The sequence below is a fragment of the Rhynchophorus ferrugineus genome, unplaced genomic scaffold (genome assembly GCF_030347505.1).
Source record: "Rhynchophorus ferrugineus isolate W39M unplaced genomic scaffold, kcgeb_rfMv2 rfM1, whole genome shotgun sequence".
In the NCBI taxonomy this organism is placed as follows: Eukaryota; Metazoa; Arthropoda; class Insecta; order Coleoptera; family Curculionidae; genus Rhynchophorus; species Rhynchophorus ferrugineus.
In genome coordinates, this window is record NW_027472580.1 from 81,496,623 (window position 1) to 82,073,338 (window position 576,716).

The 576,716-nt window shown below is 32.1% G+C and overlaps 4 protein-coding genes across 5 annotated transcripts; 2 read left to right on the top strand and 2 right to left on the bottom strand.

The window, feature by feature from the left end:
* Nucleotides 1-24,837: 24,837 nt before the first annotated feature.
* Nucleotides 24,838-364,302, top strand: LOC143200269 (neurotrimin). Its single transcript, XM_076410706.1, has 10 exons — nt 24,838-24,967; nt 228,534-228,631; nt 271,266-271,473; nt 287,989-288,147; nt 315,122-315,250; nt 318,602-318,739; nt 332,202-332,351; nt 339,124-339,195; nt 342,745-342,837; nt 362,955-364,302. The coding sequence occupies exons 1-10, from the start codon at nt 24,841-24,843 to the stop codon at nt 363,110-363,112; spliced, it is 1,332 nt and encodes a 443-aa protein (XP_076266821.1). The 5' UTR covers nt 24,838-24,840; the 3' UTR covers nt 363,113-364,302.
* Nucleotides 364,303-419,523: 55,221 nt separating this feature from the next.
* On the top strand, nt 419,524-423,412 carry LOC143200325 (chitin deacetylase 8). Of its 2 annotated transcripts, none has more exons than XR_013006686.1 (5): nt 419,524-419,726; nt 419,780-419,976; nt 420,037-420,420; nt 420,480-421,108; nt 421,317-423,412. XR_013006686.1 is itself a non-coding variant. In XM_076410800.1 (5 exons), exons 1-5 carry the CDS (start codon nt 419,571-419,573, stop codon nt 423,360-423,362), a joined length of 1,116 nt encoding a protein of 371 aa, XP_076266915.1. In that variant the 5' UTR covers nt 419,524-419,570; the 3' UTR covers nt 423,363-423,412. The 2 variants fall into 2 exon arrangements, 1 of the variants encoding a protein (XP_076266915.1); XM_076410800.1 differs by having other exon boundaries at nt 420,480-420,672; nt 423,177-423,412.
* Nucleotides 423,413-428,130: 4,718 nt separating this feature from the next.
* On the bottom strand, nt 428,131-511,631 carry hh (hedgehog signaling protein). The gene is made up of 3 exons (XM_076410817.1): nt 511,341-511,631; nt 443,160-443,421; nt 428,131-430,277 (listed from the first exon to the last, which is right to left on the bottom strand). The coding sequence occupies exons 1-3, from the start codon at nt 511,629-511,631 to the stop codon at nt 429,598-429,600; spliced, it is 1,233 nt and encodes a 410-aa protein (XP_076266932.1). The 3' UTR covers nt 428,131-429,597.
* A 34-nt stretch (nt 511,632-511,665) lies between these two features.
* On the bottom strand, nt 511,666-519,571 carry LOC143206556 (uncharacterized). Its single transcript, XM_076419162.1, has 5 exons — nt 519,549-519,571; nt 518,805-518,844; nt 518,686-518,758; nt 517,817-517,845; nt 511,666-512,028 (listed from the first exon to the last, which is right to left on the bottom strand). The coding sequence occupies exons 1-5, from the start codon at nt 519,569-519,571 to the stop codon at nt 511,666-511,668; spliced, it is 528 nt and encodes a 175-aa protein (XP_076275277.1).
* Nucleotides 519,572-576,716: the final 57,145 nt, after the last annotated feature.

Here is a 576,716-nt window from a genome sequence, read left to right on the forward strand (position 1 = left end):
TTTCGATTGAAAAAAATACATGCTGTTTTTATACATTTCGTATATTTGATCTCTGATACAGCTAACATCAAGCTGATCTTTATTCGTCGCCCGCTTGGTATAAAGACAGTTTCTTTTTGGTGAAGTTAATATTATATCGTTTTTTATTTTTTAAGATATATTAGTGATCGTGCCCATAGTAATATTCAGTGCAGCTGCAACACGCTGACAATATTTTTAATTAAAACCAGGGCGACTTAAAATATGGCGTTAAAACAACGTTTGTCGGTTTATAACACGTAATTATAATATTTTAAAGAATTTCTATGGCTGTAAAACGAGTTTACCGATTTCGACAGGCACATATTAATGATGTGAGTTCACTGTTATTTTGAACAGATTATATAATCATAGAGTCGCATTAAACCAGTTATCGATTAACTGCTATTGAAAAAATGTGTAATTCATTTTGAACTGTGGCTCAGTAGTTATGGATCGCAACTAGACTCGCCTATCATTTATGCGACTAAATAAATGGACGCAGTGGAAAATTTATGAGATTTATCTTTGTCTACTTGTTACCATGGCTTTATGTATACCGGATCCTTCCATCTTGTAACGTTGTTCTACTGTAATTCACTTACTTGATATTAAATATCATGGTTAAAGGAATTTAAATTTGTTATTGATATCAAATTTAAGAAATTTATCTCTGCATAATTTTGGTACCATATCAAATTGCACTTAATTCATTATTGTTACTGTCTTGGTGAATATTACGACTTTATTTTGAAAAGATCGTGAATGAGATTGCAATAAGATTAATGTTTATGGCTAGTCTCTATTCCACATTTCACTTCACTTGCGATTGAAAGAAATCGTCTTATCTTTAGTTTTTACTGTTCTAATCAAACCCATGTATTTTGTGGAAACTAATATTTCGTTATCGAGTCCTCGTATTGTGATAGGTTAATTAATGAGCCCACTCGCTGTTCATACCAAACCGTACCAAAGCTGAATTGACAATAGTTTGAATGATAAAGTATCTGTCCATGACTCCTTTCTTTTGTTTTAGGTTCAGTTATGTTGCAAGTTACAAACAAATGTAACAATTATTTACACGTAAACGGATATATTTCGCTGTCAAGTTTTATAGTCCAATACCAATATACTTTTTTTATAATTAGCCATAACTCCTTTGAACCTTTAGAAATCGTTCCGTATTCATCTATTAATTTTTCAGTTTCTTATCTTTTCCTGACCTTATTTTGTTTATCTATGATTGAGAAGTCTCAGTCCCAGCTACATTATAATGACAAGAGTTATTTGAGTTATTCATGGTTCTCTTCAACGTGGATAAAAAGTTTTAAATCCAATAACGCCTAATGCTGAATAGCGCCTAAAAAACAATAGTGCACTAAGCGTAATTCAAATACGTGCACATCGCAACTATAGAAGCACCAAGTCAGCAACAAACGTAATTTATTATCAGACTAATGCATAAATAATAAAACTATTAAAATATAATTTAAATTCAATATAAATCAGTCACAATGGAATGAAAAAAGCTTGTGTTTTCTTATTATTGCCAAAAATTAAATATCGGACTATTCCTCATGTTGCGCATTCATTCATATTAATTCAATAATCACGGGCCGGATATGAGTTTTATAATTAGAAAATTATAATTTTCCCAAGACCCTGGGCAGGGATTGGCAAAAAATAAACAAAAAATAATCGACGGTGATCTTTTTTTAAAAATTTAATATCCAAGCCGGATCCGAGCCCCCCTTGATCGGATAAATCCTCGGGTCGAAGGTTTGAAGATGAACCGAGGAAAAAAAGGTATATCGGGGGAGGGTTTTGTACGAAAATGGCGCTTTATTGTTACAAGGAAATCGGAACTGATATTTATTTTGTCGATAGCTGCGGATGAAAGGATTTAAACTTTCGATATAATACCAATACAAACAAAATATTTTTAGCGACCTCGAATATAAGTGCACCCTGTAGGTTTGAGTCGATTTTAGCATGCGAGGTCACGAAAAATTATGTCACGGATGACCGTGGACAGGTTTTGTAAAATTTGCATTTGATTTGAAATAACATTGACACAGCAATAACATTGGGCAAAATGTTGTTATCTCTTGTTGTTATTTCTTTCGGTTCATATAAATTCTAGATGATCAAATTGAAAACCTTCGTTACTTTTCTAACTTTACTACACAAAAACCATAAAATATTAGTTCGAGGAAGTACTGTACGCCAGTATTCTTCTCTTCTTCAGTTTCCTATGTCTGTATGACGCAACTATATGATGCAAAAACCCCTTTCTAAATCCCTTTTCTAAAAAAGTCCGGAAAAAGATTGTTGAGTAGTCAGTCGATGAGTTTTACTTCAGTTTGGCAAGAGTGTTCTTTCAATTTCTTCTGCAATTCCTCTCCAGGCTCAGTAGTATTCGCATAGAGGTGACGGGCATATATTAGTATTGTTAGGCATTGTTATAAAACAATCTCGCAACAAAATTATGTACTTAAACTATTATTTATTTTGTGGTGTTTTGTGTTTACTATATGCATTATCTCATTTCATATAAGATAAAAGTTAAAGATGAATAATTTTTCAATGTTTTTAGGGTAGTTTAATTATTTTCACATAGATACCATTCGCGAATGTTAGCTGCTTAAGCGCGTATTATGCTTATATACTTACATACTTATATTACAAATTGTGCTCAAAAGATGGAAGCGTATTGAATCAGCCACTTTATAGGAGAGGGACAAAGATGCAACAATAGTGACAGAGAGACTCTCCACAGCTGGAACATGATGAGGCTATAGAAGGTCTCCATATTTGTTCAAAAAATGGGTGGACTACTGAGCTAATATTCTTAAGGTGTTATAACATTCATTTCATTATATTAACTAAGACTACTGCTAGAAGCACATGAGATGAGATAAGCTAAAAATAATTATATAACCCTGTCAGCATCCCTCCACAGTTATCGCATCACTTACAACTTTTAGTTGTGGCATTTTTCGGTTCGCTTAAGCTCATATATGAAGAAATTCGACATATTTATAAAATTGGATAACATGTTTAAAATAACTCCATATGAAAGTGACCTGGGCCGTTTAATAAAGTGTCGGTCCCAAACTCAACGTTTTCAGATAACTGAACATTTGACTTTAGAACTAGAGATAATGAACATAGTAACAAGACAAATAAACCTAACGATGATAAATCTACATCTATAATTACTTTTAACTAATATCAGAACACCTTGAAGGCAGTTTTATAGTTTTGTTTAAATCTTTCAAATATCTAAAATATATTTATAATAATGTGACTTGAACTAATTACGGATTTAGTGCTTGTTGGTATTTACAGAAAGATAGGTATCTAAAAGATTGATTAATGTATAAATGAATAAATTATTGTAACCTTATATGTCTCCAATTTTCCCACCCTCTTCTATACTCGTTAACATATGTCTTTTTATTCTAAGCGTTTTCTTTGCGGCTAAAATACTAGCACTTGCACAAAACTAATCATATTTACTCGCTTACTCTATAACTCACTGCACACTCTATCAAATTCGGTAATTTAGCGATGAGGAATTGCAAGTGAAAAAATGCGTTGCCTTGACATATCAAGTCCCCGTTCACCATTTTAAGCTTCAATATTCCTTTGGCTCCATCCTTTCAATCCATTGAGTTCGACTATGATTCATGAGAACGATTCATGGGCATGTCTGGTGAATATGCAGGTTATATGGGATTGAATAAAACTTTTAATAACAAAGACCTACAATAACCAATATGAAGTAGCAGTTAACATGTTATTTGAAATAAATAATAAATATCAAAGAATATGTATCTATGAACTGTTAAAAATATGCTACAGTTTTGATGTTTTTTTATAAATTTGAAATTTACATGACAATTAACTTTACTAACTAGCTAACACAGCTTTAGGTGAACTTTTATGTCGATTTAAGCGAATTGGATACTTAATCCTTTGTAACAATCTATTGATCTAATGATTTATAATACAATTTCATTATTTGGTTAGACCTATACTGCATAAGTTATACTAAATGTATATCTCCACTATTTTCAATTGCTATAATAAAATTTAAAGTAATTATAAAATTAGTTGTATCAATAAAATTATTCCGTTCAACAAAACCAAAAAGAGTTAAGTAATATAAAATTCTCGAATTTCCGCCATAAGTGATCGTATATTTAAGAATATTAAATTCGGCGTCAAAGATATAAAACGTAAGAATCTGGAAAAATTAATTAGAACAAAAGATTGAAATCCAAACCGAACTAAACTGAAACTGATAAATTTGAACAATATATTAAATAAAATAGCTACAATATTCCCAAAAAATCATAAACTTATTTCTACACACTTTAAAAATACTATTATATAAGTCCAAACACTTTAGAAATTATATTTTTTACTTTTATTTATATCTAAATCAGTTGGTAGGAGCATTGAAAGGACAGAAAATATGTTCTCCGGAACTAAAAGATTAGTAGAGTGAAATTATTAGGTGATACAAGATCTATAGGTATGTTTCTTGTGATTTTTTTCTTTGATTTAGAAAGGAAAAATGTATTCTGTACAAATTATTAAAATATGTTTCATCATTTCCTACAAGCTTTCCTTAACTTTGCTAATCCAACCATGCTGCACCGATCTCAACAAGTGGTGATCAGAAGGTGGTATTTCTGGTGAATAGGGTGTTTGCGAGAGAATTTCCCATTCGAGCTACAATAGTGTATACTTTACAACGCGTGAAAGAGCAGTGACATGATTTTGCGTCTGTGACTTGTTATTGCTCAATCTTGTTAAGTTACTCAATTTGTTTAATGGACGTTAGTAGAAATCTGCAATAATAGTTTCAATGAATTTTAGGTTTTTGTAATACACTGGCCCTTTCTAATTCCATCATCTGCACAGACATACAAGGCTTCGTCGCCATAAATATTCCGCCTGGGTGTAGATGTAGGTGACTCGCCCATGACGTTTACGTCTGGTATTGTTATTGATCGCCTTTTTTATCGCAAACTAGTTATAATCTAGCAGTGAGACTGCGATCTTAAAGCAGCTATAAATATAATTAATAATCAGTTCAGTATGGATACAACTACAAAGACTTGTCCCTTGAGTGAAAACAAAGTTTCTTCAATTAAAATGCAATAATTCACAAACTAATGATTCGGCAGCTCCCAAATTTATACATGCATCTTTTGAGGGCTAGGGCTAACTAAAAAATATATATGGATTTAATTGTAGTAGCGCCATATATGTGTCAGACCGGGGAATTTTCAATTGATCTGTTATTATGTTCGTATTTTCACCAATTGCTGATCAATATACATGCAAGCACTTAATATACAAAAAATCTGGGAGATTTTAAAAGACTATTCCTAAAGAACTGTAAATTTATTAACAAATTCAAAAATAACGGCAATTCAAATTCACCAAAATTGTTTTATTGGCTTCTGATTCTCATTCAATCTCGTTATCGACCGGCGGATTTGTTAGGGTTTGTCCCCCTAAGATTTCGTCTTCCCCACCTACGGTTTGGGAGCAGATAGGAGCGCGAAATTATTCGCCAATTTGCTTGTTCTACATAAAGCGGCTCGTAAGAAGTAAATGATTGCCCCCGGGGGCAGTTTAGGGTTTTCGTAAGACGCCTATTAACCTGGTGCAGCGTCGGTCGCTCCGTCGGCGTCGGTCGCAGTGGCGTCGCTATCGGAAGTCGTCGTCGATTTGTTAGCGTCCCTAATGGAAACCGGCTTCACAATAAATTTTATTTCGATATAATAGAGGAGTTGTTGATGCATGTTGACCGTCGAACTATCCATTCTTCTTCGCGAGATATAACTTTGGCTTTATTAATGGCTCTGAGTAAAAGAAAACGCATTAAATATAGTATTCGGCTTTTTGCACATGCCAAAAATAATTATACTCTATGATAAATTAATAACAGGGACTTTTGTAAGTATACTATAATTATTATATAAAATTATATGGTAAATTGAAGAGGTAGCGTAACTGATATCTCTGTAACTGTCAAAAATCTGTCATGAGAATTGTCAATTTTTTTGTACTTATGACTGTGTCAAATTACTTTGATCTAAAATATGCTCTAACGATCATTGAGTGCTGGAACTAGTGACAATGAGTCTTCCGGTTCTGTTTTTGGGTTTCATCCTATCAGATTGGCTTAATATATTGCATTCATTTCCACTAAAATTATCTGAAATATACTACTATATTTGCCTAGCTATTCACGTTTCGTGACCCCCTACAGTTATCACTTTTTAGGGTAAATGATGTGGCTCAGTGAATGAAGGTAAAACGAAATGAAACAGTGGTGTTTACATTATGTTACCGTTATTTATTGGCTATATAAAAAAATGTGAAAAATACAATTAGACAAAACGGATGGTAGCGGTGTTACCTGAAGACGAGGCTTGGGCAGTCAATAACATCCCAGATAAACGTCTCGGGGTTGCCACCAGCTATTCGTTATCGGGTTCTAGTTGGCGCTGCTGGCACCCCACCCGTGTTCAGCATATGGGATTATATTTCTGGGTATTTTGTAGACCGTTATTCCACGATGTAAAATTCGACATGCCTCAAGGTCGCTACAATTTGCTTCATTCGATACTACTTGAATAGTCTAAGATACTCTCTCAAATTTTTAGAGAAAATTATTTATTACTAATCTGGAAATACGTATGAATTTCCTGGTATAAAACTCAAATGTCGCCGGAAAAATAAGAAGAAGTCATTATTTTGACCATTGTTAGCAAACACATTAATGCGTAGTTTCTTTTGATTAGTAGATAAAATCGGTATTGTTTTCTTTCCTTCAATTTTCTAAAATTTTTAATAAATAATTTAATTGCAGCTGAGAATACATAAGTATGTAAATTATAAATTCGAGTTTTTTGTTATACTCATATTTTGATGTTGTGATGACATATATCTACGTACTGATTAAGTATTGAATGACTAAATAAATTAAATGTCGTGTAGACTAGAAGGTCAGGCGCCAAATGGCAAGTAAATGGAGGATAAAACTGAGAGACGCCGAAACCGCGCAAATACGATTGCAGTTCTCGCCCCACAGTACAGCTGTACACAGTAGTACCTTTGGTACAATGGAAACTGATACTGCAGTAATAACGACTGAACTGAAATTTAGTTATGAATCTGATTCAGAAGACGAATTCGAATCTGAAATTGTAATGTTTATGCCACAGATGGCTAGTAAAAGGTATTTGGTAAGTTGTATCTTCTTAAAGAATTTAGTGAAGAATTTTAAATAAAGAATTTAATCCTCACGTAGTATGCAAAACTTGCATCGTACAAATTGTGTCGAATCCGCGCAGCTTCCATTAATTCTTTTCCATTTGTAAACACTCACCGTGACTTTCGACGAAAAAGTGCGACAAGAACACTACGTTCCGCACGACGCAGTTAGCCAAAACTGCGTCACGGTACTGGAATTGGAACAAAGGGCCTATGGCCGAAGTTTCAACCTTCTACTATAAATTAAAATTTCAATATCGGGGCTGGTTCAACTATGCAACTGGTTATTATTATGATACATGTAACTTGGATAAATAAGAAAAAGTGAAATACATAAAGACTAAGGTATTAGTTTGTTCTTACCGAGTTAATTAATACCAATTTTCTTGATTTTTGATTCATATTTTTTTTATAACATCTTTATTAGATACGCTTAGTACAATCTTAATTATTATTATTATTACAATTAATTTATTACTACTTTTCCTATGTGCTTGGATTAATTAATAAGCAAGACGAGTGCGAGAAAATACATCAGTATGTATTCCTCAATTATAAAATTATAATTATTTATTAATTATTTAACTTATAGCTATAGTTTACACTAATAATACACACTAAATGTTCACATAAGTTCCTATGGTTTTGTTCGTTTCAATCTCCTGACACCCTGCGCGCTGTCCAGCTGTTGTATTGCTTCCACATTAGAATGATTTAGTAACCTTCTTTCGTCTTTCAATGCGAAATCCTGCACAACTTCGCAAATACATTTGATTTCCAGGTCATCGTGCAGTTCTTCATTGGTTACATAGCGACAGGCATTGATAATCAATCGAAGAACCTTTTTTTGACAGCGCTGTATGACTAACTGATTTGAATTTTTAGTGCAACCCCATATTTGCACCCATAGGTCCAAATTGGCTTTATGATTGTATTGTAGATCAACCTCTTTGATTTTAGATCAAGTTGAGAGTATCTTCCGACTAACCCTTATAGTTGTTTTATTTTGGTTCTAATGTGTTTTGCTTTTCGTCTAACGTGATGCTGATTCATATTGAATTTATATTATATGAAAGGAAATTTACTGATAATTGTATACCTAGCTTAAACGTAAACCTATCTAAACATTTAAATTTACAGATGTGAGATGAGTTCGCCAAAGTATTCTGTTTGGACTATATTATTCAATTACTTCATCGATATTACTCTAATCTAAATCAATAATTGTTTATCGAATATGGGGTTACCATCATCATATATGAAAATCGCTATATACAGAGCTCATCATGTGGAAAAACGAGAGCATGTAGGTACAATATCACAATTATTAATTTTGGATGACAAACATGAGAAAGGGCAAGAATATAGTAAATGAAATTCAGAAACAAAGAAAATAAAAAATCAACAATGCAAAAGAGGTGCAGGAGGAAAAACATCACAACTTTTAAATATTAGAAAAATATGGAAGATGGGAACATGGAACATACGAGGACTAATGATAAAGAGTGAGTAACTGGACGAAGAACTTTAACAAGTCAAGTTAGGCATAGTAGCGATAACAGAAACAAAAAAGGATTTATAAAATGAGTAATGAGGCTATAAGCTTATTTGTAGTGGATTTGATGAAAGCCAGAGACCATTTGTTTTAAAACTGAAAGGTGCAACAAATTGTGAATCAACAAAAAGTGATCAGTCCCTAGTAAAGCACAAAATGGGTTTGGTTTGTTTTCTTATAGATAAAGAAGTCAGTATTGTTTTATATCGTCTATCAACTAGTCGTCTATTCTTTCCTTATAATAAAATAGTATTTATATTAAATTCACACCTTATATCTTTAGAGCCCCTTCACATATCATAACCATATGTTTATGATTGACAATGGTTCCGCAGTTACTCGAAGCAATTCTTGGTGTCTTTAGGTGAATCTCTGGAAAAGTATCGCAGTTGAAGCTGTAAGACCTTAAGAGGTGAATCGAAGACTCCCAATGCCCCTTACCATAAACCATTACAAATAAGAACCATTTATGCTTTGAAGAACATCCGTAATTCATGGATTTCTGACACGCACATCACAATTCACGGTGTAAAGTCACCAAACTTGGACTGAAGTTGCTGTGAACAAACCTAGTGAACTAAAATATAGACAGCTTGAAGAAGTGCACAGCCACCCCCAAGGCGGATTGTCTAGAGGGGTTTGGTCTGTCAGGTAAAACCTCTCAGGGTTTTTCATTAAAATAAAACAGTATTTTAAAGTAAATTTATCGCTTTAGTGATCAGATTCTATAATTTGTATTTATTTCAGATTTAATACCAATTGAAGATAATGATGACTTACAACTATACCATCTATTACTAAACATGACTTATTAGTTGCATTATCAAAGACTTGAAGCGAAATTTCCCAAGATTTAATGAACAAATTAATTGAAGCATTTTTAGATATCAAGAAATTAAAAAAAATAGCGTTTCCCAATCATATATTAGTACATGTAATTATTTTTAAACTTTCATTTTTAGTTTCCCCGTTATAGTTCCAACTTTACACGCACGGAAGGATTCTCTGCTTATTATAGGGATTATTATTAGTTATAAACAATCAGCTTGTTAATTAATATCTGTAATTGAATATGATGCTTCTACGAGGCAAACAAGAGACAAAGTCTCTATATTTCTAATCATATATTTACTTAATAAGATTACAAAATTTCTTGCAGTAATAATATTTTTATAGCTTGCTAAACTGATTTTGTTCTGGCAATAACTTCTATGTAAATATAAACTAAATATATTATTAACGATCAGCAGAACCAAGCACTTTCCTTAATACAATACAATAGTATAGTATAGTAAACAATCGTATACAATATCTCCGTTTATTTCATATTGATGGAAGTGAGCCTAGGCTCCGTACCCCGCCTCTGACCTACAATTAAGTAATGAAGCCGTTTACATGCGTGTCGACGTGTTTCCCAACAACCAACCCCATAATTAGACTTGGTGAAAATTGGCGAAATTCTAAATGCCGTCGGAAGGAAGGAAGCCCGTTCCTCTCCCTTCTCGCCGACCGAATGTTCAGCCTTGCGATGACATTTTTATGGGTAATTCGATGATTTCGCTTTGGTTTTTCGGCGTGAAACCGACACCGAATGAGTAGGGGAGACCGATTCAAATTCAATGGGGGTACAAAAAAGATACATCATTGTCGCTGAACAATGGCCCAATAAAGTATAATATGCGGTAATAAATTTTTACACCATCTTTATTACCTTTTGAACAGATTTTTTTACACATACCGTCTATGAAACAATTTGAAATGGTTGTGTTTGATGTATAAATTCAGTTCGACACTGATGATGTTGCCAGTAACGGCTCACCAAATATTGTTAAAAATGGGTAGATTATGAATAGGCGTAATGATTATAATAACAGGTCAATTAAATGTTCCCCGACCTGACACATAGATGGCGCTACTAGTATAAAATCCATATATTCTTTAGTTAGCCCTAATCCTCAAAAGATGCGAGTATAAATTTGACAGCTGTCGGATCATTAGTTTGTGAATTATACCATTTTGAGCGAAACAACTTTTGTTATTATGAAAAAAATGGATAGAAAGGAATTTCGCGTGTTGATAGAATATTTCTTTTTGAAGGGAAAAATACAATTGAAGCAAAAACTTGGCTTGATGCCGAGTTTCCGGACACTGTTCCAGGAAAATCAACCATCAAGGATTGGTATGCTAAGTTTAGATGTGCTGAAATAAGCCGTATGTAATAAGCCACATGTATATGTAACAGCGACAATTACATACCACCCACTTTACACAGAGCTTTCTAATAGTAAAATATTCGTGAATGTACGCGTTCAATTGATATCTCTAGAGTGTTTGCTGTTTCATTCAATTTCAATTTACGGTCATTCAAAACCACTTTGTGGACTTTTTAAATATTTTCGTCGGTAACAACCTCCTTTGGGCATCCACTGCGTTCACCGATTTCGGTGCTCATTTCATCACTTCTAAACTTAGCATACCAATCCTTGATGGTTGATTTTCCTGGGGCGGTGTCCGGAAACTCGGCATCAAGCCAAGTTTTTGCTTCAACTGTATTTTTTCCTTTCAAAAATGAATATTTTTTTAACACGCGAAATTCCTTTTTATACATTTTTTTCGCAATAACAAAAGTTGCTTCACTCAATGTAATGATTGCTGCTGCTGTTAAATATATACACGCATCTTTTGAGGATTAGGGCTAACTAAAAGCATATGGATTTAATTCTAGTAGCGCCATTTATGTGTCAGGCCGAGGAATTTTCAATTGACCTGTTATGATAATTTATTTAATATGTCAACTATTTTCAAGGGTTTAAGCGCGATAAATAGATACCACATCGCGGTCTGATTGTTTTTCAGTTCATTAAAGAATGAATCTCTGTGATGCACTATTATCGGCTATAAAAAATGCATCTACTACGGTATTCTCAATACTAAAAAGCCATGGGTTACCGCGGGATATCTACATCCACATCGCAGCGGAATATTCTTGACAATAAAGTCTTGCTGTGGATATAGCAAGATCAGAAAGGTGTAGGGTATTTCAGCAGCCAAAAACCTACTGAAAATAGTTCTTTTGTCAAGTGAATATTATAATCGATGTATTGTAGCAAGAAAAACAGTCTACACGCTCAGGCAGAAGTCTATCGCTGGGCAACACGAGAAAATGGTCAGAATACAAACAAGCAACCAATAAGTTTGTACCGAGTAGAATATAGTAAATTACCCGAGAGAAGGGCTAAAATCGTAGCTTTAAGTTTACGTTTTATAATACAAATAAATGAAAAAGTTAGAGTCACATTTCTAGTTAATAATTAAACTACTTATGAATGTTTATAAACTCGGATGGAAATAATCATCAAGACGAAAACATGCATAACATTTACGAACATAAGCGACATAACGTGAAACTTAAAAATTAAACAGAAAAACGCCCATCTGAACAATAACAGTATTTTGTATATAGCGAAGCTCGTTTCTAAACGGAACAAAATAACTTGCCGCTTTACGATCCACGGCGTCATTATAAAAATCTGCTCCTGCAAAAGTAAATCCGTCACAGGGCGTGGTGAAAATGTGCGAAACGTCAGTTTGCCTCACTACGTTCGCAGATATATAAATTCCGTCCGAATCCGTAAACCGTGAAGGCCCGAAGCAGTTTGAATTTTATGTTTCATTGTAAAATGCGCGATAATAAAGTAGAAAGAAATATCCCGGGTAATAAGAGCGAATGTTATGCCGCTTTTAAGTAACATACAGAGAGAATTATGCTTTCGGATTAATTAGCAGTCTGTTTATTTTCTACATTCTTAATGTTATTGCACTCATTTCCATTTTATATCGAAATATAACAGGAACCCTTATTTTAATTCGAAGTTATATGTTAGATTCTTTTTCTTGTTAATTGCTAGCCTACTTACTGGTGAACTAATATAATGGTCTCACATCGATTGTTAACTGACTTTAAAATAGGAGAAAGTTCCATGTTCGACTGCATATATTTTTTTAATGTATGTTCACCAATTTCTCTATCAATTGTGGGCCGATTTTCAAAATTCTTTTTATATTCGAAAGAGTGCACTTCCATGGTAGTTTTATTGGAACTAATTCAGGAACTAATGGCGGAATAAGAAGAAATCGATGGAAAACTTTTCCTCATACGGGCTGCATCTTTACTTGGCCTACTTATTGTAATACCTAATAAAATAGCTGCATAATTTATTGACTGAATATATATATATATATATAACAGTGAAAAAATAAAAATAAAATATTTTTAAGGAAAAAATTGAACCGCTTTCAAAACGAAATAAGGACACAACTGAAAAGTAAAAAATAGTCAAAAAATTCTAAATTAATATAATAAATATAACTGTTTGTATAATAAATATAACTAATTTCAAACAGACCAAAACCAAAAGCCACCTAATGTCAGACAAACCAATAAAGTATGAGTCACTGTTTTAATATCTTTAATCAAATTTAATAAACAAAATCAAGAAAAATCATGGTCCTAATAAAATTCAGACTGGATAGAAGAATTGACCCAATATTTTAAACAAATGATAACAAACACGAAACCGGATAGAAAGGAAACAAGATTCGAAAGCTTCATTGATATTCAATGAATAATAGAATAAAGTAAAAGAAAGGCGATTTTCCTAGCGTTTAAAATATCCTGATCTAAATATTTTATGTTCTGCGCTTTTAATGTAATATACTTTGATTTCCTCTTTCTATTAAGAATTGTTTCAAAGTTTTAGATAATAAGAAAATTAAAATAGCTTTTCTAACTTAAACTAGTTAATTTTAGGAAATATATTTTGTAAATGAAATATTTTATTATAGCAATATAAGTGTCATATAATGAAGAAATGGTGTATAGCAATTAGTTTCTACCATTTTTCTAATAATATTTAAATATTGACAAATTATTTTATGAATTTTAAAAATAGGCTTAAAGACAATGATTTGCATCAACCTTTGAATTATAAATAGCAATGAGTATGTCTAATGTGGTAGTGTTTGACTCCCGGAGTGAGGGTTATGATGTCAATATTTCTTATGCGTTATAACTGTTTTCCATTCAGTAATTCTTGTTAATTAGTTCTTTATATTCTTAGTTTCTTGTCTTTTCTGTTTATCGGAAAGAAGATGTAGCCGGTAAAAAGCACAATGATTAGTATTTATAAAGTTAAAATTGGTTTAAATTTCTATATCTATTGACTGTCAAAAACTGTTACAAATATTTTCTTGTCTAAGAGAATTCTCTGATCTATATGGAATATGCCATCAATCCAGAAAAAGCACCGGACTATGAATTAATAACCAAAAAAGTACTGATATATTTACCAAATAAGAATTTACAACTTTATGTATGCTTAATTTCCATTAAAATATCTCCTATTCCGAAATATAGAAAACAAAAGTCTTTAAGAAACCAGTCTAAAAAGTAAAAATCAATCATAATCTCAATTAAATCACTCAATAATTCGACGATAGAACAAGTATATACAACCACAAGAATTGTTGAGAAGGCTTACAATGAAAAAAAAGTTCTCTTGGCTGTATACTTGGACATAGCACGAGCTTCCGATAAAGTCTGGAATGAACAATACGATCTTAAATAGCTATATATTAGCCAAGATGTTTTAGAATTAAACAAGAAGAAGCTTACTCAACAATGAAAGAACCAGATCGAAACGTATGGCAAGGCAGTGTCCACTGTTCTAGGAACATAACTCAAATAATAATTTCTATAAAATATTTTTAAGAAAAAAATTGAAACTATTCAACAAATAAATAAGAAACTCACTTAAGAGTAAAAAAATAATCAAATTTAAATTTTTAGCACAAAAACAATGCTTAAAAATAAAATATGTACATAATAATCGTAGTAATAACTAATCTAGTGCATGTGTTTTATATTCTACTATAGCCACTATAGGCACACACTGCTACCAGCTGATCAATTTATTTTTTTCTTTAAGAAAATCTAAATTATTGAAAAATTTGCATAAACAGAAACTAAAACCTATAAGAACCTACCTAATTCAAATATGTGGATGTTCTTTGAGTAGTATAAGTACTATCAACATAACACAAGTATTTCAGAATTAAGTCCTGTGTGGTTATACCCATGCACTATAGGAGCAGTTAGTACAGAGACCTTCGGACTTTCTAACTGTCATAGAAGAAATTAAGAGAACATGAACAAGACATGAGGAAAGGCCCTACTTCTATGTTAACACCCAAATTCTGCTCTTTTGATTAACCTTTAAACAACCAAGTTATGTGATCTTGTGAAGTTTAGAGTTAAGTGTGATAAATTCAAAAAAGACAGAACTGAAAAGAAATGCTACTATCTTTTATATTATTTTATTAGAGATTACGTAAGGGTCAATTGGGCTTCCTAGGTAAGTATGTAGTTTAGAGTCACGGTAGAAACATACTCTAAGTTTATTGACAACGACTAGTATTAACATATAATATTAATAATTATAGGAGGTACTCAAAAAAGATGCTGTTAATAGTAAAATTTAATTAATAAATCTCCAGCTTAGTTGGCGCAGTGGTAAAGGAGATAGGACGGTCCTCCTGCTGTTACGATAGTAGCACGTTCGAATCTTGCTGGGGCATGGTCGTAAATTTATGTTTGTGATTGTTTTACATTTCTGATTGTCCTTAGGCAAGAGTACAAAATCAGTGCAGTTATGTCAGTAACCGTACTGGATCAAACCGGAAGTCTTCTGGGATGATTTCAAAGATGGTCACTCGACAGTCGGTAGGCTTTTATAGCTCGCAGGTGTAGGCAGGGGATCGTGGTTGGGAGCCCACGTTAAACTGTAGGTCCAGTCCAGTAAATCTTCGTTGGTAAAAATTAGACCCTCCCTAATATATATATATATATATATATATATATATATATATATATATATATATATATATATATATATATATGTATATATATATATATGTATATATATATATATATGTATATATATATATATATATATATATATATATATATATATATATATATGTATGTATATATATATATATATATATATATATATATATATATATATATATATATATTAAATAAATAATGAATATTTTAGCCCGTTGCGGTATTTTCGAACGGAATTACGGAACAACATTTTTTAGAGACTTCCTCTCTACTTTCTATGAAGATAATAATGACACAGACCCGAAAACCCTCGGCCAAAATCACATTTTCGCCGCAATATCAACGCCATTGATGATATTTTACGACAGTTCCCGAATCGGGATATAATTTCGTGCGAATTTTACGGACGTCCTCCTACCGGAAAGTCGCTGGAATACAAAAAGGCGTTGGCATAAAACAAATTAACTTAAAATAGACTGTCGCAGCCCCGTGGATTCCTCCAAATCGGTATTTGCTCGGCTACGAGGGAGTCATGCGTGGAAGGGGGATCGGAGCGCGCCGCTCCCCGTCTTCTTGGCCGCAACGAGCGAACGGCGATTCGAAATTACAATTCCGGAGCGTTTTTCGGACCCTTTCGCCGAAGAGGCTCCGGATGGTAAATAGGGCCTTTTCCATTCCTGCCGAAAAAGATTCCGAAATAATGATGAAATTATAAGGGGGTCGTTATCGGCCTTTAAAAGGGCAGGAAAATCGAGAATAATCGTCGAAAGGCGCGTTTCGCAAGTGGAACCTGAATCGTCGTCCGATTATCGGTTTCTTTGTTCCTTCGTCGTCGTGAAATCCGTCCGTCCGTTGAACGGTCTCCAATAATACAACATCAAAAGTTATCAAATTAATAAATAAGTTAAGGATTCATAGCTGCCGGAAACTCTTAGAATAACGAGAAAACAATCTTCTGGGAAGGAAATTGTATATATAGGAAAGGAATTTATTTTGGTTTTTACGGTTTTATATTTGTATGGTAAATGAATTTTATTACAGTATGTTGCGTCTACGATTTTATTGTTCGGTGAATATGTACAAAATTGAATCCCTATTTCCCTTACTCACGCCTTAACCTGGGGACGGCTTAACGGATTTCGTTAGTTTTTTTTAACTAGTTTGTTGTATCGGTCGGCAGTTTTACTAATACGACTGTTGCAAAAAAGGAGACTGCAAATGTAAAAAGACTTTACCCTAGAACATGAAATCTGTCTTAATTCAACTGCACGAACTAGAATATTCACGGAAACAAATTAAATTCTAACGGAGCAAGGTCTGGTGTATGGCGCTTTTCGGAATGTATTGTATTGACGATCATGTATCGTTGTCATGTAGCAATATAACTTGTCTAGTTCCATGCGCAAGAATTAGTATTTTCTTCGCTTAGTTCACTCGTTTGTTGACTTTAGCCATCAGCAGTCACCGCTGGCACATTTCTAAGAGTTCGTAGTAAAATATCGCGTTAGCAAGCAGAGTTTTCTTCAGGGGATCTCCAGCGTCTTGTTTATGTTTCATATACGTTTCAATATTTTATTGCGAATAACCAGTAATAGGCAGATGTGTTAGTAAAAATATTGATACTTACTGATAATTTGCTAAAAAGCCGCCAAAGCTATCGTTCAATGCAATAGAAAGTGCGTTGAGCACTTTATTTTGTCCATTAGCATACAAAGAATATAGAGGGCATATGTATGTTATATAATAGAACTGGTGCGGCCCTAATTATCACTGACTGTTGCAAGGGGTTACCTTTTTTAAAATTGCCGGAATAGTGAATGTAGAAGAGAGTTTAATTTGGTTACTTTCTTAGAACGCAGATAAAGACATGTACCACTCAAGGAAATCATAAGTTGTTCCGAATAACTATGGCGCTTGAGATTTCACTTAGTAATTCAATATTTTAAACCTATTCATTTTGGGTTGTTTATGTTTATTAAAAGTATTTGAACGATAATTTAATATGAACTAGGCGGAGGATCCTTCTTTCTAATTGTGGAATTTGTCGCTTTTGCAAATACCTAAAAATAAATAATTACCATGAATGGCAAAATTGTTGATGTTTTTTTCGCGGGCTATATTTGCCAGATGTGATGTCTCAACATGTCCAAAGAAGGTTAAAATTTAATAAAATTCATTGCGAAAACGCGATGCTCAGACTCACTGCCTATTTATTGATTAATTGATTGATTTTACTGGTGCTGGCCGACCCGATTTTCATCAAATGCCTAGTTTGTTCACTGAGTATTCCTATTACGCTTTTATAATCCCCATTTATTTATCATTATTATCTCTATATAAGTCTCCAATATTTTTTATTTATTATTCGTTAATTATTATTCTGTACTTATTATTGATTAATTATTTTTTATTCTTTATTCTCTACCTATTGTCTATTCATTTATCGATTTGTGTCTATTTTATTCACCTCTATTTCATTATTTCATACCTTAAATAATTTTTATGTTTCTCTTAATTCTTAAATTACTGTAATTAGATTGTCAGCCAACCACCACTACATTAAGATCTCTCCCGCTTAGAATTTGGTTTATCTATTTTGCCATCTATTGTATAGGTAGCTGTTATATAGTTTACTGTATAACAAAATAATTCATTTTACTAGCTGGATTTAGAACTAGCCATACAAAAGTGAGAAGGGTTGGTGTCTGCTTTCTAATAGATTTAAACCATCAGTGTCGCTTTACATTGCCGTTCAACAAGTCGCGTTTCCTTTCTTTGAAAAAAATAGTTTTTAAAGTTTATTAGTAGTTTCTGTGTTTTAAAACCTTTTTCATATCATATCTTATATATATATATATATATATATATATATATATATATATACAAATTAATATCAAATCTGACAGTTTTGTTATTCGATAAATACCAATTGATTTTATTAGCCTCGTAATATTACATAAAATAACATTTTATATAAATATCCATATGCATATATGAATTTGGTGTCAAAACTATTTTTCTACCTGCATCCAGAAAATTGAATATACCCTGACAATCCTTAAGGATGTCAAGCTTAGTGCTGGAAAGCCGACCACATTGTCACCGAAGAGGAATATGTACAGCTAAAAAGTATTACTGTTAAGCAAGGCTCAGCAAGGGGTAGTGTATTACCAGTTGGTAAAATCATATGAAGCTGTCACGGAAGATATGTACCAACATCAATTGAACAAACTGATCGACGTAGTGTGATTGATGTGAACTGATTTAAATATATTCTCTTACATAACACCACCTGTTGAGAAGGATATACAGTTGCAGCTGAAATAGGAGACTACCACACCCAACGTATTAAGTACATGCGAGCATCCATCCTCTACCAGAACAATTAGCGATAACCAAAATCAGAATTGGTCTATATAAATAGTATAGTATTCGCTAGCAGACAAAAGCTATTTACAGAACTTTGGAACTCCCAACACTAAAAGAGGAAACGCCCAAGTCCCGCCCTCAATCAAGGGCCGAACGATGGAGCTGAAGATATAAAAAAAAAACCCGACACAGATACTCGACGGTCTTCTGGCGTGCCACCAAAAGCGTAATCGGGAAAATTCACCTCAATAGACATTATCCATCATAAATGACACTATCCCCTCTCTAAACGGAAAAGATTTCTAGTCAGTTCATCTTCTGAAGAGCATAGTATCTCCCAGAGACATTCAGCTATCTATAAAACGTTTTTCCTCTCTAAAAAGCTCCAGGCCCAGATGGTATAACAATAAACCATCTAAAACACCTCACTAGCAAGTAGCTATCTGAACTTGCACACATTAACATCTCCGTCCTGAGGTTAAAGCATTTCCCAAAATCCTGAAAATATGCGCTTGTCGCTGTCATTCCTAAGAAAATGCCAACCTTCTGACTCTAACTGACCTCTAACCCTTCTGACTACAGGCCTATCAGCCCGAACGAACAATTCGGTTTCCGTGCTAAACATTCATGCCTCCATCAAGCTGCCCGCGTCGCAGCAACTATCCACCAGGCAATGATAAAAGGTCGAAAAACCATTTTCTTAGATGTTTCCAAAGCTTTCGACCAAATATGGCACCACGACCACACACACACACAAAGTGACCAAAAGAACTAGGTCTCCCGAATGACCTAATAACCCTGATAGATTCATACTTGGATGGTAGGTCCTTTCAGATGAGGATCGGTGACGAAGTCTCCTCTCGTAAACAAATCTCCGCAGGAGCCCCACAAGGCGCTCCATTAGCCCCAGCCCTATTCAATCTTTATATGGCTGATTTCCCGCTCTACAAACTTTCCCACACAGCATTTTATGCACATGATACCGCTTTCTTCACAACCGGTTACTGTCCCGACACTATTCGCAACAGACTCCAAGTATAGCTGAACCAAGCGATAGCGTGGTATAAATTTTGGCGGCTTCAGATTAACCCGAGCAAAACTCAGGCTATTCTATTCCACGGCAAGAAAGTGTTTCGCGCCTATCGCCTCCAAATCGATAAAGTCCCAATCCCATGGCTCCAGAAAGTTTTATACCTCGGCCTCTAGTTCGCAGATTTCAATGATCTGCTCATATTTATACGCCATTTCCTTTGCAAATGGCTTGTACAGCCTATTATTTCCTCTGCTCTGCAGAAAAAGCAAATTCCAAATTCCACAGAAAGCGACTCTGTATATAATGCTAGTCCGCTCAATCTGCCTCAATGAAGCACAGGTGTGATACAGGTATGTCTCGGAGAGACAACTTGAACTACTCCAAGTGTTCCAATCCAAAAAAGTCCGTGCTTTGCTCAGTTATGGTTTATGAGGAACGTCAATACACACCTCGAATCAGGCATCCCGTTTGTGAAAAATTTCAAAAACATGCTCAGTGTGAGGTTCTCCATAGGAACCTTAGAATACGCTAACATCTCATCAAACTCGACGGTCTGTTACAGTCCCGACGCCATCCGTAACAGACTTCAAGTCTAACTGAACCAGACGATTGCGTTGAACAAATTCTGGCGACTGCAGATTAATACTTGTAAGACACAGGCTGTTCTATTCCACCGCAAGAAGGAGTTCCGCGCGTATATCCTCCAAATCGATAATATCTCTATCCCTTGGCTCCAGAAGGTTTTATATCTCGGTCTCCAGTTCGACCACAGGTTCTAATGGTCAGCCCAAATTCAGCACGCTAGTTGCAAAGGCAATGGCGTATACAGTCTACTTTTCCCACTCCTCTGCAGAAAAGTAAATTCCCAATCCCCCAGAAAGCGACCCTCTATAAGATTTTAGTCCGTCCAGTCTTCCTCCGCGGAGCATAGATGTGGTACAGGTACCTCTCTAAGAGAGAACTTGAACTACTCCAAGTGTTCCAGTCCAAAAAATTCCGCCCGTCTCAATGTTCAATGCTCTATGGTTTATGAGGAACATCAATACTCACTTCGAATCAGACATCCCGTTCGTGAAGAGTTTCACTAACATTCTCAGTGTCAGGTTCTTCCTAGGCACCTTAGAACACGAATACAATCTGATAAAATCCCTACCCATCCATAAATCCCGGTAGCTAACCAACTACGATAATCCCAGTCGTAGCCCAGAGCTTCTATCGCCCGCAAAACACATCTCTATTCCGAACCCGAAGCAACCTGCGCAAAAGACCATTTGGTTTTAGCTGGTCAATCTGGAATAAGAAAAAATTACATGCGACGGTCTCTTCTTCTCCGGGCTCCCTCGACTACATATAGTGGATTCTGGTTAAAACTTGTTCAGCATGGCTTGAGATTTCAGGCAGAGGATTTCGAAAATGAATCGATCGATTGGATCGCTGCCAAACCAACATCGTGCTTTCAATACGGTATTGCCATATTGCCAGAAAGATTTGTAAAGCATGACGAGAAATATTTTGATTAATAACATATTTATTGTATCAATGTTTGTCAATGAATGCTTTTTTAAAGTGAAAAAACTGGCAGAATGCATAAAGACATATTTTCAACAGTTAATGGCCACGTCTTCATGGGATGGACATTCTAAGACGTAAATTTAAGGACTACATGAAAGAACTTTAGCCCGGCAATTCGTCTTCGAAAGACGGACGGTATCGGCGGAATAAAGAGGGGAGGCCTGGTTAAACAGGTAGACAAACAGTTTCGCAAAGGCAAATATCGCGCATATTAGCTAAAAATGGACGGGCAAATAAAGATTATTTGTTCGCGTATTAAAACGTCAAATCCAAGCTGGTGTAGACAGATTGCCGAGGGCCGCCTAATGGTCTCATTAATCTATTTATTTGTTCGTCGACGAGGTTATATCGTCGAGGCATTACTGGGACGTCGGGGCTTTTTCCGTTCGCATGTTGGTGCTGGGTACCTCGAGTCACAAGCCTGTATTCTTTATTTTGTCGATGCGCTGATGATGGAAATGTCATATTTAATATAAATTGGTTTCTTCTAAAATTTTATATAGCTTTTGTTAAATCCATCAAAATTAACGTTATTTCAATTGTATTTATTTCTCGTCACATAACCAGCAATTATTTGCCATAAAATTTTTGTCTGGAAAAAAATAATTTATTAATAATATGTGATTTATAAATGTATCTATTCAATATTACATTTATCAGTTCAATTAACATAATTATGTTCCATCTGTTTCTTTATATATACAAGCTTTAAGAACTTTAATGCATTTTACGAAATAATTCAAGAAACACAATTAAAACAGTATTTTTTAAATTTATTTAGTATTAAAACTAGAATAAGCATCAATTTAACGCTATCAATTCCTTTTACACATTATAGCCTATCCAATGAAAATCTTCACTCACTCACTCACCCACTATCACACAATTTTCCAGGGTTTAGTTATTTATTCTGCGAACAGACTGTCGTCCATGCTGTAGTTGAAGCACCTCTGGGTTTTCATGGAGGTATATAATGGGTTCGTATTTTCTGATGAACCTATTAATTTCTTCCCTGACTATAGGAATTTCCCGGTCACGATCACAGTACATACCAAGGAGATGCACCTTGTGTTACGCAACACCTTGTTCTGGAATATTTGAAATTTTTTTACATTACTATACCAAGTACAGCCCCAAAGCTCTATACCATAAAGCCGTACTCATATGAACACCTGGTTGCACATCAGTATCTTATTTTCTGGTTTTTTTCCGGTGAGCCAATATAGCTATTTATATTTTATTTTGAGTTCAGCTAATTTCTATTTGACATGTTCCTTCCTGCCGGTGTCATGCCTAAGTATTTAGCACCCTTTACATATTATAACACCATTCAATTTCAAGATTGGTGGAGTGTTTAGTTTCTTGTTGCTAAATTTAATTGGTACAGATTTTACCTCATTTAAGTATATTATCCTTTGTTGGGTCCAGTCAAATACTTTATCGCTAGCTGCCTGCAGTTTCTTTATGAATGCTTTTTGGTTTTTGTCGACTGCTAACAGTGTTGTAAAGCAGAGAGTGGACCCCTCCTTGAGGCACTCCTACATGTATTTCTTTTAGATTAGAATGTGTTTCTTCTCATTCATTTCCGAAGGTCATATTGGAAATACATGCTGTTATATATCTACATTTTGCTTTGGCAACATTTGGTTTAATTTTTGTAATATGCCCTGGTGCCAAATTTTATCAAAAATTATTTTTTAAGTCTCGTAAGTCTAGGAATACTGCAGAGCATATTATTTTTGCTTCCAAAGAAAAGAAATCCATTATCGGATAACGGAGATAGCTCGAGGGTAGATCGTAAACTCTACCAACGTTATTCAGAGCATCCTCTAACCTAATCTTTTGGAAATGAGAAGAAGTAAAGTCCTTCGAAGTACATATACAATAGGGCTAAAACATCATATAATCTTTTTTAACATTGTATCATGTTTCAAATATTAGATGTGTATATATTCTCAACATTCTCATTTTTCTACTTGGCAGGGCGTCTGGTGAGTACATTTGGTGCGGTAGAACTGTAAAAGTTTTGAAAGGGTATTTTTAGTCAATTTGTATTTTAGCCATTTTTATCTATTTTAATCTTGTTTGTCTCATGTTGTCCTCTGAAAAATTTTGGTACATCGGTGCTGAGCTCTCTGAATTTTTTTGAGAGTTTGCGCTGGAGTTTCGTACAATAATTTTTCAAACTTTTAGGGTTCTCCAGGCCGGCTATGTCATTTAAATCAATACTTCTGAATCCTTGAAATCAAAATTGTTAATTGAGATATGACGGAGCCGCCTAACTAAAAGTTAGTTTAGCCGTCTAACGTATTTAAGTGTCTGGTGTTTATTTATGCTAAATTTATTTATGATAACAAAAATATTTGATTAAGATATAGATGCCGAGAGAGTGTGAAGTGAATGTGTAAAAATAATTAGGTGTGAAACCAACCCTATCTGGGACCGAACAACACACTTGAGATAAGGGGAGCGCGGACGCCAAGAACCAGATGGTATACGTTAACATTTCAACCACCTGAAAGACCTCCGATGATGTAAATCATCTAATCAACAAATCAACTAAGTACATAATATGAAAATATGATATATTTGTCTTATAACTAAAACGAAAATATTTGTTTTCATCTCTCCGGCATATCGTAATTTATATACAGTTTCATTACAGATTTTACAAGATAAATATACTCGTTAGACTCGAAAAGTCTCCCTGGTAACGACCCTCTTTTCTATGATAATATTTTAATTGTCAAAAGAACAGTCTAATCCTTGTCGCCTGTATATAACTAACCCTTAATTAAACTACCCCTCCATCTCAGCCATTCGTCAATTATCGCCCCGGTCCCTACCCCGGCATCGGCATCATCATCAGGATCATCCCCTATCGTCTCCAGACCCAGACTCCCTCTAATCTAATCTCTAATCTTTCATCTTCAGCAGTCGGCAAGAAGCCGAGCAACAACCGACGTGGGGTAGGTCGGGGGCGGCGGGGCGCAAGCGTGCCTCCTGCCGTCGGGACGCCGTTCCTGGAGCGTCGTCGGCGTCGGACCAGTCGAGATGCGGCATCCCGTCTAGGTGGCCGACGCTATGCTATTCGAAACGTCGGGCGACGCGACGCGCTGTCTGATCGGTGCGATACGGTTTCGCGTACTATTCGTTTTGGTTCTGGTGTGGGGATTGTGCGAAGGTGGCTTGGAGAGCATTATCGGTGCAGGTAAATTTAGATCTTAGGGTTTTTGTTTTTGTTCGCGTCATGTCTGGGTACAGGTTTGCGCGCGGCAGGGGTGCTAAAATTGGAGTCAGTGTGTTTTTGGTTATTTCCTTTTTGCAACTAAAAGTTTCGCTGACAGATGGCCTATAACCAAAAGCACTTTTTATACATAATTTAGTTTCATTGTTTTTGACTTAAACTGGCCAAACTTTGTACCAATAACAGAGTAAAGTTTTCCATTGGTAACATAATGGAACATTGGAATTATGAGGCTAAATGGGGCATCTCCTTTAAGAGCGCAGTTAATAGAATCTATTAGAATTATGTGTTTATGATTTCTATATTAAACTCGATCTAGTTTAATTCAAAATTATATGGCGCATTTTGTCTCTAATAGTATTCTGGAAGACCTTTATGTACTATTAAAATGATTTAAATTTATTTTTGTTTATGATATATGGCCATATTAACGTGGCAATATCACGGGATAACATAAAAGAGTTAGCCCAATCATCTACTATACAGTATAAAACAGTATAAAAAATTAAATTTGTTGAAGCCATGAGATACATGTTGGGGCATGAGATATTGTTTTACCTTTATAAAATTGTTATCAATTTAATCTAATCTGGACCTACCTCGGCTTACTCATAATTGGATTAAAATTTTGTTTGTTCCTATAGGAATGAGACATATCCTTTTAAAGGTACAGTTGGTCATCAGGAAAATAATTACTCTATTAGTATTATTAGGGTAATATTTAAACGGATTTCTTTTTTCATATTAAGTTTGGAACAGAGCATGCAAAATGTTTAAAGGCTTATCTTTTATATATTGGGATTGGGAGGTAAACCAACTTTTCCCTTACATTAATTGAAATTTCTATAACAAAATTTATAATTATTGGACGTTCTGTATTGTATATTATTTTACTCAAGTATTGCGCTATCGGTAATTTAATGTACCCGATCATGCTTTCGGTTATATTAGAAAGCGATTAAATAGACAGTTTTTACTACAATGGATTTAATAAGATATCTTTAAAGGTTTAAACCAAAGTAAAATTATGTCTTCCTAAAATATATGAAAAATAGCATAGGATACAAGTAGAAATCCAATCCAAGAAGATATTCAGACAAAACCATCGTTACTTTGTTTTAAAATTGTTTAGCTTAACCAAATTAAAGTGTCCAAACGTTATACTCCTATCGGCAACATAACAATGGAAATAAGCTATTTTTTAATTTAACAATCAATTAATTAAACTGAAAATTATATCGATTTTTTTCGTTTTAATATAAAAGCGATTTACTTTCTTCTATAGTACTTTTACATATCTTTTCCGATCACATTTAAATTAAAAAACTAAGTTTAATGATAGAATCTGTAGATAAGCTACGAAACTATATAAACTTATTTTCAAAATAGTAGCTCAGTTGACCCTATTAGTAAAAATAACTTGTTAAAAGCCGTTAAATAACAATTATTTTTAAAAAAATTTTAAAACGCTGTTTGATGCTAACTGAAAATTGATTGACTCGTTTCACTGTTTTTTTTTATGCTTAAGAATGCCCACTTATTTTAAATATATCCTCCTTAATTTTGATTACTTTATACCAATTAATAACACATGTGTTTTGATGTCCTTAATCACATAATAACCTTTTAAGTCTCGACTTGATTTTAATATTCACAATTAAAATTTTAGTTATTAGCGTGATCGAAATTTCCATACATTTTTGGATTTCACAATTTTGTCCAACCAGAATAGCGTTTGGTAGCGAAACAATTAAGTGTACGGGTCTATTTACTCCTTCATCTAGCCTTATATAATTTTATTATGCGTATAATTGAAGAGGAACAAGATAAAATACTAAATTACAAATTACATTGCTATTCTCTCTTGTTTTAAAATTTTACTCTTATGTTCTTTACTCTCAAACCACAATAAATCCACATTCAACATTATTTGATCTAATTTATCTAAACTATATATGTTTATATATTATACAGGTATATTTTAAATAATATTTTAACTCGATTTTCTTTCACAAAATAATAACATGTATACAAAGGAACATATACAAATAAATATTTTTTTGATTTCATATGAAATTCTGATTTCGCTTCAAATGTGATATCTATAAGAAACAGATATGATGTTTAAGACATTTTACTATGTGAATTGATATTTTGTACATTAAGTAGTTTTTGAATATAACAGATCATATATGAGATGAGAATGTTTTGAAAACCTGAATTCCGTTCATTTGTCCCAGTGAGATGAACTGGTAATTTAATATCATCCGTATAGGCCTGTGGAAATTGTAGAATATGCATTTTGGTTGATTACATATAAAGTAAAGTAATGAGTTAAAATAACTTATTATAAAAATATAACTAAATGACTTAATATGAGGGACACATTGATTGTTACACTTTTCAATATGCTTAATACTATTATCCGTTTTGTCCATATTATCTTTATTTACATTGTTTGAATTAATAAAAATCATAAAATTGAGAAAAATATGGCTGCTATATGTACCATCAGTGCTCCGTTTTAACAAACCGGGTTAAAAAAGTACTGGTCTCTTAGGCCATAGTGTATTACTGCGTTAAATTAATTTTTTTTTGAATTGTTTCTCTGCAAATGTTATTGATGTTCAAATTGATCGCACAATTTTATTTATTTCTAATTTAAATAATATAAATTGTGGAGCATGAAGTTATATAAAGTCACCTACTGTAGTTAATGAAAACTATATCTGACTTTTTCAATTAGTTTAAATAAAATAGTAACAAAAATAAAACAAAAATATAAATAAAAATAATAAAAATTTAACATTATAATATTTGTGTGGGACTGTTTCTATTCAATACATAATTATTTTATATATACATTCTTCTATATATATATATATATATATATATATATATATATTAAAAAACAACTCAAGAAGTTAATCCAGCGTAAATTCTTTAAAATTAAATAATGTGTTTTCAAAACATTTCGGTGGTATTTTTGTTACATGTCTGTTAAACATTGGATATTTTATTAAATCTCGCCATAGTTAGACATTGGTCGCAACCGTTTTGGACAAGATAATATCAATTTTCAATCCTATTTGTCAGATCTTACTCTTCAGATATCTCTTTCTTGTTTCGTGTCTTGTTCGAAAAAGACATTCTGACACAGCAGTATATGAGTAATTTGTTCAATCACAACTTGGTCAAGTAGATTTCGTTGACCACAATTTTTCGTTGATTTACAATAGCAGGTAATCGATCAGATATCAATACTTTGGTCTTTTCTTCATTCTCTCTTAAACTATGTGGCTCTGAAAAGTGTATATATGCAAAACTAAAGATACTAGATGGGATTCAAACAAAATAAAATACAACGAAAAAGATGGCCAATAGAAAAAGTCGAAAGCAGAACTGAAATTGAGGAATTCTTTGAGTTGTGAATGTGAACTTAATTTTCATAATATATATTTTTAACATGTGAGTAATTACATGATATTGCAGTTTATCCAGAAGCTCTATTTTGTGTACCCACATATTCTGGTTAATAGTTTTTCTGGCGGCTGTCTGCCACCACACGATCTTCATAACGTTTAAGTATTCTACAAAGCGCATTAGCTACAGATTGTGGAGTAATACCCGGATGATTGAGATATTAGTATTTTTGATAAATTTACAGATAAAAGTTAAATGCTTTTTAAATACCTTTTTAATATCATTCAGTTAATTTTGTGATCTGCATAACTAACATATTTAACATGTGTGGTATTGAACTATAATACATGGATGTATTTTAATATGTTTTGTTTATGTTTGTATCTGCGAGTACTATTCAGAAGTGATTTTTGTCCCTCCAAATAAAATATAGTCGTATAGTTTATCAAACAGCATGATAACTAGTTGTAATTAGCCTTTCAGAGTCAAAAAAATTATAGGATACAAATTTAACGATGTAATATTTTACATGAATAATATGAAATAATAATTTAGTTAATACTTGAATGAGCGCGAGTTAGAAACACTAATTCAATACATAATTCTTTTATATTAGACCTACATTCTTCTACATATGTCTTAAAAAATAACTCAAGGAGTTAATCCAGCATAATTTTTTTTAAATTCAATTTTGTGTTTTCAAAACATTTTGGTGATATTTTTATTACATGTCTGTTAAACCAATAAGCTGAGGATCGAATATTATAGTAAATCTCGCCATAGTTAGTCATTGGTCACAACCGTTCTGGACTAGAGAATAATATGAATTTTCAATCCTATTTATCAGATCAGCAGATCTTATTTTTCAGATATCGCCTTCTATAATTTTGATTCGCGTCTTGTTCGAAGAAGATATTCTGACTGCATTTTTGATACAAAAGTTAGATTTTCTCACAGCAGCGTGTGAGTAATTTGTTCAAGTGGATTTTGTTGAAATTTACAATAGCAGGCGACCCATCAGATATCACAACATTGGCCTTTTCCTCTTACTCTCTTAAACTATGTGGCTCTGCAAAGTATATATATACAAAACTAAAGATACTAGATGGAATACAAACAAAATATAATACAGTGAAAAAGATGGCCGATAGAAAAAGTCGAAAGCAGAACTGAAATTGACAAATTCTTTGAGTTGTGAATGTGAAGTTAATTGTCATAATATATATTGCAGATTATCTAGAAGCTTTATTTTGTGTACCCACACATTCTGGTTAATAGTTTTTCTCGCGGCTGTCTGTCACCACTCTGGTGTCTATGTGGTTTACAGTGTTCTTCTCTGTTCTGTTTTACAAGATCTTCATAAGGTTTAAGTGCTCCACAAAGCGCATTAACTACAGAATATGTAGTAATATCCAGATGATTAAAATATTAGTATTTGTGATAAATCTACAGATAAAATTTAAATGCTTTTTGAACGCCCTTTTAATATCATTCAATTAATTTATTGATTTGTATAACTTATCTTACATATGTTGTATTGAACGATAATATATGGATGAATTTTAATATGTTGGGTTTATATTTGTGTTTGCGAGCGATATTCGGAAGAGATTTTTGTCCCATCAAGTAAAATATAGCCGTATAGACTAAGACTGACCGTAAGATGAAACATTCTTAGTTATAGCGATTCATAGAAGAATTAGTGGAGTGGATTAAATTAGCAATGTTTTGGGCGTATATCATTTAATGGACAGATATTTAATATATAATTGCTTCATTAATTTTTCTAATAATCATTGCTTAGTAATAAGAAGTTCGTCGTCATCATCATCGACCCTAGCCGGCGCTTGGGTAAACTATCTGCCTCGCTACCATTATGCTGTTGTTCATACCATGTTGACGAATTCTCACATCTGTTACAAATTGTGTGAATTTACAATAATGTAAAATTACAATAATGTGTGAATTATCACACATTATTTTAGATTTCAATACGCAAATAAATTAATAAATTGTAAAGAAAATGCTGTAGAAATCAATCAGCAATTATCAAAGAGATCTCCAAAAATAGATATGTTTGAATGAAGCACTTGATTCAAGCTGCCGTTTTGCAGCATGCGAAATTTTAACGAATTTTTTTTTATTTTACGAGTCCTTGCAAAAACCATATATTACACCCTATATTTATTAAATACCCTTCTACGCTTTCGGTCGATATTTATGCCGATTACTATGTTAATACTTAACTAAAGACTCTTGTTGTTTTCATTCAAAAGAAGTATTCTTTAATACGTAATCAGTGTATTTTATAAAAGGTAATGAAAAGTAAGTTAACAATGGACGACATCTTCAATAATATAATGTCTAACAATTTCTTCTAATTTCTCTGAACAAATCGCTATACTTGCAAAAAATCTAAAATTTACCTATGCCTTAAAATTCATTTGTAATTTTAATGTTTTTAAACATGTTTCCAAAAGCAATCTACAGCCTTGTTTAATATTAATAAGGTACCTTTTAACTATACCATCACCATTAAAACCGAGATCTGAATAGAAAATGTATTACTTTTTTCCCTCTATCCCGTTCGCAACGCTTAACTTCACTTAAAAAGGGCAACTCCATAAAAAATAACCAAACCTTTCTAATTAAATAGAGTATATGTGATGGGTTTTCGGTCGAATGCCTACTTACTCTTGAGCTTAAACCTAATACCTTCAATGATTTTCGATTATTTTTTTGGAGGAGTCTACGGACGTTGGCCCGGGATAATGGATAAGTGGGGGGGACAAAAGAAATAACGAAAGTTGGAGGAAGCATCGGACAAAAACATCGAGGAAATCTTACGCGCTAGATTATTTTACACCGATCGAGGGGATGTAATTTGGGGGTTTTTTTTCTCGTTCGCCTTTTAAGGACACAGTTGGTCATCAGTAAAATAATTACTCTATTAGTATTATTGGGGTGGTACTTAAACGGATGTCTTTTCTTCTATATAATATTTGGAATAGGCGTCACGATATGTTACAAGGCTTGTCTTTTTAATTTCGGAATTGTGCTAAACTGACATTCCCACACGTTAATGGAAGAGTTTATGATAAACTATGTAATTCTATGATTTAACATATTGTATGTTCTATTATGTCTTTGTTAATTTAATATGTTCGATAGTATTTTACTTGTATCAGGGTTTAATTGAGAGCGCAATTTGCATTAAAACGGATTTAATAAAATCATTTCTTTTTTTCAGTCAAACTAAAAACTAATTCTGGTGTTTTCATCATAATATATTTTTGCTATTACTCCTACCTTAAGATATGCTTTTATATGCTTTTTTATCTTAATTTACGAATCAATTTATTACAAATATTGTGTGGTACTTGAGTCAATAGATAAACAAGACGACTGCAGATTCAATGCATTAATAACATTTACTAAACAAATTCTTGTAGTTTAGTTCGTTTTAATTTTCGGATATCCAAAGTCTTGCCCAGTAGGTGTATTGCGTCCAAATTGTTACGATTTAGTAAGTTTATTTCATGTTTCAAGACAAAATCATGAATTATATTGTAGAAATATTTGATTTCGAGGTGATTTTGCGAGTATATTTTATTGGTAGTGCTTGGTTTATTGGTAACGATAAGAATTGGTGATTAACTGAGACAAGTTGTGTAAGATTACTAGTTAGATTTGTGTTTTGCGGTAAGCACATATTTACATCCTATAATTTAAAATAGGCTCTATAATTAAATTACAATTCAAGCTCTTTAAACTTAAATCTAATGGTGGGCATATTTTGAGTAAGCACTACAGTTATATGATTTAAAGTCTGATATATTCAGCTTTTTATCTAAACCAGCTAAAGCATCTAAACATTACCAAATGCAAACTGAAATTACCCGAAGTACCTCTAGCCATGGGTTAGTGAAGTTTGAATAGAGCTTCACAGCAAGTATTCAATGGAAAGTTGCATGAACTTTCACTAAATAATAACGAACTGGCGAACAAAGGTGAAACAGATACTCTCAGAAGTACTATAAATTTTTTTTAATACTTATTATATAAACGTTTTGTATACAAGTCACTTGCTGTATTTTGTAGATACGTGTAATAAATATCACTACCAACTTTTTCTAATGGTTATATAATCAGTTACAGTATCTTTGCTAAGTACAATTTCCTAAAAAATATATTTTTATACAAATATGTTTAAATGAAACACAATAAATGCTAAAATATTTTTAAAAAAATTAGGCACCTGATATTATAAATTGTTCGCGACCTATTACGTTAGTTAAATACAAAGTGTAGTGTCACTAATCTAGCTAATTAATACTTTATGCACTCAGTACTAAATTGTGCAGTAGTTAATTTGGTAAATAATTATTTATTATTTGGTCGATTGGTTGTAATGCTCTGCGATCTGATCTAGAAAAAAACAACTTTGGCAAATTAGGTTTGAAATTAATTAATCTGAAAAGCTTACACACAAGCTTATACACATTACAATACTCAAAACCAGTGGACAATAAGAATTCTAGCCTATAACTGATTTTAAATTAAAAAAATAAACACTTGGATTGATCTAATCGATGTGATTTAATCTGTCTAGTACCATTCAATTTGAATTTCCAATTAGTCTCAAAAGAATGCCATAGGATCAAGGTTATATCAGTGCAAACTTCTGCAGAATAATGTAAAGATCTCCTGCAATTTAAACACGGTGTACCTCATAACCCGTTAATTCTTTATTCAGGAGATTCAGCCACCTGACAAACCGTCGACTATTGTATATCCAGAAATTTAAGGCTATTTATTTTAATCATATTTCTTCTTTTCGAAAAATCAGCAAGGGTTGATTCATGAAATGAGGGATATATTATTTTAGCAATGTTGAATCGAAGGCTTTGATACTAGTTTATTTAGTATTAATTGAAATAAGTTTTATTTTAAACATTTCTTAAATGATTAATATTTTAGTAAAATTAATATTGGACAATATCTCTTATTGTTCCTTATCTAGTGTAGGGTGGATAACTGGTGCTTGACCAGGTTATGTAGGACTGCCTCCAGGCTTACAGCATTAAAACCACCCTCCACCTGATATCTTGATTATTGTCGATATAATATTGCGTTGAAAGATATTATCGGAAACTGAATTTAAAAACATCAGTGCTTGGCCAGAACTAGATGAAACACCTAGCTGTAACACCGCGACACCTAGGTTTAGGCGACGAGGAATAAGTCACCAGTAAAAGGACGACAGACCGATGGTAGAGAGAACCTAGCATGTCGGCCAGCTCCAGGATCATATTGATCTCTTGCGCCTGGATTATATAGTCTATTCAACATAGCAGTGAACCCATATCATCTGAATTGAATGAATTGATAGATTTAGTACATTTTGACTTTTTGACATATAACACAATTCTAGTCTAAATAAAATTATTAAATAAAAATGCTATGTATTATAATTTATTTTAACATTGTAGTTCATCGAATGCATATATTATCGAAGAACTTAAAACTACAATTAATTAGACAGCCACAATAATTTATAGGTTAGAGTTGTTTTGTTATATTTCCATTGAACTCCTTTCCACACCACCCATGAGGTAGAGTTCCAGGAGCACTTTTTTATGTAGTGGTATCCCCCGAAGGCCTAATCTATCTAGTTAACAATTATATATCTGAGTAATATATTTTATTTTCATTAGAGAGCATATTTACCTTTTACGCTCAGTTCCTTCGATACCGTGTTTCCTTGTAAAAACATTTTGATATTACTATATTTTTCCTTAGTGCGTTACGTTAATGCCTGTGTACATCTTTCTTAATAAAATTAGATTTAATCACTGCATTCTTCTTAATGCATTTGCCATATCTGCAAAACAGTTCGTACTTTTAGTCTCTATTTCTCATACATTTAAACCAAACCATTTTAACTAAACCTGAAAAATAACACATGCACATAAATCTTTCATACTCCTAATACAATTTTATACAGTTAAAGTATTTTAATTTTATGACCTTTAGATGTTTCCTCTTTCATCACCTTGTCTTGGTAATTGTCAGCATTGAATCATTAATAAAAATTTATACAATCACTGCCACTTTCAGAATCACTACTCAAGTGAATAATTTAGCTGTTTATTGAATATCTATCAAAAACTTGTTCACGATTCCTCCATTTGTTCTTCCATGTGCCTGATCGAGCTTATCCAAACCGAAGGACTTATTGCCGACAATGATTATTTTCAGAAATGCATTCAGTTTTGGATTGAATATGCTTCTTAACCTGAATGTCTAATGTAACAATTCCTTGCAATATACCATATCAACTTAACTAGATTAATTATGTAGTAATAGGGAGGAAGACGTCATACTCTGTGGCCATAACGTTCAGCTAATTGATCTACCATGTATCTTTCTCAGGCTTATTTCTAAAAAAGAAATTTACATAAAATGCAATTAAATATTTCTTTTATGTTTACCAATAAACCATTTGAAGTACTTCATTCTTGAACATGGTTTCATATAATATAAAAATTATATACTTTAAGCCATTCCTTAATAGCAGCATTTTTTTATGCACTTGTTGAGATTTTCTACACCAGTGTACTATGATATGCTGAATTGTTTATAACAATAACTGGTGGTTCCTCCAAGTACTTTAAAAACTGATTTTCAAACTGCAAAAACAAGTTATGGTTCATTTCTCCATGATAGTCAACCATGAACTTAGAGGAAAACACTAACTCTGTACCATGAATAAAACCATTCCTGTTTCCAGCGTGAAGTACTATATGTCTTCAATTAATTATTAATACATTTTATGATTAACAAAATCTAATCAGTAGTTATTGTACCATTCTGAAATATCCATGTTTCAACTAAATATACAGACTGATATAATAATTATTCCTTGATTATATGTTTTTAAAAATTGTATTTCATAAAAACAATGTCTAGAAAATCCATTAAAACCCTTCGTGGTTCATCTTTACGCCACTTAAATCCTTTATTACCCAACAGTGTATGAAGGGATCTTCTACATCCCTCAAATAACTGCATATCATTCAGCTTTTTTGGATACTTTCAAAACTAACAATTTTCTCTGAAATAATTATATTAAATTGTGTTTCGATTGAAAAAAACTACTTATTGTTTTTATACATTTCGTAAACTTGATCTCTGATACAGCGATCATCAAGCTGATATTGATTCGTCACCCGTTTCCCCTAACGACAGTTTCTTTTTGTTGAATTTAAAGTTATACTGATTTTTTATTATTTAATGTATGTTAGTGACCGTGTCCGTAATATTATTCATTGCAGCTGCATAACGCTAAAAATATTTTCAATAAAATCCGCGACGAACTGATATTTAGTAAAACAAATCGTTAAAACAACGTTTGCTGGTTTATAAGACGTAATTGTAATATTTTGAAAAATTTTGCAGACGTTTGACAAACTGGCGGCTTTTGCAGGCTCATTCGGATACATATTCGAAATTGTCAAACTGCATTCTATCTCTTTTTAAATAGATTAAAATCAGAAGGAAGTAACGTCTGACTATATTACTAATTTACATCTTTCGACAGGCGCATATTGATGATGTGAGTTCACTGCTGTTTTGAATAGACTATAGTTGGGAAATCTGTGAATATTGGGGCAATATCAGTGCTAAAATCTCTATCCAGGAAATATTCAGGTAATCTCGCATTGGAATACTTGAAGGCGCTTGACAGCTATAAACAGCTGGAAATTAAACCAATTAGCATCCTATATAATAAGTGATTAGTGTAGATAGCCCGCTAAATCTGCAAATAAGCGAAATTAGAAGGTTTGCTCCAACTACTGGTATTTATCAGATTTTACCAGTATCACTTTTTATTGAAGGAACTACTCCCTCAGGTTTCTGGTGGTGGTTTAATGGTGGTGGTTTAATGTTGTTTAATGTTTAGTGGTTGGAATAATCTCTAACCTATCTGCCTCTGTTTATGTGTTTTCAGGAAAATATAAACAATTGCGTCCTAATACGCCGGGAAAAGTGCACTTGCAGATACTCAGAAAGTTCGGATACTTACAGGCTCTCGAATTTTTATATTGATAATGATCCTAATTGGTAATTTTATCTTTTAACAACAATTAATACGAATCGATATATAAATGGGTTCAATCTTTTAATTAAAAGTATGATAAATTAGGTATATAACAGTTCAGTTGAAAAGTTACCGGCCTACCATAGTAAAACACATTTTCTTGTCAAAATTATATTTTTTTATTCAACATAATTCCCTTAAAGGATGACACACTAATTATAGCGACCCTCCAACTTTTCTATACCATTTTTGTAGTACGATTTATCCTTCAAAATAAGCTTCAGTTTCGGCGATCACCTATTCATTCGACGATAATTTCTTTTCAGCGAGCATTCTTTTGAGATTTTAGAACAGGAAATGGTCGCTGGGGGCCAGATCTGGAGAATACGGTGGATGAGGAAGCAATTCGAAGTCCAATTTATGAATTTTTGCCATCTCTTTCACTGACTTGTTACACGGTACATTGTCTTGGTGAAGCAGCACTTACTTTTTCTCCAAATGCGGCCATTTTTCACCGATTTCGTCCTTCAAACGATCCAACAATGCTATGTAATAGTCCCCGTTGATGTTCCTCCTTTTTCAAGGTAATCAATGAAAATTATTCCATGCGCATTCCAAAATACAGACGCCATAACCGACTGTTGTGTTTTCCCACGCTTTGGAGCGGGTGCAGTTCACTGGGAAGCTATCGAATGGACTTCGTAGTTTAATGATGACGCAAAAACTCGGGTTTATTACGCTTGATTATCTTCAAAAACTGCTCCAAATCATCAAGTTATCATTGTTTTTGGTCAAAAATGACGTCTAAACTTAGCATGCCAATCCCTGATGCTTGATTTTCCTGGGGTGTCCAGAAACTCGGCATCAAGCCAAGTTTTTGCTTCGACGGTATTTTTCTCTTCAAAAGGCAATATTTTATCATCAACACGCGAAATTCATTTTTATCAAATTTTTTCACAATAACAAAAGTTGCTTCACTCAAAATGCTAAATTTCACAAAACTAATGATCCGACAGCTGTCAAATTTATACACGCATCTTTTGATGCTTATAGCTAATTAAAAGAGCATATGGATTTAGTTCTAGTAGCGCTATCTATATGTCAGGCTGAGGACTTTTCAATTGAACTGGCTTTGAATTGAATAGCTATAAATCCAAAAACTAACATGTTATTTCGTTTAATTTAACTTTTCTTTCAATATTCAAAGTTTTTACAAACATATAGACTAATGTTGCACTTTCACGTTAAAAATATTTAATTTACATTATCCTTATTTGAAAATTTCTTTGTATTTATACTCCATATATGTGACCAGAAATCTGTTTCCTTAAAATATGGAGCTAAAAAACAATACGTCCTCAATCAGTTAACCTTTTATATGCATGACGATACCGACTGGACGTAAATCGTCTAAATAAAATCGACTGCGGGGCGATAAGGACAGAAGAACGTAACATCGACAAAAAAGGATCCGGGACAGTCATGTTCGTCCATCAAATTCAATTTGTTCGGTGACAAGAGAGCAAAAGTGTTTCGGCGGGTGAAAAGTTGGAAAATTCGTCCGCCATTGATGGAGTGCTGTTTACCGTTTATACGATTTCTCTGTCTAAAGGATATCCGACGGAATGGGACGCAGAATGTGGAGAAACAGTCCTGAAAAAATATACGCCGGACGTGATCGTGATTTTTGTTTTCTCGCTTTCTAGATTTTGTTATTTTGCTGTGTCCTGGGTCTATTATGCTTTCCATGCCGGTCATATGGGAAACATAATACTATAATATCGCACGGTATGGTTACATTTTGTTTCTGCCATCGAGGCGTTTTAAAATGTCACCTTTTTATTCGTGGAAAATGATTTTAACTATAGAATTTGTTATTTGAAGTATATTTGTAGATAAAAGTAGCATTACAATGTTTACATAACAAGCACCAATTTTTCTAAACACATTACTATATAAAGTATTAATAGTTTACCTTGTCTGACTGTAAATAAAATTGCTTTAAATAAAATATTTTTTCCAGATGGGCTAGAAATATTCATAAAATAGTGTTTTACACCAAATATAGATCCCATATAATCCTAGATATGTTGTCTTATCTTCTTAGTCTCCTATAAGTCTTATCCAATAATTTTAAAGGTTTCTAGCTTATTATATATGCTCAAATGTTTTTCAAAATGTTATAACAGGAAAAGCCATAGAGCCTTATAGAATAACCAAATATAGAGCTAAATCGATTATTCAATATATTCTTAAACATTTCTAAAGATAGCGTCCATATAATACAAGATATATTGTTGTACTTTCTTAAATAAATAATATATATAAAAATTAACGTTGTAATTATTGCTTAATATAGTAGTTCTATTTTATTCATTCCCAAAAGTGTTTCGTCACTAATTATCTTTAACTTTCAATTTCTTGATATGATAAGGTATTGCTGTATAACTGCTAACAAGTCTAATGTAGCCCTCATTCAGTGGTTCTTAATAAAGTGTTAAACTAAATTCTGCCATTACAGATGCTCAGTACTATATTTCTAATTAACTGATACAGCGATACTACGAAATGATACAGGGAAAGCTAAATACTTCGAAATAGTATTATTGCACCTTAATGTGCTCGCTAATCAGTAAAATTTGCCACATGATAGTGAACTGCGTAGACTGAAACATTTATAGTGGATTAAAAGACATACTATATTGACTGTAGCGTAAAACGTAGAATAAGATATTTTACACAAGAAATCACTTAAAATGATTTTTGACATGTCATGTATATAAGAGAAAATTGTATTGCACACTGGGTAGATTCTTGAACCACTAAGAGTAATAAATAAAAAAGTCTATTTTTTTACTTTTTAATGGAGATTGAAAAAGGTTGATGGAGAGATTGAACTATTGTCCAATTCGTAACTACCTGAATGAAATCTCTAAACTATTTTTTAATCTCTAAACTAATACTTTAAATCACAAAATCATTCTTTTGGGACAAGTATACGTCTTTTCTTAAATAAATTCAAATCAACTGTCTCGGTAAAGAGCTGGATAATTTGTCCCAAAAATTAACGATAAAAAATTATAAAGTTATCATGAATTTCTATGGGTATGCTCTAGTCTATAATAACATATTTTTATCATTTTATGGAAACTGTACTGTTTTAAAATTGAAATTGTATTTGAATAAATTAAGTACGACAAACCGCTGAATCGACGATATTACAATTTGTTTTAGTTAATTGAATTTTTAACTATTTTATTTAAAAAAGTAATCGGTTTCACAACTTTTTCAGAAACTTCCTAATTTTTCCAATACCGAATTTGTATAGTACGTTCAGACAATTAAATATAACGCAGTAAACTACAGAAAATCTTTCAGAAATAGGTTTGCACATTTTTTCAAACCACTTCATCAAAAAGAATTCTAAATTTTAGACACAGTAATGTACTAAATGCAAAATTAAGTATGTTTGTTATATTCAACAGTTGTAAAAGAGCGGCAATTATACCCTATATCCAGCACGCCTTTTCATTACTGTTAAAAAAATCAAAGCTTTGTTTAGTGAAGTTTATGGAACATCTACTCCTATGTTTGCAACTGCACACAATCGGCTGAATGATTTTAAACTCTATCAAAAGTAATTCCACAAAAGATCAACGTGTTTTCAGTTGATTGTCCCAACACCATTCCCAAAATCAACGACATATTTCCAATAGGTAGATAAATGGAAATACGCGAAATAATTGGGCCAATAGGCATATGACACGAAGCTTTGTTTTTACTTAATTATAAAGAATGACCTCGAAAACAAAAGTAAGTCATTTTTACCGATACCTTTATAATATTCTCTATCAGTGCAGTGGTCTTTGAAGAATATGAGTAATTTGCCTAGAAAGATTCGAGAAAATTGGAATATAATATAATGTTGACGAAAAAGTATCTTTAAAGTGGCATATCTTTTTTAATACTAATTCAATGCGATTTTACTATAGCACCACTAAAGCGTAACAATCCATAAAGTAATCCTGATCAACGCTACGTTATTCATCAAAACTTATAGCTTTTTGACAATGAAGAGTACTCAAAATTATTTTTGCGATATTTTGCTCCATAATTTCAATGACGCATTTAAGATACTACGTAAAGAGGAATCTCGCTCTGATAATTTTATTGTTGAAGATTTTGATAATATTCTTTAAAATATTGACGTGAGCGAAACATCGAAATCGCTGCGAATCGAAACATCAATCACAAAATGGCGTAGAATCCTTTAGCGTCTAAAAGGGAAAAGTGTAATGGCCCTAGTTTTTATTTTCGTATATATGCTGAAAAAGAGCTATTTTTGTGGAAGGTGAAAAGTAATTAAATACAACAATAATGCAGGAATAATAATGTTGAAAAACCTACTTGAAGCCTCAAGAAATGTCACAAACGGTTTCGCAACGGTTGTGCAAAGAAACATGTTACTAAGCACCTGGCGGGGTTGGTAATTAATTATTAAACATAAACTACTTGAACCTACAAGTAAACTTCATCAAACATTTAATTCCACTCTTTTCTATAGAGAGCTAAAGTGATTGAAGCAAGCGATTAAAAAACAATGAGAATTAATATATTCCGTACGAAAGGCACAAAAGGTTTTTATTACACCTCTAGCCCACAGACATCTTTTAGTAACTCAGAAAAAATAAAAAAATTGGCTGGGAAGTTTTCATGTACATCCACCCTATAATTCGGACCTTCTCCCATCTCACCAATCAATTATTCTGGCCATAGAACTCCGTTAATTGGGCCAGAATTCTCGAAATTATAGTTTTACCTAAAAAGTATTGAACGATAACCTTCCATTAAAATGCCACATATGTCATGGACTAATGCTTGAAACTTACAGGGAATAGACAAGATAATATAATAACATAATATATATACAATATTTATTTACTAATAAGGTGTTGCGACGCCATTTGCTCTTAAAATAGCTGAAATCCTTCGAGAAATAAATTCGTAGTGTCCATAGTGTTTACGCACGTAAATAACTTCCAATGGAATGCTTGTACCAAAACATTCCCCAATTGCATCAATGATTCTGGATATAGAAATTTACGCTTTAATATTTGCTTTTGAACTCTCCATAACATTTCAATTATATTGAGTTCTGAGGACAGTGTAGGCCAGGGAAAAAGTTTGATGATTGCCTGACGTCCTCTAACCAAGAAACAAGAACATTTTTGCCTAAAGGTATGGGTACATTATAGTTTTAGAATATGATAGTGTAGGCAGCAATATGTTAGTTATAGTAAGCTCTTTATTATTGAGGATGTTGAGATATTCATTCGCAGTTATTCAACCAGTGATGTGAATGAGGGTATTAACTTAATACGACGATATTACCGCCTCAATCATCATGAAATCTACCCTATGCTTAACTGTAAACCAAATAATTAGGTAGCAAATAATGTAAACAACCATTGGACTATACCACATTCTTTCAGTCATCGAGTATCCAGGATTTAAGATCGTTGCACCATTTCGCAGCTAGTGTTAGCTTCGGTTAAAAAGGGTTTCGCAATCACAGCACTTCCATGAATGTGTTAGCTCTTTAGAGCTCTCGCCCAACTGTATTTGTCAGAAGAAAATTAACCAAGTGAGCGCTGAGTTCAGCTATCAGTTTTGTTATGGTTTATGTTGTCTAGCTACTCTAATTATTTTTGATGTTCTTCGATATCTGTCAGTTAGATTTGGGTTGCGTCTACCCAATATTCCTCTTCGGCGATGACATTTTACTATGCTTTGCTGTATGTTGTCAGTTCTCAAACTTAAACCAAATCAACTCCCGATAACCGAGCGCCAACCAAGTCTGAGAGATAACGCATTTCACCGATATACTGAGTATAATCTTCAAAACTTGATATGTAAACTGAGCAATACATGCGCGTCGCTTTATTTATAGGAAAACAGTGTTGCCAACATGCAAAAAGATGTTCTATATTCCAAGGTGTTTACATTATTTTGTCTATGCCTTCTATATAAATAAATTCGTATTGATAAGCCCGATAAATAAAAACGAGTTTACTTTTTGCCACACTCATTATTTGTAAAAGCTTATAGTTTAAAATATGAACTCTGTCACAATCTTCAATCTAAGATCTACCTATAGTCCTTCCAATATAACAACCAATGTACATCAACAAAATTTTTGACGTCACAGTGTCGACCATGTTACCGCTTAAAATTTAAATTTTGGTTTATTTTTACTCTGGCATAAGAATATACTAACGTAAACAAAAATAACGTTATGATATATAATTATATAATTTTAACACTATAGTACATCTAATCTATATATTATTGAAAGACGTATACCACAGTTAAATAAATAACCACAATAGATTTAGGATTGTTTTAATATAATTGCATTGAACAATTTTCCACACCAACTGTGAGGTAGAGCTCTAGGTACATTTTTATTATTGGAATCCCCTGAAAGCCTAATCTACCTAATTAATAATTGTATATCCTAGTAATGCATACATATACATCTCTTTGAGGGATGTAAGTCATCCCTTCAAGAGCTACATATCCCTAAGTTTTCAATGGATTCGTTCCTGACTAACAGTTTCCTTTGAAATAATTGTGATCAATTATGTTTATATCGACTCACTGTTTTTAGAAATTTGATACATTTGATCTCAAATAGAGCTAGCATCAATCAATGAAGAGCTAACTTCATTTTCCGCCCGCTTTATATTGTGCTGCTCTTTGTATTCACTTGCAGTCAGTGCTAATGCTAATTTTAAGTGCAGCTGCAACACGCTTAAATATTTTCAATAAAGCTATGTATAAAAATATATACAATTTTCATCGCCGGCTTGGTGGCGCAGTGGTAAAGGCGATAGCACGGTCCTCCTAATGTTACGATAGCTGCGGGTTCGAATCCTACTGGGGCATGGTCGTAAATTTTTGTTTGTGAATGTTTAATATTTGTGATTGTCATAGGCAAGAGTGTAAAATCCGACAAGGAAAATGACCCCAGTCACGCTAGTAACAAGGCTGGGTAAGACCGAATGTCTTCTGGCATGATTTCTAAAGTTGGTCACTTGCCAGTCGGTAGGCTTAAAGCTGAGGACCGTTCATGGGTTCGGAGCCCACGTTAAACTATAGGTCCAGTCCAGATAAACCCATAGTTGGTAAAAGGAGACTTTAAAATATATTTTAAAAAAATACAATTTTCATCAAAATGAGACAACAATGTTGACCACAACCAAAATTTAAAATCCAATTTTATATAATAATTTGCTTATAGTATATCCAAAGTTGGCGTGAAAATACGTCATCTAAATATATAACGTCAAAAAGTTGGAATGTTGCCATATCACCTTTGAGTTTTAGTTTTAGTTTAAATAAAATAATGAATCAAAAATATTTTCTATTATATATAGTTTATATTAAAACTATGGTACATCTAATGTATATATTATCAAATCATTTAAGCTGTAGTTAATTTTACAGTTACAATAATTTATAGGTTAGAGTTGTTTTATTATATTTACATTGGATTTCCTGTTTACAGCATGAAACACAATATATTTGTAATGAATTATTAATAAATGTTATGACTAGTCAAACCTAATCAACTTATATTCCAACGTTTACCTTTTTCATTCAACTGTAGTTGTCTTCACATTATTTTAATTACCGTCTTGCCATAAGTGAACAGTTGGGTATATAGGTTCCATTCTGGAATATCCACATTTCATCTAAATGCACAAATTAAAATAATAAGTTTTTAATTTTATTATATGCTTTCAAAAATTGTATTATTTTAAAAGCAATGTCTGGAGGTTCCATTCGACTGAAATAAGTGTATTAAATTATATTTATATTGAAAAAAACTTTCACTGTTCTTTTACATTTCATATCTTTGATGTCTGATAGTGTTATCACCATTCTGATCTTGTTTCGTTAATCTCTTTGTATTAGAACGGTTTCTACTCGGTGAATCCAAGAATACGTTTTTTGTTTTTTGAGATATTTCAGTTACCGTATCCATACTAATGTTCAATGCAGCTACAACATGCTAAAAAATAATTTCAATATAAACCGTGGAAAATTAATATTTAATACTAACACAATATATTTACAATTAATTTTTAATAAATATTGTGACTAGTAAAACCTAATCAACTTATACTCCAACATTTACCTTTTTCCATCAACTCACACTATTTTAATTACCGTCTTGCCATGAGTGCACACTTGGGTATATGTGTCCCTTTCTGAAATATCCATATTTCATCATCTAAATGCACAAATTAAAATAATTTGTTTTTAATTTTATTATATGCTTTTAAAATTTTAATTCTTTTAAAAGCAATGTCTGGAGGTTCCATTAGACCTATTCGATACTTTCGAGACTAATAATTTCCTCTGAAATAAGTGTATTAAATTATATTTATATTGGAAAAAACTTCTCACTGTTTTTTTAAATTTCATATCTTTGATGTCTGATAGTGTTATCACCACGCTGATCTTGATTCGTTAATCTCTTCGTATGAGAACGGTTTCTACTCAGTGAATCCAAGAATATGTTTTTCGTTTGAGATATTTCATGTTCAATGCAGCTACAACATGCTAAAAAATATAAACAATATAAACAATATAAACCGCAGAAAATTAATATTTAACACTAAAAATGCTTACCTCTCTAGTGAATTTTTGACAAGAGGGAGCCTGCATTATCTCGTTACTGTTCGAAGTAACTGATTAGAGAGGCAATCTGTTATGCCTGCGTTTGCAGGCCTATATCCTCTTATCACCATTGTTTTGAAGAATTTTGCATACGTTTGATAAACGGGTGCCTTGACGTGTTCGAATATATCAGACAGCATTGTAACTATTTTTAACTAGATGTCTGATTCTAAAACGAATACAGGAGTTGAGGTAGGCAATACATTAAACATTTTGATGACATATGTTCAACCAACCTCATGTCACACAAAAGAACCAATGTCACACCAATTTTGGATTAATCCATTGATATGGAAAACTATACATGCCCCAACGAATCAGGCAGCATTCTGCTTCTTAATTATAATAATGCTGATTAGTAAAATAAGAAAGCAAAATCCCCTTCAAGCCGAAAACGAATTAAACGTTTTTACACACTAAATTTTTCAGTACATCTGACATCATATATTATGTGCAATGGCGGATTTATTGAAAGGGGTATATAATAATTTGTTTTTATATATTTATTTAAAAACTACCATCTCGAAATATATATAAACTAATATCATATCCACCCCCCTATATAATTGTCGACTTTGACTCATAATTAAATTTTTAAACATAAAATATGAGTGAGGTACCGTGAAGCTAGTATGTTTTTAGTTTTATGGCGATATTTTGGGAGCCGAGATCGTAAACCGTAGAATGTCTAGCCACTGACAGATGGCGGTTTCCATCGTCCGTCAGTCTAGACCGGATTAATAAGTCTAGCGTGCCGAAAGCAAACCGAAGTTAATCCAAAATCTAATACGGGACCAAAGAGCTGGCAGATTGACTTTTTAATAAACAAACCTGGAGAGCGGCCTTGGATTGAACGCCTGCATTATTAAATTAATACCGGCGGCGATCGAAACAGGAAGCACCCGGGACCCTTTCCAGATTACAGCATGCCACTGATATTATCCAGTTATGTCTGCGGCTACCTAATTCGTTCCTTTGTCGCGATATAATCGTACCACCCGTCGTCCTCCGTGATTATTCAATTCATTCTTGCGTAACACTATAATCAAACCCTTCAGGCTTCCTTGCTTTTGTCGCCCTTGTTCTACCGAAGTCGTTTTTTTTTCTTTGTCTTTGTCCCTTTATTTGCGGAGCTTGTACCATTTTTTTAGTGGGTACGATACTTGTGGGTTTAGGAACAATACAAAATATGCTTTTGTTGATCTTTAAAATTGTCTAAATAAGTCAGTGTTGTTTAGAGGCTTTTTGACAGAATGGCAGAAGCACTGCTACGAGAGCCTTATTAATATTCAAGTATCCGGTTTTATTATATCGAGAAAATGTACTTTCCACATATTTATTTTATAGAATTTATAATTTTCACATTTAACAGGCTTTTATTGAAATAACTGTTTTACTATATTTTAATCAAAATATATTTATAAATCTTTCTCCTTATATGCATATAACTAAATAATATATATATATATATATATATATATATATATATATATATATATATATATATATACATATAAGATATATAGATTTATTTATATTAAATTCTTATAAATCAGAAGTTTCCCATGTAATATTTTATATAGTTAGCTTGAATAGGTACAAAAAACAACAATTTCCAAACAACATTTGCTGCTGGAGCTAAACCAATTACCTATTTACAAATTACCTATTTACAATTTTTATAAAACTACCTTCGAATCAGATATGGACACCGTGATGACATAATGTGGAAATGTCGACTTCCAGATAGCCTAGCTTAACATAACGTATTATATCAAATTAATAAATAATAATATTTAGCTAAAGTACTGTAGGAATGTTCGTCGGGTCAGTCGGTCGGAATGAATGGCTGTTGACGCGATTGCTTGTCCGCACACTCACTGCTATTTTTTGGAAGGAATTTGCACGAGAACTAAAAACAGCGGTAGAATCAAACTTGTTTATTTTAACTTATAATTTATACATGTGGTCGACGGATGAATTGACAGGATATTAGGTTAGGTAGAGGAAGTACGGTAGCGCTGTGGAAGTGGTACTGTTACAAGGGGATGGAGAAAAGGAAAGAGAGCGAGACGTCGTCGTGATGGTCTTTTATAGCCCAGAACTGCATGATATGGTATCAATCCACAGGCGTTGCCAAACTTTTAACGTGTTGTAACTGAATGCGTGGCGACATAAAGGGTCGTAGCGGTCGCCACAGTAAAATGAGTAATAGATTTAAACATGTATCATTGAATTAGTACCTATTATATTACAATAGTTATATTTCTAAACTAGTTTATTATGAACCTTCTTTGTCAATTGTAGGTATTTAGTTCCCAATTTGAAAACTAATATATATGTAGGATCTGCCAAATATATAATGTATCTTTCATAGAAACAAAATTTTCATTTCTATCAAGTAGGTACACATCACAACTTTTTTAACCTAGTAATTTTAACTATAGGACTTTACCAGATTTTATAACATAACTAACTGATATTTAATTCGAAGTTCATTAAAATTGCAGTATAGTTAAAGGGCGTTAAATGCTTTATAAGAGCTATAAAAGCGTCGATAAAACCAATTTGTGGAGCATAATTGAAATGTCCTACTTTGATTTCCAGATAAAGTAGCCCCCAATGGAATGGACTTCCGTAATTATTATTCTATATTGATGAGATTAATATGGCTTTGGAGTTTGACTCCGGTTAAACTTGCAGTTTTACACATATTTTAACTTTGGTATATGTTGATAATGCTGAAGAAAACATTTCGTTGAATATCATTTACAATGAAGGGTGCGAAGAATATCAGGTTACCTTCGTTATTTCGTGCAGCATCCATCGAAGTAGGTGGTAGCAGAAGTAGATTAGGAATTTTTATTTAACAGCTAACGTGGAAGCATCGTATTGGAATGTTGCCGCTTAATAGTTTTTTTAATATTTCATTCCATTGTTTTGTCTGATAATCTCCTTACATGTAAAATTTGATTTATTTTCTCTTTCTCACTTCATCATATTTATCATCAAGAATCTATAGCCGGAGCTCGAGGGCAGTTTCTGCTTCCCCAAACAGCATGCTATTATTGGTGCCTCAGGCCTTCTTCTTCTTCAATCTTCACCAAAACTTGCGACAGTTGGCGATCGACCACAGTTGCTCTGGAGTCAGTCAACGTTTGTCTCATAATTTTATAATAATTTTCGATAATCTATTTATATGTTTTTTCGAAGATATTCATTGTGTCTTAAAGCATCTATTCCGTCTTTGAAGCGTGTGAGGAATTCGTTCACACATTCGACAGACATTGCCATAAGATTGTAATCTGCGTCCCCGAATTTGTTCCTCAACTGTCCAGTGCTCTATCTTATCAAATAGCTTGATTTCTGTTACGATACGAGAGAAACACATGAAATATTTTGCGTCATGGCCTGAACTTGCAGATGCCAGATTATAACATAGTCCAAGTCTAGGAGCCCTGTACAATTAGTGGCAAGATAAGCGTTCGAATGAAGCGTCTTGATTATGATACTGATCCCAAATAAGTAAGATCTTGAACATGCTCTTAGTGGATCCCGTTGAGAGTCACAATATCTGACGATCAATCATTTGTTAATAAATTAGCCCTTTCTTTATTAATTCTCAATCCATATGGCACTGTATTGCGACCTGTATGGTGAGGAATGCTCCCCCAGCATACCATGAAGCCTCAGTGAATATAACACTATCATCGACGAACTTAATTTCGGTTACAGCAAGCTCATTTCAAAACATTTTTGTTAATACCAAAAAAAATTGCATACAACTAAAATCTTGTTGGCTTGTGTTATAATGTTGGATGGTTTTGTTTAGAGAGAAAATAGCTTATAATCGCTAATCTAGTTCTACATTATACTATATACAACGTGAGACAAAAGTTCCGTTATTATTTTGATTGCCGTTAACTTTGTTAACTTGACATCCTGCAACATCTGAGACTGAATTTCTTCAATTTCGTGACGAATATTGTCTTTAATATGTTGGATCCTTTGGGGCTTATTTACATAAACTTTTGATTTTAAAAAACCCCATAACAAAAATTCTGGTGCTGTTAAATCCGTTGATCTGACTGGCCATGCTAAATCGCCACTTTGCGAAATTAGTTTTCGTGGAAAAACGTTATTCAACAATTGAATTGTTGAACGAGCTGTGGCTCCATCTTGCTGAAATCACATGTGCTCTAGTCCTTGCTATTCCATTTCAGGCACAAGAAAATTTCAGATCATGTCTCGGTACCGTTCAGCACTAACAGTAACTGCAACAACTTGGACATTTTCAAAAAATGGGAACCAATGATGTTTCCAGCACGAATACCATACGCTACAGTTGTTTTTAGTGAATGCATTGATGATTCTGTGTTCCCCGAAGCCGACTGTTCTGTTTATTGACGTGGCCACTGAAAAGAAAATAGGCTTCATCGCTCATTATCAATTTAGACGGAAAATCGTCAATTTTACCAGGCAGCGTTAGGATTACATTATTGTACTCAACTCGTTGATAAGAATATCTTGCTAGCAATTTTTAGACTAATTGAATTTTGTACACGAAGGTTTTCAAAATTTACCTTAAACTGCGTGCAGAAATCTTTAAATGGGGACCGCGTCTCCGAATTGATGTTTCTGGAGATTCTGCAACACTATCGCGCATCAAAGCCACATATTCAGCGTTATGAGACACCCGTTATATTCCAGTATGAGATCTGCCTGTTGTCCTACCGTACTGTAAAAAATTCGAATATGAACGATAAATTGAGGTTGTGTGAGGCACTGGACGATTAGGATATTTTTGACGCAAGTTCCGCTGAGTGGCAATAATGGAACGAGTATTTTCAATAATTATTGTCACTATTTCTGCTCGTTCTTGCGGCTTATATTTATCCATAATTAAAATTGGATGTCTACACAACACAATGGTTAAAACGAAATTCAGCTAAAGGTCACATAAGCAAGATGGCGCGCAATCAAAATGGTATCGGTACTATTGAAGCACCTTAGCGTCAAATAAAAAGGGCAGCAGGACTTTTGCCGCATTCTATTTTTATAACACCTCCATGTATGATTTTACATATTTTACAACATATAGCCAAACGTTACCGCTTCATTATTTTGTCGCATTCTAAAGTAAACATACTCATAATGTTTTATCATGAAACAAAACTATTCAGAAGATAAGTAATATAAGTAACGAATAAGCATGAATTTTTTAAAATAATTATTATTTACAATATTGCTAATTATTCGACATACAGTGTACAGTGTTCAGTAAGGTAATCTAGGTAAAAGTGATAGATTATTGAAATTTTTTATTGTTATGACATCCACATTTGACTGGTATTCTACGTAATTCACATATAGGTCTGATGTGTAACCATAAGGCAGTTTTTGTAAATGAAGTAATGTTACTTATTTTATTTCATGCATATATTAATTTGTTCAAGAAGTACTTGCAACAACGTGTACTAATAATAAATCAAAACCAAGTCGACGAACGATTTAATCTGATCCGCGATAATCGAAAAATTATTGTTAAGCATTACAAACGATGAAACTAACGTCGTCATTGTCCCATTGCCAACAACATAGTAAAATGCGGCAAAAGATAAGAATAATTTCTCAAGTTTGCTCGTTCTGCGGACAGTTTGGTTTAGGAAGATTGCCGTTAAAGTGAACTAAACCAAGTTTATGTGAAAAGGCGGCCAGTGTTCCTTTAACAATAGTGGCGCATTATTTTGCGAAGAAAATTTAGTTAGGAAAACACACACGCGCCGAGTGGGAGACGGAGAAATAAACTGGCAGTTGTCGACGACATTTAATTACTCTATCTGTTATTGCTTGGTTAAATGCTGTGCGACAATTTTAATGAAATTCCTTTTTGGCCATTGTGCCACGGTTTTTGTTCGAAATTCGAATGTAACGCCACCCGATGAAAGATCTAGGAGTTGGATGACCGACTGCATTTTCTTTTTTCAATTTTACTACACAAACTTTCATTTTTACATACTACTACTTATCTGGAATGCTTATACCAAATAATTCTTAACCTAGATATGCCTACTGTCCGTTTTAACAAACATCGTAAATATTTCTACATGCCATCTTATTCCATATTGACAAATATTGACTGCTAGATGGTGTCGCTTGATACTAGTACTAAAAGCAACTGTTTATTGACCTAAAGCTCGTAGGGTAATTTTTTATACTTTATCATTTAAATATATATTGTAGGATATTAGATAGACATAGTGAGGTTCGGTGTTCAAACGTACAGTAGGCTTAGTTACTAATAAAATACAAAACAATTGTAGGTACTTATATTTTGATATTATTTATCAATTATGCCATTTTACTTGATTGTAGTGGTTTAAACCTCACTAAGTTGTTGACGTAGCTAGAGCAATATATCTACGGCGGCAGTAGTAATGAACATGAAATTGTTATTCTACTTCCAACGAATATAAACGAAGACTTCACCGACGAAGATTCGGATGATGAGCGAGATGTTGGCGTTGCTAATTTCTCCGTCTCCTACTTATTAGCAAAAGCAGAAATCACATAACGAACAAAACCAACAGAATAATCAAAGAGTTGTTAAACAATGGGAAGAAGATGATTACTGGCCGCTACGGCAAGATATAACACTTAAGCAAAAAAAAAGCAAAATATGTATTAATTAATAATTATCTATTTACCAACATGGGAACCATTTTGTTCTGTAGCAAACAAAAGTTCACCAACTGAGCTGTTTGTGACATTTTTTGATGACGATATCAATATTTGTTCGATATACCAATCTATATGCTGCTAGAAGAAAGAGAAAAGCTGATTTGAATACCCAGGAAATAAAATATTTTTGGATGTTTTACTAGTAAGTGTATATTGCAGAATGAGTAGAAGAATAATATACTGGGACAATTCCTGGCTGCGCTATTATCTATTAGAGCTCTATCTATTGATGAAAATGTGTCAATGTAAACAGCTATAACATACGAAGTTTTTGACATTCTTCTACATAAAATAACAATTTCACTTTTAGTAATATTGAATTTTTCGACGTATACAGATATTAATCATTGGATGCTCAAAATTGCCCCTTTTACATTCTTTACTTTTGATATCGCAATTGTCGGTTTTCGTTTATTTTTATATCAGTTTCAAATTCTCAAAAAACTTTAAAGAAAGATCAGCAGTTGATGAACCAATTGTTCCCATTATCATTGTAATCCATGCAAAAAAGAATAAATAAATAAACATTGCTATTCACATGGTGGTATCAGAATTCTCTAGTATAATACAAGTTAAATCCGATTGCAAAAATGTAATAATTTAATATTGCAATATATATAACCAATAATTAGCAACAAATGCCAAGTCATCCTCTTGCACGGCGATCCTGAATCACACTTCATGCTGTTAAGAATACATTGTTATAACTCGAATAGAAATTCTACCGTATCTGATATACTCATCAGACCAGAAAGATGAAAAAGTAGCAGAAGAAGCTTCAAACTGTTTTGATAACTATATATTATACCTATTTTTCTCAACAATAACTCTTTAAAGTTAAAAATTATCAGATAATTTACAAACGTTAATAACACTCAAATTTTTACAGTATTTTTTTTGTTATTTTATTAATATATATAGTCGTTTCCGTCTAATCTACAATTTGTCTTTATGATAACTTAAATCTAGGTATATAACTAGGAGGATCCATGGGCCCTGTCTTAGTCTCTGGTGAAATAATGTTTATACGTATCACTGCTGAATTTTTCAATATATGCACCTCACTACACAACACTACACAAGATCAGATGGTTTGATTCTTTTGAGTCTGTGTCCTGTTCTGGTGGTATCCAATAGTTGTAATATTTCAATATTAGTATGAGAATGGAGTGTTTCCTCATGCCCCCTTGCAATTCCCTTGATTGATTGTGGGTATCTGAAGGTCTCAATGAAGATAATTAGTCCTATAGTATTTGGGTGCACCCACATTACCTATCAGGACTTTACATCATCAGGACTTGAACATCCCCATAATTGAACTCCGTATGTCCATATAAGTTTCAATATTTCCTTATATAATAGCAATTTATTATGTACTGATAATTGTGGTTTTCTTTCAATTAGCCAGTATATTTTCCTATATTTCAATTCGAGTTCTTTTCTTTTCTTCTTTATATGTCCCTTACTGCGAAGTTTTGCATCGAGATTCATTCCGAGATATTTAGCGTTGATGCTATATGGAATGATGGTATTATTATACCCGTAATGTTATGGGAACTTTTACGGTCTGTTTATAGATGAACTGCACATGTACAGATTTACTTTCATTAATTCTTATTTTCCAAGCATGTGTCCAATTATTTATATCGTCACTTGCCTGTTGTAATTTTCGTGAGGCTTCTTCACTATTGTCTCCGACAGCTATAATCGCAGTATCATCAGCAAATGTAGCCATCGTAATATTTTTCGTTTGTGGTATATAACAAGTGTAGAGTAGATAAAGCAGTGGTCCCAGTACACTTCCTTGTGGTACACCTGTTTTATATTCTTTTATTGTAGAGTAAGCTTATTCTTGTTTGACTCTAAACATTCAGGTTGTAATGTATTATTTTAATAGTTCGGTGTATTGTTTTGGTAGAATTTTTTGTAGTATATGAATAAGGCCTTCATGCTAAACCTTATCGAAAGCTTGTGCTACATCTAAAAATATAGCTGAGCATACTTCTTTACTTTCGTAGGCTTTTGCAATAACGGCAATAACATCTGTTATTCTGTCGACCTGATCAATTGTTGAGTGCTTTTTAATAAACCCAAACTAGTGTATTGGTATTAGGTTTTTTTCTCTCTATGATTGGTTTTTTTCTTTTCAACAGAGGTTTTTCAAAACCTTAGATATTACTGGTATCAGTGATATAGCTCCATAGGCAAGGACAAAACAACGGTAAACCACCGAGCTAACAAAACCTGTCCAATTGTTACATACGAAACAGACGAAGAAGGACTGCAGAAAGAAGTAGGTTGGAAACGGTTAAAAATAAAGAAAGAAAAGCAAATAATTCTCCAGTATCTTCACCACAGCAAATAAAAATATAAAAAACAATTAACAAATTAAAGAAATTAGAATGTCCAGGCCACCCCCAATTATCGTAAGTAATGCAACTTTAACTTGCTATATGAAACACTGAGGTCCAACTACATAGTATTCTTATAAATGTAAATAAATCTTACATCAAAGCCCAGGTGGTATTCGAAGCACTAAAATGTTTTAAACCTAATCAAAAGGTATCAGGTGTGAAGATTTACTAGAAGGCTCACGGAAGCTAGATTACTCATTAATTTTAGAGAATGTCCTAAATTTCTCAAAAGAAAACATTGAAACAGTTTAGGGCAATATTGCTTAAAATCCAGGACTATCAAAGATGAACTGTAGCCAAGTGCTGATCATTTCCAGAAATGTTCATATCTTCGAAGTTTAATTGTATTATTAGGATTTCAAAAATCTAAATTATATTGGTGTCTAATTAATGCATATCTGATGTCATACTACCCCTACAGTCACTGGTTATTTCATCTCATTCCTATTCAAGTAATTGCTTTTCGTGATAATTTAATAGTCTAAAAGTATTTTCATAGATATAAGTTAAGAAACTGTATTGCTCCAATGCTCTGTTAAGTGCTTGTATGTATTTGTATCTAAAATACGAAGTATCAATTTTAAAAATTATTATGTTCTTGTTTTTTTGTTGTTAAGTCGTTTTATCTCAATGACAAATAATGATCTGGTAGGCCAAAATGTTTTAAGACACGTTACATCTTCACATGATCAGGAAGATTCAAATGGGCGGAAATACGGCTACCATATGAATTACCTGAGTATATCATTTTGAATCATATTAACGTCGCTCTTCTGTTCCTTGTAAGTTGAAAAACGTTTTATTAGCTCTGAGTATATTTTCTTTGTAAAATAAGTGAATATAGCTCACTGCCACTGACAATGACAAGAGGATTTATTACGATTGTCTGGAGAACTATCAATACGGACAACGAATCGAAGTATTCATGGCCAAATCTTATTATGGATATGGCGAAATCAGCAACGTATAATTTTTTATGTTCCGCTAAAACAGAATTAAACTGTTACTGCGGATATTTACCTAACTTCAAGTGGATAAACTGGACCACGTATTGTTGCAAAAATACCGGCAATAGCGAGTACCAGGTAGTAATAGAAAGTTATACTATTCTTTGGCAGCAATCGGCAACTGGTTGCAACAATTGTCAAGGATATACTTTTGAAGCATCAATGCAAAATTCTGCCGTACGCAGGATGCTTGTGAAATATAGCTCCTTATATCTTCAAATGGATGCAGCGTGGCTTATCAAGCACACTGTTTTGGTTTACAACATTGTTCTTTCGAGAGTACCTTTTTCTTTGCAAGTTCCTTTTTGTTGGGACTAAAAATGAATCTGCTTAGGATTTGAATAACTAAAACCCACATTGCCCTGACATTTAGGACCTGGTAAATTTCTAAACTTATTTCCGCTATCGCTAAATTTTGTATAGGCTGAATCAAATTAGTGTGGAATGGAACATAGATTTTAACAAAAACAGAGATACCTTTAACTATGTACAACAATACAAAATTTGATTATGAATTAGCATTGACATTAAGCACCTTCAAACCGAACCATGGCAACAACAAATCTCGAACGATACGAATAAATAATGAAGAACGTTATCCTCGCTATAAAAGGAACAAACTAACGCGTTATTTAATTAAAACGAAATAATAGAGCAATGTGAATATTTATGAGATTTGCCCACAAATTAATTATCGTATAATTAAATTCTGAATTAGATAATAAAGTGCGCCCGGCTGGGATGGAAAAGAAATAAATGGATTCTATTGAGTTAGCGTTAGCATATAAATCGCAACCTATTTAATATGTAAGGAGACCGTTGAACGTACTTGAATACAGTATACGAGCAGGGTTAAAATGGTAGGAACCTATTTTGCAGTTATTCGTTTGCTTTGTCATTTCGCATTCCGGTTGCGTAGCGTCGGTTCGCTGAAATGACGTCTGGCGACGAGTAATTTTCAACTAGAAAGTCTCTCGACCATATTTCATTCAGATTTTTTATTTTTGTGCAGTAGGTCGACACTATAATATGCACAAAACAACGCACGGTAAAATAATGCACAAATAATTGACCATCGTGACGTTCTGTTGGGATGAACTGGATGTGCTTCTTGATAGAAATGAATGTTCTTTGTTCATTTGGAAAGAATTTCCTAATATAAAATCCTGCTAGGAAGTAGAAAAATATAAAAGATTAAATTTTTTATTAATAAGAATGAAGCTTCCTTTACCGTATATATTTATTTATAATAACACACAATATTCTCACATATTGCTTCACGATACAAGGAATACTATTTTAATTAAAATGTAGCTTTTGAAATAGAACATAATGCATTTGTCTACTAATTTCTGATATAACCGCCAAGTTACCTTAGATGCTATTTTGGGAATAGTTGACGAATTTCGAATGATCCGTTGAAATATACCTTTAAATAATTCTCGACACTTTTTTAACTTCAATTAAGTGAGGATGACACGCTCTTAGTAGTTCTTTTTAAGCTTAAATGATAGACAGTCCCACAAAAACGGCCAGAGCTAAATCAGGTGAATATGGCCACTGTAAAGTCACTTAATTTGAATATCTTTTGCCTCTTAAGACAAACAGCCTTTCGTACATAATACACAATATTTCTATATGACTATTTGGCTCGCCAGCAGAAGTTAGTAGTTAATTGATAAACCTCTTTATTATAGTAGCAGAGTAACTAGTAACTTGAGCAGGATTTCTGCAACGTGAGGCAACAACTTATCACAGATATTTATAACTAAGTTAAATAAACCAGGTATATTTCTCTTACATTTAGACAATTAATTTTAGTATAACTTAAACAACTCAGCTATGATGTATCTCTGTCTATTTTACACTTAGCAGGTTAAGCCAATCTTTAATTTTATCTATCCATGTGGTCTTCTTTCTGCCAAGTTGTCCCTCTCCTTGTATTTAATTTTTTTTTGTTAATCTCTTAAAACTTCAATAATCTTTCCGTGGGCGTTAAGTATTATTATATGATTTCCGTTATATAATATCCTGACCTAGAAGATCGCTTCAGTAAGTGATCTGCTGTATATCTTATAATCCAAATCTTATTCTAGATACTATTCTAACTTATTCTAAAGACTATTCTAACTTATTCTTAAGATTATTAAATCTCGCTCTGTGTCTATCAATCAGTTCGTTAGGTAGTTCATCAGTTTGTTAGAGACTTAATATGGAGCATCGACGATGACTCGCAACATATTATTCCGGAATCTCTGGAAGATAGCTATGTTAGATTTGCTAGTAGTACAGCTGTGGTTCAATACCATAGATTCAAATGGGCCTAAATATTAACTAATACAGCAAAGCCTTGTTATCTAATAGTAATTTAGATTTAAGCACTATTAGCCAATACTTTTGGTTTAGTTTAAGCTCGAGCTGTTTGCGCTTAGTCACTATATATTTTCCATGTCAAACATCGATCAAAATTCAGTCTTAGATATGTAGCGTTGTCTGCCTGCGGAAGTTCATCATTATTCAATTTTACTGAGGAACAAGTTATTTTATAACGGGTGAATGTCGCATGGGTAGATTTTGTCTCATTTGCTTTGATACAGCACGTTTTCAACCACAATTCGACTTTGTTAAGATGAAGTTGGAGGTTTCTTGTGGCTCATATTGGATCCTCGTGTGATGATAAAATCGCTGTGTCGTCAGGAAATGTGGCAATAGTAGTCTTTTTTCAGGTCGATAGTTATTTAACATGTAGTACATTGTGCCACACCATGTCGAAGGCTTGAGATATATCGAGAAATGCAGTGGAGCAATATTTTTTATTATTTTAGTTTTTATTACTTATGTTGACTAATCTATGGACTTGTTCTGTTGTTCTGTGTTTATTACATAGACCAAATTGATGGTCCGGAATAATATTTAGCTCTTCTGCGATTATTTTGAGTCTCTTAATGTATAGTTTTTTAAATTGTGTAGAGATCACATGTAACAAGCTTATAGGACGATAAGAGGAGAGGTTTTCTGAACATTTCTTTTGAAAAATTACAATGGTTTGAGCCACTTTCCACGTGCTTGGAAATTAATTAAGTCTAAACAGAGCATTAAATATGAATGTTATTAATTTGATGCACTTTTCTGACAGCTCTTCTCAGATTCTTCCACTAATTAAGTCAAAACCAGGGGCTCCTTTAGCATTGATTTCTATAACTATTGTTTTTTTTTACTTCCTGAACAGTAATTTTCTCATGTGGTAGATTCATTACGGAGTGTTGAGAAAATCTACTATGTTATTTTCTTTTGTTCCGGATATTTCAGACGGGTATAGATTAAATAGTGTTTTTAAGTGTTTAGAGAAAACTTCCGCTTTATCTTTATCATTCCTAGCCCAGATGTTGTTGTCAATTTTAATAGGTGGATTATATTGTTGAGGTTTTTGTAATCATTTTTGTTACTTTCCAGAGAGAATATTCCGTTGCATCAGTTGACATTAAGTTTTCTAAATATTTTTGAATTCCTTTATTTTGCTCGATATTTATTAACTCTTTCAGAACTTTTGTTGCCTTGTTGAATTTTCTCTTGTTTTTTTTCTACTCTAATTTGTTTCCAAGTGTTTCGCAGAGTTCTTTTTTCGGCAATTTTTGTGTAATTGTAGATGAAATATAATAATACAAACTTTGGATGGTATTGCGTACCATGCGGCTTCTTGCATAGCTTTTGTTATATTTTTTGCTGCTATTTCTGTATCTATTTCTGTTTTGAGAGGTAAATTTAAGGATATTAAACTCTCTAGTTTCTCTCTAAATAAAGGCCAGTGTTTTTCTAAAGTAATTCGTAATATGTGCTATTTAATGTTTCTTATATTCTTTCCAATAAAACGTCGCCACATTAAATTTAAGATTTAGTTTATTGTGATCATATAACATCATATATAAAATGACAATATAAGTAAAACAATTAAATAAAAATTACAGAATCAAACATAATGTAATTTAACACTGTAGTAAATTTAAAATGCATATATTTCCGAAAGACTTAAACTACGCTAAATTAAAAATACACTATAGATCTTTGGTTAGAGTTATTTTATCATATTTACATTCAGTTTTTGTTCCACGTCACCCTATGAGGTAGAGATTCTGCTTAATCCTTCATGGGTTTCTTTGTTAATTCATTTTGATATCGGTGAATTTCCCTTGAGATTCTTTTATTACAGCCTGCATATATTTTCCTTTATAAAATTAGATTTAGTCACTTTATTCTCCCTAATGCATTGATAGAATCTGCAAAACAGTTAGTATTAATTCCCTCCTTATAATTTCTAACCTAATGCTCATGTATATTCTTACACAAATATTTATTCTACAGTTATAGGTATAATACATGATTATCTACAGTTATTCTTTATCAATTTTATACCCATCATTAGTTCTTTCTTCTCTCATTATTGTGTGTTGATAATTATTAGCATTGAACACCAAATTTTATGTCATTTTGATGGAGTTTGGCAATGTTTCTTTCTACAGTGTATTTTTTCACGTGTGTTTCTAAAAAATGTAAATCACATAGAACACATCATTTGATTTATTGAATGACATGATATTTTATAATGACTAAACACTAACTCAGCTGCAGAAACAACTCCATGCCTGTTTCCACCATGGACAATATAATATCTGTAATGATTTATTAAAAAACATAAATACAAAACTCATGTTAATCTAACTCTCACTTTATTCCAACAACTTTAATTGTTTTTACACTCTTTATTAGAGCTTTGCCAAGAGCGACCCAATGTTCCATTTTAATTATCCCTGTCTTGTCTAGATATATTAATTGAAATAATAAATCTCATTTAATTTTATTATATGCTTTTTAAAATGGTAGTCATTACACCACTTATGTTTCCTAACAGTGTATAGAGTGTTGACTTATATACCTCAAAGGGCTGCGTAGATATAGATATAGTTCCCAGACTAACAGTTTCCTCTGAACTAATTGTTTTAAATAATTAAGGCATCTTACTGCCAAAAGGGAACCCCATTATCTCGCCCCAGTTCGAAGTAACTGTTTAAAGACGCAATCAGAATCCAACTCTGTCTATATATTGGCTTTGACATTTTCAATCAGAATTATCACAAATTTGATACAACAAAATTTTTCGTTTTCTATCCTCATATTTATTACTCTATATATGTAAATATCTAAATCTGTATACTTCCTATGAACTGTAAGTGCTTGTTTTGTTATTGATCACTTTTGTTTTCTTCTTGTTTATTTTTAACTTCCACTTTTGTATCTCAGTATCAAACTTACTGAAGACAAGGTGAACTACTACAAACAACTACAAAATTCTTAAACTTAAAAATAATACCCTGTGTTGTATACCATTATGTTGAAATTATTTTAGGTATAGCAAACATTTGTTATCATGTATATTTAATTTAAATATGACCGTTATTTAATACAACGAAACAAAATAGTTTCTTGTTGTGGTTTAAAATAAATTAAGGTCAGATAGAAAAGTCACTAGATCACTGGAGTAAAGAGGAAATGTGAAAATTTTCAAAGTTTGGCAAATAGAAAAACTTATTACAAGCACTCTGTAGTATGCTTTTCATCTATTACTATACTATCTTATCAGATTACTGCCCAATATTTTCGACACTGAATTTGAGAATACAAACGGGAGAAACATTTCGCTGGAATAAAATTATAAGTAGATATCTCGAACACAAATAAGGATTTTTGAAGTTCTAGAATTACTCTAGGGGCATTAGAGTTATTATGTTTATTACACTGATATATTTTTCAAATATATTGATGTTATAAAGTTATATTAAACGATATTGAAACTTCAAAAATGCTAATCAATAAAAATATATATTGTTAATCAATTTAATTTGAAAAAAAAACATAAGGCCAAAACAAAAATAGAAAAAAACTCCACGTAATCGGACAAAAGCCAGGCGATACAATAACAGCGCGAGAAAAAATTAATATAAAAAAGGACGCGCTATTAAAAAATCATTTGGCAGATGGAAAACGCGTTTTTGCCACGAAACAAAATCGCTTATTCATATTGGACGAGGCGGTCAGAACCGACCCCCTTTCCAAACAGGCACCCCTATTTTCAATCTAATTGGCCCCACGTTCTCGTCGAATTTCCTTCGAATTTAACTGGCAAATTGATATTTTTGTTTTGTTACGCGTCATACGGTGACTTGAAGTTTTTATGAGTTACGTATTTTTTTTTCTGCCATCAACTTAATATATTGTTGATTAAGCATTGCTGAGACATCAGATCTTATAATTTTAGGCACAACCATTGGTACTACATGAAATTGAAGCATCTATAGGAATCTCTCTAGTTACTCTTTCTACTCTCTCTGCTCTTTCAGATTATTTCATTTTGCATGAACCAATTTGATAGCTGAATGGATTAACGTATGACAGGATGGACCTTCTGCTGCTATGATAATTACGTATTCGAGCCTTGTTGAGCTTAGGTTGTAAACTTATATTTTCGATTATTTTTAGTTGTGCTTTTCAATATGCAGGAGTCTAAAAGCAAAGAAATAATCCCAGTGGCCCTGGATGTCAAGGACGATCTCTAAGTTGATCACTAGCCCAAATGACTCTAATTGGCAAAAAGAAGACTAATTTATAACAAAGTCTATTCTTATTTATATCAAAACATTTTAACGGCGTATCGTGAAAAATTTACAAATAACATTTTAATAAGTTAACAGTCTAGAACACATATAGCTCCTTTCTTTGTAATTTGTAAAGTGGTAATTGAGAAAAAAACGTTAGAAAATAATGTATTGGGAATATTGCTTTTAGATTATATCTATCTACATCTACAAAGTGCCAATCTACACTTTTCCGGCGTTTATTTCAAACTAACTTTGTGGGATATCTAAAACTGCGATTTTATCCAATTAAATGTTTTTGCCAATGTCACCCGGCCTTCAGCCAATACTGACTGGATTGTATGTGTGCTGATAATATTTCCAGACTCACAGTATATTTTCTATTTAGCTACCATTAGATTTCCTTCCTTCCTTTTGACTTTTTAACACATCACTACTATATACGAATAACTTAAATAACAGTGTCTCAATACTCAATGGCGTTGCTAATGAATTGTATTTTCTTTCAATTTTAACGGAAAAATAAATTCTTATAACTACTTTTTCCTGGAGTAATTTTAATAACAATATTAAGATTATATTGATACTAGCGACCCGCCCCGGCTTCGCACGGGTGCAACGCTGATACTAAATTAAATACACTACAGAAAAAATATGAACGTTGTATATAAAAACATAGCGGCCCGCTCCGACTTTGCCAGTATTTTTGGTTCATTCATTACTGCCCTTGGCCTGCACGCATTAAATTTGGAGTAAAACAATTCCTTTTCCCCTATACTTACTATGAAGATTTCCTGCTGTCTTTGGAATACCTAAATTCATACAATTTTTATTACATTACACATTTTTAAACGCAAATTTTAAATTTGTAATATCTCCGAAAATATTTGTTTAATTTACATGCTGTAAGGAACCATATTGATCTATATTAATTGCACACTGTATTTAAGGTACTTAATTCGATAAGGATTAATGCCGTATTGCTTAAAATAGCTTCGTAAATAAGCCATTTTCTCACGTAAAAAGTAAACAATAAAAATGGTTAATGTGGGTTATCCCTAAAAGATAAACATATACCATCGCGGACTTTTTTGTAGACCTTTTTATGGTGTACAATACTGTAGTACATTAATTTGATCTAACTCGTAGGGTTAGGCAGCGTTTTTGCTAATTGCTAAATAAGCCTAAAAAAATAGGTTAATTTACGACATCACGTTAGAAACCTCTAAAATTAGCAATGTTGCCTTAGTATATTATGCATGTATTATACATATAAACCTTCCTCTTGAATCACTCTACCTATTGAAAAAAACCGCATCAAAATCCGTTGCGTAGTTTTAACGATTTAAGCGCACATAGGGATATAGGGACAGAAAAGGCGACTTTGTTTTATACTATGTAGTGATTAGAATATTTATACAATACATTTATATGAAACAAGTAATTTTAAAACGAATCATGCCTGGTCATTGCAACTTTCTGTTTCCTCCGTCCATTTTTTCACTCTCTTTATAGTCCTGCATACTTTGTTCATTACACTTTCATTAAGGACACCCTATAGATAACATACAGAGCTGAATTTTATCCCTGCACTCTTTGTCAGCTATAGTTTCACCGGAAATCACCTATCTAGACATTTATAATTATTTATTTTAAATATGCTATATACATTTTGTTTATTTAGCCATGTATTTGTTTATTTAATGAATATTTAATGATCGTCTACAGTACGATGAACTTATTCGATTGTTGCATGATAATATCAAAAAAGTAATTCAAATTGGCAACTAAGGATTATGTTGTTTAGGTGCTGTTTCATTATGTTTAAAAATAATTCTTTCCTTTAGTGCTTGTTTGGCTGGTTAGGGCACCATTATCATATGGACAAATTTCCGTTGTTCTAGTAAATATTCGAGCTTAAAGCAGACATTTAATATTTTAATTAGGCTCATGAGTTCGTGTGCGGTAGGTATTTCAAGAAATTTGTGTCGGCACATTTTATATTGGTGCTCTTTCTCCCTTGAGAGTCCATATTTCTCTCAGAATCTCTTTAGGATACTTAGGTAAGGTATTATTTTAGTATTCTGTTGAATATAATACAACATATTTTGCTTAATATTTGTTATATTATTTAGGACTCAACATGAATCGAAATGTGTTTTTCCCTTCTCGAAAACAACTCTCCAGAAATATTAGACCTATAATTTATTACGGTCAACTTTTAGTTAACGGTCTCAAAGAGTTCCCTGGTACACGTTACGGAGATACTGTTAACAAAGATAAGATACGACAAGATAAAATGAAGTGAATATCTGCCGCGAAGTTTCGCCCTTATAATAATCGGACAATGAAGAAAACAAATTAAAATACATATACAAAAACAAATCCAATAAAAAATCCAATTGCACTTATGAATTATAACAATCTGTTAAAAGCAACTAATGGGCAGTTAAACAAAAAACTGTTGGAACTAACTAATGAGCTTGAAGCTTAATAATAGCTCCAAATCTGTCCTCAAGCTGAATCAGCTAAATTAATCGGAATGTGTTTCGATGATACGTTAAATTGAAAACATCATGTTAGACAAAAAGCGGAGTAGATTCAACTGAAGGTCAAGAACTGTATTGTTGGAGTTATTCATATAGCCAATTTAGACTTATGGTGGGAAATAAAGAATTGTACTAAAACATAAAACCAACTTGTAATCCAACGCACACTAAATAATGTTCTGCGATTAATTACCAATGTTTCTCGCTACATAACCAATAAAGTGTTGCACGAGAACTTCGAAATCAAATAGATACACGAAGTAATCCAAGATTTCAACTTAAAACATGAAATAAGGTTGCTAAATCGCAACAACTTATAAGCTATACAACTACTGAACAACATACAGGAAATCAGAAGGTTGAAGCTAATCTAAACATACGAAATTATTTAGTGTATAAGTGTATTCTTTACTTTAGCTTAAGTAGATTAGTTTTATATTAATTTGGGAAATACAACAGTACGTAATAAGTTAATTTGTAAATTAAGATTGTTATATCATTTCTAATGTAAAATATAATTCATAGAAGTAACATATTTGTTAAGATGCGGGATAGAAAACAAGGTTGTAAATTAAATAAAATTTATTCTCTTCCTTGAGTAAATTAATACACAAATACTAGTTATTTAATTGATAATAAAGAATATATATATATATATATATATATATATATATATATATACATATATATATATATATATATATATATATATATATATATATACATATATATATATATATATATATATATATATATATATACATATATATATATATATATATATATATATATATATATATATATATATATATACTTTTAAAGGAAATGACTTAATACGTCATGGGAAAAGGATTATGATTCAAATCGCACTATTCTATGCCTTGAATAATGCTTCAATAATACGTCAATTAGTAGAGTAATTTCTTCAATGTCAATTTTTTCTTCTCTCAACTCAACTCAATATCTTCTCCAATCTATTCAATTCAACACTTTCTTCAACCAATTCAACTCAATATTTGCTTAAATCATTTCAATATCTTCTTCACTCAATTCAATAGTTTTTTCTTCTCCTTTCTCAATAACACTCTCTCAGCAATACTTTGTTTTTCTCATTCTTCAACTCTTTCCCTCGGTGTTCATGCAAATTACTGTGAGTCTTCTCGTTGTGGAAGCACAGTGCTTTATCGATGAAGCTCCTCCCTCGAATTATTGGTGGTGGTGGACAAGGCTGGTCCAAGAAGCCCTTTTCTATACTTGTCTATTCGCTAAGAATATCAGGATGGGAAACATTCTTCCAGCTAGGAACATGTCACGCTGATAAAACATGTGCGTTTCGTACTCTTAAAGAATACCCAAAACTCCACGATTTCGGGTCTTTTTTGATATTTATGGTTATAGGCGCTATAAGAAGTCCTCTACCAGGTCTACCATCCATCGTTATCCTAGAAACTCGACAACGAGCCGATGGGAATTATCCTTGTTGAACACGTCTGTTCTGTTTACTTGGTATCTTTTTGCCTGTTTATATTTACCAGATATTCAATATACTTCGAACGTTATGTGTTTATCAGGTCATAATTCTTTTCCATGTCAAAAATATTAAAACTTAAAAAAAGGTCTAATAAATTAGAGCCTCGAACAGTAAAACCGAAAGAATTCTACAATTAGCGTAACTTACATCATACTTGGCTATCTCAACCATTCATAATAAATTTGCTTCCCAACAATATTTGTTATACTGATGTTTGTCAAAAAAATACCTATTTATTGTGAAAAAATGGAGAGAAAACTTTCAATCCCTAGAAAATACATGTGTAGTGTGGCGACTTAAAGCACGATATTTTTTATATTTAAAAATTTACAAATTTCCAACAAATTTTATATTAAAATTATCGGAGTGCTTCGCCTGGAAATAGCATAAGAATATAAATAATATAACACTAACAATGGTACATATTTTATGTATCCCACAACGTCCATGTCGCGTCGATATCCACTGGCGATGGCTTAAAAGCGGAAACGATCGCCGGCCCATAGATCCGGGATCTTCAAACTACCTAAACCCGTCCAAACCGTAAAAGTTTCCGGGAGTATCTCCGTTAAAAGTTCGGGCCCGTGTCCATGATGTCGAAGATTTGCGTTCTCGCTCCCCCCCGAAAGAATTATGATTTATGGTGAATATTCTTGATGCCCGGCAAAAGAGTTTTTTTTCTCCTCATCCTCCTCGAGACCGACCGCGATATTTCATCCCGACCGTAACATCAAGTGGATGATTTTCGAAGTTAATCCATTTTCGATGTCCCTAATTTAATTGGAAAGTTTCGTCGATTTCCGGGTCCCTTTTTCTTCCTTACTTTTTTTTGAATTCCCATCAGATGCAATGTGTCAGAATCTGTGATTGATATTATAATATTATCATGATGTATCTGAACAACATAAGAAACGGTGTTTGTATATATAGAGTCTGAAATAAAACTTCCATTTCATTTGTACCCTACAACTTTTTAATTTCCCACCATAAGTCTAAATTGGCTATATGAATAACTCCAACAATACAGTTCTTGACTTTCAGTCGAATCTGCTCTGCTTTTTGTCTAACATGATGTTTTCAATTTAACGTATCATCGAAACACATTCCGATTAATTTAGCTGATTCAGCTTGAGGACAGATTTGGAGCTATTATTAAGCTTCAAGCTCATTAGTTAGTTCCAACAGTTTTTTGTTTAACTGCCCATTAGTTGCTTTTAACAGATTGTTATCATTCATAAGTGCAATTGGATTTTTTTATTCAATTTGTTTTTGAATATGTTTTTTACTTTGTTTTCTTCATTGTCCATTTTTATAAAGGCGAAACTCCGCGGCAGATATTCACTTTATTTTATCTTGTCGTATCTTATCTTTGTTAACAGTATCTCCGTAACGTGTACCAGGGAACTCTTTGAGACCGTTAACTAAAAGTTGACCATAATAAAATATAGGTCTAATATTTCTGGAGAGTTGTTTTCGAGAAGGGAAAAACACATCTCGATTCTTTGGATGTTGAGTCCGAACTAATATAACAAATATTCAGCAAAATATGTTGTATTATATTCAACAGAATACTAAAAGAATACCTTACCTAGGTATCCTAAAGAGATTCTGAGAGAAAGAAGGATTCTCAAGGAGGAAAGAGCACCAATACAAAATGTGCCGACACAAATTTCTTGAAATACCTACCGCACACGAACTCATGAGCCTAATTAAAATATTAAATGTCTGCTTTAAGCTCGAATATTTACTAGAACAACGGAAATTTGTCCATATGATAATGGTGCCCTAACCAGCCAAACAAGCACTAATGGAAAGAATTATTTTTAAACATAATGAAGGAGCACCTAAACAACATAATCCTTAGTTGCCAATTTGAATTACTTTTTTACTTTTTTTTATATTCCCATCAGACGCAATGTGTCAGAATGTGTGATTGATATTATAATATTATCATAATGTTTCTGAACAACATAAGAAACGGTGTTTGTATATATAGAGTCTGAAATAAAACGACCATTTTATTGTACCCTACAACTTTTTAATTCAATTTTATTATATATTTGGGTGTATTCTGCCCATTTTTTTACATACATTTTTTTTCTTGCCCTGTATTGCAAAAAAATACTGCTTTGTATATATATTAAAATATTTTCCGGCAATTTTCAGTAGATTTTTCCCAATTTTCTGGCAAGAATCTAGTAATGTGTCGAAGGAATAACTGTAGTAATTTCTTCAGCATTTCAAAACTGTGTGCCAGCTAGACTATGCTACGCCGATCTAATTAAATAGTGATCAGAAGATGCTTAATCTGTTATATCTGGAATACGCTGGGTATGGTAGAATTTCCCATTAGACGTCAGCAGAGAGCTATCCTGCAAGAATAATATTGCGATTTTTACTCAGTTTTATTAGTATTTATTGCAACAATATGTCATTGAAATCGACATATTTATGCAGTAACAGCTTTTATGCAGTAACAGCTTCATCTGGTTTTAGTAGCTCGTAACGCACTACACGTTGCTTATTCCACCATATACACTGCAAGACCTCGGCCATGAATAACCGATTGTTGTTTTGATGTGGATAACTCTCTTCAACTAACCTATGACTTCTTCGTCATGAAATTGATGTAGGATATTCAATTTTCATCGTCGCTAATACTACGCCATAAAAAAAATCTTCCTTTTTGGCTGGCAAAAAACTAAACCCGGAATGTTGAAATTACCACCCACTGGCCACTTTATTTTTTATTTTACCTTTTCCAAGACATGTAAATATCTAAAAAAAATTGTCTGAATGTTCTTTGATATTTGGTAATTTTCCTTCAATAACCCTACAAGCTTGTTAATCTTTCAGACAGTTAATTGTCAATGAACTTAAAATCAAAACTTTTTCTGACAATTGGATTTTAAAGCAGAATCATTTCTGTATTTGGTGCATTTGATGGGCTAACTTATATATATATATATATATATATATATATATATATATATATATATATATATATATATATGATATTTGACAGTTATTTACAGGATGCTTCGCATTTTGACCAATAGATATCGCTGGTCAAACTACATACAACTACATAATGTTATGATCTTTAGATTGTCATAGTCCGTTCATTGAAAATAGACTAAACTAAAAATAGACATATAGCCCGTTCAACAGAAAAGTCATCTAAATATATGTCGTCAAAACGTTGCAGTGTTACCGCTAATTCACTTTGGCTTGATATATAACAATATTCTAATGTAAATAAAGCACTGAAACAAAAATTATGTTTTAAAATAAAATTTATCTTCAAATTTATAACATCTAATGCATAAATTATCTCGTTCCAAACAAGGGGAATACAAAAACAACGTTTGTTAGTTTATAATCTATAATTATTATCCCTAATGTTTTGCAGACTCTTGCAGACATTGGACAACCCGGCAAATCTTGTTGGCTGATTCGATTATAATCCCGTGAAATCTCTTCTATTAGCAATTGAGCACTTATTATTGTGATAAGACACAAGTGATATTTTCATATGATGTGTCTAAATTATCAATCATATTACGAAATTTCACTCTAAATATATTAAAGAAAAGAAACTTTGTCCAGCTACCATGGTAGCTAGTCTTTGGCGTCCCATTTACGAGTATCTATGTATTTTTCAGTCTTTACAAGATATGGGCCAAACTATTTGTCTACTTTATCACAATAAATTGCATTTAGTTAATCACTTATTTCGATATTTAACTTAAATATATGAGCTATGATTTGTAGTGATCTCCATAATAGGTTATCACCATAATAGGCTTTTTATGTACCTATATACACTATCTCCCTTGTATTTTTTGATAAATTCACCGCTCGTATTCTGCCAAAATTATTCATAAGAATTTCCCTGGTTTAAGTCAGCCTTACCATATAATTTTTCAAATGATCAACCCTAAGCAAGATCAATACTCATACGACATATAAAATATACTATCATCAAATGCAGGCCACACAACAGTTTATAAACCTCTAAATTTATCTATTATGATTCAAATCTAAAAGAATCGGTACAATAGCAATTTTTCCAGACATTTATATGTGTAAATAATGATATCTGAAAATAGACTCCTTTCACAACGTATTTTCGACATGAAATTGAAATATTATCTGTATTGACTTCAATAGCAAGTAAGTGTAATATTTCCTGAGAGGTAGAATACATAACAATTGCATGCAAAATTGTCAGTAAAAATGATTGATATATAAAAAAAACATTACCTTTACGTGTTTCCAATACCATATAATATACATTTGTGAAAGTATATTTTGGCGTATAGGATATTTAAAAATATTTACATAAAAGACGTAAGAAAAGAATAGAAAGGAAAAAGTGATGTAGAAATATATGCTTGATGGCACTCAAAATAAATGATTACCTTAGGATATTTTCTGCTGAAAATAATGGTTTAATCAATAATACATTTTGTTCAAATGAGATTGTTATTGTTTGTTATGCCGTTCTTCTCATAGTATTGTAATTGATATTACAAGGAAATTAATTAAAACATTGTTTTAAATAGTTTTTTTTTGTTTGATTGTTGTGACATTGTTTTAATTGTTCTTAAAACGTTAGTATGATTTTTAAAGTAAAATTTATTATTACGTACTTAGTGCAAAAAAATAATACGTAAGTAAAAAATGAAGTGCGTGAAATACATAATGTATTTATTTAATTTTTTTATCCTCTAGAAATAAATAAAATAAAATATAAAAAATTTAAAAATGGCAAACCACTGCGATTCAACGAAATCACCTGCACACTTTGATATAAGATTAGAACAATCAGAAATAACGCAAACTCCACAAACAGAATGGACCACAGTCATTAACAAAAAACGATTGAGATGCCCAGAAGAAGAAATTGCAAGGAATCAAACAAGAATCAGTGACTATTGGTTACAAAAACCAATGGAGACAAAAAAACATCTTTAACAACCTGTCGGGGAAAATATTGAAGGGTATATACAACCAAGCCCTGAAAAAGTTGTTCCCAAACCACCATCAATAACAGTCTATAAGGTAGGAGTAACAAAACACATCCATGACCTATTCAAAACCATTACTACGAACTACACAATTAAAAGAGTCAGCTATGAAACAATAAAAATCCAATTGTTCGAAGCGGAGCATTTTAAAGTTCTAGTAAAACAATTAGATGAAAGAAACAAAGGATTACATCACAGGACAGACTTTAACTCCATCAAGGTAGCGCTAGCTGAAGAAATCCACAACTTCGTAAATGATCACAATAAACGACATCGCACGGCAAAAAAACTCCGCCTATGTTCTATGTTGATTTAAAACCTAATGGAAATAATAAGGCGGTGTATGAAATCACCAAATTGGAAAATAATAATATTAAATGCGAACAGCCACATACAAAAAGAATTATACAACAATGCACGAGGTGTCAAGCGCACGGGCACACAAATACTTACTATCGCAAATCATATAGATGCGTACGCCTAACCTGGAAGAAGTACATACTCTCTAAACGAAAACAAGTTCGACTGAAATTTTATAAAATGTATTGGCTCATCGAGCGCATATCCAAGTTAACATTAGATAACAAGATATGTCTGTGTGAGTTTATCAAGCCTATTTAGTCATATGGAATCCAACTGTGGGGTACCGCTATCAAATCTAATATGTCCATCATTCAAGGGTTCCAAAATACGCAAAGTGTTGCGTGCCATTGTGGATGCTCCGTACTATATTTGAAATAATGTGATACAACGCAATATTCCTCTAGAACCAATAACGAGTGTAATTCAACATGTTTGTGTAAAGAAAGAGTGTCAGTGCATCCCAATGTACTCGCTAACCAGCTAAATATGCGACGTGATAGTGAAGTGCGTAGACTAAAACGTTTAACACCACTTGATCTGACTATTAGACATATGTAGACTTTAGAATAAGCCTTAGAATAAGACTAATTAATTAAAACAATATTTTATACAGAAGATCGCTTAATGAAATGATTTTCTGCATGCCATGTAAATATAATATAGATGTAAGAAATACTTATTGCCTATAGGGCAGATGTGGAATTTAACCATTACCTCTTTATTCCTACTTAACGTTACCGTTTGTTTCATTTAAATTGTTCGCTTTTCACTCTCAATAAAAGCCTTTATCGGAAACAATTTAACCCGATCCCAGACACTAACGAATACCAATAAGGAGAGTCCAATAAGTCGGTGCGGTCAGTGCAGATTACCGGCAAGAGGAATTCCCGCGGGACGCGGGACTGATTCCTGTCCGACGTATGCCGTCCGGCCACAGATCGACCGAAAATCTCTGATACGGATCGGGAAGCAAACTGCTTATGAACCTCGACGTTTTATTGTTTTCGCCCGGGGGGCGTCTGGCCGACCAGGGGGAAGCAGGTCATCTATCTGGTTACGACAGTATCTCGGAGCACTTTTGGTCAAGTGGAACGAAATTTACTCTCTGCTGTTTTCAAATTATGGATCGTTAGATATTGTTACGTGAGTGTAGATATATTCGAGATAGCAAGCGATCATTGTTAATAAAATTACTGTAGAGAATTGTAACAAGAAATGAGTTTTGATATTTGAAATGAATGAAATTACATTTTAGCTATGAATTATTTTACATGAAACAATAATCCTTAAGAATAGGTGTTCGAAAAGCAGTTTTCTATATCTTAAATTGCTAACGAAGATAAATATATAAACAGTGAATATATATATTAAATTACTTAATAGGGTTCTCCGAAGAAGTGTTTCAAAGCATAAAGAAACTATTAGTTACTACTTTTGGTTCTACTAGTTTGATTCGATTGATTTTTAACGTTCTGGCCCTGTCGTTCTATTCGCGACTTTGAAAAAAATCTACCCAATTTATGCTTACATAGTATATGTAATCTAATCTAATCTAAATCTAATATAAGTTTTATTATGATTTTTTGGTAGATAGCTTGTAAATAACATTATATTGTAAATTAATATAGCAGCATTTTGAAACGATATTTTTCAAGATTGTTAATGTTGTAGCGACCTTGAGGCATGTCGAATTTTACATCGTGGAATAACGGTCTACAAAATACCCAGAAATATAATCCCAGATGTTGAACACGGGCGGGGTGCCAGCCGCGCCAACTAGAACCCGACAACGAATAGCTGACGGCAACCCCGAGACGTTCATCTGGGATATTATTGAAGGGTATTTCGGTCATTCAGTGCTCAACCCTCGTTTGGTTTAGACGTGCCACCATCGACTGCCCAAGCCTCATCTCCAGGTAACACCGCTGCCATCCACCAGCTGTACATCTCCGTCTCGTTTGTACTAGAAAGAATAAATGTTAGAAAATATAAACACATATAAAATTAACTGCTCCAACCAATTATCTCCGTCCTTTGCTCTCTCACAATTTATACAAGAAAGAATTCGTACATCTTCGTCTGACATCACGCAATGAATAAAATAATCGAACCATGCATTTGGCTATCGACTATTTTGAATGTTTTGCGACTATTGACCGTTTCGACTGTTTTCAGTCGATAGTTCCTAACGCTACTAACAATTTAATAAGACAGTCTTGATGGAGTTGCTAATTGAGACATGGCGTCCTGTCTAAATAAAATCATACAAACTTATTTGTTATTGTATGAACATTACTGACTCCACGTGATTCAATAGATAAAGACCCAATCTGTGTTAACTAAACTTATAACCAATATAATCATTTAATAGATAGATTTTGTATAACAGAGATTCAACTATAGATTTGTTTTAATTAACTCTTTAAATGATGATATTTTGATGAATGTCTTTTAAAGAGCAATAAGTTTTGTCACTTCAAAAAATCACAATGCTCTTCAAGGCAATACTAAGACATAATTAAATTTTTATCAGTTAAAGATTATTTCAGCACAACTAAACTGACAACAGGATTTTTTCGTGTAATTCAGTGCTCTGTTTGAATAGATTTCCGATAGGTAGAATGACGAGTATTCAAATGCTATTCTATATTATGTTCATCCATTTATTGCCATTTTTGTATATTGCTGCCCTTATTGCTGGAAATAATGCACGTCAAAAGTAAATTCAAAGTTGTTAGTGATTAGTGCATTGTCCAGTATTAAAATGTAAAATCAAATACATGTTTGCAAATCTACTAAGTACATTTTATTAGACAACAATTCAATACACAACATAACGATCAAGTTACAACCCTTATAATTACAATTGCTGCTGTAGTAAAACAATTTTAACTAATCTTCAATAAAAAAAATTCTGAAACTAGAAGCAAGAAACAATAATTTTATTGCTTAGTTTCTACGACAATGTACTTTCGGCCTTTCTACTGACAATGTTTTGAAATAAAATTAAATTAATTTAATATTTACACACATGTTTGGCCTTTAGAAGGTCCTTCTGAGTTCATAACGTCAAGAAGTCCTGAATTATAAAAATCATAGCTCCTTGATATATTTAGAATTTAACGTCCATATTTTTAAAGGGTTAGTCAAACTTATGATTAGATATTTTATATATATTTTTTAAATGGTATTCAAATAATCTCTAAATAAGATAATTCTTTAATAATTCCATTTGAAGATATTAACGAACATTAACTTATTAAAGAACACCAGTTATTCTTATACAATACTAAACTCTAAATAATATTCTGTTGAAGAGTCATAGTGTGTTATTACGCGTAAATAAACGGTTTAGGTATTGCTTTCGAGGTTTTATCACTGATTGTTTTGCAATAACCAACAAAAACAAATTTGGAAGAGAAACTGCACTCTCGTTGTATTATTTTTTGATATCTTAGACTCTCAATATTAGTAAATAGAGTTTATCTGGATGATCTGCTTAATGTAAGGTTTGATCCACGGTCCTCGGCGAGTAATATACTTGGAGAATATCCTCGAAATACCAGGTCTTACCCAGCCAATTTACTGACGTGACTGGGATGAGTTGCCTTGTCGGGTTTTGTACTCTTGTCTTATGGACAATCAAAATTATGAACAATTACAAACATAAATGTACTGATCATGTCTTAGCAAGCTTATATCTGCTAATATCGCAACACTATGAGGACTGTGCGGTCCTTTTAACTACTACAATAACCTCGTTGTATAATTGCCTCTTGTATCATAGTAAGCAGCTTTTTTTTATAAATGGAAGAGCCATGTTGTCTTCTGATCTGCAAAAATCTGCTTGAAATTAGAGTTTATAAAGTTCTTGTCCATTTTAGAGGCATTACTTACAGAGACTTTTGACTACTATTTATTCTGACTACTATTTTATGCTATCTTGAATTCTAGTTTTTAAAATAACAGTCAAGTGCAATATACAACATTTACAAAAACATCAATTGAAATCAATTTATATTTCATAAACAAAATTGAAAATAAGAGATAAAATTGTCTGCGCATGGCTCTAATTAGAGAAAGGTTACCAAAGCCTAGGTATATAATAACATCTATTCGGTTTAAAATTTAACAATTTCTTTTAAATACATTTTCAACAATGCTATCGAGAAGTTCCAAAAATATTAATCATTATTAAGTGATCTAACGAAGAATGCCTCGGAGGGCTCCTATTTCCTGACAGCTGTATTCATCAGAATCCACCAAAATACTAATTTCTCGTGAAAAGAGACGCCAGCTTGCATTATACCGAGTAATAATTTATACGCTTTCGACGAAGTTATTTTTGGTTTCTTGAATTTAAAAACGGAAAGTCAAAGGCAAAAGTACTTCTCCATTAGCAAACTAAATTAGAATTTATACACAATAACAAAATCCCTTTTCTCAGGTAATTCGTTTCCTTCCCTCTCTCGAGGACTTTTAAGCATTTTAATCAACCGGGTCTCTCCTCAGACCCCGCGCTCCCGCCGAATACCACCTGGCGGCCCAGGCCCCCGCCGTCTTCCTCCTTGAAAAATTCGAAGGATTTAATCCGACTTTATTCCATATCGGAATCCGACAAGTGAATTAAATATTAAATTTCGCTGCCCCCTCGGGAAAAGTTCGCTAATGAAATGCCTAAACATTCTCAGCCACCTGAAGACGTTGTGTAAAATTATCCCGTGGAGTAAGAGGATGGCGGTGAAGAGACGGGTGTCGGAAGGCGGCTGAAGCCTCGGCTGAGGTGGGGTCTGGACCGTCTGGGGAAATGCGAAAATCGCCGTGAAGAAAAGAAAATCAGATATCCTTAAGCAAGGTGTTTGTTACATAATATTCCGCCGATAAAAAGGGTTCGAATTAAACGAACAGAGGGAATGGGAAAGAGACACGCGAATAAAAAAATATAATGGCTCCTTTTTTTTCTTCTGTGTGGATATTTGTAATTGTCAGGAATAAAGGACCGTCTTAATATGCGTGCTGGTTGTTCTTTTATTCGTTTAATATTCTTAATATCCTGCAAAAATACCAAGCAGACTCATTTCGGAATATATAGTCCATCGAACAGTGAAGTCGTAATTTATGACGTCAAAAGGCCGCAATTTTTTCGCATGAACTTTATTTTTAGTTTATTTTGGGTATTGACGTATAACAAAATTCTAATAACAGGTAGTTATGTCTGTTGTTCTGTGTGGCCGTCTTGGTTATGTGACGTTTAGCTCAGTTTAGCTTTGTGTTTTCTACATGTCCAAACATGTTTATTATGGATAAATATACACCAGAAGAACGAGCAGATATAGTGACAGATATTTTTTGAAAATAGACGTTCCATTATTGCCACTCAGTGGAAATTGCGTCAAAAATATCATAATCGTCCAGTGCCTCACAAAACCACAATCTATCGTTTAAATGCGAATTTTCGACATGACGGTACGACAGCAGACAGGCGTCGATCTGGAAGACAACGGACGTCTCGTGGCGTTAAATATGAGGCTCTGGTGCGCGATAGTGTCGCAGAGTCTCCAGAAACATCAATTCGGAGACGTGGGTCCCAGTTACACATTTCTACACGTAGTTTAAGGCGAATTTGGAAAACTGATTTGAAAATGTTCCCGTACAAAATTCAGTTAATTCAAAAACTGCAACCGATATATCCTGATCAGTGAGCTGAGTATAGTAATGCATTCCTAAGGCTGTCTGATGAAATTGAAGATTTTTCGTCTTAATTGACAATGAGCGATGAAGCCCATTTTCTTCTCAGTGGTCAAATTAATAAAGAGAGCAGTCGATTTTGAGGATCACAGAATCCTCAATTAATCCATGAAACATCATTGCATCCACTAAACACAACTGTGTGGTGTGGTATTCATGCTGAAATCATCATTGGTCTCTACTTTTTTTAAAACGACCAAGGTGTTGCAGTTATTGTTACTGCTGAACGGTACCGAGACATGATTCGAAATTTTGTTGTGCCTGAAATGGAAGAGCAAGGACTATAGGACATATGGTTTCAGCAAGATGGGGCCACAGAACAAACAGCTCGTTCAACAATTCAATTATTGAATGACGTTTTTCGACGAAGACTAATTTCGCGAAGTGGTAATTTAGTATGGCCAGCCAGATCTGCGAATTTAACAGCACTAGACATTTTCTTATTGAGTTTTTTAAAATTAAAAAAAAAGGAAATTCAAGAAATTCAGCCTCAGATGTTGCAGGATATCATGAAAAAATACCTTAAAAAGAGCAGAAAGTTGCATAGCGAATCGCGATCACCATTTAGCCCATATAATTTCTCTAATAAATAATGAAGCAAAATTAATTTTATAAAATATAACCTTTTTTACCATTATAGCACATCTAATGCATATACTATCGAAAGACGTTAGCTATACAATTAGAATGGTTTGTAGTGTAAAGTTCTTTTGTTCACCTATAAAGTAAAATTCTGTACACCTTATTGTATGTATTAAAATATTTTGGAGGCCTAATCCACCTACTTAACAATTTTATATTCAGGTAATAGATATTATTTTCATTGGAGAGCATGTTTGCCTTTTAGCTTTTGGTTCTTTTTTCTGAGTTTCTGTATAAAATTTTCCACCAGAATCGTAACAAATTTCTCTATATTTTAAGATTTAATCACTGCATTTGCCACACCATCTGTGATAAAGTTAATAATCCTCTCTCCTCATACACTCCGTCCAAATGCTCATATATATTCTACACAATACATACACACAAATATTCACACAAATCTTACACTCAAGTAAATTACTAAATTCTCAATTACTAGTTGCATACTTCTTCACGACTCCACCATTTTTCAATTTATTTTTCTGTATACCTGATGGAGATCATCTAAATCAAAGTTGTTATTTTATACAATGCAAACAGTTTAGTTTGCACACTTTATAATTCCAACTGAGGAAGTTGTCCTCCATATATGTTACCTGAGCCAGATAGCGTTCTTGATGGGGTACCGGCTAGTATCTTGTTTTCAAAATATTCCATTACATATTATGTTTTATCTAGCCTGGTTGCTAGGGAATAATAAAGGATTTCGTTAAATAGTTTATATGTTCGTTGATTTTACCCACACAACGGTATCTTTGATTTTTCATTTTCAGATAAAAACTCACATACAGATATATTTTTACAGTTATTGTATATATTGTAATATTGATTCCTGAATTTAAAATTGTAATTGCAATAACATAGATTATAGGGCACCAGTTCTGTGTTTTCAAATTTGTAATGGTGTATACAAGAAACAAAAGGCGAATGGAAGCTGATGTAAGCATTCGAACTTAGATAACTTATTTCTTTGACATGACTATCTCTATTTCTGTGATCCTTGAAATTTGACATATTCAAAATATTAAAAGCATGTGAAAATATATTACGTCATAATGTTATTAAAAAATGTATCCCAACGTAGAACATTATACTAAAGCTTAAAGAAGAAATTGTATTATTATCAATATTATACATCAACAAGAAAAGAAACACTACTTGAAACCTTGCTGACGACACAATTATTATGGCAAAAGGTATATCTCCGCCTAGGGCAATAGAAAAAGTGTAAGTGGCAGTCAACAACATCTACAAATGGATGAAAGATTGAAAAATTCAACTTAATAGCTTCAAATCTGCCAACGTTAATTTTGCATTGCGGCGAAATAATAAAAACTTAATTATATCACTCAATGGATGCCCGATTCCTCAAGCAGAATCAACTAAATACCTTGGAACCCATCTTGACGGTAGAATAAATTGGAAACATCACGTTAAGCAAAGAGCAAAACACAGTTGGAAGATACTCTCGACTTGATCTAAAATTAAAGAAGTGGATCTATAATACAATTATAAAGCCAATTTGGACCTAAGGGGTGCAAATATGGGGTTGCACTAAAAATTCAAATCAACTAGTTATCCAATGCTATCAAAACAAGATTCTTCGATGCCTATCTGCCTATCTCTATGTAACCAACGAAGAACTGCACGATGACCTGGAAATCAAAGGGATTTGCGAAGTTATCCAAGATTTCGTCTTGAAACACGAAAGATGATTAATAAATCATACTAACGTGGAAACAATACAACTGCTGGACAGCGCGCAGGATGTCAGGAGATTGAAGCGAACAAAACCATACGAACTTTTATAAAGTGTATATATTTATTGTAAACAATAGTTATAAGTTATTATATTTTTATAATTGAGAAATACATATTGATGTATTTTCTCGCACTCGTGTTGCTTGTTAATTAATCCAAATACATAGGAAAAGTAGTAATAAATTAATAAAGAGGTTATAAAAAAATATATTATACATATAAAGTAGAAAAATTCCTGTACATAGCCACATTAAGGAGAGTGAAATATGTCGACAATACTCATAATTTACTTTTAAACTTTTTATAAAATATCATGAATATCTACTCTTGTTAGGTATTATGTATAGTTTTTTATGGAATTTTGAAACTATTTCATCCGAAAACGAATTGCTTTTTTATTTTGTATAATATTAAAAAAATTTATCTGTATATTTTATATTAAGAAAAATATTTTTTACTTGCTTCTATTCTAGCTTCAAATCTAGAAGTTCTAATTAATTTTTAAGAAAAAATTTTATTTAAATACTAGGTATCATTTGTATAAAACCTATTCAAACTACATCAGAAAATATCTAATCTGATAACTAATAACTTATTTTCTAATTATACATTGCTATTGCCTTAAATATTACAAAGTAAAGAAATCTAAACTAAATAATTTTTTGTCTGAATTATACTAAAAATACAATGTTTAATTATTAATTATGAATCCTCCTTTTCTTCTTCAGATATTATTTATAGGTACTTAATTGGACTACTATTATATACTTACTATCCATATTTAACCTTTAAAATTATTTTTTTAACCCCACCATCAAGCAACACCTATTTATTATTTTCCTTATTGCATCCTATTTGCTCAGTATATTGTGCAGGATTACTCATATTTAAAATATCGCCATGTACTGACATGATCTGAATGAGAATTTTCGTTATATTTGGTTATTTTGTCAATGAACAAAAATGTCTAGAGATTCCCACACAAACGAATTAGAATGGATTCCTTGTACTAGTTAAATAACCTTTAGATAATATAACGTAAAAGTAGAATCATAAAAATATATATAATAATTCTTGCTTGTAATATTATATATGTGGTAGTACTTAAGTCTTTTCGGTCTAATGATGTCTGGTTATTGTCAGTACGAAATTGAAGGCATAGATTCGTTTGTTTCAAAATTAGCTGCGGATAAATATGTCAGTTTTAACCATTCAATTTACTTCTTTTGAGGAAAGGATTATACTTATACTTGCTTATAATTATTCTTAGATATTCTAATGTGAGCTGAGCAAATGCTGCTTCCTATATTTAACTTGTATTTATATTTTCCTTTTCGATAGGTTAATGGAAATATTCTTAATATGCATATATTATGTATTTCAATCAAGTTATTGATGTAGATATTGTGATACTCCACATCCTGATAAATAATCATTTGGTCTGTGTGGAATGCAAAGAATAAACCTTTCTGTCCGAGAACTTACTGTAAGAGATTATTAGAGGTTATATTATTATATCTTCTGAACAGTTTTGTTTAAAGATAATACTTTCTATTATTATGTTTAGTTTAGAGTGCAACAAAGGGATGAAGCGCATTTTCCCATATATTTTAAGATATGTAAAATCATACATGGAGATGTTCAAATAGAAAGTACCTTAATACCTTAATAGTCATTTGATGTATTTTCCATATTGAGTTATGATAAAATTAGTTTAGGTTAGTTAATAAATATTCTTCATTTAAAACTAAAACATATATTTCCTAAATATATACTTCTACCTAAATATACTTATTTTTACATTTACCCCGTATATAAATTATTATTATCACAACCCTGTGTCATTTAATAAAATTCAGAAAACATTGAGAACGACGACCAAAAGACCTATTCGCCTGAAAACTGATTTATAAAAGAAAAATCGAAAAAAAATGTACATACATCAAACAAGGGCGAGAATCTTGCAATAAATCCTGGCGAAAATGTAAAGTTTTCGAGCAAACCGTCGGCTGACACGAAAGAAAAATATCCCCGCCAGGAAATTGACTTAAATGAAGGAGACCTGGTGGCAGAACGCGCTGGAGGCAGGTGCGAAGCGACAGTCATCGGAAATTCGTTAATCAAACCGACTGGAGCCGCTCTGCGATTTTTTCACGCCGTATAAGGACCCGAAGAAAGGATTTTCCGTCACCTTTCCAGCTCGATGTGAAAGATTTATGCTGAAAGATCAGGCTGCGAATTATCAACATGGATATCGATGTTGTCATGTTTTTTTTTCTGACGCCATAACGTAAAAGCTACACTCCATTGATTCTCTTAAAATAATAAAGTGACAAAGAGATTTTATCTTTATATATAGATTTTGTGTTTTGTATATAGAATATTATGTGTATATATTTGTAATAAATGAACTGGGCAACAACCAGCTTAGATTCTATTCCAGAATCATCCGATCTTACGCAGCCTCGTTACTGATATATGTGAATTGTTAGCCAATTTTTGGAATTTTGCAAATGAAATTATTTTTTGTACATATTACAAAAGTACATAATAATTTTTGTATTACTTGGTATGATTTTTTTATAGGAGCGCATCAGGTCCCGGGGTCGTCTACCTAGAATAAGAAAAACTACTTTCACGTCGGGATCGAACCCTCCACCTCCCGTTGGGATCTAAACGCTTTAACTAATACACGAAGGAAGCCATTGTCAACGGTATATCTTCAAGGTTTTATATGATATACTTATTGCGTAAAAATCAAAGCGAATGACTTTTGTACTGAATGACTTCCGATTTCTCGTTACATCAGCTCAGCAATAATTTTATACCCAAATATCCGATTATTTTAATTCAAAAATATGTAAAAACTTTGTACGTGCCTCCGATTTGAGCATTTTCCCCGATCAAAATAGTTGATTATATTGATATACGTAATGCAATACAGGAATGAATTAGTTAAATTGTATCTCATAATGTAATTCGCTGCTTCTACAGCAGACGACGTCGCATTTTTATCGCAATATCTATTTAGTTTTGATCATTGTCAGAAACTTTATCAGAATGAAAGGACAAGACTCAAATATATAAATCGCAGATGAAACAGTAATGTCTAAAATAGGAAAGAAGAAATTCAATTTTAATTCACTTTGGTAGGTTTTTTTTACTTTTCATGGTTTCAATTTTTGAATATTTTAATTTCTACTCTATTTCGAAGCGAAATGCATGAAATTCTTGTAGCTCTCGGTTCTAGAAGATCAAGGATATCCATTGCCGAAAACGTAAAATATTAATGGACACTTCTGTTAAAATAGATAATCTTCCAGGACGGTATCAGTCGCACTATATAAGAAGGCGTCTAAACGAATATCAAAAGGATAAGTGTGGTTCTTATTCCATCTGGACGGGTTATAGTTGTGTCAAAATTATTTGTGAGTATCACCGGTAATTTATTTATCAGTTTGTCTTTAACAGTTCTATGTATTGCACCAACTTTTGGTGTCCGAAAATTCCATTGGCCCGTCACAGGACAACTCGTTTATAATCCAGCTATGGTGGAAGCTTTTGTTCAAGTTTCAGTAGACTAGATATTTTCACAGCAACTTTCGTCCACAATATTTATTTTACAACCAGCAATCTATTGAACTCCACGAAAATATGTCAACGAATGCTCCGAGAAACTGCCGAACAATTGCAACGTTACCCTATCGTCTTGTCTTGATAAGGAAGCTAGTTCTTGCAAATTGAGTGAATTCAAAAGAGAATAGCCTTAGAATATTCTCGAAATTTTCTTAATTTACTTTTTTATAAACTATTTCTTTTTTTATATTTTAAAGTCACGTTTTACCAACGAGCGTTTATCTGGACTGAATCTACTATTTAACGTCGGCTCCGAATCACGGTCTTTAGAATTAAGCCTATCGACTGGCAAGTGTCCAACTTAGAGAATCATTCCAGAAGACATCTGGTCTTACCCAACCTGGTTACTGTCGTGACTGGGAACATTTTCCTTGTCGGATTTTACAGTCGCAATACTAGGTGGACCGTCCTGTCGCTTTAACCACTGCAGCAACCAAGCCGGTCTTTTTATTAATTTAGCGAAAAGAAGTGTTAGCTGCAAATGACGGTATAAACAACATTGCTAACAAATTCATTCATGCCATTCATGCCATTCAAAACTAAACGAAACTCTTATAATGTAAACACATCACGGTAGCAGACAATATATAACGGAAATTATTTTCAAGCTAACCAATCATCAGAATGGTTGCCAAATATCACATATCCATTATTTGCTCTCATGAGATTGATTATGCTGTATCTATTATTAACTGCCATTATATTATATAAAATTCATATTTTGTAAAAGCTCTAGTGGGAATGCATTTTGCGAATTATTTTATGAGACCTAAATAAATAATATTGGATACAGTCAGCGTTCAGTGGAAAAAATGCAAAAAAAATATTTTAGTATTTTATAAATTCAAAATAAACTCTAGAAACTAAATTTTAGTTTTTTCTTTTCATGCTCTATAAAATAAACCTTTTATTATGTTGGGATTGTTGAATAACTTTAGTTCTATGTTACCAAATAGAGAATTGTACTTTTTTAATTGCAATTCGGGCAAAACCAGTAAACGTAAACCAGCACTGATATTTTGCCAAGATCTACAGTATGTTAATTCTCAACTTCAAAGATCTTGAATTACGAGTTTTTGCAACGTGTGTCCGAACGTTATCATGTCCTTGTGTTCTTAGATGTAATTTTGTGGATGGACTACATGGAAGTTACTACATTAACTTTGACTTTTAGTTCATTTTGGTTTTAACAAAACATTACAAATTATAACAACAACATTGTAATCTAAATAAAATAATGACACAAAAACGATATTATCAAATATAATTTATTTTAACATTATAGTACATCTAATATATATCTTATCGAAGGACTAAATCTACAGTTAATTATACAATCAAAATGGTGTGTAAATTAAGGCTTTCTTATAATATTTACATTGGACTACTTGGATTTACTTGGTTTTTGCACACAACCTATGATGAGTGTAATGTATTTTACTTTCATTTGTCAGCATACACCTTTTTATATTCAATTCCTGCTACCATCTAATTCCTATTGTCAAGTAATTTCAATTTGACTGTATTTCTCTCTAGTACGTTCTTTTACTGGCTGTATATATTTTTCTTGACAAAATTAGATTTAACCGTTGCATTCTGCTCCGGTACATGTGCCATATCTAAAAAATGGTCTCACTTCAAATCAATATATCGTCATATATTATAATCATAGGCCTATATGTACTTTGAACAATCACACATATATCTTTCACACTTTAAAAATGTTCAGTTCATCCAGCTGAAGGCGTTATTGTAGACAATGCTCCTTTCCACATATCCAAACAGTTCTTGCTTGTATATACTTCTTTACCAGAATGTCCATTGTGGCAATTCTTCAATTATTCAGCCATATGATCTAATGTATATATTTTAAGATTAGCTCTAAAAAGGTAATTATACAAAACACATTTAATCATTTATTTTATATTTGCCGCATAAAAATATGAAATAATTGAAATACTCTTTAAAATTGTAACTACCAAACTTAATTAATGTTTTCCAAGCTATTCCTTATTGTAACATTTATATTTTACAATCAACTTTTATAGTCTTTATGCTATTTTTATTATAATTGTACTGTGAGTGACTCAGTATTGCATCTTGAAATATTTCACATTCCATCATCATTGAAGTGTCTCACCTAAATACAGAGATTAAAAATTCAATTGTATTCTTTTAAAAGCAATTTCTGGAAGACCGTTGGCCTTCTTCGTAGATTAAATCGTATATTTCCCAACTGTGTATGAAGGGATGTTCTATATCACTCAAAGACCTGCATATCTTTAAGATTTCTGGGGATACTTTCCAGACTAAGAGATATAATTTTATTGTATTATGCTTGTATCGAAAAAACTACTTATTGTTTTTATATATTTTATAGATTTGATCGCCGACAGAGCCAATATCAAGATGATCTTGATTCGTCACCCGTTTCGTATGAGGACGGTTTCTTTCGGTGAATCCATGATTATATCGTTTTTCTTTTTTTTTAGATATTTTAGTCACATTGTCCATACATTATTCACTGTCCATTCAGTGTAGCTGCAATATGTTATTTTTCACACCAATATTTCCAATAATAGATGCAGCAGGTATTTAACTCTATCAATTCTTTCCTTCATTTCCTCACTAACGCATTTTACAGGCAAGAGTAGTTTACTCCATTATCTCGTTCCTGTTTAAAGTAACTGATTAGAGACGTAATCGGTTCCTGACTCTAACTCTATCTAATAGCTGACTCTATCTAAAACAAGCAAAGCGACAAAACAACGTTTACCAGCTTATAACCTCTAATTATTTTCATTAATGTTTTGATGAATTTAGCAGATATTTGAAAGCCAGTCAAATTTTACAGGCTGATTCGGTAACATGTTCGAACGCATTAGGCAGTATTCATCTCAATTTTACTACAATAAAATAAGATGGGAAAAATACCATCTGATTTGAAAACAATTTTACAAGCTAGTATAGGCAATACACACGACATAGTGATGTCATGAGTTAACTGTTATTCTGAATGGAATCTATGATATATTTTCTATTAAGGAATTCTAAAGCAACGAACTAAACTTCTCTTTTTTATACTCGGAACCAGAAGATCATTTAAAATCCCAGCATTTTCTATGTAAACATTTTTTTACCTAATAACATACAAAAAGAATCAAGAATAGTAGCACAAATCATTTTCTATCTTCGTTAACCCGTTATCTCCCTCCATAACAGTAACGGCGTAAACACCTCCACTACGCTATTCACTCCAATCGAATCATCGATTGGGGGGCGTTAAGAATAAGGTGGCGGTTAAGAACGACCCTTTATCATCGGGTGGGGGGAAAGGGTCGGTCGCGGTGTCGGCCGAAACCGATGCAAACAAGACGTAATCAGTTTCTGAGGGGCGGTGGGGGCACTGTCGGATCGGGTCCTCCGGGTTTGGCACATTGTATACTGATCCTTTCGAATGACGATGGGACCATCAGGAATGCCTCTCAATGGTCAAGATAGATTAACGGCCGTTCCTCGAGGGACAATGGTCGGTCTTTCTTTCTCCGGTCGGGGGTTTTTTGTCCGAAAATGGGGGACCTGGTGTCAAGTGGAACATTTTGTTAGACTAGTCGGATTCCTGATATTTTGCGAATAAGCCGTTAAGGCACGCCAACGGAATAATGAAATTGATTATATTAAATGAATTCTATAGATAGCTCAGTATTATTAATCGTTGGTATCAAACATCTCAATTTCAAAATACTAGTACAAAAAGTTTTTTAATGGCATTCTACAATAGTTTTGTACTAGTACTGCGACAAAAATATAGCAGGATATAAAACGTAAACGGTTTGTTTTTCCTAATATATTTAAACCACCTTACCGTCAAAGAATATTATTTTATTTTTGAATTAACCTTAAAAGGTTAATTCAAAAATAAAATTAAATAAATCAAGGTGGACGGTGGATGCGGAATTGTTTACTTAGATATTTTGGAGAATTACGGTATGAAATAGCATTTTATCATTACGTAATAGTCAATTAAATTGCGATTTTCTAATCGCAATCTATCTATCATATATCTGGATATTATAATTTTGCAGTAAAATTATTTCTTTAGAATATTTGTACTAAAATAAATTTCAGTTTCATACGCACCACCAATGAAAAGCACTTGATCGACGCCCAAAAGAACCCCTATTTGATCCAAAAACCTAAAATACAAGAACATTTTCCCAGTTTATTTCTGTCTGTTTTAGCCTTTTACTATTAATCTTAACTTCATTTTAACTCTAGACGCAGTGATTAAGGTGTTTATTACCTGAATTATTCGTTTAGTGCTTTATTAACAAATGCATTTACTAAAGAAATCAGGAGTTAACACCGCTAAAATTCCTTTTTGATTAACCTTTAAAATGTTGCCTCTACTACAATAACAAACTATGTCTCGAGAACCGTGTCAATTCCTAATAGTATTTAAGCAAGAATGGTTTATCTTAGCTGTTCTCCATTCACAGGACATCAAATAGAAACAAAGGCTAAAGAAATTCTAAATATATTGCAACTAAAGAAGAGAGACGATTTTTGTTTTCCTCGAATTTTGTTAAACTATGCTTGGATGATATCTTCCCATATGTCCGGTTTTTCTTTTACAACTGTATGTACCTTCCGATAATGTAACCACATTAATTTATTGTCTCTATAAAATATTTTAAATATAATTTTACCTGATCCTACTATCCTTAAACCTTTTTCTATCGAAACTTGCCATAAATCTACTAGCTTCAGCAATACAAGAATAACCGAAGATAATACAAAATTATAAATAATACTGCTTAAAATTATATAACTTGGTCTAATAATATTTTATATATATCCGTCCTATTATCGTTACAAAAGTAACATGTAGGTATTTGGCTTCTTTTTTTTATTTCAAAAATTAAGCAAGAGAAGCGATGAATGAAACTGTATATGACTACTGTATGAAACTTGATCAATCAGGTCCATTGAACTCTTTTCTAAACCATCTATGGTATCCCCTGGAGGATTAATCGACCTAATTAATAATTGTACATTCAACTAATATGCTTTATTTTTACTTTCTAATCATCCTAATATCACTATAATTCTCCTTAGATTCTTCTATTACTAGCTGTGTACATTTGTGTATATTTTTTTTAAATAGAATTAGATATAATCACTGCAAGTTTCACTCGCTATCACATTCTGAACCAACATTAAAGTTCATAACTAAGCGGTTAATTTGCATTCTAACATTAGTTCAGAATTTCAATATTTGTCAATTTCTTCTTCTGTGTATTTGACGACGTTCATCCAAACCGAAGGGTGTTATTGCAGACAATCCTTTCCACATATCCATATAGTTCTAGTTCGTATATATCTTTCTCAACCTGTGTTACTATTGTAGTAATTCTTTGAAACGCTCCATAACAACTCGATTTGATTGAATAGGCAGTGATAGAGAGGAAAACGTTACACTCTGTGGCCATATTATTCAGCCATATGACCTACTGTGTATATATTTTCAGGGCTTTTTCTAAAATAGTAAATGACATGAAACACAATTAAACGTTTCGTTTACTTTTACCAAGTGACATTTTGAAATTCATCACTCTTTAACATAGTATCTTCAAAACTAAATTTATATTTTGTAAGCCATTCTTTAATTACAACCGGTGCCGACGACTTGTTGGGATCTTTTTAATGTATTTCTATTTTTATCATGAAGAACAAAATATCTGCAATGAATTGTTATAAAATATTATAATTTACAATACCTAATCAAAAGTTATCCTAGCTTTTACCTTTTTCCTTCAACTTTTGTTTCCATTTTAATTGGTGCCTTGTCAAAAATGGCCTAATATTCCATTTTGAAAAAACTGTACACAAATTGAAATAACAAGTCTTCCATTTAATTTTATTAAGTAGTTTTAAAAATAGTATTATTTAAAAAGCAATGTGTGGAAATTTTATTGGGTATTTTTGTGGATTATCTTTCCTAACAGTGTTCGAAATGATTACTTATATACCTCAAAGAGCTACATATCCCAAAGTTTTCTATGGATAATTTCCATGTAAGAGTTTCCTCTGAAATAATATTACAAAATTATGTTTATATTGAAAAAACTAATCAACATATGCATTTAATAAATTTAATCATGAATAAAGCTAGGAGTGAGGATACCTTCTTTTCGATGAATCCCAAATTATATGTTTTTTTTTTTAATTTGAAAGAGTTCAGTTATGGTAACCATACTAATATTCAGTACAGTTGTAACACAATAAAGATAAATGTAATTAAAACCACAGCAGCTAAATATTTAAGAGTATCAATTCTTTATACTTTGACTCATTTTTCCGTCCCTGATCGTATTATTTATTAGAGATGTAACCATTTTGTAACTGACTCTGTTGAGATGCAGGAGAGAAAACAAGGTTGTAAATTCAATACAATTTATTTCCTCTCTTCTTTGAGTAACTTAATACACAAAGACGAGTTGTTTAATTACTATTATATTATATTATATATATTTAAAGATATTAATCAGTACTTTATGGGAAATGGATTATGATTTAGATCGAATGTACTTACGGAGATCTGGTCTGGCCTTGGCTATTATAGACAGGAATTCTACTGGGTGCGCTTGGTTTGATGCGGTTAACATTTTTCTCTTGAATTCTTCTAACAGTATGATTTCAATGCTGTCTTCAGTGCTTAATACATTTAACAATACTTATTTCTAAATTCAATACTTTCTTCAATTGATTTAATAATTTCATTAATCAGTTCAATACTTTCTTCTTCTCAATTCTCAACAATATTTTCTTTTTCTCATTTCAATACTGTCTTCATTGTCGATGCACAGTGTTTTATTGCTGAAGCTCCTTCCTCGGATTCTTGGTGTTGGTGGACAAGGATTGTCCCGGAAACCCTTTTCTGTACTCTGATTCGCTGAGAATATCGGGATGGTAAACAGCCTTCTTCTTTCAGCTAGGAACTTCTCACGCTGATAAAACATGTGTGCTTCAGACTCTTAAGCAAATTCCCGAAAATTCCTCAATTTCGGGCCTTCTTGATATTTATAATTATAGGCGCCATAAGGAGTACCGTACTCGACCAGGTTTAACTCCTGATAAGTTTCGTCTAGCCTCGGTACGTGAGCCTCCATTATCCGAAACACTCGACAAGGAGCCGGTGCTATTCCTCTTTGTTGAACACGTATGTTCTCTTTACTCGGTACCTTCTTTGGTTGGCTAATTTCACCAGACGTTTAATATAATGCGGTATTGTATTTTGTATCAAGCTATAATTTTTTCCCATGTCATAAATATTAGGAACATCACTTAAATGTCTAATATATTAGACCCATTAACTATACAACCGAAATAAATCTACAATTAACGTAAACTTAAATTTAGACGACTGCCCCAAATATAAATAATTAAATTTACGTCGCAACAAACTCTTTGTTTGACCTCGGCATTTTCAACCAGAGTAATCAAAAATATTAGCGTCCGCCGGTTTATTTGCAGAATTTTAGAAGAAGTTTGCAGACATTTGAAAACCGAACGACTTTTGATTGATAATTCTGTTACACGTTCGAAATTATCAGACAGCATCTTCTTTTAACTGAAAAAAAAATGAGAAGGAAAATCAAATTGCGGCAGGCGATACACTAAACATCAGCTTGTGTTCACTGCTACTTTGGATAGACTATACGTAACCCTTTAAATTAATGGAATATATCCGAGAATATATTCCAAAATAAAAAAAAGAACATACTCAGTTCAACTGGTTGAAAACACAAAAAAAGAATAAAGAGCACTAACCATACAAAACGCCGTTCTCCGACTCATTCCTCCTCCTAGCCCAGACAACAAAACGCCATCGTCACAATTACCGCCATTGTCTCTCCTACATCGCCTATCTTTCCCCCCCACCTGGCGAAAACAATCCGAAACGATCCGACAGACTAGAATGTGTCCGCCGAACAAACTAAAGCCTATACAATTTTGCCGGCATACAAATACACACACACATATAGAGGCACAACATCTGACATAATCTTTTGTGTAAATATTGTTGTAGAAGCTACGCCGGGCACATATGAAGTCAGTACGCTCGTTTTTTTTGTGGCGGAATATTTGAACTGAAATGGAGGAACTGTACCAAAATATAGCCCCCTTTTTCCGGGTTGGGGATTATCTCATTAGGCCCGGTTCTTTTTCTGGATTGCAGGAAGAAAACGGTCAGTTTTTGTGCTCAATTTAAATCGGGATAATTCTGTTATTAAAACTGTACCGGGTTAAAGCTTAAATAAAGGATCTATATAGTATTAAAGGTGAATATATAGAGATACTAGTCGTTTACTTGAGTTGTTATTACTTCTTCCGCCATTATTTCAACACAAAAGTTATGTTCTATATCTCTATTTTATAATAAGTCCGAAAGATTATAAATTTTCAAGCATACTAAAATAAAAATAAACCACCTTAAATTTATAATTTTAAAAAGTTATTGTAGTTACGATCATTATTATAATATATAATTATTACCCCTCATTCTTGGAGTATAATTTGTATAGTTCAAGAGCTCGCCCTAAGAATTGTCAGTCTTCGAGATATTTTACTCGATAAAAGTTTTCTCTACAACTAACATACTTATCATCCTATATGTTCCAGTTTTAACCTGCCAGAATAGTTTTTTGTTACAAGTTTTTAAATATCCACCATATTAATTCTCAGTTTCTTCATTCTTCTCAATATCAAAAATTTATTTAAAAGAGCGCAATTTCTGTTTGACTATTTTACATCCAAAATATTTAGTCATTACTTTTTCAATGAAATTTAATATTAGGTTGTATATTACCTTATATTATATTTATATCACATTGGCAATGCGTTTGTTCTTTCAAGTTTCTTTAAATATTAGCAATATAAGAATTGTTGGAGAAAACCAACAGCCATAAACATAAGTCGACATAATAAGTTCATTATAACTCGCATACTCATTTGTAAAAATTTCGATAGCTATAATTTATACCAATACATATATATACATGTAGGATATTAATATTATAACAAAACACTAATTATGAATTGCACAAAACTATCCCAGTATGCTATAATCAACTTTGAACTAAGTAAAGTTATAACGTCAATAGGTGCGTTGACAAGAGACCACCAACAATGTATCAGATATAGAGAAAGAGTCCAATCAGTTTAGATTGAATACTGAATGGATACTGGTCAGAATCAGAGCACATGCACAAATCGGTTATTATTCATCATATAGTTAACAAAATAATTAAATTCTCCTAAAATTATCAGCCTACAAAATATAAAGTAAAATCTCGACAATATGCACAGTCAATGTTCCAACAGTACTGTATGTACCCTTCAATACGTGAACTTTTAAAACAAAAATTTTATCAAATATGCTTAATCTCGCGAAAAAAAAGTCTAGCGCAATCATATTAAATTCTCTTCAGTCTGGAAGCCAAAATTAAATCAATGTCTCTTTTTTCTGGGGCATAAATGAATTGTACATAACTTAACTGTGTTGAAGACAGTGAAGTATCATATAAAAATGATTTCAAGATCAGCACAAGATTTTTTCAGTCTACACATGCTACACATGCCCATACGAATAATAAACAGACTGGCTAGTTTTGCAATGAAAACATTCTTTCATATCAGTTCCATTGCTCATTTTCTACATATTTATTAATCTTGAGAATTTGAACTGAATTGCGAATTTGACAATCATTCTTGTGGAAAAACTTATTAACGACTTAATATACTTGACATTTCTTAAATTAATAAAATATTCCTAATTTAGAATGAGGATCAGTGTCATTATTAAAAATGTTGAGCTAATGCCGCAAATGTCGGCATTTAACATACTGAAATCGAAATTTTCACGGCTGAAATGCTCTGGGTATTTCGGGATTCAATTTACTAATCATTACGCCTCAAGATAAATACAATAACTATCACTGATAAACAAATATGAAAACAAATATGAAACAGGTAATCTGCAGTTTTTTAGAACAGGATAATCGTTAGACTAAAAATTCAAATATAGTTTTTTTGTTCCTTCCTCTATCGGTTTAATGAGGATTCTGTGGTTAATTATAAAAAGATATACTGTTGCTAAGATTACACACTATTGACAAGAACTTTCTGTTTAGATTAGATGAATACATTACCCTTTGTTGCATCGAAAACTCCTTTCTGCAGATCCATTCACTTTTATTTTCAGTAAGATTAATTAATTAATTTATTTATTTATTATAGACCCATCAGATTTCTGGACTATTTAGGGTCCGTTTACACATATAAAAATTACATCAATTAAAGTGTACAATATTATTACAAGTATAGAATGCAAAGAACAATATAAATACATGGTCGGATATAAAATATAAGTGTAGAGTTAGATGAGTAGGATAAAGATAAAATCATACAGATACATAAATATATGTATGATACAGTACAATGTGTAAAATCCATGGCAGTGATAAGGGTACAAGATACGAACATGCATGATATTATATAGTTGCATACTATTTTATTTCTAGTCGTAGTCCTGTTACGATTAGAAAATTCATCAGCTTGCCTATGTTTTCCGGCATAAGATACTGGTTCATCGTCTCTCCGAGGTTGACCAAGCATCTTTGCAAGTTATATCTTCATGATTTAGTTAGTATGTGTTTGACAGTGAGAAAACACATTCAACGCACAGTGGTCTCATAACGAGAAACTCATGGGTGAGTTTGGTTGCGACTGCTGATGTTGGTGATGTTAAGGCCCTGATAATACTGTTTTTTCACCTCCCAAAGCTTGTTGGTTTCTGTTAGGTCTCATTTCCATCTGAATTGCTCTAGATGTCTGAAGATCCTAGTAGAGTGGTGTTTTATGCCTCTACTCTAGAAGGAGAAGTTCTCTGAAAGTGATCCTTCTCTTTTCTTGGCCAAGTAATCCGCTCTTTCATTTTTAATGATACCTGAGTGAGAAGGAAGCCGCACAAAAGAGACGGTTTTGCCGTTTCATTCCAATTAAGTTCATGGATAAACACTTCTAACGGGTGTAGAGGTAGAGATGGTTGGAGACACTTAAGGAGCTCATCGAATCGGGCACGATAACTAATCGTTTGTCTTGCACATCTTGTACTGAGTTCAGGCCTTTATATATGGCAAGTAGTTCAGCCGTCAATAAGCTCAATGATATAGGGAGTTTGAAGTGTCCTTCCGACATCACCAGTAAGATAATGATCTTTTTCTAATTTATCTATTATGCCCCTAGATATTCCAGAGCTTTCAGATGAATACATATAATTTCCTTAAATATTGAAAAAGTAAAAAAATATAATTTTGACAACGGCCATATTTATTCTTATCGGCTGATTATTGCTAAGGTATTTCTTAGGTTTATTTACATCACCAGGCCTTAATGCATAAACTATTGCAAGCTAGTAATTGTATCTAACACAGTAATAGTTATAACGCCACTTACTCCATTTATTCATAAATATAATTTCATTTAGGAAAAACCAAATTAGAAGAACCAAGCAATAATAAGGAATACAATAAATTGTCAAACTATATAGCATAGAAGTATAAAATGTAAGTTACTCAAATAAGCATTAAATCATACATATATTTCCTCTGCAGCTTAACAAAAATTTTAAATGAAACTTGAATAATGGTGCTTATGAAAAACAATATGTTACAATATGTGTGCTAACATACTTTTTGAAATTTGATGATACTACTCTATAAGTATGTTACATATAGAGCTATAATGCAAGGGAACGTTGTCAGATACTAATACACTTTCAAGAAAGAGGGAATGCGTCATGCGACTGCCGCACCACCAGGTTTGGCAAATAATGCGTAGAGACATATTATTTCTATTATAAGAATTAAGAACATAAAAGCCGAATCCTTCCACTTCTATAATCATCTATCAATTAATAGCAACCGGACATCTCAAGTCAAGTCTACTCTCCAACCAAAATATTATATATTATTGATGAGGTCAACATTTCGCGTTTTCTATCTATTGATATATTTATTCACGCCTTTTCTAAGAGTGTGATTTTCCCCTCTAAGAGGTTTATTCCGCCACCTCCGTCTGAGAGGGATTCGTTCACGCTACATTTAACACACATGTATTTAAAAATGCGTATTGTAATCTACGTTTCTGGATATATTCCTGTCCTTCAATTAAATATTTTTATTTCTACTTCTAGTTTTAATATTTTAGTTATTGTTATTAAAAATTAAGTATTTATTTTATTCTTTACATTTTCCACCCATACACAACGATCGATAGCAGAGCATTTTTAAATACAATTAAAGGTTTTAAAATAAAAACTGCATTTTCGTCTCTCAGAAGTGATCTTGCCTGCTTGCGATGCGATAATTCTACATAATTTCGGTTCAACGTTCTCCAGGAAAATACGGTAAACAAACAAGAGATTCAGACAGAAGAAGTACACGACCAATCTGTCATAAAATTTAAATAACAATCGGGCTTTATTCAAAAATACTTTTCGCCCTATTCGTACATCAAAGCCGGTGTAATAGCCATCGTCAATTATCGTGAAGGAACATCGCAAAAAAGCCTCAGATTTCCGACGCTGCCAAAACATAAAGAACCTTCTCCAGAAAGCTTTACGACAGAAACATCGTGTTTTTTGATAGCCATCAAAGCCGAGACTGTTTTGCTGTTGTTTTTTTTTGTTCGTCTTTCACTCGTAAATATTATTATATAACCTTTTTTTTCTGGCGTGGGGTTCAAAGTGAACATCTGTATCTTTTATGAACTCGAATGTATGACAATTTGATTGTCTTTTACTTTTGCTTTTTTTTCTCGGTAGTTTTTTTTATTTCCCTATCGGCCAAGTGTCGTGAGGCAGTCCGTTCTGGTCCAGGAAGGGTGGAAAATTCAATAATGCCTCTCTTTTGTTACAACTATTAAGGATGCAGCTCAGCACAAACAAATGTCATTATGATGATAATTTAATTTAGATAACAAGGATATTACATGTGTGTTGATTCTCCTAATAAAAAAAACTTCAATTTAGCTGTTATGTTGAAAGAGTTTAAAACCGCCGTAATTTACATAATCTAAATATCTAATCATGTAAACAGTAGGCAGTCTGATAAAGGTAGTCGAAATATCTATATCAATAAAACCAAATCAGTGAAATATATGTACTCGCATAACATTAGAACCATTGTATCAATTTAGATAATTCTCTTTTTCTTGTAATCGCTATTATCAGGACAATATTCCTAAAAAAAATTAAAAACTAACATGAAAGTTGTTTGCATTTAAATATCATGATATAAGGAGAGTGTCACAGACGACAGCCGACAAGATAATGTCAGATTTATGTTTTTTTTTAATTGGGTTCTGACTAAAAAGTGACACAATTTATCCAGCTTCAAGATTACTAAATTAGACAGTTTTATCAAATGTATAAATTAACATAAATTTGTTCATAAACAAACCGAAAAACAACTTAGATGCACCCGGCGCACAGTGGTATACGGTATAAAGAAAAAATACGATATATTAAAAATAAAAGCACCAATTTTAATTCTGTAAATGGTTTTTAATAATTGAATGCATGACCTGACAATATACTGAAAGATATTTAGGATTTTTACTTAATGTATCTAAATTAACGTTAATGATATGGTTAATGATAGGAAGCGACCATATCTCAAGTAGTATATCAGTCCATATCTAAATCGATCAAAAGAAAAACCTGGAAATTATTTGCCGTTTGTCTAATGGCCGCTAGAGGGCGCAGCAGCCGGAGGTCCGCGACCCATCACAAAAGATTTTCTTGGTGTTTGATTTTTTTGAAGTTCAAAAATATTTGTATTCACAAAGGGTTTGTAAGAAAAAGTAAATAAATATTTTTCAATTCACAGGTTTAAAAAACTTAATCTTAAGTGTGTAATAAGTAAGGCTTCTTGTCAAGTTGTTGATTGAATATTGATAATATAATTTTAAATAAGATATTGCAAATTGAACCTGATTACTTCCCGATACCAGGTGTGAAGCAAACTGAAGCTCGTCTAGATTTCTGTCCGCTAACACAGCTGCGCGTCTCCTTTTTGTTATAATTGAGGACTCTTCAAAAAAAACCTGTTGTCTCTTTCTCCAATTTAAACTGGTATTAGGTTGGTCTATATCCAGAGATGGTATTTCTTGTAAATTATTAAAAGTCGCCTGTGAGAACGACATACATTCTCATATTCAGTGGCCATTCTTGACCCAAAAACCTTACTACAATACATTATTTTATATTTAAAACGTTGTGATAGTAATTTAACATTAAGAAGTATCAACATTTTTTCATAAACCGATTGTTCGATGATTTTTTGGAATTTCTAACCGAATTTATATTAAATCTTGATTTTTTAATAGGTTTTAATTTACACAAATTTGCCTAGATATTTCTAAACTGTAAAAAACTTAACAGAACTTCGCGGTAAGTTTCATTTATAACAATATGAAATACCTACCAACTTAAATACCTACTTGATTTAATGTTGACATGTCAAAGTTTAGAAGCCTTGCTAAAGAAAAGCGCAGTCAACCAACATAAAGTGATGTTTTTATGTTATTTAGTGACAAATAGTCTGACCGACAATTCAATAAAAATACTAACATTTAAAAGTCAGAATTTTGATATTTAGTTAATTTTATCCAAGGTACATCACAATGTGCGGCAGAACGATCTTAGTATCATTAATTTTATGTACCATACGAGGACAAAGTTAAATAGCGCATCTTATAGTTTCGCTATTACGTTCTTAATCGTAAAAGGTGGGCAAGGAAAAGGAAAACTACCGTTGTATTTGCAAACGATAGATGAACCGACATATTATAGCACTAAAACATCAGCAATGTCTAAAATGTTACAGAATTGTAAGGCAACAATTTGGGATGCCTGTATCCTAGCGTACAAACGATAATTGGAAGCACACAATCGGATAATTAGATATTTTCTCAGCAAACATCATATTTTTGAAGGCGCGATAATTTTATTAGAAGGAGATTTTTGCCACCGGGAAATTTTACCAACCATTCCTAGATCAAGAGCTGCGGGTGAAATGGTGAACAAAATGAAAAAATTTGGTTGGGGCAAGTGCTCTAATTTATGGAGATATGTGAAAAATCTCAAGCTATGCGAGTGACGTTATAAAATGGCTAATAAATTACGAAAGCGATCGGATATCCTGTTGACACTTCCATTTCGATCCAACAACATGTTTACCAATTCACAACACAGGAAAAAGGGTTAATTTCGTTAGTCATCACGAAAATTCACTCATTAGGCACGGCTGGACGGATACGGTGACAAAATATGGATAATTGCGAGGAAAATAGCAAAAACAACAATTTTCCCATACGAAATGTTATTGTCAATATCCTTAATAGTTGCACTGTAACAAAAAATGTTTGTTGGATATTTATGAATGCTTTCGGAAATTTATTTTGTGACCAAAAATTTTAAATACTGATTAAAACTACCACCCACCATTATCAAAGAAAAGTGAAAAATAATAGCATATATGCTATGCAAAATATAATATAACTATGTGCTAACCGTAATGTCGAGTCGTAATTGTAAATTTATTTCCTATTTGTTAATAGTTTTCTTCATTCTTATATATATATATATATATATATATATATATATATATATATATATATGTATATATATAAATTTTAGTCTAAGTCTCCTTTTTACTAACAAGGGTTTAACCGGGCCGGACCGGACCTACAGTTTAACTTTGGCTCCGAAGCACGGTCCTCAGCATTAAGCCTACAGACTGATGGCGAGTAACCAATTTACAAATCATCCCAGAAGACATACGGCTTTACCAAGCCTGATTACTAGCGTGACTGTGATCATTTTCCTTGGCGGATTTTACACTATTTCCTAGAACACTCATAAATATTAAACAAATATAAACATGAATTTACGACCATACCCCAGCAGAATTCGAACCCGCGACTATTGCAACCAACAACAACGGTGGACCGTCCTGTCTCCCTTACCAGTCGGTAGGCTTAAAACCGAGGACCGTGGTTCGGAGCCCACGTGAAACAGTAGGTCTAGTCCAGATAAATCCTCTTTGGTAAAAAGGAGACTTTAAAATATATAAAAAGAGGAATAAGCTAACATAATTTTAAACAATTTCCTATACAATTACAAATGTATCAAGTACTAGGAGCGGCGTTACCTCTACGAGATAAAGATCATCAATTCTTACAAATGTATTTTAAGAGCAATCTGAATGCAAAATTGTTAGGCCTAGTGATGGGGTCAAACGCAATTTGACAGTCAGAATATCGTCATCAAACCTGCCAGTAATCATGCCATGAATTTGAATTTAGCGACAATCGATTAAATTATAGTTTGCAAAAGAGATAAAGGGATCACATTACGGTAAAAAAAGTTTTGAGAATACCAGTACGAAATACAGAAATTAGTAATTATTATATCGATATAATTAAGAGATTATGCAATCTGCAAGATTATTTCCTGATTATAGACATTGTTATCTGTATACTAGAAATAATCAAAATAATGTCGACGTAAATCACACAATACCTTAACCGCTCACACTTTTTGACGTTAAATAACACATTTAATTTTCCAACTTCGTTAATAATAGATCGCTTGAACAAGTTCTGAAAAGTTGTAGAATACGTCATTCAAAAACCGGTGCAACCTATTTTGTTTCATAAGCTTTTTGTTTTGTTCCTATTTATTTTATGGTTACAGTTAGTTTTTAGGATTGTTTAGTTATACTTACCAGAGTCGTGCAAATACAGTCCGGGCGAAGAAATATTGTTTGGTTTTTATACGTTATTAGCATTTATATATTATTTTTATAAAGGAGCTGAAATTATTAAACATCTCTTATTTTTTTCATAACAATAATTTATGGAGTTTGTGTCATACAGTACGATTTTTGTGTCATAAGTTTGAATCATATAAATCGCAACAATCTTATTCGCCTGATTTAGCTCCAATAAAGTTCTGTTTATTACTTAAACTCAAATATCTACTTTGAAAACTTTGAGCGATCATTCAAGTAATAGAGTTCAACTCATATTGCAAAGACTGACTAGGAAAACGGTAACAGAAATAAAATGTGTCCAAGAAGAGTTATCTTGAACACATGAAGAGAACCAACTGTGTTTCATATCAAAATATTTCCTATAAATAACACTAGAAAACTGCATATGTACAGATTGAGAGGATTTTTGCGAAAATATAAATGAAGTAGTTTGGTGATTTATTTATTATCTTTGATTTGGACACCACTTATTAACCGTATTAAAATTAAAACTAACAGAGAGATAGTTTAATTTATATAGTGTGCTCACTGGAAGTGTGAACACTTCCGTCAGTACTGCATTCGATGCAAGGATATAATTTCAGCAAACCATTGTTGTATTAAACAATTAAAGTAATAGTTCCTATTGATGTATGGTATTTGATATGTGAAGTGAGGACATAAATATCTGCTAACAAGATCAAATAAGTATTGATCTCAATAAATAAAAAAATAACAAATCATATTTGATCTAGTTAGATTATACATAATATATCTGTAACAAATATCTGATTTAAGCGAAATATGTTATGTAAGAGAAAAATTATACCAACATTTGAAACTATAATATATATATATTATTAGTTTCATAATAGTGTCAGTACAATTTCACTCTATATATTTTTAAATTACCTTTATAGTTTACAAGGAAGTGTATCAATGCTTTATCTACTTTACACTTGTGATATACCACAGATGGAAAATATCACGATGGCTACATTTGCTGATGATACTGCTATTATAGCAGTCGGAGACAATAGTGAAGAAGCCTCACGAAAATTACAACAGGCAAGTAACAATATAAATAATTGGATACAAGCTTGGAAAATAAGAAATAATGAGAGTAAATCTGTACATGTGCAGTTCACCTACCATTCCATATAGCAACAACGCTAAATATCTCGGAATGAATGTCAATACAAAAGTGGCTGGAAGGAACATATAAAGAAGAAAAGAAAAAACTGGAATTGAAATATAGGAAAATGTACTAGCTAATTGGAAAAAAATAACAATTATCAGTACATAATGAATTTCTATTATATAAGCAAATATTGAAACCTATATGGACATACGGAGTTCAATTATGGGGATGTCCTGCAGAGAATAACATTATTAAAATACAAATTTTTCAGAACAAAGTCCTGAGAGGTATTTTGGATGCACCCAAATACTATAGGACTGATTACCTATATAGAGACCTTTAGATACCCACAGTCAGTCAAGAAATCAAGAGAGTTGCAAGGGGGCATGAGGAAAGACTCCATTCTCATACTAATATTGAAATACTGCAACTTTTGGATACCACCAGAACTGGACACAGACTCAAAAGAATCAAACCATCTGATCTTGTGTAGTGTTGTGTAGTGAGGTGCATATATTAAAAAATTCAGCAGTAACATGTTTAAACATTATATCACCAGAGATTGAGTTAGGCCAATGGGTCCTACTAGTCATGTACCTAGATTTAAGTTAGTATAAAGATAAATTGTAGGTTAGACGGAAACGACTAGTAACAATGTAATATTTAAAAAATAATAATAAATAATAAAAAAAACCTTTATAGTGAGACATATAATTTTTACAACACAGTTGACTGATAGTCACCTATAGAACTTAATAATCAGCAACTAATTGACTACTCAGCTCTAAACTTTAAAAAGAATATGAAATGTGGAACGTGAAAGGAATATAAGGGATTAAACTCTGGACAATACACTTTGAGACAGAATTATGTGAATTCTAAGTCATTTTATACATTATGGTAAAGAATATACAAATCGGCGTATTAAATTAATGAAATAGCATTTCATTTTTCAATAAATGCGGTTTGTTGTATATTTTTAAAATGCAACTATTATTTCAAAATTTTTTAGAAATTTTAGAATGATATCGTTAGATTTTACCAAGTTATTAGTTATCCTATATCATTTGTTAGATTTCTTCTATTTACTTAAATTTTTCTCACATATTTTTTCAAATACTGTCGTTAAATAATCAATTTTAGGAATGTTGTTTTGATTTTAATCATGGTTTTCTAAGCAAATGTTGACTTTTTATGTTCATTTTAACTACGCCATATAAAATAATGTTTTAGAGTAAATATTAGCGTTGCGAACTATCGACTGAAAATACTTGAAACAGTCGATAGTCGCAAAACTGTCGATACTGAAATAAACTAGTTAAATCACGGCTCGACTGTTTTTATCCATTCGTGATGTCAGACGAAGATGTACGAATTATACGGACGATGATATGATGATGAACGGAGATAATTGCTTGTAGCAGTTAATTTTAATTGAGCTTATATTCTCCAACGTTAGTATAAGGGAGATGGACATGTATATATATATATATATATATATATATATATATATATATATATATAATATAAGATTGTTGCAAATTATATGATTAAAACTTATGACTCAAAAATCGTACTGTATGACACAAACTCCATAAATTACTGTTATAAATAAAACAAGAGATGTTGTTTAATATTTCAGTTCCTTTATATAAATAATATATAAATGCTAATAACGTATAAAAACCAAACAATATTTCTTCGCCCGGACTGTAACTCTGGTAAGTATAACTAAACAATCCTAAAAACTAACTGTAACAAAATGGGTTGCACCGGTTTTTGAATGACGTATTCTACAACTTTTCGGAAGTTGTTCAAGCGATCTATTATTAACGAAGTTGGGAAATTAAATGTGTTATTTAACGTCAAAAAGTATGAGCGGTTAAGGTATTGTGTGATTTACGTCGACATTATTTTGCAATCAGAAGTTCATACACAATAGGTACCTCGTTTTCGCACTAACATTCGGTGAGTTCATACGGCTCGAAACACAATTATTTCTAGGATACAGATAACAATGTCTATAATTAAGAAATAATCTTACAGATTGCATAATCTCTTAATTATATCCATATAATATTTTCTAATTTCTGTATTTCGTACTGGTATTCTCAAAACTTTTTTACCGTAATGTGACCCCCTTATCTCTTTTTCAAACTATCATTTAGTCGATTGTCGCTGAATTCAAACTCCTGGCATGGTTACGGGCAGGTTCGATGACGATATTCTGACTGTCAAATTGCATTTGACCCTATCACTAGGCCTAACAATTTTGCATTCAGATTTCTCTTAAAATACATTTGTAAGAATTGATGGTCTTTAACTGGTAGAGGTAACACCACTCCTAGTACTTGATACATTTGTAATTTTTATCCATTCGTGATGTCAGATGAAGATTAAAGCAGTTAATTTTAATAGTGCTTATATTCTCCAACGTTAGTATAAGCGAGATGGACATGTATATACGATGTTCATATATACATAATATATATATATATATATATATATATATATATATATATATATATATATATATATATATATAAACTAGTAGAATCGAAAATAGTAATAAAATCAGTCGGACCTAAAATAGGACAGTCTGTCTACTGAAACAGTCTATTGATTACTAAACAGTCGATAGTCAATTTCAGTCGAAAGTTCCCAACGCTAGTAGATATATTTAGAAATTGTACAGTAATACCTCAAATCTGCTAAATAGTAGAAACAGCATGTTGAAGTTTACAAAAGAAATATTTATTCTACATTTACCGCATTTTAATTTAAAATTGTTGACTGCATATTGAAAGAAAAACCTATTTAAATAAATAACGTATATGTAGTCGTGGGTATTTTTCCTAAGCGCAAATCCTAGATTCTCCGAGGAAAGTCCGCTTTTCGGGCGGCGGATTTCACCTCGTTCCGGAAAAACCTTTCTGCAATTCGGTTGTTTCTTATCAGTGCCGAAAGCGCTTGAGCTCCTGGTTAAATTTTAATCTATTTATCGGCGAATACATCCGTTCGACGGTTCATGTCTTATGCATTCGCTGTAAGGACGTGTCAAATGATGGTCAGGAATTTGAAATGATTTTTCTCCATATAAATAGTATGCTTATATTGCCTGCTTCTAAAAGCTGTCTCAAAAAACTAGTTATTATGTAATGATCAGCTAAATACCTTGGAATCCATGTTGGCGGTAGATTAAATTGGAAGCATCACATTAGACAAAAAGCAAAACACATTAGAACCAAAATAAAACAACTATACTGGTTAGTTGGAAGATACTCTCAACTTGATCTAAAATCAAAGAGGTTGATCTATAATACAATTATAAAGCCAATTTGGACCTATGGGGTGCAAATATGGGGTTGAACTAAAAATTCAAATCAACTAGTCATAAAACGCTGTCAAAACAAGGTTCTTCGATTGATTACCAATGCCTATCTGTAAGTAACTAATGAAAAACTAATGAACTGCACGATGACCTGGAAATCAAATGGATTTGCGAAGTTATCGAAGATTTCGTCTTGAAACACGAAAGAAGATTACTAAATCATACTAACGTGGAAGCAATACAACTGCTGGACAGCGCGCAGGATGTCAGGAGATTGAAACAAACAAAACCATACGAACTTATATAAAGTGTATAGATTTAGTGTAAACTATAGCTATAAGTTAGTAATTAATAAATAATTATAATTTTATTATTGAGGAGTACATACTGATGTATTTTATCGCACTCGTCTTGCTTGTTAATTAATCCAAGTACATAGGAAAAGTAGTAATAAATTAAATGTAAATTAAGATTGTACTAGGCGTATCTAACAAAGATGTTATAAAAAAAATTATTTAATGGAATATATATTGCAAGGGTAGCCTTTTATATTTCGGGATTTTAATTCATTATACTTCTATTCATTCTTCTTCTTAGTAATTTCAAATCTAACATATCAATTGTTATAAAATGATGTAATTTTGGGAGTTTCAATGTGGCTGTAATGTGTCCTATAAGTATTTCTCAGGGTTGCGATTTTTGCAGAAAAATTATCTTTATCAACTGGGAATATACAAGGGATAAACAAAATATGAATATTGGACATAAGGCACCATTTGCTTTTAAAACAGCTGTAGTTCTTCACGGAATAGATTCCAATGGAATCTTGTAACATTCTTGTATCAAAATATTTGCCAACTGCTACAATTTTATTAAAGATAGAAGCCTACTCTTCGATATGTGCTCTAAAACTTCACATAACAGTTCAATTATGTTGAAGTCTAGTGATAGTTTTGGACAGGTTCGGTTTTGGATGGTATTCTGAAGCTCTTATAAACGAATGGTTGGCTATGGGTATGAGCGAATATTGGCACTTGCTATCGTTATTAAAATATGCACATAGTAAGAGCTTCGTCATTGAGGTGAGCGAGATATTTTCGTTAACATTATTCCGTGAGAAAATCCGACCGACGATGATGAAACAAAGGGTTAATCAATGTCGAATTAGTTTGACATTTCGTTTCGTAGAAATAATATTCCATATTCCATAACAGGTAAATTGAAAAGTCCCCGGCCTACCATGTAAAACACTTTTTTTTGCAAAATTAGTTTTTTTTTATTCAACATAATTCCATGAGGATGATACACTGATTATAGCGCCCTCCAAATTTTAGATACCATTTTTGTAGTACGATTTGTACTTTACTTCAAAATAGGACTCAGTTTCGGCGATCACCTCTTTATTCGACGAAAATTTAATTCCAGAGAGCATTATTTTGAGATCTGAGAACAGGAAATAATCGCTGGGGCCAGATCTGAAGAATACGGTGGATGAGGAAGCAAATCGAAGCCCAATTCATGATTTCTTGCCATCGTTTTTACTGACGTGGCATAAGGTGCATTGTCTCGGTGAACATTTTCTGAACGCAGCAATTTTTTTCCTCAAATGCGACCGGTTTTCGGCGATATATCGGCTCTCTAACGCTATGTAATAGTTTCTGTCGATGGTTCTTCCTTTTTTTAAGGTAGTCAATGAATATTACTCGATGCGCATCCGAAAATACAGACGCTATAACCTTGCCAACCGACTCTTGCGTTCTCCCAAGCTTTGGATCGCGTTCATCGTATGCATTTCACTCAGATGACTGTCTATTGGACTTCAGAGTGAAATGATGGAGCCATGTTTCATCCATTGGCACATATCAACGGAAAAAATCCCATTTGCACAAAGCTTTCTCCTACCTGAATATTCGATACATCAACTGAATGTGTACATCGGGCGTACATTTGGGCGTCCACTGCGTTCACTGTCTTCGGTGTTCATTTCACCACGTCTAAACTTAGCATACCAATCCTTGATGGTTAAATTTCCTGGGGCAGTATACGGAAATTCGGCATCAAGCCAAGTTTTTGCTTCAACTGTATTTTTCCCCTCAAAAAGCAATATTTTATCAACACGCGAATTTCATTTTTGTCTATTTTTTTCACAATAACAATAGTTGCTTCACTCAAAATACGATAATTCGTTAATGATCCGATAGCCGTCAAATATACACACGCGTATTTTGAGTGTTAGGGCTAACTAAAAAACTTATGGATTTAATTCTAATAGCGTCATCTATTTGTTAAGCCGGGGACTTTTCAAATGACCTTAATCATTTAATTATCTCTTAATTATTTCTCTTAATAATAAGAAACGTCTTTCATTTAATGTATTCGAAGCTTTTTTACTTTGTAGAAGTATAAGAAAAGTTTACGTATTCAAGAAGAGGGCTCAATATAAGAGCTTTTGTGGATCCAAAAATGGTTTTCAGAAATACTGCCAATTAGATTATAAACAAATTAGGTCAGTTGTTTAATAAAGATGCATGTAGAAGTAAAGTACAGATAACGGTTGTTTTATAGTTAGTTGACAAGAAAGAAGAACTAAGTGGAATTAATAGCACGGGACCGTTATATTTAAATCTTTATTAGAAAATTTAATTAAAGTTTTTTATATATTTATAACAAATATTATCATAGAACCAAATAATAAATGCACTTAGTGAACGCGACTTGATTCTATAATCGATAACGAACAATTTACTGTTAATGGATTCTCTATGTTATGATAACCAACAGTCAAGGACCCTAGTTTTTTTCACCTCGCTCTATAATTTACGCCTACTTAACTCCACAATCTATTTTAGCGTTCTTTTTTGTCTTTCACCGTAATAGATACTGTATTATTCCTGATTTTTTTTCACTCAATGATGTTTTCAGAAATGATTTAAATATCATGGTGGTTTGTAATCTAATTTTTAAATTACTAAGAGACTATAAGGGCTTTTCAATTCTTGCCAATAGTATTGAAACTCCTTTTAAATATCAATAATGCGCTGATTTCTTTGCCTTATGGTTTTACAATTTCTGTCATATTTTATTGGAAAAATTACTAAAGCAGTTTATTATCGATTTAACAATTTTTATCACGTTATGTAGCCTTTTATAATTTTTATTTTCACCATATATCTAAAGAGTATATAGCTGCAAAAATTCTCGACAGCTGTAGCATCCAGAGCTAGAATCTAAAAAGAAAATAAGTTTAACTATTGTTTATCGATTTTTGTTCGCTCAAAATATATTTTAATATGTTTCTTGAATGACTTGAATACATTATTTAAGCCAATTAAAAAATTCCTGCGATAATCGCAATTCGAATCACACAGGGCGTGGATATAGTTTATTTCTGTAACTAAAAAACTTTTCTGTTTAAACTTTGCGCACTTAATAGTTTGATAAATGTTTGACAAAAGTATCAATTGGCATACATAGATCAGACCTTTTACTTTTTTTTGCTATAAAATCTATTCAATTCGGAAGTTCATCCAGTTTTTAGTGTGTTAAGTTAGTTTTTTCTTCATCACAGTTAGTTCACAGCAATCACGACTTTTATACAAAATTAAATTTGATTGATTTTAGTAAAATTGTATTGATAATTAGTGATAATTGATAGACTAATATGTGGAATAGATGATAATAAAGAAACATTAACCAAATTAGTTAACAGAACTAGCAATACTCCCAGTCAAAGTTATATACAATTAAGTCAAATTGACGGGCAACGCGAAGCATGAAAGGAAGTTGAACAGAATGGATGGGGCCATTGGAAATGAAAAACATTGAAATGTTGCGCTTAATTCCCACTGGGTTGCGTTCAATTATAACGCGCTAATCGTTTAGAGTTCACAGCAAATCGCTCCTATTGAACCAATGAACCATGTTTGTCTACATTGAAAGGCATGTAAGCTGAATTGTGTTGGGTCAGTGACCGAGTTAGACTTACGACATTGGTACAGTCTACAGAGCAATATAATGACTCATTTATTATAAATGCCTATAATTAAAATCGAACCACTAAAATATTTACATCTACGCTTGTCAATACCTTCAAATACTTCAACAGTTTAGCTACCGCCGAATTCCTCCAAACGCTAAAGGTTATTAAAGGATAAAGGGTGGTTGAATTTTCATTAGTTTGAATGCTCAACGACAGTTTCCACCAATGAGAGCAGAAACACCATGACAATCAAGTGTAAAACAATTCAATTTTTGACCAAATGATTCCCAAAAGGATTGATATTAAAATCGTTTTACCATCCATTATTTACTATCTCCATGAGCGGATCGTAAGCATATTTTTGGGACTGGATTTACAAGAGAGACATTTCTTTGAATTGTTTCTTTCTCTCAGCGCCTCGGAGTCGTATTGAGTTTCGTGTCTCAACTTTTAGTTAAATGCGTTGTGTATTAACTTATGTTGTGCTTTATTGGTAATCATCAAACATATGATCTTAATTAAAATGAATTTTTTTTGTGAATGTCTTCCTTTAAAAAATCATCAATATTATTATTTTTTCCGCTTCTGAAAACTAAACTATAGTATTTCCAATAAAACAGCCAATGTACGTCATCACTACCATCAAATGTATTGCCAAATTTAGTTTGTAAAAATGTAAAATTGATTTTAAACTCTAAGTGGATTTTTCCTGGTGATTTTATTAAGAAGCGAAGACTAATTAACAAGACGCAGACTGAAGTCCACTGCGTTCGAAAATGTAATAGAATCGGTCTGTAAAATTTGATTTGTTTTGGTACACCGTTGTCACATACCTGCAAAATTATTTAAAACATTAACGATTATTACAGAAGTTTTGTAGTGACCAGCGTTCTCTTGGCGCTTGTTTTTGGTAAATTTGTAACTGTTGTTTAACATTTGTGATAATTCTCATTGAAAATGCCAAAGCTATTGAATATACATAGTCAGGAACTGATCATCAGTACCTCTAATCAGTTACTTTGAACAGGAACGAGATCCCCTAACGGACTTTCTCTTTCCACTAAAATACCTTAGAGAGACAAGAATTCATACTAAAAAATATCAAGTTAATGCAGTTTTATTGGAAATAATTTCAGTGTATTGCACTTAATATTAACATAACCATTGAGAGTAGGCGAATCAAAGCGCGACAATACAAAATAAAGCAACAATTGTGTAAAATTTTCAAAAAAGAGTAAAAAGGTAAAAGTTGAAATAACATAGGTTTTTTACTTATGTTTATTTTTTAAACAATCCATTGAATGTATATTTTTCTTTATAATGGAAACAGTTATGGCTGTGTTTCTGGATCTGAGTTAGTGTTTTGCCAGTCGTTAAATATAAATTACATTGTTTATGTTGTATTTAACCTAAAACTAAAAAATATGCCCGGTAAAGAGGAGCATTATGTACAATAACATCTTCCTTTCTGAAGGTTGGTTGTCTGTCTGTTGGATAAACTCCAACACACAGAGAGAAAAATAGATTGACAGATGGCGAAATCGTTAACAAGTGCTCGATAGATCAGACTTTAGACAGACAGTCATATTGTAATTGACTTGAGTAGTGATTCTGATAGTGAAAGAGACTGAATGAATCTTTTCTGTTACTACCTTATGCTGACCCAATGCTGATAATTACCAATACAAACTGTTAAAAGTAGAAACAATTAATATAGGATAATTGTAGAAAATTATGTTGCAGAGTGTGAAATGTTTATATGAATACATATTTCTTTAGTTGTTTAGAATACATGAGCACTAGATTGACGATTCAACGAAAGCACAAGCATATAGATGACGCTACCTCTTCAGCTGGATAAACTTCACAATTCTAAACAGTCACAATTTTCTAGCGATAAAACAGTATGGAGTAAAATGAAGTTTATTTTAAAAGTGGTTTAATGCAAGTATTTTCAAAAGAATGTAAAGCCGGCAAAAATGTGATTTAACATATAATGCTTCGAATTTATATGTTTGTCTGTTTGCAGGCTTTCGATGACGATGAAATGCTTTAAAGTTTTAGACTTATTAGTTAGTCTTGGATTTGTGATGTATTATTTCTCGATACTTTCTGGTACTCTTGATTTTGCGATCATGAATTTGTTTGGTACAATTTTTACATTAACGAGAACGACTTAGTAAGTAATTGAAGGAATTCAGTTATACGGATGTATTTTATTCAAATTATTATAGAGTTGATTAGAACATTCTGAGTCTCCATATTAGATCATTCATCATTCAATAAAAAAGTATCTCACTCTTCATTCGAAATATATATCTATTATATTATGGCTTAGTGCTATTAATTACCAACCCTGAGTGATAATAGCAGATAAAATTAACATAGTATATTTGTAGATATTAATGTTGAAGAATGTCAAATATTTATGCGCATAAATATTTCTGTATAAAATATACATGAGCATTAGGTTAGGTTTTATGTGTACAGAATTAATACCGACTAGCGGATATCACAAATATTTTAAGGAGAATGTAGTGATTAACTTTAATTATACACAGGAAATTATATACAGGCAGTAACAGAAAATATTCAAAGATATATCAAATTAAATATAGGAAACAGGAACAAAGGAAACAAGAACTAAACTTAAAAAGCAAAATATGTTCTCCAATGAAGATAAAATATATTATATGTAGGATATAAAATTAGGCCGCCAGGAGACACCACTGTACTTTTTAATTCATTATACTTCTATTCATTCTTCTTCTTAGTAATTTTAAAACTAACATATCAATTGATATAAAATGATATAATTTTGGGAGTTTTAATGTGGCTGTAATGTGTCCTATAAATATTTCTCAGGGTTGCGATTTTTGCAGAAAAATTATGTTTATCAACTGGGAATATACAAGGGATAAACTAAATATGAATATTGGACATATATATATATATATATATATATATATATATATATATATATATATATATATATATATATATATATATATATTATTAAGTCATTAAGGCACCATTTGCTTTTAAAACAGCTGTAGTTCTTCACGGAACACATTCCAACGGAATCTTGTAACATTCTTGTATCAAAATATTTTCCAACTGCTACAATTTTATTAAAGATAGAAGCCTACCCTTCGATATGTGCTCTAAAATTTCACATAACAGTTCAATTATGTTGAAGTCTAGCGATAGTTTTGGACAGGTTTGGTTTTGGATGGTATTCTGAAGCTCTTATAAACGAATGGTTGGCTATGGGTATGAGCGAATATTGGCACTTGCTATCGTTATTAAAATATGCACATAGTAAGAGCTTCGTCACTGAGGTGAGCGAGATATCTTCGTTAACATTATTCCGTGAGAAAATCCGACCGACGATGATGAAACAAAGGGTTAATCAATGTCGAATTAGTTTGAAAAAAGCCAAATATGTTCTCCAATGAAGATAAAATATATTATATGTAGAATATAAAATTAGGCCGCCAGGAGACACCACTACATGAAAAACGTGCGTAAAACTCTACCTTATAGGAGGAGTGGAAAAATTATTCAATTTAAATATGATAAAACAACACTAACCTACAAAGGACTGTTTAATTACCTGTAGTTTAAGCCCATCGGTAATATAGGAATTAGATATACTACCTTAATTGATAACGCTATTCTTGTTTGATTGTTTTATTTACATTAATATTTTGTTAAGTCAGCGTCAAAATAAACTAAAACATAAATTTGATGCGGCAACGTTGTATTATATATTGTGATGACGAGCATTGAGTGTTTTACTGAAGGGCAATAACTATGATGGGCATCAAGAAAATATTTATAACACCATGTTTTTGATATATTTTTAAAATAATTTAGTTTAGTTATTTAATTATTCATAGCTTACAACAGACAACGTCTGTAGGGATCGGTGGGAATATATAAAAATTCAATTATTTAATGTTTAAAATAGAAAAGAAAAGAACTGGAATTGCAATATAGAAAAATGTATTGGCTATTTGAAAGAAAATCACATTTATCAGTACATAACAAATTGTTATTATGTAAGCAAATACTGAAACCTATATGGACATACGCAGTTCAATTATAGGGATGTTCTGCATACTAATCTTTCAGAACAAAGTCCTGAGAAGTATTTTGGGCACACCCAAATATTACAGGACTGACTACCTACATCGGTACCTTCAGATACCCACACTCAGTCAAGAAACCAAGAGAATTGCAAGGTAGCATGGGGAAAACTCCATTCTCATGAGAATATTGAAGTATTGCAACTTTGGGATACCACCAGAGCAGGACACAGACTCAAAAGTATCAAACAATCTTATCTTGTGTATTCTTGTGATGTGAGGTGCAGATAATAAAAAATACATCTGTAACTTGCTTAAATTTTATTTCGCCACAGACTGAGATAGGGTCGATGGGTCCTCCTAGTTATATACCTAGATTTAAGTTATCATAAAGACAAATTGTAGGTTAGTCGGAAATGGCTAGTAACATTGTAATAATTAAATTTAAAAAAATTGATGTCAGTGTTAACAAATAACACAGAATCAAAAGAACGAACTGTTGGATATGATTCGAAAATAATTCAAAAAGCTGATCTAAAAACGAAACGAACAAGATTTGAGAGGACCGAGGAAAAAAGGAATCTCATCGTCATGAATAAAAAACGAAAATATGAAAAATATATCGCCGCCGAGTTGTATCGTTTCAATTAGTCATCGTACTCTCCAAGGTAAAATTTCGCCCCTCTTGCCTGAAACGGCACCCGAAAACGCCGGAGCGCTAAGAGCTCCCTCTGGCGGATCGCCCGCTCCACAAATCACTGATTTTGATTTATAATTGTTCCGATTGCACTGTCGAGGATTCCGAACTGTGGTCGGCAGTTTTTTTTCTTCCTCCGCGACGCTGGTGATATTGTTTTATAAATTTGTCCGCATTCTTTCGGCAGCTATTAGTCATCATAAAATCGACGATATTTCTTGGCAGAAATAAGCAGATCGGGATTTATGGTCCGTGGAGACCGAAGAAAATAGCGTGCCGGGGAAAAACGTAGCTGCGAAGGGATTAAACCAAGACGGAGCGGTCCTAAATTAGAAAAATATAGAGCTCCCGAAAACATCTAAATATTACGTGAATATATATTTCATACTGACTTAAGATATAGTGCCTCCATATGAGTCGAATTTATCCGTTCTAAGATTCAGAATAACAAGAAATAGCGTCCACGTATCTAAACCAGTTGGCGGACTACTGCCTCGTTTTCCAAAAGCTACTTGAAGATGTTGTCTGTGATAGGGATCCGTAGCAGTGTCGGGTGTTTTTTCGTAAAATTTCCGAAACTGAAAATATGCGAATGAAAGATGTTTTATATCAGGGGCTTTGGCATTTCCTCAGTACTACATACTACTATGTTTTGTAGCCTCAGTACGTCAAAACTAGCAAGAATACCTTCTGAAAACTTGGGTTGATGCCGAGTTTCCAGACACTGCCCCAGGCAACTTAATCATCAAGAATTGGTATGCTAAATTTAGACGTGATGAAATGTGTACCGAAGACCGTGAACGCAGTGGATGCCCAAAAGAGGTTGCTACCGACGAAAACATTATAAAAATCCACAAAATTATTTTTAATGATCATAAATTGAATTTAAATTAAATAGCAAATACTCTAAAGATATCAACTGAATGTGTACATCATATCATTCATGAATATTTGCAATAAAGCTCTGAGCAAAGTGGGTGCCGCGCGAGCTCACTTTTGACGAGTTGATGATTCGGAGCAGTGTTTGAAGATTTTGCGTCGATATCTGATAATAGTCGAAACGCGGCTCCATCATTTTACTCCCAAGTCCAATGGAAAGGCATCCGAGTGGACTGCACACGATGAACCCGCTCCAAAGCGTGGGAAAGCGCAACAGTTGGCTGGCAAGGTTATGGCGTCTGTATTTTGGGATGCGTATGGAATAATTTTCATTGACTGTCTTGAAAAGGAAGGACTATCAACAGTGACTATCACAAAGCGTTGTTAGACCGCCTGAAGGACGAAATCGCCGAAAACGGCCGCATTTGAAGAAAAAGAAAGTGTAGCTTCAACAAGACAATGCGTAGTGTCACAAGTCAGTGAAAATGATAGAAAAAATCAATGAATTGGGCTTCGAATTGCTTCATCATCCACCGCATTCTCCATATCTGGCTCGCAGCGACTATATACTGTCAGATATCAAAATAACGCTCATTGGGAAAAAATTTTCGTCGAATGAAGAGATGATCGCCAAAACTGAGACCTATTTTGATTCAAAGGACAAGTCGTACTACAAAAATGGTATCGAAAAGTTGGTGGGTCGCTGTAATCAGTATATCATATTAGTTACATATATGTACCATATGAAGCTACTCATCTCACACAAAACCTAAATGTATCAACCATATACAGGATTAATTATTAGCAGCTTATTCCTCAAAATCCCTTCCTTATCGTAATTTTCTGAAACTTCCATTTTTCTCCTAAGTTAAGAAAAGAGGGCTTTGATTGAGAAATTTTGAGACTGTCGCTCATGGATATCTGAGAGCCATAAAATAGAGAAATAGAAAAAAAAACAAAAAAAACCAGCTTGCTTTTTAATATTTTTAACACTTTTTTAACACAACAGTTTTTTTCTATTGCAGCAGAAAATATGCTTTAAATAAAAATATACAATATTAAATTTTCATTCAGGGTATATTAAGACAAAATATAAAAAATATTATATAATTTGATAAAATATAGATGTAACATAAAAGTAGTAAATTTTATGGCATTTTTGTTTTTAATTAAATTACAATTTTGTGTATTAATTCCTATACCTACGATCGGCTTTGCAAAGGTACGCCAGTAAATTGATATAAAAACGCATCGCGCAAGGCGAGAGGGCCTATACGAATTTTTCCCTATTTCTACATCGGCTTTTATATTTTAATCCACTACCGTTTAATTTATTAACAAAGGCCAGGTCGATTTTTGCCGAACACATGAAAGGGTTTTAATATTAAATTTCGATTTTTACGATACGACGAGAGATTAAAAGGACCGACCCATCAAACTGCTATTAATAATTTAAACTCATTACCCTTTCGTCATTATAACCAAAAATTGAAAAACCTTTGTCCCAATAACCGAATACAGGCAATTTTATGCGTTGTAAAAATCATGGCCTTACCAAATTCGGATGTTTAAAAAATCAATGACATTATAATAGGATTTTTAATGATTTGTGGCTAATCAACGCAAAAAAAAATGTTTGAAACCTGCCTCTATTTACTACAGAGGTAATTTGAAATGGACATCAAAGAAGTGACATAGTTTTTTCAGGTTATACAAAAGTCAATAATAACTCATAACAGAAAATATTCAGACCAACACGAAATGCCATAAATATTTCATCAAAAATGTTTAGGAAAACGAATCAATAGTAATTTGAATTGAACAATTTATAAAAAAAATCTGTATATGGATACGGACTAAATGTTTCAAATCAGGAGTGTTTGACTTTATGAAGACTTTAATGTATAACCCGGCTTTGTTAATAATATTTTCGTTTAAACCTTCATAACCTATCTATTTTCTTTCTTAATCAGACGTAACGTTCTCTATAATTAAGGAAGTTCTTTCTACATATTTTCTATTACTTTGTTTGGTGCTTGCATGATTTCTCATAATTTTTTCACTCTAAAGAGTTATATAATAATCAAAATATTTCCATATTTTTCTAAAACCTTTCTACATGTTATTAGAAAAAAGGCTGAAATAACGATGTTGAATTGGCAGCCATCCTGTGCCAGGCAAGTTATACAATGGCGAGACGAATAAATGTTATTGAGAAGTCGCTATGTCTGAGTACGCTAGATGTCACATAACTTACCTTGGAAGCTGCAATATTTTATCCACCATCACTATTGCAACCTATAGCCGAGTGTTGGCATGCAATAGTATTATTTCATTAATCGCTATTGCTGGTGTTTCCTTAAACGTCATTCAATTTGTCCAGTTGATGTCGCAGATGGGTAGAAACAGTAACAGTTCTACTCGGTTTTAGTAACCCGTAACACACAACTACTTACTGATACCATCACATATACTGTAAAAATTTATGGCTATGAATATTCCATTTCGGTGTCGAGCGGTATGGATCTCCTGAACTAACGTATTACTTTTTACGCTTCAGATTACCACAGTATTTCTACTTCTTATCACCAGTCACGATACTTAAAAGAAAGCTCTTTGATATTGACTACCAAGCAAGGTAACTGTGATGTTGAAACAATCCGATATGCCATTTTTAGAGCAAACAGTAATCTTCACCGATTCCATATTCCTGTATGTTGTGCACCCTGAAATATTTGCAGATATCATGTATTACTGTCATATTATTTCATTGCCTAATACTCAAACGTTATTTTTAAAATCGTATTTTTTGAATTAATTTTATATTTACATTATTCCTGGATTAGTTTAATTTATTACTTGTAATTAACAGAGAAAATTATTAGCAGGCAATAAGCGTGTAGTAAAGTATGAATTACAGGTAAAATATTATAATTTTGTAACGCTAATTTTATAGGTTGCTAAGGAATAAAGGTTTATGTATGATAAATAATATGAAAATACGGAGCAATACGAGGTAGCTGCTGAGTAGGGTACTGGTACAAATATCTTTGCCAATGCTCTGAAAATAATATTAAGGATATAATGTGTAAACACATTCATATTGTCGATTTTTTTTATAAGAGAAGCAGTCACTCACTTTCTCTCCTTTTAGATCTTCTCAATCGCATGTAAATATTTGGAGAAAACTGATTCATCAGCTTCTAATTAATAAGCCGAGGTAATAGTTTATAATAGTGATTAATATAACCTGTATTTTTATAGAAAGAAATATCTGTCCACTAAAAATATTTCCGTGCATACGTATGTATGTATATTAAAACACGGAAATACAAATAATTAATACTGCAAGTAAAACAGGAATTAGCCCGCCTGGTGGCGCAGTGGTAAAAGCGATGGGACGGTCCTCCGCCTGCTGCGATATCCTCGAGTTCAAATTCTGCTGGGGCATGGTCCTAAATTTATGTTTGTGATTGTTTAAACATTGTGAATGCTCTAGGCAAGAGTGTAAAATCCGACAAGGAAAATAATCCCAATCACGCCAGCAACCAGGCAGGGTAAGACCGGATGTCTTCTGGGATGAGTTCTAAAGTTGGTCACTCGCCATTCCATTGGCTTAATGCTGAGGTCCGTGGTTCGCAGCCCACGTTAAACTTTAGGCCCAGCCCAGATAAATCCATAGTTGGCAAAAGGATACTTTAAAATACATTTTAAAAAAATAATAAAAAAGAAATATATTCCAATTTATATATAAAATTATGAACAGAAATATCCCGTTCCCGACTGAGTTTGTACAAAAATAAGCAGATCCTTAATTAGGATATATAAAAAATTGTATTAGGGAAAACGAACAAATTCCATAGAACCTCTATTATATACGCCTATTTTTTTTTGATTTTTTTCAGTTCCCAAGTTTCATAAAACCAAAAATTGTTATTACGGAGATATGTTGCATTTTCAAGATAAACTATATACAACAAAATTTTTAATCAACCCAATATGGTATTACAAAATCTATGTGGTTATACAACATTATAAAAAATGTTATATAAAAATAAGAGATGTATTAATATCTACTAAAAATAGGTTGATAATTAATAGCACAAATTAATAACACATCGTTTGAAACTAAATATTCTTCAAAGAAGCTACAAAAGAAGAACTTCTTAGAAACCTAAATGCTTTATTACTGATAATAACAGCACGTCTATTTAATTGCTAAAAGAGAAAGTAATTATATCGAAGCTATACCTAACTAATTATGGTTAATCAACCAACTGTAGAGAAACAGGTTATATGTATTTAATATACGAAAAAATTTATGGATGAAGCAATAAAGGTACAAAATTTAACAAAGGGAGCTAATAACATAATAACAGCAGTAGTAGTAAGTAAACAAAGTATCAAAGTAACAATGAGTAATGCGGAGACAGGCACATGAAGTCCCGAGAAAAGGTATAAATAGATAATGTAAGAAAACACTAAAATAAAGGTACTAAAGTAGATTTAATTCTGCCGAGCAAAATACAAATGCAGGATGAAATAGGAATATAAGGATGGCTGATGATGAATTTTCGTTTTAAATTAAGTATTCCATAACATAATAAAGTATTAGTATAATAAAATATTAATAATCAAATAAAGTATATAACAAAACAATTTGAATTGCCGGCTTGGTGGCGCAGTGGTAAAGGCGATGGGACGGTCCTCCTACTGTTGCGATAGTCGCGGGTTCGGATCCTGCTGGGGATGGTCGTAAATGTATGTTTGTGATTGTTTAAAATTTGTGAATGTTCTAGGCAACAGTGTAAAATCCGACAAGGAAAATGATCCCAGTAACGCCAGTAACCAGGCTGGGTAAGATCGGATGTCTTCTGGGATGATTTCTAAAGTTGGTCACTCGCCAGCCGGTAGGCTTAATGCTAAGGATCGTGATTCGGAGCCCTCGTTGAACTGTAGGACCAGTCCAGATAAACCCATAGTTGGAGACTTTAATATATATATATTAAACATTTTTTAAATTATTTAAATTTAAAAAAAAAATAAAAGATTAAAAATAGTAAATAATTTTTAATTGACTTATAAATATAACTATTTTAAATTAATCATCTTGTAACTATAGCTACAGTTTAATTTTTTATATATAAGAATGTTGCATGTATTTTAATCGGCAATATCTATTGATGAAAGTGCGAAATATTAGTGCAAGAAATTCGATGGCTTTGATATTTAGTAAACAGAGATGTAAATCATGAAACGTATATAGTTAAATTGTCGCCACTAATTACTTTTGTTGCTTGATGTGAAGAAATCTGCTGCAAATACTTCTATAAACTTTTAGTGACGCTGATCGGTCATTGTTGGTTTGACTGTCTACGGTCTAAAAGCAGTTATTTTTTGTCAGTGACAGAAAACGTCCTAGATAATCTGAAAAGTTCGAAGATAATTTTTTACAAGAGTTATTGGACGTAAATCTACTGCAACCTCTTAAATAAATTTGAGACAGCTTAACAATTAAAAGAGTTAATTGATCAGATAACAGTTGATTAATCATATCTTCACAAGCTTATGCGATGTGAAATACTTCAAATGAGGAAAGGTAGCAGGAACTGTTTCGACAGCGAGGTTTTACTGCTGACGATGAAAAGTGGATATACTACGACAAACTTTAGTGGCAAAAAGTCTAGCTGAATTAACCTTCAGAAGATGTATGAGCGATTGGATCACGAAGTGCAAGTACCACAGAAGATTTGTATTTTCCAGCGGATTCATTTAAAGTTAATTTAAATTAATTCAGAAGTAGCAAATACTTAAATTAAATTTTAGATGCATTCGTTGTGCTTAACACTGCAGGGATATATCCAAACAATCCTCAAATTAATGCGGGACTATTTGCCGTAACGATGTAAGACATTCCGCAAAGATCCTGCATAATATTTCCTGTCTTAATTTCTAATGCCGTTAATGCTACATAAACGAGGTTCTTGAAAGATCCCACTTAAGTAACATATCATATAAATTTAACGGTTACTGGAAAATCTTATGTTTCTTGTGTAAGACCGTAGCGGTAGACAAAATTAACAATTCACCAGACGAAAACGGTTACGTTAGTTCCGGCTGTACGTTGAAGCGTTTGTTGTACCCCATTTTTGTGCTCTCGTTTTAAAAATAAAATTGAGGCAGTTATGTGTATGTAAATTCTCGTGCTACCGCAATGTTATGGTAAATGTAATAGTGAGGATGGTATTTAAAATACAACTTAAAGCTCTTGTTACACTAGGATGTTTTTAAGGACTATTTTATGGTTTGAGATAGACAAAAAGAAAATTTAAAGATTTTGAACAAGTTATCTCAGCTTTTTCTTTCTAGAAAATTATTATTTTGCTTCAAAAACTGCGTTAACGTAGCGGAAAATATGTGTTTAACTATTTTTCATATAATAGAAGGATGCTCACACCAAATTTGAAATAAAATCGGATCAGAAGGACTTTAGATATTCTGTCAACCGTCAAAGTGTCGTTTCTAGATGTTGTGTCACTAAAACATCCATATCTCCGAAAACAATTTAATGTTAAAATATGTTTAAACATTAAGTGTTGATTGATTAAGTATGATCAAGATTTGATAGTTTGAAAACACTCGAATTTTGTATTTATAGACTAGAAAGTCAAACTAAATAAAATTTGGACCTATTAGTGATAAGTTCCTTCAGTACCAAATTATCAATATGAATTTCAGTACGATTATTATCATAAATATTGGAAAGCAATTAATCAGTCTCATCTGAAGTGGGACTTTAACCAATATAAAACGCTAACATTCAAAATTGAACAAAACTATTACTCTATGTTCTATCAGATATTTGATATTTTCTAACTAAAACCAAGAATACATAAAAAGTTGTTTCTTATAATGTTATTGTCTTGATATTATCGTTTTTTTTATCTTTTCGTTTCGTTCTTTATAAAACCTAAACGATATATTTAATTCAACAACTACGATCTGCTGGAGACTCGTGTAGGAAAATAGTTGCTGTAAGTTTATTTAGTATTACATTTATTATTATTAAAATATGTTCCTGTCAAGGACTTTAGTTTCATCTCTCTGGAACTACTTTAATTCCTATATTTTGTATGAGGTTATCTAAGTGTTTTTTTCTAATAGAAATTGTTCAATGTTCAAAGTAAATATCCTCTACGATAATACTCGTACTAAAAATATGTCAAAAATGATGATGCCATAATTTTCTTCTGACAAAAACCTTTGTGTTTTAAATATTATTGAAGATGCTTCGCAACTTTATAGGAAAAAGGTTTTGCTCTTCTAATTTGGTTGTTGATATCATACCTAATAACAACTACGCTAATATTTAATTCCATACCTCCCTTTCAGCTATCAAAAATTAGTTCTTCGGTATTCTAATACATCAGATTTGGGGTGCAGATCGACTTTTCAACATTTCGTATCTTTTTTGCATACAATAAGTATATGGCCCTCATATTGCAACTAGTTATTCACTGTCTAGTATTTTTTTATATTAGCTTTTTTAGTTTTTCATTTCGGATCTCAAAAGTATGCCCAAGTTTATTTTATAACGTAAATGACGTATTTAATTCAACAGCTACGATCTGCCGGACATTCATGTAGGAAAATAATTGCTGTAAATTTATTTAGTATTACATGTACTACTATTAAAATACGTTTCTGTCAAAGATTTTAGTTTCATCTCTTTGGAAATACTTTAATTACTATAATTCGTTTGAGGTTATCCAAGTGTTTTCCAAACAGAAATTGAAGTACTTCTCATTCAAGAGATTATATCAAGTATTCGGTACCAGGTAATATAATCGTGAACTTGGTTCATTATTAAAAGCAGGTAATTAGTTAAATCCATCAGTTCATAGCAGGCGCTCAAGATGAGTGTGTACTTCCCAACCAATATGTTACTGTTGGTTGAAGCAATTTAGATAGCCTCAATGACATTAGAAATTTAAATCTACTCCTTATTCTCTGCTATAAAGCTCAAAGAAGATATATGATAATATTAAGATGTTCCATCAACCAATAAAAAATCATTTTCTCTGAGTGTATGAGCGCATTACTACTTTGGAACATATGTTAGTCATAGTAGGATATTGGAAATTCTGGCAGTCAGGCATTAAATTCAAAGGCTTGTTGGGAAACACGAAGCTTGCTACATCTCCATGAATACCCAGAGGCGCTTCATCTACTTCATGGACGAAGGACGCAGGATACAGTAAAGAGAGTATAATGTCGGTTTAGTACATGCGCATTTTCATTTATATGAATTAGGTCTGAGGGGCTCTTCTGGCAAGCTCTGCACAAGCGCATGTATTTTGTTTTGTAACTAGTTGAAACCAGCTATAACTTCGTTGAAAAATTTGGTCTGATATGTTTTTCTTTGTATATTTCTCTGCGACGGAGAAATGTATCTCCATGGTATTAAAAGTGTTTTAATTTTGTTAACTGAGTAAATAAAAATTGAGAAATATTTGAAAATAAAATGTCATATTCTGTTAGAGAAGTTTCTTGCAAATCTAAAGAAACGGAGTTGACTTATCGGAAAACGTAGTACTTACATTTGTTCTTCCATATTTTAGAACTAATATATGTTAGAACACTACGAATAACGCAACAATTTTATTATTATTGTTTTAGACTTGCTAATATATCACAAAATCCAAATATTCACGAGATTTCGCTGTTTTCACCCAATCAACGATACATTTTAAAATAGCCGATTATACACAGTGTAGGTTGAAAAAAAGAGAGAGAAATATAGACTATTGGGCGCATGCGCTCATCCGAATATTCCTTTCAGAATATCATATTCTTTTGTTTGCAGACTAAAGAGGATTCTATCCTAGGAACTTGCGAGAGTGAAGGGACATGAACCAAACTTAGAAAGTCGCTGGATAGATTATAACAAGTCAACTGAAAAGTCTCCGGTCTACCAAAGTAAATCATATTTTTTTGGGAAAATTTGTTTTTATTATTCAACATAATTCCCTTCAAGGGTGATACACTGATTATAGCGACCCTCCAACTTTTCTATGCCATTTTTGTTGTACGATTTGTCCTTTGCTTCAAAATAGGCCTCAGTGTCGGCGATCACCTCTTCATTCGACGAAAATTTCTTCCCAGCGAGCCTAAAATATAAAATAGTCGCCGGGGGCCAGATCTGGAGAATAAGATGGATGAGGAAGCAATATGAAACCCAATTTATGGTCTTTTGCCATCGTTTTCACTGACTTGCGACACGGTGCATTGTTTTGGTGAAGCAGCGCTTCCTTTTTTTTCAAATGCGGCCGTTTTTCGGAGATTTCGTCCTTCAAGCGGTCGAATTGCCGCTGTTGATGGCCCTTCCTTTTTCGAGGTAGTCAATGAAAATTATTCCATGCGCATCCCAAAATACGGACACCATAACCTTGCCAGCCGACTGTTGCGTTTTCCCATGCTTTGGAACGGGTTCATCGTGTGCAGTCCACTCGGATGACTATCGATTGGACTTCGGAGTGAAATGATGGAGCCATATTTCATCCGTTGTCACATATCGATGCAAAAACTCGGGTTTGTTATGCTTAATCGTCTTCAAACACTACTCCGAATCATCAATTTGTCGTTGTTTTTGGTCAAATGTAAGTTCGCGCGGCGCCCACTTTGTACAGAGCTTTCTCATACCGAAATATTCGAAAATGATATGATGTACATATTCAGTTAATATTTTTGGAATGTCTGCTATTTCATTCAATTTCAATTTACGGTCATTCGAAATCATTTTGTGGATTTTTTAATGTTTTTTTCGGTAACAACCACTTTTGGGCGCCCACTACGTTCACCGTCTTCGGTGCTCATTTCATCAAATCTAAAGTTAGCATACCAATCCCTGATAGTTGATTTTCCTGGAACACTATCCGGAAACTCGGCATCAAGCCAACTTTTTGCTTCAACTGTATTTTTCCCTTTGAAAAGCAATATTTCATCAACATGTGAAATTTTTTTTATTAATTATTTTTCAGAATAACAAAGGTTGCTTCAGTCAAAGTGCTATAATTCGCAAAGCAGTGATCCGAGAGTCGTCAAATTATATGCGTCCACGCATCTTTAAAGGGTTAGGGCTAACTAAAAAACATATGGACTTAATTATTGTAGCGCCATCTATGTGTTAGGCCTGAGACTTTTCAATTGACCTGTTAGTGTGTAAATTGTAGAATAGGAGACAATTTTTAATAACAAATATATTTAAAAAATCTTTATAGAAACCAAAAGTTCGTATGATGATAATGACGATAATGGTATGAAACTTCCAGAAAATGATCATTGCTAAAAACATCCTTTATGCCTTACATATTTCTTCGTTAAAATCCCTCCGTCTTACGGTATCTCTAACCTCATATCATAATAAACAAAACTAGTAACTAATTGCATTTGTTAAACGTTACAAACGGTCTAATTCTCTTAACGTCATACCCATAAAAACTTTTCCAACCGAGAACACGGTAAAACAAAAATCTCGACCGGGATAAAAAGTAACCTAATTAATCATTTCAGTCGAAAAAAAAATGGAGAGAAAAAGTTATGAGGTCCTTGCGAAGCGCAAGAGGGTCGAAAAGTCCATCCGTCTTCATTATAAAACAGGAATTTTAATTTTCCGAGGATGTTTTGATGAATTAAAGTGCAAGTTCATACGGGACACGCCAAAATATGTCATTGTTCGCAGTTAATAAAAGCGACTTCAAGTCGGTCCAAAACGAAGACAAACGATAGGCTATATTCATAAAATTGCATAATATGACTACGAATACATCTCCTTTGTGGTCAGAAGTGTTTGAACATTTATTTGTCGGCAAATAATAATAGTAATGATTTTTGATACCTTAGAAGAACAGAATTATAATTTAAAAATTTTTAACAGATAAATTGAACCGACTTACATATCAGAAACTCACGGAAAATAATCAAACTTAGAATTTTAACACAATAAAAAGTATTTTAAAGTAAAAATGTGTTCATAATAATCGTTGTGATAACTAAATAAAAATGAACTAGTTTGTTTTCTTAACTTATTTAACCTATCTACTACACGTATTTTATATTCTACTGTATACATACAATTAAGCTTAATGCATTCTTAAACCTATTTGTCTATTTACAGTATTAACTGATCACTATGAAGTCTGTAAATTCAACAAATTAGATTTGTTTTGCTTGTTATTTAATTTGTGTATATATCTCAAAATTATATTATTATTTTTGTATTGTTTGGACTGGGCAGCTGTAAATTTGATTAATTTTTACTGTTCAGTGATTTCCTCATATTAATTTTGCAGTAGGTTCAATTTTAATATTTCAAAAATATTTTGTTTTTCTCTAATTAGTATTAGATATTTACTCAATAAATTACACAGGTATTTTATTAGATATTATAATGGTTAGGCCAAATAAAGGAGCAGACTGTATTTAGTAATAAAAACTCTAATATATAATTAAAAATATCTTCTACTACTAGTTGAAAATGGTTACAATTGCTGATGACGCTTCGGTTCATGTTGTGGCAGACAATAGCGAAAAAGCCACACGAAAACTACAACAGGTAACTGGTAGTATACATAATTGGACTTAAACAGGGAAAATAAGAATTAATGAAAATAAATAGGTGTATGTGCAGTTCACGTATAATCGAACCGCACATGTACCAACAACAATATTTAATACTATCATTCCATATAGCTGTAACGTTAAGCATCTCAGAATGAAGCTTGATGTAAAAATTACAATTAGCAGTACATAACCAATTACTGTTATGCGAACAAATATTGAAACCGATATGGACATGCAGAATTCAATTAAAAGGATGTTCCGCGCGAAAAGTAATATAGATAACAATAGATATCCCAGAACGATGTTTTGAGAAGTATTATAGTTGCACCCAGATATTATAGGACTGATTACTAAGACCGAGACCTTCAGATAACAATTGTCCTTAAGGCATCAAGCATCAAGAAACCAAGAAAATCGTAAGGAGATATGAGAAGAGACATCATTATCATCTTAATAATAAGTGTTTTATAACTGTTGTATACCACCAGAGCAGAACACAGACTCAATAGAATCAAGTCATTTGATCTTGTGTACTGTAGTCTGGTGAGGTACATTTAACAGAAAAACGGCAGTGTTAGCATATACATATTATTACAGTAGATGCCAAGATAGGGCCGATCTTCCTATATAATACATGGACTGAAAAGTCCCAGGTGTAAAAAATAAAACGCTTTTTTTGTTCAAAATTAGCTTTATTCATCAACGTAATCCCCATCAGGAGACACACAATCATTCCAGCGCTGCTCTAATAATTCAATATCACTTTTGTAGGACTATTTATCTTTTCCCTCAAAATAGGCCTGTCACCAGTTGCTGTCCACTCAGATGAAGATCGGAATGATGTGATGGATCCAGGTTTCATCCGCTCTCTTATATTGATCCAAAAATTCCGGTTTTTTACGTTTAAACCTTTAAACTTTCTATCTAAACTATCATTCTAAACGATTTTTCGGATTCTTTTCATATATTTTCTGGTTTTACCACCTAATTTGGACGCCCACTGCGTTCCGTATCATCTTTTGATCCACGTTTGAAGCCAATAAACGTTTTATTGTTGTCTCTGAGGAGTCCCTATAACACTTTTTAGGCCAGTGCTTCGCTTAAACGGTATTTTTTCCCATTAAGACGTAGTGTAAAATAAAAACACGAAGTTGTTTTTGATCCATTGTTTTGAAAATAACAAAAGTAGTTTCACTGTTAGCACTGTAACTCACAGACTTATGTATAGAACATCCTGAAATTTTAACAGCTTTCTTCTGAATATTAGTACAAAGTGAAAAACCGATAAACGCAATAAAATTAACGCATTGATATGTTAGGCCCAGGACTTTTTAGTCCTTCTGTAATATATCTAGATTTAAGTTATTGAAAAGACAAATTGTAGGTTACCCGACAACGGCTGGTAACTATATAATTAATTAAGAAAATAATTTAATTATTTTCCATGTTTATCTTTTTTTTATTCTCAATAAATATGAATTGATCCTTGTAGAATGAAACAGAAATATCATATAATTAAATAAAATAACTTTAGATGAAAAAACGTGCAAATACAAATAACATTATCAAGATTTCATGTGAAAAGAGGAGATTAAACCATACTATAAATAATACAAAATTGAACACAACGTTTTTTTTACATTGTGTATCGTCAATAACTAGTTTGTTTTGTGGAAATTATCTGATAGCATCACCAAATAAAAATAGACGCGTTAGAAAAAAATGTAGCCCATACGAAACATATTATGTACACGAAATTTTTATTTGCCAGTCCATTAAGTCTAACGTTATACTGTACTAACACCATTAACCTACTCGTAGCCCTTTATAACTAATAACAATATGGTGTATCAAATGTTTTTGCGCGACTATAAAACGCAACTCGGCAAGCGATGGTCGGGCGAAAGGAGGGATGTACACCATTAATCTCCGAATGTAAAAATGGCGGGCGCATTGCAGGAATGCAAGCTGCTACCGCCGCTATTCTTGCCGCCGTTGCTATCGCAGTTGTTGCAGCTGTCTCTAAATTAAATGATACCCTTGCTGTTGCTGTTCTTTATCGATTGATTTATAATATTCGCTGGGTCTGATGATGAATTTATAGCGTCTTGAATAGAGGTGATGCTTAAATTGGTGAAAATTGGATTATAAAAATATATTCGACTATTTGAAAATTAAAACTATATAGTTCATAACAGTTAACTAAACAGCCGCAATTGTTTGTAGGTTAGGTTGTTCTATTATATTTACATTTATGTCTTTATCCACATAACTTACATTGTAGAGATCTAAGCACAATTCTTTATCTAGTGCTATATCCTGGAACCATAATCTACGTAACTAACAATTATATATCCAAGTGATCAATTTTATTTTCATTAGAGAGCATATCAATCCTTTTTTGTTTAATTTTTGTTCCCTGCGTTCCTATGTTTCCTTGTTAAGTTATTTTCTAACATTCTTCAGTTATTTCCCGTTTACATTTCCCTTTATAAAATCACATTTAATCACTTCTTTCTTCCTAATGCATTTACTATATATACAAAACATTTACTATCAATTCTCTCTCATTATTACATAATGGTCTTGTAAATTCTAAACAATTACACATATATCTATGCACATGACTATATCATACTATGATTCTATACAGTTGTTCTATATTAACTAAATACTCATCTTAAGTGGTTTCTTCCTTTATTACTCTGTGTTGGAAATTATCAATTATTCATTTAAGGTACTCAATAAAAATTATACCATACGCATGCAAAAATACAGACGCAATAAACTTGCCAGCCGACTGTTACCTTTTCCCACGCTTTGGAGCGGTAACATCGTATGAAGAGTACGTAGTGAAATGATGGAACCATGTTTCGTCCATTGTCACATGTCGATGCAAATACTCGGGCATATTTCACTTGATCATCTTCAAACACTGCTCCGAATCATCAACCCGTCGTTGTTTTTGGTGAAAAGTGAGCTCGCGCGGCACCCACTTTACCCAGAGCATTCTCATAATCAAATATTCGTGAATGATATGATGTACAGGTTCAGTTGATATCTTTAGAGTGTTATAGATGCTGTAGATATCTGATATTTCATTCAATTTAAATGTACAGTCTTTCAAAATCATTTTGTGGATTTTTTTTATGTTTTCGTCGGTAACAATCTCTTTTGGGCGTCCACTGCGTTCACCGTAGTGGATGCTCATTTCACTACGTCTACACTTAGCATACCAATCCTTAATATTTGATTTTCCTGGGGCAATATCCGGAAACTCAGCATCAAGCCAAGTTTTTGCTTCAACTCTATTTTTTCTCTTCAAAAAGCAATATTTTATCAACACGCGAAATTACTTTTCATTCATTTTTTTTTCACTATAACAAGCGTTCCGACACTAAGTTATAAGACATAATGCAAAACTAAATATAATATACCAAATATATTACCTCACAATTAATATATATGATAGTCCGTTTCTCTTTTTACCAGATTTGTAATTCTAAGCTATATTCTGACTTGGTTAACTCCGACATAGCTCTACTGAGAGACAAAAACGATAACAGCAAATATATTTTATGCACGTCTAGTTGTGCAAGCTGACTTCATTAGAACGCGGAACGTTTACATTAAGTTTGTCATTTTTTAGGAAATTCTCCTGGAATTTACTGGCGGAACAGCCAAATTTCGATAATGCCGTACACGCACCATGCACGCTCTCTTCTCCTCACTACCGGCACCGCCACCATCACCACCGGCCCCCTCGAAGAGGCCTATTGTACGCGCCCTCCACGTTACACTCTTTGGCGTTTAACGTCTACATACATGAATTTCGCATATTAAAAAATAGTTTACATAACGGTTACAATTGGTTCTACAGTAATGTTCTATGCACACACAGCTAATTATTTCCATTGCGGAGGCAATAGGCGTCAAGCTCAAGAAGAGAAGATATATTAAAAATAATCTGCACAGCTTTGTATTAGGTTCAAACAAAGATAATTACTTGGACGATAATAACAATTTATATGCATATGATTCTCGTTTATCTTTCTACCTGATATTTGTAACATTATGAATTATTTAGTGATGAAACGAAAACTAAGCTATAATCTCGAAAATCAATAGCATATTCGGTTTAATTTTCCAAAATTGTCGTTTTACTTTTATTAGCTATGTATTTATCGAATCGCCCTCATACATTATATATAAACTAAAATCATATCTCTAGATCTAAATTATAAGACATCATGCAAAACTAAATATAATATACTAAACATATTACCTCACAATTTATATACATATGATAATCCGTTTCTCTTTTTACCAGATTCGTAATTTCGTAACTTAAAATAAAGCTATATTCTGACTTGGTTAACTCCAAGATAGCTCCACCGAGAGACAAAAACGATTACAGCAAATATATTTGATGCACGTCTAGTTGTGCAAGCTGACTTCATTAGAACGCGGAACGTTTACATTAAGTTTGTCATTTTTTAGGCTATTTTCCTGGAATTTACTGGGGGAACAGCCAAATTTCGAAGCGGGATTAATGCCGTACACGCACCACGCACGCTCTCCTCTCCTCACTACCGGCACCGCCACCGTCACCACCGGCCCCCTCGACGAGGCCTATTGTAAGCGCCCTCCACGTTACACTCTTTGGCGTTTAACGTCTACATACATGAATTTCGCATATTAAAAAATAGTTTACATAACGGTTACAATTGGTTCTACAGTAATGTCCTATGCACACACAGCTAATTATTTGCATTACGGAGGCAATAGGCGTCAAGCTCAAGAAGAGAAAATATATTAAAAATAATCTGCACAGCTTTGTATTAGGTTCAAACAAAAATAATTACTTAGACGATAATCACAATTTATATGCATATAATTCTCGTTTGTCTTTCTACCTGATATTTGTAACATTATGAATTATATAGTGATGAAACGAAAACTAAGCTATGATCTCAGAAATAATCGCTTTAATTTTCCAAAATTGTCGTTTTACTTTTATTACCTATATATTTATCGGATCGCCCTCATATATTATATATAAACTAAAATCATATATCTAGACCTAAATTATAAGATATAATGCAAAACTAAATATAATATACTAAATATATTACCTCACAATTTATAAACATATGATGCTCCGTTTCTCTTTTTACCAAATTCCTAATTTCGTGACTTAAAACAAAGCTATATTCTGACTTGGTTAACTCCAAGATAGCTCCTCGGAGAGACAAATACGATTACAGCAAATATATTTGATGCACGTCTAGTTGTGCAAGCTGACTTCATTAGAACGCGGAACGTTAACATTAAGTTTGTCATTTTTTAGGCAATTTTCCTGGAATTTACTGGCGGAACAGCCAAATTTCGAAGCGGGATTAATGCCGTACACGCACCACGCACGCTCTCCTCTCCTCACTACCGGCACCGCCACCATCACCACCGGCCCCCTCGACGAGCTCTATTGTACGCGCCCTCCACGTTACACTCTTCGGCGTTTAACGTCGACTCGCTTTTAAATTAAGACCCGAAACGACAGAGGTGCAAATTAACTAATTACGCCTCTTTTGTTTGCCGAATATAAATAGGCTGATTTGTTTTATGTTGTTGGGGCAGATGGGTGGCGGGGCGAAGACGGAAGTGTGGGTAGTACGAGACTCGCGCGCTCTGCCGATTTTTTCCGGTTGCCTCCGCTTTTCTGGCGGCTGGAAATTGGGACGCGTACACCTCGTAAAACGTGAACGGCGTGTTACGGTCTCAAAGCTGAATAGGATTAACGTCATGAATATTGTCTATGATGAGAACGTATCGTTTGGGGCGTTTTCGACTGATTTATATTCCGATCTGTTTTATCTATGTTGCGTATAGTATACGACGATGGAAATCACTGTCGCTTCGACAATAGTTAACTTAAAGTTAATTTCAATTGTGTGGTGTAGATAATGCTGTATAAGGTACAATATATTTTACCGAAAAAGTAAACAAAACACTTTCCCTCTGTAATATTTTTATACTGTTGCAGATATGTCGGAAATTATTTTCCGGTTTCTTCCTTAAAGAAAACAATTTTAAAATTGATTTACAATGGATAGTTAAAATATATTTATTAAAAGTATCGGTCGTTTGATTCCATATATTTTGTATACATCCACAGAAAAGTGTGGCAGTTGGATAGAGGCAGATCTGGGGCGTACGGTTAGTTTTGATGTAATGGGACGGCACTTTCTCATAATGCAAAATATTTTTTCATGTCTATGGGCATATTTTGGAAGTTTTTCGATCAATACATGGTTCAAATTAATCCTTTGTCGCCGGAAGCAATCAGTATTAACTGTTTATCTAATTTTCTTCATTTCGTAATTAAGACACGAACCTGATTAGATACAGTAACAGATACAGTCTTGCGACCAAAATAATTTGTACATTCGTCGTAGAAAAGGTTGAATTCATAAGTACCAAGCGGCATTTAACTAACGATTTTTCGATTTTCTGTTATTCAGTTTATCTGACACTTCATATGTCCCTCATAAATTGCGACTAGGTTCACATTTAAATTTTTGCCTTTTTTAATTTTTATTGAATTTTCATCAGTAACCCCTGCCGTTTAGCATTTTAAACCATTTTGTTACCATGACGTTCTTTAGTCTTGATCATTGAACCATTGAAAGCTATAAGACTGATGTTAAGTCTTCAAAATATAACCGAATTAGATTTGATGCTTGGAATGGCATTCAGCCTCAGCCGATCAAAAGCTCCTATAAGTTTAGAGTTACAGAGACAGTTACTAAATCAAACAGATTTACTAACTGTGGAACAATATAAATTAAATTTAATTACGTATGCTCTACATAGGACTATAATTAATTTTGGCAGTAATAGAGAGGCCCTTTTGTCGCCTTGAGAGCGACGCTTGTATATTTCTGATTATGTTTTCTTTTTTTATCGTTTCGTCGGTCATTTCGCGGCTACACAACAGTACGGTGTTAATACAAAAGGGTCGGAAACAAACATATAATATATATATATATATATATATATATATATATATATATATATATATAATAAAATATTAATTAATAAATACAATTAATACTAAAAGTACAAATAGTGTATATGCGATTTAAAAATGGACACCAATACAAGACTACAAACACAACCATAATGAAGCACAAAATAGCACCCATACCAAAGTGTTAATGGTTATTTGAACAGTGACACTTAACTTAGCGTAGGCTAGATTCTATGGAGATAATCGATTTCTCGTAATGGGATAACGTCAGTATGGATATAAATATTTGCGATGGGGAGGGGAGAGGAGGCTGCCGATTTAGCCGCACTATCGGTGCGCTCATTTCTCGGTATACCAACGCGAGAAGGTATCCACACTAAACTTGTCATGCAGCTATTCACATAGAGGGTACGGATGATTGGCAGTGACGATTATTACAGTTATTATTATAAGATTATATTTGTTAAGCATACCAAAAAGAAAGGAACAGAACTTTCGACGATATACAGAAAACATGGTGTGTACACCTACAGTGTCCTAATATGGGGTTGCCCAACGAAACTTCATGTTGTCCATGCCTATTTCATACCTCTCAAAGCAAAATCCCTCACTGTGCTATTAACGTCCTATCGTATATTAAAAATGAGAACATCCACACATATTAGATATTGTTAATTTTCTATAAAATTAATTATCTCTTTTTGAACTCAAGTGGCCCAATTTTTAAGGAAATCTGTAAAGAAATTGTTTATTTTTCAATAAAATAAGCTTAAGCTATAAGTATTGCTTCCAATATCATGTGCAAACTCGAAAACTTCTAAAACGGTTGAGTTTGAAGATCATAATCAATGACTCACCACGAATTGTATTTTTCACCACAAAATTTATGCAGTAAAGTTTTTCGTGGGAGTTGCTTGTTTTAATAATCAACAAAAATATCAAAAATTATATAGGAATATCGAAGTAATGAAACTATATCAATTTATAAAATAAAATAATTTCTGATTTCAAAATTCAAGTCATGTAATTCACTAATTGCTAAAAACTATAGAACTGTATCTGACGGAAGCCATATTAGCGGGGAAATTGATTAACATAACAAGGAATTTAAAAGATTGAATAGTTGTGGATAAAGCATGAGTTGATTGAAGAGATACTGGAAAAATTAAGAAAATAGTGGACAAAGTAAAAGTCACAAAATGGAGAAAAGTAGACACAGATGTAGAAAAAAGAGATAGCACATGACACATAACACATGACAGATAGCACATAATGAATTAAGAATAATCAAAGAGGGCAAAGAAAATCCACTGTGGTTACAGAGTAGACCAATGGAATACTAAACACAAGATACTGTTAATAGAAGAGAGAACTAATATATTCTCCCATTAAAATACATTAACAATATGGTATATTTTTTAAGAAAATAGTTTGAACAAATTGATGACATTAATCAATATATGAACTGCGGGCATATAGAGTAACAATAGTACGTTAGCAACGAAGGAATGTGTACCAAAGTATACTAAGAAGTGGACAGAGCCTAATTCAGATCAAATAATCTAGAAAGCTTTTCTTATAGCTATATATATAGTAACTTTTTCTATTGATGATGGTTAAAGGAAAACCGTACTAATTTTAGTACTTTTATTTGCAAATAAATAGCTAATGATAAATATTGGATAGTATATGGTGGTTTCAAATACACAAGCTGTACAGAATGTGTGCATTCCAATATGTGTTATATTTAGGTGATTCCTGTTGAGATAAAACGGTGCAGTTACTTTTAAATGCCGTTAATTTCTTAATTCCCGGAAAATATTATACCAGATGTTAAAAACGGGGGGGATGCCAGCAATCCCGAGGCGTTTAACTGGGATATTATTGAAAGGTACTTCGAATCATTCCGTCAATGATCAGCGTTCAGTTCAGACGTGCTGTTATTGACTGCTCAACCATCTGTTCAAGTAAAACCAGCGCTGCTCTTAATTATTATCTATTGTACTTTATATTTTTAATTAACGCTAATAAGTAACGGTCATATCATGTAAACCATAGCTATTTGGTTTTGTCTTAGCTTCATTCACCAAGCCATATAATTGTCTGAACCAGCATAATATTTTCATTGTATACTGTTTTATATTTTCCTGAATAAATACATTAACATATAAAATTAACATTTATAACAGGTCAATTGAAAAGTGTCCGGCCTACCATAGTAAAACAAATGTTTTGGCAAAATTAGTTTTTTTTATTCAGCATAATTCCCCTCAAGGGTGATACACTGATTATAGCGATCGTCCAACTTTTCTATACCATTTTTATAGTACGATTTATCCTTTGCTTCAAAATAGGCCTCAGTTTCGGCGATCACCTATTCATTCGACGAAAATTTAATCCCAGCGAGCATTATTTTGAGATCTTAGAAGAGGAAATATCCGCTGGGGGCCTGATCAGGATAATACAGTGAATAAAAAAGCAATTCGAAGCCCAATTCATGGATTTTTGCAATCGTTTTCACTGACTTCTAACACGGTACATTGTCCTGGTGAAGCAGCACTTTCTTTTTCTTCAAACGCGGCCGTTTTTCAGCCTTCTTCTTTCAAACGGTCCAACTAACGCTATCTAATAGTTGCTGTTGATGGTCCTTTCTTTTTCAAACTAGTCAATGAAAATTATTCCATGTTCAACCCAAAATACAGACGCTATAACCTTGCCAGCCGACTGTTGCGTTTTCCCACGCTTTGGAGCTGATTGATGCAGAATATGCAGTATAACGGAGCCATGTTTCATCCGTTGTCACATATCGACGCAAAAACTCGGGTTTATCAGGCTTGATCATGTTCAGACAATGCTCCGAATCATCAATCCGTTGCTGTTTTTGGTCAAAAGTGGGCTCGCGCGGCACCCACTTTGCACAGAGCTATCTCATACCCAAATATTCGTGAATGATACAATTTATATTTCATTTAATTTCAATTTACGGTCATTCAAAAGCATTTTGTGGATTTTAAAAATGTTTTCGTCGGTAACAACCACTTTTGGGCGTCCACAGAGTTCACCGTCTTCGGTGCTCATTTCATTCCTTGATGGTTGATTTTCCTGGGGCAGTATCCGGAGACTCGGCATCCTTCAAATATATATCCTTCAAAAAGCAATATTCTGTCAACACGCGAAATTCCTTTTTATCTACTTTTTCACAATAACAAAAGTTGCTTCAGTCAAAATGCTATAATTCACAAACTAATTATCCGACAGCTGTTAAAGTTATACATGCATCTTTTAAGGGTTAGGGCTGACTAAAAAATATATGGATTTAATTCTAGTAGCACCATCTATGTGTCAGGCCGGGGACATTTCAATTGACCTTTTAAGTTAGAATATAAACAGTTTCTTATAGCACCATAAGTAGCAATAAATTTAATAAATATAAATAAGCCAATAGTTCTTATTTTGGAAATAATTAGATTAAGATTTAGCTGAAACGCTCTCTCAAAAGCCTCTGAAGAAAGTCTCCATAATCGTGACGGTTTTTCGCATTTTTCGAATCGAATGTTGGCGTTTTTCCGATCAATTTAAAAGCCAGAGGGGTGAATTTTTTTCCTTTACTCCGGAGCGTAACAGAGACGAGAAGGGAACGCCCCGAACCTCGACAAATTATTCAGATGCTCAAACACATTTTCAACTTTCGAGTTAAAAGTTAAAACAAGAGAATAAGAGAGAGAGAGTAAGTAAGGGTGGTGGGGTGTACGGGGGTGGACGGGATACGGCTATGGATAGGGGACTTCCGAGAAATCCGAAGTTGAAAGTGCGGCCCCGCTTTTTTTATTATTTCCTTTCTCTCTCTGTCTCTCCTTCAGTCTGTTGTGCTACGAATTACGTTATGGATCGAGGGACATTTCTGTGTTTATCTGGAATAAAAGTAATGGAAGAGGATCTGTTTCGGGCGCTCGAACATAATGACTTTGTATTGTACGCGGAGCAATAAATGTTTGGAATGAAGAGGTGGATAAAACACTTCGGATTATCAAGAGAATGTCAGCAGCATACTTCAATATTCTATTTTTCTTCACGCAATAAAAACCAGCTCCAAATCATATTTTTCTGTAGTAATACAGAACTTTTCCTTAAAGATGGTAGATATTTAAAAAAGTATTGGTGAGAGAAGGGAACTCGAATTAGAATATATTAGTTATTTGGAAGAAAATGTTACACTGCTGTCACAGAATAATTTAGGAATTTCACAACAAAATATGAGGAACAACTCAAATCCCATTGAAGCATCGAAGTGTTGGCACTCTTATTTAATTAGAGACCATTTAACATAACATAACATAAATAACATAACATTTTCTTAAAAATATTAACGTGAGTTTCATAACAACGTGAAACAGTTGCATTAATCTTAAATAATTTGAACCTCTAAATTGTCACAGGATTAATACGTAATTGATAGATTAATGTAATGTATATTGTTCTATTGTTATATTATCAAGCATAACAATATTTTATGTTGGCAGAGCCATTTAACTAAAAATTCGCAACTGCTCAAAGCCCAATAGAAAAATATTCTACTTTTATAATATATTGATGGTGTTTGCACTAAGTGAGATATAAATACATACCAGAAGGTGGCAAGTTAATCTCTACAAAAAGCCTAATTCTTAGATATAGCCAGAAATTAACTACTATAATCTCGCATACTCTTATTAATACCTTCGATTAAATATAAATTGTAAATATTGCAATAATAACTAAATTGAACATTTCCTATAATGTAAGTATTAACACTAAAACTGCTTTATATCTTAGAAAATATATATACTTAAATGGATAAAATGAATATAAACGTGATGTCTATAGAAATATATTTCTTTGACATTGAATGAATTAGCAGAATTAATGGTGATCATGTTTCAAAGAAACTACACTATTAAACTGCTTTGCACCTCGAGATAAATTTTAACAGTCTAAAACGAACAGATATCAAACAAATTAATAAGCATATCAAAAATTTACCTATCAAACACGTTGAGGACAACAAATATCATTTTTACACAGAACACAATTACAAAATACAATTATAGTACAAAATATTATTTTTGAAATAGGATTATGATTGGTAATTTATTTTAAATTTGGTATGGTTTAGGTCTAGATAAAAGAAAAAAATATTTTTTCCAGAAATGGTTTTAACAAATTGTAAACTAATTTTGAAATAATTGTACTAAAAAATTTATTTAACCGATTTATAAATATTTGAATTTATTCCTTTTAACTTAAGTCAAAAGTGAAAAGAGAAAATTTGCTATATATTACAGGTTATCGGGAAAATATCAATAATACCTATGGTTTTGATACTGTAATATCCAGTCAACTTCAGTTTTGGTTTCGCCGATTCTCCTTTGGCTATCTCTTTATCAAAGGTGCACCACATGTGCACATTATGTGAATCATACATTTTCGAAATTGTGCATAAAATATTTAAAACGATCGAGCACTGTTGCTAGAAATCTATTTGATACCTCTTTTGAGCTGCTGAATACAAACAGAAGCTGGATGTATGGGCACCACACAGGTTAATAAAAAAAACTTAATCGACATTTTACAACCGTGAATATAGCAGTTAAAAGTGCATGTCTTACAACCCAAAATGGTCGTGGTCAGTAAGCGCCGCAAACGGTGGGAAAGCCAAGATTAACCGCCAGAAAGGTTTAGCTTTCCCTTTGCCGAGATTGCCAAAAAATCATATAGTATGAACCGTTTCCTTACGACCACACTTTTCACTTCACTCTATGCAATGAATAATTGGATGTATGAATAAAAAATCGCAATATATTTTCAAACAAATATATTTTCTGGAACAATTGGCGATGATCAGATTCATCAGTATTTCACTGAACAGATTCAATTTAAGCACACTGGTCCACGTTACGAAAACAAAAAATTTTAAGCATAACCCACAATTGTCCAATGATTCGAATATATCAAAATTTGCTTCTGCATTTCTAAGTGTAGTGGAAAAAATATCAACAAAAATAAACCATTAAATGACCCATTTGCAACATGAGTTTACCGAACTAACCAATTTTCTGTTATTACGGATTCATTAGCAAGCTATTTTAATAGGGTTTTTATTATAAATTGCTAATTATTCAAACACAATTTTATACTAAGGTTTTCATTGTCATCTGTACTCTCACCGTCATTTTATACCTCGCTAAGGCATAAAATATCTTTAATATGGTCTTTTGTTGCTCGAAATAACTGATTAAAAGCTGAGTGAAAACGGGCGAGATCCCGTAATGTTTCCTGGATCGTTAGAACCGTTCCAGCCCTATAGAAAAAGCACATAAAATTTTGATCAGTGGCGAACGGCGTAACGTAAAAGGAAATTCGGCGAACGGAACTGTTTAAGAAGGAAATTTTCCCTTCTCGAGCAGAGAGCAAGGAACCCGAACGCCCAGAACTGTGCATTGTACAAATGAACAGTATTTTCTAAAGGCTTATTGTAATACCTCTTATTTACTGGAGGAAAAGGGAGGTTTTCTAGAAAAGCTTAAAGTAGACAAATGAGATGTTTATTTAGTTTATTCCCGAGAATCTTATTACTCTAGGCAATGGACGTTGTTTCTCTTTTCTCTCTTTAACTAAACAATTTTACCCTGATTAACAATAATTAGCGTAACAAAATAAAATAGCCATTATAAAATTAACGACAATCTTTTTGTTATTATACTTAGTTTTTTAACAAATTTTCTAATATGCTATAGGTATTTTTTATGGTATTTATATAAAGTACGAACAAAATAATATGAACACCTGATAAATATGATTTATACAAAGTTTTTTTGTGCATAACATACGTCATCAAGATGTTTAATGTATTGCCTCCCGTGATTTGTAAATTCTTTTTAGAATAAGACAGTATTTTCCGTCAACCTCTCAAAGTCGTTCGGTTGTCAGACGTATGCAACATTCTTCAAACCAATAGTGACAAGACGTTAGAACACTAACCTATAAACCTATTTTGGCTTTATAATTTACTGTAGTTTTTAGGTATACTACAATGTTAAAGTAAATTATATTTGACAACATTTTTGTTAAATTATTTTATTTGGATTAGAATTTTGTTGTATGTCAAAGCCAACCTGAACTAAAACTCAGAGTTGATGCGGCAACGTTGCGAGGTTTTCGTCACAAATTTAGATAACGTATGTACAAAATAACTTTGAACAGGTTATATATAATATTTATTTGTTAATAATCTATTAGGCAAATCTTTTATGTAACATAGCTGCGATTCTTCGTGGAGTAGGTTTGTAGAGTGTCGAAATAATGCTGTCCCATTCTTGTGCCACAAAATTCGCCAATTGCTTGAGTAATTTTAGAAATAAAGATCTATTTGTAGCACTATATTCTAAAACCGCCCAAAACTTAAATTATGTTAAGGTCTGGCGATGATTATGGTAAATGTTCAAAGACCGAACATGTTTGGCTGTATGTATGGCCGCACTATCATCTTCGAATATCGTTCGCCCCATGATGTGAATGAGAACACCATCGGAGTCTCACGATATTGCCGCCCAAATCATCACGAAACCTCCCCGATTTTTGAATGTAGGAATCAGGAACTCACAGAATCGTAGACTTCTTTTGAAGTTCTTCATACAGAAAATCGACCACCCATAGGAAACAATATAAAGGATGAATCAACGGACAATACCACATTATCCCAATCCTGAATTACCGAGGTTTCATGATCGTTGCTCCAATTCTCCTGCAGCTTAGCGTTGGATACCATTTATATTGTTTCCCAGTCGCAATCCTTCCATAGATATTAATCAAGTGAATGTTAAATTCTGCTGTCTCTCTTGCTGCGGTAGTTTTGTGCCCACATCTTTTTAACGTTGTGCCAGTTTGGTTGTCACTTATTGCTCTTCTTGGCCTATATTGTTTTGCCCTGAGTAGTGTCGTAATCGCCTATCGCAAAGCGTCTACAAAAGCTTTAGAAGTCTAACATTTCACCAATCGCTTATTTTATCGTCATATAACAAAACTTAGAAAGCAATCAAATATAGCATATTAGTCTTTGCATGCAAACTGAGCAATACATAGGCGTCACATTATTTACACGAACGATGTGTTACAAACGAGCAATAACAAGATTTACTCTATTGAATGGTGTTTTTATTATTTTGTCCTGCTGTAGACATACGGCAGATCGCTTCAGTAACTGATCTCCTGAATAAAATATCTTGTTCCAAATCACACTCTAAAGTCTATATCTATAGTAAACCTTTTTGTCCGCGCACCTCCCTATATATAGTTTGTGATAATAAGTGTATAGGCCGGCTGACAATTATTCTGAAAGACAAGCTAATATAATCATTTATAAACTTTAAACTTCATAAACGTAAATAAACAGTCAACTGACTAAAGGCTAAAGGTTGTTTCTCGCTTTTGTGTAGGTATAAACGAGAATAAATTATATAAAAAAGTTCAGCTCAAACATTAATTAAAATGTCGAAATTCTGTAAAAAAAGGAGAACTTAATGAAAGTATAAAGAGAAATATGTTTTTCAAAGTTGATTTTTTTTTGTCCAATGTTTATTGTTACTCTCCGTAGGTTGAGTTAAGGGATGAAAACAGCTAATAATAAAATACCTTATAAGTTAAGACAGACGCCTACAAGGATAATTAAAATTTTGGGAGGTCCCTATCGATACAGTCAGTTAGTATATCAACTAAAAATATACCTCAAGAAGTCAGTAAAAAGTTTTGAAGAATTTATAAAAGATCACACCAAATTCATATTAAAATGGCATCATTTTCATTTATACTGACTAGGTATTGGTTATGTGTTACTTTTAACAATGTCAACATGTTTTATCTCGACAATATCCAATTATAAAAAAACAATTTAAAATGCAACATAACATATAGTCTATTAAAATGTTGCTGCAGCAACTCTGAGTTTTAGTACATTTTGGTTCTGACATATAACAAAATTTTTATTTAAAAAAATAATGAAAAAAAATGTTATGTATTATAATTTATTTTAACACTATGGTAAAACTAATGCATATATTATCAAAGAACTTTAAAATACAATTAAATATATATCCTTAATAATTTATAGGTTAGAGTTGTTTCATTATATATACATTGAACTTTTTTCTACACTAGTAAAGAGGGTTCTAGGTGCGTTTTTTTTGTATAGTGGTATCCTCCAAAAACTTAATCCATCTAACTAATAACTGTATATGTGAGTATTCTATTTTACTTTCATTAGAGAACATATTTAGGTGTTACGCTTAGTTCTTGTTTCTTTCGATGCAATGTATCCTTGCAAAATCATTACAATATTACTATATTTATCTTTAGTTTGTCCTGTTACTATCTGTATACATCTTTTTTGATGAAACTACATTTAATCACTGCATTCTCCTTAATGCATTTGCATATCTGTAAAAGAGTTAGTATTATTTCTGTCCTCATACATGTTAACCAAATGTTCATATATATTCTGAACAATAACACAGATGTTCATGAAGCTTTCACACTATATAATACAGTTTCCTGCAATTAAAGTATATTAATTTTATACTGACCTTTATTTGTTTCCTCCTTCATCACCCTGTCTTGGTAATTGTCAGCATTGAATCAAAAACCAATATTCATTCATTTGTTCAATCACTGTCACTTTCAGAAACACTAATCAAGTTATTAACTAAGCTGATTATTTCCAATCTATTAAAAACTTGCTCAAGGTTCTACCATTTCTTAATTTCTTATTCAATGTGTCTGATCGAGCTCACACAAACGGAAGGTGTTATATTCGACAATAACTTCTTCCATAAATCCAGACACTCCTACGTTGAATATCCTTCTCGACCTGAACGTTTATTGCAATACCCCATATCAACTCAATTGGACTAAATATGCAGTCATAGGGAGGAAGACATAATACTCTGTGGCCATAACGTTAAGTAATCTGATCTACTATGTATCTTTTCTCAGGCTTATTTCTTAAACGTAAATTACATAAAATTCAATTAAATTTTTCATACATATTTACTGAGCAACAATTTCAAATGGTTTATTCTTTAGCATGATTTCCTTGAAACATATTTTATATACTATAAACCATTCCTTAATTGCAGCCTTTGTTGATGCACTTGTTGGGATATTCTCCACCAGTGTATTATGATATAGGGCATTCTACATAGCAATAACTGATGTTTCCTCCAAGTTCTTTAAAAGCAGATTTTCAAACTACTGCAAAAACAAATTATGGCTCATTTCTCTATGGTAGTCTGCCCAGGACTTAGAGGAAAACACTAATTCTGCACCAGAAGTAAAAGCATTCCTGTTTCCATCATGAAGAACTATATGTCTGCAATGAAATATTAATAAATGTTACGGCTAAGAAAATCTAATCGTTAGTTATTCCAAAGTTTACCTTTTTCGATCAACTTTTGTTGTGTTTAGACATTATTTATTATCATCTTGCCATGAGCGACCCAATGTACCATTTTGAAATATTTGTGGCTCATGTAAATATATAAATTGATATAATAATTCTTCCTTGATTTTGTTATCTGTTTTTTACATTTCGTATATTTGATCTCTGATACAGCTAACAACAAGCTGATCCTGATTCGTTACCTGCTTTGCATAAACACGATTTCTTTTTGGTGAACTTAAGGTTATATTGTTTTTTAAATTTTCAAATATTTTAGTGACCGTTCCCGTAATAACATTCAGTGCAGCTGCAACGCGCAAGAAATATTTTCAATAAAATCTCCGACGATTTGCAATTTATTAAAACAAAGCGTTAAAACGTTTGCAGGTTTATAATTAGTAACAATAATTATTTGAATAATTTTGCAGACGTTGGACAAATGGACAACTTTTGCTTTTTCGGTTACATGATCAAACTTTTTAAGTAGAATAAAATGAGAAGGATAATATTGTCTGAAACCAAACCAGTTTACAAATTTAGACAGATACATATCAACACACGTGTCACTACTATTTTGAATTTACTATACATTGAAAACAATAAGTATGGCGATCCTCCCACTTAGTCCAACTTTATAAGAATAGCAACAGGCAAAGAACGCTGAGGTAGGATTTTAATGTTACAAAGAATTCAGTTGACGACTTAGTTTAAGTTAAATAATTATTATACAAGATAACTAATACATTTTTATGCGCCCTATAAATTAGCACTAATATATGTAAATAAATGCTCAACCAGTTGAAAAGTGATAATAACGAGTGGAACACTAAATAAAACAAATCACCGGCAATTGGGAACATTGCTGCAAATAGAGCTGAAGCTAAAAGTTCGCAATTTTTATCACTTCTAACAAGCTATTTATGAAAATGGAAATACAAGTACGTTAAATAGATTACCGCGATTGATAAAAGTTCTAAAAATGAAATAAAATGTCACACAAAAATACTCGCACAGAAAAAGCGAGTAAGGGATACAAGGTAAATAACTTAACAACTTAAATAATTTAATAGCTTTTGCATGACAACGATGAGGTTGCACGAGTTGTGAAGGTTATACTGCTGCAACTGGAATGGTAAGTTCTATATCCATGTATACTTACCGGAAAAGAAAGATAATACCAAACATAGCGCCTAGTGATTATTATTTGCTGAAATCCATGCAGAATGGCTTAGCTGGCAGACCGAATATGGATCGATGATTGGATAACTAATAAACGTCGTTCTTTTGATGCGTTATTACCTCGTATAATGTCGTATATGTTGAAAATCTATCGATATGTGATAATCATGTAAAAAAATTAAGAAAAATATTTTGACTGTATAAATTTTAAAAATTCTTCTCAATGTATTTTGCATTTTTTTTAAATATTCAGAGTATTTGTAAGTAACTGTGATAATGTAAGAAATTATGATTTTTGATTGTATTTTCTTTGGATATTTGTATATATATTTGTACTATATAACGAAAAGGGTAACAATATAAATTTAGAAATATTTTTCTCTATTGCAAAGTTTCCACTCAAGTCCCAAGGAAACATATTTCAAAATGAAGTATAAACACAATTTCTAGTTTTTCTGTCTCAACATTGACAATTCTAAAAACATATCAAACCAAAAAATCTCTTAGAAGCACTTAAATATAAATTAATTTATTAAATCCTGCGTCCTCTTGCTAATAATGTTAGTGCTACCGCTACTCGCAGTGCAGATGAACCAGCAACTTAAAAGGAGCTATCAGACGCCTGGGATAAAAAATGAGGATTGGCAGACTTCAGGTCTGACCTGAAGAAAATACAAATAGGTGTGCCACAGGGAAATATATCAGAACCAGTCCTTTTTCTGCTGTACTCTCGGGACTTTCATATATTCAATGAATGTGTTTTTGCTACATTAGCAGATGGTACTCATTAGAGATAGACACACTGAATCAACCGACATGCTACAAACAGCTATTCTCAAAGCACATTGTTGGGTCGAAAAATAACGCAGTGAAATAAATCTGTACATATACATTTTAGCAATATTCAAGCAATCGATCAAGCGCAAGTCAGTATATATAAACCAGCCAGTTGTCCCGTGTTGAAACACAGCTAAATATCTTGACCAATGGTCCTTTTTTTTAACTCAGGTGGAAACCAAGACAAAAAGCGAAGAACTAACCTGGCGTACCAAGAAATATACTCTTTTTTTCTGGTATATATTCAGATCTGTCAGAATATAACAAGCATTTACTTTACCAACAAGTCTTGAAGCCAGGGTGGTGTTCATCTCTGGGATTGTCCTAGTCAAATTAAAAGTAGTGTCATACACACATTCCAAACAAGGTACTCTAAGGTACTGTTGTTCTTCAATTTCAATAATCAAGTTCTTCAACTCTTAAATAGTGATGACTTAGTCAAACTATTAAAGCAAGTAAAAGCATATGATCTAGTGCAGTGAGGTTATAAGTAAAACTCAGCGTATATTAAAAGCAGTCGCGTAGATGTTAAGCTCGTAGTGTCTATTGTAAAGTAACAGCTTTGTAATTTTAAATAATAGCATTTTAGAACAAAAACAAATAGCTTATTAGTATCAATTTACTGAATTGCTATTATAAATATTTTAAAAAATAATTAATAATTAATAATTATACTGCAGTATCTTTTCTGTCATTCCAGGAACTGGATATTCAAAAAATTACAATTTAAAATCACAACTGTATTATTAGAATTGTTTTATCTGAAAATCAATATATTATTAATAAAACATACCAATACAGCCCTGCCATATCATCGTTTTCTTTTTCGGGGGACTTAAATCAACTTGAAATCCACAATTTTTCCAATCCAAAATTAATTCTCTTCAGTCAAAGTTTCCCTCTTCATTGAACTTCATCGGAATTAATGAGGGTATCAAAATTTTTTTCCTTACTTCACATACTTTCGATTTCGTTTAGAACCGACAACTGTCATTCGAGTTGATTATTTGTTTCAAGCAGAAATTATTTTTAGTCTGGTAACCCTGGTAATACATTTTTACGCATAAAAAAGTGGTCTCTTGGGACTATGAAATTCTGTCGTTATTACTGATAATAAATTATTTTTCTTGTAATTTGTCTCAATTGTCCCGTCAGCTACTAGGTTTGTTTTAATGCTCCGTAATTCAACAATTACAATTAATGGAGTCTGAGAATATGGAAAATGTGAAAGAAAGTTCAAAATAAGAGGAGAATTTATTTTTTTACAGTCTGGTCCACAAAAAGTAATCGTTGGGACGTAAATACTGGAGACGACTTATTTTAGCTTAAAAACATACATATATATTTCATGGAGCTCTTAAACTTATGTAAACCTTCTACGTGATGCGTCCCTTTTTTTCCTTGGCTGTAAATTTTTCAGTTTCAGGTTGTTGTAGTTATGTTCTACGTGATACGCAATCAATTTTTTATTACTTTTTTAAATATACGTAATCCTATATACAGTCTCAGTCGTAAAACAATTTTATGTTACCAGGTTTATTTAGATTTCCTTAAAAATCAATATAAATACAAATAATTAGTAAAATATGAATATTATTCAAATATAATATCTATTTTATTTAATATACTAACAAGTTTTTACATGTGACCATCTGCAATTAAAAAAATAAATGAATAAGAGCTAACCTACTGCCTAATGTTGGCTCTGAACCACGGTGATCCACGTTAAGCCTACCAACTGACTAGTGACGAACTTAACGACCATCTAGGATGATCTGCCCAGCCTGGTTGCTGGCGTGACTCAAATGGTTATTCTCTATGGGATTTTGCACTGTTCTTTAGAGGCCATTAAAAATACAATCACTAATATGAAATATAATCAATGTGCTCTGGGAATCAAACTTATGGGCTTAAATTTCTATCGCATCAGCAGGAGGACCATCCTATAGGCTTATGGGCTTAACTACTGCGGCTATCAACCAGCCAACCAAAATATAATTTAATAACCTGATATTGGACTGTAAAAACTTTATTATTATTACCTGTCAAAATATTGGCATTTTTGGTTTTCAAAACTGAGATTAAAATATAGCTCCGCTATAACTAAGTTAACTTTCGCGTTTTGTAAAAATATTTCTGTCATGTAACTGTCAATATTAAAATTGTTAATTTAGATTTCAATTTCAAGTAATTTTATGAACATTGCGGGGGTATCTTACGTACAGTATTTGTAATGTAGTAAATTTAAAACAAGCTGATATATTATTATCTGAACTGAATTATTTCGTGGGTGTTGGTCTAACATATAATTGCTGTTTCTATAAGAATTGTTTTACAGATTTATATTGGTTGAGATTAAGTGTTGTTTTAGTTGCAATAGATTGTTCAGTTTTTTTGTTCATACTAAAGTTCATAACATTTCAAATAATATATCAATGTTTAGAAGAGAAACATCATAATTTAAACTCAATTATTACAGTTTTTGACACATTCCTAATTGCTTGAGCTTATTTACAATAACTTCCATGAAATAATTAATTTCAGGTAATAAATAAAAATTATCATATAATATTATAAGACCAATATAATTTATTTTAATAAGAAAACCTTAGTACTAATCTACTAATATTTATAACAAAAAATTTATTTTTTGGCATATAACAGCAATTATTCTCACCTAATTTTAATAGCAAGAATTTAGGAAATAAAGAGAAATATCCGTATATTGGAATTTTTAATAAATATCCACATTTCTCATGTCAATGGTCGGTTTGTCCAAAAATTATCATTTTTGATACCTTTTTTACGTGCTTAAAGGAATTATAAAAGAAAGCCAAAAATTCCTGTAATAATATCCATGGTTTTTAGATCCATTATTTTATAGCTATTTGTTGATTCGTTGAATATATGTCGTTTTTTTTACTACCTTTTTCAATTACATAAGACCATCAACACTCCGAAAAAGATCAATCTTCCTTTTTGATATCAGAGGTTGAAAAAAATACTTGCTGCGAAAATATATAAACTTTCCAAATTCCAAAAAACGAACCGAAGTAGAAAGAAATCATACCTGGAAAACATTGATATTGATATTTTTCGACTCTGTCATTTTATTTACTTTTCAAGATCAAAAAAATATATCGATTAATTGAGAAGTGTTGATATTCTGAAAAGTAATAAAGTTTTTTAAATTAGTTATTTTGGAGGCTAAATAAAAAGTAATTGGCCACCTTTTTTTAAATGTTACTCTAAAAAGTACAGAAAGGTATTTGAAAAAATATCGGGCTTTAAAAACATGTAACGCAAAAGAGTATTAATAGTATATTCTCTTTAAGAAATATCGATAATTTTTAGCAAGCATATCCAATATCACAGCACTACAGCTGCCTTGAACAACGGTAATCTAGCTTCTGTCAACTGGCTAAGTCAAAGGATGTTTTGACTAACTCCGTGGTGCCAATTCAATTTCAGGCTGTTAATTATGGAGGTTTGGTATCAAATTTTCAAGAATCACTCCTCCCTAATTTTATTTGAAAAATATTATATGTTAGCTAATAATCTTTATAATTTAGATTATACATAACCGGACTAATATAGCTAGGTATATAGCCTATACAAAGTTTTTTCTATATAAACGTCATCAAGAGTTTAATATTTTGTCTGCCGCAATTTGTAAATCCGTTTCATAATAAGACAATATTTTCTCTCTCATTTTATTCTATTTAAAAAGAGACAAAATGGTCTCTGATAAGTTCCAACGTGAAACCGAACTAGCCTGTCAAAATAGCCCGGTTGTCAAACGTACGCAAAATTATTCAAAATATTATAATTACGGGTTACAAACCCGCAAACGTTGTGATGAATCTAGATCAGCTTGATGTTAGCTATACCAGAGTTCAAATATACGAAATGTATAAAAACAGTAAGTAGTTTTTTCAATCGAAACATAATCTAATACAATTATTTCAGAGAAAATTGTTAGTCTTGAAGTATCCATAAAAAGCCTAAATATATGCAGCTATTTGAGGCATGTTGGACATCCCTTCATAGACTGTTGGACATTATAAGATTTAAGTGGTGAAAAGATAACCCACGATAATAAACAAAGTTAACAAAGTCAAAGAAAAAGGTCATTCATGGTAATATGAAAATAAATATAGCGTAAAAGCAACAAAATTGGTCCAAAAAATTTAATAGTAGGAATAACTATGGATAATATATGGAACTTCTTCATACTGGAAAGAAGATTATAAATGAAACATTTTTATTCCTGCTTTTACTCTAAATCCAAGAGTGACTACCATAGAGAAATGACCCATAACTTTTTTGCAGTAGTTTGAAAATCAGCTAAAAACAGCTTAAAGAACTTAGAGGAATTAGCTGAAGAAAATCAATTCAATCAATTCAAAAAGAAATCAGTCCCTTCAAAAAGCAATATTTTATCAACACGCGAATGGAAAATTCACCATATCATAGTACACTGTTGGAAAAGATCCCAACAAGACTGCAATTAAGGAATGGCTTAAAGAACATAAAATAGGTTTTGAAATATGAATAAATAAAATGTTTCATTGCGTTACTTGCCCTTTACATCACTTAGAAATAAGCCCGAAAAAAGATATACAGTATATCAGATGGTTGAACAGTATGATCATATAGTATTAAGACTTCCTCCCTATCACTATATTAAATCCAATCAAGTTGATATAGGAGGTAGCAAAGACTTATTATATGCTTATTATTGACTTATTATATGCTGGTCGAGAAGGATATTCCATCAAGAACTGTTTGGATATGTGGAAGGAGGCATTGTCGACCATAGCACCCTCGGTTTAGATGAACTCGATAAGACATTCAGAGAAAGTAATTGATCAATCGTGGAATCGTGAATATGTTTTAGACACATTGGAAATTAACAGTTACAGTGAGTAACTTGGACAGTGGGATATGAAAGTGATTAAAGGAAACTTTCAAAATATGTGATAATGCTGTGCAATGCTGGAGTTTTCTAAGACAGAGTGATAAGAGTGGAAACAATTAATGATATGCACATAATTAATAGAATATAATTGTAGAAAAGGGTGTTGGGCATGACGGATATGTGTGCACAGATATAATTGTAATTATTCAGAATTAAACATGAGCATTAGGTTAGAATATATGAGGAGAGAGTAAATACTAACTGTTCTGTAGATATGGTAAATCCATTAGGCAGAATTCACTGATTAATTTGATCAAGAATGGTGTACACAAGTAGTAGCAGAAGAAATAAAAAATATGGTAATATTAAGATGATTTGGCAAGAAAACACACCATCGAAAGAAATAAGAACTAAACGTAAAAAGACAAATATGTTCTCGAATGAAAGTAAAATACATTACTTTGATATATAATTGTTAATTGGATTATGTTTCCAGGGGTATATCACTACATAAAAAAGCCTCATGGGTGATGTGGAAAAGAGTTCATTGTAAATATAATAAAAGAACTCTAACCTACAAACTATTATACCTGTGTTCTTAATTGAGGTTTTAAGTCCTTCGATAACACACTAAACTAAAAGTCAGAGTTGATGCGGCAACATTGCGACGTTTTGCCGTTACAAATTTAGAAGACGTATATACAAAATATCTTTGAATATACTATAGATAATATACACTTTGAGTAACTGCAGATAGTTTTATTATAATTTAAACAACAGCAGCTAAAACCGACTATATGTAAACCGAAAAGTTTCTCACTAAGAAATATCACGTAACAAACATAGTATTTTCTTCTGTACATTTGTAGAGCCTTTTTAGGTTTGTTATTATTATTATTTTTTGTTTGGTAGTAATAGTAAGAATTAGTAAAAATTATTTGATAACTTTCTGTTTTTATTGGCTATATTTGTTCTTGTTCTCCCTTATACGAATTTCGATTTTTCCAATGGCAATCCCTTAGAAAGCTTTCAATGATTGTCATAATTGTAGGAAACCACGTTCTCATCAAAAAAGAACCTGTGCAGTTTATGAAGATATTCATTCGCCAACCTTTCAGTACAGTTATATTTGTTAAATATGTCCCAATATAGGTTTTGTTATATATATATATATATATATATATATATGGATATATTCTACATTAATTTTATTTTAGTAAATTATAGTCCTAATTATTGTATTTTATCAAAATTGTAAAATATTTTTGAAATAAATTATGTAAACCCCAATCCGAAAATGGACTGAGAAGCTATTGGGTCGTTAACTAATAAAATTATTTAATTAATAATTTAATTTAATCATTACGACTTACTATAACATATTGTATAAATTCCGGGTTTTTTATAGCAATATTTTATTACCACTTGAATGAGAGTCCTAAAATCCAAACAAAATCAATAGTAAAACAAATAAACGGTGTAGTTAGACATTTCAACTAAACTCTTGCTGGAATAGGTTGTTGACAAGTTAAGAGCAAAGAAAAACAAATCGTACATTCATTTTAGGATTGTCGAACGAAGCCGGGTGGTTAATGGTAAGTGTAGTAAGAAAGCGTCCCATCACGTATTTTTTCATCTGTTTTTCCTTTAGCGGCGATAAAAATCCACCACTAATTCTTTTTTAACGATGTCGTAAGATGTGGAAATTGGAAGCGAAACGATTAGAAGTCCCCGAATGCTGACACAGAAGGGACAGACACGTTCGTGATAACGTGAGAAAAGCGACGATCAGTGTTGGACGCCTAGAAAAAAAAACAGAGACAAAAAGGATCGTCCGAAGTAAATTATTTCGACGGGTCTTGTGGATAGTCTATTATTTTTATTGTAGTTGAGTTGAATGATAATTTATCATGGCAAATTCGCATTTCCAGACAATGACAGGGTACATTTTAATAATGTATTATTGTTTTATTACTTTTTATACTATCCAATACAATAGAATCATACAGATAGAATATAATAAGGTGTCCATAGAATTATTTGGTTTTAATAATCATCTTTTGGAAGGAGTGCCAACTGATTATCCATTATGTATATTATGTGTATACATAATTACTTCAATATGGTCCATGAGTCAATATTTTTTCTCAGCTTCTCGCTAATATATCGAAAAAAGGGCACGTTTCTAGTAAATACCTAAAATTAATATGATTTCAGATATAAAGCGATAATTGCTAATATATATCGACGAGTGGCGCATATAGACAAACATATATGAACACCACGCAATCTTGTATGTGCTGTTGCATGTTGGCACATTTTTTCAGCCTAAGCAATAAGACACGTAGGTATTGCTCAGTTTACATGCCAAACCTTTAAGTAACAATCTACCGTATCATATATTATGTCATATATATTCTATAAAGCAAGCGGTCAATGAAAAGTATAAACTCTGAATCAGAAAGAGAGAGGACCAATCGTCGGTACGTTGTTTGCAGAAGAAGCTGTTAAAGGAGTAACAAAAATAACTGAGTTGTTTGACTTTTTATGGGCAACAGTATCTACAGTAATGGCAGTATAAACAAAACATCAGAAAATATCATCGGTGATGAGGAATAGTAAACGAAACTAGCAAAGTTAGCCGACATTTAAAAGCGTTGCGCACAAATAACTAATTAAGCTGCCAAATATGTCATTCCATTATCATAAAATATAAATATTTGGTATCTTATGGTCCGATGAATAACGGTTTATATGATTTCCTACAATCGACCAACTTTTGCCGGTTGTGCTGATATCACTTTTGCTGATGTCAGGATATACTATTTACAACCCCAATAAAAAGCACAATTTGAAGTCATTTTTACTTTTACTGATACCAAATCACCGTGAGAAGAATTAAGCAGTGTGTCTAATATATAACAGGTCAGTTAAAGAGTCCCCGGCCTACCATAGTAAAACAGTTTTTTTTTGGCAAAATTAGTTTTTTTTATTCAACACAATCCCCTTCAAGGGTGATACAATAGCGATCCTCTCATTCTCCTTCCATGCGCATCCCAAAATACAGACGCCATAATCTTGCCAGCCGACTGTTGCGTTTTCCCTCGCTTTGGAGCGGGTTCATCGTTCGTACTCCACTCGGATGACTGTCGATTGGACTTCGGAGTGAAATGATGGAGTCATGTTTCATCCATTGTCACATATCGATGCAAAAAATCGGGTTTATTAGGCTTGTTTATCTTCAAACACTGCTCCGAATCTTCAACTCGTCGTTGTTGTTGGTCAAAAGTGAGCTCGAGCGGCACTCACTTTGCCCAGAGCTCGTCGGTAACAACCTCTTTTGAGCGTCCACTGCATTCACCATCTTTGTTGCTCATTTCGACACGTCTATACTTAGCACACCAATTCTTGATGGTTCATTTTCCTGGGACAGTGTCCGGAAACTCGTCATCAAGCCTAGTTTTTGCTTCAACTGTATTTTTCCCTTCAAAAAGCAATATTTTATCATACACACGAAATTCCTTTTTATCAATTTCTTCACTATAACAAAAGTTGCTTCAGTCAAATTGCTATAATTCACAAACTAATGATCCGACAGCTGTCAAATTTTTACGCGCATCTTTTGAAGGTTAGAGCTAAAAGCGTAAAAAAACATGGATTTAATTTTAGTAGCGCCATCTATGTGTCAGACTGGGGACTTTTCAACTGATATTTTACCAAATCACCGTCGGAAAATACTCTTCTAAGTAGCATGTCTAATACGTAAAGCTAAATTCAATATTTTCAAAATATTTGTTGGAAACCCAATTATTTACAGATTCATCTCTGGAACAGTTACGATGGTCTGTAGTTCTTTTACCTAAGTTCAGCAGGATCTATGCGACAGTGCCCTTCATAATTAGACCATTATAGTCTATGTTATCAAAAGAAAGAGTACCATATGTTTGAGCGATATCATATTCCTTATCTAATTATTTAAGTATATAAGAGTTTTAAAATAAAAAAGTCGTTTATATCCAACAAATAATTTTTCTCCAAGGAGTGTCTGTAGTTATTCGTTTCTATATAGTTCAGTTGGTTCAGCAATAAACATATATAATATATACTTTCTTAAATTTGTCAAGTTTTGTGATAGGTTAAGAGTTACGTTGAAGCTGAGTAAATGCGTTGAGAATTGTTTGCGCTTTTTAAAATTCGTACTTAAATGAAAATAATTATTAAGTAAGAATTCATATAAGAAACTTAAAGAATTATCTAGCAGGATTGTAAATCGGAGTTAACTTATCAACATCAGGTGAAATCCTAGCCTCTAGAGAATTATAAACAAGGAGAACAATTGCTCCCTGAACGAACTGAAATGTTCATTGGTGTCTTTGATGTTGAAAATAAACGCTACTTATTAATAATATACAGAGAGATAGAATACATTTATATTTTGTAATAATTAAAAATAACAATTTGCTCTTGCATGACCTGAGATTATATAAACAATATTTTTAATTTCCGCAATAATAAATCACTAATCTATGATTTATATATGCTACTTTTTTTCAACAACTCACTGTTCTTATATTATAAAATATTAGATATCTTAAGAATCTCAGGAATATTCTCAAGAATGATAGAAAACTTATTAATAGTACATAAAAGCGTCGCTATTGAACAATCGTAGTTACGTCCATGATCAGTTTTCAGTTGCCAGAATTCTGGCAAATAAATGGTTGTGTACTAATCAAAATGTACTGCTCTACGATCCTCTAAAGGTACTACTGGCATCAGTTTTCCTAATGAAGTGCTTCTTGGGCGAACAATTTTTTTTTGTGTTTGCTTCATCTTAGAACGCGACTGCTGCTTACTTTCTCTGCGGCTCATACGAATATATCCATGATTCATCACCTCGCGATTTTATAAACGTCTTTCGAAGCACCGCGATTGAATTTATTAAGCATTTCTTTGCACCAATAGACACGAGCCTTTTTTTGAGCGATTATCAAATTGTGTGCGATCCAACGCGAATATAACTTTCGCGCAGCTAATTGTTTATGTAAAATCGCATATATGCTGGGGGAACTAATACTTAGGGATGCCTCAATCTCACCATAGGTGACATGACGACCTTGCTTAATCATTTCGCACACAGCATCGATGTTTTCTGGCACAACAGCCGATTTTGGACGTCCTTCACGAAACTCGTCGGACGGCCAACTACGACCACGATTGAATTCACTAAATCAGTGTTACACGGTGGTTTTTAACGGAGCTTCATCGCCAAAAGTCAAATTAAGTTGATTGATGCACTCTTGTTGTGATAATCCACGTCGAAAATCGTAAAAAGTCATCGCAGGAAAATGTTGACGATTCAGTTCCATTTTTTGCCGAGACGAAACTTTCAACTAAATATAAAATAAACAAATAGCGTCCGTGCGATAAAATGTTTTGAGTCGTATATCGTCAAAAATGTCAAACTTTACTATGGAACCGTCAGATGTACTCACATGACAACAGTGTTGCCAGTTCCCGAAATATAAATACTTACCCTCGTATAACACTTCTCTCCTAAAAAGGACTACAGGGATGAATAAATTTATTTTTAAATATCCTCTGCACATTCGTCTGTCAATTCGCCTTTGCAGAGCTTCAAAATGGCGCGGCAAACTTCTATCAAAATTCTAACTATTTCATTTAGACTATGTGTAGCCTTACACCCTGAACTGTAATGTTTCTGTCGGGAATCTACAGATTTTTCATATAAATGCCCATCATATATTCTTTATACACATTCTTGGGAGAGAGGTCGCATGACCTTAATACGGTTACTATTGATAAGAGATTATAATATGCTTTTTAATATAATATTTAAATTTACACGATTTTGGAGTTACTATAGCATATAGTCGGAATATGTCCTGTAAGTGGGTCTTTGATGAAACCTCATTATAAAGCTCAAATATGTAAATAAAGGAAGGCAGAGTTAACAACCTAAAAAAGACATTTATCTATTGTCACATGTAAAAGATTTCAAGCCTTCGAATGATTGGATCTCCTAGGTACCTTGACAATGTTAGCTGTTGCATAATTTCAAAGAACCTTTTATTTTTTAGGCGTAGAAAACAAATAACGTCAGAAGGACAGAAAAATCAGTGCGCGAAAAGTTAAAAAAGACATAATAGAAAACAATTCTTTAAGCGATTAAAAAATATATATTTCAACATTAATACACAGTTCTAATAAGCAGACGGTAATATAAGCATATACGCTGAATACCCATTAAATTTCAATCAAAACTTCGAACAATATATAAAAAAAAACTTTTAGAAACTAACATATATACAGCCCTCATTAAAATTGTCGATTAGGTAGGTAAGGCGCAATCGCGACGTATATCTGAGTGATATATATTTGCAATCTTGCTACTTGCAGGGGCTGAAAGTTCCCGAGAATAGTTTAACATTAATTGGGGAAGTTTGTGTGTGTATTAGAAACACCTTCTGCATATCATTTGCATCAAAGAGATCTTCCAGGACAATATTGTATGAATTCGTTCGAAGTTTGGTTTCTTTATACGCCCAGGAAAGTTTATGAGTTTCACGAGCGATGTTATATTTCGCTGTTAATTAGCATAACGTTCGTTTTGCTCCTATTTCGCAATTAGCAAATTAAAAATACGTATCCGGAATAACATTCGCTTATTAAATAAGACGAGAAAATACTGAACGTTTAAATATTATATAAGTTAACTTTCCTTTAGAAATAAAGGATGAAGCGTTTAAGTTCAGACTAACTCCACATACAATATTTGAAATAAAACATAACTTTGTATTAAATATAAATGGGAGTTTTCCATTTTTTTATATTCTTATCGCGTCCAATTTAGTAAACATACAAAAATAATGCTAATACATCATTTAAAGATTTAGATGTGTCAACACTTCTTAGTAATGTAAAAACTAATACAAATGTAAAATATAATAGAATCAAAAATACGAAAGGGAATAATTACAGCTGTTTACCTGAGAAATATAACTCAAAACAACCTACAGCTTTGTATTTTTAACCGATTTCAGAAAAGGAGGAGGTTTTATGTTCGGCTATGTATACATATTATTTTAATATTATATTCGCTGATTTCTCCGCCAATTATGGACTGATTTTAAAAAAATTATACAGGGCTGGGTAAGACAGAATGTTTTCTGGGATGATTTCTAAAGTTGGTCACTCAGTCGGTAGGTTTAATGCCGAGGACCGTAGTTCGAAGCCCACGTTAAACTGTAGGTCCAGTCCAGATAAACCACTGGTTGGTAAAAGGTGACAAAATATATATAACAAAATATAAAATTATCAGGATTGGGAATTAATTTTGAGGGATTTTGTGTAGGTTTAATGATTTATTTTGAATTCTAGGATATTTTCAATTTAACCCATTCACATTTTATATCTGATGCAGTCAGTAAGATACCGGGGAGATATTATAATGCTGCTACCTTTTGAATTCATTCAAATGGTGAAAGGAGTACTTTGATTCAAGATCATCAATCAATCATCAAGAATACAGGTTGACGTTTAACTGGCAATCATTCCTTGAAGTTATAGTTATTTGAAGTATTCTTTGGTATAGTTAAGTGGATTTCTGGTAAAATTATTGCAGCTGAAGCTGAGATTGTTCATCCTTACCCATGAACAATTCCAACTAGGAAACATTGTACTAGAATTTGGACAAAAGCTTATGAAACCATTCTATATTTTGGGAAAATCTGGGTAGAAACATTTCGAAGATCGCTAAAAACAAAATGGTGGATGAAAGTACAAGCGATACTCAAGATTGTTACTGCAACTAGAAGCTATCGTAACAAGACAATGACCACGTAGATCTCTTGGTCGTATTTTTATCCGGGAGGTTATATCACCTTATATATATTAAGACGAATTTTTGTATTAAGACTGAAGGGGGTAAGGAGTGAGATGTCTAAATATAAACGTCGAGGTTTACTTTATACTTCAATTTTTGCAATGAAATTTGTAAGTGTAATTCATGAAATCTTCGTTATTCCACTAGGTGTGGTGGTCAGATTAGCACGATTTTCTTATTGTTGTTTTCGCAAACCTATCCAGAAAGTATGTATAACTATTTATTCATATTGGTTGTTTCATGTTTTGTTAGCTCTTGAAAGAATATATTTTTATTGTGTTTAAAAAAGATATTACATATAGATAGATAGATAAAAAATGGAACACATTAAATTTTGTTAAAATGTGGTCTAAATTGCATCAAGGTAATTATTGAAACATCAGATATACATTTCCTGAAATCGGCTATCAGCAAAAAGTATAAGTTGAGGAAAACTGATCTTTCTAGCGAACAAACGGCTAGCAAAAATATATGCGGCAGGAAGATATAACATGCTGCGTACAAATTCGACACTGTATGTGTGAAGCGATACAAAAACTCCGAAATTTGGCAAAATCGATTAGTGACTTGTACCATGTTGATAACCATACCCTAACACACCAAATATTTTTTATTCTATTTTTTATTCTCGACATTGATAAAAATCCTAGAAAGAACGTCATTTTGCAACCATTTAAAGGATTAACTATAAAATACCGTAAGAGCTCGTAAGTATACAAAATAACGAATTCAAGAAACTTTTTGGAAATTGAAAGTCGCATAATCACAATAGAGAATACCTATGCGTGATATTTAATGAATAATATCTAGTGGGGACAAGGTAGAGGGGGATAATATAATATTGTCCTAGATGATAAAGTGAAATTATTTCTGAAGATAAATATATGAATTATTTTATGAACACACTCAAGAAACATTTTTGTTTTACTATTTATAGATCCCGATCCTGTAGAAAATAACTAAATATTAATAATATTTTTAAAAAAATTATTGGGTATCATATTTATATAACACTATAACAAACATGTCAGATTAAATAAGAAATTCAACACACTATAATTGACAATAAATGAATAGAAAGAAGTATTAAATATTTGTATAATCAGAATATATTGTACATTAAGTTGGGTCTAAAGTAGTTAGTGATAATAGGTATTTTTATACGCGATCATAACCGATTATTGTCTTAAAATTTAGTAGGTGAAAATTTGCATCATCAATGTAAACCAATAAACGCCTCTTTCTAATGCACATTTCACTAATCCTTCTCTATGGCAAGACTCGGACAATTGCCCTTAATTCTGACATTTATCTATAAACCTTAGTTGTGAGGTCTTTCAAAATCGATGCTTAATATAAACTTTTTAGGTTTTTCTTCGACGTTATATTAGAAATTAAGTCCTTCCTTTAAGATGCGGCAGACATAAATTAGAACGTCATCCATATAGATCTGTAAAATAGGAGACAATGTTTTTTGTAATAATTTTTTTATAATGAAATAATAATAATTAAATTTTTTGTAATAAATAAATAAATATACAACATTCTCCAATATCAAGTAAGAACATTGGGATCAACAAAAATTAATATATTTCTTTGCTTCGGCTTTTATATTTAAATGTTTAAAAAACTCCAACGGCGATCTACATTTAATTTGGAATACAAAAGAGTCTTCAACTTTTTATAGAGAGGATACAATCACGGCATAAATCCAATATTATGTTTTCAAATTTTATAGGTTTTTTTATTATGTTAATATTTAACAATACCAACTCAAAACTACAGACTTGAAATTAAAAAAGTATTTTTTTGCGGGTATAGCGGAAATTCCATAGTATGCCCGAGCCTAACTCTGCAAAAGTCGGGTTTCGATTTCCCAGAATTTCCGATTTCGAGACATAAAAAGAATTTCCCGTCGGAAAATTATACGGGTGAAATGTTTGGTCTGCGGAATTGGACGAATTCATTTTCAGTTAATATGCTCCGATACAGTATTCGTCACCAAATGTTGACAGGGACTTTTGTCGGCAATAGAGATGAAGTTTCAATAGGACCGAGAGATAAAAGATTTTATGCAGTAACTGTGTTCATTAAAATTACTATGTTATGATTATAACAATGTTTCCAAAGAAAATATAATTACACGAACAAGACAAATAGGAAACACGGACATTCATTTTTAGTTACTTTCTTTTGTTATAGTGGTCTTCAACACATGAGCGATATAATTTATATCATATTAATAATTTATTAAATCAACACCGAGGGAAAGAGCTGAAAATGAGAAGAATAAAGAATTGTTGAGAGAGTCTTATTGAGAATGGAGAAGAAGAAATTATTGAATTGATTGAAGAAGATATTGAATTTTTTGAGGAAGATATTGAATTGATTGAAGAAGAAAGAATTGAAATAAGTATTAATTGAAGAAAACATGGAAGAATGCATTATATTAATTGAAGTACTTTTGAAAGCAACTTTGGGTATTAATTTACTCAAAGAAGAGAGAAAATAAATTGTATATAATTTACAAGCTTGTTTTCTCTCCCACATGTCAACAAATAGAGTCTTTAAATATAAAGAAGAAACAATTGCATAAATAATAAATGAAATGATTGGTTTTGCAATCTATTGTTACAAATAGTACACTAAATTTAGCGTTAAATTTAAATACCAAACAGGTAATACGAATATATAATTTCTTATTTTTTAGCATGATGTATCTCAAATATAATATTAATTAATGCACCTTTAACAAGTAATGATAGAAACACGAGTAATTTAATGCATTAATACATTGTGGTCGAATACGGGTAGATATAGGAAACAACTTATTTCTTTGATGAAGATCAACGACAGCCGTTTGTAAACATGGATTCGAGAACGGAGATTTAACTTCATAAATATCTTTATTAAATATTCCCATCCCGTAAGGAGAAATCATTCATATTCGATAATGGGACATTAAAATTTGATTTCATTAAATTAATTGATAATACCCTTGTTAAACAATATTAGATCTAACTATAATGATTATGAATTTTAAAGAATATGTCATCAAGTAGTTATCAAGATCTCCAGCGATTGAGAGAGATTGATTTGAGATTTAGCTCAACTTTTTCATAATATATGCCAGATCCTGTAGGATGAATGGAAATAAATGGCAGGGAATTATAAACAAGTAAATAAATACAGAGTGGAAAACATACAGAATACTTCTACTTTCAGCTTTTTGGAAGGAACAGTCGTCTATGATGAATTTTAATAGCTCCATTGAGCTTATTTCAAGCAACCGTGTGTCTTCTTGAAACGGATGCTTGGCGATATTCAGCTTCAATCCGAACTAGCTTTTACTTCATTTCGAAACATAGATACATCGAAAAACACAGACAAATCAATGAACAATCAAAACAGTGGAGTTTACCTGGTAAATATGCGCCAAAACAGCATGTTTCTGTCACTGGTTTTGGAATGTAAATTTATATAACAAGTCAATTGAAAAGTCTCCGGCCTGATACATAGATGGCGCTACTAGAATTAAAACCATATGTTTTTTAGTTAGCCCGAAACCCTCAACAGATGCGTGTATAAATTTGACCTTTGTCGGACCATTAGCTTGGGAATTATAGCATTTTGAGTGAAACAAGACTCTAAAAATATCATGTGAAGATGTAAATCATATCATTGACTATTTGGTTATTTGGGTATGAGAAATCTCTGTGCCAACGACCAGTTGATGATTCGGAGCAGTATTTGAAGATGATCAAGCGTAACAAAATCGAGTTTTTGCGTCGATGGTGACAATGGCTGAATGAAACATGGCTCCATCATTTCACTCCGAAGTCCAATCAACAGTCATCCGAGTGGACTGCACACGATGAACCCACTCCAAAGCTTGGGAAAACGCAACATTCGGCTAGCAAGTTTATGGCGTCTGTATTTTGGGATTCGCATGGAATAATTTTTATCGGCTACCTTGAAAGAGCGACTATTACATAGCGTTATTGGATGAAGCACGATCGGCGAAATACGGTCGCATTTGAAGAAAACAAGAGTACTGCTCCACTAAGACAATGCACCGTGTCACAAGTCAATGAAAATGATGGCAAAAATTCATGAGTTGGGATTCGAATTGCTTCCCCATCCACCGTATTCTCCAGATCTGGTCCCCAGCGACTGTTTCCTGTTCTCAGATCTCAAAAGAATGCTAGCTGGGAAAAAATTTTCATCGACTGGGGCCTATTTTGAAGCAAAGGACAAAGCGAAGGAAACTAATTTTGCCAAAAAAATGTGTTTTACTATGGTAGGCCAGGGCTTTTCAATTGACTTATTATATTATTTTGAAAAAGCCGAAATTAAATCATAAAATTCTAAATTTTTGGACAAATATGATATTCATTTGGCGTGGAACGATTGAACTTGACGAATATATAAGTCTTTTTCCATCAAGAAAATACACGAGTTCAGATGTATGTGCCACCTTGACAAAAATCGATAAACTAGGCTGCTTCTTAGTTGCTATTTAGCTTTAGCAAATACAAAACTATGTGTTTAACTCTTTTGGATTATTTTTAATTATTACACGTTATGCTAAATGACTTATATTTTATATCTACATGCTACTGCTTTCTGTTAACACATTTATTAATATTATTATTATTAATAGTTTTTGTTAATCTAACTTTTTGTTAATCTAAGACGAAACAACAACTATATATATAAACCAATAAATATAGCGTTTAATTTAAATACCAAACATGTAATTCGAATTTATAAATTCTTATTTTTAGCTTGATATATGAGATAATAATATAATATGAGACAAAATATAATATAAATTAATAACCTTGATAAATAATGATAGAAACACGATTAATTAAATACAATAAAACATTGTCGCGGAATACCGGTACATATAGCAGACAACTCTACGTAATCCCAACAGACACCTAATTTACATCAATTAACCCCCTGCCCTCAGCCTCATATTTAATTCCCTTTTCCAGTATATTTCTCCCGCACTATCTATCCCGAGCAGGTTCAGAGATGCTATTAAACAAATGAGATAAATTCGAGCCGATACGTAGATATCGCTTATCGATTCGCAGGGAGCTGTCATAGTGCACATCACTTAATAAGTGGCGAATCGTTCGGAATTTATCGATAGCAAAATACGGCAACAATGCAGTCGCTTTGTCCTATTTAATTATGTTCGATCCAAAATCGAAACGCATTAGCGACTAATTTAACTATAATTCGTATCGTTTTAGTTAATTATATCGTTAACTATATATACATATACATATAAGTAATAATACGTGTAGGGTTTAGAAACAAAACTTTTAGTTTAGTAATAACTATTTTACTTACGGGTATAAAGTGGTGATTTATTGAAATGACACATCAGTCGATACTACCGACTCAATTATATGCTAATATAAACCAAACTCATATAAATAGACATCTATTTAAATCTAACATAAACACGCCGTCTTGTATTTTGATCAATCAGTGCCGTATCAGTCCCGTGATATAACAACTCTCTCCTACAGAAATTACCAACGGGATATATGCCTTCAACATCCTGTCTGGACAAACTATAGTTTTACTAAAATTAGTTGTGAATTTTCCCTGATCTCGTGATTATTTTCTAAATAGCATAGTTTCACCAGAATTTCCATAGTATTCCCTGTATGGAATGGTTTTCCAAGTTTTGGAAACTCCAAATTCCAATAGCATTCGGCTTAGCAACTACACTACTGCGATCTGCCCAAGGTAAACTATAATAGCTCATTATGTTTAAGGAAAAAAAAACAGTATTGGTTTCAATCCATTTTAGAATCTATATATATAAATTTATTTATATACCACTTGGGAGGAAAGCTTTTGAAAAAATATCCTCTTCCGTGTTATGTGTGTCCGGCCCTTAACTTACTAAAAATCAATCTGACAATACACTAAATGGTGAGTAGTTTATCAAAGGTGATCGAATCTAAAATATACCTTTTTACAATAATCAATATGTATAATATTGCATATTATTAGCGCATTCATAATGGGTCTGTGTATCTGGTAATGAAGAGGTTTTGTTTAAACCGTAAGTCGAGCCCTGCAATGAACATGTTAACCTGAAAATATTTAGGAATGCAATAATGGCCGAAAAGAGTGACAATGTTACCACGCGTCTGGATGTTCTCAAAGTCTGTTTAACATGGGGATTTTTAACTTTCTCTAATGTTCATATAGCCAATAAAATTCAACTAAATTTTATTCAAAAAAGTATGATCTATAAAACCATTTGACATAGTGGCAAAAAAACTCACAACTCTCAAAACAGTTACAAAATAAGTTAAAATCGGTTAGGTTATGCTAAAACATCAGTTTTTAATATTTTCGTTTCACCAGGCACATGAATTTACGACTAACGTATCATCAGAATCACAAATATTTGGTATGGTATAATATGGTATAGTAATTAAGTGATTCATCCGATGACCTGGTATACTCTATATATATATATATATATATATATATATATATATATATATATATATATATATATATATATATATATATATATATATATTAGTTTTATAGGTTTTGCATTTGCTTTGTTATATAATCTAATCATTTTTCTAGTTCTTACGATTGCCTGTTGGTAATTTATTTTTCTTCTGAGTTCATTATTCTCTAACACATTGGTATCTTAGCACTAAATGTAACACAATTGTTCTTTGCGTTGATTGATGGAACCTTGAGCTATTGTGTATACTTTCGAATCGTGTGTATTATATTTGCGAGATTTACGATTTTGGTTTTAACACACCAAGTCAAGTTGGTTCAAATTTACATAACAAAACCTTCTCGCCAGGAATATATTCGTAACTTCTTCGTGGAGGTCGAAGCAATTTTTTTCGTTTGAGGTTGTCATGCTGAATTCACTTTTCGTTTCTAATAACTATGCAATATAAAGAACTCTCCTGCCTATAGAGCACTTACCGACATGTTGAAAAAGACTATTCAACGTCCTTGGATTTTAATGTATATGTTAACTGACGTTCTTCTTTCAAAACCGTTTTCAGAATTTCGGATCGCTAAAAAATTACTTGCTAAGTTATATCTAATGAGTGGGTAAGTTGTTACCGAGTTTGTCAATCATTTTCGTACAGTAACTCTTCCAGTACCTCCTTTTCAAAGTTCTTTAGCATTTCGGGACCCTCTTTACCTTTCATGCGGATATCACCTTATTTGTACGTTCACGTTCTTTTACTAATACACCCATGATCATCACCAAGTGCCTTATCGCTCTACGCTCTGTAGCTGTAGTTCTCTCAAATTAAAATAAAAAAACAACACTGCTTCGTTCAATCTTTCAAAGAATAGCTAATCCTTACCGATTCCTGAAATTCTCCCGAATGTTTTTTGGAACAGAACTTCAGCAATCCCCTGGTCACACATTCAGTGTCAATCATCTGTATCCTTTATCTAAATTGATTCAGGACAAGTTTACTGTGGTTTCAAGTCTCACGTCGTTATACCGGGAAATGAGCGTACAGGTAATGAATCTAAATCAACAGCTTCCTCTCCCCTCCCAATCACAAATATTTTTATCCATACTGACTTTATCCCATTCGCTTCTTGTTTCAAAAAGAACGAGATACAACGTCGGGCCCACCGAGGAGGCTAACCACAACATGCCCTTGTTTGGTTAAAGCGGATTTTTTTCTCTATCTATTTTCTCCATTATTTTATTTTTTTATCTATCTTCGCGTTCCTTCCATTCGTCACCATGCCGCCGAGCTCACCAATATTTCATTATATGTTCACCAATATATTATGTCGCCATGCCCTTATTTCAGTCTACCACATACTAAAAAGTTTTCCACGGGTCACCCTGATTAGAATTATGTACGGGCTTCAAAATTTTAGAAATGCCTTAACAGGAGAAAATGCAGACAGACTCCTCGGATTTGAACGAGAAATCGATTTTCTCCATAGAATCTAGCCTAAGTTAAGTATCACTGGCCAAATAACCATTACCAATTCGGTATGGGTGCTAATGTGTGACGTCTGGATAGAGCCTCTACGTCGTTATGGCTGTGTTTGTTATGTTGTATTGGTGTCCATTTTTAACTTCTGTATACACTATTCATACTTTTAGCCCTTCTCCTGTTTGTGTTATTAATTTTATTTATTTACTATTTTATATATGCACCTTATGTCTGTCCCTGTCTCCTTTATGTCAACACCATACTGTTAATGAATTTTGGGTCTGCGTTTTTGCTGACGCCATCATTTGCAAAACGGCGTGATTCTATTTGTGGCCCTAATAATTTCATGAGTAAGTTTAAGAAACTCATTTAAATATTCCAAAACAATTTTAAATTTTTTAAGTATATGAAGCATACCCAATAAAAAGATCTTATTGAATAGTAATTGTGTAATTTCTGCCAATACATTGTAAGTCATCATCTTTTTTTCCCATTGAACAGTAATAACTCGGTTGCGTGTGTCAAATTTTCGACGATCCGCTACAAAAAGGCGGATGTCTCAAAGCGTTTCCGTACTTAATCACCAATTATTGGCAAAAAACATATTTCCTCCGTTATAACTCACCAGATACATATATATATTTCTTTTTCTTCGCGTCAACAGTAAGTTATGTGGATCTGAAAATAAAGGCTGTTTTTTTTTTCGCTTGTTCCGCTCTTTTTCTTCTCTCGGATAAAATATCGTTTTCTGTCAGTCGTTGATATTCGATCCATTAATAAAACTCGGCGAGAAATATTGGCGACAAAATTAAATATCGTTCGAATTATGTTTGAACGGTTTTTCGATTACAAATTATTATCAAATAGAATGGCGGCCAAAAAGTTTCTCGTTTATTTCTTCGATCAAGATCAACGACCGCCGTTCGTAAACATCGATTAAAGAATGGAAAATTAAGCGACTTGATAAAATCTTTATTAAACATTTCCATCCCATAAGGGAAAATTATTCATATTCGATAATGAAACAACAAAAGATCATTTCATTAAATTGTTTTTTTTTATTATTCAATTATTACATTGTAACTAGTCGTTTCCAACTAACCTACAATTTGTTTTATGATAACTTAAATCTAGGTATATAGCTAAAAGGACCCATCGGCCCTATCTCAGTATCTGCTGTATTTTATATTATATGCACTCACTATACAACACTAAACAAGATCAGATTGTTTGATTCTTTTGAGTCTGTGTCCTATTCTGGTGGTATCCAAAAGCTACAATATTTCAATATTCTCATGAGAGTGGAGTTTTTGCTCATGCCCCTTGCAATTCTCTTGATTTGTTGACTGATTCTAGGTATTTGAAGGTATCGACGTAGGTAAAAGTAGTCCTAAAGTATTTGGGTATGCCCACAATACCTTTTAGGACTTTGTTCTGAACAATTTGTATTTTGTTTATATTACTCTTTGCAGAACATTCCCATAATTGAACTCCGTATGTCCATATAGGTTTCAGTATTTGCTTATATAATAGAAATTTATCATTATAATTGTGTCTTTCTTCCAATTAGCCAGTACATTTTCCTATATTTCAATTCCAGTTCTTTTCTTTTCTTCTATATATATTCCTTCCAGCGAAGTTTTGTATCAAGATTCATTCCGAGATATTTAGCGTATTATTTAATGTTATAGATGCGTGTACGGTCTGATTGTAGGTGAACTTCACATGCACAGATTTACTATCGTTAATTTTTATTTTCAAAGCTTGTGTTCAATTATTTATATTGTCACTTGCCTGTTGTAATTTTCGTGTGGCTTCTTCACTATTTACTCCGATAGCTATAATCGCAGTATCGTCAGCAATTGTAACCATCGTAGTATTCTCTATTTATAGTATATCACAAGTGTAGAGTAGATAAAACATTGGCACCAGTACACTTCCTTGTGGCACACCTGTTTTAACTTTTTTTAATGTTGAGTAAGCTTCTTCTTGTTTGACTCTAAACATTCTGGTTGTAATGTAAGATTTTAATAGTTCGGTATGTTCTTTTGGTAACAATTTATATAGTTTATGAAAATAGCTTTCATGCCAAACCTTATAGAAGGTTTGTGATTAAATAAATTGATAATATTCCAGTTAAAAAAAAATTGATCTAACTATAAGGATTGTGAATACATAAAAATTTATCAAAAAATCAAGATTTCCAGTGACTATTCGAAGATCAGCTTGAATTTTTTATAATATTGAAAGTACCAGATCATGTAAGGATGGATGAAAATTAAAGCAAATGTGTCATGGTTCAAGGAATAATAATCAATAAAGGAAATATAAAGTGGTAAACATGAACAATAAGGAACTTTTTAATTTGTGCCATTAACTTCCTTGCGTTTATTTTAAGCGGGTGGCTTTTTGAAAGAGATGCTTGCGATCGTCAGTCTCAATCCCAAATATATTTACGCCGTTTCGGAACATAGGTATATCACAAAATATATTTTCCATTAAGATAATACACGAGTGCAGGCGTGTGTGTTTCACCTTACCAAAAATCTATATACTGGGCCTCGAACTGTTTCACCGAACTTCATCGAACATTTTTAATATATTTCATCCACTATGCCTATTTCCTGTTTTCAAGCCTGAAGAAATGGTTGGAAGGTAAGATATTTGAGTCGAATAAAGTGGTCATCAGAACATTTCTTATTTTAAATTCATCTTAATAATAATTAAACTATATTTTACGAGATATTAATTTCAATAGGTAATAAGAATTGGAAAAGGGAATTAACTTTTACATATACTTTCTCGATAGTTTTTTGTTTGTTTGTCTCTTTGTTTGTTTGTCTTATTTAACACTAGCTTATCTAACTTGTATTTTGTCAACTTTATGTTTCCAAGTGCTTCCAGATCACACGATCACTATTAGCAGCAGGTCTATTTAAATTAAAGAAAAATCATCGTTAGAGCTAAAAACTATCATACATTTTCATATACTGCAATATTATGTTCCAGTTTGCAACAATCCTTCTTAGGTCTTGAATTTAACAAGCGAATCACCTTTCAGCTGTTTTAGAATCGAATCCCGGTTACACATTTGTTTCAAGTTTCCTCTTATCTTATTTGAAGTTATTACTGATTGTTATAACGTAGTTAGTCTATTCAGAATTGGGAGTATAGACTTTAGCTAAATATTCATCAGAGTTTTGCTTTTTCTTTAATTTCTGTGGTCATGACCCGTTATTGCTTCTTATAGGTGATATAGATGTTATATGTCCCTTAGTCTTCCTGATTCTTCTCCAAAGCTATTCACTTTGGCCTCTTTATATGTTGATAACTCTTTAATATAGATGTCTATTGAATCATCTTTTAGATTTGGGAATTCTCACCTAAGCCTTGAGTTTGATTATTTATTAAGCATTGTCTTAGCTGTAGGATCCCTAGTTTGTTGTCATTTTCTTCAGGTATTGCTTCTTTCTTTGACTAGTTATCGAATTTTTGCTGGATATATTACACCTCTGGTTATGTGTATAATCACTTTAGTATTTTAGTATGGTGCTCTTTGAATAACTCTCGTAAAGTATCAGCTTTTTCCTCTAGTTGCTCTATTGTTTTAACACTGTTTTTCAAGAAAATGTTGCACTGGAGGTCCATCCTAATGGTACTTTGAGTCAATTTTATTAAACTTTCGCTAATGGTTAAATATTTCGCTATGAGTTTTTTAATATTATTCTTTTTCCATGTTATATTTAAGTGGACACTAATGTTCTACTTTTTTGTTTAGTCGATTTTATTCCAACTAGCATTAGCTGTAGAAATTCTTCCTTAAGGTGTATTTCTTCGTAGTGCTTTTCTATATTTCTTATTATAAATGAATTGCTGCCTTTGGCCCTTTTATCCAGATGTATGGTATCATGTCCTGTAGTATGATATTTTTAGGAATGTTTGTTCTATCATATACGTACTCAAGGCACATTTTTACGTTATAAGTGTTATTTTAAGTTAAATATACAGACATATTAATAGGTAAATTTAACTTTAATGTTTCTTACTGTCAAAAATAAATTAATCAATATTATTATAATCTAAACGGTCGATTAAACTTCATTAAAAGTTAAATTTAACAGAAACAAAATCTAAAATAAAGCATTATAATGGCTGTACGTTCTAATTCCAATTCGGAGATAGAAGGCGTGTAGAGAAATCTTCAGCGTGTTGTAATTGGATTGGGTAGTTTACCAACTCGCCGATCTTAAAGAAGTATTAGGAACAATTTTCAATAAATTACGTAGACTCTTTCCATTCGCTAAATTATTGGAGTATTTTATGTTAACGGTATGTAATAAATCAGCATTTTAAGACCTATTATTACTATCGGCGGAAGTCTCTTTACCTATTAAGCCGCCATAATTTATACACTCTACTCTTAACAAACTTCTCATATAAATTAGTTGCCGAAGTTAATTTGAAACTCGACAAAACATTTTTTTCATTTGTTGTGTTAAAGTTCCATATATATGTAAGATATTACTTGAGTGTTAGGCGTTGTTATAGTCGTTGGGACTTCTTCATTGAAATTTAAACTCTTATCGCAGTTAATGCAACAACTACAGAAATTACTATTACATATTTACGTACTGCTTCAAGGATTTATAGATAATATAAAAGTAATTGTAAAATAATATTGGATTTTCAAGATAATTTTAAAATCAGCAAATCTTATTTTTTGTTTAAAATATCACATAAATTTTGTCGTTCCATTCTTCCATATTCATCTAAAACAAAAATCAAAAAAAGACATTAGCCGAAAGGGACAATATAATTAGCTACACAACCATACATTTAAACACGTAACTGCACCAGCAAGCATTATTCGCGAATAGTTAGATATACTATATCATATACGAGATATTTCAATTCATATATTTGATTACTGATAGAGATTTCGTCACCCGTTTCGTATGAGGACGGTTTCTCTTCGGCAAATCCAAGATCACATTTTTCATCTTTTGAGATATTTCAGTGACCGTGCCACTGCAACTTAACAGAGGAAATATTCTCCTCTTTAACAAGTCTTACTGACAAGAGGGAGCACATTATATCGTTCCTTTTTGAAGTAACTAATTAGAGACGCAATCTGTTCTGTCTAGCTTCGGCATTTTTATTAAAACAACGTTTAATAGTTTATAACCTGCAATTATTATAACTACTATTTTGATATATTTTGCAGGCGTTTGACAACCGGGCGACTTAACTAGAATAAAATAAGAAGGAAAATATTGTCTGATTCCAAAAAGGAATTTACAAATTCTGACAGGCAATAGATTAAACATCTTGATGACGTGAGTTCAGTGTTATTTTGAATAGACTATATCGGGTTGTTTTAACAAGAGCAGCTGTTAATAATCGGATAGGCAGATGATGTTTTCCCGGTTAGTGAATAACGGAGGCACGAAAGAATCCACTGAATAAATACATATTGCTGAATAATATATCTCGGCCTGAAACAGGTCGTCGTAGATGAAGTCCTTATCCGGCGCCAAATCGGATTTTGTTCGTAAAATGAAGACGTTATAAATTCGAATCCCGGAAAACTAAGTATATTAGTCAGATAGCCCGCCATACGTCACCGGAAAAAGGGGGGCTAACCCCCAATAAATTTCCAATTCAAAGTAGTAGCCTCTCTCGGCCCACACCGCCACCGTCCCCCTCCCCGCCACGGCTCGGCCGACGGTAATAAGGAACATCGGCCTGGCACCACAACTGACGGGCCTGCTCCCTGGCCACTCCATTTATTACGGTAATCGTTTGAGGTGGCCACATACAATACGATCTGCGGTCATCTATCTTACGAGATGGTCGGGGGAAACTACGATTTCCAAGATAAAGTACGATAGTCACTTACTGGATGGCAGAGGTATCATCATTTTTCAGCTCAAAACTGTTTCCAGTCTCCGAATGTAATTTCCAATTTTGCGGTCGCAGAAAGCGAAAGTAGGAATCGATTTTCGATAAGAATTATTTATATCTAATATTATTTTATAGAATTCATAAAATATATGCTTGCTTGAAAAATGATGACACTTTCCATATAGCCTGACCAGGAGTTCGAAGAGCATTTCTTCTGAATGTCAGCAGATATTTTTTGATGATTGAGTATAACTTATAGACATTATTTCAGTCATCAGAATTGGAGTGGTAGTTTTTTTTGTAGTTTACCGATGCGAATCGTGACTGTAGTAGGAAACCCAAAGGGCGTTTTTAATTTCTCGGTACAATGACTCGAAAATGGTATGAAGACACTTATTTATTATCAATAGGTATACTGTTGCATAATAGTGTAACTTGACTATATAGTAGAAGATTCGAAATGGAGTGAATTAAAGTATTACTGATGATATGATGGTCGTTCCCTTTATGCATCATTCGGTGGTCGAGTTTGTGAGATCCGAGACTAATCACATCCCCGTCTCTCAATTAATTTAGTTATTTCTGGTGCATGATGGGGTATTCAAAATCATCTTCAAGATATTTAGAACCATAAAGTCGTTCTAGAACACCTGTAGTTTTTTTATCCTGTATAAGTTTAAGTGGTAAGCACTCGAACCATATAGAAAAGCAGAACGTAACATAGCATGCTATATAAGAATTTGAATTGAGACTGGCTGCCGAGATCGAGTGTCCAAAGTAACCCGACATGTGGAGAGCTCTGATCACAACAAAATGTTGTTACCATCAAGTTTCGGTATTCCAATGTCCAATTCCAAGTGTCCTTTGTTTCTTTTTATAAGCTTTTCATATAAACCAAAAAAGGCCGAACTGCAATCCAAAATGGAAATCGAAGACAAAGCAGAATATATCCTAACAGCACAATTCCCTCCAAACACCACCTTAACTCGGGGACAATTATTAAAATCACACATAAACCTATTTGAAAGAGAAAATTTGAAAATGGAATGGAAATAAACAACTCAATGATGATGTTATGCGGGAGGACGGAAGGATAAAAGCCCTCCAACACACGAACAAGGATTCCCCGAAGTTACGCGCATTGATACCACAAATACATGCTTGCAACGATGAGGTCACGAGAAACAAACACAGGATAAAATGGTCCAAGAAACACAAAACTTCCTACAGGCACCACAGAAGAAGAAAAGATAAGTAAATTGTTTCCTCATGTAGTGAGAAAAACATTGAAACAAACTAACTGCCGTAACTACAAACACACCAACCCAAACCAACCAAAACTACAAAAGAAGGATGGAAGAATTCCGCCGATATGCTATGGGACAAAACCAAATATATGAAACTCTAACATCTACTAAGATCCTGGAGGGGAGGAAGTATCCTCTCCCCTCCTTGGCATTCTTTACAGGAGAGGCAACTCAAGGGCATCATCAGAGGACTAGTGTAATTGATAACAGACAACCAAGTAAGAGAAGCACTCCAGGAAAAGGAATTTCATCCATCACTTGTAAGTAGATGAACGACAAAAGCCATTATACTCATCCAGGTCATAGAGCCAAGAGAATATCTGCTGGATCAGAGAGTAGCAGTTAATCTCAAAGAGGCACCGGGCAGCCGGTACAATGCTTCAACTGCCAGCTGAATGGACACTCCTTCTGGAACTGCCCAGCGCCACCAGGATGTATGAAATGTGCCAGTATCCATGAATCCAGATCCTGTAAAAAGGACAGAAAATAATTTTACGGGATGCGAAAAACGACCACCGTTAAATAGTTACGGACCAACATCTCAACAAATCCTTGCACCAGTTTCCCAAATATCCGCCTGGTCAAACCAGAAGGAATAAGACCAGCCAGCCAACTAGCCCCATCCACCAAGAAATCTGGGGAGATTTTGTTGCTCTCGCCAACAAAATCCTGCCTCATCGGTTAGTTTCATCTGGAGAAAAAAATATTTAAATAAAACTTTAAAATACGGCCACTCATGAAATAATTTCCAATAAACTGGTCGCCAGGGCATGCCAATAAAACATATTACCGCGGGCTTAACGCCAGGTAGGCTGTCCCATCGAAACCCCCCAGATATGCTAGCCCTGCATTATAGTAATTTTTCTATATGACCAGAAAAATTCTATGGTCTCCCTCAAATAAATTTTTATGTTTACCTAACAGTTCAAGATAATTTTGATATATAACGTTTTTCTAACGTGATTCACTTCATGGTCCCAATTAGCCAGATATTGTACGCAATATATCTGAATATTTACATATCATGAATAAAACTTACTATTTAACATTACTTAATTATTTAACATTATATTCCTTTCTATGTAACATTCTGCCTTTATTATATTTAATTTAGGTAACAAATTTGAAACTATTGGTACATATAAAGCATTGTTTAAGAAGTTATTTTAAATTAGGAACTTTTACAAATTTATTACAATTTTTGACACAAAATTACAGATGTACACTTAATTACAAAATGAGACTGCGTTAAAAATATCAAGTTATTGGGGTTGATAACAAACACGCGCGTCAAAGGCCTAGATATTAAGACGGTATAGCATTTTCGTTCAAGATAATATTAACCAAAATTGTTGATTCCAGTTCAGCTCACGCATACAACACCATTGCCTGAAATAATCTTATGAGCTGAATCGTTAAAGCTGAATTAATCTTATTCGAAATAGTAAAATTTCCCTAATGTTTTTCTCCATTATTGTTTTCACTTTTTCCTATATTTGACTAATTTTATGACTAAATGACAATGACTAAATTTATTAGATTTCCTTGTATCCAGTCCACGACGAAAGTAAACCACGTGTTAATGTTAAACGTTATATCTAATGTTGTCCAGGGTATCTGAACTACTTTCAAACCATAGACGAAAGAGACAATGCCCATCGACGTATACACCACAAATAATGATAGCGCCTTTAAATATAAAGACGCAGCATAAACAGGAATAATATTTTATATATAGCATTCGTATTTACTCTAAAATTAATAAAATAGTTCACTACGCCCTCTATTTTTACACCAAATATATTTTCTAATTATTTATTTCATCATTCTGATTTCATTCATCTGAATTCATTCTGAATGTAAACATCCCAAATAAATTTAGTAAACTAAAACAAATATTTATTTAAATTCTATTGATAAATAAAATTATATATAAATAAAATCTATAATTCACTTCTATCGAGGTTTGTTAACCCATTCAAGTACGACAAAAACACAGAACGAAGACCAATATTGACATCGTTGAAAGCCAAAGTGAATGGTCCGCCGTTGACGCGAAAAGAACAACCAATAGAGAGATGAAAAGAAAATCTCCGAGATTTGCCTAGTTGGTTAACCACCCTAAGCCCTTTAAATAAAGTATGAGCGGTGGCGAAAGAGAAAAACTGACAGCGACACCCTCTACATCTTCCGCGTCGCATCCCCTTCGCGCCTATACGTTCACACCCCTCCGCGTCCCACCGGCATCACGTCGGGCGCCAAAGTGATTGATCGCTTCATCAGTTTTATTTCGCGTTACAAGACACTTACATTATGTACACATCGGTTTTTGCCCGACATCCAGCGAATTTAATTACGTTTCCCGGTCCCGTCATCCATTTTCCGCATTTCCGTCGGCCCAATTTTGATCGATTAGCCGCCTGTACCAATTAGATGTCGTATTCGGAACGTTTACCCTGACCGGGATAGGCGTCGGGAGTCGCCGTGATTCGTCTTCTCGCTTAAGAGCTAAAAGAAACGCCGAGATATACGGACCGATCTGTCTAGCGTTGGTTTGGCTTTTTGGTCAGACGGTTGAATGATGGCCTGATATTTTATTAGGTAACTCGATTGGAATTAATTTGGTTTCATGTAAAAAATAAGTTGCTTATGTAATAAGGACATGTACTACTCCAATTTGTCCGACAATTTCGAAAAGTACAAGTTGACATATATTGGTTAAAACAAGAAGTGAAAATTCACGGTCATATTAACATTTCAGGTTTTGTAAAAACATAAACCATTATGATTCAATTCAATTCAGTTAACATGTTTTAATGAACTAATTAGCTAACCAAATTATGTCATTATCAAAGATTGTGCGTCATTTTAATATCAGACCAGTAGGCTTAATAATAATGTGAACTGTTCAGCTCCAAATTGGATGAATATCGCTGCAAAATTTTGAACCAGTTGGATACAAATATTATTATTATGTTCTTGTGGTTATATTTTACACCAGACTCGGTTTACTTAACAAAAAGAATATATTTCCATCAAGACAAGACATCTACTATATATCTCAGAAATTAATCGCTAAAATCAATGAATTAAAGGATTGGTCATTTCAATACTTACCTTAGTCACCAACCAAATATAATTTCCTATAATTTACGGCTCTTCTCACGCCTCATAATGGTTCATGTAAAGATCTGCTGCAATGGTATTTTGAAGGCCATTAAAAGGTAGTCAGTAAGTATTATTTCAGGAAATTAAGCATACGATATAATTACTCAAAGTCAAAACCGTTTCTTCATTTTCACCAACTTAGTGAACAGCCTATTATTGTGCTTCTGCCGATATGTAATAAGATCAAAAGCACATGCATGCACATTTTTATTATATAGCCTGCAAACGATGACATCTCAAGTTTTGGTATACCAATATTCGAATAGTTTACAACTAAACAACTAAGTTATTTCAATTTGTTTTGTTGGTTAGTTGTTGGCAAGCTTCGGTTCAAATTACAGTAAATTATGTTAATACACAGCAAGTTCAGCAAGTCAGCCTTTGGAGGATTTACATAATCAAGAGTATACATATTTCTACCGGAACTCCACCAAACTATATCAAAAAAAGTTTTTTTCCTGATAAGTGAATGAGTTTCGATAAATTTAATTAATTCCAATGAGAAAATTCTTATAATCTCCACAGAATCCTGCCGACATAAACATCCTGCACTAATGTGAAACATGTAGAATTTAAATCAAGAGGTTTTATTTTACTTAAAAACTATTTTAACCTAAAAATAAACGCGGCGACTTGTTAGATAGACTGTACTGGCAGTGCTGCTCGTCCAATACTATTATAATTAAATTAATAATGTTAATATAATATGAAAACAGCACTTAATATATCACTTCACTAATCACGATACCGATTTCTTGGAATAATGATGTATTACCCGCGCTATATAGCATCTCGGTTACTTGCTTACTTAATGAGTAATTAATTGAATTGCCTACTAATGAGCCTAATAAATACATCTAATTAGATAAGTATATACATTGTTTTATGAACTAATGAATTATTTTATAATAGCAAGTCCATCTTAATTATCAAAATAGAGAAAACTTAATTAATAAAACTGAAATATTATAAAAAAGTCAAATATCAAAAAAGCTCCTTTACAAGGAAACAGAAAGACATATAATATATTTACAAACGCTACTTATTTAATGCAATTTATCCTACTGTTAATTCATAATTAAAGAACTATTATATATAACAACTTTATTTTGTAACCCTTTAGTTAATAACTCTAACATCAGTTATAATGTACACTTTTATGACTGCCCGCTGACATAAAATTTATTATAAGGGAAAACATGATGTTGTCTCAATTTCTAATAGCCCCAATAGACTTACTAGTATATGTTAAGTGTTTTTGGTGTACAAATATAAAGTACATAAATATGATTATGCCTTTTATCTGAATAAACGTTTTTTAACCAGGAAATGAAATAGGTTTAATTTAAAGCCAATTATTTTTATGCCTAGAAGAATTTCACTCCTTAAAAATACAATATTTTCAAAATAATTAAATCAAATTAACAGCGACAAAGCATAATATAATGCTATATCTAGTAAAATCCAATGAATCCCAAATACCAAACTACTAGATACTGTTAGTGCCAAAGGAACTTCACCGACATTACCCCGAGTTAACATGTTTAAACTGAGAATTTTAGATACTTTGTTTGGTTCTAAGAGAAAATGGTTTAATGCCTCCTTGTATTTTAAGAATGAAGTAGTAAGGCCTAAATTAGGAGAAACTAATACTCTTGATGCATAAACTTGCTAATAATTTGTTGTTCCCATTATTGAATTTCGAGTCAACGGTTCGCTACACAACAAAATTTTAATAATTTTAGTATGCCTCAAAATTGCCACGCCGCATCAATTTTATCACATCACTATACCACAATATACTATTTCAGTTGTCCAGTATCTTTCACATTTAAAATAACTGTACGCCAAACTGCGAGTAAAAGGAAATGATATGTTTTTACATTTTTTGAAAATAGATTAAACTCAATAATATGCCGATTATGCAATATATGTTTAAACGTGTCTCTCTGCTTAGAAATTTTACAGAAACTAAGTTTAATTAACTTTTACCGCAACATCCAGAGTATATCCTGGACAGAGGTATAAGTGTTTATTCAACTCAGTTATATAGTACTTTCCTACTAAATAGTAAGCAATATAGTAAGCAAGTAAATTGGGAATTTTGACAACGATTAGCTCAAAGAAATGAAGGAAATCTATCCTATTTCAGTGAGTTTTAGGAAATTGTTAATAACTTTTATATTGCTATAAAACTATTTTATTTTACTAATTATTCAACTAAGTATTCAACAAGAGCACTAAAGATATTACGACTCACTTCTATTCTAATATAAACGAAACCTTTATCTTTAGACATACCATTTAGACATTTTGACATAAACGACATTATTTATTTTAAACATCCCAGGAGGCTGATGAACCAAAAACTGCTATAAATTAAACTAATTATACTTCGGATTAGTCTTGTTCTTTGGAGTCCAATTTGGCATCCTTATTTTAGTGCTGTCTGCAATTTTGAACAAACTTAACCACAGTTTATGTAAAAGTGTTATATAAGTTGTTATTATATATATTAAATGAGCATTTTATCGGGTTTGGCATTTGTGATTTATCTGTGTATTTCTTTTCCAAAGATAATTTAGGGTCTCGCATGAAATGTCGTTCTCGACATTTAAAACTATTTTGGCAGTAGTTCCACAAAGTAGAGTCCTATGACCTCCCCTATACCTGCTCTACACTGCTGACGTCCCAACGACAAAAGAAACACTATTTGGAACCCTTGATGACCACACAATTATTATGGCAAACGAGGTATCTCTGCCTAGGACGGTAGGAAAAGTACATGTGGTAGTCAACAAAATCTACAAATGGACGAAAGATTGAAAAATTCAACTTAATATTGCGGCGAAATAATAAAAACCTTATATCATTCAATAGATGCCCGATTCCTGAAGCAGAATCAGCTAAATACATCGGCATCCATCTTGACGGTAGATTAAATTGGAAACATTATGTTAAACAAAAAGCAAAACACATTAGAACCAAAACAAAATAACTATACGGAAGTCGGAAGATATTCCCAACTTGATCTAAAATTAAAGAGATTGATTTGTCAGAAAATCATAAAGACACTATTGGACCTGTGGGGTGCAAATTTGGAGTTGCACTTAAGATTCTAATCAACTACTCATCCAACGCAGTCAAAACAAAATTCTTTGATTAATTACAAATGCTTATCGCTACATAACCAACGAAGAACTGCAGGTTGACCTTGATATCAAATAGATTTGCGAAGTTATCCAAGATTTCGCTTTAAAAGACAAAAGAAGATTACTAAGTCATACTAACGTGAAAGCAATACAACTACTGAACAACGCTCAGGATATCAGAAGATTGAAGCGAACCAAACCATACGAACTTATATAGAGCGTATATCTTCAGTGTAAATTGTAGCTTAAGTTATTATAATTTTATAATTGAGCAATACATAGTGATGTATTTATCTCTCACTCGTCTTGCTTGTGAATTAATCCAATATAATAAGCACAAATGAAATGTAGTAATAAATTAATTTATAATTAAGATTGTATTAAGCATATCTAATAAAGATGTTATCAAAGAAATATATATACATTAAATAGGTGTTACCAAATGTCATCTGTACAAACATAATTAATAATATATAATCGAAAAAATATACGGTTGTTTGAATTGTTCTAGATATAACATATATTATATTTTATAACTAATTTTATTTCAAATAAACTTCTTCCATACCTGCATAAAGTACACACTAGATTTGTCTCTAGTGATTTTTAAAATAGCTGATTACTCCGTGAACTCGTCTGGTACGGTCTGCGACAAAACCATCCATCAAAATGTCGACGGTACTGTCGCCATCCACTAGTATGGCCTTTAGGTCGGCCGAGACATCTAAAATGATTCGACGACTTTTATTTCCTGCTGGTAAATGCCACAGCTCATTTCGTTTCGGTAGGCGCGACGCCAGAATAAGAAAGCTCGGCCTGACTGTTTCCTGATTACGCCAATTTCATCGAAACGGAATAGAGAAAAACGACTAGTCTAATTTCCCTTACCAATCGATATAAATTGTTTTAGGGATCATTAACACAGTTGATCATCTTTTACATATATTATCGAAGGAATTAAAACTACAATTAAAAACACAGGTATAATAGTTATTAGGTTAGAGTTATTTTATTATATTTACATTGAAATCTTTTCCTCGCCACCTATAAGGTAGAGTTCTACGCGCGTTTTTTTTTATGTATTGGTATCCTCCTGGAAGTCTAATCTACCTAATTAACAATTATATATCAAGGTAATGTATTTTACTTCCATTAGAGAGCATATTTAGCTTTTCACGTTTAGTTCTTATTTTATTTCGATGATGTGTTTACTTATCGCCATATTGTACACCATTCTTGATAATATTTAAAAAATAATCAGTGATTTCTGCCTAACGCATTTAGCATATCTACAAAATAGTTAGTATTCATCCACTCCTCATACATTCTAACTCTGACTTGAATGAACTCTGACTGAATTCTAACTTCTAACATAAAGCTCATGTTTAATACTAAACAATTACAATCATATCTATGCACACTAATCTTTCACACACTACAATACCATTTCTCTAAATTAATTATACGCCTACCTTTATTTATTTCCCCTCCCATCACTCTGACCCAAGAATTTCCAGCATTGCACAGCATTATCACATATTCTGAATGTTTCTCTTAGTCATTGTCACTTTCCAAGTTAATCACTAAACTGTTAATTTCAAATCTGTCTAAAACATGTTCACGATTCCATCTTTTATCAATTTATTCCGCTGTATGTCTTATAGGGTTCATCCAAACCGAAAGTGTTAAGGTCGACAATGCTTCCTTCCATATATTCAAACAGTTCTTTATGGAATATCCTTCTCGACTAGCATTTCTATTATAATATTTTTTCTAACCCCCATATAAATTCGATTTGATTGAATATATAGCATAATATATATAGTATAAAAATTGTTCAGCCATCTGCTCCACAGTATATCTTTTTTGGGCTTATTCCTAAAAAAAATAAATTGTAAAGAGCACAATTAAACATTTCATTTATATTTACCGAGCAGCTCTTTGAAATAGCTCATTCTTTAACACGGTCTCGTCAAAACTTATCTTATGTACTTTAAGTCATTCCTTAATTGCAGAATTGTTCATAACAATAACAAATGGCTCCTCCAAGTTCTTTAAAAATTGATTTACTATAGTAATCACCCTTAGACTTAGAGGAAAACAATAATTCTGCACCAGGAGTAAAACCAGCATGTTTCCAGCATGAAGAACTATATGTCTGCAATGAATTATTAATAAATGTTATGACTATCGAAACCTAATCGATTGTTATTCCAACCTTTACCTTTTACATCAACTTTTGTTGTCTCTACACTATATTTATTATCATCTTAGCATGAGTGACCCAATATACCATTCTGAAATATCCATGTCTCATCTAGATATATGATTGATTGATTTGTTATATGTTATATGTTAAAGCAATGTCAGGCAGTTCTATAAAACCTCATTCCTGAGTTATCTTTACTCCACTTAAGTCCTATATTACCCAACAGTGCATAATGTATACAAAGCGTTAAAACAACGTTTGTCGGTTTATAATCCATAATTATAATATTTCGAACAATTTTGTCATAGAAAAAATAGAAATTTCACGGTATAGGCGACCTTGGGGAAATGTTTTGTTTAGTTCAATCAACTGTAGCGCTGCGATCGCAAATTGTGATTGGCAGTTTAAATTCCAGGTGCCGCCACTAACATGAAATGTGATTGGTCGATCAAATTGTGTGAAATCAGCATTTTCTATGGGCGTCCATTTTTATGTTTGTTGTTTGTAGGTTATGGTTTTTGTTTAGATCACGAAATTTTCATTTTACGTTGTGCATATTTTCTGTTTTACATTAATTATTATGGGGTAATAATATAAAAATTGGTGACAATACGTCAGTGTAGTAAAAGATGTAGTGTACCGGGGTAAAATTCTACTACGGAAATTAGACATCGTTTCCCAAAGAATGATCTCGCTCCTTTCCAAAAATGGGTTGATCAAGTAAATAGTAGTAAGTTACCTGGATAAACCACAATGCAAATATATCAACGTCATGGTGTTTGTTATGGACATATTAGTGAAAAATTTAGAATTATCCTTCCTTCACGAACAGGTATTTGGGTAAATGCATATCCATCATTGGTTTTATCAGGTACATATAAAATTATCTATCTACTACATGTCTGTTTATATATTGTTTGTTTACAGAAATTCAAAAACTTATGAAGATGTTAGTAGTAATAAAATTCAATTAATCTACCAAGTTGTTCGTTGTCAGTCTGATGTCTCTACATAAAGAAGTCTTACAAGAAGGTAATAATTAATATAACTGGATAATTAGTAGTAATAAATACTACTTTTAATTATAAAATATCCCTAAAATATTTGCAATACTTTAACTTTTTAGAACAATCAGTGTTCAATCATTTTATAGTAGAGGAATTATATATTTAAATTTGATTGCCTTGTTAAGAAAATATTTGTTATGGTGCCATCAATTAAAAATTTAATTGCTACTTTTAGGGGATTTATTAACTTAAAGAAATCTATTTTGTCGAAATTTACAAATAACTACATTTGTTTAACAAATCTTAACCAAGATTGCTTAAAGATTTTTGTTGGATCTATTAGAGGTCATAGAGGTAGAAACAGCATCCTTCCCCTAGTATGTTCGAGAAATTTTTAAAAGGGCTCACCATTTCAATTTTTTCACATCATTCTCCCGGAGAAAATTGTGAAGAAGATGAACATGTTAGATAACTTATATTCTTTTTTAACGGGAGATCTAGTACCATTTCAGGTTGTTAAATGACCAGTTGAGTCTATATTTTCAGTTCCAGAGAATTTTGCTCTGAGGAAAACAAAAGTCTAATATTGTATTTTAGTCTTATTTCAGGCTATTTAACAAAACTTCTGAAAAAGAGACAACATGCAATATTTGTCTATATTCTATATTAAGTAGTTCCACAGATTAAATACTCTAAAATCAAAATATTTTTAAAAAACACATACATTTTTAGTGTTTCGACTGTCCAATTCATAATGATTTTCAAGACAAAATTTTAAGTTATTCTGAGGTTTGATTGTATTTTTGGTTTGATGAAGTTAATGTAATATCAACAGGAAAGGATTTAAAGTTTACCTTCAATATATCAAGATAAGTTAGAACTCTAATAGATCCCATAAAATTGATGGCACTAAACATCATATATGGGAAGGCCTTATAGAAGAATTATAGATATTTTAATATTGCCTAGAATAGAGTTCATAATTGTTTTTTTTTGCTTTTTGTTTATATATATTTATAGTATTTACACTTATGTATATTTGTATAGGATTTTATTTTAATAAATTAATTTTAAAATTTAAATTTGATTTTTATTTAAATACTATTGGCCAATAAATGTGACGTCATAAAATAATCAGGGGAAATGGCAGACCAATCAAAGCAAAGTATTTTCCTTACAGGTTTCTACATAACTATTTTAAACTAACCAATCAAATTCGCGTTGTCAGCGCCGCCAATGATTGGACTAAGCGAAACTTTGCCCCACTACTTACCATTGCAGTTGCACACCCCTGAATTTTGTGTACGTTTGACAATCGCACGACTTTGACAGGCTAGTTTGGTTTTATGTTCGAACTTATCAGACAACATTGCCTGTTTTTGACTACAATAAAAGAAAAGGAAAAGAATGTCTGATTCTGAAACTAATTTACAAATTGGGACAGGAAATACATTAAACATTTTGATGACGTAAGTACAAAAATACTTTGAATAGACTATAGATACTTACTTATAATCAAAAAAATGCTGTTAGTACCTCAAGTTTAATTCTTATTATTCCTCTCTTAAGATAACATATTTTTATTTGATACTTTGCGTAGGATCTTAATTATAAGTTAACTTGTTACCACGATTCATTTGCCCTTGAATTATTTACAAGCAAAAAAATTGCGAGACAAACACAAAAAGAATGCGTTTTCCATATTCTACTTAAATTATACGAAGTAGAGCTAAAGTTAACACTGATACACTTTGTACAAGTTCGTTCATTCTTATTGTCCAGTAATTATATTGCTTCAACGTTGGCTGATTTTGTAGCCTCTTTTCATGTTCTACCACGAAATTTTCATAAATCCATGAAATCTAGTTGTCATCATGCCGTTTATCGTTTATTAGATAGCGTTAAATATTGGTAATTAATCGAAAAACTAAGTCTAGGTAACGTTAGATTACTAGTTGGTTTGATGACTTAATACAGCTCCATATTTATCTAAGTCCGTATAGGCTTTATTATGGGCTGATAAATAAATATGTTAGATATTAGGTCGAGCTGAGACTATCTGAATGTCGAGCCATCTCGCTGCCTTTGCTTGAGGAATTGGGCATTCTTCAAGAGATGTATTATAGTTTCAGTAGTATATTATTATAGGAGATTTCAATTATACCGTAAAAATATTCATATATTGCGGATAAAAATGATTTCGACAACGACGATTTTCTCAAAAATTATTTGAATGAGTTGAATATGAATAGCTACTACCAATTGTTTTTCAATTAACTTTCGCGTTATAGTAATCGCATTAGAAATTATCATAAATAAAATCACACTAGAGTAAGTATATCAAACTGAAAGAGGCTAAGTATAGTAAGTATAGAAAGATGTATAATTTATATTGGTCTGTGTGATCACTGATTAATATGTGAATGGAAGAATTTACAAAGATCTATTAAAAACATGTCCCATTCATACAATTTACCTCCTTGTATTGAAAAATAGCTCTAAAAACATTTATGGTGTAAGCGCTGTATTTACCTACCTTTATGTCATGGATTTATTTCAGTCTTTTTCAAAATTTTCAGCCAATAGTGTCTAAAAGCGGTATAATAAACACTGCTGGACGGCCTTTAGACAGGGTTAGAGTTACACCGATGTTAGAATAAATAAAGTACCATCTATTCAATTATTGCCTCTAATTTGAGTATCTCCTTTTGATATAACTAGGTTCTCTATTTTCTATAAAACCATCTTGATCAGCTGAACTAAGAGCTGGACTGCAAAATTGTGTAAAAGAAAGAAATTTTTTCCAGCATTCTACTATTCTAGTTTTAACTGTGAAAAAAATCCTAACTTACTGTTTTGCTAATAGGTCAAATAGTACTGAACTAAGAATCACCCCTTCAAAGAATCATGAAATATAGTGTCTTTGCGCCACTTTCACTTGGGATGAATGGTACTGTTAACCAAACATTTCCTTGGACTAAGAGAAAGTTTCATTCCTCACTGAATGGTTATATTGCTGAAATATATTCTTCTTTATGAAAACTACTGGTCCGATTAACAAATCTTAATACTGCTACTATTATAAACTCATGTAATTGTTATTAATATATTAAATATTATTATTACTTATTATTTAGTATTTCAAATTTCTATATTTATAGTTCAACAATTGACACATGGTCGTAAAGACTCACAGATATAGAGAAACACCACCATTGTTAAAAATGGTTACAAAGAGAAAACCTTTTGCTCAACTGTTCTGGAAAAGTCTTGATCGTATCGCAAGTCTTCGATAAAGTCTGACATAACAATACATACTACAAATGAAAAATGTTGATGATGGATATGAAATGAATCTTAATTTAGTTAGAAGGAGTGCATCAAACAGAATACAATATTTCCTTTTCTCGAATAATAATACAAAAAAATATGTTGCTTATTTGAAAGTTGCTTAATAAGTTGCTGCTATATACAGACAAGTGCTAAGTAACTATGATGTTTTGCAAGAAGTGGTATGAACATAATGTAAATATTTGGGACAAGATATAAGAATGGACTATAGTCCCTACTACTGTTACTTTAACACCGAAGTACTGCAACTTTTGAAAAATACCGAATTAGGACGCAGACTCAAGAGAACGAAACTATACTATCTTCTGTAATTGTGGAGTGAAGCGTACTAAATTGTGAAAACTCCGAAAAGTGCTTCTAACGTTAAATTTATAATTTATTTTATTCTATTATAGGCTGACTAAGTGTCAATGAGTCTTCGTAGATAAGTACCCAGTTTAAGAAGAGTTAAGTTATAGACAAATTAGACGGTAACGAGTAGTAAAAATTTCTTAAGAAATAAATCAAGTTCTTACTATATTATATCGAACATTTCAAAATTGTGTATAAATACGAAATTTCAATTAGGTTTCAAATAAACATAGATAATGAGGCTTGCGTGGTCTTTATTAGAGCCGCGTTTATTGTTCAAATATAGCGGACGTTTCACAATCGTTACAGATTGCATCCTCAAGGTGAAATTCTGATACTGAAGCTCTTTGAATCGGGTAATCTTATTTAAACAAGGGACTATGATGGTAGAGTTATCAATTGATAAGAACCTTGCATAATAAGATTGATAGGAATTTCATGATTTGTTGAATAATGAAAAACCATGACGATGGTATGCCAGAGAGAGTTAGTCCTAAGTTTGTCCTATTGGGCTTGTTAAAATTCTTTTAGTGTTTGTAAGTCCCAAACCCCCTCAATTTGTTCTCCCAAAATAGCCTTTTGGAGAGGCTAAAACTCGTGAACACTGCTTTTTTCATTGTTCGTTGAATCATCACATGTAATGTTCTTCCAATAAAAAAGCCAAAAAGTTAGTTAAAGACTACTACTTAGTTTATATATATATATATATATATATATATATATATATATATATATATATATATATATATATATTGTCAAGGTTAGTTACTTAATAATTACCAGTTGTTGATATATTTTAACGACTTAAAATTTACAATGATCAGAGATACCGCAAAGAAATGCTTAAACAATAAATTGTTTAAAATATATAATATTAATATGCAAGTAATTAAGATGGAATTTATTGCAATAATTACTATCGAAAATAATATCTACAGTTTATCACTTTTTCCAATATGTAATAAAATAAAAATGAACACGTATCATAACAATAAACAGCAACGATAATAATAAAAGTTTTAATTCAATATCCGATCTCCCAGTATTATTAACAAATTTTATTTAACGTCTATTTCGCAATAATGGACGTTATAATTTACTCACTGCTATAATATGCATTTCATCCGTCGAATTTTCATAATACATTTTTTTTACGGGCCGTTATTGGCACTTTTGCCGAATGTTGTTTGTATCAGGGCCGGGGTTTTATTTCCAGGATAGTAGCGTGGGAGAGGGAGGAGAGGGATGGTGCTCTTCATATGAGTTCGAATGCTCATATGTGTTTTATTAAAATACGGTCGTTTGATTGTCAAAGAGGTAGTTGAATTTTTATATCGTGATGTTTTGTTATATCGATAACTAAATTTTAATATACATATAAATTGCGTTCGGTATTTCTAATTAGTTCTATATCATTTTTTAGAACAATAAGAAAGTATCTCATACGGTGGGGCTAAAACTGCAGAGAACTGGTAATTTAATTAAAAATGCTAATATATTGAGGCTACAAATAAGTTTAGAATGTGTTTCTACAAACTTAAAGTTTTATATAGAGAAATTGATGAATGTATCATCATTAATTACGAATTGTCCCAGTTTTGAAAAATGTATAAGCTAATAATTTTGAAGTGATCCAAAAATCGACTCAATGTCTACCTTTTCCACAGGGAATGTTTTTCATTAAAGTATGAATCATTCAATCATCAATCCTTTTCTATTCGTACACTTTCGGTTTTTTATCTTTGGCATAAAATTTATCGTCCTTATTATTTTGAATGCCATATGCTATAAACAATCAATATGTAATACCTGCAGTTTCCTTCAAATGAAACTGGTAAATAAAATAAAATAAAAGGCAAATTTATACTGGTGAAGTCGTGGTGTTTTCTTGGTATTTTAGCACATAATATAGTGTATTAATTGAAAATGTGTTGATTGAAATATTTAAGTACTCATCATTTTTATTTCTTGTATCAATATGCAGATCCTATCAACATTCATTACAATACTATATTTTATTCCTTTTTCCTTTCTTATTCTTTTGCAAAATATTTTGATACATGATAGTAATTCATCCCAAAAAGAGAGCCACTAAGTTATGTTGTAAAACAACTATGGACTTATTTTGACATGATTCATCGATTTAAACAAAAGTAATCAACAAATTACGTTATTACTACATATTAGTTATTATTAATAGTAATCTCTGGAAACTGTAAAGCATCACATTGAATACATCAAATTTGTAAATTCGAATAGCAATGTTTATCATATCATTGTCTGTACCTTTCTAAAATTATCCATCGATTTTTCACGGTATCTGGAATCACGACGTCTTTGTTCTTCCAAGTCTTACTTCCATTAACCACACACCTTCAACAGCTACTCACACTTAATGTCCCTAAAAGCTCAGGATATTGTAAACAAGTAGTCATTTAAGAAAGAGGTCATTTACTGTCATAATAACTGAATGAGAATTTAATTTTTCGAATTCGAATCATTATATGAGGTTTTATACATTATTTTGCAAATAAATAAAGAAATCTAGAGCTATCTTCGGGTACAAAAGAATTAAGATAGGTTCCTGGTACCGTTAGATAGTATTTATATAATAGTATTAATATAACATAATAGCAGATTCATAAAAATATATATAATAATTTTTGCTTGCAACATTACCATATTTTCACAGAGTGTTAGTCATTTTGGTGTTATACCATTTGATTCTTATCAACATGAAGTTGGAGGCACAGATTCTTCTGCTTAAAAGCATCTGCGTAGAATCATGTGTTCAAATAGTTACTTTTTTTTCGTTTTCAAACATCTTAATTTACTCTCTCTGAAAAGTAATATTGTATTTCTACTTACTTCTAATTCTATTAGATGATTCTAATGTGGGTTGAGCAATAGATGCTGATTTCAATATTTAACTCTGTTACAGTTTAATACAATAACCAAATAAACTTTAACACATAACCTGTAGTAGAAGATTTTCGATAAAATAACACGTTGTAATACCTATAGTTATTGAAATCGTAACATATAGGTATTACCATTCGATGAATAATATACACATAAAAAGAAAAAAAATACGTTTACGTAGTTGCAGGACCAATTGTATGTTACGCCATTGTGAATTCCTTCAAAATAAATCACGTTACTCGCATTCTATCGATATAGTTGGCAAACAATTTTTTATTCACAAATATAATGCGGAAGAAACTTCCTGAAATATAAATTAATGGCATTCCCCGATATATTTTATTACGTATTTTAGGATCTAGGCGAACGGCAAAACTGTGTGCAGTTCGAATCGTTATCGAAAAGTGGAAATTGCTATTTCGTTTTTATTGTTACAATTCCTGCAATAAAGTTATTATAGTGCTGTAAAAAAGTTCATCCGTTTAGTATCTCCATTCGACTGGTATCGATAAAATTATCGAACAAGATAATATTACCGGAAAATAGCAGGAAAATAATAACGATAAAAGCGGTTATGACAGCCACTTTTAACCAATTGATAACAGGAACGTGTTTGGTTGCATTCAGGATAAAAACAAGTTTAACATTTGTGGTACTTAAACGTTAATAAATCAAGATTATTTGCTATTAAAATTACATACCCTGTTATATTACAAGAATAGTGGTAAAATATTGTTATATATTATGAATATCCAGGTTTTACCATAACAGAAAGTAAAAAGAAACTATAGAATATATGATAAAATTAAAAAACAGAACAATAAGCTTTGGAGCTCTAAATACTATCTTTTACATCACACATATAAAACATCAGACAACTAAGCAACTAAAGCTGAAAACCTGCAAACCTGCCTAAATATTTAAAATAAAAGTTGTACAGATTATCAAAATTAAACTGGTTTATTAAAACAGTTTTAACAAAAAAAATTTAAACAACTACATAAAATAATAAGGGACTCACTAAAAATTTAAAAATAATCAAATTTCGATTTTTAACACAAAAAAAAGGCTTCAATATCAAATATGTACATAATAAATGTAATAAATATATGCAATATACACAAAAGTTAGCTTCCTTACATTTTTTTAAGGTAGTTCAATTTTTTTGTCAAAAATATTTTAGTTTTCTCTTCTTAATGTTAGATTTTAAGTATTACAATGGATAGCTTTAGTGAAAGTACAGCCCGTATGAGGAAAAATATTAATAATAATTATTGAAAATAAGAAAAGGTTCAGGCCCCGGGATCCGCTACCCACTCTGGATGATTTGACAAATGATTCAAGCGAACTAGAATAAAAAAAAAGTTGCCGCACCCTTTGGGAACCGCACCCCAGACGAGGATTTCTAAGCTTCTAACCATTACACCTAGAAACAATTGGCAACAATGTTTCTACGGCTCCTCGTGTAATATAGTCAGCGCTTAAAACAAACTTAATAAGCAGTAGTAACATTATTCACAAATATCTGTTTACTTTTGATGAAAAAATAAGTGAAAACTTTCTACATGCCTTTGAAATTTAAGGTTTCCCTCGATATGCCCCCACTTCGAAGGTTCACTCCTAAAGAATTTTTAAATTTCGGTTCATAATTGACCAGAGAGAGAACTCGTCGAACATGCATTTAAAAAATATATAGCCGAATATAAAACCTTCTCCTTTTTTGAAGTCGGTTAAAAATGATCAGAAGAAAAGCTGGTGCTATTCCTACTGCGTGTCAAGTGGTGTACAGAAAATATACAGGCATACTCTATTTTCAAGACCAAATGAAGCAAAGCCTCGAAATAACGAGGAGTGGGGTATCCCATCACATTTTAGTGTGACCAAGTATGCTTTCACCGGTTTTGCAACATTTGCTGAAGAATAACATTATTGTGTCTATGCTAGTATTTCGGCGATTTTAATCACAGAGCTCGGTTCAAATGCATCAATTGTAATCAATGGTGATTTCCATTTATGGTTTTATTAGGTTTTAGTAGCTCCTATAGATATTCAGCTTATTTTCATTTGGCTCTTCAAGAAATTGGAAATTGATTCTTGTTTTAGTTCAGCACGACTAATTATAAACACAGGGCATAAAATAAAATGTATATATAATTAAAACAATAGAAAACAATTTAGCTACTTAAATAGATGAAAATAAATTATGTAATAACTACCTACAAAATATATGGCAAAGCAAACAAACCTGTGAGATCTTAATGTCAAGATGGTAGGGTGATCAGAGTCCTGAAAACATAATGAAAACGTACCTGAGCAACCAATTCTTAATGACAATTGTGAAATCTTGCTAAATCAACTCACTTCTCAAGTACTATCTATGATGAACGTCTAATGCGCACAAGAAAAAAGCCAAAATTCACAGACTAGATACACTGCAACTAAGAAACCACTTTCAGTGGCGTTTATGTATGCTTCAATTTACCCACCGATCCATAGATCATAACTGCAGTATCTTTGGACACATTTACGCTAGTGACTGGCTTATAAAATGGTTATAATTTATGTATAATAGCTGCAACCATAAAACTATAATATTTTAAATTTTCTATAAGTTAAGAATTATGAGGAAGATACGAAGATATGAAGAAATAATAAAATTCACGACAATAAAATAGATAAAGGTATGTGATTAAAAAATAAATCAATAGAAGACAAGGAATAGAGAATAATAAATAAATAATAAAATGGAGATTACTAAATAAAGAATAATAAATGGATAATTAATAAATAATAAATAGAAAACTGGAGTACTCTATGAACGAGCTCCCCATTTGATGATCAGATTGAGCAGCACAAAATACAACAAAATCAACTGAATAAGAAAAAAATAGTGAGTCTGACCTCGCGTCTTCAGAAATTAACTCTTACAAAGTTATAACTTCCCGTTGAGATATTTAGATAACACATCTGGCAAATAGAGCCTACGAAGAAATATCAACAATGTTAACATTCATTGTAATTATTTCTGTTGCTAAAAACTAAGCGGCAATCCCGCCTAGTTCCTTTACATTCCCTTACCTTCATTCAATTCTTAAAAAACCATGAACGAACCAAAATTAAAAGGTCTAAAATATGAAATTACGAAATGGAAATATAGGTTTAACAGATATTCGAAACGACTTTTATTTCTTGAATAGTACATGCCTTTGTCGGAATTTTAAGAAAAAAAATCGAGAAATCATAAACAAATAAGACTAGCTTTTATGCTCCAAACCATTTTTCCTTTTCATGTTGGGTTTTACATGAACAATATCAAGCGATGTCTAAAACACTGTTTGTAATCGGTGTCGAAATCATCACTTTTAAAACGCCTAATCCAGCATTCATATATTGAGCTCAATAGAATATATAGTCTATTCAAAAGAGTAGTAACACATGTGACCTGTCAAAACGTCGTAATGTTACCGCACCAACTCTGAGCTTTAGTACATATTGGCTCTGACATATAACAAAACTCTACTCTAAATAAAATAATCAAACAAAAATGTTAAGTTTTATGATTTATTTAAATATTATAGTACATCTAATGTATTTGTTATCAAAAGCTTAAAACTACAATTACTTATATAACCACAATAATTTACAGGTTAGAGTTGTTTTATTATATGTACTAAACTTTTTTTTACAGTAGCATATGTAGAGTTTTAGGCGCTTTTTTCTGTAGCGGTATCCCCCTAAAGGCATAATCTACCTAATTAGCAACTGTATATCTGAGTAATGCATTTTACTTTCATTAGAGGGCATATCTTTGTTTTACACTTAGTTCTTGTTTCCTTCGATGCAATGTTTCTTTGTAAAGTCATTATGATATTACTATATTACTCCTTATTTTATACCGTTACTACCTGTATACATACATATGTCACCACATTATCCTTAATGCATTTGTCATAACAGCAAAAGAGTTAATATTATTTCCCTCGTCATATATTTTAACCAAATTTTCATGTATATTCTGAACAATAACGCACATGCTCATAAAGCTTTCACACTCTATAATACAACTTCCTTCACTAACTGTATCTCTCTCATCATCATGTCTTGGTAATTGTCAGCATTGAATCATAACATTAAGCAAAAACCACGGCAATTTCAAATTTATTAAAACAAAGCGTTAAAACAACGTTTACCGGTTTATAATCCGTAATGGTAAAATTTTGAAGAATTTTGGAGACGTTTGAGAAATGGACAACTTTTGCTCTTTATTTTACATGTTTGCCTTCATCATGAAGAATAAACCGTAACATTAACTGTTGTAAATTGGAAATTTATCGGCCTAATACAATTCACTAAAAATAAATTTTATATAATTGATAAAAATGCGTTAAATAAAAAAACAATAATAAATATTACAAGATATTCATATCTAGAGGCGTTTATATGTAACGGTCATTGATTCTTAAAGAATAGACTACCTGTTTGTTTACATTTTCTGATACAAGGGATCGTTTTCCCATTTACAATCCAAACTAATTTTAATCAACCAGTTGTTCCATTGATCGTCAGCGCTGGTAAATAACAATAGCGTCATCGTCGGAACGGGCGCTATGCCGAGCCAAAAATAAAAACAACATCAGCAAATTCGACCAAATCATCGTGGTAATTAAACGTTGCGCACAGAAAATGGCCTAATAATGATAAATCTATTTGCTTGTTTACATACACGCCAAGAACTGGGAACCGTCAGCGTCGGCCGATGAGGGAAATTAAAGGCGTCGAAAATATGGTCGGGGAGTGAGCTCCGGAGCTCTTCGAAAATTAATGCGTATTTAATTAATTCGATGTCGGACATATTTAATGGAATCACTCGCGGTGGCGGATGGCGTCACGTTTCAGTTCGTTGCCTACGTCAATTCCACCGCTGGGCGAGATTGAGATCAGTCGGTGGTCGTCGATTGAATTGGATTAGTGCCCCTTCTTGAATTAAGTCAATAATTTTCCTTCTTTTCACTGTTTTTTAATTTTAAATAATACTAATTGAACTAATTCTAAAAGTTCATTAATAGTTCATGTCAACTTTTGGCATATATTGCAATTTCAACTAATCACAGCATAAAGAGGTGTAAAATGACATTCGTGAATTATTAATTTAAATTATTAATATAATATCTACTCTACTGATAATGTGAAATGTTAATGCCAATATAGTTACATAGATCGATATTGTAATCCAAGAAGGATATCAATATGAGCAAATTGAGTCAAAACTTAGAGATGTTTACCTATTGCATGTTGATCATCATCACTCTTAATTGTAATATTTTCTTTCTTCTTCACACACTGTCATAGAACAAGATGCCCTACAGATTTGCCAATTAAGCTTATTACTTCAGTAGTAGATGTAGCAGGACCCAAGTACTTAAACTCCCGCAACTGCTCTAACTCAATTCCGTTGCTAATTTATAAATTAGCAGGTAATCCGTCAGTTCTTAATACTTTTCTCTTTCGTCACTTATTCTCAAGCGAAATAACACTGCAGTGCGAATTGTATCAGAAATAGTGCTAGAACCCCAACCCAACCCAACATCTGTGTCAGTGAATATACCGCTATCATCAGTAAGCATCCGGTAAGAGAGCTTGTAGCTAAGATATAAACGCCGTATATGATTTTAAATAATTTTCACAGAGCTACACACACAACTGTGTTGAAAATCTGTGGAAATAAGACATCTCGTTCTGCCGGTTTATCAGGTCATTCAAGCATAATTATTCGAGCAACCTCCTGGCATTCCTGAATATGAATCAGTCTCAAACTGGCACTGAATAAATACGTCAACATGATTATTGGTTTTCGTCGCAGCTATTATAATATCCCAGGTGAAATATCAAAAGTTTCAGGCGCCTTTTTAGGATCGAGGTTGTTGTCAATCACTATAGGAGAAGTCAGATTTGCAACTACATCGGGCTAATAAAAAGGATTTATATCTATTGTAGATTATATTTGCGTTTAAAGTAATTAGCTAAATATTCTGGAAATAATTCAGCTTCTTCATTGTTGCGTCGAACCTATTCATTTGGATCATTTTTAATAGGCACTACTCTAATCTCACAGATTTTGAAAGTTGCGTCTTACGTCATCAATATGTTTAATGTATTGCCTGCCTCAATTTGTAAATTCGTTTTAAAAGCTGAGAATATTTTCCTTCTCATTTTATTTTAGTTAAAAAAGGATACAGTGCTGTCTGATAAATTTAAAGGCGTAAACGAACTGGCCTGTCATAGTCATCCGGTTGTCAAACGTATACAAAATTCTTTAAAACAATAGTGATCGCATGTTATAAATCGGCAAATGTTGTCTTAATGCTTTGCTTGTTGCCAGACAGAACAGATTACTTCTCTAATCAGTTACTTCGAACCGGAACTAGACGATAGAAGCCCCCTCTTGCCATAAAGTTGGTTAGAGAGGTAAACAACTGCTGCCGCGTTTTACAGAAAACATTTTTGGCGTGTTACAGCTAAACTGAATATTAGAATGGACACGATCACTTAAATGTCTCAAAACATGTTAAACATAATCTTGGATTCTCTGAAAAGAAACTGTCCTCATACGAAGCGGGTGACGACACAAGATCAGCTTGATGTTAATGCACTAAAGAGATTAAATATATAAAATGTATAACAACAGTTAGTAGCTTTTTCAATATAGTCATAATTTAATACAATTATTTCGGAGAAAACTTTCAGAAGTATCGGTCTAATGGAACTTCCAGACATTGCGTTTAAAAGAATACAATTTTTAAAAACATATAATAAAATTAAAAAACTTGTGACATGGATATTTCAGAATGGGACCAATATACCCAACGGTCTCTCATGACAAGATGAAATAAAATGCCAAGCGTCTTGCAGATATGGCAAATGTATTAGGGAGTATTCAGTGACTAATTTTATCAAGAATAGTAGAAGGTAGCTACACAGTTAGTAGCAGATGATATAAAACATACAGTGATATCAAAATGACTCGACAAGGAGACACACCTACGAAGGAAACAAGAACTAACCGTAATGTATTTGATTATTTTATTTAAAATAGAATTTTGTTAAATTTCAAAGCCAAACTGAACTAAAGTTCAAAGTTGGTACGGCAACATTGCGACGTTCTGGCGTCATAAATTTCGATTAGGTATATTCGCACCAACTTTGGATGGACTATATACACTACTAGAGCTTAATACTTGTACATTGATATATTTTTTGAATATAATATATTTTTTGAATGAATATAGATAATCTTAATATATAAAAAAAATCTTGTTTTCTAGAGTCTTACAGAACAATTGTATAAAAATATGTGGTATTTGTATTTTAAAAAAAGCTATTATATTATCGCAAAATGACGTTATTGGTATATATATATATATATATATATATATATATATATATATATATATATATATATATATATATATATATATATATATATGCAGACCTTCGGGTGGGTTGAGGTTCTAGCACTATTTATGATAGAATTCGCACTGCAGTGTTATTTCGCTTGAGAATAAATGAAGAAAGAGAAAAGTATTAAAAACTGATGGATTACCTGCTAATTTATAAATTAGCAACGGGATTGAGTTAGAGCAGTTGCGGGAGTTTAAGTACTTGGGACCTGCTACATCTACTGCTGAAGTAATAAGCTTAATCGGTAATCTTAATACTTGTACGTTAAAATATTTTTTGAATATTCTACAAACATTTCTACGTTCCTTTTCCTAAGTTCGTAAAATATTGGTTTTTAAAAATTCAGAGAAATTTTTATTCAAAATCCCACACAATTTATTGAAATATAATCGTAATATATAAAAAAATCTTGTTTTCTAGAGTCTTACAAAACAATTGTATAAAAATATGTGGTATTTGTATTTTAAAAAAAGCTATTATATTATCGCAAAATGACGTTTTTGTTATATATATATATATATATATATATATATATATATATATATATATATATATATATATATTAAACTTTTTCACCAGATATTTTTATTTCTAGTTGTTAGCTTTCAAATATTTCAAATATTTACTAATACGTACGATCGCATACACGACCTGGTAGAGTATCATAGATGATCGAGGAAAAAGGGTATTCGCCAATATATTTTTTGCTACCAGTCTCTGCCTTTTTGCACTTTGCCTCTTCGACTGTTTCTCTTTTTCCTTTAACAATACGAGCCCATGGCGCTTCGGTCCTTTTTACTTGCTCCTTTTTCGAAAAATAGATACATAAACCCGAATCAACTTAGGAATCGTTCCTAAGAGCTTTTTAGTTGCTGTGATTTTATTTCGACGCGATAGAGACGGTTCCCCCTTTTTCGGTCTTGCAGCCTTTTGTTCCGAGATAGTGTAACTTTATTCTTTGCCGGGAATACGGAGAATTCAACCCGATATGCTCGATAGTTTCAGTCTGTTAGCCGAGTCACTACTTACAATTGTATAATTTGAATTGGATGGATTGTTCACAGATTGCTTGCGCAACTTTCCGCATTATCTGATAACGTCCCTAATAGAAAAGCAAGCGTTTCAATTCCCAAAGGTTTATATATAGTCTGTGTATTCTATAAATTAAGTCACATCAAAGCTAAAAAGGTGTTAAATTAGTTATTTATTTTCATACTTTTTGAATTATTGAGAAAACACGCTAGAACCATAGATGAATAGAGAAAAAACACAAGAGAGGTCTCTGGAGAAAAGTTTCTCTACCTCCACTACCCAGACGAGGTCATAATCGACCTTTTAATTAATTTAATTGGTCAATTGAAATTTCTGTTTTAGGCACCTGTAAAAAATATTTTGCTGTGTAAGGATGTAATTGATTCCTTTATTAAGTTTGCTACGCAAATAAAAAATAATGTAATTTTTGAGATAACTTTATTAAATAAAATTTAATGCAATATAGGAATAATATATCTATAAAATACAAAAATAAATATATCTATACAATGTAAATAGTACATATATTTAACAAAAATCTCTTCCCCTTTTCGTATTTGTTTAGTGTCATCAATTTAATTGGATCTATTAGAGTTGTGTCTCTTTGTTTTCTTATACTGAAAATAAACTTTGAATCTTTCCCGGTTAAAATTCTCTTCATCTATTATAAAATAGTAGATGGCACATCTTATTATTATAATTATTATTTTATGTGGAAGAATCATAACGGAGTGTACTATTGAAATGTTTTAAATTTAATTTTTTTTGTAAATATATTTGACCAAAAATATGTTATGTTCCCAACGTGGCAATATCGTCGGATAAAATCAAATATATAGCTCGAAAACCTACTGAAGGTATAATAAAACAATTTTGATGGAACCTGGGGCTTCAGATATTGTCTTGCTTCTATAAAATCAGTCTCAACTTGTGGATCTATTGCGTTATTTATATTTGAATCTAAACAAAAATAAAAATTAATTAATTTTTTCAAGAGGTTTAGTAAATAACCTGAGATATACACTACGGTAAAATGTAAAGCATTGTATACTCGTATAAGAACATCTAGAATTAAAGGTACAGAGACAAGTTGCAATTTCTCAGCCCTACTAATCGAAAGATGCAAATTACTGAAAAAAAAATTTCAAACTATCTTGGCTAAGTAGCCTGAAGCCAATATAATTATTTGGAAAATTACACAAAATATTGTGTTCTAAACAAATGAACTCCCTCAAGTTAGCTAATACATTTTAAATTAAATAACAAATTTGTTCTTACTTGGACAATATAATTTCACTCTATTTAGAAACTGAATCGCTTTGCACCAAACTTTCTCGTATATTGAACTTACGATTAATTCTCCTTTAAAAAAATAATTATCAACTAGATGATCCAAGATTAAAATAATATCTCCTGTTTGCATATATTCGTGCGGAATGGTAATAATTATAAATAAACGTACCCCAACTAAAGACAACCAAACCACTCAATCATAACGATCATAAATTTCGTTCATATTTCATCCAGTCAATTTAGGATTTTAACATAATCAACTCATTTTTAAAGATCCTCGTGTACTTTTTCATTGGAAAACGAAGACGTATTTCCTTACTAACTGTGCACTCGGGAGCAAAAAACTTCTTAGATCTAGAATACATTTTACATATCGTACTACCGATTTATATATACTAATGAACTAATAATTTAATCTCTAGACCTTATAAAATGCTAAACGTACTGTTCCATACGTAAAGCACACTAAAATGGCGCCTAAGACAAATAAACAATAAGCGCACCGTAGAAAAGAGATGAACCAAACCGATCCAGTCGCGGCTCTTAGCATAGCGATCGAAACAAGTAATGAACTAAAAGTTGCGACATCTAGATATCAAGCGTCGCTAAACAGTTCACCACAATTTCCTATAAAGTTAAATTTCTATTTCTCTGTAACTAAAACCTCTGTATATAGTATATGTTTCAAATATGCTACTTATTGGTTTTTTGAAAAATATGTAGCTTCTTCATATTTGATATATCTACTACTACTTTGTTAAATCGAACTAATTAACTATAAAAGAAAGAATAATGAAACAAAGAGGTTTGTTAAAATTTAAACTTAAAAGTCTAAATTAATAAATAAATAGAAATAAAACCACTATTATATAAGAATAAATTTAAAAAAAATTAAAGTATGAACTATCAATAGAATCAGTTATAAACAAAATACTGGGAATTATAAAACAAATGTGAGTACACGTATTAATAGTTTAATTAATAGTACTAATAGTAATATAATAATACTTCTTTCATAATTGTAACTAGCGTTGGGAACTATCGACCGAAAACAGTCGAAACAGTCGAAACAGTCGATAGTCAAAAAAATAGCGACTGAAAATAGTAATTACTACGAAGATGTACGAATTCTTGTCTGTATAAAATGTGAGATAGGAAAGGACGGAGATGAATGCTTGGAGCACTTAATTTTAAATGTCTTTATATTCTCCAATGGTAGTATAAGCGAGACAGAGATGTATATATATATATATATATATATATATATATATATATATATTCATTCGCGTGATAACTTTAAAAAAGAAAAGAAAAAAATACTAATTTCTATTATCATGTAATAAATAATATAATTTAATAATAATAATAAATAATGGATATATTGGATATTGTGTAAAATGGTAAATGTAACTAGAAAACAGATGTAATAAATTGTAAAACAAATGAATGTACTAAAATATATAAATAAACAAAATACTGTATAGGTAAGAGTCAATATAAAATAAGGCTTTATATAAGATTTTAACTTGTGGTGGTTCATGCGGTTCCAATATTCGATTGCACAAAAACATCGAATTAACTTGAATGTAATCAACAAAGAACTATAGGAGGTCCTCGGAATCATAATTTCGCCTTAAAGCTTGAAATAAGATTACTAAATCACCACAACCTAGAAGTTATAAAAATCCTGGATAAGACACAAAAAATGAGAATATGAACCAAATAACATGAACTTGTAGAATGTATAAGTTTTTAATCTCAACTTAAGCTTAAGTAGATTAATTTAATATTAATTTGCAAACTAGGTATTTATCCCCCAGCATGTATCTATTTATTATAAAATAAATTTAAGAATAAAAATTGTAGTAAGTATATCCACTGTAATATATACAGAATTTAAAAAACATTCAATAACTACGTTTTAAAATTAATGCCAATTTCGACATTATTTATTGAAAATATGTATATTTCAATTACATATTTTAAAATAAACGTAATTCAAATACTGACATATCCTGATAGCAACATTTGTCCAATAATACTACCAGAATTCTAAAAACTCCATGGCTATTAAATATTTTATTTTTGTTGAGTGTCTTACTACTCTGTTATGATATACATACAGATAGATTTCACTTTATGTATTTGATGAAGTGCGATCAAAACAGTGAACGTTGTTTAAAAAAATTATCACTTTGTATAAATAGTGCATTTTGTTTATTTTATGACCAATTTGAAAATAGTTAAAGAATTTTTTGGAAATATATTCTACTACTGAAAATATAACATTTTCTATAAATTTTCATAAAAATATTATTTGGTTGTTGAGGTTGATGCTGATTTTATTGATGACTGATTAATATGTCTACTGACAACGATATATTGGAGCAACAATGGAGAATATTTTCAACATAAAGTTTGTTGTTGATCATGTGTATATGACATAACTTTAAAATAAGTTCGGTACATATTAAATAATTACAAATATACTAATATGCACAAATTACGTGCACATTACACACAATCAAAAATTACATTTCATTAACAAACACAAGTGGGAATCAAAACCAAAACGACCCCCTGAAAGATATAAGTGGTATGGAAATGCAGCGGGAATTAAGATTCATAAATATTTCTTTCCGAAGTTAAGTCCGACTGCATGCTGAAACTTTATCTCCAACTACTAACCGGAATGCGACGAGTTCTATGTAGATTTTATTAAAATGTTCCCTATCCACCGCGTGCCACTGAGTAAATCGTAACGCGTTTACTGGACGTGCATATATTTTGGACTAGCTTCACACTGCATTTGTTTGTTTTAAGACAATAAAGCATTCGCCACTGGAAATTTAAATTTCGTAGTTAGAAGACCGCATATACGTAAACCAACTGATATGGAAATTGAAACTTACAAAAATGAGAACACGAACACTAAACACACAATGCTACACATCCAATATAAAAATTAGTATCTATTATTACATATGTTATGGCAGGGTATAACAAAATTAATTATGATCTGGTGTCTCTCGACAAGTTTAGCATTTTTGTTAGGTTCTTCCATAGATTTTAATCAGTGATATCTATTAAAATAAACTAACTGTGAAGTTCGATTGTTTTTGACAATTTTCTACTTAAAATTGAAAACAGTCTTTCATTTAGAGTTAATGAGTACATATATACCAATGAGGAAAAGTTCATATTTACATTGGGCATTCGTAACTTTTATTACTTGATTTAGAGATATTTGTTGCCGAAACCCATCAACATATTTAGAAACGTACGGTGATACTGTTCAGTCATATCCCAATTGTCAGGTTTATATTTTATCATTAATAGAGAACTGCTTGGAAGCTCAAAAAAGTGCGAAAGCAATGATTTTCAAATCTTGTTAGACCAAAACTTTACACTATCTATCTAATCACTTTTTGAGAACCCAGCAGGTGACAAAATAACTATTCCCAGACATTTATATATGCTATTAAAGGCTCAAAAGTAGGGGAAATGGCTACAAAAACTGACCGAATATTAAGTGAAAGAACTCACGGATTATTCCATCCATACCGATACCAAAGCGGAATATTCTCAGCCAGCTTTGTGATTGTAAATGTAAATAAACAACAATGGAAAATCTGACAAGGGAATAACCATCCCAGTCAAGCCAATAACCAGGCTGGGTAAGACCGGATGTCTTCTGGGATGGTCTCTAAATTCATCACTGGCTGGTCGGTAGGATTAATGCCAAGGACCGTGCTTCGGAGTCCACGTTAAACAGTAGGTCCAGTCCAGATAAATCCTCCTTGATTAAAAGGATACTTTAAAAACTATGAAAAAAATATTCACAGCCATGAAGCTTCGCATGCATATGGTGAGTCAGCAAGGCACACTGTACTATGAGCTGTACCAAACCAAATAATACTGTTACTATAGATGTATACCGACGCCAATTAAATACTCAGGAAGACCAGGAATAGACACAATATTGTTAAGCTGTTGAATAATTATCGTAATTAACACAACACTATTGCTGATAGAAATCTACAGATATATGATTTATATATTAACAAATAATATAACCAGTCGAAATATTAGAGAAATAGAACATAATCTACAAGGCAACTTTAGTGGAAAAAACGTTCTAATTAATTTAGTACATTTAAATATAAAAACACTATTGGCTATTTAAAGAAGTTCCAAACCCTTAGTAGAAATAAAATACTGGTACAGTAAACAAAAGTTTTCTTCTTATTATAAATTTAAATAATATTTTCATAATGTATTAGAATCCAAACAAACTTAATATAAGTTAATCAACTGTATAAAAACTATAAACATAATAATTATTTAAATGTATTTTTGTTCAAAGGAAATGTTTTTAGTTTCACTAAAATAACCAGTCAATTATACATATATTTCATTGCATATTTAAAACAATATTTTAATTTGAATAATTAAAAGGCATAAAGTGTTGATTTTGCGCGACAGTAATTAATATTTTATTTCAAAATAAATATATATATATATGTTAAATACTATTTTAAACAATGTTAATGATACGAGTATATGTAATATACACTCGTAAACGTATATATATATATATATATATATATATATATATATATATATATATATATATATATATATAGGTGGTGTGTTTAGGTTTTAATTAAATTAAAAGCATGGCCCTCTAGCTTTATAATTTTACTAGTTTTATTGAATGCACTTTTGAAATTTCAAGAGTGTGCATAAATAATTTTGTGCATAAATAAACCATTGGTTTTATAAATCAGAAAAACAATTTCATAAATTCTAAATTGAAATTAAATGGAGTTATACAATCACCAATTACACTGAACTATGTAAACTGTGAACTATAACCAAGCTCTGCAGTAGCTTCCAAACAACCAAAGAAAGGTCACAAAACTATTTTGGACACTATAAAATGAATAATTTATCTGTTATCTTAGGTATAACAATATGCACTCATGCAGGAATCACCGCTATTGACTCTTTGGAACTAATCTACTATAATAAAGAGGGTTGGACGGCGTCGGCTGTAACATAAGAATGCCGTCCAAAGTGACTTATTTATGGTCTATTCGTGTTCACCTTCCCCCCTTTTGGATCTTTGGATAATGATACTAGACGAAATTTTTTATTTTATGACGACAAATGTCCAAAACTATTGTCAGATGGTCAGGTGAGGTTTTATGAATTGATAATGCGAACACAATAGATACCGTTTACCAAAATAGATACTTAGAAATAACATTTTTTGTGTATATTTTTACAGAGAAACTTCTATTTCACCTCTAATTTTAGCATAAAGCAAACAACTGTTTCACTTTTTTAGTCCCTTACAACAAAATAACCAAAAAAAAGTTAAATTAATGTAAACATAATTCTACTTATAAAATCTGCCACAGTTTGTTTGTAATTCATTTATCAGATGCCTGCCAAGTATAAAAAAAACATCTCCTGGCTTCTTCGTCTTCTCCATTGTACATCGTAAGACTGATCCTGGCGCAATATATATCCGGTATTTCTTTTTATTCCGATTATTTCTTCCGGTTGCCTGTGCTCTATTGGGTGGCGATTTTTTTCGTCGCGCACGTGCCATTCCGAGTTTTTCATTTTGTCCGCCATGTCATCTGTACGTTCCGACTTCCCGTTTGTCTTCGTTCTAAACGCGATTGTGTGGTTTTTATTAAAGGTCTCGCCGACTTCTATACGAGAAAGCCGTCGCTGTCGAAGCGTATATTGGGGAAACAAACCCCGGAATGGGTTTTTAACTTAAAACTCTGATTTTAACACGCCATTAAACATCAAGAGGAGATAATGAAACCTCAGTGGAGTTTCGTTGAAAAATTTCCTTTAAGAAAATCCGAAAATAGGTAATTTATGGGGTGTGTTATTAGAACATTTTGCTTTATGTACTCCATAGAGCCAGTACATACTGTAATACAGTATTTCGTTTCTATGTATTCTTTCGGAACAGAACTGTTAGAATTCACACAGAGCCATCTCTAGCGATACATAAATGGCGCTACTATAATTAAATCCATCTGTTTTTTAGTTAGCCCAAACCCTCAAAAGATGCGTATTACTTTGACAGTTGTCGAATCATTAGTTTGTGAATTATAGCATTTTGACTGAAGCAGCATTTGCTATTGTGAAAAAAAAAAGAAAAAAAGGAATTTCGCGTGTTTATAAAATATTGCGTTTTTAAGGAAAAATATACAGTTGAAACAAAAACTTGGCTTGATGCCGAGTTTCCGGACACGGCTCCAGGAAAATTAACCATCAAGAATTGGTATGCTAAGTTTAGACGTGGTGAAATGAGTACCGAAGACGGTGAATGCAGTGAACGCCCAAAAGAGGTTTTTGCGAAGAAAACATTTAAAAAATACATATAATGATTTTGAATGACCGTAAATTGAAATTGAATGAACTATCAGATACTCTAAAGATATCAACTGAACGTGTACATATCATTCACTAATATTTGGGCATTAGAAAGCTCTGTGCAAAGTGAATACCGTGCGAGCTCACTTTTGACCAAAAACAATCAATTGATGATTCGGAGAAGCGTTTGAAGATGATCAAGCGTAATAAACCCGAGGTTTAACATCGACATGTGACAATGGATGAAACATGGCTCCATCAGTTCACACCGAAGTACAAGTCGTTACCCCGGCGGGAATTTAACCCACCACCTCCGCGGGAGAGCTGGTCGGTCTAACTACCATTAAACACTGCTCCGAATCATCAACTCGTTATTTTTGATCAAAAGTGATCTCACGCGGCATCCACTTTGCACAGAGCTCTCTCATACCCAAATATTCGTGAATGATATGCACACGTTCAGTTGATATCTTTAGAGTGTCTGATATATTGTGGTTTTTTTTTAATGTTTTCGTCAGTAACAACCTCTTTTGGGCGCCGCAGTGGGCCACCACCGTCTTCGGTGCTCATTTCATCACGTCTAAACTTAGCATACCAATACTTGATGGTTGATTTTCATGGGACGGTATCCGCAAACTTTACTTCAACTATATTTTTTCCTTCAAAAGGCAATATTTTATCAACACGCGGAATGCCTTTTTATCTATTTTTTTCACAATAACAAAAGTTGCTTCACTCAAAATGCTATAATTCAGAAACTAATGATCCGACAGTTGTCAAATTTATTCACGCATCTTTTGAGGGTTAGGGCTAACTAAATAACATAAACAGTGGGTTAATAAGATATCTTTGGGTTTTCAGGTAGAAAACTAAGGGTCGCAAATTTGTTAAAGTGTCCCAAACAGTAACATCCAAATTACAAAAGAATAATTTCGTTAATACTTCACACACAGCTTGTATTCCAACATCAGTAAGACTTTATTGAAGGAAAACCCGTACAAAATATGTTTATTGAAGTTTCTTCTCCTAAATATTATTCTTAAATTGATAATTTATCATTTAAGACAATAACAAAAAGCGAACCAGTTAATATTCAAAACGCAAGGTAAAATAAGCCCTTAAAAATAATTAGGAATGTAAAAACTAATTTAATATTTTCCACAACTACCATAACTTTATACAAACTGACGAACTGGATTCATGTTTCTAACCTCTTTGTGATTAATTCTCGCTAACAAACATAATATAGTACTAAGTAGACCGACAAGTTCAGTGAAGTAGAGCCGACAACCGTTTGTTTGTAGAAAATACGACGAAAAAGCAAATTCGTATTCCGGCAACTCTTACAGTCAAACGAAACACTCCGCAGAACAACTCGTAGAATGGTCCAGATCGGAAAAGAGGCGCTCATTATCTGCCGACAACTGGCAAAACAGACCGCCATCTTTAATATAAACTTTCGCTCAATTATCTGTCGGGAGTTTCGGGCCAGATCCACGGCTTCCCGAACTTCTGGCAAATTTATTCTCGCATTTGAATAATATAATCTGAAGGGGTTTTCCTATCTATTAAAGCCACTCCACTATTTATCGTGGATTTGGTGGGCGCGGCCTTTATTTCGGATCGTTTTATTCCGACTTGTTCGGACGATTATCGCTGTTAACAATGTCGATTTAATAGAGATCGCTTATTTTTTTCTCTCTTCTTCGCCCGTTCTCTGTTTATCGTTCTCCGGATAAATTGTAAATTAACTTTCAAATGGTCTAGTATCATTTTCTATTTATACGAAGAGCTCTTAGCGTAATAAAGTAAGGAAAAGTGGCGAAATTGAAAAGAGGAATTAACAGGTCTGAGTTAAGGGGTCGATTGAAAAGTCCCCGACCTACCATAGTAAAAAAATCTTTTTGGCAAAATTAGTTTTTTTTATTCAAAATAATTCCCTTTAAGGGTGATAAACTGATTATAACGACCCTTCAAGTTATCGATACCATTTTTGTAGTACAATTTGGCATTTGCTTTAATATAGTTCTCAGATTCGGCGATCACCTATTTATTCGACGAAAATTTCTTCCCAGCGAGTATTCTTTTGAGATTTAAGAACATGAAATAGTCGCTGGTGGCCAAATCTGGAGAATAAGGTAGATGAGGAAGCAATTCGAAGCCCAATTCATTGATTTTTGACATCGGTTTCACTGACTTGTAACACGATGCATTGTCTTGTTGAAGCAGCACTTTCTTTTTCTTCAAATGCGGGTTTTGGGCGATTTCGTCCTTCAAACGGTCCAATAACACTACGTAATAGTCGCTGTTGATAGTCCGTCCTTTTTCAAGTTAGTCAATAAAAATTATTCCATGCGCCTCCTAAAATACAGACTCCATAACCTTGCCAGCCGACTATTACGTTTTCCCACGCTCTGGAGCGGGTTCATCGTGTGCAGTCCACTCGGATGACTGTCGGTTGGACTTCGGAGTGAAATGATGGAGCTATGTTTCATCCATTATTGGGGAATACATATTGATGTATTTTTTCGCACTCGTCTTGCTTGTGAATTAATCCAAGTACCAATGAAATGTAGTAATAAATTAATTTGTAATGAAGAATTTTCTAAGCGTATCTAATAAGGAAACTCGGGTTTATAACGCTTGATCATCTTCAAACACTGCTCCGAATCATTAACTTGTTGTTTTTGATCAAAAGTGAGCTCGCGCGGCACCCACCTTGCACAGAACTTTCTCATACCCATATATTCGTGAATGATATGATGTATATGTTCAGTTGATATCTTTAGAGTGTCAGCTATTTAATTCAATTTACGGTCATTCAATATCAATTTGTGGAATTTTTTAACTTTTTTGGTCGGTTACAACCTCTTTTGGGCGCCCACTGCGTTCACCGTCTTCGGTGCTCATTTCACCACGTCTAAACTTAGAATACCTATCCTTGGTGGTTAGTTTTCCTGGGGCAGTATCCGGAAACTCAGCATCAAGTCAGGTTTTTGCTTCAAGTGTATCTTTTTCCTTCAAAAAGCAATCTTTTGTCAACACGCAAAGTTCCTTTTTATCCATTTTTCTCACAATAACAAAAGTTGCTTCACTCAAAACGCTATAAATCATAAACTAATGATTCGATAGCTATCCAATTTATACATCCATCTTTTGAGGGTAAGAAGTAACTAAATAATATGTATTTAATGGTAGTAGCGCCATATATGTGTCAAGCCAGGGATTTTTTTATTGGCCTTTTAATTCTTTTTAGCATATTTCTTATGATGGTTTGCTCCATTAGCTGCGTAATAATGCGAAACGATTTTTCAAATTAATCTGAGGTCCCAGGCGGTTTTCGTAAGTAGTTGTCAACTTTCCACTACTTCTTGATTTTATAGTGGATACAATTGCGCAAAAAGTCTGATGTGTGTTACACATGGGCTGAAAATCCAAGTCCCAACTGTAACAAAGAAAAGGCGTTTTTTTTGTTCAAAATTGATTTTATTCATCAACCTAATGTCCATATGTAATGTCCCCTCTAACATTTCTATACCACATTGGTGGAAGGATTTGTCTTTAGACTCAAAAGTAGCCTCAGTTTCAGCGATGACCTCTTCATTCGAGGGAAATTATGCGAGGTCTGAGAACAGCAAGTAATCGCTGAGTTTCATTCGCCCATATTTATAGCGAATACGGTAGATATGATTATAGTTTTGGAATTGTTTTGGTTGACTTGTGACACAGTGCATTGTCTTGATGAAACAAAATGTGGTTCTTTGCGATATGCGGTCGCCTATCAAACATCTAACACTTTTCAAACTATTGCTTCGCTTGAACGATATTTTTTCTCATCAAGAAGCCGAATAATAATAAAACGCGAGATGGTGTTTGATCCTTTATGTTAAAAGTAACAAAACTAGTGTCATTCTTAACACAACAACAATTACAATTACTACAATAATTGACAAAATCATGAGTGGAATATTATGAAATTTTAATAACTTTCTTTCGAAGGTTAGTACTATCTGCAAAAATTGCGAATGTAATAAAACGAGCGCCCTCTATGTATTAGGTCGGGGACTTTTCAGCAAATATGTCAGAGCTATGTTATTTGATAGAGAGTAGAGCTATGTAGAGTCATTGGGATTGAAAATTAACGAAGACAATTTATTGAGTATTGACAGCTGACGATTCTCTTATTATTGTAGATCTCAATGGAATCCAGTCATAGCAAGTGCAGGGGTTCAAATACTTGAAGTTATTAAAGAAAAAGAATGTGAGTCAAGCTGCATAATATTTCGCTTGCCTAAAATGGTACGCGTGGAATAGAGGAAATATTACAAGCAACCGGCTAAAATCGGGCTAATTCGAACGCTTATATTGGTAATCCTTCAGTATTGCTCTGATACTTGGACTGTTTTATAATCTGACATCTGTGAGATGATCCATAATGAATGAGAGAGAAGCTTTCTATATTCTTTGGTTTGGTTTATACTTCTATCAAAGTTTTCAGTATCTTTTTACAACTTTTGTTTGTTTTCCACTTACGTGCTGTTATATTATTTTGTTTCAAATTTTCTACATTTTGAACCTTGTTTTTAATTTCTCCTTTCCTATTTCTATTTTCCTTCCTTGCCTTTTATGTCGGTTTCTTCTACTTTTCTCGTTTTCTCTCCACCGAGGTTTCCAAATTTCAAATGATTTTTTTCTGTTTGATATATAATATATATCTCTAAGTTTTACTTATTTTCAATATTGCTCTTATTTTTACTTCTGTAGTTTACCTAAAAGCCATCAAGTATCAAGACTAGACTTTGTCGATGGGGAATTGCTGTATCCCCATTACTAGGCACGTATATTCTCATTTCTAAAAGCCTTCCTCTTGGTTTTCCTTGGTATTTGTAATATTTCCCCAAATTACTTATTATGTTGCACCACCTTATTTATCAAGCTTTTTTCCTTCTACTGTCTTTCATATATAGAACCAGTCTTTCCAGCTGGATAACCTTGCTTTTGCACATTAGAATTTTCATTTATTATTAACGGTTATGTCTACTACACAGTAGGTGTTTCTTTTCTTTTTCAGAATTTGCCTCTTTCTTCTCTACTTATTTCTCGTTTCCGTATCCTATTTTTTCTATATATTTGATCTGTATTTGACGTTGTAACGCGTTGTAACGCGTATATACACAACCACCTCAAATACTATAAATAATGAAAGTAGTGTTATAAAAAAATCAACGCCTTTTTAAGGGACAATCAATAACAACTCTTCGTGATTATATATTGATATTTGATTTATTATTAATTTATTATTAATAAAAATTTAAAATTTATTATTAATTGATATTTTTCATAATGGGTAATACTTTTAAATATTGTGATTTAAAAAAATTGCGTAATACGCATGGTTTATTATACATTTAGGTTAGTGTATGACGTACAAGTAACAAGTATTACATTCTACATACAATTTATTACGCATTCGCCCTAGTTGCCACATTCCAGCACATTATTTGTTTATGGACCTGAAAATCTCAAGACTTATTACAAAAATATTATGGAATCAATGAATAAACTTTTCAAGAATTATACTAAAGTGTGTATGACAATTATGTGTGATACTAAAAAAGGGTATATGTTTGTATACATTTCATAAAATATATTTGTTATTTAACCATAGAGGCAGATATAAACGATTGTGAAAGATTTACTCAAGATTTTATCAAAAGTTGACCAATTATGGCGAAAAAAGAGAATATTTTCTTTTATTTAAACTATTATACATATTTGTTCCCAATTTCATGGTATGTATACATGTATTGAAAGAATAATTTTACATTTAACTATATATGTTTCATATTGGTCACCGATCAGATTAGTACAAATGCTATATAAAACTATCTAAAAAATTGCATAGCTTTTTCTACATATTTTTATATGACGTTTTCATATATCAGTAAATAATTTCAACAAATCTCTTTGATTATTTCTTTTTCCTAGTAAAAAGTATAAACATAAAATATATTTTCTAAGTGTTCTGGATATATATAGATCGGGCAAACAATTTAGGAATGTACTGGGGGCAAACAAACATTTATTTTTATATATCCAATTTGCATACAATAATTAACAAGTTTTCGTTCTTTGACTCTGAAATGAATAGACAGATTTCTGGCGGACAAATTTAAAAATGCATATTATTTACAATATATTTTGAACACAGTTTATTAATAGGACTTATTAATACATTAATAGAGTTATCTGAATAAATTATCAACAAAAAATATTAAGCCACCAGAAAAAGAGCTTTCTCTCAAACCAATGCATCATATAAAAAATCATAGGCTTCATTAAAATGATGAAGGTTAATTTAGAATTACATCAAACAGTTAAAGAAAGAAATGTAATTTTATTTACTTAAGTAAGTTTAGTACTAGATGTTACATTAGTAGATATTTAATATTATCATGTGTTTCAATAATTATTTTCCGGTTTTATAATAGATTTCACTAGCCATAAGCGTGTGTATGATCATATACACATCATAGTGTATTATGATCATCGTTTGCTTGTAGAGACTTATCGACCGCATACTCTAACTAAAAAAAAATGAGACGTAGTTCCGACAATTCAAAGGTGATGGTCTCAATGTTCAAGACAATAAACGCCCAGGTAGACCAAAATCGTTTGAAGAGGCGGAAATTCAGAGGTTATTGGATGAAGACGAAACACAAACTCATAAATAATTGGAAGAGCATTTTAATGCCAGCCAAGTCACAATTTGTGAACGACTACAAGCTATCGGAAGGATACGAAACATTAGAAGATGGGTGCCACATGAATTGAATGACCTTCTATTAGAAAAACGAATAAACTGCAATGAAATACTGCTTCGAAATAATATATTACTACTTTCGTATGAAAGGACGTCATTCCTGCATCGAATAGTAATCCAGAATGAAAAATTGATTTATTTCGAAAAGGTACTGCCAGAGAACTATAACATCCGTGGCACAGATATCAGACCGCGAAATAATTAGAATTCTGTAGAGTTAATTACTGCCTCTGACCGAGCAAGTAAATGTATAGCAAATCTAAAATACAAGGTTAACTAAAATAGACCAAAATAAATCAGTAGAAACTATAATCCAGTAAAAAATTACAGTCCAAAATGCACTGATGAGGAAGATCTCATTTCTAGAGAAACAGATTGGCCTGTGCCAAAAAAGTAAATTAGCAATAAGAAATAATGTAAGGCTACAAGAGATACTTTAATACACAGAGTACAACAACAACTTTAATTGTAAGAATATAGACTAGGGTTCAAGACAACTACAAACAAAGGCAAAAAGCTACGACAAGCTATTCAAAAATGCAGCTTTAATTATCACGTAACGTTCTTCAATTGTTGGATTTTTTTATAACAAGAAAAGTGGTTCTCAATTTTACACAAATAGAAGAGATAGTTGACTTCGACTCTGATCATTTAGCTATTGTGTTAATCTTGTAAGAAAATAAAATCAAATATTACACCAAGTGCCACCGTTACTAACAAAAGCAGTGATTGGGAATGCCTAAGAAAACAAATCTTAAACCACAGACTAATGAGAGGAAGAAGTTGAAAACTTTACGAGGTTATTCCAAGAACAACATACCAAAATACCAAAATGATTACACATATAGCAAAATATTTAAACTACCCAGCAGGAATTCAAGAACTAGTTAAAGAAACAAGAAAAGCCTGAAAAATGTAGCAACCAACTAGAAATTGTACAGATAAGAAAATACTTAATAATAAAGCTTATAGGCTTAGGCTAGATAGCCAAAAACTGAAAAAAGGTTTCATAAAACCTATTTTCAAGTACTATCAGCATATAAAGAGGCACATAAGGAGACACAAATCACAGATTATCACACCAGTAACCTCAAGAGAACTAACCAATGAGGTAAGAACTAACATGATCCCAAAAAAGTTATCGGGATTCAATTTCCTACAAGAAATCCCAAAATAACTGCCTGTAAACAAACCCTAGTAAAGCTTACTAATAATTTTATCGCAGTTTTTAGACTGCAATATGTGCCTGCTTATTATGGAACCAAATCCTGGTAAACTACCTAATGATATCAAATCGTATAGACCTATTTCTCTACTAAATATTATGTCGAAACTTTTGAAGAAAATATTACTCATTACAGTAAGCCCAAGTATTATGGAATTTTCCTAGACGTAGCACAAGCCTTCGATAAAGTTCGGCACCAAGGCTTAATGCACAAATAAAACAACATGCTGCCAAAAAATATGTACAGATATTAACACCATAAATCTCCAATAGACTCTTCAAAATTAAAAAAGAAAAACTTTTTTCTGAACTAAAAGAAATACAAACAGGAGTTACCCAAGATGGCGCCCTAGGAACTATCCTCTATCTGCTTTATACTAGTGACGTTCCAAAACTCAAGGGAAGTAGAATATCTATACTTGCTGATGACACAACACTGTTAGCAGTGGGCAAAAACCAAGAAGCACACATAAGGAGAATACAGGCAGCTAACGATAAACTAATAAACTGGACCAAACAATGGAGAGTAAACTTAAATTAATTGAAAATCGTTTTACCAACAAGAAACTAAACAACCTACTAGTCTCGAAATTGAATGGTTCTATAGTACCATATATAAATAGTGTTAAATATGTAGGCGTGCCACTATATGTCAAATTAAAACAGAAAGAGCATGCCAAAAGGAAATTAGCCGAATTCAAAATAAAATATAAATAGCTATATTCGTTCTTGGAAAGAAAATCCAATATGCCAATTCACTTTAAGATCCTGATCTACAATCAGGTGATTTAATAAAAAAAATTATGGATAGCAATGTAAAGAAAATTCAAGTATTCTAAAACAAGGAACTATGTAACTCATTGGACGCAGCTTGGTATACACGCAATGATGTTGCAAATCGTGACTTAGAAATTCCTACAGTCAAAGAAGAAATTAATAGGTTCGCCGGGAAACATGAACCCATGCTACTCCTCCATGAAAACCCAGAGGCTCTTCAGCTACTGCAGGGACAACACTCGGTTTGCATACAAAAGAGAACCAAACCCTGTGAACTTGTATATAGTGCGTAAGTGAAGCGGTGTAAGATGTGAGAACAGAAGTATAGATTGTCACAAGATCGAGTATAGTGTGTAAATTGTAATAAAAACGATTAGCAGGAAATTAGTGGTTGGTCTAGAAGACTAGTTTTATTAATTTTTTTAATCGAAAATCTTCGGAAAAAATCAAATGGATCATGAAAAAATCACCTGAAGCAGCCGGCCCATTGACTGCAAGACTTAATCGCTTGTATCACAACACCATGGTGTATATCTGGTTAGATCAGGTTGGTGTGATGCATATTGTGAAGTGTTGAAACCTGTTAAAGCAGATAATTCCGTTAGCTACCGATACAAATATTCAGTTTTAATTACACATTGATCGAAAACGTCTAGAACACGCTTAAGGACCTGATAAGATGATTTTGCAAAACCTCATATAGCTAATATAACAAAACCTGTTGTTGTGCTGAATCCAATTAGTTGGGAAGTTCTGTCGCACCTGCATTTAGTTTAAAGTAGCTGTTCTTTAGAAATGGCACCCATACATTGCCTGAGAGATGGGCATAATGAATAGAATCAAATGACCAATACTATCCATTGCAAACAGCAGATAACCTTTAGTAAAAAAAACCCGGAAGAGAATTACCGACACACCTGATATATACGTTGTCGAAAAAAAAAGTTTTAACCTAATTCAAAGAAGGAGGAGGTTCTATGTTTGGCTGTATACCTATATATGTATGTATGTATGTCATATACCTTTTATCTAAAATAATAAGATATTTGGGTATAATATTATTACTGAACTAATGTAACAAGAAATCGGAAGTCATTCAGTGTAAAAGCCATTCAGTTTGTTTTGTTTTTATTGTGCGTTTGTTTTTTAAGCCATGTCATATAAGATATCGTAGAAACATCTCATGCTACTCAAAATGTCAAATCACCTAGACTAGGTAACATTTACCCAGGCCTGAAGCGTTCCTTATTTTCGATCGTTGTTTCTTTATTTCTATTTTTCCTCATACGGGCTGCACTTTTAATTGGGCTATACATTGTAGTATTTAATAAAATGACTGAGTAGTTTATTGAGTACATATTTAACACTAAAAAGGGAAAATTAAAATGTTTTTAATTAAACTTCAAACAGTAAGTAAAGAACTCAATAAAAATTTAAAAATTATCAAACTTAGATTTTTAACACAAAAAAAGTTTAAAACTAAAATATATACATAATAATCGTTGTAATAATAAAATTCAATCAAACAAAAATCATATTTAACCTATCCACTAACCTATTTATCTATTTACAATATTATTTAAACTACTACCAAAAAATACAAAAATTATAATGAACTATTGTGACATATACACAAAATTAAATTACGAAGAAACCAAATCTAATTTGTGGCTAGGCCCCGACTTCCAAGAAATCAGTTAGTAGTAGTTACAATAATATTGTAAAGAGATAAATAGGTTTAGGTATGTATTAAGCTATTACGTGTAGTAAATGGGTTGAATAAGGTTTTGTTTATTTTTATTTAATTATTACAACGATTATTATGTACATATTATATTTTAGAACGCCTTTTTGTGTTAAAAATTTAAGTTTGATTATTTTTTAAATTTTTAGTGAGTTTGTTATTTAATTTATCGGTTAAATTTTTTTGTTAAAAATATTTTATTATTATCATATTCGCTGAAAATATTGATTTTGTGTTAGTATCGTATATGTGCGTCCTTTAAATTTGTTAGCCATATAAAATGAATTTTCATATTCGGATTACGTTTTCGCCTTCATCATTGGATTTGGAACAAAAAGTCGTATCTTCTCCATTTAACTTGTATTTATCCTATTCCATTTAATTGGTAATAACTTCGGCGAAAGCCGCAACAACAACGAAATTTATGAACAATAATCTGCTGCCATTATCTCCAGTATACACCTCGATGATCTATTCCATTTTGTTGCTCACAGCCCCGAGCCAAATATAGTTTAAGGCGAATTTCGACGACTTTAACGTTGCTATCTGGCCCAAATACTCTGGGCCGCGGAACGTTGCTATATTAGCGATTAATAATAGGGAAAACGTTGCGGAGTTCGCAAAGTTTACGACAGCTCCATTTATTCATTTTGTTCAAACGTCGAGATCCCCGAAGCCGACATCCCCAAGTTTTCCGCCGGTGAGCGTTGGGGCGACAGCGGATGGGGGGATATAAGTGGCAATTTTGTATTATTTTCTTACACCTATAAAATTAACAAAGGGGTGCGAAGATATATTGGGGGTAATATCCACGGGGTAAATAGGAGTATAATCAAATTATAACGTACGCAAAAAATATGGACATTAAAATAAAATTTAGTAAAAAATCTCATTATTCAAGTAAATTTATTAGAATAATTTTAATATATATTTTATATATTTGACCTAATTTTTTTTATATTTTGAAGTTTTTTTTATATATATTTTAAAGTCTCCTTTTACCAACTATGGGTTTATCTGGACTGGGACTAAAGTCTAACGTGGGCTCCGAACCATGGTCTTTTGTACTAAGCCTACCGATTGGCGAGTGAGCAACTTTAGAAATCATCCCAGAAGACATCCGGTCTTACCCAGCCTGGTTACTGGCGTGACTGGGATCATTTTCCTTGTCGGATTTTACACTCTTGTCTAGAACATTCACAAATATTAAACAATTACAAATATAAATTTACGACCATGCTCCAGCAGGATTCGAATCCGCGGTTATCGCAACAGTACGAGGACATTTTGAAGTTTTACTGTGGTAAAAATCGGTACTATATATTTTACTCTAATTATTGTCCACGATAACCACCATCTTTTTCTCTCTTTCAAGCAATTTGCGGACACCATCTCGAAATATCGATGTATCATTTGAGACTAGCGTTTGGAACTATCGATAGTCGAATCGATAGTCGCATAATAAATACTAAATAAAAATTAAAATATACCTAATCATAAACTTATCCTAAAACTAACTAAAAATGATCGCACAATAACTAGTAGAGCTATTTTAAATAAAACAAATGCTTCATTAATTATTGAAACGAAATATTTTTAATCAATATTCAAAAATATAATATACATGTTTAACTTTTCTCCTATGATGAGACTTCTTCAATTGTTAACAACATAATTTCGTGGGATTTTGAAAAACCTTATTCCGAAGAGATGGCAGACGTTCCAGGTAGAGCAGAATATTTTAAATGTAACTGATATAAATCAAGTAATAATTTTATGAGCATGCCAAAAATCTAATGGGTTTTCTAAACGCCCAATGAGTGGCATTTTGTAATACTACCTAATTTGTAAAGTTGTTTTAGCACCTGGCTTAATTATTTCTTTCATTCTAGCTACTTTTTAAGCCAAATGTCTTCCGATGAAATATATTCTTCGTCAGTACTTGAGTCTTGAATTTCGAGTTGTAGTACTGTATTTGTATTTTTTAAGTTAGAATAGAACATATATCTTTCCTAATAATTTCTTGTATCGTATATTATTTGTAATACCAAATATTGACTCTTTAATTGAAGGATTGCTGATAGCAGAAGTTGAGAATTCTCTTTCAAAATATTCTCAAACCATAAAATGTTTAACTGAATGCATCATTCTACTGAAAGGTTATAAAATAATAAAAATAAATTGTAAAAAACACTCTGTCTTACCTGCTGATAAAATAAATCCTAACTAAAAAGTGTCGCGACCATCATAATTTTCTAGAAAATAAATTATTGAATGTCAAAGAAGAGTTTTTCGTATGAGAAATTTTATTTTTTATAAATATTTTGTATAAATATTGAATATACTTTATCGCCTCTTTACGGTTAATATTTTTTACGAAATTTAACTGCTACTGTAAAATCTTTTCGAATGGGTTCAATTTCTGAAACCTTTCAAATCTAAATTTTGTTTTCAAGATTTTAGGAAACAATTTTTGACAATCAAAAAACGTGAACAAAAATCGAGACAGTTAGATCGAAACCAAAATGTAAGTAAAAAAAAGATCTATTATTGCCATAAAAAGACTCAAAAGTATTTTACTATTTATCATTCACAATTTTAATCTTTTGACCTTATTACATTAACAATCTTGAAAACTAACCTTACAAAATACTGCTATATTAATACACAATATATTGTTATTTACAAGTATATATATTAAATCATATAAATCTATAATACCTAATCTACATCTATAAAGCTAAATTCGGCATATTTTTGTTAAGGTCAAGGCTAGGACGACAGCCAGAATGTTAAAAATAAGTCGAATGCAACTGGTAGAACCGAAAATAGTGACTAAAAATACACAACTGAAACAATTGATAGTAAATAGTAATAAAACCTATCAGTCCGAAAATAACGATTAAAAATAGCGACTGAAATAGTCGATAGTAAAAGGTAGTCAATTACTAAACTGTCGATAGTCAATTTCCGTTCCCAACGCTACTTGAGACTATACAAAAATCGACTCGTCTTTTGGTGTCTTCATTAAATGTGAATTGCTGCTCAGGCAGTTCTAAACTCATATATGGGAACAAGTAGAGGATACATTACTTAACAAAGACCTCTGGATTTGGCGCATGTGTATATATAGCTTCATTTACTTACTCCTTTTTTATAAATAAATTATTTTTTGCCAATAAATACACAAATTTAATAAATATTTGATTTAATGTTGAAACTATATATAAGGAGCTAAATATAAGGAAACTATATATGTAACGCGTCACTGTTGATGGTCCTTCCTTTTTCAAGGTAGTCATTGAAAATTATTTCATGCGCATCCCAAAATATAAATAGCATAACCTTGCCAGCCGACTGTTACGTTTTCCCACGCTTTGGAGCGGGCTCATCGTGTGTGTTCATTATTTAGTTCACTCAGATGACTATCGATTGGACTTTGGAGTGAAATGATGGAGCCATGTTTCATCCACTGTCACATATCGACGCAAAAACTCGGGTTTATTACGCTTGATCATATTCAAATACTGCTCCGAATCATCAACTCGTCGTTGTCTTTGGTGAAAAGTGAGCTCGCGCGGCACCCACTTTGCACAGAGCTTTCTCATACCCAAATATTCGTGAATAATATGGTATACACGTTCAGTTGATATCTTTAGAGTATCTGCTATTTCACTCAATTTCAATTTACGATCATTCAAATTCATTTTATCAATTTTCTAATGTTTGTGTCGGTAACAACCTTTTTTGAGAGTCCATTGCGTTCATCGTCTTCGGTGCTCATTTCACCACGCCTAAACTTAGCATACCACTCCTTGATGGTTGATTTTCCTCGATCAGTATCCAGAAGCTCGGCATCAAGTTTTTTGCTTCAACTGTATTTTTCGTTTCAAAAAGCAATATTTTGTCAGTATTCAAAATCCTTTTTTTGCATTGTTTTTCAAAATAACAAAAGTTGCTTCACACAAAATCCTATAATTCACAAACTAATGATTCGACAGCTGTCAAATTTATACATGCATCTTTTGAAGGTTAAGGCTAACTAAAAAATATATCAATTTAATTCTAGTTGCGCCATCTATGTGTCAGACTGGGGACTTTTCAAGTGACCTGCGAAGTATTCAAATTGCTAATATATATGGATATATAGGTAATTTATTATGTACTATATATAAAAATAAGGAAAATGAAATATAATGGCTTGTTATCGTTAATTTAAAAGATTTATTCTTTAAACGTTTTCCAATTTTCGCCCGCTTGCCATTTCGCTTCAGTCTGCAGAGGATCGATAATGCCCAAGATGACAACGTCGAAAATCAATTTATTATTTTCTTCGATTCGTTATTTTGCCTTCGCAGCCCTCTTTTTATTTTTCCATTTTTCCAAGGAACCCAAACATTGAAAAAAAACAGAATTAGCTTATCCCGACTGACGCAATTAACCGTGTTTACATTTCTCCGTCGAGAGGATCTTGAATGCATAATTTAAACAGATCTGATACGGCAATTAAAGGCATGATGAAGCGACCCACGGACGAAATATCCTAATGATGTTGTGTCTTTTGATCCCGTCCCAATATATTCCGGATCCTCTTATTCACCTCTAACCTTACTCCCACCTACCCCGCCGCGTTTTTCTCCTACTTTCTCTCGGTATATAAATAAAGACGATAAGGGCGGGGTTGGGGGTGGATGGAGGCGAGATCTTTTCGGTATTTTTAACGCACGTGGCAAAGGAAGTTTTTCATTTGTTTGCCGTGTCATTTGTAGGTTTCGCTTTCTGGTTTCCTCTGCGGCATTGTTCGGTATGTGACGGCGTGTTAGTTCTTTTTTATCTCGCGCTAAAAGCTTTAACTCCGTTTGGTAAACGATAGGATTCAAGTATTGTCTTTCGTAGATAAATATGTGCGGTTTTTATTCGTCAGTTTTTTTTAACATGAGTAATGCGGTATGTTTTTAACGTGTGCAAAAACGGCTAGCTGGGATTTTTAAAAACAGTAATTTTTCAATTGTTTAGGGATGAACATTATAGCTAAAATATAACACGACTCTACGAAAACATTTCCTTTCTTTTCCTAAAGTTTATTTTATGATTTTCCACTTAGCCATGAACAAAATCAAAAAGAAAATAGTTTTTTTTTGGTATAAAGTTTGGTTTTGTAATAGTTATAGTAATAATACTCATATTTGAATTTTTTATAAATTTTAATTATTTTTAATACATTTAAAAATGCGTCGCGATCAGGGTGGGCTTTAAACGTCCACACAGTACTGATAGATGGCACTAGAGTGATAAACAGCGATCAGGTTTTTTATATAAATCTAGAATACCATAAAATGTCGTCGCGAAGTTGTAAATATGATGCTGATGTATTTTGTTATATATGTGGACAATTTATTAAAGTTCCGCTTAAAGGACTGCTACTTTTACATTTTGTCAGATTAAATGACGTAGAGGTAAAAATGCAAAACCTATCGAATATCTTGATCTAGAATCCTCTTCTGATCCAGTCACATATGATCTGACACGACCAGTACCTGATCCACCGCAAAAAATATCGCGGAAAATAGCTCATCTCTTAGTTCTTATATAAGTAATTCCGATAAGGAGGTTTTACCTACACCAGAACGACCAAAAAACATCATTTTATTACTACAGAGAATATTACTGACTTAATGCGGGGTTTAAATTTGCCAAAATGTAAAGCAGAGCTTTTAGGCTCTCGCTTAAAACAGTGGAATTTGCTTGATGATATTAAAATCACGGATCAGCGGACTAGGAATAAAACAATTTAAAAATTTTTCACAAAAGAAGATGTGCTATTTGTGTTTATGGGATAACAGAGCGGATACTAAGCATTATACTCAACGGTCATGGCCTATAAGGAAAACGTAAAATTTGATTTGCCAATTGCTGAAGCAGAGAAAGTGTTAATGCCGCCTCTGCACATTAGGTTAGGGTTGATGAAACAATTTGTTAAAAGACTGGATCAAACATCAGAAGCATTTTAATACTTGAGGATTTTTTTTCCGAAATTATCAGAAGCAAAGTTGAAGGCTGGGATTTTTGTTGGTCAGATAAATCAGACAGATTATTGCCGATGAAAAATTTCAAACTCTGCTGAATCATACCCAAAAGGCGTGTTGGAACAGTTTCAAACCAGTCGTTTCCAGATTTCTCCAAGATGTTATTAAAAGTTCATATGTTGCATGTTCATTTAGATAAATTCAACATGGGGGCGTATTCAGAAGAGCAAGGAGAATGCTTTCGCCAGGACATTATAACACAACGTTATCGAGGCCAATACAATGAAAACATGATGGGAGACTATATCTGGGGATCATTAAGAGATACTACCTATGAACTAGTAACTAGAAAGGGTAAAAGCATGCACTTTTAAATTATTTTCTACTTTTTTGTCAGTTATTTTGATAGCAAAAACTTAACAAAAATAATTAAAATGTTCATTTAAGTGATTTCATTTTCAATTAAAAATTAACACTACAGATTTTGAAAAATATCGCTCAAAAGTCAGCTAACGATATAAAAGCCTATAGACCTATATCACTGCTGCCAATAATATCTAAGGTTTTTGTTGAAACTCCTGTTGAAAAGAATAAAATCGATCATAGAGAGAAAAAACCTAATACCAACACACCAGTTTGGGTTTATTAACAAGCACTCCACAATTGACCAGGTCCACAGAATAACAGATGTTATTGAAAAAGCCTACGAAAATAAAAAGTATACTCAGCTATATTTTTAGATGTAGCACAAGCTTTCGATAATGTTTGGCATGAAGGCCTTATTCATAAACTATAGAAAATGCTACCAAAACAATACACCAAATTATTAAAATCATACATTACAACCAGAATGTTTAGAGTCAAACAGGAAGAAGCTTACTTTACAATAAGACCAATGCTTTATCTACTCTACACTTATAATATACCACAAACGGAAAATATTACGATGGCTACATTTGCTGATGATACTGCAATTATAGCTGTCGGAGACAATAGTAAAGAAGCCTAACGAAAATTACAACAGGCAAGTGACAATATAAATAATTGGACACAAGTTTGAAAAATAAGAATTAATGAAAATAAATCTGTACATGTGCAGTTCACCTATTAACAGACCGTACAAGCACCCATTACATTCAATACATACAATAATACTATCTTCCATATAACAACAATGCTAAATATCTCGGAATGAATCTCGATGCAAAACTTCTCTGGAAGGAACATATAAAGAAAAATGGAAAAGAACTAGAATTGAAATATAGGAAAATGTACTGGCTAATTAGAAGAAAATCACAATTATCAGTACATAATAAATTGCTATTATAGAAGCAAATACTGAAACATATATGGACATACGGGGTTCAATTATTGGGATGTTCTGCAAAGAGTAACATAAATAAAACACAAATTTTTCAGAACAAAGTCCTGAGAGGTTTTGTGGGTGCACCCAAATACTATAGGATTGATTACCTACATCGAGACCTTCACATACACACAGTCAGTCAAGAAACCAAAATAATTGCAAGGGGGCATGAGGAAAGACTCCATTCTCATACGAATATTGAAATATTGCAACTATTGTATACCACCAGAACAGGAGACAGACTCAAAAGAATCAAACCATCTGATCTTGTGTAGTTTTGTGTACTGAGGTGCATATATTAAAAAATTCAGCAGTGACATGCATAAACATTATTTCACCAGAGACTGAGATAGGGCCAATGGGTCCTCCTAGTTATATACCTAGATTTAAGTTATCATAAAGACAAATTGTACGTTAGACGGAAACGACTAGTAACAATATATTAATTAAATAATTTTAAAAAATGCCCCAGACGTTTCGTAGAAGTATACATAGGAGAAACTCGGAGGATAATAAGTGTATAAAATGTATAAAAGAATATCAACGATAAAGTATGGACACACGGTTCAGTCAACTTTGGCGAAACATTAGATAAATACTGCCACATATTAACTTAAAATAAGTTTTAGCCACTCCACAAATCTATTTTGAGAGATAATATATTGGTTAAAGACACATTTAAATCGGATAACCTTATTACGAGGTTGTCTATTTGCGTGAGTTCATAATTATTCATTTTTTCTGTGGAACAAGTTCTTCTATAAAGGATGAATGTCACATGAATAGATCTTGTCTCATTTGCTTTGATACGCCATGCTTTCAAACATAATTCGACTTTGTTTAGACGAAGTTGGTTTCTTGTGGCTGATATTGGATCCACGTGTAATTATAAAACCACTGTATAATCAGCATATGTTGCATGTGTATCGACATGTCAGCTCTATAAAATATTTATAACAATGGACCAAGAACACTACCCTGGGGAACACCTTATTATATTGGATATAGGTCAGTGTATTCGTCATACTGTTTCACAATAAAATGTCTGTTAATGAGGTATGATTTCAGTAGCTGAAAGTGCGTATGACGCAAAAGCTTTTTCAATTTAACCTACAGTCTAATGTGGCAGACCTTGTTGAAGAGTTAATATACATCGAGAATTGCAGCGGATCAGTATTTTTTATCATTTAATTTTTTGGTAATTTTGTTAACTAATCTCTGTATTTTTTCTGTTGTTCCGTGTTTATTACGGAAGCCAAATTCATGATCTGGAATGATGTTTCTCTCTTCTGTGATTACTTTTAGTCTCTTAATGTACAACTTTTCAAGACTTTGGAGATAACAGGTAACAGGCTTATAGGATGATAGGAGGAGGTGTCCGAGATTTTTTCTCTGATTAAGAGTCTTAATGATTTCTACCACTTTCCAAGTGCGAGGAAATCAAGTTCCTCCAATATTATGCCCTGAATATTTATTATTATTAATATTAATGCAACTTCTGAACGTCTTTAATGTCAGCAATGATGATTGTCCTTTTCTAACTGAAGATGAAAATTCCTTATACTTCTCAAAAATATTTGTTACTTGAACAGCTGGAACGTATTACGCATTTATGAGAAGATAATAACAATATTTTTAAATTATAGTGATAAAAATGCCATCCCCTATCCAATAACAAACCTGATTGATCAACCTCTCATACATACAACACGAAACAAAAGAAAAACAGTCGCAAACAAAAAAACATATACTGAAATCTCGTTTCATCATGAAATCCTTTAAATAATAATTCTAAAGCGCCGCTACTAAAAGAAAAGCGACCAGATGAAAGCGATATATGTATTTTTAAAGTAGTCAAGCTGATCTGGAGAAAAAAGTTTTCTTTATTACAAGATGAGAGGGAGGGCCTTGATCTTGGCGGAGATTGAAAGTATGTCGGCTCAGTGGCTGAGCGGGAGACCTTGATAGAGACCGTTTTTTTTCGAGCTTTCTCTCGACATGTACGACACAAAGATGCTAAAAAATAAATAAAATTTCGTTATACTTTGGGGGTTTGTGTTTTTCGGTGGATCAGACAGGTTTAATGTAGATAGAAATTCATATAAAATCATAGTGTTATGTACATATATGTACATATAAAAGTTATGGAAGATAATTTGGATTAGTTCTAGAACATCGTCCTTTAAATATATCATATGGTTTAAGGAATACTGTTCAGAACACTTATGAAACATAGAATAAACGCCCGTACAGTATTTCAAAATGTAGCCCGTAGATAGCCGCTACATCTCTTATCTTTCACGCAATTTTTTGGATTCCATCTTAAAAGAAGGATGTATCTCTTGAAGCAAAAAATCGACCCATTTTTTTGTCTTAGTAACGTTTAGGGTAGACTTAGTTGTAATGGTATTTAGAATAAGAATTAGATTATAAATTTGTCATAAAATTGTTGTATTAAGTCACAACAACAAACAAATTGTTAAAAGAATGCTAAAAGTATATCGATATTTAGGTTGCCTAGAGAGTCTAAAACTACATTTTGTTTATTTCTATCTTGATTACTTTCAGAAAGATTTCTGAGGGGTAAGTGAAAAGCTAGGTTAGCCATTTCACTACGAGAGCAAAGCGATAAAGAAAAGACACTCAGAAAAATAAAGCGTTTCTATGTGTATTCTTTTTATTTTATTTTATTTTAATTTAATAACTCGTTTAACATAGCTATTTACTAGATAATCAGATGCAAATGACTAATACTCTTAATGTAAAAATAAATAAAACCAAATTTACGAGGCGGGAAATAGAGCTTGAAAAAATAATTGTTTAGAAAAATTAGAAATTTGTACGATGCTATATTCTATACATATTGACAGACATTTCAATGGACCTTTCATTTAAAAAAATAATTTTTAAAACCTCGTAGATGGTTTAATTAATTCCTATTCAATATCGAACCCTTAGTAAAAAAACTTATATAATTCATATGTGGATTAAAGTTATTTCAAAATGATAATTATATTTCAACTAGTTGACCAGTTCTATGATTTAATTTAAATTTTCCAGCTTTTCACTAATATTCAGAATATATCTGAAGTCACAGATTGAATCACATTCAACCAATATACCTTTCGTCGTGTATGTCAATATAAAATATACCAATTCTTGCTGAAACAGTCTACCTATCTAATAGATAGTCTAATAACTCTTTATTTGTATTTTTTTTCTACAAATTCCTGTTTGGACTGCTAATCTTCACTAGAGGTGAGGTACATATGTTCTACAGGTAAATATTTTCAGGTCATTTTTTTGGAATATAATATTGGTTCCCATATTTTATAAGAGGATATTTGAAAATTCTATTAATAATCCTTTGACAATAAACCTTCGAGCAAATAGAATAAAGAAGATGGGTAGTCGGAAGCTACAACTCATCAAAAATGACATGAAGAATCTAAATATGTATACTTTTAAAACAAATAATTTGACAGATGTATTATTTTCATTTTGTTTTATTTTTACGATATTACGATATTATTTCTAAAGTGGTTTGGCCATTTAGGAGGTTTTGATTGCATAATTTGGTATATATTTTATATAATGATGAATTTAAGATACTATGGAGATAAATATTTTATATGTTAATAATGCATAATTAGAGAATATATTTGTTCAATAATTCAATAATTTAAAAATAACTAAATTACTAATTCACAAAGCAACAAAAAGTTAAACGTAAAATGCTCTCTAAATACATCATATGATTTAAGGAATCCTGTTCCAAAACGCTTATTTAACATAGCATAAAGGCCTGCAAATTACAATTTTAAAGGACGTTTTTTACTTCTGTACAGTATTTTATTCAAAGTATAACCCATAGATAGCCGCAAGATCACCCATCTTTCAGGAATGTTGCGGATTCCATCTTAAATGAACGATGTATTTCTTGAGGCAAAAAATCGACTCATTTTTTGGTATTTTCATAAAATATTAAGCGCTGCTCCGACAGGTCACCTCATATATGTGGGAACAAGTAGTAATACGAAGGAGTAGGTCTGAGTCAGAGAATACGGGGGGCAGAGTAGGCATTTCCCATTTTAAGTATATTTTCGCTGGTTTTGCAAAACGAATCAATTGTAGTCGATAATTATCGATGATCAATACTCGCTTTTACACATTATTTGACTGTCTAGAACGCTATTTGTGTTGGGTGGTCAAATCACCGTCAAAAACGTCGAAGCCAGTATTCACATGTTGAAATCGATGGAGCATGTTTGCCATAAGCTTCACACAACATTCGATAAGCTTTAAATTGATGTAAAAAGTAGAATTTTCCACAAGTGGGATATAGTCAATAGGAATCCAGACATTTTAAACGCATTGGAAACATGTTTTGTTCACACTTAAACGAAATAAGACACTAAAAAATAATACCTGTCAGTGAGGCTTCAACATAAAGTTAGCTACAAATCTGGTACAAGATGCGATTTAATACACAGTAACACCATCTATTGTAAATCCTTTAAAATTAATTTATAGTCCATACTTTAATTCATCTATGAAGATATTTTAATATCCTCTATTTTATCTTTTGGTAACTTGTGAATAATAATATGTATATAAGAATTGATATAAAGCTGTTTCAGATAAAATATTATTGTACTAAAAATAATTGGAGAAAGAATATTGATATATCTAATTTTTTTTTCGTTTACAGAAATACCAAATTTCACAGCACCAATATCAAATGTGACCGTAGCTTTAGGAAGGGAAGCTATTCTTGAATGTGGTGTAGACAATTTATCTGCTTTTAAGGTAAGTGGAATTTTTAGTTTCAGATAGTTTACTGCTAGGGACCACGTGTGTCTTAAAACGCAAACCTAGTTATATATATTGCGAGAAGATGTAGATACACTTATATAATTGCAACAAGTAAAGTATTAATTATTTGCATTTGCATTATGTTTCATTTCATCAGCTTTATTTACTAATCATTAATTTATAATTCCTATTTGTCTTTTAACTTAATAGAACATATTTCTAATTAACGTTTCTATAGATTATCAAACGAATCATTTCTGCTACAATAAATATTGTTCGTGCTTTTCACTTAGCGGAATATAACAAATAGAAGAAGAAAATAAATGAGGATCATTATAACAGATAGTAATACAAAACCAGAATATCTAGTTCCTTATAATAAAATGGATTTCGTCGATTTGATTCCAGTTTATTCCGAAAACGAGTCACAAAAGCTACTGTTCAGATATATTTTTATTAAATGATATCTCAATGACATAACTAAAATTACAATCTGAACAAATAATTGTTTAGTTAGTAATATTGAATAGTCCTGAATTGCCATATGTAAAATAAATTAAAAATTTTTGTGCGACGATCTTTTAAGTTCCAATAACGTTTTTGGGCTACTGTTGACGTGCACAGGTGTTTATGGTTGTTATGACATTGCGTTTAAAGTATTCCTCAATAATTTATTCTCAAAGCTTGTAAATTATGTCCAAATTGCTATATATATCATAACTTTGTAACTGAATATCATATGATCATATGGGCTCAGAGATTTGTTTATAGAGAACTACTTTATTGTACAATGTCTACGGGGTAAATGTTTTTACAACTCAGCTTCGTCCCCAATATCTTTCCCAAATAACAGGGCTGTAATGATAAATTGTATTTATGAAATAGAGGTAGATGTAATTAATAGATTCAGATGTAATCATTCAATGTGATTCACCATTATTTGGTCCAACAGTTAGTATTATTTATTCACCCACTGAATTCCGCTGCAGTTTTTTTTAATATTCACCTACAGCCAATTCAGGAATGTCACGAGTATTGTACGGTAGCTAAAGAACCGGTCCCTCTGCAGCACTCTTGCATTTATGATCAGTTCACACTACATTAATGTTTTTGACAAAACAGTAAAATTTTATTTTATCTTAATCATCATTTGATGTTATCACTTTGGAACTGAAATTATTCAGGATGTCCTATACAAGACTGATCACACCCAACACTATTCTTCAAACAACCTTTTATAAATGTTAGAGATAAAGAAGGTTAAAAATGCTCTACATCACTAGAAACTAAATATTGTTATTCTGAAGATCTAAAGTTTTGAATAGAAACTAGAAAAACAACTATTTTATTGGGCGTCCTTGTTCACAACAATATAGCACTGCTGCATAAAAAATACCAAATATTACCACTGGAACGGCATATTTGTATAAAATTGTATTTAATTCATTCCAAATGCATAAAGAAAACTGCTACAGAAAGCCATAGAATTCTGTTTGAAGTTTATGGCTAAAAATTTGTCGAATTAGAACAACGCCAAATATAAAAATATATTGTTTGAGAGGTTAAAAGTTATTCAATACTTCATTCAAAGGTTATTCAAAATCTTGTGTTATTCAGAAGCAGAAAAACTGGCATATTAATAATAGTTGGTTAAATTAAAGCAAGTAGTAGTACTAATAATTCTGACATACTTTTCCTGTCATAATGAGCATTACATTAGTTTAAGGAGATAAAAACTGACTCGATATGTCCTTAAGCTGGAAATAAATACATGGTATAGCCTCTGATGGTCAGGGTTATATAATAAATTAATTATATGTTGCTACTGAAATAAGGTAAAGGTGTCCAATGAATGTCAAAATTAATCGATCTTGAGACCGCTAATTAAATAAAATGCTAAGAAAAACTAAAGCTAGAACGATAGGCCCACTAAAATTATGACCTGAATATCGAACGTTGTACAAAAAAATACCAACGACAAAATTCCAAATACGAATGGAAGTTTCGTAAATTTAATTCCTGAACATTTCAACCGATGGACAGAAAATTGCAAGCAACTCTACAATCACATCATCACAGGATTCAGCAACACCAACAGAAATTTAATTTCCCAATAACGAGACAGCAATGGGAGTATTGCGAACGGAATAAAATCATTAATGTGTCATAAGACAGTTGGAGTCAACCAAATGGCGGAAAAATAATCAATACCATGTGGGCAAACATTGTTTCAATAGCTCTGCTTTTATGCATTCTTTATTACATATTATATTGCATATTTCATTGTATACATTGGCCCTAATATTCAGCAGCTGAATAGTCTGAATATGTTCCTCCAAAATGTATTAAACATCTTCAGGCATCTTACGATGGTTCCTTGAGCTGTGTGTAAGCACAAAATGACTTGGAAAATTAATTTGAGATCTGAGCCGGTGTGTACCAAGGAAATGTCGTCTCTTCATTGATTTTCGACGTAGTAATCGATGCGATTATGCCACGAGTTTTAAAAAACAGTCATAGCGTTCAACATTATGCTACAAAATTTCTTATATCTCTAGGTTTGGAGCCATTTAGAATACTTCATGATATGGTTCGCATTGTAGAGTATGGCTTGTGGTTTAATGAATAAGCAGAAGTTGGACCATGTGGAAGACTTCAGAAATTTGATATCAGTATTATGAAGGCGAAGAAAGCGACATTTATTGCTGAGGTAATATAGTGCACTGTCTTAGCTGGGGGAGCTTCTCTCTAAGTTGGTAAGCGCGTAAAAGAGAAGAAATATTATAATCAATATTAAAATGTGATTCTTTCAAGCTTTTATCCTTCAATCGTCAGTTCGTCAATATTGCTCTAGGGCTCCTAGAGTTGGAGACTGTTAGAGTAACTCACTGTTTACCAAAAACAACGATAAGTTTATGATTAGGAGCAGTGTTTAAAGATGATCTGTGTTTGAAGTTTTTGCGTCGATATGTAACAATGGATTAAGCATGGCTCCATCATTTCACTCTGAAGTTCAATAGACAGTCATCCGAGTGGACAGCACACGATGAAACCCTTCCAAAGCGCGGGAAAACGCAACAGTCGTCTGGCAAGTTTATGGTGTTTGTGTTTTGGGATGCGCATGGAATAATTTTTATTGACTACCTAAAAAAAGGACCATCAACAGCGACTATTACATAGCGTTATTGGGCCGTTTGAAGGACGATATCGCCGAGAAACGGTCGCATTTGAAGAAAAAGAAAGTGTTGCTTCACCAAGATGATGCACCGTGTTACAAGTCAGTGAAAACGATGGCAAAAATCCATGAATTGGGCTCCGAATTGCTTCCTCATCCACCGTGTTCTCCAGATCTGGCGCCCAGCGACTGTTCTCCTGTTCTCAGATCTCAAAAGAATGCCCATTGGGAAGAATTTTTCGTCGAAAGAAGAGGTGATCGCCGAAACAGAGGCCTACATTGAAGCAAAGAACAAATCGTCCTACAAAAATGGTATCGAAGCGTTGGAGGCTCGCTATGATCAGTAAATCACCCTTGAAGGGAATTATGTTGAATAAAGGAAACTGATTTTATCAAAAAAAATATGTGTTTTACTATGGTAGGCCGAGGACTTTTCAATTGACCTGTTAGATCCTACAAATACACCTATTTTTTAATTTATCTGTTTTAACTCAAGGTATGTTTAAAAGCTGTACATAAAAAAACCATAATATTTGGGCGAAAACTTAACAACCTACAGAAAATAAAGGATAAAGATAGTTAAAGTATTCCCGCATCTGCCGTTGAAGTCGGGAACGATTTCCATTAAACAATTTGAAGTTCCATTCGTGTCGATCGGATATCGTCGGGTGGAATCAAAACGCCAAACGACCCAAAAACGAAACAACCGTTTATTTCGACTACAAAGTGCGCGGAGCAAAACTCGAATCCTTCCCGTAACCTATTTCCGGCAAGGGCTCGTCGAAAATAACCCATCGCCGCCGGTGGAGAGTCCACGAGGCCATTCGGAAATTTCCCGTCCAATAATTCGCATAAAGGCGGCCGATTCTATCTTTTTAGATGTCGGCCAGTCAGTCAGCCAGCTCGAGACCGACAAAGAATTTCGGAATGCATGGCTTGAGACGCTTTCTGTATTGTTACCGATTTAACTGGGGCATTTCCTGATAGTTTATGGCCAATAAACGGTCGTAAAAAACTTATATATTGTACAATCTATTTCTCGAAATATATTGTTACTATTCAATATATTTGTTATTGTTTTTGCTACCCATTATTTCTAGATCACAATCTTGTTTTTATAATTCTGCCTTTAAATATATAGAATATTCATTATATACACATTATTTCTGATGCTTCCGCCTGTGTTATGTAGTCTCCCTCTCTCTCGCCCTCTGTCTGTTTCTCTTTCTCTCTCTCTCTCTCTCTCTATTTCTCTCTTATCTAACTTCTATGTTACTTTATATATTTATTGGTATATTGCTTGTATTGCCGTATATTAGTTCCGGTAAAATTAAAGAAAGGTGTAGCGATTTGCTCTATTTCTAGGTAAAGAAAAGTAACAATTACAGATACAAGAACAAACTTATCACTTACTAGGAGCTCTGTTGCTGCCATATTGCTGAACCAACCTAAATATACTTTGAAATTTAACCATCGAGAGCTCACTAACTGGTGAAATACGGGAGAGAAAACAATGTTGTAAATTTTATACAATTTATTTTCTCTTTTCTTTGAGTAAATTAATACCCAAAGACGAGTTATTTCATTAAAAAAAATTTTTTATAACATCTTTATTAGATACGCTTGATTGTACTCTTAATTACAATTAATTTATTACTACTTTTCCTATGTACTTGGATTAATTAACAATCAAGACGAGTGCGAGAAAATACATCAGCATGTATTCCTCAATTATAAAATTATATTTATTTATTAATTATTTACTTATAGCTATAGTTTACACTAAATGTATATACTTTATATAAGTTCGTATGGTTTTGTTCGTTTCAATCTCCTGACATCCTGCGCGCTTTCCAGCAGTTGTATTGCTTCCACGTTAGTATGATTTAGTAATCTTCTTTGGTGCTTCAAGGCGAAATCTTGGATAACTTGGCAAATCCATTTGATTTCCAGGTCATCGTGCAGTTCTTGATTAGCTACATAGCGATAGGCATTGGTAATCAATCGAAGAACCTTGTGTTGACAGCGCTGTATGGCTAGTTGATTTGAATTTTTATTGCAACCCTATATTTGCACCCCGTAGGTCCAAATTGGCTTTATAATTGTATTATAGATCAACCTCTTTGATTTTAGATCAAGTTGAGAGTACCTTCCGACTAACCAGTATAGTTGTTTTATTTTGGTTCTAATGTGTTTTGCCTTTTGTCTAACGTGACGCTTCCAAATTAATCTACCGTCAAGATGGATTCCAAGGTATTTTGCTGATTCTGCTTGAGGAATCGGGCAACCATTGAGTGATATAATTAAATTTTTATTATTTCGCTTTAATGCAAAATTAACGTGGACAGATTTGGAGCTATTAAGTTGAATTTTCCAATCTTTCGTCCATTTGTAGATTTTGTTGACTGCCACTTACACTTTTTCTATTGCCCTAGGCAGAGATATATCTTTTGCCATAATAACTGTGTCGTCAGCTAAGGTTCCAAGAAGTGTTTCTTTTGTTGTTGGAATGTCAGCAGTGTAGAGCAGATACAGGAGAGGTCCTAAGACGCTACCTTGTGGAACTCCAGTCGAGATATTTTTAAATGTCGAGAACGCCATTTCGTGCGATACTCTAAATTTTCTTCCGAATAAATATGACTCCAGCAATTGACAATAGTTACGCGGTAACAATTTGCTCATCTTACAGATTAATCCCATTTCATTAAAAATAGAAAAAATATATATACATTTAAAGATATTAATTAATAAATCCCAGGAAAAGGATTATAATTCAGATCGAATGTACTTACTGATAACGAAACTCTAGTTTGGCTAATACAGACAGGAATTCTACTGGTTACTGTTGGATGCGGTTAACATTACTCCATTCAATTCTTCTAACCATACTGCTCTTAATTCTTCTAACAATATTATTTTAATGCTGTCTTCATGCTTAATACTTATTCTATCAATTCAGTACTTTCTTCTCAATTCTCAACATACTATCTTCTTCTCATTTCAACACTTGCCCTCAGTGTTGATGCAAATACTTTCTTCATTGTCGATGCAAATTCTGTCTTCTCGTTGTTGATGCACAGTGTTTTATCGCTGAAGCTCCTCCCTCGGGTTCTTGGTAGTGGTAGACAAGGCTGGTCCAAGAAACCCTTTTCTGTACACCGATTCGCTGATAATATCGGAGTGGAAAAGCACTCTTAAGCACCCTTTCTGCTCAAGGAATTCCCGAAAATTCCACGATATCGGGCCTTATTAATATTTATGTTTATGCCTAAGCCATAAGGTGTCCTCTACCAGTTCTAACATCTGACACGTTTCGTCTAGCCTCGATACTTGAATCCCCATTATCCGAAACACTCGAGAACCAGCCGATGGGAATCCGTTTTGTGGAACACTTATATTCTCTTTACTTAGCATCTTTTTGGTTGTCTAGTTTCATCAGACGTTCAATATAATGCGATATTATATATTGTATCAAGCCATAATTCTTTTCCCATGTCAAATATAAAGAACATCAGTTAAAGGTCTCATAAATTAGACCCGTTAAGTATACAACCGAAAAATTCTACAATTAACGTAACTTAATATAATATATAATCAGTATAAAATATCCAACTTCATTCAACTACAGAAATGCGGACGGATTTGTTTATTATAACGAGCTTTCTACCAAGTGATTTATATGATGTCAAAGAAAAATTAGGATTTTGAAAATGAATATGGATTTATATATCGAACAATTACGGCGAATATTAAAAATTAACAGCTTTGAAAAAAATGTTACGGCTTCGCTCAAGCTATATGAAGGGTACATCTGGAAACGATGGCAAAACAATGAAGGTACATCTCTACGAAAGGGGAATATTATAAGTAAATTCGCTTTCTATTTACCTCAGTCTAAAATTACAGAAGCACTCTTAAGCTTTCATTTAATTCCATTTTTATTATCAACCTTGTTTCCTTTGGGAAGGTCGAAAGCGTAAAGTATTCTTCGTACGCCGCCAGACGAGCCTTTTCCCTCTATTACAAGAAGAGAGAGCAGAAGAAAAAAACGCCGAAAACATTTTCTCGGTCGTGACCAAAACCGTCGGAAAATCGGGACAGAGAGAAAGAGAGAGAGAGAAGGAAAGAGAGAGGAAAAAAAAGTTCGATGGCACTAGCAAGCGGCCGGCGTTTTTTCCATCTCTTCCTCTTCCTCCCGAAAATTAGCGAATTTAAAAGTTTTCTAATTAGAGACGGGCGCTTGGTTGCACACGGCCAACTTTTCTTTATGTTGACAGTTCGAAGGCAAAATTTAAATCATCGAGAGATTTAAAGGGACAAAGGAAAATGGAGAAAAAAGGGGATGTGAACGGTTTCGATCGAAATCTCTCCACGACTCGCCTTTTTAAATAGGTGAAGTTAAATTGGAGCCACTTGAACGTATCAGAGTGTTGATCTACTGGAAGTGGTGATTTTTTCCTGCTCCTCGCTTTACGACGTCCTTATTTGTTTCCATCATTTCTAAGAATCATGCAGATTCATTGAATAACCAAGATATATTAGATAGATGCGAATATTCTTGAAGGATTTTCTGTTGCTCTGGCGTAGCTTTAATTCAAATCGGTTAGCAATCGGTTTTGTATAAGTTTAATGACTTTGAGCTTTCAATCAAATGGATACACGAAGTTATCCAAGATTTCACCTTAAAATATGAAATAAGGTTATTAAATCACAGCAACCAACGTCGAAGCAATATACTGGGACCAATAACTGGATATATATGTATATATATATATATATATATATATATATATATATATATATTTCTTTAACGGATTGTTAAATATTCATTCATATTATTTTCGGTTTCCTTTATTGAATATCAAGGCCAAAAAACTCGCACAAAATGTTTTGAAATAAAAGTAAAACGTGTTCCAGTAATGATTTTATTTGGGATTAAAAAATGTTGGTGATTAGAAGTCACTTGTTTGAGAATATACTGAAAAATAATTTATATTTATATTTATACAATACAAAGCGGAGCATTGCCATGTTGGATAATTAGCGTCTCATATGTATTCAAATTTGACCGCTATTCGGCCAACGTTTGCTTGATTTCAATAAATATATTCAGTGTGTACAATGACCATTGGTGAACTCTCTTTTCACATAGCTGGTTACCTTCACTCCAGATTTTTCGGTTCCCGATAGATACTGGCCAATTTCAATACTACTCTGAGATTGACTTTGCTAACATGTCAAATTTACATGATATTCACCATTTTTAATTTAGATTTACAGAAAACTTATGTAACTGTTCGTCTATCTGCTTTAATATCCAATAATGTAACACCCAATTTCCAAACATGCATCAACATGATTTTGAAATTCCTTCTCATGCTTCTCGCCTATGCAGTTTTTTAACAGATCTGAGTGCTGTCTTTATATTATGCTCAAACAACTATCATCCATGTATTCTGTTTGAAATAGAATTTTTTTCATGAATTTGTATAAAAATTCTATAACTTTCTGCAGAAATTTTTTTTCGAAAAATAATGAAAAACGAAAATGTCCTAGAAATACGTTGTTTCAGAAGCAAAATATAAAAATATTTATGCAGCAATAACAATGTTTCTTCACTAATAGAGCCACCTGTTAGACAACGAATAAATACATCCAATACTTTAGGAGTATATAATCAAAAAATGTTAAATTCATTATACAAATTTTAAAAATTGTGTTACGTTAAAAACTGGACTTTTCAAAACTGTTCTATTAGGAAATAATATGTATTTTGATCATTGATACCGCATTTTGTTTTCACAGCAAACTCACGAGGCATCATCAGACAATGCCCCCGATTACGACTTGTTTAGACCGATAAAGAATGGATTGACTGGCAGTTTCATATGCTGAAGAAGTACCAAAATAGATCGATGTTTGGATACGACCCGGTATCGCCATGTTACTAGAATATAGTGAAAAATAGTTTTTGGGACCTTTGTCTATTACATTGGAAAACTCTCCAGACACGACAGTGCCGCGTATAAACCCCTTAGTTATTTCTTCAGGAGGGAGATTTCAAAGAATAACATATTAACCTATATTAAGACCTGACATTATATGATAAACTGATGTACAGTGGTTTGAGTAGATTATAAAACACTTAAGGTAAGCCTCAATATTTTACAACAATTTTAAAATAATAAAAAAAACTCAGTTCATGGACCTTGTATAATAATATCTTACTCTTCCAGTTTGCAATCCTCCTTCTTTGTCAATTAACCAGATCATTAGGTGCCTAATGATACCAAAATTCATAAATTACTGCTTAAATATCGTCGAAATCAATACGCACATCATTATTAAGCTAAGTATCATTTAATGAACTTTCAAGAACAGAAAAAAGAAAAGAACGATAATCTAATGAAGCCAACTTGAATATACCATCATATCGAGCCGAAAAAATACAAAACAATAATATCTGAAGTGCCCCATTTCTCCTACTGTTTAGCTTTTATTTCATCCCACTTTTGTTATTGACCTTTTCTCGTTTCGAATGGTTGAAGGCTTAAAAGATTCCCTTCCCCCCTTTTTCTCTCTCGAAATAAAAGAATAGAGAAAATACGTGGGAGACAAAAGAAAAAAGTATTGAGCTATTATCCAATCGTTTTACCTGCCTTAAAGTTCTAATGAATTTTCAAGTTAATTTTTTCTATTTACAATGAAGCCAAAATCGGTTTTAAAAACAGACTGTTAATAACTCAATTAGCAACTATACACTCCAGACGAGAGCCCAAAGTATGAATTAGCAAAAAATTATTTACCACATTATGAAATATAAACTCAAATAGTCAGATACAGCCATAATAATTGGAGATGATATAAAGCATTTCGAAAAAGAAAAATTCCGCAAAGACTACCTGCAAGCCACCAGTATAACCATAGAGGAAGCCCATGGATCATTAACAATATCTGCGATTTATTGCCCACCCAAACATAACAACAAGGCAGAACAATTTCAAGAATTCTTCAGTACGCTAGGTAATAGATTTATAGCAGGAGGAGATTATAATGCAAAACATTTAATGTGGGGTTCAAGAATAATAACCTCAAAAGGTATAGAACTGCTCAAAGCCATAAGGATAGATAACTTACAACATATCTCTACTGGTGAACCAACATATTGGCCTTCAGACAGAAATAAAAAACCAGATACAATAGATTTCTGTATTACAAAAAATATTGATCCAAAAAAGTGTCAGGCAGAATCATGTTTCGACCTGTCTTCTGATCATTTACCAGTAATAGTAACAATTTCTTCAAAAATTACCATCAAAGATAAACCCTCTTTTCTGTGCAATAATAGAACTAACTGGCCCTCATTTAGAGAAAACTTAGACCAAAATATCTCTCTAAACTTACCGTTACAAACTGAAATGGATATAGAAATAGCAGCAATAAATCTTACAAAAAATATACAGGAGGCGGCATATTCTGCGACTCCCAACAGTGAAACATTTCCAAGAAAAAATACACACATATCATGTACAATACAGAAAAAGATAGCAGAAAAAAGAAAGTTACGACGAAATTGGCAACAGCAAAGGACTGAAGAGAATAAAAGAAAATTTAATAGGACCATAAAAGAGCTGAGAGATCTAATCCAAATTGAACAAAACCAAGGCATTCAAGAATACCTAGAAAACTTGACATCAACTGAGGCTACAGACTATTCGTTGTGGAAAGCAACAAAAAAGCTTAGGAGATCCCAGCAACATAACCCACCTATTAAAACAAGCGAAAATAATTGGGCGAGAAGCAATAAAGAGAAGGCCGACATTTTCTCAAAACACTTAAAAAATGTTTTTAAACCTTTCCAGTCTCAGCTACATAAAGATGACGAAAATAAAATTACTAGCTTTCTAGATTCGCTAGACTATCAGAAAAGGCTATAAAACTATTAACATATATATTTAATGCTATGCTACGAATTAATTACTTCCCTAGTATCTAGAAAGTAGCTAAAATATTAATGATACTTAAACAAGGAAAAATACCAGAAGATGTGACCTCCTACCGACCTATAAGTTTATTACCAATAATCTCGAAAGTTTTCGAGAAATTATACATAAAAAAACTGAACTATATAATAGAAAAAAGAAAAAATATTCCAGAACATCAGTTTGGCTTTCGCAATAAGCATGGGGGTATAGAACAAGTGCATAGACTTGTAAACCAAATAAACGCTGACCTAAATTAATTAAGATAATATTTTATACAGAAGATTGCTTAATGAAGTGATTTTCTACATGCCATGTATATATAATATAAACAGAAGATATATTTATTGCTAATAGGGCAGATTGTGGACTCACGAAGAGTAATAAAAAAAAAGTCAGATCGCAAAAATTCAAATGAAATAGAAATATTTCTCGACCGACTTCAAAATAAGAGGAGGTTCTATGTTCGACTGAGTATTCTTTTAGTGTATGTTCGCCGGTTTCTTTGCCAATTTTGCACCGACTTTCAAAATTCTTTTTTTTACTCGAAAGAGTGTACTTCCGAGGTGGTCCCATTGGAACAAAATCAGGGCGATCTGAGGGCGAAATCCCAGAAAATCGAGGGATAACCTAAATTTTCAAAGGTATGCACAATAATTTCACATATTATTTTATCTATAATAACCAGATATTTCTGTATAGTGTTATCGCTGAGCTGACGTGACGAAAAATCGGAACTTGTTCAGTGGAAAAGGCATTCGTTGCTTTTAAGCATTAATTATAGCGTATGAAAAGTTATAAAAAACGTTTCAAAATAAAATGTGTACCTCTAATAATCTATAACTATTAATCTATTTACAACCTTATTTTATCTGTTAAAAACCGATCAGTTTAAAGTTAATGCCGAGCCCAAACAATACAAAAATAATAATATAATTTTGTGTCACATACACAAATTTAAATTACGAAAAAACAAATCTAATTTGAGTGCTGTCACATAAGCACTCCGTCACGTCTTCTAATACACAGGTTTCGTAATCAAGCTTGTTAACAGTCGCATGATAAACACATATTCCTAAATAAATGCCCACTATTCACATAATTAATAATATTCGCCCACACATAAAATTATTTTTGAGTAACGCTTGTACCTTCGTCCGCCGGGTTGCCTTGGCTGTTCTTGTAAATGAGATTATTTCTACGCAAATTTTAAAATATTTGGAATAATTTCTCAAGATTTGGTGACTCCAGACACCAATAGTTTATGGCTGAGAAATTAAGCTACTACAATCCGCCTTTGGTAGCCATATACTAAGGGTGTTTTTGAAAGCTTGTTTATCCCTAATTGAAATAGTTTATGGCTAGGTGCCCTTGGGCATCTTTAACCTAAATTTTGTTATTTTACTGCTTCAATTGCAATTCTTTTCCCAGAAGTGTACTTAATTATACCTGGATATGATTAGATTTGCTAAACTATTGCCAATCCAATGCCAATCTGTCTTCCTGATAATTAATGTGATTCCGATTAAATGAATTAATTCAAAATAAAAGACCCATGGCGTAAGTTATAATATCTGAGATTGTTTAAAGCAATAAAACTTAATTCATGTTAAAATACCACTTTATTTATGAATAGGCAACTTATTGAATGACGTAACAAAACGACACTAACGACTGAAATCTATTCCTTGTTAAACTTGGGCCCTGCGAGTAAGTTCTTTTGACTCCCAACAGTTTATTTTTGCTGTTTTTATTCAGCTGCAAGAAGCGTTCTGTATATGTAATGCATATTATAATATTTCTCCATATTAATAGATTAGTGGGTGCTAAGAACGAGAAAATTCTATTTAATAAACTGCTTGGACTTGGAGACGTAGCGATAAAGGCAACAAGACGTTCCTCCCGCTGTTTCGATAGCCGCTAATTCGAATCCTGCTAGGACATAGATATAAATTTCTATTTGTGATTGTCCTTAGGAAATAGTACAAAATCCGACAAGAACAAATTATCCCTATCACACCAGTAAACAGGCTAAGTAAGGCCAGATCTGTTCTGAGTTGATCTTATCTGAGTTAGCAATACTTTGAAAAAGCAATATGGTACAACAAGTTTCAAAAAACTACTTCAGAACAAACTCATTCGAAATTACCAGGAAAATGGTCGCTAAGAGATATAATATTCGTATAATTAACGCCGTTCAATCTTAGGAAAGTTATGAGCTCGTATCAAAAATAAAACTTTCTCGATTCTTAAACTTTTATCCCGTTCCGTTTTTCTGATTGGGTCTCTTTTGTTTCTCAGTGGAGTGTCCATCCTACCCGGAGCGTTTTTCCATTTTCTGAAGAGCGGCTAAATGTAGGGAAAAAATGGCACCGGGCCTCTTCTCTTCCTCCGCAAAATTAGCGAGTTTAAAAGTTTAGCAATTAGAGACGGTCGCTACGATGCACACGACTCGCCACTTTTCTTTTAGTTGACAGTCCGCGCTCAAAAATGTTAATGGGGTGCAAATTTATAGCGTGGGGCGGAACGCCGCGAAGAAAATAAATGTCAAATTTTAGGAAATGTTTAATAAACCTGTTTGCTCACAGCGTGATTTTCGTTTAGCTAAAAAAAATATATAAAACAACTCTTATTAGATTAATATTGGGTCTGGGATATAATCCGTGGTATTTTTTATTCAAATTAAAGTAGATTCATTTATTTAAATCAAATATAATTCGAAAAGTTTCAATAGTAATTTGGTAATATTAGCTTAGGTCATAATAGTAAGCTTTTTATTAAAACATCTTATTTCCATTAAGTGTTGTTGAAGGGTAGGAGAGGAACACAAATTGAGTTAAAGAAATGCAGTTTTAAAGCGTTTGTTTATGAGTTTAATGATAATTACAACTTCTTGTAAATAAGAATATGCTATGAAGATACTGATGTTAAAGATACAAATTATAAGATATATTATAGATATATACAAAGTGGGTAAGAATGGGTATGGTGATTGGATGTTCCAAATTTGATAACTGATGCTTGATATCTTGCTTGTTATATAAACGGCGACTCATTTCAGGTAATCGAACTTGAACAGAATCTACTACTTTCACCTAACTTCGGTTTGAACGAATTCTGCTTTATGACTTGACTTGCTACGAAGACTACTTGTTTCGGACGATAAATTTATTATAATAGTACCTCCTTGTTCAGGCTTCCTTGTCGTGTTATGGCTATAATAACAATAGCGAGTCTTTCATCAGGTCTGCAATGTCCTATTGATTGACGTACCCAACAACGAGACGATACGTATATGTTTATGGAGAGCCATATATTTTCTACTTGCCTTGTTACATTTCCTAGTTCCAACAGAGAACCCATATAACGATTTCGCTTTGTTTATCTCAAAAAATGTTTACAATTTGTTGCTCACAATGTGACAACAAGTTGATTAAGTACTATTTAAAGGAGCCCTAAATTAAACCCCTAAACAGCCTACATTTATGTAAAAGGAAAAAGACAAACACAATGTCGAAATTAACATAAATATTAAATCCTAAAATTACACAAACAAGTGATAAATAACTGTTACTTTGCAACAGATGGACTCTACACATAACAGAAAAAGTGGCAATCAACACTTGTTTAGGGTGTATGGATGCAGCAATTCAGTTGCTCAGCTGTTTTGCTATAGGAATTTGAAGACACCAGAATTTGTGAAACCATTCAATTCAATTCAGTAATTGCTTCAGCAGAAAGGTGTCGTATAGCGCAATTAAAACAGCCCTGGTGGCGGTTAATAGTACAAAAAGCGACTTGACTTATATTAGTTCATATCAAAATAGCACAAGCTTATTCTGAAGACATCTTAGTTATGTTAAGTGGATTCGACAAAAATCAGTACCAATTGCAATCAAACCTTGATGAGGTGTATCATTAAAACATTCTGTTATTTAATTCAAGTGGTATTCAATCTATTGAATTATGTAGTCATTATTTTTATTACTAATTTGTGTATTATAGACCCATCAGCGTCTGGTACTATTTAAGGTCTTTTACAGATATACAATAACAACGCACTTACAGTATCAGTTAAAGTATACAATGTTATTTCAAGTATGGTGCAAGATGACAAGCAAAATATGAAAAATCATACAGATACATGAACATATCAATGCTATAGTATAATGACCGCATAACCCATGACAGTGAGAAGGATACAAGATACAAAAATTCAAACAAACATTCATGATATTACATAGGTGCACATTATTATATTTCTAATAATAGTCCTCTTACGGTTAGAGAATTAATCAGCTTGTCCAGGTTCTCCAGCCTAAGGCACTGGTCCATCGTCTCTCCCACGTTGAAGAACCGTCTTTGCGAGTTGTATCTTCGGCATTCGAACGCGTATGCGTTTGGTTAACAGTGAGGAACCACATTCGATGGACAGTGGTGGACTTGTTCCCTTAATGAGAAACGCATGGGTCAGTTTGCAGTGACGAATTCTGAGGCGCGAGAATATACTTAAGTTACGCCTGCTGACGTTAGTGGTGTTAAGGCCCTGATAATACTCTTTTTTACCTCCCAAAGCTTGTTATTTTCTGTTAGATCTGAGTAGGTCTAGGTGTCTAAAAATTCTAGTAGAGTGCTGCTTCGTATCTCTACTCCAGAAGAGGAAATTTTCAGCAAGTGATCCCCTTCATTTTCAATCATCCCACAGTGAAAAGAGAGCTACATAAAGGTGATAGTTTTGCTGCTCCTTTCCAATTTAAAGGTTAGTTCACGGATAAGCTCACACTACTAGCGATTGTAGGTGTAGATATGTTGGAGGCACTTTAAGGAGCTCATTGAATCGGAGGCGATAAGTAATCGTTTGTCTTGCAAAATCTTATACTGAGATCAGGGCCCTATACATGGCAAACAGTTCAGTCGTCAATACACTCGATGAAATGGGAAGCTATCCTTCCGACATCACCGGGGCAGCATTTAGCCCCCACATAGTCATCGCTCTTGGAACCGTCCGAGAAAATGAAAAGGTGTTCAGTTTTATATTGGTTGAATTAGGTGCTGATACTACCAGAGTCAAAAACTATCTCTTGGTAAACTCCTCATGAAGTGATCGACAGTCACCTGCGGCAGTCATCATGGAGGCAATCTATCGTCGGAAGTGTATATCGGTAGAAAAGCCAGCGATTAACGACTAGAAATTGCATGGAATCTATGACAAGAGCCCCTGCGTTGCTCTGTAGAGGGGTTGGAAAAAAATATTTTTAATGATACAGCCTTGACTTAATTCTCAAGTAGCTCGCATATTTAATCAAAAGCAATTTGCGTCTGGTTGTGTAGACCTTACAGAGATTAAAGACGAGAATAAGTAGAGTTGCAAATCAATCGTTCAAACTAATGGAAATATGTAATGGTGGACATTTCCCTTCTAGTCCAATCAAACCTACAACATCACATTAGATGCCATAAGTCCTGACTTCGCAGACGCCTGTGATAGGTCGCCATTTTCTCTCCACAAACTCCGATGCTTTCTCTTGATGTACGTCAGCTATATTTTTATCATGGGTAATGACACGTTTCAGAAATGGTATAATTTATATAAGTAACGCATTGCAGATTCTAATTCAAGTTGTTCATTATCTACATACAAAGAACCCATATTTCTGGATATTATACAGAAAGCAAAATATTATCAAGATACCTAGATTAAGCTTTTTTTTTAGCCAGATAAATTTATGTTATGACTAATATTTAGCTACGTATAAATATCAACATTGCTGATATGCTCATCTCACTGAACTTGACAACGTGAAATATAAAGTTAACGTAAAAGAAGCTATTTGTACACACATATATTTATAACAAACTAAACAAATATTTTAACAGTGATACAGCTTTTTGTTTATATAAAGACAATGCTTTGATTATTGAGTGTTTACGTTATTGAACATCTACTGAATTAGAAAATGAACCTATTTCTCGGGAGAAATGATAGAGACTTTTTCCAAATTCAATAACAATAAAAATTTTGGCCAATAAAATACATCTAAGGTGCTTGAGGTGTTTAAATGTGATTATATATAGAAATTAACATGGTTTTTAATTCCCAGTCCCGTTATTTATGAATTTGTTCGAATAAATATATTCTAATCACTTCTAAATAAACTTTTATTTAGCTAATTGTTTAGATTAAAAAATTAAAAACATTTTTTTTTCTGTGAATAGATAAGTTACTATCTGTAACCAATAATACTGATATAGAAACGATTTTCACAAGATTCCATCAGAATTATAGATGCATATGGTTTTTTACAAATCATAGATAGTAACAAAAATTCCGGTTCATCACTTTATCATTTTCTCTTATTGAAAGCATTTAAAGCTAAACAAGCTACATAAACACATAAAACTATAACTACATAAAATATTAACCTAAAACCATCGTATATTCAAGCAAGGTGTTCTGGTTCCGCATTATCGCAAAATATACAAGCCTGTAAAGCTTTATCCTATTATATCTACTGATTTCGTTTGTCCATTTTCAAATCCTTATTCTGGATTACCAAGAAACATTGACAATAGCCTAGTTGACGCTCCCCTAAAATCAGATGCTCTAAATTTGTCTATAGGGGTTTGAGATTTTACTTGTTCAAAAGTTCAGTTCGGTTCGTACCCCTTGCTTCATAATTTGAATATGAGTTCCCAATACACATTAAATATTAAAACTTCGTAAAATAAAATAAAATAGTTTCCGGTATTACTGTAACATTGGTATAATAATTGTATATGACTTTTAGAAGACCTTTGAATATGGCTTTATACGACTTAGAAAATATATAGTCCGTTCAAATAAATAGTGAATTCACATTATATGAATTTATGACGTCAAAACGTCGCAATGATGCCCCATCAATTCTGAGTTTTAAATTTAAATAATACAACTGTTAAAAATACAAAATTAGTTTATTAAATTAACATATTCTGTTATTAACTGTACGCCTAATGCATATATTATCAAAGGACTTAAAACTACAATAATTATACAGTTACAGTAGTTTATAGGTTAGCATTGTGTTTTATTATACTTACATTGATCTTTTTTCCATAGCACCTATGAGTTTTTATGAGCGCATATTTTTATCTAGTAGGGGATACCTGCAGGCTAGTTCACGTAATTAACAATTATATAAAGTGATATGTTTTACTTTCATTAGACAGCATATTTACCTTTAACGCTTAGTTCTTATTTCCTTCAGTACGGCGTTTCCTTGTAAAGTAACTTTAATATCACTGTATTTCTGCTTAGTTTGTTCTGCGTCTGCCTGTAAACATCTTTTTTGATAAAACTAGTTATAATCACTCCCTATTGCATTTGCCATATCTGCAAAACAAATAGTATTTTGTTCTCTCCTTACATATGCTATTTCAACCAAATGCTCATGTATATTCTGAACAATTACACACATATGTCTGCACATAAAACTTTCGCATTCTATAATAAGATTTCTTACAGTTATCATACATTAATTCTCTAGATGTTTCAGATCTCTAGTTATTTTCACTCTTATCATCACCCTGTCATAGAAATTGTTAGCGTTACATCATAATCCCATATTGAGAAAGTTTAATTCATATAACAACTAAGCTGCTAATTTTCAATATAACATTTGTTCTCAATTCTATAATTTGTTAATTTTTTTTCAGTTCGTTTGATCCAGTTCATCCAAACCGAAGGGGTTACTAACCATTCATATTTCCAGCATAAAGAATAAAATATCTGCAATTAACTTTTAAACAGATTGAAAAAATTTTATTACGAATAAAACCTAATCAATGTTTATTCCAATTTTTACCTATGATTTTACTATATGGTTTTATAAATTCTATATTAGTATTCTTTTAAAAGCAATGTCTGCAAATTCCATTCGATCTCTTCGTGGGTTATCTTTACACCATTTAAATTATATATTACCTAACAGTCTATGAAAGGATGCCCTACATCCCTCAAAAATCTTCATATCTCTGAGGTTTCTATGAATACTTTTCAGACTAACAGATTCCTCTGAAATTATTATGTTAAATTAAGTTTATATTGACAAAACTACTCACTGTTTTTATATATTTCATATATGTGACCTGTGATAGAGCTATCATCAAGCTGATCATAATTCGTCACCCCCTTCATTTAAGGGCAGTCTCTTTTCAGCGAATTTAAGGATATGTTTTTCATTTTTTGCGATATATCAGTGACCCTGTACATACTAATATTCAGTGCAGTTGCAACACGTTAAACATATTTTAATAAAATCCACAGCAACTTAAAAATGATTACCTTATCTCGTTCCTGTTCGAAGGAACTGATTAGAAACGCAATTTGGTTCTATCTTGGCTTCGATATTTTAAATCAGAATAATAATAAGCAGGAATTTAAAATGAAACAAATAAGCAAAGCGTTCAGATAACTTTTGGGGGTCTATAACCTGTAGTTATTTTAATTAATATTTTGAAAAATTTTATATTAGGTCAATCACTGAACGTTTCTGATAGTAACTGATAGTGATATTAATTCATTAGTAAAGTTTACTGGTAATGAAAGGAATTTTCTTAAGCAAAAACGTTAAATTTAAGCAACGCTAATACAAAGGAAAATCAAAAATAAATAGATCAGTGAAGATTCACACACTTTAACACACTATATACATTTCTATTAAAAAAAGTACTAAAGTAAATACTAAAAAACTATATGGAAAATGTTGGGTAATATTTTGGTTATAATTATGGAAACACATAGCATAATAGGGTTGAGGAAAACTAATTATTTAAACTTACATATATTTAATGCCTTATTCAATAAAGCAATATTCTAGCGCGTTTAAAAGGTAATAGTCACAGAATATGTTGGACATAAAGGAAATCCCACACGTTTACTCTGTCAAAAGTTTAAAGTGTAGCGCTTTAAGAGATGAGATTCCCGAAAGTCATTTTAGTCATATTTTGTTAGTCATAAGGGAAAACACCTGACCAAACCATCGAGTCTTTACTCTCAGTAACTAATACAATTGAAGCAGAAGAATGAAAAAGTATAAAATTAGTTCCATAGGAAAGGATTTTCGTGCCATAATAACAACAACTTTGAAAGTGGCTAAGGGTCATCAATGAAGACGAAAGATTTTTGAGATATGAAAACTACCAGGTCACTGTGAGTTAAATTTGAAAACCTGGTGACCACTCTAATAAATTACATTTTAATTATATTTTGAGCTGTACAGAAGGATCTATTTTTTTGATCTCCAACTGATGTTTAGATTAATTGCTTAAACAATTGCTTAGTGGTTAGCTTATTTGTCCAATCGTTCTATCAATTTAGTATCTGTAAACCTACCAAGAAAATTAACTTTGTATTCCAAAACTCGTATATTGGTTTTGATAGATTAACCATGTTAATACGATTTTTATCCCCATGCTTAGAATTAATTAATTATAATAATATTTAATTATTGATTACCCATCGTGATGAAGTGATGCACAAAATCCTTTTAATAATTTTCAAAGTAGCAATCGAATGCGGCTGTTTTTCTATTATTACTGAGAATAACCAATGGGCCTATACTAGGATCCTGAAGTCCCACACCAATAAATCAAAAATACATTCGTAGAAAGAAAAACTAAATGACAAATCTAATAGCTCAATCTCTATGAAATAAATGTCGTATTGAACAGTTTATTAGAAAGTTAAAACACTTAATAAAATTACCTAAACAATCATAAGAATACAGAAGTTTCTTAACACTTTAACACTCTTATACATTTAGTATTAATATTAATAAAATGAATCAAAAAATAATACATAAATTTTGGATATAAAGAGTTTAACTCCCTTCTTATTTTAATCATTAATTAATATTAATCAATAATTTCTAATTAGAAAAAAAGTCAAGAAATTTAAGTAAATGTTATAGCAGATAAATATTGTAGATTTGAATTTTTACTGAGGGAAAAAATGATGTCGGCATGTAAAATTTAAATATGAATAATTTATGAATACATTCCAATATGATTCTACATAATAAAGCTCAAAAAGTCTTGAAAAAGCATGCGATAAACAACACGCTATCTTTTTACTATATTAAATTTTACCCCGATAATAAAAAAACCTCCCATAAAGCAATGATTTTTATTAAATGTTATATGATAAAATGTTTTGAATCTAATATTTCCGTTTAGGTTTAGAAATATAACCGAATAATTAATATTTGTAACAGTCCCACGAGCTATATCAAGAGTTGCATATTTTTAGAAAAGAGATAGATATAATTTATGAGCAAGGTATATAAAAATAGATATTACTTCTTCAGTATCTTCCTGAATTACTTCGTTAAGTTCTTCAGCTTAGTAAAGATTATTTGAATATATTTATACAAATAATTTAGATAAGAGAATGTATTTATTGCTATTTAATAACATTTTTAATTGCCAATAACATTTTGACTCATTGACTGATACTAATTTTATTTTCTGTTTATAGACAACACGACAGATATTATGAAACACTGGTTTTTCGTTAATTATTTATCTTAATAATTTTGTTATAAAATTTGGAATTATTCGTTTCAACAATAAAACTATAAGATTATTAAAATCACTAACTAATATGTAACATATAAAAATATACTGATATATAAAATATTTTATCAAAGCTTAGTAAATCGTATGCCAGAATTCGAAATAAACATTATATAGTACGAACACGATTAGGAGATTAAAATATGATATGAAATGCAACTAATATAACAAATAACACATGCTATTCATTATTTTTAGGTAATATCAATACATAAAATTAGTAATTCTTAAATTAAAAGAAGTAAAGTAAAATTCTATTGATTTTAGTCACCTCTTGGATTTTTTAGTGACTGGACCTACAGCTTAAAGTGGGCTCCGACCCACGGTTCTCGGCATTGAGCCTACCGACTGGCGAGTGACCAAGTTTAGAAACCATCCCAAAAGACATACGGTCTTACCCAGCCTGGTTACTGGCTTGACTGGAATCATTTCCCTCGTCGGATTTTACACTCTTGCCTAGAACAATAACAAATATCAAATAATCACAAACATAAATATTACGACCATGTCCCAGCAGGATTCGAACCCACGACTATCGAAACAGTAGGAGAACCGTCCCGTCGCCTTTACCACTGCGCCACCAAGCCAGCGAATTAAAAGAAGATAATCTTCTTAAAATTGTATATTTATTAGCCCTTCTCATTAAATTAATTATTACGTACTAATTACTAGTACTAATCTTGTCCCAGTGCGAAAATTTCTTAGTGATTGAAAGTGAGCTTTTCTTAATTAAATAATTTAAAAATATATAATTCTGGTGCCCTATCGAAACGCCATCTAACCTTGAACAATTGCGAATCTAGAAGAATTATATTAGGTGCTTGCATTTACTTTAATCAGCGATATTATTAATGTAATCAAATATTAAATAAGCTAACTTAACTGTTACATTCGATGGTTTGACATTCTACAAAATATAACAGTTTTCCATTTGGTGTTATTGATTTTTTCAATGTAAATAGATCTTGTCATGGAATTCTCAGCATTGTCACATTTTCGACATTACTTTTTTTGTTTTATTTGATTAAATATGCTACCAAAGCCAATCAAATGCTTTTGGACATTTTTGAATATGGTGCTGATTCCTGCCCTAGATTTCGATTTTGACTTTAACTGTTTTAAATATGGTAATTTCGATGTCAATATCAAAAAACGACAAATGAATTCAAAATTCAGTTAACACACATGGCCTGAGTTGATGGAGCAATGTTGCCGCATCTAAGTCATTGTCAACTCTGAGTTTTAGTACATTTTCTCTCTAACATATAAGAAAATTTTAGACTAAATAAAATAATAAAACATTAATGTTGTTACATACAATTTATTTTTTGATATTATAGTATATCTATTGAATATATTATCGAAGAACTTTTACAGGCCAATAATTTTTAGGTTAGAGCTGTTTTATTATATTTACATTGAACACCTTTCCACACCACCCATGAGGTAGAGTTCTAGACGCGTTTTTTTATGTAGTGGTATAACCCGAAGGCCTAATTCACCTATTTAACAATTGAATATCTGAGTAATGAATTTTACTTCCATTAGAGACCATATTTACTTGTTACGCTTAGTTATTGTTTCCTTCCATGCAATGTAACCAAACGCTCATATATATTCTGAACAATAACACACATGCATATATAGCTTTCACATTCTATATTCCAATTTCCTACAGCGAAAATTCATTAATTATATACTGATCTTTAGTTGTTTCCTCTTTCATCACCCTCTCTTGGTAATTGTCAGCATTGAAAAATAAAGCAACAACATAAAGTTTTATTCAATCACTGTCACTTTCAGAATCACTACTCAAGTGAATAATTGCACCATTTGTCAATTTTTCTTCAATGTGTTTGATCGAGCCGATCCAAACCGAAGGTGTTATTGTTGACAATAATTCTTTCCATAAATCCAGACAGTTCTGGTTTCAATATCCTACTCAATCTGAATGTCTATTGTAATAATCCTTTACAATACCCCATATCAACTCAATTGGATTAAATATACAGTGATAGGGAGGAAGACGCAATACTCTGTGGCCATAACATTCATCAATCTAATCTACCATATATCTTTTCTCAGGTTTATTTCTAAACAACTAAATTACAAAAAATTCAATTAAATATTTCATTTATATTTAAAGAGTAACAATTTGAAATAGTTCATTGTATAGCATGGTTTCTTCAAAATTTATATTATCTAGTTTAAACCATTCCTTAAGTGCAACCTTTTTTAATACACATATTGGGATTTTTCCACCAGTATACTATGATATGGTGCATTGTCCATAACAACAACTGATGGTTCTTATAAGTTAAGTTATTTAAAAGCTGATTTTCAAACCGCTGTAAAAACAAGTTATAGTTTATTTCTGGTAGTGATAGTCACCCTTAGACTTAATAAATGTAAAATTAATTTACAACTTTCGACAAGTACATATTGAGGACGTGCGTCACTACTGTTCTGAATAGACTATATGTTCTGTCGCCTCTAGCGTAAAACTGGCTTTCCGAAAGTAAAAATTAGTAGACGCAAAAGTATTTTACGGAGCACTTGAACATACACTGAACATGACACTCAAATATAGTTTTACAGCAACGGTAATCTGCCCAGGCAGGACAATGAACACATCAATCACTGTAACGATTACAGCCGACTATCTCTAGGATAAAAGTACTACATCGTAAGACATTTGTCTACGAATTACGCTGGATATTCAGATGAACGACTGACATGTATATATATATATATATATATATATATATATATATATATATATATATATATATATATATACATCGTCGAGATAAAGCTTTTACCTGTTTTTTACTCAATGATTTTTTGTCCCACAATTCAGCAAGTCCAAGCCCCTTCTTCCAAAAAATAAATAAATAAAATAGTTTAAATAAAGTAATAGTTTTTGTGTTCGAAATCATTTCCCATTTCATATCTTATACACCTATGTCTTATATAGAAACATTAAAAAACATTTATATAATAAAATTACCAATCTGTATTTCGAAACCACCATTCGACAATCCACCTAGTATACACAGTAACAGCAGTTACTACACAGCACAGAGTAACCACAGTTGTTGAAAAGTCACTCGAAGATGTATCTAGACGTCTCACAAGCTTTTGACCGGTGAATGGTATTTGAAACTAACCTACAAAATGAGCAAATTGCCACCACAAAATGACTGTCGACTGCTAGAATAACATCATTTTGAGAGAAAATTTGTCCAGCAGGACGTGGTATTCTCAACATTTAAACCTATTGGGATTGGAGTTCCAGAGGCTAATGTCTTGGGACTACTCCCCTGTATCTGCTATATACTGTCGATATCGAAACAACAAAAGGAACAGTACCTGGAACATCTCCTGACGACTCAGTTATCAAGGCAAAAGATATATATCTACCTTAGGCTATAGAGAAAGTTCAAGTGGCATTCAGCAAGATCTACAAATGGACTAAAGACTTAAAAATACAGCTTAATAGTTCCTAATATGTCCATGTTGATTTTAAGTGGCGGTGAACTGACAACTGAACTGACGTTGTAATTGAACTGACAATTCCTCAAGTAGAATCACCTAAATGCTTCGGCATACATCTCGATGGTAGGTAAATATGGAAACATCATACTATAAAATAGTATAACGGATTAGACTCAATTTCAACAACTGTACTGGATAGTCGGAAAATTATCTCAACTTAATCTAAAATCAAGGAGATTGGTTTATCAGTCAATCACAGAGCCAATTTGGACTTATGGGTTGCAAATATGGGATTGGCCTAAAACATCAAACCAATTAATAATCCAATGTACACAAAACAAAATTCTACGATTAATTATCAATGCTTATCGCTACATAACTGACGAAGAACTGCACCACAATGACCTCGATATCAAATGGATGTACGAAGTGATCCAAGATTTCGCGTTAAAACATGAAATAGGTTTGCTAAATCACAGCAACGTGGAAACAATATAGCTGCTGGGGAATACGCAGGCAACCAGAAAAAGCTAATCAAACCACACGGATTTTTTTAGTGTATAAGTAGTTTGGTTTAATTTAATTTGGGAAACACATACTGATGTATTAACCTTTCCTTGCTTACGTATTGATACAAGTACAACAGAACTGTAGTGATGACTTAATTTGTAAATTGATACAATACTAGGCCTATCTAATGTAAGACGTTATTATATAAAAAAGCATAATAAATTTGAAATCAATTAATCATCGTGCAAAAAGTAAAAACAAACTTTTAGGCATCGCTACGCAATATTGGTCCATATACATTAAACATTTATGACCAAATCCGTCGTACAGAAACCGTCGAGAAAATTACTGTTTAAACTGTTATCAAAGATAACAGTAAGAACCCTCGCTTACGTTAACAATAAAACACAACAAATTATTACGACGCTCGCCGAATCGTTCAAACTCTTAACTTGTCGTTTGTTTTCTTTACGATACCCCCCCCCCCACCCTTCCATCATCCCTCCGCTGCTCGCCCTCATCCATCCCCGAAAGGTAAATATATAGCCCCGCGCGTCGCCTCACACCTCCCCCCCTTTTTTTCCCGATCTCATCGTTCCGATTTTTTCATCGTCATCCTCCGTCGAACAGTCTTGACGTCCTCGGTGCTCAATTTAAACTGAGGCAAAAGACTCAACAGATTCCTGCCTCCCGGTCTTGCGGCCGACTGTATTCCGGATTGGATGGCGGTGTAGGGGAGTGGAAGAAAGTGAGCAGGAGGAGGAAGGAAGGGGGGAGGCGTTTTTGGCGGATTGTAAATCTATGCTGTTTACGTATGCGGAGACTTTTTATTTTCCTTGTGCCGCCTCTTCGTTTTGATGCCGAAAACGATGTCAAATTATGATTTTTCTACCGGCTTCTTCTTATTATATTTTATAAGGCTGTTGTTTTTGTCAATGCCATGACGGTGGGAAGGGGATGAAGGTGGAGGAGAATAAGAAGGGAGAAAAACGATGTAGGGTGAAATAAATAAACTCATTCAGATGTTTAAGGTTTATAGGAGATTGGATTGCTATACCTGAATGGGTATACAGGGTGTATAAATTATGTTTGGAGTTTTTTTGCCATTTTGGGACTTTATAAATATAGTTATTAAAAGTATATTTCACTGTTTAATATGATATTTCTTTGAAGTATTTTCGAATTCCAATTAAAGGAAATATTACATTTATGTTATTTAATGGCTTGAAGGTTATGTTGCTAAAAGATATTCATTGTTTCCACACATCATTTTAAATCGCAAACTTTAAAATACTTAACTAAATAAATAACTAATATAACTAAAATAATAACTAAAATACTTAATACTATAAAATACTTAATGATGGTATATATTGATACAACGAATATATATTAGATATGTTGAATTCAAGAAATAACTCATTATTGGAATTAATTATGTTAGATGAAGCAAACATAGTCAATGCATGCAAAATTCCATATTATATATTATTTTGTTTTTGTAGTTTCAATTGTTATTCACACAATATTGTAAAAAAATATTATTCCATAAAGAGTATGTTATAGCTGATAATGGTGAGTTTTAAATATAGAGATCCAGAAAGTGCTTTATATTGTAGGCAGTTATTTAGTAAATTTCTCATTCTAATTACAACATTTCAAAAAGTAGACTTTTTTAATATTTTAAAGTCTCCTTTTTCCAACGAAAGTTTATCTGGACTGAACCTACGATTTAACCTGGGCTCCGAACCACTGTCCTCGGAATTAAACCTACCGACTGGCGAGTGACCAACTTAGAAATTATCCCAGAAGACATCCGGTCTTACCCAACCTGGTTACTAGCGTGACTGGGATTACTTTCCTCGTCTGATTTTGTACTCTTGCCTAAGGACAATCACAAATGTCAAATAATCACAAAAATACATTTACGACCATGTCTCAGCAAGATTCGAACCCGCGACCAACGCAACTGTAGCAGGACCATCTGTCGACTTTACCACTACGCCTACCAAGCCGGCTATAAAGGTAGACTATCAAAACACTAAATTTTGATTCAACTCAACGAATTGCTATTACAATCTGAAGAAAACTAATAAATAGCTAATTACATACAAATAAAAAATTAAATTTGCTTTAGAAGGATACATTCCATCGAAGGAAGGAAGGGTAATAACTAAACTTAAACCGTAAATATGGTCTCTAATCATACTTCTTCGGATGATACCATTACATAAAAAACTCTCTTAGTATCCTACTTATACTAGTGTAGAAAAATGTTCAAAGTAAACAAAATAAAATAACTCTAACCTATAAATTATTGTGGCTGTATAATTAATCGTAATTTTAAGTTATGCGTTATTTGTATTATAATGATAAAATAAATTATATTATATAACATTTTTGTTTAATAATTTTAGTTATATTAAAATTTTGTTATATGTCAAAGTCAAAACTTACTAATTTTTTTTAAATAGCTGACTTTATTTTTCTATACTCATTAATTGTCGCTTGACGCGAAAACAGCATTGATAATAGTAATGGAGATGGAAACAGATATTATCAATTTTTCCGAAACTTCAATTAACTGGATTTAATCCACAAATATGAACTCTCGAACGTAGTCGGACAGTTAACTAATAAAAGAACAGTAGGCGTCAGAACAATTGACAATTTAAACGCCAAATTGTTGTTGCCCGTGCGAATTCCAAAAAGCCCGTGAAAAACTAAACGGCTCGCCGGAAAAAAACACCTCCGGAATTTTTGTTACGAAATTAAACAGAGCCGTTCCCGGTTCCCCTACCGCCCCCAGGGGCACAGGGAGGAAGGCGACGCCGCGGGCGCGGGTTATGTTTTAATTAAAATAGATGGTGGGATTAGAATTTGGCGCGTTCCTCACTTACCTTGAAGCCGAACAAAAGAGCCCGAAAAATAAATAACGCACCACCGACGAAAGACCGAAACCGAGGCAAACTGCTAATTACGAACGAGAGTTATTCGAAGTTGATCCGTGGCGATTCCGTTCGCAATTTTCTAATTAATTAGACGCGAATGATGACTCTCTTTCTGTTTGGATTAAGCGGCGAACGCTTTTTCTCGTTTTACGTGTTTTTTTTTTGGTCCACGTCGGTCCCGGTTCGGGCTTATTCGGTTCCATTATGACATTTTCGTCTCCGCCGTTCTAATGGAAATATATGAACTTCCTGATTAATTTTAACGGATATTGCAGTTTCATAGTCGAATATTTAATTTGTTACGTTTGTCTGGTGTATGGTGCATCATTTTGTTAATTGGAAAAGTTAATATATACGTCATATTACAATATACGATGTTTGTTCACCAAATATCCGTCTTTAGAGACAATTTCAGGTTAATTAGTTACCAATGCTTATAGCTACGAAACCAAGGAAGAGCTGCAGGATGAGCTCGAAATCAAATAGCTGTACGAACTGATCCAAGAGCTCGACTTAAAACATGAAATAAGGTTGCTAAATCACACTAACGTGGAACTGCTGAATAACACGCGGAAAATCGGAATATTATAGCCACCGAAATAACACGAACTTGTATTAATGTAAGTGTAGTAGAACAGTAGTGACAACTTAAGTTGTAAATTAAGATTGTGCTAAGGATGTGAGTAAGATGTAATTAATTTTCAAAAAGTCTCCTAATTCATTACTCAACTGTACACTGATTGTCGCACCTTAAACTAATGACTCAATTTCTAAAAGAATACTGGAGAGATAATCCATTTAGATTTTGTTTTATATATTGCCATATCTTTTAAGACCAGGAGCTTACGTGTAATACTGTAACAGAGTCCAAATCTTGAGGTCATACAGAATAATTGGCAAGATAAGAGTCCCAAATAGGCAGATATTAGACTTTATTTTAATACATCTTCTTTTCCATTATCTCAGAGAACCATAAGCTACTGCAGCCTTACCGATTCGGCTTATTACATCGGTGGTAGAAGCTTCAGTCTAGTCCTGTATCACTGATCCCAAGCACTTTAAGTCCTTCACTTGCCCCAACTGGATTTCGTTGTCTCCGACTTTTTAATGGAAATATATAAACTTCCTGACCAAATCTAACGGATACTTCAATTTCTTAGTCGAATATTTATTTTGATACGTTTTTCTGGTGTATGGTGCATCTATTTGAAACGTTAATATATACGTCATATAACAAAATACGATGTTCGTTCACTAAATATCTGTCTTTAAGGATATATTCTACATCAATTTAATTAATTACTAGTACTTATCGCTACGAAACCAACGAGGAGCTGTACGATGAACTCGAAATCAAATAGATATACGAAATGATAGAAGATTTCGACTTAAGACATGAAATAAGGCTGCTAAATCGCACTAACGTGGAACTGCTGAATAACACGCGGAAAATCGGAATATTATAGCCACCGAAATAACACGAACTTGTATTAATGTAAGTGTAAGTGTAATAGAACAGTAGTGATAAGTTAATTTATAAATTAAGATTTTGCTAAGGATGTGAGTAAGATGTAATTAATTTTCAAAAAGTCTCCTAATTCATTACTCAACTGTACACTGATTGTCGCACCTTAAACTAATGACTCCATTTCTAAAAGAATCCTGGAGAGATAATCCATGTAGATTTTGTTTTATACATTGCCATATCTTTTAAGACCAGAAGCTTACGTGTAAAACTGTAACAGAGTCCAAGTCTTGGGGCCATACAGAATAATTGGCAAGATAAGCGTCCCAAAGAGGCAGATATTAGTCTTTATTGTAATTCATCTTCTTTTCCATTATCTCATTCCACTCTCTCATATCTTTCCAAAACACACTGACGTGGAACTACTGGATAACACGCGGAAAATCAAAATAATGAAGCGAGCCCAACCACTCCAACTTTGATTAATGCAAGTATAATAGAACAGCAGTTATTCATTAAGTTGTAAATTAAGATTGTGCAAAGGATATCTAATATGTAATATGTAATTCAACTGTACACTGATTGTCGTATCTTAAACTGATGACTTTATTTCTAATATAATCTTGGAAAGGAACATGTAGAGTTTGTTTCATACATCAAATTTTCGAAGTCTTGAAGCTTTCGTGTTAAACTGTAACAGAATCCAAGTCTTGGAGCCATACAGAAGAATAAGCCAAGATAAGCGTTCCAAATAGGCAGATATTAGTCTTTATTGTCAGGCATATTCTTTTCCATCTTACCAATTCCATCTTTCCATTGTTACCAATTCGGCTTATTGCATCGGTGGTAGATGCTACAGTCTATTCCTGTATCACTGATCCCAAGCATTTCAAGTCTTTCTTTAAAATTTTCGTCTCCGATGTTCTCTGGAATATATGAACTACCTGATTAATTTTAACGGATTCTGCAATTTCTTAGTTGAATAGTTAATCTCTTAAGTTTTTCTGGTGTATGGTGCTTTGTTTTGAAATTTGTTAATTGAAAATGTTATAAATCAAATAGATGTACGTAATGATCAAAATTTTGACTTAAAAGATCAAATAAGGCTACTAAATTACAAGCACACTAACGTAAAACTACTGGTTAACACACGAAAAATCAGAATAATAAAAGGAGCCAAACTACTCGAACTTTTATGAATGCAAGTACATTAGAACAGTAGTGATAAATCAAGTTGTTTTCAAATCAAATTAAGATTGTGCTAAGGATATCTAATGTAAGATATAATTCAACTGTACACTGATTGTCGCAACTTAAACTAATGTCTTCATTTCTAGTATAATCTTGGAGAGAAACATGTAGAATTTGTTTTACATATTGCATTTTCGAAGACCTGAAGCTTTTATGTCAATCTGTAACAAAGTCCAAGTCTTGGAGTCATACATAAGAATTACCAAGACAAATATTCCAAAAAGGCAGATATTAGTCGTTATTGCAATATATCTTCTTTTCCATCATCTCAGAGAATCAAAAACTACTGCATATTTACCGATTCGGCTTATTACACTAGTAGTAGATACTACAGCAAACTCCTTTATCACTGATCCCAAGAACTTTAAAAAATTATTGTAAAAATGATCCATCTGTTTATTAATTGGAAACGTTAATATATACGTCATATGATAATGAAGGAGATTGATTCACTAAATATCCATCTTTAGAGACAAATTCTATTTCAAGTTAATTAATTACCAATGCTTACCGACAATTTAAAACGTAAACTAGAAAAAAGCTGTTTTTCTGAAAACCTTTATTTCCTGTAAAAATAATATTGTTGTTCTGTCAGTTTTGCCAAATTACCCTTTTCACTCTTGGCAAAGATTGTAAAAGGACGCAATTAGAATGTCGAGGACACATCAAGAACAGGATTTCATGCAGTCGATTCTACATTATTCACCACCAGACACAGTCCCGATGCCATTCGGAACAAACTTCAAGCCCAACTCAACCGGGCGATGGCGTGGTACAAGTTCTGATGACTGCAGATTAACCCAAACAAAACTCAGGCTATTATGTTCCATCGCAAAAAGGAATTCTCCGCATACCGCCTAAAAATTGAATGATCCCTGGGTGCAGATGGTGTCACACCTCCGTCGCCAATTCGACCAAAGATTTCAATGGTCAGCCCAAATTCAGCACGCTATTTACAAAGGCCATGACGTGTATAGCCTACTATTTACACTCCTCCATAGAAAAACCAGACTACAAATTTCCCAGCAAGCGACTCTCTAAAAAATGCTGGTCCGTCTAATTTGCCTCAATATAGCACAGGTGTGGTACAGGTAAGTATTTCATGAGACAACTTGCGCTACTCCAAGTGTTCCAAGCCAAAACAGTTCTCGCGTTACTCAACGCCCATAGTTTTTGAGGAACGCGAATAGCCATTTAAAATCAGGCATCCCGTTCGAGAAGAGCTTCACGAACACGATCAGTGTGAGCTTCTCCCTAGGCGCCTTACAACATGATTACAATCTGATTAAATCCGTACCCATCCAAAAACCCCGGTAGTTCAACCTAATACGGAAATCCCAGTCGTAACCCAGGATCTCTGTCGCTCCCAAAACATAAGTGTTCTGAACCCGAAGCGACATCAGCAAAGGACCATTTGGTCTAGTCGGTCAATCTGGCAAAATTTTAAAAAATCTTTTCCATCATCTTTGAGATCCTGGCCGATTCGGCTTATTACTTCAGTGGTAGATGGCATTGTTCTCTCCTGTATCACTGATCCCAAGAATTTCAGATTTTTCACTTGCTCCAACTGGATTCCATTATGGAATTTTCGTCCCCCAGTTTTGCTGGAAATTTATGAACATCCCGATTAAATTCAACGGATATTGCAATATCATAGTCGAATATTTAATTTGTTACGTTTGTCTGGTGTATGGTGCATCCGTTTGTTAATTGGAATCGTTAATATATACGTCATTTTTCAATATACGAGGTTATTTCACTGAATATCCGTCTTCGAAATATAGACAAATTCTATTTCAAGTTAACTCTTAATGTTCGACTTTATCAGGACACCATATTTCTCCTCTATTGGTTCAGCCAAAGATGAGTCTTTACCATTAAGTTTCTCTAGTTGCAGTTTTTCTCTAACTTGCAAAATGTATTTAATATGATGGCTTTTTTGGTAATTTATCTATCATTCTAATTTATAATACCTGAACTTATATCTATTGATTACAAATTCAACATATGGAGAGATATAAACTAAGAATGTAACAACTAAGAATAATGTATCATCATAACAAGTTATTTAAATTGAAGTTTACTTTTTCTGCTTTCGAGATATTTCCGACATTCTTTTCAATGTTAAGAGATAAATAAACTAATTCCTTTCATGAGGTGGAAGGAGAAGCTTGTTTAAAAAAAATTAATTTCCAATGTTAAACGCTCCAAGGTCCATTGACGTTTCTTTCAGTTATAATTACAGCCTCAATATTTTGACGGTTCATCCAAAAACATTGGATTACCAAATATGGGGACTAGACTAGATTCATTTGATAAAAATGTCAGCACGCTGAATGTCGGGAAAACCATATATGTACGGGTAACAATGTATGTACCATTTTTATTATTTTGAGGTGATATCAATTCCTGGTAAAACAACACTACTGTCTATTACACGTGAAAATGTTATAAAGTTATGTAATATTTGTTATTAATAAACTTACTTTTCTAAAAATATTTGATGGAAAATTTACAATTTGCGTTTCAAAATGCATATTCTATAACCTTGCAAGCTGATTCTTGCACCCTTAGTGCATTGCTTTAACTTACTAATTTCCGCTTAGTTGACGCTTTCCATTTGGCCCAAGCAGCAAATGACAGCTCAAATTTTCGTGAACGACGAATCAAATTAATGAATGAATCGAATTATCAAATTTTACGTTTGACCCTTAAAACGTTTGTTAAGCGATTTGAGGAAATCTGATTCAGGACCCCAACAAACACTTTTTGAAATGTGTGGTAATGTATGATTCTGGATTAGGTTTGGATAACTCTGGGAAAAATCCCAACAAAAACTGAACTGAATATTGACGCTTTTTTGCTTGCAAATCCAACGTGGAAAATACATTTTAGTGAGTAAACAAAATATATGCTACGTTATAAACAGAGAAAAAGATTAATTACTATAAGGAGAACTAAACCTACTAGAATGTGAGTAAAAATACAAAGTTTTATCTACTTTAGAGACAATTCAAAATATTCTAATTATTTTTATATGCCAGGTGTAACGGAACTTTTTTTTAAACTCAATAAAATGGAAAAATGTATTTATTCAAAGTATTGGGCATTTAATTTTAGACATCTTACCCATTTTCAGGTAATGTATGGATGTCATCTCAAAAAAATCGTTTGTCCTTTGAGCAAAACCATTCATAGAGCCATTTTCTAAGCTTCTACTCTGCAAACGCGTGTCCCGATGATACGAACAGTTGATAGTTAGTCAGGCTGGGCAAGGTTTGGTGAGTATGGCGGTTGCTACAGTATGTTTCATGCAAGTGCTTTTAATGCCTCCTTAACCGGTTTTGCTTTATAAGATGACGCGCTATCGCAATGTCGACCAATACATGGTTCAAATTGATCATCTGTTATCGGTAGCGATCACTATTAGCCCTTTCGCCATGTTTTAATAATTCGTAATACAACTCGCACTCTGATCCAACTAAATCCAGAGCATTGTTTTGCGACCAAAACTATTTGGCCTTGGAGTCGGTTCGCCATATGATAACCATGATTTTTTAATGTGGCACCACCCATCTTTTGGATGTTCCTAATTGCTCATATTCGTCTCTAATCGTTACTTGGGCTACGTTTAACCTCTCTCCCTATTATTTTTGAGTACGAATCGGGTCTTTAACCAATAACATTTGCAGATTCGCATCTTCAAACTTTTTCGGTGTGCCAGAACGTTCGTTGCCTTCCACATCAAAATCACCACTTTTGAACTTTCGAAACTACGGGTTTCATGTGTTTAAGATTAGAGCATGCTTTGTAAGCTTCTACCAGCAAACGATGACTTTCAGCGGTTTTTTTTGACTAAAGAATAAAAGTAAAAGGTAGCTCAAATGCATGTTTTCAGGCACGAAACTTGACATTTTCAAAAAAGTATAAATCTATGATAGTGTTACTTTCACAAAATATTACATGTATAGCTTTACAGCTTGATGTCAGTAGAATGAAACGACACATGCGTAAAATCATAATATTGCATATTTAAGCCTAGTGACACATGTTAGTAATACCCATAATGATTTTCCGGTATACCTGGTATATTAAAATAATGGTATTTGTTAAAAATGCTCAAAAACCCATGCTATTACCATCCACCTGTTAATGTTTATATATGGGTAATTCAATGAACGTCGTCGCGCATAAAGGCGGATAATTTAATATCCTACTGAAATATTGTTTGACGTTTTATATGATCGAGTACGCTCTCTCGTAAAACAGACGAGAACCAACAAAAGAACAAATTTACCTCGCGAAACATCTAAATATAAACAATTCCAAGGCAAACTGACGTAGACTTTATTAAGTTCGAGAAGAAGACACTACCACCCACCGTCACTGTCCCTCTCCACCTCACTATCCTCCGCTTTGTCCCTCTCACTATCCAATCTCCCGCATCTTCCAGTCTCTTCCCTTTGTCATCACCCCATTCTTCTTCGCCCTCATTCACTCTCTTCCTCTCTCTCTGTCTCTCCGTCTGTTTCCCTCATTTAATATTTCTTTGATGTGAACGATGGAGACCCATTAAAGGCCGACCATAAATATTTTCAGTCTCGAAATTGATATCTCCGATACGCAGGAGGCGCCCGGTCCCGGTTTTTGATTAAAATATATTTTAAGGAAAATTAAATTAACATCGGGACCGTGGAGGCGGCGGCCCTGGAAGGCGGTCAGGCCGGTGGCACGGGAAGGTTTTACTTTTAAGTTTTCCGCGTCGTTGAACGACACACTGGCAAAACGGTAGCGAAAAAGGAACGATCCGTGCGTAATATTTGATTTGATGTTTGATTCGCACTTTTTTCTTTGAGGATGATAACTGTAGGAATGTTCGTCGGGTCGGTCAGTCCGGCGAAATGTGTGGCTGCCGCTGCGATTATTTGTCAGAACACTCACTACTATTTTTGGAAGGAATTTGCACGAGAACTGAAAAGACTGGTTGAAGAAATACTGTTTATTTCAATGTTAAAAATTATACATTTGGTCGACGGGAGAATTGACAGGATATTAGGTTAGCTAGATGAAGTACGGTAGCGCTATGGAAGTGGTACTATTACAAGGGGATGGAGAGAAGAAAAGAGAGCGAGACGTCGTCGTGATGGTCTTTTATAGCCTGGAACTGCATGGTACCCACCGGCGTTGTCAACATTTGTACTTGTTGATGAAGTTGTGGTGGCCTAAAGGGTCGTGGCGGTCGCCACATAACTATGAAAGGTTTTATTGAAAAAGTGGTGAAACGAGTCAAACTTAAGAGCAAGGGGAAATAATTTTTGGGAAACAACAAGTAACTGTTTTATTTCTTATTCAACCCTCACTCATTATAATTTCCTACAACTTACTACAAGTGGCTCAAAAAGTTATAAAATGTGAAAATAAAAACTATTAAGTTACTTCAAAAAACCTTATTCATTTTATAGAAAAAGAGGATCAGAAAGAACAGACCAACCCGTATCACTCGTTCACCATTCACAAAGTTTTAAAATAGATGGACGGATAGTCTGGTGCGTATTACAGAACAACTCCCTCTTAAAAATACGGCCACAGAGATGTACGTAGTCATTATTCCATCTGGACAGCTTATAGTTGTTATAAAAATTGTTTTTGACTGTCAATTGTAGCATTGTTCGTCAGTTTGCCTTTGAACATCTTCGATGGCACTGTTCCTACCCAATTTTCCATGGTACCACTTTTTTAAAATTTGATAACTCAAAATTACAATAATAAATGGTTTAGAAACTGAGCTACTGCAATTCGCCTTTGGTAGACTATGTTAAGTCACGGCAACATCAGTCCGCCTTCGGTGTCCTTCCACCTTGAACTGTGTTGCATTTACTGGGAGTCCACAGACTAGGGGTAATTGAAAGCTTGAAGGGGTTGTTGAGCACCTTCAATATACCTTTTGTGTCCTCCGATCTTTAGCTACGATACTTTTGCCCAAACCCCACTTAACTTCACCCTAAGCTTGAGGTAACTGTGGGGCGATCGTCAAGCCAACGTCAGATTGTCTTATTTTCTTTTTCTTTTTGATAATTAATTTTAATCCGGTTAATTGAATGAATTCAAAAGAAAATATACTTATGATGTCCGCGTAATCCTACTGAGTGTGCCAGATATAAATTGTGAACGAGTTGTAAACAAAATAAAACATTATTTTACTTAAAAACTGTTTTATTTTACTGAAATAAAAGGCTCGTTGTTGAACGGTGATACAAAGCGATACCGAAGATTCTTATCGATTAAAAAACACGCCAACCTGTCTCATTCCTTCACTATTCAGGTAATTTCAAGACAGATGGCCGTAATGTCAGGGCTATTTTACATAACATATATCTTGTCACAATTAGATCTGGAAAACGATCTGGATGCGGTAAGTTTCCAGAAAAAAAAACATTTCAAGTGGCGCATATCTGTCAGAGTAACAATATTATGACAACCACCGGCAAGCTGGCGGCTATTATATGTAGAATACATTAATGTAATATAATATAATAATTAATTGATATATTGGATGAAAAACATGCTGTCTTAATTGAACATAACTCATAACATTGATGTATTCATCAGGATGCTTTACTCCACAACCATCTTCAGATTTGGCGCATGCTCCTGCATAGAATAAACCATAGAAAAGAATAAACTATATAAAACTATATTGTCATTTTTTTCTAATGGCGGTCCATTATTTACGAGTCGATCGGTATAGTCCATTGGATCAAAACAACAAAATAATCTAGAATATTTAGATTTTGTGATACATTAATAATTATACAGTAATTAAATTTAATTAATATTAATAATGATTTAATTGTTGTGTTATTCTTGGTGGTTTAACACAAATTGGTTTTAAAATATGGAAGAATAAAGATAAGTGTAGAATGTGAACTTATGTTTTTAAAAGTTATAAAATCCAAATAGCCTCAATTTTATTTAGCACTTCATTTTCAACGACATCGAATAGGTATCAACAAATGCTAAAATTTAATGATAACAAGAACAGAAAAGAAAATTATTCTTGTTGTGTTGGAAGTAGTCAAGTCATTAACGAAATTTGTCTATCAAGAATAGTAGCAAAAACTATAGTAACTCCTAATAATTAAACATATATTTTAGTAATAATTTAAATTTTATTTTATTCGTAAGATATAGCCAGAATTTGTTGAGAGTGAAAGTTGAAATATGTGAATATATTAATCTAAACAATTTTAAGTTATTAAACACTCTTACACTAATAGCATAAAGATACTTACTTAAAGATACTTAGATATACAATTTTCCGGTATATTAACACTTTTTTGCATACATTTTCATCTAAATGGTCCAAAAATTTACAATCGAGACAATTGAAATTAGTGTATGCAAGAATCATTAATTATGCTCTTTTGGTTCTTATAAAATATTTTAATATGTTAACAACGTTTAGACAGAATCTCATCTGCCATCTCCAGGTCGTGCTTCCTTTTCTTCAACTTCTCTTTACACGATCTGAATACTTCATATAACCTACAATCTTCATTTCTACTACTTTTTTCTATATATATATATTAATTTATAATATATTATTCATTTATGTCCTGCTGCACATTTATCTGTCAATTCATAGGTGTGTTTAGAACAATTTAAGGTTCTTATACTTGTTAGAACAGTTCTTAAAGACCTCCTTTCCTTTCATTTAGAAGAGTAGCAATTAAAAGTATAACTTTATATTACCCAAACATAACTTTTAAAGATAAAGACGCCTAAAAAAATACCTTAACGCCAGAAATCCCAACAAAAATGCACGACTAATATTAGAAAAACATGTATTAGTCGAGATTAATATTCTTAGTAGGAGAATCTTCAATAATATTTCGAGTATTTTAAAAAGGATAAAGAGGATTTAGTTAGCCGTTTCACTTGTATGAAACACCCTTGGTACTACCCCACTGATTCTGTATAAAAACAAAAATGCAGGGGATGTTCGATGAAACAAATTTGGTGTGCAGAATTATGCTAAGAAAGGGTTAAAAACAGTTTTTGGAAAGCCATGAGAAATTTACATCGAATAGTCAAAAAGAACTTTAGATAAATATTGTAACTTTTCAGATATTATAGCTATAAACATTTCAGAAGTTGTCATGTCGAAACCATGCATATTCTCATAAGTTTTTCATAACCTGATCTGTTTATCACATTTAGCTCTTTCTGGGTCAAAATGATCATGCACAAGGAATGACAATTATTGTCACTTGTGGAACAAGTGTATTAAATTCTTTTCAAGATTGATTAATTTGAATTGTACTCCAAAAAAACAAAATAATACATTTCATTTTAAATGCCAAAATGTACTTTTTAATCTGGTATGCTGTAGTTAACAAGTATTTTAATATTTTGTGACCGAAATAATACCTGTGCTAAGAGGCATGTGTTTTAGCGGTTTCCAGCTGCAATTCGGAGACGACATTCGAGAAAAACAAATGAATTAATTGGATCTGGTTTTAAGGCAATTAGTGTTTTCCATTATTATTTTAGTTTTCCGCCAGGGCGGTAATCCTATTACCAGGCGATTTGTTTCTTTTGCTCGACCGTAAAATTTTCATGACTCTGTAATTAAAATTGGCGCCGTAAAAACAGCATTGTTGAAAAGTTTCGCGACCGTCGGTTCCTATACGGTATTAAGGACTTTTTTCCGTCGCTGCTTACTGCATTTTTAGTCGCAATGCCGTTTTCCTTTGCCATGGCATGTTAGTTAAGAGTGAGTATTTTGTTTTACTTTTTTACAAGTTATGCACTCGCCAATTTCCCCTCTTAGAATTTCAGAGATTTATTTTAAGCTGAGTATATAGAACAGAATGAGAAACAGAACACGCTTGAACACATATGTTGGAAATCTTTACGAAGTGTTTTAAATATTTTTATTTCATATTTATTGATATTAAAGTTAAGGAGATATTATCTAGTAAATCTCCAGTAACATTGTGTGACAATTTTTTTATTCTATAACATTAAATAAAAAGGCTTTTTTGTCACAACACGTAAAATTTTAAAGTAATGATAAATTATTATAAAGTACTCTAAAAAAAGACAGTATGAAAAGTTTGAATCATATTTATTTATTTATATTTGTATTTATTAGGAAAAATAGGCCATATATTCTGAAAGAAAATGACGAAATATTATTTTATCCTTTCATTACAAACCAGCAGTAATCTGGTAGCAATTTAGCATTCGATCTTTCTTGATAACGCTCTTCTCTCTGTTTTATATCCTGGTGGAATCGTTCACCCTATTTGTCACTCACCATTCCAAGATTAGAGAGAAAAATAAAGACATCGTTTTAATTTTTTGCTTGACAAATATCACAAATCTCCATTACCATACTTATCTGTAATCTTGACAACAGTTTTTTTATTAAATAAAGTGTTATATATAATGGTGGAAAAATCACATTTTCTTGTGAAATAAGAGGACAGTGAAGAGAGAATACTTAAAGCTTGATTTACCAAAAACAAAGTCAGTTCGTTTTGGACAATCTTATTCAACAACTTCCAAACAAACAAACTTAATAATGGTTTTTTGTGCCTGTAGTGTCCCACAAACAGAGAAAAGAACAATAACACGTGAAACTTCCCTGTAATCCAAACAATATAGCAACAACTTTTAAATCAACCCAAACTGTCCAGTGTTGTTCTTTGTATTTGATTGAGTCTAATATTAGTTTCATATTTTCCTACATTTCCATTATATTGAATTACGGAAGTCCAAAATGTGAATTTTCGTGTAGACTAGTAGAACTGAATCAGTATCAGCGACATCTGTTAGAGAAAATGTAAAATATCGTAGTACATAAACGTCAAATAATCAAGCCTAACTATTAAATTAAAACCATCAATATTTCTCCGCATAAAATAACTTTTCCATTTTTCATTGTTGACTTATTTTTTCTGAACAAATTTAATATGTCTAGAAGGAGCTAGTTACAATCACAAACGATTTTGCTACGAAAGATACACTGTTTCAACTCGAATTGGAGATTCTATCACCGTCAGCATGCTCATGAGGTATAGCGATTTCTAATTACTAGTTACCAGATTTTAAATACTAAATATTTGTGAAAATGAATTAATGGACAGAACTCGGTTAAACCAACATCGTTCTTTCCGCACAGTATCTCCATATTTCCAGAAATATGGGATAAAGTTCTAGAGCCTTATAGAAAATATTTTGCTTAATATATAATGTAAAAATTTTTCCCAATAAACGACCTTTTAAAGTGAAAAAATTATCAAAATACATGCACATCAGAGCACTTAATGTCTCGTTAATTATTAACATTATTAATTAAGGTTAAGTTTTAGATAATTTCGCATAAAAAAAAATCCGTCTTAGGTATACTCCGCGAGACCAACCAGAACTAGTGATATTCTAAATAATCAAGTTCTGTTAATTACAGCAAACAAACTAAATATTTTTATCAATTTACAATTTTTAAGCAAATATCCCCAGAAATCAGGGATGTTTAGAAACATGTATCCCATTCCATTTTTTTATTGGAAAATTTTTTTTTTTTTAATTCAATATTGTAATTTTAATGTGCCAATAAAGAATAAAGTGCGGTAAAGTTTAAAAAATGTATTGTCGATAATAAATAATTAATAATGGAATAATTTTGCTAAATGAAAACAAAATGTTACTAAACATAATGCAATGCTTTAGATAAATTTTATTTATTCCAATTTGAAAATATATTTTAGAACTGTCTTTGGTACAGTGAAAAATACAAGACAAACGACTCCTGACTGTTTATCTCGGCGTTATTTCGCGCAAAATTTCAAAACTTTAAATCAAATGTTATGACGGTTGTTGTAGGAAATAAATGTCGCGAAATCCACACAAAAAGATTATATTTATGACCGGTTAAATGCAGCTAACACGGAAGAGGATTTATACTGGAACTTTATTTCTTCCCGAATTTCGATTGTTTCCCAACAAAATACAATTTCTTTTGATTTAAATTTCAGATTTTGTTACTCAGTCTTATCGCTTACTGTACCGATATAAAATGGATTATTTCTAACGATTTTGCCATTCATAACTTTTAAATATCTTTAAAATTTTGAGTTATAGTGCCGAATTTCACTAACAATTTATTTGTTTTTAGGTAGCTTGGTTAAGGGTCGACACGCAAACTATCCTGACCATTCACAGTCACGTCATCACCAAGAATCATCGTATAGCCGTCACTCACACCGAACATCGTAATTGGTATCTGCATATTCGGGATGTGCGAGAAGCAGACAAGGGCTGGTACATGTGTCAAATCAACACTGACCCTATGAAAAGCCAGGTTGGATATCTGAATGTAGTTGGTGAGTAAACAATTTTTGTTTGGAAGTTAATTTGCTGAACCGTATAGCTTACATTAGATATAAATATGTATAGAAAATTATTCCTTCATTGTTATGCAATACATATAAGATAATAAGAAGCATTTAGTAGTTATAAATTGCACATTTCTGTTAAAATATAATTTTAATAGTGGTTTAGATATAGTTTTCGAAACATTGCTTTGAAGTATAAGAAATATATAGTATAGAAATATATAGCAAATATATAGAAATGGATAGTGACCTCAGGTCATCTGAATTGATGATGTTAAAACGTCGCAAAAACCCTACGAAAGTAAAAAAGTATGCTCAGCCATATTCTTAGATGTAGAATAAGCCTTCGATAAGGTTTGACATGAAGGCTTAGTTCATATACTGCAGAAAATGTTAGCAAAACAACACCCCATACTACTAAAATCGCATATTACAGCCAGAACGTTTGGAGTTAAACAAAAAGAAGCTTACTCTACATTAAAAGAAGCTACAGCAGGTGTACCATGATGTACACTTGTGATATACCACAAATGAAGAATATTACGATGGCTACGTTTGCTGATGATACTGCAATTATAACTGTCGGAGACAATAGTGAAGTAACCACACGACAATGATAACAGGAAGGTGACAATATAAATAATTGGACTCAATCTTGGAAAATAAGAATTAACAATCAGACCTTACAAGCACCAATAACATTAAATAATACTATCATTCCATATAGCAACAACGCTAATTATCTCGGAATGAATCTTGACGGAAAACTTCACTGGAAGAAACCTAAAGAAGAAAAGAAAAGAACTGGAATTGAAATATAGGAAAATGTATTGGCTAATTGAAAGAAAATCACAATTATCAGTACATAATAAATTGCTATTATATAAGAACATACTGAAACCTGTATGGACATAAGAAGTTCGATTATGGGGATATTCTGAAAAGAGTAACATAAAGAGAATACAAATGTTTCAGAACAAAGCCCTGAGAAGAATTGTGGGAGCACCCAAATACTACAGGACTGACTACCTACATCCAGACCTTCAGATACCCACACTCAGCTAAGAACTAAAGAGAATTGTAAAAGGGCATGAGAAAAGACACCATTCTCATGAAAATATTAATGTATTGAAAGTTTTGGATATAGAGCAAAACACAGACTTAAAAGAAACAAACCATCTGATCTTGTGTAGTGTTGTGTCGTAAGGTGCATATAATAAAAATATAGCCGTTACATGCAAAAACATTAAACATTTCACCAGAGACTGAAATAGGACCGATGAGTCCTCCTAGTTATATATTTAGATTTAAGTTATCACAAAGAAATATTGTAGGTTAAACAACTAGTAACAATGTAATAATTAAGTAATAAAAAAATTATAAATTTTAGTTCATTTTATTTTATTAATGAATTAAAAAATTTTATAATGCATATCTTACAAAGGATTTAAAACTACAATTAATTATACAGTTATAATCACTGTATTGCTCTCTAGTTTGTTCTGTTACTACCTATATACATCTTTCTCGATAAAACTAGTTTTAATCACTGCATACTCCTTAATGGAATTGCCATATCTGCAAAAGAGTTAGTATTCTTTCTCTCCTCACACATTTTAACCAAATGCAAATTTACAAATTCTAAACAATTGTACACATGGCCGTGCACATAAATCTTTCAGACACTACAATAAGATTTACTACAGTTCTCGAATATTAATTATATCTCACCTTTAATTGCTTCCACTTTCATCAGCCTGTCCTGGAAATTTTCAGCACTGAATCATAATCCCGTATTCAGAAAGTTTTATTCAAGTAAACAACTAAACCCTTAATTTCCAATTTATCTGTTATAATTTTTTCGCAATTCCATTATTTGTCAATTTCTTTTTCAATGTGTCTCATCGAGTTCATTCAAAGCGAAGGAATTATTAACCATTCCTGTTTACATGAAACCGAATTAATTGTTATTCCAATGTTTATCTTTCTCCAGTAACATTGCATTTGTCCATTCAACTGTATTCTTTTAAAAGTAATACCTGGAATTTCCACTCACCTATTCGTGGATTATCTTTACACCATTTAAATTCTATATTACCTAACAGTCTATGAGAGGATGCTCTCTACATCGCTCAAAGAGCTGCATGTCTCTAAGCTTTTCAAGGATATTTTTCAGATTAACTGTTTCCACCGAAATAATTGTATTATGTTGTATTTATGTTGAAAATACTACTCACTGTTTTAATGCATTTCATATATATAACCTCTGATAGAGCTAACATCAATCTGATCTTGATCCGACACCCCCTTCGTATAAGGACTTCTCTGTTCTTTTAAGATTATATTTTCAATTTGTTGAGATATTTCAGTAACCCTGTACATACTAATATTCAGTGCAGGTGCAACACGCTAAAATTATTTTCAATAAAAACTGCAGCAACTTATTAATTACCAGAAAATTCCTTACCTCTCTAAATAATTATACTGGAAATTTTTTACTCCGTTATCTCCTATATATACAACTGTATTTATATATTCTATTTATCTTCTAAAATATATATAATAAAACTGCATCAACTTTATATTCAACGTATACATACTTGCCTCTCTAAAGCATATTACTGGCAAGAGAGGGCCCCCATTATCTGTTTCCTGTTCAAAGTAGCTGAACAGAGTCGCAATCAATCATCGCCTTACTATAACTATTTAATGACTTTGCCATGTTTAATTAAAATTATTACTAATTTTAAAAAACAGTTAAAAATGTATCTCAACAAACATCTAAAAGAAACGTTTGCTAGTTCATAATCTTTGATTATTACCATTAATGTTTTAAATAATTTTAAAGACATATGACAAAAGTTTCGATCAATTCCAATAAAAATCGAATTTTATTCTGTCTCTTTTTATCTAGAGTAATGCTAATTAAGTCCAAAACTTCAGAATGTACATGTTATCCCTTAAATTCTGAGGTATTGTGGTATATTGCGGTGTAATGATAAATATCTGATCTAATCATATATAATGCAATAATTATTGAATTGCATTTAATACAACGCATGTTGCCATTGCGTGGTACATTACACCTTAACATTACTTTACTAATGTATGTGTTTTGCCAACTATTTGGCCATTAAATAATTTACATATTGTTTAGAATAGGAGCCTCTCTACATTGTCCTAAATATTGTTAGAAATATTTCCAATAGACATTTGCAATTTTTGGTACTTGTCCAGAAATTCTCATACACTAACAGAGAAAAATCCAGTTACTTTTTAAATATTTCTATTTCATAGTCGAAATACAAGTTAAAAACAAATATTTTTTATTTATATCGATTGGAACTTTCGAGTGGTACGCAGCCCTCAACCATCATTAATGACTGAAAACGACTATGGTAACACAGTAATTATTTATAAACATTGACTTACTGATGGGAAAACTCCTTAACAAGACTCTATATCTTCAAGTTAGTCATGTCCTGAATCTGTTATTATGAATTGGTGCATTTGGTATGATTAAATTTCATGGTTTATATCAAATGTAATGAACTCCTACCTATACAGATTCAATCTTAGTTATTTTGTATTATTTGAAAATGCAATTATACACAGATATTTTACATTAATTAACCTAGACAAACAATCGTTATTTATATAGAGTAAACTAGAAACTCCCGTCGGTAAAATAACCGAACATTTTACTATTATATAAAGCGATAACCGAAATACCATAGTTTAAAATTTATGAAATTATTTTCTCGATTTAATTTAATACGCTGATAAAAAACAAACAGTACGTTCAAACGTATAATTTTTACTGTATTTGCTCGGTAATTAATGGGCGTTTGAAGAGGATCCGAAATCGATGGGAAAAAATAAAAACATTAAAATTTATTAACTAGAGACGGTAGGAAAAACAGAGGATTTTTTTTATCGGTTATTCGATGTGATTTATTGGGATGGAACGGGCTTCGATTTTATGGTTATTAAATTGAAATGTATAAAAGCATTGACAAAAAAAATGTTTGTGCGTTATAGTATTGTGTGTAGCCTATAGAAGGCTTCCACGAGCAGTGGAGTTTTATTGGTAAGGTACAATATAAACATAGAAAAAAAAACAGGAAATAATTTTGATACAGGGTCTTGAGTAAATAGGTAAATATAAATTGTGAAATAATTGTAACAGGAAGTAATGATGCGCGTTAAAAGCATTCCTTAGTATATGCATACTAGGTATGGCTATTAATTAACAACAAACTGGCAAACCAGAGAGTTTTTTAGTTTACATATAATGAAACTGCACACACAAAATTGAATAATTATCCCATGTAACAAAGACGATTGCTCGTACGTATCCGACGTATATTCGTATATTCGTATCTTGGAATGAATCTTGACGCAAACTCGATTACAAGCAACAATAGTGGATTTTAAATTTAAAAAAAATTATTAACTATGACATGTACCTACAGAAACAAACGTTGTTTAATACATTCTAGCTAAGCAAAATTCAAAGGAATATAATCAAGCTATTTGAACTTATAGCGAACGTATGTATATTTTACAGGAAAAAACAGTGTTAATTAATATATTGTTATTGTAGAAACGATGGTTTAATAAGTGAAGATGGTTTCTCCTACATATGTACTTAGTATATACATTTTTTCATGGTTCAAGTCCAATTACTAAGTTCACTACTATTACTTACCTTTTTTTTGTAAAACATATTTTGCCTAAAGAAATTCCAACTTCAGCTGCGACAAGACGTTACAATACTAAACTAAATTTTTGTAATGCATGGTCTGTTTTTTTTTACTCTAACTGAATTCAGAACCGAAATACTTACAGTAGTATCTATTAACAGACTATATCACTATTATCCAGTGATTATTGACAAGTTGTGTGTGTTTTCTTAAGTAAAATTTGCATAAAGAGAAAAAAAAGTTGCATCTGAGAAGAAAAATACATTCAGTACTCTGCAAGCTTTTCATGGAGCGTTATATAGGCGTTATATATAGAGAAAATAATAACATTTCAGAGCGTTAGAGCGCTTCTGAAGGATCCTTGTTGATAGTCATTCCTCATATACAATGATCTTCGTCACGTAAAGCTTTTATATGTTTTAGGGACTGAACTTTTTTATTTCACAGGTTCCAAACAAGGTATATATATATATATATATATATATATATATATATATATATATATATATATATATAAATATGTATCTGGTAAATAGAGCAAACGAACAAAATATTTGTTATCAATTTATAATTTTTAAGCAAATATCCTCAGAAATCAGGGATGTTCAGGAACATGTATCCCATTCCATTTTCTTATTGGAATTTTTTTTTAAATCAATATTTTATTTTTAATATGTCAATACAGAATAAAGTGTACGTAAAATTAATAATGGAATAATTCTGCTGAATGACAGTTAAATCTTACTAAACAAAATGCAATGATTTAGATACATTTTATTTTACTTTAATTTTAAAATATATTTTAGAACTGTCTTTGTTACAGTTAAAAATACAAGACAAACGACTACTGACTGTTTATCTCGGCGTTATTTCGCGCAAAATTTCAACAGTTCAAATCAAAAGTTAGGACGGTTGTTGGAGGAAATAAATGTCGCGAAATCCACACAAAAAGATTATATTTATGACCGGTTAAATGCAGCTAACACGGAAGAGGATTTATACTAGAACTTTATTTCTTCCCGAATTTCGATTGTTTCCCAACAAAATATAATATATAGAAATGGTAACATTTCAGAGCGTTAGAGCACTTCTGAAGGATATTATCTTTGTTGATAATCATACCTCATATACAATGATCTTCGTCATGTAAACATTTTATAAGTTTTAGTGACTGTACTTTCACAGGTTCCAAACAAGTTTTTGTCAAGGCTACTGGTTGACGAGGGCCAATACAGAGTTCATTCATGGAAGGTGTAAACTATCAACTATTTTGATTACGAGAGAAACTTAAATTATTATTTCTTCTTAAATGTTACTCTCTCGCCCTATATAAAATCAATATCGCAACAGCGAGCTATTTAAACGCTGGCTTTTTCAAATAAAAAAAATGAATGCGAGTTTAAAGGACTTAGTAATTTCAATTATGTCAATTTATGTCATGTTAGCGCAATAGTGAGTGAAATAAGGGTCACGTATATCATATTCGCCAGCTCCAATTTCTAACCATGAAAGTTTGACTTCAGCAATCTAGTGATTCTAAGTAGATATTCGAGATCCTATTATTATGAAAAGAGTTAAAAAAAATTAATTTATTGTATTGCTTAGGCATACTTTAGGACTAAATATTGAGAATTATATTGTAACAACTAACATTTTAATTTACTGATTTTTGGGGTACTAACCTAATTTGTGTAAATGTGTATGTTGTGTACCTAAAAAAGATTTTTCCTCACAAATTTTTAAAACTTGCTACAAAATGTTGGAAATATAACGTGAATATTTGTTTAACAAATTTGAAGGTAATTCACGAACATTTTTTCAAACTAAAAAACCCTATTTGGCAATATTTTTACTTAAATTCAATTCAAATCCAACGTATCGGATTCGTATCTTCATCATTGGTGTTATGGTTGGCAAACGAGGTACCAGCTTTCTGAAATACAACAACTCAGTCCAATGATACATCCAACGTATAATATTTATGTAACCAATTTTAACCAACCTATAAAACTAATTTTTGAAATTTTTAGAGAAATCTTTGTTTGCTTGGGAATTCTACATACTTTTGCTATAGTAAGTTTTAAGTATATAATTTATATATATAATTATAATATATAATTTGATTAATATATAATATTAATTTATAATAATTTTTTTCTATTATTTACATACATAAAATATTTATATAATGAAGAATAATTATTGAATTTTAAAGTTATAATTGAGTATCATGTTTCCTGAAATTATGAACCTTTTACTGATACGTTTATGAATTAATTAGACTTTCTGATGTATCTGTAATTTGTTGTATTGCTTAGGCATACTTTAGGACTAAATATTGAGAATTATATTGTAACAACTAATATTTTAATTTACTGATTTTTGTGGTACTAATGTAATTTGTGTAGATGTGTATGTTGTGTACCTAAAAAAGATTTTTCCTCACGAATTTTTAATAGTTGCTATAAAATGTTTGGAATATAACATGAGTATTTGTTTAACAAATTTGGAGGTAATTCTCGAACATTTTTTCAAACCAAAAAAACTATTTGACAATATTTTAACTTAAATTCAATTCAAAGCCAAAGTATCGGACTCATATCTTCATCATTGGTATTATGGTTGGCAATCGAGGTACCAGCTTTCTGAAATATAACAACTCAGTCCATTGATACATCCAACGTATAATACTTATGTAATCAATTTTAACCAACTTATAAAACTAATTTTTTGAAATTTTTGGGATAATTGTTCTTTGGAAATTCTACATACTTTTTGCTATAGTAAGTCTTAAGTATATAATTAACTGTTGTAACTATTTTATGAATTTTTATCAACAATTTGTTGAACAACTGTATGTTGAGGCGACAGTAATTTAAAAAAAAATACGAAAAAAATTAATTTGCCCTTTTCTGAAATGAGAATTTCTTCATAATAACGAAATCCCCATTATTAACGCCGATCCCTTGCCGATCGCATTTCTTACGGAAGTACCATGGCATCTGACTGACTAGATCATTAACGTTATTTTCTATACCCGGTGGTATCGATTATTGGCTGGGAAAAGGAGGAAAATTCCAACCGGCGGAAAATCGCACAGAACATTGTGCTCAACTAATGGTCGTTAAGGAAATTAATGACTTTCCAAGGTGGTATAGTATGCTCGTTATTAATATTTCTGTCACAAAAGGAAAGCAATTTCAAAGCCATCAGTCGTAGGCCTTTTCGACGTTACACACGGCGTCTTTGGCGCCGTCGGAAACAAAATTAGCAACCCGGTGAAAACAACAGTATATTTTCTGTATCAGTTAACAGTCACTTAAATAATAAAGAATACAATCAGCTGCTTTATTAAAGGTACCGCATTCCTCTAACAATTTTTAACGTTGAATGAAAAAAGCATCATTGAATTATGTAACATGGATTTCATTCGAGATATTGGTAGAATAATATCTCGTAAGATCAATATCATCACGTTGTGTGTAACGTGAAATGTTCAAGTTACACTTCGACTAATATAGTTTATTACATAATCTATAGTGCACAAAATATATCCCAAAACCAGTTAATTTAGTAAATACTATATATGAAGATCAAGATAAAATTATTTGGACTCAAAAAACCTAGTTGACCAAGCAAAATAAAGATTTTTTTTAAATCGTATCCTCTTGAGTAATTTTTATATACAGGCATACCGGAAAGTCATTACCGATTTTCCTAACAGATTTCGCTATACTTACGTGTTATTTTGAGAAAGAAAAATCGTCATAACTTTATAAATCTTTGAATTTGTCAAATTTAGTGCCTGCAAATATGCATTTGCTTTAGTTCTTCTTATTTCAATTCTTATTTAATCAAACGAAAAAGCCACTAAGAGTCATCGTTTGCTGGTAGAAACTTACAATGAACATGCATTAACCGTAAAAACATATGTTGCCTGTTTTCCAAAATTTAAGAGTGGTGATTTCGTTCAAGGCCAAAAACGTTCCGGTAAATCGAAAAAGATTGAAGATGCGAAGAAAGGAGTTATTAGATGAAGACCGATCCAACTCAAACTTAAACATAATTGGCAGAAGCATTAAATTTGCCATAAGAAATAATTAGCAACCGATTTCGAGCAATACAGAAAATAAAAAAATTACGAACGTTTGAAACTTGGTGAAAGAGTTAATAATGATAGCTACAGACAACAAATAATGAATTTCGACCATTAATCGAAAATCGTTCAGATTAAGAGCCCGAAAATGCGGTAAAGTGATTTTACAACACGATAATGCTCCATTGCATAAACCAAAACCGGTCAAGGAAGAGCTGAAAGGATTGGGCGTATTGTCGTACTCACTTTATTTCCCAGAGTTTGTGCTGTCCGATTATCAACCTTTCGCATCAATGGGACACGCGCTTGAAAGAAGATAGAATACACATAGTTTTTTGGAATGGCATCCATAAATTGCCTAAAAGATGGGCATAATATCTTATTCTATATATCCATCATATATATATATATATATATATATATATATATGTATATATATATATATATATATATATATATAATTTATTATTATATCTATCTCGAGGGCTTCTGAACAATTTTGGACCATAGAAGAAAGAAATAAATATTGCCCTATCGACATATAAGCCATAAAATAATAATAATAAAAGTATCCTTACATATAACGATACAACAAATAATTTGAATAAATACATTTTTCCATTTTCTTGAAAATTATGCGGTTTATTTTTGAAGAAACTGGTAATGACTATCCGGTACCCTTGATAATTTGAAAATAAAATCTAATTTTTTCCTAAATTTGTTAGAAAACCTCACAAGTTGCATCAATTTCATATTTCACAACAATAATCAAATGTTCTGAATCTTCGCCACAATTATCTGATTTCTATTTAAACCGTACATCATATAAATAAAATTCTACCTAAATTTCAAACCAAATATGACTAGGCTTCATTAGTTAACCAACAAATCATTATCCAACACATTATTAGAGAATCCTCAATACAAAACTTGGACATTAATATTATAATGTGAATCCTTCATGACTAAACAAATTATTATACAAATATAATATTTAAACAATTTGCTCTCTCTATTCCACATTTGATTCATATTATTATTTCCACCTATATTAAACATAATTTTAAAAACCATTGGAACCTTGGACTAATTGTTTGTGATTGGCTGTAACCTCAAAAACTTTCTGAACTTATGAAATATTTTACATTTTATATAAATTTCCATAAACTTAACCAAATTTAGCCCTTTATAAAGCCATTTGTTTGAAAAGAACACCTGCTAATTTGCAAATTTACATTTTTTCAACTGTCTACACATTGGCAAGTTCTGAAATAGAGCTAGCACACATTCTCCATGAAAAAATCTGACACAAATACTAGTACCGCATGCCACCAACCTGGACTTGAAAGTAAACTCAATTTTATATGAATCCCAATTGAACCTCATGACGGTCTTACAAACCAGGAAATATTTACCGATATATCAACTAAATCGAGAACAAAATCCAATGGGGTGAAACTATAAGAAACTTTAACAACCATTTTACTTTTTCCAATTGTAATTCAGCAATCGATATAAATATTATAGTTAGTTAGATGGTTAATTACATAGGCTCATAAAAATCTATACGCAAATATTGCACTACTGTGTTTTCACTACAAGCTCCGTAATGACAAAAATAATATATATCTATGACCAAAACAATCTCATGGCCAACACTTCAACTTTTAAACCCACTTCAATATAGGAGGAGGTTGTGCGTTCGGCTGTACATATATTTTTTTGTAATGTATGTTCGCCTATTCCTCCATCAGTTATCAGTAGAATATATAATAAGTGTGGTAGATAAGTTAAATAATGTTTTTGTTTATTTTTATTTAGTTATTAGAACGATTATTATGTACATATTTTATTTTAAAACTTTTTTTTGTGTGTTAAAAATCAAAGTTCGATTATTTTTTACTTTTTAGTGAGTTCCTTATTTATTTTTTGAAGTCGGTTAAATCTTTTGTTAAAAATATTTTTAAATAGTTCAAAGAATACCCTTCACTTTTATGATTTCAATTGAATTTCGCTCATCGTACAGTATTTCACATCTCCGACATTATATTTTAATTATATTCTAATACATTTTGACAGCTTACAGAGACCAAACTCGTTGCTTTTCCATGTTTTCACTTCACGGCGAAAACATGGAAAAGCAAAGTTTTTTTCCAACCATAAAATGTTGGATGCCTATGCTCCAAATATACAAAAATATTGGGTGTTTTCAGTATATTTTTTCAAATTTTACACTTAATCCGGTTCGAAGGAATCTAACATTTTTATTATTATAACCTGCTATTTAATTCCGCTATTATGAACCATTTTCTTAACTGTTTATGGACTACTATCTAATATTAATTTATATACATATTATGCTAGGCGACTTATGTCCTTAACGGTACATGCTGCTTCTTTATTTAACACGCTTCTTAATTCTAACTTAACCTAACTTTTTCGTACAAACAAGTTGAACCTTGCGACAAGTCAAACGTCAACATATCAAAAGCCTCTGAATTACCTTGAACACCATAATAAAATGAAGTAATATTTATGGACGTCTAAATTAATAACAATAACAGTATTTATCTTCAAATACGCAACAGATAGTCCCTTAAATGTGGGCTATGGATGGATGATCATTCCATGAAATTCGCCATGTAGATGAACACGGAGCAAAGGAGTGAACTATCAATGGTGATTGAAAATTGATGTGGTTTCATGAATGCTCCATTTGAGAGGCCTAGTTATAGTTAATTGTTTTATCTACATATATTGTTCCAGCATGCATATTTAATATGATAAAATTAACTATTATATGCAATAAAGAATTACGATAATCCAAACCCCGTTAATCAGTAATGGATTCTATTATACCCCATTTCAATTAATATCGCCGCATCATTGCTAATTATTACCCGTTACGCCATTCCGCTTTTTACACCCCTGTTTTTGAAACCGAATTTATTCCTGTTCCAGCGAAATTACATTTAGTGAATAATCCTGTTTCGAATCATATTTCTTTAGATACAATTTATAATCATTCCAAGAAAACGGATGAGTTCGCATTTATATCCGGACTGTTTCCTGCACAAACAGTTAACTGACGAAAGGCCAAAGACAGTGTGAAATATCGTAAATTGCGTGTATATCCGGCTCGAGCTTCCCTTCGCTCTGAGTCCTCAATCTCCTTTTATTGTTATTCTAATTATGTCGTGTAAGAAGCAGGTTTTTTTGGTATCAGGATATACCAGTTACTGTCCAAGCTCGATATGATTATGAATATATTCAGTAACAGCTTTCGGAAAACAATAGTATAGTTTTTAGTACTAGTTTTAGTTTACAAAGGGATGACACATTTTCTTTAGTTATATTTTTATTTCATGAGAAATATAACGCTACTTATATACATGTAATTAGCAATAATATAATTTCAATTTTATAAATTTAATAGCATAGTAATACAGATAATTTTAATTAGAGTATAAACTATCCAAGTTACGTTACGTACTTATATTGTTGATTGTTATTTAATAACTATTTATAATCAATATAAATAAACCCAAAAAAGGCGTCGTAAACTATTCACCAGAATAGTTTGACTTGCTAGATTTGCCAGGATTACCTCGTCATAACATTCAATAAATATCAACCAACTCCATCTTTCTAATAATTACCGAAACATTTGATTAAGGCAACCCCTCTATAAGGTAGTATAAACAAGAAGGTGTTTTAAGCCATGCATCCGATTAATTTCGACTGACATACAGTTTGAATATAAAAAAGTTCCAATATGGCTAGCTGAACACAATGACAACAAACAAAAACCAACAGCAGTCATTAGTATTCCCAATGTTAATATTGAAAACCTTTTTTTATATTGAAAACACTGTTAACAACAGCCAAAATACGTTGCTATGTTTTCTCTTTGTTTTATCAAATAGACACTCTTTCAAAATAGAACCCTCTACTATACTATATATATGGAGAATATTTTTGTTTATTATAAGAAATAAAAACTATTTGTCGATAAAGGATCCAATAATAAGGCATTATTGCCTACTCAATATACTTCTAATATCGTACCATATCTAATATCTAATAACATTGTACCATCGCATCGATACCATCATCATTATCATCATCATCAATCCAAAGGCGATAGTATCTATTGGGGAGACTATCTACTTCTCAACCAATATGTTGGTACTCCAGCATTTCAGTAATATTTGCAACGGTTGGCTATCGGCCGACTGCTCTGACCTCCATCAAGGTTAGTCCGTTATTTTTCAGGTCGTTTTCTGTCATTTTAATCAAATTTAAAGTGTTTTTGGAGCTGTCTGCCGCCCAAAATAAAATCCTTTGAAATGATCTTCGTACGTACCTTATGGACAATTGATAGAATACTTACATCTATATCAATAGTATTTCCTATCTTTTTGCAGTCCTACCGTAATATGATATTTTGCAATTCGTCCATGTTGGCTCGTCATTAGAAAATAAATTTTATAAAATGCTAGTTGCTTCAGTTGGTAAACCCTGTGGTAGGTCATGATTGAATAGATGTACGAAGAACTTCTTCCATCGTTGAGACGTTCGTCGTTCTTTACAACGAATATTTGATGCTTTACTTTCATGGCTCAATCTCCTGTTTTTGCTACCACATTTGATATTTACTTTCGATGCATCTACTTCCAAATCGCCGGTCATATTATTCCAATAGGTTTCTCTTTCTAGCTTTGTATTTAACCTAATATTTCTATTTAATTTTTGGTATTCATTAAAATCAATTAGTTTTGCTTATTATCGATCTTCCTTCATCTGTAGACATTCATGGAATATTCACAACCGTGGTTTATATTGAGCTGTTGAACAAACACTGGTGGCACACTCAAAAATTGTTCAGATAGTTGCTTCTCTATTTTATCAATATCTGTATTATTTAGGTACTCTAGTGCCTAAATGAATTTACGAATTGTATTCTGAATTTATTTGTTGTTTTGATTTGAAAGTACTTCTAATATTGTCGGTTCCGCAGGTAGCTCCATTTGCGAAAAGATAGTGGTACAGATCCACAATCAGGTCTTGGAATCGGTCTAATAACGTTATGCGTCAAACGAAACCGTAAATTAATCAAAACGTACTTTAACATCACTGAATTAATAACTTATGGATTCCGTCATATCAGTATGTGCTTACTATATTGTAATACCACGTTACTACGTTATAAAGATATTTAATGAAACATCTGGTTCCATAGCCAAACATTCATAAACTTCTCCCAAGCCATTTCTGACTGAGTCTCTATGTGCGTTAATTCTTCAATCAGAGTAAATAGTCAGTGGGACAGAATATCGAGTGTGCTTTTACATTTTACATATAGATATGGTGTCCTGTTTGTACATTTTATAATACAATGCAGAAAATTTTTCTGGGGATAGAATTTTTGCAGTTTTGGTCAATACTGCATTTCTCACCAGCCTTCTGATTACCCATTACTGGCTCATTGGCTGTCCCAGAAGCGCCAGCATTTATTATGATTTTAGCAAGAATATTCTTGTCTTCCATCCCCTCTTTGATCACTACGGCAATGTGACCACGCTCGTCCTTTTACTGTCGGGCTTGAGACCGTACTTGGCAGACTAAAACTATTAGGAGACTATGAAGTTCAGTTGTAGGGATGCTTGGCAATATATAACATAAATAAAATACAAATTTTCCAGGCCAAAGTCTTAAGAGGTATCGTGGATACACCCAGTTAGCTTAGGAATATTTATAAACACTTACACCTTCATATACCAAATAGAAAGCCACTCAACTTGACTCACTCAGAAAATCAAGAGAATTGCTATGAGGCTAGAAGGGAGCCTTCACTCTCACATTAATGTCAAATTGTTACCACTCTTAGATAAAACACGAGCAGAACACTGACTAATAAATCCCTTTGATGCTGTAGTGCAATGAAGTAAATATAACATAAAAATAGCAGTGTTACTTAACACATAAATATTCTTAGACTAGACCGTAAGTTAGGACAAATACGTTCTCCTAGATAACTATAAATCAAAATTAAAAACTATTTTGTTTAAAGATAGAAGAGACGACTTGTTTAACAGCGATACAAAACGACACTGATCATTTAAATCTATTCGAATATAAATCAAACTTCATAGATAGACGTCACAACTCCATTCATTGAATTGAGCATCCCGCCTCGCCTTCGGTTACACAGTTTTCGTAGTCGGATCCGTTAAAAATTTTAACAGTTAAAAGTAACATCCTCCTAAAGAAACGACCACAGGGATGGAGTTAGTCGTTTTCCTGGCTGGAGAGTTTATATTTGTAAGATTATTTTTGAGTATCCCTTTACCATTCGTCCGCTAATTTGTCTTTGTCGATCTAAATCACAATGTTTCTATCCAAATTTTCTTTGGATCCAAAATACTTCCCGAGTTTTAATGACGGCTGAGAAGCTGATCTACTTCAATCTGCCTTTGATTGCACTTCACCCTCAACTCCAAGCTTCTGCTCAAATTCCACTAAAATATACTAGTTCACAGCAACTTCAGTCGAGCTCCAGCAATCGACAGCCCATGGGTATATTCCAAAGTTTAAATGTTACTAAATATAATATTTTATGTCTAGTGGTCTTTGAAAATCTTCAATCTACATTTTGTGACAGCTTCAGATATTTTTGTCTAAGCTTCAGTTGATCACACCTTAAAATGCATCAAGTAGCCGCAGAATGCTTAGAAATCCAACATCAACCTGTGTTCTATGTTCAAAGGAGAGCAGCGTCAGGTATAACATTAGAAATGTTTCACATTATAAAATATTTGTGCTTGTTGAATGCCGGTACAATACGGCACTGAGTATTGAAATCTATTCCAAACTAAATTGAAAATAAACCAAACTACCTATGTCTAGACCTCTCACTATTCATCGCCCGCTTCATCTTCAAATAGTTAGTTTTCGCAGACAGGTCGGCTAAGAGTCACGTAATTTAACATATAAACCTAATTATTCAATTATTGTAAAAGCAGATTATTGATTAATGTTCAATTACTAAAAGGGTCAAGATCCATATCACACCCAATGTCAATGGTGTTAATCTCGAAATAACACTCCAAAAATAAAGGAATAAAACCCCCAATATAAGAATGAAAGAACTATAGATGGATATAGAGAGAATAACTGATACGTAAACCAAAATAGCCTTACAAGAATAACAACAAACGTACTAAAATATAACCGAAAATGTCGGAAGTTCATGGCTCCGTTCGTTCTTATTTTATCGTTCGGCTGTCAGTTTCGTTCACGTCACGACGTGGGAGTAAAAGTAAAATCGGGCAAATCGAAACTAATGAAAATAAAATGCTCTGTCGGATTTTCCGTTTGCAAAAAGCGACGCAAATAACGAAGGAAAAAGCGAGGATAATAAACGGGTATTTCTCCCGGTGTCGAAATTTGTCAGTATTAACAGACCAGGAACGAACCGCTAATAGTAGTGGAAATCCACGACAAATAGTATGAAGCCGTAACTTGAAAGTTTGACGGTGCTACAAGCCGGCCCCTCCTCATTATAAATCAAATTGGTTTAAATACCGCCCTTAACGGGAACGGACCGAATGCTGTTTATTTTCTCGGGTTTAAGAGGGAAGGGGTTCGGACAAACTGCACTATTTTCATTATGTTATTTGTATTATTTTTATTTTCCAGTTCCACCGGATATTTTGGACTATCCGACAAGTGCTGACATGGTGGTCAGAGAAGGAGCGAATGTCAGCTTACGTTGCGCGGCCACTGGGTCTCCGGAACCCTCCATAATGTGGCGAAGAGAAGGTGGAGAATCAATAACATTGCCAAATGGTCATGAAGGTAAGTGAAGGCATTCTTCTAAAAGCAATTTTGAAAAGTTGAACAGCAAATTGTACCACAGTTTTCAGAAGGCCTATTGAGGTTAATATGATTATGTAGTAAATTGAAAACAAAAAGTTCTCACAGGTGGTGAAAATTTCTTTGATACAACAAAATAGACAACACCAAACTTTACCCAAGAAATAGTTTATATTAGTTTACATGATTTTGCAACATCCTCAGGTATATGTCATGCAGCAGTATGCATTGTTTCCCTGTCCATTAAATGGCCTGTTCTAATAGAGTCCTTTGCTCAGTTATAGCTAAGACTAACCCATAATTTTACATACATAGAGCTCCAATAGATCGAGGTTGACTTATATGACTCCTGTGTTTCAGAGCTCGTATCTGTATGGTCTCAATATAATCCAAATACTTTTTGTAAAGAAGTTGTGAAAAATACTTGAGTATATTTCTGAAAATCTAGACTGTCGACAAAATAGGACATGTATATAATTAAAGTTCATTTATGTATTTAAAAAACGATTTGTTAGCTATAATGACTTATAAAATACTTTCTATAGCCAATGTTTCAATATATACATTAATACTCCAGCGATTGGTATAACAAAGTTACTTAAGTACCATTTATATTTTTGTGAACTTAAGTTTTACTATTAGCTTCCCCTACTTTTTTGGTGTAATTCGCAATATGTTCACACTATGTTGCTAATTACCTGCACTAATATGCTTGTTCAGTCTGAATTAGTTTATTCTGCGCATTAAGTTTCTGCATGTATGTTTCTAAGAACTGAAATACAATTTGTAATTGTTTTTGCATCAATATTTTCAATGTCGTGTCATTTTGAACTTGGCGTTTATCATGACATTACTTTCACAAAGAATAAAGAAATACGAATCCTAAAAAAAATCCACAAAGATGCCTAATGTAAAAGAAGTGGGAATCTAAATGAACAATAGGTTATTAAAAGGACTTGCAGTCACTAGTGACTGATGGCTGGATTGATTATGATGAACATTTTTATGTTTATTATTGGCATGGGATTCAGCATGGTTTAGATCACAATTGGACCTGTTAGGCCGCACTGCTATTTGATTTAATGTTCAAAATATTTTGGAAAATAAAACATCAAAAGTTGTATCGAATTCACTACTTCTATACAATGATTATGTTTGTTCTTTGTTTTTACAGTATCGACGTATACCAATTACCAGGTAATATTTCTAATTGAACAAAGAAAACAGAAAGAACATGGCTAAATCATGGCGATATCGTGTAGAAACAAAGATATTGACTTAAAACTATGACTGCGATGTGGCATTGATCTAAATATATAGTAATCACAAGACACTATGTCTAGAGGGTATATTGGGTGCAGTAGAACATCTCATTTAAGCTACAATATGGTATTTACAATTATTGCCTCGTATGACCGAGCGTTGTTATGTATGACAATTTCTGTACATATGCCTCTGGCTTTTGTCGATATTTTTTACAATAATATGTTATTTAAGTTATGTGTTGATGTCGGTAGATATTTACAGTAATAATTTCATTTGATTTTAGTATATGGCAATACACTACTATTCCCTATTTATACCACTATACTTATAGTAAGACTTTATGACCATAAATGTTCCGCTTGAATGTCTATATAGATATCTCTCCTGGACTAACCAATAAATTTTTGCACATAGGATTTCCGTAACAGACCGTTTCATTGTCAATCACGCTACAATGCAGAAAATTCTTCTTTTAACTGACAAGCAGCAAATACAAATATATATATATATATATATAAGCTGCCTGAATGTTATTTGCTAGTTTGAGCTAAGCTTTCGTCGAATAAGTTTTACAATTCGTTGTCTTCTAACTGTTCTGTCCCCCTAGACCGATCTTTGTCACTGACATCAAGATTACCAGTTTCAAGTCTTCGAAAACAAAACCTGCAACTTGGGTAGGATGCAGCATCAGGAAAAAAAAAAAGTAAAGTGAAATTTGGTTCTTTGATTAGCTTGTTTATACACCGAATTACTCAATTAAAATAAATATTAAAATACTAAATTTAAAACTATTTGGTTTGGTTAAAAACTATTAGGTTGTTTAAATGTTGTTTCCATTGATACTTTGAATTTGCATCAATAGATATCGCTGATAAATTAATCTTGACTCATAATAACATACCTGTCAATACACATAGTCACTGTTATAATTTTGAATACCTACTATTTTCAGTAACATAAAAAGCATGTACGAAGATATATTAGAGCTTTGATTGACGTCATAAAAATCCAGCATCACACACGCTACTACAACTTTGTGCAAAATTACCAGGTCAATTTCAATTTCTCTAACGACTGGTACGAATCGATCGACTTTCGTAGCGATTAAAAACATTAAAAGGCAACAATGTCCGGTCTCGGACAGCTTTCGGATCGGAAACGGCGACGACAAAAGTCAAGATAAACAGCTTTTTCCGCGCTCGCAGTTCCGACATGGCTTTTCTTACTATCTCAAATGTAATTTTACAATTTAATTAAGACCGCCTCAGTGCCGAATGAAACGGACGGGGTAGTAAAATGCAACTCGATTCCGTACTGACGTTTCCGTTCGGTACATAAATACAGAGCAGAAAATTAAAATTCACCTCCATATTAACGAGTCTATCTTTCTTTGTAATTCTAAAAATCTGTCACAATCTTTAATCTATTTTTATTTGTTGTTGCCAACGAACTGCCATGCTCGTTTGTTATATGTTATAGTGTGACTATAAAAAAACATGGTTAGCCAAGCTATGTGATGAATGAACAGTTTAGATTAGTTTTAGATTCTATTCTTCTATACCATACTTCCATTGATACATAATTGGAACAACAATAGTATCTGGACAGTGGTTCCAACAAGTTAATACTTAATACCATTAAAATATAATTTATTTTAAATAAAGTTCAGTCTGTAGAATGCCGTTAAAATCATAAGGCTGCTCTTATTTTAATTCATTCTATAAACTCAATCAACTTACTTTTCAAGAAGAAAAAGTGGTTGACGTTCTCCAAAAATGTCGTATTTTAAGCTGTAAAGTCATCGCAGCTGTAATCAAAGCCTTTAAAGGTCCTGGTCATGAACTTTTGGAATTAGGAAACATACAGAATACGCTTGCAGATGCCAAATTATAAAAAACTTCTTTTTCTGGATAACTCTCTCTGCATCTTAAAATATATTAGTGAGTTATTGTTAATTGCATTGTATTAAAAATATTGTAATTCAGACGGGCAGCCACTGGTGCTAATTGCTGGACCGATTATGATGAACATTTCTATGTTATTATTGGAATGGGATTCGGCATGTTTCAGATCACAATTGGACTTGACAGGTGGCGCTGCGAATTGATTTAATGTTTAAAATATTTTCGAAAATAAAATACAATATATAAGTTGATATATATAAGAATAGGTAAGAATATAAAGTTTACTTTCGATAAGAACTAATTAAATGCTTAATGGTTACAGAAATAACACTAATCAGCTATCATTATGAATTTGTGAAGAATCGAATTGTGATAGAATTTGTTTTATTGTCAAAATATATTATCCCTTATATTAAACAAAAAGGTAATATTGGCAAAATACAAATTGTATCGAATTCACCAGTTCTATACACTTATTATGTTTGTTCTTTGTTTACGCAGTATTGACAATCTATTAGGAACCGTCTAAAATCCTTTCGATGTATGCCAAATACCAGGTAATACTTCTAATTAAACAAAGAATATTCTCGTAACAATGCGTTCCAAATAACATTCAAACAACAACAAAAATGTCGTATTTTAAGCTGTAAAGTCATCGTAGCTATAACCAATGCCTTTATAGGTCCTGGTCATGAAGTTTTGGGATTAGAAAACATACAGAATACGTTTACAGATATCAAATTATAACAAACTTCTTTTTCTGAATAACTCTCTCTGCATCTTAAAATATATTAGTGAGTTATTGTTAATTGCATTGTATTAAAGATATTGTTATTCAGATGGGCAGAAACTGGTGCTAATTGCTAGATTGATTATGATGAACATTTCTATGTTATTATTGGAATGGGATTCGGCATGGTTCAGATCACAATTGGACTTGATAGGTGGCGCTGCGAATTAATTTAATGTTTAAAATATTTTCGAAAATAAAATAAAATATATAAGTTGATATATATAAGAATATAAAGTTTACTTTCGATAAGAACTAATTAAATGCTTAATGGTTACAGAAATAACACTAATCAGCTATCATTATGAATTTGTGAAGAATCGAATTGTGATAGAATTTGTTTTATTGTCAAAATATATTATCCCTTATATTAAACAAAAAGGTAATATTGGCAAAATACAAATTGTTCAATTGAATCGAATTCACCAGTTCTATACACTTATTATGTTTGTTCTTTGTTTATGCAGTATTGACAATCTATTAGTAACCGTCTAAAATCCTTTTGATGTATGCCAAATACTAGGTAATATTTCTAATTAAACAAAGAATATTCTCGTAACAATGCGTTCCAAACAACATTCAAACAACAAAAATGTCGTATTTTAAGCTGTAAAGTCATCGTAGGTATAATCAATGCCTTTAAAGATCCTAGTCATGAAGTTTTACAATTAGGAAACATACAGAATTTGCTTTAGCCATCTATTTGAAAGACGTCACGCTTGCATATGTCAGATTATAACAGATTTCTGTTTCTTTTCTCTTTCACAGATACCGTCTTTGGGAAGCGAACAGTGCTGTAGTTTAGCCGACTCGATTTATTTCTCCACTAAATACCACTTTCTTCTACTTAATTACTGATCATAAATCCTGTTCCTGCACTTGCTCTAACTAGATTGCCCTGATATTTACAATAGTAAATGATCCATCAGTTGTCAATACATTTTCGTCATTCAAATATCAACGTCTGCATCAGAGAACATGAGATGGGTCAAGAAATATGTAGCATGATTTTGAATGTATTGTGTTATTATTTATTGTATATATAGTCTTTCTAGCGTCATATTCAACGAAGCTGAGAATGTATCACAACATAATACAACACTGCTGAATCAGTGTAACATGGATTTCTCCATATTAGTTGGTGGTTCGAAGGTTGTAGGAGTACGATGTTACCACTACAATCTGTCGAAACTTTTTAAGTCTACTCATAGAACAGACAACATGATAGAGGTCACGTTGGAACCAAAAGAAAAGTACTGCAGCTCTATTTTGAACCGTTCAGGACAGAACACATTTTTGTGCACATATTTGTACCAACTATTTAAGTTAAATATATCTCTGAACTAATCTGATCTAATTGCTGCATATAAGCATTCAATTCAATAAGGAGTCTTTCAATAAGGAGCAGAGGAACCACGATTCATCATCTCCTTCATATATTAGCTGCTCTTTTTTAAAAAGTTTTTTTCTTGTTTTATTCTCATGCTATTTTTATCTTCTATCAGTTCTTTGCAGTGCCCAGATAGCAATGCTTTATGTTAAATAGGACATATAACGTCATACAGGAGTATAACTTAAACCAAAAAGTAGTTTCATAATTTTAATCTTCTTATGATATGAATTTTGTCCAAGGTCATCTGGAAAGCCACTTTTATAAAGCCATGCTTTCAGAAAAATCACTTCAACCATTTTCCTATCACAAATTGACTTTAATTATAAGAATTTTTAAAAACCCAGAAATATTCTGTAAAAATGTTTTGTTCAATGAACTTATTGAGTTGTATCTATCGAGTGTGTTCTAGGTTATTTTGATGTTAGAAGTATATTAGCTGTATACTATCTAGCTATCTATCAGCCTTGTTGATTTAAACAATGAGAAATAAGCGCCAAACGCTTCATTTAACGATACAGATTGATATAGATTTAAATCGCTCTTTATTTCTAGTTTCGGTTGTATATATCATTTTATTGTATTACTTGCGTTAGTTCTTCTTTTGTCAAATAGGCCTATTGCTGCCGTATATGGTGATACATTATATTGAACAGGATGACCTGTTCTTTAATGATTATTGTTATCGTTATTATCGATGCTCAAAACTAATTCCTTTTATGGAGATGCGCCAGATTCTCATTACCATCTTCTTTCAGATTGCCAAAATGCCCTGGAATGATACTTTTTGATGCTCCACAATTTCTTTTATAATTATTTCCACACTGTTTATACTACTCTTTTAAATGACATCTTTCTATATACAGAAATATTTTCAAAAATAATTTATCAATCTTTGTACAAGATCGTCACTTCACTAACAACCCGTAAATGTATGTGTTCTCATGTGTTTTCTTCCATGATGAAATATAAAAAATAGACATTTTTTAAAAGTTATCAACCACTACTTCATAATAAAATCCAATAACAATTCCCCGCTAATTAAAATAAAATAAAAACGAAGGGCCGACATAGAATTTTAATTTAGCGCACTTTCCTGATCTAAAGTTGACTGCGCTCATGAAATATGAAAAAATGAACGTTAATTCTCCTCTTGTGCAAAAAACTCTCTTGTCCGTATTATTAACATCGCCGCTTTCGAAGCGCTTTGTGCCCCAGATTTTAATAAAAATCCGACGGCGCTTTGTACAATTAAGTGTTATTAGCGATGTCTTGTCCCTTTTTTTCGTGATCATCGTGGAGGAAGGTACGAGCAGACTTTGGCGCGGTAAGAATCTTATCTTACTTATAAAAATTTATCTAAAAATTATTATAAATGGTGTCGAAAACTTCCTGACTGCTCAGATATAAATTATAATGTTGCTAATTCATCATGAATACTTCTTTTCGATCCCATCAATTGTCGGGAAATACAGTTTCTCGATATATCTAGATACTTTGAAATGTTTCATTTACGTTTTCAACGACTTGCTATGGAGGGCGACGTTCATCTTTAACATCGATATTTCCGGAATGAAAACGAGCAAACCAATTCTGATACTGGCGTCTGCGCCCAGCTTTCTTACTTTTAATGAAGAAAAAGATCAAAATATAACAAAAATTCTCTGAAATGTCAATTCTAAAAGCGCAACAACTTTTAAATAGATAAGCGAAAATGAATATCCTACATTTATATCTAGAATGTTCTATACACTATTACATTATATACTTAATAGTATGGCTTTATTTTTTTACTATTATCTACAGATAATTAGAATTAGTATGACAAAGATAAATATACTTCCATAACTGGGTGAGATTACATTTGGCCACTATTACAGTTATAGGAGGACCATCATGGCTACTAAGCAGACTTTTCTCACCGTATTTATACGCAACTGCTTGACACTTAACACCAAATACATTAAAAACCAGCGAGAAAAGGCATACCACGTCCAATATCATTCTTCTAATAATTGTTATACCCTTCACCTAGGAAGTTGAATTTGCCACAAAAATGCATAACAAAGTTATTCGTTCATCATTAGTCAATCTAATTACATATTTAGATCTACTTTTCAACTAGGTATTGGTTATTGCATTTTGATGGAGTACAATTTAAGGAAAGAATTTACCTTAAGAATCACCTTTAAAATACTTTGAGTTAATTGTTATTGAGTTTTCTAAATCTGAAAATGGCAGCAATATCTTTTAAAATATGTTTGCCTTAGTTATATATATTTTTCTTAATATTAACAGTTCGTCTGCGGATTTCATGCCTTATTAGCGATTAGAAGCTGCAGTGCCAATCGAAGAGACCATCTGCAGTTTTGCCCCTTCGATGGCATTTGCCAGCTAATATTTTTAAGTGACGGGATCGAGACATTTTTGGAGGATTTAGTATATTAAGTTTGCGCTTTTGCTTCCCAGAATGAAGTTCTCCCCATCAAACTACCCATTTGAAAGTTGCTATTAGTCCAGGGTATACCATATGTTAAATTTTAGAGTGTTAGCAGAACGAAACAAAGATTTAGAAGCTTTTAAGAAGGAGGGATAATTGGCATATCCTTTTTGATCATAAAAGGTTTTCCCTCAATAATTTTATGAAAAGTTTGTGGAAGAACATCACACTTTTATTAAGAACATCTCTAAGGCCATATACATATTCAAAAATATCATCAAGGTAATGCGCTAAATATGTAACCAATACAAATAGTATTGGACATAAAACCGCTTATGTGTCACCACACGTTAACTTAGCTCATACTCTACATTAATGGAATTAACACGTTATTATTAATATTCAGTTCAATTTAATATACCATACACTAAAAACTGCTAAAAGTGAATCTATATTCACCGAGATCTACCGATATTCATAGAATAATTTAAATGAGAAGTAGTTATCAAAATTAAATATAAAGACATTGAAATTACTGCTTAAACTAATATTTAATAGATTGAAAGTAGTGAAAAAATACATCTTTGCAATTCGAAACATAAGCACTTATAGTTTCTTGTGCACTCACCAAACTTGGCGCTTTCATATTATCTAAAAAAGCACAGTATCATCTAGTTAATACATATATACGTATAAGTACTAGCGTTGGGAACTATCGACTAAAAACAGTCAAAGCAGTAGAAAGTCCCAAAACCGTGATAGTCAAAAAAATGTACGACTTGCTTGGACCAGTTAATTTTAAAAGCGTTTATATTTTCCAACGATAGTATAAGCGAAACGGAGATGTATATATAGTTCTTCATGTACTAACTCTAAAAAAGAAAATGGGAAAAACACTTACCGAAAACTATTCACATGCAATTAATAATTTCATTTTAAAGGAAGTAATAACAACCCCACAAATGTTTCATCGTATTGTAATTTGTTAATTACTATTTTTAAATAACATACTATAAGAAATATGGATAATAAAATAGAACTTAAACAAGACCTAAACTAAAGATTTACAATAACCATTAATACAAAATAAATATGATACATATACCTAATCATAGAAAAAACTAATCCATGATAATTAAAAATGATCGCACAATAACTACTATAGCTTTTTTAAATAAAACTTCTGCTTTTCTCCCGTGATGAGATTTCTTCGGTTGTTAATAATTTGGTCAGATTTTGAAAGAAATTATTCCCAGGGTATAGAAGTAGAATATTTTATATTTAACTGATATAAATCAAGTAATATCATTTTATGAGCATGCCAAAAATCTAATGAGTTTTTAAACACCCAATAAGTTCATTGCAGTTACCCTTTCTTTATCCAAATGTCTTCAGATGAAATACATTCTTCGTCAGTATTTCTGTCTCAAATTTCGAGTTGTAGTATTGAATTTGTATTTCTTGAAGTTAGAATGAAACTTATTTCTTTTGTGATAATGTCTTGTATCGCCTTAGCATTATTTATAATATTAAATGCTTATTCTTTAAACCGAGGATTGCAGATAACAGAAGTTGAGGATTATCTTTCAAAATATTCTCAAACAATAGAACGTTTAGCTGAATGCAACATTCTACTGAAAAGTTATAAAATAATAAAAATATATAGTAAAAAAAGTTTGTCTGCCTTAGCTGCTGATAAAATAAATCTGAACTAAAAAGCGTCGCGATCCTCATTATTTTCTTAAAATTGAGATAGTTAGATCGAAAGCAAAAAGTCAATAAAAAAATTACCTATTATTATCACAAAACAGTCAAAAGTTTTTTTAATTCAAAATACTGCTATGTTAATATGCAATATATTGTTATTTACAAACTACTAAAACTATATAAGCCTAAATTTGGTATATTTTTGTCAACGTCGCGGCTAGGACGACAGCCGAAATGTTAAAAATTGGCCAAATTAAACTAGTAGAACCGAAAATAGTAATTAAAAGCGCACGACTGAAACAGTCGATAGTAAATAGTAGTAAAATCAATCAGCCCGAAAATAGAGACTGAAAATAGTAGACAACTGAAACAGGCATTAATAAAATGTAGTAAAATCAGTCGAACCTAAAATAACGACTGAAACAGTCGATAGTAAAAACTAGTTAATTAGTAAACAGTCGAAAGTTCCCAACGCTAATAAACACTTAAAGCAAAATCTGGTTTATAAGTTGGGTATTAAAATGTTAAACGGTCATTCAAAATAAATCAAAATAAAACCAAAACTACAATTATTTAAATACCATCATAAATAAATGACAAAAACCTTCTAAACATAAATAAACGTAACTCCTTAATCAATTACACTATAACGAATATATCATAAATTAATCTTCTAATAGGATTTAGTTGGCCGTGATATATACGTTTCATTTGTTTTTTCCGTCGAGCGAAAAATAAAAAATGGGAATACCGTTATCACCGTGAAGGATTGTTTTTTTTTTCAAGCCAGCTTGAAAATAAGCTCGTATATCGTCTTTCGGGCGTAATTAATAAATAGGGCGACAAAAACTTGAAGAACTATCCGGCCATAATTTGTAGGAAGGCTCACGCATAGACGCCCACGCGAACCCTTTAACTGTTAACGTATTATCTTATTATCTGACGTCCCTTTTTTCCATTTAACCCCGGAAAAAGATAAATTACGGTTGTTCGCGATAAATTTGGACTGGAATACTCGGAGAAAGCGAGGCGGTACAGTTCGCCGAATAGTTTAATAGCGCCGTAATTATTGTACACACATGCGCCGTGTTCGTTGCAATATTTATTAAGGGTAAAATTTCTTATTTAACGGCTTTGTTGATGATGATTGATAGTCGTTCGGGTGACAAGAATATTCAGTTATGAACGCAAACTAGCGCGTAGACAGATTAGTATAATATAATATATAGTACGTCCAAGGACTATACGGTGTTGCGAATTTTAGACGCAGATTATTTACACTAGCATCCAAGCTCTTTTGTTTTCAACAATGATATGTTGATGATAACTGAACTGAATCAATTCAAAAATTATAAATTATTTTAAACTTTCGACTTGCCTTTAATGTACCAAATCCAATGTCTAATTATTTCAGTAACAGCAACTTTAATAATGTGGAAACTACACACAAGCTGACAGGAACAAACTGACCGTTATAACTACCTGTGGACGAACACTTAACTCTAATATATGCACTGTCTTAAGGGGAATATTTATTCAAAATTGATTGTTCAATTCGTCAGCCATATCATTTCCAGTATCTTCTCTTATTTATTAATTTTTCGTCAGTTCCTCATTTATGTTATGAAATCGGTTCTTTTTTTTTTGTTAAAAATATGTTCTTCTTTTCTTATTATACTCAGTGACAGAATCACTGGTATGTGGTCTTAACTCAGGTTAACGTTTTCTTCGACTAACATATAGTTGGAAATTTCTAACTATTAAAAAATCTATTAGGTCTGGGGTTTCCTCTTGATCAGTCAGCGTATAAATTGGTTTTCTAGTTCAAATGTAACTGCATCTCAGCTCAGCAGCTGCTTTATGAAGTTCATTTGCTTTAGTTGGCGTCATTGTAGATCCCCATCTTGTATTTTTTGCATTGAAATCACCACCAATTATAAATTTTCCCAGGTTCGTTAGAAAATTAGAATAGTTTTTTTCTTAGTTTTATCTAGAAGAGGGGGGGTACTAATGTAAACCTGTATCTGCTTGTTTTAACAATTATTGTTGTTACCTGATTTTCTGCTAAAGTGATCTCGGATTCTACAGGAGGTGCAGCCTCTTGCGCTGTTAGCTGAAAGTATGGTGTGATAAAAAAGTGTTAAAAAGGATTCCGTTGTCAAGTAGTTTTCAGATATTAAACAAATATCTATTTTTGCAATTCTAGGAATAGTTGTAGGTCAGCTGGATTCCATTGTCGTTCCAAATTTCAATTCTTAAGTCTTTAGAAAAAAGAAGAAAGTATTTTTCATTTCTATTTCTTGAGGCCACAGGCTTATTGTCTGAATTTTTCAGAGAAAGATTAAATCGTTTTCACCTGTCTGTCCAACAGTGCTATGCGTTTTAACATTGTTGGTTCCTTCTTCCTCCTTTGTTTCTTTGTTATTTTGGTTATCTCATCATTGGCTTGGTCATCTCATCATTGACTTAGTTATATATTTTGAATTCTTTATTTCCAGTCACTATTATTCTTCTATTCACTACTATTCAGTCTTCATTGATTCTTCTTCTTCTTCTTCATCTAGAAACCAAAAATGGTTTCTGTCCATATCGCTTTATGTCCATATACTAACACAAACAATGATAATGACTTCTTGTTGGCTATAATAGGCTTGGACAAGTTAAGTTACTTAAGTGCTACTATTCAAATAGTTCTTAACTAGTTTCTTGAATTATGGATGACATAAGCGTTACGAAGCTTGAATGGATCTCACCGTAAACTTATAGTTTCATAGATTGATATAGTTCCTAAAGAAGCTAGAGCAACTCACTTGGAATGCCTTTATCGATGCAGTATGATTGAACCGAAGCCGATTAAACAAATGTGGGTTTTGAGTATGCTAATTGAAACTTTGTCTCAAACTTTAAATGCTTTTTTGCAGAAGCTGCTATATTATATCATCGATATGATATATTAAGTTCTTCTAAAAATAATTTACTTAAAATTTACTAACAGTATTGTGTAGAGAGCCCCCCTACCTGTACACATGGATGTTGAATTTGTTACTATTTTAAAGAAATTTGAAAATAGTGGTCAATAATAGGGGCAAATTAATTTTTTCGGACCGTTCACGGGTTTTTTTCTTTCTTTCCAAACTCCTGCCTATAGAGACGTTTTACTAAACAAACCGTTTTTATTTCAGGATACCCAGTTTCAGTGATTTCGTTTAGATATAAAAAATAGCTATATATTTTCCTCTAAAACTTTTTGAAAAACGAAATCTTTTTCGATTCAGTGTTAACCTCCCCAATTACCTCAAAAGTGTATCCTCTAGCAGATTTTTGAATTCTGCTGATTCTACATTGTAAATATCTAATTTTTATGAAACAGTTCTTAGTTTTATAACATAAGGGACATCCACTCACTTACTTTCTCACATTACTTTCTCTATTTGGTATAAGAAGGTTTTGCAAGTTACTAAACGCATTCCTGCAACTCATTCCGCATATCAACTATATAAGTTATAACATAATATGAAAGGGTTTAGAAAACAAAAACTTTTTTGAATTAACTTGAAAATATTATTTTATTTAACGGAAAGAAGGGTTTTTATCTACTAAAAAACAAACTCCTCTCTCATACTCTTATCATTCAGGTAGTTTGTAAAAGAGATGGCAGGATAGTCAGGCCCATATTATATAAAATATATTCATGATATATAATCATATTAAGCATTTCTGTTGAATATTTAATATCTATATTCCAACAGGTGTTAATCCAAATAGGTCCAATCACTAAAACTCTAAAGGACTAGCTCGGTTAAAATCTCATCTCTTTTTAAGAAACAAAATTACATCTTTAAATTCAGAATTTTTCCTGTTTCATTTTATGGAATCACCCATCTTGATCCTTTAACAACGTCACAACCTATCCGTCAGTTTTAATCAGTTAGCTATCATTATTATATCGTATCTATATAGATATTTTTAATGATGTTCCTTATTATATGTAATTATAAAACAATATACGAAATGAGTATCGTCAAACGTAAATATTTAACAATTATAATTATATATAATTAAACCGAATTTAACAGGAATCAGCTAAATGTCACAAATTACGTAGTATAGATTTACACATTATAGATAATAGGATTCTAACAATCTAACAAGCTTGCTTGAGGGCTACACAAGTAGCTACACAAGTACCGTGGCTTATAAAAAATAAATTGAATAAAATAATTGAAATTTTAGATTTCAGGAAAATTTTGTTGCCTCGTTTAAACATCTTAAGTTCAAATAAGCAAAACAAATTAATCAGAAAATTACTGTACGAATATATTTATTTCTTGAATATATTTAGCAACAATGTTTTAACTTTAAGCATATTGGGATGACCTATTTATAACAGTAAAATTAAAATATATACCGAAAAATTAACATCGGAAGGACAAAAACTGGAGCTGAACACGAACAAAGAGAAAAAACATATATGAAACCAATAATTAGAGAGTATCGTCTAGTTTAAGTCAAAAGAATCAAGGCATCAACAAATAGAGATCGAAACCGATTTGTCCTATTTTTGGAAAAAAATAATATAATACCCCAATAAGGCCTAGTTATAATGTGCATGTATTAGTGCAGATAAAAATGACTATGCCGATACAACTTGAAGAAATATTAGAAGTGAAATAAATGAAAGAAAATATTAAGAAAGAGAGTAAAACGAACACAATAAAAACGAACTATAATTAAGGCAAGGATATAGAAATAGATAGAGTAGGAAAAATAAAACAGGTTTTAATAACCGACTAAAATTGTGTAACAAATATATTACAAAATAGATGAGAACAGGAAAAACAACAAAAACACCAATATTTGAAAAGGTACACGAAATTAGACATGATATTTTTTTGAAATAGGAATAGAAGACGAGAGTGAACTGTAAAAATATGATTTTTATTATATTTCAAAATATGTTTTTATGCCATCCTAAGGTCTCTCTGAAACCCGGTCCTCGACATTAAGTCATTTGACTGGCGAGTGACCAACTTAAAGGCCACACCAAAAGATGTGCCATTTTACCCACCCTAGTTGACATGACTGAGATACTATTGCGTGGATTTTCTTGTTGACTTTTAATTATGACATAAATTTTAAACATAAATTTACGACCATGCCCCGGAGGGATTCGAAACCGCGACTATCGTAGAACTTTCCTATTGCCTGAACCATCAATATGAATTTTAGATATAAAGAAAAACTAGACACAGGAAAATATGAAGAAAAGTCTGTCGAAATATAAAATGGAAAATGAACGAAGACTACCCCATTGTATAGAATCTGCAGCCTCTAATGAAAGAGTTTAGAAGCAGCTATATTCCCTTCAATGGCAAGTCATTAACTAATTTTACACTAGCAATATTTCCTGAGTAAAAATCTAGCTTAGAAAATAAAAATAGCTCACCAGAGCATAACATATATATAGCAAAATGTATTTCCTGCACCCACTCTATCCACATTATTTAGCTTCCTCTAATTTATGTTTGTTGTCATATACCATAAATATAAAAAAGGCCAGAAAGACCATTTCATTCATAAAATACTTAGGCAATAGAAAACCTGTAAGCATATTCTGATAATATATTATATAATACTATGTAGATTTAATATACTTAAAACCATAAGATTTGTTATCGAGCAACAAAACTCATCGAACAACGAAGTACATTAAAACCGATAAACTTTAAATTATCTTAATTATAATACTGAAATTACTGGAACCAACTTCCAATGCGCCAGCAAAAAATTAACAAAATCTGTAAAATTTTTAATGATCCATATAAAGCGTTATCAAAAAATTAAAAACTTCTAAGTTGAGTAAGTGATGGGCCCGAATTTTAATTTCGACGAAATTCGTGGCTTTACGAGCGCAGGACTGCAACTGTTCGAAATGGGGCATGATTCCCGATGTTGGGGGCAGGGGATCACCGTTGGGGTGGTGTCGGAATTTTTAAATTTGGATTTTTCAGTTTTGCACGGATTCGTTAGCGAGACATTCGGCACAATCGAAGTACTAATTGGTCCTTTGACTTTTATTTGGGTACACCGTATGGAGAGCCGTTTTATGGAATGTTCATTTATCGGGTTTATGGAACATAATCAATGCTGTTTTCTTTTTTTTTCCTCGTGCTGTAGCTGAAACAGAATGAGATAATTGTACAAAAATACGACATATATAGTCTATTCAAAGTTTTTTTGTATATACGTCGTCAAGATGATTAATGTGTTACCTGCCGCAATTTATAAATTCCTTTTAAAATCAGATAATATTTTCCTTCTCATTGTATTCTATTTGAAATGAGACACAACGATGTTTCATTAGTTCGAACGTTGATTAGTTATCAGACGTATGCAAAATTCTTGAAAGTAATAGTGATAAGAAGTTATAACTCTAACCAATAAACTATTGTGGCTGTGTAATTTACTCTAGTTTTTTGATGTATTGTAATGTTAAAATAAAATATATTCAATAACATTTTCGTTCAATTATTTTATTTAGATTAGAATTATTTTGTATGTTAACACCAAACTGAACTAAAACTCAGAGTTGATGCAGCAACATTGTGACGTTTTGACGTCACAATTTAGATGACGTATGTACAAAATAACTTTAAATAGATTATATGTTGTATCACGCGACTGTTAGGGTTCTGGCTTCGAATACTGTATGGCGAAGACGAAGCAAAGTGGCTATTTTAAAACTTATTAGTTGTTATTAGTGAGATGTGTAGACACTCACGCTTACTTTAGAATAGCTTTAAAACCTCAGTGTTGTTATCTGTCGCCATTCAACAAATCGCCAAAACATTTTTTGCTATTTTGTGCAGTTCACATATCATAACTGGGGCAATCCGCAGATTTCCAAGGAAATTATAACGTTGTTCTCGTTTTAATTAATTTAATCAGCAGGAATTCAATTAATTATCAAGGACATAAGATAGTTTGGTGTGGATAGTTGATATTGCAGTTATATAGTTAAGTGGAGTTCGGACAATTGTATCGCAACTGAAGCTGTAAGGTCACAGATGTGTTGAAGGTGCCTAAAGACCCCTAACTATAAACTCTTATAATTGTAAAACATAACATTCGAGCTGAATAACATTCCAGTCCATGGATTTCAGGCACGAACATAACAGCTCAGGATAGAAGGCCACCAAAGGTCAAAGTTTTTGATGGCCAACATAGATTACCAAAATTTTGACAAAGGCTTGTAGCTGGAGGTGTACGGCCACTAAAGACGAATTGCAGTATTTCAGTTTCTCAATCGCATAACATTGGAATTTGGACTAACAGAAACTTTTCCATATCAAATATATCATGAAAACTCGGGTAAAAATAGTGAGAAGAATTATAAGGTCTCCAAAAGTCAACAAGCTGGCAAAGGCACTGGCGATATCCACAAATGAATTTACATCAATTATAAACTGTCCAATTAGGATACGGGGAACAAAAACCATGTATATACCTTTGGTCATTTCCTTACAAGTGAGGTGTTACACAACTGTTAGTATCCTGGCCACGATATCGACTTCTGGTTATTCTCCTTTGCGTTCTTGCTTCCCATACACTTACTTTATCTGTCTCTTATTCTCCATATGCTTTAAGTGTCCCCACAAACTAAATTATCTCTAGTTCTAAATCTGACTCAATATTGAATTAGTTTCTTATTTATTTACTTATTCTGCCAATCTTTGTTATAAGTCTGATTCTCCTGAGATATTTTATTTGTAATGCTTCTATATTGTTTTTATCACTTCTTGACAATACCCACTTCTCACAACTCAAGTGTTAGGAATGTGTTGTGTATTGGTTTGTGCATTTTAATTGTCCATTTACCTAATAATACTTTTTGTTTATGAATATACTCTCATCATCTGCATCATTTTCTGTAAAACTTTTAGAAATTATTTCTTCGTTAAAATTTTCAGTAAAGTTTGGTTCTGTAAGTTGCTGAAGTATTGATAGTTCTTAGTATAACCGTAAGATGTACCTAGAAGTATTACAATTTTAAAATACATCGATAATATACCTTAAAAGATTGTTTTAAAATATTTTATGATTTTCTTATTATCTAAGACGTTGCGGTATTTTTACAAGAGACATATTCTTTCTTTGAACTAGAACAAACATGTTGAAAGGAAACATCTTCTAAATTATAGGTGACTAGAAATCTTGAAAAATAATTTCAAATGATTATTTCCGAATATTGGTTATTTGAAACAGCAATCAACAAACGTGAGTACCAAGATACACTATATTGTTCAATACGAACAACTAAATATCAATAAAAATATAAAAAGATTCAGAACTAAACAAAGAACATTGATGAGTTATATGGATTAGTCCAGATCTTGGTCCTTGCTTGTTACTGAATAAAGGAAATCATATTTATTTTTTGAATTTTTATTCATATTTATTCTGATAATACATATTGAACTTATTATTAGACTTTATAATTACAATCTAGACAATCTGCTAAGTAGCGAGTTCAAAGAGTGTTAGTATATGAATATGATATATAATTTTAACTACTCGGAATTGTGATTGCTCATGAACCAAAATAAATAACCCGCCAAGGACAACAACAACCACAACAGTGGATGAGCTTAACAGTTCTATTTTCACGTAACAGTAGAACTAGCCAATACAAACGTTATTTCGTAAAAAGGAAACCCCAACATATAACAAAACAAACGTAACAATCTTCTAGTGAGTTTTAACCAATTTATTTTGCCACTTTCTATAGCTTCAATTTTAATTCAAACTATCTCACGTCTAGTTGCAATTATGTGAACTAGTATAGTGCTCTATTATCGTGTTTTAAGCAATTTTAATATTTGACTAAGAATTTTTATATTTCTCGTCATCTTAGTTTGGCTTTGAATAGACCATTCGTTACGTTGGAATTTCGACAAAATTAAACTTTTACGAACCAAGATAATGATATGACAACGAACGCAAGTTTTCGAAATGGCACATAATCCAGAGTGCAATTTTAAAATTCACATTTTTCATATGAATGTAGAGCAGTCAGCACGAGGAGAATTATAACAAATACGTTAGGGACATATTCCTACGATGAATATATCAAAATTTAGTAATATATTCTTAAATTAATATAATTAATAATGATTTTAATCTATTTCGGCGCTACATAGAGCGTTTATTTTATACCGATTATAAAATAATTGTTTATATTATATTTTATTAACACTACTGGGTTTGAAGATTGTTTAAACATTTTTATGAATTCATCAAGATAGATTAAGGTGTCACCAAGGAATACTATGTACTATTGATATAATATGTACTATTTACTATTTGAGTACTATGTGTTTTTAGCCGCTGTACACCTTACGATATTTATCTCAGTTGTGTAATTGATTTAAAAAGCTTCAGTATTCATATCGCATATGTTTTCAGTTGAAGAAGCTGTATTGCCATTATTACTTTTATTCAATATGAATTGTCCATCTAAATATTAATAGCAATCATTATTTTTTTAAATATTGAACTTCGAATTAGCCGTGTTCTTTTACAATAATATATTATAATTTACCCGGATTGTGGCAGAAAATCCTTAGTTTCTCGACAAGTTAACTAATTAATTATTAACTAAACCTCTTATTGATATTATAAGAAACTTAATGAATATTTCTTTCTGTATATTTGGTTATTTCTGACATCTCAAGAGACATACAGAATCAACCTTAACTTCTTATCCTGAGTCACTCTAGGTTTACATATACCATAACCATATCTGCCACCCTTACAGGAAAACCTGAGCGTACCATATGCAAAGTCTGATACACATGATATACAAGGATTTTCTGTGAGACCGGTAGTTTAATTGTTTAACACAGGAGAGGGAACAATGCCCTCCATACGCCATGGTTTCTAATCTGACGGCCTTAGACAACGGAAGAAACAAATGTTTTTAATATATATTCTGCTACTTAGTAATCTATTCCTTTGAAACAATTATCTAATATGCTTTTTTTGAATTTTCATCGGTAATTATATCTTTAGCTGAATTGTGGACCCACTGATTTTCTATCTAGGAATCTTGATGCCCGATCTGGTATAATATTTATCTTGAGACGAAAGCAATCATAGACCACCCACTCCCTGCAGTTCAGAAGCTTTTAGTTAATGTGTTGGTGTATTTTGTCTTAATAGTTCTTGCTCTATGATACAATTTTTTCGATCACTATTCGCAGATCCAAAAAATGGATGCATGTTTTGATGTAATAATGGGTCTACATTCCATCGAAAACTCTTTAGACCATCGACGATGTAATTCACCCAAGGATTTCAGCTATTTTTATAGCAAATTGTAGCTCATCACCTTATTAATATATAACGTTAGGTATTCATTATTTTCTGCATTCCCTGCATATGCGTGGGTATACGCATCAAACTTTTTAATTAAATTGTTTCCAGTCTCAGTTTCCATTCCCCTTAAGGATTTGTTGCCCCAATATCCCCAAATCCAACAGGTTCAAGACTGTTATTAACCTTCGTCCTGTGTTTTAACTTTTCCCCCTGACCTCGAAAAAAATCCGATCGAGGCGATCGGACCGGAATACCAAAAACTGTGCGGTCTCGTCGAGCATGTCGCCGACACTAAAACCTTAATTTTATTTTCCGCGAGAGGGCGCTGGCGATGTCGCGCGCGTCTTTGTCGTTTGCGGGTCAGGGGTGAGGGCGAGGGAGGAGGCTGGATGGAAACCGCTTGTTCCGCGACCGAAAAAAGCCCGAAACGTGTTTCGCTTATTTTATTAGGGATGTTTTTTAGATTGAGGGCGGTCGGCGGGAGGGGGGTTGTTTTTTCTCCGGTTGCCGTCGGCGTCTTCCCCTTTGATCATTACGGTGGCGGCAAAAAAAGGAGTGAAAAATCCGCAGGTTACTTTCATTGGATTATGGGTTTATTACCCGAGTTTCCGAGGTGGCGTTTTTGCGATTGTCATTTGTTTTATGCCTCGATTAACGAGGGTCAGAAATAACGTTTCCCCCTGTCATTTTTAGGGACTTACTTTTTTTCACGTCGTCGCACTATATTACTCGTTGTTTTAGGTCCATGATTAAGGTTTTGCTTTCGATAAGGTCGATAAGTCGATTCTGCATATTGTTCTTTGCTTTTCCGATACGTTTCTCCTTTCAAACTCTTTTGTTACCTTTATATTTTCGTGTGAAATAATTCAGTGAATGAATTAATTCAACATTTCATACTGTACATCAGCTAGCTGGTACGTGCTCACATTTTATCGGATTATATTCAAATTTTCATAGGAAGGAAAGAGAATTGAAACTAGAATAAGCCTCCGAAACCTAATCAATTCTTGCGAATATCTTATTTGATTAATTTATATTTATCATCAACGTCAATGAATCAATATATTAAGATTTCTCACTATAAAATTCCATTGGGAAGCACATATTACAGGAAGCAGGAAACATCTCGATACCATCTCCAAAAGACGATTTCAGTTTGAAGCGATTTTCTTCAACATATTGAAACCGTCTACTAACCAAGTCATACTGAATCGATCCGAACAAGTAGTAGTCACAAGGCGCAGAGATGATTTCGCTTGGTGCGACAGAACATCCTATTCGATTTGCAACACTATATACTTCACAACTTTTGCAACTCACTTTTGTTCAGTTTACATCAGTAAACAACTGCAGCAACAATTTCGTTCGGTTTAAACAGTTCATAATTTACTACACCTTGCTGGTGTACAGAAAAACGTTATGGCCATAAATACCCCGCTTCTTTATTCAGATGAGAATAACTTTCCTAGATTAACTCCTCTGACTTTTTACCCTTTTGTGCTTGATACCTATAGTAATATCATAAGTCACAATACACCACAATTTTTTTTTCTTTTTTAGCCTCTCAAAGAGTGAAACCACGATGATGAAATGTTTGGAAATGGCATTTTCTGTCAATTCGGGTGCCAGCCACTTTTCATCCTATTGGATCATTTAAAAAAAAGAACTATTAGGCAACTAGTTCTTCTAAAACCTCTTGCATAATTTAAGCTAGGCTTTCGTCCTATAATTCTAACAATTCATTGCCATCAAGCTTTTTTCTACCTCCAGATAATTCCTTGACATTGACGTCAAAACCTCTACGACATCAAAAACAACTAGATAATTAGATTAGGTTATTTAATACTTGTTGCCTTGGCACTCCGAATTTGTACCAATAGATATAATATAACTGATCAAAATACATGTAAGCAACTTATATTTATTAATCAATATCATCACTTCCTAACTAATTTTATTGATTAATTACTAAGTTAAAACATTTTCATTGAAATGTAGTTAATAAAATGTAATAAACAAAATAGTTTAGAATTGGTATAAACTCTCATTGCAAGAAAAGATTTATATTCTAAGGCAGCGTCGTAATCAGATTTTACAATAAAAATTTCATTTTTAGGAGAGCACTCTCATTTTAATGCAGATGTATCGTTCTCCCAAAGTAAAATTCAAGTATTAAGAGAGCGAAAAAGTAAATGGTAAATGAAAAGTAGATTTTTGAAATTGGTAGTCTAATTTCAGCCTTACATTTTTTACAATTTAGTAGATGTACATTACGCTTGAAAATAAAAATGAAAACCTTGATGGTTACTTTGTTTTATGAAACATATCGCTCAATAATAAAATAAAATAGTTCTATCATTTGGTTTAGGCAGTACTATCATAACCATTTGTATGTCCAGCTAATATATTTATAAAGACTCGAACCTCTTAGTATTTAAAGACAAGCTTTAGATACGCGAAATGATTGAGGTTATATTTATAAGTTAAAATATTATTAACAATGGCATATACATAAGAGATAAACAGAAAACAGTTAACATTATATGATATGCCGAATTTTTCTTATTTACTATGCTCAATAAATATTATAAGATGAAAAATTATCATCCCATGAAGCATCAGAAATTATTCAGTGTATCTTCGAAAACAAAATCATGTTTATATAATAAAGGAAAATAATTAGTAGTTAGATTGAGCTCTTAAACAGTTGTTTTCACTAAAACTTCGCATCACCAATATATATCGCCGATCAAACTACATGCAATGGATTTCTTGACTAGCTCTCTTTATCGTTTAAGTTTAAAAATCTTCATTGAAAAAATCTGACGAAACAACAGCAAACAAAATAATTTCCTATCATCTCATGAAGAGCATCCAAAGTCTTCAATTATATTGTTGATGTCACAATCATTTCTAGAATAAACTGATATCATAATAATGAAAAAGCAATAATCAAAAAAGGAAATATGAGGAGGAAATGAGAGAAGAGCCAAGTGAATTATATTAAATGTTAAAAATATAATAAAACTTATTTTTAATTTTTTTATCCTTAGTAATTATAGCTGAGCCCTAACATCGCTCTTAAATTATACAAAAGGGTGAAACAAATATGCATATTTAATTTAGCGTTATTCAAAAGATCTAAATTAACTGTTAAAACCTTATATTTCACCCATGCATGGCTAAACGAATCTCATTCAACCTGTTATTTCATTTCTAGCGAGTATTATTTGACGGCAATTTTTCACGGTACTAATTATGCTGTATTTTCCGACAGCTTATTCATATTAACACTCATCCCGTCAAGGGGACCGTTCTTTATGTTAAAGCTTCCACAAAATTAAAGTTTTACGAACTGATATATGGGAAGGGCGGGACTACAATTTACATTTCAATCAAAAACAAAATGAATACAAAAAATTATTTCTTATAACTATTTTACGTTTTAGTCCAGCGTTTTTTAACAGACATCAAAATCATCAGACCGAGTTTCAAAATAATTTGTTTATTCGAAAGGGTGCACTTCCGAGGTGATCCCATCGGAACCAAATCAGGTTCAGATGATGGGAATGGAGGCAAATTGAGGGAAAACCTCAAATTCCATCTACAAAATTTTCACATAAAACAATCCGATATTTGTGTATAATGTTATTGCTGAACTTATGTGACGAAAATTCTGAGGTATTTCAGTTTGCCAAAACAATACAAATATAATAATATAAATTTGTCACATTAATTTACGAACAAAACAAATCTAATTTGTTGATCGGCACCGACTTAAGTAAGTGATCAGTTGGTAGTAGTTAAAATAATATTGTATATAGTTAAATAGGTTTAGTCAGGTATTAAGCTAAATTGTGTGTATATAGTAGAATATGGTATAGATGTAGTAGATAACTGAAATAAGGTTTTTATTTATTTATATTTAGTTATTACCACAATTTTTATGTACATATTTTGTTTTAGAACATTTTCCTTCTGTGTTAAAATTTAAGTTTAATTATTTTTTTACTTTTTAGTGAGGGCCTTATTTAATTTTTTGAAGTCGGTTCAATTTTTTTTTGGTAAAAATAGTGGAATATCTACTCATTTTTTAAGTAATAAATTTTTTATATGCAAAGTTAACAAACAGTAACTGGGATAGAACAGTTACGATTAATCATATCCCATCATCGTTAAATTACGACAATCCAGTATCAAATATCTCATTTCATGGATATCAAAAATGCCGATGCTATACTTCACCAGGTTAAGGTTAAGTGACGCATATTTGATTTAACAATGTCATTTTATCAAGTTTTTACAGCCTGGTATGTGTGCTATGACAAACAAAAATTTCAAATATTTGGAACAATACTTAAGTACTGATTGTTTATGAACCAAATGTTGTTACTGAAGTCAAGTGAAGTAAAAGAGGCTAAATAGAGATATAGTTTAAGAATTCATAGGAGAACTTGATATGTTACAGCATATCTAAACACAGATGCTGTAAGTACTTCATGGAGTATTATAGTTGCTTACGCTTATAAGACTGTAAGTATATTTTTCAAAGATCAGGACGTTCATTTCACGAACTGAAAGTTTAAATAGAAATGGTAAAATTTATACTATACATGAATATTATATTGAAATGTAATAGTGCATTTGATTTTTAATTTAATTAAATCGACTAAAATCTATATATAAAATATATATATATATATATATATATATATATATATATATAAATTTTCATCACAAACATGTGCGAAGAGGTTTTTATTTATTAACTACAGATAGTCCTAAACATATTGTTTCGCATCTCCTGCTTCTACGAAATTAACACTAATCAAAATGATGTTCTCATATATTCACATACATTCACAACTTTTAGTCAACACAAGCTATGGATTGGTAATGATCAACAAGAGCAAATAGGACTTCGCCTTGAAATATCATTACTGCTCTATTACTGTTAGGATGGACAAAAATTATTTAAGAAATCAAAAGGAAATAGTTAATGAGAAGGGCACAGTATCACTCATCAGTATCACATAGTATATATATTGATTACATATTGAGTCATTATATAAATTCTCATATATTTGTACAAATGCTACAAAAATAAGAAAGCAGTTATTTTCCAATCTCAGTGACATCTCAAATATTAAATCCATTATTAAAAACTTTTTGTAAGACAACTCAATTCTGCCCTACCACAAAGTGCATCAGCCATCTATAAAATAAAATAAATACGTCTCCCGTGTACTTGTATTGCCTGAGTAAATCAGAAACTTAGCAAAAAATTGTTTGAGAACTTTTTATCAGGAATATTTACTGTTTCTAAATAGTTTTCGTAAAAGTTTTGTACATAAAATTCGTCTACATTATAGATCGAAGATGTCTGGAAATATGAGAAACTTTCGACGATAAAAACGTGTCAGAAGTTGCCGGTTTTTAAAAAGGTTTCATATTAACCTCCACATACATAATTCTTTTACGATATATTTCGAAAGAGCGCCAAAATAATGCAATAAATGTACGTTTATGCTCGTGCAGCATCATGATTAAAACAAGTAAAGCACGAGTACGATATATTTAAGTAGAAGAAATTTAATATTACATGTTTTACAATAAAAGAGAAAGAATAAAACACTTGAAAACTGAAGCGAAAATTATTGGTACTTTCAATAGCACAACATCAAACTAAAATGATAAGTAACAAACAAGGGTCTTGAAATTAGTTACCATCCATAATAAGTAGTTTATATGTATATATATATATATATATATATATATATATATATATATATATATATATATAGAGCTAGCTGAAAAATTAATAATTTGATTGATAAAATATATATACAAGTAAAAAGAAAATACAGAGTTAGTCAGAACGTAATAATACCTATAAATACCTATAATTGGTACTTGTGGTTAGGCATACAAAAATATATCAATGCGAATCACCTCAGACGAGTAGTAGTAGAGGGATTCCAGTGCTGCCAAAATCAGAGACTCCAAAAGGAAATCAGAATTATTTTCTTTATAAGACCTATTCCTTATATTTGTATACAATGATCTTTACATGTAGCCCTTGGTCAAACGAAATTATCACAAAAGATGAAGTATTGAAGCCTATTTTTTCTGCTCACGAATTATTTGAAACATTAATTAATAATGGTGGGTGCATTTTATTATTTAGTTCTAAACAATTATACTTTCGCTAAGGATCTTTGACATTGGGTCATTTATATTAATATAAATAAATAAATAAAATCTTCGAAATATTTGTTTTTCAAATAATTTCGATTATGTATCAGTAAAAGAGTATTACAAAACAAACGTAATTAACTTGAATGACACCAAATAGCAGCAAATAGCTATTGACTAATGGCCATTTATTTATATTATTAATATACATAAATAAATAAGTTTTAAAATGTTCTTTTCTCGATTAATTTTGATTAAGGGTCAGTAGAATAGTTTTAAAAAACAAACATGAATAACTTAAATGACATAACTTATAAGAAATTAGTAAATGTTGATACTAACATAAAACAAACAAATAAGAGAACAACCTATTAAATTGGTGAAATGTAATACTACACGGTTTTAGTCAAGAAAAAAGATATATACCTTAGGAAACTAAAACGAAAGCGATTATCGCGTATATTTACTTCTAGATAGTAGCTACCAGCAGCACACTATGTCAGACAAAGTCAAATATTTGGTTTCGAAACACTCGCGTTAAAAGCGAGAAGCGACTTTATAAAACAGCCCTTTCAATGATGTCAGCGCTCGCAAAAACTGTCACCGACATCTGTGTAGAATTAAGCAATTACATCCATAGAAATGGCGGATTGATAAGCTTATATTCTGTTCAACAGGACAGGTTAAATATGCTCTGTTACCATTCCCTTTGTCATTGAAATTATTTCCAATTAATGAACGTAATAATTCGTTCAATAAGTTTTGTATTTGATGAAAAAGAAATGAAAAAACCGTTTAAATTATGATGTTATTCCCAAATTATTATTATTCTAATAGCTAGTGTTATAAACTAGTTTTTGCTCTAAAACTCAAAATTATTTTTACAGTTCCCTCTTTGGAAGGACCTATGCTGAATATAACCAAAGCTAGCAGATTACATATGGGCCCATATCTATGCATTGCTTCCAATGGAGTGCCACCATCGGTCAGTAAAAGGATAATGCTGATCGTTCATTGTAAGTATATACACATTTACAACTTAATATGGCAATCTTTTTGATTATATATTACATAATTTTTACACATCATTATTTTTCAAATTAAATTATTATTTTCTTTACTCAGCCTTTACGGTTTGTATTTACGGAAAAACTAATCTAATAAATAATTTCTACCACACAGCTACGTCAATATTAATCAATTTGTATGTCCTATCAATATTTAATATTTAGTTTATAGATTTCATAATCAACTGGACGTATTTTTCTTTCCGAATATAAAGGAAAAAACTGGCAAACAACTACAAACTAGTTACATAACATAAAGTACAAAGAATAGACGAGTATAACGATAAGTAATAACAACCTTCATACAATATCAATGTAAATGTATGCATGATCTGATGAATTATCGTTTACATCGTGTCCTACAAACGGTCGGGTTTGTGCATGGAAAACCCCAAAAGAAGTCAAGTTTCGCTTCCTATAGTCAAACATGCGTAAGGTTACATTATGATTGGAGCGACGATATTGTTTATAAAACTATTTCCCTTATCGATATTGAAAATTTATTTGATGGCTCCCATAATAAACTGCCATTGGAGCCCTTTTATTTATTTGACGCTAACTTCAATTTGCCTTGACTACTCACTGCTAACGATTTGAGCTAGACTTGGACGTAAATAATAAAGCACTCACTGTACTGTAATAATCTGTTAATCAACTATTTACACTGAAGTATATCAAAGAGTTTGTTTTTATGATTTTCTTTAATCGTACATGTCGGGTATACAACCCCACCTTAAGAGATTATTATATTTTCCAAGAAAATTACCCCATCAACGGATTTACAAATGTTTTCAGTAAATACTCATTAATCCCGGAAGGTATTTCCTGTGAAATAACTAGGATTTAGGGTCATATGTTCCCAGAAATGTACTCTATGCCCTAAATATGAATTTACAAATGGGGCCAATAATCACCGTTGGTCGATTAAAAACTCTCTAAAAAATATCGCGGAATTGAGCTAGTGCACTGCGGATTACTGCGAGTGGATATCTTGGTATCCTTAGTGATAAAGTCCCTACTATGACCAATATATTGCTGCTAAACACTGCCAATTTAAATGATGATAATATATCCGTTCACACAGCCAAAAAGAATTAATTTTGGTTTAAGAAGCATCAAAATATCATCAAATATCTTCACTGGCTGGCACAACCTTCCGACTTTAACATAATTGAACTGTGGTGAAGAGTTTTGGGCTTTATGGGTATAGGACAACATTCCGTTTGAGATACTCTACAAATTTATTCCGCGAAGAATTCCAAATGTTTTAAAATAAATAGCTCAACTAATTGTTGATAAATATATATTGTGTGTATGACAAGTATTCATATTATCTTCTCCTTCCCCTGTAGGTATGTTATATTGTACGGCACTTAATACTCTCATTTATATTATTGTTACTCATATTGTTCTTCCCTCTTGTAAAGAAAAAGCAAGCAAACTTGAAATGACTTTATTCACCGAACTTAAACTACAATGGATCAGACGGGTATAATGATTACTAGTGACAACCTTCACACCGGTAAACTGGCACCAACTATGTGCGAAGTTTGTATGTATTTAATTATGCGGAGAATGTGAAAACTATGTGAAAACTATGTTTAATTAGGCGGTTATATCGCGTATATAACGCGATATATCTATTACTATATGTAACTATTATTCCTCCATTGGGTACCTTGCATCAAGAAGTTGAGCTGGCTTAACTGTTTTTCTTGCCACCAGATTGCAGTTATTTTTAGGGTGGTAATCCAAAGATGATTTTATCGTTTTGCTACATGCTTTAAACAGTTTCACCGACGCACACAACATAATTCCTCGCCGCAGCAACAATTCACCAGGTATTAAGAAAAGGTCGAAAAACTGGAGCCATCTTCTTAAATGTTTCAAAACTTTCGACCAAGTTTGGCACGACGGTTTAATATTCAAAGCTAAACAGCTTGGTCTAATGAATGACCTAATCTCACTGATAGATTCATAATAGGACGGTAGGTCGTTGCAAATGAGGATCTGTGACGCAGTCTCCTCTCGAAAACAAATCTTCGCAGGAGTTCCGCAAGATGCTCCACTAGTCCCTGTCCTGTTCAGCCTGTACATGACTGATTTCCCCTTCCACAAACATTCCTACACAGCATTTTATGCAGATAATACAGCTTTCTACACAACCGGTTACAATCACGACGATATTCGCGACTAACTTCAAGTCCAACTGAACCAGGCGATTGCGTGGTACAAATTCTGGCGGCTGCAGATAAACCCGAGCAAAACTCAAGCTATTCTGTTCGACCGCAAGAAGGACTTCCGCGTCTACCGCCTCTAAATCGATAAAGTTCTTATTCCCTGGCTGCAGAAGGTATCACACCTCGATCTCCAGTTTCACCGTAGGTTCCAATGGTCAGCCGAAATCTAGCACGCTATCTACAAAGGCAATGGCGTGTACAGTTTACTCTCCCTACTCCCCTGCAGAAAAAGTAAACTCCCAATCCCCCAGAAAGCAACTCTGTACAAAATACTAGTCCGTCCAGTCTGCCTCCTCGGAGTACAGGTACGTCTCTGAGAGATAACTTACACTACTTTAAGTGTTCCAATCCAAAAAAGTCCGCGCGTTACTCAATGCCCCATGGTGTATGAGGAACGTCACCACTCACCTCGAATCAGGCATCCCGTTCTTGTAGAGTTTCACGAACATGATCAGTGTAAGGCACTCCATAACTCAGGGTCTGTGTCGCCCGCAAAACACTCCACCATCCCGAACCTAAAACGAGATCACCATAAAAAGGACCATTTGGTTCTAGCTGGTCATTCTGAAATAAGAACAGAAAATCTCGGATTCGATGAAAAGTATACTTTCAAGATATACTCTGAAATGCACCCCAGCCACGTATTTTCAAGGTCTTTCAAGAGGGTGAAATGTTAATGTATTCCCTCTGGTGTCTACATTCTCGTTATCTTAAATGTTATGCGGTTCTGAATATGCCTGGTTTACCATATAATTTTCCATACTCTTAAGAATCGAAGTCCTAGAAATTACCTTATGTGAATGTTTCGAATTAATGTATATGAGTTTCGAGTATTTCTGTGGTCGTAACATAATTTCGACATTGATAAACTTCACACAAACAAACATCAGTCACAAATACATACATTAAATGCCTAAACTAATTTCTGCAATTATATAGAATTAAACTGGTAACGTGCAGTCTTCTTTATGTTAAAAGTATTTTGTTTTAAACCCTACACGCTTCAGAAAAAGCTTTATAACTTATATATAACGCTACTAACTTCTTGTTGTTTTTACAGTTTCTCCGATGATCTGGATACAGAACCAGCTGGTGGGAGCGATGGAAGGGCAGCAAATCACCCTCGAGTGCCACTCGGAAGCCTATCCAAAGTCAATTAATTACTGGACTAAAAACGACGGACACATTATTTCCCAAGGTAAAGCTGGCGGCTGTTATGATTAATGATCCCTTATTCCGAAAAGATACGCTGAAAGAATATGAGGACTTTTTGCGCTCGCTCGCTCGCCCCGTCTTCCTCTCCCTCTCTCTCTCTTTCTCTCGTACACACTCACACACACGTTCTAGGTTTCTCAACCGGCCCCCGCCACTCGGGGTTGAAAAATTAACCGTATATAGGAAATTAAAAAGCCAACGAACAAAAACATCATTAATAATAAGTCGGGAGGGCGTATACAGCGGTCCGGTATGAAACGTCATTCTTTCTCTTGCAGCCCTTATAATACGATTCGATTAGTTCAATGAATAAATAAAGATACTCTTGTACCGGCTGCTTTACATTTTCACTATTCTAAACTTAATTGACCTCAATTTACCACTCTTGAATATTCAGAAAATTTTTGTTATATGTACATATCTAATATATAAAAAAGTATAATGTTTCATATACATAAACAAGGATTTTTTTTCGGTTTTTTAATTATTTTATGCGTCCATTCCAGTATAGCCTTTAGCTTTTTTTCCAAAAATATGTTTATTACTCAAATTAACTCACAAGGCTCCCCAAATTGTAATTCCAGATGACATGATGGAATTCCAGTTATCAGACGCTTCTTAAAGATAATATAATAATTTCTGCTATTCAGAATGTCTAAAGTTATCTCTTGGATGTACTATTTTTACGAAAAAAAGATTAAAAAATTAATTTTTGAAATAGGAGTTGGAATCATACTAGAATGTTAGTCCTAAATTAATATAATGAGCAATCTGAACAACTGCATCTCGTAATATACCAACGTGTAGGTATTTTAAATAAACTGGTCTAAAAGAAGCTTCATTAGCCCTACTAGTAAATAATATTATTATTTGTAACAGGTGTACCGGAAAGTCAGAACCCGTCAGTTCTTTAAAAAACTTATTTAAATTATTGGCCATTTGATTCTATATATTTTTCCCATCTTTCAGGAAATGTATGGATATCATTCCAAAAAAAAGCTGTTTGTCCTTTGAGCAAAACCATTCATCGAACTATTTTTTAAATTTTCTTGCTGCTCTGCAATCGTGTGTTCCATTCATGCGAAAAGTTAATAGTCGGACACAGTCAGGTTTGGAGAGAACAGCGGGTGCGATAAAAATATGTTCCATCCAAGTGCTTTCAACGTTTCCTTGACCGGTTTTGCTTTACGAGACGCGCGTTATCGTGCTGTTAAATCACTTTACCATGTTTTCCGGCCTATTCTGGACGTTTGCAGATGCTTCAAATTGATTATTTGTTGTCGGTAGAGATCACTATTAACTGTTTCACCAGGCTTCAACAGTTTGTAACACACCACGCCACTCTGGTCCCACCAAACACAGAGCAGTCTTGCGACCAAAAAGATTTGGCCTTGGATTCAATCTCATCGAATTATCACCCGTCCCTATTCGATGCAGAAATGACTTCCGATCATACATATGAAGTATTTCACCGACGATTTTTCTATTTTAGCCTGTCATTTATGTAACACCCCATCTTTTGGATTTTCCCCAGTGCTCGTAATCGGCCGCTAATGGTTTCTTGGCCAATATTTCCGCTTCTGCCAATTGTTTTTATGATGTGTCTTCATTATATAGTTCTTGCAGTTTCGCATCTTCAAACTTTCTCGAACTTCTCTTTTCTACCAGAGCGTTCTTTGTCTTGCACATCGAAATCACCACTTTTGAATTTTCGAAACTGCCCCTCGCATGTTTGTTAGGCATGCTAAGTTTTTACCCACAAACGGTGGCTTCCAGTAGCTTATTTCTTTTGATTAAATAAGAATGTGTGCGGCAACTGCAGCAACTGTTTACAAACATGAAGCGAATTTTCAAAGGGGTATAAATCGATGACGATGTTACTTTCGCAAAATATAACATATATAGCTTCGAAGCGTAAATAAATAAGAATAAAGTAATATAAATATCAAATCATAACGTTATATACTTAAGCCTAGCGACATCTGTTATAAAAATTGGCAATGACTTTCCGGAACACCTGTTAACCAACCGCGTTTTACAAAGAAAATATCTTCCTCAAAACAATCAATAATATATGGATGTTTGGGTTGTCTCTTTAACAATATTCTCTGAAATCAACTCCAGGATGTTTACATTTTGAAAAATAGTTTGCTGAAATGTTTGGTCTTCTCTCTTTTTACCAAATAACTACCTTAGCATTAAGCCTACCGACTGGGGATTAACCAGTTTGGAGATCATTCTAGGGAACATCCAGTCTTATCCAGCTTGCAGGGTAGTGAGGTGACTGAGACTTTTCCTTTCAGATTTTTTACCTTATGGATAATTCCAAACATAAACTTACAAACATGTCTCAGCAGGATACCGACCCGAAACTATCGCAATAATGGATCTGATACTTGTCACTTATTGCTGAACTAAATACTTATTTATAATCGATTGACTTGCGGACTGAAGCCGGTTTTATCAGTTTATTTTATTTCTCATAAGCTATGATAAGTATTTAAAACGCAAACTGATCGGCCTTTGCCCTGAACGACTTGCAGACTTCCGTCACAAAAAATATGTGAAAACTTCGTAGGTGCCTTTGAAATTTGAAGTTTTCGCGTTATTTCCCCATATTCCGCCATCACACCCTGACTTGATTCCAATGGGACCATTCGGAAGTGTAACCTTTCGAATAAAAATAGAATTTTGATAATCGGTCCACAATTGACGGAGAAAGAGGCAAACATTCATTAAAAATGCAACATCATATACTGTATATGTATCGAATCGAACATAGATCCTCCTCCTTTTTTGAAACTGGTTAAAAATAACACTGATGTTTTTTGTTTTGCTATTTATTAAGCTTCATTATTCAATTTCGATAAAGCAATCCCATCTGAATGAACTCGTTACAGGTTACGGTCTAAACTAGATAAAGAGATCGAACCATTATAAGGTAGCAACAACAACAACAACAGCAACGACACCGTGGGGGCATTCGTTTGTTTTGTGTGTTTGACTTTGGAAAAAGTTCGGTCGTATATCTAATTCACGATAGAGATTTATCACTGGCTGCGTAGCGTGTATGTTAAAATTCCTCCTTGTTCTTTTTTTCCGGGTCCCTCGTTTCGAAAACTGAATTAGTGATGAGTTTTTCCGTTAAGGATTAACGGGCTTATGCGGCAGTCTTGAAAATAAAATGAGTGAGTTGTGTATTTCGGAGTGTTCGGATTTCGTAGTAGGTTTAATTATGTAGAAGATAACCCTTGAAATGGGTATGGTGGGGGGTTTTAAACCGCTTATAATTTCAACGAATTACCAACAACTCGTCTTTAACAGATTTGGAAATATTTTTGGTGTAATATTGGCGCTAACGATTTTATCCAGATATTTGTAGAGGTTGAAGTGATCAGTCACATATGCATCATATCCTCCATTAAGTCAATTTTAGTACATATTCAAAAACAGTGTTTTTATATTAATATATTTATTAAAAATGGTATTTAAACAAATAACAATTAACTTTAATCTAGCAACATATTGACAAACAACTACAACTAAGGCATCTTCCAATGAAACTCTTGACGCTTCTGTGTTAACGTGGTTCTGCAATCTTCTTTGAAAGAAATGGGCAAATATTCTGATAGTGTCCGTAACCATATCAATTTCTAGAACGCGATCACAAAATATAGAGATATTTTAAGGGTATCTCCCATGCATTACATGTGAACAAGCTTAGCATTTATTTGCAACCAGAGGGCGTGACTGACAATATGAGTAGCGGGAAATTTAAAATATTTTAATAACAATAATAGCAGTAATAATAATAATAATAATAATAATAATAATAGTTTTCAAAAAATGCAATAAAAGTTTAAAAATACATTTTATTTAGGCATATGTAAAATTAACATTAATAATATCTTTTCAACGGAGAGTCCACTTTCTATGTTTAATGACAATATATTATACCAACAACTTTTAAATATATAAAGTTTAATAAAATATTGAATATGGAACATTTATTTTATTATCTCAAATATAACTGAGGCAAATATAGATTACAATACAATATATTTGTTGAAGACTGTTTATTTCATAATCTATTTTTAAATATTTTTTTAGCAAATATTTATTGTAAGAATATAATTGTAAGTTAAATGTATAAGCTGTGTTATATTTAGATGTTACAATTTAAAAATTTTCATTTTTGCCTTTTGCTATTCTATTCATTTTCCGCATCCACCAAAACAAATAACATTTAATTATTATCTTTCTAATCACGTCTCGTTGAGAATGCTCAGTACAGTTGATGCTGTTGAAAAATGCAAGCATTTGCTGATATAAAATATTGCACTGACTCCTTGTTAAGTTTTGTGCATACTCTGGGTATTAAATAGAACCGACATAATTTACCACAAAGTAAAAAAGTCCCTGGCTTTGCCAAATTACATCTAGTATGATAGAAGAAGCAGTGGCTGGGCTTTAATAACTTCACTGTTGAACTCAATATTTTCCTTTTCCTACGCCACAGAAATAGTGGAATGTTATATTTTTCAAATCAGTTACATCTAGTTAATATTACAAAAGACTTATTAGACAATTTAAATAACAACTGGAAACCACATCTCTATTAAGCAAAGCTCTTCCACATTTCGGTTTGTAGTTAGTCTGTGTAAAATGTGCAAATAATTTTGCTCTTATTTAAGACATTACAAGGGATTCCCATCAGTGTTTCATGCATCCATGTTTTGAAAAATGCATCCAATTCGAAAGAGACGCTTTCAACAAGGGCTTTGTGGAAAGAAATTAAACCGAAATTCTTTGTTTCTATAATAATTTCTATAGGAAGTATATAATTATCAAAAAAGTCCAAAATACCCAGTAATTTCTTGATTATTTCGACAAAATATAAACACACGTACTATATGATTTCTTATCTTCTATAACAGTCAGCTGAAAGCCGAATACGTCAAATTTAGTTTTGCTGCCAAATTTAAATTTAAATTGGCAAACCATCTAGCCGCAAATGAACAAACTAAAACACTATTTCGCATGCGTCCATACAAGATACCCTTGTAATATTTTGTGGTCACGATGGAGGTCACAAACCCGTACATACCAAGACACATTCACAATGCACATCACTACCTTATTTTTAAACCTTTGGGTGACTTAGACATTGGGGTCACTGGCGCCACAGCTGAATTCTCCACACTGGCCTTAGTATCTGCTGATATAAAATAAGCTTGTTGTAAGTTGTTATCCCAAAGTTTCGACCGAGCAATCAATCCATTTTCTTGAACTTGATATTGAGTTCAGCGCGTTTCTTTTTTATATGCTCCTTCCATCTGAGCTTGGCATTCAGGTTCATGCCAAGATATTTTGCTGTATTAGCATATGGAATTTGTAACACGTTGTGTTGTCATCCTCTTATTTATGAATTCTATGAATTAATATGTGTAGATTTTGTTTCATTTAATTCGCCATATTTTACTCCAGATAGCAATATTATCAAGGGAAGATTGGAGCTTCCGGGTTGAGCTCTCCACAGTCTCTGCTACTGCTAATATTCTCGTATCATCTATAAAGGAACCAATTGTGCTATAAAATACTGTAATGATATCACTGATGTAAAGGATATAAAGCACTGGCTCTAACACGCTTCCCTGGGGAGCGCCAGCCCTTATCGGTTCGAAATCAGAGTATGTTCCTTCATGGACAACACGGAAGTATCGACTAATCTAATAATATTTTAACAGCAGGTAAAAAATTTGATGCCATATTATATCAAAATCCCATACAACATCGACAAAAACAGCAGAGTACATACCTGTACGTTTTTAGAGATTTTCCAATTATATCTGTAATTCGATCTACTTGGTCAATTGTTGAGTGGTCATTCCTGAGACCAAACTGGTGAGATGGTATCAGCTTTCTCAAAGAGTTTAGCCATAACTGATTATAATAAAAATGGGACGGTATGATTCAAATTCACTTAGAATTTTACCGGTTAGGTTTTGGCATCATAATGACTTCACCAGTTTTCCATGCATCTTTTCCATAGCTTGACCGGATGCAAACACAAACAGGTCGGTTAACTTAACCAAGGGCTTTATTTGGAGTACTTTAAGAATATCTCCCGTAACAACGGCATAGCTTAGTTCTTTTTCCAGATTAAAATGGAGCTCAATTTCTTTCGAGGCTTCCCTAGGAGTGACCATTACAATCCTCTCAGAACAGTTATTATGATTGAGACACGGTAGAACATTATCCTCTTGATTTCAATCCTTCTTTGAGATGTTCTGCAAATATATTTGCTATTTTTGAATTATTTTGGGCCCATCTCTCATCAGGTTTTCTAACAAGAGGCACTTGATCTATGAGATATTAAAACTATTTAGTAGGTTTACGCCGATTGTTTCGAAAGAAATTCAAGCGATTGATATTTGGTTGGTTTGGTTCGGTAATTTCCTATTCAAAAACACTATAGCCATGATGAGATGGTGCAGTTACGTTTCAACAACTTCTTGTTCTTTAAAAATTAGTCATATTTCAAAAAATGTCTTGAATTCATTGTAACTTTTAACAACATATTAGATTGTGAATTTAATATATACAAATCAACTGAAAACTACAATTACAAACTAAATATGAGATAAAACTGAAAACCAAATCGCTTAAAGTTGATATTTATTTCTTTAATATTTATTTTTTTGTGTCATATACTATCATGTACTAGTGCAGGGAAACACACAATCGATTAAAAATACTTTTAGTAACATTAAAAATGTATATAAATATTAAAAATAAAATAAAATCGCTTACCATATATAGATGTATTCTTAAATCTCAATTAGTATTACCAGCTTCACCAATTGCTAAAGACATTTATACCACAAACTGTTAATTAGGTGTCACCTTAGAACAAGACCTGTAGTTCATAATAGACATTGAGCAGTGAGGAACATTTCAAGAGATTGGAGTGACTAAACTATATTTAAATAATATTAATTGTATATTTCGTTAAAAATTATAATGAAATGAAATGAAATTAATTAATTAATGAAATTAATTGAAAATAATTATTATTATGAATATATATATATATATATATATATATATATATATATATATATATATATATATATATATATATAAATTTCATTCCTATCATTTTATATTTTAACTATTAGCAGTCTTTGACAAGCCATTCCTAATTCTCTGAATTCTCTCTCTGTTTCCTATATCATTATTTTGTCATATTAAATGAGCAAGAAACCTATTGGATTGAACTAATTTTATTGTACTATCAATCGACATTTTCAACTAATGTATACATACTTTGAGCTAGCGTTTCTAAAATTACTGAAATTCCATTCAAAATTGGAATAATTCGAAACTAATTTCGCTAAAATGCATTTACAATGGTTCCAATAAAACGTTAATTAATATGAACAGATATATAACAACTGGGAACTATTTTTATCAATACTACCTCTTGGCTAAAATTTTAATATTATGCAATGGTCTACATTGTATAACGTTACATATTATTGTTAGACAAGATGAAAATTAACCGCTCAAAGTTGCTTTTTACATGCCATTTTATTTACACAAATATGTTGCCAAACCCTGACATTCACACCTAACACTTGTGAAAGCTTATAGTAGGATTGCTCTATCATATTTCCTCGTCGAGTAAGGTCTCAATGTCTTAAGCTAGTGATTTTGAATGGCCGCTCTGGACAGAACTTGAAACTGAGGATTTCAAATATTATTTTATATAAGTCCCGCACGAACATGTAAAGTAGAAGCTAGGAGTTGGTAAGTCAACACTTAGAATTCGGTTGCATGCCTGAAGAAAGATCTAAAATTAAACAAAATTACTTTCCCAAAAATTAATGAAATGGAATATTCAATTTATATCGAATATGTGAATTTGTATTTTGCCATTGCAACTAACATCATTGGTAAAATAATTCGTTATTAATGAATAAGTATCTTCAAATTTTATGGAGTTAACAAGGGGTAATAATTAGCTCCCACCATGACTGAAAATCGAAATAAATTCAAATGAAGAACATTTGCAGAAAATTCCGACAATATTGACTAACAAAGGAAAAGAAATAATTTTACAAGGTACGTTGCAAGAAATGTAAGAAATATATTATTACAATTTGAAAAAGAAATTATCATATATGCAGTATAGTCAATAGATTTTTATCGTCTTCTGGTTATCACTACATTCCTCAATGTCTTGCACTCTTGACAATAATATAATAGTGATAATCATTCAATCAAGTTTAAAAAATAAAAGTTAAGAGTATCTAGAATTACTTAATCTTCCTTCATATATTAGAGCTGACTTCCATGCAGAAGTATCAGTTTATTTGATCAATTCGGTGAATCTAAGACTTACTACTTAATGTGAGCTTCTCGACATAACTAATTTTGAACCATGTCAAAAATATCCTGTGATACTTTTCTTAGTTATCGACCCACTGTTAACAATAACACACATAAGTTAAAACTTGGTGATTTAAATTTATGTTTTTTATTATACCCTAAATGAAACAACGTTACTGTTCATAATAAAAATATACTGATATATAGGGAAAAGAGAGATTACACTCGATAATTCTCGAGGTGTTATAAAACGCTCCCTGTTTGGGCGTAGGCGATTTTAACGTCACTAACTTTATCGACAGGTTTAATAAATATATAAGATAATTGGGGTTTATTGTTAAATACATTTTCGTATAGCTTTCATATAATACGGTTACGACTAATAACTTTCTCTAAAATATTTGTTTTCTAATTGGAACAGTTTATGCCTAGGTATCTTTGAACACCTTCAATCTACCTTTTGTAACCTCTACAGCTTCAACTGCGATACTTTTGCCTGATTTTCACTTAACTAAACCAAGGAATATTTTGGACAACAGTGGATATTTCTTAGAATTAACTTCCTACTTTGTGACTTAAGTCTTTTTTATAAAAAAAAACGTTTGTAATATAATATTAGTCATTTTGGTTTTGTATTAAAATATAACGTCAAATTATATACAGAACTTCCTGTTAAAATAAGCGTGTTTAAGGAAAATTAAGAATAATGAAACACATGAAGAAATAATGAAAATAGTATATAATTTATATGTTTAGAACGTTGGTTATAGGCGAAAATGTAACCCACACTAGTATAGCACACCTCGAAGTCGCCTGAAACTGAAACAATAGAGCGTGGCTTGTTTCGCGTGTTGCACACACACATATATACGGCCCGAGACTCAACATCCAAAACTATTAATTGGCAACTAACTGAACAAAGATATAAACCGGGCGGAATCGCGCGTACAGTTCCCCGTACAAGTTCGAAAATCTCGTGTGACAAGAATGTTTCGCGTTAACTGAATTTAATTTGTTACATCGCACACAATAAGACTTACCTCACTCAGGTAGAGAGGGCGGTTTCGGATGGTATACGATTCGATGGTAAAGTTCATCGCTCTCGTAATATTATTACACTTTACGCAATTATCCTTAATCCTACTCCATGCTCGCGTGTTCATATAGGAAAACGTCATTATGGCTGCCCGTACACATGAATAGATTATTGATAATGTCTTCAGTCAAAGGGAAGACTGGCGTGCTTCTTAATAACTCTGCTAAGACCATTGAATAATACATTGCTGTTATCATAATAGTTATAAGTGCAGATTATTACGATCTGCGTTTACAATATAAACTTACCCTTAATAATCTTAGTTAGAAGTAGAAACATTGCCGTCGGAACCAATATTTAAACCACTAATTAGACAAAAATGCTTTAATGTCTTATGAAAACGTTCATTATAACAATGCCATACCGTATACTTTTTTAGTGATTCATCAAGAATATTGACAACTTGGTTATGAAGTTTTAATGGATAGACCGTCAGAATGTCGAAAGAGAATATACACATACTAATTTTGAGAGAATAATGAACGACTATAATTGTGTAATTCCTTGTGCTGTATAGATCAGTCCATTTAAAATAATTTTTAATTTGCAAGTGGCAGTATGAAAAAAGGAATGGAATAGTGATGCTAAATATATTCAACCGTATTTTATAATACAATAAAAGTATTTGGTTTAATCTATTTCACTCTAACCTGTTGTTACCTTTGTTTTTTCAAGAGGGCAATAAATAAAACGGAGATGTACATATTTATTTTGTAAATTGGGAAAGGAAGGAAAAGAGATAATTACAGTAATATATTATCTTCAAAATAACAATTTCATTTTGAATGATATAAAATTACTAATTAGTAAAGAGCAATGGTACGTCAATCAATCTTTATCAACTATTTAACCGTCGCAACTTATTTAAAGATAATTATATATATTTTTATCATCAATAAGGAATATTTTATTATAGGAAATATTATTCGTTTCAACTTCAACGAAAGTAATTTTAACATTTCAAAGGCTGGAACCGACATCGAGAGACTTAGAAAATCGAATGTACAGTAACCAAATGTACACAACTGAAATAATCGAAAATAAATGTTAACTTTCAAAAGAACTCTAATGACTACTAATCACTAATAATCACTAATCACTAATAACATATTTCTACCCGAATAAAAATGAAATATGAGGATACTAACACAAACATAAACGGTTTTGGACCCAAGCAACCAAAAAGTGTTTATAAAAGAGATTGAGTTACCAAATTCAAACCAGCTTCGGTTCTTGTTTTTTAAATATTCAGTAAATTAATTTTTGATCATTAACAGCGGTTTATTGAATTCAAACTATAAATCCGAAATGAACAGAGGCTGAACTGAGTTACAGTGCTTGGTATCTATTTCATATATTAGGGCCAACAGTAATGCTTCGTTAGCCTTTTTCCCAAAATCCTTGGCATAGCTTTTGTATTTTCGCTATATCTTACCCTATCTCTCCTTACCTATCGCCACTGTCGGCCAAATTTTATTGGAAATAACCAACTTAACACTTTCACTAAGTAATCACTTGAACAGCTTTGTTCTGCATGGGTTACAAAACAATTTCTGTGTTAAATACGCATCTTTCGGTGCATTTGCCACATTTACTGAATAGAATTATAGCACAAAAACAGTAGTTGCAAGAGCGCTGTCATTATAGGCCAACTTGAAGTTCATGTGATTTGGTTCGCTTCAGTCTTCTGATTTTCTGCGAGTTGTACAGTAGCTATATTGTTTTCACGTTTCTGTGATTTAGTAACCTTACTTCATGTATTAAAGCGAAATCTTTGATCACTTTATATATACATTTGATTTCGAGGTCATCGTGCAGCTAAATATCGGTTACGTAGCGATAAGCATTGTTTAATTAATGAACTAATAATTACAAGATTAATAGTTGGTTTGATGTTTGAGTTCAACCTCATTTTCATCCCATATACTCAAATTTCTTTAATAATACCTGGTAAACCAATATTCTAAATTTTAAGTCAAATTGCTAGTATCTTCCGACTAATCAGTACAGTTGCTTGTCTTTGAGTCTAATCTGCTCTGCTCTTTGTCGACTTGTACTTTTTCTATAGACTTAGGCAAAGATATATCTTTTACCATGATGGCCCTGGCATCAGAAAATGTTTCAAGTAGTGTTTCTATTGTTTGTTTGGGATATCAACAGTGTAGAGCAAATAGCTATATAACAAAAGTTAAGGTCAGGTTAAGCACCTGAATTACTTCTATTACTTAAATGGACATACTTGGACGATATTAAGGAAAGCTTTGCGTAACCAAGCACCTAATTATGTTCTATTCCTGATAAATTGTTCGATACCAGGTAATTGATTAAATTCATAAGATATTGATAAAAATACATTTATACTTTATTAAAAGAATTCTAGTAGGTGACGACCTATTAAATCCGCCAAAAGGCAATCAATAATGCCTATTTAATCTAAAAATAGAATTACGTTTCGATGTAATACATGGACCTATATCATATATTACGTTATTTATTGTATATTCGTCAAAACTAATTCACACTTCTAGTATATACAAGAGTAATATACAAATACTCTGACACGTCTATTTACTACTGAAAAAAATTATAAACATTTTTCTAGGTATTTTCCCTCACTAGTAACATATTTTGTCTATATTTCCGAAAGTTTTTTGATGCCGATATCGAATAATTCCTCGGACAGCCATGTGCGCACGAACTCCTCTACCTCGTCGTCGGTGTTGAATCTTTGACCTCCGAGAACTTCTTTCAGTAGTCCAAACATGTGGTAGCCGAAGGGTGATGAATCCGTACTGTAGGAGGAGTGATCCAGTACCTCCCACCCTAATTCTGATATTGTATCGAGTGTGAGACGCGCGCTATGAGGGCGCGCGTTATCCTGGAGAAGAGTAGCACTTCGTGCTGGAGTGCTCCTGCGTTTCGTGTTTTCAGAAGGTTAGAGTATTATGCAGCATTAATGGTACGTTGAGTGTCTAGGAAATCGACGTCAGCTCGCCCCGCCAATCCCAGAACACCGTACATAGAACATTACCCGCAGACCTGTTTGTCTTCGCTTTGACTGGCGTCCCTTCCTCCTTCTTCCTCCACTCTTTAGACGATAGCTTACTTTCGGGAGTACAATAATGTACTTATGTATCGTCTGTAGTGAATATTCGTGTTAAAAAACCGCCCCCTCTTCCTCGTATCGCGTCAGCAAGCGGCGATAAACTGCCAACCACGTAAATTTTTGCTCGAAGATCAACCGTTTAGGAACCCATCACGTCGTTATTTTGCGATATTGAAGGTGTTCATCAATGATAGACTGTACAATACCAAAACAGATGGCGAGTTTAGCCGAAATGTCTCGAACATTCATCCTACGGTCCTCGAAAATGAGTTGTTCTACGCGGCGAATATTGCCTGATCTGATTCTGGTTCGCGGTCGACAATCCTGCGGCTCATTCTCGACGGTTTCGCGGCCATCCTTGAGTGATTTGGCCCATTTAAACACATCAGTCCCACTCAGGCACTCACTACAGAACTGATATCGCAAACGCAGAAAAATTTCCGTCTTTTTAACGCCTTCCCACTCTAAAAAACGAATGAATGTATTTTGCGCTACGGTGGTCGGCACTTAATATTCACTCATGGTCGTAGCACGTGCGTGAAACATGCACTCCCGACCAAATCTATGCCACACTGTTCATAAGGGACCTATATTCGCGCCATCTACAGCATTGTTTCCATCATATTTGAACCACCCTCGTATAAATTAATTCCCTTTCATGTATACCCCTTAATGCTCACCGTTTATTCGAAAAAGCTTATATTTTTCTATAATACCACGAACGTTGAGAATTTATATAATATTTAAGGTAGAACATTTTAAATACAAGTATAGTATCCCTCTATTTCAAAACTAAACCAATAATAAACTACGCTGAGTACTCTAGCTAAAAACTGATTTTTGTTCCAGGAACGAAATACGAACCAGTTCTGGTCGATAACGCGTACAAAGTGCATATGAAATTAACCATTAAGGCGGTGAACAGCAGCGACTACGGCTCGTACAAATGCATAGCGAAGAACTCCCTGGGCGAGACGGACGGCACCATTAAGTTATACCGTAAGTATCCGGAAAGTTTTCCAGCTTTTATAATAACCGTTCGTCCTTCCCTTTTTTCGGTAGGGTGCAGGCATTAGAATCGGTAAAAGATAGAATCGAGTCATAATTCTTTCTCGCCGCGTCTAATTTAAAACTTCTCCATCATCCCGATAGCATATTCTGTGCAGGTATCATCATTTTTTTTAAAGTTTGTTGAAACTTCAGCAATAAAGAGGAAGATATATTTCTCTGGTAATATAAACGAACCGATCTATTCAATTATTGCTGTTGTAAAAATTGACAGAAAATTGAAGTTTTTTTTTAAACCAAAATAATTAACTAATTAAACGTTTTTTACCAACGAAGGAATAAATTATTACTGAAAGATTTTTCAACCCATAGTTGCCTAAATTAAATCTAGCTTTTTAGAAAAACCTAATATTCTAATCTATCCTTAACTACAGTTCGGATGTTCATAACACTAATCTCAACAACAAACAAAATCACAAAATAATATATTGTTTTATTCGAGCAATAATGTCCATAAAGTTCTAAATAGTTATCAAGAAGCTCTATTGTGTCAACATACGAATGATAACAGTCATTGTCCCCAGGTGCAATAATATTTCTTATTGTAACTCAGAAAGCTTAATAATTATTTAATAAATAAATAAATAAAAAAGTTGAAGAACAAACAAAACAAAAAAATAATAAAATTTTAAATACCCGGACAAATAAAGGTATAACATAATTAAGTAAGACTGACAATAATATAATTAGAACTGGACGAAATAAATCTCACGAAATAAGCCATCACATAATACATATTTATCGATATTAATTTTAATTTTTCATCAGCCCCATGGGCTTTTTAGGATCGATTCACAAGCATTATGATATACAATGCATATAATAGAAAAATAAAACTAATGATATGCTAACTAACAGGTCAATTGAAAAGTCCCCGGTCCACCAGAATAAAACACATTATTTTGACAATTTTTTTTATTCAACATAAATCCCTTCAAGGATGATACACTGATTATAGCGACCCTCCAACTTTTCGATATCATTTTTGTAGTACGATTTGACTTTTGCTTCAAAATTGGCCTCAGTTTTGGCGATTACCTCTTCATTCGACGAAAATTTCTTCCCAGCGAGCTTACTTTTGAGATCTGAGAACAGGAAATAATCGCTGCTGGCCTGTTCAGGAGAATGCGGTGGATGAGGAAGCAATTAGAAGCCAAATTCATAGATTTTTGACATCGTTTTCACTGACTTGCGACACGGTACAATGTCTTGGTGAAACAGCACTTTCTTCTTCTTCAAATGCGGCCGTCTTTCGACTGTTGCGTTTTCCCACGCGTTGGAGCGGGTTCATAGTGTGCAGTCCACTCGGATGACTATCGATTGGACTTCGGAGTGAAATGATGGAGCCATGTTTCATCTATTGTTACATATCGACGCAAAAATTCGGGTTTATTACGCTTGATCATCTTCAGACATTGCTCTGAATCATCAAATCGTCGTTGTATTTGATCAAAAGTGAGCTCGCACGGCACCCACTTTGTATAGAGCTTTCTCATACCCAAATATTCGTGAATGATATTTTATACCCGTTCAATTGATATTTTCAAAGTATCTGCTATTTCATTAAATTTCAATTTACGGTCATTAAAAATCATTTTGTGGATTTTTTTAATGTTTTAATCGGTAACAACCTCTTTTGGACGCCCACTGCGTTCACCGTCTTCGGTGCTAATTTTACCACGTCTATACTTAGCATACCAATCCTAGATGGTTGCTTTTCCTGGAGCAGTGTCCGGAAACTCGGCATCAAGCCAAATTTTTACTTCAACTGTATTTTTTCCCTTCAAAAAGTAAAATTTTATCAACACGCGAAATTCCTTTTTATCCATTTTTTTCACAATAACAAAAGTTGTTTCACTAAAAATGATATAATTCACAAACTAACGATCCGACAGCTATCAAATTTATACACGCATCTTTTAAGTGGTAGAGCTAACTAAAAAACATATGGATTTAATTCTACTACCGCCACCTATACGTCAGGCTGGGGAGTTTTCAAGTGACCTGTTATAGAGGAGAAAAAAAAACAATTTGATGTAATAATACGTTTATGCAATAGTAAGTTTACAGCTAATAAATAAAAAAATATTATGTAACACATATATATCCTATATCCAATTAGAATCTTGATAGCCTTTAATTTTAAAAGTGAATGTCAGAAACTTAAAAGAACTTTTCACTATCTTTACCACAGTTACTTAAAACTAGGTATTTATCTAGGAAACCCATTGACCCTACTTAGTCTCCAGTAAAATAGAAGTTGGTGATAGAACCACTTGGTGGTTAGTGCCATATATTATAAACTTTTATAAACAAGAAAAGCAGTGACTACTACATTATCGGATAAACGTCCATAATATGCTCAAGTTTATGATAAGGTGATTTCTCAGCATGACAGCACACCGTCACAACAGAAGCAACAGAACAATAGTTGAAATAACTTGGATGGGAAGTTTTATGGCACCTGCTGTACTGTCCAGACCTGGCTTCTTCCGAGTTAGACCTTTTCACATTGATGGGCTACGTGCTTGTAGAGCACCACTTTTACAATATCGAAGAAGTTAACGAATAGGTCGATGAATGGTTTAGCTGAAAGGAAAAAGGAGAAAGGGTTTTCTGGAATAGCATCAATAAATTGCCTGGGAAATGAAAAAATGCACGGGATCAAATGATTATCCATTGTAAATAAGATGTTTTCTTTAGTGGAAAAAACTGGAAACGAATTACCGATATATTTGGTATATGAAATGTTGGAATTATTGTAACCCTAGACCTTTTTTATACATTCTTATAACATGAGGAACTGTAGGTTCCAACAAAATAATATAATTAGAAAACGATCTATATACAAATATAAAACCAGAAAAGTAGATTAAAGGTATATAATTTTCCAAATCTTACTCCAGCTTCAGAATTTATTCTATAATATTTAGACGAGTTTTTTTAGGAAAAAAGTAATTGGTCGTCAAATACGGTAAATATAATATAATAATCCGACCAAATATATAACACATGATGGACGATTTTTTTAATGAGTACTTGTTCCATAACCCATTCGCAGGTAGTGTCACCCAACTTAAATTTAATATCTTTCATTGGTCGAGTTTTTAAAATTCATTTGTTTAATATCAACTCAAAATTGAGTGTGTTTTCATATCTAATAACACAAACAAGTGTATCTATAAAAAATAGAAGTTGAACTGTGCTGTATGTAACTGTCTATGGATTCCTTAGACGTACAAGAATTAAACCATTTTCAACACTAGGAACGCTATATCTTTAATTTTATATGAACTACACTTTCATTCATAGTTATATAAAATTTATAGGCCCAAAAATATGGCGCTATTCTAAAATAGAGCTCCAGGACTAAAATAAAAAGAATAGCCTGATAAGATAGTTGCTATCGATAAACAATAATTTCATAAATAATACTCGACTAGATATAATTTTACCAATAACTTTATATATATACAAAACAAAGTCAATTCACTACTTTTATGAAATAAATTAAAATGAATTTATTTATACTTAACATTTTTAGCATGTTTTTCCAGAAAACAAATGAACGAAAATCTCCAAAAACACAGTTAATGGCCACAATTATCAAATATTACGGCCCCGTTTCCTATCCTAACCGTCAAAATCAAGTTACAGCAGTTTAACAACAGCAATTCGTTGTTTTATTTTGTTTTCATCCACGGATATCCGCTGGATTTTTTTTCATCAATATTATTTAGGAATAAAAATAAAAAATGGAAAAGAAAGAGGGAAAAGGCTACAGACGATATTTTTCTTCATTTTGTATTGGGCGCCGTCTTTTTGAGTTGTATCAGATTTTCTGAGAGGGAACATAAGTATTTGCTGTGTGGAAACAGTTATTTTTCACATTTTATATGTTTTGTCATATTAAACTGGAATAAAATTGTTTTGGAAATATAGAAAGGCTTTTGTAGAAACCACAGAAATGAAATAAGAAATTCTTTACGATAACATATTTTTAGATAGAAGAAAAATGAGCGTACCCTATTTAGTAAATCAGTGAGGAGTAAAATTACTAATAATTGCCAAATTAATAACAATATAAAATCTATAAGAATGTTTTTAAATGTATAGAAGCCGTTATGACGGCCTTTTGGTAATTTCCGTTTGTAACAAGAGAAAGTTTCCTACCACAATTCATTCAAGAAGTCATTGATGCTATAGAGCATACCGAGAATCCGCCCATACCCATTTTATCAAAGATTTTAAAAAACAATTCATTGTTTTGAAAAGTTTCTAAATGTAACTCAAGAATTGTTCACTATGGAAGACAACGAAAGTCATAAAGAAGCTTAAAGCGCAGATAACTCCTATGAGAGATAAGATAGGATCATGAGCAAGATCAAATAAGGGGAGTGTGCCTTGGTGACTATCTAACTAATGAATGTTATTTCAACCATTCTCTAAGTCTGACCAGGAACACACAGCCATAATATAGCAATACCTTAAATCACATCTGCGAATAAAACAGAATCTAAGAGAAATAAGAACTCTCAAATCAGGAGACTCACCAGGTTATTATCCGGCCAATGCAACTCTCTTATGTTTGCCACATAAGGAAAACTATGAGCCCAGTTAAAATGTTCAATGTCTCCTTTAAGCTCGAACATTTCCCGGAAAATGGAAAATTCCCCATATCCTAATGATGCACACACCAGACAAACCATCAAAGTATGGGGCCTCATATAAACCTATAAGCATTCTACCAGTAATTGGTAAAACAATGGAAAGAATTATTGTAAACATAATGAAGGAGCACCTAACCAATATATTCGCAGTCAAGAATTTGTATTCTGATAAGAAACTAAAAGAAGTTTCCACGTACAAATTACCATATACTCCCATATTATCTCAAGAAAAGGACTTTCATGATTAAGCGTAATGATGCATATTCTTCTTTTCATGAAATATACTGGAGAGTCCCATAGAGTACTGGGACCGGTGTTGTGCCTGATTAACACTGCGGACCTTCCAACTAGTGAGGAGACACAGACTGATACCTACGCTAAACAGAGTGCTACCCTCTCATTGAACTCTGATCCAAAACGGCTCCGTTATAAGTCCAATGCCATCTGAATAAAATCGAGAAAAGGTATAACCAGTGGAGAATAAACACAAACCACATCAAACCTATATATGTTACTTACACTTTGCGAAGTGCTGAAGTACCTGTTCGTCGGTAATATTGTATAACAAAATCATGAGAGACGAATATGCAAGATACTTGCAAGATGGCAGAAGCACAGGTCTAGACCGAGCGTATTGTGCATTGGTTAACAAGTTGCCACCGCCATTTAAGTAAGGTGAGCAAAGGATGGTATACAAATACATCATCAAGCCTATCTGACCATACGGAATTTAATTGTAAGACGCGGCAAGCAACAGCAGTATAAAAATACTCGAAAGATTCCAGAGCAAAGTTTTAATCAATATTCTCAATATTCCTCAAAGCTTGAGCAACAGACAAATATGTATCTGGATCCCGCTGTGCAAACAACACAGCAGGAAATAATATATTATAATATCAGGTATCAGAGGAGACTGGCGCAAGATACAAACTAAATGGCATTGGCGTTGAGTGGTATAAGAGGACAACAGCACGTGATGCGACAGCTCCATTCTCAGTAAGAGATTCGTAAAAAGCGATGGGAGCTGGACCCACAGAATGAAGCCCTATCGCTAAAAAAAAATACATTAACAAACGGTTTATAAGATGGACAGTAAATGGATTATAGTTCTGAAACAAATTGGCATGGCTCGGAAGAGAAGAGCGGTTCTTATATGCTTGTCTGTAGATTGTGGAATACCCGAACATATCTCCGTCCGTATCGCACATATTCCATCCGCGTTATAATGTCTATATGGGAGAATCTTCCCCGTCCCGATAATTTGAACGAATCAGAATGCAGGAGAACGTTCCTTAAAACAACTTACTTAGCCACCACCAAAAGACCGAGGGAGGAGCTTGTGAAAGAGTAGGAATTGCAGAATTAGACAAGGAGCACGAACTAAAGATTAACCATGAATATTTACCCAAAAGAGTCTTGGAGTGAGAATCAAGAACAGTAAGAACAATCAAGTCACATGATTTGAATATGATTGAAGCCAGACAGACCATTAATAAACAATTTCCAGTCAATTCATAATTATTTTCGCTACTCACTTAATACAGCTCCTAATTATGGATCAAAACCGTATTTTCGATACTCGCCACTATTGTTACTTAATTTGAAGGAATAGGCTGCTAAGCCCATAAAATACTTTTAGCAATTATCGGTTTTGGTTTCAATAATTTAAAAGTGTTTATTTTGATGTCAAGGGCAAAAAACAAACTGAAGGATTAAAAAACTTTTAAAGACAATGAATTTCAAGGCTTATTATATAAACATCCAGTTTCAAACAACTGTTTCTTTGTCATATACTTTGCGTCTGTTACCCGTTATTATTGGTCTTTTGCAACAATACGTCATTCCGTTTATACAAGCTTCGCATTTTTACCAATATATATCGCTGGTTAAAATACCTGTTTAATATTTTAAGATTTTAAATTTAGTCTTTTGACATATACGATAGTTACAATCAGAAAGAGGGTATAACATGAGTAGTTTTAGGTTTAGAAACATTATAAATTATAGCATTAAAAGACATTTTTTAATTATAGATATCCCTACGCCTTCTACTCCAAAACCAACTACAATAACTACAACAAGATTACCAGCAACAACCAGAAAAAGTAAGTGGTACTCTATATCTACATTTTCTACACTATAATTTTCTATATTTTTGGTAATGTGATAATCCACATTCATAATTAATTGTTAAAAAAATATATAGAGTATCTTCCCACAATATGTATCAAAAATGTTTCTAATAATCCCTATATTGTTTGTAAATCTCCTTTACCATTTTTATGGTTATTTTTATTTATAGGCCTCCCACATCGTCGACTAGCTAAATTTATTTTCAGTTCTTTCCGTTATATAAAATGCTAAACAAAAAAACGTAACAAGTTTATCACCGGTCTTTTTTCGTTGATAATTTATGAGCGTATTCTGTCATAATTCTGGCGAGATACAGTTTTATGGTACGGTCGAAAGGTAACGAAAATAAGTAAGATAACTGAAGTGAACAGCGCAAATCACAGCTCAGCATAAATGTAATGATTTTAATTATTAGAACATATTTTTTCAAGTTAAGAATATGTTCGGCTTTTCAATTAAGGCTTCGAAAATGGGCCTTTTTCATGGCCCCAACAATACTATCCAAATCGATAATTTTATTCTAATATTATCTAATTGAAACTTAACACGAAATTAATTTAATTTTCTTTTATCTATCCCAAAGATTCATAATTTCTTCATTTATTTATTGATTTTCATTTTTTCTGGCATATTAATAAATTTGTATATTCTATGTTCAATCTGTTTTAAGAACAGTGTTTTTCTATATTCAGAGTAACTGGAATGTTTACCAAGTATTTGTACGTTGCTAATATTTTTACTGGTATGATTTTCTGAATATTGTTCTATAATATGAAATTTATAATTATATATACATAAGTTTTTCTCATTCCTTTTTCAAGCGTCTTTTTTGAGACTTCAAACAAGCCTTAGTGTTTTTGTCTTGAAGGTGTCATATAGCTAATGAAACCTCAACGACTAAATCTATTGACTTAATATACGATAAATTATAAGATATAATTCAACAATATTATAATCTAGACGTCGGTGGTGAAAAATCAAGAAAGATGGGAAGAAATTTGCAAAGATTAATGTTATAGTTCTCTAAAAAATAAATTATATTTTTCAATAATTACTTGATGAGTTTTTTTACATCACTTAGTTATACTATTCAATCATCATTTAGTACAATAACAATTGCAACTACTTTAATCCTCATTAAACTTTTTACATTGCTTTTATTGTTTACTGTTTACCTATAGATGTTTCCATTTCAAGTTTCTCTATTTATTTAAAATTTTCTAATTTAGCTTTTCTAGGCTTTATTAAATTTTATGATATAATAATGATAATCATTCATAATGCAACTAAATCAATACATGCAACTAAATAATCCTTACTAAATTTCTCTTTCTCTTTTAAGAATTTCACACTCACATATATAAGACCGAATAGGTCTTATATACAAACACTAGGGGAAATAACATAATATCGAACACTGTGTTTGCTTCAATAATATCAAATTTTTACACATAGAATGTAATTCAAATTTCCATATTATTTGGAGAAATTATTATTTTTTTATGTGAAAGTTGATAAACAAAACGAAGTAATCTCTTTATATTCTAAATCTCAATGGGATCCAGTTAGAGCAAGTAGAGGATGTCATGTACTTAGGATCAATCGTGTAGGAGTAATAAATCGAATTAACCAAGCTGGAAGAGCACGAGATCTTACCAATCTATATGAGAAGTAGTAGATAGCTTATGTTAAATATAATAGCTACACTATGACATATGTAAGTTTCGTCGCTGAACTCTACATGGTACTCTCCGAGACCATGTTCGAAATGAAGTCATTTGTTTAAGATGCAACAAACAGCGCACAGTTAAAGTACAAATCTAATGAAGTAGATTTAGTAATATAACATTTCTCCTAAAGTTCGATGGATAGATCAGCGAGTAGCTCAAAATCACAGAAAACGGTCTGACAAATAACAGACTGACATTGTCTGATGGCGATTGCAGCTGATCGCCAACACTGACTAGACTTGTTAAAGCATAATAGTTTTGCAACATGGCAAGCTTGGTGTATTAATGGTTAAGTTGACAGGACGGTCCTCCTACTGTTGCGATAGTCGCGGGCTCGAATCATGCTGGGGCAGAGATACACTTTATGTTTGTAATTGTAATTGTAAATGTCTTTATAGGCAACAGTGGAAAATTAGATAAGGAATAACCGTCCCAATCACGCCTGCAACTAGGCTGGGTAAAACTGGTCATTGGTCAGTTAAATAGTAGTTCCAGTCTAGATAAACCCCCGTTGGTAAAAAGGAGACTTTAAAATATATCAAAAAACAGTCCATCATCAACAGAAACCTATTGGTCAACTTGCTCTTCAAACTTCAGCTATGAATTGATGATTATAACGATAATTTACCCATTTACATTTGGAAACTATATTAAATAATATATTATAGTCAAATATGTTATTCAACTTCCATAGTAGAACATATTAAGTTGTATTTCAATAACTTTGGCCGCTAGATAAAAATATAACATACTGCTTTTATCGCTGATTTTTATGATACTTTTTTGTCATGACAAAACATATTTCAAAAGAGTTTCCTTTCGGATTCCAAAGTATGATATTAACATTTTCATAATCAGTAAAATATTGAATCTGCTAAATATTAAAAATTACTTTTAAATCTGTGAATATCATATTATTCTATAGCTTTAATTCTAATCACACGTACATTTGTACAAAATTGCCCATCTATAACACACCCTCATACGCTCACATCCTCATAATCTCAAACTATGAATAACTCAATAGCTTCATAAGTTTCATACTGCCTTAATTTAAAGCACTATACTATACTATACTATACTTATAACATACATACTCTAATCTATCACTATTATAGTTTCACTTTTTTCAGTTTTTCTTTGTTTGATAGATCTTTGTCCAATTTACTGAGTTTCATACAACTTCTATCATTTCAAGAAAAATACCTTATAATATTATACCAATCCAAAATATGGTACTATATATTAGTCACTAATTTAAAACACATAGGGAAATTTACTTTTGCAGAAATTGATTTATGTTAATCCAAACTAGTCTTAATAAATTAAAATTAAATAATATTTACAATCTAAAGCTAACAAAACTAAAAACAACCACAGAATCATCGCCAGCTAGCAAACTGAAAAACAATTATATTTCAACACAAATATTTCAGAGCTGTTAACATATTATTAAAGCCATAACAAAATCCCATCAAATTACCATTTATATTAGAACTTCGAAATCCACAAACCTCCTCTAAGGGTAAAATTTCCTAAATCCTAATAACCTAAATTTACACTAGGTTCATTTTTTGTTCAATCAGAACCGAAATTGTCTAGAATTCAAAATTATAATATTTCCAATAACGTTATCGGTCGTCACAAAAAAAAACAGTATTATTTCGCTCAAAACCCGAAATCACTTTTTTTCGAACCCGATATTGAACAAACATGCCCAATAATTAAATATAAACAGATTGTTTTAGTTAAATTTATTCAGGCTAACCCTTTCAGCTCTAATTGTTTTAGGTTCTTCAAAATCCAAAATGAAAATCCACAAGGACACGCCAATCGATCTGACGCTGAATGAAATAGGAACGGAAGAAATAACAAAAGAACGAGGTGAGAGTTAAATAGATTAATGATAAGCCGAACTGGTAAGAACTGGCTCGACTTAAACTTGCAAAGTGCAATCTGTTAATAAAAGATTGTTCCGAGAATAGTTTGTGTTTGTGCTAGTCGTATTCAGCGGAAAGTGTATAAAAGTTTAATTTGATAGAGAGAAAGAGAGAAAGGTATGTACACAAAACTTTAATGCTAGTATATTATTTGGCTACATGTAGAGAGTTCTTAACTATTAATTATTATGTTGTGTTTTTAAATGGGTAACCTGGAAATAATATAAAGGAAAGGCTCTAAGTATGCGTGATTTCATATTATAGCGAATTAATATAAAATTGTATCCCTGTAAGATTCTGTTTAAGATTAATAAGTCATATATAGAGGATTCAGCCACAAAAAAACTTCCAACTTCATCTTAACAAAGCCCAATTGTGGTTGAAAACGTGGCGTATCAAAGCAAATGATACAAAATCTACCCATATGACATTCAGGCTTTGCAGAAGAACATATCCCCCAACAAAATTGAATAATCATGAACTTCCGCAAGCAGACAGCGTTAAATATCTGGGAATGCATTTTGATCGACGTCTGACTTGGAAAAAACATATAGTGACAAAACGCAAACAGCTTGGGCTTAAGCTAATTCAAATGTATTGGCTGATAGGGCATAAATCTAAATTATCATTAGATAACAAGGTTTTGCTGTATAAGTCAATATTTAGGCCCATCTGGACCTATGGTGTTGAACTGTGGGGTACTACAAGCAAATATAAGATAGATATCTTCCAGAGGTTCCAGAAGAAAGTGTTGCGAGCCATTGTCCGATTGCGATGCCCCATATTACGTATCCAACAACCCGATTCAACGCGATATCCCCATGGAACCCATAACGAGTGTAATTCGAAGTGCTAATGCGAAGTAGTCTGAAGTGCATCCTAATACACTGGCCAAACAGTTAAATGTGCGTGATGACAGTGAAGTGCGTAGGCTCAAACGCAAACTACCATACGAACTGGTTAATAGACACATAGAGCGAAATTTAATAATTTCTAGAATAAATTAGAATAGTCATTAGAATAAGTTAGGATAGATTTTCAAATAAGTTAGAATAGTATCTAGAATAAGACTTAGATTATAAATTGTACAGCAGATCACTTACTGAAGTGATCTTCTACATGTTAGGATGATTATATTATATAAGAGAAATCAAACAATAATACTTATTGCCCAAGGGCAGATTGTTGACGTTCCAAGAGATTAATATAAAAAAATATATAGACGATGGATACAGTAATATGAACACCTGACATATACACAACCCTTATTTATTAATAACGAATTATTAATTCGTAGTGTCCGAATAGTTTCAAACAGAATTTTGTCCCAATCTTCTACTAAAATATCTGCCAATTGCTTCAATGATCTTGGTGATGAAAATCTATTCCTCACACTCTGGTCTCAAACTTCCCATAGCGATTCAATTGTATTAGGACTTGACGATTATGATGGACAGAAAAGAGGTTTGATGATATTGTCACGCTCCTCAAACCAAGACTGAACATTTTTGGATGAGTATATAGAGAATATCATCTTGGAATAGGGCAGTGCTTAGCTGCAATATCCTAGTCGTAGAAAGAACTTCATTATTGAGGATGTCGAGATATTAATTCGCAATAATCCGACCAGTGATGTGAATGAGCGGGCCAGCTGAATACAGTGTTCTTCAGCAGCTTTGAATCCTGCTGTCACTTTTTCTGCAGTAGCTTTGTTGACTGGCCACAATCCTATTAATGTTTTTCGGCCTGTATCCATTAATATTAGCTTTCACACAATATTCCTCTTCGGCGATGACGTTTTACCATGTTTTGTGTACGCTCTAATTTGCTTTTGAGTTTGTGTATTAGTTCTTGGTATGTTCTCTACAATTCACTGACCACTCGTTTTAATAATCGCAAAATAAAGTGTACAATACGCTAACATATAATATGCAACACACAGTATACTATATGATATACCCTTGTCGATAGGGAGAGTACCTACAACTTTACGTTTCTACAATTGAAGCTGAAATGAGATCATTTTCAAACGAAACTTGTAACAAAAGCTGCACACCAAGGTAGTTATTTAAATGAATAATACATTGGAATGTTTAGGAATCTCCTGACGATTTATTTTTATAGTAACACTAACGAAATATAGTCTTCAATAGTAAGCTGGTTTAAAAAATTTCTAATAGAATTATGAGTATAACATGTCTCTTGTTTATTAGTAGTTAACTTACGAGTAAGTAGATAAAGATTTTCTACCAATGTTCAATGTTAATTTATTACGCCAATAGAACGCATATAAGCTCAATTTTATTACAGTATAATTCTAATACGATATATATTATTCAAAATATTTTCCAGTACTTTATACATCTTTTTCTAACCATTTTGGTAACATTGGGATAACATGTCGATGTTTGTTTATGATACTATTTTCGCAGTTCCTCGATCCTGGGTACACAAACCAAGCCATATTGCATCGATCTAACCAACTAATAATCAGCAAACTTTATGTCTGATAAGTATTATGACTACCGCAGAACGTTACATTTAAGCTACAACAGTGGACTATACACAATTCTTGCAACATAGCCGAGAACTATTGCTGTTCTTATTTACAACAATATGTCATTCAGGTTTAGTAACTCGTAATATACTACACTACCAAAACAGTTTATGGCAATGTGCTTAAATATGTGGATTACTCTCCTAGACTAACCCATGATTTTTTTTCGCTTGGTGCTGTCATTCGCAAAACGCCAGAGGAAACTTTTTCCAGAAACCAGAAAAACCAAATCAATATTCCTAGCAAAAAAATGAAACTGTGTTTTGAAACGGTACAAAATCGTATTTTCAATGAATTAGCTTGGGAATAGTTGATTGACCAACGCTAATCTGTTTGAAAGTTCTTTAACAATTAAGTTTGGCTGTGGTCTAATAAGTATTGCTATTCATTGTCTCGAAATTTGGTGTTTTACTCATCCAGACCTCTAGTTATGAAGGAACATCAGCATATGTTTCTATAAGTGTTTGATATAATAATAAGTGATTGATATAAGGCACGTATAAGAGTACTTAAATATTTTTCATTCGAAATTATAACTCATCTAAATATTCGATATATAAATGTTCAACAACAAATAATAAATAGAACGTTTAAAAAAATATAGCTAATTAAATTTGCGAATTTTTAAACTTTAAAAGTAAAGTTGAAAAATTCTATTTACTATCTTACAGCCTCAAAACAAAAAATATTTATTAAAGATTTTTCTAATTAAAATACTTTTCAGTACTAACTCTATTTTGAAACATTGATGTTCAATTTGAACGATTGATTTTCTCAATTTCCAATCAATGAATTTTACATATTTCAATACTTTTAAAAAATATTGTTTGGGTACTGAAAATATCAATATTTGATTTCTTACATTGTTGAACGAAATGTTTTTATACTGTCATCAAAGGACCACCAGTCCCTTTACTTTCTTAATACTATAAAAAACTTATAGAAATGTAATTTGTGGTACTATATTATTTTACTTAACGAGATTTAAAATGTCTCGAGGATATGAAACCACTAAGCTCGACATTCGTATAGTTCACCAGTCCCTTTACTTTCTTAATACTATAAAAAACTTTTAGAAATGTAATTTGTTGTACTATATTATTTTACTTAACGAGATTTAAAATGTCTCGAGGATATGAAACCACTAAGCTTGGCATTCGTAGTTGCGTAAATCTTATTTGTGCATTATACCATACCATTGATGATATTGATACCATTATATTGCAAACCGCATATTGTATCTCAGCTCATAATAAGTGAATCTTTTGTCAAAATCTAAATTGAGGTAGGTAGTTCTTGAATAAAGTCAAACCTAACAACCTTCAGTGAATTTTAGATGTTTCCAAAGTCTAGCTGGTAACTAGCCATATAATAAACTTCATTATATACCTCATGATTAAATTGACCTTTGATAAGTTAAATTATTTCAAATATAAATTTAGTTTCTTTTTTGAGAATTAATTGTCTTATATTTTGCTATAAAGCGACTTTTTTTTCAAGAGGTTACTGTAATAATATAAGCTTTTTATTGTACCAGTTTAACACCTTCTTAACTAATTTTTAGACTCAAACTCATCTATAATCTAAAATATTGTTTCTAAGTCATGTTTTGTATTATTGACCTTAAATTTGAATGGTATTTTCACAAGTATGCAACAAAAAGCTGTTTGAGTATTTGCAACTGATTTCAATGTATTTTCGTGTGATATAAATGAAATGAATTTTCCATATTATGAAAAAAAACCACGTCAGATTTTTTTAAGTGTAAAAAAAAAGTAGTTCTACTTCACAATAGGGGTTATTATGCTTCCCTTCCTATAGGACATTCCGTGCACCTGAAAGGAACTTACGAGAACTTGGAATTGGTTCTTCGAAAATTAAAATATGAACACCATGATTGACAGGTTTGCAGCGATTTTAAAATATTATGACAGTTGCGCGGACAAAAAACTAGGTTTACCATTTACTATCCTTTTCCTTCGCTATTTGTGTGTATGGAATAAGAAAGGCCAAGCAAATCACTAGACCCAAAAGAGGTTACCTCCGAGGGGGCTCAAAATTTGGTGAAGAGAACGTTCCCCAAGAAACAGTTGGAACTCCGCATAAAGTTTTTTACTACCGCATGATACATAATTTCAATGTTTTTAGGCCTATCAAAAGCAAAAGCCAAGGAAGGTTTTTCGTCTGGCAAAACACTCGATGGCCCATAACTGCCCCCAATTCATCAGGACTATGACTGAAAATCAAAAAGAAGGGTGGATTGTTTTTAAGTAGGCAATAAATTGTCAAAAGAATACTAAAAACATTTCTAGTTTTCTAATTTGATGCAAATCTGATAGTATATTTTCTTCATGCCCACTTCGGTTACTTTCCAAAATATTTAGTAGATCCGAGTGAATAGAAAGTGGAACGATTTTACCAGGATATTAAAGTGACGGATAGAACGTATTACAAACTAATATGTATCGTTATTAACTAATTGAACATGATTGCTATGAGCCATCAAGAAACGTGTCGTCTTGTGACAGAAAGGAAGTCATTTTCAGGTTTAGGACCTGCATTAATAGCGAATAAAACAAATTTAATTTCTTATAAAATAAATTTTGCCCTAGCTTCGACTTTAAAGATATTGTTCCACGAACTTTTATTTACTACGTTTTTTCTGTTAAACCTTAATACAACCACACATGATAATAGCAAGTCGTGACAACTGCAATGATAATTGCTCAGAACGAGAATTGTTTTATCGATCCGGCGACGCGAATTTCTCCGCAAGTATAAAGAAAAAATTCGAGCAAGATGCTCGCCGAATAAAAATCAAAAATTACAACTGGACTCTCGTCGTCGCCGCCGTTCCTGAATCCGGAATATTCCGATATCAATTGCTCGACGGCAAATAAAGCCGTTTCGTGGCGGTGTACTATATTTCTGTCGGCCCCGTATAGTCTCTCGGTGCATTGAGCGTACGACAAGCGGTTTGCATACGTCTGAAGATTGAAATACGTATTGATCTGTGTCAGTTCCAATTGAAATTTAGTTTCCATAGAATGGAATTTATGGAAATGCCCTTACGATTATTTCCGTTTCAGACGTGTGAATTTCGCGGATGACTTGCCTTATTACACGTCAAAATCGAGAACGGGAAAACGGGAAACGAATGAAAATATTTATAACTGATTTAGATTTAAAGATAAAGGTGAGGTTTGACGTGCATTGCTTATAAAGTAGTTTCTCTCCGGTATGGTTTAAATTTTAAATCGATATACATGTAGGTCAAGATATATCAATAGTTAACGGTGTCTTACAAATAAAAAAATTAGGTCTAGGAAGAAAAATTACTGCTTTTTTTCCTTTTTGTTATCATTGAAAATATATATCTATGTGACTCGCAATATACGTTATCTATAGAACCATTCATTAATATTAAAAATAACCTTTGATACCATTAAATATTACTCCATTTAGTATATTTTTCTGTATCTGCTCTGTTTCCTATTTTAACTTAACTTTTTATCTTTTAATATATCTCATTAAAAAGTTAATAATATATTTTATAAAACGACTTTGCTCCTCAAAGTTCGTGAATCACCGTATCTTCGCCCACAAGTGTTTAACATATGGCACATATGTTAAAACTAGTTTCCGCTATCCAGTAGATTTGTTTTACTAATATTATTCAAGTTCAGAGCCAATGTACCAAATTCAAGCAACGTTTGATGGATGTACTCGCATTGCACACATATATTGTAACAACATATTTGTGACAACGTTTTCACATATAATTTAACTTAACTGACATAATTAGAGAGATTTTTGCCTCTTTCACTTATTGTCGTGTAGCTGTAGTACATTAACTTTCTTATATTTATACAATTTTTAAGGGTGTTTTTCATAAGCTCTAATACATCCATAGAGAGAATAAGGAAGAAAACAATATCTGCAGAAAAAATGTCTCTGGAAAAAGTTTCATAGCGCCTAATATCTGATTGGGTTTTAATCACCCATTCGAGGAATTTTACTGGTGTAAATTTCCATTATGGAGACCTGTAAGGAAATCATTTTGTTATGAAGATATTTGAAAAATATGTATAAAATGTAAATTTATTTATAATATATAATACGTATGTATATATACGAGAGTGGTTCAAATATGATCCAGACAAATACTCTAACGCGTTTATTAACTATTGAAAAAATTTACAAGAATTTACAGTTTTTGTAGGTATTTCCCCTCACTAGTTATGCATTATGCCCACCTTTCCGGAAGTTTTTTGATGCCGGTAACGAAGAATTCCTTGGGCAACTCGGACAGTCATGTGCGCACGAACTCCTCTACTTTGTCGCCGGTGTTGAATCTTTGACTTCCGAGGCCTTCACACTGTTAGTAAGGGACCCAGCTATCTGATAGATATCTGATATTATACTTTGAAATATTGATAAAAATAAAATAAAATGAAGAACTCTAACATATGAGTCGTGATCTATTTGAACAGCTAGCGCTTCACTTCTTACGAAGATACTTAAAAATTGATCGACTCTTGGATTCTCTCAAAAGATGCATAGTTTTCTCGAAATGGAATCCGTAAATCTCCTGAGAGGTGTGTAAAAATAGCAGCTATCAAAGAATAATACTTTCAATAAAATAAATTGTACCTATTTTTCCAACAAAACTTTAATTTTGATCTTAAACGTAATTTACATGCCCTTAAAAGAATTTGATTCTGATTTACTTAATGAATGATAGTACTTGTGAAAAACTTCATCTGGGCAACCTGTTCATTATAGAAGATAGATAACAGAGTTGAGCTCACTATTCAAACTTACCATATCTAGTTGCATCAAATTCAAATAACCGCATAACAAAATATCACTTGCAGTGATTCAAACATCAAAATCAAAAGAGGTGAAAATCATTTCGCACAACTATTTAAAATTCTATAAGCACAGAAATAATTAAAATTCAAAATTGAATTAGTGAGAAACAGCATTAAATAAGTGAAAATAAATCTGCTGTAAATAATCTAGAGCAAATTTAAAGCTATATCCGTAATTTTCATCTGGTACGAGAACGATTTTAAATTAAAAAACTTAGCGGTCGTGCATCTCTAAACGTCAATCCAAACTTTATTAACCCGATGGTTAAAACTGGGAACTTTTGTCGAAACTAAACTTTATTTACCGAGGGCATTTACGAACTTGTTATAGTTTATATATGCCCAAAATGAAATATGCTTAAAACGAGAAGTGAAAATAAAAATAACCAATATAATAATCTGGAATAACACAAGTATACACGATTTTTGGACTTGAGCAACCAAAAACTGTATAAGCTACTATTTGTGTCGCCCATCTAAATCACTACTTTTAAATATTCGAAACCACGTCTCGCATATTTAATAATATGGTTTAATAATAATAAGGTTGGAGTATACTCATCGTAAGTTTCTACTAGCAAATGGTGAATTTCAGTGGCTTCTTTCTTTTATATAAATAATAAAAGTAATGCGTGTCGCAAAGGCACGTTTTCAGGCACAACACTTGTCATTTTCAAAGAAATATAAATCTATGCCGGTGTTACTTTCACAAGATTTAACACATGTATAGATTTGAAGGAATTTTCGTTTTGTCGGTCGGAATGTTTTACTGTCGACTCGTTTGTTTGTCCAAACACTCAGTACTATTTTTGTGGAAGGAATTCGCAAGGGAATAGAAAACACTGGTTGAATAAAAACTTGTTTATTTCGATCCTAATTACTATATGTGGTCGACCTTATATTAGGATAGGTTAGGAAAGTCTAGAAGCGTTATGGAAATGGTACTGTTACAATGGATAGAGACAAGAGAGAGAGAGACGTCGGCGTGATGATCTTTTATAGCCGGAAACCACATGGTACCAATCCACCAGCGTTGCCAACCTTTGAACTTAATGTAGATGTATGTACGGTAGCCTAAAGGGTCGTAGCGGTTACTACAACATACTTAAGCTTAGCGGCATGTGTTATAAACACCTGTAATGACGTTCAGATCTGCTCAGGGCTAAAAGTTTACCCGAATTTGTAGACTTGTGTTATCAGTCTAATTAAGAGCACTCAGAACTTGTTGTTAACCTCATCAACTCATTTTAGTAATAAAGATATATGACAGTAATTATCTATTTTTGGAATTCGACCGTAATGGATTAAATTAATTATGTTTCTTTTGTAAAAGCGTGGGAAGGTTGGTATATTAAAACTCGTCCCTATCTTAAAACCACTTCTCAAAAATAATTTTTAATATCACAATTAAAGAATAAATATATCAACTGATACAAATCCGAACAATCAAAAGGCCTTTAACGAAAGTTTAACCTTATAAACTACCAATTAATTTTTTAAACTGCCATTCTAATAACTTTTTATGGTAGAGATCCTTAGGCGAGATTAAAGTGCATTCAAATTATGCGTTAGGATCTTGAACTCTATATAATATAGAAAATATTCCTTTTTAGAAAGTTCGCATTTTTAATCTTTAATCTATGCGACTCCTTAGATACACAGAGGATAACAATATTTCTAAAGGGGCATGTCTCATGTAAATATTTTTGGAACATCTTATAGAATGTTATTGTATTGTAGTACTATAAATGAAAGAAATATAAACACTATCTAAAATATTGACATCATCCAATGATTATTTAAATAAGTTTTAACAAAAATGGTAGAGGAGGCATAGTAAATCCTTTGGCTACTTTTAATACATATAAGTCTAATAATATACATACATATAGTTCGATAGTATTATGGCATATAAACATACTTTTCAGTGTTATATTTTATCGACATCTCATTCTTTGCACATCTCATTTTTAGATACAAAATAAACAAAGGTAATTATTGTTGAACATTTCAATAATAATATTTTAAATAAATTACTGTAGGTATGTTCGTCTGGTCGGTCGGTTGGTCGGAATGTGTGGCTGTCGATGCGATTGTTCGTCCGAACACTCACTACTATTTTATGGAAGGAATTGGCACGAGAACTGAAAACGCTGGTTGAAGAAATATTTATTTATGTCGATTTATATTCATGCATATGATCGACGGTAGAAGGGACAGGATATTAGGTTAGGTAAAGCAAGTACGGTAGCGCTGTGGAAGTGGTACAGTTACAAGGAGGTATAGAAAAGGAAAGAGAGCGAGACGTGGTCGTACTGGTCATTTATAGCCGGGAACCACATGGTACCAATCCACAGGCGTTGCCAACCTTTGAACTTGCTGTAGGTGAATGCGTGGTGGCCTAGTATCATAGCGATCGCTACATCACTCCCCTCCTAGTAGAGCTGCCGTGGAACGTACCTCTATGTGTGCAGGTTCCAGAGAGCACCCGCAATCACGCAATGAATCGCCTAGGGACTGCTTTTGAGATGGGGATCCCAACCTGAGCGAGGATTTTTACGGGATCAGCTGCCATCGAAGTTGTAGCAGGACGTCGTTCTTCTTGGGGCGTTCCCATTTGTTTGTGGGTACCTATAAGTATGGTGCCTTACGTGTCCCGTTTCGTGATGTAAGGGTGTTCATGTGTTGATGTTATACCTGATGGGTTTCTGTGGTTTTCGTCCATCAGGCTAGCCTCGTGGGATAACGTAAATATATAAAGGGTCGTAGCGGTCGCTACATTACAATAATCATATGTATTCCATTAAACTTTGTTCCACATAATAGTGTAGGGTTGTCATGTTTAATGTCTATTCGCTCCTTGCAATTTATACTTCCATTTTTTTCTATTTCTGTTCAATCTTCTTGCTTCGGTCGGTGCTTTTCCTCTCTTCTGAAGAATTTCTCCGATATATTCATCACTGACTCTCTTAAGTCGCCCTTCGATTTTTCGCCCCTCAATCCTTACTTCTTATATTCTCTTAATCTGTTGTGTGTCCTATACGGGCTAGTTTCCTCACAAAATGAGTTGTCCCCTTCTATATACTCTTGTATATATCACCGACTAATAAAATTATTGAGATATATGAGTAAAACTTTCGTTGGCGGTTTTTAAACAGAACACAACGAACACAACAGAAGACGAAACACAACAACAGTAAAAAATAAAATACGTTGACAGTACTAGACATACTACGCAGAAATTTATGAACAGTCGCAAGCTTTCAGTCCTTCCTTAGCCCCCATCATAATCTTAAAAACAGTTAGTTCAAATAAATAAATATAAAACCAGGTACAACATAAAATTCCTCTCGGATATTTCGCCATTATTTTATATTACATTTAATTAAATCTAAAAATACAGAGGCTGAAAGTTCAAAAGTAACTTTTCAATATTTAAATATATTATAATAAATGATTTTCGAATATCTGAAACGTATCGAAACATTCCGAATGAATTGCCAATATATCCTTATTATGAAATGTAACAAAATGCATTATGTTCATAATATATTACAGCGTTCATTGTTTTTGAATATTATTTATTTTATGTATGGGAATATTGAAGATTAATTACAAACAAATCTAAAATAAACCTTACCCTTTATTTATGTATAATATTTTAAAAATACTTATAAAATTACTAGGCAAAACCAAAATATTTTTATTTTATATTAATAATATTATTTATTATTAATATAATATTATTTATTTAATGCTTTAATTTTATTGAAACATATCGTTCATTGAATTATTTTTCAAGTAACTCAATAGATGTTTTAATTTCAATACATTTCTGGATAATTATAAATACTTTCTTACCATTAAAAATCAATCAGCACACCTCAGTAACATGTTCTTGCTACCGTAAGGATTACAAATTGATCGTTCAGGTCAGTTTTTTTGTAACTATCTGCGTTAAAAGAAGCAAGGACTAGTTTTTACGTAATATTTTTCATTAAAACATAATATATCCTTTTCCACCATTCTTCAATAGTGAAAATGTGGTAATCTAGTTGACAGTAGGGAAAAATTTTTTGTCTTTCAAAATAGATCGTTTTAAGTCGCATATTCTTAGTGAAACTTATTCAGTGAAGCTATATTATAGCAAGTTTGAAAGGCAACAGTCTATGGAATAATTATCTTATTCCATCTTCTGTGAAACTTTCTTAATGGTGTAAGGTTAGTTTCAAAATTAACTTATAAAAATGAATTCACTTTCTTGCCTAGAAAACTCAGAAATTCTACATTGACGAAATTATAGTAATATCAGAAAAGTAACAAAAGGTCTTAGATATTTAAGGTGTATGTAAAATTCGCCTTCAAAAAGTATAAAAAAGCGTTGTAAGCAAGACAGTAAAGAACTTTCTACATATTTAAAATAAGAAACAAATATAGAAACAAATACATTTATTGCTCCAAATACAAATAGAAGAAGATCAGTGTTATAGTATAAATAGATTTGGATATAAAGTAAATACGAAGCATCTATGGTTAGATAACAAATATTTCCTTGGACATAAACATAATTCTTATGTAGAATATAAATACAAAAAGGTAAAAATAATATTTATATTTATATATTGTATAAGTATATACAAAGAAACATCATCAGACTATCTGCCGTAATTTTAAACAAAATCGATGATAGATCTATCAAATACAGGTATCAGGTATTAACTGAACAAAGTGGCATTCAAACTGAATTGGATCATAGTGTTCCCTACAATCGATGACTTCGATAAACTACTATTAAATAGAACGCTCTTACTGCTAGGTACTTGCATGTATTTTAATAAACGATATCTCATATTGAAAATGTGAAATATCATTATAAAGAAACTCACCTAACTGTTAAATTCGATTATTTAGCTGGACAGTTGCAATTTTTCCACATAAACTAATAAATTTCTATATGGTATAATTGAGATACTCATTACAAGCACCGTCTTATCCCAGAACACTTTTAGTAACTTATGATGTTTTTTTTTAATTTATTTATTGCATTATTATTAATCATTGTCGGTCAACCTACAATTTGTCTTAACAATAAGTTAGATTTAGGAATATCTAGGAGGACTCATAAACTCTATCTTAGTCTCTGGTCTAATAATTTTTATGTATTAACACTGCTGTTTTTCTACTAAAAAGACCTCACGACTCTACGCTAGACAAGATCAAGTGGTTTCATTTCTTGTGTCTTTTTCCTGTTGTTCTGATGCCATCCCAGAGGTATTAAAACTCTTCGATATTGACATGACAATGGAGCTCTTCCCTTGCGATTCTCTTGATTTCCTGAGTTACAGTCGGTATCTGAAGGTATCGACGTAAATAATCAGTCCTGTATTACTTACAATAATTCGCAGATCATTATCCTGGAAAATTTCTATTATATTTATATTAGTTTTCCCTGAACATCTCCACAATTGAACACCGTATATCCATATAGATTTAAATACTTACTTGCATAATGGAAATTTATTATGTACTGAAAATTGTATTTTTCTTCCAATTAACCAATACATTTTTAAATATATTAAATCCAGTTCCCTTTCGCTTTTACATATTTCCTCCAGCGAAGTTTTGCATCAAGATTCATTCCGAGATACGTAGCGTTGTTATATGGAATGATAGTATTATTTGTTATTATTGGTGCTTGTGCAATCTGATTTGTACGTGAATTGCACATACGCAGGTTTACTTTTGTTAATTTTTATTTTCCAAGTCTGGATCCAATTATTTATATTTTCTCTTGCCTGTAACCATCGTAATATTTTCCATTTGTGGTATGTCACGTGTTTAAGGTAGGTAAAGAATGGGCCCTAATACATTTCCTTGCGGTACACCTGCTTTAGCTTCCTTTATTATAGAATAACTTTCCTTTTGTTTGAGTTTAATCATTCTTGCTATAAATTAAAAGTTCAATAGTTGATGGTGTTTTTTCCATGACATTTTCTGTAGCTTATGAGCAAGGCCGTCATACCATACCTTATAGTGGACCTATGTTACATCTTAAGAATATAGCTGAAGATTCCTTTTTACCTTCATAGAAGTAATTCTATTTTGTCATACCCTAATTGTCCGTTTAAGTTTCAACTATTTAAAAGTGTTGATTTTGTTGTCAATACCAAAGAACGGCCTCGATGATCAAAACATTTCGAAGACAATAAACTGTATGACTATTTGAACAAAAATTTGCATTTTGCATGTGTTGTGCCCTCACATTGTGTTATATCCGTGTACACTGCAACTCGAATAGCCACTCCCAGCGTACTAATCAAACATAGCATCTCCTGAGTATTGCTTGTTTAAATCGATGCCTAGAATATAGCCAGCGCGCGATCTCAAAATGTTAAATAAATGCGAAAATAATTGGATCGCTGCCTTACCAACATTATTCTATCGACACGGCATCCTCAAGTTATGAGAGAGGTAAGAAGACGTAGTGGGAAATGATCGAAAATATCTGTATTGGTGTATATCATACTAATTAGAAAAAATGATCAGAATACAAAAGCTTCTATATTATCATAGAGTTAACCGATAAAATTAAAGGAAATTCAATAACCAATCATTGTTACTAGATATAAAAATACAACAATATTATTGCGTCACATTTACAAACTATTATCATATGCATATCCCTTTGCAACTAATAATTATGATCCAATTTTAACCAGAAATCAATATGCTTCAGTTACAGAGTTCGTGTTCGATTATATGCCGTATCATAGAACTTAATCGAAATGTTATTGACTGAAGACGAGCAAGCTATTTGTTATCGATATTGTAATATAACGATAATTAAAGAAATAATATTTGCCAGTATACGAGCCGCGGCGACGACGAGGGGGAAATTATCGAAGTTAAAATTAATAAATAACTATGACGGGTTGCCTTTACCAACCGTCCCTCCTCCGCCCCCCATCCCACCGCATATCTGCTATCTATTAATTGCTCGCTGCCTGGGTCTGTTTACTATGTTAATATTAATGAGCTTCATATGGAAACATATCAGCTCTCAATCCTCATCTGTGTTAAAATATCTTTCGCCGTTAGATATATTAATCAACATCCGCGTAATTATTATTGATTTCAAGGTACACTTTAGTAATTTAAGACACCATGTTGAACTAGGGAAAGCTAATTGGATATGAACGATGGAGTTATTTATTTCCTAATAAGTTGTTACGTTGATTAAAGTACAATAAAAACAATATATGTAAAATAAAAATGATATATAATTAAATAACGTATTGTTACAATAGGAGGTCGTCTTTTTTATTTTGGGATGGGTGTTAAACGTGAACACTGACTTTTCTATGTATTATTCCGTATTTTAGTATACGAAAGAATAATTCAACTGATATGATGTTTTTCATATTATTAACATCATTAAACAAAAGTTTACAACAATTTTTATGCAATATATAACATAAAGATTTTTGAGCGATTTTCATTAGACCATGTACATATTTAACGCTGTTAAGTATTCAGTCAAAATTGGTTTCTAGATCGAAAATATAGTTTTTTGAATAAAATATTATTTATTTATTGATACCTTCGCCTTATTGATATTATTACAACGATAAAAAATGATTTCTCAAGAAAAGTAAAATCAAACAAAACTTTAGAACATTATCAATATGAAAACTGACGAGGATAAAAGTTCTTCCCGAAAAATATAGAATATATAAAAAGAACTCGCTGTAACAACCTCATCTGAAAAACAATATACGATATTAAATATATTCTGAAGATGAAAAATCCCAGTTCTGACAATGAAAGACTGCAACTTTCAGTTAAACAAATGTATTATATTTTTCTACATAATCTCCTTTGACCTTAACATACGTTTCAAGAATTTTTCCAACATTATTATTGTTTTCCAGAAATAATAGCCTGAAAGGATATGAAAATCCTAAAATCTAAAGCCCTTCTAACTTGTTCATTGACAGGGATACGTAGTAGTCTAAGGGTGCCAAGTTATGAGAATAAAGAATAATAGGGAATGCAATGATGCCATGGTGAAAGATTTTTATTGTATACAAACGAGGCCTCCTCTCGTGAATTTCGGCAATTATATGGTCAAGAAATTTGAATTCACTTATATTTTTTCCACCATTTTCAAAGTAATCAAGCAACAGGACTTCGTTCACATTAAAAAATATACTAGCCGTGACCATTTCGACAGATGCTATCCAATTCTTTTTTTATTTTATTTGCCACTAGACTGTCGACTTTTATACAGTCCTACAACTGCTGTTTTATTTCTCGCGAAGAGTTATGTACCCATGTATTATCTATTGTAAAAAATTGCCACACTAACATTCACCTGCACTCATCTATCGTTCAACCAAATGAAGGTTTCCTGTATAGTTTATCAAATGTAACAAAAAAAAGCAAGAGATCTACAGCAACAATTCGTGTAAACCATCTACTTCTGAGAATAAGTTCGAATTATTCTTATAGAAGATTTATAGATTGAAACGCCATCTCTATGTCAGAACTTTACAGCTTACTGTACAATGAACAGTGAAAATAAATGTAATAAATATCTAAAATCAGACGACAAAGGAAAGACAAGAAAGTAGATTAAATAAGACAAAAACACTGAAGGACAAAAAGTTTAATTAAAATAAATAAAATATTAATTAAGATAGATTAAGCGTTATATTAAGTTTGTTGCTATTGTTGTCATTTAGGATGCCCAAAAAATATTAGGTGGATATTGCACAAGTAAGGTTAACAGATGATGGAAATATCTAAATCAATGAAGCACTGAATAGAATTAAAAGAAATTAATATGAGATAGGACCATAGAGATGAGAAGAAGCTCAGTGCGCAGAAGTCTTGATGAGGAAATTCAAAAGAGCCCATCAAGAAAAGAAACATTACTTAAAGAGACAAACCCTACTTTCAGAACTGATGCTTTGTAATAAAATAACAATAATTATTACATACTCATATATTGTTGCGTTACTAAATGAGTAAATGCATCTTTGAACATTTATTGAGAATTCTCGGTAAGATATATATCAATCATAATTTGCATGACATTCTAAAACTTTTTTTCCTCTAAAACTTTATAAAAAGTCCATTCGGAAACATGTCAAAATATCGATGTTGATTTGGGAGCAATTCGATGATATGTTTTCGCACTTCTTGAATATTTCAAAACCATCTGCGAAAACGTTGCGTCTATTACTCACAATTGCTGAGCTTTTTTTACAACAATACGTCGATAAGTTTGTTCAGCTGATGTAAGTAGATATCTACAATAACAATTTCAATTGGTTCTAGCAGCTCGTAATATACTAGAGCTTGCTGATTGACAATATGAAAATTAAAACTTAATTTCCATGAATGTTCCACACTTCTATATAATTCAAACTCTCTTGCCTTGGAGAGCAATGAAACCGTAATGCTGAAATAATTTAAAATCTCACTTCATTGTTTTAGGCATTGTAAAATATTGAATTAAAGTACACTATTACAAAACCAAACTAAATATTTAAACCTTAATACCACACCAAAATCAAATGACTTCACTCATGACATCTCATGGCTTCTTAATAATCACAATATTCAGCTTATTAATTACAGTGATTTTAGCGAAATAACTTTTACGTAAATAGTAATGTAACTTAACGTAATAATTTAAACGTAACGTAAAAACTTTCACTACAACTTATTTTAAAAAATTAAATTCTTAAAATGTGTTGAAATTTTTTTCGTAAAAATCACAAAAAAAAAGAAAAAATATTTCTAATAAGTGAATGATACATATAATCCAGATCCTATCCAAAGGATATTAATTATTATTAGCCGTTTCGCTAATATGATACGTCGTTACTATATGGTGGTTTGTATATAGTCGATTCAAAGTTTTTTTAGTAATGCGTAGTGGATATTTGTGACGTCGAAACATTACAATGTTGCCGCATCAACTCTGAGTTTTAATTCAGTTTGACATACAAAAAAATTCTAATCTAAATAAAATAAATGAAACAAAATCTTATCAAATATAATTTATATTAACATTATAGTACATCTAATACATATATTATCGAAGGATTTAAAACTACAATTAAGAGCACAGGTAAAGCAGTTTGTAGGTTAGATTTGTTTTGTTTACATTAAACTTTTTTCCACGCCATTCATGAGGTAGAGTTTCTAGGCGCGTTTTATGTAGTGTTATCCCCCTGGAGGCCCAATCCACCTAATTAACAATTGTATATTTGAGAAACGTATTTTACTTTCATTCGAGAGCATATTTATTTTTTACGTTTAGATCTTGTTTCCTTCGATAGTGTGTTTACTTGGCAAGTCATCTTGGTATCACTGTATTTTTGTTTCTTCTGCTACTACCTGTGTAGACCATTCTTGATAAAATTAATCACTGAATTCTGTCTAATGCATTTACCATATCTACAAGATAGTTAGTATTCATTTGGTCCTCATACATTCTCACCTAATGCTTATGTTTACTTTTGAACAATTACAATCATATCTGTGCACACAAATCTTTCACGCCCCATAATACCATTTTCTACAGTTATATTCAATTAATTATGTGCATACCTTTAGTTGTTTCCACTCTCATCACTCTGTCTCACGAATTTCCAGCATTGCACAGCATTATCACCTATCGTGAAAGTTTTCTTCAGTCACTTTCACTTCATAACTCACTGTCCACTTCAATCACTAAACTGTTAATTTCTACCATGTCACACGAAAGATACATGTATGTGAAATATGTTCACGATTCCACCATTTATCAATTACTTCCTCTGTATGTTTTATCGAGTTCATCCAAACCGAAGGTGCTATGGTTGACAATGCTTCCTTCCACATATCCAAACAGTTTTTGATGGAATATCCTTCTCAATCAGTAATATATCTGAATTTAACTATTAATAAATATAATGACTAATATAACCCAATTGAATGCTATTGTAACTTTTACCCTTTTCCATCAATTTGTATTGTCTTTACACTTTTTCTGTTACTGTCTTGCCAAGAGTGCCACAATGAACCATTTTGAAATATTCAAGTTTCTTAATTATTTTATTACTTTAATTGCATTATTTTTAAGGTAATGTCTGGAAGTTCCATTAAACCAATCCGAGGGTTATCTTTACACCATTTAAACACTATGCCCTGTAAGAGTGTATGAAAGGATGTCTTACATCATCACAGCTGCATGCCCCTAATTCTTTTATGTATACTTTCCAGAGGGAATTTTCACTAAAATCCACTATTAAGATAGTCAAGATTCGTCACCCACTTTATATGTAGACGGACTTGGGTGAATCTAACGTATTATTCTTCATTTTGTAAGTGATGTTATTCACACTACCCACAGTAATATTTAGCACTGCAGCAACCCGCTAAAAACATTTTCAATAAAATTGTAGGGACTTATATTATTTAATATCATCAATAATTACCTCACTAACGGAATTTACCGACGAAAGGGGCCTCCGTTATCTGATTCCTTTTCGAAATAACCTATTAAAGCCGCAATCAATTTGCGACCCGGAATATCTATTGTTTTCGGCATATTCAAACAAAGTAATATGATATATTACGGAGAAAATAGTGTTTGCCGGTTTATAACCTGTAATAATTATATTTTGAATAATTCAGCGTACATCTGACAACCGGACGGTGACCAGCTATCAGACATGTGCAAAATTCTTGAAAGCAATAGTGATAAGAGGTTATAACTCTTACCTATAAATTATTGTGGCTGTATAATTAACTGTAGTTTTTAGATATAGTATAATGTTAAAATAAATTATATTTGGAAACATTTTTGTTCAATTATTTCATTTAGATTAGAATTTTCTTGTATGTCAAAGCCAAACGGCAACCTTATGGTATTTCAACGTCACAAACATCTACGACGCATTACTAAAAAAACTTTGAATAGACTATATGATATATGGTTACACAAATTAACACATTTCACAAAATCAATCAACATAAACAACAACAACAATGAAAAGTAATGAATATGAATAATAATATGAAAAAATGAATATGAATAATGAATATGCTACTCTGGAAGGTAACCTTCTCTGTTGATTAATAAAGTCAAATTAATTAATAGAAGAAAAGCCGTGGAGGAGATGATTGAAATACTTGAAAGTTATTAAATCATAATATAAGCATTGAAGACGACTAAATAATTATTGATAAATAAATGGAAGTTTAGTGTTTTATTCAACAATTCCCGAGATTTTTTTCAGCCAAAATAGTACAAAAAACCTTTACTCTATTGTCGAGGACGTGGATGATAATGACGAGCACGCAAATCTATTTCAATTTGAACTTTCCGTATAACGAGCCGAAAGTTTTACGAGCGAAACTGGGGATTCGGTATTGCCAACTTAATCCGCCCGCCAACCAGTTCTTTATTTGACGATGGACAATTTAAAGTTCGCCTCTGAAAGAAATCGCGAAAAGAACGCGCGAACTAAACCAAAGTATAACTGTTCTTATCGTTGATCTGTTTTTTTATCTTTCCTTTTTTCTTCCTGGGTTCTCGCTCACTCTGTACAACTCTGTCTTTCTCTGTTGCAGATATCAGCTTGCCGAGCAGCCAGGGAAATCCGAGGAATATAGAAAAACTGGAAAACTTGGGAGAAGTATTGTCGTATGCACCGACTGCGTCTGGATCATCGGTTGTCACCATCGCCGTCGGCTTGTCCCTGTTTACGATTATGTTTGTTTTTGTTTAAGAAACTCGTTTCCTAGGGTTGGTGTTGGGATACGTGAACGAAACAGGGTCGCTTACGCGATAAAAACATCCGGATACATACTTTCGGATTTTCTGTTCGTAAAGTTTCAGTTTTTCATGGACTGACAAAGTTCAACTATTCATAAAATGCGAAATATGATACCGAAGAAGACAACAAAACTATAAGCTACAATCGAAAATTATATATATATGTTCGTTATTTTATTTCAGTTCAGGGTTTTACGATCGTGATTTTTATTTCCCATTAAGCAAGAAGAACTAAGTGATAAAACAAAAGAAGCCCATTCAAACAAGTAAGATATATCAAGAACAACAGTACTAAATTAATAATGTAATATTTACTTGAATATACAGATATTTGATTGAAAATCATTTTGTATTTGGAAATAAACCAGAGAATGTTTATAAAGAGGAAACATATAAAAATCTTTTTTATTATTTAGGGAAATCAAGTTTGGTAGAAAGAAGGTCTGGTAACAAGAGATTCCTTTAAGAATCCCATACGTCTTAAAGAGATATGTTCTACTGTCTGAGGAATAATGACTGATTTTCTTTAGTTATTTATTATAGCAAACTAGCAAATTATTACTAGTAAGCCATTTGTTTTATTCTAATTTACCACGACCTTAAAATTACCAAGTACTTATTCTAATATAGACACCTTGAGCTTAACATCTATGTAACTGCTCTTAATGTTTTACTTACAACTTCACTCAGCTAGATCAAATAGTTTTATTCTCTTCATTCATCTGACTAGGCCATCTTTATCCAGGATCTGAAGAACATCAATATTGACGTGCTGATGTAGCCTCTATTCATGTCTTTGAGTATTGTCCTTGATAACGTTCTCGACAGTTTCTGTCTTCAAGTCGTTATGCAGATTCTACACTTATTTTAAAACTTGTTGGAAAAGTAAATGCTTATTATATACTGACAGGACTGAATTTATACAAAATAAGCATTACAGTTTATATACTTTAGCTTGAGTTCTTTACATTTTTTCTTAACATGTGGCTTCTATCTGAGTTTAATACCAAAATTCATGCCAATATATTTAGTTGTATTTCCATACGGGACTACATGCTTATTAATAAATAATGACTTGTGCTTGATTATTTTATTGGTATATTTAATATACACTTATTTATTTTTATTAAGTTTGATCCGGTATTTTTCTAATCTGCATTCTACTTTATAGCTGCTTATAACGTTTCGATTGGTTCGTTATGATGATGTTATATATCCAATTGGTAGGATTGCAACGTCATCTGCAAATGTAATAACAAAGTGTTTATTAAATGTAGGCAAATCCCGAGTGTACACCAGATAAATAATTGATAACAATACATTTCTCTATGGCACACCTGCTTTTTTTTCTCAAGTCAGAGTAGGCAATCTTTATAGCTGAAATGAAAATATTTAATAATATCAAGATATCGCTGACATGCTGAAACATTTTAAAAATTATTATCCAAAAACCCGTATATTTTTATTAATAAATATGTCTATTCATCGTACTGAAGTATATATCCATTCGGCAGTAATCAGTAACTACATCTCAGTAACCAGGAACTAAATGAACAAATGTCGTTGAGATCAATTACTATAAAACTAAATAATAACTTAATAGCAAAATTTTAGTTGCATTCGTAAATCCATTTTACTTCGGGGTCATCGTGTAGTTCTTCGTTGGTTACGTAGCCATAAGTATTGATAATTAATCGAAAAATTTTGTTTTGACATCGTTGATTTGGTTAGGTTGATGTTTTAGTGCAAATTCATATTTGAGCCCTATAGACATTATAATAGACTGATAAACCAATCTCTTTAATTTTAAGTAAAGTTGGGACTATTTTCTATCCAACCAGCATAGTTTTTTATTTTGAATATGATCTGTTCTGCTTCTTGCCGAGCCATTAGGCAAAACTAACCCATTTGTGGATAGTATCGTCACCACCCGTACTTTTTACCGCTTATATATAGAGATATATCCTTACGCATAATGACGGGTCGCTGGAATATTCCAAGGGCTGTTTCTTTTGTTGTTTGGATATCAGCAATGTAGAGCAGATAAAGGCGTGGTCACAAGACTGCGGAATTTCATCTGAAATAAACTTATTGAAAATAACCCTTTATTTTCTATCAAAAAACTATTATTATTTCACAACTATTACTCAATATTTATTTGTGACGCCCTAATACATCCTGCAACGTCCTTGAGTCTCAGAAAAACATTAAATATATATGTCATCATGACGTTTACTTTTTGTGACAGTTCTTTAGTAATACATCATGAAACTGCTATATAGGTTTAACAATTACTAATGTAAAATATATTGATTTATATTAAATAAATAGAGTTAAAAAAGTTAAAAAATAAAAATGCGTTACATTAAAAATCATTCTGCTTCATAATGTACTATAAAAACCAAACCAACTCAAACACTGTATATACATACGGAACTAAAATGTACTATACGCCGAACAACTAAATAACATGCTACAGGCACACAAAAAAATCACGTCCTCAAATACAACAAACTAAACTAAAATAATGGTTTCCATGGACGTTATAAACTGTCGCCGGTATCGATTACCCTATACATTTTCATGTTACTTATGATATTATCAAAAATCAGCTGCCCTGTTTCGTACATCTTGTTACTTTTGTAAATATGAATGTAATTGTAAATTTTGCAAAAGAATCTCGGAACCCACGTTAAGAGAGATATAATTAAGAAAATGAAACCTTGTAAATATGATCACTGTATAAAGTTATGTAACTGTGTAATTTCGAGGAATAAAATAACGCTGATGGATTTGTTGGTAAGTAAACAAAAATACGTTAGACTTAAGGATTTGTTTTTCATTTTGTATGGGTACCCCATGACTAATTGTAACATAAAAATAATTAGTATTAATAAATTAATTTTTAAGAAGATATTTTATTGTTTTTTCTTCATCAACAACAAAAATTACCTAATAATATTGCGACTATATTTTAATAACTGTGGGCAATTAAATTAATATTTCTAATTATGTTTGTTTATTAATGTTAGTTGGCATTGCTTTTCAATCCAATTAAGATATTTTGCTTCATTCTAGAAAAAATGCCATCCAAGTAATCTGAAATAAAAGACAAGGAAAGTCTTTGAACCCCAGAATATGTGATCATGTTAGCACAGGTATAATTTCCAAATATTAAGTGATTGCATGTATCTCGATCATCTTTTTCACTTCAAGCAATCTTTTACTGAGAAATATTGATATAATATATATAAATCAAATCAATTTTTACAATAAACTATGCTAGAATAACGTATAACAAATTCACATGGTACGAATGGAAGGTAGCGTACGACGTACCGACCTATATCCTAATACTAACAATAATGTACGTGCAATGAAGTGTATGAAAGCAAATGCACGAGATCTAGCTACTAAGGTTAGTAAGCCTCACTAGGATAAAGCAAAAATCGCAAATGAATAAATAAGCAATACTCCTGCTCCTACCCTCACTTCTCAAACTCCAGCTATGATGAATCTGCAATGCGCACAAAGGAAAAAGGCAGAAAACCACACGCCAGATACGCTGCCACCAAGAGATAGCAGAAACCACTTTCGGTGGCGTTTATGCATGCTTCAAATTATCCATAGTACATAACTACACAATATGTTACTTTGGCCCCTTTGGCGACAGTTTCTGGTTTACAAAATAGTTATAATTTATATTTACAGTAGCAACGCTAAAACTATTATCTCTAATTTGCAGTAATTTAAGAGTTCTGGAAAAAGTACGAAGGTACGAAGAAATAATAAAATAGAGGAAAATAAAATAGATAACGATAAATGCATAAGTAAATAAATAAGCAGAGGATAATGAATAGAGAATAATAAATGAAGAATTGTAAATAGAAAATAATAACAGAGCTAAATAAACTGATACAGAAAAAAGGTAGCTCTAAGCGTCGCGTCTTCAGAAATGAACGCTTATGAAATCCTAACGTCCCGTGTTATCACATCACGTAGATATCAGATGTGGCAAATACAGCCCACGAAAAACCATCGACAATATTTCGATTCATGGTAATTATTTCTGTTGCTAAATATATGAAAAATTAAGAGTATCCAAAATTAAAAGTTCTAAAATATCGAATTACCAGATGGAATTCTCAGTAGATATTCGGAACGACTTATGATTTCCTTGAATGGTGTATGTCTTTGTGTTTTTATAAAGCAAATTATCGACAAGATATAACCAAATAAAACTCAAAGCGTTTACACAACTCAAAGTACTATACCTTACTGATCCATAACACCCTATGCATAGCAAAACTTTATAATTATAAATATTCTACTTCGATGTCGATATCAATGTGGATGACATGGCTTAGACTAGCCCATAACTTTTTGCTCTTGAGTTGAAATCATCATACGCCACCAAAAGTTGTCGTTGTTTGCTTGATAACCAATGCAAACTCGTGTGGTACCCATTTTCCCTCTTTTCAACATTTCCCATCGTATATAAACGGTTTGAAACACTTTATTCATAGGCTTCAAGAACAACTTAAACAAACAAACTAATGAATATCGAAAATTAAATTTATGTACAGTCAATAATTCACATTTTAGTTCAAGTAAAAATATCAAAACCATCAAGTTTAACAGTTATTTTATGTTATTTGACAGTTGTTTATATTGATACTATTCATTCTTGCCAATGTATATTGCTGATCAAAATACATGCGAGCACCTACACTAGGATGACTTTTTTTTTGAGAAAAAATGATGTACAAAACAGTTTCGTGAAGAATCATCGAAACATATGCAAGATTATGATTTCAAAGATCAATTACTTAATAATAAATTAAATATCTTAATAATAAAAAATAAATTATAAACTTAACAAACTCTAACAGTGGATAAGGCGACAGGCCAGTTCTCTTACTGTTGTGATAATCACGGGTTCGAAGCCTGCTGTGGCATGAATATATTTTATGTTTGTGATTGTAATTGTAAATGTGTTTATAGGTAACAGTGGAAAATCCGACAAAGAATAACAGTCCATACCAGTCACACCAGTAACCAGGCTGGGTATGACCGGATGTCTTCTGGCATGGTCTCTAAGTCAGTCACTGGCCAATTGGTATTAACGCCGAGGACTATGTTTCGGAGCCCACGTTAAACTGTAAGCCCAGTCCAGATAAACCCTCATTGGTAGAGAGGGGACTTTAAAATATTTCTTAAAATATCACAAAAATGGGGCATCATTTAACAACTTCTGTTTTGAAGAAAATCGTTTTTGAAAATATTTTGGAACTATACACCCCTATATTCGATAGAGATATCCAGTGGTTATTATTTGTTTTCATACATTAAATGATGGCTAACGGAAAACTTGATTCCGATAGGGAATACAAGGAGACAAACATCTATTTTAATGGTGCATTTGCATAATGCTATAAATAGTGCGAACTAATAAATGTATTTATTGATCTGATGCCTTTCCAAGTTAACTCAAGAATAGTAATAATGGCAACGATTATTCAAATTCTCACTTTACTGCGAAAAATAACCCATCTATCAAGTGAAGAAGTCGGAAATGGGTCCAATAAAGTATGTCTTTATAGTGTAGTCGATTTTTCCAGCGCGTTTCATTAACAACAGAATTTTATTTAGGAACCAATAAACGTCCTAGAACGTTATATATTTTTTCCTGGACCAGAAACTAATATTTCTTAAATTACGATCCTTGAAATTGAATTTTTCAATTAAGCCCCAAAAGCGTTCGCATGCAAAAAACCATAAAATCAATCGAACAGAAAGAGAACTGCTTCCTCGTAAATTATTATTTTAGTTCCCATCGGCTGCTTCTATTCATTTACACGAGGCGAGAGACTTCTGAAGTGCGAGGGACACGGACAGAGGGAGAGTGAGAGAAAGAGAGGAAAAAATGCAGTTCGATCGTCATATTTCTGTTTTATATTTCGATCTGGAAATTTGAGTGGGAACAAGTGACCCGTTAAAATTTGATTTACACTCCAACTTGCTGCCAGTTCTCGACAATTTAACTCTTTTTTCCGCATAGTTTTTTCCCCACGATTCGATATAAAGTCCTTCCACTTAAAATAGTGTAAACAATGAACATAAAAAAGAGACTGGAAAATCTCGCTTGCAATAAACAGAAGGAACGTATTGTTAGGTTTTTCACTATTACAGAAATTAAAATTAAAAAGTAGTAAGTGTAAAGGTTTTCAAGGTCAAACATAAGATCTAGGATATTTTAGGATTTTTTATCTTTGACCCAGCTGGTTTTAAAAACCTTTACTGATTTCAACTGGAATTCTTGAGATGCCCGTGAAGGCAGGGTTCTGGGGAGCGGAGGGCGGCTTTTGGCCGTTTAACTATTTCAGAAAGAACTGAGGATTGTAGGAATTTATCGAAAATATGATTCACAAATTCGGTCACTGGTGAGGTGTCTGCCTCTCTATGAATTTGGGAGTTTCTAACGAACCATGGGGCCTACAGTGCTTGATGGAATATTTTGTTCTGCATCACTTGCAGCTTTTTGGCCAGGCTTAGCGCAAGTGTTTGACCCGAACAGGGCCCTAACAATTAATCTGATTAAGCTCTTGTAAAAAAGAACTTTAATTATTGGAGCAAGTTTGCTTCGACAGCATAGAAGAGGGTTCAGAACATAGCCTTTGGATGCAGCTTCATTTATTCGGGATCTCCAGGTGAATCAGTGGTAAAAAATGAGACCTAAATAAGTGACCTTATCGCACCAAGCGATTGGTATTTTGTCCACTTGAAGCTTATGTATCCTGACATCCTTCTTGTAGTGAAAAGTTGCGACTTGAACTTTTTAGTGGTTAATTTCTAATCTCCAAAATCTTAACTATTTCACGACTGCGGAAAATTGACCCTAAAGTCTGATGTGCGCCCAATCTGAGCAATGAGCACTTGAGAAAATGTCTGTGTCATCCACGTATTGTACGGTTTCCACATTCTTTTTCATTGGAATATCGGCTACATAGAAGCTAAAAAAGTCAGGCGCTAAAGGGGAACCCTGGGAGACTCCGAACTGATTATTTTAGTGCTAGAGATGACTTTTTCCGCCCTTACTTTTAAGGATCATTCCGACAAGAATAACCTTAGGAGTATTATCAAGTCTATTGGTGTTTTGGATGTGAGCGGCCAAGCGAGTAGTCTGATGAGCACAGGAGTGTTTGGTTCTGAACCCATATTGGACGGCTGGATGATGTGGTTCTGCTCAGCGAACCGGTTTAGTGCTAGTAGGATGGCTCGTTCTGCAATCTTCGAGACTGAACTGAGCAGGCTGTTGGGCCTGTAGTCTGAAGGCGAAATTACCTGGAGGGATACAGATGATAGTATATAAACGAACTACCAGGTACACCGGAAAGTCACTACCAATTTTTCTAACAGATATCGCTAGGCATAAATATCCAATGTTACGATTTGACAGATATGTCACTTTATTCTACTCACATCAAGCTTCAAAACTATACTTGTTATATTTGACGAAAATAACAAATAATACAAAACGTGTATTTGCGGCACGCATTATTTTTCAAATTTAATCAAAATGAAAAAGCCGCTAAAAGTTATCGTTTGCTGGTAGAAACTTAGGGTGGGCATGCTCTAATCTTGAACATCTCTAATCTTTGAACAACTCAATCTAAAACATGTGACGCATTGTTTCGAAAATTCAAAATTGGTGATTTCCATGTGCAAGACAGAACGTTCTGGTAGACCGAAAAAGTTTGAAGATGCGAAACTACAAGAATTATTGGATGAAGACTCAACCCGAACCGAAAAAGAATTGGCAGAAGCATTAGATGTGGCACAATAAACGATTACCGACCGATCATGAGCAATTGGTGAAATTCAGAAGATGGGAAGATGAGTGTCACACCTCCTGAATGACAGGCAAAAACCGAAAAATCGTATGATCGTCTGTGAGTAGTGTCGGTTAATGAAAAGTGAATTTATTTTGAAAATTCTAAGGCACTAAAATTCCTACAAGCGCGGTTATCACCTGGCAATACGGGCCAATCGACTCCAAAGCCAAATCGTTTTGGTCACAAGGCAATGCAATATATTTAGTAGATCCAGAAAGGCGCGGTGGATCAATTTTGAACATGCATTAATCGATAAATGTCAAGAATTGGCCCGAAGATGCGGTAAAGTCATTTTATAACACGATAACGCACTGTCTCATAAAACAAAACCGGTCAAGCAAGCCTTGAAAGCTGCTGGATGGGACATATCACACCTGCCGTAATAGATCTAGATCTTTACCCGTTCAGTTATCAACTTTTCGCATCAATTTTGTTTAGTTCTAAAGAGTATGTTAGAGATGGAGATAATATATTAACATCTGTACATATCGCTTCGGAAGCATTTTTAGATCATTAGTTTATTTTAAAAAAAACATTCGTTAAAAACTTGTGGCATGCTTGTCATACGCCTAAAACAAGTTACCAGCGTATATATTTTTCTTGTAAGATATATGGCATTGTTCCCAAATTGACATAAATTAAAATGAAACCAGATAGTTAAGTTAAAACAATTTTATCCCCAAAAAAATAAAATAAAAAATGCATTATGAGAATGTTACATCCATCATTGGGAAAATAGATAATTACTTTCAAATAGCTAGTATTTTGCCTAATTATAAACCAATGATTTCGTTAGTTAATTAAAGCTTTAAAGCCCTCCATAACAACAACAATCAGCAAAAATAATAGGTATGCAAACCTTAAAATGTGGTTCTAGGCGAAAATATCCAATATAGGCGAAAAATTGTAATGAAAATATAAAATAATAAGAAAATTTTCTTTATTTTAATTAAACTAGCAGCTAATGCGATGTATTGTTGTCAACACAGCTTAACTGGTGCAAGTTTACAAACGTCAAATATCTTAACCAAATATATTTTTGTTAGATAACCAACTACTGAAGTAGTACAGCAGAACAATAGCTCATAAAATCCTATAACTAAACATAAACTCTATATATCCAGTTATATATAAAAGAGGCTGATATATTTTGCTAATCTAAAAATAATATTAAACAGATTGTGAGTCCGTTATCATTACTGCTTTTACCCCGATGTTAAAAAACAATTGTTGAAGTTAAAAGCGATTTTGTCACCATTTCAACGAATCATATTGAAATTAGGTCGGAGCGGAATTCGTCAAAATCGGACTCGAACTTTTCCATCGACCGGCCCAAATCTTGCGCATAATTGAAAATTGATATTTTCAATATGAAAAGGTAATTATCCGAGATTACCTGGCAGCTGTAATAACAGGGAGAAATAAAAGCTCACCCGTCGAGCGCGAATTTCTATCTGGATTGATTTAAAGTTTTCTGGGGAAAATTGAATGGAATAAAGATGGCGAGAATGGATGAAGTGGAAATTTGAATTGTCGAAGTGTTAGGCTGCTTTTAAGATAACAATAACGATTATTCGTATTACCACATACATATGCCTATATATATATATATATATATATATATATATATTGGAAAATTCAACTTAATAGCTACAAATCCGTCCACGTTAATTGTGCATTGCGGCGAAATAAAAAAAACTTAATTATATCAATTGATGGATGCCCGATAACTCAAGCAGAATCAACTAAATACCTTGGAATCTATTTTGACAGTAGATTAAATTGGAAATATCACGTTAGACAAAAAGCAAAACACATTAGAACCAAAATAAAACAACTATACTGGTTAGTCGGAAGATAGTCTCAACTTTATCTAAAATCAAAGAGGTTGATCTATAAGACAATTATAAAGCCAATTTGGACCTATGGGGTTCAAATATGGGGTTGCAATAAAAATTCAAATCATCTAGTCATACAATGCTGCCAAAACGAAGTTCTTCGATTGAGTACCAATGCCTATCGCTACGTAACCAACGAAGAATTGCACGATGACCTGGAAATCAAATGGATGGATTTGCGAAGTTATCCAAGATTTCGCCTTGAAACACGAAAGAAGGTTACTAAATCATAGTAACATGGAAGCAATACAACTGCTGGACAGCGCGCAGGATGTCAGGAGATTGAAGCGAACCAGACCCTACGAACTTATATAAAGTGTAAAATATAGCTATAACGTATTATAATTTTAAAATTGAGGAATACATATTGATGTATTTTCTTGCACTCGTCTTGCTTGTGAATTAATCCATGTACATAGGAAAAGTAGTAATAAGTTAATTGTAAATTAAGATTGTACTAAGCGTATCTAATAAAAATGCCATAAAAAAATTATCCAAATAACCGTTTTTAGGAATCATGAAAACAACGTTCTAAAATCACCACTTTCTAAACATAATAACTTTTAACTCAGTATATGACCCCAATTTTCTCCTGATTTCTGGAATATTTTATGGTCTGTTACCTTTCTAAGAAACCTTATCTTGATTTTCTTGTGATCACTGTTAGTAGCGGTCTAAATATAAAATATCTATAAACCGCATAGGTTTATAAATAAGTTCAATATAGGATTTTAAAATAGCAAAAGAATATTTAACATATGTTTTAGTTATAGAGCAAAACACTATTTGAGTGAGGTATATCTACAAACTGTGACTGTTATGGTATGACAGAAACATCGAAAATTAAATAGAAATAGTGAAATTACAATGAAGATATGTACTCAATATATATATACAATCATAGAATTCTAATAATTAGCCGTAGTGATCATAAGTATCTTAAGAAGGAAGGGGACAACAAATAATAAATTAAGGAAAACACAGAGTAAAAAATACTAGGTATAAGGAAAATGTTTACGATTTATTATTAAGAAAATTATAATATATTAATAAAGTATATTAAAGTTCTATTTAAGTGTTATGAATAATATAATACGCTAACTAGTCTTCTATTACTAATATCTTATAATTTTCGAAATATTAAATAGCATGAAAAAAAATTAAACAAATATATATTTACCTTATTAAAAGTTAACCTGTTTTATATTCTCATACACTGCTGTTGATAACTCTGAAATTCGAGTTATGTTCACTATGCCTTTCTAAAATGGTCGCCATCATTACCTATATCTCGATGCCTCTTAGAAATTAGGAGCTTGGATGTTCTTTGATAATTTTGTCACTTTAAAAAGGCATTTATCAATTAATGGTTAAATATATTATAACACTTTCCATAATTTTCAACATTTTTTTCCATTTTTCTGGCAACGTATCATATATATATATTTGTTATATTTTATATTTGCACAAGGTTTTATCATCACACGAGGATCCAATATCAGCCACAAAAAAACCTTCAACCTCATCTTAACAAAGTCGAATTGTGGTTGAAAACGTGGCGTATCAAAGCAAATTAGGCAAAATCTACCCATATGACATTCACCCTTTGCAGAAGAAGATGTCCCTCAGTAAAATTGAATAATCATGAACATCCGCAAGCAGACAGCGTTAAATATCTGGGAATGCAATTTGATCGACGTCTGACTTGGAAAAAACATATTGTGACAAAACGCAAACAGCTTGGGCTTAAACTAAACCAAATGTATTGGCTAATAGGGCGTAAATCTAAATTATCATTAGATAACAAGGTTTTGCTGTATAAGTCAATACTTAGGCCCATCTGGACCTATGGTATTGAACTGTAGAGTACTACTAGCAAATCTAACATAGATATCCTCCAGAGGTTCCAGAATAAAGTGTTGCGAGTCATCGTCGATACCCCATATTAGGAGTCCAACAAACTGATTCAACGCGATATCCCCATAAAACCCATAACGAGTGTGATTCGAAGTGTTAGTGCGATGAACTCTGAAAGACTATTACTGCATCCTAATGCACTCGCCAAACAGTTAAATGTGCGCGATGACAATGAAGCGTGTAGGCTCAAACGCAAACTACCATACGAACTGGTTAATAGACACATAGAGCGAAATTTTATAATTTCTAGAATAAGTTAGAATAGTCATAAGAATAAGTTAGGATATACTTTAAAATAAGTTAGAATAGTATCTAGAATAAGATTTAGATTATAAATTTTACAGCAGATCACTTACTGAAGTGATCTTCTACATGTTAGGATTGTTATATTATATAACAGAAATCGAACAATAATACTTATTGCCCATAATAAAAAAAATTTGCTCAACTACTATTTCTAATACTCTAGGGATATGTAAGATAATCGAATATTATAATATTTTGATTATAAACTAGATCAACAATAATTATCCAATTTTTATCGCTAATATTAGTAATTCTAGAACTGAAAAAAAAAACCAAGTTCAGATTCTATAACCATATCGTGCCTATTCCTCAACTGACATTGATAAGCGTATATATAAAAAATTCGAAAAAAACATGAACAAGAGAATAACAAAACCCATTTTAATTACTTTATTGTTGGCGTGCAGATTGCTGTTTATTAATATCAGTAATAGTCAGTTCAGCCGTTACAGAAATTACTATTGTGTAGGGGAATTAGAGTTTGCTTTTGTTGAGTTCGGTTGTTTTGTTGTTTTTTTTTCTCGGTTGAATGGCGTTGAAAATCAAACTTCCTGATAGAATCGTATCGTAATTTGTCTTTACTAACAGAATTATTCGATTGACTCTAACTGTATATAGTTTTAAAATATTTCAAAACGTTTTATTAAATAAATAAACTTTATATCTGATATTAGCAAACATAAATTCGCATAAGACACAAGTAATGGAAAACCGCTTATTACTCGCGCAGTCTCCATTTCGTCACTATGCAGAAGCACAACAGTTAAATATTCACCTTATATATTTATTTTGTTCAATATATTATATATATATATATATATATATATATATATATATAATGTTTATTTTTAAAAATATGTTTTAAAATTTTAACAATTTTTCTAATTTTTTGATCATTTATCCAAATAATCGTTTTCAGGAATCACGAAAACGGGCGCTACTTTCTAAACATAATAACTTTTAACTAAGTATATGACTCCGATTTTCTGTCTGCAATATTTTATGGCCTGTTACCTTTCTAATGCCCTATAGTATGGCTTCATCGTATAATATGATCACATAGTCCAGTGTCAATAGAAAATGAACCTTACACCAGAAGATCACTCTTAGTGGCAGTCTACATATAAAAGATCTATAAACAGTATAGATTTATAAATAAGTTCAACATAGGCTTTTCAAATTACGCAAGAATATTTAACATATTTAGTGATCATAAGTAAGAAGACAACATAACTATGTTAAGAAGGAAGAGGACAACAAATAATGATTTAAGGATTTTTTAATAATTATAAATTAAATAAACCAATTTCAGAGTCTATAACCATATCGTGCCTATTCCTCAACTGGCAGTGATAAGCGTATATAGAAAAAATGCGAAAAAACATGAACAAGAGAATAACAAGAACCATTATAATTACTTTATCGTTGGCGTACAAATTGCTGTTTATTAATATCGATAATAGTCAGTTCAGTCGTTACAGAAATTACTATTGTGTAGGGGAATTAAAGTTTGCTTTTGTTGAGTTTTGCTGTTTTGTCGTTTTTTTTTCTCGGTTGAATGGCTTTGAAAATCAAACTCCCTGATAGAATCGTATCGTAATTTGTCTTTACTAACAGAATTATTCGATTGACTCTAACGGTATATAATTTTAAAATATTTCAAAACGTATTATTAAATAAATAAACCTTATATCTGATTTAGCAAACATAAATTCGCATAAGACACAAGTAATAGAAAACCGCTTATTACTTGCGCAGTCTCCATTTCGTCACTATGAACAAGCACAACAGTTAAGTATTCACCTTATATATTTATTTTATTCAAGTAAAAGGTGCAGCAGGTCCAGATCAAAATTGAATGGAATAAAGATGGTGAGAATGGAGAATGGAAGTTATAATGTTTATTTATAAAAATAGGTTTTAAAATTTTAACAATTTTTCTCATTTTTTGATCATTTATCGAAATAACCGCTCTTAGGAATCACGAAAACGAGCAAAACTTTCTAAACATAATAACTTTGAACTAAATATATGACTCCGTTTTTCTCTCCGGAATATTTTATGGTCTGTTACCTTTCTAATGCTCTATAGTATGGCTTCAACGTATAATATGATCACATAGTCCAGTGTCAATAGAAAATAAATCTTACACCAGAAGATCACTGTTGGTGGCAGTCTACATATAAAAGGTCTATAAAGAGTATAGATTTATACATAAGTCCAACATAGGCTTTTAAAATTGCACAAGAATATTTAACATATATAGTGATCATAAGTAAGGACGAAGAGGATAACAAATAATGATCTAAGGAAAAAAAATTGGTAAAAGATATGCTACCTTTCTAATGTGCTATAGCATGGTTTCAACGTATAATTTGATCACATAGTCCAGTGTCAATAGATAATAAACCTTTCACCAGAAGATCACTGTTGGTGGCAGTCCACATATAAAAGATCTATAAAGAGTATAGATTTATACATAAGTCCAACAGAGGCTTTTAAAATTGCACAAGAATATTTAACATATATTGTGATCATAAGTAAAGACGAAGAGGATAACAAATAATGATCTAAGGAAAAAAAATTGGTAAAAGATATGCTACCTTTCTAATGTGCTATAGCATGGTTTCAACGTATAATTTGATCACATAGTCCAGTGTCAATAGATAATAAACCTTTCACCAGAAGATCACTGTTGGTGGCAGTCCACATATAAAAGATCTATAAAGAGTATAGATTTATACATAAGTCCAACAGAGGCTTTTAAAATTGCACAAGAATATTTAACATATATAGTGATCATAAGTAAGAAGGAAGAGGACAAAAAATAATGATCTAAGGAAAAAAAATTGGTAAAAGAAATGCTACCTTTCTAATGTGCTATAGCATGGCTTCAACGTATAATTTGATCACATAGTCCAGTGTCAATAGATAATAAACCTTACACCAGAAGATCACTGTTGGTGGCAGTCTACATATAAAAGATCTATAAAGAGTATAGATTTATACATAAGTCCAACATAGGCTTTTAAAATTGCACAAGAATATTTAACATATATAGTGATCATAAGTAAGGACGAAGAGGATAACAAATAATGATCTAAGGAAAAAAAATTGGTAAAAGATATGCTACCTTTCTAATGTGCTATAGCATGGTTTCAACGTATAATTTGATCACATAGTCCAGTGTCAATAGATAATAAACCTTTCACCAGAAGATCACTGTTGGTGGCAGTCCACATATAAAAGATCTATAAAGAGTATAGATTTATACATAAGTCCAACAGAGGCTTTTAAAATTGCACAAGAATATTTAACATATATAGTGATCATAAGTAAGGACGAAGAGGATAACAAATAATGATCTAAGGAAAAAAAATTGGTAAAAGATATGCTACCTTTCTAATGTGCTATAGCATGGTTTCAACGTATAATTTGATCACATAGTCCAGTGTCAATAGATAATAAACCTTTCACCAGAAGATCACTGTTGGTGGCAGTCCACATATAAAAGATCTATAAAGAGTATAGATTTATACATAAGTCCAACAGAGGCTTTTAAAATTGCACAAGAATATTTAACATATATAGTGATCATAAGTAAGAAGGAAGAGGACAAAAAATAATGATCTAAGGAAAAAAAATTGGTAAAAGAAATGCTACCTTTCTAATGTGCTATAGCATGGCTTCAACGTATAATTTGATCACATAGTCCAGTGTCAATAGATAATAAACCTTACACCAGAAGATCACTGTTGGTGGCAGTCTACATATAAAAGATCTATAAAGAGTATAGATTTATACATAAGTCCAACATAGGCTTTTAAAATTGCACAAGAATATTTAACATATATAGTGATCATAAGTAAGAAGGAAGAGGACAAAAAATAATGATCTAAGGAAAAAAAATTGGTAAAAGAAATGCTACCTTTCTAATGTGCTATAGCATGGCTTCAACGTATAATTTGATCACATATTCCAGTGTCAATAGATAATAAACCTTACACCAGAAGATCACTGTTGGTGGCAGTCTACATATAAAAGATCTATAAAGAGTATAGATTTATACATAAGTCCAACATAGGCTTTTAAAATTGCACAAGAATATTTAACATATATAGTGATCATAAGTAAGGACGAAGAGGATAACAAATAATGATCTAAGGAAAAAAAAATTGGTAAAAGAAATGCTACCTTTCTAATGTGCTATAGCATGGCTTCAACGTATAATTTGATCACATAGTCCAGTGTCAATAGATAATAAACCTTTCACCAGAAGATCACTGTTGGTGGCAGTCCACATATAAAAGATCTATAAAGAGTATAGATTTATACATAAGTCCAACAGAGGCTTTTAAAATTGCACAAGAATATTTAACATATATAGTGATCATAAGTAAGAAGGAAGAGGACAAAAAATAATGATCTAAAGAAAAAAATTGGTAAAAGAAATGCTACCTTTTTAATGCGCTATAGCATGGCTTCAACGTATAATTTGATCACATAGTCCAGTGTCAATAGATAATAAACCTTACACCAGAAGATCACTGTTGGTGGCAGTCTACATATAAAAGATCTATAAAGAGTATAGATTTATACATAAGTCCAACATAGGCTTTTAAAATTGCACAAGAATATTTAACATATATAGTGATCATAAGTAAGGACGAAGAGGATAACAAATAATGATCTAAGGAAAAAAAAATTGGTAAAAGAAATGCTACCTTTCTAATGTGCTATAGCATGGCTTCAACGTATAATTTGATCACATAGTCCAGTGTCAATAGATAATAAACCTTTCACCAGAAGATCACTGTTGGTGGCAGTCCACATATAAAAGATCTATAAAGAGTATAGATTTATACATAAGTCCAACAGAGGCTTTTAAAATTGCACAAGAATATTTAACATATATAGTGATCATAAGTAAGGACGAAGAGGATAACAAATAATGATCTAAGGAAAAAAAAATTGGTAAAAGAAATGCTACCTTTCTAATGTGCTATAGCATGGCTCCAACGTATAATTTGATCACATAGTCCAGTGTCAATAGATAATAAACCTTTCACCAGAAGATCACTGTTGGTGGCAGTCCACATATAAAAGATCTATAAAGAGTATAGATTTATACATAAGTCCAACAGAGGCTTTTAAAATTGCACAAGAATATTTAACATATATAGTGATCATAAGTAAGAAGGAAGAGGACAAAAAATAATGATCTAAGGAAAAAAAATTGGTAAAAGAAATGCTACCTTTCTAATGTGCTATAGCATGGCTTCAACGTATAATTTGATCACATAGTCCAGTGTCAATAGATAATAAACCTTACTCCAGAAGATCACTGTTGGTGGCAGTCTACATATAAAAGATCTATAAAGAGTATAGATTTATACATAAGTCCAACATACGCTTTTAAAATTGCACAAGAATATTTAACATATATAGTGATCATAAGTAAGGACGAAGAGGATAACAAATAATGATCTAAGGAAAAAAAAATTGGTAAAAGAAATGCTACCTTTCTAATGTGCTATAGCATGGCTCCAACGTATAATTTGATCACATAGTCCAGTGTCAATAGATAATAAACCTTTCACCAGAAGATCACTGTTGGTGGCAGTCCACATACAAAAGATCTATAAAGAGTATAGATTTATACATAAGTCCAACAGAGGCTTTTAAAATTGCACAAGAATATTTAACATATATAGTGATCATAAGTAAGAAGGAAGAGGACAAAAAATAATGATCTAAAGAAAAAAATTGGTAAAAGAAATGCTACCTTTTTAATGCGCTATAGCATGGCTTCAACGTATAATTTGATCACATAGTCCAGTGTCAATAGATAATAAACCTTACACCAGAAGATCACTGTTGGTGGCAGTCTACATATAAAAGATCTATAAAGAGTATAGATTTATACATAAGTCCAACAGAGGCTTTTAAAATTGCACAAGAATATTTAACATATATAGTGATCATAAGTAAGAAGGAAGAGGACAAAAAATAATGATCTAAAGAAAAAAATTGGTAAAAGAAATGCTACCTTTTTAATGCGCTATAGCATGGCTTCAACGTATAATTTGATCACATAGTCCAGTGTCAATAGATAATAAACCTTTCACCAGAAGATCACTGTTGGTGGCAGTCCACATATAAAAGATCTATAAAGAGTATAGATTTATACATAAGTCCAACAGAGGCTTTTAAAATTGCACAAGAATATTTAACATATATAGTGATCATAAGTAAGAAGGAAGAGGACAAAAAATAATGATCTAAGGAAAAAAAATTGGTAAAAGAAATGCTACCTTTTTAATGCGCTATAGCATGGCTTCAACGTATAATTTGATCACATAGTCCAGTGTCAATAGATAATAAACCTTACACCAGAAGATCACTGTTGGTGGCAGTCTACATATAAAAGATCTATAAAGAGTATAGATTTATACATAAGTCCAACAGAGGCTTTTAAAATTGCACAAGAATATTTAACATATATAGTGATCATAAGTAAGAAGGAAGAGGACAAAAAATAATGATCTAAGGAAAAAAAATTGGTAAAAGAAATGCTACCTTTTTAATGTGCTATAGCATGGCTTCAACGTATAATTTGATCACATAGTCCAGTGTCAATAGATAATAAACCTTACACCAGAAGATCACTGTTGGTGGCAGTCTACATATAAAAGATCTATAAAGAGTATAGATTTATACATAAGTCCAACATAGGCTTTTAAAATTGCACAAAAATATTTAACATATATAGTGATCATAAGTAAGGACGAAGAGGATAACAAATAATGATCTAAGGAAAAAAAATTGGTAAAAGAAATGCTACCTTTCTAATGTGCTATAGCATGGCTTCAACGTATAATTTGATCACATAGTCCAGTGTCAATAGATAATAAACCTTTCACCAGAAGATCACTGTTGGTGGCAGTCCACATATAAAAGATCTATAAAGAGTATAGATTTATACATAAGTCCAACAGAGGCTTTTAAAATTGCACAAGAATATTTAACATATATAGTGATCATAAGTAAGAAGGAAGAGGACAAAAAATAATGATCTAAAGAAAAAAATTGGTAAAAGAAATGCTACCTTTTTAATGCGCTATAGCATGGCTTCAACGTATAATTTGATCACATAGTCCAGTGTCAATAGATAATAAACCTTTCACCAGAAGATCACTGTTGGTGGCAGTCCACATATAAAAGATCTATAAAGAGTATAGATTTATACATAAGTCCAACAGAGGCTTTTAAAATTGCACAAGAATATTTAACATATATAGTGATCATAAGTAAGAAGGAAGAGGACAAAAAATAATGATCTAAAGAAAAAAATTGGTTAAAGAAATGCTACCTTTTTAATGCGCTATAGCATGGCTTCAACGTATAATTTGATCACATAGTCCAGTGTCAATAGATAATAAACCTTACACCAGAAGATCACTGTTGGTGGCAGTCTACATATAAAAGATCTATAAAGAGTATAGATTTATACATAAGTCCAACAGAGGCTTTTAAAATTGCACAAGAATATTTAACATATATAGTGATCATAAGTAAGAAGGAAGAGGACAAAAAATAATGATCTAAGGAAAAAAAATTGGTAAAAGAAATGCTACCTTTCTAATGTGCTATAGCATGGCTTCAACGTATAATTTGATCACATAGTCCAGTGTCAATAGATAATAAACCTTACTCCAGAAGATCACTGTTGGTGGCAGTCTACATATAAAAGATCTATAAAGAGTATAGATTTATACATAAGTCCAACATACGCTTTTAAAATTGCACAAGAATATTTAACATATATAGTGATCATAAGTAAGGACGAAGAGGATAACAAATAATGATCTAAGGAAAAAAAAATTGGTAAAAGAAATGCTACCTTTCTAATGTGCTATAGCATGGCTCCAACGTATAATTTGATCACATAGTCCAGTGTCAATAGATAATAAACCTTTCACCAGAAGATCACTGTTGGTGGCAGTCCACATACAAAAGATCTATAAAGAGTATAGATTTATACATAAGTCCAACAGAGGCTTTTAAAATTGCACAAGAATATTTAACATATATAGTGATCATAAGTAAGAAGGAAGAGGACAAAAAATAATGATCTAAAGAAAAAAATTGGTAAAAGAAATGCTACCTTTTTAATGCGCTATAGCATGGCTTCAACGTATAATTTGATCACATAGTCCAGTGTCAATAGATAATAAACCTTACACCAGAAGATCACTGTTGGTGGCAGTCTACATATAAAAGATCTATAAAGAGTATAGATTTATACATAAGTCCAACAGAGGCTTTTAAAATTGCACAAGAATATTTAACATATATAGTGATCATAAGTAAGAAGGAAGAGGACAAAAAATAATGATCTAAAGAAAAAAATTGGTAAAAGAAATGCTACCTTTTTAATGCGCTATAGCATGGCTTCAACGTATAATTTGATCACATAGTCCAGTGTCAATAGATAATAAACCTTTCACCAGAAGATCACTGTTGGTGGCAGTCCACATATAAAAGATCTATAAAGAGTATAGATTTATACATAAGTCCAACAGAGGCTTTTAAAATTGCACAAGAATATTTAACATATATAGTGATCATAAGTAAGAAGGAAGAGGACAAAAAATAATGATCTAAGGAAAAAAAATTGGTAAAAGAAATGCTACCTTTTTAATGCGCTATAGCATGGCTTCAACGTATAATTTGATCACATAGTCCAGTGTCAATAGATAATAAACCTTACACCAGAAGATCACTGTTGGTGGCAGTCTACATATAAAAGATCTATAAAGAGTATAGATTTATACATAAGTCCAACAGAGGCTTTTAAAATTGCACAAGAATATTTAACATATATAGTGATCATAAGTAAGAAGGAAGTGGACAAAAAATAATGATCTAAGGAAAAAAAATTGGTAAAAGAAATGCTACCTTTTTAATGTGCTATAGCATGGCTTCAACGTATAATTTGATCACATAGTCCAGTGTCAATAGATAATAAACCTTACACCAGAAGATCACTGTTGGTGGCAGTCTACATATAAAAGATCTATAAAGAGTATAGATTTATACATAAGTCCAACATAGGCTTTTAAAATTGCACAAAAATATTTAACATATATAGTGATCATAAGTAAGGACGAAGAGGATAACAAATAATGATCTAAGGAAAAAAAAATTGGTAAAAGAAATGCTACCTTTCTAATGTGCTATAGCATGGCTTCAACGTATAATTTGATCACATAGTCCAGTGTCAATAGATAATAAACCTTTCACCAGAAGATCACTGTTGGTGGCAGTCCACATATAAAAGATCTATAAAGAGTATAGATTTATACATAAGTCCAACAGAGGCTTTTAAAATTGCACAAGAATATTTAACATATATAGTGATCATAAGTAAGAAGGAAGAGGACAAAAAATAATGATCTAAAGAAAAAAATTGGTAAAAGAAATGCTACCTTTTTAATGCGCTATAGCATGGCTTCAACGTATAATTTGATCACATAGTCCAGTGTCAATAGATAATAAACCTTTCACCAGAAGATCACTGTTGGTGGCAGTCCACATATAAAAGATCTATAAAGAGTATAGATTTATACATAAGTCCAACAGAGGCTTTTAAAATTGCACAAGAATATTTAACATATATAGTGATCATAAGTAAGAAGGAAGAGGACAAAAAATAATGATCTAAAGAAAAAAATTGGTTAAAGAAATGCTACCTTTTTAATGCGCTATAGCATGGCTTCAACGTATAATTTGATCACATAGTCCAGTGTCAATAGATAATAAACCTTACACCAGAAGATCACTGTTGGTGGCAGTCTACATATAAAAGATCTATAAAGAGTACAGATTTATACATAAGTCCAACAGAGGCTTTTAAAATTGCACAAGAATATTTAACATATATAGTGATCATAAGTAAGAAGGAAGAGGACAAAAAATAATGATCTAAAGAAAAAAATTGGTAAAAGAAATGCTACCTTTCTAATGCCCTATAGTATGGCTTCATCGTATAATATGATCACATAGTCCAGTGACAATAGATAATAAACCTTACACCAGAAGATCACTGTTGGTGGCAGTCTACATATAAAAGATCTATAAAGAGTATAGATTTATACATAAGTCCAACATAGGCTTTTAAAATTGCACAAGAATATTTAACATATATAGTGATCATAAGTAAGGACGAAGAGGATAACAAATAATGATCTAAGGAAAAAAAAATTGGTAAAAGAAATGCTACCTTTCTAATGTGCTATAGCATGGCTTCAACGTATAATTTGATCACATAGTCCAGTGTCAATAGATAATAAACCTTACACCAGAAGATCACTGTTGGTGGCAGTCTACATATAAAAGATCTATAAAGAGTATAGATTTATACATAAGTCCAACATAGGCTTTTAAAATTGCACAAGAATATTTAACATATATAGTGATCATAAGTAAGAAGGAAGAGGACAAAATATAATGATCTAAGGAAAAAAAATTGGTAAAAGAAATGCTACCTTTCTAATGTGCTATAGCATGGCTTCAACGTATAATTTGATCACATAGTCCAGTGTCAATAGATAATAAACCTTACACCAGAAGATCACTGTTGGTGGCAGTCTACATATAAAAGATCTATAAAGAGTATAGATTTATACATAAGTCCAACATAGGCTTTTAAAATTGCACAAGAATATTTAACATATATAGTGATCATAAGTAAGGACGAAGAGGATAACAAATAATGATCTAAGGAAAAAAAAAATTGGTAAAAGAAATGCTACCTTTCTAATGTGCTATAGCATGGCTTCAACGTATAATTTGATCACATAGTCCAGTGTCAATAGATAATAAACCTTTCACCAGAAGATCACTGTTGGTGGCAGTCCACATATAAAAGATCTATAAAGAGTATAGATTTATACATAAGTCCAACAGAGGCTTTTAAAATTGCACAAGAATATTTAACATATATAGTGATCATAAGTAAGGACGAAGAGGATAACAAATAATGATCTAAGGAAAAAAAAATTGGTAAAAGAAATGCTACCTTTCTAATGTGCTATAGCATGGCTCCAACGTATAATTTGATCACATAGTCCAGTGTCAATAGATAATAAACCTTTCACCAGAAGATCACTGTTGGTGGCAGTCCACATATAAAAGATCTATAAAGAGTACAGATTTATACATAAGTCCAACAGAGGCTTTTAAAATTGCACAAGAATATTTAACATATATAGTGATCATAAGTAAGAAGGAAGAGGACAAAAAATAATGATCTAAGGAAAAAAAATTGGTAAAAGAAATGCTACCTTTCTAATGTGCTATAGCATGGCTTCAACGTATAATTTGATCACATAGTCCAGTGTCAATAGATAATAAACCTTACACCAGAAGATCACTGTTGGTGGCAGTCTACATATAAAAGATCTATAAAGAGTATAGATTTATACATAAGTCCAACATAGGCTTTTAAAATTGCACAAGAATATTTAACATATATAGTGATCATAAGTAAGGACGAAGAGGATAACAAATAATGATCTAAGGAAAAAAAATTGGTAAAAGAAATGCTACCTTTTTAATGCGCTATAGCATGGCTTCAACGTATAATTTGATCACATAGTCCAGTGTCAATAGATAATAAACCTTGCACCAGAAGATCACTGTTGGTGGCAGTCTACATATAAAAGATCTATAAAGAGTATAGATTTATACATAAGTCCAACAGAGGCTTTTAAAATTGCACAAGAATATTTAACATATATAGTGATCATAAGTAAGAAGGAAGAGGACAAAAAATAATGATCTAAAGAAAAAAATTGGTAAAAGAAATGCTACCTTTTTAATGCGCTATAGCATGGCTTCAACGTATAATTTGATCACATAGTCCAGTGTCAATAGATAATAAACCTTTCACCAGAAGATCACTGTTGGTGGCAGTCCACATATAAAAGATCTATAAAGAGTATAGATTTATACATAAGTCCAACAGAGGCTTTTAAAATTGCACAAGAATATTTAACATATATAGTGATCATAAGTAAGAAGGAAGAGGACAAAAAATAATGATCTAAGGAAAAAAAATTGGTAAAAGAAATGCTACCTTTTTAATGCGCTATAGCATGGCTTCAACGTATAATTTGATCACATAGTCCAGTGTCAATAGATAATAAACCTTACACCAGAAGATCACTGTTGGTGGCAGTCTACATATAAAAGATCTATAAAGAGTATAGATTTATACATAAGTCCAACAGAGGCTTTTAAAATTGCACAAGAATATTTAACATATATAGTGATCATAAGTAAGAAGGAAGAGGACAAAAAATAATGATCTAAGGAAAAAAAATTGGTAAAAGAAATGCTACCTTTTTAATGTGCTATAGCATGGCTTCAACGTATAATTTGATCACATAGTCCAGTGTCAATAGATAATAAACCTTACACCAGAAGATCACTGTTGGTGGCAGTCTACATATAAAAGATCTATAAAGAGTATAGATTTATACATAAGTCCAACATAGGCTTTTAAAATTGCACAAGAATATTTAACATATATAGTGATCATAAGTAAGGACGAAGAGGATAACAAATAATGATCTAAGGAAAAAAAAATTGGTAAAAGAAATGCTACCTTTCTAATGTGCTATAGCATGGCTTCAACGTATAATTTGATCACATAGTCCAGTGTCAATAGATAATAAACCTTTCACCAGAAGATCACTGTTGGTGGCAGTCCACATATAAAAGATCTATAAAGAGTATAGATTTATACATAAGTCCAACAGAGGCTTTTAAAATTGCACAAGAATATTTAACATATATAGTGATCATAAGTAAGAAGGAAGAGGACAAAAAATAATGATCTAAAGAAAAAAATTGGTAAAAGAAATGCTACCTTTTTAATGCGCTATAGCATGGCTTCAACGTATAATTTGATCACATAGTCCAGTGTCAATAGATAATAAACCTTTCACCAGAAGATCACTGTTGGTGGCAGTCCACATATAAAAGATCTATAAAGAGTATAGATTTATACATAAGTCCAACAGAGGCTTTTAAAATTGCACAAGAATATTTAACTTATATAGTGATCATAAGTAAGAAGGAAGAGGACAAAAAATAATGATCTAAAGAAAAAAATTGGTTAAAGAAATGCTACCTTTTTAATGCGCTATAGCATGGCTTCAACGTATAATTTGATCATATAGTCCAGTGTCAATAGATAATAAACCTTACACCAGAAGATCACTGTTGGTGGCAGTCTACATATAAAAGATCTATAAAGAGTACAGATTTATACATAAGTCCAACAGAGGCTTTTAAAATTGCACAAGAATATTTAACATATATAGTGATCATAAGTAAGAAGGAAGAGGACAAAAAATAATGATCTAAAGAAGAAAATTGGTAAAAGAAATGCTACCTTTCTAATGCCCTATAGTATGGCTTCATCGTATAATATGATCACATAGTCCAGTGACAATAGATAATAAACCTTACACCAGAAGATCACTGTTGGTGGCAGTCTACATATAAAAGATCTATAAAGAGTATAGATTTATACATAAGTCCAACATAGGCTTTTAAAATTGCACAAGAATATTTAACATATATAGTGATCATAAGTAAGGACGAAGAGGATAACAAATAATGATCTAAGGAAAAAAAAATTGGTAAAAGAAATGCTACCTTTCTAATGTGCTATAGCATGGCTTCAACGTATAATTTGATCACATAGTCCAGTGTCAATAGATAATAAACCTTTCACCAGAAGATCACTGTTGGTGGCAGTCCACATACAAAAGATCTATAAAGAGTATAGATTTATACATAAGTCCAACAGAGGCTTTTAAAATTGCACAAGAATATTTAACATATATAGTGATCATAAGTAAGAAGGAAGAGGACAAAAAATAATGATCTAAAGAAAAAAATTGGTAAAAGAAATGCTACCTTTTTAATGCGCTATAGCATGGCTTCAACGTATAATTTGATCACATAGTCCAGTGTCAATAGATAATAAACCTTACACCAGAAGATCACTGTTGGTGGCAGTCTACATATAAAAGATCTATAAAGAGTATAGATTTATACATAACTCCAACATAGGCTTTTAAAATTGCACAAGAATATTTAACATATATAGTGATCATAAGTAAGGAAGAGGAGGACAACAAATAATGATCTAAGGAAAAAAAATTGGTAAAACAGGGTTATTTAAAAAATCCTAGGTATAAGGAAAATATTTACGATTTATTATTAAGAAAATTATAATATATTAAGTATATTAAAGTTCTATTTAAGTCTTATGAACAATATAATGCGCTAACGAGTCTTCTATTACTAATATCTTAAAATTTTGGAAATATTGAATAACATGAAAAACATTAAATTAAACCAACATATATTTACCTTATTAAACGTTTCGCCTGTTTCTTATTATCTCATACAATGCTGTTGAAAACCCTGAAATTCGAATTATGTTCACTATGTCTTTCTCAAATGCTTCATCATCGTAAGTATAAATAAAGGTTTTGTTAATCTCATACAATTTCAGATCCTATGATCATATCGTGCTTATTCCTCAACGGGCATTGATAAGCGTATATATAAAAAATGCGAAAAAACATGAACAAGAGAATAACGAAACCGATATTAATTACTTTATTGTTGGCGTACAGATTGCTGTTTATTAATATCGGTAATAGTCAGTTCAGCCATTACAGAAATTAATATTGTGTAGAGGAATTAGAGTTTGTTTTTGTTGAGTTCGGTTGTTTTGTTGATTCGATAGAATCGAATTGTAATTTGTTTTTACTAACAGAATTACTCGATTGACTCTAACAGTATAGAGGTTTCAAATATTTCAAAACGTTTTATTTAAAAATAAATAAACTTTATATCTTATATTAAAAAACATAAATTCACATAAGACACAAGTAAGGTAAAACCACTTATTACTTGCGCAGTCTCCATTTCGTCACTATGCACAATCACAACAGTTAAATATTCACCTTATATATTTATACCATTCAAATAAAAGATGGATCAGATCATTTTATATTTTATGACTGTTGGAAAAATTTTAAAGAAATGTTTAGAAATATTACCATTAGCCTAACATACATTTTAACTGTTTAACCTCATTTATATATCGATTTTTCATCACATCTTCAGACACATTATAGTCACATTTTAGTGATATTTTAAATATTTCAAATTATTGATTAATCGCTACTCTATAGGAATATATTTGAATATTTTTAAAGTAACAATAAATGTTTCCTCTTATTCTAGCATTTTATATCTAAAATAATTAAACTAATTTTAAAAAAGTCATCAGGATTTCAGGAAATTACTCGCTAAATAAATCTAGAAAATTGTATTAATTTGATATAGTGCTATATATTTGATAATGTCTCAACGTCATACAAAACATCCTTACACGATTTTGGAAGCCGATGCAACTGGGAAATAGACCTTAATTAAATCAGAAAGTCATATATTGTGTCATGAATGTTTACAAAGCTGAATATATAAGAAATATATTGATATATGTAGAGACCCAGTAATAATAGAAAGGATATAAGGCGCCATACCAAAACTAAAAATTATGCCATCTCAGTAAAGAAAAAAAATTATTAAGCTGCTATGATCGCTAATTACCAGAGAAGTTGTCAAAATTGTTAAAAATATTGTTCAAATTAATAACAAACATGAATCACTCCAAAATAGGTTTCAAGAGACGAAGGTCTAGCTAGATTATATGAACTTCATGACAAGTAAAGTTCTCCAAATAAAAAAAAACGAATCTTCAAATGAAACCTGTTTTTATGAATATTGGTTTGTTTTCGTGAAATTCTTGGAGAGATCTTTCTTTCGTAAGAGAAGCCAGCATAACATATACGTTCATGATAAAAAAAAATTATAAGCATCTAAAATTTTTCTGGATTATCTGCTCAGAAAAAGACAACACTGAATATTTATTTTAAAATCTACCTACAGGAAAGCATGTTAGAATTGATAAACAATTTTTTTTTAAATCGTAACTGGATACTTTGAATACTCATATGAATACAAAATCAATTTCTATCTATAAATCTCAATATGCAATGTTAATTATTCTGAATTACGAAGATGTTAGTCGTAATATATTAGACTAAAAAGATGGATAATGAAGTACCAGTTTTGATATACAAATGAAGTTTTAATTAACGTTATTAATTAGTTTTATAAAATTAAATAAGTTTTAATTGCAAAACCAAATTAATTTCACTACTTCAAAATATTACATAATACTTTGTTTATATTTATACATAAATATTCATATAATCTATTTATATTACGGAGTTGTGCGTATAATATTAATGGAAATGATTACTACCGATTAAACTCATTTAATAAACGAAATATCCATTAAATAAGGCTACATTTTACCAATGCAAACAAAAAGTTTCTTGGCCCTTCTTAAGTTTCCATCCGTGTTTTATTAATGGCTTAAAGATTTCACTAAATATTTTAATAACACCAAAAAGGTTGGATATTTAGCAACTGATTTTCTTGTTTATACTTTCTCTTTTCATGTTTAATTTAGATTAATTTTTTCTTTATAAACTTCGAAACAAAAGCGTTGTATATTTGTTTTGTAATTCATTTTTAGTATTTATTTAGTATAGTATCTATTTTCATTCTACTATCTATAGTATCTATTTTGCTTCCACTATTTTCATGTATGGCTTTAATAGCAAATGGTCGTGATATTTATAGATCATAGCTCACAAAATATCGAAAACATAGAAGGGGAATTAAAACGGTTTCAATTAAATATTTCATTCCACAGATTATAATTTTATTAATCGAAAGAAGGTACTTATTCAGCCTCAGCTTACTTATAAGAATTTTAATACTGAAGTCAGTAAAAGTTGTCATGTCTTTAGAGCCCACAAGACAGTTAAAAGTATTAACAAATAGAACATTTTTTAACCGAAGTAAAAATTATGAAATTTAAAGGTCATTTTAAAAACTTTAAAAAGGCCACCAAATAGTAAGTGCAAATTTTTTGAAGAAACTGAAAAAACCAGAGATACAAAACCTAATTTAACTAACATCCTCCATGTAATTTTATGCCAAAAAATTCCAATATTCTTTGATATAATGATTTTTGTGGAGTATTCTTAAGAGAATATTATGTTTACAAGTATAATAATTAAGTGTTGTTCCAAAATCCTATTTGAAATAAAGCTATTCAACTCAGATGCAACAATCAATGCACAGTTGAGAAACTGATAAAAAATTCATGCACTCCTATATATAATTTAGACATGTCTGTCGAATGAATGTTGAACAAATGCTTTTAAGTGGAAGACAAAATGAGCAGCTCTAATAAAAACATAGAGAACGATCAAACAATACCAAGGTTTGGAAAACATATTGAAATTCCTGCAGGCCCAACAGCATTATCGTAGTGGGAGAAAGACCAAGACGAGTGAGACTCATCGATCTCCGGCTATGGACCAATGATCATAATGGTGTTGAATATATCATCTGTATCATCAGTATCAATATAAAATAATTGTTTTTTACATGCACAACTAATATTTTACAAAAACAAAACTAAATTTTAGGAAAAAATACCGAAACAGTATCTTCACCTATTATAGATTATATATGGCGATTATTTATTATTTATAAGTGTTTATTAAATACCTCAAAATTAGATTTCCTGATATTAACACAATATGGCTTATAACTCTTTTACACAAAGAACTTGTTAATAATTGAATGTAATCACTTGAATGCATACCTCTACAAAATAATAACATAAAGAATAAAATACCTTTTTAATATCAAAGTAAATAAGATATTGTTAAATTTATCGATTTTTTAAAAACAAAAATCCGGTTGATAATAGGATAACAATACCAATATCCCATTAGCGCATTAAATGCTTATAATATTAATTGTTAAATAATAGAATATCAAATAAATATGAAAAATCTGGAATCTTGTAATCTAAAGAGAGAAACCACTTACAATATATATGCAGAAACGTTTTTAAACGATTAAATGAACTTGCAACATAATAAAAATCGTCCAACGTAGTAAATAATATCAACACTAATTTTGGCTGTCTTCTCGGCTCTCAATCCCTGACCATCATTCATTATTATCTCTTCCTTGAACTTTAAAGTCTCCTAGCTGTAGGTTCCATGGGTGAATGATGTACAACGAGCATGCTGATGCTATAGCTGTGTGTCTCATCGCTCCACCATACAGATTTCATCGCCGTTATTAGAAAATTTACCAACTTATTATTATTTAATTCACTTATATTGAGACATCTAATGAATATTGATGTATAGTGTAGGAATGTTCGTCTGGTCTGACTGAATGTGTGGCTGTCGATGCGATTGTTTGTCCGATCACTCACTACTATTTTGGGGAAGAAATTCGCACGAGAACTAAAAATACTGGTTGAATAAAAACTTGTTGGATTTTGATTTCGATATTGAATGATACATGTGGTCGATGGGAGAATGGACAGGATATTAGGTTAGGTAAAGGAAGTATGGTAGCGCTGTGGAAGTGGTAGTGTTAACAAGGGAGTAGAGAAAAGAAAACAGAGACGTCGTGGTGGTGGTCTTTTATAACCAGGAACCGCATGGTACCAATCGACCAGCGATGCCAACCTTTGACATTAATTTATGTGAAAACATGGTGGCCTAAAGGGTTGTAGCGGTCGCTACAGCACTCCCCTCCTAGTGGAGCTGCCGTGGAATGTACCTTTATGTGGTGCAGGTTCCGAAGTGCACCCGCAATCACACAATGAATCGCCCAAGGATTGCTTATGAGATGAGGATCTCAACCTGAGTGGGAAATACATATTTGTGTCAAGTACAGTATAACGGTAGTAATAAATTAATTTATAATTATTATTAATATTGTACTACTGATATCTAATATAAGATGTAATTATTTATAAAAAACTTTTATTTATACTGTCTATAAGATATATTGGAGACATATTATTATCAGTCATTAAATAGTAACTTATAAGTGACTGAAATTATAAATAAATAACGAGTTTAGTTTTAATTATTTATATCAGTTAGATTTAGATTCAAGTTAAGGACAACTATAGAGTTAATTTCATCAATCCTTCAATACTCTGAAGTAGGTGGCGCAAGAGTTTGAACATCCTTTGCCAAATTCCACTCCAATGATTAGCTGTAGTTTTTTGTTTTTTTTTTTAATATTGTCATATTAGTCTTCTATTTTTGATATCGTTCTCATTTTTGAAATCCTCCAAAGGTCGACTGTAAATGTCCATGAGATAATTTTGTGGTAGGTGGTAGATAATAAACATGTACAAATCCACTCTGTTTCCTTGCCTCGGTTTTTCGATTGTTATTTAATTGCCGTATCCTAACCAGATAATTTAATTTTTAATTCCCTCTCGGAGAGAAATACGTAAACATACTTAAGCATCGTATTTGCTATAGTTCGAGTTCAAACTCAAGGATTGATACATATTCATTGTCGATAACTAATAACACTTCCTTGAAATTAATGAAATGATAATTAACTATTAGTCCTTATATGTATTTGTACGATGTATCAGTATAAACAACCTATCCTAATCGTTAAATTCTATAGTCTTGACATTTTTTATATAAAATAACAGTTTTTCATTAGTACTATTAAGTATTTCAGTGTATCATGGAACGTTCAAAATTACATTATCGGCATTCATTGATTTTATCGTTGAAAGCCCATCAAATACTTTTAGAAACTTATAGTAATGCTACTCCATTATATCCCAATTATCATATTTGATTTCAACGATTTGACATTGGTAATTTTGACATTAATGACAACAAAAATAATGTAGGACCGAAAGTATTCGGAGACAATGAATTACAAGACTTATTGGACGAAAGGCCAGGTTAATCTCTCAAAATACTTTCAGACAGCTCAACATTTGATGAATCCTACTATTTTCCGATATTGTAATGTGATGGAAAAGATCCAAAATGAGAAAATATGTTTACGAAACTAATACGTTAATTGAAGTCCACGACCTACCATAGTAAAACACATTTTTTTTGGCAAAATTAGTTTTTTTATTAAACTAAATTATTATAAATTAATTTTGTTAGTTATTTAAAAATTATTTTTTATTTGTAGTATGAGTTGCCCTTTGCTTCAAAATAGGCCACCGTTTCGGCGATCACCTCTTCATTCGGCAAAAATTTCTTCCCACCGAGCATTCTTTTGAGATCTGAGAACAGGAAATAGTCGCTGGGGACAGATCTGGAAAATACAGTGGATGAGGAAGCAATTCGAAGCCCAATTCAGGCATTTTTTCCATCGTTTTCACTGACTTGTAATACAGTGCATTGTCTTGGTGAAGCACCACTTACTTTTCCTTCAAATACGTTCCATCCTTTTTCAAGGTAGTCAATAAAAATTATTCCATGTGCATCATAAAATAAAAATGCCATAACCTTGCCAGCCGACTGTTGCGTTTTCCCACGCTTTGGAGAGGGTTCATGATGTGCAATCCACTCGGATGACTATCGATTAGACATCGGAGTGAAATAATGGAGCCATATTTCATCCATTGTCACATATCGACGCAAAAACCCGAGTTTATTACCTCAAACACTGCTCCGAATCAACTCGTCGTTGTTTTTGGTTAAAAGTGGGCTCGCGCGACACCCACTTTACACAAAACTTTCTCATACCCAAGTATTTGTGAATGATACGATGTACACGTTGCGTTGATATCTTTAGAGTGTCTGCTATTTCATTCAGTTTCAATTTACGATCATCCAAAATCGTTTTGTGGATTTTTTTAATGTTTTCGTCAGTAAAAACCATTTTTGGGCGTCCACTGCCTTCACCCTCTTTGGTACTCATTTCACTACATCTGAACTTAGCATACCAATCATTGATGGTTGATGTTCCTAGGACAGTATCCGGAAACACGGCATCAAGCCATCAAGGTTTTTGCTTCAACTGTATTTTTCGAAAAGCAATATTTTATTAACACGCGAAATTCCTTTTTATCCATTTTTTTCACAATAACAAAAGTTGCTTCACTCAAAATGCTATAACTCACAATATAATGATCCGATAGCAGTCAAATTTATACCAGCATTTTTTGAGGATTAGGGCTAACTAAAAAATATATGGATTTAATTCTAGTAGCGCTATCTATGTGTCAATCGGGGGACCTCTCGATTGACCTGTTAATTGAGTAATTGTGTCATTTCGAACAGTTTTAACATACCGGATTAATTTCTTGTCAGACCAGAAAAGGAGATTTTTCTATGACGTATTGTTACTGGCGATGAAAATTTCATCTACTACGACTATTTCAAACACCAGAAATCATTGCCTAATTCAAGAGGACCATCTAAATGGAATCACCGCACACTTTTTTGCCGAAATATTCATGGCCATAAAGTATTTCTGCGCATATGATGGGATAAGCAAAATATAATTACGTCGATTGATCAAATTGATCGTCGAATTTTTACATGCAACTTAGAAACAAGCAAAATGGTCCTCTTGCATGTCACGAGTTGTGAAAGATATACTGTATCAACTCGAATGAGAGGTTATACCGCACCCAGCTTATATCTGGTGAGTTACAGCGCTTTCTGATTACCACTTGTTCGACCAAACCAAGATCATTCTTTCGAGAAGATTTCGCCAGATATAACATATTGTCCCAATTAGGAATAGAAATATAGATGGTGTTAATTAAAATGTATTTCAATTATTTAATAGTTTTAAAAATTAATTATATGAACAAAAGTTAATAATCATAATAATAATTAATAATTATCTGAACAAAAATTAATTATCTGAAGGGCAGACGGATATTAGATATATACTCGATTGATTATTACTGCAATTTCCAATATTTTACTAATAGTAAAATGTGACAAATATTCGTTAATTATCGAAATATCTACTGATAGTCTTTTCTCGAATACTGCGCAAGCTTTCATACAATCCGAAAAATAAACAAAGAATGTATTATTTGTTAAGAATATAACAAAGTTTCGAAATTTAAAATATTACATCAATAATTTCCTATCAGTTTCGACTTTTTAAAATCTTATTCCTTCATTAATTCAACATATTAATAAATAGATATATAATTTATTTTTGTTACATATTTACAGTCTCAATAACGTCATCATAAAAATAGACCAAGGAAGCATTCGACAAATATTAATAGGATTGTTAAATTGTGTTTTATTTAATATCCTTTAAGACATTTAAGTGAAGTATCGACAAGTGCAATGCTTCTATACTTTTTATTTTTTTGGAATCCGTTCGACATTTATCCACTATTACCCAATCTCTACAATAAAGGTGCACATTAGTCTGGCGATTGTCTTTTATGTACACATGAATCTGTATTTATGTAATAATTTTCATATTTATTTTTAAGCCCATAAAATATCCATACAATAATTTATTAACTTTTAAACACAAAATTAACAATTACGACAGCCCAAAATAATCTAGTTTAAAACAGATTAGACTTAAACCAACTAATCACTTTTATGTTTTTAAGAGATAATTATGTTTACCTTTAGTTGTGAATTAGCAACGTAAATAAGATAATACAACTTAATAATCTCAAAATAGTATTCAATGATCAAGCAATTATAGAAATTAACTTCAAAATAATATGATTTATCTCATTGCATCAAATATTCAAACACCTGAAATCCTTTTTAAGAAGCATTGAAATGTACAATATCTCCGCAAAGGTGACAAAGTTACTTAGATTTATGGAAAACACTGTTGTTTACTATAAGTCTAAAAATAATGTTATTTATGCCTCCCTTGAGGTACCGCCATTAATTCAGTTTCGTTGTAATATATTAATGCTTTAAACATATATAGCAACATGTAACGTACACAATTTTAGATGTTATATATGTTATGAAATGTGATTAAATTAAAACAACAAAACCATTATTTTACTTTTAAAAATATTTTATTTTACGAAAAAAAGAGGCAACTGGTTGAAAGGCGTCACAAAGTGACACTGAAGGTCTAAATGTATTCCAACATAAACCAAATCCCTATCTCTAGAAGAAAGTGGCTACTAAATATGGGCTACTATTTTGATTTTGAGTCAAAAGTTGAAAATAAACTATTTAAAAATCAACATTTTATTAACCTAATATTAGTAAGATATTTTTAGATAACAAAATTTTTTGATAAACTATATTATCAAATTTCAGCATTAAACAAAATACCAAAGTATATGTTAAATATGGAACAGTTACTCAAATATAACTGTGAATTGAAGTATCTTTTTAGAAAATAACATTCATGTAATGCTTATCTAGTAAAAAGTTAAAATAACTGTGGTAAATGTAAGAAATTAATTATTTTACTTACAAAAATCATATATTTACATTCCGGCCCTGCACAGTCATTATGTGTCAAGAGCCCACACATCAAGGATTTGACCCAGGGTTTCCCTCTTGTCTAAATGTAGCAACTTTTGTATAGTTCAACGTTATATCCTCTGGGTCTATTACATCAATGTTCCTGGTGTGGCTGAACTTTTGATTCTAGTGTCAGGTTTGTATCTTACATGAAGTGTTTGAACCAATCTGTAAAAATATTCATTTCAATCCAGTTAGACGGATGTTCACCTCCTTCATCTTCAGGGACACACCCCCTCATTAGTTGGAGGTTCATATTTTTTTCTGAAAAAATTATAAACGGAGGTATAAAATCCAGTGGCATTGATGTGCCCTATAATTGTCACCCAGGAACATGCTTCAGTAGAAGTTAGTAAGACTGTTTGCCTCTTTCATCAGTGTCCAATTGCTTCTGAAATTCTACTTTTTACAACTGTTATTTTTCTCGTCCAAAAATTGAATAAAATTGTTAACGTTTATTAAATTCAAATAATCTTGCAAATAGCATTCCTGAGGGCTTCCGAAGTAATAGTTTATCCTTGTGTCATTCCAGAAATAGTCTTAATGATGTTTTACTTGTTATTCCAGATTCACGGATTGAATTTTGCCAGTTGTTGCGGTCTGCCAACCTAGATGCCATTCTGCGAAGATCAACCCTTGTCAATTCATAAAATTTACTTTCCATCGTCAAAACATATTCCACTAAAATATTTTCCTACTGTATGCCTAAAATTGTTTTCTTGTCTGAAGTTGAGGCAGCCGCTTCTTCTGTCAAGCTACTACATCGCAAAGTTGTTCTCAATATTTTGAATGTTTTTGCTGCTTTTAAAGTACCTATTTTCATTCAGAAAACCATTTTTATGACTTTTATGACCATTTATTCTATATCCTAATTTTGTCTTGATACTTTTGATTTTGTCGGTGCCATTCTTAAAAGATATAATAAACCAACACTATAAACAGATATCTAGCCACCTAAATGCCAGTAACTGAAAATGAGCTAACCCATATTTAGGACCATAATGATAACCCATTTTCGATATTCCTGACCAAAAATCCTTGGCGAAACGACAACGTCTTTTCCTATCGGTATCTCGCGCCGAACTGACGAGATCGAGAAACTACGATGTTTAGGCGAATGAATTGAAAACGACATAGTTGTTTGATACATCTTTCCATTGTTTATTATTGAGAATTGTTTCTAGCCCATAGTAGAGCACTAGCCTACATTTACTTACCTTCCTCTAGGCGTCTCTGTCATTATAACATTCAGCATTAACATAAACCAGTCCAGCAATACACCTCCTTTTTTGGAGAAACAACTAAACGATCGTATATTTGCACAGTTAAACTGTTGAACTATTTCAAATCCAACGGAAACGCGTTTTCTCTTCTTTGGTATGGAGCGGTATTCATGCTGGAAACATCATTAGTCCCTATTTTTTTTAATGCCCAATTTTTTTTAATACAAAATGTTTATGTGAATAAGCCCCAAACGATTCAACATCTCAAAGACAATATTCGTCACGAAATAGAAGAAATTCAGTCTCAGATGTTGCAGAATGTCATGAAAAATGTCTTAAAAATATCAGAAAGTTGCATAGCGAATCGCGGTCACGATTTAGCCAACATAATTTTTCAATCATAACGAAAAAAAAACGTAAAGACCGTATACACTTTCTATGAAAACCAAACTTACTTATCTTTTCTTTGAGTAAAGTTATAGGAAATCACAATGGTAGCGGGACTTCTGCCTAATGTTGTATTATAATATTCGCAAATCGTCGCTGATTTCATTAAAATAAAATAACTTTCAATTAACTGATACCATATCACAATAAATATTTTTTTGGAAATATGTTGCTTATTCTTTATACCGCTTGACGTTATAATATCCAAAAAAAATCGACGAACATCAACAAATAAACTATGATTGTAGATCGATCAACGCTTTAATATGACCCATACATTAATATGATGCAGTAAACATTATGCATTTTTCATTGGGAATAATACCGGATCATGGAGTCCCATCAATATCAATGTAAAACCGAAAAAGTTAGCCCGAAAAAAAAAAGAACGACTTTTTTCCTGTCCGCTTCCATCTGCATCGAATAGGGTGGGCAGCAGCGACAACGGCAGGGGGAACTGGTGCGTTTCCCGTTCCCGATATTGCTTATGTGCAGGATGCAAATCACGATCGGTAATAAATTCGAAAACAATTTTATCGACGGTTATCGTAACGCACGCTTTTTCGCGAATAAAAAGCTTTAAAACTGGACTGGCAAATTTCATTCGAACCAGAGGCGTGTAGCAATTTATTTACCGTCAAAAGGTCTTTGTTTTGTTTCGAGTTCGATTTTTTCCGGCTCCCGGCTATCTTCTAAAGGCGCTGCATTACCCGATTCGACGTCGGGCTTTGAAAAATTCCTCTGTTCATATTACGCAATTATTGCCTCTTTTACTGGGTCAATATCGTTGACATATCAGTAAAATTAAATCAATATTGATCATCATTATCACAAATCTCTCAAAATTGGCCTAACTTAGATTTTCCGAATGTCAAAGACTTGAACAATCTAACGATCAAGTCGTTCTATACAATAATTAGTTTAATACCATTCTTGCAACTTAACACACAATACTCAAATAATTTCGTCTTTACCACTAATTTTATCAAGATCACAGATTGATCACAAGCAAGATGATTACCCAGAATTTTTGCAAAAAGTTTGATAAGGTCAAAGGCAAAATCAGATTTTAAAACCAATATTTTACATGTTTGTACAATATTTAAAACAATGTCACTGGTTATGACTTTTTAATTTCTCAACATAATCTCTTAACACAATAAATTTAGTACAACGTTTTTCCTATTTTTCTATTCCTTCCAAATAGCAGGTTTTCTCAATGCACTCAAATAGGCGTTTATTTCAGAAATGACCTCTTCATTCGACATCTAGAGAATATACTGAATAGGGTAACAGTTCTTAGCCAATTTTTGGGCTTGGATTTTTTAGGCCATGCATTTTTTGCATGGTGATTACATACGTGTAAATTGTCTTAATGAAATAACAAATTTTCTTCACCAAATGCGATCGGTTTTGCTTCATATCAAGCTCTGAAAAATGTTGATCGGTGGTTCAATTGTTTTACCCTTTTCAATATAATTAAAATTAATCTCTCACGCATCCCAAAAAACTGTGACCGACTGACAGACACAACTTGGTCTTCTTTGGTGGCGGTTCATCCGAAGAACCCCACTCATTTAAATTTTTCTTAATGTACGGTGTTTTGTGATGCATAATCCATATCTGACTATCACAAAATCGCGAAAGTATCATTAGCATTTCGTCATTTGTAGTGTTACGACCAGAACGGAACTTCTTTAGGAACCACTTCTTAACCTTTGAAATTAATGCTTCAGGGTCCCTATAATATTTATTAATCCTTTTCTTGGTTTTGGGAATGGTTATACAATAGGATAATTGTACTTTATAAGAAAGCCTTAGTTTCATATCTTTTCAGAATTAAACGTAAAAAGTCTGTAAAAGCTTAACAAATTGTTTCTCTACAAAACACACTGAAAAAAAAAACAGGGTCCATTAAAATTGTGCTTATTTAGTAAAAGATGGTATTTATTGTATTTATTGGAATTCCAAGTAGAATTTTTGTAAAACTATTATCAAAATAGAAAGTAAAGCCAAAATATATTTAGGTACTTAACAGACCTAGATAGAGCTAACAAATATCTGTTTTGATACTCCGATACTAAGTCTAGTCGTACAATGACATGTTACAAAACTTCTTAACTCATCTAATGTTCACTGTTACAGATAATGAGGCTTCCTGAATTTATGATATAGTTCAGATTGGCTATATTGCTAGATAATTAATGAAAACCACATTATTGACAACTGGCGTTACTGACTGACATATTGACAACTGGTACTGTAATTCACAACATGGTTCTGTTAGAGCAAACGCAGTTCAGTTTAAAAACAAAAAATCAGTAATACAGAAGAAGAAAATGACATCTACCGCTACAGTAATAAGTCGAAACGGTCAAGCTTCAGAAGCTATTGCTTCTCTAAGGCGATGCGTATGGAAGAGATGAAATATTGCAATTAAGATTAAAATCAGAGATCAAGATTGAGGTATTTTATATAGAAAGCTGTAGTTTTAGAAATACTACATCATCTAGCTATTAGAGTTTATTAACGATTATAACTGTAACGGTATATTTCAAATGTTTTTATTATAATTGTAGTAGATTATCTTGTTTTGGGATGTTTTATCTGTGTTATCACAAATACAATTTAATATTTATCGTATGTGATCACATCCATCCACATCATTGTTTCAACTCATTTACAGTTTTATTACATGACTTACTGAGAGCCTACAAATCATATTGATGATTGTTATTTTAGTTCCTTAACCGCACAACCGATTCAAACTATCAAATATAAGATTTTTGAAAAAAAAATCATCTAAATTTTTGATTTTTCATTAATGCATAACTAGAGCTAATAAAAACTTTAATTGCTAATATTAGCAATTTTAGTTTTTTATAAGCTTAATAAAATATATATGTATATATATATATATATATATATATATATATATATATATATATATATATATGTATATATATATATATATATATATATATATATGTATATATATATATATATATATATATATATATATATATATATGTATATATATATATATATATATATATATATATATGTGTATATATATATATATATATATATATATATATATATATATATATATATATATATATGTATACATATATATATGTATACATATATATATATATATATATATATGTATATATATATATATATATATATATATATGTATATATATATATATGTATACATATATATATATATATATATATGTATATATATATATATATATATATGTATATATATATATATATATATATATATATATATAGCATGAATAATATAATCTTATTCTAAATCAATCGTCTATTTTAGCAAATTATACATCTATTTAAATCTGCAATTGTATATGCAAAATTAATGAGAAAACTTATTTGATATGTAGTGGCTGTTCCATACTTTCCACGTTCAAGTTATTCAAATTTAGTTCACACGCAACTATTACCTTTAACAACAAAATAGCGAAAATTACAAATTGCCACAATTACTCTAATAGCACGTACATATTGCATATAAGACATTTCGAATAAGTATATTAAAGCTCCATATTGTTATACCTATGTTGTATATATATATACGTATTCATACTGTGAAAAGGGTGGTGGAAAAAACTATCTATGATATCCTTTTTAAATTAATGCTACTTTAATATGCTGTTATATTAACTGTAATAATTTCTAATAAAGTATTGGAATATATAATAACATCGGTCATAATAGGATTAGTTGTTCAAATCGAATCCAGTCAGCAACCAGGCTAAATAAAGGCAAATGTCTACTGGGATGGCCTCTCAGTTCGATTTTCTAAAAAATTAAATCTGCCCTTTCTGCCAAATCTGTCATTTTGGACAGCTCTAAAACTGAATATGTTCCCCTAACAATCATTAAACTTCTTCAGGCATCTTACGATAGTTCAATTATCTGCATATGAGCATTTATTAAATTCATTTAAGATCCGAGTCAATGTTTCTGAAGGAGTCTCTTCATTGCTTTTCAACATAGCAATTATGCGAAAGTCTTTAAAGTAACACATGGAATTCAATATGCTACGACTTCTTGACCAATATTCAGTGATACAGATATTGAGGGTGCTAGAATTCGCATTGCAGGGCCATGTAGATTGAGAATTAGTAACGAAATGTCTAAAGTGTTGACAACTAATAAACCACTTGATACTGTAAATGTCCACGAAATGCAATTAGAGTTAGTGCTATTATTCAAATACTTAGAAGCAGTAATCCAAGAGCATATAGAAAGTGGCATATTCTGCTGAAGTAATAAGCCAAATCGAACAAACTGCAAGTGATTTTGTTTCCAGAGGATGGCAAACGTGTAAAGAAAAGACATGTTACAAGATTAACCTTCTATATGACGCAGAGACTCTAAATCTAACAGAGTCTGACATCTGTAGTTGATCTTTCAAATCCTATGTCTAAGACGAATTCTACATATCCCTCTCTAAGATCCTATTAAGAATGATATATCCGTTCAAGGTGCAAACACTCCATAGTTAAAAAAAATCAGAGACACAGATTACAGTGTAGTAGTTAACACTTACGTGGACTTACAGAAACACAATAATTAGAATTTATGAATGAAAGGTGAACGAATCCATCACAGACTTCCATGGCGAAGTAGCAAGCTGCTCAGTTGTGGTCGAACATCATCTGTGGCAGGATTTTGTGAACGATATTCACGATACCAATAGTAGCAAATTGGTTGAGTAATATATAGACTGCCCTAGTGCCGGCTGTGGATTGATGATGATCTATTGGTCAACAGAAAAAAATTACTCAATGTTTATATTTGATATTTTATAAAAACAAAAACAATTAAAAGCTCGAATGTAACCTTTAAGGAATTTTTAAGAAAGATTTTACGCGCCATTTCATCATTATAAGAACTTAATCTATATATGATTTGAATCAAAATAAGAGGCTGAGCATAATAAGAGTGCCATAACGTTGGCATAAGTGTAGTTATTCCAAACTTTATTTTGGAATAAAAATATGTTGAAGAATATTAGAAATGTTGCGTACTATTTATACCACCCATTTTAACTCTGTGTAACAAACTAATTCAATGTGATATCCCTTTGGAACCTATAATGAGTGTGATCCAAATGATCGGTGTAAATACTCGGAAAATATATTAATGCGCCCTAATGCATAAGCAATTACATAGGCTAAACATATACGAGGGTCACTATTGATATTTCGCGAATAGGAAAAAAACAACTATTTGTTTTTGTATGCTGCGAATATATTCTTATTGTTTGTCAAAATACTCGTCACGATGATCGATACACTTTTGCACACGCTTAAACCAATTTTCAAAGCATGTATGCCATTCAGAATGAGGTATCTCCAAAACATGATTTTTGAATCCTTCAATGGCTTCTTCGGGCGATGAAAATCGTTGACCATTCAGTTTATTCTTCACGGATGGGAACAAAAAGAATTCATTGGGAGCCAAATCAGGGCTCTACGGCGGATGATCCATCAATTCGATGTTTTGAGTGCTGAAATAGTCTCTTGTTTGAGCCGATGTGTGAGAGCTCGCATTGTCATGATGAAGAACAATCCGGCGTCTCTTGTTTGTTTTCCTTATTTCACCGAAGTCTTCTGGCAAACAAATAGTTGTGTACCAATCAAAATTTATTGTTCTTTGACCAGTTTTCCCCAAGAAACAGGCCACGATTTTCTTTGAAGTACTTCGTGCGCGCACAACTTTTCTTGGATTTGGTTCATCTTGGAACACTCATACAGTCGATTGCTGCTTACTTTACGAATATCGAATATATCCATGATTCGTTCTCCTGTTACGATTTTATAAGCACCGCAAGTCTTTCGAAGCATCGCCATTGAATTTCTTAAACATTTCTTTGCACCAAACGACACGAACCTTGTTTTGAGCGACTGTCAAATTGTGTGGGATCCAACGCGAACATAACATTCACACATCTAAATGTTCATGTAAAATCGCATATATTCTGGTGGAACTAATGCTTAAGGATGCCTCAATCTAATAATAGGTAACATGACGATCTTACTTTACTTAATCATTTCGCACATAGTATCGATGTTTTCTGGCACAACAGCGGATTTTGGACGACCTTTACGAAACTCGTGGGACAGTGAACTGCGACCACGATTGAATTCACTAAATCAGTGATACACGGTGGTTTTTGATGGAGCTCAATCCCCAAGAGTCAAATTAAATTGATTGATGCACTCTTGTTGTGATCATTCATGTCGAAAATCGTAAAAAACCATCGCACAAAAATGTTCACTATTAAGTTCCATTTTTTGCCGAGACGAAACTTTCAAAATGCGACAAAATGTTCCGACTACGTATATCGATAGACTCACATGACAACAGTGTTCATCCAACCTGATTGATAGACACATAGAATAGTCTTTAGAATAAGATAAGAATAGTAATTAATTACAGTTTGTTCAGGGAGTCACTTAGTGAATGATCTTCTAGATATTATTATATAGGCACTTCTTGAATTAAAGGTAATAAATATAGAGCAATATTTTTCGTAGAAAGTTATTTACTACAGGAAGAAAAACTAATAACTTGACAGGATCTAAACAGGATCAACATTGCGACATAATAAACATTAAAGGTTCGATATTGATCGTAAGTATATTGAAGTTCGAAGCCATTATGTGATCAACACAGTCTCCTCTATAATATTTTAACTATAACGTAAGTATAATAAATATCCCAATAAGTGTGTTGTGTTACAATACCAATATTTGGAATTATTTGGTGATTAAACACCCACAATATATCAAAATGTTCGTTATACAAACACCTAATTAGTTATTCACTAAATCAGCGATACACGGTGGTTTTTGATGGAGCTCAATCACCAAAAGTTAAATTAAGTTGATTGATGCACTCTTGTTGTGATAATCCATGTCGAAAATCGTAAAAAACCATCGCACAAAAATGTTCACTATTCAGTTCCATTTTTTTGCCGAGACAAAACTTTCAATAAACAAATAGCGCCCGTGCGACAAAATGTTCTGATTACGTATATCGATAGACTCACATGACAACAGTATTCATCCAACCTGATTGATAGACACATAGAATAGTCTTTAGAATAAGATAAGAATAGTAATTAATTACAGTTTGTTCAGGGAGTCACTTAGTGAATGAGCTACGTATTATTATATAGGCACTTCTTGAATTAAAGGTAACAAATAAAGAGCAATAATTTCCGTAGAAAGTTATTTACCACCGGCAGGAAAACTAATAACTTGACAAGATCTAAACAGGATCAACATTGCAACATAATAAACATTAAAGGTTCGATATTGATCGAAAGTATATTGAAGTTCGAAGCCATTATGTGATCAACACAGTCTCCTCTATAATATTTTAACTATAACGTAAGTATAATAAATCTCCCAATAAGTGTGTTGTGTTACAATACCAATATTTGGAATTATTTGGTGATTAAACACCCACAATATATCAAAATGTTCGTTATACAAACACCTAATTAGTTATTCACTAAATCAGCGATACACGGTGGTTTTTGATGGAGCTCAATCACCAAAAGTCAAATTAAGTTGATTGATGCACTCTTGTTGTGATAATCCATGTCGAAAATCGTAAAAAAACATTGCACAAAAATGTTCACTATTCAGTTCCATTTTTTGTCGAGACGAAACTTTCAATAAACAAATAGCGCCCGTGCAACAAAATGTTCTGACTACGTATATCGATAGACTCACATGACAACAGTGTTCATCCAACCTGATTGATAGACACATAGAATAGTCTTTAGAATAAGATAAGAATAGTAATTAATTACAGTTTGTTCAGGGAGTCACTTAGTGAATGAGCTTCTACGTATTATTATATAGGCACTTCTTGAATTAAAGGTAATAAATATAGAGCAATATTTTCCGTAGAAAGTTATTTACTACAGGCAGGAAAACTAATAACTTGACAAGATCTAAACAGGATCAACATTGCAACATATTAAACATTAAAGGTTCGATATTTATCGTAAGCATATTGAAGTTCGAAGCCATTATATGATCAATACAGTCTCCTCTATAATATTTTAACTATAACGTAAGTATAATAAATCTCCCAATAAGTGTGTTGTGTTACAATACCAATATTTGGAATTATTTGGTGATTAAACACCCACAATATATCAAAATGTTCGTTATACAAACACCTAATTAGTTATAAACAGCCATTTAATGCACCTGATGCTGGCTTTTCAATTCTAAAATCTCCCCATCGCCGTCCTTTGCCCAAATTAAAGCATAATTAACCCTTAAAAGTCGGCCTTTTCAAGAGGCCCTTTTTCCTCTCCGGTCGACAAGTTTTGCATCGATTATCAACAACTCGGTCATATCGACAGTTTAGGAAACACTTAAATTTAGAGGACAATCCCAATTGTTTAGTATAATTTATATTAACCTTGTCTTTTATTTCAACACATCATTCCAACCTCATGCAAAACCTAGATTGTTCGGGCCTCCTAAATGTATTTTTAGGTGATTGCACATATTTTGATAACAGATATAGCTGTTAAATTAACTACTAAATTTTAAAAGTTATAAAACAACAGTTTTCCATTTAGTAGTATTACTAATATTATATAGATTTAGTATTATCATATATATTTAGTAATTTTATATATATTTGGTATTATCGAATACAGTGTGTTAGCGTCTGTAGTAAATCCTAGAACTCTCTAAATGGAATTGTCGATTTTCAATACTTTTATTGTTTGGTTAGAATTAATCTGCTAACGAAGCCCATCAGAAACTTACGGTGATCATATCGCAATTACCAGTTGTGATACCAATACTTAAAAGTGCCAACTTCTATGTCAATACTATAAAATATTAAATTGTTACTAATCGTTTCCGACTAACCTACAGTTTGTCTTTCTGATAAATTAAATCTAGATATATAACTAGGTGGACCCATCGGCCCTATCTCAGTCTCTGGTGAAGTAATGTTAATTCATATCACTGCTGTATTTTTTATTAACTGCACTTCTCTACACAACACTACAGAAGATTAGATGGTTTGATTCTTTTGACTCTGTGTCCTGCTCTGGTGGTATACAAAAGTTGGAATAGTTCAATATTCTCATGAGAACTTGACTGACTGTGCGTGTCTGAAGGTTGCGATGTAGGTAGTTAGCCCTGTAGTATTTGGGTGCGCTCACAATACTTTTCAGGACATTGTACTGAAAATTTTGTATTTTGTTTATGTTACTGTTTGCACAACATTTCCACTATTGAATTTCGTATGTCCATATAGGTTTCAGTATTAGCGTCTGTAGTAAATCCTAGAACTCTCTAAATAGAATTGTCGATTTTCATTACTTTTATTGTTTGGTTAGAATTAATCTGCTAACGAAGCCCATCAGAAACTTACGGTGATCATATCGCAATTACCAGTTGTGATACCAATACTTAAAAGTGCCAACTTTTATGTCAATACTATAAAATATTAAATTGTTACTAGTCGTTTCCGACTAACCTACAGTTTGTCTTTCTGATAAATTAAATCTAGGTATATAACTAGGTGGACCCATCGGCGCTATCTCAGTCTCTGGTGAAGTAATGTTTATTCATATCACTGCCGCTTTTTTTTATTAATGCACCTCTCTACACAACACTACACAAGATCCGATGGTTTGATTCTTTTGAGTCTGTGTCCTGATCTGGTGGTATCCAAAAGTTGAAATACTTCAATATTCTTATGAGAACTTGACTGACTGTGCGTGTCTGAAGGTTACGATGTAGGTATTCAGCCCTGTAGTATTTGCGTGCGCCCACAATACTTTTCAGGACTTTGTACTGAAAAATTTGTATTTTGTTTATGTTACTCTTTACACAACATCTCCATTATAGAATTCCGTATGTCCATATAGGTTTCAGTACTTGTTTATATAATAGCAATTTATTGTGTACTCATAATTGCGATTTTCTTCTTCCACTAAATTTTCCTATATTACAATTACAGTTTTTATCTTTTCTTCTTTATATGTTCCTTCCAGCGAAGTTTTCATCAAGATTAATTCCGAGATATGTAGCGTTATTGCTTTATGGAATGATAGTACTATTTAATGTTATTGGTGCTTGTACGATCTGATTGTACCGCACTGCACATGCACCGATTTACTTTCGTTAATTTTTATTTTTCAAGCTTGTGTCCAATTAATTATATTATCACTTGCCTGTTGTCAGTTTATTTTCGTGTGGCTTCTTCACTATTGTCTCCAACAGCTATAATCGCAGTATCATCAGCAAGTGTAATCATCGTAATATTCTCCATTTGTGGTATATCACAAGTATAAAGTTGATAAAGCATTGGCCCCAGTACACTTCCTGGTGGTACACCTGCTTTAGCTTCTTTTATTATAGAGTAAGCTTCTTCTTGTTTGACTCTAAATATTCTGGTTGTAATATACGTTTTTAATAGTTCGGTGTGCTCTTTTGGAACATTTTCTGTAGTTTACCTATCTTTCTGAAGAGTGAACCTGTAGACTGTTTCTGTAGACCTGAACAACGCCTTCATGCCAAACCTTATCGAATGCTTATGCTATATCTAAGAATATAGCTGAGCATTCTTTTTTACTTTCGTAGGCTTTTTCAATAACATTTGTTATTCTGTATTCTGTAATGCCTGGTCAATTGTTGAATACTTGTTAATAAACCCAACGTGGTAAGTTGGTATTAGGTTTTTTCTCTCTATGATCGGTTTTATTATTTTCAACAGGAGTTTTTCAAAAACCTTATATATTACTGGCAGCAGTGATAAAGATATATCGGTTTTCATTTCATATGATGAATTTCCAGGTTTTGGGATCATTATAATTTCCGCCATCCTCCAAATGCCTGGGACATTTTATTTATTTTTTTACATAATATGAAAAATAAAAAAAAGAAATACCTATCTCACGGATAGATTGAAAATATCTTTTCCGAACTAGATAAATATTTTGTGAAGTTAGTATGAATTATTACAAATCTACTAGGGTAATATATATATATATATATATATATATATATATATATATATATATATATATATATAATAGCAGCAGCTTTTGAATGGTTGATGAGAAGCTAGTGAGGATATTAATAGCCAATATTAATTATCCAGTCGTGTGCTAACTCAAGTTCGCGAATCAATAGAATCGCCAGGTTCTCGTGCCAAATAACGGGTGCCCGATCAGCGGGTGCCATATCCCCAGATTTAATGCAGCAGCAGTAGCGACCCACAGAGGTCAACTGTGAGGTGGTTGCGGTTAGTGTATTGGCAAGCCTAGATGCAGTCCCACATAACACGGTCCTACCTATCACTCCAGGGCAAGACTCCGCGACCAGGTATGCGTCATGCATTCCACCGCCCGGTTTTAGACCAGAACAAAAAAAAGTACCTTGCACTGAGCATATTCGTGAAACTTTTCACGAACGGGATGCCTGATTCGAGGTGAGTGTTCACGTTCCTCATAAACTATGGGGCATTGAGTAACGCACGGACTTTTATGGACTCGAACAGTTGGAGTAGTGGAAGTTGTCTCTCAGTACTTATACCGAACCTGTCTTCCGTAGAGGCAAACTGGATAGACTACCGTCTTATACAAAGTCGCTTTCTGGGGGATTGGGAGCTTGCTTTTCCAAAAGAGGAGTGGAAATAGTAGACTGTACACGCCGTTGTATTTGCAAATAGCGTGCTGTATTTGACCTAACCATTGGAACCTGCTGACCGAGGTATGATGCCTTCTGGAGACAGGGAATAGAGACTTTTTCGATTTGGAGGCGATAAGCGCGGAACTCCTTCTTACAGTGGAACAGAATAGCCTGAGTTTTGTTCGTGCTAGTCTCCAGCTGCCAGAATTTCTACCACGCAATTGACTGATTCAGATGGACTCGAAGTCCGTCGCGGTAAGCTGTGGTGAAGAAGGTGATTACTTTAATAATTGCAACGTTTAGATAAACATTTCGCTATATTTAATAAAGACAAAATAAAACTTAATACGATATCTTTATTCAGTATATTGTACTTATATAGGTCAATACTATAAAATAATATCATTTGCCAGGAGGGACTTTACAGAACACCAAGAACAGTAAATTTATTTAGGCAACATAATATTAAGATTTGTATTTTACAACAATTTTTTTATATTTTACACCATTCTAGTATCTGAGATCATAAAGCAATCGAGGTAAATACCATATTTTTGTTATTGTTAAATATTGGTTAACAAATAATTAGCAATATATATTTTAATGGAAACATTATGTTAAAAAATATAATTTTTGTTTCATTAATCTTAATAAAATCTTGAATTAACTGTAAAAAATTAAAATATGGAAAATATCGGCTATAGTGGCACCATATGGCGACAGTAAAATATAAACATTTTATTTATTAATTCTATAATATACACAAAACAGATGGAATTATTTTTATTAATTACAACATTACATTAGATATTCTTAATGAAATCTGAATTAACAAATTAATTTATTTCTAATGTTCTGTTGTACTTGCGTTAATACACCAGCAAGGCGAGTGCGGGATTAATACATCAGTATGTATTTATCAAATTAAAATAAAACTACACTACTTAAGCCAAAGTTAAAAATACAATAATCCAATAAATGAGTTCGTGTGGTTTGGATTGCTTCAATCTCCCCATTTCCCGCGTATTGTTCAGTAGCCGTTTTGCTTCCACGTTGCCGTGATTTACCAAACTTATTTCATGTTTTAATGCGAAATATTGAATCACTTCGTATATCCATTAGATTTTGAGGTCATCATGCAGCTCTGTTGCGTCTTTATATGTAAAGACAATTTTATTAATTTACAGTTAATACGTCTATGGTTCAAAGTAGTTCGGATGCCCTCGACGTAATTAAATATAACGGTTGACATATGTATAAAAACTTAGGTTAAGATGGAAAATAAAGAAATGTGGTAAAGCAATGAGTAATGTACGTAAAATATATATAATAATAAGTCATCTATCAAAATATGTGTAATTGAAGTTAGTAAATAAAGTACATTTACAGTTAAGAATATAGTTTGTTATTTGCTAAGCATATTAATATCAAAATTGAGTTGATGCACCTGTCTAATTATATATAACAACAACAAGATTAAAAACACCAACAAAATCTTCGTCAGCGATAAGCATAAGCGATAAGCATTGATAATTAATTGTAGAACTTTGTTTTTGTTTCGTTGGATTATTGGTTGGTTTGATGTTTTAATACAACCCAATATTTGCTCCCCATAGGTCTAAATTGGCTTTATGATTGACTGTTAAAATAATCCCTTTGATTTTAGCTCAAGTAGGGAATATCCTCCGATTAACCAGTAGAGTTGCTATAAATTGTAAATTAATTAATAAAATAAAATATCAAGCACAACTTAAATGAAAGTGTACAAAGCAATTTACAGACCAAACCTAACATTCGCATGCAAGGAGTGGGTATTATCAAGCTGAAATAAAAGCAAAATACCATTAGTAGAAATTAAATAACTCACAACAGTCCGGAATGTAACAAAGTTGCACAGGATGAGAAGGAAGGAAGGAAGTTAGAAAAGACCTCAAAGTCGAATCAATAGAAAAGCTAGAGAGGAGACAATTCAGTTGATGGGGACACTTATACCGCATAGAGTACACAAGAACATTAGGAAGAATACTAGAAACAAGGTTGAAACGGAAAAAAATCAGATTGCAACCTAACAGAACTTGGAAAGTCAGATAAATACTCAAGAAGAGATGATAACCCGGACCGAAGCGAGAAGGCTGAGCAAAGACAAAAAAAAGGACAAAGTTTGTACATGGAGCAAGATAAAACAGTCAGCGTAACATATCAACACTATTTAGTGATACAAAACAAGTTTCTTTTAATGTCAGGTGTTAATGCACACTCCTTTTTTATGACTTAATGATTTCCATCTCTAACTTATTAAGAAATTTTAATTCGGTCTCTCAATTAACTCACTAATTATATACTATTTAAGGTTGACTTCTCGATGCATATTTAGCAACGAAAAAAAATTTAATGTCATTCAATGACACTTGTTTGTTAATAATAAAAAATATTTGTTGTAAAAAAATTTAAAGACTGAAAATTCATACTAAAAGTGTTTGGTTGGAGTCTACTCTTTCAAATCAGTAGTTTATAAGTGGGCTACAATAATTTGTATAGAAGAAGTTGAATAAGTCTTTGAAGACTATACACCTCACGGATATCCAAGAATTACCTCGATATCAAAAATCATCGGTTACAGTAGTCAAAGAAACAGTCCTTCTAGTGGTGCTATAGTATGATTATAATTTATTTTTATATATCATCTGAAGAATAATGGGCAACTGACACCACTTTCCTTAATGGTACAACATTTGAACATAAAAATATGTTGTAGCTTGTTTCTTCATAATACATGAGAATAAATGCATGAGTCTACGAAATGATATGATTCTAGTATATAACTTTTGAACTCTTGAATTCATGTTCTACTAGGAAAGAATTCCTTATTTTGGTGGACGATTGTAAATTATTTTAACCAACATAAATCCATTAATAAATGAAAAAATTTCAATTACACTAACTTATTGAATACATTATAAAGACCGATACCATGGACATCAGTACGAAAATCTTACCTTAGATTTTACAATAACATGGATATACTGAATTTTCAAACATCCACCAAATATTAACTTACGCTACAACACGTACATAGTACCAAATAAATTAGAAATTGTTTAGAATTGTATATATAGAGAATTCTCCCCTTGTCACAACCGCCAAGAAGGCGTCATCTCTGGAGGAAGCCCCGAAGTGATTCATTGTGTAGTTTAAAAGCATCGATTTCTTTAATATTGTTCAAAAGCACCGCACTGGTGAAAGCAGCTAACAAAATAAAGCTCCCTATTCCATGGTCAAGAATAATTTCAGATTAGCATCCACAGATGGCGCGAAGACACAACTTAAATAATTTTTAAATTGGGTATAATTGTTAAATATTAATTGAGAGTACTTCTTAATTAACAACAAAATACAAATATTCGATTTTGTTACTGTTTGTTAGAAATCAATCAGATCAGATAAGGAATTATCAATACTATAAATATAATCCTGCCTTCAATAGCTTTCAACAAGCAACATTTTGAATAGCTTTATTTTATTCCACTTTGTGTAAACAGTATTTTGGAATTATTTCACAGATATTGTTTACTCGCAGTCACGGATTATTGAATTTATAAAAAATATTGATTGGTTGAAGTATCGTTAAGTAAGGCACGTTAAAATTAGTAGAAAGTATTAAAATATTTTATATAATTTTCTTAAAAAATTATACTGCTTCCTAATCTACAAATTTCCAAATAGATAAAGACACTCCACTCGAGAGTCAATCAATTGATAAGGTTCAAGGGAAAAAACTTGAGGTTCTTGACGAATCGACAATGGTTTTTTTAAAAATATGAATTATATGTTATCTGATACATAATATCCTTTACAGGAAAATATACTTATACAATATAATGAATGTACTTGAATGAATCGAAAAGATGGTTAAACATAACATGACCCAGCCATTGGCTAAATATCAGAATTATAAAAGGTGATTTGTGTAAACACATTGTTGCTAGTCGTTGCTAACCAATCCACAATTTGTTTTTACGTAAAATTAAATTCAGTTTTAGGAATCTAGAAGAACCAATTGGTTGTTACTTTGTATCTACAGTAATCATATTCAAATATCCATTAACATTTGCTATTATTTTTCTGTTGAACACACTTTGTTACACTATTTAAAATCTAATGATTTGATTTTCTTCAGTCTCTGTCTACTTTTACGTTTTGCTTCACTGTTATACAAGGGTTGCAACATGAGGCTTCGGGTTAACACAAGAGTTGAGCTTGGTAAAATACATGTTTTACCTTAATTAAAATACAAGTGATAAAATAGTATCTACATTATAAAATTTATCGAATAAAACCTGCCAAGAAAAACAATGTTTCTAGAGGTGCTGAGTAGCAGTAACTTCTTTTAGTTTCGTTTAGAAAACTTATCAAATCCTTTTTCTAAGGTCTTCTTTATTTGTGATGTAATAACAGCCCAAAATTGCAATCCGGAAGACGTTGAAGAAGGCAAGAATGTCCAATATAGTGACCGCTGTGACCACTCTCCACCGAATTCACTTGATTCACTCGATCGTTATATTCAAATGTATTTTAAAGTTATCAGGTATCTGAAATTACATTTCTAAGAAGTAATTGAAATACAAATTATAAATATATATTTGTATTTCAGTTACGTACTTCAATTACAAGTAATTCAAATTCTGCCCAATCGTGGATATCGTCTCATTCTAATACTCTTGATATCCTGAAAAATAGCCGAAATGCCAAAGTTTCAATGTAATTAATCATTCCCATTATATATAAGATACATTTTACGACCACAATCTTATTTATTGTCCATGTTACTTCACGCAGAAGAGCCGAAAATTTCACCTTATGAACCTGATCTTCATAACTTGATTCGTAGGTAAATAAGTTTTTATTAATTAGCTTCTACAACTTATTGTGAACAGATAAGTGGAAGAGGGTTTCATTTCAATCATCGAAGCCTTTTATTTATATTTAAATCCAAATATTTTCATTTTATTACTATATGAGTATCTGTAATTTTATACAATTAATATTGATTGATTATCTCTCATTGCCTTTTATTTTCCAAATCAGGGTCATGTTATTTATAATGTTAGTTAACATTACTTAATACTGACTCATCAATATGATCTTTAAAATATATTAATTATTGTATGTATTTATAATTATTAATATTGATTATAACGTTCAGCTCACTTTCTGAGGTATTGAAAAACCAAATGATCGCTTTGGATGGTTCTTTAATGTAAATTAAAATGTGTAATAGTAGGCCTAGTAACCATCAAATTTATAAGTCCTCAAAATAATAAGAGTGTGTTCACTAAAATAACTGTTGGAATAACATAAAGCATATAGTATGAAAATTAATACCATTGCGAAATCAAATGAATCTGTCAATAATGACACCATTTTGTCTGCCTACATTCAGATGTGTAATTACAACTTAATTAGAATGATTCTTAATTAGAAAATTAGAACAATTGTTGTAAGCGCCTTCGACGACCACCTGTATCTTGAACTAGTGTTGTGCTTACTTTATAGCAATGATATCATTAAATGCGATGAAATAACAACCGCTACCGAATCCATTCGATTCGGTAACACAACTATATTGCAGTAGCTAAAAGTAAGCTAGAAACATTTATTCCAAAAAAATGACAAGTTGAGTTAAATACCATACGACAAAATCTACCAACGTAATTTTACTAACACGCGAATAACAGACTCCCAACATATTATATGTTGGTGGTAATTAATTCTGAAATAATATCTAAATATGACAATGCGAAATTCTTGGATATAACACTGGATTTCAAGTTCAAATGTAAAAGGCTTGTTAAAAAGAAACAAGCGATAACTACAAGGACATATATTGATGAAAATCCGATATAATAATGTAATCGACTTTTAAACAACCTATCCTAATTATTTAATTACAAGCTATTTATACTTCCATCATATACCAATTATGAATTTCTGTTTCAACGATTTAAAGGAAAGTATTTTGATGTCAATGACAAAGAACGTCATGGGGACCAAGAAAACGCGAAGACAGGGCGTATTGGACTAAAAAAACCAAGCTCAAACGCTAAAGGATATTTCAGGCAGCAGTATATGTATCAACTATTACTAGACGCTTATATGCTATTGGGAATATCCAAGAAGAGCAAAAATATGGCCGCGAACTGACTGGAAATAGTATAAGTGTTTCAAGCGAAAGAAGAAGAGCTCTTTGTGGCGTATTGTGATTGACAATGAAAACTGATGCAAGAAGGCATGGGCTAGTTCAGCATAGCCAGCCATATCGATACCGAAGAAATATATTCATGGGCATAAAGTGCCTCTGTGCATATGATGCTATCTGTTAGATACAGTGTCCCACTAGCTGCTAAAACTATAGAAAACTCTTATTACAGATATCTATCGACGTCAGCTGATTAAACTGAACAACGTCTTGTGGTAAAAAAGACCCGCAATAGCGAGTAAAAAACGCAGTCATCCCCTTGCATGACAATGCTGCGAAACACATTACAAGAGTTGTGAAACTTGTTTAGATCGATGTAGCATGGCTCGGCTCGGGTGAATGCCAAACCACCATCGCTCTTTTGGCATGGTATCGTCACCGCACTAGAAAGATTGAAAAAAGTTGTCAACAAATGATGGAAAACATATTGATTAATATCTATTGTATCAATTTATTACTTTTAAAGCGAAAAAATTGTCAGAATATATGCAAGCACCTAATATTTTAAAATTCCAACCCACATTTATTTCGTTTATAAAGGAAGATGTTCTAAAAATTATAAGGTCCCTCAGCTTTTCAGTTTAAACTTAAAAGTTACCTGGTGAATAGAGCAAAGGAGTTAGGACTTTTCACAATTTCCTTGAATATTTCCATTTGAGTTCTGTAACAATTGCTTTCATTCAATATTTAACTCAAATTTAGCAATTTTATTGTGCAGAATTAATAAAATGAAAGTAAGTAATAAAAGAATCCTGCAAAGAGGGATTATTCGACTCAAAACTGTGATCAAATCATATGACGAGGATTTTATATTTTCTTTTGTTCATTTGAAGAGATTTATTTATATATGCTGATAAATTAGACTTTATTTAATGTGCTGTTCATTTGTACATGTATTTTATGTCATTTTAATTAAAAAAACGCGTATGTAAGACGTATCGACAATAGCTTATATAAAATTATAAGAAACTAACGTCGATATTATTTCTTATGTAAATAATCGATATATATTTAACCATTTCAATAACCTTTGAGTTTACTGCATTTATCCTGCCATTCATCAACGAATTCAGACGACAGCATCAATATTGCGATAACGATATCCTAGAGAAGTGGCATGATTGATAATAAATAATCAGTGGCAAGATCTATAAATGCTTGAAGTTTGGCCTTCATAAACCAGTACGTGTGTCAACAGCATAGTGGCGTATTCAAAATGAAGTTCTTAACTAGTTTTGTCCTGCTTTGTTGCATTTTCGCTTGCAGCCATGGCGAAGACGCAGAACAGTGTGAAGAGGATAAATGCCTGATCGACAGTAACTGTCGCTGTTCCTCAACTAACAACCCAATCGATGCTAGCACTGCCCCACAGGTATAATATAGACTATAAAAAGTTTAATCATTTTCATTAAGTTGTTACTTTAGCTTGTCGTACTGGCTTTCGTCGAGGCCGTCACCACTGAACTTTACGACAACAGATGGTCGGAACTGTTAGAATCTAGGAAGAACCCGGATGGAAGTTACATTGGTGCTACATTCTATGTCCCTCACGAATATACTGATTACCAAAAAGTGCAAGATATCGCCTCTATTGGTTTCGAAGTAGCAGTACATTCCATCAGGTTGGATTTTGTCTCCTACTACCTTTCAGAATTATTTACAGTAATTCCCTTCTGTTTCAGTAACGATGCTCATCAAGATTACTGGAGGGACGCCAACGTTACCTTACTGGAACAAGAATTCGGAGGTCAGCGCAAGATCATCTCCAAATTCGCGAACATCGACGAGAAATACATCACCGGAGTTATGACACCCCAATTCCAACTGGCCGGTGATAACTCCATCAAAGCTTTCGTCCAGCAAGGGTTCGCCTATGACAGTTCGTGGCCCACCAAATCCCCTTACTTCCCATACACCTTCGACTATGCATCGACTCAGAGCTGTGATGTAGGTAACTCGTGCCCCAAGGAATCACACCCTGGCTTTTGGGAGGCTCCCATCATCGATTTAGTTAGTGAGGATGACGTCTGCGCTACTATTGCGGCTTGCTTCCGTCAAAGAAATAAGTAAGTCGAGCAGGCAAGTGACTGGAGTTAGAAAAAAGATCAATTTCAACAATTTACAGCCAAACCAAAGAAGAAATCTCAGATTGGTTAGTACAGCAAGTAGACACGCAAAGACAGGCCAACCGAGCTCCAGTCATTCTGATCATCGAGTCCACTTGGTTTGATAACGTGGAGAACTCCTGGGATGGCTTGGTGGATGCTTTGGATAAATTGGAGGCGCTTCCAGATGTATATTTTGTTACTCAGGCTCGTGTGAGTACAATCTAATATCTAGATCAAATAGAGAATACCTTTTGGGTGTCTGTCAAATGTACCATTTTAGTAAATCTTTAAAATTAATAATTATTGAAAATTTTATTAGAAATTCATTACATTAGAGTATCAATTTATCATGATATCGATAAATGTTCTATTTATCGTACTTTATCTGTTAATCTAAGAGAAGGATAAAAGTATAAAATTGCCGGCTTGGTGGCGCAGTGGTAAAGGCGATGGGACGGTCCTCCTACTGTTGCGATAGCAGCGGGTTCGAATCCTGCTAGGGCATGGTCGGAAATTTATGTTTGTGATTGTTTAAAAATATGTGGATGTTCTAGGCAAGAGCGTAAAATCCGACAAGGAAAATGATCGCATTCACGCCAGTAACCAGGCTGGGTAAGACCGGTTATCTTCTGGGATGTTTTCTAAAGTTAGTCACCAGTCGGTATGCTTAATGGTGAGGACCGTGGTTCGGAGCCCACGTTAAACTTTAGGCGCAGTTCAGATAAACCCATAGTTGAAAAAAGGAGACAAAACATATATAAAAAAGTATGAATGAACTTTCAATAAGACTCATTGAAAAACTGATATTATTCTGCTCTTGTTTTCGATTTGTATGTACGAACTTTTAACCCGAGATTTCGGTTCGCCAAATATTTAAACTATTTTCTTAACTCTTTATGAATTTTATTCATCAATTTTATACATATTTTGCTAGATTATTTATTTCTATAGGTACATGTTCTTTCTTTTTGATTCTGCCTTAACCTAACTTCTTCCAATATACATATGCAACCCTAAATCTAATAATAGTCAAGGACATCAGACCCACCTTTCAGGCCACAGCATATAGAAATATTACCAATCTGTATCTAACATAAAAATAATGCAGTCTGTTATATCTAAAGACGCAAAACTATATGATATTCTATTGTCTTGGAAAGACTCATGCGGTTCTGTTTCTAGCTTCGGCGGTATTTTAGGTGAACATTTTCGAATTAGTGCCAAGAGTTATGTTTAGCGTAGCTCCTTAATACCGTAACAGTAATGAGAACAGATGTTTAACTCAGAATGTAGCAACTTTATAGATATATGAGGAATGTAATTCCATTAAAACATTAATTTGCGTTTTCGTCATCACCCAAACATCTTATCATACTAGCAAATCAAACCCAGGCAAAACCATGACCTTCTATAAGTTTTGCCCATCGCCAATATTGAGTCCAAAACTGTATCCACATTTAACTGATTTTACTGACTTCCTAGTTACTGTGCTCTCATATAATACTTTTCCATCCTTGTCATAATATGTTACTTTTATGAAATATAAATTCTTTAATGTTTTGAAAACTCTAAATGGATTCTCGAAACTATGTAAAATATATTAAATTTGTATAGAAATCTCTCGTCATATTTAAAACATATCCTAAAATAAATATTTGCCTCTTAACACCATTAAAAACGTTTTGCAGAAACCACATAGAGTAGATAAATCCAAGTTATAGTGTATACATTCACCCAAAACATCCCAGTCAATATCCCCCTAATTATGGTTAGCCACTCACAAACTAATGGCATTAAATATGGACAGTGGAAAGCCTAATTAATGGTTTTGACCAAGCATTGAACATTTACTGTTCAATTCCACCAAACACTTTACAACTATCTGTATAGTTTATTTGGGCTTCGACTACCTTCTTTTTCACACTTTCTTCTCTTTTCAATGCCCTTAATCGTAGTTTTGAAAATGGCTGCATTTCGTTTCATTTCCACAGCGATGGAAATTATAATGGAAAGTCGGTCTATGAAGTTTTTCACCATTAATTCACGTTATAGGTGTATCTTAGCTTTAGCTTAAGTAATTTAGTTTTATTTTAATTTGGGAAATATATACTGGTGTATTAATCTCGTACTCGCCTTACTTATGTAATAATGCAGATACAATAGAACAGTAGCAATAATCTGTAAATTAACACATTTTCACGTAAAACCCAACTATCGATCTTGTTTCGGTATCCAGTCTTTTGTAAATGATTCAAAACTGTTTCAGGATCGATATTTCATTTCGTAGTGATATCGCGACATGAAATATGCCGATTGGTTGGTATATTATTAAGGGTTTCGACTTCTGCAACGATTAACCGGGGCAGTGCAATAGAATTGAATGGTTAAAGGATCTTGTCATTAATAGAAACTCATTTTTTATTACTATAATCATTGATTCGCACAAGGGCAAGCTTAAATATTAATGGAAATTTCAAGAAATAAACGCCGATTAAGTATCAAAATTTTGAAAATAAGGAGACTCGTTTTGTACATCGCTCACTCTCAAAAATAGAAAATGGTTAATGCAAGACGATAATAGACTGAGAATTACTATTAACAATAGTTTTGCAATATTATCAGTTTTCATTTTGAATATGGAATTCTGATAGATATTCATAAAGCATGCATTTTCGAAAATTTCACATTTTTCATTTCAATTCTTTATTTCTTAGGTAATCGAATGGTTGAAGAACCCAGTACCACTGTCTGAATTCGAAACCGGTTTAATTGAACCTGCTCTAGGCTGTTCTCCATTCACGTGCAAATTATCCAAGCCAGATGGTACCATCAGGTACATGAACTCATGCGTTCAATGTCCAAAGAGTTATCCATGGTTAGGCAACCCCGAGGGCAACTGAAAAGTCTATTTTGTATTGCGGTAAATATATTAAATGTAATTAAATAAGTAGTATAACTGTTTTATTTATTTAACAAATATTGCCCTAAATTATCCCTATGAAACTTATTTCATAAGATTAAAGGTTAAATGTTAAAACATGTCAATCTTACTTTGAGGTTGAAGAGACCAAAACCTTTCGAACTTTAAGCCAAAACAAAATGTGAAAAAATGTGCACTCCATATGTATCAAAAATACACCCTTTTTTAATGATTTGATTTTGTGTTTCAAAAACAAACAGATTAAGACCGATAAAGTTAGTCAAACGAAAAGTCCCCGGCCTACCAAAGTAAAACACATATTTTTGGATTATTATAGCAACCCTCCAACTTTTCAATGTCATTTTTGTAGTACGATTTGTCCTTTGCATCAAAATAGGCCTCAGTTTCGACGATCACCTCTTCATTCGACGAAAATTTCTTCCCAGCGAGCATTCTTTTGAGATCTGAGAACAGGAAATAGTCGCTGGGGGCCAGATCTAGAAAATACGGTGAATGAGGAAGCAATTCGTGGATTTTTGCCATCGTTTCCAATGAATTGTGACATGGTGCATTGTCTTGGTGAAGCAACGATTTCTGTTTTTCGGCGATTTCGTTCTTCAAACTGTCCAATAACGCTATGTAATAGTCGCCGTTGATGGTCCTTCCTATAACCTTGCCAGCCGACTATTGCGTTTTTCCACCCTTTGGGCCGGATTCATCGTATGTAGTTCACTCAGATGACTGTCGATTGGATTTCGGAGTGAAATGATGAAGCCATGTTTCATTCATTGTCACATATCGAAGCAAAAACTCGGGTTTATTATGCTTAATCATCTTCAAACACTGCTCCGAATCATCACATCGTCGTTGTTTTTGGTCAAAAGTGATCTCGCGCGGCACCCACTTTGCACAGAACTTTCTCATACCCAAATATTCGTTAATGATATGATGTACACGTTCATTTGGCATCTTTAGAGTATCTGCTCTTTCATTTAACTTCAATTTACGGTCATTTAAAATCATTTTGTGGATTATTTTAATGTTTTCGTCGGTAACAACCTCTTTTGGGCGTCCACTGCGTTCACCGTCTTCGGTGCTCATTTTACCACGTCTAAACTTAGCATAGCTATCCTTGATGGCTGATTTTCCTGGGGTAGTATCCGGCAACTCGGCATCAAGCCAAATTTTTGCTTCAACTGTATTTTTCCCTTCAAAAAGCAATATTTAATCAACAAGCGAAATTCCTTTTTATCTATTTTTTCACAAAACAAAAGTTGCTTCACACAAAATGCTATAATTCACAAACTAATGATCCAACGTCTGTCAAATTATCAAATACACACATCTTTTGAGATTTAAGGCTAACTAAAAAACATATGGATATAACTCTGGTAGCGCCATCTATATGTCAGATCGGTGACTTTTCAATTGACCTGCTAAATAAGGTCTGTTCAAAATTACAACCAAATTCAAATAAAGCAATCATTGTCTTTATGTTTTTAGTAATAGTGCTGTCTTTATAGCTTTTCGTTTCTTGATACTGTCAGTGATGGAAATTAATTGAACAAACGTTCATATCCATTTAATGGTAATGTACGGACTGTTTCTCTTCAAAGAACTGAAATTGAATCAAACCCTTGCAATAATATTTAAATAATTACTTTGTAGTCGAATCAAAAATCGGAGAACCTTAATATATGAACTATGTTTCCCTAATATTTTAACAGTTGAGTGGTCTATCTTACATATTTAGCCGAAATAATCATACACAACATATGAAAAAAAACCCTCTATTTAGGTTATAAAATGTGAAAGGGTTTAGAAACCAAAAACTACTAATTTTTTTTAAAAATCGTTTTATTTTCCGGAAAGAAGAAGCGACTTTTTGAATGGCAATACAAAGCGACATTGAGGATTTTTATCTATTAGAGAACCGACCAATACCTCTCACTCCTTTACCATTCAGATAATTTTAAAATATATGACAGAATAGGGCCGTATTATTTAACATATTGTCTATCCAAAGGTATTTTTTACATACGTCATCAAGATGTTTAATGTATTGCCTGTCGTAATTTGTAAATGTGTATTTGTTTTAGAATTAAACAATATTTTCCTTTCCATTATATTTTAATTAAAAAGAGACACAATGCTGTCTGATAAGTTCTTAAACGTATAAAAAATTCTTCGAAATAGAAGTTTAAGAAGAAATAGAAGAAGTTGTAAACCGGCTATTGTGTTTGTTGTGTACCGGTTATTTTAATGCTTTGCTTATTATGATCAATTTCAATTCGCTACTTATTATTAATCTAATCATGTCTAAACAGTTACTTTGAATAAGAACAAGATAATGGAGCCCCCCTCCTCCCAGTAAAATTCGTTAAATATTAATTTGCTACGATTTTTATTGAAACTATTATTAGCGTGTTGCAGCTGCACTGATTATTAGTATGGACACAAATGAAAAATATAATCAAGCTCAGCTTGATGTTAGCTCTATCAGAGATCAAATATATGAGAAGTATAAAAACAGTGAGTAATTTTTCAATACAAACATAATTTAATACAATTATTTTAAAATAAACTGTTGTAGTCTGAAAAGTATTAAAGAGGTCTAACGGAACTTCCGAATATTACTTTTCAAAGAATACAATTTTTAAAAGCATATAATAAAATGAAGGAAGACTTATTATTCCAATTTATGTATTTAGATGAGACCTGGATATTTCAATTTTTCAATTTCAATTTCAATATACCTAATGGTCACGCATGACAAGATGATAATTAAAATAGCTTACATTCAATTTACTTCAGTGGTCATAGAAATAGGTAAACGTTGGAATAACAAGTGATTAGGTTTTGTTAGTCATAATATGTATTATTAATTCATTGCAGATATATTGTACTTCGTGCTGGAAACAGGAATTGTTAGTAACACCTTCGGTTTTGGTGAACTCGATTGGACACAGTGAAGAAGAAACTGACAAATGGTGGAATTGCTGACAAATGTTAGATAGATTGGAAATTAACAGCTTACTTATTCACTTGAATGAAATGTTCTGAGTATGATATGATTCAATGTTGCCAATTTTTAAGACAGGATGATGAGAATGGAAACAAGTAAAGGTGAGTATATAATTAATATAAGATAACTGTAGAAAATCTTATTGTAGAGTGTAACAGATTTATGTGCAGAGATATGTGTGAAATGTTGAGATTATATATGAGCATTTGGTTAAAATGTATCAGAAGGGATAGAATAGTAATTGTTTTGCAAATATGATAAATGTATTTTTATATTTTTATCGAGAAAGATGTATACAGGTATTAACAGAACAAACGAAGGAGAAATACTGTGACATCAAAATGTTTTACAAGTAAACACTTTACCAAAGGATACAAGAACTAAGCGTAAATGGTAAATATGCTCTCTAGTGAAAATAAAATATATTACTTGGATATACAATTGTTAAATAGTTGGATTAGGCCTCCAGGGGATACAACTACAAACGCACCTAGAACTCTAACTCATAGGTGGTATGGAAAAGAGTTCAATGTAAATATAATCAAACACAACCCTAACCTACAAACTTGCTAAAAACTGTGTACTTAATTGTAGTTTTAAGTCCTTTGAAAATATAGTTTTAGATTTACTATAATGTTAAAATAAAATATATTTAATAATAGTATTTTTGTTTAACTATTTTATTTAGATTAGAATTTTGTTGTATGTCAAAGCCAAACTGAACAAAAACTCACAGTTGATGCGGCAACATTACGTCGTTTTGACGTCACAAATTTAAATCGTATGTACTTATGTACAAAATAACTTTGGATAGAGCATATAAGAAATGTCATCATTAAGGATATACATCAACATTTAGAAAATGTATGCGATTATTATTATTAGTTTTTTATAAAATAATTTTTATTAACTTATGATCAAATTTAGACCATTACTCGATAAAGAGTAATAATTAATATTCTTACATTTGACATATTTACATAAGACGTATTAATATAGTCCAAAAGTATCTTTGTACATTTTTAAAATTTTTCGGCATATAATACAAACGAAATTGAGTGTAACACAAAATTATTCTCATTTTTCTTGGCATAATCTTTCCACTTTTGTGTGGTAAATTGGAAAATCAACAGAATTATTCTCTAACCAATTATAACTAGCCCTTAATTTACCTTTTTATATGAAACTAAGAATTGTGCCAGAAACATATATTTAACCGCAGGCTTAGTTGGTGCCGTGGTAAAAGCCACCTACTATTGCGATTGTCACGGGTTTGAATACTTCTGGGGCATAGTCGTAGATGTATGTTTATGATTCTTTAATATTTGTGAGTGTTCTAGGCAAGAGTGCAAAATCCGACAATGAGAATGATACCAATCACGCCAGTAACCAAATAAGACCAGATGTCTTCTGGGATGATTTCTAAGTTGCCAGTAGGTCGCCTATTAGTAGGCTTAATGCCGAGGACCGTGGTTAGAACAGTAGGTCCAGATAAACTCCTCTTTGGTAAAAAACTTTAAAATATAAAAATAAGGAAAAATCAATTTGGTAGGCATAATGATTTTTTCCGAAATGTCCGTTTCAGCGAGCACTCAAGTATATATATATATATATATATATATATATATATATATATATATATATATATATATATGGGTAAATATTTCCCAATATGTTAAATAAAACGAAGGTAATTCATTATAATAAAAAAAACAAAAAATAAGAGCATAAATATTTACTACGAAATATAAAATTTTATGGATAAATAATACCCTATTTTTTTATAAATTACAATGTACAAACTATCATACAGAATTGGTATATACATAAAATTACATAATTACAAATCCATTTTTTTTTAATTTACTACAAATAGCTTCAAAAACAAACTACAAAACTTCCTAATCAAAAACCTCAATCTGTAAAAATCAACTCCAATCCCTCACAGTTTGTAACTGTCAACGGGACACCAAATCATACAAATTAATTAAGGAACAAACAGTGAAAATCAAAACTTTCAGATGATTATAAAAAATTTTTAAAAAGTCACTGGCCATAAGCGTTTCGTTTTGTCGTCGAAAATAAATAAGTCAACTTAAAAATTAAAAGGGCAATACGTTCAGGCAGGCAGTTCGCACTGCTGGAATGTATTTGTACAATACCCTGTTTTATCGGGGTGAGTTTTCTGTTGTCGACACTAGGTGTCCCCACAAACAGTTTTCTAAAAACCAAATTTGATACAATATTTTCAAGCGCATGGAATATATACTAAATCTGTTCAACCTTATTCACAGTCCATCAAGGCGTTCTCACTACTTTTGAAAATACTGCGTTTTCTACTACCTTTTCTTAATACTGAGAATCTCCACGGATCCTAGCTAATTTAGACCTTATTGTTTACATCGAAACAGAATAAGTATGACATATAATTAGTATCACAAAAATTATTAATGTTTAAATAATGGACATTCATGGTCCACTGTGATTCGAGTCAGTAAAATACGCTACTATATAGGGCAGAGTGGGTTCCCTTGAGCACTGTCATGCACGCATGTGTTATATATACGAGTGTACGTAGAACCCGGGTGGTGGGAATGGTACTGAGGGAACCAGGCTACAGTTGCCCGTCAGACTCACATTAAAAAAAAAATTTCAATGATATTTAGTTATTTGACATATTAAAAGTAATTCGAGGTTGGGATCAATTGAGCCAAAAAAAAAATGCGGTGGAATAAACCATGTTCAAGTGATCCCTAATTTTTATTATGATGTATGGTTGTATTGGTTTTAATGTTATATATGATTTTAATGTAAAATATTTAGTAACTAGACTCATTATGCATTTTTTTTATACTTTCTTTTTGACTAATATATTTCTACAAAGCAGGTTCCATAACGCAACAAATACGATAGAAAAGGATAATTTGTGCTGGTAAGACTCCCAATAGAAAAGTGGGTACAAAGAGTACAATGTACAAAAAGAATGGGCTCATATTAAATGAATTTCTCATGTGAATGATTAATTTCATATAGCAAACAAAGATTTACTAAAGTTCTTTGGTCTTAATATTTGAAATTAATATGTCAAATACAATATCAATCCAAATATGAATCTTTTTCCTATTTTTTCACCCATCGCCCTTCGCTAAACTGAACAAGTGACTACGCTCTGCCCTAGAGTTTCTCCCAATTAATTGTGCAAATGGGATGGGATGAGATAACTAGCGGTGGAATACAATGCCCTAGCGTACCAATGAACTCCGCTAGGTGGTTCTACCACGCTGATTTCGTTTATTTCCGTATCCCAACCGCTCAGTGGCTTATTTACGATCATCCAAGCCCTTTGCAGACTCCATTTGACGTTCCATGCGAACCGTAGAGGCAGGAAAGCCCAATGAGCTAATGACTGACTATCTATGGTCGCGTAACAAGAAGCCACTACTCCATTAACCACCAAACTGCCGGCTTTGGTTAAAGGCGCAAAAACACCTGTGCGCACTACCGGCTTGATGCCGACGATGACTTCTTCCTTTAATGAGTTCAAATCGTCACCAACTAACACACTAGAGCCAACACGAAGATTTTCAGCATATACTGTCCGTCCATCTTTCATGGCCACCAAGTGATTGGGCGTTACCGTCAAAGTCCTACCCGACGCCAGCGAGATTTGCAGGAATTCGCGTTTCTGCTCGGGATTGTAATCTAGGAACAGGATCACTTCACTAAACACTAATTTTTTGGTAGCAGTGTCCAAAGCGAGAATCTTCTCTCCTATCCGCAGCTCAGCCAGACGTCTTCTGGTGCCGGTCGACGTCAACACCGTCGTTTCTGCAGTGAAACATCCCCCATAACGGGCAGCTTGTGATGATTCTGAAACAAAAATGGTATATTAGCATTATATAAACGAACTAATTATAATAACAGAATTAAAATAAAAATCAAGTTCTGAAATTATATCAATGCTATAACAGCGCCTCCTAGTAGCATACCTTAACAATATAGCCTATAAAGATCGCTACATATACTATAGGCTATCGGGATATTAGTATCAACGTCGGAAAAAGATGGCGCCGTAATACATATACATGCATTTTATTATTTCTTGATATATCATTTTCCTTGTGACGCCAATTTCATTAAATATACTAGATTTTCAGTTGCATGTGATACTGAAGATGCCTGATATAATTCTGTCGAGACGTCATCAAGAAAACGATAGTCCTCTTCATTACAATATAAAATGTTAGTAGAATCATTTGTAGTCACTGCTTGAATAAATTTGGCTTCAAGGCTAATTATTCACAATACTGCCACATATTCAATTTTAAGAACACAAGGTAAAAAATTCAGGTATTAATCCACGATATTCATAATGCAATGTTAATCAATACCATTGTCTAATCTAAGATGTCTAAGAATTTAGTTTTAGGATAATTATGAACGTATTTTCAATTTCAGTAGTTACGATTTCAATTTAATTTCATATTTCCTAGAATGAAAGGCTTTGAAGGACTAAATATAATTCAACCGAATAAAAATCAAATTATGCCTGCCTGACAAATAAGTATATGAGTATGATATTGCGTTTTGTTTTATTTTGGAAATAACGTAATTGTATATTTTCGAATTATGAATCTGTTTTTATATAATTACGGCGAATTTATTTCATTTCGTTAAGCTGATCACCACTTGCGTAATACCCCGTCCAGGTTCAAATAAGCAACTTCGCGCGCAGAGCTTCTTTGAGAGCAGAAGGACCGGCAAATCAATGCAAAAAACGAGTAGAAGCGAGCAATGAAGAAGAGCAATCTGTGTTTAGTGTTAAATATTTACTCAATAAATTATGCAATTTAGGCAGTATTAAGTATTACAGTGGGTAGGCCAAGTAAAGGTGCACTCGTATTAGGAAAAATGGGAAGAAAGAAACAATGATTGATAAAAAAATTGGGTCAACTTCAAAAAATAAATAATAAATTAATCAAACTTTTAAAACAAAATTTGAACATAATAATCGTTGTAATAACTAAATAAAAATATACCTTATTTCACCTATCTACCACACGTATTTTATATACTACTATATACACACAATTTAGCTTAATATCTACCTGAAACTATTTATTTATTTACAATATTATTATAACTTCTACCAACTAATCACTTTGAAGTCGTTACCGAGCAACAAATTAGATTTATTTTGTCCATAATTTAATTTTGTGTATAGGTCACAAATTTATGTTATTACTTTTGAACATTGTATTATTGAGCTTATATATTATTTTATATTAAAACATTTTTTTGTATTGAGATTAATAAAATTTTGGTTATTTTTTACGTTTTAGTGACTTCGTTTGACCTCATGTTTTGAAGTCGGTTGAACTTTTTTGTTAAAAATATTTTATATTAATTTAATGTGTTATAAAAACAATAAAGCAGCATTTTATCTTTTAGATATTAATATGAAATATAAATCAATTTAAACCATGTTCGTTAATTGAACCTTTGACAAATAAGCGACTTATTTCTTGTAGCAACCGATACGACGGGCACAACCAATGGCGAACTCAGAACGTCCAAAAAAAAATCCGGATCAAAAACCGCTGATTTCGCCAAGGTGAAACACATCCTCCTCTTCCTTCGCCGCCGCCGCCCCCCCGACCGTCCTCGTCAGCTTCTTCTTCCCTTCTTGCGTTGCGAGGTAACACAAAAGACCTTCCACTTTATAAATTAGGCTTATCGTTAGCGGAGATATTTAATTTTGAACCGGCACCCAAGCCGAGAGCTGCGGCGGCATGATCATCGTCAAATACCGGTCGGTCAGTCATTTGTTATTTTGGACGCCCAGGAGGAGGTTGTGCGGTCGCGGACCGACTGCACCACAACCGAAAATTTGAACAAGATAAAAAATTGGTGATCGACCGAAGGTGAAAGTCTAAAAAATGTACCGTATATATTTCGTCCCCTTTAAACCAATACGTCTTAGATACATTGCTGTTAAGGTCTTCTTTTCAGTAAAATGGTCTTTAAAAATGTTTTATGCTTTAATAAATAAACATCAAAATAAGTCAGGTGAATAGAGGGATAGTTTAATAACGTGTCAAACGTTCAAATTTTACATGAAAAAATTAGGAGAACCAATGTTGTTAACATCTGTGTTATATAAGCTAGCTTACCTATATATTGCTCGGGTAATACGACTGACGTGAATCCTGACTATGTATACCGTGTACTTGAATGGACAAGGTCATGTGACTGAATGGCTTCTTAATATAAATTTGTATTTAAACGTAAAGTAAACTAATATTTCTTTGGTTCACCAGATATTTATGTTTACAAAAAATAATACTTGCATCACCTGGAAGGGCCAATTTGCTTTTAATTGCTTGTTAAGTTTTAGCAAATAATAACCTATATTCGCAACTGCTCATGGACTTTATTCACTTATTTTAATTCTACTATACTAACTATATATTTTTTATGTACACTACTTGTTAGTTTTACCACCTCTTTTAATACTAAACCTAACTTTTCTGTACATATTAAATATTATAACTAATTATGTCGAAGACATCTGTGTTAAAGTATAGTATTTCTTCTTTAGTTAAGAAGACTTCTGTGTTAAGTACCATCATGCCTTCTACCGACCTATAAGTTTATTACCGATAATCTCGAAAGTTTTCGAGAAATTATACATAAAAAAGCTAATTATATAATAGAAAAAAGAAAAATTATTCCAGAACAACAGTTTGTCTTTCGCAATAAGCATGGGAGTATAGAACAAGTGCATAGACTTGTAAACAAAATCAACGCTGACCTAAATGCCAAAAGATATTGTTCGGCTGCTTTTCTAGACATATCTCAGGCTTTTGACAAAGTATGGCATACGGGCTTGCAGGTTAAACTAAAGAAACTTCTCCCTCATCCGGACTATCAGTTACTAAAATCGTATCTCACTGATAGACATTTTACTGTAAATATATTCAGGAGTTCCGCAAGGTAGTATACTGGATCCAGTACTGTATCTTCTGTATACGACTGATCTGCCCACCACAAAAATAACTACTGTGGTAACATATGCGGACGATACAGCAATCTTAGCATCCCATGAAGAAGCAGCCACAGCATCAATAAACCTACAAACCCACCTGGAGCAAATACAATTATGGTTGAAGACATGGCGCATTAAAGCCAATGAAACAAAATCCACGCATATAACGTTTACCCTGCGTAGCAGAATATGTCCACCAGTGAATATCAATCATCGTCAACTCCCCCAAGCAGAGCATGTTAAATATCTTGGTATGCAGATATTAGATCGACGCCTAACCTGGAAGAAGCACATACTCTCTAAACGGAAACAACTGGGACTAAAATTATATCAAATGTATTGGCTCATAGGGCGCAAATCCAAGTTATCATTAGATACAAGGTATTGCTGTATGAGACTATACTCAAGCCCATTTGTGCATATGGAATCCAACTATGGGGTACCGCTAGCAAATCTAATATATGCATCATTCAACGGTTCCAAAATAAGGTGTTGCGTGCCATTGTTGATACTATATTTCAAATAAAGTGATATTCCTCTAGAACCTATAACGAGTGTAATTCAACGTGTTTGTGTGAAGTACTTCGAAAGAGTGTCAGTGCATCTCAATGTGCTCGCTAATCAGCTAAATATGCGACGTGATAGTGAAGTGCGTAGACTAAAACGTTCAACACCACCTAATCTGATTACTGGACATATGTAGATTTTAGAATAAGAATTAATTAAAATAATATTTTATACAGAAGATTGCTTAATGAAGTAATTTTTTACAAGCCATGTATATATAATATAGACATAAGGAATACTTATTGCCAATAGGACAGATTGTGGACTCACGAAGAGTAATAAAACAAAAGTACAATAATGAAATGTCACTAGTTTCTAGGGATTTTGAATTATGTAGTTAGGTAAATATACTTCAAAATATTGTCTTATAGAAAAACCACGTTATTGTTATAGATTATTAATTTTTCGTTTATACACTCTTCTAAAGTTTATATATGTGTATTAAATCAATAAAGAAGTTTGTTAAAGTAATCTCAGAATATCAATTAATAACCTAAAATCTCAATAATCTGGACTACTTTTAAACCATAGACGAATAAATAGTGAAGTTTATTTTTTTATTCTGGAGAGATCATAATTATTTATAATTAAAGATCATTCAGTTTTGCTCTATTGACTCTACATCCTAGTTCAGCGTTATCCAAGAGTTGTAACATGTTGGAGTTAACATAGAGTCTTTCCTCCTCTCTTGTTAGTAATCTCTTAATTTCCTCTATAATATTAGGAATCTGAAGGTCTCGGTGTAAGTAATTGTTCCTATAGTATCCGACTGCATCCAGAATACTTCTGAGGACTGTATTCATAGAAACTTGTATTATGTTGATATTACTTCTCATAGAACATCTGCATAACTGAATTCCATAGGTCCATACAGGTTTTAGTATTTGCTGTTCCAACGAGGTTTTGCATCAAGATTCAACTCAAGACGTATTTACATTTATTGGTACATGAACAGATTGGTTTAAAGTGATTTCAATAGTCATCAGCAAATCTAGTCATATTAATATTTATTAGTTGTGGCCTGTCACATTTATAGTAGTAGTAGAGCAGATAATGAATATGTTATTACTTGCAGTTTTTGGGTTGATTCTTCACTATTGTCTCCAATAGCAAATATCAGTGTAATCAGCAAATGTAATGTAAAAACAACATTTTTATATGTGTTCCTTATTTGTTTCAGTAGGTAATAAACAAGACTTCTGATAGTCAAGACAGAAGAGTTAATATAGAGAAGCCTCCAGATACTTTTGTTTCCTTCATTGTTGAGTAAGCTTCTTCTTGTTTAACTCTAAACATATAATTTATATATAGAAATTTAAGAGTTAAGTGTAAAAATGTTTTCGTCTTGTAGAGTAGGATGAAATTATTGTTTCGAAAGCTCCATGAGTTTCTTTTGGAGAAAGAGATCGTTCCTCTTCAGTTTCTTCAACGAGAAGGAAGCCCTACCTTTTGCTATAATTTCTGTATCATACGCAGGCTTTTTCAATAATGTCTGTGACTGAAAAACTGCTATACGCTCGTCCAAATGTTGCTCATAAAATCAACGTGTTGTGCCGATATTAGAATTTTTCAATTTAACCAACTATAACGAGTTATTATTTAAAAAATAAACTAACATAACATTATCTTTCCAAAGTCTTGACTACCACCCTGAGAATTATCTCTATAAACAGCAAAGAAAAACGCCAGTACAAAAACCGTTCGTGCAGACCGTCCGCAACCGTGAATATCTGTGGTGACGGTCACTTGTAAAGCGATACATTCAGAGATTGTATCTGTTGTGACAGTTGTGCTAGTTTAATAGATCCAAATTAACTTTAGTAGTCTTTTTTATCTCGTTGTATGCATGCACGCTTAGTCTTTCTTGTCGTGCCGAGACGGCGAGGATGATGAGGACGATCGGGTCGGCGCGGGGCGGCGGGGTGAGCGGGGATGGGTCGCGGTGTCGGTTTTATAGGAATCGCGGGCATACCACCGGCCGAATTTGAATATTTCGGGCGGCGTTTATCGACGCGTCCGCCGTAATGTGTCCGATAGGGATATGTTCGAATTACTCTCGGTTCCGTGATTGCTTTTCGGCGATTCCGTTCGAATTACCGGCTAGATGACGAGATAAGGTCCGGTCACTGACGGGAAATGCGTCGTATTTTACGGTATTTATTGAGATGTTTTCTACAATAACGTAACAGAACTAGTGGACAGTGTGGGGATTATTTTGTGTTAATTAATCATTGACCAAAACGTTTATATAAAATGATAATGAATGGAATCACAACAATAAACCACAGCAATTACCAAAACATTGCGAAATTGTAAATTAGAAGAAAAATCTTTATTATTACTAACATGTAGTATTATTGCGAATTAATTTTAAGGGATTCACTGTACTAGGTTGCTCAATAAGTTGGCCGAGCGCCATCTACATAGGAATAATTTTAGACTATTGATTGCGGTGTTTTCTACAGCAACGTGGACAGTGTGGTGATTATTTATGTTAACCAATAATTTATTCACCAAAATATATATATATATATATATATATATATATATATATATATATATTTAGACAATTATTAGTAATATATATATATATATATATATATATATATATATATAATGATACATGTGATGTACAGTGTGATTGTGAATTAACTTAACTGAGGGATTTACTACATTAAATAAGACTTAATAATTTCACGGAATTGCCATCTATTTATCAATGGCGGAAATATAAATTTTACGCTATTTTAATATTAGACCTATCATTAGAACATAGCCAAGTGTTTTATGATTAAGTTAAGTTAAGCTTAATTTTATATGTATTACTATTTGAGAGACCTTGGGATACGACCGTGAATATAGATCAAAACAAGAAATTAAAGTGGCTTTTCCCCTCTGAAGCAAGTTCGTCCTGAAAAATAGGCCAACAAACAGTTAACGTCCATTTTTGGGACCTAAAGGAAAACTGTTTATTTGATTGTTACTTTCAAACGGGTAACATAATAACCTTTCGAGGCGATTGTATACAAAAATTCTATTCTGTTTACAAAAGGAAATAATCGTATACCATATAATTGTTGAAGTTGTCGGATTTCAACCGCCGGATCTACTAGTACTACTTGTAATACAGCAAGTACCCTCTGTGATTTTATAAATACGTTTAGTTAATAAATCAGGTGGACATTTTTTTTTAATGTATAGCATTCAAACATACTTTATAAATAAACATTTAGAGTACAAATAAGTTTCGTTGTATTTTCTAATAAAAAGTTGATTATATTTATATAGATTATAATAATTTTCTTTTGACCAAAACAAATAATAATTATTTAGTAGAATCAATCTTTGTAATATACAGTAGGTGCGGTAGAGAATTCTATTTAAGCGTTTCTTTGTAGATTTTCAGGGATTTCGTAAATTGTGACTGAACGTTCTCATATTGTAAATTTCTTTTTATTTTTAAGAAAAAAATTAAAATATGCGATGAGTTTGGTTACAATTAATTGACAAAAGCAGTGATAAAATAGATATCATTAGGTGCTTAAATTTATTTTAATCAGCGATGTCTTGGTGAACATGCGAAGTATTGATGTAATCAGCTGTTAAATTCGATGGTTTTGAAATGTATCTACTTAAAACACCAGTTTTCAGTTTAGTATTAATTAATAATAAATAGGGTTCGCATACGCAAATCTAGAAATGCTTAAAATTGCATTTTCGACATTCCTCGAAGTCCACCAAACCACCAAAAACGTATAATGATGCTGACTGACTGCTGCGAATTGTCGGATTTGATTTCAACGATATAAACCCAGTTATATTGATGCAAAGCAAAGATCCAGTTCACGAAAACCGAAAAACTAGTTCATACTCTAAAAGAAACTATAGCAGTTTAATTGGCAAATTAGATAACCTCACGAATTAACAGAAAATGCCAATCGTTTCAATATATTGGTTTCACTGCTTTTCAGTCAGTAAAAGAAAAGGTTTCTGTGTTGTATTGTAAGGAAATATTGTTGCAATAAGTCATGGTAGCAGTTTAGTGGTCCAGTCCAGTCCACGAGCTGCTAAAACCGAATGAAACTGTTACTGCAGATGTCTACCGACGTGAATTGAACAAACTGAAAAAGGTGTTGCAATAATTCCTTCTTTCCTAAAGTGAAAAAATTATGATATGACAAACAGGCACCTAATAATTGATAAAATACATACTACAAGAATTTACATATATAATATACCACCTGGGCTAAAATAATGGTCGGACCACACGTCATAAAATGTCGGACGGACACGACGAGCCCTAATCGTAATTTCCATTATGCTCAGAAATTATGGAAATTTCCCGGTCCTGTGTACAAACATACCAAAACCGAAGTCCGTAAATAAGAAGCGGCCGTTTGTTCGGACGGATTAGACCATTGAACGTCGAAATTAACTTTATTGATTTTCAGTGCCGTTTCTCGACGTGCACGCTCTCCTCTTCCCTCAACGGTCAGTGTTTTCGGCGAAAGGCCAGTTTGTTTAACAGCAAAATTTCCGTACCTTCTTTCGGTTTGTGCAGTCAGGTGTGGATCGGACGGGATTAACAAGGTAAACCGGCAAAATCCTGTTTGTACAAACCACTTGTTATCCGTCGGATTAAGCTCTAAGTTAATTTAAAAGTTCCTATTTTGACTCAAGAATTGGATTGTCCTTTTGAAATCTCTTATTTTGAGCCCCAGTCAATTGGAAATGTACAAAATGTATTTATGCGTCTCAAATATTGAACATAAATACCCTTTACTAAAGTTGCAATATTTTCTGAAATGTACGTGTAGGGAAACCTTTGAAGAGCATAAAAATTATGTCAAAAATATTATTTAATTATAATTTATTTTGAATTCACAAGAAAATATTGGGGAATTTTATTTACTTATTTACAGAAACATTACCAAGAAAAAGGTATCGTTAAAACTTCCTTTTATATTAAAATTTACTAAGTTCCTATTTCAATCAGTAATGTATTCATCTTTTTTAAACTCACAGACTCTTTTGAAATACAGGTGTAGGCAAACCTTTAAAAAGTATTAAAAAATGTACCAATATAACAAATATGATTTAGTCATTATTTTATGTTCAACTCGCCTAATAACAAGTACAATTAAAATTAGTTTCTTCGGAATAAACTACGAAAATATTAGGTGAATTTAGTAAGAGATGTGTTAAAGACCAACAAAAAGGTATAGTTTTACTTTCATTTCATGGTAAAGTTGAGTATTTATATCTTCAAAAAAATTTTTATTAGAAACATCGAACGATTTAAAATTATTCAATTATTCCATTATTAATGGTGCTCATTTAAATATACATTTCAACAATACCCAAATATTCAATAGTAGCAAATAACGATGTTATTAATATTAATCTTCATTTATAGCAATTCTAATGCGTTTTGTTTCGCAAATGGTTTAGCTTTAGCTATTTCTAATATGTTTGAATAAGCTTTTCAAAATCTTAAAAATTCATTGTTATAAAATCAGTACAGTTTTTCAACTCTTTTATCATTCTTATTAACATGATTCCAATTATTTAATCAAAAATGAACTACCTTTTGAAACTAACTGTTCTTTACGACAGAAAACCTGCAGAATATCATATTAAAACAACTTACTATTTGCTATGAACAAATACTACTGTAATAAAAAATAATAACTTCTTAAAATCGTAATATAACTTATAAATTTCTTCTGGTTGCAAAGTCTAAACAGGAAATATTATATGATATAAGCTCAAAAAACTGTATGCAAATTAAAATGACAATATTAAATTATATTTAAAAAAATATTAAAAGATTATATTGAACTGTTAAATTTAAATTTTTTTATGTGTTCTGCAATAACATTTTATATTTCCATATAAATGTTTGACCGACAAATTACATAGGTTTGTTTAATAATTATGGCTATTCTCCTTATCTATGAGACTCATGTACTTCCATTTGCCGTCAGTGGTTCCAGTAATTTGCCAAATATTTGCAACCTTTTATATTAACACCTCTCAAAATTACTCATGGGTTTTACATTCCCGACTTGGCCCCGAGTTATTTTCGATGATATCCGATACCATCAACATTTTACATTCGGTATTCCGGGAATGTAATCACACAAGTCCATAATCGACGCCTTTCCATTAATACAAATTCATTTTTAATACGCAACGTACTCATTATTACGGCATAAACGTCATAAAAACGCATTGAAGCCTGAAGATATCAACTTACCATCTAAATCGATAAGATTTCGTAATGTGTCCGGTGTGGATGTCGTTTACAGTTAACACAGGCGTGTACTTCGAGGTATAAGACAAAACGCCATTCGGCTTTAATGAATAAGAAATCGGTCATAAATTTGAATGAATAAAAAAAATGTTTAAGTGTACTGCAAGTGACTGCATATAATTCAAGCGGACGGTCCAAAGTGACCTTTAGCTTTCCAATTTCGCTATTTGATTATCCTATTCTTCCTTGGGATTTACACAATAGGCATAAAACATAGAGATGACAAATCGTAAATGTTGTTTTTTTTTATTTTATAACTGTAAAATAATTTTAGTGGGTAGTTTTAGGGTGGTTTCATGTAACCCGATTAACATCTTCAAATACAGGGAATAGACAAAATTATCTGAACATCATACAATATAGTACATCTTGTTTCATGTTGCCAAAACTGATTCAAGTCTTGTAGATTATATTTCAGTAGTAGTAAAATAGCTGAAAAGTTTAACATTTCCTTAACGACAGTATCCATGGTAAACAGAAATACACAAAACATGGTAAGACATCATCGGTGAAGAGGAATAGTGGGTGAAACCCAAAATTGCCAGAGACTGACGAACATTAAAAAATATTGTGGTCAGACATAAAGCTACTCCGGCAAAAGTAACATCAGAACCCTGACTTGTGTACACGGGACTTCCACAAAGTTAATATTCATAGAAGGTCTGCGATTGTGAAACCCTTAATAACGGATGCCAATGTTAGGCTGGGATAGTGCTGTAATGATCATAAATCTGAATACGGACATCCTTCGTAATGAAGTTCTTACTACGACTAGCATATTGCATATACTTGCACTAGCATATTGCTTCCAAACACAACCATATTCCAAATATAATACACTCCTACACACCTACAAAAATTTTCATTCCTGTTCTGAGGAGCATCAGAATTATCATTAAACATCTCTTAAACCCAGCCAGACCTCAACATAATTAAACTGAAGTAATTGGTAGATGTCTCTGTACAAGAATGGGACAATATTCCGTTGGAAATTGTTCAGGCACTTTTGTGTAATGTAATGTAATCCGCGATTTCAGTTGCTTTAAAAACAAATAGTTGCTCAATAGCTTATTGATAGATAAATGAATATAGTGTATATATAAAGCGTGCATATTATTTTGTCCATCCTCTGTATATTTCAAGTATATATACAAGACATTAGAACGACAGTCATTAACTAAAGCAGTTAAACTGCAGATTCAAAAATACAGGCCTGAATGATTTCGTGAAATTTTCTGACAAGAGGAATCGACTTCTTATCCAAAAGTCTAAAAATAAATAAGTCTTGCGGCATTCGTAAATATTGAAAGTTGGAAAGTAAATAGAGATATAAACCGTATATATATATATAACTGAAAAATTAATTCTATTAAAAATATCAATTATTTTGGGTGGAAAAAGTTTCGAAAGCCAACGAAACTCAGTTTAAGATGAAGATAAAGGTGCTTAACAAGCGACTAGATTCATATAATAACTGACATCACTGAAGGAACCTGAAAAACACCACGCTTTCTGGAAGGAAAGTAAATTTACTCTGCAGTATTCTTAGATAGCGAGCGTGCTTACGGCAAAGGGTGGGATTAAAATTTAATATATAAACTAAACAAAATGCCTGCAATGCTGAATATAGAGATACTAACATCTTATGTCTTGAACAAACTCTGCAGAAACAAAAGGAAGATAACTATTAGGAACATGTTTGTTCTATGTTGTTTATGTATCTAAAATAAACATAATTACTTGTAGTTACTATCTATAATAATACTAGCACTGGACAATAACTATGAAACATGCATAAGGTGTAATAATAACAGATAATTATTAATAAACAAAGTAAAAAACTTATATATGTACAAAATCACGACACTCTAGTAGAATCTATTTATATATACATATATATATATATATCACGTTTAAGTTTAAGTTTAGAACTTTATGAAGCGTCAATAATTTTATACAGAAATATTAATATCATATATCTCCAATAAACTCTTCAGAATCAAACAAGAAAGACACTGTTTTGTACTGCTTTATACTAGGACATACCAAAACTCGAGGGAATTACAATAGTTACTTTTGCTGCTGATACAACACTGTCAGAAGTAGGCAGCTGACGATAAATAGTCTGGGACCAAACAAAGGAAAATAAAATTAAATGAGCCATAATCTGCTCTTATTAATTTCACCAACAAAAAACTGAACAACCCACCAGTCTTGAAATTGAATGGTGTTATAGTACCATATGTAAATAGTGTTAAATAATTGAGCATAACACTAGATGTCAAACTAAAATAGAAGAAGCTTTTCAAAAATATATTAGTTGAACTCTAAATAGTAGCTAATAGAAATAAGTAGCTCCATTGGCTTATTGGAAGAAAATCCAAAATTCAAATTCACATTAAGTATAACACAGTAACAGGGTAACACAGATGTACCTTGCTATATAAGCAATGAAGATTTGCATTGTGACCTGGAAATTCCTATAGTACCGAAAAAAATAAAAAATATTCTTTGGGAAACGCGAATTCGGGATACACCTCCATGAAAACCCATAGGCGCAAGAGGACTAAACCCTGGGAAGTTGAGTGACAGTGCCATAGTGAAAGGGTGTAAGGTGTGAGAATTGCTGCTGGATGGACTATATTGTGTAAATTGTAATAATAATTGTTAGCTGTAAATTAGTAGTTAGTAGTAAAAAATACACAACCTGAATATCACCAATGAAAATATATATCATGAAATAATAGGAAATAAACAATCATATGAAAACTTTAACCTACTCTATGATTAGCAGAATAATGAAAATAATAGTCAAACTTACCAGATTTCACTGAACAATGTATGTGGGTTTTGCTCTCGTAATAGACCCAGTCGAAGCCAGCTTCCACCGCCAGTCTGGCCAACATCCCCAGCTTGGTTTTATCTCGATCCGATGTAAGTATATCAACAGCTCTTCCTTCATAATGCAACGAGTCCGGAGCATGTTGACCTTCCTCGTCCCATCCTTCGATCACCATCAACTTCACACCAGGCCATTGGTTCATCACGGATATTGCTAAGGTATTCAGCTTCTCTTTACACCGCTGCAAACAGGAAAATGTTTATTTAAATAGGATGCCAGATTAAATATAATCGAAAAAGTCGTGTTGTTTACACTTTACCGAAAAAAAAATCAAAATTTAATTTAAAAATTCATTCAGAGTTAATGAGCGATTGAAGAAAAGGTAAGGGCTTTTAAAAAGGTACTTACACCGAGCCCATTGTCGGTGCGAAATCCTTCGGACGCCTTTTTGGCTTTTTCCTTAAACCCGTGTCCAATTTATTAACTTTTAAATGTATCCAATTGAGCAGAAAACACCGGTCTCATACGAGTCCTATTCCGTTTCTCGTCAGAGAAAAAAAAAAAGAAATAGTGGGGCCCTTTCAAGATCGGCACCTTTTGCGCCAGTCCTATTCAGTCGAAACACGATACATTCGAAAATATGTACACAAGAATGTTTGCCCTTGGTTCGGGCGCTCCAGGTACCATTGTGGGGTAACATTCGGCCCACCCCTGTCGGTCTCGACGTATAACAAATGATCTAAGCGGCGTTTATGTCAAAACAGTGTAAACTATAGTTTTCGGTCGGTCTTTATATCGCGACCGATCGTCATTTATCACTCAGGAACTGCTCCGGTAATGCCTATCTTTTTATTTTCCCATGTTACGCCCGTTTGAGATATTTCCCGACAATCGGATCAACGCTACCTCGAGACCTTGGCCTACTAGGATATTTTTAATGGACATCTATTTTTCTCGAATATCATATCGCGTTCTTTTGTTAACGTTTAAAGGCTTTAGACCATGCCCTTAAAATTCGATGATTAAACACTTAATATCTTAAGTACGTTTTTAGATCGATGATGTGCCTTATATTTTAAAAAATATAAATTATCATACAATTATTTACGTTTAAAAGTTGAAACGATATTAAAACCGAAAATAAGAATTAAAAAACTTAACATTACTTAGATAAGTTTCGATTTAAAACGATTAAGAATAGTATGATCGTATAAAGATATATATTATATTTGTAGGAACAAAATTAATGTGTCGACTTTATCAGAAGGTATATGAAGCTGTGAAAGAGAAATATCAAATTTATTCGAGAATAACAAGAAGAATTTTATCAATTATTTTAAGTATTTATTTATAGACCTAAGATATAGACCTCTTGAAAAGAAAGAAAGTTTATTCTTAGCCTTAGGTTAAATAGTCTAATTTACTTTTAATTTAGGAAATACATAAGATGTAATTGGGGAATATATATGACGCATTTATCCTACACTAGTCCTCCTTCTATATTGATGCAAGTATAAGGGAGTAATATCAATAAATTAACTTTAAATATTTTACAAGCATACTTATTATTATCTTTATATATATATATATATATATATATATATATATATATATAACTAGCGACCCGTCCCGGCTTCGCACGGGTGCAATGCTGATACTAAATTAAATACACTACAGAAAAAATATGAACGTTGCATATAAAAACATAGCGGCCCGCTCCGACTTTGCACGGGCATAAAATATATATGCCTATGTCACTCAATGAAAACATGATTAAAATCGATCCAGTATTTTTGGTTCATTCATTACTGCCCTTGGCCTGCACGCATTAAATTTGGAGTAAAACAATTCCTCTTCCCCTATACTTACTATGAAGATTTCCTGCTATCTTTGGAATATCTAAATTCATACAATTTTTATTACATTACACATTTTTAAACGCAAATTTTAAATTTGTAATATCTCCGAAAATATTTGTTTAATTTACATGCTGTAAGGAACCATATTGATCTATATTAACTGCACACTGTATTTAAGGTACTTAATTCGATAAGGATTAATGCCGTATTGCTTAAAATAGCTTCGTAAATAAGCCATTTTCTCACGTAAAAAGTAAACAATAACAATGGTTAATGTGGGTTATCCCTAAAAGATAAACATATACCATCGCGGACTTTTTTGTAGACCTTTTTATGGTGTACAATACTGTAGTACATTAATTTGATCTAACTCGTAGGGTTAGGCAGCGTTTTTGCTAATTGCTAAATAAGCTTAAAAAAATAGGTTAATTTACGACATCACGTTAGAAACCTCTAAAATTAGCAATGTTGCCTTAGTATATTATGCATGTATTATACATATAAACCTTCCTCTTGAATCACTCTATCTATTGAAAAAAACCGCATCAAAATCCGTTGCGTAGTTTTAAAGATTTAAGCGCACATAGGGATATAGGGACAGAAAAGGCGACTTTGTTTTATACTATGTAGTGATAATTATTTTTTATGAACTTCTAAACGGTTGGACCGATTTTAATTATTGTATTGGATAATGTATATGGATTGGATAATGATTTATAGTCACAAAAGATCCGGTAGGTGGCTGCGATAAGGTTCGAAGAATTTTTTTAATAATTTTTATATCAACTGGCCTATATCTGTCAGAGTAACATTCTCACGGTAACCACTGCAATGATAGATGGTAGTTGGTATATGTAGAATAAATTAAAAATTTTGTTATATTGATATATTATTTGTAATATTAGATGCAAAAACGCGCCAGAAAATTGGTGACTTAGTCTTTTCATGATATACAGTTTGTGTTAATTTACAATAATATATAGAATAATAATAATAACTCTGTTCTCAATATGTTTAGATATGTTAATGAAATTTCGTTTACATTCTTGTTAATTTCAACTTAAAGAGTTACTTATATACATTTGTTGTGTATTTAATTTTATTATTTATTAATATTTATTGTGGACCTTTCTGTCAAAATCTTAACCAATTTATCCAGTTGATCAACACCGTTTCTGGTAGTTTACAAAACGACAACTACATTATATCAATTTTCTACATAATGCCTAGACTAATATAAATAAAACATTTCTATTTTAAAATTATATGCTTATAGATTCCGATCACTTAGTATAAGTTGGCGTTGTATCGACGTTCTTTTGTTTCGCTATCTCGGGAGCCTGACTGAAAATTGAGCTCGTATAAAATAAACAGGAGAATTCGTTGAAATCGATTCTGACCGCGCTGTAAAATCGGCCATTTTTCAACTGTTTTGTCGAGGCATCATCACAAAACCACGTATCATAACTCATGGGCCAGCACGGAATACCCGGCACCACCATTAATATTTAATCAAAACGCAAGTTCTTCGGACAGGGTCGTATTAGTGATTTTTTCATCAACTAGATCGTATTTCACATCAATACATATTATCGTATTTATATGTATATAAATGATTATATAATAAAATCTATAAAATTCGTTTAAAATATATTGAATAATACAGATTCATTAACGAACGCTTTTTTAAACCATATCTTTGTGCCACTACGAGAAATAGTAATTAATTCTTTTTAATTAACAGTTATATGTCATAAATAATAAATAATGTATAATGTATAATAAGACATAGATTTTTTGGAAGAATGCGTTCTAATCATAACTAATATTTTCTAATTGATAAGTAAAATAACTATTACAATGCATAAACTATAAAAATTATGACAATTTACTTTATATATTAGATACATGTTATAATAGCAAGTGATGACATAGGCTTATTATTCGTGTTTGTTCACAAATCTCAGAATTACAAAATGTTTTTCAATTTAGTAGTGGCGTGTTAATTGCCATCACCATTTTCAGAAGACGTTGAAGATCCAAAATATGTATAAAGATTGATCTTAGTTTGAGAATCAAGAACATATTTAGTATTCAACAGGTTTCACAACGATGATTATTTTAATCACGTGACTAATAATTTGAGTAAAATTGGCGAACCTACTAAAGTATCGATTTTGTTTTGAGACTATCTCCAATACTACATTATTGTGTGTCAAATTAGATTTTTTTTTCGCCAGTATAATATAATGTACTTTGAGAAATTTTACTTCGACATGTTTTTTTCCTTTTCATTCTTGTTTTTCCACTTCTCACATTTAAATTTAGTGTTACATCTCATATTTTCGCCAATATACATCACATAATACATTACAACACACAATATCCATACATTTTTTTTGGTAAAGATTGTTTCATTCACTACGTTCTGTAATTTTGTGCTATTTTCAATTCAATGGCATGTCTTGCTTAGGAATGAATGCCAAGAATGCCAAGTTTGTATCAATAATTTATGACTAGCTTAAAAACATATTATGTTACTACGTTACTTATTATGTTTACAGTTATTTTATGATTGATCTATTCTCGATTTAGATGTTGTTATTAACACTTGGTGTCAATATTTGTAGAACTAAATTAAATTCTAATTAGATACTATAGATTATCCTGTGTTATGTTTACATTTCTAAAACATTAAATATTCTCACTTATATTCTTGATGCTATTTTATTTACTATGTATAGTTTATATAATAATCCACTTTGTGACGACGAAAACTTTGGCTCGTTACAGCTTATATGAAAGAAGCAAAACGTATAAATCAAGTAACCAAAAGTAGTTTTAAGAACGGTGACACAAAATATACAAAAAAATATATTAGGCCCTATTTTCATGGGATCTGACAAACATTCTGCCAGCTCTGAGTGATTGTAACTACATATCTTTAAAATATATTTATAAATCGTAAAAAATAAAGTACTGACACAATTATTAATAAACTACTACTAAAATCAAATAATAAATTTGAAATCATTTTATTCGCATATTCTCTCTTGATTCACAGAATTTTGCTAAATATATTACTTAATACACTGAAATATCAACTTATTTTATACATGTTATTTTACTGTTTTAACCTTTTATCAAATGTTCATCAATCAAAAAGTTATTAGATCTTTCTAATCTAATGGTTATAACTTCCTTTTCTTTAATATATCTTTCTAAACTACAAAGTGTCTATTTTTTTATTATATTAATATGTTAATATTTTTAATATACAAACATATCTTTAATTAATATTATACATATTTCTTATTTTATATTGAAAGTATTGTCGAAACGAAAATTTTAGTAATATAATATTATTAATTTAATACATTTTGATCGAATTCACTAGTATTTATAAATACTAAACTAAAAGTAAAAAATACTGTCCACTTAAATTTTAAAACAATAATTTTGAGTACTATGTATACTAACAATGGTGGTCTAAGTATTATGCAGGCTTCATTAATTTTGATGTTCGATGACATATTACTTAATATTCCATGTGGAAACACAGCCCCTAATATCCTTTTTTTAGTATTTTTAGTATAATGTTTATATCGTTTTCATTTACTTAATAATATCATCTTAGACAAAAAGCAAAGCAGATCAAACCCAATATAAAAGAAATTTACTGGTTAGTCCAAGTATATTCTCAACTTGACCCAAAATCAAAGAATTTATCAATCTATTATAAAGCCTTTGTTGGACTTATTGAGTTTAAAATAGAGTTCCACTAAACCCTCAAACCAGGAAGTAATCGCTATGTAATTAACGAAGAGCTACGCAATGACCACAAAGTCGAAAGGGTTTATAAAGATTTTAGCTCAAAACATTAAGTAAGGTTAGTAAATCACAACAACGTATTAGCAATACAGCTACATTGGACATCGGGTTGAAGTTAACTAAACCACATGAACTTGTACGGTGTATTAGTTTTTAATCTCAGTCTTAGCTTATGTTATGTAATCTAATTTAAGAAATACATGCTGATCTATTTCGTCCACACTCGTCTTTCTAGTATATTGATGCAAGTACAACAGACTAACATAAATGAATCTTAACTATTATAAAAAAAACTTATTTTATGCTCTTAAGTATCTTACATATATAAGGTTGGATATGCCAAAATAGAAAAAAATTACTAGGAAATATTTGCGGGTAATTTTACTGTATTTGTTATGTAAAAAATATAGTTGCAACATGCTCGCTAGGAACTAAATTTAATTTATACAATATTCAATGGAATAATTTACCTTAAATTAAATTGACATAATTAGAGTACTGTACTGATTTATTAAAAACAGTACATTTAACGCGCAGTAAAAGACAGAAAAAGGAAATGAAAAAAAAATGTGTCGTATTAACTAACCCTTAATAAGAAATTATTTCTTAGAAAGAATGTTCCTGAATGAGACCCTGTCGAACACCGCCATAGAAACCACATTAGTTGGCTGATGAAGAGTCGGCCATTTTTTATTTCCCAACGGGCCTTTTGAAAATCAGTTTAGCTTTACGATTGTTTTAATGCTGGTTTATCATTGGGCCGGTGATGCTTCGAATAAAAACGAAAGAAACAAGAGAACGAAAAAAAAAACAACAGCAACGAAAGGAAACTCATTATGTTTTTAACTGATTGTCGCTCTTCGGTATAGCTTTAACGACACTCTGACGGCATGGCTTTTTTTTTTCGATTTTCTTCGAGAGACCGATCTGCGAAATCTGCTCGTTGAACGTTCCAATTCATTAGATGCGTTCGTATTTATAAACATTTTATACAAATCGTCGCTATGACATCGCGATAACGAAGTGCCAATATCAGAAACACTTTTACTTAATGAAACGGTCCGATGGTTACGGTTAACAACTTCGTAATGGATTCCTTGCACAGATTTTAGCCGAATCATCGGTATTCCCAATTTAAAAAATGTTGAAACCAGTTTTTGACTCAGAGAAATGTTGTTAAAGGTTTCACTAAGAGCCGCGAAGCAAAATGTATTGATAACTCTTCAGTATTTAACTCTACACTAGTAATAACTATCATAAAAGTTTTTCCGCCACTCATTTTAGTTCCCTAGATGAATATTAAATTATTAAATTATTATTAGTTATGCGAAGAACAGCAACGATCAAACACGAAGACGAAGAGTATTTTAATTTTACGAAGATTTGTACTGAATTAGTTCATAGTATGTATTATAGTATTACCTCATAATATAAGTGTTGTACACCAACCACCAAGATATACCATAAAAATAACATCAAATTGCATAAGAGGAAGTGAGTTATATATTATAACGTATTACACAACGTTACCAAAAATACGACGAATTAATCGACCACCAAATAATCCAATACAATAAACAATATTGTGGAAATAATTAAAAATAAGTACGGTCGGCTTGGTGGCGCAGTGGTAAAGGCGATGAGACGGTCCTCCTACTGTTGCGATAGCCGCGGGTTCGAATCCTGCTGGAGCATGGTCGTAAATTTATGCTTGTGATTGTTTAACATTTGTGAATGTTCTAGGCAAGAGTGTAAAATCCGACAAGGAAAATGATCCCAGTCACATCAGTGACCAGGCTGGGTAAGACCGGATGTCTTCTGAGATGATTTCTAAAGTTGGTCACTCGCCAGTCGGTAGGCTTAATGCTGAGGACCGTGGTTCCGGATCCTTAACTTTAGGCCCAGTCCAGATAAACTCTTAGTTGGTAAAAGAAGGCTTTTAAAATATATTTTTAAAAAAATACGATAAGAACCTTAAATGAAAACCACGCAAAGATAACGATAAAAAGTAAACGAACAAAAATATCCGAACAAACACAAAACGTAAAAATCTACAACCAAAAAAATTCAGGTTTATCGAGATAATGTTAAATTAATATTGATATATTCCTAAAAAGTATAAAAGATTGCGATTCTAAAAAATTTTAGTTTTAAAACTAATTCACACGTTTTAATTTTAAAAAGCATTACAGGTCAATATATTTCCAAAATAGAAGATACAAAATAAAAAATACGTTTATATAAAAGAGATAATGACAGAAATATCTGCATAAATGCCGCATTTATCTGATCAATAGGAATAATAGATTGGTATATATATTTCTTAAAATAACTACAAAATATAGCAATCCAGCTTGATTTTTGCTGAATATGTTCCTACAAAAACAATATATTTTTATAGAATACTTGATATTCTAATATTTGTTAAAAACCCCGAATGGCAATTTCTTATTCATAGATTATTTTAGGTTTTTGTTGCACAATATTTACAAATCTAATTACTTAAATAAAAATACTGTATTCTAATTCTAAAAAAATATTCTTTTAAACCGACTTTAACTCAACAAATTTTATCACTGTCGGCATCTGAGAGGAAGCTCACTGTTTAAATATATATCCAGTCACTTTGAAGGTTCATACTAAAACAAATAACCCGTTCAAATAACATCACCCACCCTTAACAGGAACCGAAAGAACAGGTACGTCGAAATTTGTGGTCTGTGGGGTGGGATACTCTCACGACACCGCAAGAAAAATGACGAATATAAACGATAATGATAATATTATAGGGGCCCATCGGACCCTCTATTGTGACCTGATGACGCCTAATGATGGTCATAAAATTCAGATAGTGGCAACGTGTCAATTGCCCCTCTAAAGTTCAATTCGTATAGCTAATGTATAGGAAGCTGTAAAATAACAAAAAACCACTTGTTAATAATTTCTCAAAAGTATCGTACATCGATCAGTGGGCGCATGAAACAGTGGTTACAGTTCTTTATTTATTAGTCACTGAATTCTTTCACTGAAGTCTCAGCGAATAATAATTTTAAAGTATTCCAGATTAACAATATATAAAATCATTATTTTATTTAAAAAGGGTGCGATAGATAAATAATTGATAAATAGTGATGTGAGAAAACACAATAAAATATTTGGGGGGTCATTCTTCTTTACAATAAAATCAATATATAAAATATAAGAATAATTTTACAGCATTCAAAATAAAACTGATTGTTGGAATATAATAGAATCCAGGAATTATCCTTTTTCTCCTTTCCAAAATTAGTAGGAGAAGGTATATCTATATCTATACCCTACTTACGGTACAGTTTAAAAAAAATTAAATAAACTAATTTTATTATAGCATTGCTACGTTCCAAATACTAAAATACGATTAAACATATTTGGGGCCATTGAAAACTATTTCAAATAAACTGATGTCTACGACACAGAAATCCAAACATTTATCTCCCTCCTTATCTCTTATAATACGGGAAGAAATTCGTACACCTCCGTCTGTTATCACAATTAGAAAAAATAGAAATGTGCATAATTGACTGAAATACAATTTATTATTTTCAATCGACTATTTTTTTGGTTACTGACTGGCTCTATCATTTACATCCTCTTCTTCTGAAATCAGTGGGAGTTAAATACAAAAAATAGGCCTGATGTTCAAATAATTCCTACTTTCATTCACTGTTTTTAGCAATTATTTTTTAACTGGTGGAAACACATCCATCATCCATATTCATAAAAAGACGCACAAATTTCTTTTAAACCTTTTTAACTGTATACTGAGCTTCTTGTGAAAATTAACATACTCTACACATTCACAATTATATTTACATAATTCCATAGATTACCGTCATAATATTTTGCAAACAAGTATATAGAATCTTGAAAACATTGACCTTAATGCTCGAAAATCATTTATTTTGACTGTAAATTGAAATGCTTCTATCCATGCCTATCTAATTTTCCTGCATCGGTTAAATCAATTGTAATGCTTCAATAGATCCCAAAGGAATCAACGACAAAACTGTCACAGGGAGCTATGCAAACATCGATCTAAAACCACTAGACAAAAGGGAAACGCGTCGCCTTTCGCAGAAGATGCCTAGCGTGCGTGAAAATCGACACAGATTCTGGTCCATACGTTACGGCTATCAATCGGCAAATCCTGAATGACATTCGTAAAATCGATTCGGACGGGAGCAGAACAGTCGGAGGAAACATGGAGCCTCTCGCATCCATTTCGGGCGACGTCCGACCGTTACCTGAACGACGATGACGCTTCACTGGGCGAAAGGGTCCAACAGCGTCAAAGAGGGATTCGTTATAGTGTAGACGGGGGGTGGTAATAAGAGGGTTTTGTTGACAGCCACTCTTGTTTACACTTATTTTGTAAACAAAACCGATATGGGGCTCACGAAATGCTTCACTGTTGCGGTTTATTCGACTGAGAGGAAGAAAAAACAACATTCTCCTGGACTGACCTACAGGTACAAAAAGAAGCGCTCGTCAATACACCGCTGATGTTTTAAATAAACAGTCGAAGAGATATTCACCCTTTTAGACCAGTCCCAGTTTCCATTATTTCCTTTATATAAGAGGAAAAAATTGAAAGAAAATATTGATATTGCCAATGAATATGTTACGCCTATAAATTAGTTTTAAGGGATTTTTTCTTGAATTTAAAGGTTTATTGGGAAAAATTGATACAATGTATTTTAATAAAAATATTGTCCATCGATAGCCGACAGTACTTTACTTCTTTTTGACAGTTTCCGGATTCTATATCGAAACAAAGCTTACAAGTGATTTTAAAAGGGAAATCCTATTTTTAATATTTACCAATTATTGTGCCTTCCAACTATTATTTGCGCTGGAAATATACTATAAAATGAATCGACACTAAAGTCGCATTAAAAGGATTAAAAATTTTCATATATGCAAACCAAATGGCATTAGAAATAAGGAAAAAAACATTGAAACAAGTATAGAGTAGAAATATAAATAGAAGAATAATTGCTATTGAACACTATTTCAGATTAAAACGATATTACAAATTCAACTTCAGCATTAATTAAAAATATTTAAAATAATTCTTGAACAAGAAAATTACTGTAGCTTGGTTTAAAACGAAAAATCTAAATTAATATCTATTAATTACAAATAAGTAAAAAATCCCTGAAATACTAGAACGATACACCAATAAAAGCGATGTTGCAACATGAAAACCCTAAACCACAGGTTGCATAATCCTCTAGAATCAAGGAATATGTAATTGAGAGACTCGCTGGCCCGTCTCCTTTATAGTATTCATCCCCATATTTATTTCTACCTGAAAAATATCAGAAAATAAACCACGATGCAGAAAGCTTCAAATTCATTGTTTATAATGTAAAAATCAAATTATACCACAGAGTTCTGAAAAACTACTAGCTAACAATGACGAATATAAAATAATAATGTAAACACATTCTGAAGCTTTAAAATGAATTCCCGGCGTTAGAAAGAATAAAAATAATTTTTGACTGAACAAATTAGTTAAATTTCAACCTAGAACAAATTATTTCGTATAAAATATCTTCACTGTTACCTAATGTATCTAAATTATCCAAAAATACTCTTGTGTAAACACTAAATATAGTTAAAAAAGCACTGATTGGCATGAAATACAAACTAAAAAGATATTTTTTTACCACAAACGCGATACATTATTGCTTGAGAAACATATTTGAAGCACCTAATCTGATTAAAACACCATTCGAATCAATAAAAATATATTTGATAAACAAGTATTAATAAAATGTGTTAATAAAAAATTATCAAGAGATGATTCATCATAAAACATGCCTGTATTTTTTTAAATACTTCCTAATCAGGTGTACATTTGGTATTTTCCTGGTAGCCCTTAGACAATAATCTTCAGAGGAGTTCCTCGGGCCGAAACCATAAATCAACTCTTTTCCCGCAAGTCCTGACATCAGCTATTTGTAATATCAAAAGATCATTTGATACCGTTGTAATTTTTCACTTGCTGCCACTGTTGTCAGCCGGCGACAAAGAAGCCAAATTCATTAATATTAACTGTCGTCTTCATTGATCCTGGTCGACGCTGAAACCGAACACTCATGGGAATGTGCGTTCCATCCTTTCCTTGACAGTATTTCGCCCAGATATTGGCGGCAATATTAGCGAACAATATGGAGAAATTACCCCCAAATCGACGTCCTTCAATGCACCCAATAAAATACCATTTATCTTGTTGGTAAATTAGAAAAGTTTTGACAAGAATTCTAGCCGGGTCATTGTATCGGATCCGCCTTTGCGGTCGGTAATAGGGCCGGTGTAATTTACGAGGTAGGCGACTCTTGGCGGGTCTCCCTTTCAAAGGGCCGCGCCTCATTGTCCGGCCCTGTCCCGTGTTTAGGTTCGAGGACGTCGAGCTGTGCCTTCTTTTCGGTTTTCTTTCGAGCGCCATTGACGCGTTCGACGTCACCACGCCAGATGGTCCATTTCTGATAATAAACGTACAAATATGCTTTTTATGCGGTTATAATTTCAAAATCAAACAAAGATTTCCAATAAATCACACGGCGCTACGACAAACAAGTCGGATAAAAGCTCTAGGAAAATGTCTGATGACTGGGACGTTTATTCTTCACTTGATTTACATAAAACAACGATCCCAAGGTCTACCAGTACTGTTCACAGAGAAAATACAGTTTAACATTATAGACAATTTTGGAGAAATATTGAACATATTATTTGTTTGAATCGCAATGATAAGATCCGCGAAGGCATTTGATTGGTTAATTTCATTTTGGGCGCCATTTTATGAGTGCAAAAGTTAAGAACAGTGTTTAGTCCTTTTAAAATTCGATATCAAATCGTTTACTCACGTGTAAATAATCAACAAATATGACATCCTCTTTGTATGCAGCTTCTAAAACTTTATTAATTAATTTCCACATATTAAATTGATGACAATTCCATAATTTACTGTCATAATATTTTGTAAACAAATACAAAGAATCTTGAAAACATGACCTTAATTTTTGTTGAAAGAAAAGCATTTATTTTGAACTATTACTACTATTACTACTCTGAACTTATTACTTGTTTGAATCGCTATGCTAAGAGCCACGCATACTTGATTGATTCATTTCATTTCTATTTTGTTTTTAGGGTTTAGTTCGTTTTAGGCGCTATTTTCCGAGTGCATTTTTAGGGCATTCAGCGTTTTTCTGCATTTTCGTGATTAAATTATAATCAAAATTAGTTCACTATAATGCGTATTCCTTCTGAGATTTGCAACCGAGTATACAGAAAACGAAATAATGAGTTATCGTTTTTCTTTCTAAAATTTGTATTTAATTCTTATTTTAAAAAAAGGTCTAATGACTGTTTAAACTAATAATTAAATTACTAGAATCACAGTACCACCTGAATATTGGCAGAGCCAGGTATTGAGTTTTCTCTCAATTTTTCATAATAAACGTACAAATATGCTTTTTATGCGGTTATAATAACTACATCAAACAAATATTTCCAATATATCACGGGGTGTTATGACAAACAGGTTGGATAAAAGCTCCGGGAAAATGTCCGATGACTTGGACGTTCATTCTTCACTCGATTTACATAAAACAACGATCGAGTGGTCTACGAGGATCGTTCGATAACGGAAAATCAATTATACAGCGAACCCGGTACCTGGCCGACGTGAAACCGACGCCATATTAACGAAATTGCTTTTTTTGATCGTGTAATAGAACGCTAAAAATAAAACGCGGAGCTGTACAAATTGAAATGCGAGCTCGGGGGACCAGAAATCGAAAATTCTCCACGGTACACCTGCGCCGCGGTAACAAAGAAGAAACGGCTTCAAATTGATGAACCCGATGCTCGGTACCAATACGAAAACTGCTCGGTTTGCTACGTTACATATTTAGAAGACGGAAACCAGATATAGGTACCAGTTTTTTTTTCTCGACCTGCCGCGTTAACAAAACCTTTGTTGATCGTTTACCCTCCGTTGTTTGCCACACCACTTGGCTCTGTTTCGCTACTAATCCGCGGTTAAACAACGAAGAAACGGACTTCGAGTCGGAATAAGTGAAAACTGGCACCGGGTTCACTTTTATTGGCATACTTAGGCCTAGGCGGCTTCGTCTCATGGGATTTGAAGCGTATAAATATGTAAATACAAGAAACTATTTTATATGCGTTATTAAAGGTAATAAAGTGACAAAACACGTTCTACGACCGCGTGTGTGTTTAACACTGAATCATTCCTCGATTGTTAAGTTTGTATAAAGAATGGATATTTCCATAATATCGGCTAAAATATAATCGATAAAATTAAAAACATTTTTACCTAGGTTTACCAACATTTTTACCATACAATACTACATTTTGAGCAAACTTAAAAAAAAAACAAATTAAATAACTAAATGAAAGTAAATTGAAATTTAATTAACGAAAATTGCGTTTTAAAATTGTCATAATAACTGTGCGAAAATCCCAGAAAGCTTTGTTTTAACTAATAAAACCTAACACATAATCAAACTAACAATCTCATAAATATAATAAAACAATTAATAGCGTTATATTATACTTACTGATGATCTGTGAGCCTTAAAAACAATTATATGACATGCAATTGGTGTAAAACATGACTCCAGATATCTGCATTTTATTTATGTGATATTTATTCCGCATTCGTCTGGCTTATAAATTGATGCAAATACGACATAAAAACAGCAATAAATTAATTTAATTAGAATTGCACTAGGCGTTATCTAATGTAAGATTTAATTTAAAATATTATACAACATAATTTCATGAATTTAATGATAGTAATTGTAAAATTCGCTAAAATTAAATGAAAACTCATAAATGCTTTAATGCGTTCTTCATTGTCTAATATTGTCGGTATTTTGTCTCTCCAAACAGTATGGATAATTATATTTAATATAATGCAATTTTTCTTTTAATTTGATATAATTTAATATAATATAATGAAAATGGGCTTCTAACTCAACTAACTCCAGATTCAGTGCTGCTCACTACTGAACGACCATATATTCTCAAAATACTTTTTTTTTAAATAAACACATGCTTTCAACAAGTGGCAATTAGATTACAAAAATATACTATTAAATATCTGATTTTTGTGCATCAAATAGTTCGATAAGCTATACTTTATATAGCAGTGTCATAAGTCAAATAAAATAAAAGAAACTAAGCAGAAATCAAGTTTAAGAATTCATAGGAAATGATTCATATACTTATAAGTTTGTAAGGGTATTATCAAAATAAACTTTAAAATTACAATCTGTGCAATTTATTTATCGAAATATTACAAGAAAAATTGGTATAGGGCTGAATACACTTTCTCGATCCACACATTTGCGTCTGTATCTTAATATTTCATGCAATTTTTAAATTGGGTTTTCATCAACACAATTTTGATTTTTCTTACCAAATATCGGGTATTTGATTTTAATAATACTATTATCACTGTTTCCAACTTGTGATTATGTTGTTATGGGGTACTATTTAGATTTATTATCTGCACTTATTAACTTGTTAGTCAAGTGTGATAGTATTTTTACTTCATTTCCTTCAATATTCTACCACATTTCATGGTTCTGGAATACTCACTAAAATTATTACTTCAGTTAAAGCCCCACAGCAAAGTCACCATCAACGGGTCGATCATGGTCAAATTTAGGTTATTTTTGTCTACATAAATCCCAGTCAAATCTTTTCTCTCATTAGTAGCGCAAAATCGATTATTTAACTGTGAAATATAAGATAAATAATTTAAAGAAAGTTTGAATGTTGAAATGCAGCTATGATGGCTAAATAACCTTCAGTGACGTCCATGTTTCGTAAAGCTTCTGGTCAGCATTTCCAATCAGCCTTTCCATTCCAGTCAGTTCAATATTTTTGTGATTTTTAATTAGTCATCATGCCTATTACTAAATACTCAGCGCTGTCATTAAAGAGTTTATTAAAACTCCAAATAGTTTTGCTATCAGCTGACATGAGTTATTATTTCATAAAGACTACCTCTAAAAATATTGAAATATTTTCGAAAAGCCAGAGGCGTTAATTTTTAATGAATCTACATAGCTATGAGGCTTAACAAGCCTTCTTAAGAGTGTTAAGACACGTCAAGTTTTAGTCATTTTTTTTTAATAAACTTCGATGGAATTTAATACAACCGAGGATTTTTTTTCTGAAATAACTGACATTGGACAGCGTTTGCGGTTTAACAAATCACGCAGATCGATATGTGGAATAATATATGAAGCGACGGAGGGTCGGCAAATAATTTCTCTTAACCAGTGTCACTCAGGCCCCCCCTTAATCCCCATTCTGAGAGAAAATCGTCGGTTTGCGGTTGCATAAATTCCACCAGTAATTGCCTTTTTGACAGGCCGTGCCGTATTTTTCATTTATTTATTAATTTATAGTGCCGCCAGCGAGACATGGCATGGCGATTATTTTCCCGCTACCCTGTGATTATGCAACTGGCGAAATGGCGAAGCGTCCTGCCGCTCGTTTTTCTCTTATTTCCCCCCAGTTCGTCTTCGTCTTCTTATTATTCTTGTTGTCGGACGGCCGTGTTTTTTTGCCTCGCTTTCGTCCGTTCTTCCTTTCGTTTTTGTTTTTTGGCATCGTTTTCGGTTTGGGTCCCTCGACGGCTCGACGCTCGAGGCCCCCAGCACCTATAAAATGGGAGGCGGCTGTTGCCTCTGAAACAAAGCTCGGCCGATTGTTTCAAGGTTTGCCCGCTATCAAAACGAAACAAAAAATATGCTCACGCCATATCGATAATATAGGTTTCAATCTTCTCATCTCTCTCTCTCTCTCTCTCTTTCTCTCCCACTTTTTATAAATACGACAAGACAATAATTATCTCAGTGATTTCCTATAAAGTATATCTTTAGATAATCCAGTGTTACACACCGTCAATCTTATTAAATTCTAGCTCAAAATCAATCAAGTTATTCCCACATGGCTATATTGAATATTTTTATGGATATTTTCTGATTAAATGATGCTTGATGCTAACTGTAATCATTCACCTTTTCCTTTTTTAGTACAGCTGAATTTTCTGCGAATGCAGATTTAAGTTCCGATATAAAATACTTCAAGTTGTTTTTTTTTAATATATATTAAAGTCTCTTTTTACCAACTATGCGTTTATTTGGACTGGACCTAGAGTTTAACGTGGGCTCCGAACCACGGTCCTCGGCATTAAGCCTACCGGCTGGCAAGTGACCAACTTTAGAAATCATCCCAGAAGGCATCCGGTCTTGCCCTGCCTGCTTACCGGTGTAGGACTCTTGCCTAGGACACTCACGAATATTAAACAATCAGAAACATAAATGTATGACCATACTCCAGCAGGATTCGAACCCGAGGCTATCGCAACAATAGGAGAACCGTCCTGTCGCCTTTGCCACTGCGCCACCAAGCCGGCACTTCAAGTTGTTATTGGGTACGATAAGAAATGTTGTTTATTTAAAACAATTTTTTTACGTATAGAATATTCTAATACATGCTATGGTTTATTTCGTTTAACTGCGTTATATTGGTTACATGGCAATAATTCATTAATGAATGGAATACATAAATTAATATTGTTGCGAATTGTAGTGAATTATTGCTGTAAGAAGAATGTTTAAGATATTATTTCAGCGCCTAGTTTCTTAGTTACTGAACATTTGTTTAAGGGGACAGATTGAATTTATAGACGAAAATAAATTATTGTGAAAGAAAAGTACAAATATTCTGGGCATTCTATAATTAAGCAGACTTGAAGCTACAGTATTGAAGGCAATAGCATAGTTCTCCTACCTTCCACGATAGTCGTGGGTTCGAAAACCAACGGATCTTGTATGCACTTTACTTTATGGTGGTTTATAACTATCTCGATGTCTTCAGTGTCGGCCAATAAATTTAATAACACAACAAATGTAGTTCGACGCCCACATTAAACAGTAGATATAGTTCAGATAGATCCTAGTTGGCAAAAAGAAGACCCTAAAATATTAACAAAGAAAAACTGTTTAGCTAACCATCATACTAGTTACTCCACCTATTTGTTACAAATAAAATATATAGGATATATATGGGATTTCTCAGTCATCTTTAATTTTCTTCTTTTTTGTTTTAGATAATTTTACTATACAATTGCAACAAGCATTTGCATTCAAAAAGGTTTATGTGATATTCATTATTTACACTTAATACAATCTTAATTTACAAATGAATTTATTACCATTGTTCTGTTGTACTTGCTTCAATTCATAAGCAAGAGTGTGGGATAAATAAATCAGTATGTATTTTCCAAATTAACCTTAATTTAGACTGCTTAAGCTAAAATTTAGAGTAACACTACAAAAATTTGTGTGCTTTACTGGCTACAGCGTTGCGTTGGTTTAGTAACCTTTTTTCGTGTATAACGGGGAAATCTTGAACGGATCCATTTGATTTCGAGGTCATAACGCAGTTTTTTGTTGGTTTCATAGCGATAAGCTTGGGTAAAGAAAATCTGTATTTTTCTCAGCGTTGGAATATTAATCAGTTTGTTGTTTCCGCTATTAGCTGATAATCACTTCAATGATGATTTGACTGAGTCTAATCTGCTTAGAATATTATCTAACGTAATGTTAGTTTACATATAATAATATCTGAACACATTGTAAACACACTGAAAATCTTAATATCTTAAGCATACAGTATTTATTTTATATTTATAATAGATCTTTCAGTATTTCCTCATAAGTTAAGGTAATTTTGTTACTCATATGTATGTTTCAAATATATAAAAAAAAGTTATAAAGTGAAATGTTATAATGAACATGGAGCAAAATCAAATGGCACAAGATATTGATTCATGGATGAAAATGGATAAAACCAAATATGTTGGCAAGTTTTTTTAATTGGTATGGAGTAAATTACGTGGATAACTCTGAATTGACAAAAGCAATTAACAGTGAGTGTGATTATTTATTTATTTATTTTATATTTTTTGACGGAGGAAAGTGCTGCCAACGTATTTTGCCATGTACAGTCGCATAGAGACAAAACTAACAATGTTATGTATCAAAAAGGATTACAACAAATACGATGTTTTTGAATAAAGTGAAATGTTATAATGAACATGGAGCAAAATTAAATGGCACAAGGTATTGATTCATGGATGAAAATGGATAAAACCAAATATGTTAGCAAGTTTTTTTTAATTGGTATGGTGTAAATTACGTGGATAACTCTGAATTGACAAAAGCAATCAACAGTGAGTGTGATTATTTATTTATTTATTTTATATTTCTTGACGGAGGAAAGTGCTGCCAACGTATTTTGCCATGTACAGTCGCATAGAGACAAAACTAACAATGTTATGTATCAAAAAGGATTACAACAAACACGGTATTTTTGAAATATTTGTTTTTATTATTTATTCCAGTTTGAACCTAATATTCATAGCTCATCAGACAGGACAACGTTTATCGGGTCTGCTAGTAATTGAAAAATATAGAATTTAGCTGATTATTTATGGCAATAAGTAACAAAACTGCGGTCACAGATCAATTGGAATCCCTTCATATGTATATTTTGATTCAATTCTTCGGAGAAACGCTATAAAATGGCAAAACGATGAGCGCCATTTTCACCTCTTTTAATAGTCGTGATGATCATCGTTCATCGACAAAATTGGACCAGATTGACGGCACAAAAACGGCCGGAGAACCGACCGCCGGGGAGGCGGGACGAGGGGTGAGCCCGCCCCCTTTCGGGCCAGCGACCACTCACAGGTTGGTGTCGGGGCCGCTCTCTGTCTCCGCGAAGCGTTAGGGCGCACCGCGCCTCTGCACCGACACACAACTACGACCACAACAACAAAAGCCACCGCCAAAAATTATGGTGTCCTAAGAATGTGGCGGACTGCCGGTTTTATAATTGCTTTCGTCACTAGGTAAGGCGGCCGACCGACGACGATCCATCGATCCGTCGCGTCTAGGTGCGTGTGAGTGTACAAGGGGCGACGTCTACGACCTCGGTCGTAATACAAAACTGTTGACCTCTGTCCGGTCTGCTTAGCGTTCATCGATTTATTTATTCGTAATATCGCCGTTTGATATAAACCAAACCGTTCTCGGCGAAATAAATGGATTCTTGTTAATGGCCCGTGTCATCGCTTAACAATTAACATCAATAATACTATCAATATTATTCGTGACAGGTCTGGTCACTTAATCACAAATCGGATAATAAATTATCTAAATTTATTCCAGTTAATTTTTGTTAACGTATTAAGACATTGATTATTTGGCTTCATACATTTCGATAACCCACTGAAAATTAATTTAAAACATTTTGCTCGCCAGTTAAATTATTAAAAACTGAACATTCATAACACAAAATTGTTCTGTTTAAATCACAATTGCTGGAGATTGCATATATAATGGAAAAATGTTATCTGCATTTATTATAATTATTAATCAACATTTAATTTGTATTGAAATTGAATTGAATGAGAAGTTCGTCAAATAGTTAAAAATAAAAAGTAAAAAATAAAAATTAATATTTTAAATGTATTTACACCATTCGTGAAAAGAGACACCTTTATTAATATAACCTTGAAATACTACCAAATTTATATCTTTCCAATTTAGCATTATCAACAAGGAACACAGCGGAAGGCCAACAATGTACAAAGACGCAGAATTTTTAGACGAAACATTGATGACACTTACGATGTTTAAACTTAACATTGGAAAAACTATAATTTTTCTTAGCAGACAAGAGATCAAATAATTTTATAACAATGAAAGCCTTTGAGAAAGTACAAAATCAGTGAAAATCTATGTTAATATCGCCGAATTTTACGTTAATAACCATTTATTATGTGAGAAAACATTTGATTTCTCTGAGTACCATTTACGTATATTACCTACTACGTGTATAGTCTCATTATTTCGACCATACGCAACTAGGAATATGGAAAATAGTAGCGAGTGAGAATATTTTAAATATAACCTAAGATTCAATAAAATAAGTTCAATCGTAAAAATTCTTGATAAAAATGTACCGCAAATAATATAGCTTATTCAATAAGATATTTTGGTGTATAACGCTATTCTATATATATTATTATTTAAATAATGAAATATGTTCACAAACTTGCAAAATAATTAGCGTATACTAGAACTGTCGGAATTCTTTTAATCTATATTTTAAAGTCTCTTTTACTAACTAGGGTTTTATTTGGAATGGACCTACAGTTTAACGTGGGCTCCAAACCACGGTCCTCGACATTAAGTCTATCGACTGGAGAGTGACCAACTTAGATATCACCCCAGAAGATATCCGGTCTTACTCAGCCTGGTTACTGGCGTCACTGAGATCATTTTTTTGTCGGATTTTACACTCTTGCCTAGGACAATCACAAATATTAAACAATCACAAACATAAATTTACGACCATGTCCCAGCAGGATTCGAATCCGCGACTATCGCAACAGTAGGTGGATTGTCCGGTCGCCTTTACCACTGCGCCAGCCAAACTGGCTGATCTGAATTTAAAAATGTTTTTAAAATTAATTATTTACTTATATAATTTATACACTTTCATTAGATATATCGTACCTGTGTACTTTAAAGCATTTTTTAAAAATAATTCTTTATAAGTTTCCTTTTTCCTTTGTCAGTTAAATGTATACTCTTCAATTATTATTATATCCGTTTTGACTTTTATCTTGTTATACACAAATTCATCTACAGCATAATTCCATATATATGTTATTGTTATATTTATATTATTTTCTGATTGTATGTTTTGCTACTTGCTTATTATGACATTCCATCACTATAGAGCACTAACTATTGTTGAAATTTAATATTAGTTGATTTGATTTGACAAAAATGCAGTAAAATTATCGATATATCTTCTTCGATGTCTCCTCTGAAGGTAATGTGCCTTCGATATGTAATATCTCCGATGAAGATAATAACTATATTATCAAGTGTATATATAATAATTATCTTATTAAGTTCGTATGCACTAATATGTTCATAACAACATCAACTAAATTTTTCTTCAGTCAAGAGTGTGAAAAATAAAAAAGAGACATTTTAATTTTTTTTTCAAAAGTCTAATTTCTAATATTACTGATATGTGTTATCTGCGTAAAACAACTATCTAAGATACCCTAAATTGGCCTATGTCTATATTTACTCTATTATTAATTTAACTATGGTTGGATGTTATCTAGCTATATAAACATTGAGGCATAGGAGATTACTCTTTGAAACGTAAATAATTTCCGTTAAACGTTAATCATTCGTCAAAAAAGATGCCATCAATAAACTATGTCAAAACAGCCTTGAACTTGAAATAACAGCGATTTTATAAATTTTTCATTTATTTTTGCGGAAGGCCAAAAATGTACGAAGACGCAGAACGGAAAGTTGAAAGCGAACAAAGCCATTATGCCACTAATAACTATTTTGTACTATAATTTTTTCTTTCTATTGTTGTCTTATATTATTATTTAATTAATGTAATATGTTAACAGCCTTGTAAAATAAAATTAAGATTCGCTTATGATTTTCTTAAATATTATGTCTTTACTTATTCATCATATACCCTGTTTTTATTAACCGAGTTCAAAAAATGTTCATTTTTATTTTTATTTTTTTTACTCTTTGTGATTCCACAATCTGCCCTATAGGCAATAAGTATTTCTTATGTCTATATTATATTTACATGGCATGCCGAAAATCACTTCATTAAGCGATCTTCTGTATAAAATATAATCTTAATTAATTAGTCTTATTCTAAAGCTTATTCTAAAGTTTATATATGTCCAGTAATCAGATCAGGTAGTGTTAAATGTTTTGGTCTACGCACTTCACTATCACGTCGCATATTTAGCTGATTAGCGAGTACATTAGGATGCACTGACACTTTTTCGAAATACTTCACACAAACACGTTGAATTACACTCGTTATAAGTTCTAGAGGAATATCACGTTGTATCACTTTATTTGAAATATAGTACGGAGCATCAACAATGGTACACAACACTTTATTTTGGAACCGTTGAATGATAGATATATAAGAATTGCTAGCGGTACCCCTTAGTTGGATTCCATATGGTCATATAGGTTTGAGTATAGACTCATACAGCAACACCTTGTTATCTAATGATAACTTCGATTTGCGCCCGATGAGCCAATACATTTGATATAATTTCATTCGAAGTTGTTTTCGTTTATAGAGTATATGCTTCTTCCAGGTTAGGCGTCGATCTAAGTGCATACCAAGATATTTAACTTGCTCTGCTTGGAGGAGTTGACGATGATTGACATTCACTGGTGGACATGTTCTTGTAAGCAGGGTAAACGTTACATGGGTGGATTTTGTTTCATTGACTTTAATGCGCCAAAAAAATGTTCATGGATTTCGTTAATTGTGCACTGATTTTCAAAATTCTTTTTTAATTCGAAAGAATGCACCTCCGAAGCGGTCCCATTGGAACCAAGTCAGGATTTGATGTTGGAATCCAAAGATATGGAGGAAAACATTCAAATTTCAAAGGCACGTATAATATCACATATACCTGTGGTCATATACACAAAATTAAGTTAGGTGCAAAATAAATCTAATCTGTTGCTGGTACCGACTTCAAACTAATCAGTTTGGTGGTAGTTAATATTGGTAATAATACTGCAAATAGATAACTAGATTTATAATCATAATATAAGAATAATAAGATTGGTTTTAAGTTAAATTATGTGTATATAGAAGAACATAAAATATGTGTAGTAGATAGGATAAAAAGGCTTTTGTTTATTTTCAATTAGTTACTACAACGATTATTATGTACACATTTTATTTTAAAACGTTTTTGTTAAGTTAAAGATCTGAGGTTCATTAATTTTTTTTAGTGAGTTCCTTTATTATTATTTATAATATATTATATTCGTATTATATTCGTTATTTATTTTTTGAAGTTGATTCAATTTCTTTTATATTTTATTTGGTATCCGTATCAATTATCATTTAGAACTTGATCGTCTTCTTATTAGGTCCCATATTCACACATCACAATTCATCAATAAAAAACAGTATTAGAGTTACATAGTATTAGAGTACTATTAATTTCTGAAAGTTGAAATTGAATTTGATAAAAAATGTAGTAAAACTGTTCATATATATTTTGTTATGACTCTCTATCTTGTGGATTCGTCACTTAACATCCAAAATTAAAAAAAAATGAGTCTAGACATTTTTTGAGTTTAAAATAAACAAAAAAAAGCGTTAAAGCAAAATCAAAAATGATGGTAGGGCAGTGAAACACCGCCAATTGGCCACTAATAACATTTCTCGCTCAGTTATTCAAATTCGGCATGAAGATTGACGACGTCGCGCAGTCACATCACGCGATCATCGAGACCAACGACGAAACCGAGGCACCAACGAGCGCAAAAAAGTTTCCCAGAACCCAGAGAGCCACATAACTGTCCACCGCCCGTCCCCTTTGCCTCATCCCCCCAGTTGTCGAACCAGCGCGCTGCGCTCTCTGTTGCCCGAACGAAAGCGAAAACGAAGAAGATGCAAAACGACGAAAAAAACCGACGACGAAGAACAGAAGAAAAAGAAGAACGAACGAAACAAGGCCCCCGATCAACTAACGGAGATGACCTTCATTGAAAATCATCGGCAGAATGGCCATGTCGTTTTTAACACCATATATATAATGGAAGGTGATTTAACTACAGTTAAACTTAAGTATTTTGAATTAAAACAGTATTTAATAAACATTAAGCTCTTTAATGGAAAATTGTTATAAATATGAAGGAAACACTATCTGCTTCAGACAGGATTAGTGTATTAATTTAAATTGAATTGAACAAAATAACAATAGTAATATTTCAAAAAATTATAAATTTTAGTTCTGAAGAAAAAATAAATTGATTTAAGATGAACTAACAAACTATTCCTCAAATACTTATCGTTTGTTGTTTTAATAGTTACATGGGGATATTTGCAATAACGTTTACTGCTATTTACTTAGTAATAGACCTGCAGATCTTGCGTAACTAGAGAAGAGAAAACTTGGACATATTATCGAATGTCGACTTTAATTTTATAACCAGAATTTTCAGAGAAAAATTCGGTATTTTTTCAAAGTATACTTCTAATCATTACAAACTGAACAACCGCATATTTACTGCCACAGATTATGTTATCTTTCATTAAAGGTATAAAACATGATTAAATGTTTACTGTATATAATGATATAAAAACGCTGATACAAGCATGTATCAATAAATATATATTAATGGTTTCGAAGGCTTTTGAAGATTCTAGTAATATTTAAATGATCGAAATGGTCATCATGATATTTCTGAAATCTAATTAATCAAGATATTCTACCTTAAGAGACGATAATGATTTAAGTGTTGTGTGAAAAACAAGAGAGAGACAAAAAAGCAAGATTATATCCATAAATGTTTCATTGCATTTAAAATATTTAATATGATCTGTATATACAGTACCGTTCAAAAGTTTGGTAACAATACGATAATTAAAATAAAACAGAAGAGATGTTTCGTTTAAAAATATTAAATTGTAATATTATTGAAACTTTTAAATTTTGATTTCGTCAAAATGGGGATGGCCATATTTTTAATTACATGTTCACGCATTTTACATATTCTTTTTATTAATTTGTTTAAGTATGCTAGTTAAGACTCCACTCGTCCAAGTGTCTTCCATTCACTTGGTAAGTATTCCTACAACTGCTTTTAGGTCAATGGGCATCGATTCTTTAATTTCTTATCAAACTCATACTATACTAAATCAATAGAAGAGAGGTATGAGCTATATCTATAATGGTAATACCATGCTTAACAGTCTGCACAGTGCATGTCTTTTGACGGACTCAAAAGAACACGTCTATTGGGTACCAAAATCTGAATTTTGGACATTTTTCCGTCCAGTTTTTATGTACTTTAGGGCACTTTAGCATATTTCTCTTACAGGTACTAGTTGGTCTTGACTTCTTGGCTGCTAAGCATCCTTTCAGGCCAGTAGGCAGTTTTGAGCAATCTATTTCGTTTCCATAACATTACAAAATTACTCATCCTCCTGCTTGGTTGTTGCTTTAGGACATCTAGATCTCTTCTGGCCTTTATTTTTTACAGTAGCTCGTTTATATAAGACGCTTAGAATATCCTTCTCGGCTTCAAGTACAGATAGCACTATGCTGTCCAAGTAAAATCTGATACATTTTGATATTTTATGCGCTTATAAACTGTTGTAACATGGCATAAACGTCACAAAATATATTGAACACTTCAGTGATAGTTCCCAAAATTATAAATCCCCATTTAAAATATTAAATTATATTAATTATATTGTTTATACCATCTTAGATGCGATTAGTACAATCTAATTATAAATTAATTTAATACTGCATTTCATTTGTAGTTGGACTAATTCACAAGCAAGCCGAGTGCGAGAAAGTACATCAATATATATTCCTCAATTATAAAATTATAATAACTTATAGCTGTAGTTTACATTAAAGGTATATACTTTATATAAGTTCGTATGGTTTGGTTCGCTTCAATCTTCTGACATCCTGCGCGCTGTCCAGCAGTTGTGTTGCTTCCACGTTAGTATGATTTAGTAATCTTCTTTAGTGTTTCAAGGCGAAATCTTGGATAACTTTGCAAATCCATTTAATTTCCAGGTCATCTTGCAGTTCTTCGTTGGTTACGTAGCGATAAGCATTGGTAATCAATCGAAGAACCTTGTTTTGCCAGCGTAGGATGACTAGTTGATTTGAATTTTTCGTGCAACCTCATACTTGCACGCCATAGGTCCAAATTGGCTTTATAATTGTCTTATAAATCAACCTCTTTGATTTTAGATCAAGTTGAGAGTTGTGTCTTCCGACTAACCGGTATAGTTGTTTTATTTTGGTTCTAATGTGTTTTGCTTTCTGCCTAACATGATGTTTCCAATTTAATCTACCGTCAAGATGGATTCCAAGGTATTTAGCTGATTCTGCTTGAGGAATCGGGCATCCATTGAGTGATATAATTAAGTTTTTTGGAGCTATTAAGTTAAATTTTCCAATGTTCGGTCCATTTGTAGATTTTGTCGACTGCCACTTGTTCTACTGCTCTAGGCAGAGCTATGTCGTTTGCCATAATAATTGTGTCGTCAGCAAGTAATGTTTCTTTTGTTGTTGATTATATGTTAATTATATGAATAAGCAATAACTATAACAAGCAATTACAAAAGATCAACAATTGACGATGTAGTAAACCCTATAGCCATTAAACAAGAGTGTTATGCCTTTTTAGAGAAAACATATATACACAGAAAAACTTATTCCGAATATATTGTGAATAAATAACAAAAGAGCCGTATTTAATTGGATAAAACCGTAATGAATGCACAAACGTGATGCATAAATCAGTGCTGGTGTAAAGCCACAGCTAGTGCAATTACAACCAATTGAAATGAAACAAACGCGTGACATATATGATAAATGCTTCAATTGATATGGTGATTAGTGAAGGAAACCGGTAACTTTCAGTCAATTAAGTCGGATGTCTTCATTAATGCTACTGCTGCAACGGCTCGTAGAAATCATTATTATAAATTTGCCGTCCGCGGGTTCTTTGCATATCGCGTATTAATTGTCATGGCACGCGCCATCGGCGTTAATTGGACGCAATGATAAACTGGTCATTCGCAATTGATATCGGTCGATTTAACATATTTTTTACACGGCCAAGCGGTGCAATTAATGAGCAAAGACTCATTACATCGCCGGTTTTCTCACCTATCTGGTTGATTGATATATTTTGAAATACGAGGGTTGTATGGTGAGTAAATACACAAATCTGTTAAAAAAATCACATTCATTTTTAAATTTATCACCTACAATATAGGAAACATCAAATTTTTATTATCAGTCCAAAGAGTTATTAATTTTGTCCTTTAACTGAGTAACTAAACCACGTTAGGAACCTAAAAAAACAGCATCATGAACAAAATCTGATATAAATGTCAAATCAGCTAAATGTTGGCCATTAATCCAAATAAAGTCCTCTGCCATCACGGAAGTCTTGGGACAAATAGAGATAGTCTTCAATCCCTCAGACAGAGACGGAGAAAGATAACATACAACAAGTTTTCAGTTAACATAGCAGACGAGTAATTATCTTTAATTAATCAAAAAGCAAAAATTCAATCAAAAAGCAGAACAGATCAGACTCAATATTAAATAACTACATTGATTAGTTGGAAGATACTTCCAATCTGATCTAAGATCAAAGATATTGTTTTATCAGTCAGTTCAGTTATAAATCCTATTTGGACTAAAGATCAATGTTGTCAAAACAAAATTCTTCGATTAATTAGGAATATTCGTCATAGCAATCGAATATCGTCAAGCAATATGTAACCATCCAAGGACTGCACGATTACCTCGAAATCAAATGGATATTAAGATTGTACTAAGCATCTATTGTAAGATGTAATTTAAAAACTTCTACTGATTTTAAAACATGAAAAATTCTCACAATTATATAACCTATAAATTAATTTTAAATATATTTTTTAACTTGAACTTTAATTGTAAAACGGTAAAACTCTTTATTCAAAGTATCGTTCATCGATAGCCGCTACTTTTTCCCATATTTCAGGCAATTTACGGATTCCATCTCGAAAGAAGGATATATATTTTGAGGCTACATACGAACTGACCCATTTATTGATATCCTCGTGAGTAGCGAGGCACTGCTCAAACAGGTCACGACTCAAATATCGGAACAAGTAGTGATAAAAAGGAGCAATGTTTGGAGAATACCGCGGGTGGGGTAGCTCTTCTCATTTTAATGTTTCCAAGTATGTTTTCAACGGCTGTGCAACATGTGGTCGAACGTTGTCATGCTGAAAAATAACGTTGTTGTTTCTTTGCTGTTTGTTTTTAGCGTAGTACTCGATCCAAATGCATCAAATATAGTCGATAGTGATCCCCATTGATGATTTCATCGATGGGGATCACTGTCGACTGTATTTCGATCATCGTATCATTATAACGTTCAAGTCGTCAGCTTCAAATTTTTTATGGCTGTCCAGAACGCCATTAGACTGTGTGCCAAAACCACCACTTTTAAATCATCTAAAGCAGTATTTATATATTGAAACACACAGCATCCGATGACCTTTGCCTTCAAATTGTAGTAAAATAGTACAGCTTCTCTCAAATGCGATTTATTCGATACAAATCTTCGACTGAATTACTGAAAAGTGAAGCGCGTAAGTGGGGCTTCACTTAGTTAGAATTTTGTAAATCCTTTAAAATTAAATTATAGACTACTAGCAAAATGTTATATCCATTAATACTCACTAATAAAAATCCCTTAACCTTATAGGGGTCCAGCTATTTGTCAGAAAATGAACTTGGGCAGGCCTTCTTGGGTATATAATTTGCAATAAATCCAAGTTTCGTCAATAATATAGTTCAAAATCACCAACAAAAATAGAAACAAGAGAATGACTTTTCAGTGAATCGAAAGAGACTGGAAAGATACTGATGTTTTACTCAACACTGGGGATGTGAAAAGAGAAAATGTACAAAGTCTTAAAAAGCTTGCTAACATTGTCAGAAAAAATGACAATGAGAAGCCGAGAAATTTGAAAATGAAACAAAACTATCATATTGGATCGTTGTAGAATACAATCGTGTTTAATACATTAAACCAAGTACTAAAAGCAAAAGAGTTCTTAAAAAGATTTTGTATATTGAATATAATTATATATTCATTATTATACATCCAATTATCACTTATTCTATACCTTAAAATTAAATATTTAGATCAGCAGTAACCCCATATTAATGAGAATATTGAATAATTCTAATCTAAATAGCGTTCTTGAGAAATTAATGAATCAAATTAAAATATTTCTATGATGATATTGAATATGAAAACGAAATAAGGAAGTGGCTGAAAAATCATAATTTTTCACAACTAAACCTGGAATTTACAAAAAAAATCCTTGAAACTAATTCACAAGCCTTATAAATATTCAAAATATTGTGCATATATTTATAATTCTTTGATCTTTACCACCTCACTATATTTTGCGGTTATACAGAACAATAAAACTCTGGGGTTTTTTAGGATAAAAAACCACAAAAATCTATTAAGATCCAACTAGGAATTTCTCTACCATTACGCAACTATTATACTCCAACAAACTATCATTCATTTTGCCATGTAAAACCCATCCGTATTTATAATAAAAGAATATTAGCAATATGAGAAATTAGACTCTCCTACATATGCGAAAACTCCTGGATCTAGTAGTATCAGGTTCTCAGCAGAAGCGTATTTGTTTGTATATTGTTTCAAACGCCACCTGCCTTACCAGTAAGCATAGAAAATTGTTCTCGCTTTCACATAGCCACTATCAGTACTATAGTAATTAATTGTTGAATACAACAAAAATATAATGAAGTATCGAAAGTGGCCTACTTGATTACGGGTAATAGAGATAAACAGCCACGGGAAAAAAATAAAAACAATACTGAATCAACACAAACTCAATAATAACATAGAAATACACTAAAGATAACTGTTCAGATAAAAGTAAAACAAACCTGTAGTGTTCGAGCAAATATAAGGCACGCTCTAAATAATTCCGAGGCAAGTCAAACAAGCATACGTACATGTTTACCTGTATAAATTTGTATTATTTAGAAAAGATAAGATGTCTCGTGTATGTACGGGGTCGACATTGTTGAATAAAGGCCATTGCCTCCCAGGGTTCCGAAACTAATTTAAGAAATAAAATTAAATATAAGTTCGTTTGTTTGGATATCATTATGAATTATTATTAATTATATTATGATGAAATACGGGTTCTTCAAATTTCATTCATATTTTTAATGTACTGAATTTAATTGAGACTGAAAAATAATGAAATTGTCATATATCTTTATATTCCTGTAGTTTTTTATCAAGTAAAGTACAAATTAGCATTAACAGATATCAACTTATCCATATGTTAATCCATTACACCTATACCTATTTATTCCACCTATAATTGATCTGATTGTCCAATGCCTTAATTGGCTTTTTATTGAGATTACCGAAAAACACAGTCGAGTAGTCCAGCTAGAAATATTTTAAAACCCAATAGTCGATCAGGATTACTTTAAACAAAAAACAGAGCGGATAATATTAAAAATTAAAGTACTATACTGTGAAAACTACCAGAAGATACCCCAATATAATGATATAATATCTGGTATCAAGGATATGTGCTTATATGGGATTGTACCAAAACGTCAACCCAAATGAGTTATTCGATTAATTACAAGCATTCATAGTTACATAACCAACGAAGAATTCCACAATGGATTTGAAACTATATGAACTTACGAAGTTATCCAAAATTTCTCTCTTAAAACATTTTTTTTTATTACTCTTCGTGAGTCCACAATCTGCCCTATTGGCAATAAGTATTTTTTCTGTTTATATTATATATACATGGCATGTAGAAAATCACTTCATTAAGCAATCTTCTGTATAAAATATTATCTTAATTAATTAGTCTTATTCTAATGCTTATTCTAAACTCTACATATGTCCAGTAATCAAATCAGGTGGTGTTAAACGTTTTAGTCTACGCACTTCACTATCACGTCGCATATTTAGCTGATTAGCGAGTACATTGGGATGCACTGACACTCTTTCGAAGTACTTCACACAAACACGTTGGATCACACTCGTTATAGGTTCTAGAGGAATATCGCGTTGTATCACTTTATTTGAAATATAGTACGGAGCATCAACAATGGCACGCAACACCTTATTTTGGAACCGTTGAATGATGGATATATTAGATTTGCTAGCGGTACCCCATAGTTGAATTCCATATGTCCAAATGGGCTTGAGTATAGACTCATACAGCAATACCTTATTATCTAATGATAACTTGGATTTGCGCCCAATGAGCCAATACATTTGATATAATTTTAGTCCTAGTTGTTTCCGTTTAGAGAGTATGTGCTTCTTCCAGGTTAGGCGTCGATCTAAATGCATACCAAGATATTTAACATGCTCTGCTTGGGGGAGTTGACGATGATTGATATTTACTGGTGGACATGTTCTTCTACGCAGGGTAAACGTTATATGCGTGGATTTTGATTCATTGGCTTTAATGCGCCATGTCTTCAACCATAATTGTATTTGCTCCAGGTGGGTTTGTAGGTTTATTGATGCTGTGACTGGATCTTCATGGGATGCTAAGATTACTGTATCGTCTGCATATGTTGCCATAGTAGTTATTTTTGTGGTGGGCAGATCAGCCGTATACAGAAGATACAGTACTGGACCCAGTACACTACCTTGCGGAACTCCTGAATATAATAAATCCATTTGAAATGGCGAATCTAGAAAGCTAGTAATTTTATTTTCGTCATCTTTATGTAGCTGAGACTGGAAAGGTTTAAAAACATTTTTTAAGTGTTTTGAGAAAATGTCGGCCTTCTCTTTATTGCTTCTCGCCCAATTATTTTCGCTTGTTTTAATAGGTGGGTTATGCTGCTGGGATCTCCTAAGCTTTTTTGTTGCTTTCCACAACGAATAGTCTGTAGCCTCAGTTGATGTCAAGTTTTCTAGGTATTCTGGAATGCCTTGGTTTTGTTCAATTTGGATTAGATCTCTCAGCTCTTTTATGGCCCTATTAAATTTTCTTTTATTCTCTTCAGTCCTTTGCTGTTGCCAATTTCGTCGTAACTTTCTCTTTTCTGCTATCTTTTTCTGTATTGTACATAATATATGTGTATTTTTTCTTGGAAATGTTTCACTGTTGGGAGTCGCGGAATATGCTGCCTCCTGTATATTTTTTGTAAGATTTATTGCTGCTATTTCTATATCCATTTCAGTTTGTAACGGTAAGTTTAGAGAGATATTTTGGTCTAAGTTTTCTCTAAATGAGGGCCAGTTAGTTCTATTATTGCACAGAGAAGGGGGTTTATCTTTGATGGTAATTTTTGAAGAAATTGTTACTATTATTGGTGAATGATCAGAAGACAGTTCGAAACATGATTCTGCCTGACACTTTTTTGGATCAATATTTTTTGTAATACAGAAATCTATTGTATCTGGTTTTTTATTTCTGTCTGAAGGCCAATATGTTGGTTCACCAGTAGAGATATGTTGTAAGTTATCTTTCCTTATGGCTTTGAGCAGTTCTCTACCTTTTGAGGTTATTATTCCTGAACCCCACATTAAATGTTTTGCATTATAATCTCCTCCTGCTATAAATCTATTACCTAGCGTACTGAAGAATTCTTGAAATTGTTCTGCCTTGTTGTTATGTTTGGGTGGGCAATAAATCGCAGAAATTCTTAATGGTCCATGGGCTTCCTCTATGGTTATACTGGTGGCTTGCAGGTAGTCTTTGCGGAATTTTTCGAAATGCTTTATATCATCTCGAATTATTATGGCTGTACCTCCATGTGCTTTATCATCAGGGTGATTTGTATGATAAAGCTTATATTTAGGAACTTTCAGATAATTCTTGTCCGTAAAGTGTGTTTCGGAAACCATCATAACCTCTTAAAACATGAAAAATGATTACTAAAACACACCATCATGAAAGCGATACAGCTTCTTAACAATGCGCTGGACAAGAGAAATCAGCAATGTAGTAGCTAAGAATTAATTCTAGCTACTTGAACTGGTGAAAGGTGAAGTCTCAATTTATATTTTCATAAAAAATTCATCTAAAATTCCTCACTAGCTGAAATGCGCTGTGATTATCTATCGTTTAATAAAACGAAACTTTGGTTTTAAGATAAGCTTGAAGGTGACGAAGAATTTGTCTATAGGTGAGAATGAATTTGTACTGTAATGGTATAGCATGTCTAATCGTTCAAGTTTCACCCAAAATTCATAGAAAAAAATCGCTGATTTCATTTATTTATTAAAACATAATCTAATAATTCAACTGAGCATTGATTATATTGTATTTAATTAAAGAGAAACATTCTTTCTAAGGCGAGCTTGGAAACGAAGACGCGGAATTTGTTTGCAGGTGAGATTGAATGTGTAACACCGACATAAAATGAGAAAAAAATCATAGAAAAGCACCAAATGTATGCAATTATTTAATGATTATTCAATAAATAAATGATTAACTAAACCTTAATCTGCAAAATCATGAAGTATTTCGATAATATCTTATTATTGTGACGTTGATCAAAGTCCAAATCAAAGTTCCCACCGTCAATAAAATCGATGTTTTAATAATAAAATATCATTTAATGAACATGTTAAATGAATTTAGCAATATTTTAATAGCCACCTTGATGGCATAACATTTGCACTTCATTTACGTAACTACAGCAATAAACTATGAACATTTAATGGCGCTCGTTGTTTTCCTAACCACTAAAATGTCCGTTTGACACTGATTAAACGTTCCCAATCATCCAAGGTGCAGTTGCACGCTCACATTATTGTTTGGTATTTTGTGTTATTTCCCCGCAATTGCGGCTGCGATCGTTAAAAGTAAACACGCGTTATGTAATTTTCGGTTTTGGTATTAAAAATAATCCTCTCGGCGTAAAACGGACGAAACAGAAGGCAGTGGACATGCAACAATAATGTGCAGGCCATTCGACAAAGGCGTGAGAGAGAAACTAGCGTCAAGAACGACTATTCCCTTAGGCTAAACGCCGTTAACGAAAAATAAATATCTTTATTACTCGTGTAAATATTAATTAACACAATGATAAAAATCTCAATCAAACAAATCAAACATCCAAAGTAAAAACAACACAAATTAAACAAGGATTAATACATATATTCTTCGATTCGTTCTTTATTAACTAAATATAGATCTTCTACCAGAAATTCCATACCACATCATTACTAATCGTAATAATTTTTTTATTACTTTTAGTAGTTCCATAATCTGCCCAGAGGGTAATAAATATCTGTTATGTTTATATTATATATACATGGCATGCATAAAACACTTCATTAAATGATCTCCTGTACAAAATGCTATTTTAATTAATTAGTCTTATTTTAAAGCTTATTCTAAAGTCTGTATATGTCCAATAATCAGATCGGATGGTGCTGAACGTTTTAGTCTACGCACTTCACTGTCACTTCGCATATTTGGCTGATTAGCGAGTACATTGGGATGCACTGACACTTTTTCGTAGTACTTCACACAAACACGTTGAATTACACTCGTTATTGTTTCTAGAGGAATATCGCGTTGTATCACTTCATTTGAAACATAGTACGGAGCATCGACAATGGCACGCAATACATCGTCTTGTTTTACTGTGAGGTAAGATTTTAGTAGCTCATATTCCGGATGAGGGAGAAATTTCTTTAATTTAACCTGCAATCCCGTATGATACTTCTAGAAACGCTGCTGAACAATATCGTTAGGTGTTTAAGTCAATATTTATTTTGTTAACCAGTCAATGGACTTGTTCGGTTGTTCCATGCTTGTTGTGAAACCCAAATTGGCGTCCTGATGATCTTTCTTTTTTCTATTATAAAATTGAGCCTATCCTGAGATTATCTTCAATAAACTTGTAGGCCGGTAGGAGGTGACATCTTCTGGAGTTTGCCCTGGTTTTAAAATTATTATTATTTGACCTAATTTCCAGATGCCCGGAAAACAATCAGTTCCTAATATAGCATTAAATATGAATATTAGAAATCTTACCCTCTTCTCTGATAATTCCTGTAATATTTTTTCGGTTAAGTAATTGCAATAATAATCAACTGTAATGTCAATGTCAAATAATTTCTTCAATCAAGTAACTGCGATAAAATGTTCATGTCAATTTTACGTAAATTATCATAAATATTACATAATTTAGAATAACTAACTAAGTTAAGTATGTTCTGAAAAAGAAGTGACAAGAAAAAGTAAAGGTAATGAGTGTTAAGTAATGTTTAAATACTGCAAGAGCAACAACAACCTTTTTTCACTGGATGGATAATCAAGTCATCATTGACTATCACTCAAAAATATCTCTAACTATCTTAAATTAAAGCAGTGAATATTATCCAATTAATGTACGGGAATAATTTGGATAATTTAAATTTGATTGTGTATATACAAAATATTAAAAGTTTAAAATTTGTTTTGTTTTCCTGACTTGTATCATTGTTTTTAAATATCTTATCGTTTAAAGGTATGTATGTTATAATGTTATTATTATTTATGTGTTTGTTACAAAATTTCAAGCAAACTCACAGCATTGTGTTTTAAATAATGTTATTATAATAAATTATTTTGGTCAAAAGTTGTATTATTATATTTATATATTGCTGTATCTTTGAAAATTAAGCACCTCTCGTGTGACTAGCCTATTGCTGAAAGGATCAATTTATCACCTTGATCACTGTGCTGCAAATTCGACCATTGGATAACTTATACAGCCTATATAAATATTTCCTCTATATTAACCAAAATATTTTCGATATTTTTCAACAACTTTTATCCAATCGAGCCATAGTATATATTTTCCTTCATAATGTGTTTATCCTTCACAATAATTATAACGTTATCAATGAGTTATTATACAAGAGATGACTTTGCGTCTATTACTCACTATTGCTTGTCTTTTTGCAACAATACGTCATTCAATTTGTTCAATTGATGTGAGTAAAGACCAGAAGTAACGAGTTCAATCGATTTTAGTAGCTCAAAATATACTACGTCTTGTTGATAGACATAATGGCATGATGACTTTATGAATTTAAATATTCTGCTTCAGAATCAATGTGACTCTTTTGAACTAACCAATGGAATTGTCGTTAAAAATGCACTTTTTATCGACAGTCACAATACATGAGAGAAAACTGAAAGGGTTCGAAATAGCATTTCGGTAAATTCGTTTGTTAACCATTTTCCTTTTTTTCTAATTCTTGCAATCGCATGTGAACGTTTGGTAACAGTTGATTCACCAATTCCTAAACTGTTTTAAACTTCAAGCTTTCTTTGTTTTCCTTCTTTCAAACATCCTTCATTATTAATATCAAAAAACCCAAGTTGAAATCGTTGAAACTAAAGCCGAGAATTGGCTTATGACGGGGCAGTAGCAATACAAACCATGTTCTAATAATTTTTCAAGTTGCCCAACAAAAGTGATGAAAATACAAGATTTTGTTTGTTTGAATTAAGCACTAACGGTATTAAAGGCATAAATAAATTTCATGTCAACTCAACAAATCCATTTACCAACTGCAAAAATCACTCATCCGTCATTAACCCACAACATCGATCCGATGTTGGTCGTCATGATGGACACATCCCGCGACCAGTAAAATACGAGGACGAACAATATTAAGTAATCAATCGGGTTTTATCTTAAACCCGGATTTAAAAGAGCGTGAGACCTCCACTCGCCACTCCAAGTAGCGAACCGATCGATAATAATCCCGGATTCCATAAAGGATTAGACGGACAGGGAGGGGGCGTCTAAACAGCAGCTATCCTAAAGCCAGATTATTTGAAAAACATTCAATAGCACACGAGACCAAACCGTGGGAAAGGCATATGAATGAAGAAAATCACGATTAGTTGCAATATGGTATGGTATCTTCTTAAAATGATTTTTTCTGTTTGTATCCGTTACTGAATGTGTTACAACAATATTGTTATTAAGATATCACTATGTATATTTATATTCGATATAAAAAAACCAACCAGATATTTTCGGTTTTTCTAAGTTTTTTATTATATTTACTCATCAATCTTCTATTGTCTTAATTTATACAATGTAAATATCATATAGCTGAAGGCATTCATAAAAACTATTTTAGTATATATTTTTCACTATCTTTATAAACAGTTTTATTATATTAAAGGTTACACTTTCTTCCTCTTATATTACCATCAATAATATTACAATTATTCGTTCATAACTACTAACTTGATTTAGACATCACCATGTGTTTTCACATTTGAATAATTACCATGCTGAGTTTTTATATAATTTTTTATTGTTATCGTTTTAATTTTTGCAATGGTACTGTTGTTTGCTGGTTATGTAATTTGAATGTCATATAACCCAAGGTATTATTATAAACTATCTTTACTATGCGTCATCATTACAATAAACAACTTTTTTTGTTGTATCAAAGTAGCACTGTTCATCATATTTTAGGTCTTGACAAAAAACAAGTATGTATGTTTGCTTGAAAATTTTATGAGGAGAAATTTAAAAAAATGGGAGGAAATTATTTTGTATATTTGCCAAAGAAACATTCTCACTTTCTCAGGTATAGACACTGACATATCCTAGATATTAAAAATATCAGAGGGATTAAGTTCTTGGTTCGATGGATTTCGTATTAACGTTGACTACAACTTCTTAGAAATTAAGGATGTTGTTGATAATATTGTATTATTGGAAGTTTACTGATATAATTTATTTACCAGAGTTAGTCTTCAGAATTCTTCTTCATTTTTCTAATGATATTTTTCTATTTGTTATCTTTTAGATGTAAAGAGATGAAGTTATCGGTTTGACATATTACCCTGTGCAGCAGTGATGTTTTAAATTAACTATCTGTTGATGAAGTTTGTTGCCAATATCTATCAAATCACTTCCTACCATATTTTCAGACAAATTTTATTGCCCTTATAGGATGATATTTTTGGCTGGTAATTAACGAACTTCTGGCTTTATGATGTAAGGTTGATCAGAGTAGGATAGCTTGTCCGTTGCGATTGATAGGAAGTTTTCTATTATTGGGATGTCTTTTTTACACTTTATAAGAGCTATAAGCTTTCGTCGAATTATACCAACGATACGATATTTATTGAATCAAAATGACATCCTGATGTCATTGGAAAACACTTCAACAACTCGGACCAAATTATTTAAAACATATTATTGCATTGTTATTAGTATTTTTAACAAATCACTATGTATATTTCGAATTAAAAAATTATAAAAAGTATATTGTTTTTTTTTTAACTTTTTTATGATCTTTTGTCAATTTTGTTTATGCAACAATACTGTTGCTAATATGTTTATTCACAAAGTTTTACGTAAACACAATATAGCTCAAGGCGTCATGTGAAAAAATCTTATTGTTAATCTTCATTGCCAAACAACAAATCTCTAGTAAGTTATTTCCTCGACTAGATGTCTACAAAATTATACCTTTTATATATGTAAGTGTATAATAACGTCATGCCTGATTTCTCTTCTGTTCTTATTTCTTTTCGTCAGATTTTAATTAGAATGTTAGTACTCCTGTTTATCTATACAATGAACATGTTTTACATAAACACCGTATGGCTTGAGGCAGCAATTTTTCGGTGTTATTAGTAGATCCTCATTATTGAATAACAAAATGTCAAGAATCTTCTTTCATCAATCATTCACCTCGATAACATCCGACTGTTTACATAATCCTAAATGTCAAGAAGATCAAAAGGCAAGCACCATCAATAAGTACTCGTTCAGTTCAAACACTGAACAAATACACCACATTTCTGAATAAAACGAGCGTCGATTTATTTACACAACATATTTGTCCCTAATTCATGATAAGAATGACTGTCCAAAATCTTCACTAATTTCACACCTAATAAACGCTATTAGGATATTATGTAATAGGCCTCAGTTCATTCATGGCACGTGTATTAATTATTATTATTAGGCCTCATGATCAAGTATTTATCTTCGCAAGTTTTTTGGCTGTTTAGAACTTCACGAGTGAATAATACAAATAGGCGACCTTTTATGTCAGTATCGCCAATCAATTAGCGAGTCTAACGGGGAGCCCCAATCCAATGTCATCCAGTTTTCTGAATGGATCTGTATATAACCCCCCTCCCCCCAAAAAAAATGAAAATCATCATAACATGTAAACATTTGATCAAATAATTATGGCGTCACCGAAATTAGATTTTATTTACATAAGTCATTTAAAGTTACTTTAATTTGTTATATATCACATTCATTTGTTATTTACACAGTTTTTTAAGTATCATGTGGGCGTAAAACATTTGCAATATTCTTAATAAAATAAGTCAACAAAACGTTTTTATTCTACCGTAATATGTTAAGGAAGATACACCCATGTTTACCCAGCTGAATAATTAATTCTGTATTTGTTGTGATCCATGGCTTATGGTTTCATGATGGGTTTATGACAAAAACATCATTCTGGTTTTGTAACTATTGAATCAAGTCTAATGTGAAGATATTCTAGCATATTTTACTGCGACGCTAACGAAAAAAATTGGGAATATTTGTTCGATTTTTTTTCCAAATTCTAAACCTGCGAATTGTTATTTTTGCCAAAAAATTCTACTTTTTGCGGATCATTATTGACTTTTTTAATTTACACATGCACAAGATGAATACATGTTTATTTGATCAGCAATTATTACCGAGGTATTTATATTTCAATATTTTAATTTGAATTCTAGTTATTGCTGCTTTTGCAGTTCTCAAAAAATTTACTGGTCTGTGTTGTTTATTGATTATTATATAATTCTTCAAAATGACAAGGTCTTCATTTATTTAAATTATTTCAGTTTTTTTGTCATATATTGGACTGGAGGATTTAAGTATTTTAGGGCCTCGAAATACAACACGCTATCAGCAGGGACCGCACTATGTGATTCACATTACTTCTAATACAAACTTTTAGTATGTTCACCCACATTTTGTTACCATCGAAAATTAACAAAACTTAAAATGTGCAAAAGAAAACAGAAAAAAAAACAGAGAAAAATCTTATACCCTGCTGTCTATGTAACGTATAACTAAACTAGATGGAAATTGCCATATACACATCACATATAGCACATATGACAACAACAGCCAATGCATGTTATAGATAATTTATATTAACTTAGTGAAGATACTACAGATTGTATTTTGTAAAAATGCAAAATTTGTATACTCGGAGAGGGCTCTTCCTTCTCATTTCATCCTAGTTAAAAAAAGATAGAATGCTGCGGATACGCCAAAACATTTAATCGAATCTGCAGCTGCAGTGAATCTTAATATGTGCAATGCGATTAAAATTTCTCAAAAAACAAAGAATATGCGATGCGGGTGAAAAATCAATATCAACTTGATGTTAGAGATATTATCGACCGAATTTATGAAATGTATAAGAATAGTGAATGGTTTTCTCGATATAAACATAATTTTACACAATTACTTTGGAGAAAGCTGTTAGCCTGGGAAGTATCCTTAGAAAACTTAGGACTACGCAGGTTTTTGAAGGCTTAGATCAACCCTTCATCCACTATTAGGAAACATAGATTTCAATTGGGTAAAGATAACCTACGAAGGAAGCAATAGAACTTCCAGAAATTGCTTTTAGTGAATACAATTTTTAGAAGCATATGTCAAAATTAAGGAATATTCGTTGCTTAAATAAGTGTATCTAGACGAAACATGAATTCTAAAATGGAAAATTGGGCCAGGCATCGCAAGAAGCTAACAAAAAGGATGTACAGACAAAAAAGCTGATAGAAAATGGTAAAAGTTCGAATAACATTTAATTGGTATCTGGAAGTCATCATATTTTTTAATAATTTGTTCGCGATATATCGTTTTTCATGCTGGAAATAGCAATAGTTTTTTTTCCTCAAGCAGAGTTAGTGCTTTCGTGAACAAATGAACATTTTTCTTTTGAAACTAAAACTTGTTGAAAAAATTGGAAGAACCATCAATTATTTTATAGGCAATGCACCTTATGATAGAATATTGGTGCAGAATGTAATTAAGGAATGAGGCGAGAATTATTTCAAATTGTTACTCGGTAAATATAAATAATTGTGTTTTATATAAATAACTGTTTTGGCAATATACCTCAAAGGAGATACACTGTAGATCAGATGGTTGAACAATAAGGTCACAGAGTAACCACCTTCCACCCTATCACTGTATATTCAATCGAAATGAATTGATGTAGGGATAATATGGTAAATGTATTATGGGGAGTACAGTGATGGGAATTAGAAGATATAGAAGAAATAGACGGAATTGTATGAAGAAAGATTAAGTATAACAGAAGAAAATAAGGAAAAATGCAACGATATCAGAATTATTTGACAGCGAAACGTAAGATGGAAACATAACAACGAAGGAAACGAGAACTGAACATAGAAGCTCTCTCGTTGAATGAAAAATATACTACTTGGGTAATTAATCAATTAACTATCGGATATTAGGTGGATTGCCTCCAGGGGATATCACTACGAAAACATCGCCTTCTATCGTAGAAGCATTCTATCCGTCTCATAAGAGGTATGAAGAGTTCATGAAGAAGAAGAAGAGATAAAGTTACCGCAGATTAAAGCCAATATTTTATAAATAACTTAAAACACTCTGCAAAGAAGGTTGTATTTCAAATGTATGGAGATTTGAAATATATCATAATTATTTATGCAAGACAGTATAAATTTGTTTATAAATTCATTAATTGTTTTCTTATAAAACAAAAGACTAAGTTTGGGGATATTATTATATTATATTAAATAAAAAATTGTATAATTACTTAACATTATGCAAAATCTCTTAAAATGATGCAAATTAATCGAAAGAAATTGACATTTATATTCGTTGGATATACCTAATAAACAAGAGAAACGTAAATCATGTCCCATGTCTGCAGTACTAAGCAACAAACTTTGAAAAAATATACATTAATTGCATTTAATTGGTGTTTATATGCACTATTGATAAAGCAATAAAATACTTGACGAGACACTTCGAAAATTATCTATACGCATTAGAGAAACAAATGTTGTTAAAGTACATAGTTTATACACAGGAGGCAAATAAAAGAACAAGAATAATACAAAAACGAGAAACAAGACGCGGATTCCGAAAAAGGCAACGTCGTGACGATGAGCGTTTTTTAATTTTAATTTCTCAGTCGGTTTTTTACCTTTTGTTATTTATTATTTTATTGTATACCTGGTGCACGGTTCGGACCCCGGTAACAATATGCGGTATTGTTTGACAAGCACAAAAATAATTTTCTCGATAGCCAATACGCGCTTTTAATACAATGGGCGCTTTGTCGTATGCTAATGACGTCGTCTTACCGATATTACGCCCCAGATTTATGCCCGGTTGAGAGAAGCGTACGCGTCAGTAATACACCGTCGAAAGGACCCGTTCGTTTTAGCGGCGATTTTTTTCCACCGTTTCATTCTTAGCCAGCCATGGAGAACATGCATCATCATCATGCGCGCTTTTTGCTTCTGATTAAAATTCTTTTAAAATATTTGACACCTTTTAAAATCACATGATCATAATGTCAATATCAATCAATGAAAATACTTCACGAGACATTGACTCGGAACTGCATTAAAGTAGTATTCAGTTAAGTTTTATTTCTTAACATATTCTATTCCACTTTCCCTTGTGCTTCTCCTTCATTACTCTTTTTTTAATTATGTCCTTCGGTGTTACTCCTTCCTTTCTTTTGTTGACAGTGCCAGAGGAAAAAAGAATGGCTGGCTGAGGTAATGATAGATGATTTTGTTGAATCTCCCAAAGAAACTTTCTAAATATTCTGGCGCGGATCAGTCCCTATCCTATTTAGTTTTATTTCGTAGTCTAGTTTATTCCATGCCCCCTATATTTCTTCACCATTATTATTTCTTTCTTACTGGCAAGCAATGAAACCACGATGTCGAAAGGGTTCAAAATTGCAATTTCAATCAATTGGCATGTATGTGTAGCATGTTTGTTGCCATTTCCCCTCCTTTTGAAGTTCTAAACTGCCTGAAAGTTCTTCGAGAATTTGAGCTAAATTTTCATGCACTAAGTCTTGCTATTCATTGCTTTTGTTTTTTGTCGTTCAGGCTGTTGATGACTTAACAGTTCAGTTTTACTGTTGTAGATTATATTTATACTTCATAATCTTCGTTTTCAGTAATAGATCATCCATCATTTAATATTAATATTTTAAAAAATGTCAAAATAAGTGTCAGTTGTTGTATAAATGCATACAATGTTTAAGAGTTTATATTAACAAATTAATAAAGAAAATGTTGAGACGAACTAGTAACATTGGAAAATGCTCAATGTTGATTTTTTTCTAGGCCAATATCAGTTTATGACCCATTGACGGGCTCGCCAAATCGACCGACAGCAAAAGAAACCGCGCCGAAGAATGTCGGCACGTTCGTATCGTTTTCGGTCATATCCATTGCATACGGACCATAAAACAACTCTCCCTATTTGTACAAATGATTCGATTCCCATGAAAACAATATGACGGCGCCCTGACCTGCCTCAATACCATTGGAAGATCACGCGTGCTCGAATACGGTTAATATCAAGGTTGCCACAAGGAACAACGGTCGCGGACGCCGAAAATGATATAGCTCAGAGCTCTCTAATTATTTATTCTTCAATGTAATAAATTTATCAGAACATTTCATGTTCATTAAATCATCAAATCGGATCTAACATTATTATGTATTACAGCAACTGGAATTATGACGAATTTTGAAAATCACTCTATAATATTTTAACTTTTATAATACCTTTTTATAAATCATCAAGTAGTCACATATGGAAATACAGTCAGATATCTTGGCATGACTTTTGATGGTAAACTCAGGCGGAAGCTCAGGTGGATCTGCATAAAGACCTGGACGTAGAAAATGTCGATAACATTTTCAACGGCAATTTTTCAATGAGCGAAAACATAAACAGATGCTTCATCAGTACATTAATATTGAGGTTTTCCTCTAGTCCCTAATAAATAATAATAGCTTCGTTAAAAGATTAAAGAGAGTAAACCCATTTAATGTAGTTGTAGTAGTTATAAATCAAAAAGTTATAAGAAGCATAACAAATAAAAAAAGAACATGTCAAACTAATTTTTTTTTCTGGAAAAGGAATGTGAAATATAATATAAATATTACAGATTATGTATCATGTAATTATTTTGTATTATAATATATTTTAACACATACCAAAAGACCTTTCGTATATTAATTTTTTCTCACTTCATTGAGATTTTTCTCAACTTTTCAAAATGTAATTTACTTTCCAGTTTCAATATTTAATCGACACTAGTTTAACGTTTTTAGCTGCGTTCATCTTTAAAATATTATACACGAAACGTCATTGGTATTGTTTAAAGTGACTGAAAATTATAATGAGATTTTTGGTATAAGGAAACATTACACATACACAACTGTAATTCATATTACATCGACAAGTCCCATTTTAAAATAAATAAATGCTGATGGTGTCTTAACATGTCAACTATGAGTTGCTCTCACTCCAAATTCTGTAATTTTGCTTATTTACATCAACACCAAATAAGTCACAGAATTTACGAAGTAATCTAAATATTTTCTGATCAAAATGCTGATGTTATAACAACGTTGATACTGACTACAAACGTTGTTACATCAATATTTTCAGCATTATAATAAGTAAAGCTAAGTCTTTAAAGGCGATTCCAGAAACTATTGGGAGAATGTATGTACCAATCAGCTATTCAGCCATCTTTTAGTGATAAAATTGGGAGAATGCAAACGACCTAACCTAACCATTTTCCATTTGGTACTATTTTAAGATTCAATCTATATAAACGATACTGATACAATATCCAAAATTGCATTTTCAACATTCATTACTTATTTTATTTGAAGCAATCTGCTACCGAAGCCTATCAAACACTATTGGAAATATACGGTAATGCTGGTCCATCATATCCCTATTGTGAAATATGATTTCAAATCATTAAAACTGAAGGACCTATTTAGGACCAACAAAGTTATAAAAGAATGAACTGCAGGAATTATTGGACGAAAATGCAGTTCAAACTTTCAAAGAACTGTTCAGGGCTGATCAGGGAAGTGTAGAAAAACGTTATTTAAATTACGATATAAATTTCAAAAAATAGATAACTATTTAATTCTAATACAATAATATTTATGACAATGACAAACGCATATTCTCATTTTTTATATATTTTAAACTTCATCAACAATAAATATACAAAGGCCAAAATGCAATTGAAAAATGAGTTATAGCAATCTCATGACGCATAGTAGTACTAGAACATTTATCGTGATAATATGTTAAAAAACTTCTGGGAGAATGCCACATAAAAGAGGTTTTAATCAAAACGCACGATTGTTCTGAACAAATCAATTAGCAATGTGCCGATAAAACCACATATTACTCTATTGTGCGTCGCTCTTATCAACATTTATTGGCTCATTAAGTAATATGGGTTAATTGTTATCAATCTTTCCTTTTTTCTCACACTATATATTGTTAGATTTTCTCGGTACAATGCCTACGAGTATGATAACAGTTTGATAAAGTCCAAACGTTGATATATAATCTAAACATTACAAGTAAAACCAAATAAACAAAATAAAAACAATAATCGGTGATTTGATAATGAAAATAAAGACGGTGATCGTGAAAAACGTCCTTCGCCAATCGAGAGCATACCAACGCGTGCGTCACTAACTCATATGGACATAAGTTTGTTAAAAAAAACCTCTACCTTTGAGAATACGTCTTTCCATTGTTACGCATCCCTATTTCTTTATGCTGCACGTTTCACATTACGGCCGTCTCCATTTTGTACCCGAACAATTGATTGACTAGTTTTTCTTATTGTTTATGTTCGTTCGATACCTTTAATAGAATATGCAGAGTAATAATTAATTGAAAAAATGTTGATTTTTCTGGAAAACCGTTTCAAGCCGGTCAAGATTTCGCGTGATATTGCTGCCATATTCGTCTATAAAAATTATAATGGGTTGTCATGAAAAAAGTTGTTGTTAAGATCTGTGTTGTTATCTGGCAAGTCACGGTCAAAATCAGATTCATCAAAAACCACAGCAAGAGCAAATATATAGATCACCAAAATTAATAAAACATTTTTTTTACAACAATTATAGAGAGTTTCAATTTAACACTTTCATCAGCTAAAAAAACCTAAAAACATGAAATAAAGTGATAAAATCGAAGTAAAATCATCTTGTTGGAGTATTCATGCAACAGAATAACAATAACAAATTAATATTGCACTTGAACATATCTAGTGTAAAATGTAATAAAAAAAATTGACTAGAAATTATGAAATTAAAAAATTATGATAAATTATTAATGAATTTTTAATGAATCACGTTAATAACAAGGAACATGAGGAAGTTCAGTTCAAGTGACTTAAATACATCATAACTATTTATGCAAGACAGTACAAATTTGCTTATTAATTTATTAATTATATTCAATAAAACAAAAGAATTAATTTAGAGTTAGCTACTGAACCTTATTCATTATATTTAATATAAGAATTGTATAATTACTTAATATTTTACAAAATATCTTAAAGTGATGTAAATTAATCAAAAGGAATTGACATTTATATTCGTTGCATATACCAAATAAATAAGAGAGACGTACATCTCTGCAGTACTAAGAAATTAACTTTGAAAAAAATACACATTAATTACATTTAATTGGTATTTATATGCTCTATTGATAAAGCAACAAAATATGCATACGAGGGCTGACTTTTGTATTTAGGAATTCGAAAAAGGTTATCCTGCATTTCTTCGTTTTATGTGGATAAAAAGGAAAAGTTGATACGTGCAAATATTGACCATATAACAAGAAACATACTAAAGTGACATGTTAAATTTATAAAATAATACTTGTTTGAACAAATTTCTAAAACTAATTACTTAGTAGCACATGACCAAATATTAAGACGACATAGATTGTAAATTATTCATAATAATTTGCAAAGATACAGCAAATACGATAAAGAGTAGTTTTGATGATACTTCCACAAAAATTGAATTAATTTTATTAAACTGTTGATCGATAATACAAATATATCATCAATGTTCCCAATACCTGTACGGTCAAAATGTGAAAATAACTTTGCTAGACGACACGGTCCCGAAATATAAAATACAACCCTCGTATCGGCCAATTGACGACAAATTATTTTCCAATTGAATCGATGATAAATTAATTCTTCGACTGAAGCAATACCTTCTCGTTACGCAATCGGACGCCACGGCACATTCGTCGATTACTATTTAATTTCCATAAGAAATCGACAAAGATTTAATGATAATATTAACCTGTGGATATGTTCGCTGTCAGCCGTTTAACGCGGCTTACATGTAAGAGCCTCGAATTTAGCGAGTATTTTCAAATGTTTTATTTGCCCGTCTCATTTATTGCCGGCTAATTTAATTATACCTATTAGGAAAGAACATATTCATTTACTAGTTATTGTTAGGATAATGGGATTTCGACTTAACAGCCACAGAGAAAATTTTAATAGATCCTTGACATGTTTTCATTGCCTTTCATTGTATTTGTACACTATAAGTAATTGTAGAGAAACCTAAAACCTTAGGCTAGTTATGCTTTAAGAGTTATTTAATGTTATAGAGATTGATTAGATACTGGTACAATTTTCGTGAATGTGAATTAATTTAAACTAAGGGTAGTTCACATTACTGAAAATGTTTATATTAACGAACGTGATTTAAGTTATTTAAATAATAAGAGTTTTATTAAATATAAATGTGTTTATAACAAATCAAATATTACAACAGTGATTTTGCACCGGTAATTTACAAAGAACTAAAATTTCTTGGTATGATAGTTATTTTTCTTTCAGCCCAATCTAAGGCTTAGTTAAAAACTTATGTAATTTCATTTCTAACTTCAATGGTAATGTCCTCATAGTCCTCACTTTCGATATCTCCTTCTCTATTATCAATCGCCTGTCTCTCTTCTATAAATTGATAATCTGTTCTATAAGTTAATACAAACTGGAATACAGACAATGTTGGGGTTCAACATTTTCAATAAATTGAAACACCCAAAGAGGCACTGACACGTATATCCGCTCTCATGTGAGGATTACACTTAAGGGAATCGCCATCTTCATCATTGGTAGAAAAAATATTATTCCTAGGCTTTTTAATGCTTTTTTAATTAAGAATATTCCAGACTATATGAAATATGTTTTGAGAATATTTGATAGGACAGATAAAAGTAGAAAAGCTCAGTGGTATAATTTAATAATTCTTACTATGTTCTGGTCTACTAGAAGGACTAATAGAGTTACATACCTATCAAAGATTTGAAGTATCAATAGCTAAAACCATAGAATCGAAATTGTTTATCTGTCAACGTATTAAATTATAATAGTACAGAAAATTGAAACTAAAGGATGGATAAAACCTTATCTAGTAGATGATCTGCAGTGATCAAGTACAAGTATATATTTGTAATGTTATCAACCTTACAATGTTATATTTCAAAAACGATATAGAAAGAAATAATTGTAGATGATCTGAAGAATAAAGAATTTACAATCCCTGAGTTCAGAATAGTTGCAGCTGCATAGTAGCATTCGAATACTAGCTATACATTAATATCAAGAGCCATAACTGTTAACAGATTGTATCAAGAAAGTTAGAGAAAAGTCCTCTATAAAAAGAGAAATGGAGGGATATCATCAAAGTCCTGGAAATTATCATATATATTCAAATATTTGATATTAGAAATACTTGGTAAAAAAAACTCGTAGAAGTATTAATCTAGACTGACCAACAAGAAAACTCAAAAACTTAAAATCACGTTTTAATTTTGAAAAAATTTCATGGGATCATCCTCAAAGACAACTAAATCAAAAGTACAGAAATTAAAGCTCTATTGCAAGTGTCATAAGAAGATCCAAAAAACAATAAAAGATAATATTTTGTGACCCTTGTGACCTTTGTTGTGAAATAAAAAATACAGTACATGCACATAATAAAAAAAATTAGAATGGTCACAATCATAAAAGACTTTAGCTGTGCCATCACTAATGAAAAAAAAAACTAAAACTAATTTAGCTATATTAAAAGTTAAAAGAGCAATGATCTAAGTTAAAAAAATATATTGGAACACATATTAAAAGGGACCATTTCCGAAATCTGCCGTTTCTTATATAAACACCTGTTTCTTATTTATCGTGATTTTTTCCCGTATCTTGATATGCCCACGCGTCAATTTTAAATCTATTATTCGTCGAGATTCTCATCTGCTGGCAATTACGCTCGTCTTTATTCATCGGACATGTTTTGGAAGCCGCGTGGGCTTGTAAAACAAAATTAGTTTTAGACGGTCCAATATCGTTATCTCCTGTCGATTTGTTCCTTCTGGGTTTTTTTTCGCGTGTTATGTGAACAAACGCTTACTACGTGGGTACTACCTAATAGATGATGTATGGAAATTAGAATATAGAAATATACTGAACAATTCAATTAGTTGAAGACGTGAAAATGGTTTCGGAACAATGTCGCCGTTTCGCGTTTCGACGAAAATAACAAATTTGCGGTTTTTTATTGTTTATTTAAGATTTTAATCGTCAAGAGGATTAGTTATGGATACTTGAACACGTTGCTCGTTCATGGTTTATAATCCATTTAATGTCATCTGTGACATTCAATGTTAATTATGATGTATTATGTAAAATAACTATATTGTTTATTTTTATATGTTACAAGTCGTTCAGTGGTCAAGGCAACGGGATAATCCAGTTACTGTGCAAGGCTGTGTTGGCCTACTCTGTACATTTGACACCCACAAATAAAAATAGGGATGAATTGGTGCCAAACTTCGTTAGAAGGACCATGTCAAACAGAAAAGAAAAGAACTGGAATTAGAATTCAAAAACGTATATTGATTGTTTGGAATAAAATCTAAATTATCTGTATATAATAATTTTCTACTAGGATAAGCAAATACTAGGACCTCTATGGGATTAAGTTATGGGTATATTCTGCGAGAAGTAATATCAACGTAATACAAGTATTTCAGAATACAAGTCCTGAGAAATATTGTGGATGCACCCAGATACTACAGGTATAATTACTTACACCGAGACCTTCGGGTTCTTCGAGCACTTGAGAAAATTAAGAGATTGGTAACAAGACATGCGGGAAGACTTCACTCCCATATTAACACCGAAATGCGGCAACTCAATATGATCTTGTGCAGTTGTGTAGCGAAGTGTGCTAAATGGTAAAAACATTGAAAAGTGCTACGAGTTTTATTTTATTTTATTAGAGGCTACGTAAGGATCAATGCGCATTCCTAGATACCTAGTTTTAAGTCAGTGTAGGGACAAATTTTAAGTTAGTTGGCAACGACTAGTGTTAATACATACAACAAAAAATACAAAAATAAATTTTGTGATAAAGATAACCTTGAGTAACTTGTTGACCGAAATGAATTGTGGAAATTGAAAGATATCTAATTTAATTTTAGAATTTTAGTGTATAAAACTCAATAACAAATCAAACAATGATAATAATTTCATTTAACAATTTTTTTATTTTATTTAAGATAATTAGTATGTAGTAGCATTATTTTAGTACTAGATTAATATCAATACTCGATTGAATGACCCTCCCCTCAACCGTCGTGTCGACTGTTTACTTACATGAGGGACCTGATTATTCTCTGTCAAATGGTATTTTTAGTCCCTTACTCATAAAGACATCTATCTATATCTAGTCTAATAAAAACAGGAAACCAAACAAAAAATGATTAGTGTTTCATATTTGTCATTATTTACCAATCCACACAATTAGCAATAATCTTAACTAGATTACTATAATTTTAATTGTGAAAATATAAAAATATTTAACATAATTTTAGTTATCGATAACGATATAATGTCAATGATCAATCAAATTAAATGTGCCGTTCAAATAAACAACTTTAAACAAATTAATTGATATTACGATTCTATAAATATTGCAAGACATTGAGAATTATTTTTACTATCCTTTTTAAGATAAAAAAACGAGCCATCATTTTAGAAGACTGCAGATGACACATTTCCTTTTGATTAAGTTTCATATATGCTTAATACAATCTTAATTTACAAATTAATTTATTACTACTGTTCTGTTGTACTTGCATCGATAAACAAGCAAGGCGAATGAGGGATAAATAAATCAGTATGTATTTCCCAAAATTATAATAAAATTAAGCCACTTAAGCAAAAGTTAAGAGTAACAGTTACAATACAAGTTCGTATGGTTTAGTTAGCTTCAATCTTCTAATGCCTGCGCGTTGTCCAGCAGCTCTGTTTCTTCCAGGTTGCTGCGATTTAGTAACTTAATATATGATTTAAGGCGAAATCTTGGATAACATCATAAATCTATATGACTTCGAACTCATCGTGCAGTTCTTCGTTGATTGTGCATTACAATAAGCTTTGATAATTAATCGAATAAATTTGTTTTAGTGCTGTTGGACTACTACCAATCGGTTTAATGTTTTTATGCAATAAAACGGATAAATTTTCATTTCATTTTAGGTCAAGTTCAAGGTATCTTCCAACATACCAGTACAGTTGTTTGATTTTGAGCCCGATCTGCTGAATATCTGTTTGTCTAACATGATGTTTCCAATTTAATCTATCGTTAAGATGGATGTCGAGGTATTTAGCTGATTGCTTGAGAAATCGAACATACGTTAAGTGATATAATTGAATTTTTGCTTTTCACCGCAACGCAACATTAACGTGGACAGATTTGGAGCTATTAAAGTTGTACTTTCCAGTTTATTTGTAGATCTTGTAGACTGCCACTTGTACATTTCCTACAGCGTTAGGTAAAAATACAAATTTTGCAAAGGTTCCAAGTACTATTTTTGTTATTAGGATATCAGCAGTGTAGAGCAGATACTTGAGTAGTCCCAAGACGCTACCCTGGGAACACCATCCGAACTATGTTTAAATATTGAGAATGCCTCTTTCACGCGAGACTCTAAAAATCTTTCGAATATAAATAATTGCAGCAGTTGACAAAATAGTTTTGCTTATCTTGTAGCTTATGTTTCAACTAATTTCATAATAAAACAATTATAACAGGAACCAAATCACAAAATCAATGGTAAGATCATTTAAATAATATTTAGGAAAGCTAGCAATGGCTCTCGAATGAGAGATAAATTAATCATCCATCAGGACTTCGGACCAAAATTGTGCGGTTTACACAATTAAGAGAAAATAGCGCTTCCTTCTACCGGAAGTACCTGAAGATGCAGATGGTCAAATAAAGTCGTGGGCCTTTCGAAAAAAAAAACAACGTAACATTTTGATCGATCTTCATATATACTTCATAGACACTAATATCAAATTAGTATTGTTGTTAAACAGAAGCTTTAGAAAACAATTCCATGTTGGTTAAAATACTCTACATAATCAATATATATGCCATGTGTTAACTATTAACGTCCAAAAAAGAAAAAATATACAAAAACTAAGGCATTAATATAACAAACTACTTTTTTTTAATGATCACCTATTCGCGCAGCCACTACCTTACACTCTTGACATTGTACCTTGAAACTTTCACTCGATGCCATCCATTGCAAAACGACATCGCAACTGAAAAACCTTCGTACATCACACTTGAAAAAGAGAAATTATTCTCAAACGGTTTTTCATCATAGCTCGTTCGAGCGGTAATAATTTTTAACGGTTACATGCTACCACATACGAGATTTAGTTTCATCAGCTGGATAATTGAAATTAGTCCGAAATCACCTCACATTTGTTTGATGTTAAACGATGTGCAGAGATGCATAGTTTGTTACGTAATTAATGTAATATTCGGGTGTTGTTGCAACAATGTTAAATACATGACCAATTGTGCAAAAAAATCCGATACATGAACAAAAATTTAGCAAATAATGAAAAATGGGTCATTCATTTTAACAATTTGAAGACAAAATCTCTAAAGAAATACAATCAAAAGTTGACTAATCATGTCATATCAAACAGGTTTAAATGATTATTAGGGGGTTAGCTTCTATATATTTTGGGCTTGAGCTCTATCGGTGTAGTGTCTTATAATGAACTTTCCACTTGTTTAAAAATGCTCTCGATATTAAATGTAAAACTTAAAGACTATTCTGCCTTAAATAGCGGTTATATTCCGTTTAGGAAAAAGTTCCAAATTGTATTGTTGTACTGTAACTGTTAATCGGAAGATATTCCCAACTTGACCTAAGATCAAACAGATTGTAATTCAGCCAATTATTGCGATTATTTGGATTTAGAGGGTGAAAATATAAATTTTGCACTAAAATAATAAATCGACTAGTATTACTAGGTAAAACAAAGTTATTCGATTAATTATCGAAGCTTATCGCGACGTAACAAACGAAGAAATGCACGATGACACTGATATTTAATTTATTTACGAACTTATTCAACATTTCGCCGTAAAACATCGACATAAGTTTACTAAATTGTAGCAACGAGTAAGCAATATAACTGCTGGATAACGCATAGAAAATCAGAAAATTGAAGCGATAGAAATCACACGAACATATATATTGTATAAGTGTTAGTCTTAATAAATACAGATGTATTTATTAATAAAAAAATAATACATTCTAATAATACAACTGTATTCATGTTATTCAGACTCAAAGTGATTTTTTCATACACTTGTAATTTGATACTGAGTGCTTTGTTGTCAAGAACTGCAGCTGAAAAAACGGTAGTTATATTCAACATACATATTTCCGAGGTACCTTAGTATTTTTTCTCAAAATGAAACATCAGATCTCAAAATATAAACGATGAATGAAAAAAAAGGAATAGGAATAAAATGAAAAGGAATATTGAAGGTAAAATCGAAAACGAATCGAATTAAAAATATTGAAAATTTTGAAACAAAAAATATAACGGCCACGTAAAATACACCATGTTGCACGTACCCTCCATTCACGAGTCCAAACCCAATCTTGCGAAAGATCACGTCGGGGTCACCACTTTAGGGTAAATGATGAGGCTCGGTGAATGGAGATAAAACGAAATAAAACAGTGGTGTTTACATTATATGACCGTTATTTATTGGCAATTTATTAAATTTCAGGGAAACAATTAACATAAATATTACTGATTTAAGTATTAAATTACCAGCAATTATTGTTAATTAGAGACTACACAGTTAGTTTTTGCTTTATTTAAGTTCAGAATTTAAGAACAAAATTGTAACTTCTCTTACTACCCACATATCGGATACGTTTGTCATTGAACAAATGAAGTGAGCGCTACCGGTGGAACAGCGAAGACATAAAAACTGTCAAAAAAATGTTGTTCCTCCGAAGGATACAGATATGATCGGATAAAAGGCAGTGATAACGACCTTGAATCGTCAAACGTTTCGAGTTTTTGGTTCAACAAACCAGACCTATTGTCAAAAAGCACGAGCGAGTCACGACAGGCGTCTAATTTTTCATGGGATTTGGTGGATTTCGCGTAGCCCACACCCGTCCCCTCTCTTGTCCCGGATCCGGACTTATTATTTTCTTTTAGATTCGTTTATACGGCTCAGAGAAAAGGAAATTCGCGATTTATTCGATTTTTCAACTCGTGAGCAGCGCTCGACGGTCATGATATTCGATCGTCCAGTGCGTGAAGACCTTTGAACGCTTTCTGTGGTTGCGAACCGTCAGTTAATTTTTATCGGTGCTTCGAAGTGGCGTGTTCGGAAAGAACCATGAAAGTTTTCGCACGCACAAAATGTCTGAAAACTTTATTGTCGAAGATTTAAAAAATAATTAGGTTCTTCTTTCTATATTTCTTTATATATATATATATATATATATATATATATATATATATATATATATATATATATATATATATATATATATATATATATATATGCAAATAATTAAATACAAGATAAAATAATACCATATTTAGAGGACCATTAGCAGCTTATTCAATTTAATTTTTTGTCACCATATATTTATTAAGTTTTGGATCCAATAGTATTATTTGCGGAAACATTTTAATTGACATATATCTGAAGTTGATCGGCTTGATACTATTTGATTGCTATTTGTAGGGTATATGGAAAGACATGTTCCTTAATACTTTGAACGCTTTCTGTGGTTGATCATTTCGGAAATATTATAATCAACACTAAAATCTGACTCTTCCCGAATGTTTATCTTGCCAAATTTTTTGAATGGCTCTGAGATTTGAACACTGTAACAGTGTAAGATACGGCTTAAGGTAAATGTTATATATTTCTCTCCAAGACCGTATTGCAAATGAAGTAATTCGTTTAAAATGCAAGAATCAATGTGCAACTCAGGAACTAATTGAGATACGCAGATTACAATGGCTTGGACATGTCTGTCTGTAACAATGAAAGATGAACTAAACCATAAATTTCATAGAATTTTGTGGGAAAAATCCACTTTTTGACAAAATACTAAAATATCATGAAAATATATAAATGAATCTGCAACAACAATGTTCGTAAGAATATTTCATTATCCTTTACATATATTGTTAATTATGAAAATCATTAAAAATTAAATATTATATAAAAATTTAAAAAGAGTTTTATAAAATTAATATGATATGACTTTTTATTTTCCTATTCCGAGGTTCTAATCAAGCCAAAGTTTATGACTGAAATACAGAGTGTTTATTGGTAGCCATAATTTCAAAAAAAGATTGAACGGATGAATAAACATTTAAATGTAAATAAAAAACAAAAGTGAATACACCAAGCTAAATATGTTTTATAAGTAAGTAATTTAAATTTAAGAAAGATAATTAAACAGAAATATGATGATTCAGTATTAATTTACTAAGTAATTCAACAATCAGCGCGCAATCTAAGAACAAATTCTGATAGGCAGATTACAATAGTTTGAACATTTCTGTTGAAAATCGGCCTTTTGCGTAGCGAACAGTTTCGAAAAAGATGGATTAAAATCATCCAAGATCAAGATCATGGGTCTGAAAGGAAAGGATCATAAAAAATAAGAGGCTAATATTATCTGAGACTAGAATAGTTGCGGCTGATCGTACACTGCAGCTAGATTTAGTGAACAATATCCTACATCCTGCAATCCTACAGATTCATCATCTAAACGTTTCAGAAATATAGTCAGAAATATACAACATAATAAAATTTTTCCATGTGTTGCAATATATCATATCATATCCCATCATATTCGTCAGGCATTACTCCTTCTGATAACAATTCTGCTTCTTCGAAATCCTCTTGAAACAATAATTAGTTATTTCGAGCGAAAGTACATGATTTATATGAGCAGCATGGAAAATACACAAGTATAACTTTAAAAAAAATCTTCGGACGTTGTACGCAAAGGCTGTCAGGAAGGTGGGAGAACCAGTGACGAGAAACTTAATTGGATTAAACAACTTTAGTTACTTGGGGTTGGTTACTTGGCAGAAATTGATTTGTACATCCAGTAATATAACAAATATCAATAAAGTTCGATTGAAGACATGCAAATAACAATTTCTATAAAAGAATTAATTAACATATATTTCAAATTTAACGACTACTTAATTATCTGCAACAATAAAGCTAGAATGTTGTTATTGCGCTTTTGATCATTAAAGGTTATAAGGCTTTGAAAGCTATTTTTAAAACCTATATCGATTAAACAAATAACTAATGGTTATATTATATCAACAAATGGGATATAATTACACTACGCTTCATCATCAAAAGTTACATTTTCCTAATAACATTTTTTTTATTTATGTGCATTATTTCCGCTATCAGTATTCAAAGGTAATCATTTAGGAATCAACGATCATTTTAATAAATCTCTACCAAAACTAAGAGTGACATGAAATAAATGAAGGACATTAAAGGTGGACTGAATTCATAAATAACAGAATAATTATAGAGATTTATTAGTTTAATTTTTAAACTGTACGTATATAGGCATGCATGTATATATTTTGGACAAATTATGCGGATTTCGACATATCACCACTACTTTCCGAGATATAAAAGAAGTGATGGTATGTAGAAAATTAGTAAGTGAAGGGAAATAGCGCAAATTAATTATTTGGTATATATATTGATTTAAAAATATTTATAACAGATGGTGTTGCTATCTATTAAATCACATCACGTATATTTGTAAATTTATGTTGAAATCTCACTTCTTCACATTTCAGTATGTATTCATTTCGGCAAAGTCTGAACAAAATAACTTTTCAGTGGATTGAAATTGTCGGAATTTCAACAGAAAGAATGTGCCGTTTAAAGCTTATGGTAACCATTTTTCAACATGTGAATACTGTTTTCGATGTTTAAAAAATGGCTATTTTATACAAGATAAAGAACGTTCTGAAGATTTGAAAGCACTATTCGATGGTGATACAAATAAAATCCAAAAATCATATGCCAAATTATTGGTCGGAACACAAAGAACAATTTCCAATAACTCGAACAACATGGAATTCATTTAAAAGCTTGAATATTCTGTGCCGTATGATTTGAAGACAAGATACATTAAAATGCTGTTGGTAATGTGTGAAATGCTGCTGCAAAACGAATGTTAAGTTGCAACGGCAAAATAGGAAAGGATCAAAATATTTTTCAGCTCTACAGATCTTGCTCCTTTTGATACTTGTCCATACGTGTCAGTAGTGACCTGTCGCTATACTTAGCTTCACTCCTAACTAATATATCAAAAAATTAGTATATTCGTGGATAACCTCAAAATATACATCGTTTTCTGGAGATGGAATCTTTAAATTGGCTAAATGATTGGGAAAAGTACCAGCTATCGATGGACAATATTTTTAATAGAATGTACAATGTACTGATCAAAAAATCCTTTATTTCTAATTACTAATTTATAGGCCTAATAATTGAATGTATGTATAAACTCTTACTGTTTGATACATATTTCACCACCACCTATTGAAAATTATATTTACGTTAAGGACAGAGAATAATTTGCGACATTATTAAATGTTGGCCTATTAATCATTATCAGATGTTTGAATGCCATTAGAATGACTCAAATATACAAAAATTGCTAGTGATCATATATCAATACGGTCACACTCACAACATCGATATAGATGTACGAAAACAGTTAATTCAAATGAAGTCAGCATTATCTGAGCAAAATTCTAAATGAATATAGCTCTGTAATGTTGAATGAATAATATATATTGTTGTTATTAAAATAAAATCTTATTTTCAACAAGAAAACGTCAAGAAACTATAAGTAAGCAACATGGAAAATGGTCAAGAGGAAATGATACCCCCTGATCGGACATCGAGTAAATATCGAACAATTTTCTATTAATTGTGACAGCTTGCTTCAAAAAAGAGAAAATTGGACATCTTTTTGAAAATCTGACAAGAAACATATCACTTGCATTGAATGCACAGTACATGAAGGAGGACGTGTTATGAGTAGTGAAAAAATAATGAAACTATTGCAGCTGTCTTGCAGGAATAAAAAAGATAACATTAAATTAAGTCTTGAAATAAGAACGACTTAATAATTATGTCAAGGAAAAACATCAGACATCGCTATTTCTGACTAATATTTTGGTCTTCGCCATCAACGCATGCCTATACTGAACTTTCAATGAAATTCTTTCATCTGGATGAGCAACTAGTATCTGAGGAAAGCAAAATCTTTGGAAATAAATTCAATGTTCTGACGACATAGCATGGAGTTGTTATGTAACAAAAAAATCGTTTAAAATTATATATCGCATTTAATTTAATGCACCTTTCCAGATAATATCCTTCCACTAAAACATTCTAAATCCTGCGGAACTAATAGAAGTGTATTGTTTAAGAAGTCAATACTCTCTTTTTTTTTATTACTCTTCGTGAGTCCACAATCTGCCCTATTGGCAACAAGTATTTCTTCTGTTTATATTATATATACATGGCATGTAGAAAATCACTTCATTAAGCAATCTTCTGTATAAAATATTATCTTAATTAATTAGTCTTATTCTAACGCTTATTCTAATCTCTACATATGTTCAGTAATCAGATCAGGTGGTGTTAAACGTTTTAGTCTACACACTTCACTATCACGTCGCATATTTAGCTGGTTAGCGAGTACATTGGGATGCACTGACACTCTTTCGAAGTACTTCACACAAACATGTTGGATTACACTCGTTATAGGTTCTAGAGGAATATCGCGTTGTATCACTTTATTTGAAATACAGTACGGAGCATCAACAATGGCACGCAACACCTTATTTTGGAACCGTTGAATGATGGATATATTAGATTTGCTAGCGGTACCCCATAGTTGAATTCCATATGTCCAAATGGGCTTGAGTATAGACTCATACAGCAATACCTTGTTATCTAATGGTAACTTGGATTTGCGCCCAATGAGCCAATACATTTGATATAATTTTACTCCTAGTTGTTTCCGTTTAGAGAGTATGTGCTTCTTCCAGGTTAGGCGTCGATCTAAATGCATACCAAGATATTTAACATGCTCTGCTTGGGGGAGTTGACGATGATTGATATTTACTGGTGGACATGTTCTTCTACGCAGGGTAAACGTTATATGCGTGGATTTTGATTCATTGGCTTTAATGCGCCATGTCTTCAACCATAATTGTATTTGCTCCACGTGGGTTTGTAGGTTTATTGATGCTGTGACTGGATCTTCATGATTTCAAGATTGCTGTATCGTCTGCATATGTTGCCACAGTGGTTATTTTTGTGGTGGGCAGATCAGCCGTATACAGAAGATACAGTACTGGACCCAGTACACTACCTTGCGGAACTCCTGAATATATGGGATTTAATTCGGTATGTTCATCGCCCTTGATTTACAATAAAATGTCTGTCAGTGAGATACGATTTTAGTAGCTGATAGTCCGGATGAGGGAGAAGTTTCTTTAGTTTAACCTGCAAGCCCGTATGTCATACTTTGTTAAAAGCCTGAGATATGTCTAGGAAAGCAGCCGAACAATATCTTTTGGCATTTAGGTTAGCGTTTATTTGGTTTACAAGTCTATGCACTTGTTCTATAGTCCCATGCTTATTGCGAAACCAAACTGATGTTCTGGAATAATTTTTCTTTCTTCTATTATATAGTTTAGTTTTTTTATGTATAATTTCTCGAAAACTTTCAAGATTATTGGTAATAAACTTATAGGTCGGTAGGAGGTCACATCTTCTGGTATTTTTCCTGGTTTAAGTATCATTAATATTTTAGCTACTTTCCAAATACTAGGGAAGTAATTAATTCGTAGCATAGCATTAAATATACATGTTAATAGTTTTATAGCCTTTTCTGATAGTTCTTTTAAAATTTTGCCAGTATTTAAGTCATAACCAGGAGCTTTTTTAATATTAATCTCTCTCATTATTGTATGTTTAACTTTTTTGTTACTCTCTTGTTCTGTTTTTAATACTCTCTTAAGACTGAATGTTTTACCAGTACGATCAATTGCTTGTGCAACATGACAAAGTTCGTCTACGTGTTGTAAAATGTATGAAAATGCACATGAATTTCACAGAAATTTTAAAAGGGAGATCTCATACCAACCATCATATTCGCCAGACATTATTTCTTCTGATAATAACTCTGGTCCTTTAAACTCCTTTCGAGATAATAATAAGTTATTTCCAGCAAAATCACATGACTTATACGAATAATTCTTCCGATGTTGTAACCAAAAAATGGATGGAAGGATGGGAGAACCAGAGACCGGAAACTTAATTGGACTAAAAAGAACTTACTTGTGGTTGGTTAGTTGGCAGAGATTTATTTAATATAATATCTAAGATAATATCCTTTTTCGGCGATGTATTATGGACGCTTCTTGCAAGTCTTCACCATAATTAGATGGCAATATATAAAATTTTTAAATATTTACACACCGAACGTGGGGGCTTGGGAAAGATAATGGATCTCGAAATTAAACAAAACGCGCGCAGCATATTCATATTTTTTTCTTCTCGCGTCTGAGATGCATGTTTGTTTAGTGAAGAGAATGTGTCGAACGGGTTGACTTCGTGTGTTTGCTTTTTTAAAAAGCCGCGCGAGGGGGGAACCGCGGCAGGAAGGGAGAGGAGGAGGTAGGAGCGCGTCGGGGAAAAGGACGATTTGCTACCGATAAATCATCGACAGCTTAACAGTGTTTGTTTATTTTACAGGCCGGTGAACTTTAAACGGTATGGATTTTCGTGTAATGTATTGTCTGAAAAATCATCAATCTAAATAGGATTGTAATCGAATTTACACATATATGGAGGAACGTAATTTCTTTCAATATTTTTCTACCGAAGATTTTTTCTTTAGTGATCCGCAAACAAGCCCTCATTGGAAACATACAGAATTTTTTTTAAATTTTCTTTATTAATTACTAGCGACCCGCCCCGGCTTCGCACGGGTGCAATGCTGATATTAAATTAAATACACTACAGAAAAAATATGAACGTTGTATATAAAAACATAGCGGCCCGCTCCAACTTTGCACGGGCATAAAATATATATGCCTATGTCACTCAATGAAAACATGATTAAAATCGATCCAGTATTTTTGGTTCATTCATTACTGCCCGTGGCCTGCACGCATTAAATTTGGAGTAAAACAATTCCTCTTCCCCTATACTTACTATGAAAATTTCCTGCTATCTTTGGAATATCTAAATTCATACAATTTTTATTACATTACACATTTTTAAACGCAAATTTTAAATTTGTAATATCTCCAAAAATATTTGTTTAATTTACATGCTGTAAGGAACCATATTGATGTATATTAATTGCACACTGTATTTAAGGTACTTAATTCGATAAGTATTTAAATTAAGTATTTAAGCCATTTTCTCACGTAAAAAGTAAACAATAAAAATGGTTAATGTGGGTTATCCCTAAAAGAAAAACATATACCATCCCGGACTTTTTTGTAGACCTTTTTATGGTGTACAATACTGTAGTACATTAATTTGATCTAACTCGTAGGGTTAGGCAGCGTTTTTGCTAATTGCTAAATAAGCCTAAAAAAATAGGTTAATTTACAACATCACGTTAGAAACCTCTAAAATTAGCAACGTTGCCTTAGTATATTATGCATGTATTATACATATAAACCTTCCTCTTGAATCACTCTATTTATTGAAAAAAACCACATCAAAATCCGTTGCGTAGTTTTAAAGATTTAAGCGCACATAGGGATATAGGGACAGAAAAGGCGACTTTGTTTTATACTATGTAGTGATATCTAAATATACAAATTAATTCATTACTACCGTTCTGATGTACTTGCATCAATACACAAGCAAGGCAAGTACGAGATAAATACATCAATATGTATTTCCCAAATTAAAATAAAATAAAATTACTTAAATTCAGGTTAGGAGCAATACTTCTGATTGTTGTCCTGTAGCGGCTTCCTTCCACTTTTTTTTGAGATCTTCGTTAGTTACGTAGAGATAAGCATTGGTAATTAATCGTAGTTTGTTTTGACAACGTTGGATTACTAGTTGGTTTAATATTATAGTGCAACCCCACATTTGCACTCCATGGTTTCTCTTGAGTTTTCAATTTAACCTGCCACCAAGGCGGATTCCGGTGTATCTAGATGGTTCTACTTAAGAAATCAGACATCCGTCGGGTGATCCAATTAGTCATTTTGCTGCAACGTATTTTGCTATGTGCAGAAAATCCAGGAGTGATCTCAAGACAGTACTCTGAGGAACTTCAGCCGAAAAAGGTTTAAACGTTGAGAATGCCCCTTCATGCGAAACTATAAATCTCGTCTCGAAAATATATGACTGCAGCAGTTGCGGTAACAATTTGCTCATAATGCAGACTAGTCTCAAATGCCAAACCCGGTACCCAGACAGAATCTTGTGAGACGTCCAGGAATACTGCAGGTTTTTTTTTCTTCAAATGCCTTCGATTGAGCTTTTTTAGGATTATGGTAGTTATTAATTTCCGTAGCAACTTCCATTGGAGAAGTAAGATTTACAGTTACATCGGGCTGATAAACAGGAGTTATATCCACTGTAGATTCTATATCAATCGGTTGGAATATGTTAGCTAAATGTTGTGCAATCAATTCAGCTTTTCCGTTTTTGTGCCAAACCCATTCATTTTGTTCATTTAATAGGTGACACTCCATGGCAAGAATATATCTGTCGAAGCTACTGTATTTAAATTCTTTATAACTATATTAAACATTGTTTTGTCTACAGCATTTTTGGTTCAGTGCCATATTTTTTTAGCTTTTCATCTTTCTTTTATCGGTTCCCTGATTTCTAGGGGGTAATGCACCTCATATTCTGTCTATTCGGCTTGTTATAGTTTTGTTATAATTTGTTAGCAAGATTAGGTTTTCTGTTTTCTTTTTCAAGATTGTCGCGTTCAGCTTTTCAAAACTGGAGTGCGACCAGATGTTAGTTCGCGCAAGTTCTCGATTTTTATTTGATTTCATGAGATGCTTTTCGAAATGTAGAGATTGTATATCTGACACTTTATTATTGTCGGTACGCCAGGTATAGAATATGATGAACATATAAGAACAAAAAAAAGACAATGTTCAATTACTGGTTCGTAAACTTTATTCGAAGTACAAGTACCTAATAATAGTTGATTATAATAGTTGACATCCTTCTGACAAAATCGTAATTTTTATTTTTGAACATCATTTTTTTATACTAAAGAGCAACGTTTAATGAACACTTACTAATTTTTCCATCACTTTTTTGTATCATGCCGTTTAATTTCAATCAGTGTCCTTTGAAGATTCTTATTTTCATTTTATTTTAGTTAAATATTACAAGGATTTTTAGATTGTTTGATTAAACAAAAAAAACTATTCGAAATTTGATTCATCATCATTCTAATCCATAATATTCATAACAACGGCATCTGTCAAGTTCAGATAAAAAGTAACAATTGATATGTGTAAAACATATTGATAAGACAAATAGGAACACGTAGAAAGATAAGAGCTTTTATTATTTTTCTATTAAATTCACCGTCAAGTACCATCCAAAAAGTGGTAAATCATGATCAACTACAACTTTAAAATAGGTGTGTAAATATGTTATTTTAATTTTAAGAATTGATAACATATACTTCAGATATCTAAAGATAATATATTTACATTTATGGCGAAATTATTTTTGGAGGATATTTTAATTAACGCAAATGTGCTATTTTAATTTTAAAAACTGATTTTGAATTTTTAAAATTGAAAGATATGGTGTCCAATTTCTAAACTAAAAAAACTAAAAAAATATGTATAACAATAACAGAAAAATATAAAATAATTTAATAATGTGTCAATATTGTTCAATCAAGTTGTTATATTGTTCTTTATAAAACAATATTTGGTGTCAAAATAAAACCTTAAAAAATAATTATGCTTTCCATTTTACAATGCAGTGGAAGTAAAAGTTAATAAATATGGTTATGGGCATTAAGAAAGTAAACATGGCCGTTTACAAGAAGACATTATTTTCGAATGCAATGCATCGATAATTTATTCATTAAGTTAAAAATCATAAAATGATTGTATACTTCACCAAATTCTACAACACTTTTTTACTCTATATCTCCAAATTCCACCATCACAAAAAATTATGATGTAGGATGATAATTTTGAACTAATATTTTATATGAATATATTGTATGCAATCAGCCTAGAGATATTCCCATAGGACTGAACAAAATTATGAATAATATAAGGGTCAGTTGTTTTTTCAACAAAATGATTAAGGTAGCCCTGTATATATTTTAATAATGTAATAAATGCATAATAAAAACACATAATAAATTACTGAAAGTATTTTTATTTGTTTAAGATGCAGTGAAACGCAGGCTACTGTTTGTTTTAATATTTCCTAAACGGTTATACTAAGGCCACGTCTGTTTTTAATTAATCATCACCATTTAGAGTGAATGTGTTTATTTTATGTTCCTGTTTATTATTGACATTACAATTTGTTCACACTGTTTAGTCTTCTTAGTAGGTTCCCATTTTGGCTCTGCGTAAAATCATATATTTTTATCTCATAAGATATTTCCTATTCAGATCAAAATGTGAACTCAGCAAATATGGAAAATCTAAATTAAGATAAACGATAATCCTTTTACAATAGTACTAATTTATCATTTTAAATTATCTTCTTAACTTATAGCTTCGTGATAAACCAATTGTTTATGTAACAGATGACGATTTTTAATAAATAATTTCATTAGTTTTCAATATAATTTAAAAGAATAAAGAAAAAAAAATAAGTATACCTATTCTGAAAATTTTAATAAAATAATAAGTTCGTTTAGATTTTCCTCTCCCATAAAACTCGTCCTGAATGTTGTACAGTAATTTTGCTTGAATGTTTTAAGTAGTCCTTTTAAAAAAATTATTTGTTAAGCCATTTTAAATGAAACATATGAAGAATAAAGACCAAATTTTGAATAAAATTTATTATCTATAACATTATTTTTACGTAAATTCATTTGATATGAAACATATGAGTTATATCGTAATTTTGTTCGAATATAACATAAATGATTTTAAGTAATATACAAATCAATATAGTTCTATATAATCTATATATCTAATCTATAATAATATCTAATCTAATATATATCTGTTCTAATAATCAATATAGTAAATAGTTCAGCTGCAATATGTACAGTTAAAATTATTAATGTTTCAAACGAAATAACTAAAAAAAATATATACGTGTCTGCCTCATAGTATACTAAATATTGTGTACAGGATATTATTAAAAGAAAATTATTTTTAGATATTTTTTATAAATGAGCGAAATGTTAAAAGGGAATAAACATTAAAAGAGCACTAAATTTATAATTATCTACAAATAGCATTAGTATTGATAGGATTAGACTGAAACTTGTATATATTTTTTCATAACACAATGTATTTCAAATTCAAAGCAAGACTTTTTATCGTGTTAAATCCTCGTTTCATAAAAAATTATTATCAAGTTATTTCAATTATAACATCTGAATAAAAATAAAAAAAAATTAACACATCAATTTTATGCAGTAGGTTTCAACAATATTATTTAAAAAAAAGAAATAACATAATTTAACTAAAAAATTAAAATGAAACGGTTTTTTTCATTTTAAATTACCTAAAAACTTTGACTCGTATATTTATAAATATTTAGTCTCATATAATATTTTAATCATAACAAATGAATAAGAATCACCAAAAATAACAAATTAATTTTATAGAGTTGATTTCTTCAATGATGTGGTAAGATTAAATGGAAATAACGTAAATTAACCAAAAAAAATTATAATTATTATCTATTCAATTTATATTACCCAACAATTTTGATTTTTATATTTATGAATCTTTAGTTTGTTTATATACTAAAAGAAAATGCAGACATTTTTCATGATACATAAAAGGATTGAAAAATAATTATCAAATAATTTTAATAACATGAGAAAAAAATCACAAAAAATAACATTAATAATTATATTAGAGTTTAGTTTAGTTTTAAAATGGAAATAATGTAAATTAAAGAACGAGCAGATGCAGTAACCATTGAGCCAAGCAAACAAACAAACACGTAAGAATGCAATGTAAAAATAAGTATACAATCGAATAATTACGGCGGTTATTGTATGGGCTGTGAGGCCGTTTGTGTCGTGAGAACAGATACTGCCAATATCAATATTGGACCGTTTTGTTTGAAGAAGAGTGGAAAAACATGGCTGGTACCCAGACACAAAAGATAATGGTATTTACTCATCGATGTGTCGAGAATGAGCCAGTCAAACTCGACAAATTACCACGGACGAAATCCGTTCAAACACATCGCTGAATCGAAATTAGGTTTTGTGTTCACAAACAATTCATGGACCGATACTTAAGTCGAAACAATGAAACGAACACATCCTTAAAAATAATTATCGCGTTACCTAGTGTTCTATTTTATAATAGCGCAACAGTTCTTTTAAAAATAGTAGTAACGATCTCGAAAAGATTCCAACTATGCACAATAAATTTATGTAAATAAAAGCGAGTTAATTTAAACAAATATAAATTCAATAATACGAATCTCAGTTAATGTGATGAAATATTTACGTTAATATATTTCTTTTATGCAAAACATATCTGATTGCCGAGGTAAGTTTTGCTGATTTATATTATAATAAAATGAGTTTTAATTTTTTTGTGATTTTTGTTTAGTATAAAAAATATTGTGTATTTTACGATTAGGTATACTGGTTATAGATTGAAGTGTTGAGTGAAAAAAAAACTGGATGAATGTCTTGTTGTGTAACATTAATTCCTGGCGATTTCGTGTTAGTTCCCACGATATCGTCATACCCGCGTTTGTTGGGTTTCTCTCTCCATCGTCGTGTAATCGAGATGGGCGATAAGGTGGAAATGATTTTTTCGTGACCGTAGGTCAACGCACTTATCGAAACGGATTACTGAATAAATATGCTGGATGCGAAACCGATGGTACTTACCCCGGTCATGAGTCTGTCGGCGCCGGTACCTTCCTCGTCCTTGAAGATGATCTCGTTACAATAATTAGGCTCCAGGTCCCGGAATCGTGAGTCATTCCGATCGATTCTGCCCTCGGTCAATCCGCTGGCAGTTAAGGTATGTTCGGCAACACCCGGGATGTGCTGTTTTAAAACAAGCGGCGTGAGCCTGTGAGGTCCGCGTCGTCGGCTGGTACCGCGCATAGGTCCGCAGCCCAACACCCCCAGGACCTGCACCGCCAGCACCACAGCCGCCACAACGCACAACTTCATCGCCGACGCCTCCACATCTCCCAGAGCGCGTTACTTATGACCGGATCTCGCGTGTTAACTTGTATATGGACTGACGACTCGCGTACTTCGCCTCGTCCGTGTGTCGGTGTTGTCGCGCACTAGGTGCAGGTGAGTCCCGGATTGCACTCGGCGTGAATCGCCGGCGAGGTGAAGAAGACCAAGACCCCACTCGGACATCTTCCGAGCCTGCGCAGCCATTGGCCGGCGGGCGGTACCCGAAACGACCGGTGGCTCGCAAATCAACGATGCCACAAGGGTTCAGGTCCTCGGCGCCGTTGCAAAACGGACGCACCACTTCCTCGTCGGGACGCGACCGGCTAGGGTCGAACTTGCACCCAACAGTCGGTACCGTTCGGTCTCTTGATGACTTCTCTCTCTGAAACCAACAGAAAATTCCTTTCACATTTTACCACTCAATATTATCATCGATTCATTAATTATTTTAACGTCTATTTAACTATTAACGCTTTGGTACTCATTAACAAATTAATATTGAAAGAAAATTATATAAAGTAAAGGATTTGACCAAAATTGTATTAAACACATGTTGAAAAAAGAGTTTCGAATGCTTAATAAAAATTACATTTCATACTATACAGTTCACTAAATATGTCTGTATATGATTTTTTTTTAAATATTTTAAAGTCTCCTTTTACCAAGGAGGGTTTAGTTGAAATGGACCTATAGTTTAACGTGGGCTCCGAACCACGGTCCTCACTATTAAGCCTATCGACTGGCCAGTGACCAACTTAGAAATCATTCCAGAAGGCATCCGTTCTTACCCAGCCTGGCTACTGGCGTGCCTGGAATCATTTTCCTTGTCGGCATTTACACTCTTGTCTAGGACAATCACAAATATTAAACAATTATAAACATACATTTACCACCATACCCCAACAGGATTCGAACCCGCGACTATCGCAACAGTAGAAGGATCGTCCTTTCGCCTTTACCACTGCGCCAACCAAGCCAGCATATGAAAAATTACTAAACGACTTAAAATATACTATTCTGATTATGAATTTTTAGAACATTCCAATAGAGCTTAAGTGTTAAAATCTAAACTTAATTTAATTAATTATTGCTGTCGTTTTTCTACAAATTGCGTCAAATTAGTCGGATGAGAGGAGCTTTTCCTACCCAAGGTAGATGAAAAACCATCTACGATCTACTTTAAGTCATGAAAGGCTAAACAACTAGCTCCAGTATTTGTATAGAGTTTAAAAGAGAATTACAAACAGGTTATAGATGCCATCTTATAAGAATGGGCTATTTATATAAAACTTATTGAACAATCGGTACATCGCTACTTTTCCTAATCTTTTTTTTTGACTAAGACAATTTGCAATTTCCATCTCAGAATGAATTAAGTATCTTTTGAGGCCATCCAAGATTACATTTTTCTTGGTATTTTCATAAGAAGTCAAGCGCTGGTCACACATAAGTAGTATGGCGATGGCGTAGCAGTTCCCATTTTAATGTTTCTAATTATATTTTCATGGATTTAGCAACATGTAGTCGAGAATTGTCATATTGAAGAATAACACTGCGTCAACGTATTTTGATCGTTTTTCTAGCAGTGTTGGGCTTAAAAGCATCAATTGTAATCGACAGTGATACCCATTGATGATTTCATCAGGTTTTAGTAAATCATAGTATACCACTCCAAGCTCATTTCATCAAATACGGAGCATTAGCTTGGAGTCATAGTATTCAGTTTGCCATTGATGTTGATGCATGACCATTTAGTCCCCATTATTTTTTCCCTTTGGATTATCATAATAAATTCACTTTTCATCACAAGCAACTATGCGATGCAAAAAACATTTCGTATTTTGCCGTTGTAGCCAAATGTCATACATGATTAAATAACTTTCAATGTATCTTGGCTCATACGGCACAAATAATCCAAGTATTTGAATGATTTCTATGTTCTTCTCGCTGATGATTGATGATGGCTTCTTGTGTTACTGTCAACAAATCTACATATTCTTCTAAAGTCAATCATCATTGACTAATGCTTTCAAACCCATGTCTTCAATTTGTTTTGACGGCTCGCTCTTTGTCTTCGGTGTCAAAATCATCACAAACCAGCATTCACATGTTGGAATCGATTCAATAACTTTCAGCTCATTTTTGTCTCAAATTGAAGTAAAAGAGTAAAACATGCCGCAAATGCGATTAATTCGGTACAAATCCAGACAATTTCAACGCCCTGAGAACATTGTTTATTCACACTTCGACGGAATAACACATACTGATAAATGAAGCCTGATAATGATCACCGAGGCATCAACATGAAGTTGGTTACAAAAATACCCGATGTGATTTAATACACAACAGCACTATCTGTTGTAAATACTTAAAAATCAATTTATATGCATGATATTTATTCTCCCCGTAAATGAAAGAAAATATTTAATTTTTTAGTTAGAATGGTCAGTTATACGTACAAAATAATAATTACTGGATACGTTATATTCTTAGTTTTTTATCAACTGTTAAACGTAATCAAACAAAACACCATTTACTGATGTCAACATTCAGTTATAATATTATTACTAAATATTAAATAATTATTAAATTATTTTCCCATGAAAAACACTTAATGAAAAATTACATGACAAAAAATAATGGTTAGCGTTATATAATTGGTATAATAATAAGAAGTAATAAAAATGGTTTCACACTACGATATAACTTGATGATTTTACAGAATTAAAATCTCACAAAAATGTAGTGTAATGACTTAATTGAGTTCATTATCATCATCGACCGTTTGATTAATAGATAATTTAATAGGGATACAAGATGTATTGATTAAATTGTACCATAAGTGTAATAAAACATATTTAACAATGTTTACCAAACAGACATTATTTTGTGTAAGCTAGGTTGCATAAGTAAGTTTGAGGCATATCTTATGCCACCTTATAAGTAGTACAATATCGTACTTATCTCTTCTTAGGTCTGAAATATACTCAAGTATTATTTCTTTGTAATGTTCACGTTTCATAAAAAATCGTGGGTTCTAAAAATTATCTAGAAATTTATAACGATTGTCTACTTTACAATCAAAGTAACGGTGAAAAGAAGCTAATATAATGAGAATAAACAAATTATAAATTTCGAATTATTGTCAAAAATATGTAATTAACATGATTTTGAATGAGGGCAGTGATTTCAGAGGTCATAAGGGAATAAACTACTGGTAGCAAATGTATCTAACCATAAATACTGTATTTTCTTTAGTAAAAAGTTAAAAATGTGGATATTATTATTATTTAGTTTCAAAATTATGGATAATTCGTGTTAGTCTCATATAGAAATTTACATCTGAATGTATTAGTAAACACTTTTAAATGATTGCACCTAAATTGTAAGCATTTCTGAGAACAAAAAAAAAGGAGAAAGTTGTTGCAATTATGTTTTTGTTAATTTGAAATGCTTACTTAACACTATTAAAACTTTAATATTTAATTAATAAAATGCGAATATTAGATGCCCATTTTTTTATTCCCTTTCTTTTTTCTCTGCAGAGTTTCTTGTATAGCTCTTTTCTCGATATGATGCATGTTATATATGTATATATGTTTCTACAAAGTGATACTAATGGTAATCACCCATGATGATGTTGATACTACATCATAATTAGTATCATTTCTCCATCTCGTTTACATTCTGGTGAAATCTATTCCCTTATTTTTCACTTGCATAACCTAAGTTTGCACGAAAAAAAGTCCAAATGGCTGTACAAAAAGTGGATTTTAAAATTAATTTAAGTACAACCAGAAGTTTTGAACTTCTCAGTCATATTGGCTACGACAATTTTATAATTATACATTGTCTAAGAATGTACGTTCGACTTCTATAAGTGAAATCCAAGTCTCTATTTCCTTTGTGCTTGACATTAGTTCGAGCATCAACTTATGAAAATTAAGCCAAATGAAAATGTCTTCTTTCAGTTTAGCTTACGATCTAATTTTCAATACTTCTTGCATCGGATATGCTTAGTACAATATAAATTTACAAATTAATTTATAGTTATTTTTCTATTGTATTTGCATCAAAAGCAATGTGTGGTTGGTTTAGTTAAAGTTTAGCTAAGAATATAATCTATACCCTATAATATTTCGCGTAGTTACTGTGCGTTTTGCGGTAGCTGTGTTGCTTCCACGTTGCTGTAATTTAGTCACCTTTTTTCACGTTTTAAGACAAGATATTGGATAAGTTAATCATCTTGCAATTCTTCATAGGTTGCGTAGCAATATGCATTGGTAATTAATCGTAAAACGTTATTATATTGGAAGTGTTGGATTGCCACTTGTTTTTATGTGTTGCAGCCCATAGGTCCAAACAGGCTTTACAATTGACTAATAAATAAATCTCTTTGACTTATTTATTATTTCCATTATTTTGGACTAATCCCTTGACCTGATATCAATCCCACTGACTTACATAACATGGAAGGTTTGTAAGTCCCTTTTGTTGACCAAGGAACGTGGAAATAACTTTTATATCTCCCCACAGCATCCAACCATTAACATTTTAATTGATATTGGTTGAAATTATGTTATGATTTTTGTTGTTTCCTTCACATTAGTTGGAACTTTAAACTTATAATGATCAACGCACTTCTGTAATTTAACAATTTCGCCATTGTACTGTTTTAAAAAAAAAGACGATTAAATTTTTCCCGTCTCTTATAGATTTGAAAGCTTCAGAGTACCAAATAATACAAAAATTATTTTAACTGCGCCTCGGAAGTCGAAAAGAAAAATTTGACATCTGATCTGAAATTACAATATCTCCTAGGCTCGTAATTGAAGAACTATGAGTCAGCCAAAGCGCTAGAAGCGGTTGAATCGTTTGCACCAAATGGAAAAAACCTTTGCGACACTTGAAAGTTCGGCTCTACAAGTCAAACCTTTCACTTACACGGAAACAATTAGTTTGCTATAAACTCATTGACAGGTCAAATCTTTGCGGATACGGATGTTGAAGCTTCTGACGTTTTTCTTTATCATGATCATCAAGATCATAATTTTTATCAAGGCTAAAGTGTTGACAACTGACGCATCATGTGCTATTGTACTTCTTTTTAATGGTATCTTTGTAAGTTGTATAGTATAATTAGAGAAGAAGTATTACAATCATGATAAAAATTCGCCTTTTTAAGGCTTATTTTACCAATTCTTGTGAATTCCTCGAGGCTTGGACACTCTTAGAAGATGTCTTTTAAATGTGATGCTACAAAAGAGGAAATTTTTACATATTCTTGCTATCTAAAAATTAAGTAATTCGTTTAAGATTCGAACAAATTCAAAGACGTAGATTACAATGGGCTTGGAGATGTCGAATGAAAGGTGAACGAATTCCTCACAGACTTCTGTGGCGAAATCGATCTTTTGGGTCGAGGACGCAGAGAATAGTTCCAAAAAACACATGGACCAAGATGATAGAAAACAATCTAAAAAATAGCCGACTGTGGCGAGATATAGAAAAGAATATTCGAGGTCCTGCATCACCAACCAACAGCAGAATATTGGTGAAGAAATAGACGCTCATTTCGAGGACCAGCTATGCAAATGATTGAAAGTCATAAACTATTGAACGAAGAAAGTGTAATTTTATTGGCACTGCCAAGAAGAAGTTAACAAAGTGAAATCAAATATTTGTATTGAAAATTGAGATCAAAGCCCGTAAGTTGTGTACTCTGGCTCTACATTTACTCAGTGTTTCTTTGCGACATTAGAGTATAAATTTAGACGTATATAAAAAGAAGTATAAAAACGACAACTCACACAGTCTGAACAAATCACTATTTATCATTTAATATAAATCAGACAACTAACAAACAAAATGTTGACGTAGACGATTTACTTTATTGATATTTGCGGTAATCGATGCGAAAATAAATAGCAGCTAAGTCAATGAAAATCGACTTGAACTAACAGTAGAAAATAATGGAAAATCATATATCTGCGATAGGCTCCAAGGATCGTCTATTCAAACGTCACTAGCCAAACATACTTAAATCATTAGATAACGATAAATCGTTGTGTTATTGGAAATGTTTAGGAGCGAGAAATTCTTATGCTACACCAACACGGATTTATTTGTTTTAAATGGCACTAACTAATAGATGAATTGAGAAAATTTACCTGATATATCGCCAAATAACTTAATATAACTAGTACACGTTAAAGTATCGAAACATTTGATGTATGTTTATAGTAGAGTAAAATATTCTTTATCGTCCATTTATCTATTTTTTCTTATCTGCAGATAGGATTTGGTAATGGTAAACTGTACTAAAAAGTTTCACATACTCAGCAAGCAAAAAAAGCAACAATCATTATCTCAATTCGTACGTTATTGACATAAATACACTTTCATTCATAAGCGGGGAGATAAAATTGTTACATTGTAAAGTAACAGCTGAAATTTACACCTTGGCTAAAATTGAGCAATTAAGCAATATAAAAAATAACAAAATACATTGAATTAAGTTACTAAGCTCGAAAGAAAATGCTTTCAGTGATTATTTACAGCATTGGAGTCATGAATGCTTTATAGCATCGGTACTTCATAGGTTTAATTTACTTATAAATAATATAAACACATTTGAAATGCTGTATCTACAAAAGTGTAAGTGTACGAGTCTAGAGCTAACAGGTATAAAATAGCGTCACAACAAATAAATTTAATAGAAGAATAATAGAAAAGAAATCAGTTACATATCGACCTTCAAAAGTGTGATAAGAACAAGATACTTAAAACTTATAAATTTAAACTTGGAATCTTGTTTTAGTTAAAGTTACTTAGTCCATCCAATTCGTGAGTATTCTAACAATTGCGTGAGCTCAATACATAGACTCTTCACAGAACATATATTATTCACTTTTTTACTAAGTTCATCGCATACTAATTCAAAAGAAGGGAGTTCTGAAGATTATGATGGCGGTTTCATAATTTGCAAATGTATTCGTTCTTTTTGCTCTAGGAACCACCACTATGCTAATAGCCTTACAGTGCATGCTTTTGAAGCCATTCGTCTTTATATCTGGTGTCTTTACAATGTGTAGCTGAAACTGCATTTCCTTCTATTTAATTTAAAGGAGCAGTAATTTAACGACCAGTTAAACTTACCAGTAGCTCCAGTAAATTGAAAGTGAAAGTTTCAGGTATACTGCGAGACCAATAAAGAAATATATAAAAACAATCTAAAATAATCTATTATATAAAATAATTAATATCTCTATTAAATTTTTAGCATAATAGTTAAATTAAATAAGTTATATGATCAAGTATGATGCTTTAAATCCATTAAATAATCTATTAAAAATAATAAATGCATAATGAATAGTATGAATAGTGTTTTGAATAATGCAGAAAAAATACTTTTTTTTAAGTTAGATCTATAACAAATTTAATAATTGAATTCTTCAATCATCGTTTGAATAATGATTTTTTAATTCTACTTTTCTGTCGCCCTTGCTAGAAATGAAGAACAAAAATTCATTCGGATATGAAAATCAGTAAAGACATTTTCACGATTGTTCTTGATCAATTTGAGATACCCACAAAAACACTAAGCTTCGATCATAATTGACACATTTTGAAAATTGAATACTATATTCCTAATATATTCGTCTTATTTTGATTAAATTCCTTTGATTCGCCTTTTTTCCGTTATCTCTTCGCAGAATCTTTTAATCTATCTTATCCTTGCATACGCTATATGTTGTATTTTATATATACTTTTCTACTAGTTTTATATCAAAAGCATAGTTTTATCAATTTTAGTTAAATTTCCTTTTCCTGGTTTCCTGTTGTTTTAATATATATTCCAAGATGATTATTTTAATACATATCGACGCAATTTGACATTACACAAAGAAGTTTAATATCAACATGATCCAGACATATAAAATTAGAGTTCTTCGTAGTACTGATACCCAATAGTATATTAGAAATAGTAATATCCACAAAACTCTAATGACACCAACAGACAACGAAGAAATTAAACGGTTTGCGAAAGGACCTAAGAGAGATCGCGTGAGTACTAAAACTGCTCGACAACAGTGGATTGAACTTCAGCAAGATTGTATTAGGTAATATATGTATTTCTTATTGAACGACAAAATTTATTAAACAACCAAACTAGTATATAATTAAAGTTCGTTAAATGCTATTTGAAATACTTCATATATCAAAGCAAATCTCCTACAGTTTATTTGCATAACCTTAATTTAATCTAGGAATACAGCGAAAAATATTCCTCGCATATATTTGTAGTGATCCAATAACAGATTACTAACGTAAATTAAGCAAGCTAAAAATAATTTCTGAAACATTTATCTATTTAACTGACTTTTATTCTATATACTGTGCAGACAAAAATATTACATTTGTTATGGCGATTTTTCAATTTCAACTTGGTATTTGGGTCATTTGTAAATCCAAGTATGTTTATCTAAATTAGAATAATAATTATTGGATCATTATAACCGAAATTATGGGTTTGTAACACTGCTTTTTGTCCACTTTCTTGGAATGATAATGCATGACGATGATAACGCAGCATTATCTCAAGTAAATCTCAAGTAAATAATCATGTTGACATATATATTCAATGCCTGTTTGTTGTTGTTCTTACAACAAGTTGGATCTTACAGGTCCAACTACTACCTGAGATATAAAAATTATTTGAGAAACTACTATTGAGATGTATTAAACCATTTAAAGAAATACCAGATTTCCAGTTTGGATTTCGAAACTATCACTCAAGAATCGACCAAATGCACAGAGTAACAGCCGTTGTTGAAAAGGCATTCAAAGAAAAGAAATACTACCCAGCAATATACCTGGACGTAAGCTTTGAATGTCGGGTATGGCATTTGGAATTAACCTACAAAATAAGAAAATTACTACGGCGGAATTACTCTCTACTGTTAGAATCATACATTTTCGAAATAAAATTTAGAGTTTTGCATGAGGGGGCATTCTCAACATTTAAACCTATTTCGGCTAGAGTTCACCAGGGTAGCGTCTTGGTACCACACCTATATCTGCTCTATACTGCTGATATCAAACCATCAAGAGCAACAGTACTTGGAAAATTTACCGATGACAGTTATCATGGGAAATGATGTGTCTTTGTCTAAGGCTATCGAAAAAGTACAAGTAACCGTTAACAAGATATATTTATCGACCAGAAAGTGGAAAATACAGCTTAATAGCTCCAAATCCCCCTGTCTTTGAGTTAAAATTTGGCGAAAGGACAAAAACAAAATTATATCACTTGACGGATGCCCGATTCGTCAAGCAGTTAACATCCTGTTAGGCAAAAAGCAGAGCAAGTTAGTCGAAAAATACTCCCAACTTGACCTAAAATCAAAGAGATTGGAGATCGGCAAATCATAAAACTAATTTGGACCTATGGGGTGTAAATATAAGGTTGCACTAAAACATCAAACCAACTAGTAATCCAACGTACCCAAACCAAAGTTCTTCGATTAATTATGAATGCTTATCGTTACGTAACCAACGAAGAGATGCACGATGACCTCGGAATCAAATGGATACACGAAGTGATCCAAGATTTCGCCTTAAAACATGAAATAAGGTTTAAGAAACCATACGAATTTGTTTAGTATATAAGTTCATTCTTAACCTTATCTAGATTTGTTCTATTTTAATTTAGCAAATACATACTGATGTATTATTAATCCCGTACTCGCCTTATATGTATATTAATGTAAGTACAACTGCGATGGTATGTTAGTAACTTCTGGATTAATTTCACGTTAAGGAATAAGTTAGGTTATTTAGCAAATAAAACTTTATTAACAACGTATTGGTTGAGAAGACGCTATGGAAAGTTGATGATAATGATGAGCAGTGGTATGAGATATATGTCCTGACTGTAACTTTTAATTGGCCGTATTTATGATATTTTACTATCTTATAACTGTTTTTACGGAATATTTATTTATTGACCTATTTTGAGGAAGAAGTTTTGGGGAATACATTTTATAACTTGTTTTCTGAGATATCTTTTAGAACCACAGCAGCATTGGAAGTTTAAAGTATTATAAAAACTACAGGATACCATTATTTAGTATTTTTATAGTAGTTTTTTTTTGCATTTGAACGAAATATAATGGAGACAAAAAATAAATGTCTATGTACGTATTATATACTATGATGAGGAAACATAAATAGAGATCCACATAGAAACATTTTTTCACCTGTTAGCTTAGAAAATTATATAATTATATAATAGTTATAGTACCATTGACGCTTTACGACGAAACCAATATCGAATGACAAAAATGTTCTTGCTGCGACACCATTGTGCATACTAAATGTTTATTCAAAAATATTTTGTGTACTTGAAAACATATGTATTAAAGTCTCAAATAGAATATAACCACCATAAATAAATTAATCAAATTCATCCAAAATATAAAGAAACTTGCTTCGAATTAATTGGTAACAATATATTTAAAAGTACAAAAATTAACTTTTTTAATATTTTTCTCCGGCAGTGTATATATCTTTAAAATGATTTGTGTTTTTTTGTCAATGCTCGAGTAGTTTTTGACCTAAATTAATGATTGATTATTTGGGTAATTCTCAATTAGATTGGCAACAAACAATAAATATTTCAAATTGTGCGCTGGATAACACTATAACTGATTAAATACACAAACAAATTGAATTCGCTGCTATTTTTTGTTAAGTCATATTTGATAGTGAGAAGGATCCAACTAAAAACATAATTGAAAATGAGAGTAGGAATCAACAAATAACAAACAGGATTTTAAATATTTATCTTTTGGGGCTGGTATTACCAAACTATTTGAGTTCCATTTTATGAGTCCACAATAAATACATACAAAAACGTTGAGAGGTCATTAATAAGAAAATATTATTGTTTATTGTGTTAGTGTTGGAATTAAATATAATGGCCCTAAACGGTTCAACAGGAGAATGCTGATATTGTATAGTAAAATTGAATTCATGAGAATTCAATTTAAGAAATATTAGTTTTAGTAGTAGGTATTATTATGAAGATGTGGTGTAACTCCAGCCATCTCTCTAGCAGTTGCAGGTCAATTCAAAAGTCCCCGACCTGACACATAGACGGCGCTACTAGAATTATATCTATATGTTCTTAGTTAGCCCTAGCCCTAAAGCCCTAAAGTGTATAAATTTGACCGCTGTTGGTTCATTAGTTTGTGAATTATAGCATTTTGAGTGAATCAACAGTTGTTATTGTGAAAAAAATGTATAAAAAGGAATTTCGCGTGTTGATAACATATTGCTTTTTGAAGGGAAAAAATACAATTGATGCAAAAGCTTGGATTGATGCCGAGTTTTCGGACACTGCCCCTGGAAAATCAACCATCAAGGACTGATATGCTAAGTTCAGACGTGGTGAAATGAGCACTGAAGACGGTGAACGCAGTGGACCCCCAAAAGAGGCTGTTACCGATGAAAACATTAAAAAAATACAAAAAATAATTTTGAATGACCGTAAATTGAAATTGAATGAAATAGCAGATACATCAGATACATCAGACACTAAAGATATCAACTGAACGTGTACATCATATTACTCACTAATATTTGGGTTTAACAACCTTCTGGAATGTCAATTTTTAAACCGTAATAATTTTGACAAAGTGCAATAATGAATACCTTAGCAAAATAGTGTAATTGACTTATATGTACATTAAAATAACCGTTGCTAATATATGCTATTTATTAGAAATAGTTTTCCCCCAACTTATATACTTATATTATCAAAACATAATTAATTTTTGGTTCATCAAAATATATAATAATTAATTAACATTTCTATAAAAATAAGTGTTATAAATAAACCATACAATCTAATATATTATATATCAACAATGTTATGTCAACAATAACAATGAAGACATATCAATATTTAGAAGGTTAAGGTTAGAATTCGAAGAACATTATGGTAATAATGTATACAGATATGTGTAGTAAACATTAAACAAAAATGAATTAAAACATTTTTTATTAAATGATTAATTACCACTTAGAAAGAAAGAAAATCTATTATGTTATCTTATTATAGGTTATTTAACATTGTATTTTAAAAAAGTGTTTAACGAAACAAAGCCTCCCAATTCTCGTAATAGTTCATAGAACGAAAACATCAACTTTTAGTGCTGGAAAAAAGCCAATGTTTAGAAAAATATGAGATATATTGTGCCCTTTATCTACTTATTTATTCAATAATTTATAATAATTTGGTGCAAATGATTATATATATAAATATATATATATATATATATATATATATATATATATATATATATATATATATATATATATATATATATATATATATATGTATATATATAAATATATATATGTATATATATATATATATATATATATATATATATATGTATATATATATATATATATATATATATATATATATACATATATATATATATATATATATATATATATATATACATATATATATATATATATATATATATATATATATACATATATATATATATATATATATATATATATATATATATAATCGTCTAATCAGCAATAATTCAATTAATTCATGAAACATCATTACATCTACTAAAAACAACTGTATGGTGTGGTATTCATGCTGGTCACGCAACACTATTGGTCCCTATTTTTTTGAAAATAGCCAAGGTTTTGCAGTTACTGTTACTGCTGAACGATACCAAGACTTGATTGGAAATTTTGTTGAAAAGGAAGGAAGCCCGAAATGGAAGAAAAAGCCAGGACTAGAAGATATGTGGTTTCAGCAACATAGCTAGTTGAACAATTCAAATATCGAATTACGTTTTTCCGAGAATACTAATTTTGCGAAGTGACGATTTAGCATAGCCAGCCAGATCTCCGGATTTAACAGCAACAGACTTTTTCTTATGGGATTTTTTAAAATCAAAAGTTTATGTGAATATGCCCCAAACGATTCAACATCTGAAAGACAATATTCATAGTGAACTCTCGGTCACCAATTAGCCGATATAATTTTTCACCCAAAACGAAAGAAGAATGTAAAGACCAAATAAACTTCTTAAGAAAAAAAATATTTAAACACATTTTGGCTTAACAGCTTTTAAAAACAAATTGCTAATTTAAATATAATAGGAAAATTATAGGTAATAATATCAACTATTTCCATTACCAAAATTTAGATATAACCGTATTTTTGATATTCAATAGACAAAACACGTAGATCCTTCGGAGATTGAAATATTTTACGAAAAACACAAGCACAAAAATTATTTGAAAAAGTTCAAATTGTCCTTAAAAAAAATATGAAGATGACGATATTACTGCAAAAGTAGTAGTGTTAAATCCTAATAATATCGGAAAGAAAAATAACTAGACAGGCATAAATCAACCTATATATAATGACAAATCTTTACGAGATAATCGTAATTTAGATGAGGAAAATAACAAAAATAAAATACCAGATATGTAGCTAGAAATACTAACAAAAGAAAGATAGTGGTAGAAAAAAAATTTAATAATGAAAAACAAATTTAGAATTTCAAAAAACAAGCTACGAAAAACATTAACAATTAACGTAAATAAAGCGAGTAAACATTCTCAGAAGTAGAAAACAAATACAATTAACAGTAGTAAAAAGTAACAAAAAAAGAGTAAAACCATAAAAAGATGTGAGGCAAGGTGTCCAAAATTCAGAAGTGGTGATTTCGATATGAAAGACAAAGAATGTTCTGATAGACCGAAAAATTTGAAGATGCGAAACCGAATCCAAGCTCACACAAAATTAACAGAAGCACAGGCCAGTCGGTAGGCTTAACGCCGAGGACCGTGGCTCGGAGCCCTCGTTAAAACGTAGGTCTGTGTTTAGTGGGATCAAAGCGACGTGGTTGTTGAACTATTTAAATCTGGTCAAACAGTTCATAGTGATCGCTACTGAGAACATATGATCAATTTGAACCATATATTGATCGAAAAACGTCCAGAATGGACTCGAAAACACGGTAAAGTGATTTTACAGCACGACAAGGCGCCGTCTCATTAAACAAAACCAGTCAAAAAGTGCTAAAAGCACTTGGGTAGTGCATACTATGCCGCACCCGTCAAACTCTCCAAAACTTGCATTGCCCGACTATCAACTCTCCTCACCATTGGGACACGCGCTTGCAGAGCAGCATTCGAAGAGGTTAGAAAATGGCTCGATGAATAGTTTTGCTCAAACGATAAACAGTTTTTCTGGGACGGCATCCACAAATTGCCCAAATGATGAGCTGATAATTTGAATAAATGCGCGTTTCCCTTTACTTGAAAATTATGTAGTTTTTTTTAATAAAAAAACAGTAATGACATTCTGGTACACCTAGTAACAATAAAAGACAATATTGATTATCAGATATCAAATAATAGGTCAATTTCAGTCATCGTTTTCACTGACTTGTGACACGGTATTGTCTTGGTGAAGCAGCAATTTATATTTCTGCCAATGCGACGGCTTTTCGGCTATTTCGTCCTTCAAACGGTCCAATAACGCTATGTAATAGTCGCTGCTGACGGTCCTTAATTTTTCAAGGTAGTCAATGAAAATTATTCCATGCGCATCCCAAAATACATACGCCATAACCTTGCCAATCGACTGTTGCGTTTTCCCAAGCATTGGAGCGGATTCATCGTGTGCAGTCCACTCCGATGACTGTCGATTGGACATCGGAGTGAAATGATGGAGCCATGTTTCATACTTTGTCACATATCGACGAAAAAACTCGGGTTCATTACGCTTGATTATCTTCAAACACTGCTCCGTATCATCAACTCGTCGTTGGTTTTGGTCAAAAGTGAGCTCGCGCGGCACCTACTTTACACAGAGCTTTCTCATACCCAAATATTAGTGAAAAATATGATGTACACGTTTAGTTGATATCTTTAGAGTGTCTGCTATTTCATTCAATTTCAATATACGGTCATTTAAAATCATTTTGTGAATTTTTAAAATGTTTTCGTCGGTAACAACCTCTTTTGGGCCTCCACTACGTTTACCGTCTCCGGTGATCATTTCACCACGTCTAAACTTAGCATACCAATCCTTGATGGTTGATTCTCCTGGGGCAGTGTCCGGAAACTCGATATCAAGCCAAGTTCTTGCTTCAACTGTATATTTTCCCTTTAAAAAGCAATATTTTATCAACAAGCGAAATTCATTTTTATCCATTTTTTTCACAATAACAAAAGTCGCTTCACTCAAAATGCTATGATTCATAAACTAACAATCCGATAGCTGTCAATTTATACACGCATGTTTTGAGGGTTAGGGCTAACTAAAAAGTATATGGATTTAATTCTAGTAGCGCCATCTATGTGTCAGGCCAGGGACTTTTCGATTGACTTGTTATACGACAATGACATTGTTAGTCTCCTGAAGAAACACAATAAATGCCGATTAAAGAGATATAATAGAAAGCTTATGTAAATATTATAGTATAAACATGATAAACTATCGTCTAAATATTTTATAAAAAATAAAAACATTTATTCCAACTTACGATATATTTCTAGTGACTTCGTAAACGGCAACCGGTGATAATATATTCGAGGCTAAATGCCACGAAAACAATTAAAATCATCAGCTGGATCGAACCACCCAACACAATCTCACTCACTAACTTTCTCCGGCTCTACGTACGCCTAAACGCAAATTGGACTGTTAAGAGAAAAAACACACCCACACCTAATCAAAAATAGATGTGTTTACATTACGGTCATTAATAAATCGGAAGCGCGTTCCTCGTATGGTTAATTGACAGAACACTTTAATGCAGCACATCATGTCGTTCGGAATCATCAAGCACACGTAGAACACTGACGAATCCGAAATGGTCGTATGACGATCTTGTTTATTTTTGGCCCGAAGAGCGATTAGAAATTCAAACAATAGAACTGAGCTTATCTTAAAATGTTTTCTGGGTTAAATGAGGTTATTATTATTCGATCTTTTAAAACTGGTGGTACTGTTGGGTAGGGCCGACAGTTTTATCCATGCTATAGTCTTAGGCAAGTAAGTGAAATGCGAATAATTTGTCTCATATGATAATAGACTACGAATGACGTTGAGGCTTTTTTTTAATTAAACGAATTTTCAAGGTATTACCCAACATTAATAATTTTATCGATTTTACAAAACTTAAATTCTATATTGAAAAAATAATACGACTAATTTTCAGACATCCTACAAAAATAGAAACGCAGCTCGGCCAGATAATAACAGATTCATTGAAAAATGTGGTAAGAAAGACCAGAAAGATTAGAATATGAAGTTTGTATAAATGATCTAAGTTGTATAAATGATTCTGTCATCAATATACAATACAATAGAAATAACTATTGGTGAAAAGGAGAAGTATCACTGTACACAACACACGTTTAAAATTGTAGTTTCGACATTCAATAATTTTGTTCCTGTACTTGGAACATTTTCCGACGACACTGTTATCATGGTAAAAGGTATCAAGGCTGTAGAAAAGTAAAAATGGTAGTCAACACGATCCACAAATGGACTAAAGGCTGAAAATACAGCTTAATAGCTTCAAACATGCGTATTATTAATAAATTATGTGTAATATTAATAATGTGTTGCGGCGAACTAACACAAACCTAATTATATCATTGCGGGATGGCCGATTCCTCAAGCAGTATCAGCTAAATACCTCGGCATCCATCTCAATGGTAGAGTACCATGTTAGACACCAATTGGAAATACCATGTTAGACAAAAAGCAGAGCAGATAGGACTCAAATCCAAGCAACTGTACTGGTTAGACGGAAAATATTTTCAACTTGGTCTAAAATCAAAGAAATGTGTTTATCAGTAAATCATAAAGTCAAATTGGACGTATGGGGTGCAAATATGAAGTTGCATTACAGCATTAAACCACCTAGTAGTCCAACGTTGCCAAAACAAAGTTCTACGATTAGTTAACAATGCTTATCGCTACGTAACCAACGAAACACAATGACCTCGTTTATTTAATTAAATAGATTTACGAAGTGACCCAAGATTTCGCCTTAAAACATGAATTAAGGTTGCTGTATCACAGCAACGTGGAAGCAACACGTCTACTGGACGACACGCAGGAAATCAGAAGATTGAAGGAAACCAGACCACACGGACTTGTTTGGTGTGTAAGTATACTTTAACTTAAGTAGTTTAGTTTTAGTACAATAGAGCAGTTGTAATAAATTAATTTGTAAATTAATAAATAAACGCTTCTGAAGCAAACTGCTGCTGCAATGGCAGACATGGAGTAACTGATCAGATTGAACACAATAACTTTGGGACAGCTTAGCATTTGATGAATCAACTATTTCCGGGTGCTTAGATGCGATGGGAAAAGTACAAAGATTTGAAATATCGCTTCACCACGATTTGAATAAAAATGTCAAATATCAAATTTCAAACCGTTTCAACATCGCAATTTCATTGCTTCTCATGCAAGAGTTATGCATCTGTAGCGTATTATGATTGCTGGTGAAAAATCTACTACAACAATCTCTAGCACAAAAAGCTAGTCTAGAAAGTCATAGTCATAACATCATTTATGCCGAAGCGGAATATTCATGGCCATAAAATCTTGCTCTGCATATGGTGACACCAGAAAAACCTAATATATTACGAGCTGCTAAAAATTAAGCTGATACTCTAAATGTCTACCGATGTTAATTGAACAAATTGAACAACGTATTGTTGCAAAAGTAACCAACGACAAGTAATAGAGAGTAACAGACGCAATGTCACTTTCTTGTAATTACAACGGTCAATTACATGTTGAAAGTCGCGAAGCTTTTACTGTTGCATCTCGAATAGGAAGCTCTGCAATACGTAGAGTACTCACTAAACGCACTGCTTCTGATTATCAGCTTCTTACTTCTATGCAGCATTGCTTGGCTGACACAGGATTTTGAAATGCTACCAAATCAGCATCATTCTTGAGACGTAAAATAAAAATAAAGTTGGAAAGAAAATATATTTATCAATGTACGTTATACCAATTTGTTTAATAAATGCTTGTTAAAATTTATACAACAAAAGAAATACACCAAATAGTGACGAACGAACGAAATGGATAGGACTCATTCTTCACACAGTAGCAGATAATTTAATGACAAATAGCATGAAGCAAACTATAAATTACCCGAGAGAAATTAGAGATCTCCAAACATTGAAGCTAAAGAAGGCACCAGAGTACTATCTAATAATGGTCAAGTAGTTAAACATCTGTCAAGAAAGAGTATAACAAAATTTGCACATCTATTCAATGCTACACTGAAACTGTAATATGTACCTGTTTAGAAATTATCCCTAAACCAACCAAATTATAAATCGAAAAAACATTTTGTTGCCCAATATCATTGCTAACTTTCCCCTCCAAAATATATGAGAGGCTGCTGTAAAAACGTCTGAAAACCAATTACTGAGTAATGGACACTTATGTCACAAATGATATCCAATCAACAAATATACGGCAGCTGAATTTTTATCTAAAAAAATGATTAATCAGTTAATGTTGAAAAATCAATTTCGAATAAGGATTGCTTAAAATCCGTTCCTAATGGATGTATACGTTGACAAAAAAGAAACTAAATTTACAATAATTCAAATGTATAGTTTCGAAGATCTTATGAGTCAGTATATCCTCTTTATATATAATTATATAGATACACTTAAAATTTAAATCACTTAAAATTTAACGTTTATTACGTCAAAAAAATTACGTTAAAATATACGTCATTGAATAACAAGTCATTAACGTATATGTTATTTATATTTAAAATTTTCATTAGCATTACTCACACAGAACAAATAAATCCATTCATCTCAAAACACAAAATATATGTATATAATTTAAACCACAAAACAAAAATAAGTTATAATATTGATATCATATCTGTCTGGTTTCCCAATTTATATACATCGCAAATACAAGTTTTACTATTTTCTTGTTATTTCCTCCAATAAATTCCATTTTAATCGTTTCCCAATTAGTAAAGCCCCGTATAGCAATTTATAATTAAAGTATCAAATAGAATATAAAATTTACGGTGTAAATAAAAAGTAAAAGATGTTATGTTAATATATTGGAGAAAAATTGGGTTTTATATTTGGGAATATTCTGGAGTTCTGAACACTTCTTTATTAATCTTCCTAAGACTAATCAAATGACTACAAGTATGTAATATATGTATAAGAACAGAGGAGATTTATACAGAGATTCTATAAAAAGAAGCAGGTAAATTTTTGTTATTTTATAATCAGTAACGCAGCCAGTGCAATTAAACTTTGTTTGTATATCTGTTGTATAGCAAACGGAGTGGCGGGCGTATGAAAATAACCTTAATTAACAAATATGTTATTTAAATCCAAAAAGTCTCATTCAAGTTCATGGTACTACTCATTGACTCATTGGCTTCCAAGTCTGTAATCGAAACAGTCCGTGGATTGCTTTAAATTTAAAGGAACGTTTATTCGCTTATTTTGTTAAAGTTTTTTTTTTTGAAAAGACAAAAATGCAACGAGAGCTCATCAAAAATTGCTTGGTGTTTATGGTGATGGGTACTTAAGTGAACGGCAGTAGTAGTTCATACCAGTTTTGTTCAGAAAATGTCGATGTTACAGATTAACCTTGCTCTAGATACATGATCTTTGAAAATGGTTAAATACTATGTGAAAAAGATGGTGGTCAAAGCACAATGAGCTGCTAGGGCTTCAAAAAATCATTAATTTGACTCACTACCATCCACAGTTAATGCAATTAAAACAGGTGATTATTATAAGAAAGATGTTACTTTCTACGCGTTGGTCGGAAGAAAGGGTGAAATGTTCATAATGAGCTGCAAGAGCTTCGAAAAATCATTAAATTGACTCACTACCATCCACAGTTAATGCAATTAAAACAGGTGATTATTATAAGAAAAATGTTGCCTTCTAGGCGTTGGTCGGAAGAAGGGATGAATTGCTTATAATGAGCTGCTAGAGCTTCGGAAAATCATTAATTTGACTCACTACCATCCACATTTAACAGCAATTAAAACAAGTGATTATTATAGGAAAGATGTTGTCTTCTATCACTCTAAACTGGAAGAGATTAACTGGGAAGATTTAAGGCATTCTCTGTATTGCCCGTATTTTACACTATCCATGTGCCACTCGCTCCGGTTTCTGCGATACTCCAAATAGCGCTAAAATAGCTTCAAAAGCAGTTTGATTCAAAAATCAAAATCAATCAAATCATTTTCACACAAATCTCACCTAATTTCTACAGTAACGGAATTATAGTTTTACAAGAAAGGCAGCAATCGAAACGGCACATAGTGTAGGTACAAAATAGCAGTGAACTGATATCATTATGATATCGATTCAATTGTCAGTTGAGGTTAGACCGTATATTTCATTCTCTTTAAAAAGAGATACAATGCTGTCTGATCCATCCGAAAATGTAACCGCATTAGACTATCAAATTCGCCTGGTTGTCAAATATCTGCAAAATTCTCAAAACATTAGGCATAATAATTATAGGTTATAAATCGACAATTGTTATTTTAGCATTTTGAATGTTATTATTAAATATTATGTTGCTGAGTTTTTATTGGATATATTTTTAGAGTGTTGCAGCTGCACTAATTCGCCGAAGAGAAACTGTCCACATTCAATGAGGGTGACGAATCAAGGTAACCTTGATATTGATTTTATTCGCAACCGAATTTATTAAATGTATGAAAAATAGTGTAGTTTTTTCGATATTGTGTACAGTATAATAATCCTAATTTAATACAATTATTTCAGAGAAAATTCTCAATCAGAGAAATATTCATAGAGAACTTAGTAATAGGCAGCTCCTTGAGGTATGTTGATCATATCTTGTAGAACCCAAAGAAGACTAATGGAAATTCCAGAAATTGCTTTTAAAAGGAAACAATTTTTAAAAGCATCAAAATCGTCAAAATAACAACTAAATGAGGAAAATGTATTTTTTTGTTTTATATGAGTCATGCATTAGGTCAACATTAGGTCACCCATGGCAATATAGTAATAAAAATAGTGCAAAAAGAACAAAAGTTAATGGAAAAATAAAAGTAATAAATATAATGGAAGTTAGAATAACATTCGATTATATTTTGTTAGGCATAATATTTTTTAATAATTCGTATTGCAGATGTTATTCATGCTTCGTTTGGTGATAGGTTTCATTCCTGTAGTGAACTTGTATGTATTTATTTTAGAAATTGTCTGATCTAAAATAACCCCTTGGACTGAGTTAAAAAAGCCGCTGAATGTCATCGTTTGCTAGTAGAAACTTTCGGTAATGTGAGGCGTGAATTCGAAGGTTCAAAAGTGATGATTTTGATGTGCTAGGCAAAGAGCCATTTCGTAGGCCGAAAAAGATTGAAGATGCAAGAGTTAGTGGATGAAGGCCTAACCCAAAACTCAAAAATATTTAACAGAAGCGTTAAATGTGGCCCAAGAAACGATTAACCACCGATTACGTGCTATGGGGAAAATCCAAAAGACCGGATGAAAAGCAAATGGAAAATTGAGAAATCGTCTGTGGAATGCTGCTTCAAGTCATGTATGATAGGAAGCCATTTCTGCATCGAGTAGTAACGGGAGATGAAAGTGCACAAAGCGTGCAAGTGTCTAAGCACAGAAAGATCAATTGAATGATCAATTTGAACTATGCATTGATCGAAAAACTTCCAGAATGGACCCGAAGACACGGTGTGTGATTTTACAGTGCGATAACGCACCGTCTCGTAAAGTAAAACAGAATAAGGATGCGTTGAAAGCATTTGGATGGGAGATATTATCCCACTCACCGTACTCCTCAGAGCTATCAACCGTCCGACTATCAACTTTTTACATTGTTATATGACATATGTGGTATATTGTAACACACACACACACACACACACACAACCACATAACATAAATAATATACATAAGAGCTCATAATAAATCATCAATATCAAGCTACGTGCTATAATCACTATAAGTCTTAACTAGAAATTCAATTTAATTTGGTAGCGTGATTTCATTTCATTTATATTTTTATTACGTATTATGAGGTTCGTTTATCAATTAGATTGGCAAAAATAAACCCACCCGTAACTAGTTGTAAGAAACTATAATTAGTTGTCGATATTCCATAATTTTATGACTAACAAAATGATGTAACAGCAACAAGATAACAAAACTCATTCGAACTTACTTCAGACATATAATTAGAGAAATTCAATAAACCGAATGGAATCAACCAAATGGGTAAGAATATTTAAATCAACCACACGGTTTTTTGTTTCACATCAATACACAAAGCATTTTGTTAGTGAATGACATATATTTAATTATAACCTGTATAATTAAATGTTTGGAGATGTCGATCTTTGTCAATGATGCAAATGATGATTGTTTTGCGTGTAATCAATTGTGGTGTCTTAAAATTTACTTTGATACCTTGGATGAGTGGCTAATAAAATAGTTTACAATTTACATTTTCTATCAAATATTTAATGTTAAATGCTTCTTACGTAAATTATGTTCTACTTAAATTTCAATATGTCTTATGAAACGTAGTTTAGATTTATTCTATTTAAACACATGTGTGGTGAATTAAGTTTGATTATTTTTTAAATAGTTTCGGAACATAGCCCACAGTTACCTTTTACTTTTCTTAATATTAATATCAACAATATATTTTTAAAATATCCTAAAATTAAAATGGTTGATGAATACGGTGGCTAAAAGAGAATTTTTACGTAATTTCGCTGACCATTGTCATGTTATTAAATAATTTATTATATTATGTTTGGACTACATTAAGAAAAAAAGAACTGGGATTGAAACTTAAAAAATATATTGATTAAGTACTAAAAATTCTCAATTATCTGTAGATAATAAGTTGATAATAATAAGCAAATTCTAAATCTGATGTGGAACCATACAATATGTACTATAATGCATGTTGTCAACACTGCTTTCGTATAAATGGCGCGTATCACAGTTTACATGCCAATTATTTTAGGTTATATTTCAGTGTATTATATGCTCTGTTCTGTGGCGGTAAAAGCAAGAGATCGATAAAATCTATAAACTCTTAGACTTCAAAAGAATATAATTCGTTAGTGCCCAATCAGTGACAACATTTGTGATGAAAACAGCTGAATAGTTTAACGATTTACGAGCGACAGTATACCGGGTAAGCAAGACAGCATAGGCAAGACACAGCAAAACGCTATCAGCGATGAAGTATACTGGACGAAACCCAAAGTTAATCGACAAAGACTGCTAAACAATAAAGATAATTGTGTTGTGACCAGACAACATAAAACTAGTACGGCAAATGTGACACCTAAACTTAACTCTCACTTAAGTAAAAGTGTTTGAACAAAAATATTACGACAGTTGACACTAAACAGCCCCACAAAGTTAACATTCATGGAAGGGATGCGATTGAGAAACCTTTTGTGTCGAAAGTCAATACTAATATACGAAAAAAATGGTGTAACGGTCATAAAACCTGGACACTTGATGATTAGAAGCATTTGGTAGGGTTCGATGAATGGTATATTGTCTATGAGGAAGGAAACTGCTTGCTTCCTACTGCCAAGCATGGGAGAGGTCTCATTATAATTTGGGCGACAATATATATAGTATTGGTATATTCAGCTGGTGCTCTTATTCACAATACTGGTGACAACATAATAGAACTTAAACAAAACCTAAAAACTAAAGATATACAATAACCATAAATACTAATTAAAAATTAAACATATACCTAATCATAGAAAAAAAACTAATTCATGGCATAATTAAATATGATCGCACAATAACTACTAGACCTATTTAAAATAAAGTAATATATATACTAGACATATTTAAAATAAAATAAAGTAAATGCTTTATTTATTATTGAACGGAAATATGTTTTTATAAAAATCGAGAGAGCCACCGAAATTACCTATTATTATCATAAAAACAGTTAAAATTATTTTACTGTTTGTCATTCACAATTTTAATCTTTTCCAAAATGCTGATATATGAATATACAATATATTGTCATTTACAATCAAACTACGAAAAAAAATCATAAAACTATATATATATATATATATATATATATATATATATATATATATATATATATATATATATATATATATATATATATATGTATATATTATTACTCTTGATCATCTTCAAACACTGCTCCGAATCATCAACTCGTCCTGTTTTTGGTCAAAAGTGAGATCGCGCGGCACCCACTTTGCACCGAGCTTTCTCATACCCAAATATTCGTGAATGATATGATGTACACGTTCAGTTGATATCCTTAGAGTGTCTGCAATTTTATTAAATTTCATTTTACCGCCATTCCAAATCATTTTGTGGATTTTTTAAATGTTTTCGTCGGTAACAATCTCTTTTGGGCGTCCACTGGGTTTACCGTTTTTGGTGCTCATTTCATAACGTCTAAACTTAGCATAAAATTCATTGATGGTTGATTTTCCTGGGGGTGTGTCCGAAAACTCGGCGTCAAGTCAAGTTTTTGCTTCAAATGTGTTTTTCCAATCAAAAAACAATATTTTATCAACATGCAAAGTTCCTTTTTATTCATTTTTTTTCATAATAACAAAGGTTGTTTCACTCAAAATGCTATAAATGATAAACTAATGATCCGACATCTGTCAAATTTATACACACATCTTTTGAGGGTTAAGGCTAACTATAAAACATACGGATTTAATTTTACTAGCGCCATCTATGTCTCAGGCCGGGGACTTTTCAATTGACTGAAACAATTGATAGTAAATAGTAACAAAATCAGTCAGACCGAAAATAGTGACTGAAACAGTCATTGGTAAAAAGTAGTAAAATTAGTCGAAGCAAAAATTGCGATTTCAGTCGATAGTTCCCAACACTAAATAGTACCCAATTTTCGGTTTACTGTGAGTTTTTGAAATATCGTCATGATAACTAGAGTATGGTAAAAAGATAGGATTTTTTGTAACCGCTACTAGACATGTAACTCAATGGACGAACTTAAAATCTAAGAAATGCAAAACGCGACGTGCACAGAAACCGCAAATGATTTATCTTTTACTCATTCAATTTAAACTAACGTGATTTCAGAAACGTTCATTATCCAGTGCGTAAGAGAGATTCAACATTGTTATATTAATTTTAGAGGTTTTGTTTAGGATTTATGGAAAACTTTTCACAGAAACGTACTTGATGTTTTTTATTTGTTAATACAGTCGCTGCCTAATAACCTACTAATGTTTTTAATCACTTAAACCTAGGTGTTGGTCTTATTCATTACTCATTAATCTTTATTTAATCTCTCAAATAATCATAGTCCCGCTAACACCATACTACGAGACGCATATTTCGATTTCCTAAGAGACAATCATGATCATACAGGATTCGCTATAAATAATCATTCCTAATATGTCTGGTGCATCTACGGCTCTCATTAGGACTTATTAGGACTAAAAAACTTGGATTATATTTATATCACTTCTCGCAGAACAACCAATCCTAACTGGATTCCGTAGGTACATATAGGTTTTATTACTTGTTTCTACAGAAGCAAGTTAATGCGTAAGGATAACACAGGTGTGCATATCTTTATGCTTTTGGGCGTGCTGAATATGAAAGCGACTTTTTGTCATAGGACGATACGTTTCTTGATACCTTAGGTAGCTATGTAACGAGTTTTTACATATCATATTACATAAAGGAGAATAAACTTGAAACCACTAGTGATATATATATATATATATATATATATATATATATATATATATATATATATATATATTATATATACATCTTTTTCTAATATATGTTCATTAGCATACACTAAAACATTTTCTTGTTTCCACTGAGGCTTATATTGTCTTCAAAGTCCCTCATTTTTTATTTATTATACCAAGCAAAGGACTTTTTCTATCTATAATTGATAAACCAATTCCTAACTATATACCTTCAATTGGGAAATAATTTGACAACTAGAAAGCTCTTGACTTGTTTTTGTACGACTGTAGATAATCTAAGCATCAGTTACATTATTTCTTAGATAAGTTCCGGTGAACTACCTACATATTAGTCTCTTATAAAAATACACATGAACATGTTTTCTTTTCATGAATTGCTTGAAAAGCTACATTTATACAAAATGATTAAGTTTTTTTTTCCCTATAATTTTTATTATAACCATAATATAAGCATTATTCACGTTATTTCTTAGATATATTCTGATGACTCACCACCCATTAGTGTGGACTTCTGAAAATATAACTGGGTATGTTTTTTTTCAAACCCTTTTTAATGATTATTTACTTTTTTTTCTCCCTATATTTAGAAAACGCATTTAGAACTATTAACCTACTGACTCGGTTATTGTTTCCATTTAACAGGACTGTTGATAATTAAAACATTATTAACATATTTTTAGATATGTTCCAATGAAGAAGCCTTTTCCACTGATTCATTATAAATCCACATTTATGTGAAACATATAACCGTTTTATGCAGAAATATTAGATTTTTCGCTTATAATTGGAAAGCTAATTGATTACTATAAACCTTCTGACTGTTTTGTTTCTATTTAACACGACTATAGGTAATCAATATATTTTCTATAACTTACCAATTAATCTACGTCTAAAAATATATTTATATACGATTTCTTTTCAAAGAATATGTCACTGATTGTTTATAAATAAACATTTATGAAAAACAACTAGTTTTGTCTCTCTATAAGTGATAAATCCATCGTTGACTATTCAACAGGACTATTGAAAATCTAAACGCTAGTAACTTTACTTCATGCACATGTTCTGTTGAAGTACTTTTTTATAAGCTACCAAATAATCTACGTCTAAAAATATAGTTGTAAATAATCTCTATTCAAGGCATTTTATTGCTTGTTTATAAATCCACATTTTTAAATATAAAGTATAAGGTTCTTTCTCCCTAGAATTGGTAAACGACTATAGATAATCTAAGTATTACTAACGTTGTTTTTAGATATATTTCGATGAAGTACCACACCCATTATTAAACAAATGATAAAAGTACTGACAACTTCTAGCACGTTTCACATACAACGTTGTGACATCGAGCTGTTACGGATTAGCGTCCATAAAAATCAAACGTAAAATACGAACGGGACCTGCTAGTTCCATTCACCACAACCATCAACCCCAACGACCGAGAAACCGAGGCGACGAAGTCGAAAACGAGCCAGGACCAGTTCAGAATCACGTCGCGTCACGAGCCCAATTCATAAATCACCGCGACCATATCGGCCCTCTCTATCCTCTCGCTCGCCGACCACTACGTCGGTCTCCTTTTGCTCCATATTCGCCCGAACAATTAATCGTCTTAGTCAGCCACCGATAGATAAACAAACCAAGAGGAAAAAAAGAATGAAGAATTCCGAAAACAATGCCGTTAGGACAGGTATGCGCGCCCTTGTTGTCCGCTCTCGTTTTTCTTCCTTTTTTTTTCTCTTGTTCCGATGCTTTTGTGGGTGCTGCTCTCTCTGGTGACCGTGTCCGAGGCGCACGAAAATATAACAAATGACCGTAATCTGTCATTGAGATTTAACACAAATTTTGTGTTAAGCTGATGACGTTCTTCGGCTCGCGAGCACACACCATTATGGACTTAACAGGTTAGAGCTTTGGAGGACGAACTTATATGTATTGGATCCAAATTGATTGTCGTCTTTTAAATTGTATTTTGTTTATTAATTTTTCACAATACTAAGGTTATTAAAAATAATAAGACATAAATATCAGGGTATTTTTTTAGATATATAATTCTCTTATCCATGTGTATTAAATTGAACTCCTCAACATGCGGACCGATTTAGATGGAATTTTTTGTTTACGTGGATTCGAGAATGGTTTATAATCCCGGTAGGTGGCTGCGAATGACATTTTCATGATAACATTAACCTTTTCTTAGGATGTTGTGTGCGTTGCATTATACATTGTGTGTTAATTTACAGTAATTAAATAATAAAAATAACATTGTCAACATCTGGTATTATTTTGAAATATTATCATTGTCACTTTTATTCCCAATATGTTTAGTTGTATTAGTGAAATTTATTGTACATTCCTCCTAATATTAACTTAACATGTTACTTGTGTATTCATGAAAACAAAACTTCACGTCTCCAAGACAAACAGGAAACATCGATCGAGGTACATATAATGCAGGAATAATCCGTAGTCATCGGTTAAATAGAGCTACAGAAGAAAACTAGACGATAATCATGTAAAGCAGGAGCTCCCCATTAGCACCACCATTATCCACCTCTTTATGTCAGACATTTTAACAAAGAAAGATGTTGAAACCGCCCATTATACGGATAACACAGTTTTCTTCACCAGTTCTCATTCTGTAGTTGCCGCTCAGAGAAAACTTCCGCGTCTACCAGCTTAGTGTGGAAAAAATCTCAATCCCGTGGCGACAAAAAGACACATACCTTGGCCTTATCTTTGACCGTAGGTTCCTATAGTCAACACAGATAAATAAAGCAATCTTCAAAGGCTACGGTGTCCCCACAGTGCTGAATCTTCTTATCTGCAGAAAAAGTAAATTGTCCCCGATGACTAATGTTTTGCTTTACATGTTGGTTATCAGATCTATCATGTTATAGGGATGTAACGCTTGATATCAGTTTGTCAGGCTGGAACTAGTGGAAAAGCTTGAAGTAATGCACAATAAACTTCTCAGGCAAGTTCTGAACGCGCCATGGTTTAGAAGAAATAGCCAGATTCATTGGAAAACGGACACGTGACATAAGACGGTTCGTTTTCTACATATACAAGAAATTTCATGCAAACTCAGGTCACTTTAAAAATCCCCATATCAGATCCTTGTAAGAGACGTTCCCAATCAGGTAACCCCGAAGACTATCCCCCAAAAGCGGTTCTCCATGCCGCCTAAGGTTCTCATAACCCAAATAAAGCACCTTCATAGACAATCCTCTCTTATAAATTGAGTTAATATCAGCATAACAAAAGGAAACCTTTTTAGTTGATAAATTAGGTCAAAAAAATCACGTAAATTTAAGAGAATAGGTTACAAACAATCCGTATACATAATACAGTAAAAGAAAGTTGACAACAACACAATAGCTAATAGATAGAGACCATGAGAAACATTCAACGTTCGAATATAATACCGAAACATATTCGTCATATACACAAGTCATCATCGATAATATTGAGAAAATGCAAGCACCTATTATTCACTTCAACAAATTCATTTCCAAGATTCAGGGACAAGTCCGTTGTTTTCTATGCCTGATGCCGATCCAAAATGTTTGCAAATGTATTTCATGTATTTTATGGTAACGAATAAGTACCATACGGAGAATTTTAGAAATATACAATCAACTAACTTTTAACAAAGTTGCAGTTGTTATTGCTGTCGAGATATACGTATACAATGCAAAAGATAACATGGTACTGATTATATTCTTCCATCATCATATACTGGTAGTTCGTGTCATATATGTTACAAGAATATATACAAGACACGATGACTTTTCTGATATACGGTCGAACAAATCTATTCATCACACTTGAGTGAAATCCAAACTGTGATGAAATTAAAACTTTGTTCTTGCCAGGTTAAACATCGATGCATCTCTATGATATCACTGCATATGTATTTAAACAAAATAAAAAATATTTGATAAACTTGATTACTCATCACTTGGTACGAAAAATGACGCTTGAACGGGATATCTATCAGTTCTGCTAGTTTAATATAATTATGTTAGCAAGAAATGTTATTTATGCAACGAATCGTACATATCTTTTTAGCGAAGTAATTTATCTCAATAGGTCGGCCCGTCAATAGATCAGTATGCAGTTCAGAAGATTCCGCTGTCTGGCAACTGCTTGAGGATCGTCCTTCTGAATCGATTGAGAAGATACCAAAAGGCGTTAAATGTCATTCCAGAGATGGTCACGACGCCAACAACTATTTTCTGACTGAAACAATAACACTAACAAAAAGATATATAAACGGAATTACTTACTACTACTTAGTCTTAGTCAGGGTATATCAGGGAAATGTTAGATGGAAACTATAGTTAGAATGGAATGGCGTAATCACTGATCTGGAGGATATTACATCAAAACAATATCATATCAACAATATATTATATCAACAATACATCATAACAACAATAGAAACATATCCTCAAGAGATTGAGCTGCAAGAGTAAATTTAGCAATAACAACACTATAAAACTGGAAGATACCCTCGTAAACTCATAAATCATTGATGCTCCGCACACTTTATTTCCTAACGAATAATCTATCCAACAAGGGATAAATTACAGTTATAAATTATATTAACATAATATTACATAATTCTTGGTATTCTTGATAACAGCTATATTTTCTAAAGAGTAAATAATACAACCGACACTAAAAAATTTGTTTTCTTCTTTCCTTTGATGGCTTTGTCCCTTAAATACTTCGGATATATGACCAAGGCAGTTCCAAAAAAGACATAGATCCGAATCTTAGAGAGAAATCTCACCCATAGAAGACTGGTGTGTGACATTGTGCTAGACTAGAACTTAGAAAATCTGGCCGATCGCCAACAGTCAAAGTAGACATACTCTTCTTAGATTAATAATTGTGTTGTCCTAATTATAAAATGTATTGGTTTGAAATTAAAGTTCTTGTTTAACATATCTTGACGACACTGGTTATTTTTTATATAAAATATGCTAAGAACTAGCTAGAACTAAGAACCAAGAATTATGGTATTTCTAAGAATATTATCAACAAACAATTGATGTATGTAATACATCCAGCTGAACTATAGCCTCAAACAAACAATACTATAAAATTAATTAGTTAAAACAAACGAATTATGCCAAAACTGTTATGGATTAATAGGTTCCATCGGAGAAAATTAACAGATTACTAGCTAAACCTAGTCACGTTTCGTTGTGGCAAACTCTGCTATGAATTATTGATTAGCGACATAAGCAAATGTCTAAAAAACAAATATATAATCACTTTGTAATTTAATATTTTAATATAAAACCATTCAGCGGTTTTCGAGAAAACAAGTAATTTTTTCAGGACACTAAGTTAGTATAACACCATATAAAATAGGTAAGAAAATGGCAAGATTGATCTATCATTATATTCATTAATGGAAATTAGTCAATATGTGTACTTTTCAACGGGAATTTTTAATTTCAGATGATTGATTTTGAGTGAATTGTAATAATCTTAATGTTACATGATACTAGCAAATTGCCAACAATATCCCTTTTTTTTAATTTCGATTCGAATAATTGGGAAAACAAGGAAACAGGTTGTAACGTCAGCTTGTTCTGAGCTTGTCCAAGTGTAAACAATACAGATTTTTTTTATAACATCTTTATTAGATACGCTTAGTACAATCTTAATTTACAATTAATTTATTACTACTTTTCCTATGTACTTGGATTAATTAACAAGCAAACCCAGTGCGATAAAATACATCAGTATGTATTCCTCAATTATAAAATTATAATTATTTATTAATTATTAACTTATAGCTATAGCTTACACTAAATGTATACACTTTATATAAGTTCGTATGGTTTTGTACCTTTCAATCTCCTGACATCCTGCGCGCTGTCCAGCAGTTGTATTGCTTCCACGTTAGTATGATTTAGTAATCTTATTTCGTGTTTCAAGGCGAAATCTTGGATAACTTTGCAAAGCCATTTGATTTCCAGGTCATCGTGCAGTTCTTCATTAGTTACATAGCAATAAGCATTGGTAATCAATCGAAGAACCTTGTTTTGACAGCGTTGTATGACTAGTTGATTTGAATTTTTAGTGCAACCCCATATTTGCACCCCATAGGTCCAAATTGGCTTTATAACTGTGTTATAGATCAACCTCTTTGATTTTAGATCAAGTTGAGAGTATCTCCAACTAACCAGTATAGTTGTTTTATTTTGGTTCTAATGTGTTTTGCTTTTTGTCTAACGTGATGCAAATAATACAGATGCAGATATTTTTAATATACTTTTACTTTTCTAAGACACAATGATATACGTATAATAATAAATATGGTTCCTACAAAGGTGTTGTCATATATATGAAAGTCTAAATAACACCAAAAACACACAAAACACATAAGTTGTCAAAATATACTTACTTTACAGGCTTTTAAAAAATTGGCGTATATACAAATGTTATAGTATCGAATTATTACAATTATATTTTTTTAAGAATATTACATTAAGTTATAGTTATGCTGCTTATTGGAGTAAGGGTTGCTTCATATATTCTAAAACTGTGATAAGCAAAACGATAATTCAACCATTCTAACAAAGTTCAAATTTTTTCATGTTATATGTATTCAGAACGGCTTAGTGTACTAGTGATATTTGTATTGTTTATATTAGCTTCGCTGAATATGGAATAAACTTTTAAATATTATCAAGTAAATGTAATTTAACATCCAATCTCAACAAGAAAAATGATAATATAACAACAAATGGAACTAGAACCATAATATATAAAATTGTATTACCCTTATCAACTATATTTATAACAATTCTCAGAAAATAAATATTTATAAGTAAAATCAACAACTCATATCATAAAACAATTATTTTAAAGAACATGAAAATAAAATGAACATGTGGTTCATATGTAAACCAAATTGTGTCATTGGAAATTCATAAATCGAAAGAATCACTTTGATTTCAATATCTCGGTTTTGTGGTTCAATATGTTCATAGAAATCAAAATTATATTAATAATTTTACTATAATATTTCAAAAAAAGTTTTAAAAAAATAAACTGCACTATAAATAGATATAAAGCAGAGTACAGATAGCGTGGCAAAGGGATCAGAACAAAATTGATATAAGTAATTCTATCAGAAGAAGTAAATTCCGTCCACAACTACCAACATTAAAAATCATCAGGTGTTATTCAAGAATTACTCCACCAATCGCATTACGTTAGACAATATTCAGAAAAGATTAGACTCAAAATCAAATAACCTACGACCTATGATGAAAGAGTTTGTCAGTCAATTATAAAGCCTGTTTGGATTTATGGGGTGTAAATATGAAATTACACTAAAAATCTCAACCGATTAGTAATTGAATTCTGCCAAAACAAAATTAATCGATCAATTTACTATACTTATAAATATATGCTGTATGATAATTAAGTTATCCAAGATTTCGCTTTAAAATATGAAATTGAACATCTATTGGACACTTCAAGGAAATCAGAAGTTTGAAGCTAATCAATCCACACACCGATTTTAGTGGGTACTTCGTTATGTTATGAAAAATTTCGACTGAATAAAATATCGTTATATCGAATATCGATATTTTCTCGACATCCCCCTACCTTGTAAAGCATAATATAATAAACTTTGTAGATGGAAAACTCTTTTCTTTCGATGACAAACAATAAAACCGTGATATGATTCGAAATGACATTTTCAGCCAATCCGTATTGTAGCCATTTTGCTCGCGTTTTGGATATTTCGCATCACATGTAAAAGTCTTCGAAATAGTTATCTCTTCAACTCCTAAGCTGTCAGTCCAAAATTCTATAAACGCTTGCTTTGCGTGCCCTTCCGATATGTCTAGCGATGTCCTAACTTTTTTGATCCTCAGGAATGTTGTTTGTTACTGATATCAAAAAGTCCAAGTCAAAACCGGCAAATGAAAGACAATGTAGAAGCATCACCATACATTTCTGAAAATGCTTGACCACCTTTGGCAGCAGATTTCCTCAAAGCAAATAAGAAAAGTAATGAATATCGAAAATGCGATCTTGAGCGTTTTATTATTCGCGTCTGTATATACTAAATAATTCAACATTACCCAATGCTAAACTAATTGCAAAATAATATTTTATGAGTTAATTAAAATACAACAAAGCGTGCCAGTTAAATCTAGAAACATTAAACGAATTTTCTTGCTTTAAATGAAATAAAGCCACACAAAATAACTTTTGCTGAATTTAATTTTATTTGATGGCCCTTAATACTTCTTGTCTTCTGGCCTGTTTTATTGTTAATTTCGATTCCATAGCAAAGTTAAATAATATTAACATGCTGTTTACTATATCAAAGAAAACTACTACATTCTCTAATTCCCATTCCCAAATATTTGGTGGCTAGAAACGCATTTATTTCGAAATTAATCCATAAATGACTATGCGCCTTAATCTTTTAATTTATATTAGTAAACATCAATGGTTACTCCATTTGTTTAAGTGCTAATCTGGGTATACTATTTTGGTTGCGATGCAAGTGGTTCTCTAGAACGAGCCTAGGTTTTCTTTTGGTTCTTACTTGTCATACTAGATTTACCTTTCGTCATCAGTTAAAATACATTACAGATAATAAATGTGTTTTATTTCAGTTCGCTCAAAACACTTCCTAGCTTATCAGCATGTCATATTTACGTGCAATAATGCTTGACATGAAAAACCAATTTTAAAATGTCGAAACTAATTTCCCCAAGTGTTTGTTTAAACTAAAAATTAAAAAAAACAATAATGGCGTTTAAAATATGGTTCAAAACACGTAAATATTAAAAATATCACCATCATTTTTAGTACCATTAAAATACGACCAACGGATGGCCACAAAAAACGATAAAAATACATAAATTCATATCCATGAATGAAAAAAAAATATATTATCTCCAATTATAAATTATTATAAGAAGAGTAAACTGAAGTGCACCATCGTACTATTGGATTTAAAAAACTAGCCGTGAAATAGGTCAAGTTTAATAGGGGACCTTGAAGATATCTGTTATAGTCGAGGTAAATGGGTACATTTCAAGAAAATACCTACTACGGTCGTTCATTCAAAAGAACAGTTAACGTTAGAATGAAAGCACCTTTAACATTATCCACTTAAAGAAATTTACGCATAATTTAATAGCCAAAACTTCCTATCATGAATACGATTATATTTAACTAATTTAATTAGATAAGAAAATTGTAAAAGTCCACTATTCTGATGATAATTATATTTCATTTTTCTGACGAAAATGAAACTTCATAATATTACCAGTAGCTATATTCAGAGACAAAAGCCATAAATGAGATACAAGGACATCAGATATGGAGGACTTGTTCTAAAAAATTCGTGATTTACCAAAAGCAAACATCCTCTTAGCTTTCGGTAATCTATATAAAACTATGGTATCTACTATATTAACTATGCTATATAACTTTGAAGAAAAATGTTTATAATCGCTACAATCTTTTTTGTTCTATAACATCAAATAAAACGGCTTTAGAAACTTTAAGTACTATAAATAAATAAAGACACTATGAAAAATATAAATCATTTTATTTATTTATGTTATTAATTTTTTAAGAAAAAGTGATATATATTTGCATTCCATCTTCCTGGTAAGCTCTTTTATCTGTTTCATATCGTGGTGAAAGTGTTCACCTTGTTCGTCATTCAGCATTCCAAGATTAGGAGGGAAAAATCGAAATGGGAATACAAGAAATGTATATTTAAAGACATCCTGCACCCCACTGTTTTAAATTTTTGTAACCAGTCATTCACTAAAAACCCAGCGTTTTCAGCAATAATATTGCCAAAACTTGCTTTCTTTCGACATAATCAAGCAGCTAATTATTTCGCGATAAGATTTTCATCGAATTAATTATATTTTATAAGTTTACTTATTTGTGGGACAATAAAAACGCATTCTTTTAATTTGGCATCTCTTATTTTAGAGAAAACAGTTTTCAAATACAAAAATCCTTTACCATTTTTATCTATGGCCTTGACAATTTTTTTCATTAAACCAAGTTTTATATTTAATGGTGGAAGAATTACATTTTCTCGTGGAAAAAAGGTTCATATTATATTTGATTTAACACAAACAAAGTAATTAGTTTTTGGTCATTTCTTAATTCCATGGAGCTTTTTAGTGTCTTTACTGCCCCACAAACAGATAAAATAACAATATTTCGTGAAGCCTTCCTGTAGTCCAAACAATATAACAAATTTTAAGTCAGCACAAGTTTTCCAGTTGTATCCTTTGTATTCGATTAAGTTTAAAAGGAGTTTAATGTTTTCATACGTTTCTTGACAATCACGGAATATGCAATAAGTATACAAGGATATGCCGTTATGGAGTAATAATACAAAGTAATATTACAAAGGATCGTGACGTATTAGACTACCATGTGATAGACAGTGTTTTTAAAAATGCTATTAGGAATTCAAAACACGTAATCCTATTTATGTTAGAAAAACCGTGTCATACAGTGTAGTCAAAATATCCTTTGCATTTTTATAATTTTTTGTTTGCGTCAAAAATGTTTTTTTGGGTTTTACGGGAGTTTTACAGATATTTTTATAAGATTTAAACCTAAAAATAGAAAGACTGTCTTCATATAATACTACATCTTAAAAGTTATAATATTTTTTCGGACTTTGATCAGTGTATGATCTCAAAGAGGACGATCATCGTTTTAACGAAGTTTCGGTAGAATTTATCTTCCATCTTCAGGTCTCGTATTTGTACCAAATTGTATTCTCAGCCAATAGGATAAAGTTAATAAAGTTAAAATTTTAAAATTTATTTTATATCTTAATATTGATTACTTAAGATACTGATATGTTTATAGCAAAATATTTGATAAGCTGGTGAGACTATTTCCGTTGATTATATAGCAATAAACATTGGTACACAATCGAATAAATATTTTATGACGGCGCTGCAGTAAAAATTGATTGAATAGATTTGTATATATCATATTTTCCCCTGCAGAATAGAACAGAAATATATTTTATTAAAGACTAACAAATTAGTTTCTTTGATCTCAGATCAAGCTGTAATTATCTTGCGACTAACGAATAAAATTATTTTATTTTTTGGTGAGCTTTCTGCTTAACGTGATGTTTTGAACAAAAAATTCTTGTTACCCTTTTACAGCCTGTAACGATGTAGCAAATAAATAAGCTTTACATGTAATTTTTTTCCTCTGTTTTGTTTAACATAGTTTGAATGAATCCCATATATGTTTAATTTGATTTGAATTTAACTTCTGTGGCGAAGTCGACCTTACGGATGAAAGACACAGCAAACAGCTTCGAAAAAGACGTGGATCAAAATCACTGAAAACGATCTGAGTCTGACGTCATCCGAGGCCACAACAGCTGCGGTCGGTGGCTAGCCGTGGCCAGTTTCATTGACGAATATTCGAGGTCCTGCGGCATATTGGTTTAAGAGTAAGTAAGTAAGACTTCGAGAAGCTATTACATTGGCTTTACAAATGAGGTCCTAACAGTTATGAGAGTTAAAACATAACAATTATGAGGAGACATAAAGTTAGTTATGAGAAAATTATCCAAATCAGGGGTTGTTCTGAAATAGTTATCAACGCGTTCGGTGTAAGTAGGACAAAGCTGAATTATTCGCAGAACATTTAGTTAACTTACTCCAACCGAATGATATAAAATGTACAATAGATATAAATCCTATTTATCAGCCCGATGAATTTACGAGATAAATTCACAATAGCCTCAATCCTAAAAAGGCCCTTGGAATTATTGATATTTCATCTGGGTTCATAAAAGAACTACCACGAAAAACAACAATCATGTTGACATATGTATACAATGCTTCTTTAGGACTGAACCAAAATTCCGGAATCTCTTAAGGTTGCTCGAATAATTATGTTTAAAAAAACTAACAAACCGGCAGGCCAAGTTGGATCTCACACGCCTATTTCGCTACTACTTACGATATCAAAATAATTTGAGAAACTGCTGTTACAACATATTAAACAATTTATAGAAAAACCAGATTTCCAGATGGGATTTCGAAATCACTACTCGACAATAAACCAGTATGTATTCATAAACCAAAATAAGCGCACAGAGTAACAGCGGTTCTTGAAAAGGATTCAAGGAAAGGAAATAAGGCACTGTAATATTCTTGGAAACTTCATAAGATTTTGATAGCGTATGGTATTTGGGATTAATCTACAAAATAAGCTAATTTCTAGCGCAGAATTTCTACCAAAAGTAATACTACCAAAATAGCTAAAGACGATTTCTCGTTGGGGGTGGAGCATCGACGTTGTCAACTTTTGGGGAATTTCGTTTGTGATGTGTTCGTTTGTGAACACTTCTACATACGTCAAATGATCATGATGCCTTAATTTTCTGTGATTTGCCGAAGACTTTTTACCTATTGTTGAAGATCACTTCAGTAGTTCATACAGTGAACTGAAGTTTTAAGAGTTCTTTCAAGTGAAAATTCACTAAATTAACGCACGAGCTCAACCTTTATAACTCTTGCTAAAAGCTTGTACAGACAAGATGCTAGAGCAAATATATACAGGTAGTAACAGAAGAAACTAACGGGAAATACGGTGATATCAAAATAACTTTATAAGAAGACACCAAAGTACCGAAGTACTAAGCGGAAAAGACACATGCTCTCTAATATATATTACTTTATATTATTATATATATTATAATTGTTAATTAGGTAGATTAGGCCTCCAGTGGATACAACTACGTAAAAAAACAAACTAGCTTTCTCTAACTAGAGCTATATAATAGGAGGTATGGAGGAGTTCAATGTAAATATAATAAAACACTAACCTAAAAACTATTATTACTGTAAAATGTATTGTAGTTTTAATTATTTCGGTAAAATATGTATTTGATAACAGTATTTTTGTTTAATTATTTTAGTTAACTAATAAGATTTCAAATATTACGTAGATGAGTGCCATCAGATCAGTAAAACCTCGAACCGAAAACACCTCCCACGACCTCGGGAGGCGTCCAGCCATTCAACAACCGTTCATCTCCCTTTCTCTCACCGTATCACTATTCTGCTCTTACATCCTGCCCCTCTCTCCTTGTTTCTCTCGCCATCGAACGAAAAAACGATCGAAATAAGAAAAAAGGTACACCTTTTCGGCATCGCCGAAAGCTTGAAGATGTCCTTTTTAACGCGACATGACGCACGTCCAAAGGCAGTTCGTTATTAACAGACAGACAAGAAACATTCAATTTATTTTCGATTTGTTTGACCACAAACGGCACTGAGCGGCCTTAGAAACCATAGAAATACGGTCAAAGCTGGTCGTTTGTTCAAAGAGGATGCCGACAAAAATATCCGGTACAGGATCGGACTTGAAAGAACTTGACTTTTAACAAAACGGCCCGTTTTCATTCTATAGCCTGTCATAACGGTAACAGATTGCCGAAATTTCAAACTCATTCATTCTAAGCATATTATAATTAGTCTTATTAGTAAGACAATAATAGAATAAAAACTTGTTCAAAAATGTTAGTTACTCAGTTATTTAACTTCGTATTCGAATTGGTTATTAAGAAAAAAAAGAACAATGAAGAAATATACCATAAATTTGACTTGATCAATCAATAACTTGATTTGCATACTAATAAATGTATTAATTGATTTGAGATGCCACAAACTCTGCACAATTTTTTTTATTAATTATTATTCTCTTACATTAGATATGGTTAGTACAATCTCAATTTATAAATTAACTTATTACTAGTGTTCTGTTATACACAGATGTATTGCTTCCAAGTTCTTGCAATCTTATTTTACGTATTAAGGCGAAATCTTGGATTACTTCGGGCATCCATTCGAATTTCGAGGTCATCATGCAGCTCTTCGTTCTTTACGTAGAGATTATTTAGTTAGTTTGATGTTTCAGTGCAATCCCTTATTTGCACGCATTAGGTCCAAATTTTATGATTAACTGATAAACCAATCCCTTTGATTTTAAGCCAAGTTGAAAGTATCTTCCCACTAACTAGTACAGTTGCTTGACTTTTAGTCTAATCTTTTCTGATTTTTGTCATACATGATCTTTCCAATTTAACCTACCATCGAGACGTATTCCGAGATATTTAGCTGATTCTGCTTCAGAAATCGAGCATTCATCAAGGCAAAATTAACGTGGACAGATTTAGAGCTATTAAGCTATATTTTTCAATATCCAGTCCATTTGTAAATTTTGTTGAATTTGTACACCTAGTATAACAAAAAATAAACTAAACTTAAATATTGAGAAAACTCAGATTGATTTTTATAATAAACTGTTTAAAATACTTTATGTCACTTTAAAAGTAGATATAATACATATAATATTAAAAATATTATTTAAAAAGAGATTATATAAGAGTAAAGGTACTTTTTTACCAGAATCAATATCAGTAGCCTAGCACCAAAAAAATCAAATGACAAATGATGAACATTTTAAATGTAGTATCAATCAAATTTTCTAATATTGATTTTAATCTTCCTTTATAGACCTAAACAGTTAGAATATCCAAGTAAACAAAAGATTGAAAATATATCTTAGAAACTTAATATAAAGATAGAATAATCAATTTATGATTACATTATGAAATAATATAGCTACCAACTCAGTCCAATTTACATTATATATAAAATTTTAAAGAACTGTTTAAAATTAAATAACTCCGAAAATAAAATACAACAACATTGTAGCATAATATTATTAATAAATTTCAAGTCATCAGACTTCAGTTATATATTTATAAATTCTAACATGAAATCGAAACGAAAGCTACCTTCATTCAAGAGGAAAAAAAGCGCGAAAGATTCTCACCGACAAAAAACCCATCAATCAAGTCAAAGAACCAGGTAATTTAAACTAGAAAGAAACCCAAACCGATTTTAATAGAATAGAAAAAAAATGACTCACTGACAATCGACACACATGGTCATTGTATCGGGTATATTAGCATCTACTATGACCTATTATATAATATTATAAGCTCCTGGAAAAAAGTTTCTTCCTTCTTTCCGGCAACTGTTGCATTTCACTATGAATAAAGAGAAAAATTATGTTGAAACAATGTGTTCAATAGATTATCGTGCTCTTTTGTCATATTCAGAATATTTTCGATTGTGATGTACAAAATAGCATAACTTCTATAGTTTAGATATCATTGTTGATCTGGATAGTACTGATTTACATTTTTTCATAATTTGTCATTAAAAATAGATCATTCCAATCATTCCAATTCAGATCACCACCAATGTAACTATGTAATGCATGTAACTAACTTTCATAACTCTATAAAATATTATGATCTGGTTAGCGTCTAAAGTAATATATCACAACTTATTAACGATTTTTTAGTAGTAGAATTTAATTTATTTAATTGTAGAACATCACCTAACAATCGTTATCTTATTTTTTCAATATTGGAGTCGATAATATCCAAATATCTTAAATAAAACGAGTTCCACACTTTGTAATCCACTTTTAATAGCTTTTTTTATATGATATCTACTTTAAATTTTAATTATACATTCTTAAGATAAAGCAGATTAAAGTATTTCGATTAATTACCAATGGTTATCACTATGTAACCGCCAAAGAATTGAACGATGACCTCGAAATCAAGTGAATCCACAAAGTTATCCAATAGTTTGTAAAACATGAAAGAAACTTACTAAATTACGACAATATGGAAGAATATTGAAGCGTGCTAATCCACAAAACTTGTTCATTTAATATAGTTAAGAAATACATACTGATTTTTAATTATTTTAATATTTGAAAAGATACGGTAAGCTTTATAGTAGATCCCGATTTTCTTAACAATAATCAACAAAACATCGATTTCATTGGCATTTGAAAAAAAAATAAATATGCGTATAAATTGGAGTTATATTCACCACCATGTATCTAAAACAAAACAAGAGACAAAGAAGTGGAATAATCCAGGTTCTTTGTCCTTTGTTGAAGTTAATTCATGCTCAAAAATCAAGTAAGAAAATCATAGTAATTGCAAACTGTTCGTGGACTTCTCATTTATATGATAAAACAACAAATTCAAAATATTATTATAACATCTTGTACTAGTTAAAGGTAACAAGTTACAGGGTACAAGTTAAGGAATACAATCTTCACTATCCAGTTTTGTTCACTTCTCAAAAAATATTTTATTGAAAATGATTATCATTAAACAAAGAGTAGTAGTAGACGTAGGACTGCATTTTGTAAACCTTCCGCGAAAGCACCAGAGTAATGAGATACATTAGTTGCAGAATCTTTTTATTACTATAAATACATTTTTTATTTCCTTTCCTTTATAAAATGTTTATTTTCCCTACATTTCAATATGCTCTTCTGAAATCACTGAATTATGTCCAGATTATTTTTCTCGACACAACCCTATATTTTGATACGAATTTAACTAAGAACTCTTCTCAGGAAAAGTGAGTGACCGCAGAACCAAAAAGACAACTATTTACACAGACAAACCTGAAAAGATGGTCATTAGGCCATTTCATTAGGATGAATAAAGGCTAAGGTAAAGGAAAATGAAATAAAAGAAAGACTTTGCAATCATCAAATGAAGAAGAGTTCTTTGTCTCGTTTGTATTGGAGAGAATTCAGAGTGCACGGAATGAGTACTGTAATGAGTCTGATTATATTGTATCAAAGATCTTATAAAAACCCTTATTTTCTGTTTTCATCACAGAAGAATGGAACTCCTTTTGTTTTAAGTTCCTTTTTTTAGATATCATCGGAGTTTTCTTTTTTAATGCCTATTGTTTATTTTCAGTTTCATCAGTTTCAGTTTGTTTTCATTTTTAGTTTATTCAAACACCAAATTAACTTATAAGCTGATTTCGAAAATCTAAACATCTTCTACACAAAGAAAATAGACGATTCTTGTTTCTCTTGAATTTCTTAAATAAAAGTTGTGATGAAATTTTTACGTATGTCGGGGTTTTCTTTCACGGCTGTATATACTTTCGGTTAAAAAAATATATCCCATTAATGTGTTTTCTCTGCAAAAAAACGTAAACTATAACTTTGTAACCATAATATACTTAATCGTTTCTTCTCTAAACCTGCCATAATTCATTAATATTTGCAACAATACGGGAATAACCGAAATATATATTTTGTGTCCCCGATGTGATAGTTATTCCAGGTTACTTAAGTTGGGAGTTTTTCCTTTTATTGAAATATATTTATTTGTAACACATATTACACAAACATATTAGGCCTAAAATTATTCCTAGATATAAGCTTTAACCGTGATAAATTTTACCCTTCCATGTGTCTAAAGGAAGGCAAAATTTTCGCTAAGCCAATTAATATATAGATTCCATCGAAAGAAAGACAGAGGAGAGATGAGCCAGCGAAAAAACAAAAAAAAGAAAGGAAGAAGAACGGCCGAGATTTGAGCAACGGTAATCTCGAAAGTCGCACAGGAACAGGACCCAGAACAAGCGGACAAGGTCCCGAAAACATTCATTAGTACAAGAACTGTCACCTGATAAAGGAGCGACCGTGTCGGTAACGGGCCGGCCACTAAATCTCCGACCAGTTTGGGTGGCGATGCCGGCTCCCAAAGAAGCGGAAAGGCGCACCAAAAGGCAGCCTTTTAGATAAAAAGCCCATTTTAATTTATTGCAGTTTAAATTTCGGTTTAAGTACTCGCCCGAAAGACCAGCAAGAAGACTGAAAAAAAAAGGAAACACGCATTTCGTGTATACGGGGCGAATGTTCGATTCACAACCGACGTCAATAAATTGATTTACTGCGCATTTATCAATCACAACACCTTTAAAATATTCGATAACTTATATAAGTAATGTTCCCTTAAACCTTGAATATTCTGATACTTCGTGTTCGTTGTATATTGTATGTCAACGGCATAAACATTTTATATCAGCAGTTTTATTTCCTTCCAAAAGTCATCAAGATGTTTCATTTATTGATTTCCGTAATTTGTAAATTCGTTTCAGAGTCGGTCAATATTTTCCTTCCCATTTTACTCTAGTTAAAAAGAGATATAAAGCTGTCTGATAAGTTCGAACGTGAAACCGAAATAACCTATCAAAGTTGTCCGGTTGTCAAACGAACGAAAATTATTCAAAATATTACAAATATGGGTTATAAACTGGCAAACGTTGTTTTAACGCTTTGTTTTAATACATTTCAATTCGCCGCAGTTTTTATTGAAAATATTTTTAGCATGTTGCGTGCCGCACTGCACATTAGTATATCTCAAAAAATAAAAACAATATAACCTAAAATTCACCAAAAAGAAACCGTCTTTATGCGAAACGGGTGATGAATCAAGATCAGTTTTATATTAGCTGTATCAGAAATCAAATACAGGAAATGTATAAAAACACTAAGTAGTTTTTTCAATCGAAACATAATTTAATACAATTAAGTGGTGTAAAGATAATCCACGAAGGAGTTTAATAGAACTTTCAGGCATTACTTTTAATAGAACAGGTATTTTAAGAATGATATTTCTGAATGGTACATTGGGTATGGCAAGGTGATGATAAATATAGTGTTTAGACAACAAAAGCTGATGGAAAAAGGTAAACTTTGGAATAACTATCGATTAGGTTTTGTCAGTCATAATACTTATTAATAATTCATTGCAGACATATAGTTGTTCATGCTGAAAATAGAAATTGTTTTATTCCTGGTGCAGAATTAGTGTTTTCCTGGGAGAAATGAACTATAACTTGTTGTTGCAATGGTTTAAAAATCAGATTTTAAAGACCCTAGAGTCAGTTATTGTTATGGACAATTCACCATGTCACAGTAAACTGGTGGAGAAGACCCCAACAAGTGCATCAACAAAGCTGCAATTAAGGACTAGCTTAAAGTACATAAAGTAAATTTTTAAGAAACCATGCTAAAGAATGGAGTATTTCAAATTGGTACACGGTCAACATAAATTAAATATTTCATTATATTTTTGGCAATTTAATTTTTTTAGGAATAAGCTCGAAAAATGATATACAGTAGATCAGATGGCTGAACAATTTGGTCAGATAATATTACTACTTCCTCCCTATCACTGAATCAAGATCAAACAACATTATAACAATTCAAAGAATTATTATAATAGACATGCTGGTCGAGAAGGATATTCCATCAAGATCTATTTGGATATGCGGAAGGAAGCATGGTCGACCATAACACCTTCGGTTTGGATGAACTCGGTAAGACAAACAGAGGAAGAAATTGAAAAATGGTGGAATCGTGAACACGTTTTAGACAGATTGGAAATTAACAGTTTAGTATTTGATTTGGACAGTGACTAAAGGAAACTTTCAGGATATGTGATAATGCTGTGCAATGCTGGACATTCCTGAGATAGAGTGATAAGAGTGGAAACATCTAAAGGTATGCACAGAATTAATAGAGCATAACTATAGAAAATGGTATTGTATGGTGCGACAGATTTGTGTGCATAGATACGATTGTTCAGAATTAAACATGAGCATTAGGGGTTAGAATGTATAAGGAGAGAATGAATACCAACTGTTTTGTAGATATGGTAAACGCATTAGGCAGAATTCAGTGATTAATTTTATCAAAAATGGTGTGCACAGAAAGGAGCAAAAGATATAAAAATATACAATCATATCAAGACGACTTGACAAGTAAACAAACCATGGAAGAAAACAAGAACTATATGTAAAAAGGTAAATATGCTCTCTAATGAAAGTAAAATATATTACTTTGACATATAATTGTTAATTTGGTGGATTAGGCCTCCAGATGGATACCACTACATAAAAAAACGCGCCTAGAACTCTACTTCGGTGACAGTGTGGAAAAGAGTTCAATGTAAATATAATAAAACAACTCTAACCTACAAACTATTATACCTGTGTTCTTAATTGTAGTTTTATGTCCTTCGATAATATATTCATTAGATGTACTATAATGGTAAAATAAACTATATAAGTTAACTCTTTTTTTCTATTATTTTATTTAAACTATAATGTTCTTGTATGTCAAAGTCAAACTGAACTAAACCTCAGAGTAGATGCGGCAACATTGCGATATTTTGACGTCACAAGTTTAGGATGACGTATGTATAAAATAACTTTGAATAGACTATATGTATTAATCGTCTTCGGGAAATGTTGCATCCGTTTTTGCGGAAAACGCGGATACCTGGTTACGTTAAATTTGACACGATTAAAGTTTATATCCAAAAAGAATGTTTACGCCTTAATTTTTTGAATAATATGCCATACAAGTAAAGAAATTCCAATAAAATGAAATACACCTAAATCGAGCAACCAGGAATGCCCATCAGATTGGTTTTAGGCTCTGGCCATCGCGCTGCCAACTCCAACTATTACGATTATTAGTCGTTTCTGTTGTACGTAAATTAACTACGGACGCGTCAAAAATAAATTCTGACAACTTTGTACCTCAAAATACCTACAGGCAATTTTGAATCAGACGACCAATCCCTAAACGTTACATTCCAAACGATATTTAAACAAAAATTGAGTGAGTTAAAACATTATTAAACAATGTTATTTCATTTTAAGCAATGTTATTTAAAATTTTGTATAATTTTCAGTTAATCCCGTATTGTTGGAATTATTAAAAATTTATGACAAGTTTAGATAAAATACAATTAAGAATGGTATGATTACGTAAAATTATATTTTACATTTTTTGTATAGAGTTGTATAGAGTGTTGGCTTTATCGGAAGGTATATAAAGCTGTGAAAGAAAAACCCAGCATATGCTGAAAATTTCATCCCAATATAGATTAACAAAATTCGAGAAGCACAAGAATCGTCCCTTTGTTTACTTTGTTTACAAGATATTTAAGATTTCAAAATAAGCTTTTGATTTAATTTGATGTCTGGTCAACAGAGAACAGCTAAGAAAACATATTCTTTCTTAAGGGCTGATAGTAATTGATATGGTTCTGGAGATATATTATATCATCAGACTAGAGGTTATTCTAAAGGTTATTAAGTTTTTTATGTAAATTTTAATAGCATTTACTTTTGATTCATTTTAGGTTTCTTAAGTAAATGCATTACTTAACAAAGCACTAAGAGAATACTGCAGGTTATCAGTATGTTAATTTGTATATCAAGAGTTAAAACGAATACGGCTAAAAATATTAAAAATTATAAAATAGCTTCATAGAATTTTAACTTCTCGTTTGTTCGTGAATTGTAAGTTCCTACGTTTCACATAAAACAAAGTAGAAAGCAGCAAATAAATGAAAGAAAGCTAACTAAAGATGAGTTATCTCCAAGGGTGAGGTTGAAGAGTGGAATAAATAAGTAGAGAACGATGCAATTTTATTTAGAAATTTAGGTTAAGAAAGTATGCCTTTAGTCAGCTATGTATTTATTATTTTTGCAACATATATTTTAGATAAGAAATATGGATAAAAGATAAAGACTAGTTAATAATAAATGAATCACTGAAATTAACAGCAGTTAAAATGAAGCTACCTACATAATTCGAATATATGGAACACGTAGGATAAATTAAAGAAATTATTAATTATTATTAAAAGTAAATGTGTAAATATTTTAAAGCATTAATAAATGTTGAGGTGTTTAACTGTTAAAGTAATAAGATATGTGACTGTATAATATTTTATTCTTTGAACTTAATATTTGAAAAATGAATATTTTAAGTTATGAAAAATCAAATACGCTCCTTTAATATTAATTTCCAGCTTGTAAAAGAAAATTATGTAATTGCATTCCTTAAAGTTTTAATATACATTCTAAAGTCAAATTATCAAATCTCAAAAATGTTTTATTATATGAATACATTCTCTGTTTTAATATACAAAACATGTACTACCTAATTTCTATATTTCTATTATTCCATATATATGTTTATAAATTGAAAGCACCCTAAACTATAAACTAAAAAATAATTTATTGGTTCCCTATTTGTATTTCTTTTGGATGCGATTTCTAATTATTAACATTTTAAGAGCAAAATCATTGGATTGTGAGAACACTCTCAATGACTCAACGACTAACCTATGCTACTATTTAGAACAAATCATTTTCGAAATGTACTGAAAATGAGATAGTGGTAGATCTTATATTTTCTATGTCTAGGGTTTCCACAATTTTATATAATATATTAATTTTTCACAGTCAATAATAATAATGATACAATACAAAAGAATCGCTTTTCTGTTCTAAGAACCTTTAGAAAAATATGCAAAATAAATCATTTTAGATCGATTTTCATTTATTTTGCGGATAATATTTTAACCTCACATAATTTAAAATAGATATCTCTTATACCGATAACTTTACCTTTTATCCTAAACTACTAATCGCTAATTTGTTTTTGTAATTTTCAAGTTTTTTGTAACTAAAAGTTGTTCAGTTGATATTTAAATTAATAACTGAGATTGAGACAGACGTCTAATAAGTCATGATGCTTATTAAAACAAGTTACATTTTCAATATTACAATATCATATAGCTGTATTATTTACAAGCTGTATTACTTCAACGTTGCTATGATTTAGCAATCTTATTTCATGTTATAAGACGAAATCTTGGTCACCTCGTGTATCCATTTGATTTCGAGGTCATCATGCAGCTCTTAGTTGGTTACGTAGTCATAAGCATTGAAAATTAATCGTACAACATTGTTTTGGATTCGTTGGATTACTAGTTGGTCTGATATTTCAGTACAACCCCATATTTGCATCCCATAGGTCAAAATTGGCTTTATAATTGACTGATAAACCAATCTCCTTAATTTTAGGTCAAGTTGAGAGTGTCTTTCGACTAACCAATACAGTGGCTTGACTTACTACAGTCTAATCTGCTCTGATTTTTGTCTAGCTTGATGTATTGATAATTAATTGAAGAAGTTTGTTTTGGGCAGCGCTGAATTACTGGTTGATTTGTGGTTAATGCAATTTCATATTTCCACTCCATAGATCCAAATTGGCATTATGATTGTCTCATAAACAAATCACTTTGATTTAGTCGAGTTAGAAGTATCTTTCTCTCTAACCTGTCCTGCTTTTTGTGATTGTAGAATGAATGAATGAGGGCTTCACGTTAAATTGGGGGGAAATGTTAAATTAGTCGTTTATTTATATCAGGGGTTTTAACAAAGATCCTTTAATTAAATTTAGTTACATAGTCCATTAATTTAATGAGACGGTTTATATGATGTAAATGGTGGTAATAATGTTTCCTCAGTACATATATTTGGTCTTAAATAAATTCACGACACTAGTTAATAAACATGACCGACTATTATCGTTATTAATCGTTCGACATGTATCCAGGAAACTTTCTTAATCGGCCGAGATATGGATTAGAGTTGTTAACAGTATCTCCATCCCGTTTATTCCGCACGATGAGTCTATGATATTAGATTGGTGAATGAATAATGACGATGTCGTTTACGGTTTATTTATGTAGGAAGACGGAAGAAGCCACGTCGACGTAAAAACGTGAAGATGATGAAGAGGACACAACGTGCGATATGACGGGATCGGTCCGAGACATGAGCGTTTATCTGGCCGGTCTTGGTCTCGGTGCTCGCCATCCTCCCGGGACTGTCAGCCTTTCCTCTAAAGGCGTGAAATTAATAGTACGCCGACTGAAAGATATGACTACCTTGTTAATATGTGCCCACGCAATCGCCTGGGAACTTGACCTCGGAGGTCGGCAAGCGTAGGCAGCCGGTACCATTGCGAATCATATGAATTTATTAAAATGCCTTTTATTAAATGCAACGCCATAAATCGGGTTCTTGTTCGTCGGTTTGGCCCAGGCTAAAAACGACCGTGGCCAACCGCCCGCCCGCCCGATATGCCCGATGCGCCCGCTGATATTTATCTATCGGTTCTGCGCCCGCAGAAGGCCGCAACGTCACGAGGTGGTTTGTCGCCTTTTAGTTTTCAACGCAGCGCCGACCACCGATAGATAACGGATTTTATTGCCACGCTCGATTTTTCCCAAGAAAACCATGCCTAACGAGCCCGTGACTCACTCACCACGGCATCCATTTTTATTCATTCACATTGTTTTACTCGGACAAACTCACGTTACTACATCTCTTCCCATTTATTAGGCCTATAAATTAATTTTAAAAGATTTACAACAGACTAAATCGTATAGAGTAAATTTGTAACTAATTTCATGTTGAAGCCTATCTTATTAGTACGTCTTTTCATCGAAGTGTGATCGAAAAATTTCCAATATGTTGAAAATGTTTGAATTTGTAACGAATAAATCGCATTTGCGGGAAGTTCAATTTTTTGCTTCTATTCGAAAAAAAAAAAAATAGGCAACTGAATGTTATCGAACGCTGGTGAAGCTTATGGTAACGAAGCTTCACCGATTTCAATATATCAACTAAACAAAGAGTGTTCTGGACTGCCAAAAAATTTGAAAATGAGGATCAGAAGGCGTTCGATAAACTAAACTATGATCCATGTAAAACACAAGATGGATATCAAAACTTTTTGGGAGTAACACAAGAAACCTTTTCCAATTGTTTGAGGTATATATGAATCATAGTCAAGAGACATTGAAAAATGTTTTGTCATATGCAGTACAATGTGGTTACTACGAGCTGCTAAAACCTAATGAAACAATCAATAGAGATCGTTATTAACTACAATTTATGTGTTTAAGTCAAATACAATATAGAAAATTACTGGACTTTCAAGCAATGTTACTCTTCAGCATGACAACATTCGACCATATGTTGCAAAACCGGTGGAGACATACTTGAAATTTTAAAATGCCTGAGAAACCGGTGGGGTGGTAGTACTCTCCAGACCTTGCTCCTTATGATTACTACTTGTTCCGATAAAAAAGTCGTGACCGATCTGAGCAACGCTTCACTTCTTACGAAAATATCAAATAAAATACATACACAAAGAGATAAATCGTCCTTTCAATATGGAATCCGTAAATTGACTGAAAAAATACGATATATTGGACCAATTTTTCACTAATGCTTCAAATAAAAAAATTATGTACCTAATATTTATTGCTATTGATAGCGGTTCTGTGTACTTTATACCTAAAAAGGAGATATCTTATTAGTGAATTCATCGCAAAGGACTTAAACTTGATGAAGCTCGAAGCCTAACACTACTCTTCGTTAGTGATTTTGTGTTATTTTGATACCTTTTGATCCATAAGTTGCGTTAAAATACCATCGCAGTTGCTTGAATCATAATTAGTTTACGTTCCATAGCAACTTCTTTCTGACTATTTTTGTTTTCACATTAAGTGCCTTTATAGTTAAAAATTTAACTCCCAATTTAACTGAAGTTTGTAACGACCATTCAGTAATGATCCAATACTTGAAAATAGAAGTTGTAAAAACGTTTATCAATTTGATCATTTTTTTTAATTACATCTTACATTAGTATTATTATTTATGGTTAGTACAATCTTAATCAACAAACAAGACGTTTGAGGAAGAAGTAGATCAGTATGTATTTCCCAAATTAAAATTAGGTTAGACTACTTAAGCTATATTTAAGAGTTTGTGTAATTTAGTTCGCTTCAATCTCCTGGTTATTATTTTTGTGATTTAGTAACTTAGGTCACCGTGACCTTTATTGAAACATATTGATACACTAGAAATATATCCATAAAGAAGTTTAAAATTGGAATCCTTAATATATCTGACCTAGTTACTGATCTAGTTTGATAAAACATAGTTTTTTTTACTGTCTATATAGGATAAAGGAAATATACAATATATATATATATATATATATATATATATATATATATATATATACATGCTCAGTTAAAACTCAAAATTACTTTAAATCATGCATATGCTATGGACAGGCAGTACAACTCGGACATTACGAGTCTACCTTGCTTGCTACTTACTACCTCACATATCCATATTTTTTTAGAAACTACTGGTAAAACATGTTATATCATTTATAAATATACTAGATTTTCAGTTTGTGTTTTGAAATCATTATTGAATAATTAACCAAGTGCTCAGAGTAACAAAGATGTATTACTCTCTAACATTCCTGAGCATTTAATAGCCATTTGACCGGCTATGGCATTTGAGAACTGATTAAAAATTTGAGACAATTATGTCCACAGAACTATTGTCAAGTTTTGGAATTGTGTCTTTTCTAACGACAATTTAATATCGAACAAATGGATATAATCAACACTCAAACCTATTACAGCAGGAGAAATGCTGGATAAAGTGTTGAGACAATTCCTATATCTGCTGCAAACTTCTAAAAGACACAATTCTTGAAACATTTGCAGATGATACGGTCATTAAAGGCAAGGCATACCAAATTACAGCAACGTTGAAGCAATACAACAACTAGATAACGTACAAGAATCTGAATATTGAAGCGAATCAAACCATACGAACTTGTATAAAGTGTGTAAGTGTAATATATTTATCCTCACATTACAAGATCGTCATTTAACCTAATGTGAAACTAAGTCATTTCGGAACATTACTGAGACTAGACTAGGATTTGATTCAGGTCCATTCAAACAGAATATTTTGAAGAAGCAAATATGTTTAAATAAATAATTAATAATTTTAGCATATACTAAATGTGAATTGAAAAGTCTCCGGCCTAACACATAGATGGTGCTACTAGATTTAAGTCCATAGGTTTTTTTAGTTAGCTGTAACCCTCAAAAGATAGGTGTATAATTTCAGCTTTCGGATCATTAGTTTGTGAATTATAGTATTTTGCAATTGTATTTAAAAAGCAAAAACTTGGTTTGATGCCGAGTTTCCGGGCACTGTCCCAGGAAAATCAACCACCAAGGATTGGTATGCTAGTTTAGTGAACGCAGTGGACGCCCAAAAGAGGTTGTTATCGACGAAAACATTTAAAACATCCACAAAATGATTTTGAATGACCATAAATTGCAATTGAATAAAATAGCAGTCACTCCAAAGATATCAACTCAACGTGTACATCATATCATTCATGAATATTTGGGTATGAGAAAGTTCTACGCAAAGTGGATGCCGCGCAAGCTCACTTTTGACCAAAGCAACGACGAGTTGATGATTCGAAGCAGTGTTTGAAGATGATCAAGCATAATAAACCCGAGTTTTTGCGTCGATATGTGATAATGGATGAAACATGGCTCCATCATTTCACTCCAAAGTCCAATCGGCAATCATCCGAGTGGACTGTAGACGATGAACCCACTCCAAAGCGTGGGAAATGCAACAGTCGACTGGAAATGTTATGGCGTCTGTATTTTGGGATGCGCACGGAATAATTTTCACTGACTACCTTGAAAATGAAGGACCATCAACAGCAAGTGCTGCTTCACCAAGACAATGCACCGTGTCACAAGTCAGTTAACACGGTGGCAAAAATCCATGAATTGGGCTTAGAATTGCTTCCTCATACACCGTATTCTCCAGATCTGGCCCCAGCGACTATTTCCTGCTCTCAGATTTCAAAAGAATGCCCGCTGGGAAAAATTTTTAGTCGAATGAAGAGGTGATCGCCGAAACTGAAGCCTCTTTTGAAGCAAAGGGCAAATCGTACTACAAAAATGATATCGAAAAATTGGAGGGTCGTTATAATCGGCGCAAAAATTAATTTAAAAAAAAAATGTGTTTTACTATGGTAGGCCGGGGACTTTTCAATTGACCTGTTAAAAATTTAAATATCAAAGGCTTTAAAAAGAACGTCGTATACAATTTAAGGATAAAAAATACCTTAGCTATAATAAGAATAGAAATGGGTGTTATAAACTAGAACACGCCTCTTTCCAAAGCGGCCGCTTGTTTATCGTCTCTATCAGTCTGATTTAGACCACCCTGACAACAACACTTAGAGCTTTTGTTTCGACAATTTCACAATGTTCAACCCGTTAACCACCAGTAACAACAATCGACCTAAACCAAGACGGATTCCCTTCATTAGCACTTTTTGTCGAAGCCAACAATGTCGGCAGCCTAACAAAGATGCTGGGGATCGTTTTGTTTGTCGGGCAGTGCCATTGTTTCCACCGGAGGGCGACAATTGAACGGTAAAACAACACGAATCCGACGTAGTAGTAGGCCGGCGCGAAAGATGTTCGTTTGTTTTTCTCGTTTTTCTCTCGTTTTCCCGCTGCTCCGGCTCCATTCAGTTTCTTTTTCCGGTCGGCGAAGAAGGAACGCGAAGGTGTGTCAATGGATGGTTAATTTACCATTCGGTTTAGTCGGGACAGCCGGCGGTCTCGAGATAAGACCGCAGAGAAATTCCGCAAAATCGAAAACAGATAAATGATCATCTATGACTATTTACTAAACTGCCATCCATACAGCTAGATTAGCAAAATTATTTAAAGAAAATTTGTAATTTGATTATGTACACAACTACACAAACATGATCTTGAAATCTAATACTTTGTTATAAATAATTTTAATATTTAATATACTTTTATAAAGGGGCTTAAGACTATTTAATAACATTTTGATGAATACAGTCTATACGGTATGATAATTAGCAAATTAATCTGTAAATTGCAATACAGAAATTAACTACACCAGGTGTACCAAAAAGTCATTATTGCTTTTGGTTTTTCTAAGTTATACTGTAAAATATTTTGCGAAAGTAACACTATCATACATTCATACCTCTATGAAAAGGTCAAGTTTTGTGCTTGAAAACATGCAAACACACATATTGAATGAAGACTCAACCCAAACTTTTTCAAAACAATTGGCAGAAGCGTTAAATGTGGTCCAAGAAACGACCAGTGACTGATTACCAGGGATTGTAAAAATCTAAAAGAAAAGAAAAATGATGGATGGAAAATGATATGCAGCTTCATATATAGGATCGAAAGCCATTTATGTTCTATTCTGTCTGTTCGAATAGTGATTGATGACGAAAAATGGATTTATTTTGAAAACCCTAACCAAAAAATCGTGATGATAACCACGAATAACCACGCCTGACGAAGCCGGGCGATATACTCCAAGGCCAAATTGTTTTGGTCGGAAGACAATGATCAGTGTTTCTTGGGACCAGAGAGGAGTGGTGTATTACGAACTGTTGAAATCTGGTGAGACAGTTAATAGTGATCGCTACCGACAACAAGTGCTCAATTTGAACCACGTATTAATTGAAAAATGCCCAGAATGGGTCCGAAGACATGGTAAAGTAATTTTACAGCACGATAACGCCTCGTCTTGCGCGCTTACAGACCAGATTTCTCCAATTTCGAAGAAGTTAGAAAATGGCTTGATGAATGGTTTTGCCTAAACAGCAAACAGTTTTTTTTTGGAGTGGCATTCATAAATTGCCTTAAGGATAGACAATGCATACAGAATGGAATGGACAACAGTTTGAATAAATACATTTTTCCATTTTCTTGAAAATTATGTAGTTTTTATTTTCTAAAAGAACGCTAGCAACTTTCCGGTACACCTGGTATCCCTCAACGTACTCCTTCCAGAATAATAAACTCATTCCAACGCTCCTCTATTTGTTCAATATCTTTTAACATGTAATTATTTGTTTTTAGTTATATTGGATGGCTTCCATCTACTACAGTCATTAATTATAATTGTTAAATGTTGAAGTATAATAGAGGCAAAATCAGTAATTTCTTATTTCATTGAATGATAAACAACATTAATAAGAACAGCCAATTTTACTGTTTTAATAAAAAATCTCGTAGAAGGACAAATTACTTGCTATCAAGCCGAAGATATAACAGTTTCACTGTAGATGATAAGTAAACGAATTACTGAATAAAAGTTAAAATCAGCAACAAATATTCAGTTTCAGCCAAAAAATTGTAAGTAAGTAATTAACTAACAGTCATTGGAATGATCCTGAAAACATAAAAATAAATCAAACCCTCATTTTCCAACAAGACCGTAATTCAAATACCATATTCTTTTATGAATTGTCAACACTTAAATGAAATTAATAGGAATATATATATATATATATATATATATATATATATATATATATATATATGCATATTCCTATTAATTTCATCATATCATTATTCATATCATATTTTTCATCCTATTTCCTAACTCTGTAATGATGATAAATTTTTCATATGTATACAGGTATCAAACATTATTATGTAATACTAATTAAAATAAAATATCTTCATTTTCTGATAATTAAAGAATAATATTAATAAAAAAAATGTTAAATTATATTATTTATCACTGCTATTATTAATTTCTTTAAACTTTATTCTAGTGAAGTTTTGATATTAAAATGACTTCTGTATTATCATCATAATTGTAAGCACAAAACCGCATATGGTCATAAATATGCTAATAGTATTGGAGACTTATGAAGCTATTGTTTTATTAGTTTTAATTAATGACTTTTTAATATAATTCAAGAGTTTCTCGCTATTATACAATATCATACATATTTATTAGCTTAATACCTAATTTTTCTTGTGTTCCCCTGGTGTATTCTCACCATTTCTTTTCGATATTACAACTTATAACTAATATCGAAGCAAGATAGAATTTAGTTTCTTATCCATATCACATTCAACTTTTAAATTGGTTTAGATTTTGTAATAACCCAAAGAAATCCTTCCTTGGTGTTTTTCCAAAATCGTTTTTTAATATTAGACCCTATAACTTGATATGAAAGTTGAAGACATTAAATTAGCAATTGTGAATAGTAAGATGTATATTATAATAACAAAGTAGGGATGGATTGAGCTAAAAAATACAACTACTCAGTGATGATGTACATAAAGTGGACGATTAATCGTATCCCAGTGTCTAAATTATTTTGAATAATTTTATATAGTTATAGGACAATAGTTACTGTTTTAGTAGTATAAGTATCATTACGTTATTTAATACAAACATATATTAATCCAGCCATATAAACGAAAAACGAGGGTCAACCTTGGAATGATTATATTAAGCTGTAAGTCCGCATAAGCTTTTGTTTTGACACTCTAATGGTCTCAAGTCTAAGAAATCAAAGGTCACAAAATTAGTTTTTTGCAATATCTCGCTTCCTATAGGTTTAATGCCATCTGAATGTATTATGAAGTTTTCTTTCAAACATTTTTCTACACATTCAACAGTTCAAGTATAGCATAATACAAAATCAACCCTTAATCTCGATAAATAATATGCCACATAAAGTTACATAAAAATATCCACATAAATTGTTAAATAATATATAATTATAAATAATTTTCATTTTTCGTACAGTTGCATAGAGAGTATGAGTGAGTGTGAGTTCCCATGTTTGGCATAAGACAAAACAGAAAGCACTTGATTAACGGAAGCCATAGATTAATAGAAGATAGAAGGTAAATTAAGGGTGAGATTCCAGATATACCCAAACCAAGAGCTTGAAATAAACATATCTGCTGGTGGGAAAATATGACAGCTACTACTCTTAACATCTAAGGGTGGAATAAATAAGCAAATAGCAAGTAATAGGCAATAAGCAAGTTAATTTAAAAATTTATTTTAGGTGAGAAATATGGAAAAAATGATAAAGATTATATGAATACATAAATAAAATAATAAAAATATGTGGTAGTTAAAATGAAACTATAGTATATTCGGAGTTTTTTGTACATATGTCATCAAGATCTTTAATGTATTGCCTACCGCAATTTGTAAATTCGTTTTAGAATCAGACAATATTTTCCTTCTCATTTTATTCCAGTTACCCGATGTAGATCTAAATCTAATTTCTCCACTGGAAGCTGCCACTGAAATTGATAACCTCAATCCAAAAAGGCACCTGGTATAGATGACATTTCACCCGGACTATTGAAAGAACTGCCACGAAAAGCAATCATCATGTCGACATATATATTTAATGCCTATTTAAGGCTGAAGCATGCCCCGGAATGCTTTAAAGTGATACAACTAATTATGTTGTGGCGACCGCCACGACCCTTTAGGCCACCACCAATTCACCATCAACAACTACAAAGGTTGGCAACGCCGGTGGATTGGTACCATGCAGTTCTGGAGTATAAAAGGCCATCACGACGACGTCTTGCTCTTTTTTCTTATCACCGTCCCCCTGTAACAGTACCACTTCCACAGCGCTACCGTACTTCCTTCACCTTAACCTAATATCCTGTCAATCCTCCCATCGACCACATGTATCAATCGTGAGTTAGAATAAACAACTTTGATTCAACCAGTGTTTTTAGTTTCCGTGCAAATTCCTTCCAAAGATAGTAGTGAGTGTTCTGATAAATGATCGCAGCGGCAGCCACACATTTCGACCGACCGACCGACCCGACGAACATTCCTACAATGTTATTCAAATAATAATATTCAAAAAACCTGACAAACCTGCAGAACAAGTCGAATCTTACAGACCCATTTCCTGCTACTGCAATATCAAAGCTATTTGAGAAACTGATATTTAAACGTGTTAAACATTTGGTAACAATACCAGATTTCCAGTTTGGTTTTCGAAATCACCATTCAACAATCGATCAAGTGCACAGAGTAACTGCGGCTATTGAAGAGCGTTTGAGGAAAAGAAATACTGCCCTGCAATATTCCTGGATGTCTCACAAGCTTTTGATCGGGTTTGGCATATGGGATTAATCTGTAAAATAAGCAAATTGTTACCGCGTAACTATTGTCAATTGCTGGAGTCAAATTTATTCGGAAGAAAATTTAGAGTATCGTACGAAATGGCGTTCTCGACATTTAAAAATATCTCGGCTGGAGTTCCACAAAGTAGCGTCTTAGGACCTCTCCTGTATCTGCTCTACACTGCTGACATTCCAGCAACAAAAGAAACACTTCTTGGAACCTTTGCTGACGACACAATTATTATGGAAAAAGATATATCTCTGCCTAGCGCAATAGAAAAAGTGCAAGTGGCAGTCAACAAAATCTACAAATGGACGAAAGATTGGAAAATTCAACTTAATAACTCCAAATCTGTCCACGTTAATTTTGCATTGAGGCGAAATAATCAAAACTTAATTATATCACTCAATGGATGCTCGATTCCTCAAGCAGAATCAGCTAGATGAATTGGAATCCATCTTGACAGTAGATTAAATTGGAAGCATCACGTTAGACATAAAGCAAAACACATTAGAACCAAAATAAAACAACTATACGGGTTAGTCGGAAGATAGTCCCAACTTGATCTAAAATCAAAGAGGTTGATCTATAATACAATTATAAAGCCAATTTGGACCTATAGGGTGCAAATATGGAGTTGCACTAAAAATTCAAATTAACTAGTCATATAATGCTGTAAACAAGGTTCTTCGATTGATTACCAATGCCTATCGCTACGTAACTAATAAAGAACCGCACGATGACCTGGAAATCAAATGGATTTGCGAAGTTATACAAGATTTCGCCTTGAAACACGAAAGAAGATTACTAAATCATACTAACGTGGAAGCAATACAACTGCTGGACAGCGCGCAGGATGTCAGGAAATTGAAACGAACAAAACCATACGAACTTATATAAAGTATATACATTTAGTGTAAACTATAGCTATAAGTTAATAATTAATTAATAATTATAATTTTATAATTGAGGAATACATACTGATGTATTTTCTCGCACTCGTCTTGCTTGTTAATTAATCCAAGTACATAGGAAAAGTATTAATAAATTAATTGTAAATTAAGATTGTACGAAGCGTATCTAATAAAGATTTTATAAAAAAATATTATTCCAGTTAAAAAAACACACAATGCTGTCTGATTAGTTCAAGCACGTAAACGAATAAGCCTGTCAAAGTCGTCCAGTTGTCAGACGTATGCAAAATTCTTCAAAGCAATAGTAATAAGAGGTTATAACTCTACCTATAAACTATTTTGATTGTATAATTAACTCTAGTTTTTGGATGTACTATAATGTTAAAATAAATTATATTTGATAACATTTTTGTTCAATAATTTTTTCTTAGATTACTAAGCCAAACTAAACTAAAACTCGGAGTTAATGCGACAACATTGCAATGTTTTGATGTCGTAAATTTTGATGACGCATATACAGATAAACTTTGAATAGAACTACATAATTTGCATAGATAGAATACATAGGATAAATAGAAGAAACTATGAAATATTAACAGTCATTTTTAAACATTTTAAATCATTGCTAAATATTAGGGTGTTAACGGTAATGCAATGAGATCAATAATTTTGATTATTTACTTTATCCACCTAAGTCACTAGCCGTGGTCACTACTTGAGATAGTTTGCATATATAATAAGTATTAATATGCAGACATATATTACTTTAATTAATATTATATCATATCAAATATATTCCATGATATTATTATGATATTGTCAAAGTAAGTTTTAGTAATCATAACATCACTTTTTAATTATTCTCTGTACATCAAATGTGGTCGAATTTCGACCACTGAACGACCCCTAGTAAATATTATTAAAAACTAAAAATCAGTAAAATATTTCACCAAAAATCGGTGTAATATCATAAATCTAAATTATGACAAAATCATGGTTTATTGACAGTCGTTGTTGCTCAAGAAGTCGCTGCATCATGGATCCAAACAAATCGGTTAGTATCGCACCATAAAGCCATTTGGCAGTTGATAATTGGTCCAACAATCGACGGGTGGCCATTGAACGGTTCCAGCATTACCAAAACGACAGTTGTAAATCGAGAGATCGACCCATTGTCGAGCACCTTCCCTCTGGAGACTTTATGGTCACCATTTCGCTGCTACTGTCCATTCTCTCCGAGACCATGTGTTACGGTTAAAGCCGGCGTAAAAGCGTAACAACATCGTAAATCAAACTCTGGTTTTCTTCCGTTTTCGCTGTATTGTCGTTTTTTTCTTTCTCGGGAAGGCTACTGTAAAATTCGTGTTTGTTTGGTAACACGAAAATGCGTTCTAAACGGAATATTGATGTCGCTTTTAACGCTTTCCCTCCAAATCACCGAACAGTATCAAGGCCCTTTATAGTTTTATGATTTCTTTTGACGCGTACCATAAATAAATCGAAGCAAGTCCATAGACAGAATGATTCAGTTCTAATTTCAACACAGATCGAAAAATAAGGTTTCAATGAGTTCCGTTGTATAGAACCATAAGTACTTTTATGTCCCTGAACTACATTGGATCCTTTAACCGGAATAATTCTCAAAAAGCATGGACCATTTTTTGTCGCTTTTTACTCATTATTGTACAATTCTCGGTACTGTTCTATATATTCACAAACACATAAAAAGACTTAAAGAATCGACAGGTTCAGATAAAATCAATCCAAGTGATATTATATATACTGTGTGTTGAGAAAAAATTAATTTTCTTTATATGGACATTAACCTATTATTCTTATAGTTTCTTTTAATGTACTGTTAGGCACTGTTTGCTTTGTTCTATTGTCTCTACAATCATTCTAACAAGTCACTGTTTCTTTCAGTTAAATTAAGTTATTTTTTAAGTAAATATAACTTTTTGTTTTAGATCATACACATTGAATAACTGATGCAGTCGTTAGGATTCTACAGGGTATTCTCCTTTCAAATGATTTAACCTTTGTTTGAATTCATTTAATTAACTGGAATCATCTTACTTATATATATATATATATATATATATATATATATATATATATATATATATATATATATATGCTGATATATTTTACTTATCAAGAATAGAAAAAACCGACATAGGGTTGGCAATAGTACTCTCAGACAAGAGTATCGGAGTTAATGATAACCTATAAAGTGTACTGAAGGTGCTCAAAGTCCTATAGACATAAACTACTATGAACTAACATAGCCTATAAAAATTTGGACACAAATTTGCAATCCATGGTGTATGGTCACCAAAGCTGGGTGGAAATTAAATTAATAAAATGGTTATATATAATAGGCGCTAATACTTTCCAGCAAAAAAAGGTTGACGCTGTTGGGATTTATTTTCATAGCACTCATAAAAGACGCGAAGTTTAGAAACGACTATAATAAAATAATAATATGTGGCACAGATTAGGTAGTTATTCAAAGTAACCAATTAGGGGTAAATTATGATTCAATTAGTTATAAACGAATAATTAACGAACGATTGGTGATACAGTCAATTCCCAATAGTACAGTCTCATGTAAATGACATATGTATGACAAATTAAGATTTCGTAATACAAATATTATGGCAAACCGGCTAATGAGCTGATGACAGAAAATTATACGACACCATTCATTGTTCCTCTATCTTTAATCTCAATAATAAAAGTAAATATTATATATAATTGGTCTATTTGAGCAGAATATATTTAAAGGTAAAAATTTGTAGACAAAACTATCAATTGCTTACTTCTTAAACATAAAAATTGAAATCACTATTAAATATTAAACATTAAGGATCTTTAACAACAAAAACATCAAAAATCTTTATTTTTCGTTCCATATGCTCTACTGTTCAGATATAATAGTAACACGGTGATCAATATAAGTTTTTAAATAATATAAGGAGGTTTGATTTGGTTTGGTTTGGTGGCCAAACACTATATGTTAAAAATCTTCCTCAGAAACAACTCAATGACCTAACAAAGTAGTAAGTATGCCCATTTCTCTAGTATCTCCATATTACATACTGTTGTTCTCCAACAGAAGGAGACAAATGAACACCCTCTAACTACCGTCGAACCAATCTTCTGAGTCAGTATTAAAATTTGCCAAAAGTAATACTGTACGCTCTCATGACAAGAACTTCATGGGAGCAATATTGTTGGATGTGGTGTAATGGTTTAAAATTCAAGTAAACCTGGTACAGTCATATTGAAAAACCAGCCATCACAAATTAAAGTCCTTGATTCTTTGTCAAGTAAGAGGTTCATCCAGTTTGGTGGTCCACAATCCACAGTACAATCCGTTCTATGCGGATGACGCTTTCACCAAATGGCTCATATTTTGGCAACTGCAAATTAATCCACAAAATACTTAAGCGATAATTTTCCACCGAAAACTTTGCCTTAGTCCAGTCGCAAAATGGGACGCAACTTGGTGACGTGACACAACGCTGTCACGGCGAGATTTTGTGTATTTAAGGAACAATAGCTACCACGCATTATTGCTTAGCAGCCGTGACGCAGTTTTGGCTAACGGCACAGTGCGGTTCTTATCGTAGTTTTTCACCAAAAAGTGACGGTGAGCGTTTAAAATGAAAGAAGACCTCACTGCGTCACCTTGCCAAGCTGCGTCCCATTTTGCACCTGGCATTACTGAAACCAGTCACGGAAAGGTTTATAAAGGAACTCCAGAATCAATAAAACGTTAGCGCTGTTATGTTGCACCATTGTGCAACGATATACCAATTTGTAATTAAGAAATATCTTCTAAAAATTAAAAAAAAAACCTTTGCCCGATCTTTTAGGTTTCCTACTATAGTCCTGATTCCAAACGATAAATTGTCTACAACAAGTCCAAAAAAAGGCTCAAAAAATGGTAAAAACTCTGTCGTTTCGTATCGCCGTCTCTTTCCTCAATATAAATTAGCATTTGAAAATAATTTAATAGTTTAAACTTTTTCACATTTCATAATTTAAATTCATACTATGAGAACCAAGATAGTTAAAGATAAGTTTGTCCCTCGGTATATAAATACTCTCCATGAGCAATTGGTAACAGATCATCCGAGACCAAATTTAAAGTGGCATGTAAATGATCTTCGTGCAACCGATCTTCAATAGTTCCAATATTATGCTAAATTATATTAATGCAATATGCTTGAGAAAGACAAACTACTGAAATGGTCATAGACCAATTACACCAGACGTCATCCATTATTCCTATATGTCCCGTCTCAATAAAATAAAAGTAATTATGCTGAGACTACTACTTAATTTGTCCAGTATCGCGATCTAGCGACGACGTAAAGGTGAACGGTCGTTCTATGGTCGACGATATTCGTTATTTTGTCTTCAGAAATTTTATATTGCGATCGGTTATCAACGGTCTTTATGCCGTCCGTTGTGAAATATGAAATACGATCGGCATTCACGTATACCATTACCGATAGCACTGACTTTTTAACAACCTATACATACCATTGTTTTATCATTATTCCTTCGTGGAGAACGAGAAAGAGAATAATCGTCGATTTAGAACTACTTGATTTGAGATTCCCCTGACGTTATTGCAAACGTCGTCTAGACTGTTTTATAGAACTTATACCTGTTTAAAAATCCTGAAAGACTTTTTTTCTAGGGATGGTACGGCTGAAAGTTTTGAAAAATACAAGACGATAATGACATAGCTATTTTAGTAACGCAATTAGTAATTCCCTCAGATGCCAGCTTGGTTGGTCCAGTGGTCCAGGCCACAAGACGTTCCTCCTACTGTTACAATAGTCGCAGGTTCAAATCCTGCTGGAGCCTAGTCATAAATTCATGTTTGTGATTGCTTATAACCGCGATTGTTCAAAAGGCATATAAAATCCAGCGAGAAATATAATATATCCCAGTCACGCCAGTAACCAGGCTGGGTAAAACAGGATGTCTTGTGAGATGGGTCATTTTCGACATGGGCTGTAAAACCCCGGGCGTAAAAAAAGAAAACGTTTTCTTTTTGTTCACAATTGGCTTTATTCATCATAGTAATCTCCATCAAAAGCCACAATCATTCCAGCGCCGCTCTAACATTTGCTGTCCTCTCAGATGACGATCGTTTTGATTCCAGAATGAAGTGATGGATCCATGTTTCATCCATTGTAAAAAATCAACGCGAAAATTCCAGTTTATTATGTTCGCATGGTCAAATGCTGCTGAGAATCATCAACACGTTCTTGTTGTTGGTCAACAGCAAGCAAACGTGGCACCAACTTCGAACAGAGCTTTTTCATAATCAAATGCTCATGCAATATAAAACCAAAACGTCCTTTTGATATATTTACGATGTTAGCTAATTTGCGCACGTTTTGTTATTTTACCAGCTTATTTGGACGTCTACTGCGTGCTGCATCATTGAAAAAAGTAGCGATATATCGATATATAGATATTTTTTTCGGCATGCCCAATTCAAGTGCCACACTAACGATTTTTTTATTACTCTTAGTGGTTGCACAATCTGCCCAATAGGCA

Coding starts and splice junctions, on each gene's coding strand:
- LOC143200269 (XM_076410706.1), top strand. CDS start 24,841: ATGCTATTCGAAACGTCGGGCGACGCGACGCGCTGTCTGATCGGTGCG. Junction 332,352..339,123: donor CGGCACCATTAAGTTATACC/GTAAGTATCCGG, acceptor TTTTAATTATAG/ATATCCCTACGCCTTCTACT. Junction 339,196..342,744: donor ACCAGCAACAACCAGAAAAA/GTAAGTGGTACT, acceptor TAATTGTTTTAG/GTTCTTCAAAATCCAAAATG.
- LOC143200325 (XM_076410800.1), top strand. CDS start 419,571: ATGAAGTTCTTAACTAGTTTTGTCCTGCTTTGTTGCATTTTCGCTTGC. Junction 419,727..419,779: donor ATGCTAGCACTGCCCCACAG/GTATAATATAGA, acceptor TTGTTACTTTAG/CTTGTCGTACTGGCTTTCGT. Junction 419,977..420,036: donor GTAGCAGTACATTCCATCAG/GTTGGATTTTGT, acceptor CTTCTGTTTCAG/TAACGATGCTCATCAAGATT.
- hh (XM_076410817.1), bottom strand. CDS start 511,631: ATGAAGTTGTGCGTTGTGGCGGCTGTGGTGCTGGCGGTGCAGGTCCTG. Junction 443,422..511,340: donor CCGACAGACTCATGACCGGG/GTAAGTACCATC, acceptor TCCTGTTTGCAG/CGGTGTAAAGAGAAGCTGAA. Junction 430,278..443,159: donor ACATTGTTCAGTGAAATCTG/GTAAGTTTGACT, acceptor TTTTTGTTTCAG/AATCATCACAAGCTGCCCGT.
- LOC143206556 (XM_076419162.1), bottom strand. CDS start 519,571: ATGTTGATATTAAACTTCTTTGT. Junction 518,845..519,548: donor TTGATATTAAACTTCTTTGT/GTAATGTCAAAT, acceptor TTGGTCTCGCAG/TATACCTGAAACTTTCACTT. Junction 517,846..518,685: donor TGGCTTCAAAAGCATGCACT/GTAAGGCTATTA, acceptor AACGTGTACTAG/TTATATTAAGTTATTTGGCG.